Source organism: Homo sapiens, chromosome X, assembly GCF_000001405.40.
Source record: "Homo sapiens chromosome X, GRCh38.p14 Primary Assembly".
NCBI lineage: Eukaryota > Metazoa > Chordata > Mammalia > Primates > Hominidae > Homo > Homo sapiens.
In genome coordinates, this window is record NC_000023.11 from 152,066,797 (window position 1) to 152,553,007 (window position 486,211).

General features: G+C 38.1%; 3 protein-coding genes, 1 long non-coding RNA gene, 3 other non-coding genes and 3 pseudogenes across 13 annotated transcripts, besides 4 other annotated features; 2 read left to right on the forward strand and 8 right to left on the reverse strand.

Moving 5' to 3' along the window:
• Window positions 1–41,833: 41,833 nt before the first annotated feature.
• LOC105373369 (uncharacterized) lies at window positions 41,834–61,398 on the forward strand. Of its 3 annotated transcripts, XR_001755974.2 has the most exons (10): window positions 43,674–44,520; window positions 48,912–49,049; window positions 49,582–49,662; window positions 49,842–49,959; window positions 52,310–52,465; window positions 52,889–53,057; window positions 53,468–53,585; window positions 54,778–54,837; window positions 60,659–60,841; window positions 61,019–61,398. It is a non-coding gene; the product is annotated as an uncharacterized LOC105373369 (long non-coding RNA). The 3 variants fall into 3 exon arrangements; XR_938523.3 differs by having other exon boundaries at window positions 60,659–61,398; XR_007068347.1 differs by having other exon boundaries at window positions 41,834–44,520; window positions 54,778–61,398.
• On the reverse strand, window positions 47,253–51,143 carry MAGEA5P (MAGE family member A5, pseudogene; annotated as a pseudogene). Its single transcript, NR_171383.1, has 3 exons — window positions 51,124–51,143; window positions 48,885–48,971; window positions 47,253–48,809 (listed from the first exon to the last, which is right to left on the reverse strand). The product of NR_171383.1 is annotated as an MAGE family member A5, pseudogene (transcript).
• LOC100533997 (MAGEA10-MAGEA5 readthrough) lies at window positions 47,253–71,781 on the reverse strand. Its single transcript, NM_001204811.3, has 4 exons — window positions 71,679–71,781; window positions 62,693–62,817; window positions 48,885–48,971; window positions 47,253–48,809 (listed from the first exon to the last, which is right to left on the reverse strand). Exon 4 carries the CDS (start codon window positions 48,742–48,744, stop codon window positions 48,370–48,372), a length of 375 nt encoding a protein of 124 aa, NP_001191740.1. The 5' UTR covers window positions 48,745–48,809; window positions 48,885–48,971; window positions 62,693–62,817; window positions 71,679–71,781; the 3' UTR covers window positions 47,253–48,369.
• Window positions 62,005–63,204: an enhancer, noted in NCBI's record as "CDK7 strongly-dependent group 2 enhancer chrX:151297273-151298472 (GRCh37/hg19 assembly coordinates)". NCBI's record gives its function as "activates an origin of replication core promoter dependent on BRD2, BRD4, P300/CBP, MED14 and CDK7 cofactors, with strong dependence on CDK7, by STARR-seq in HCT116 cells {active_cell/tissue: HCT116}" and the evidence as "EXISTENCE:reporter gene assay evidence [ECO:0000049][PMID:35650434]".
• MAGEA10 (MAGE family member A10) lies at window positions 66,514–71,781 on the reverse strand. Of its 3 annotated transcripts, none has more exons than NM_001251828.2 (5): window positions 71,679–71,781; window positions 70,075–70,173; window positions 69,266–69,284; window positions 68,965–69,038; window positions 66,514–68,889 (listed from the first exon to the last, which is right to left on the reverse strand). In NM_001251828.2, exon 5 carries the CDS (start codon window positions 68,822–68,824, stop codon window positions 67,715–67,717), a length of 1,110 nt encoding a protein of 369 aa, NP_001238757.2. In that variant the 5' UTR covers window positions 68,825–68,889; window positions 68,965–69,038; window positions 69,266–69,284; window positions 70,075–70,173; window positions 71,679–71,781; the 3' UTR covers window positions 66,514–67,714. The 3 variants fall into 3 exon arrangements, with proteins under 3 accessions (NP_001238757.2, NP_001011543.3, NP_066386.3); NM_001011543.3 differs by having other exon boundaries at window positions 69,194–69,284; NM_021048.5 differs by lacking the exon at window positions 69,266–69,284.
• Window positions 88,541–88,835: a silencer, noted in NCBI's record as "tiled region #4801; HepG2 Repressive non-DNase unmatched - State 24:Quies". NCBI's record gives its function as "represses a minimal TATA promoter and a strong SV40 promoter by Sharpr-MPRA in HepG2 cells {active_cell/tissue: HepG2}" and the evidence as "EXISTENCE:reporter gene assay evidence [ECO:0000049][PMID:27701403]".
• On the reverse strand, window positions 99,438–384,519 carry GABRA3 (gamma-aminobutyric acid type A receptor subunit alpha3). Of its 2 annotated transcripts, NM_000808.4 has the most exons (10): window positions 384,350–384,519; window positions 297,635–297,800; window positions 278,785–278,906; window positions 217,872–217,939; window positions 188,982–189,202; window positions 157,967–158,049; window positions 141,205–141,348; window positions 130,837–130,989; window positions 122,934–123,145; window positions 99,438–101,767 (listed from the first exon to the last, which is right to left on the reverse strand). In NM_000808.4, the coding sequence occupies exons 2-10, from the start codon at window positions 297,772–297,774 to the stop codon at window positions 101,432–101,434; spliced, it is 1,479 nt and encodes a 492-aa protein (NP_000799.1). In that variant the 5' UTR covers window positions 297,775–297,800; window positions 384,350–384,519; the 3' UTR covers window positions 99,438–101,431. The 2 variants fall into 2 exon arrangements, with proteins under 2 accessions (NP_000799.1, XP_006724874.1); XM_006724811.4 differs by lacking the exon at window positions 122,934–123,145.
• Window positions 110,301–110,595: an enhancer, noted in NCBI's record as "tiled region #4725; K562 Activating DNase matched - State 5:Enh". NCBI's record gives its function as "activates a minimal TATA promoter and a strong SV40 promoter by Sharpr-MPRA in K562 cells {active_cell/tissue: K562}" and the evidence as "EXISTENCE:reporter gene assay evidence [ECO:0000049][PMID:27701403]".
• Window positions 183,776–183,880, reverse strand: RNU6-764P (RNA, U6 small nuclear 764, pseudogene; annotated as a pseudogene).
• On the reverse strand, window positions 325,423–325,503 carry MIR105-1 (microRNA 105-1). Its single transcript, NR_029521.1, has one exon. It is a non-coding gene; the product is annotated as a microRNA 105-1 (primary transcript).
• Window positions 326,625–326,733, reverse strand: MIR767 (microRNA 767). The gene has a single exon (NR_030409.1). It is a non-coding gene; the product is annotated as a microRNA 767 (primary transcript).
• On the reverse strand, window positions 327,616–327,696 carry MIR105-2 (microRNA 105-2). Its single transcript, NR_029522.1, has one exon. It is a non-coding gene; the product is annotated as a microRNA 105-2 (primary transcript).
• Window positions 364,461–365,660: an enhancer, noted in NCBI's record as "MED14-independent group 3 enhancer chrX:151599729-151600928 (GRCh37/hg19 assembly coordinates)". NCBI's record gives its function as "activates an origin of replication core promoter dependent on BRD2, BRD4, P300/CBP and CDK7 cofactors, and independent of MED14, by STARR-seq in HCT116 cells {active_cell/tissue: HCT116}" and the evidence as "EXISTENCE:reporter gene assay evidence [ECO:0000049][PMID:35650434]".
• On the forward strand, window positions 412,705–414,428 carry KRT8P8 (keratin 8 pseudogene 8; annotated as a pseudogene).
• The last annotated feature ends 71,783 nt before the right edge of the window (window positions 414,429–486,211 follow it).

Sequence of the window (486,211 nt, forward strand, 5' to 3'; positions counted from 1 at the left end):
CTCTCCCACGGTGTTTTTGTTTTGCTTTTTTTAGGGGGCGGGGGGAAGTTGGGAGGGACCTCTATCAATTTCCAAGCAGTAATTTGCGTTTACCTATCTCTGTAGGTAACAAAATTAGCTTCTCTTGTTCCTGGTGACTTAAGCATTTTGCTTCATGTGAAGGAAGATTTTGAAGAGAATATTTGGTCATCTTGGTTTTTGTGCAGTGACATCCAATACCTTCTTACGTGTCTGCACCACCAAGGTGGACTCTGTTCTCCCACACCGGAATCAATCTTTCTGACAAAAAACCCAGTAGAGGTTCAAGGAAAAGAGTTCATGAGTGAGTCCAAAGTTCTCTGGTGTCTAGGGCTCCCAGGCATCCTGTACAGTCATGCTAGACATGCTCGGCCTTTGGAATTTGTTAAAAGTTAAATGATTATCTTACCTGTTTGTATGGCCACTAGTACTTCTTTCTCCTATGCTCTGATGCAGATGAACTGGTACACATATCGTGTCTCTCTTTGTGACCTCAGATTACTGATTGTATCAAGAAATATTAGAATTTTGTACTTTACCTTATTACTCTTGGTGTTAAGGTGGGAGCAATGTTTTTCCAAGCTTCTATAATCTAGGTGGAAATGGAATTTTGTATTAGTACTTTTGAAAAGACTGGAGGCATCTGCCAAATCTAGGCATATGCATATTCTATGAACCACCAGTTCCACTTCTACATATACAAATAAGAATGTGTACCAAAATTCACACACAAGAATGTTCATAGTAGCATTTTATCATAGTAGCATTAGCTTAAATCTGAAAAAAACGTAAATCTCTTAAAATACTATAATGGCAAAATAAATCGTTGTACATTTATACAATGAAATACTATATACCAATGAAAATAAATAAACTATTAAAAGCAACAACATAAATGAATCTCACACAAAAATTTAAAATAAAAAATGTAACAAGGGAATCTCGCAAACATAATTTGAATAAAATAGGTCAGATAGAGAATACATGCTGTGTGATGCTGTGTGATTCCACTATTATAAAGTTCAAAACAGGCAAAACAATGAGATTAAAATCAGAAGAGTAATTATCTCTGGGTTGATTGGATAGGGAAGTTAGAAAAGTCGGAAGGGAATTTCTGGGATGCTTGTTATGTTCTATTCCTTTTTCCTTTTTTGTTTAGTAAACATTTTTTGGAACAATTTTCTATTTACAGTAAAATTGTGAACACAGTATTGAGAATTCTCACATATTCCATAGCAGTTTCCTTATTTTAATATCTTACATTAATATATTATTATATAATTATGAACCCACATTAATATATTATTATTAACTAAAGTCCATACTTAATTCAGATTACCTTAGTATTTACCTAATTTTCCTTTTCTGTTCCACAATTCCATCAGGATGACATACGGCACAGCAGAAATTGATCATCAGCTGGAAATGATATATAACAGGTAAGGCTGAAGTAGGCCTGGAAAATTCAGGTAAGTTGCATAAGCAAGTGACTCAGACTGATACCTGCTATATTGAATCTTCTCACTGTATTTACAACTATGGCTTAATATAGACCAGTTGACTGAGAAGGAAATATCAGATCTATTTTATAGACATTTCTGCATGATATTCTGGAAGTGGACAGGTGTAGCGTTAAAGCCCCACTCAGAGGTAGCCCTGAAAGATAGGGGTGAAGGGAATTTTCCCAGTTGGCAAAGCTTCATGCTGTATGTTTCGCTGTTTACTTAGTCTGGAATAAAAGATGTCCAGAGGTACCAGTCTTTACTAATTTGTTATCACTTCTTAATGATTTGGCTGTATGGCCAGGGACTTTGAAAGAATGCAATTGGAAGATTGGTGACAATGAAAGACCACTCAGAATGGTCACAGAGCGTGAAGGTATTTGTATGTCATATGAATGCTCACTAAAGGGCATATACTGCAGAGAAGGTTCAATAATTATGTGGACAAAAAAAAAACACATTCTGTGAATTTCTGTTGGCCCTTTTTTTTAGTCACGCAAATCCTTACTCAACAGGTTCCATAAACAGAGTGGCTGTAGTGGCAGGGATAGAAGTTAACAAATAGGCTCAACAACTTATCTGGTTACTATGACTGTTGATTACCTTACCTGTCAACATAAGAGAAGAGTACTGAGCCCTGGACATGGCAACATTTCCTTGGGGGAGACCAGCTAGCCATGTGGTGGCAGCTTGATTATAATGGCCTTTATTCCGTCAATGAGAAAGAAGTGGTTCATCCCCACTGGAATTGACATGTTATGAATATGAGTTTGGCTCCTCTGTCTAAAATACTTCTGTGAACATCACAGTTCATGAACTTATTGGTTGCCTAATCAACCATAATAGTAATTGAACGTAGTATTGCTTTTGATGAAGGAAATCATTTCACTGCAAAATAATTGAAAATGTGCTCATGCTGAAGTAATTCACTGTTTTACCACATACCTCATTACTCAGAAGTATCTGGCATAATACAATGATATAATAGTGTACTATGGGGTTAAAACAACCAGAAATGTTGTGGTTCTATTTTACAGGATGTGCTATATGCTTTGAACTAGGAACCAGTTGTCTTAGTTTGCACAGGATGCCATAACAAAATTCCATAGATTGGGTGGCTTAAACAACAGAAATCTATTTTCTCATAATTCTGGAAGCTGTAAGTCCGAAGTTGACGTTCCAGTAGAGTTCTGGTGAGGGTCTACTACTTAGTTTCCCAAAGGCCACCTTCTCACTCTGTCTTCACATGAAAAAAGAGTGATGTCTGGGTCTCTCTCCTCTTTTATGAGAATACCTGTTCTATTGGTTCAGGGTTTCATCCTTATGACCACATTTAACCTTAATCACCTCCTTAAAGGCCCTGTCTCCAATACAATCAGACGGGGAGTTAGGGCTTCAACATATAAATTTTAAAGGTACATAATTTAGTCCATAACACCCAGAGTGTGAATCAAGGAGTCTCATTCCATTGAATTGTAAGGTGAGACAATGACCTGATCATTTTGAGATCTTCATTCTACTGAACCATGAGGTAAAGAAGGATTATTATAATGGCTGGTATGATTGATCCTGATAACCAAGTGGAATTGGGTTGCTGCTACATAATGAAGGCAGAGAGTACTATATCTGGAACAGTGGAGATTCTCCTGTGCCTTTTTTAAATACAGTTATGCACCACATAACAACATTTCAGTCAATGATAGATCATGCATGTGACAGTGGTTCCATAAGGTTATATTGTATCTTTACTACCCCTTTTCTATGGTTGGATGTGTTTAGATACACAAATACTTACCATTTTGTTACAATTGCCTGCATTGTATTCAATACAGTAATATGCTGTACAGGTGTGGAGCCTAGGAGCAATAAGCTGTACTATGTAGCCTAGGTGCGTGGTAGGCTTTACCATCTAGGTTTGTCTAAATACACTCTATGATGATTACACAATGATAAAATCGCCTAATGATGCATTTCTCAGAATGTATCCCCATCATTAAGCAATGCATGACTGTACTTCCACCAAAATAAAAGTTAATGGGAAATTATAGTAACAACAACAACAAAAAAAAAAGGTAGGACCATTAAGCTTCAGATTTTTCAGGGATGAAGGTTTGAGTCATGCTACCAGATAAAGAATTCCATCCAGTTGAGGTCACAGGTGAAGGCAAAGAGCAAGTTAAAAATTCCACTATGGTCTCATGACAAGGTACAGAAACATGGATTATAATAGCTATTCATATTTTTTCCTTTCTCTTATATTTCCTCATACTATTTAATACAAGTTTATTTGGTGGTTAACTTTACAATTTTATCTTTTTATAAAAGAATATTCAGCACTGTGACTGAATTTGTGGAGAAATTAATATATCTCAGAGCCAGATTATGTGATTGTTTCCCAGAAGTAGATGCAAAAATTTTAGGGTCTTTCCATCTCCTCACTTTGAAGAAAGGATGAGAATGTCTACTTTTGTACAGAGGATACTCTGTTCTTATCAGACAGACACATAGAGTGGTTGTGTTGTTTCATGAAAGTGTAGAAGTATGGTATAGAAGTATAGAAGGGTACGTATGCAACCTCTGCCTCCTGGGTTCAAGCAATTCTTGTGCCTCAGCCTCCCAAGTAGCTGGTATTACACGTGTGTGCCACCACACCTGGCTAATTTTTGTATTTTTAGTAGAGACAGGGTTTCATCATGTTGGCCAGGCTGGTCTCGAAGTCCTGGCCTCAAGTGATCTGCCCACTTCAGCCTCCTAAAGTGCTGGGATTACAGGTGTAAGCCACCATGCCCGGCCTTAGCAATACACTTCTGTTATCTGCTAGTCTATTCTCTAACTCTGCTCATTACTCAACAGTTCACAGGGAAAGTCTATGGGCTCAGAAAGCTAACAGAAGGGCTAGCTTGCCTTTTTATTTCAGTCTGCCATCCCATTTCTACCTTGGGATATGGGTTTCTCTTTCCCCAGTGCCACACATGTACAGCCAATCCATCTGAATGGCTTCCAAGCCTTAAAACCCAGGGTCCTCTTCTTTATTTAAATCCCATCAGAGGCTCCTTAAAGATGGGTTGACTGAGTTTCATAATCCTATCCTATGCCCTGGGTGAGTCTTAAAGCTCATGGACTCAATGGAGAAGCCCAGAAGTAAAGACTGCAGCTCCAAATAATCTTCAGAGTAGGGCACAGAGAGGTATGAAGAGCCTTAGTCCAGGAGGTGGGGGTGGGGTGTGGGGAAGGAGATCCAGTCCTAGTCCGGCACTGTCACTCACTTCATCTATGACTTTTAATGGGTCAGTTACTTACTCTGAACCTTCTATTTCCCATTTGTCCACTAATGGGATTAAACTAGATGATCTCTAAGCACCCCTTTTCACCCCTGCTTCTTACTGGCTTTGCTAACTTGGTTATAAGGATTTGACTGCAGAAAATCTGAATCTAAGGATAGGGTCAGAAAATATTAATTTAGACATTAAAATTCCCTAGAGGCCTTATTTGCTTGAGGAGCTTACATCTTTGTGCCATGTTGCTGAGATGATTGGTGAGCATATGCCCTCCAAGGAGTCTGCTGTTACTTGAATCTCAGCAAGTAATCTTGATAACTGATAAAAGAAAAGTGTTCATCTTGTATGAAAAAAAAGAAGAAAGACTGGAACGGTAGCAAAATTTATATCATCTGGTAGAGAAAGGTTAGTTATAATCGACTTTGTTGGAGGCTGGAAAGGAATCTTACAAAGGGAGAACTTGGATTGGCAAAGTAGCTACCCTCCCAGGACTGATGTCTGATCCCAAGTGGTCTTATCAGAAAAGGAGGGTATGTGTATGACTTTTAGGCTACCATGCCTTTCAATGGAAATGGAGGAGTAGGCATCTAGCACCTGCCAAATCAGCCTGTCTCCCAGAGCCTGATCTCTGAGTGGGATGAATTTGCATTGTGCCCCCTACATGCACACTTGTGCATGTGCATGTACACATGAATACACATGTCCACATATGTTCTCTCACACACAGGCACACAACCACACCTGTAGCCCTCACAGGGCCTGGCAGAACAAGGCGCATGTTACATGAAGTAAGCAAATAAACAATGGAATGAGTCATCTCTAGGGCCGTAACATTGTCTGAATTGGAAAAATAGCTGAGAACCAGCTTCTGGACATCCCTTAACCACTCCAATGAGTCACTGCATAGCAGACCCTGCCAAGTGCAGCAGGAGTTTTCTCTCCTCTTCTAGAAGGTCCTCGCCAGTAGAATTGCCCAGGGCAAATGACACAAGTGGGCGAGGAGACACTTTTGAAGAGTGACAGTTTGAACAAGAGAAGAGAGGAAAAGGGGCAATGAGGATAAAGAAGGCAGTAGCAGTTAGCTGGCATGATATTGGAGCTGGTGGACCTAAGAGCAGAGTGGAATTGGAAAGAAGCTGGGGCAGGACATGAAGGGATTTTACCACTTGAGGTGGCCTTAGGCCAAAATAAAAGCAAATCATATTCTTGAAAATATCACATACCACGGAAGAGAGAAAGGCTCGGGAGAAATCATCCCAACAAATAATTTTAAATTGCCCAATTTCTAGTTATCAGTTTCATTCACAGGCATTATCCCATGCATGTGTTCTCTCCCTCCAGCTTGCTTTCCCTTACATCCTAGTCCTCAGCAACAGGCACTGATAACAGTCATTGAGTGCTTACCATGGGCCAGACCCTTTCCTGAGCACTTTACACATATTCACTCATGTATTCCTCATTCTCATAGGCCTAGGATATAGGTGCTACTATTATCATTGTCCTGCCTCACAAACAAAGAAGCTGTGATGAAGTTTTGTAGTGAAGTTATCCAAGATAACAGTTGGCAAGTAGCAGAACTAAAACTTGATCCCAGGCAGTCTGACTCCAGGGAGAAAAAATCTTAACCATTATGTCAAACTGCCTTTTTTACTGACTGCAGTGACTAGAACTCTTTAGAAAGACCAGTCCTTTCATTTATAAGTGAAAACATGCAGTATTGGTTTTCTGTTCCTGCATTAGTTTGCTAAGCACAATGGCCTTCAGCTCCATCCATGGCCCTGCAAAGGACATGATCTCATTCTTTCTTATGGAAAGCTCAAATTGTATGTAAGATTTAATTTTTTGTTTTTTTTTGTTTTTTTTTATTATTATTATACTTTATGTTTTAGGGTACATGTGCACAACGTGCAGGTTTGTTACATATGTATACATGTGTCATGCTGGTGTGCTGCACCCATTAACTCGTCATTTAGCATTAGGTATATCTCCTAAAGCTATCCCTCCCTCCTCCCCCCACCCCACAACAGTCCCCAGAGTGTGATGTTCCCCTTCCTGTGTCCATGTGTTCTCATTGTTCAATTCCCACCTATGAGTGAGAATATGGGGTGTTTGGTTTTTTGTTCTTGCGATAGTTTACTGAGAATGATGATTTCCAATTTCATCCATGTCCCTACAAAGGACATGAACTCATCATTTTTTATGGCTGCATAGTATTCCATGGTGTATATGTGCCACATTTTCTTATTCCAGTCTATCATTGTTGGACATTTGGGCTGGTTCCAAGTCTTTCACATGGACACATAGTGAGGAACTACACACAACTGGGGCCTATCAGAGGGTGGAGAGTGGGAAGAGAGAAAGAATCAGGAAAAATAACTAATGGTAACTAGGCTTAATACCTCATTGATGAAATAATCTGTACAAAAACAAAGAGACAAGTTTACCTATGGAACAAACCTGCATATGTACCCCTGAACTTAAAATATAAATTTAAAACATTTTTGAGCTTTCAAATTTTAATTTATTCTGTTTATTCCATGCTTTTATAAGAACAAATTTCAATGCCTATATTCATGCTTTGCTTTCAATAATTACAGTTTTCTAAAAGCTTCAGTTTTTTTGGGTTTCCAATTTTTGAATACTTTGATTAAACATTTCCAACTGATTTTAAATAAAACTGCAACCAAATGACTCATGTACAAAGGAATTGAATGCCATTGTAGGACACTCAGGTTTATCTACAAGTGAGTCCTCCAGGGCCTCAGATATTTTTGGACGCAATTGAAGCTGGGCAACAAAAGGAAGACTGTGATACTGGAGGGTTGTTTTACTTTTTTAAATGTAATGTCAGTTCTATCATAAAGGTTTTTCAGTTCAGTTAAAAAAAAAAAAAAGAAAGAAAGACCAGTCCTTGTCATGGAAAAGCAGGAACCAACCACATGCATAATATCAAAGGAATGCATCTAAGGTGGTACATTTCATGGGTTCTTGAAACTAACTCAAGAAATTACTAAACCCCTCTATTCATTTCATATCCCCTTTTGTGATGGCCAGTTTGCTTCCTCCTTTTTTTTCTACAGCCATCTGCATTTAGAGAATATATTCTTCCTATCTTACTCCCCTCTTTTGCCAGAGCCTGGCAGTGGCTTGGGTACTAGCATTGCCCAACATGATTGTCAGGTTATTCAGCTCTTCTCTAGTGCTTCCCCTTACCTCTAGTAACATTGTTTCCTGAGACTAGCTCTGAGGTGTTTGGGGATCCGGTGAGAGAGTTAAGCTAAACTTTTCATGGCTGAATAATGACTAGGAGAAAATGGAAAGATAGACGAAGTGCTAGTAGGTCTGGCAGCCAGCACTGGATGGGCAGGAAGCAAAGAGAAGCGTAACAGAGAAAGGCAGAGTGCTCACTACCAGTGAATACCCACTATGAGCAAAGCACTCTGCTGGTGAAGAGGTTTCCTTTCAGCATTCTAAGGAGGTAGGTCATGACCCAGGAATCTGTTCACTAGAGTTGTCAAGCAACAAATCACCATTGGTGGATATGTTTGCCTCCTCCACTAAACTGGTATGTCAATGGTGGGCACTGTGTCTTGTACTTCTACGCATTCATTACAGTCCCCAAGAGCAAGAAGGCTGTGTAGTAAATATGTTTCTCAACCATCCAGCTGCTTCCATACATTCTTTACAACGCCTCTCCTTTTCAACTTCTTTCAAGATTGATTCATCATCATAAATGTGATTGTGAGGTCCCTGTGGTTATCACCCTTGTTAACAATTGCTATTAGGATTAAGTATTACAATAATAACTCTGAAAATTATCATTAGAACTTCTCATGACAATATACATGATTATAATTGAGCTCATAGAAGCTTGTAATACTGAAGGAGAAGTTTCCTCTACAAAGCTTTGTCAGATCTAGAATGTCAGGAGGAAATATTACCTAAGGCAATTTAAACATGCAGAGATAGTGCAACTGGAGATTTGGCTTGTCAAGTCTACCCACAGGGTGCTTTGCAGTTAATGCCAGTCGCTGGAAACTGTGCAGAGGTCAGTCAAAAGACTGACGAATGTAGCTAAGTGGGCTTTCAGAAACAATTCTTTGGGCTGAGCATATCTGGGCCGTTGCTAGATGCCAAGCTGCCAACTCTATCCTCTTGCTGATCATTGGCCTCAGGGGCTAAGCACAAGACTCAATCAGGTATTACTAGACTTTGTAAATAGCATACTTCTTTTCAGGAAAAGAGATGTCTCCATGGGGCTGTGAACCCTGGTTCCCATCAGCCAGGACACTCTTCTCATCACCCTGTGCACTTCACCTCAACTAAGAAGTGTGTAGTATCCACAAGCATCATGGTTTCTTGAGGATGCCAGGATTTGGGTGGAGAGAGGAGAGAAGCAGCACTAGGTGTCTCTTATTAAAAGGCTGTACCACCAGATCCTATTAAATCCCGCTTCACAGCAGTCCTGACTTCCAGCTTACCCAGCTTTAGTGCCTCCTGTGAGGCCCTGTTTTTCTTCTTTAATTAGATGGAGACATCCGGTGTTTTGTTAGCTACCTCCACAGGGTTATAAGTATAGCCATGAGCACTACTCCTGCCAATAGGGTACAGATAGGAGTTTTTCATAATGGGAATTTCTGATACTAAGGAAGAATTCTCTTTCCTCATTAAAATACAGTGTAAAAGCTCAGCAAACAAGTGATATTATATTTTTGTGAATAAATGTCGCAATAGTAATAGAAAACATATGCTAATTAGCACAAAGTAAAGAGAGTTATCAAGTCTAACGAGATTGAGAAGGACTGGTTTCATGAATGACAGAGAAAGTCATATTGGCTTGATCTATGGACATATGTAAAGTTTTAGCCAACAATTATAGGATACAGATTTTTCTCATCCGTGAAAAATGTACCAAAAAGCAATGATGATGATCTAGGCTGTAATGAAAGCCTTACTAAACTTCAAAGAATTAGGTATCATACAGATTGATCTCTTATTACCACAAAACTAGGTAAGAAACTAATAATAAAAGTGATAAATAGAAATGACCATATTTTAAAAAATTAAACACATGCTTCTAAATAACTTATGATTTAAATCAGAAATCACAATGGAAATATAAAATTACCAGAACTTAATGAAAGAAACACATATGAGACCTTCACGATACAGCCAAGTCAGTACATTTATTTTTAACAACATTGTGAGGTAAATTAACATACAATAAATTACGCAAGTTTAAAGCATACAGTATTATGCTTTTTGACCTTCGTATACATCCTTGAAACCATCATTACAATCAAGAGAATTAACACTTCTACAACACTCTAAAGTTTCCTTGTGCCCCTGCGTAATTCCTCACTCCCTAGATCCCTCCTCACCTTCCATTCCTAGGTAATACCTGACATAATTTGTCATTAACAGATTAGTCTGCATTTTATAAAATTCTATTTAATTGTAATTTAGAGTGACCAACCATTCAGGTTTTCCTGGGACTGAGGAGTTTCCCAGGATGTGGGACTTATATCCATGCTAATAGATGTGTAATTATATATTATTGTGGTTTATTTGGCATCTTCGTAATGAGTAATGATATTCATTTTTATATTTGTTTGTGATTTGTATATCTTCTTTGGCGAAGTGTCTCTTCAAATATTTTGCCTATTCTTAATTGAATGTTTGCCTTCTCATTATGGAGTTTTATGATTTATTTATATGATCCTTATAAAGTCCTTAATGATTTGCAATTATTTTCTTCTGGCATATGCCCTGTATTTCATTCTCTTAACAATGTATTTTGAAGAGCAGAGATTTTAATTTTCATAAAACCTATTTTTTTATCATGGTTTTATTGTCATGTCTAAGAAATCTATAGGTTGTAAACATTTTCTTTTGTTTTATTTTAGAAATATTATAGTTTGGGGTTTTACATTTTGGTCTCTTATCTATTTAAAGATAATCTTTATATGTAGTATGAGGTATAGATCAAAGTTCATAACTCATATGGATATGATTGGTATATAGATAGCCAATTTTAAAAGCAAAATTTGTTGAAAAGGCTATATTTCCTCCACTCCTATGCCTCTGTAGCTTTATTGCAAATCAGTTGTTCATGTATGTAAGGGTCTATTTCTGGATTTTATTCTGTTCCATTGACCTATTTGTCTATCTTGATGCTGATATAACACAATCTTGATTGCCGTAGCTTTGTAATAAGTCTTGGGATTAGAAAATGTAAGTCTTCCAAACTTGTTCTTTCTTATCAAATTTATTTTGGCGATTCCAGGTAATTTGTATTTCCATATGTACTTTATAATTAACTTGTGAAGTCTGCAAAGAAAAGGCTGTTAGTTTTGTTGGGATTGAAGTCAATTTATAGAAAAATTTGGGGAGAATTGATGTTTTCACTGTATGTTGTGTTTAGACAAAAGAAATAACGTATTTCTATTATTTAGATCTTTCTTTCATTTATCTCAACAATGCTTTAGAATTTTCAGTTAATATGTCTTGTTCACATTGTATTTGATTTATCCCTAAGCATTTCATAATTTGATACTATTGGAATTGCTATTGTTTTATGCCTTTAAATTCCAGATGGTTTATTGCTAGTATATAGAAACAAAAATTATTTTTTAAAATAGATGACATTTATTTCTTTATCTTGCCTAATTGGCCTGTCTAGAACCTCCAGTACACTGTCAAATAGAAATGGTGAGCGTGGACATCCTTGCCTTCTTTCTAATTTAGGAAAAAAAAAACACTCGTCTTTCATCATTACATAAAATATTAGACATGGATTTCTCATAGATGCTCTTTATCAGGCTGAGGAAGTCCCCTTCTATTACTAATAATAATTTGTAGAATGTTTTTGTAGTGAAAGAGTTTTGGATTTCTCAATTGCTTTATTCTTGTCTATTGAGAAGATCATAATTTTATCTTTTAGTTTGTTAATATAGAGAATTATAAGTTGACTGATTTTTCAAATGTTAAATCCAACTTGCATTCTCAATATAAAATCAGTTTGGTTAAGATATATTATCGTTTTTATATGTTAGTTAATTTGTTAAAACATTGTTCAAAATTGTTTCATCTATGTTAAGGGATATATGTCTGTAGCTTTCTTTTCTTGTAATGTCTTTTTAACTACTTTGAGGAAGGGAAGCCTCATAAAATGTGATGTGAAGTATTCTTTCCTCTTCATTTTTTTATTAAGAGTTTGTGTGGAATTGCTATTATTTCTTCAACAAATGTTTAATAACATTCACAAATAACACCATCTGTGCCTGAAGTTTTCTTTGTGTGAAGGTTTTTCACTATAAATTTAATGATTTTAACAGGTATAGAGTTATTCAAGTTATTTATTTTTTCTTGAATGAATTTTGATAGTTTATGCCCTTCAAAGGATTTGTCCATTTCATGTAAGCTGTCAATTTTATTGTCATAAAGTGTTTCATAATATTTGATTTTGTTTCTTTTCTTCTATATTCTAATATATATAGAATCTGTAGTCAATTTCCTTTCCCATTCTGGTGTTAATAATTTTTGTCATCTCTCTTTTGTTTCTGATCGGCATGTGAAGAGGTTTATTGATTTTATTAATCTCAAAGAAACAGCTTTTTCTTCATAGAATTTCTCTGCTGTTTATTTGCTTCTATTTTATTGATTTGTGCTCTTATATGTATTATTTCTCCATTTTATCATTATTACTATTTGTGTTTCTCTATTTTTAAAGGTGAAACCTTAAGGCATTAATTTGAGACTATTTTTGTACTGTAGGCATTTACTGTTACAAGTTTCTCTCCTAGCGCTGCTTTAACTGCATCCCATAAATTTTGATGTATCATGCTTTCATTTTGTTAAAAAGTTTCTAATTTCCCTTTTCATTTCTTCTATGACTCATTAGTTATTTAACAGTGTGCTTTTAGTTTCTAAATTCTTGGCAATTTTTCAAATATATTTCTGTTATTATTTCTAGTTTAATTCCATTTTGGTCAGAGACCATACTTTGTATGATATGGATTCTATTAAATTTATTGATACATGTGGTATTATCCAGAATATTATCTATATTGATAAATATTCCATGTATACTGTTAAAAATCTATTATTTTTAGCAATTGACATCATACTTAATAGAGAGAAATAAGAAGCCTTCTGTCAACAATTAAGAAAAAGGCAAGAATGCCCCCTCTTGCCACACTTATTCAACATGAGACTGGAAGTCCTAGGTAATTCAGTAAAGCAAGAAAATAAAAAAAAAAGGATATAAAGATTGGGAAGGAATAAATAAAACTGTTCATGAATGACAGAATGGTGCATGTAGAAAATCTCAAAGAATCAACAAAAAAGCCTTTGAAAGTAATAAGTGATTATTGCAAGGTTGCAGAATATGTACTAAAGTCAATTTATTTTCTATATACTAGCAATGAGCAATTAGAATTTGAAATTCAAAACACAACACTATTTAAATTTCAACCAAAATATTAAATACTTAGGCACAAATCTAAGAAAATACATAAAAGATCTATAGAAGGAAAACTATAAAACTCAAAAAAGAAATCAAAGAAGATCTAAATATATTGAGAAAATGTCCAGTTTATTGATAGAAAGACTCAATGTAGTTATAATGTCAGCTCTCCCCAACTTGATATAGAGTCAATGCAATCTCAGTTCAAATCTCAGCAAGTCATTTTCTATATAGGGACAAACTGATTCTAAAGTGTAAATGGAAAAGCAAAATAACCAGGATAGTCAACTCAACACTGGAGAAGAAGAAATTCAGAGGACTGATACTATCTGACTTCAAGTATTACTGTAAAGCTACATTAGTCACAGCAGTGTGGTATTAGTGAAAGAATAAATAAATAGGTTAATAGAACAAAATAGCTCAGAAATAGACCCACACAAATGTAGTTAATTGATCTTTGACAAAGGAAGAAAGGCAATTCAATGGAAGAAATAATGACCTTTTCAACAAATGATGCTGGAACAACTGGTCATCTATGTGCAAAAAAACACCATGAATCTAGACACAGATCTTACATGTTTCACAAAAGCTAACTCCAAATGGATCATAGACCTAAATGTAAAATACAAAATTATAAAACGTCTAGAAGATATCATAGGAGACTAGGAGAACATGGGTTTGGTGATGTATCTTAATCACAGGGATTGAGAAAACTATATATGTTTGTCAAAACTCATCAAATTATATACTTAAAATAGGTAAACCCTATTGGATATAACTTATACATCAGTAAACTGATTTATTAAAACAAGTTATATGATCTATAGTAAATCAGACACAAGGCACAAGGACAGGAAAATAGACAAATGTAACAGAAATAGAAAGTCTGAAAGCAGATCCATACATATTTGGAGAATTTATTTCTGACAATGCTGGCATATAGAATTTTTTTTTCTGTATGAATATGGCTATACCAAATATCTATGTGGAAAAAAATAAAATTTGATTCCTAACTAAAAAAAGATCCCGGGTATATTGTAATTCTAAAGGAGAATAGTAAAACAATAAACCTACTAGAAGAATGCATAGGAGATACCTTTTTGACTTTGGAGCAGAAGATTTTATAGGCAAAAAGTAAAAGATTTGTAAACTGAACTACATTAATAACCGGGCTTCTGTCCATCAAAAGAAACCATTAAGAGAATGTAAACGCAATACACAGGTTGCTGCCATAGTGAAGCTATTCAGAATTTCCCACCAGATATTGTTGAGTCACCTTCATGCTCTTTATTATAGATTCCCTAAAAGGGGGACAGTTGGTGAAAGAGTCCAGCCTCTAGACTTTTTTAAGCCTGTGCTGGATATGGGGGCACTCAGAGGATGACAAACAAATGTTCTCTGTCTTTAAAGCACAGTGCCAGCTGACACCTCCCATATTTGAAGGGTCAAAATCTAAGGTATGAGATGCAATTTGGGAAAGGGATTGGGGAAAGGTACGATGTTTATATCATGCGATTTTTGTAGGCTGGGTTAGCTAAATTTCCGTTCCCTTGTGTGCCCCTGTCCCACTGTTTAGTAGCAGATCCATACACTGTTGGTGTTCATTTCATCCCAACTTACCAAGCAGCAAAGATATTATAAGGGGGCATATTTTGTGCTAAGTCCATAAACATGGCCAGTAATTTACAGCAACTTAGCATTTCAATTTGTGCCTGGGCTAAGGAGGTAATAACAACTGTGCATTTTGAAAGATGAATATGGAGGAAATATAACAAGGTCCAGGAAAATCTTTCTAGGTAACAATAGGTTCTCATAGTAATCCAGAGTCTTGTCAGGAAAACAGTCTCAGGATAAAGATGAAGCCAAATCTACAGATTCAATGCTTTTCTTATCAAACTACCAATGTCATTTTTCACGGAATTAGAAAACTACTCTAAAATTCATATGGAACCAGAAAGGAGCCAAAATTGCCAATGCAACAACAAACAAAGCCGGAAGCATCACATTTCCTGACTTCAAACCATATTATAAGGCTACAGTAATCAAAACACATGGCACCAGTACCAAAACAGGTGTATAGATGAGTGGAATCAAATAGAGAACCCAGAAATACAGGCACACACCTAAACCAAACTTATCTTCAGCAAAGTTGACAAAAATAAGCAATGGAGAAAGAACTCCCTATTCAATAAATGGTGCTGGTATAACTGGCTAATGAAGGATGAAGAATGAAACTAGACCCCTACCTATTATCAGACACAAAAATTAACTCAAGATGGATCAGAGACTTACATTATCTTTATGTAAGAACTCAAACTATAAGAATCCTAAAACAAAACCTAGGAAATACTCTTCTGGACATTGGCCTTGGCAAAGGATTTATGACAAAATCCTCAAAAGCAATTACATCAAAAGCAAAAATTCACAAGTGGGACCTAGTTTAACTAAAAAGCTTCTGCACAGCAAAAGAAACTATTAACAGAGTAAACAGACAACCTACAGAATGGAAGAAGATATTTGCAAACTATGCATCTGAAATTTGTCCAGCCACTGTAGAAAGCAGTTTGGAGATGTCTCAAAGAACTTAAAAAAGAACTACCATTCAACCCAGCAATCCCATTTCTGGGTATATACCCAAAGGAAAACAAATCATTGTACCAAAAAGACACATGTACTCATATATTCATCACAACACTATTCACAATAACAAAGTCATGGAATCAACCTAGGTGCCCATCAACAGTGGATTGGATAAAGAAAATGTGGTACATATACACCATGGAACACTACACAGCCATAAAAAAGAATGAAATCATGTCCTTTGCAGCAACAGGGATATAGTTGGAGGCCATTATCTTAAGAGAATTAACGCAGAAACAGAAAACCAAATACCACCTGTTCTCACTTATAAGTGGGTGCTAAACATAAGGTACACAGGGACATAAAGATGGGAACAATAGACACTGGGGACTACAAGAAGGGGAAGGGAGGGGGCAGGTCGAAGGTTAGAAAACTACCTATTAGATATTATGCTCATTACCTGAGTGACGAGTTCGATCGTACCCCAAACCTCAGCTTCACACAATATACTCATGTAGCAAACCTGCACCTGTACTCCCTGAATCTGAAATAAAAATTGAGCCTAAAAAAAAAAAAAAAACAACAAAAAAAAAAAACAAGAAAACCCTCCCATGTAGGACTATAAAACCCTTTCTAAAGACATCAGAAAATTTAAGGTAGAGATTCATAGATCTCGCAGAAAAAAAATGCTTTCTTAGAATCTTAAAACATTTATACAATATAAATGTTTCTTGAACAGTAGGATTTTTCAGAATTTGGGGGACATAATCATGCCATGACTGCCACACAAGAAGCCCAAGTTAAGGAGGGACTTATCTCTTGAAGAGACCTAAGGGTTTGGCATTTGTCTAAAGGAGCTGATTATACACTGACCCATAAAACTCCACAACGCTTTTAAAGTAATTATACCAGCATGCACTGAAAGGGGGAGAGAGAATGTAAAACCAAAGGAGATCTTTGGACCCACCCCAAATTCTACAGTCAGGAAACAGCCTGAAAAAACTATCGAGCTGCAAACACAGGCTACTTTTTTATGGAAAATAAATATTTTGAATACAGAATAAAAAATAAGGATGGCAGAGCCAAGAGACAGGGAAAATCACAACTAGGGAGGAGGACTTGTCCATAACAAAAGATGTGTCAACGCATGCCCAACTGGCTTGAGAATTGCTATGGAGCAGTAAAACTTATATGCCTCCCACTTTCCCTTTTCCTGAACAGGAGTGTCTATTGTAGATATCCTATGCCTGTCCTACCATTGTATCACATGGGATAGATAACTTGTCACTTTAGTTCACAGGCCTTCAGATCAAGAAGAATCATACTCAGGAAATTGAACTCGGAGAGTCTTATTCACATCTAGAGCTAGTTTAGATGACAAGATACTGGACCTGATGCCATGGCACAGAGGGACTTTGGGTGGGGTGAGGCTGAGGGTTCTTGGGAGAGGTAGAGTGTGTTTTGCTTATGGGAGGAATATAAATAATGTGTGGCCAGAGGGTGAATTATGGTGGTTTTGAAATGTGGTAGCAAATCCTTTGACACTCTTCCCATCAATAGGAGCTAACTCTCCTCCCCACGAATCTGAGCAGGCTTGATATTGCTTTGATCAGTAGAAAGTGGAGGTGATGCTATGGTACTGCTAAGACTAGGTCATAGGAGAAAATGCAAGCTTCTGCCTTGTGTGGCTGCAATACTCACTTTTGATGTCCAAGGACAGCAGATAAGAAATCCAACAATCCTGAAGTCTCTCTGTTGTGAGAATGTCCAAACCACATAAAAAGGCCATGTGTAAGTGCTCTGGATAACAGATCAAGTGGAGCCAAACCTTTAGACATCCCATGCCTCATGACAGACATGTGAGTGAAGAAGCCTCAGATGATTCCAGCAGCCACTCAAGTGTTCCCAGTGGAGGGACTGGATACTGGGTGTTGGAGATAGTCATCCTCACTGTGTCCTATCTAAATTTCTGACCCACAAAATCAGTGGCCATAATAAATTGGCTTTTGTTTTATGCGTTTACATTTGAGGTGATTTGTTACACAGCAATTAATAGCTGACTATTCTTCTTATCCAGAATATATAAATAATGCAAAAATTATTAATGAAAAAAGCCAGAAAACACAAGAGAAAAATGAACAAGAGAATGCAAACAAGCACTATCCAAAGAAGGATATCAAAATGGCCAACATGCAAATGAAAAGGTGCTCAACCTTGTTAGTCATCAGGGAAATGCAAATTAAAACACAATGATATACCACTTCACACCCACCAGAGTGGTTAAAAATAAAAATACAGACAACAAATATATGTACAGCTAAGAGGACTCTTACGAACTGCTGGCGAGAGTACAAGTTGATTCAAGCACTTTAGAAAAATTGTTTGGCAGTAATTTCTCCAGTTAAAAATATGCATATCCTAGGAACAGCAACGTCATTCTGAGGTTTATATTTAACATCCATCCATGCACATGTGCACTAAAAGACTTGTACACAAATGTTCATGGCAGCATTATTCATTAAAGTCAAAGACTGAAAACATCCCCCATATCCATCAAGAACAGATTGGATAAGTTAAGCTGGGGCGTATTAGTAAGATGGAATACGGTGCAACAATTAAATGAATGATCTACAGCTATATGTAACAACATAGATGGATCTCAAAACATAAACTTTAGTAAGAAAAGCCAAATATAAATAAGACATCCTGTATAGTTTGACATATATATTATATTATATGTGTGTATATATAATATATATTATATATATAATATATATAATATATATATAATACATAGTATATATTATATATAATATATATTATATATATAATATATATATATAATCACAAAACAGGAAAAAAGCAATCAGTAGTATTATATGACATAATAGCATTTTCTTTGCGGATGGAAGAAGGAAGTACTAATTGTAAAGGAGCGTGAGGGAATTCTGGGTTTGTGGAAATATTGTTTCTTAATCTAAGGGGTTGTTACATTGGTGTATTAACTCTGTAATAATTTATTGAGCAACAGGTATGCAAGTTTTCAGGTAGGTTATATGTCAATAAAGGAAAGTGGAAAAAAAGACAATGGAAATTTAGATTTGACAGGTTAAATGAAGTTGAGACAGAAAGAGGGGAAGTTGTGAATTCACTCCATGAATACCAGCCACCAGGCTAAGAAGACTGCTTTGAGGGATGAGGTTGAATGAGAGCCATCCCATCAGATACAAAGTTCTCACATATATTAAGGTTTCCCAACAGACTGGCAAAAAAGGGAAAATTGCGGGCAATAAAGAAACATTAATAAAATGATAAATTTAAAAATGCACAGGTAAATAGAACATATTTAAAAATTCATTGGGGTGGTGGGGTTTATTTGTTTCTGTTAAAGAAGAGAGAGAAAAAGAGAAGGCGGAAAATTGTCCACTGTGGAAAATATACCTCCCCTATGATACCCAAGACACACAATAAAATTTAACATATGTGACATGAGTAGCTATCTTCTGAAGCAAGAGGAATCGCAGGAATTATATTATCAGAACATTACGAGGCTAAAGTCAAAGGAATTAAGAACCTAAAACTCCCAGAATTTAGGGGGCCTGAGTAGGAATTGGGGCATTTACTGAGCTTGCAGGACTGCTAGGTTTTTGGTAAATATCACCAGTCACATGCGTGACTCATAGCGTCAAGCTATGAGATAAGTTATGTGAAAAAGCTTCACTATTCTTTCACCTGTTCAGCAAATATTTTGTGTGTGTGCTTACTACATGCTAGGGACTATTGTAGGCCCTGTGAAGGAAGATGAGTCCTTTTTCACGGCTTCATAAACTAGATGGAGAGACACAGGAGGAGACCAACAAGTACGGCACAGAACAACCAGGGATAGAAGTGGACTCTGAGCTGTCTTCTCTAGAAGAACAGCTACTGCATTGGAACTCATCTGGGGGTAAGTGGACAGCAGGAAGGTCTATAAAACAGGAAGAAGGACATGGATAGATTAATAGAAAAGAGCACTCTTGGCTGAACTTCCACAGGTCATTCGAAGATATACAAGTAAATGTAGCTGGAGCAAAGGTTATCAAAGAAGAAATGACAGAATGTTTAGCTGGAGGTAAGGCAGGGCCTTGACCACCAAGACCATACTGTCAGGAACTGTGCAGTGTCTGGTATTTTACCCTACTCACTAGTTAACAAGTTTGTCTGCCATAGTCTCACAGATGAGTCTGTGTCACAGAAAAAGGAAGTTATTACTGAGGATACAACAAGAAGCATGAACTTCAAAGTTTTGTAAGTTTACCTCATCCCTCCCCTGCTTGTCCCATGTGACATGTCATGATTCAGGTACATATCATGCATGTATGGGGTTATTGTCACAGCTGAGGGACATTAAAGTTATGTAATCTTAATCTTTTATAATGGACTGTAAGCAAACCTCCCTGACCCTGTCCTAGAGGAAGACATTATCTTATTATTATTATTATTATTATTATTATTATTTTTATTATACTTTAAGCTTTAGGGTACATGTGCACAACATGCAGGTTTGTTACATATGTATACATGTGCCATGTTGGTGTGCTGCACCCATTAACTCGTCATTTACATTAGGTATATCTCCTAATGCTATCCCTCCCCCCTCCCCCCACCCCACAACAGGCCCCGGTGTGTGATGTTCCCCTTCCTGTGTCCATGTGTTCTCATTGTTCAATTCCCACCTATGAGTGAGAACATGTGGTGTTTAGTTTTTTGTCTTTGCGATAGTTTGCTGAGAATGATGGTTTCCAGCTTCATCCATGTCCCTACAAAGGACATGAACTCATCATTTTTTATGGATGCGTAGTATTCCATGGTGTATATGTGCCACATTTTCTTAATCCAGTCTATCATTGATGGACATTTGGGTTGGTTCCAAGTCTTTGCTATTGTGAATAGTGCTGCAATAAACATACGTGTGCATGTGTCTTTATAGCAGCATGATTTATAATCCTTTGGGTATATACCCAGTAATGGGATGGCTGGGTCAAATGGTATTTCTAGTTCTAGATCCCTGAGGAATCGCCACACTGCCTTCCACAATGGTTGAACTAGTTTACAGTCCCACCAACAGTGTAAAAGTGTTCCTATTTCTCCACATCCTCTCCAGCACCTGTTGTTTCCTGACTTTTTAATGATCGCCATTCTAACTGGTGTGAGATGGTATCTCATTGTGGTTTTGATTTGCGTTTCTCTGATGGCCAGTGATGATAAGCATTTTTTCATGTTTTTGGCTGCATAAATGTCTTCTTTTGAGAAGTGTCTGTTCATATCCTTCACCCAATTTTGATGGGGTTGTTTGTTTTTTTCTTGTAAATTTGTTTGAGTTCATTGTAGATTCTGGATATTAGCCCTTTGTCAGATGAGTAGATTGCAAAGATTTTCTCCCATTCTGTGCAAGGCTGGTTCAACATACGCAAATCAATAAACATAATCCAGCATATAAACAGAACCAATGACAACCACATGATTATCTCAATAGATACAGAAAAGGCCTTTGACAAAATTCAACAACCTTCATGCTAAAAACTCTCAATAAATTAGGTAAAGACATTATCTTTATTGGACTGGAGAATAAGTAAACCTTCCCTTTCCTCTGGAGAAAAACCATCTCTATCTTCCAAGGCTGTTCACTATACAAATAGCCTTGAAAAGACAGTCGGGAACAGGAGGGCAGTTAGTTAGTTACCTTCCAAAATGTGCAGAAACACAATCATCCATGTAGAATTTTCTCCCAAGACTAGACTAAGAGGCTCAGGGGCTTGAAGGTTACATCCTGGAAGCAGAGGGGAAGGGAAACATTGAGAGAATTTTAATCATGGAGGAGATTTTGACTTCTTTGGTCAGCTTATTTTTTTTTTTTTTTTTTTTGGTGAACAGACTTTAGATTTACAACATTTTTAGATTCACAGAAATATTGCAAACATAGTAAAGAGAGTTCCCAGATACTCCCTAACCCAATTTCCCTTATTATTAATTTACATGGGTATGGTACATTTGTTACAGTATTGATACATTATTATTAACTAAAGTCTATAATCTATTCAGATTTCCTTAGTCTTTCCCTAATGTCCTTTTTGTTGTTGTTGTTTTGGTATCCCATCTAGAATAACACACTATATTTGCTGTCATATCTCTGTAGGATATTATTGGCTGTGATAGTTTCTCAGACTTTCTTTGTATTTTATGACCTTGACAATATTTAGGACTACTGGTTAGGTACTTTGTGTAATGCCTATCTACTGAGATTTGTTGGGTGTCTTTCTCGTAGTTAGATTGGGGTTTTGTGCTTTTGGCAGAAAACCACAAAAATAAAGTTCAATTTTTATAATATCAGGGGTATATACTATCAATATGACTTATCGCCGATGTTGACTTTTATCACTTGGCTGAGATAGTGTTTGTCAAGTTTCTCCACCATGAAGCTATTTTTTCCCTCTCTTTTATACTGCACTCTTTGAAAGGAAATAGCTATGCATGGTGACTTCTATTCCTCTACTCCACACTTAAGAAATGGGAATTTATATTCCCTTCCTTATAATTCTTCTACAAGGGGTAATTGTCTCTTTACCCCATTTATTTATTAAATCATTTATTTATATCGATAAGAACTCATGGAAATTTATTTTATACTTGAGGTTATAATCCAATACTACTTTATTCTGCTGTTCAAATTGATTCAGCTTTGGCCATTGGGAGTTCTTTCTGCTGGCTCCTTGGTCCCTTTGACACACCTCCATCAATGTAGGGTTTTTAAATTACTTTATAACTTTCTGGCACTAAAAGATGCTTTGGCTCATTTTGTATACTCCTTGCCTCAGTCCTAGAATCATTTCTCCAAAGACACTTGGTTAATTTACTGGAAAATGGTTTTAGAAACCTAAATCTGACTGCTAGAAGTGCTCTTTGCTCCTGGGAATTTGTTGTTTCTAGGCCCTCTCAGCTGACAGAACAAGGAGATATGTGTGTTTACTAACCTGTATATGTACACATGTCTATAAATATTTAATACATGAAAAATCTGTATCCATATTAACGTGAGCATGATTTCAAACTAATGTATTCAACTCTAAATCATTGCCACAAGAATTAAGGTAAACTCCTCTTGCTTTTCTATAACCTCCCATTCAATCAGTGAAAAATATGGCTCTCCCATCTACCATTCATTTACTTAGCTGTCCAATTTCAGCATACATGTATAGCAGCATCAGAATTGCTAATCTGTACCTCCAAGGGAAATAACTTTACCAACTAGAGTACTGTGCTTATGTGCAGTTCATTTTGCCTTTAATTTTACAGTCTGCTGTCATTTCCAGAGTTACTTTGGTCAGCACCTTTTCCCCCAACCTCTTCACTAAGATTATTTCATACACTTAGAATACAGTTGGATTTTATTGTCATAGTATGCATTCCTTCTTGGGAATCACCTGATAGCCTAAATGACTTTTTAAAAATTTGTGTAAATGGAGGTTTATATTTTGTGCTGTAAAGTTCTATGGGCTTTAAAAAATGTATAATGTCATAAATCTACCATTAAAGTATAATACAGCATATTTTGACCACCCTAAAATTCCCCTGTGTTTCAGCTACTCAACTCTCATTCCATCCTCCAAACCCCTGGCAACCACTGATATTTTTGTTATCTCCATAGTTGTACCTTTTCCAGAATTTCATGCAATTGAGATTATACATTTTTTCACCTTTTCATACTGGCTTCTTTTACTTAACTATACATATTTAAGGTACATCTCGGTCTTTTCATAACTTAATAGCTAATTTCTATTTACAATAAAAATAAATAGATTTAAATGTATGGATATACTATGGTTTATTTATTTATTCATCTATTGAAAAGCATCTTGGTTGTTTCCATTTTCTGGTTATTACGAATAAAGCTGTTGTATACATTCATATGCATTTGTTGTGTGAACATAAGTTTTCAAATATGTTGGATAAATATTTAGGAACATTATTGCTGATTCATATATAGTTAGCTTTGCAAGGCTATGTTAACTTTTGAAGGAATAGTCAAATTGTCTTCCAAAGTGGTTGTGGCATTTTACATTCTCATAAACACTAAATAAGTTCTTCTTACTCTGCATTTTTCTCAGTATTTAGTATTGTTAACTCCTGGATTGTAACCATTTTAATAGGTTTGTAGAGGTATCACATTGTTGTGTAATTTGTAGTACTTTAATGACAAATGACATTGAACATCTTTTCATATGCTTATTTCACATCTGTATGTCTTCTTTGGTGAAGCGTCTGAATATTTTGTCTGTTTTTGATTAGGTTGTATGTTTTCTTATATCTAAGGTTTAAATATTCTTTTTAATATTTTAGATACAAGTTCTTTGTCATATATGTGCTTTGAAAATATTTTCTTCTGGTCTGTGGCTTGTATTTTCATTCTCTTAACAGTGTATTTCAGAGAGTAGAATATTTTAATTTTAATCAAGTCCAGTATCATCAACTTTTTTCATGGATCTTGGTATTGTTACTGAATTTAATAACTCATTGACAAAGCCAAAGTCACCTCAAAATTTATCATACAATTACAAATTAAGAAGGCATGGTGTTGTTTCAAGTAAAATAAACCAATGGAACCCAATGGAGATCACAGAAACAGACCCATATATATGTGAATATATGCTTTAAGGCTTTAAGACAAAGGTAGTATTGCTGAGCAGTAGTGAACGGATGATTCGTTCAACAAAACTTACTGGGGCAAATGAAAACATTTATGTAAAAAGAGAATTATACCTCAAAAGCTACATAGTAATCATTTCCAATATGGATCATAAGTCTTAATGAGAAAAGAAAATCAATAAAACTTCTAGAAGGTAATATACATGAATATTTTTGTTGCTCTAGAGTAGATAATGATAAAGCAAAACTAACCACAAAGCACTAATAGTAAATGAAAAGACCGATAAATTGGACTACATTAAAATTAAGAGCTTTGGTTATTATTTAAAAAGCATTAAAACAACGAAAAGACAAGCCACACTTGTAGAAGACATTTGCAACACATAAAATAAACCAGGTTATTTATACATCTACAGTGTATAAATAACTTCTGCAAGTCAATAATAAAGTGACAGAATGATGTAAAAATGTGTGAGAGACTGAAACAGACACTTCACAAAAGAAGATATACAAATAGCCAACAAGCATATAAAATGGTGATCAACCTATTTGCCTATAAATGCAGGAGTGCAAGTTTAAACCACTGTGAAATACTACAACATGCCCACTACAGCTGATAAAATTGAATAGCTGTCTTAATTAACTGTTGATAAGGATGTAAAATGACAGGAATGCTCAATACACACCACTGTTGGGAATGTAAATTGCTATGACCTCTTGGGAAAACAACAGGGCATTACTCATATTTGAGTAAATGATCAAAATATATCCCAGCAATTGCTGTTGAATATGTACATGAATTTTCATGGGAGAATTATTCATAATAGTCCCAAAGTAGAAAAACCCTAAATATTTATCACTAATAAAATGGATTTTAAAATGGTGAATTATTCATACATTGAAATACTATGCAGCAATGAGAATGAACAAATGTGAAATCACCAACATGAATGAATCTCACAAATATCTTTGAATTAAAGAAAGAAACCCCACACAAAAGAATATATACTGTATGATTCCACTTATATAAGTGAAAAATAAGCAAAACTAAAATATTACTAGGCAACACAAAGGAACAAAATACTGATATATGCAACAATATTGCCAAATAATAATTGTGATACCAAAAAAAGCTGCATACAAAGCAGTATAAATGGTATGATTCCATTTGTATGAAATTCCAGACAAGGCTGGGTGCAGTGGCTCAGTAATCCCAGTACTTTGGGAGGCTGAGGTAGGTGGACCGTTTGAGCCCAGGAGTTAGAGACCAGCCTGGGCAACATGGAGAAACCCCATCTCTACTAAAAATACAAAAATTAGCTGTGTGTGGTGGCATGCATCTGTAATCCCAGCTACTCGCAGAGGGGCTGAAGCAAGAGGATCACTGGAGCCTTCGGAGGTTGAGGCTGCAGTGAGCCATGATCGGGCCACTGCACTCCAACCTAGGTGACAGAGTGATACCCTGTCTCAAAAAATAAAATAAAAAAAATAACAATAAAGAAATTCTAGACAAGGGAAAACTAATCTATAGTAACAGACAGCAGATAAGTAGTTGCCTGGATCCTGAGGTGGGGAAAGATTGCCGAGAAACATAAGGAAATGTTTTGGAGTAATACAAATGTTCTATACTTTGATTATGGTAGTGGATACAGAGGTATATACATTTGTCAAAACTCATTAAACTGTATATATAAAAGAGTGGATTTTATTGTATGTAATTTATTCCTTAATAAAGTTGATTTTTAAACAAAAGGTAAGCATAACTAATTTATGATGATAGAAGTCAGAATAGTGGTTATTGCTGGGGGTTAATGACTGATGAAATATAGGGAAGAATTCTGGAGTACTGATAATGTTCTAATCTAAATTTGGGTGGTAGTTAAAGGGTTGGTTTTACTTTATAAAAATGCATAAAATCATATACTTACAATTTGTGCCCTTCTCTATATGTATATTATCTGTCAATAAGAAATTTACATTAAAATTGTCAACGAAAATTAGCAAACATGTAAAGCAAAATAAATTCTTATAAGTTATAAAGACTGCTTGATGCTCCTTTATGAAGGGGCTCTCTGAGACCCCTGCCATTCAGCCAGTCATTCTTATTTGTGCACAGTGGAAGTCAAAGAAGAAGAGACTTCAGGTGAGTAAGGACTCTTCTATGTATGCGGCTTATAAAATAGAAATTATTATAACCACTTTGGAAAATGATGTGACATCATCTACTACATCTGAAATATATATGTATATGTATGTATATATACACATATTTTACATATCTCTGTATATAAAACCATCAATTGCTATCCTAGGCATATACCTAAGAGTTATTTTTTCATATGTTTACCAAAATACGTGTACAAAAATGCTCATAGTAGCATTATCTAGAATAACTCCACATTTGAAATAAGCTACATGTCTATAAACAGTAGGAGAGATAAATTATTTGTGATATAGTCATAAAATGAGCTTCAGTACACCAATGAAAAATCTAAAAACTGGAATTACATTAATAACATGAACAAATCTCACAAATATAATGTTGAAAAAAAGTAGCTAGAACAAAAAAAGAGTGCATACATTATGATTTCATGTATATAAAGGTCAAAATCTAGGTTACCCTAGGCACTGCTTTCTTTGAAGAGGTAGAAAGTTGCAAGAGAACATCACGCCCATCCTAACAATAAGAAGCCTCCATATATTCTATCAAATCAGAACTTTTATTGAACCATTCAGAAAGCTGGGTTTGCAAGGCAGTCAAGGGAATTAAATTCCAAAGGATGACGATCCCTCCAAGGAGAGACAGGACACACAAACTAAATTTTGGCAGAAAACAGGAGTAATAGGCATCATAGAAGCAAGTAATAAGAAATCAGCTAAACTTTTAATGAATTTCTAAAGCCCAAGTGTGGCTTATCATCTCGGTTTAGACTAACTTGGAGTCCCCGATATAGAAAAGTTCTTACTCACTTAAAGTCTCTTCTTTACTTCCACTGGGCACAAGTAAGAATAACTGGCCCAACAGCAGGAGATTGAGAGAGGCCATTCATGAAGGAGCAGCAAACCATCTCAATCCTAGGAACTCTAGCGGAGGGCCAAAAGCAAAATCTGTGTGCCTGGGGGTGGGTGGGGTGGGTGGTAGAAAACCTTTTTTTTCTACCTTCAAACACGATGAAAGGTCTGTAGCTTCTGAGGGAAGGGTGAAAGCAAAAGCCATCTGCCCATGGGGGAGGGGCAGACAAACCTTTGGGGCTGTATCCCGCATCAATACAAAGCAGAGTTCTGTTATCAGTGTAAATGGGGCAAGGGCAAGTACTTTCTTCTGTTTGAGACCTTCCAAAGATACAGGGCAAAGTTTGACTGCCAAGAGAGGGAGACAAAGAAATGCTAAGGAGACCTCACCTCAGAAAACTAGACATACAGGTTCTGAATAAGACTGAGGCTGCACGAAAAGAACCAAGGACCCCAGCTGCTGCGACCACAAGGTCAACATGAAATAAAGGGCAGCAGTAGTCTACCACTAGGGAGTGGGGGTGTGGGGGGGAGAATGCAGATTGAGAGCCCCATCGTGACACCATTGTATTAAGATTGCTAAAAGCTGAGAAAGGAGCAGAAACACTGAGGAAAACTCTACAGTGTCACCCTCTTCACAGTACACACAAATAACAGTTTGATAGTGGAAGATTTTGGAGCTGGTAACAACAACAAAATCGAAATCTAAGTAACCTACCGTACCAACTAAATTGACTAACACACTGATATCCAGCAGAAGAAGCAGATGTCAATTTCTAGACATAAATGCTAGTTACCTACTCACCTGTACTGTTCTTCTACAAATGATGTCTGGCATTAATTTAAAAATTACAAAACCATAAAAAGTCAAGAAAATCAAACCATTCCTACGACAAAAAGCAACGAACAGAACTGGACTCAAAGATGACCCAGATGTTGGTTATATAAGAAAGAAACTTTAAAATAACGACAATTAATATGTTAAAGAATCTATTGGGAAAGTTTAATATTATACGTGAAGAGATTGGCAACTTCCTAAGAAAAAAATGTAAACTATAAGAAAGAATGAAATTGAAATTCCAGAATTAAACCCAGTATCTATCAATAGGCTCATTGACAGAATAAACACCATAGAAGAAAGACAGAATAAACTGGAGATGTCAACAGAAATTATTCAAAATAAAACACAAAAAGAAAAGAAGTGAATAAAACGCAATAGGGCATTCAAGAATGATAGGACAATAACTAATTGTCTAGAGTACACATCATTGGAGTTATAGGAGAAGAGAGAAAAGAGTTCAAGGGTCAAAGATACATTTGAAAAGATGATGGCCAACAATTTTCCAAAATTAATGAAAGACAAAAATCCAAAGATCCACTTAGCTCAAGGAACACTAAATAGGAGAAAAAAGATAGCTAGTACTCCAACTGAAAAAAATCAGATAAATATAAAATCTCCAGGACAATAAGAAGAAAAAAATACATACAGAGAAACAAAGATAAGAATTACAGCAGATTCTCATACAATATGTAACCTATTTAGCTTGGCTTTTTAAAAAAATTCAGCAAAAACTATCATACTGAATGGGGAACAACTGGAAGCCCTTCCTCTAAGATCTGGAGCATGACAAGAATGTCCACTTTCAACATAGTACTGGAAGTCTTAGCTAGAGCAATCAGACAAGAGAACAAAAATAAAGGGCATCCAAACTGGAAAGAAATAAGTCAAATTATCCTTGTTTGCTGATGATATAATTTTATATTTGGAAAAACTGAAAGACTCCGCAAAAAACTATTAAAACTGATGAATTCAGTAAAGTTGCAGGACACAAAATCAACATACAAAAACAAGTAGCATTTCTATACGTCAACGGTAAAAAGAAATAAAAAGTAACCCATTTACAATAGCTACAAATAAAATTAAATACATAACAATTAACCAAAGAAGTGAAATGTCTCTACAATGAAAGCCATAAAACATTTATGCAGGAAATTGAAGAGGACACAAAAAAATGGAAATGTATTTGATGCTCATGGATTAGAAGGAAAAAATGCTTAAACTGTCCATACTACCCAAAGCAATCCACAGATTCACTGCAATCTCTATCAAAATACCAATGGCATTCTTCACCGAAATAGAAAAAATAACTGAAAAATTTACATGGAACCACGAAAGACCCAGAATAGCCAAACCTATCCTAAGCAAAGTGAACAAAACTGGAGAAATCACATTACCTGACATGAAATTATACTACATAGCTATAGTAAACAAAATACCACGTTACTCATATAAAAACAGACACACAGACCAATGGAACAGAATAAAGAAACCAGAAACAAACCCATACATCTACAGTGAACTCATTTTCAACAAAGGCTACCAAGATGCCAGCAGCATACATTGGGGAAAGGACAGTCTCTTCAATAAATGGTCCTGGGAAAACTGGATATCCACATGCAGAAGAATGAAACTAGACCCCTATCTCTTGCCATATACAAAATTAAATAAAAATGGATTAAAGACTTAAATTTAAGTCTCCAGACTATGAAACAACTAAAAGAAAACATTGTTGTTTTCTCGCCAGGACGTAGGACTTGGCAAAGATTTCTTGAGTAATTCTCCACAAGCACAGACAACTAAAGTAAAAATGGACAAATGTGACCACAGAAAGTTAAAACACTTCTGCACAGCAAAGGAAAGTCCACAATGTGAAGAGACAGCCCACAGAAACCCACAGAATGGGAGGAAAATATTTGCAAACTACACACCTGACAAGGGATTAATAACCAGAATATATAAGGAGTTGCAACAATCCCATACGAAAACATCTAATAATCTGATTTTAAAGTGGCAAAATATCTGAATAGATATTTCTCAAAAGAGGACATACAAAAGGCAAACAGATGTATTGAAAGGTGCTCAACGTTATTGATCATCAGGGAAATGCAAATCAAAACTACAATTAGATATCATCTCATCCCAGGTAAAATGGCTTATATCGAAAACACAGGCAATAACAAATGCTGGCAATGATGTGGAGAGAAGGGAACCCTCATACACTATTGGTGGAATGTAATTTAGTACAACCACTATGGAGAATAGCTTGGAGGTTCTTCAAAAAACTAAAAATAGAACTACCATAGGATGTAGCAATCCCACTGCCAGGTATATACCCAAAAGAAAGGAAATCAGTATATCAAAGAGATATCTGCACTTTCATGCAGCACTGTTCACAATATCCAAGATTTGTAATCAACCTAATTATCCATCAACAGATGAATGGATAAAAGATATGTGGTACATAAACACAATGGAGTACTATTCAGCCATAAAAAGAATGAGATCCTGTCATTTGCAACAACATGGATGGCACTGGAGGTCATTATGACAAACTTTGCATGTTCTTATTATTTGTGGGAGCTAAAAATTAAAACAATTGAACTCATGCAGATAGAGAATAGAAAGATGGTTACCAGAGTCTAGGAAAGATAGGGGTTTGGGGGGAAGTAGGGATGGTTAATTGGCACAAAAATAATAGAAAGAATGAAAAATATCTAGTATTTGATAGCACAACAGGGTGAGTATAGTCAATAATAATTTAATTGTACATTGTAAAATAACTAAAGGAGTATAATTGGATTGTTCGTTAAAAGGATAAATGCTTGAGGTGATGGATATCCCATTTACCTTGATGTGCTTATTATGCATTGTGTACCTTTATCAAAATATTTCATGTACTTCATGAATATATACCCACAAAAATTTTTTAAAAATTATGCCTAAGACAAAAGTCATATACTTCAATTGTTAAAGAAGGGGAGAATATCAATTTAGAATTTTATATCTGGTGCTCTTCTTTTTCTTGTGATACGTATTTCCATTGTTTATTATACTCCATTTACCAGGGGATCAGTGTTAACTTCACCAGTGATAAGCCATACTGATACCATGTAGCCTTGAAATAATGTGATGAGAAGGGCATTTCGCCTCTCCAGTCATTCTACCCAAAACTCATAACTCTAGTCCAATCATGGTAAAAACATCAGACAAATCCTAATTGAGGGACAGTATAAAAAATATCTGACTAGTACTCCTCAAAACTGTAAGGTAATTTTTAAAAAGAGGAAAATTTGCAGAAACTGTCGCAACCAAAGGAGGATACTACAGAGACGTGACAACTAAATGTAATGTGATGTCCTGTATGGGATCTTGAAACAGAAAAAAAAAATTAGGTAAAAACTAAGATAAAATCGGTTTGCTATTTGTGATAAATGTATCATCACAATATAAAATATTAATAATAAGGAAAACGTGTGAAATATATAGGAACTCTATTGACTCTCTTCACAACTTTTCTGTAAATATAAAAAGCTGACAAATAAAACGTTTATTGAAAAAATTAAATGGAAGCAGGAAGATTGAGGAAGGGAATCAGAACTCAAAGTAAGATCAATGTGGCCAGGTGCGGTGGCTCATGTCTGTAATCCTAGCACTTTTGGGAGGTGGAGGTGGTCAGATCGCTAGAGCCCAGGAGTTTGAGACCAGTCTGGGCAAAGTGGCAAAATCTCATCTCGATTATGTATTTATATATGCATGATGGTGCCTGACTTTAGTCCCAGCTATTCGGGAGGCTGAGGTAGTAGAATCCTTTGAGCCCAGGAAGTCTAGGCTGCAGTGAGCTGTGGTCATATCACTGCACTCCAGCCTGGGTAACAAAGCAAGACTCTGTCTCAAAAAAAAAAAAAAAAATCAATATGGTGATGAATTTCTTGTGCTATTTTTGCCTCCTGTATCTCCCAGCCTGGACTCAAATGCAGCACAAATTCAATAATTGCACGCAAGTTGTGGACAGAAAGAGTGCCAAGAAAATGCCTCTATTTTTAGTCCAAGGAATAGAATACAGGGCCTCTACAGGACACAGAGAGTTGTCCAAATGCCATTATTATTTTGCTAGCTGTGTACTCAGGCAAGCTCCAGTCCTGAAGCTGTAACTTAATGGTGACAGCATCGGCAAAAGTTGTGAAGGCACCTAAACCTCTGAGGAAGGAAATCCCTTCTCTCTGACAAAAGAACATTGGTCTATGAATGAGAGGAGTCCTCCTTCGTATTTTTCTCTCTATATTCTCCTGTCACTTGGTCATCAAGGCAGATCCATTCAAGGCAAGGGGAAATCAGAGTGACTAGCCCCTTTTCTAGCTAAAAGGCCAGAAGGAGGGTCCCCTGGGTGGCAGAAAGTGTGGTAGAGATCATGGAGAAGAGGAAATGTGAGAAAGGGATCCTCTCAGGTTGTGTATCAAGTACTGGGCTCAACCTGACGTGCTCACGCAAAAATCTTACCATAAATAAGATAACAAAGGCTTGGAAAACTGTTCTATTGGTAGATCACTGTCCAGGTTTCAGTCACAGGGCCTTGGGTGGTTTACAAACACTGTAGATCCAAATATCATTGCACCGAACAGCAGCAAAATACATATACTTTTCAAGTACATATGGAACATTCACCAACATATATTCTAGGTCCTAAAACGAACATCAAGAAATTATCAAAAATTCAAACCATGCAGAGTATAGTCTCTAAACCTACTGTAATCAAACTAGAAATAAAACAATAACAAAACAAAAGGAAAATGTCTAGACATTTGGTTGTTAAACAGCACTCTTTTAAACAAGCCTCTTAAATCAATGACCTAAACAGCGGGTCTAAGAGAACGTCTCAAGGAAATAAAAAATGCACTGAACTCAATGAAATTGCAAATGCAACATATTAGAACTTGGAGGATGCAACTGCAGCAGTGTTTCAAGGGAAAATTAGAGCGTTTAATGCTTAGATAAGAAATAATACAGCTCTCAATGCAATAGTCTAAGCTTTTCATCTTAATTAAGAAAAAAAAAACAGAAAAAAAAGGTAACAGCAGAAACGAATGAAATGAAATGTGAAAATAAATAGAGAAAATCAAGGAACCCAAAAGCTGGCTATTTGAAAGAAACAATAAAATTCAGAAAGCTCTAGACAGACAAAGTAAAAAGAAAAAAAGAAGAAGACACAGATTACCAGTATCAGGAATTAAACGGGAGATATCATTACACATATTGTGAAAATAGAAGGATAAAAGGAAATAATAAAATCAAATTTATTTACTTAAATTCAAGAACTTAGATGAAATTGAATAATTCCCCCAAAAATCAAACACTACCAAAATTCACCCTAGAGAAAACGAAAAATATCAAAAGAAGTAAAACTAATGAGGAAATTGATGCCATAGTTTAAATTTATTTGAAAAAGAAACCTATGATTCAGATGGTTTCCCTGGTGATCTCTCCCAAATGTTTAAATGGAATTAACACCAATTCTACAAAATCTATTCCAGAAAATAGAAGAGGAAAGAATATATCCCAACTCATTTTACGAGGTTAAGATTACCCTTGTATGAAAACAAGGCAGGACAGTACACAAAAAGGAAAACTATAGACCAATACATTTTGAGAACATATAATGATGACATAATCCCCTCCACCCAAATACCAGCAAATGCAATCTAAGAAATCTATAAAAAAGGATAATGCACCATGACCAAGCAAGGTTTATTTAAGGAATGCAATGCTAATTCGACACTTCACAACTGAAACAAAGCGAACCACAATGTAAGCCACCACACTAACAGACTAATTTGTCTGTTAGTGTGGTGACCATATCAGTTGAAGGAAAAAAAACTCTCTTTGACAATATGCAGCTTCCGTTTGTGAAAAAACCCTCAGAAAATGAGAAATAAATTAAATAAGAACTTAACCTCATAAAGGGCATATGCAAAAACACTACAGCTAATGTCCAACTTTATAATAAAATACTGAATAAAGCAAAAGAATATATACGAATAAATACAGCAAGGAGACTGGAATAAAATATATAACATCACCTCCATTCTCAGGGGCATAATTGTCTATGTATAAAATCCCAAGAAAATGCCAAAAAAATTCTACAACTAATAAATGAGTATAACAAAGTGGCAGGACACAAGGTCAATGAACACAAATGAGTCATATATCCATATAATGAAATGTAGAAACCAAATTTATAATACCATTTCACTGACACTGAAAAAAGAAATATTTATATATAAATCTAAATATTGTATATGGTCTATATGCTGAAAACTACAAAACTACAAAATGCCAATGAAAGAAATCATAGAGCACCTAAATAAATAGATAGGGACACTTTGTTCGTGGACTTAAAGATTCAACATGGTAAAGAGGTCAATCAATTCTCACCAAATTGACATGTAGGTTCAAAGCAATGCCAAATAAAATTCCAGCAGGAATTTTTGTATATATAGACAAACTGATCAAAAAATGTAGGCCCGGCGCCATGGCTCACACCTGTAATTCCAGCACTTTGTGATGCCCAGGCGGCTGATCACTTGAGGCCAGGAGTTTGAGACAAGCCTGGCCAACATGGTGAAACCCTGTCTCTATTAAAAATACAAAAATTAACCAGGCAAGGTGGCACATGCCTGTAATCCCAGCTACTAGGGTGGCAGAGGCAGGAGAATCGCTTGAACCCAGGAGCTGAGATTGCAGTGAGCCGAGAGTGTGCCACTGCACCCTAGCCTGGGCAACAGAGGGAGACTCGGTCTTAAAAAAAAAAAAAAAAAGACAACCCTCTACCCTGACAACATTTTGCAGGAGGGCTAAAGAACTAGAATCATTAACATAATTCTGGAAAGGCAGAATAAAGCTGGAAGAATCATACTACCCTTTTTTTCTTTATTCCTTTTTTTTTTTTTTTTTTTTTTGATGGAGCCGCTCTGTTGCCTAGGCTGGAGTGCAGTGGCCTGATCTGGGCTCACCGCAACTTCTGCCTCCCAGGTTCAAGCGATTCTTGTGTCCCAGCCTCTGAAATAGTTGGGATTACAGGCTCCCGACACCATGCCAAGCTAACTTTTGTATTTTTAGTAGAGGTGGGTTTTCCCCATGTTGGCCAGGCTGGATCACCTCAGGTGATCCGCCCGCCTGAGCTTCCCACAGTGTTGAGATTACAGGCGTGAGCCACCGCGCCCGGCCTCATACTACCCAACTTTAAAATTAACACTAAGACTATAGTAATCAATAGAGTGTGATATTGGGTAAGGGGTAGACATATAGATCAAGGGAACTGAATAGAGAACCCAGAAATAGAACCACACAAATATAGTCCATGGAGTCTTTACAAAGAACTAAGGAAATTCAATTGAGAAATGTTGGTTCTTTCATTGAATTTTATTAGAACAATTAGACAACCATATGTTAAACAATGAATCTCTAACTAAACCTCATATTTTATACAAAGATAATATATCTAAAAGATAAATGAAAAACTATAAGCAGTTTGAAAATAAAATACAGGAGAAAAAACCTTTTTTTTTAAACATTTATTTTAAGTTCCGGGGTACATTTGCAGGATGTGCAGGTTTATTAAATAGGTAGATGTGTGCCATGATGGTTTGCTGCACAGATCAACCCATCGCCTAGGCATTAAACCCAGCATCCATTGGCTATTCTTCCTGATACTCTCCCTCCCCTTCCCCCAACAGGCCACAGTGTGTGTTGTTCCCCCATGTGTCCATATGTTATCGTTCAGCTCCCACTTATAAGTGAAACCATGTGGTGTTTGGTTTTCTGTTTCTGCGTTAGCTTGCTGAGGATGACGGCTTCCAGCTCCATCCATGTGCCTGCAAAGGACATGATCTCGTTCTTTTTATGGTTGCATAATATTCCATGGTGTATATGTACCATATTTTCTTTATCCAGTTTCTCATTGATGGGCATTTGTGTTGATTCCATGTCGTTGCTATTGTGAATAGTGCTGCAATGAACATACGTATGCGTGTGTCTTTATAATAGAATGATTTATATTCCATTGGGTATATACCCAGTAATAGGATTGCAAGGAGTCACCTTACTGTCTTCTACAATGGTTGAACTAATTTACACTCCCACCAACAGTGCAAAAGTGTTCCTTTTTCTCTGCAACCTCGCCAGTATCTGTTGTTTCTTGACTTTTTAATAGTAGCAATTCTGACTGGTGTGAGATGGTATCTCAGTGTGGTTTTGATCTGCGTTTCTCTAATGATCAGTGATGGTGAGCTTTTTTAAACGTTTGTTGGCCACACGAATATCTTCTTTTCAGAAATGTCTGTTCATGTACTTTGCCCACTTTTTTTTTTTGAGATGGAGTCTCGCTCTGTCACCCAGGCTGGAGTGCGGTGGCATTATCTTGGCTCACTGCAAGCTCCGCCTCCCGGGCTCACGTCATTCTCCTGCCTCGGCCTCCCGAGTAGCTGGGACTACAGGCGCCCGCCACCACACCTGGCTAATTTTTTTTTTTTTTTTTTTTTTGTATTTTTAGTAGAGACGGGGTTTCACTGTGTTAGCCGGGATGGTCTCGATCTCCTGACCTCGTGATCCACCTGCCTCGGCCTCCCAAAGTGCTGGGATTACAGGCGTGAGTCACTGCACCCAGCCTACTTTGCCCACTTTTTAATGGGGTAGTTTGTTTTTTTTTCTTGTAAATTTGTTTAAGTTCCTTGTAGACTCTGTATAGTGGACCTTTGTCAGGTGGATAGATTGCAAAACTGTTCTCCCATTCTGTAGGTCGTCTGTTTACTCTCATGATAGTTTTTTTTTTTTTTTTTTTTGCTGTGCAGAAGCCCTTTGGTTTAATTAGATCCCATTTGTCAATTTTAGCTTTTGTTACGAAATGGCGAATTACCGTTCTTTTCACGCAATGTCTTTTGTGTGTGAAAGATAAACATATAAACATAAGAAGTGATGTATTGCAAAGACGTTAAAGAAAACACAGATTATTGTTATGAAAATATTGCATCCTTTTTATGAATGTCAGTACTTTAAAAAGTACATATTCAATAGTGACTAGGAATTACTGACATTAATGACTGAGAGACATATTTTTAAAAACATTATCGTAAGTTGTTACAAGAGACATATAAACAACAAACTTTTGACAAAAGACATAAACAACACTATAAAAATGAAAGTTATTACAACAATTCCTTCTGCCACTATTACCTGCATACAATCCTTCCTATAAATATTAAATTCAATCATGTCATTGGGAATATGGCTTAAATATAAATATAATTTTCCTTTTAAAAATAAAAGTTATTACGTTTTCTAGAGAAAAGATTTTAAAAACAAGATAGATTATTACCTGTGAGCAATTGTATTTGAAAGTCTGAGATAAGTTGGATGACTACGCATAGTTTACTAATTGGATTTCAAAGTCTTTTTGTTTTTCTACAGTTACATGAGCAGCAAGCATGCCAGAGGCTGAGTAGAATTCATCAAAAGGCCGATCAATATTTCAAACAAACCATCTAGAGAATATGTGTTTATTTTTGGTAATCTAAACCACATTTTAAAATATTTACAATATTTTATTATAATGCTAATTCATATGCACTTCAGAGGTGTTAGAAATATTGAAAGCATAAATAAGAGAATAAAAACACTTATATTTCCATAAGCAGCAGAAAGCCATTGTTAATAGTTTACTGTATATACTCCCAGTTGTATGTAAGTATGTCTCTTTGATATGTACATGTGTTCCATAGTCTTTCAATCTGGCTTTTATTTGAGGAAGTTGATATGCTAGGGCATTTGTCAAGCAAAGATCATTTAGGTTCTAAATTTGTAGTATAGGACTCCTGATTCTGGCCAAGATGGAGGAACAGGGACCTAATTTATAAACCCATCTGAAACAACTAAAAACCAGGCAAAATATGTGAAACGGATTTTCAATTTATCGGACATTAGGCAAAGAAGACAGTGTTCTCTGGGAGATAAAAAACAAGTGAGTTGAGTCCTATGATTGCACAAGCTTACCGCCTAAAGAGACATTGTAGATCACAGTGCACAGAAGGGGATCCTGATTGTCTCTTTGAGTTAAGAACATGGAGCTGAGAGTATAGGCATGCCAAGATGGATAGTACCTGTAGGACAAAATTCTAGAAAGGAAAGAGTTTCACAGAAATAAATCTATAAAGATTATGCAGGTCTTGGAATTATTCCTGCTCCCATTAGTCAGAATGGAAAATCTCACAATTCATGGGGCATTGGTTAGAGTATACAGAATAATTTTGCTTTAGAAGTGCAACATTGACCATAGACTAAACATTGATTTTATCTCACTTAAAGTTCAAAGGCAAGATGCAGAACAATCCTTCTCTTTCCAATAAATTTAGCTGAGTTTCACAGCAAAGCTCAAGAATATTATTTATTTATAGAAACACAAAAATGCCCAGCACTCAACAAGGTAAAATTCACAGTGTCTGACATCCAATGCCAAATTGCCAGGTCTTGAAAGAAACAGAAAAGTAGGATAAAAATAAGGAGAAAAATAAATTAAATTTGAACTAGAAAAGAGACAGATGATAAAGTTAGTAGACAAGAACATCAAAAGAGTATTCCATATATCCAAAAAATAAGAGAAAACTTTAAACATATTAGTGTAGAAGATATTAAAAAAGACCTAAATAAACTTTGAAATGTGGAAGCTACAATGTATGATTTGAAAAAAAATACACTGATTTGGATTAATGGCAGATTGGACATGTAAGAAGAAAGGATTGATGAACTTGAAGATATAGCAGTAAAACTTTCCAGAATGAAACAGAGAGAGAGAAAAATAAATGAAAAAAATGAATAGAGCATTAGTGAGTTGTGGGGCAATTTCAAGTGGCCTAATGTACAGATATGTGCAGACTAAAGCACAGAAAAATGAGGGAACAGAAAAAATTTTTGATAAAATAATGCATGAAAAAGCTTCAATTTTGATGAAAACTCTAAACCCACAAATCCAAAAAGCTAAACAAATTTCAAGAACAAAAAATATGGAAAAAAAACTATACCAAGGTTCATGAAATTTAAATTACTTGAAACCAATGATAAAGAGAAAATCTTAACAGTATCAAGAGAAAAAAGACAGTTTAGCTGCAGAGGAACAAAAATAAGGATAAGAGTAGATTTCTTGTCAAAAACAATGAAACCAATTGGACACAGTGGCTCGTTCCTATATCAGCCTTTTAGGAAGCCAAAGTAGGAAGATCATTTGAGGCCAGGAGTCCAAGACCAGCCTAGGCAACAGAACAGGACTCCATCTCTACAAAAATAATGAAAAATCTTAAAAAAAAAATGTTAAATTCAAAAATAGAAATAAAAAAACAATTAAACCAAGATGAGTGTGGAGCAACCTCTTTAAAGTGGTGAAACATAAACAAAACTGTTAACCTAGAAATCTATATACTGTGAAAATATCTAGCAAAACAGAGGTGAAATAAAGGCTTTTCTGAAATGAAAAACCTTACATAATTAATCACCAGATAGGAACCACAAGAAACATTAAAGGATGTTTAAAACAAATGTTAAAGGAAGTCTTCCAGGCAGACTGAAAAATGATACCAGATAATCTGGATCTAAATAAAAGAATGAATTGCATCAGGAATTGCAACATCATGGATAAATATAATCTCCATATTATGTACATGTCTTTAAGAAATAGTTGACTATTTAAAGTAAAAATAATCATACTGTATGATGAAGTATATAACATATGTAGGAATAAAATGTGTGCCAATAATAGACAAAAGGCTAAGAGGGGAGAAATGGAAATCAACTGTTGGTTTTCACGTGTTTGACTCTTCTGAGTTCCAGTGGCTCTGGCCAGCTGTCGTCCTGTTTGTACTCAAGGCCCTAGCACAGTAGCCAGGTGGGCCTACATATGCCAGACATTGAAGTGCCGCTCTTCGTTTAAAGTGTGAACGCAATGTCACTGGAGGGGATGCTGTGAACTCCACACCCAAATTACCCTTCTCTGTTAAATAAGGAACTCGTAGGCATCACTTCACCCTTTGTCCTTAAAGGGAATTAAGCTCTACATATTTAATAGATTTTAGTTGAGATTAGGCAATCTGAATATCAGTCAAGGGGATTGTGTGCTGTACTGGGGGAGCAGAGGCAACATACATAAGAAAAATGTACCAGGCTCTCCTCTCTTGTTCAGGGTGCTTTTATGTGATCTAAGAATACTTTCACAAAAAGTGAAAATGCCCATCATGTTATTTGGTGCTGATAGGTGACAAGGTAAAGGCAGTACTAGGGACCCCTTTCCTAGAGAGTTTGAAGCAGGGCTAGGAATGAAGGTGAAGACAGGGATTGGGGTCAACGGGAATGAAGAGCCTATGCAAATCCCAAAGGGGAACGGTGAGTTGGAGGGAGGGGAGTGAGTCCCATGCTGAGAATAAAGAATACACAAGTGAGCAGGAGGATAGTGTGTTCCATATGTGTTTAGGTCAGTGCATGGGGTGCGGGGAGACAGTGAAGAGCTTGGGAAATCAGAAATGGAATTGTAGCATATACAGAGAATGGAGTTTGGAAGGTCACAAGTTTTTGGCAGTGCCTGGCAACAAAGTTGAGATTCTGTGCAGTAGAGAGAATGACATCCACACAGAGAGATGCCTGTTGTAGGGCATGAGAAAGTCCATATCTGAGGAAGGGCATTTTGCACAGAGCTGCCCCAGTAGTGCTCAGGGGTGTCAGGGTGGCCCAATGCTCTGAGGGAAGAAAAGGTGCTGGGTGGACAAGACTATGGGATTAGAGTCCTCACTTCATCCACACTGCTCTGTCTTCCCCATGTTCATGGACTGGAGTTTTGTGGAAGGCTTCCATTGGAATAAGGGTTTGCACATCTAAAATTTTGAAAACCACTTTCCACCAACCAGATACAGAATACATCATGAAGTACTGACCCCCAGGTACTTGGACCTGGGATTGCTTCTTTCCCCTTGCTCTGGTTGTCATGATCATCTTTATTTAGTTACTATAGAGAGGCCAGCTGCCAAAAACAGCACACTATGTTAGAGGAGATAAGTGTCTGGGTATTAGTAATTATACACTTAATCTTGGACGACAGATGCCAAGAGCACTAAAAGTAACATGATGTAACAGATACGACATTGAAAATATGATATATAAATCTATATACAACATAAGCCACCTCAAATATATATGCAACTATATGTATTCACGCAAATGTATTTACACATATGTATATGTTTATACAAATGTACATTTATATACATAAATATATACATATATTTGTACATATACATACGTGTATACATGAAGATATACATATATCTTTGTATATATGTATATATACACGAATATGTATATACGCAAATGCATACACACATATATAGGAAGCACTCTCTATTTGGATTTCTGGAAGTGTTCTTCCTCCCTTTCCAGCCTCCTGTACACTTCCTTCCTTCATTAAGCTTAGAGTAATTTTGATTACCAAATAAATGTGTTTTCAAGAGACAGAATGACGTCACGTAGCATGTAAGCCAGTATCTACACAATAATCACTTGATTTTACCTTAACCTATAGCCTCAAAATACTTCTACTCATGCAGCCAAACCTAATGTCCAGCCCTGGCACCTATCCAGATAGACAGACCCATTTTCCTACTGCTCATGCGACAGCTCCACATGGACAGGCTACAGCACCTCTCTGACTGCATAATACACACAGATCTCATCCTCCACACTCTTCCTCATCAAGTCATCACCAACTTTTCCTCCTCCACTCTCACTCTCAACTAAGGGCACAGCATCATCTAGAAATCAGATCAATAGAGATTCTCTCCATCAGTTCCCAGTCCCTCACTTCCTAAAATGCTCACATGTCTTTCCACCTCACCATCTCCCCTACACCCCTCACACAACGAATTAAGGGCCTAGCCACTTCCTTTTGTTTTGTAGAGTTAGTGTGTCCTCAGCATATGTTCAATAAATGTTTGCCGGATGAATGAATGCATGCATGAACCAATGAATGAATGAAATTACCAGGCATGGGAATTCCCTAATTCAAATCTTGGAATCTGCCCCACCTGGGCCTCCTGCCTCCATGAAGAAACACATAGTTCCCTCACCTGTGCTCACTTGAGGTCACAGTTCTCATGGAAACTACAGCTGAGAGTGTCACTGTGGACACCTCCTCCCCAGGGCCAAACACTGACATGGAGATGAGGATGCTCCCAACAGGACCAGTGCATGATACTTCCTGCATTGGACCACGCAAGTCCATGTCAGCTTAACAATGGAGAGTGCCATTTCCACGGGGGTTCCATCTAACCTTCCCATGTCCAGACATTGGACCAGCCCTCTACCCTAGACAGTGTATGGTTGAAACATAGGCCAGCGATCACAGCCCCAAGACTTCCGCCCCCTTGCGTGCCAAGATCTCAGAAGCCACTGGAGTCCATGGTGTTCCTGGCCCATCTTGGCTGTTGGTCATCAGTCAGCAACCCACTCACATAGCCCAGCCTCTATGAAGGGTCCACAGGAGATAAAACACCAGCCCCCAGTAGGCATGAAGACAGCACTCAGCCCTGAGACACTGGCAAGGTTGCAGAGGAGCATTGGAGTGGTCAAGAGAGGTAGCTCACCCAGAATGATGCAGGGAGCCAGCCATACTCTTCCTGACAGAGGGAAGGTGATTCTGAGGGAGGGTACAGTGTCCTGCACGCCACTGGTGCATTCAGCCAACAAGCCTGTCCATTCAGATCACGTGGCCCCTTCCAGTTGGTAATGATGGTCCCTGGATTTCCCAAGCCTATTCTTGTTCATTGTCCTGTTCTCCCCCTCCCTTCCCCCTTCTTTCCCTCAGGTCCCTGCCCCCACCAGGCTGAACTCTGGATTCAGAGCTCTGATTGCCAGCCTGCCTGGGGCTCTGTGGTCCTGGTTTCGCATATGGTCTCTCTCATGGACTCTGGCAATTGCTCTCCCCTGGATCCTCCCAATGCCCCTCACGGGCTGAGGGTCTCCTGTCTCTCTCCTTCCTAGGCTCTTGTTCATTCTGACCAAATCTTTCTGAAAGGAGAGGAGAAATCTCCTGTCCACATATCAGAATTTCAAATCATTTTTAATTTTTTAAAAATGTTAATTGGTACAGCATTTTTGCAATGAAATTTTAGAAATATTTATAAAATGCTAAACTATTTATACCCTTTTCATTTTCACCCAACGTCGATGTTAATACATTTCTTATAAGAAAACATTAATGTTTGCCCAATAATACATATTCGAAGATGATTTTATTCTATTCATCATACAGCAGATGGGAAACAACTGGTGTCCATTAGGAAGAAAGAGTTTAATTAATTATGGTGCATGCCTACTTTAGAATTATAGAAATTAGTTTCAAAAGAGAGATCTATATATATATACACAGTTGTGGAAAGATCCCATATCCATTTTATGAAGTGACAAAGGCTAGTGGCAGATCAATATATACATTATCATTCTTGTGTATTAAATAAAAACAATATATTGTTATAGCTTATCTGTCAATTAATAGCCTAGAGTCAGTTTTAAAATAATACATACCAGATTGTTAATTGTGGTGACCTCTAAGGAGGGGGATAAACTGTGGAGGAGTTTTGTAAAGGGGAAAATTGTGAATTATATACACTTCTATAATTTTTGCAATAACAATATGCAAACTGTTACCTTTGAAATACAAAATATTTATGCTTAACAGAAATGGTAGCTATGGTAGTTACAGTAACTGCTAGCTGATGCATCAGAGAAATGCTGAAATTTGATTGGCATGACACAAGTTTATTTTATGCATACATAATTGGTGATACAGTTTGCCAGGGGCTCTATACTCTCATGTGACCCAGGGATCCATGCTACTTCCACTTTGTGATTCCATCATCTCATCTCAAGATGAAGCTGCCATGCTTGCCATTGAAAGGAGGGAGAAAGTGGAAAATGGCACAGTCGCAATTCCTGGATGTGACAAACAATGCTTCTGCTCATGTTTCAGTGGTAAGGGGTTGTCACACTACTCTTCCTAACTGCAAGTGGACTTTACTGTTCCCATGTGTCCAGACAGGAGAGGAAGACAAGATGTGGGTAAGTAATATAGCTTCCCCCATAAACTGTTACATAGTAAGTGCTCAATAAAAAGCAACTATTATAATTTGGTGTTACACAATCCATCTCATTTCTAGGAGGAATTTCTAAGAAGGCCAAATTTGCCTTGAAGTTCTCCAGTTTGTTCAAGGGTCTAGTATGTCACAGATGCTTTCTAATATAGGATCACAACTGTCCAAGAATCTTGAAGTTCTCAGCAGGAAGGCTTATCTTTGCAACACCCTTTATTTTTTTAACTTTTATTTTAGGTTTGAGGGTACATGTGAAGGTTTATTACATAGGTAAACACGTGACACAGATTTGTTATACAGATTTTGTCATCAAGGTATTAAGCCCAGCACCGAATAGTTATCTTTTCTGCTTCATTCCCTCCTCTCACCCTCCCCTCTCAAGTAGACCTCAGAGTCTGTTGTTTCCTTCTTTGTTTTCGTAAGTTCTTATCATTTAGCTCCCACTAAGTAGGCTGAGAATTTTTTCCTCCATTTGATTCTTGATAGAAATCATAACCTGTGAGTTTCTGCTACTCTGCACATGACTGAACACCTGTCAGGCGCCTCTAGGCACACTGAAAGCCAGTATTTTTCCATGGAGCAATTAAACAGACAAGAGGCAGTAGAAGGCTGCTTAATTATTCCTTTTTCATCAAAGCTGACATGTATTCCAAGGAATTAGGTTTCACCTCCTGGGGGACTCCAGAGATTTAGGAATTTAGCCTCAGTAAGTAGATGTTTGTTCCACTGGGATTTCCAAAGTGTTTCCTCACCTAATACTCATGAGGGAAGCTTTGGTTTTTGACCATTCATCTGTGCATGTGTTCAGAGGTGAATTCCAAATCAAACACCCTGTAAAAGTCTGATTGCAAGTATCAAGGTGGTTCCAAACTTCGTGTAACTTCAGGGGGATATCCTGAGAACTAACAGATAATATGGCAAATCAGACCCTACTCAATCCCTTAGGAAAACACTTGGAGACTGTGTCGAAGATAACCAGAGTGGTACCCAGGTGTCCAAAAGTCACTGTCCCATGTGAATGTTTATATCAAAATGGTTGTTGCTATCACATGGCTTCCTGGGTGAGAGATGGGACAGCCAGAGGACTTCTACAGGGAGAAGAAACGCTCCCTGTCAGGAGGAGAACAGGTGATTCTAGGCTGTTCTGTGGGGACCAATGACAAGCTGGTCAGCAGGCCAGGTTCCAGAGTCAGACAAAAAATATGGAAGGGACCAGGGGAAATGTGCTTTAATTCCGGAAAGTGCTGGGAATGGACAGAAATGGCCACATCTGGGCAGAGTCAGGTCTTGAGGAACCCAGCATACACCAGTCCTAAATGGTGTTTGATTCTCATTGCCACCTCCAGGTCTGCTTTTAGTATGTTGTGCTCAAGGTCCTTCTTTTTGTCACCTGAGCGACATGGTGCAGTGCTGAGAAACGAAATGAAGTAGCAGTCAGGAGGTCAACCTCGGGCTGGGGGGAGTGGGAGCTGCATGGGCTCTAAAGGAATTCACACCAGGGGTCTGGTTCCAGCCCTGTTCCTTACTAGCCACGTGATCCTGGGAAATACCCAAGAAATACCCTGTTATTATGTCCCAATTCACAAGCCCTGTGAGCCTTGATTCTTTATCTGTAAGCAGATGTGATAAGCCCTGTCTAGTAGGACAGTTGGAGTGTGTGCAACGTAGGTGAAGCACCTGGCTCAGGGCCTATTGTAAATTAGGAGTTTAAAGAGTGGCAGATGCCTGTTATTTCTAACATTATTTGACCCCAGGCCCTAGGACTCTGGGATTTTGCTGTTGTCATTCTTCTCCGAGACTTATCAGAGAACATAGAGCTCAATAGGACATGGAATAATTAGACAAAAAATGAAGTTTCATCCATAAAATTCAGTAAGTGGTTACCTCTTAGAAAATGTACTTCAAAATTTGAGTATGCGGGAGTTTTTCCCAGCCAGATGCAGCTCAAAGCTCCTTGAATTTGAGTCAGAGACTAACTGTTTCCCTCGCTCCCAGATGCTTTTCCATGCAAATCACTATTTTCATTCATGTTTTCACCACTTTGCTTACAACTGGTCAAATTGCACTTGAGATAATCTAATTAAAATTCATTTTTAATAGAGTCATCTCTAGTTCTCCCAGTCAGGCAGAAAAGTACCTGGCCAGTGGCTTCTGGGTCTCCTTTCCAGGGAGATTTATGCTTCTCTCTCAGGAAATGCTTTCAGATGATGAGTGTCCATCACCTAGCTCTTGCACTGTGTTCAACAGCACTGGGACTAAAGCACAAGATACTTTCCATTCCTGCCCCACTCCTCTCTGTTCATCCACCATCAAAAAAGAACTGTTCAGTTTTCCATTATGAGCTTTTCTCACACTCTCTGAGAATCTGGCCCTGGACCCCCCCCCCCCCCCCCGCCGATTCATTAGAATCAGCTCCCTCCGAAGAAACTGCAGTTTCCCAAAGTCCAAAAGGCCCCACACAGGGCATTTACCTCTGGACCACTCTCACCTGGAGCCCCACACCCTCACCCCTTTCTTACTTTTTCTCTACATCTTAGAGGGCACCTCTCCACCTTAATTATATGACTGCTGCTCCTAGACTTTACTACCCTGTGGGTAGGGGTGAGTCTGGCTTACCTTAGCATCTCCACTATTAACCCAGGGCCTTCCACAGAGCAAATGCTCAGTGCATAGAGAATAAATGAGCCAGTGAACAGGGAGAATGATTTATTCAGATTTAATTTGTCTTACATTCTCAAAGAAGCCAAGGAAATCCAGGTATGCACATTTTTTAAAAAAAATTTTACCGAGTAGACTGAGTATAAGGCAAGAATTAAATATCTTTTAATTTCTTTATGTCATCAGTTTTACTGCTCATTCACATTTCTAAATGAATACTTATTCCACTGCTGTAACTATGTCCCAATTCACAAAATGGAATGGATTTCCCAATCTGAATAAAAAACAAGACTCTTACTCCTAAACTATATAAACAGCACTATGTGTGACTACTGTCATTCATAAATTTGAATGCTGAAGTTCATTCAACCACCCATTAAAAGGAACATTTGAACAATTCCAAAAGGAAACAAAGACAAATCTCAAAGTCATCCAATAGAACAGAAACCCACTACTAAGAATGTTGACTGCTCTCTTCAAAGAGAGAAGAATGGGCCTCATGTCACATTAAGGCAGGGGAAACTAGTGGACGGAGCCCTGGAAGGTGCACTGGCCCAGCCCCCCTCGCAGTGGCCCTGGCTGCAGCTCATGCTCAGACTCCCTCTTCCTCCTCTCTCAAAGCTGCTTCATGCAGGGATGGGTAGGAAATGAGAACTCTTGCATTGACCCTGACCACGTGCTCCAGTACTTTCAAGCAGCGAGTGCCCTTGGACCCCACAGTAACTCATAGCATATGGGATCACTGCTGGGCACCTGCCGGTACTCCAGGTAGTTTTCCTGCACCAAATCTTGGGTGAGCAGCTTCCTGGGCTCCCCACAGACACTGTGCTCCCTCCCAACATACACCTTCATCACACTCAGCTCCTCCCAGATTTTCTCCTCAGGGACGCATTTGCCCTCCATTGCAATCATGCCCAAGACGATTATCAGGAGGCCCGTCTTGGGCATGATCTGATTATTATCAACCACCAGGCCATCATAGGAGTCCCAGGCAGGTGACAAGGGTGTAGGTGTTGCTGGTGGGGTCCGCTTCCTTCACGTCAATGCCAAAGACCAGCTGCAAGGACTCGGAGGCTTTGCCGAAGATCACAGGAAAGCAGCGCTTGTAATTTTTGATGACTCTCTCCAGCATTTCTGCCTTTGTGACCGGCTCCTTGACTTAATACTTGAGGAGCAGAAAATGAATCAAGTCAGCCACCTTCTTACTGAGTGCTGCTCGGAACACAGACTCTGGGTCAGGGGAGGTGCTTGGCCCCTCCTCTTCTTGGTTGCTGGAGCCCTTAATGGATTGCCTCCATAGAGTGAAATCGATGGCAGTGGGGATGGCGGAGGCTCCCTGAGGACTCTTGAGAGGACCTGGTGACCCAGCAGCAGGCACCTCCCCCAGGGTGCCTGGGACCAGAGGAGAGGAGGAGGACACAGCCTCCTGCTCCTCAGTAGTGGCAGCCTGCACACCCACCAGGCCCAGGGCCTCTTCTTGGGTGTCAAGGCCTTCCTCAGGCTTGCAGTGCTGACTCTTCTGCTCAAGAGACATGACGACTCTGGTCACCGCAACAGGCAGGAGTGTGGGCAGGAGCTGGGCAATGGAGACCCACTGGCCTGGAGAGAGAGGGAGCATGTGAGAAGCCTCAGCTAAAAACTGAACCTTGGAGGCTCTAACAAAGGCTTACTTACAGATCTTCTCCTTTGGTGCTCCTCTAGGGCCTCCTGGGGATCCTCTGGAGCTTCCTGGTGATCCTGGTCAGCCTGTCCCCTGAGAACCTGAAGGAAAAAGTGAGAGGGCACCTCAGGGTACACAAGCAAGCAGAGGCTGATTCTGCAGGACTGACAGTAGAGAGGGTGAGGCCAGGTGCTCTGGAGTCCCATATGTTCTGGGGCGATGGGGGCCATTAGTGTGCATTCAAGGCAAACGTTCACTGCTGGCACTAGACGTCTGCATCTCCTCTGCTCTGTGACCTGAGGGCACGGCCTCAGACCAAGGCCTCAGTGTCTGTTTCCTGGAGCTCCTGGAAGAGGAATGCATGGGCCCTCAGGGTGCAGACTGCAAGCACAGCCTCAGGCCCCCAGTGCTAACAGGAGGGTAGGCTGGAATCTGTGAGGTCTCCACCCTCTTGGGGTGAATGGTCCCCTCTGTGCTCACACAGGGCCCTCACCTTTCTCCTGGCAAGGCCTGGATCCCACCCTTTTGCTGGCCTGAGAAACTCAGATTAAGAGCTCACATCCCTGATAGGGAACAGGACATGAGGAGACTCACATCTGGCCACACGTGCCCAGGTCCTCTTGGGAAGGACAGGAAGAGATGCTGAAATGCATTGGAATTCATGTGTCCTGGGTGAGGAACCTGCTTCGTTCTTACCTTGTCTCCTGGCAGGGCCTAAGACGCTCCCTCTACTGACCTGAGTGCAGACCCCTCGACAAAGACCTCCCCATCCCTGACACCAATGATCCCAGGGTAAGTCGGGGGGACTGCAGCAGACAGCCCTGCCCATGCTCTCTGGAGTGACAGCAGGGGCAGGGCAGATTTCCGTGAGGTCCTCATCTGTGTTCTGGCCCAAGGGTGCCCTCAATCGTCCCTCATGTTCCTCACCGGAACTACTGACAGATCCTGGGACCACTCTGTCTATCCACCAGATGGGGGCCCCTGTGTTGACCTGAGTCATCCTCGGAGAACAAGTTCCTCACCTCCCCGAGATCTGAAAACAGGAATGAGATGGAGCTACATCCTGTCACCCCCACATGGGGTGTCCAGGTATGACCCCTTTGGTTCTGGGGTGAGTGTTTCTATGGCCTCCTGTGGGTTACTCTTCATCGTGATGGGGCCTGCCATTCCTCAACCTGAAACCCCCTGAGATGAGCAGATAGCTCCCCTTTACTGCAAGACCCCATCACCCTGAGGGCTCTTCAACTTCTTTCCTGTGGCACAAATGAGGTTGGCACATAGGGCTATCCTTGATTTGGTCCCCTCTGAGCAAAAATCAGGGGACAGCCAGACTCTGTGGGGTCCCTTCTTTCTGAGCCAAGGTATCCCCAATCTTCATGAATGGGGCACACATTGGGGCCTGCAGATGCTGGGACTCCTCCCTCTGCTGACCTGAGTCACCACTGCTCTGACCACAGCCCTCTCCTCTTTGTCACCCAGAAGGTGCAGCAAGCATGGGCTACAGGTGGCCACTGTGCACTGGACCTCCCAGGGCAAAGGTCCCCATTGTTCTGGACTCAAAGGTACCCTGAGTCCTCCCTCTTCTTCCTCTCCTTGATCCTGGCAGGGTTGGGCCCCACCCTCTGCTGACGTGAGTCTCCATCCCTCTGATTCCCGAGGATGAAAGAGGAGGCGCCTCAGTCTCAGACAGGGTTGGAGTGGACCCCCTATCCTGAGGACCTGGGTTCCCTGAGGCCTCCCTTTACTCCCAGCAGGGCTTGAGGAGCAGAGACTCCCCTGAGGCCCTGCTCATGATACTAAGCCCTTTCCCTCCTTCAGCCCTGGATGTGGACGTCAGAATGGGTGTGCCTGTCTGTCATTCCTGGGGCTTCTGTGGGTTGACTGCAGGGAAAGAAACAGATTCTGCCAAGATGGGGTAGGGTGTGGGGATGGGGCTGGGAATGCAAGTAGAGTGGGTATGGGGTTAGGGATGGGTATAGGGGTTGGGGTGGGGGCCCTCAATTCTCTCTCAGGGTCCTGATTTTGATGCCTGACAGAGCCTGGCCCCTGCCCTCTCCTGACCGGCCCTTCCCTGGTCACACCAAGGTCTGACTCCAGAGTCCCTTGTGGCTTAAGTGGCAGTGGGGAGGGGGGAAGGTCCAGCCTGAGAAGTCTGCCCTGGGTGGTCCAGGGCTGGCAGCAAAGGTAGTACTGGATTATTTGGGGTTCTCTATCTGGGTGAGGGCTTCCTCATTCCTTCCTCGGGGGTCTCACCTTGCCTCCTCACAGAGCCCGGGCCCATTCCCCTCTGCTGATCTCAGTCGGCTTCTCAGAACCATGCCCTTGATTCTCTCTGACCCGCAATGCACAAGTCAGCAGCATCACATCCGGCCCCCTAGGGCTTCCCTGGGTTGAAATCAGGGGCAGAATCGGATTCTGCCAGGATAGGGGTGGGGGATGTGGGATAGAGGTGCCGGTAGGGATGGGGTGGGGGAATGGGGGGTGTAGGTGGGGGACGGAGGTAGGGACAGGAATAGAGTTTGGCGTGGGGGTAGCCTCAGCTTTCCCTTAGGTTCCTGACGTTGTTTCCTGGCAGAGCCTGGGAGCTGTCCTCTCCTAACCAGTCCTGCCCTGGTCATACCAAGCTCTGTCTCCTGAGTCCCCTGCGGCTTAAGCGGTGGGGGACTGGGGGTGGCCCAGCCTAAGGAGTCCTGCCCTGGATGGTCCAGAGCTAGCAGCAGGAGAGGTGGCACTGGATTATTTGGGGTCCACTACCAGGGGTGGGATACTCCTTAGTCCTCCCTCAGCATCTCACCTTGCATCCTCACAGAGCCAGGGCCAGCTGCCCTCAGCTGATCTCCAGCTGCCCCTGAGAGCGAGGCCCTTGCTTCTCTCCGACCTCAAATGTGCAAGACAGTGGCACCACATCTGGTCACCCAGGGATTCCCTGGGTTGAAAGCAGGAGCAGAACCGAATTCTGCCAGGGTGTGGGGGGGTGGGAGGGTGAGGAGGAGGGTCAGGGGTGGGGAAGATGGGAATGGTGGGAGTAGGGATGAACGTGGTGGGGAGTGGGCAGGATAGGGTTTCTGGTGGGGGATAGGGGTTCTGGTGGGGGATGGAGGTGGGGATGGGGATGGAAATGGGGATGGGGTGGGGGATGGGAATGGGGGTTGGGGGCCCTCAGCCCTCACTTAGGGTCCTGATGTTGATGCCTGGCAGAGCTTGGCCACTGCCCTCTCCTAACCAGCCCTGCCTTGGTCACACGAAGCTCTGACTCCAGAGTCCCTTGCGGCTTAAGCCACAGGGGCTGGCAGGGTGCAGGGAGTGGCCCAGACTGAGAAGTCCGCCCCCAGGTGGTTTAGGGCTGGCAGCAGGAGTAGTGCTGGATTATTTGGGGCCCTCTATCTGGGGTGGGGGCCTCCTGAGTCCTCCCTTAGAGTCTCACCTTGCCTCTTCACAGAGCCTGGACCCACTTCCCTCCACCAATCTCAAGCCGCCACTCAGAGCGAGAACTTCGCTTCTCTTTGACCCCCAACGCCAAGTCAGTGGTGTCACATCCGGGCACCCGGGGATTCCCTCGGTTGAAAGCAGGGGCGAAACCGGATTCTACCAGAATGTAGGGATAGGGGGGTGAGGGTAGGGTAGATGAGGGTGGGGGTGGGGTGGGATGAGAGTAGTGGGGCCTGGGGAGGATGGGGGTTCTCATGGGGGATGGGGTTAGGAGTGTAGATGGAAATGGGGATGGAGTGGGGGATGGGAATGGGGGTGGGGGGCCTTCAGCCCTAACTTAGGGTCCTGACGTTGATGCCTGGCAGAGCCTGGGCCCTGCCCTCTCTTAAGCAGACCTGCTGTGACTCCAGAGTCCCCTGCGGCTTAAGTGGCAGGGTTGGCAGGGTGCTGGGGGGTGGCCCTGACTGAGAAGTTTGCCCCTAGATGGTCCAGGGCTGGCAGCAGGGGCGAAGCTGGATTATTTGGGGCCCTCTATCTGGGGTGGGGGCATCCTGATCCCTCCCTCAGCCCTCACCTTGCCTCCTCACAGAGCCTGGGCCCACTTCCCTCCTCCAATCCCAAGCCGCCTGTCAGACCAAGAAGCTCGCTTCTCTCTGACCCCCAATGCGCAAATCAGTGGCGTCACATCCAGGCCAGGGGCTTCCCGGGGTTGACAGCAGGGGAAGACCCAGATTCTGCCAGGATGGAGCTATAGAGGGGTAAGGGTTGGGGAGATGAGGGTGGGGATGGGGGAGGGATGAAGATGGTGGGGACTGGGGAGGATGAGGGTGCTGTTGGGGAATGGGGGTGATGATGGGGTTGGGAATGAAGATGGGAATGGGGATGTGGTAGGGGATGGGAATAGGGAAGAGGGGCCCTCAGCCCTCCGTTAGGTTCCTGATGTTAATGCCTGGCAGAGCCTGGACGCTGCCTTCTTCTAACCAGCCCTTTCCTGGTCACACCAGGCTCTGGCTCCAGAGTACCCTGGGGCTTAAGCCACGGGGGGCTGGGGGCGGCCCTGCCTGAGAAGTTGGCTGGCAGCAGGAGCGGTGCTGGATTATTTGGGGCTCTCTATCTGGGGTGAGGTGTCCTCAGTCCTCTCTCAGCGTCTCACCTTAACCCCTCACAGAACCTGGGCCTGCTTCCTTCCACCGATCTCAAGCTGCTCCTAAGACCAAGAACCTGGCTTCTCTCTGATACCCAATGCGCAAGTCAGTGGCATCACATCCGGGCCACCTGGCGCTTCTGTGAGTTGACAGAAAGCGGGGAACCGGATCCTGCCTTAATGTGGGTGGGGGTGGCGGTGCGGGGTGGCAGTCTTGGTGTTGAGTATGGGGTTGGGGGTGGCAGTGGTGATCATGGCACTGTGGGTCGTGGTGGGGGTGGGAGTGGGGGTGGGGAAGCCTGCCATTCCTCAGGGTGCTGACGTTGATACCTGGCAGAGCCTGGGCCCCTGTTCTCTGTTGATTGTGTCTGCTTCCCTCAGACCAAGTTTCTGACTCTGAGAAATGTGGTCAACGTGACAACATTGCCAGGGTCTTCCAGGGCTGACAGGAGGGGCTGAGCTGGATTCTGTGGCCCCTCACTGTGGGGGTGGGTGGACCCTCAGTCCTCACTCAGGAGAGTCCCCCTCCTGGCTCCTGGCTCTTTGATGAAGTGATGGGTGGGAGATGCTCTGTTTCTGTCACCTCTGAGCATTTGCCCAGCCGCACCCCCTGCAGAGCATGGTTGCGGGTACCAGGCCAGATGGTCCCTGGGGAGCTGCAGCACCCGTGATTGTAATGACCTCTGGGAGAAGACACACATCTTCTCACCGGGGTTCCTCCCCAACCAGAGCTAGACTTTGCAAACTTTTTGTCCTAAATGATTCATTCTCTCCATCAAAGAAATATGTTTTACATATTTTCCAAGTATATATGTAGGTAGCAATATATATATTTATTTATGTGAAAGAATACGTACCCTTAGTATGCATGATTCACTCTGACATTCTATTCTGCTTCTGTTCCATTGTTTATATTCTGTTGAAACAATATTTTAAAACGCAAATCCTTTCCCACTATGTTGGTTACAGATCGTTATTAGCAGACCTCCGGAGCCACACTGCCTTAACCAACACAGTTTTCCTGGAGTTCTGGTTTTACTCTGGGGCTACTGACATTGTGTTTTGAGGTGGTGCTTCAGATTGTGCAATGAAGTGAGGTGGAAATTTAAAAATGTTCATCCTATTCGTTCAGTCATCTGCCGTATAGGCAGGCTGCAGACCTCCCCTACATCTCTGCTGCTGACCCCCTTCCAGCCAACACTGTCCCAAACACAAGTACCAGTTCAACACAGTCTTCAGTCTCATCCAGGGTTTTCTCTGTTTTGTTGCTTAGATTTTATTGCTGATATTGTTTTTTTTTTTCCTCTTTCTTTTTCCCTTCTATAATTTTCCAGGGTTGATTTGGGAAGCAGAGAATAGCCGCCCAAATTTGATTGTAATTTTGGCGGCTACAGGTAAGGCACTAAATTGTAAATAATTTAAGTATAATTGACATTTTTACAATGTTCTGTTCCCCATCAATGAACAGGTTATGCTCCTCTTTATTTCAGACCCTCTTAACCTGAATCTATCAGTATACTTTGATAGTTGCCTCTAGAAAGACCTTATACATTTTTGTTAGGGTTCTTTTCAGGTTAATTCTTGGATTTTGTTACTACTGCAAATGGCATATTTTCTATTGTTTGTTCTAATTAGGTATTGCTTTCGCATGTCAAAGATTTTGACTTTGCTATAGTAATGTTACACACCTCTTTCTGAAAGCCCATTCACCTGAATATTCCATTTGCCTATTCCTTTGAATTTTCAAGACCGATAATGACATTATCACTAAACATTATGTATTTTTCCAATATTCACAACCCTTATTTATTTTGATACTTATAGCTCTGACTTTGTGTCTCAATGATGATTTAAAACATAGAGATAATAGCCTACATCTACTTCTTGCTCCTGACATTAATGATAATTCTTTGAACGTTTCACATTTAAGTATGTTTGCTGTTGATTTTAGGAAATAGAAGTTATCTTTCAATATAGGTTAACTAAATATTTTTACCATGAACTCATCGAATTTCTTTCAAAAGCTTTTTCTGTACCCATTAACACAATCAAATTTTTTTCTACTCTATTTTGTATGTAAAGAATTACAATGAAACTTTTTTTCCTAATGTGGAATCATATTGTCTTTCCTTGGGCAGAGCCTGTTTGTTCATTTAATATTCTACTAATTTACATAGAATAATTGCTGCTATGTAACAGAGCTTGCTTGATGTGTTTTTTATATCGGGGTGGGAGGTGGTCCTCATCTGTTTTTTGAATCCAAGAGGGCTCATCTGGGAGAACAAAGTGAACAATTGCCTATATTTTGTGTGCATTGGAAGAGCTGAGATAAGATGGTGGTTAGTTTCCCCTGATTATTTAGTAGAATCGGCCTCCAAAACTGACTAACATGGAACGTTTGAGGGTGGCTTGAGCTTTGAATAGTTTGAGCTTGTATAGTTTCAGTTTGTAAAGTTTAATTAAGGTTTTCTTTTTGGATCAATTTGGTCACTTGGTCACTTATTTATTTATTTCTACAAAGTGATCAGTTTCACTTATGATTTAACTTTTAGTGGAATGATATTTATGATAAAAAATGTTTTATTAGGGAAAGCCTCAAACATACAGATTAATAGAGAGACTAATATAGTGAACCCAGTGTAGATGACTCTCAGCATCAATAACCTTAACTACACGGCAAACCTGTTTCCAGTTAGACACTCACCTACCAGCACCTAAGCTGCTGGAGTAACGTGGAGCAAGTCTAAGACATCATACGATTTCATCTCTAAATAATTCAATATGATATTTTTAAAAGATAGGGACTTTGTATTAAACAAAAACCCAATATTATTTTCATTTCTAAAAAGTAAATAAATGATTATCAAATGTTCAACTGTTTTACACACTTACCTGGTAGACTTATACTTTATAAAAATTGTGTTTCTTTGTATGAGTACCCAAGTATAATATTATATAGTGATTTTTTGGTCATACTCCTTAAGTCTTCTATCATTTGTAGGTCCCCTCCACATGACCTGTTTTCTTGCCACTGTTTTGTTGTTGTTGGAAAGAAACAGATCTTGTGTTCTTTCCAGTTTTCCATAGTCTGGATTTGGCTGAATACAACACTGTGATGTCCTTTATCATATTCTTTAGCCCTCCATTTCTAGGACTACAAGATGCTCTAGGCTCATTGGGTTTATGCCCTGCCCCAGTCCTAAAATCAGCCATTTCTCCAGAGATCTGGTTCCTTTTAATAGGAAATGGTTCTAGAAATTTACATCTGGGTGCTAGGTGTGCTCATTGCTACTTTTGCTTTTGGTGTTGAATTTACAAACTTTTTACCAAACTTAAAGTAATGTAAATTTTCTCTTATTTTCTTATAGAAGTTGTATAATTTTTGCATTTTGCATTAGGTCTATGATGTAGCTTGAGTTAATCTTTGTGAAATACCTAAGGATTTGTCTAGGTTATTATTATTATTGTTGGTGTATAGATGTCCAATTTTTCATGCACCATTTGTTGGAACAACTATACTTTCAGCATTATTGCTTTGTTATAAATCACCTGAATATATGTGTGCAGGTCTATTTCTGGGCTGTATTCTGTTTTTTTAATATATGTTCTTTATCCATTCACCAAAAGAAATACATCTTGGATGCTTCTATTTTTGGTGATTATGAAATAAGCTATTGTACACATTCACATACAAATTTTTATGTAGGCGTAAGTTTTCAAATCAGTTGGGTAAATACCTAGGCGTAGGACTGCTGAATCTTATCGTAAGACTATGTTCAGTTTTTTTAAGAAAATGCCAAACTGTCTACTTCCAAAGTGGCTGCATCATTTTGCATTTCCACCATCAATGAATGAGAGTTTCTGTTGCTCCACATCTTCACTAGCAATTGGTCTTTTTTTTATCTTAGACATTCTAATAGGTGTATAGTGGTTTCTCATTTTAGTACACAATTCTCTAATGACAAAAGACGTCCAGGACTTTTACTATGCTTATTTGCCATCTGTATATCTTCTTTGGTGTACTGTCTGTTCAGATCTTCAACTATTTTCGTTTATTTTCTATTGTTGAGTTTTAAGAAGTTGTGTATATTGTAGAGACAAGTTCTTTATCACATATGTGTGCTACAGATGTTTTCTGCTAGTCTGTAGCTTCTGTTTTTATTCTGTTAACTCTGTTTTTTGAAGAGCATAAGATTTTTATTTTAATAAAATCCAACTTGGCTAATTTTTCCTTCATTGATGATACTTTTGGTGCTGAATTTTAAAACTCATCATCAAACTCAAATTTGTGTAGATTTTCTCTTACGCTTTCTTCTAGAAGTTGTATGGTTTTTGCATTTTGCATTAGATCTATGACGTATTTTGAGTTGATCTTGTGAAATTTTTAAGGATATGTCTAGGTTATTATTATTATTATTATTATTATTTGTGTCTAGATGTCCAATTGTTCAGGCACCACTTGTTGGAAAAAACTATACTTTTACCATTATTGCCTTTGTTGCAATTCACCTGACTATATGTGTGCCAGTCTGTTTCTGAGCTCTATTCTGTTTTATTAATCTATGTGTTTATTCTTTGCTAATGGTTATGTCCTCTACCGCATTCATATTTTGAATCCCTCAGCTCCAGGGTGTCTGTATTTGGAGATGGGGCCTCTAAGGAAGTAATTAATATTGAAAGAGGTCATAAGGGTGGGGCCTTGATCCCATAAGATTAGTGTGGTTATAAGGGAAGCAAGAAAGCACTCTTGTGCTTGCATGAGTTCTCTCTCTCTCTCTCTCACCCTCTCCCTCCCTCTCTCTCTCACTCTCTCCCTCCCTCTCTCTCTCTCTCCCTCCCTCCCTCCCTCCTTCCCTTTCTCCCTCCCTCCTTCCCTTTCTCCCTCTCTCCATGCACATGCACAGATGAAAGGACAAGAATGAACATAATGAGAATGGGCCATCTACAAGCTGGGAATAAGAAACTGACCCTCCAGTCCTTTATCTGTGACTTTTAGTCTCCAAAACTGTGAAAAAAAATAATTTCTGTTGTTTCAGCTAAATAATCCATGCCATTTTGTTATGGAAGCCAAAGCTGACTAAAACATAACCACAGGTTATAAAACTTTTCTTCTGTTTTCTCCTAGAAAAAAAGTATTTTTGACATTTAGGGCTATGATTCATTTTGAGTTACATTTTTGTATGGGGCAAGGTATGTGCAATGGTTAGTTTTATGTGTTAGCTTTTCTAGGCTATAGTACTCAGTTGTGTGGTCAAACACTAGCCTAGCTGTTGCTGTGAAGGTATTTTGTACATGTGATCAACATTTACAATCGATTTTAAGTAAAGCAGTTTACCTCCATAACGTGGGTGCGCCTCATCCAATCAGTTGAAGGTCTTAAAAGACCGAGGTTTCCTGGAGAAGGAATTCTACCACAAGATTGGAACGTAAAAACGCTGTGTCAGTTTCTAGCCTGCTGCCCTGTCCTACAGATTTTGGATGTATCAGACCTCATAGTCACCTGAGACAATTCCTTAAAATATCTTTCTTTCTCTCTCTCCCTTTATAGATAGATAGATAGAGTATGGATTGAAATTTAGTTTTGCATATGGATATCCAATTGTTTCAGATCAAATTGTTGAATATACTATCATTTCTTTCCTCTAATCTTCATTTGCATCTTTATCAATAATTAGTTGTCTATATATACATATACATGTGGATCCACTCCTGGACTTTATTCTCTTCCATTGATATACTGCTATAATTATGACAGTTCCACACTATACTGATCATTGCGAGTTTATAAGCCTTGAAATGAAGTAGGGTAACTCCCCCAACTTTGTTCTATTTTTTAGTTTTCTTTGACTATTCTAGGGCCTTTGCACATCTATATGAATGTTAGAGTCAGTCTCTCAATTTATATTTTAAAAATCCTGGAATTTTGATTTTTATTGCATTGAATATGTCAAAAACTTTGAGGGCAAATGACATCTTAATATTCAGTCTTTTGACTCATGAATAAAGTGTATGTCTCTGTTTACTTAGATTCTAATTAAATTTATCTCTCTAATGTTTTATAGTTTTCAATGGATAGATCTTATACATCTTCTGTCATATTTATCCATTTAATATTTATTGTCTAATGCTATTTTAAATTGCATTGTTTTTGTCTCAGTTGCCAATTGCTCATTGCTAGTGTAAAAACACAAGTATAATGATCTATATCCAGCAACATTGCTAAACTCTTATTAGTTTTAGAAGCATTTTTTTGATAGATAGAATTGTCCGTATATACTCTTATTTTCTGTAAATAAAGACAGTTTTATTTGTCCCTTTCCAATACGAAGGCCTTTTAAAAAAACTTATTACACTGGACAGAACCTCAGGCACGTTGTTGAACTATTCTTCTCAACACCACCCTTTTCCATGAACTCGTCAGTCTTAGGTTTTAGTTTCCTACATGCAAATATCCTGCGTAATTTCTGGCATGAAAATCTGCCTCATTCACTCTACACTGTTAAAATCCAAGCCTGGGTACCACATCTACTGAGATGAGCATAACCCTACAGTTGAAACAAGACACATAAGATGTCCAGTGGAGCAAATGTATTCACTGGAGTTTGACAGCCTGAATGCAGTGATTTCAGACTGGGGAAAACTGAAACCCCAGGAGACTTCTGTGGACACTTTTCCATTGGTAGGATGGGAAAGTTCCTTGGTGGTATCCAAGTGAGTGGTCTTCAAGATGCATAAGAGAAATTTTTAGGAGTGAAGTAGGATGATTCACATCTACACATATATTTAAATACAGTCAGATTACCTCGGAGAGATTTCCGGTAAGATGTACAAAAACTAGATAATGGTGGGAGAAAACAGAAGGAAGCACTGAAGTGGGGTGACTTTGGGAAAAGGCTTAGAGGAAATACTCTCTCCCTGCCATGTGACCCACCCAAGTTGAACATGGGAGGAAAGGAGCACCGCTACTCAGTTTGGGAAAGCTCTTTAGGAGTGCTAAAGAAATGTCCCCTTTTTCTTCAATCAGAGCATCCTGGCTTTGTCATCAGACTCCCCTCTTCCCTCTCTCCATACCCCTTCCCCCCTCCCACTCACGACAATGTCCTTATAGTGCTTTGTGATGTCTAAGCCCCTCACCCCTCAGAGCCACCATTGGCTGGGTAGTGGCTTGCTGATCCATCAAAGCTCACAGGTATGGCTTTATTGTCACGGTGGAAGGGGGTGTATATATAGGGAGGCCAGGAGGCATGGAGTAGACGATTGAGAGACACTGACATGGTGAAGATGACCAGGAAACCACAAACCTCCAGCCCAGGTGTCAAAGAACAACCACCTGCCAACACCAAAGGGGCAAGGAACAGGAAGGCCCCCTGTCAAACTAAGTCTATAAGTCCTATCAAGGTGAGAGAAGCTCCTCTTAGTCTTCCCCTTGACTCCTCCCTCCCAAGACTCCTACCCTGTCCTACCCTACCCCCACCTCAGCCAGTACCTCTTCTCCTGAAGCCCCTGTTCCCACCCCTCCTCCATTCTCTTCCCCAAAATCAGTCCCCTTCTGTGATCTCCCTGTTGTCCTTTCAGGTTCCTAAGACAACCAGGAAGGGAAAAGGAAACCTTTTAGGGAATTCCAGAAAAAAAAAAAACAACTCTCCCAAAAAAGATCTCTGCTTCAAGAAAACCTGAGGAAGGAAGCGAGCCAAAACTATCCAGCCCCTGTGACCAGCTGAATGAGGAACTTAATCAAAATTAGCCACAGCAGGACCAAAGCAAGGAGACCTCCAACATCCCTAGTGTCTCCCCGGGCAGCCAGTAATTTCAGGGCAAGACCAGAGAACTCAGATTTACCTGAAAAGTCTCCAGAGGTCTAACCCCAAATAAATAGCCAACAGGGTCTAGAGTACGTTTTACACCCCACAGGGTACACCCCACGGTGATCAAAATAAAAAGAACCTGTTGTAAAATGGGGTGTGTGTGTGTGTGTGTGTGTGTGTGTGTGTGTGTGTGTGTGTGTTCTAGGATGGTGGGGAGGGAGGAAGGAGGGGAGAGGTGGGAGTTTGGGAAGGGAGGAAGGTGGGATCCTCTTCAATTTCTTTAAATTCAACTTGCTCTTCTTTCTTTAGTTTCCTAGAGTGAAAGTTTTGGTTATTGATTTTATATTTTATTTTCTAATATAAATATTTAAAATATGCTATACATTTTTCCCAAGGACTACTTTAGCTGAATCCCTCAAATTTTTGTATGTATATTTTTATTTTCATTCAATGTAATGTATATTCTAAAATTATCCTAAGAATCCCTCTTTGATCCATAGATTACTTAGGAGCATATTTTAAAATTTACAACATTTGAGCATTTTTCAGTTATCTTTGTGTTTGATTTTGAGCTTAACTACATTATGGTCTTCAAGAAGCATCTTAAAGAATATGCTTTTTATTATTTCTAATATTTTCAATTTGTAAGGTTTGTTTTATGGCCCAGAATACCATCTAGCTTGGTAAATATTTTATGCACACTTGAGAGGAATGTTTATTCTGCTATAGTTGGATGCGGTGTTTTTGTTTGTTTGTTTGTTTGTTTGTTTTTAATTTTAATCAGGTAATCTATATCCTTCCTGGTTTCCTGCTTACTTTTTCTCTGAAATACTGAGAAACAATTCAGAGAGTTTTGACAAATATATAGTCCCATGAAATCACAACCACAGTGAAGGCGCAAAATATATTCATCATCCCCAAAAGTTTCTTCCTGTGCTTTTGCAGTAAAACCACTCCTTCAGTAGAAGTGACCTGAGGTGAGCAGAAGTGAGCATCTGCCAACCATGAGCACTTTCCCTATTAACAAAGGCAGGTGGGCACAGAAAGTGGCAGTTGCTTTCACACACAGGCAGCATTGAGGAAGAAAATCAGATCAATAGTGTCATAGAAGGCCAGCTTACTGGCCTGGTCATAGGCTGTCCCTCCCTTTCTTGTGTAAGGCCTGCCTCCAAGTCTGGCTCTGCCTTCCTGGCCTCCCTGGCTCAAATGAGTGACTCATACCACCTCACCATCTCCCCTACATCCCCCACATACTGGATTAAGGGCCTTATCACTTTGTTTTGTTACCTCATGTTTCCTCAGCATGTATTCAACAAAAGTTTGCTGGATGAATGAATGAATGAATGAATGAAATTACCAGGCATGAGAATTCACTGATTCAAAGTGTGGAGCCTGCCCCTGTGTGGGCCTCCTGCCTCCATGAAGAAACCCACAGTTCCCTTACCTGTGCTTGCTTCATTTCAGAATTCTTGTGGAAAATACCACGACAGGGTCACTGCAGACTCCTTCTCCTCAGGCCCAAACAGTGTCTTGGAGGTGAGGATGCTCCCAACAGGATAGTGCATGATGCTTTTTGTGGGGAAAAGAAAGAGAGATCAAATTGTTACTGTGTCTGTGTAGAAAGAAGTAGACATAGGAGACTCCATTTTGTTCCGTACTAAGAAAAATTCTTCTGCCTTGGGATGCTGTTAATCTATAACCTTACCCCCAGCCCCGTGCTCTCTGAAACATGTGCTGTGTCCACTCAGGGTTAAATGGATTAAGGGCGGTGCAAGATGTGCTTTGTTAAACAAATGCTTGAAGGCAGCATGCAGGTTAAGAGTCATCACCACTCCCTAATCTCAAGTACCCAGGAACACAAACAGTGCGGAAGGCTGCAGGGACCTCTGCCTAGGAAAGCCAGGTATTGTCCAAGGATTCTCCCCATGTGATAGTCTGAAATATGGCCTCGTGGGAAGGGAAAGACCTGACCATCCCCCAGCCCGACACCCGTAAAGGGTCTGTGCTGAGGAGGATTAGTATAAGAGGAAGGAATGCCTCTTTGCAGTTGAGACAAGAAGAAGGCATCTGTCTCCTGCCTGTCCCTGGGCAATGGAATGTCTCGGTATAAAACCCGATTGTATTTTCCATCTACTGAGATAGGGGAAAACTGCCTTAGGGCTGGAGTTGGAACATGCGGGCAGCAATACTGCTCTTTAAGGCATTGAGATGTTTATGTGTATGCATATCTAAAGCACAGCACTTAATTCTTTACCTTGTCTATGATGCAGAGACCTTTGTTCAGGTGTTTATCTGCTGACCTCTCCACTATTGTCCTATGACCCTGCCACATCCTCCTCTCTGAGAAACACTCAAGAATGATCAATAAATACTAAGGGAACTCAGAGGCCTGCGGGATCCTCCATATGCTGAACGCTGGTCCCCTGGGCCCCCTTATTTCTTTCTCTATACTTTGTCTCTGTGTCTTTTTCTTTTCCAAGTCTCTCGTTCCACCTAACGAGAAACACCCACAGGTGTGGAGGGGCAACCCACCCCTTCAGCTTTTTGCATTGCATCCCACATGTTCTGTCAGTTTAACAATGAAGGGTGCCATCTTCACAGGGTTTCCATCCAACTTGCCCATGTCCACACCTTTGGCCAGCCCTCTACCCCAGACAGTGTCTGGTGGCAACACAGGCCAGTGATTGCAGTCCCAAGACACCTGTCCCCTTGTATGCCAAGAGCTCAGAAGACACAGGAGGCCATCTGAGTCAGGGACACCAGCTGGATCATTTTCAAGGCATGTCCACACAAGCCCTTCATCTGCAGAGTCTGAGCTGATTAGTCCCAGGTCACTTTTCCTCCAATTTCCCCTCCATGCAGCCCCACTACCACCTTCCACTGATCATTGGCATTCCTGGTGAGTCTCAGCTGTTGATCATCAGTCAGCAACCCACACACATAGCCCAACCTCTATGGAGGTTCCCCAGGGGATAATTCATCAGCTCAAGTAGGCATAAAGACAGGTCCCAGCCCTGGGATGCTGGCAAGGGTGCACAGGACCACTGGAGTGGTCAAGAGAGGTAGCTCACCCAGAATGATGCAGGGAGCCAGCCATACTCTTCCTGACAGAGGGAGGGGAATCTTGAATGAGCATAAGGTGTCCAACATGCCGCTGATGCATTCAGCCAACAGGCCTGCCCATTCAGATCACACAGCCACATCCTGTTGATGATGATAGTGTCCAGATTTCTCAAGCCTATCCCTGTTTGTTGCCGTGTCCTCCTTCACCACTTCCCACTTCTCTCCCTCAGGTCTCTGCCCCCACCGGGCTGAAATCTGGATTCAGAGCTCTCAGTGGCAGCCTGCCTGGGGCTCTGTGGACTTGATTTCACATGTGGTCTCTCTCGTGGACTCTGGTAATTGCTCTTCCCTGCATCCTCCTAATGCCCCTTGCCAGCCGAGGGTGTCCTGTCTGCTCTCCTTCCCCGGCTCCTGACTAAATCCTTTGAAAGCAGAGGAGAAGTTGAAAGGCCCTTTCAACATAAATTTCTACATAAATTTGACTTTGGGCACTGATATTTAGACATCTGCTATAAGAGAGATTTCCAGGAATGGGACAGAACACTCAGAGTACTTCTGCAGAGTGTAGGCATGCTCTGTGTCACAGGGTGAGCAGGCGATTCTAGGCTTCTCTACTGTGTTCTGGGCACAGCCTTTAGCAGAGACCACAGTGACAAGCTAGGCAGCAATCCAAGTTCCAGATTTGGGTAGGAGGGAACACTGGGGACAACCAGGGGAAGGGTGCTGTAATGTGGGGAAGTGCTGGCTCTGAACAGAAATGCCAGCTCCTGGGTACAGTCAGCTCTCAAGGAACCCTGGGGATTGACACAGTAGGTCCCTGGATTAATAAGGTCCACAGGCCACCCTGAAATGGTGTTTGATTCTCATTGTCACCTTCTCTAGGCCTACGACTGCTACCTTGGCCTCAGAGTCCCTATTTTTGTCACCTGAGAGACATGGTACAGTGCTGAGAAGAGAAATGAAGTACTATTCAAGAGGTCGGCCTCAGGCTGGGAGGAGTGGGAACAGCATGGGCTCTACAGGAATTCAGACCCACCAGGAGTCTGGTTCCAGCCCTATTCCTTACTAGCCATGTGATTCTGGGAAATGCCCAAGTCCTGTGAGCCTTGGGTTCTTTATCTGTGAAGCAGGTGTGATAAGCCCTGTCCATTAGGACTACTGGAGTGTGTGCAATATAAGTGAAGAACCTGGCTCAGGGCCTGGCATAGTTAGAAGTTTAATGAATGGCAGATGGCTGTTATTTCTAATATTATTTGACCTCAGACCCCACCACAGTCTTCTCTGGAATTTTTGTCATTGTTATCCAGTACATCTCAGAATATGCAGCTCAGTGGAACATGGAATCCCAAATCAGTCACAAATGTTGCTTCACATATAAAACTCAGTAAATTTTCCCTCTTAGAGGATATATTTTCAACATTTCATGTGCAGGAGTTTCTCCCTGCTGGATGCTGCTCAAAGTTCATGGAATTTGAGTCAAGTATCAACTCCTTCCCTCTCTCCAAGGTTCTTTTCCATCCAAATCATGATTTTCATTCATTTCATCACCACTCAAAATCTAGCCCTTGCTTAGTGTTGTTCAAATTACACTAAAAATAACCCAATTAAAATGTTTCTCTAATGGAGTCAGCTAACTTCTAGGCATCAATTCATAGGCTTATTTATTATGAGATCCTTATCTCTCAGGAGACCCTTGCATATGATGGGTATCTATCACCTAGTTATTTTTTTAATTTAATTAGGAGTTCAACTGCACTGAGACAAGAGTGCAGAACACCTTCCATTCCTGCCCCAGGTGGACTCCTCTCTGTTCATCCACCACCCAAAAGGAACTGCTCAGAGCAGTTTTACATCCCAGGATTTGCTCTGTCAACTATGTGAGGCTCTGACCCTGGCACCACCCAGCTTCTTTGGATTCATCTTCACCAGAAGGAACTGCAGTTTCTCAAAGCCCCAAAAGTCCTGGCTCAGAGGATGTACGTGACCACTCTCACCTACAGCCCAATACCCTCACCCCGTCTTACTTTTCTTCTGGGTCTTAGAGGACATCTTGCCACCTTGTTACTTGACTGCAGCCCCTAGACTCTACCACCCTATGGGTAAAGGTGGTTCTGGCTTAACATTTCCACTACAGACCCAGGGCCTTCCACAGACCAGATGCTCAGTGGATGTTTGGGGAAAAAATGCACTAGTGAGCAAAGGTTTCATTTATTACAGTTTAATTTCGACTTAACAAGATCCAGGGATATAACTTTTAATTTTGCAGGATGATAAACTAAAAATAATAAAGAAATAAAAATACTAACACTTAAAATTATTTTCTCTATTTTACTATTTTTTTCATATTTCCAAGAAAATTACTATTCCAATTCCATGTTATTTTATTACAGATTACAAATATGATGGAAGGGTTCCCAATTTGTTTTACAAAATAGCAAAACTGTTTCTTAAACTGGATAAACAGAAACGAACGTGTGACCTTAGATTCTGAAGCTCATAAACATTCTAGTAAAAGTAACAACATTTTAAAATACCAAGAAGAGGCTGGGTGCAGTGGCTCACACCTGTTATCCCAGCACTTTGGGAGGCTGAGGCGGGCAGATTACCTGAGGTCAGGAGTTTGAGACCAGCCTGGCCAACATGGTGAAACCCCATCTCTACTAAAAAATACAAAATTAGCCGGGTATGGTGGTGCACACTTGTAATCCCAGCTACTCAGGAGACTGAGGCAGGAGAATCGCTTGAACCCAGGAGGCGGAAGTTGCAGTGAGCCGAGACTGCACCACTGCACTCCTGCCAGAGCAATAGAGTGAGACTTTGTTAAAAAAAAAAAAAGAAGAAGAAGAAAAAGAAAATAAAATACCAAGAAGAAAAGAAAAGAAGTCCCCAGGTTATCCAAAGAAAACAGTAAGACAAAGATGTTATGCACTGTATTTTCCTCAGCCTCAGCCTGGCCCTCCACCACATACATCATTGATTTCCATTCTCATTTGTTTTCATAAATTAAAAAAAAACAAAAACATAAACAAAAACTGACATGTAATTGTAGATATTTATGAGGTACAATTTGATGTTCTGATTCATGTATATGTAGTATAATGATCAAATCAGGTAGTGTATCCATCACCTCATGCATTTATCATTTCTTTTTGGTGACAATATTGAAAAGCCTTCCTTCTAGCTGTTTTGTAATATACAATATCTTAATGTTAACTATAGTCATCCTACTGTGCAATAGAACACTAGAACTTATTCCTCCTATTTAATTGTAATGTAACTACTGCTCTACTCTCTACTTCCATGATACCAACTTTTTTTTTTTTTTTTTTTAGATTCCACATATGAGTAAAATCATGTGGTATTTGACTTGCCTTTTAAAACACAGTGAAGAATCTGTCTTACTTTATTCAGGGTAGGAGAAGCTACCTGTAGCGCTAGAACTTGCACTGGCCATGGCAGTAGTATCATCTGTGGTGGCAATTCTGTCCTGGGCTCTCTCTTCCTCATCTTTCAAAGCCTCCTCATACCACAGTGGGAAGGATCTTGGATCACTCCCATTTACCTTGGCCAAAAATTTCAGGAGACTCATCTTCCTAATTTCAGCATGAGCCCTTGGACCCCACAGAAACTCATACCGTGCAGGATCACTGCCAGGCACCTGCCGGTACTCCAGGTAGTTTTCCTGCACCCAATCTTGGGTGAGCAGCTTCCTGGGCTCCCCATAAATGAGGTGCTCCATCCCATCATACAGCCCCATCATATTCAGTGCTTCCCAGATGACCTCCTCAGGGGTGCAGTAGCCCTCTATGAAGACTATGCTTAGGATAAGTATGAGAATGCCAGTCTTGGGCATGCTCTGGACATCACTCAGCATCCCATCATAGGTGAGGCCCAGGGAGGTGACAAGGACAAAGGAGTGGCCAGTGGGATCCACTTCCTTTACATCAATGCCAAAGACCAGCAGCATGCACTCGGAGGCTTCACTAAACAACAAAGGGAAGTGGTCTTCATAATTTCTTATGACACTCTCCAGTATTTCTGCCTTTGTGATCGGCTCCTTCATTTGATACTTGAAGAGCAGAAACTGCACCAAATCAGTCACCTTTTCATCTATCTCACTTCTGGGTAAAGACTCACTGTCTGGCAGGACCTGTAGGGTGCTTGGACTCTCCTCCTTTTGGCTGCTGGAGCCCTCATCAGATTGATCTAATGGAAGGGAAGCAACGACCGAGGGGGAGGAGCAGGCTATCTGAGCACTCTGGGGAGGATTTGGTGTCTCATCATCAGCAGAAACCTCCTCTGGGGTGCTTGGTATTAGAGGATAGCAGGAGGAGGAGGAGGAAGAGGAGGAGGAGGGAAAAGAGGATGGAAAAGAGGAGCTGGTGGAAGTGGATGATGAAGCATCCTCCTCCACAGCCAGGGGAGCCTGTGCACCCTCGAGGCCCTGTGTCTCACTTTGGGATTGAAGATCTTCTTCAGGCATGCAGCGCTGACGCTTTGGAGCTCGAGGCATGATGACTCTGATCAGGGTAGCAGGTGGGAGTGTGGGCAGGACTTGGGCGATGGGGACCCACAGGCCTGGGGAGAGAGGGAGGGTGTAAGTGGCCACAGCTGAGAACCACACCCTGGAGGTTCTAACAAAGGCCAACTTACAGGTCTTCTCCTTCAGTGCTGCTCTGTGGTGTCCCACAGCTCTTGACCTCTTGCTCTCCCTGTCCCCTGAGAACCTGAAGAAGGAAGTGAGAGATGGCTCCTCAGGATGCAGCCGGCAGAGGCCAAGGCTCCAGGACTGACAGTAGGGTAGGTGGAGCTGATGCAGTGGGGTCCACTTTGTCCTGGAGCAGGTGGGGCCCTTGGTACACATTCAGGGCATGCACCTCACCTTGACTCCTGGCACTGTCTGGGCCCTTTCTGCTCTGTGACCTGAAAACACTGCCTTAGACCAAGGCCTCACCTCACAGTCCCTGGAGCTCCTGAAAGAGGAATTGAGGGGCCCTCAGGGTTCAGGCTGCAAGCACAGCCCCAGCCTCCCAGTGTTGTCAGGAGGGTGGGCTGGACTCTGTGAGTTCCCCACTACCCTGGGGTGGGGAGCCTCTGTGCTCACGTGGGGCTCTCACCTTTCTCCTGGAAAAGCCTAGACCCTGCTCCTTTGCTGGTCTAAGAAACTCTCAGATCAAAAGCTTACATCCCTGATACGAAATAGAAGACATGAGGGGACCCACATCTGGCCACAACTGCAGAGGTCCTCCCAGAAAAGACAGCAAGAGGTGGCCATATTCAGCTGGGTCCATGTGTACTGGGGTGAGGAGCCTGCTTGGTCCTCTTCTTGATGCCTGATACGACCTGGGACCCTCCCTTTGTTGATCTGAGGCCACTTCCTTAAACCAAGGTCCTACCTCCAGGAGACATGGAAAGAGGAAGTGAGGGGAGTCCATCTACCCCCAGTTCCCCATGAATTCCCGTGGCTGACAGAAGGGGTAGGGTGGGGCTGAGTCCTGTGCGTTTGGAGAATGGTGTCCCCTCAGTCCTCACCTTGACTCCTGGCAGGGTCTGGGACCCTCCCTCTGCTGACCCGAGTGCAGCTCCCTTAGACCAACACCTCTCCCTCCCAGAGACCAGTGATCCTTGTATAAGACAGGGAGACTCAGCGGACAGCCCTGACTGGGTTCTCCAGAGTGACAGTAGGGTCATGGCAGATTTCTGTGGGGACCCCATCTGTGTTATGGGCTGGGGGTACCCTCAGATTTCCCTCAGGTTCCTTACCTGGACTCTTGTCAGATCCTGCGACCCACTGTGTCTGTAGAAAAGAGGGGTTCCCTGTGTTGACTTGAGTCACCCTCTGAGAGCAAGGTTCTCACCTCCCTGAGATTCCAAAACAAAAGTAAGAAGGAGCCACATCCTGTCATCCCTGTGGGGTGTCCAGGGCTGATATCTCCCCTTTACACCAAAACTCCATTTCCCTGAGGGTTCCTCATCTTCCTGCCTGTGGTAAAATTGAGCTTGCCACTTAGTGCCAATCCTGATCAGGTCCCCTCAGAGCTAAGAACAGGGGACAGCCAGACTCTGTGACATCCCTTCTTTCTGGGCTGCAGGTACCTCCAGTCCTCACTAAGGGGGCACCCCTTGGGTCCTGCAGATTCTGGGACTCCTCCCTCTGTTGACCAAGTGTGGAACCCTGTAATAACTTCTTAGCAACCCTCAGACCAAGGTCCTCACCTCCCTGAGACCCGGCAGGCAGAAGTGGGGAGGGGCACCACACGATCACACCTGCATGGGATTCCCAAAGCTGACAGAAGGAGCAGACATTTGGCGGGGGGGGGGGGGGGGGTGGTGGGCAGGGGAGGGGGACAAGACGGGGACTTCCTTTATTTGGGTGTCCTCCAGGTATTCAGATTTACTCCCGACAGGGCCCAGCCCTTTCCCTCCTGCTGAATCGTGTATGGGTCTTGCACGCCAAAGCCACCATCTCCCTGGGATCCCCGGTGAGAAAGTGGGGGCCACTTCTCTTCCTCACCGTCCTGCCTGGGGTTCCAGAGCTGATAAGAGGGACAGATTTCCTAGTTCTGAGATGCGGGGATCTGCTGAGTCCTCCCTCAGGGCTCTGGGACTCCTCCCTCTGCTGACCTGAGGCTCCACTCCTCAGACCATAGCCCTCTCCTCATTGACACCCCAAAGGCACAGCAAAGACACATCACATGGGCCACCGTGCCTGAAACCACCCAGGGCTGAGGTCCCCACTGATCTGGACTCCAAGGTCCCTTGAGTCCTTTCTCTTCTTCCTCCCCTTGACTCTTGGCTGGGTTGTTCTCCTCTACCACGCCCCGCCGCAGACCTGAGTCACCGTCCCTTGGATTCCTCAGGCCGAGTGAAGAGACATCTCGGTCTGAGACAGAGGTGGGGTGGGCACCCTGTCCTGGGATCCCTTCATGCCTCCCTCATTTCCCAGCAGGGCCCGGGCCTTCCCTCTGCTCCCCTGAAGCCGCATTCTTGGTACCAATATCCCCTTCCCTACGTCAGCCTCAGATGCCGACGTCAGAATTTGCGTTCCTGGTCGCCATGACCAGGGCTTCCCAGGGCCGACATCAGGGGCAGAGCCCTCCCTGAGCGTCCCGACATTGATGCTGGCAGAACCTAGGCGCGGCTCCCGCCGAACCAGCCGGGCCCTGGTCACACCAAGCTCTGACTCCCAGAGTCCCCTGCGGCTTAAGCGGCGGGAGAGAGTGGGGGCGGGGGTGGGGGGGGGGTGACAGCCCAGCCTGAGAAGTCTGCCCTCAGGTGGTCCAGAGCTGGCAGCAGAGGCAGCGCTGTATTATTTAGGGCTTTCTATCTGGGTTGGGGGCGTCCTCAGTCCTCCCTCAGCCTCTCACCTTGCCTCCTCACAGAGCCTGGGCCCGCTCTCTTCAGCCGATCTCAAGCCTGTCCCTCAGAACGAGAACCTCGCTTCTCTCTGATCCCCGAGGCGTAAGTTAGTGGCGTCACATCCGGTCCCCGGGGCTTCCCTGGGTTGACAGCAGGGGCGGAGTGGATTCTGCCGGAACTGGGGTGGGAGTTGGGGTGGGAGTGAGGGTGGGAGTCCGGGTGGGGTGGGGTACGGGTGAGGATGGGGTTGGGGCAGGGGTGGTGGTGAAGATGAGTGTGGGGAGGGGCGTGGAGGTGGGAACTGGGATGGGGATCTTGGGGCTGTGGGTCGTGGTGGGGGTGGGGGTGGGGTCTTTCAGTCATCCCTCAGTGTCTCGACCTTGATGCCTGGAAAAGCCTGGACCCCTGTTTTGTGCTGAGGATGTCTTCTCCCCTTAAACCAGGTCTCTTGACTCGGAGTCTTCCAAGGTGGCAGTGAGGGGAGGGTTGTGGTAGGGGTGACAACATTGCCAGGGTCTTCCAGGGCTGACAAGAGGGGCTCAGCTGGATTCTGTGGCCCCTTTGTGAGGGGTGGGTGGACCCTCGGTCCTCACTCAGGAGGGTCTTCCTCCTGGCTTTTGTCTCTTTGATGAAGTGATGGGTGGGAGATGCTCAGTTTCCGTCACCTCTGATCATTTGCCCAGCTGCATCCCTTGCAGAGCATGGGTGCGGTTCCCAGGCCAGATGGTCCCTGGGGAGCTGCAACACCCGTGATTGTAATGACCTATGGGAGAAGACGCACACCTTCCCAACGGGGCTCTTCCCAAGCCACAAGTAGACTTGGCAAACTTTTTGTCCTAAAGGGTATATTTTCTACAAGAAAGAGGCTGAGCATCGGGGTGTGGAGAGGTCCTGCTGTTTTGAGTTTAGCTGATATTTTATAGTCCAATGCAGTGATGTCTGGTTTTCTAACCCTCATTCCTAGTAAAAATATGTGTTTTAAATGTCTGCCAAGTGTATATTGAATACATATATAACATTTCATGAAAGAATACCTACCTTACGCTGTGTGGTTCACTGCTTATTCTATTTCTGGTCTATTCTTTATATTCTATTATAATAATTTTTCTCTTTTTTTCTGAGCAAGAAAATTTAATATAAAGAATTATTAACTTGTAGCAGAGGATCAACTAAGACCAGTCGTCACTGTGGTGGTTTTAGGTGGTTAGCAGCATAGACTCCGGAGTCATACTCCCTCAATCAACCCCGTCTTTCCTGCTGTCCTGATATCACTCCAGAGCTACTGGGCTACTGGCATCGTGGTATGAAGTGTTGCCTCAGATTGTGCAATAAAGCAGGGCCAGAAATTCAAATATTTCTTCCTACTCGTCCTCTTATTTGCCGTCTATGCAGGCTGCGGACCTCCGCAAATGCACTGTTGTCCTCCACTCCCCCTACTCCAAACACAAGGTCCAATTCGAAATTCTGCAGTCTGCTTAGGGTTCTATCATGTTTTGCTGTGTAGAATTTGTTGAGTGTTGATAATGTTTTTTCCCTTCTCCCCTCCAGGATTGATTCTGGAGTGTAAGTCAGCAATATGAACTTGATGCTCATTTTGGCCTAAAGGTAAGGCACTAATTCTGTAAATAATTTAAGGAAAATTCACGCCTTTAAAATATTCTGTTCTCCATTAATGGATATGGTATAATGCTTTATTTATTTGGGACTTCTTTCACCTGAATCTATCAGCAAACTTTTACAGTTGACTCCAGTAAGATCCTGCTCATTTTTGTTAGGATTATCTTTAAGGTAATTTTAGGAGTTTTTTGCTGTTTTTAATGGGATATTTTCTATTGTATGTTCTATTTACTGTTTTTTTATGACCAGTTTCTTGATTTTGCTATAATGAGCTTCCATAAAACATTTTTCTTCTGAAGTCTTTTATTCATTTAAATATTCCACATGCTTATTCCTTTGACTATTCGTTAAAGATAACATTGTCTCCAAACATCTCTCTTTTCAAAATTCATGCATCTTATTTAGTTTGATACCCATAGCTCTGGCTATGTGTTTCAGTGCAGTTTTGAACAGTAGAGAAGGTAGCATACATTTTTGTCTTGTTCCTGGCTTTTATGGAAATTCTTATAACATTTCACATTTAAGTGCGTTTGCTATAGATTTTAAGTAATGCAAGTTCTATTCTAATGTTAGTTTACTTTTTTTTTTTTTTTACCATTATCTTGTGTTAAACTTCTTTGAAATGCTTTTTATGTAGCCATTGACATAATCAAGTGTTTTTTCTCCTCTAATTTGTTTACAGGGAATTACAATTAAAAGCATTTTCTAATGTTAAATCATAATTTTTATTCCTTGGACAGAGCTTGTTTGTTCAGTTAATATACTTCTATGTTGAATATGCTATTAAATTATTTAGAATATTTGCTGCTATGTGAGAGAGCTTGGCTCAAGCATTCTTTTCACTGGTTGCTCTCATCTGGTATTTGAATCAAAGAGTGCTGGCCTGGCAAAATGAGTTGAATAATTACCCATCTTTTTGTATGCTTTGGAAGAGTTTACATAAGATGGTAATTTGTTTCTCCATGATCATTTGGTATAACTGGCCTCCCAAACTGCCTTATCCTGGAACATTTGGCAGTGGCTTGAGTTTTGAATACTGTACAGTTTCAGTTTGTATTGTTTGATTAAACCTGTAAGTGATCAATTTCACTTAGGATTTCAAATTTAATGGCATGATATTTACAATAAAAAGTTTTTATTACAGATATTCTCAACATATACGACAGTAAAGAGAATAGTATAATGAACCAATATACCAGACACTTAGCATCAACAATTTTCAATACATTGTCCAATCTGGTTCTAATTTTACTCTTACCTACTTCCATCTCTTGCTACCGTAATGATTTGAGGCATATCCCAGACATCATATCATTTTGTTTCTAATTATTTCATATGCTTTTATAAAAGATAAGAACTCTTTTGTGAAACATAAATTCAATGTAATTATATTTCCTAACAGTTTAAATGAGTAATCATCAAATGCCCAGATAATTTCCATATTTACCTGGCAGACATATACTTTAAAAATTAGTTTCTTTGAATCAGTGTTTAAATATGATCTAATCAGTGAAATTATTGGTTATATCGCTTAGTCTTTTTTAATCTATAATTTCTCTGACTATTAATCTTTTTTTCCTTGCAACTTAAAACAAGACAAAACAAAAAAATAAACAGGTCTTGTATTTTGTCTAGTTTCCCATAGTATGGATTTTGCTCAATGCAGCACTTGTGGTGTCCCTTAAGAAGTTTTTCAGATCTTACTTTCTGACACTACAAAATGCTCCAGGCTCATTTTATATGCAGTTCTCCCTCAGCATCCCTGGGGGATTGGTTTCAGGAACTTCCATGGTATCAGAACATCTCATGTACCCCATAAAATATACATTTACTTTGTACCCACAAAACTTTTTTTAAAAGGACCTCCCATGAACACCAGAATTTGCGGATGCTCAATCTTTTATACAAAATGGTATAACATTTGCATATAACTTGTGCACATCCTTTCATATACTTTAAGTTATCTCTAGATTACTTATAATACCTAATATGATGTAAATGCAATGTAAAAAAGTTGTTACTCTGTATTGTTTAGGGCATAAGGACAAGAAAATAAAAGTCTGTACATGTTATGAACAGATCCAGTTTTTTTTGCGTATTTTTGATCTTTGGATTTTTAAATCCATGGATGTGGAATCCACAGAGGGGCAACTGTATTTCATGCCCCAGTCTCAGAATCAGCCATTTCTCCAAGGAGCCCTAATTATTTTTACTAGATGATGGTTTTAGAAACTCACATCTTAGTTCTAGGTGGGCTTGTTGCTACTGGGGGAGTTGTTACTTATAGCCTTTCTCAGTTCACAGAGCAATGAAATATATATGTGTGTCTACACACACCTATAAATATTTGGATATGTAACCATCTGTAACTATATTAAACCGAACATGACTTTATGCTGACGTCTCCAACTCTAATCCATTACAACAAAGATTATTCTAGCCTCCTCCCCTTGCTTACCTGTGACGTCCCATTCTAACAATGAGAAACTCATCTCCTGTCATCTGTCAATCCATTCAGTTAACTGTTCAATTCCAATATACATGTATACTGTTTTCAGAATTATTAATCTGTACTCCTGTGGGAAACAACTTTACTAACTCTAGTACAGCACTTACATACAGTTCCTTTTGACCTTAGCTTTACAACACTCACTTCCAAGTTACTTAAGGCAGCAAATTCCCATCATGCCCTTCAATGAGATTGTTTCATACATTTTTAATACAGTTAGAATGCTTTGCTATATTCTACATTTCATCCTGGAATTTTTTGATCTCTTAAATTATTTCTTTAATTTTCATACATTAAGATTCACTCTTTGTGCTATAAAGTTTTATGATTTTTGACACATACTGTCATGTATGAACCATTACAGTATCATAAAAATAGTTTCACTGCCCTAATAAATCTCCTGTGCTTAACCTTTTTACACTTTTCTACGTATGTTTATTGTTTCTATAATTCTTTCCCTTTCCAAAATGTCATATAAATGGAGTCATACACTCTGTAGCCTTTTCCAACTGGCTACTTTCATGTGACAATATGCATTTAATATTTTTGATGTCTTTGCATGTCTTGTAGGTCATTCTTTTTTATTTATGAATAATATGTCATTGTAAGGCTGTGTCACAGTTTGTTTATCTATTCATCCATTAAAGGACATATTCCACTTTAGGGTGATTGCCAAATAAGCATCTATAAACATTTACGTATGGGGATTTGTGTGAACATATGTTCTCAAATCAGTTAGGAAAATAACCCAGGAGCGTGCTTGCTGGATCTAAGGTGAGACTATGTTTAGTGTTTTTAAGAAACTGACAAACTGTCTTCAAAAGTGGCTGTACCGCATGGCACATGTATACATATGTAACTAACCTGCACATTGTGCACATGTACCCTAAAACTTAAAGTATAATAATAATACATTTTTTTAAAAAAGTGGCTGTACTATTTTTCATTTCAACCAGCAATGAATGAGAGTTCCTTCTTTGCATTCTTTCTAGCAATTGGACTCGTATTTTTTAAATTTTATACATTCCAGTAGGTGTGTAGTAGTATTTATTGTTAGTTAATTTGAAACTACATAATAACAAATAATATTCAGTATCTTTTCCTATGCTCATTTTTTACCTGTCTTCTTTGGTGATGCATCTGCTTCAAACCTTTGCCCAGTTAAATGAGTTTTCTGGTTTTCAATTGTTGAGTTTTAAGTTTTTTGTATTTTGCATACAAGTGCCTTATTTGGTAGGTGTTTTGCAACTATTTTCTCTCTGTGGATTTTCTTTTCATTCTCTTTACAATGTTTTTCACAGAGTGCACACATTTTTAAAACGATACTTAACTTTACCAATTTGTCTTTCATGAATCTGAAAACTCATCACTAAATCCAAGGTTATATAGATTTTCTCCTGCTTTCTCCTAGAGATTTTATATAGTTTCTGCATTTTACGCTTAGGTCTACAAGCTATTTTGGATTAGTTTTTAGTGAAAGGTCTAAGGTTTTGTCTGGATTCATTTTATATTTTATTTTAAAAATTAACTTTCTTCATGAAATTGCATTTGCGCCTTTGTCAGAAATAAATTGACTCTATGGGTGTGGTTCTATTTCTGGACACTATTCTATTTATCTATGTTTTTATTCTTTCACCAATTCCACATTGTCTTGATTACTATAACTTTATAGTAAGTCTTGAAATTAAGTAATGTGAGTCCTCTGACTTTGTTGTTCTTCTATATTGTATTGCCTATGCTCAGCTACTCTTATCCATATAAAATATACAGTAGTTTGTTGATATCTAGAAAATACCTTGATGAGAATTTGATTGGAATCATATTGTATGTACAGAACATATTGGGAAAAACTGACATACTAACAATTTTCTGTCTCCAACCCATGAATGCAGAATGACTTTCCATTTATTTTTTCTTTGATTTCTTTTATCAGTGCTTTGTTGTTTCCATATACAGAGCCTATACGTATTTTGAAGATTTACACATAGGTATTTTGTTTGGGGGGAACTATTATAAATGATGTTTTTAATTTAAAATTTTAATTGTTTATTGACAGTATTTGACAAAGCAATTTATTTTTTATATTAATCTCGTTTCCTATGACCTTGTTATAATCACCTTTTGGTTTAAAAGTTGTCCTGTGTTTGTTATTGTCATGAATTCTATGACATTTTCTACACAGATAAACATTTCTTCAGTGGACAAAGAGAGGCATAGTTTTTTTCTTCCCCCGAAGCACATGTTTTATTTCAATTTCTTGTCTTAATGTACTAGCTAATACTTCCAATATGATGTTGAATAGAAGTTGTCAGAGGAGACATACTTGCTTTTTTCCTGGTTTCTCAAAATCCTTAAGTATAATACTACCTCTGGGCTTTTGTAGACGCACTTTATTAAGTAGAGGATGTCCCCTTTGATTCCACATTTGCTGAGATTATTTTTATCATGAATGTGTGTTGGATTTTATCATGAATGTGTGTTGGATTTTATCAAATGAATATTCTGCATACATTGATATAATAATATGGTAGTTTTTCTTTAGCCTGTTGACATCATGAGTTACATTAATTGATTTCTGAATGTTGGATCAGCCTTGCATACCTGTAATAAGTCTCACTTGGTCCTGATGTATAATTATTTTTATACATTGTTGGATTTGATTTGCTTATATTTTGTTGAAGATTTTTGGATCTATGTTCATAAGAGATATTGGTCTGTAATTTTGCTTTTTTGTATATCTTTAACTGGTTTTGGTGTTATGGAGTGGTCTTACAGAATGAGTTAGGAGTGTTCCGTCTGCTTCTATTTTCTGGAAGAGAGTGTAGATTGCTATTAAGCATTATTTAAACGTTTGGTAGAATTCAACAGTGAAGCCATCTGGGCCTAGTAATTTCTATTTGGGAAATATATTAATTATTGACTCAATTTATTTTGCAGATATGTTTATTCAGGTTATCTTTTTATCTTTGTGTGAGGTTTTGTAGTGTGTATCATTTAAGGTAATTTTATCTAATTTACCAAATTTGTAGACCTAGAGTTGTCATAATATTCTTTCATTATCCTGTTAATGTCCATGGCCTTGGTAAAGATTATCACTTTTTCATTTCCGATGTTTGTAATTTGAGTCTTCTATTTTTTTCTTGACTAGCCTCACTAGAAGATTGTTAATTTTGTTGATCTATCCAGATAACTAGATTTGGGTTTATTGATTTTCTCTGTTGTTTCTTCTAAGATTTTTATGATTTATCTTTTACATTTAGGCCTTTGTTCAATCTTATTTTGTCTATTTGTTTCTTCTCTCTTTTCTTCTATGTAGTCTTCACAATTTGGGCTTACTTGCATCCATCCTTATTTGGAAGTCTTTCCAGGTATTTGAAAGGAACTTGGGTGTTATAATCTAACTTTTTGGTCACCACAGCTGTATCTGCATTATGGGATACCCCAAGCCTAGTAATACTGTGGCTCCTGCATACTCTTAGACGTACTGACTTGGTCGTCTTGGATAAGATCTGGAAGAACTCTCTGGATTACCAGGCAGAAACTTTTGTTCTCTTCCCTTACTTTCTCCCAAGCAAAAGAAGTTTCTCTCTCTCTCTCTCTCTCTCTCTCTCTCTCTCTCCGTCTCTCTCTCTCCCTCTCCTTCTCTAAGCTGTTTCTGTCCCATGAGGGAACCTCCACTTCTCAATTGCATGTCCTGGAACTTAGGCTCTGCAATAGGTAGCCTAGGATGGGATCAGAAATGTTGATGTTGTAAAAGAAAGTTAAAATGGAGACCAGGCCTGAATAATTCCTGAACAGACAAAAGCAGTTAGGCCTCATAAGTGACAAAAGCCTTGCTATTTCTTGTAAATGCCTATAGTGAAGAGAAACATAACTTAAGATCAACCAATCAGAAGTAGCAAACAAACTTATAATTATATAATTAAGAACTTTCCAGTGGGATAAGCCAGGTAAGACAACTGTATATTGGCTACTAATCAAAGGTTTTCTTAGCTTTCCTTCTGTGTCCATCCTTTAAAAGCCTCCCCATTGTGATCCTTCAGTGGAGCTCCTGAACTGCTTCTGGTTTAGAGCTACACACTTCATGAACTATTTTTTGCTCAAATAAACTCATTAACATTTTATCGTGCCTCAGTTTACATTTTTAACAAAGTTCAGCCCCTCCCAGGAAGATACCATACTCTTGAACTTGAACCTGGAAGAGAGGCTGCCCTACGTTCTTGGCTACACCCATCTGGAATTTAGTTTCCTTCACACGGTGATAAGGAAGAGCAAAGGGAGTGGGTCATGGTTCAGATGCCACAGACTCTCACTGTTGTTACCAAATGTCAGATTTTCTTGAATATGTTTTTCTTCATTTGCTATATGCCCTTAGGTCATTTCCAGATATTTTAAATTGCTTTAAAAATAATTGTTACCAGTTTCACTGGGGAGTGAATCCATGGAGCTCCTCATGTTGTCAATGCAAGAAGTGGAACTCCCTGGGTGTAACTTTTGTCACTTAGTTTTAATTTTTATATTTACCTTAGGTTCTATATTTTTATTTTTATAATTATTTTTATAATTTATTTTTCTGTTTTTGCTATGGTCTGAGTGTGTCCCCCAAACTTCATGTTGAAACTTAATCACCAAAGTGATAGGCATTAAGAAGTGATTAAGTCATGAGGGCAGAGTTTTCATGGATGGGATTAGGCTCTTATTGAAGGACTTGAGAGAGTGGCCCTTATTGTGCTCTTCTGCTCTTCTGCTGTGTGAAGACACAGTGTTCATTTCCTTTTCGTGCCCTCTGTACCTTCCTCCATGTCAGGATTCAGTAAGAAGGCCCTCACCAGACACACAACCAGCTGACATTTTTGATCCTGGATTTCCCAGCCTCAAGAACTGTAAGAAATACATTTCTAGTCTTTATAAATTGCCTAGTCTGTAGTATTTTGTTATAGCAGCACAAACAAAGACAAATTTATTCTTCCCTCATGTTTGCTAGATATAGAGCATTGTATTTTTCCCTCCATCATAACCTATTATTTTGAAAGTTCTATTTATTTCCATTCAGCAAATTGTTGACTTAAAACTTCTAACAAATATATTTAAACCTATAATCTCCCATCAACGAAGAATATTAATCCAAGTTTAGCATATTCCTCAAACAAGATTCTTAGAAAGCTTTTGTTTATTTTCTACTCTTCCCATATTTTTGGGGTTTCATTGATCTCAACTGAATATTTCAAATCATTATTTCAATAATATCTCATTTCTGTTTTATAAACCATTACATAAAAATTTTGTTAAATTTTATAGCCTTATTATAAAAACTATTTATTGTAAACTATAATATTTATTTCTTGCTCTCCACTATTTCTTATATTTGGCTTGGATTTTATATTCTCCTTTTCCCAGAATATGTCTTAGAATAATTCTTTCTGTGATACTGCACAGATTTTCTATTTCCTGAGTCCCTGTATCCCTGAGAAGGCTTTTATTATGCCTTCATACTTTATTGATACTTTTTCTGATTAGGGAACTCTAGTTTAAAAATCTTTTTCCCTCAGCAGTTTATAGATGTCACTCCACTCTTTCTAACAGCTTGCATTGTGCCTGAGAAGTCTGATAACACTGAGATTCACATTTTTAATGGTAATCTCTTCTTTCTTTGTAGAAAACTGTAGTATTTTACCTTTATCCATGAAGTTTGAAAACTGATCTAAAATATGTCCAGGTTTATCCTGGTAAATCATTATTGCTATTGTCCAAATGTTTTTGGTTTTCCTTCTGGGCGTATGGTAGACTGTACGCCCATCTCCTTGAAGTTACATGTGGCCATGTGACATGTATTGGCTAGGAAGATTTGATAAGAGATAACATTATTTTCATGAAGTAACTTTAAGAGGAATACACAATTTGCCACATTCTCTTCCATCTGCAATAATGATTGTGCAAACCCACATTGGTCTAAACCTCTTTAAGTCTGGTCCCTTGGTAATTACAATAAGCAGAGCTCCCCCGCTGCCTTATCATTGAACAGGCAGTATAAAAAATAAATAAAATATTTTGTTGTTTCAAGCCACTGATATTTTTGGATTGTTTAATATTACAATGTAATGTAACCTATCCAGGCTGAAACAGGAATCAGTACCTGTAGGTGGGGTATTTCCATAACAAAAATAATAACAATAACAGTAACATTAATAATAATATATATGTGCATTTGCTGAGGTACCAGATGATGGGTATTAAGCTGTTATCAGAGGCTGGAAGAATGGTGATCCAGGCTTCGTAGTGCTTAAATATTTGCTGAACCTGTTGACTGCATTAATTTGTAAGGCAGATTATCTGCCTAACCAATGTGTAGCTCTAGAGGAAGAGACTAGAATAAAGAATGTTGGTACTGTATGTTAGTTACTGTTGAGTGAATATGACAAGGTATTACGAGAAAGAGCAGAGATCGGAAAAGAATTGGCTAGTTGGCAAACAGTGATGAAATTGAACATAGAGTCCAGAAATCTGAGAACTTGCAGGGTTGGAAGAGGTAATTGCTTCTCAGTCCCAGTGAGTAAAAGACAAAACATAGAACATAGGAGGGTTTTGGTGACAGTTTATTAAAATTCAGCCTCCAAGCAAGGATTAGATCAAGGCTGTGGCCATCTGATCATTGTAAAAATCTTTGAATGGACTGTGTTGTCTCAAAGGAAAGACCAAATTAGGGCCATTGCTGCAGTAATTTTTTTTTTTTGACAGAGTCTCGCTCTGTTGCCCAGGCTGGAGTGCAACGGCACAATCTCAGCTCACTGCAACCTCCACCTCCCAGGTTCAAGCAATTCCCCTGCCTCAGCCTCCCGAGTAGCTGGGAATATAGGTGCATGCCACTACACCAGGCTAATTTTTTTTTTTTTTTTTTTGTATTTTTAGTAGAGATGGGGTTTCACCATGTTGGCCAGTCTGGTCTCGAACTCCTTACCTCAGGCAATCCGCCCACCTCAGCCTCCCAAAGTGCTGGGATTACAGACGTGAACCACTGCGCCCGGCCACTAAATCTGTTTTATTGGACAAAAAGGTTTAGGAGAAATTAACTTAGGGTATAGCTCTCCCATAGAAGCCTGATATCCACAGTTAAATTGTGAGAGACATGACAATGAGAAAGCAAATAAATACAGTGAATATGCAAATTGTGTTTCAAAATGAATTGTGGGTGTAGTTATTGGCATTTGGAGCTGAGTCAAACTAAATAGATAACGACCTTGGGCTAAATTAACTGTGACTGTGTGACACTTAAACTGACTCTTGGGCTCCAAATCTACTATAAACAGGAAACAGGTTGTGAGTTCTTCAGCCCCCAGTGAGTATATATTTCCCAGTGCTCAATCCAGATGTGGTCAAGGAGGGTGACAGAAAAGAAGAAAACCCTTTGAGACAGAGACAACGTCCATAGAGAAAAAGTGACTGGAGATTACTTTCCAGGAACCAGGATTAGGGCTTAATCAAGGAACGTTTCCAGCCACTAGGCAGGGGACTCTTTCTGTGTCAGAATTGCTATTAACCAGTGGCTGATTTGATTCCCATTCTTCTCTCTATAAGAGATTGTTTATTGTGATTATCCTTTCCCTATTTCACCACTGAATGTTACATATGAGGGGGCAAACAACTTTGTGTTTTGTTCATAACTCTTGACAAAGAGGGGACATCTTCAGAAAAGATAAAGAAATTTTCAAACATGACTCAGAGATTCTAGGTTTTGAGAGGGAAAGAGTGATGGAATGGGACTTTTTGATTACTCTCATGGGAGTAGGGAGATAAATGGGTTCTGCATGATGAAAGAGAACAAACAAAATATTCAATGACAAGAAAGGAAGACCGGGGTAGCAATCAGTGCTATCTACCAAATATTCCAGTTATCGTATCAAGTACATGGTATATTGCTCTTCCCCACCTCTTGAAGTTAGATGTGGCCATGTGATTTTTGCCAAAGAAATGTGAGCCGAAGTTATATATTTCACCCAAAGATGAAAGTTTTAAAAGTCAATGTACAATTTCCTACATTCTTTTACCCTGCCATGTGATCATGGAAGCTGGTGTTGTGATGAGTTTTCTCCTTAGAATTACCTTGGGAGGTTTTACAAATGCTGATGTGCAGACCATACCAGAGAACAATTAAGTGAGAATATCTGCACGTGTTACCCAAGCACTTGAATTTCTTTCTTTTTATTTACACTTTTTGGTAGGGTAAAATTTACACACAATATAGCATAAAAATTGTAAGTATACAGTTCAATCTTTGCATATATACATATGCATACATACACAATGCACCATGACTAAGAAAAAGATATAGATCAAGGGTCAGAAAACTTTTTCTGCAAAGAACCAAATATTTTTGGCTTTGTGGTCCAGCCAGTCTCTGTTGAAACTACTCAACTCTATTGTAGTGCAAAAGCAGCCATGGGAAATATGTAAACGAGTAAGGATGTCCATATTCCAATAGAACTTTACAAAAACAGGTGGTGTGTCCCATTTGGCCAGTGAGCTGTAGTTCGCTGATCCCTGATATAGACCATTTCTAGCACCCAGGAAAACTCCCTCTTGCCCTTTCCCAGTTAATACCATTCCAAAGGTAACAACTACTTAATGTCAGTATTTTAAAGCTATCTGAGTGATTACGTGCGCAGACAAAAAGTGCAGAATCACTGGTCTAGACTGATCAATATTAATAGCTGTGTGTATTACCTCAGCATAAGTAAAATTCCCTATTTCCTACATTGACTCAAGATTCTGCGTACAAAATGCTGGCTATGTTCCTGTTGGGAGCAAGCATGCTTTGTACTCCTCAAGGCAGTTTGTCCTCGAGGCAGTTTGAAGATACTTGCAGTGCTGTCTCACTTTCCCCACTCTAGTCCTAATATCCCTTCTGGTAGTCTCCCACAGCAGACGCACAGCTTTAACTGAAAAAATGTGACATATTCAGCTGCCTTGAGAGCAGACTGACACAAAAAAGCTGCTCCTGAACACTTTACTCTGATGATTCTATGGCATTTTTCCACTCTCAGACATAGCTGCTTCTAATCTTTAGGTTTTCCTGTGTTCCGAAGTCTTTTTGTCACCTATATGGAGCTTTAGTTTATTCAGTCCTGTTAAGATCCACCATTAAGTTTATCACATAGAAACTTACTTTCCAAAATTTGCTCCATGTTGTAGATATTTATGGCACACTTTAAGGATTTCTTTTTTTTTTTTTTTTTTTTTTTGAGACGGAGTCTCGCTCTGTCGCCCAGGCTGGAGTGCAGTGGCGGGATCTCGGCTCACTGCAAGCTCCACCTCCCGGGTTCACGCCATTCTCCTGCCTCAGCCTCCCAAGTAGCTGGGACTACAGGCGCCCGCCACTACGCCCGGCTAATTTTTTGTATTTTTAGTAGAGACGGGGTTTCACCGTTTTAGCCGGGATGGTCTCGATCTCCTGACCTCGTGATCCGCCCGCCTCGGCCTCCCAAAGTGCTGGGATTACAGGCGTGAGCCACCGCGCCCGGCCCCACTTTAAGGATTTCTAATGCTGCTATGAGATTATTCATATTTTTATGATCCTTTCACAATACTTCAGTGGGTTTATGGGAAGGAAGAGAGCTATTAAACATCTTGAAAGTGAAGTCCGCTAAGACAGTAGTTGGTGGATGTGTAAAGTGGGAGAGATTTTGACCATTCTTTATCCTATTTAGATCCACTTTCGATGACTGTAGGGTTCTTCAAGAAGTTTAAGGGGTATAGTTTTTGTCATACGGTTTAAGTCTGGATGATGGAAACACAGTTAGGGGAGCCAAGTTGAAGGGTCAGGAATGAGTCAGAGTCTGGTGGATGGTATTTCACATTCTGTCTCCCCGTCACCCTCTTCCTTTACGAAGGAGTAGAGATAAGGTTGTTATATATCATTTGCTATGTATTTGTCTTCAAATAAAATGAAAAATTAACTTAAGCTAGCTCAAACAGTAAGGAAACATTGAATCACATAACAGAGACCTGAGATAGGGTGGGCTTTAGGGCTGGTTGATCCAGTGGTTTACTGATGTCATCAGGGACTCAAGTTCTTTCCATTTTGTTGTCCATACATTTCATACTGTGGCTGGTTTCTCTTGGATTATAAGACAGTTTACACTACTGAATGGAGTTACTGGTTTTCTCATTTGCATTCTGGAGAAGAGGATCACTGTTGGAAATTCTGTCAAAAGAATGAGTGAGAATTCTCCCAGAATCCCTTAGCCACATTTTCATTTCTATTTCTGAACTAAATATGCGACAAAGGGGGATGGATTACCTCAGATTAATCAAATCTGTCCAAGGTGCAAAAAGGATTAATTTTGCCCAACATATATATGATCGATGTGGAAGGAGTGGAATCGTAAACTTAGGGTTCTGTTAGAAAGGAGGAAGGGAGAAATGGATGCTGGGCATTATCAATTGAGAAATGCCACCTCTCCAGGAGGTGGCAGTTGGAAAGTTATTAAAAAAAAAAAAGGGCAATGTGGTTGAGCGGTGAAGAGCCTGGAAGAAGGGCAGGTGCACTTGTGCATGTTGCTTCAACTTCCTGTGCCTTTGTTTCCTCATGTGAAAAATGGAGATAAAATAATACCTATCTGACAGAGTTGTGTGAGGGTTTGCTCATTCACAAATATTTCTGAGAGTTTACTATGTGTTGGGCACTCTTCTGAAAGGAACTGCTGTGGTGAAAATGAAGATTAAGTCCTTGTCCTGAGGAAGCTTGCTTTTTAGTATGTGCATGGGTGTGGGAGTGTATGCAGTAGAAGAGGAAGGGCACTCCCAGGCCTTCCTGTATCACCTGTATTGTCAGGTCCTCAAACCATGTTAGAAGGGTTTAATGTTGAGGCTGAGAATCATGGTTAGCAGATAGAGCAGAGAAACTGGACGTTTCTCCTCAGGCACACGGACCAGTGCCAGTAACACCACCTGGGAGCTTGTGGAAATGCAATGTCTCTGGCTGGACCCAGACCCTCTGAGTTAGAATCTACATTTTAACAAGATCCCTCAGGGGATTCACAGGCACTTCACAATGAGAGATGCGCTGACTTATGACATTTGCTTTCAGTCTATGTGGAGGCAATGACAGTTTGAGTGGGAAGTGAGGTTTTCACAATGATGACTCAGTTTTGGTTCTGCCCAATCTTCATGCCCACCTGTAATGTTGTAGTTATTATCTTTGCATTCTACAATTACCAAAGTGGAAAAAATTATCTGGCCTAATATTATCATTTCCACCCACTAATGCAATTATTTGTTTGTTTTGTGTTTTTAATCCATAGCAATAACATTTACTATTGACATTTCTGTTGCAATCATTTATGTCTATAATCCTTACCAAAAGTTACCTTGGAATAAGAAGAAGTCAGTAAAAAGAAGGCTGTTGTTCCGTGAAATACTGTCTTTATGCCTCAGATTTGGAGTGCTCAGAGCCTCTGCAGCAAAGATTTGGCATGTGTCCTAGGCCTGCTCAGAGCAGCAAATCCCACCCTCTTGGAGAATGAGACTCATAGAGGGACAGCTCCCTCCTCAGAGGCTTCTCTAATGGGACTCCAAAGAGCAAACACTCAGCCCCATGAGGACTGGCCAGGCCAAGTGGTGTGTGGGAACAGGGAGCAGCGGTTTCCAAGAGGATACAGTAGGTGTCTCTATCTCTTCCTATAGTGCAGGCTCCAAAGCTTATCAGTGCTCCATGGCCTGCATTGAGCAAGGTCCTGGAATAGGGTTCAGGGCAGTGATAAATTCCAATGCTAATGTGGGATGAACCCCTGGGGGCTTCACCTCCTTCTTTTAGGATGTCTGTGGAAATTGAGAAAGACCCTCTCTCCATGGTATTGAGCCTACACATGGTTGTGAAACAAGAATTGCTTTGACTGAATCTCACTTTTTTCTAGGTGGACTCACAGAGTCCCTTACATTCATTATTAGTTCATTCGTTCATCCACTCATTATCTTACTCTGTATCAATCCCAGGGCTGAGAACTTACTTTCCCCATTGTCCTCATTTATCTAACAAGCCATTCTCCTATTGACCTCATTTTCTTAGTCTGATGAACACTGGCTGCTAGAGAAAATCTTACCAATAAGCAGATTGACTTCAGTGAATATTCATAGTCTGCAAGTTCAACTGGCTCTTTGAATGCCTGGTCTTTCCTTTGACTACCTTAAACCTTCTCTACTCTCTTCAAACCACTTTTCTTTCACTCTCAGCATATATTTTCACTCTCCTATTTCCAAATAAAATAGAATTCATCAGACCGTTTCCCCTGTTTTTTCCCTCCAGCCCATCTAAAATTTACCTGCAACTTAAAAGTGATCTATCTGGGATTACTACGGATTTCTTTGTTGCTAAGTTTAATTATAATTGATATCCTGATTACTTCTAAATACTTATCTCTGATTCAGATCTTTCTCCTAGCCTCGGTTCCATAATATCCAACTTCCTCCTGAACATCTCTAATTGGATGTCCCCAAACTAAACTCAAGAGATCCTGAACTCTCAACACCAAACCGTAATTAACAAATAACACAGCCATCCATTCAGACATCCAAGCTAGAAACCTGATTATCAAGCTATATCCTTTCCTCTTCTATATTCCCATATTTAGTTACCAAATTTTGTACATTGTATTTTTTAAGTGTTCTTTAAAAAGGGTGTTAGAAAGGCTGGACTTTGCATTTTCAGGTGTCTAGAACACTAGCTACTGCCTGAACACATTTCCTAGCCTCCTACATGGCCTCCCTGCAAGCAGTCTTACTCCTTGTCATTCTGTTCTACCAGCAGCAAAGAGATCATTTTAAATCTCATCTGGTCATAACATTCTCCTACGTAATGTTTCTCAGTGGGTCCTCATTGATCTTCAGATAAAGTTCAAACTCCTGACCCTGGCCTACACAGCTCTGCATGACTGCCTTGTACTTAGCTCTGCACCCACATCTCTATACCCACATCTCTATCATGTGCTTCTGCACTATGTTCTCTGCCCTCTCCCAGTACTATCCTTTTGAGCTACACTTGATTCCTAGCAGTTCCTCAACAGCTACTTGGACTTTGAGCCTCTGAACCATTGCAAATGTTGTTTTCTATACATGAAATACTATTTCCCTCTGTTAATCTCAAAGAGTGGGAGCAAAGGGGCACAAAGGCAAAGAACCACAGTTTGAGAACTTCAGCTCAAGTTTTATCTTGAGCTTCCAGCTTTTCAAATAGGAGGAAAAGGATATATCTAGATAATTTTGAAAGGAGAGAGAGAAGAAAGTGTCATCCTCCTTGATCTTTCTCTTCACTGGTTCCAGTATCCCAAGTCTCCTTTTCCATTTCCATTTCTCCCATCCCCTCAGATGATTGACAGCTAAATGAAGTCCACTTGAAAGATAGCTTCAGTGGGCAGCCTGAGAAGGAGCACCAAACTCCTGACATACAAGTGACTGGGGCATCACTATAAGATGAAGATGTTTTCACACAGCTCCTGGACAAGGTTGCATCACTCTTTTTTCTTGGTTTCAAATTACATCCTTTGACCCTTGTTCTGAGTGCACTCTTCCCAGCTTGAACCCCCAGGATAAAAGTGAAACTTCTGCTAGCCGTGAAGCATTAGAAGCATTAGATCCACAGAGGCAAGGGACAGGGAAATCACAGTGAGTGGATGGGGGCATTGAAAGGCTTTTTTCTTGCTGTCTTTGTTCTCTGCTTGATGACGAAGAATCATTAATGCAATAGCCTTGGTCTGATTTGTGGATTCATACACCATATAAAAGACAATTTAAAAATTCATTCTCCTCAAAAATTGTGTTTGTGTGTTTACATCAGAGGAAAGTTGATACAAAAATGTTGTTCATATGTGAATAACTATAATACATTGAGTGGATGTCATAAAATGAAGCAGTCACTGGCGTCAGTTTAAAGTGTTCCTGGGAACCAAGGCAACTAACGTACCAGTTCTATCTTCCCTAGGAATCTCTTTCTCTGATGTGGAAATGTGTGCTTTTCTTTCCCAATTGATAGAATGTGACTGTTGGCAAACTCAGGGTCCTTCGTGTACCAAAATTTCACAGAGGCTTTGCTGAGACACTACTCCTCAGGCCTATGTCTTCTTGGTCCCTGGGTCTGTTGTAAAGTGGGAATCTTAGGCCCTAAGTGATTCCATAAGAAGTGGGCATCCTACCCAGAATCCAGAGTTCAGGGGCTGTCCCCCAAACCCACTGACACGACCTTAAATGCAGCTGCCCCTGCTCTTACAACCCCATAGCTGCTGGGATTTCCCTCCCTGACTGCTCACTGAAGACATCTTTCGAGTGAGTTTTATTTAGTTGTTAATCCCTCAAGGAGGTGGGTGGGAGAATGAAAAGGTCAATAATGAAGAGGCTTGGAAGGCTGGCCTCTTCATTAGTAACAGAGAAAGAGGTCAAAAAGGATGATCCTTTCATCACTCCCTCCCTTCCCTACTCTCAGGTAAATCTGTAACTTACGCTGTGGCTTAGAGTCTCTGTGAATCTCTTCCCCTCTCCTTCCAGAGTCAAAAAGACATTGACAATTCTGTGCCTGGAACTTGCAATAACCTGATATGTACAGAAATCAGCAGTTGCCCCCTCCCCCTACCCAGAAGGAGCTCATGGTCCTGTGGCAGATAGCTAGCTAACACACTGTTATCAGCACTGTGACAGTTATAGCATGATGGGCCTGGGAGCAAGGACAGGGACAGAGCACACTCAGGGATCAAACACAGCCTCAAGTATTCAGACCCTCAATCCCCTGACTTTCTCCTAGTGAGGCATTGCCTGTTAGGCGTCATTGTTCTGCAGTCCAGAGCTGCCTCTGTGGCTTTGACCAATATTCTAAATGCTCTGGGCCTTGTCCTTTTGCCCTAATGCTTATCAAGCTCTCAACTTGTGTGGTTTCTCCCTGTCCACATATGGTCTTCCCAGGCAATTCAGTTCTTCCTGGTTCTGTCTACAGGGTGCTCTTAGTTCACCCATGAGGACAACGACATTGCTGGCAAAAATCACTAAAAATCACTGAGCTAGAACGAGGTTTTTCTAAAGATGCAAATCTAAGGATTGGACACCTGTGGTTCAAGTGCCCCGTTTTTGTTGCATGTTATTGAAAACTGCCCTCTGTGCCAGTGCTGGTCTGTTTTGTTCTCCACTATGTTCCTAGAACCTTGCATAGGGCTCTATGAGCAGTAGACTTTTGTAGGATGAACATCCTGCCACTCCAAGCCAGTTTCAAACAGAATTTGAAGAGAAACCTTGTACTATAGGACTTTTAAATGTTTACCCAAATTAATAAACCAGCACTGAAACTTACATTTGATTGATGAGCCTTAGTTATTTTCCAGTGGTTAAAATCTTGGAAAGGAATAAAGATGAGGGAAAGTGTATTGGTTTCCTATGAATACTATAACAAATTACTACAAATGTAGTTACTTAAAAAAACCACAAATTTATTATCTTACAGTTCTGGAAGTCAGAAGTCCAAAATGAGTGCCACCGGGCTGTGATCCTTTTGCAGGCCCTATGGGATAATCCATTTCCTTGCCCTTTGCAGTTTTCAATGTCTACCTGCATCCTTTGGCTCCTGGCCCCTTTCCCCCATCTTAAAAGCCAACAGTGTTGAGCTAAGTCCTTCTCAGGCTGTGATGTCTATGGTTTTAATTTTTGCCTTCCTCTTTCACTCATAAGGATCCTTGTGATTATCCTGGCTCACGTATGATTACACTGGCTCATGTGTGATTACACTGGCTCATGTGTGATTACACGGGCTCACATGAATAATCCCAAGTAACCTCCCTATTTTAAGGTCAACTGATTAGCAACCTTAATTCCTCTGCCATGTAAAATAATATATTCACAGATTCTGATGATTGTGATATAAACATATTTGGGGGTACCATTATTCTGCCTACCACAAGAAGGATTCTGGGCACCAAACTCTCAACAAATTTCTTATTGATAGTCATTCTTGTGTCTTGCTCTCTGAGCCCAGTACCCTATCTCACCTCCACTTCACTGGTCTCTGCTTCCCTCCCTCCCTCCCTCCCTTCTTCTGTCTTTCTTTCTCTCAATCCTTTCTTATTCTCTCACTCCCTTCTCCTCCTCCTCTTCTCTTTTTCTATTAGTTTCTTCTCCTCAGCCTATAAACTTTCTAATGTTTCTCCCACATAAAAATAAACTAACTTATCACAACCTTTCTTAACCCCACATTCCCTCCAGCTACAACTGTGTATTTATTGTTTTCCTTTCTGCAGAATGTCCTAAAGGAGTCCTTTCTGTTCACTACCTTTCTTCTCTTCTCCCTCACTTATCAACCCATTTGACTCCTGCCTCTATTACCCCACAGAGAGCACTCTCATGAACTTCACCAAAGGCTCTTGTCCATAAATCTAAAGAAGATATGTTCAGTCCTTGTCCTTTCTAAAATCAGCAGCAGCAGCTGATATCACTGAACATGCCCACTCCTCTATCCTTCCAGAAATCCTATCTTTCCTCCCTCAGCCTCCGTTCATAACACCACCTCCTCCTGGTCTTCCTTGTGCTTGTCTGGCTGCTCATTGTCAGTCTCCCTTGCTGGCTGCTTGTCCCAGGCCCACCTCTTAAGTGCATCTGCTCCTCTTCAGAATATCTGGGCCACATTCTCTTCTCATTCTGCACTCCTTCCCATGACTGGAGGTGTTGGGCAGGGGCAGGAGACATAAGGAGGTCCTAAGGTTTCAATTACAACCTTTACTACACTGACAAAGTCTTGATCCCATATTGTTTTCTTGAGTTCAGGCCTCCAGACCCTGAGATCCAGACACTGACCTACAGATCATGACATACAATTGCCTCCAGCACACCTCCACCAATCATGACCCATAGACACCTCCATCTTCATATGTCTGGTGCTGAGTTCGTCATCTTCCACTCAAATTTGCTTCTCCTCCAGTGTTTCTTACCCATGTCCAGAAACATTACCCACCTTCCCCAGTCACTCAAGTCAGATGCCTTCTTTGCTGTCATCTTTGATGCCTCCTCTTCTTCAACACCAGTATCTAATTAGTCTTTATGTGTCAATGATTTCAGCTTCTAAATCTCTCTCAGGTCATGCCCTCTGCTTCACTCCCAGTTCCACTGTATAATTCAGGGTTCATCATGTCATAAGCAGATGATTACACTGGACTTGTGTGCCCATGCTTCCCTTCTTATTCCATTCTGTCATTGAAGCCAGAGCATCTCCTTGTCTAACACAGAACTTGGGCCCAGTCATGACCTCACCATGCCACCATTATCATTACTCCTCCACACTCTTGCTTAACATCTTTTAGTGTCTGTCCGTTGCTTTGAAGGTAAGGTCTAAAGGCATTCCCCAACCCTTACAGAAGCCTTTGCACATGACCTGTCTCTGCCTTCCTTCCCAGCTTCATCTAATAGCCTCCTTCCCTTTTCTGTCTCCCCTCTAACCATAATTAACTACTCAGTATCTGTAACCTTACTCTGTGTACACAATATTCCTTTGGCTAGATTACTTCTGCTGTTCTCTCTCTCTATCTCTGACTTTCCTCCTTGTCCTCACCCCACTCTTGATTAGGACAAGCCACCTATTCAGTCCAAGTCACAGGTTAGATGCTAGTTTTTCCAGAAAGCTCTTCCCTGAGTGTCTCAGGCTAGTCAAGGGCCCCATCCATGCTCCCCCCGACTCCGACATTCAACCTTTTCATGATTCTTTTCCTGTCTCTCTGACACTAGATTATACCCTCCTTAGAGCACACTCCATGCTTGCCTTCGCTGCAGAACCCCCATCACTTAGCACAGGACTGACACCCATGCCAAGGAGGTTTTCAATAAATATCTGCAAGTGAATGAGTCCCCTTCCATTTATTACATGAAGCACAACAGAAGCAGGCTGGCATCTGGCAAACAACCATATCCAATTCAAAGAGTTGTTGTCAGTGCTTAACACAGCAACTGGCACCCAGGAAGCACTCAGTGGATGACAGTTCTCAGTGTTAGTATTGTTGTTGTCACTATCCCTTCATTTACTTAATTTGGCCCTAAGTTCCTGTGTAACTCTTCCAACTTACAAGTTGTTCTGGGTTAGGATTTTGAGAAACTCGTCTCCATCATATTCATTTCTTCACTCAACGATCATTTCCTGAGCCTTCTACTATGTACTAAGCACTGTGCTGGTATCCAAATGTGGAGAAATAAAGAGAAAGGTGGAAAGAAGGAAACTCAAAAGCCAAATATATGTCAGGAGTTTAATACATAATATCTGCTCTGTCCACCAGTATGCCTCCTTTCTCAAGAGCAGAAATTTTCCCAGGAAGATATTTTATTTCCAGAGAACAATCAAGATGATTTTTTAAATTTTCAAAATAAAGAAAATCATAAATTATCAACCCATATTCGGAAAGCATATAATTGTGTTGAGAATTGTTATTCTACCTTACACCTTCCTCTGATCTGATTGCAGCTCAAAGGATAAATATGAGCACGGCAGTCAGTATTTATCCTGTCAGGTACTGGGACTTTGGAACTTCGGGAGCATTGGATTTCCCTCCCCTCAATATGTACTTTGCTGCTATTTGCATCCAAAATGCACATCACAACATTTCCTTCATGTAAACAATAAAAACCATTTCAGAATACCTTGTATACAGACATAATTGACTTCATTTCTGATAAATTTGGCTAGAATCCTGGAATATCAAGTCCAGAAGGGCCCTTAAAGGTCACATAGCTCAAGATCCTCATTACACAGGTGACTATTTGAGACCTAGAGATGTGGAGGGCCTATTTCAATTCAGGAACCGTGTTGGGATTAGATGTATCTCCTACATACGTAATATGGTTTGGTTGTGTCTCCACCCCAATCTCATCTTGAATTGTAGCTCCCATAATTCCCATGTGTTGTGGGAGGGACCCAGTGGGAGATAATTGAATCATACTGTTCTCATGGTAGTGAATGCTTCTCATGAGATCTGATGGTTTTATAAGGGGTTTCGCCTTTCGCTTGGCTCTCATTCTTCCTTGCCTGCCATGTAAGATGTGCCTTTTGCCTTCCACCATGACTGTGAGGCCTCCCCAGCCATATGGAACTGTGAGTCCATTAAGCCTTCTTTTCTTTATGAATTATCCAGACTCAGGTATGTCTTTATCAGCAGTGTGAAAACAGACTAATACAATATAAGTGGCAATTAAAGATTGTAACCATCTTTCATGTGCAATAGCTCATTTAATCTTTGTAGTCATCCCTGGGAAAGTTTTATTATTATGCTGTGTTACATAGAGGTTAAATGACTTGCCCAAGTTCACACAGCTGGGACAGTGGTATATCCCAGATTAGAACTCAGTATTCCTGCCTCCCTGTGCCTGTATCTTTTTACCATTCACACTAGTTCCAACCACCACAAGCTTTTTCCCATGATCATGTTGGTATCTTATTTTTCTCATGGATTTTGACAGAGACCATTCCTGATCCAAGCCTCTTACATGGCCACATATTAGTACTTACAAGAGGAAAGGGCCACCTGCCCAAGATCCAGGCTCTGCTGCATCTATCATCATGGCTTCTTGAAAGGGATTGCAGTGTGACCATGCCCTAAAACCAAAGTGCCTAGAACTGATTTACCAGCTGAGGTAACCATAGACCAGAAGACCAACCTTGGGCAACATATCCCATTTACCTTGACATGGAGGAGGTCTGCTGGTGCCATTGAAGCCTGGAAAATTTGGCTCATCATAGCACACCAGCTCAGCATGGATATTGTTTGAAGAAAGCAGACAGCTTCAGGGTCAGTAGCAGCTTCTTCTGACTACAGCATGGAGGGAATGTGGTGACTTAAGAAGACCTTGGATTTCACTAGTACTAGTTCTACTGGGAGTTCACTGGCTCTCCACTTTGCCAGTAAGAATTCATTAAACTTTCCTAGATTTCTTCCTATCAAGAGGCAGGGAGATGATCAGTATGATTCTAGGCTAGATCTGTATTTCAGAAAGGAGGCCCAGCTCGAAGTGTATGAATACCCTAGAGCTGTTACCCAACATGACATATGCAGGTATAAAATTTCATTTGCTGGAATGCAGAGTCAAGCCTCCAGCCTTGTGCAGCTTTTAGTGCTATTCTGTTATTCTGAGGCTACAATAAAACCTAGCAGCCTGCAAAAGACCTAGCAGTGTTGTTATTATCCTTCATGCACCTTTGTGCATTTTATTTGACCCTTCAGTGATCTGAATGAGGATGTGTTTGCTGGTTGGCAAGGGTGAAGAGAGGCTTCAAGGAAGGGAAACTCTAAGACTTTGAGTCTACAGGATGTTGGCTTGGAATGGAGACGCCAATCGTAAGGGCCAGCAAGTGGCTTTCCCCAAAGCAGCTCACATGTGTTGCTAGCACCTTTCTGAACTTGTCAAAGCCAACCTTTTGAGATAAGTCATCAAAATGATGGCATGCAGCCAGGTTCTCAGGTATATGACATGTTGTGTCCCTTGTACCACCTTTTAAGTCCAGAGCCATTATATTCATCATCCACCCTAATGGGTAGAATGTCTGGATAGTTAGGACAAATATGTTTTGCTGTATACTTCATGAAGATTTATCTCACTTCTGGGCCTTTGTGCATCCTGTCTGGAATACCCATTATCTTTCTTGCTTGATAAATTCTGAATCATCTTTTGAAGCCCAACTCAGAAGTTATTTTATTCAATAAGTATTCGCTGAGTTTAGACTCTGGTTTTGATCCTACACTTGTGTACAAGGACAGCTCTCCCTCACGGTTCTTAGTCTAGTGGGAGACTGCAATAAAACATGGTGAGTGTTGGGGTAGTGAGAGCAATACAGAGTGTAATAGAAGCACACAACATGGCAAAGCATCCAGTCTGGAAGGACACAGGCCTGAGAGATGTGACTTTTTAGGTGAGAGCTTGGGGGTGAGCAGACATCAGCCAGTGAAGGCAAGGAGAAAACGAACTTGCTAGACTGAGGAAACACCCTGCATAAAGTCCATAAGTTATATTGGGACTTGATGTGCAGTTGATGTGGTTGATGAAATGTGAGTGAGAGGCAGGCATTGTGAAAACAGGAGGCTGAGGAGTGAACAGGACCATGTCACACAAAACTTTGAAGGTGAAGGCTAGAGTTTGAATTTTAGTCTATGTGCAGCATGCCATTGGAGGGTATTCAACAGGCAAGTGAATGATCTAGTTTACTATTTAAAAGGATAGCTCTGTAGTGTTCCGGTGAGAGATCATGATGGAGCCTTGGACTGGGGTACAGGTAGTAGAAGTAGGGCTAATATGGGATTTAAGTTGGAGGCTGAGCTTTCAAGATTTTCAGATGTACTAGATGTAAGGATGGGAGAGAGAGGCTAAGAATACCTCATAGGGTTTTGGCCTGAGCATCTGGGTGAGTGACGTTCTGATTTATTGACAAAATAATGACCAAGGGAAGAACTGTGAGGGTGGAGGAATCAAGAGTACTGTTTTGAACTTGTCAAAAAATTTGATGTGAAAGAACTAAGCTAGAGGTATTCATTTGGCAGTCATCAGCATAAAGGAGATGTGGTGGAGTTTTAAATTATTATCTATCTATCTATTTATTTATTTATTTTTATAGATGGAGTCATGATCTGTCCCAGGCTGAAGTACAGTGGCACGATCATAGCTCACTGCAGCCTCAAAGGCCTGGGCTCAACGGATCCTTCCTCCTCAGCCTCTTGAATAGCAGATTTTATACACATCTGCAAAGTCTTTGGCCCTATCCACCCTTCCTCTTGACTCTGCACTGGCCTTAGGCACACTGCATGACTTTCCAGGCTGGGCCAATAAAAGCCATGCAGCTTCCATTTGGTTCTCTTTGGTTGCTTGTTCATCCCTCTGGAGATGTTTCTTATGAGAACCCAGAAGCCATGCTATAAGAAGCCACAAGGAGAGGCCATGTATAGAAACTCCAGTCAACAGTTCCAGATGAACCTGTCCTTCAACACTCAGAGCCAAGCTGCCAGACATGTGAGTGAAAGCCCCTATCCCCCAATGTGGAACTCAGAACCTCCTTTATCTTCTCAGTTGAAGACTCAAATTTTGTCCTACTGAATAAGACTGGAGCTAGGCAACTAATACTCCTACATCTTACTACAGAATCCATCCCTTTTCACACGGAGCTGGGAAGCATATCCTCCATCCCCAGATGTTCTAGTCAATTAAGTCACCTTCTACTTGTTTGAGTCTTCCCGTCTATGACCCTAGGCATCATGGATCAGAGACAGGCCATCCCTGCGGTGCACTGTCCTATCGGTACAATAAATGTGGTTGTTTTATTTTGGGATAATTTGTTACCCAACAAAAGTTAATGGTAGTATGTGCTAATTGAAGCCATTAGGACAGATGAGAGCACTCAGTGAGAGTGTGGAGAGTGAAAAGAGAACAGGGAAGACACTGGAGGGAACCCCAGCCTTTAAGGGATGAGAGAAGTTGAAAAGGAAAAACATGAGAAACGGAAAGGTAGCAGAGAAAAAAAGCAGGGATATCAGGAGACTATGGTGCTATGGAAACCAGAAAGAGGCATTTTCAAGAATAAAATAGTTTTCAACAGTGTCAAATGCTGACAGGTCAAATAAGATAACTGAAAACTGCCCTTAGGTTTTAGTAACAAGGGCAGTGGTGACTCAGCAAGAAGAGCTTCACTGAGAGCAGATAACAAAATTAGAATTCTTTGAGAAGAGAGGAGCAGAGATGAAGAACAAAAGGAGAGGCTGGGCCTTAGACAGAAGGGAAACCACTTTTTCCAGTGACAGCAGAGAAGGGAGAGGTTGTGAATGTAGATCCCAAGGGCTCAGTCTGTTTGTCATGTGTAGGGACTTCCCTTCTAAGAATTGCTGTTCTTCCCTGAGCTGAAACTTTGGAGAAAAAAAAGGGGGGGAATGTCTGTTTTGTTTCTGCTCTTTGCTCTCAGTTTGCCTGTGGGCCCCCTTCCCGGCACCAGCACCCCCTTAATCTCCTCAATTTAGGATCCAACTTTTCCCATGCTAGAACTGGAGTTGGGGCACTAATGATCCTGTGTCACATCAAGGGAGACCCTGCCACATGGAGCTGAGGGCAAAGATCTGAGTGTGGGATAGGGGTGGGGAGGCTGGGGAGATCACTGTTAGACCTGAGAGTTTAAACCTTGTATTTTCAGGTTTAGTCTCCTAGTTGTCCTTACTTGGTGTACGATCAAATTCCTTTGAAGTTGCCAACTCTTCCAAGTTGTGTAACAGGGAACCAAAAGATGGGGTCGTGTTCCTGGAATGGGAACTGTTGCCAAAGGGAAAATAGTAAGCCATGGAGAAGAGAAATCCTTTAGAATTACAATGAAAATACATTGCTCTATTTCCTGGGAGTGGGTGAATTTAGCAGAAGAAGCAATACAGCTTTTTCATAATATTTCATATTGGGCAATGAGACCCTCGAGTCAATCAAAGCTATGTTTTCACACGAGTTTTACTTTGGATCATTGTAATACATTTCTTGCTCTGGGGGTACCTTTCTTCCATCTTTTTCCAATGGTTGTTAAGAAGCAGAAAGTAATGGTGGCATGAGATTGGGGGTGAAAGCCAAAAACATAGTACTGTCTGTGTTAGGCAAAGAGTGACCAAAGAAAGTTCTGCAGACCAAGTACAATTCAGAAAGGGTTTAATAAACAGCAGCTAAACATTGCACCAAAGCATTTGGAAACACAATTTCTACAGAGAGGCAAAGATCAGGCTTCCATTCTAAGTTCCTTAAGACAACCATTAACAGCCCCGCCCTCCCACCCCCCATATCCCCACATATCCACAAGACTACACTCTTCTAGTCATGAATTTACCTACAGACACAGTCTTAGGAATAATGGGACGGGCATGCATTATCCCAGCAATGGCAAGGAAGCAGGGGACGGGGAAAGGATGGATGAAAAGGCAACCAGCAGCTAATGATACACCCCTTAGGAGCTTTGTTCAGCCGGTGGGCAGGGAGAATCTGCTTGTGGTGCCCTCTGTGGCTTTACCCTGGGCTTCTAGGATACTCTGGACTAGTGCAGGTATTCAGAGCCAAAGTGGCTGGGGCTGCCATCATAAACAGTCTCATTCTCTTGGGCTGAGACTATTAAAAGTGATCTTCTTGGGTGACACATTGTGACTTTCTAAAAACCTTTTTGGTGCCCAACCAAGTTCCACTAGTGACCCAGAAGGCCCGCTGAGATTGTGCTGATTCTGAGGTCACGGTGGACCTGGCTTCTCAGTCCTTTATTTTGGCCTTTGGAAAGGGGCGCACGATAGCTCTTTATTAAAGACACTTGTAAGGAGCCTAGGCAAATCATTCAAACTTCTGGGATTCAGTTTATCTACCTTATAAAAATTGCGTATTTATGCCTGTGTCTTTTACTCACATTAAGATTAAGAACAAATGGCCTCTAAATAATATATTATAAAATTGGCAATAAAGTTAATGATCTAGTTGACTCAATATTGACTAGAGATATTTATTTGTATGAATTTCCAATTCACCCCTCATAGAATCGGCATCAACAGAGGACCGGAGGTTCCCGATATGGTGGGAGAAAAGTGCCTGGGCCAGGGTGTGGAATGTGGAGTGTATGGAAGGAAGAATTTGACTTTCATCTGCCAGTAGCCTTCTCTTTTGAGCCAGACTTCAATCCTCAACTACCATCCACTCCAAACCTCTTACCCAATCCAGTATAGGCTAGTTGCCTTGGCAGGGAGGTGACTTTTGTATCTCTCCCATATTTTAAAAAAATGTTTTTTTTAAATCTAGATCACTTTGTTTCTATTTGCAACTTTTCGATATAAATAAAAAATGCTTGATCATTTTTTCCTGAAAAGTTTACAGGTGGTAATGAGTCCAAATTAAGTAGTGCTCAGTTGGCTACAAGGGTGCCAAAGGCAGTGGGGGAAGAAGATTTTCTGGAGGAGAGATGTACCAAGGAGGGGACTATTTTCCCGAGGGGCTGGACATGGCAGGGCACCAGCCATCTTGGTGCCAGGCTGGCAGAGCTAGTTCTATTTATTTTGGCCATACATGGTAGACGGTGGTTAGTACCAATTGTCCCCACTAATTTCCAAACCAATAAATGGGTTGGGGGTGTAGAACTGGCTCCCACCTTTGCTATCAGTACTTATGCCTAGTAGGCCTTGCTGAAGGCAGGGGAGGTGGCACGCAGGATCACATGGCCTAGCCTAACCTGGCTGCCTAGTAAGTTAGAGTCATCTGATCTAGATGGGAGTCAACAATTCTCCTTGTTCTGGGCCTCTCAAACAGCCAAGGCTTCCACTATGGAGAGTAGAATCTCTTGTTCTTTTTGCAGCGGGCAGAGTGCAATAAAATACATGCAGTGCCCTCAGCTAGGGGAGATTGGCAGACTAAGATGAGCAACTGGACAAATGGCAGTGTTTGGCTTTGATGGGGTTATACTGGGCAATATTGGAGGGACAAGTAATTTTTCTGTAGTTATTTTTTGCGTAGAGATTCATAAATATGAATTGAGGGTCACAGCTTGGTAGAGGGGTAAAAAGGAGAATCCTGAAATACGCGAAGGGGAGCCCCGGGGTTTGGGTGCCTGGATGCTTCACGGGGTATACAGTGCTCTGGTTGCTGCACTGCCACCACTATCTACTGTTTGCGGATCATGCCCTTGATAGCTGACTCCCGGTTGACATATGTGGCCCAATAGACCAGATTGAATATGGCAAAGAGCACAGGAAAGATGATGCGGGAAATTTTGTCAACCTTGCTGACACTGTTGTAGGTCTTGGTCTCAGTCGGGCTGTCCTGCACGTAGGTGGCCTTGGGTGAAGCAATGATTGTTGGGGTTGAGGAGGCACTGGGAGCAGCGCCCTTGGAGATGGTGGAAAATTCAGTGTCCTTGGCCAGGTTGATGGGATAGGTGGTCCCCACGATGTTGAAGGTAGTGCTGGTTTTCTTTGCTGGGGCTGCTGGTGTTTTCTTCTAGAGGCCAGGAAAAAGAGGGGGGGAAAGGGAGAAAAAAGCAAAGCTAATTAATTCATTACACAGAGAACCTTCAGAGGCTGCAGGGAGGAGGAGCCATGAGGGAAGTTAAGGCACAGGGGCCATGTAGCCAATAGCACTAGTAACCAGGTTTGTGTCAAGGAATAACTGAAGATGAGTATGAAAAGAGAAAACGTGCATCATCCTGGCTCACGAGCTATGTCGCTTTGGCTAAGTCACTTTTCCTCTTCATGCCTCAGTTTCTTCATCTGTAAAATGAGGATCAAAATAATTTTCAGGATTGTTGAGAGGATCAGATAAGAGAATGGAGCTAGAAATCGCCAATAAACTGTGGAATGTTGGTCACATGTGGAATCTTATACATCATGTGATTCGATCCTCAGAGCAACCCCTATGAGGTAGGTGGATGAGATTACTCCCATTTGACAGATGAGAAAACTCAGCCTCAGACTAAGTGGCAGAGCCTAACTTGCAATCTGGGTAAGAGATTTTTATCTAGGGCTACACTGTGCTGCTTTCTATAGGCCCCGGACACTTTTTGGTTACCCAAGAAATAACTCCAGAAGGCCGTGACCATCAAGTGGCACATCTCCTGTGAGGAAGAGAGCTTGGTGAGTCTGAAAAGTCATTTTGTCATAAAGACAATACATACCATGGCATGTTGACATGCATCATTACAACAGCTTCCCACCCTTCATGCAGTGTAACTGTTCAGCAAGCTCAGGAGCGGGCCAAGGCTTTCCACAGAGCTATGTAAAAGACTCTCTGACATAGCAAAGGCAGAGATAGATGCGGAGTTGCTATGTCACTGCCCTTTGGGCTTATTTTTAAGAGTGAAAGAAACTCAAACACCCAGTGGGAAGCAAGCACACACACAGGCCAATTTGCTCTCATATATATGAACTTGTGTATACAGAGAGCCTCACTGGGCCTCCCCTGATGCAGAAGAGAGAAGAGGAGACAATGCTTAGGCCTGGATACAAACTGAGAAGCTGAAGAACAGGAGAGGCCAGGGAAGGAGGCCAACCCCAGCCCCAGGCCAAATGCAGTGGCCTAGCTCATAGTCTATAGATGGTTTGTTGCCTCATTCCTCACTCTGGCCTTTTCTTCCATCCCAGTTTGGCTCTAGGGAAAAGTGGGTATAGATGAGCTTCAGAAATGCCCTAATTTCACATACCTCATGAGTGCATTCTTGATGTTACTTTGCTTCCCAGAACCCAGGCTTCACTTCTTTATTCCTTCACTTCCTACTTGTTTTCTTTGTGTGTTTCTCTATTTCCATCCTCTCTTGCTGACCCCTATCTCCTCATCTCTTCATATATCCTTTCTTCTTAACTTCAGAGTCCCCATCATTCTTATTTTTTCTCCTTTAGACGTCACTGCCATTTACTATAGTGATCCTAATAACTTTTGCCCAATATTTACTGAATGCGTACTGGGCCAAGAACTATGCTAGGTACTTAGAGATAAATGGAAAGGGTAAAACATGAGTCCCTGTCTTCCAGGAGCTCACACTCGGGTGTGGGAGAAAGCCTTTTAAGCACACGATTGCCATTGAACGTGATCAGACTTCTCAAAGATCTGGGCCAAGTACTATGGGAAATCAGTCAAAGGAGGGACAAAGTACCTGCAGGCATTGGAAAAGGTGGCTCAGAGAAGGCAATGAAGTTTATGCTCTGGGTCACAAAAGATGAGCATGCGGCAAAGGCCAGTACACAGGCCAAGGACACTTTATTTATTTATTTTAGAGACATGGGTCTTGCTCTGTCACCTGGGCTGGTGGGCCTTGTGTAAACATAGCCCACTACAGTCTTGAACTCCTGGGCTCAAGTGATTCTCCCGCCTCAGGCTCCTGAGTAGCTGGGACTACAGGCATGTGCCACCATGCCCAGCTATTTTTTTGTTTTTTAATTTAGAGATGATGTCTCACTATGTTGCCCAGGCTGGTCTTGTACTCCTGGCTTCAGGTGATCCTCCCACCTTGGCTTCCAAAATCACTGGGATTACAGGTGCAAGCCACTACACCTGGCCAAGGGCACTGTTTTTTGAGTTGACAAGAAGTTTACTGTAGCTGGGCCACAGCGTGCATGGCAAAGAGTTGCAGAAACTGAGGCTGTGTAAAACAGGCAGCAGCAAGACCTTGAAAGGCCTTATATGCTATGCTCTCTTGCTTTGTCTGCTTATTTTGGCCTCAGTGTTTTCAGTCATGGACGGGAAGTGCGACAGATGAGAGGATGTTGGTTTACGTAAATTGAACAGTCTGACTAATAGGATATTTTGAAAGCAATATTCTTTCTCCCTGGGGATTGCAATCACATTGTTACAAGTGGAAGGGGGACAGAACTCTAAGGTTTCTAAAAACCTTGTAAATTATTTAAATACTACATGGGACTCACTTATAATTAGCAAATTCATTGTGTGAATAGAGCCCTGCTGCTAAATGTCTTTGCTATTAAATAAAAGGGTGCTTTGCTTGTTTGCAAACTTGCTTATTAATTTGCTTAGTAAACTCTTTTTTCATGGGTAGACCAAAAATTATAGGAAAGAAAGAAAAGAAAAAAGAAAGGAAAGAAAATATTGCCCTGACTTTTCTAGAAGCTTTTATATATGTTACTTCACTTAGCCATCTTATAAACTGGCTATGACTAAGTCTCTGAAACAGTGATTCTGAACAATGAATACTTTTTTTTAGCTCCATAGGCACTTTATGTTCTATAGATGGGGAGAAGCAGCAATCACGTTAATCACAGATTTTTTAAGTAGTAAGGGAAAATTACCTTTTAATTTCTTCCACCATTTTCAACATGACACATTTTAATCAGCCACTACAATTTTTTACCTAAATCATTAAAGAAGGAAATCAAAGCAAAATTTGAGTGTCAAGAAAATAGGAAAATGAGCCATAGATTAATGGTAATATTTACCCATTTCTACACCTAGTTTTCCAGTAATTCTCCTTGATAGATACAGACTGAGATGACTTAACTTTGACCGAATTGTCATAATATTCCTACCCCCTAGCCAAGTATCTGGCTCTTAGGCAAATGATGGATGTTTACTGAATGAAAAAATACCCACCATTGAAGATTATCAATGTGATTTATTGTTTGTTTCCCCTGAGTCTTGACCTTTGCTGCATAAATAGCATGTCTCCAAAGTTCAGCCTAGGGCAATTTCCTAACCAAAAAGTGGAAATTGACTTCTCCAAATTTCCCAAGGAGTTTGAATCCAGAACAGGAACGCCTTTCCTTCTAAAAATCTATTTCATGTGGGTTTTGTGATGAGGCAATGAAAACTTTTATAGAGAAATGCATGTCCCACTCAAGAGTCTTCCTCCGATGATACTCCTGTCAATTGTCTCTAAAGGTGAAGCTCAACTAGAACCTCAGAGTATATACTTACATGGTCCAGTGCCTCTGTGTCAACCCCCTTGCAGGTGCTCAGCTTTTCTGAGCCCATTTCCAGAAGTGGGGCAAAACAATGGAATATATGCTATGTGGGACTCAAAGATGAATAAAACCAACAACAAAAACCCAAACAACTCAATTTAAAAATGGGCAAAGGACTTGAGTAGACATATCTCCAAAAAAGATTTACAAATGGCCAACAATCACATGAAAAGATGGTAAGCATCACTAATCAGAAATGCAAATCAAAGCCATGAGACCCCACCTCACATTATGATGGGTACTACCAAAAAACCCCAGAAAATATCAAGTATTGGCAAGGATGTGGAGAAATTGAAACCCTTGTGCACTATTGGGAATGTAAAATGGTGCAACCACTATGGAAAATGTTGTGAGGGTTCCTCAAAAACTTACAAATAGAATCACTATATGATTCAGCAGTTCCACTTCTGAGTATATATCCCCAAATTATAAGCAGGGTCTCAAAGAGATATTTGCATACCCATGTTCACACCTTCATTATTCCCAATAGCCAAATGGTGGAAGCAACCCAAGTGTCCATCGAGAGAACAATAAACAAAATGTGGTATATACACACAATGAATTCATTCCATTCACAATTCTTCAACCTCACAAAGGAAGGAAATTCTGATATATACTACAACAGACATGAATCTTGAGGATGCTAAATGAAATAAGCCAGTCACAAAAGGATAACTGTTATGTGATTTTACTTCTATGACATATCTAGAGTAGCAAATTCATAGAGACAGAAAGTAGAATGGTGGGTGCTGGGGCTAGGGCAGAAAGGAATGGGGAGTTGTTGTTTAATGAATACAGAGGTCCAGTTTTGCAAGATGAAAAGGGTTCAGGAGACTGCACAGCAATGTGAATGTATTTAACAGGACTGAATTACACAATTCAAATTGATTAAGGTTATATATATTTACGAGTATGTGTACACACACACACACACACACACACACACACATATATACACATATATGATTAAATCAGAGACCCTGCCCTCAGGAAATCTAGTTTAGTGAGGAAGGTTAATTAAAATAAGAGAGAATTAAAATATACAGGAGAAAGCACAAATTAGAAACATTCAGAGGGGCATGAATAATGAAATCAAGGGAGTTCAAGAGAAGGAAGAATTTGGAACTGTCAGGTAAGTCAATGGAAAGGAGAGAAAATGCAGATGGAAGAAAAATAATCACTTGCACCACTTTCCTGTAAAGGCGGTGGGGGGGTGGGGGTTATCTAGAGCATAAGTGTGGAATTTCTCAGGTCCAGATCACAGCTGAGAAGGAAAGAATGGATGAGATTAGATACTATATTTTGGTGGAGAGAAAGGAGCACAGTAGGTTAAGGGAAATCTCATACAATGGCTTCTACATTCCCCATGAGGAAGGTTAAATAAATAGCAAAGATTTAAACTAGAATATATATGTATATATATATTTTTTGAGATGGAACTTTGCTCTTGTTGCCCAGGCTGGAGTGCAATGGCATGATCTCGGCTCACTGCAATCTCTGCCTCCCGGGTTCAAGCAATTCTCTTGCCTCAGCCTCCTGAGTAGCTGGGATTACAGGCATGTGCCACCGCTGCCCCCCTCCCCAGGATAGTTTTGTATTTTTAGTAGAGAAGGGAGTTTCTCCATTTGGTCAGGCTGGTCTCGAACTCCTGACCTCAGGTGTTTTTTCTGAATCTGTACTCAATTCTCAGCCTCCCAAAGTGCTGGGATTACAGGCATGAGCCACCGCGCCTGGCTAATTTATTTATTTATTTATTTATTTATATTATTATTATACTTTAAGTTTTAGGGTACATGTGCACAACGTGCAGGTTTGTTACATATGTATACATGTGCCATGTTGGTGTGCTGCACCCATTAACTCGTCATTTAGCATTAGGTATATCTCCTAATGTTATCCCTCCCCTCTCCCCTCACCCCACAACAGGCCCTGGTGTGTGATGTTCCCCTTCCTGTGCCCATGTGTTCTCATTGTTCAATTCCCACCTATGAGTGAGAACATGCGGTGTTTGGTTTTTTGTCCTTGCCATAGTTTGCTGAGAATGATGGTTTCCAGCTTCATCCATGTCCCTGCAAAGGACATGAACTCATCCTTTTTTATGGCTGCATAGTATTCCATGGTGTATATGTGCCACATTTTCTTAATCCAGTCTATCATTGTTGGACATTTGGGTTGGTTCCAAGTCTTTGCTATTGTGAATAGTGCCGCAATAAACATACGTGTGCATGTGTCTTTATAGCAGCATGATTTATAGTCCTTTGCGTATATACCCAGTAATGGGATGGCTGGGTCAAATGGTATTTCTAGTTCTAGATCCCTGAGGAATCGCCACACTGACTTCCGCAATGGTTGAACTAGTTTATAGTCCCACCAACAGTGTAAAAGTGTTCCTATTTCTCCACATCCTCTCCAGCACCTGTTGTTTCCTGACTTTTTAACGATCGCCATTCTAACTGGTGTGAGATGGTATCTCATTGTGGTTTTGGTTTGCATTTCTCTGATGGCCAGTGATGATGAGCATTTTTTCATGTGTCTTTTGGCTGCATAAATGTCTTCTTTTGAGAAGTGTCTGTTTATATCCTTCACCCACTTTTTGATGGAGTTGTTTGTTTTTTTCTTGTAAATTTGTTTGAGTTCATTGTAGATCCTGGATATTAGCCCTTTGTCAGATGAGTAGGTTGCAAAAATTTTCTCCCATTCTGTAGATTGCCTGTTCACTCTGATGGTGGTTTCTTTTGCTGTGCAGAAGCTCTTTAGTTTAATTAGATCCCATTTTTCAATTTTGGCTTTTGTTGCCATTGCTTTTGGTGTTTTAGACATGAAGTCCTTGCCCATGCCTATGTCCTGAATGGTATTGCCTAGGTTTTCTTCTGGGGTTTTTATGGTTTTAGGTCTAACATTTAAGTCTTTAATCCATCTTGAATTAATTTTTGTCTAAGGTGTAAGGAAGGGATCCAGTTTCAGCTTTCTCCATATGGCTAGCCAGTTTTCCCAGCACCATTTATTAAATAGGGAATCCTTTCCCCATTGCTTGTTTTTGTCAGGTTTGTCAAAGATCAGATAGCTGTAGACATGCCTGGCTAATTTAAACTAGATTTTGTAGAATAAAGAAGACAGAACTAATTAGGGACAGAGAGTAACTGCAGGCATAGGTTGAAGGAACAGCAGAATTCAAAAATACACTCATAAATGTCACCAATCCATCAATAGCAATGGATTTTTTTTTTTTTTCGGAGAGAAATAGAGGACTTGGACTGAAGTGACTAGGGAGGTCAAGAGTGCTGGTGAGTGACTGCAGTGATACAGTGTGGGACCTATGCTGGATAGAGAAGCAAGGAAAACATAGGAAATCATCCATTTATTTAATATTTTCTGCGTCTACAATGTGACAGGTTCTGTGCTAGGTGCTTGGGGTGCAGGAATAAATGGTAAAACACAGCTCCTGCCCTAAAGGAGTTCACATCCCAGTTGGGGGGACATGTAATAAACATAGAAGCAAAAAAATGCATAAAGCAATGTAATGTCAGGAGGTGAGAATTATCATGGAAGCACATAAAGCAGGGCAGTGCAGAAAAAGATGATGAATGCTAGTGATAGAAGGTCTGCCTGAGAAGGTAAGTAGAGACCTGAACAAAATAAGAAAGCAAGCTGTGAAAAGATCTCAACAATAAACATTCCATAGAGAAAGAATGGTAATGACAAAGTACCTGGGCTTGGAATGAAAGTGATTCATTAAGAATCATCAAGGAGGCTGGGCACGGTGCCTCACGCCTGTAATCCCAGCACTTTGGGAGGCCAAGGCGGGCAGATCATGAGGTCAGGAGATCGAGATCATCCTGGCTAACACGGTGAAACCCAGTCTCTACTAAAAATACAAAAAATTAGCCAAGCATGGTGGTACACGCCTGTAGTCCCAGCTGCTCAGGAAGCTGAGGCAGAAGAATCGCTTGAACCCAGGAAATGGAGGTTGCAGTGAGCCGAGATTGCACCACTCTACTCCAGCCTGGGTGACAGAGTGAGTTTCCATCTCAAAAATAAATAAATAAATAAATAAATAAATAAATAAATAAATAAATAGAATCATCAAGGAGGCCACTATGGGATGAGTGAGTGGAGTGAATGAAAATTCAAAAAAGATGGTAAGAGGTACCATCACAGATCTAAGGACAAGATCCTGTAAGGTTTTGAGCACCATCGTAAGAATAATGGAATTTGATCTAAATGTAGTGGGAAGCCATTAAACTATTTGGAGCAGAATTTTTATAATTTACTATTTTAATTGATCTTCCCTACTGTTGGGCAGAGAATAGATGTGTAGGCACTGAAAGTAAAGGACTAAAATTAGGATGTTAGTCCTAATGAGGCTAGTGAAGAGGTGTGGTGTGTTGAATGTTAGATATGGAGAAAAGTAGACAGATTCAAGTTATATTGTGCACGTAGAGGAGTTAGGACTTGCTGATGAGTTAGGTTTGGGTTGTCTGAGAGCAGAGTTGGGGGCAGGTAAGAAAAATAAAAGAATTAAGAATGGATTCCAGGTTTTTGGCCTGAGCATCTGGAAGAATAGTGACATTATTGGCTGTGCTGGGAAGACTTGAAGAAGAGCAGGTTTAGGGGGAAGATGAGGAGTTGTGTTTGGATATGAGAATTACATTTTTATCAGACATCCCAATAGGAATATAATCCCAATAGAGATGTACACAGTTACATATATCAGTCTGCAGCTTAGGGGAAAGGTTTGGGATAGAGATACATATTTGGAAGTTGTTCGCCTCTAGATGGCCATTGATTCAATGTCTTGGGATTGAATGAGGTCGCTTGAGAAGTGAGTACAGATTCAGAAAATAAAAAAGAGATCAGACTGCTGACTGGCCTGCAGATCTGACTGAGCTGCCCTGAAATGCTCTAACGTTTAGTGCTGGAAAGAAGACAAGGATAGTGCAAAGAAAATACCAAGGACGAACAAGAAAAACAGGAAATCCTGATGTATGAGAATCCAAGTGAGGAGTTGACACCTTTTTCAAAGAAGACATCTTTAATATCAAAGAGTGAGAGAGTAATGGTCTGAAAGCAGTACTGGGGATTAAGACGATGTAAACTACACTTCTGGAAAATGGGAATCTGATTAACAGCTTCTGCCAAGCAGGAAGGCAGTTGGAAGGAAGTCTCAACTGAGAATCACATATCAGTTAAAACAGGAGGTGGACGGGTCATTCAATGAAGAAGCTGCTGGGGCAGAATGTTTTATCTTCCCATGAACAGGAGTTCCTGAGGGAAGTGAGGGACAGTTTATGAGGAGTAGGAGGATACGTCAAGAAAAAACCACAGAAGAGGATAAGGATAAGAAGTGAGGGGAGGATAAATAACCATAGAGAAAACTACAATTTGGGTATTGACCAAGGATGACACAGAGGCGAGCCCTATGGAACATATGGCCTCATGTGTCCACAAATTTCATTACAAAACTCTTCTGATGTCAAGTAACAGTTCCAAAAACACTAACACAATTAGCTGACTTACTGTCACTGTTTTTCTGAAAAAAAAAAAAAATACAAAAAACAAAAACAAAACACTAGAACAAATATACAGGCAGTTAGATTGGTTCATTTCTGAAACCTTCACGTAGTGCTGGAAACAGTAGCAATGCCTGGTAAATGGGACAATCCAGACCTCATTTAATAGGCTCAATTCCAGTTTATGATGTCAGATGAGTCATCCAATTGAAAAACAAAGAGAGAACTTGGGGCAGTTGCAAATAAAGTGAACTGGTTGTAGAAATCCTACATATGAAATGAACACGGAGAGAATACAATAATGTTGCTAAGTTGAGCAAGATGAAGAAAAATAGAGTGATAAAGCCAGATGAAGTGAACATCAAAGGACAAAACTTTTTGCATGAAGTAAAGGAGTAAACAGTGGCCTGGAAGCAGCAGGAGGGAATGGAGGAGTGGCTTCCACTTGCAAGGGCAGTAGATTTTTTAGGAAACAGTCAAGTACTCAGTAAGGTAAACAACAAAATAGAGAGGAAGTATTTTGGATTTATCTCTCCTGTGACACTCAGCACTTTGTCCTATATCAGTGCTCTGTCTGTATATGTGTGTATATATATATGGATATATGCCTTACTTTTCTTAGACCATCAGGTCCTGAGTACTGGGACCATGTAGTTTAGTTTTGCAAACCACAGGTATTCCAGAAATAATTGCCGTGTGTGCGTCTATGTGTGTGTGTGTGTGCGTGTGTGTGTGTGTGTGTTTCAATCGAGACTATGATTACTGCTAGGCCACTTATACCTACTGCAGAGCAAGGTAGGAAGACCACCAGTTTATGAGTAAAACTTAACCCATATTGAATGTTACTTACCCAACAAAGAAATACCAAGGGGTGATTTGATTTGTGGCTACAATTGCAGGAATGACCCATAGACTTAAAAGCCATTAAGGACAAGAAACTAAGCTTTTCCAAGATTTGAAGAGAATGTGAATGTTTTCTCCAATGTAAAAAAGATAAAATTTTATTCTAGAGCATTTGAAAATAAAAAAAGAAAGTCCAAGCATTACTATTTTTTGCAAAATTTATACAAGAAGTTATACAAATTTTATAAATGGTTCTAAGAATAATTTTCTTCTTTTTAAATGTTGAGATTTGTTTTTTCATTTAAATTTGCTTTTATTATTTTTAATGTTGAATAACTTAAAGTAGTAATGGACATAGTTTAAAAAATTGAAGTTGAAAACTTATGAAAATCAAGAAACCCTTACCCCAATGCACCCAAACCCATTGTCCAGCCCCTTGTAGGTATTTATTTTTAATTCTCTTAGGTGATAGTAATACTTCTAATAGTTATTTCTATACTTTTATACAATATATTTATACTGCTACCAGTTTTGCTTACTACCAATTGTCTTTTCATGATAAATGATTTATTTCACATATGTAACCCTTCCTGAATCCTCTAGTACAATTATAGCAAACTTTTTAGTTCTATCAATAACCAGTGGTGATAGCATTATAAATGACTGTATAAATCCCTGTAGTAGCCATCTGCAAACTGGACTGGTTCCTTTGCAAATTTGCTTGCTGCACAGTTGTCACTTTAGTACTTCACTTTTTATAATTTTTATTTCTATTTATTCATTTTTAATTGACAAATGAAATTGCATGTATTTATCATGTACAAAATGATGTTTTGAAATAGGTGTACATTATGGAATGGCTATATTGGGCTAATTAACATATGCATTGCCTCACAGTTATCATTTTCTGTGGTAAGAACATTTAAAATCTACTCTTAGCAGTTTTCAAGAATACAGAACATTGCTATTAACTACAGTCACTTGTTGTACGATAGGGTCTCTTGAACTTATTCTTCTCTAAGTAAAATTTTGTATTCTTTGACCAACAACTACCCCCAACTCCCAGTCCCCAGTAACCACCATTCTACCCTCTGCTTCTGTGAGTTCAATTTTTTTTTTTTTTTTTGAGATGGAGTCTCGCTCTGTCGCTCAGGCTGGAGTGCAGTGGCGCGATCTCGGCTCACTGCAAGCTCTGCCTCCCGGGTTCACGCCATTCTCCTGCCTCAGCCTCCCAAGTAGCTGGGACTACAGGCGCCCGCCACCACACCTGGCTAATTTTTTGTATTTTTAGTAGAGATGGGGCTTCACCATGTTAGCCAGGATGGTCTCGATCTCCTGACCTCGTGATCTGCCCGCTTCAGTCTCCCAAAGTGCTGGGATTAGAGTTCAACTTTTTTAGATCACACATGTAAGTGACATCATGTGGTATTTTTCTTTTCTGTGCCTAGCTTATTTCATTTATAGTAATGTTCTTCAGGTTCATCCGTGCTTATGTAAATGACAGGGTTTCCTTCTTTTTTAAAGGCTGAATAGTATTCCATTGCCTATACCACATTTTCTTTATCTATTCATCAGTTTATAGACACTTAGGTTGATTACACATATTGGCTTTTGTGAATAATGCTGTAATTATTATACAAGTACACATACTTCTTTGACATACTGATTTCAAGTTCTTTGGATATATACCCAGTAGTGGGGTCGATCAACCATTTGGTATTTCTATTTTTAATTTTTTCAGGAACCTCCATACTAGCTTTGCAAATTTACATTCCCACCAATAGTGTGGAAGGATTCCCTTTTCTCCAAATCCTCACCAACAGTTATCTTCGGTCTTTTTGATAACAGACATTTTTAAAAGTGTGAGGTGATATCTCATTGTGGTTTTAATTTACATTTTTCTGATGATTAGTAATCTTGAGCATTTTAAAAATATAACTATTATCTAGCTGTATGTCTTCTTTTGAGAAATGCCTATTCAAGTCCTTTGTGAATTTTTAAATTGGGTTGTTTTCTTGCTATTGAGTTGTTTGGGTTCCTTGTATAGTTTTTATATTAGCCTCTTATTAGATGGTTGGTTTGCAAATATGTTCTTTTATTCTATAGGTTGTCTCTTTGCTCTGTTGATTGTTTCCTTGGCTATCAAAAAGCTTTTTAGTTTGGTGTAATCCCATTTGTCTATTTGTACTCTTGTTGCCTATGCTTTTGGGATCATATTCAAATTACCTTTGTTTCACAGAGATTTTTTTCCCCAATGTTTCATTTTAGTAGTTTTAGAATTTCAGGCATTACATTTAAACCTTTAATCCATTTTGAGTTGACCTTTGCATATGGTGTGAGATAAGGGTCTAACTTCATTTCTCTGTGTGTGGCTATCCAGTTTTCCCAACATCATTTGTTAAATAGGCTGTCCTTTCTTCATTGTGTGTTCTAGATACCTTTGTGGAAAATCAATTAACCATAAATGCATGAATTTATTTTTGTGCTCTCTATTGTGTTAAATTGCTCTGTGTGTCTGTTTTATGCCAGTACCAAGCTGTTTTGGTTAATATAGTTCTAGAGCATATTTTGAAGTCAGGTAATACGATGCCTTCAGCTTTCTTCTTTTTGCTCAAGATTGCTTTGACATTCAGAGTATTTTGTGGTTCCATGTAAGTCTTAGGACTGTATCTTTTCTATTTCTATTAAAAATGACATTGGAATTTGATAGAGTTGCATTTAATCTGTACATCAGTTTGGGTGGCATGAACATTTTAACAATATTAATTCTTCTAGCCATGAACAGTGGGTATCTTTCCATTTATTTGTGTCTTCAATTTCTTTATTTGGTATTTTATAGGTTTAGTGTACTAGTCTGTTATCCTCTTGGTTAAATTTATTCCTAAGTATTTTATTATTTTTTGTACTTATTGTGAATGGGATTGCTTTCTTGATTTCTTTTCCAGATAGTTCATTGTTGATAAAGAAATGCAACTGATTTTTGCATGTTGACTTTGTCTCCTGCAACTTTACTAAATTTATTTGCTAGTTCTAACAGCTTTTTTCTTTTCTTTTCTTTTCTTTTTTGTAGGGTCTTTAGGGTTTTCTATATATAAGATCAGGCCATAAAAAATGATGAGTTCATGTCCTTTGTAGGGACATGGATGAAATTGGAAATCATCATTCTCAGTAAACTATCACAAGAACAAAAAACCAAACGCTGCATATTCTCACTCATAGGTGGGAATTGAACAATGACAACACATGGACACAGGAAGGGGAACATCACACTCTGGGGCCTGTTGTGGGGTGGGAGGCTGGGGGAGGGATAGCATTAGGAGATATACCTAATGCTAAATGACGAGTTAATGGGTGCAGCACACCAGCATGGCACATGTATACATATGTAACTAACCTGCACATTGTGCACATGTACCCTAAAATTTAAAGTATAATAATAAAAAAAAAGAAAAAAGATCAGGCCATCCATATGCAGGGAAAATTTAACTTCTTCCTTTCCAATTTGGATGCCCTTTATTTCTTTCTCTTGTTGAATTGCTCTGGATAGGTCTTCCAATACTGTAGTGAGAGTGGACATACCTGTCTTGCTGCTAACCTTGGAGAAAAAGCTTTTAACTTTTTACCACTGAGTATGATGTTAGCTGTGGGTTTGTCATATATGGCCTTTATTGTGATTGTAATTAGTTGAGAGGTTTTTTATCATGAAAGAATGTTGAATTTTGTCAAATGCTTTTTCTGCATCTACTGAGATGACAACTTGGTTTTGGACTTCATTCTGTTAATGTGGTGTAGCATATTTATATATTTACACATGTTGAACCATCCTTTCATCCCTGGGATAAATCCCACTTGGTCAAGATGAGTATTTTTTTTAAGTTTATGATTTAACCCTTACAGCCATTGCCTGACGTGTTATATATATATATACACACACACACACACACACACACAGTGTATGTATATATATACACACTATGTATATATACACTATATATAGTGTATATATACACTAGTATATATAGACACACTATATATGCACTATATATAGTATGTATACACACTATATATAGTGTATATATGTACACTATATATAGTATACATACTATATATAGTATATATACTCTATATAGTATACACACTATATATGCATATATAGTGTATATATACACTATATATATACTATATATGCATATATAGTGTATATACACACTATATATACTATATATGCATATATAGTATATATACACTATATATACACTATATATACATATATAGTGTATATATACACTATATATACACTATATATGTATATATAGTGTATATATACATATATAGGTATAGTGTATATATACACTATATATACACTATATAGTGTATATATAGTATATATATACAGTATATATATACTATATATGTATATATTTACACCATATATATACATATATATAGTATATAAATACTATAGTATATATACTATAGTACTATATATAGTGTATATATATATAGTGTATACATATATACTTTAAGAAGTTCTGGGGAATGATTCTTTTAATGTACTGTTAACTTTGGTTTGCTAGAATTTTGTTGAGGATTTTTACATCTATTTTGTTCATCAGGGATATTGGCCTGCAATTTTCTTTTCTTGTAGTGTATTTGCCTGTCTTTGGTATGAAGGTAATGCTGGCCATATAAAATGAGTTTGGAAGTATTCCCTTTTCAATTTTTTGGAAGAATTTGAGAATGATTGGTATTAGTTCTTCTTTAAGTGCTCGGTAGAATTCAACAGTGAAGACATCAGGTCCTGGGCTTTTCTTTGATGGGAGACTTTTTGTTACTGATTCAGCTCCTTATTCATTATTGGTCTGTTCAGATATTCCATTTCCTCATGATTCAGTCTTAGCAGGTGATGTATGTCTAGGAATTTATCTATTATTTCTAGATTATCAGTTTGTTGGCATACAATTGTTTATAGTAATCTGTTATGATTCTTTGTTTTTCTGTGATAACAGTTGTTAACATCTCCTGTTTCATTTTTTATTTTTTGTATTTGAGTCTTCTCTCCTTTTTCTTAGTCTAAAGGTTTGTCTATTTTGTTTATCTTTTGAAAAAAAAACACATCTTAGTTTTAATGATCTTTTCTATTGATTTTTAAGTTCCCTATTTCATGTATTTCTGCTCTGATCTTTAGTCTTTGCTTCTTTCTAGTAACTTTGGGCTTAGTTCTTCTTTTTCTAAGTTCCTCAAGGCATAAAGTTAGATTGCTTATTTGAGATCTTTATTCTTTTTTGATGTAGGTGTTTATTGCTATAACCTTCCTTCTTCTTAGAACTGCTTTGGCTGCAACTCATAAGTTTTGGTACACTGTAGGTCTATTTTTGTCTCAAGATATTTTAAATTTCCCTTTTAATTTCTCCTTTGACTTATTGGTTGTTCAGGAGAATGTTGTTTAATTTTCATGTATTTGTGAATTTTCCAAAATCATTCTCTTTATTGCTTTCTAGTTTCATACTATTGTGGTTGGGAAAGATACTCGATATAATTTTTCTTTTTAAGTTTGGATGAACTTCCTGGTTTTATCCCTAGATCTCTTACCTTTCCTTTCACATTCTTTTTTTTCTGCTCTACTTATAGACTGATTTCCTTTAATTTATTTTCCTACTTCTCTATTGAAATTTTTATTTTGGCAATTCTTTTTATTTTCAATACCTCTTCCTTATTCTCTGATTTATTTTTATATAGCATCCTGTTCTTATTTTATTAATATATTTACAAATCTAAAGTAAAAGTCTTGTTTTTCTTACGTTCTCTTTAATTCCCTAAATTATGTCTGTCCCCTCAAGGTGAGGTGTTCCTTTTTAGTTTATTTGCCTGTTTTTGTTTTAATCTTTGCTCTTCTCTTTCACATTGCAAACTTTTAACTGGTGATCCTTGATATCCCAGTATTATTTGGTAACAGAGAAGATGTCTGTTTGCTCATGTAGCTAACCTGAGCTTGTTGATTGGTGGGCTGTGATTTAGGATGATTAGGTAAAGTAGGTCATTTTGAGGGGATACTTCAAAATGTCAGTATGCAAAAACTTTCCTCTAGGGATGCTCAGCTTCTTTAGAAGAGCAACCCTGCTGTTTTTTCCTGGAGAGTATACATCTGGCTAGAGACATTTCACATATTGAGCAGGCTCTGGAGTCTGGAGTACTCTGTACACAGACTTTTGTTTTATTCTCTATTGTATCTAGCGCTTCCTAACACTGAATTTCTCCCGGGTTATGTTTTACTGCAGTTCGATAAATCAGTTATTATAACCTCCATCAATGTTCATTCTTCTATAGCTATGTTAATATCTCTTGTCTGACTGACATCCCTTGTCCTTCTCACCTGTTACTTGTGGTTTTATACCTGTTTTATTCCTTTACTCTCATTTTAGCGGAATCTTCAAAGGAAGCAGTGATAAAAACATGTGGTTGATCATCAAAAACCCACAGTTCATCTATTGTCTAGAGTGCAATTACAGGGTAGTCAGTTATCTTCATTTAAAAATGAGGTTTTATTTCTGTATCTTCTTTTTTTCCTTTCTAATGTTTCCTCTCACATTTTATCTAATGCCTGATCATAATACAGATCAAAAATAAATCTTAAAATCAGTTATATTATTTTAAAACTGTTTTATGCTCACCCATTCCAGCTTTAGGAAGCAAAAAGGTTTAATATGTCTCCCTAATGGAAGAAAAAAGAAACTAAGTTATTATTAAATTCTAATATTTTCCCTTCCAATGCACTTCAAATTTTTTTCTGTTGATCTCACTATTAGTTGCTCCGTATTGTAGCGGTGCAGACAAAGCAGAGCACCTGTACATTAGAGATCCATTTTTCTGCATTCCATCTTTTTTTCAATTCTCATAATATGCTTCTTGAGATAACTTAAATGGACTGACCATAGAGACTAAAGAGGAAGACTGAGATCACTATCTTTGCAAAATAGTTTTATAATATTCTTTTTGTTCTCTCTATTTAAAATTTTAGCACTTTTTAAATGGAGAAATGGTCATCATTTCTGATGTCTAGCTCTAGAGTTTCTAACAATCTATTTAAGTCCTCTCTCTGTCTTCAAACCACTTCCACTCCTCTTACTGGCCATAAAAAAAAATCTGTCTCATTTTTTATAAAACATCATGGAAGCCTTGCAGCTATCTAAAAATAGCAATAATCATCCCCCTGAGGCATTTGTCCCTCCTCTACTGTAGTAACCAAACTGGAACAGTGTACTCTAAACACGGGCCAACCAGTACATAATAAAAAGGGCTTATCCTCTCACTAGTTCTAGGTGATTCTTAACTTAGACCCAAATCAAATAGGGCTTATGCTCTCACTAGTTCTAGGTGATTCTTAACTCAGACCCAAATCAAATTGAGCTTTTCCAGAGTTGTAGCACAAAGTAGGCGTACATTAGATTTGCATTTTCTTCATATCCTAGCATTTTATTTTCAATGTTTAATTGTTAAGCTTTTTTAATCCCAGGTCTATTTTTTTGTACCTATGTGTAAGAATCTGTATTTGATTTAGCAAATGTTAATATTTTAATTTAAGCTTGTCCTTTCAAATTTAGAAATCCTCTTTGATTCCTAATTCAGAAAATACTCATTCCCCAACCAATATTCATTAATACCAGCTTATAAATTTGAGTCTTCTACCCTATATGTCTTCATCTGAGTCATTAATAACAACATTTGAAAAAGCAGGGTCAAAGACAAAGTCCTGTAGTGTAACCCCAGGGACCTCCATTCAGTTTGGTGTCTGTCAGTCCATCAGTCAATTTATTTAATTGTTTATTTATTTATTTATTTATTTATTTAGAGACCGAGTCTCTGTCTGTTGCCCAGGCTGGAGTGCAGTGGTGCAATCTCGACTCACTGCAACCTCCACCTCCCAGGTTCAAGTGATTCTCCCGTCTCAGCCTCCCAAGTAGCATGCTACCGTGCCCAGCTAATTTTTTGTATTTTTGTAGAGATGGGGTTCCGCCATGTTGGCCAGGCTGGTCTTGAACTCCAGACCTCAAGTGATCTGCCTGCTTTGGCCTCCCAAACTGTCGGGATTACAGGTGTGAGCCATCGCCTTCAGCGCCATCAGTTAATTCTATTTGATTTGAATTGGTCAACCAACTACATCAGCCTAATTGTACTATTTTTTTTTTGCCTCCCTCCCTTCCTTCCTTCCTTTATCTCTCTCTCTCTCTCTTCTCTCTCTCTTCTTTTTTTTATTTGACAGCGTCTTACTCTGTCACCCAGGCTGGAGTGCAGTGGTGCGACCTTGGCTCACTGCAGTCCGAACTTCCCAAGCTCAGATGAACCTCCCACCTCACCCTCCTGACTAGTTGGGACTACAGGCATATGCACCCATGCCCAGATAATTATTAATTTTTTTTGTAGAGACGGGATTTTACCATGTTGCCCAGGCTGGTCTCAAATTCCTGAGCTAAAGCAGTCTGCCCGCTTCGTGAGCCACCACATCCAGCCTGCTTCCTTTTCTTCAAGGAGGTATAATTTTTTAAAAGTTAGTCAAATATTTTATTAAAATCTATGACATTTTCTGGTCCACTAGTCCAATAAACTGTTGACAAATGCTCATGAGGTTAGATAATTTCTCATTAGTGAACTCAAGCTGTATATCACTGATTGCTGCTAACTGCTCCTAAAATATCTATCTGTTTAATAATGTATTTTAGGGAACTTCCAGTTTAATATGTCAGAGTAAGGATACCTTTGTTCACTTTTCCTCTCTGCAACCAACCAAAAACAGTAAGATGAGAAATAAAAACCAGAACTCTATCTTTGGTGAAACTTAACAGCTTTTATAACCTTAATCCCAAGAAGTAAGGGCTCGGAAGTGAAGTGAAAGTGAAGCGCAGTGAAAATCAGATCAGGGTGAAGATGACACTGAGGATACCTGCTGCTCTAGATTTCAGGTCAAGGATAGTGTCCCAAAAGTGTGTGGCATGACCTGACAAAGGAAAGAAACAATCCCTGTTTTGAAATAAAATCAGTTTTCAAACTGGTAATGAGAACATCCTGGAACTCTGACTACCACATAGTGGCAGAGGAGACAGAGACTGCAAAATTAAAGAATATAATACTATACACGCATACACATGCACAAGCACATACACAAACACACACAGAGACATGCACACAGACACCTGTATCAACATAGAGGGATTTCCTGTGAACAAGGGAAAGTTCTTACTAGTCAGAAGTAGAATCACAACTACAAGGAAGACTACTCATAAGAGATTATATAGACAACAAGTGATGCTCAAACTACTCTACTACTCATTCTCAGCTACTCATTACTATCCTGCTAACTCTCTCAGTTACTCCCCCAATGATATTTCCATACATAACAAGAGTAGTAAAAATTTCTCTAATGCAACTTCAAGTAAGAATTGAAGACAAACTATCATGCGATTAACACAAACTTTGTTACAAAAGGAAGAAAATGACCTATTGAGTATTGTAATAAATGTCTTAATGGAGTCATCAGAAAAAGAGAATGTGACCCATGGATTGTACAATAGCTCAACTATTATTTAAGTATAAACACAATAGACAATGATTTTATACATTCAAAACAGAAGGAAATATGGTTCCCATGAGACCATCTTAAAGAAACTTATAGAAGATAGCTACACACACTGGGGCCTTTGGGAAGGTGGGGGGAAGAAGGAGGGAGAGGATCATTAAAAATAACTCATGAATACTAGGTTTAATATCTGGGTGATAAAATAATCTGTACAGCATACAGCCAACCCCCATGACACAAGTTTACCTATATAACAAACCTGCACTTGTACCCCTGAACTTAAAAAAAGGAATTGATGTAAATATACAATGAATAGAAATGATAGATAAAAGGACGATTTTAAGAAAAGAACCCATTTAAATGTAGAACTATGACTAAACAATTATAGGATTTACAGTTGCATGGGAGGATGTAAGTGTTATAAAATGTAATAAGGGAGCAATAGTAGTATAGCAAACAGAAATTAGGAGATGATAGGAACTGGTAGAGAGAAGGAGAGGTAGGAGTGGGCATGTACTGATTTCCTTATATTCTTCCTGGGTGGGGGGCTAACAGACCCTGTTCCTAGCTGATAAACCAAGTTATAGAGGAATAAATATATTTTAAGGGTACAAAAGTAACAACTAGATTAAGCACAATAAAACCAAGCAAAAAATCCTATGGTAGAGTAGATTAAGGAAGTAGAACTACACTTATCTCTTCATAATTTATAGCAAGGAGTTAATAAATTTTATCTAAATAGTTAAAAATTGTTCAAAAATTTTGCCAACTCACCAATCTATACTCTATGCAATACATATTTTCTCCTAATTTGAAAAATCATTATCGTTTCTCTTCTCCATGATTATTTGAGGAGTACCAGGATGGTCCTGAGATCACATTTGCCAGTTCCTCTTAGCATATTTTGATAATCTTCATCTAGTTCTAGCGACCTGAACTTATTTAAAGCAGCCAGGGACAACAATCTTAATTTCACTGTATTCATGTTTTATTCCTATCAATTTAGTTGGTTTAATGATTTTAATCTCTCTTCTTCCTTCCCATCAATGCACCAATCCAATCAACATTTATTCAGCTTTTACTGTGAGTCAGATGCTAGGCAAGGATGTTGGCTAGCTAGAAATAAGAGGCAGACAAGCTCTTGCCCTCAAAATGTTCACAGTCTAGTGAGAGGAAGACAAAAACTAATATGAATAAATTATTTTAATATCAGGAGCACCCATGCCTCAATCAAAGATAAATCTGTGAATGATTCCAGAAAGGCTCTATGGAGAAAGTAGCATTTCAGTTGGGACTTGAAGAATGAGTAGGTCTTTAACAGGCATGGGAAAAAACAAAGAGCATTCCAGGTACAGAAAGCAAAATAAGCAGACACAGAAAGAAAGATGATCATTTTGTTTTGACTGTAATTTGAATATACTGGGAAGAGGGGCAGAGATGGCCTTAGAGATTGTACTCTGGGTTGAAGATAGAGTCCAAGCCTTTGAGTGACTTTGTAAGTACCAATGGGTGCCCCTTGAGTCTAGCAGCATCACATTTAGGTTTGATCCTTCACCACAAGACATCAACCCTCCATGATACCTGCCCTCTTTTCTTTGCCCTCAGACAACATGCCAGGTTGCCAAGAAGCACTCCAGTTGAGAACTGGATTGATGACCCCAGTGCATAGCACATAGCCCTGCCCAGTTCTTGCAGGCTATAGGCTGCCCACTCCTGGTCCCAATACAGGTCTCTCGGGGGTGCTTCTCAGTTTCTCTTTTGCTATATCTCACCTTCATCTCCAGGGCCTCTGGCACCTTCTTGCCTTCCCAAGCCCAACTCCGCTTGGTGAAATAGTTGACAGTGGCAAATTCAATCAGTGCAGAAAATACAAAGGCATAACAGACGGCTATGAACCAGTCCATGGCCGTCGCATATGCCACTTTAGGTAAGGAATTTCTGGCACTGATACTCAAGGTGGTCATGGTAAGCACAGTGGTGACACCTGAGGAGAGGAAAGATGAGAACCAGTTGCAACTGGAAGACATTGAGAGCTTATTCGATGAAATCACTAATTTCCTATTTGAAAGGAGAAGCTTTACCCCACTCAAAATGGCCCTTTTAAAATAAAATAAAATTTTAAAAAAACACTGGACTATCAAATCTGATGGGTCCACCTAGTAACCAGCCCATCCCAATTGGCAGAAGACTATATAGGCATCTGCAATGGATTACATTTAATTGTTGTCCTCTAGCTTCTGCTTAAACATTTCCATTAAAGAGCAGGTAGTCCATTTCATTGTAAGAGAGCATTTTAATTAGAAAAAAAAAAACTAGCTCACGAACTGAAATCTGGCTTCTTCTAGCTACTGGTCCACAGACCGATCTTGGAGTGTCTTCTGTAGCCATGCAAGGGAAAAAAAATCTGCTCCTTACTCTCCAGAACAGACCTTCAGAGACCTAAAAAGGGTGATGGCTCCTTGCGAAACTGCTCATCTTCAGAATGAACATGGAGATTCAAGTTCACCTCATGAACTCCTTTTCTTGTTTACTTCCTTCCCTAACCTATTTTTTTTTCTTTTTTCTTTTTTTTTCTTTTCTGAATAGCCCAGAACTGAGCCCAAGACTCAGGACATGGTCGGAATTCAGTAAGATGCTTACTTCCTTAATTTTGGACAGTCTTCTGATAATGCAGCAAACTATCGTGGAAAGTGGTTCTGTAGCTGCGTCACACACTAGGTCCCTATTGGGCTTTGTGAACGATGAAAACTATTCCGAAATCTGTTTCTTGTGAGTTTTTGCCAAATCCAAGCTTGTCTTTAGACCAATTGATTCTTTTTTGGGGGGAGTGTTATTCTAAATTCAAGGCTTTATTTACATTTAAATTATATTTTACATTTTTTCTAATCTTTTCATATTTTAGATATGCATGTGAATATATATATATATATAATATAAAATTGTGATTAACGGTATAAGCTTTAGAGTCAGAATGAACTAGGCTGAAAACTGAGCAACCTCACCTACTAGTAATATGACCTTGAATAAGGTGTTTTACCCCAGAGAGCCTCAGTTTATCATGTGTAAAAGGGGGGTAATAACACCAGATAATACAGAGATTTGTTAGGGATTGAAGATTATGTATATATATACACATATACATAAAGTCTATAGTATAATACCTGACACAGAGTAATCATTCCATAAATAGTAGCTTCTATAATTAACATGACTATTGTCTTTACTGTTGTTAGAACAATAGTGTTGTCATACTATATAATTATAATAGTATAAGTATAATCAATGTTAACAACAATATTATCATAATAATTTTACAATTGCTAGTGATGTTTTTCTAGTCTCAATGAGTACTACACTAGAAGTTAGATGTTCTGAGTGCTCCCACTTACTTGATTTATATCTTAGGCAATTTCTTTATTCTCTCTGTGCCTCCATTTTGCCCATCTATGAATATTCCCTACTGTCTCTGTCCCCCAGGATTTTGATAAAGCAGTAGATGTACAAAGTCATTCAAACTTGAGGAAGGGGAAATGGTCAGAATGTCTTTCTTAGCGTTGGCATGCTGAAGAGGATGGAGAAAGTGAGCCTCCTTAGCCTGGGTCAAGTGGGGCATGGAATGAATTTCTAATGAGGTGAAAGAGGCTATATGCGAAATCAAGCAGAGAAGGCACTGTGTCCATTAACTTTACCCAGAGGGTCAGCCATGTGTGCTGAAGCCTCTGGGGCTTCCTTTTCTATCTTGGTCTGCCGTAGTACCTTACTTATATATTTGCTATATAAATGAAAATCCAGACTGCAAAAGACTCCGTACAATTTCAACAGAAATACCCTAAAGGAGTACCTTTGCACCAACTAGGCAGGGAGTCATCAAGGCTGATTAGCCGAAACACATTTTACGCCATGTGAGGAATCTGCCACATAGCTAATACTTATTAACAAACTCTCTGAATCTGTAACCTGGTAATCTCTGACAATGGATCCAGGCCTTGAAAACCTTCAGATCATACCAACCAAGTAGTTACTTAATGGGAGAAACAAGCTACTTTATTAATGGTTATTAGCAAATGCAGTTGTCCACTCTGACACATTCATAGCAGTGTGCTGCTAGTGCTTAGATGGAGAGAACTGTATTGCAACATAAGTGTTTCTGTGCCATATCTCAGTAGAGATTTTTGGAGCTCTAGTCTCTAGGGCTTAATTAAAACTGTCAACTTTTTGAAAGCTCTTAGCTAGTCAGAGCTGGTAGGGCCCTCAATCAAGCCTTTGGTACGCTTCATGGATGGACAAAGAGATTCTTGGCATTTTAAAAGATATTCAGCCTGTCACCAGTGCTTCTCTTTCAAGACTAGAAAACATTTCTGAAAAGGCTTAGGTAGAACTGACTGTCCTCCCTCGTCTCCTTTGAGCACTTCTAGTGCACTTACGTGATGACATGTGTCTCTTATACCAAACCACATCTGTGATGAGTGGAAAGGACTTTAATTCTCAGGCACAGCCAAGTAGCCCACTGTACCACATTTGTTCCTATCAGAGTTAATAATGTTCTTTTCTTACGGTAATTATTAAATATATTATTATTATTATTAATGTAGCTCTTATTGTCTTCTTTTCTCCAACACTGCTAACTGTTTTGTGCCTTATACAGAGTTAAGCCCTAAAGATAAAAAATTTAGATATTTCAGACCACAGCATTCAAAATGAGCACCCATTCTCCCTCCCCTTAGGAGATAATCAGAATTAATCACATTTCATATATCTGTTTACCTCAGACACTACCACAAGGGCAAGGATATTTGTTAATTCACTTTCAGTCAGGCTTAATTCTGTTTTACAAAGTCCTATCTGACCTTATCACCCATATACTTATGAACCCTTTATCGCAAACTCTTCTTACTGCCCAACTCTGCTACTGTATAACTGGTGAGTCCACCTATTTTCTCAACCTCTTCTCTGAATGCATAACCCCCTTTTGGTCTTAACTGAAACCTGACTCTCCTCTTGAATACACTGTTTTGGTTCTCAAAATGTGGTTGATAATTCAGAATCAAGAGCTCAAGAAGTGCAATCCATATTTTCTTTGATGTCTAGCGCTTCTTAGACCATTACCGGATCACAGTGTTGTTGTAACCTGAGCTCTTTTGAGACATCTACCATCTGGTGATACCCCTTTCTGCCCTTTCTCATAAGTATCATCTATAGAATATTCCCATCTCCCCAAAGATTCCTTTGTGCCCATGCCATCCCCTCCTTGGTCTTAGGTAACCACTGATGTGCTTTCATTTTCTATGGATTAGATTTTTCTCTTAGAGTTTCGTATAAATATTTTACAGTATGTACTCACTTGTGTCTGGCTTCCTCCACTCAGCATATTTTTAGGTTCATTCATGTTGTTGCATCTATCTATGGCTCGTTCCTGTTAATTTCACAGCAGCATTCCATTGTATTGATATTACCTAATTTGTTTATTCATTCACCCAGTAATGGGTATCTGGATTGTTTCCAGTGTTCAACTATTGTGAATAAAGATACTGGGATGATTTACATATAAGTCTGGGTGAGTATATGCTTTCATTTCTCTTGGTTAATACCTAAAGAATGGAACTACAAGATTATATAGTAAGCATATATTTAACTTTATATGGCATTGCCAAACTGTTTTCTAAAGTAATTTTACCATTTAACATTCCCAGTAGATTTATGAGAGTTTCAGTCAGCATGCATCCTTGACTTAAGAAATAAAATATAATATAATAACTTTAGGCCGGGCGTGGTGGCTCCCGCCTGGAATCCCAGCCCTTTGGGAGGCTGAGGCGGGTGGATCACAAGGTCAGGAGTTTGAGACCAGCCTGGCCAACATGGTGAAACCCCATCTCAACTAAAAATACAAAAATTAACTAGGCATGGTGGCACACGCCTGTAGTCCCAGCTACTCGGGAGGCTGAGGCAGGAGAATTGCTTGAATCCAGGAGGCAGAGGTTGCAATGAGCCGAGATAGCACCACTGCACTCCAGCCTGGGCAACAGGGTGAGACCCGCCTCAAAAAATAAAATAAAATAAATAACGTTAATTGATACTTTAACACTTTTCTCTGACAGTGAAAGTCCTTGGAACATTTTATCTCCATATACCCCCATCTCAACAGATATATATTACATTATGTTCTAGTATTTTATTCTAAATGTATTGTTTAACCAATAAGCCACTGTTACCATTTCATACATTCAGTGCTTATTTTAGCCATTCTAGTATTTAAAGTGATGTCTCCATGAGGTTTTAGTTTACATTTCCCTAATTTAAAAAAAGATGATGTTAAGGATCCTTTTACATGATTATGGGCATTTGTATATATTCTTCGGTGAAATATCTGTTTACATCTTTTGCCCATTTTAAAAATTGGATTCTTTGTCCTTTTATTATTGAATTTTAGGAGCTTTTTATATTTTCAGAATATATAAATATTTCAAAATATTTTTTTAGGTCTGCACAGATATAGTGTGCTTTATCTCAGGATATGGTTTGCCATTTCATTATCTTAATGTTATCCTTTGATGAGCAGAAATTTTTAATTTTGATGAAGTCCAATTTATTAGTTCTTTTCCTTATTGTTATTATGTTTTTGTGAACTAAGGAATTTCTGTCTACCAAAGGGTGCACAGATATTGCCTTATATTTTCTTCTAAGATAATCATATTTTTAACTTTTATACTTAAATCCATGATCAATCTCAAATTAATTCTCTGCAGTGCCATCTTTATCATAAATCAAGTTTCCATATATATGGCTGTATTTTAGGCTTTCTTATTTTCTTTAAAAATCTTTTGAGACAGGGTCTCACTCTGTCACCCAGGCTGGAGTGCAGTGGCATGATCATGGCTCATGGCAGCCTCAACCTCCCAGGCCCAAGCAATCCTCTCACCTCAGCCTCCCAAGTATCTGGGACCACAGGGATGTGCCACCACGTCTGGCTAATTAAAAAGAAAAAATTTAAGAAGAGGTCTCCCTATGTTTCCCAGGCTGGTCTTGAACTCCTAGGCTCAAGCAGTACTCCCATTTCAGCCTCTTAAAGTGCTGGGATTACAGGCATGAGCTGCCACTCCCGGTCTGTCTACTTTGTTCTTTTTTAGAAGGATATATTGGCTATTCTTGCTTTTTTTCTTACATAAACAATTCTGCAATCATTTTTTATATAAACATTTTAACATGCAGGTTCTCACATCAATGCAATTAATGTAAATATAAATTCTAAATTAATGTGAGGCCAAGTTTGAATTAGCAAATGAATTATCAAGGAATCTCATATTTCACACAAAGCCCAGGCCAAAAAAAACATGCTTCTTTATTGTCTCTCTGCACTAGTAAGTGTATTTTTCTAGTACTCCCTTGCATTGAAAGCGTAACTGTTCAATGATATTGAATTCATGGGAAGTGTCCTTGTATTAATTTCCTTTGGTTTATGTAACAAATTATCAAAAATTTAGTTGCCTAAAACAATTAAATGCCTTCTTACAATTCTTGATGCTAGAAGGCTGAAATTAGTTTCACTGGTCCAGTGTCAAGGTGTCAGCAGGGTTGCACTCCCTCTGGAGGCTCTAAAGGAATAATCTATTACCTTTTTCAGCTTCTAGAGCTGTATGACGGATTCCTTCACTCATGATCCCCTTCCTCTTTCTTCAAATCCGACAGCAGAGCATGTTCAAATCTTTCCTCCTTCTGTCATCACATTGCTTTCTCCTCCATAGTCAAATCTCCTTCTGCCTGATTCTTATAAGGATACTGTGATTGCATTTAGGCCCCATTCCAGATAATTCAGAATAATCTCTCCATCTCAAGATCTTTTATTTAATCACAACTACAAAGTTATTTTTGCTGTATAGGTCACACTCCCAAGTTCCAGGGACTAGAATATGGGTATCTTTGGGGACCGTTATTCTGCCTACCACAATCTTAGTTGTAAATGCCTTTCTTTAAAAAGTCAAACTCTTGTTTACCAAGACCAGGAGTCCATCTGCTTATCTTCCTGCCATAACAGTACAGTTAATGGGATTGACACTCAATTTTCAGTTTCTTCTTTCATTTGGGCCCCTGTGTATTTCCTTTAATTTCTTTTAAGCTCACGTTAAGACATTAGCTTAAAAGAATGGTTTCGGCCGGGTGCTGTGGCTCACACCTGTAATCCCAGCACTTTGGGAGGCTGAGATGGGCGGATCATCTAAAAAGTCAGGAGTTGGAGACCAGCCTGGCCAACATGTTGAAACCCTGTCTCTACTAAAAATACAAAAAAAAAAAAAAAATAGCCAGGCGTGGTGGTGGGTGCCTGTAATCCCAGCTACTCGGGAGGCTGAGGCAGGAGAATCGCTTGAACCTGAGAGGCGGGGGGTTGCAGTGAGCCGAGAACGCTCTATTGAACTCCAGCCTGGGCAACAAGAGTGAAACTCCGTCTCAAAAAAAAAGAAAAAAAAAAAAAGAAAGAAAGAAAGGAAGGAAGGAAGGAAGAAGGAAGGAAAAATGAAAAAGAATGGTTTCTATGTTTTATCTAGCTTTTCTAGGATTTTATAAAGGAAGCTTTTTCAGGGTATCTAGTTTGTTACATTTCCCAAAGTGAGCATATTTAACCCACTCTCATACAGCTTCTGCTCCCTCCACTTCACTAGAACTGTTCTTCTCAAGATCCCTAACAGCCAAGTATATCACAATACCCAACAGACAGTTTCTGTCTGCATCTCATGTAAACTCAGTACAGTTCAACCCACATGAGTATTCTCTGCTTCTTGAAATACTCTCCTCACATGACTTCCATGATATCACATCCTTTTGATTATTCTTTCTTTTTCCTACTTTACAGGTCACTATTTCTCTTTCTCCACTGCTATCTCCTACAATACCTGACCTACAATGCTACTTCTTCCAAAACATAATTTACTTTTTATTTCACTTCCCAGTAAAACTTCAGGATATTGGTAGAAACACCTTCTGTGTGGATACCAAGTACACTCAAGTATATGCCTCAAAGGTATCATTGCCATGGAGGCCAGTTTAGTAGCTGAAAAAATTAATATTTATCTCCGACAGTGGGAAAAATAGGCAGGAAATGTTTTGTATGTTTTAAGTCTGTGAGGAAAAAGTGCTAATGATATGCAAATGTCTTCCTAGACATCAGTATACTCATGATGAAGAAAATGGCTTTGATCGTGGGTACTATTAAGAAATCCTTTAAACTGTGTGTGGCCTTTACACAATATCAGATAACTCATACTTTCAAAAAGGCTAGAGAAGAAGCCACAAAGTCAAACGCTCATACAAAAAAAGCAGATCTTAACAAAGCCCCCAATCCAATACTCTGTTCAGACAGCTTGGTTTCTAACCCTTTAACTTCTCCACTCTATGCACTAAATTCCTCTCTTTTTTACTAAAGGATAATTCCCTCTCCAGCTTTTGGGGCAAGCAGGACTGAAATGGGAAGCATTTCAGTATCTTACTGGTCCAACAGTCTTCTTATTCTAACTTCCTCCTTGAGAATTCAGTCGTCTAAAACCCCATGGTCTGATGATTCAGTTACTCCTGCTAGGCACAGGAATTTCTCCCATTCTCTCCAGGAGCCATTCTTCCACCTTTCTCACCTCCACTGTGACTCTGCATGATAAGACTTTCCCCTACGCTCCATAAATTATCACTCACCAAAGACTGTACGGGCAGGAACAGACTCTCTGTTGAGCCAGAACGACACTTGTGACAGAATGACAGTCATGATACATGGCAAGTAGGTCTGGATCACAAAGTAGCCAATTTTTCGCTTGAGATGGAAGTGGGTTGTCATGACGACATATTCTCCTAAAGAGAGAGTAAAATTAGGCAGTATGTAGCTACATAAACATTGCTAAATCAAGTTGGGCCCCAATTCAATTCACAAAGCTCTTTAATCTTATATTCAATATTCCAGCATCTCCCAAGTTCATATAACTAGAGCCCTTTAATAATCACAAAATAGTGTGTTTTTTGTGTGTGTGTGAAAAAACAATGCTATCAGTGTACCAATACAGCTTGCTCGGAACAATTTTGACACAATTCATTCAAGTAAATTAATGTTCTCATTTAAATAATAATAAAATAAAAATCTCTTCTACAGCACTTGCTATGTGATAGGCACTCATTTAGCACTTTAACATTATAAAATATTTAATCTTCACAGGAGCCCTATGAGGTAGGTACTATTGTTATCCTCATTTTATAGCTCAAGAAACTGAGGCAAGGAGAGATGGAGCAACTTGCATAAGGTTACACAGCTAGTAATTAGTAAAGCCCAAAGTCAAGCCCAGGTAGGTTGTCCACAGTTTATGCTTTTTAACCATTATGCTCCGCTGTTCTAATGTACTTACTTGGTTAGACCCAAAAGTTCACATAGCAGAATGTGGACTGACCTACGTTATCCCACTCCTAAAATAAGAGTGAGCACTTACTGCGCTTTTACTGTGTGCCAAAATATTTTCTGAGTGTTTGTGGATTGTTAACTTTATATCCTCCTAACAGTTCTGTGAGATAGGTACTAATAATTACCCCATATTGCTAAATGTATTAGTCAATTCTCCCTCTTACTGGATTTGTCAGCAGCATTTTATGCAGTTGATCCTTCTTCCCTCTTGTAATCACTCTCTTCACAGACCCTCTAGGCCATGATGCTTTTCTGGTTTCTCTCCTACTTCACAGACCATTCCTCCTAAGTCTCCTTTCCTGTTCCTTTTAATTTCTAAACACTGGAGGATGTCAAAGCTCTGTACTTGCACTTCTTTTTTCTGTCTCACTCAGACGCTGGCAATTCTCATCCAGCCTGTGTCTTTAATACCTTAAACTCTAATAACTCCCCAATGTATAACTTCTACCTGGGCTTCCTACTTGTTATGGGTTGAATTGTGTCCCTCAAAAAGATATGCTGAAGCCTTAGCCCCTGTTACCACAGACTGTGGCCTTGTTTGGAAATAGTGTTATTGCAGATGTAGTTAGTTAAGATGAGGTCATGCCGTACTGGAGTAGGGTGGGCCCCTCATCCAACACGACTAGTGTCCTTAGAAGAGAGCACCATGTGAAAACACAGACACACAGGGAGAAGGATACGTAAAAAGCAGGCAGAGGGCTGGGTGCGGTGGCTCAAGCCTGCCTGTAATCCCAGCACTTTGGGAGGCCAAGGCGGGCAGATTACGAGGTCAGGAGATCGAGACCATCCTGGCTAACATGGTGAAACCCCATCTCTACTAAAAATACAAAATATTAGCCGGGTGTGGTGGCGGGCACCTGTAGTCCCAGATACTAGGGAGGCTGAGGCAGGAGAATGGCGTGAACCCAGGAGGCGGAGCTGGCAGTGAGCCAAGGTCGTGCCACTGCACTCCAGCCTGGGCAACAGGCGAGACTCTGTCTCAAAAAAAAAAAAATAAAAAAAGCAAAAAACAAGCAGAGGTTGGAGTGGTGCAGCTGCAAGCCAAGGAATGCCAAAGATTACAGCCACCACCAGAAACTAGGGAGAGGCAAGGGACAGATTTTTCCCCTCAGAATCTCGAAAGAACTAACCTTCTTGATGCTTTGATTTGAGACTTCTAGCCTTAACTGTGAGACACATTTCTGTTAAGTTGCACAGTTTGTGGTACTTTATTATAGGAGCCTTAAGATTCTCTACTCAACTCTAAGATTTATATATTAGACATCACTACTTGGGGATCTAATAGGCATCTTGACTTAACATGAAAAATCAAGATTTTGGTTTTCACTCTCCCCATCCCCAACACCCATTCAAAATGGCTCCCCCAAGAGACTTTCCACTGACTTCTCAACCCCACCGTGTTCTGTTGCTCTCTCTCTCACTTGCTCTCCTTCCCTCCCTCCTTTCTGTCTCACATTTACACACACACACATAACACACACAAAATCAATCAATCAGCCAACTCTTCCAGTTCTTTCTCCAAAATATTTCCATAATTTGACCACTTCTCACCACTTCTACTGCTACCACCCTGGTCTAAGCCACCATCATGTCTCACCTAGAGTACTATAATAGCTTTCTAACTGGTCTCCTTGCTCTGTCCTTGACTCCTCTTCAATGCATTCATAGTACAGCTGCCAGAAATCATCTTATTAAAACGTAAGTCAGATCTTGTCTGTCTTCTGTTCAAAACTATCCAATGGTTTACCATCTCTCAAAGAGTAAAAGCCAGATTCCCCAAAATAGTCCCCAAAGACCCTTGCGATATGCCTGCTCTAATAGCACTCTTATCAGAGCTTCTTATTTTTCACCTCTCTTCCTCCACCCACATTTGGTTTTGGCAGGATTCCCAAGTGAGGCAATTTCCCACTTTTCTACTCTACCCACTCCCTTGTACCTAAACCTAGGAAGCACCATCTGGTCATCCAAGGCTCAATATACAACCCTTATTGAATATGTATTCACATCTTAGCTTGTTTATGTGAACACAAAAAATACAAGTAGGCTTATTTTTAATTTAGCAAATTGAAAATTACAACTTTGGAGTTCCCATCTCTTTTCTTTCTCTCTGCTTCTTTTTTTCAATTCTTTTCTTTCTTTGTTTTATCTTCTGTCTGTGTGCATCTCTACTTCTTTCCGTCCTTTCCCTTTCCTTCACTCTCTCCCCACTGAGAAGGCATTGGGGATTTGTTTTTCATGAGAGTTGGACTTTGATGAGCTTATGCAATTCTCCCTCTTTACCATCTCACATTTCCAAACGCTACCTATTAATCCTATCTCTGATCATGTGAAATATTTAATATATAAAAGATGTAATAAATATTCATAAATTAATTACATTCTGTGGATCTAAAAGGCAAAGCAAATGGACTTTTCAAAAGAGTACCAAATTAACCATTTGTTTTGAATAACTGACTCAAAATGGTTGAACACATTGATTTTCCTCAATCCTCTCCTTTTCTATACTTCTTTCTTTCTCATTCTGTCTTGTTGTCTGTCTTCTGAAGAGGTGAAAGGAATTCTCTTTAGTAAGAACTGACACCTAGGTTGCGAAGATTTCCCTGGTTTCTGTCCTTGTATTGGAGGCTATCCGGGTCCAGTGTGAAATTGTCAAAGGGACAATGGAAAGACACTTTTGTATATTCACGAGTATTCACAACTTAGATCATTTCTATGGGTGGAACTTACAAGTGGACTTTTAGAAAGCTTAGCAAATTAATTTATTATGTCAATTAACTTAATCAGTTTTCTTAAACACAACTCTGATATTTTCCATCTCTATATATCTTCTTCTCTGCCAAAGAGAGAACTGAAACTTTAATCAAATTGGAAGATTTTCACAATTCCCTCCATCCCACCTCCACCCTTTTGTCCCAGCTTATTAAGCTCATTATGTACCACCTGTGTTGTGTGTGTTGTATATGAAATATTCAAGGGTACAATATAAAACACACAATGCATATGTATTCATAAATTAGTTATTATCTATGTATCAGAAACGCAGAACAGTTTAGCTAAATAATGTTTTACGTAACTGACTATATTTTCCTGAAGTGGATTTGTTAGATTCTCTCCCTCCTTGCCCCTATTGCTGTGTCTCTCTGTCTTTCTTATTATGAAGGATGGCCCTTTAAGTGATTTGGGGGAATTTTCTCCTGCCTTTGCACTTCAGCCTATTAAACTCCATCTGTGTTAAATATGAAATATTTGATAATAGAATGTAAAACACATTCACAACTTAGCTAGTTTCTAAGGTTTTGAAACACACAGAGGATTTTTTAGCTTGGCAAATTAAGTCATCATAAAAAAGTAAGTGGATATATTTTCTTAAATCTATCTTGGGTATTTTTCCCTCTCTCTATCTCTACTCCTTGTTCTTTATCTTGCCTCCTGTTTTCTTTTTATCTCCATCTCTCTGATTTTTCTTTATGTCCTGTTTTATGCCTTATCTTTACTTACCTATGCTACACATCTAAAGAAATAATATATACAATGACAATAATAATAAAACTGTCATTCTAACAAATGATCAAATTTCTAGGAAAGATGGATATATAAGGATCATACATCCAAACTATCCTTTTAGAAAATTAATGTAATAATTCGCCAAATTAGGGAAAACAGGGGATGGTGTCAACAACTAGCCACAGACTTTGAGGAATTTCATTCATTTATTTAATACATGTTTGAATCTGGAGCAAAGAGCAGACGGCCTCTGCATGAAGCTAGTTCATACTGAGGACTGACAGCATTTGGAGAGAAAGCCAGCCATACCAATCAGAACATCCACGGATTGTGGGTCCTTTCTCTGGCCCAGATTTCCATTCATATTCTAGACCCTACATGGAAGAGTGTATGAAGAATTTAGAAAGGAATGCCCATAATTTATGGTCACAATAAAAACAATACATATATATGTAAGGTAATAATGTTTATATGGTTCCTAAATCAATAGGTATAAAAGTGTGTGCAGCAAAATGTCTCCCTCCCACATCTGCCCCAAATTACCCATTTCACATCTCCTTCCTTTAGGTAACTACAATTAACAGCCTCTTGTGTATCTTCCTAGAAAGATTATGTGTGTGTGTGTATATATACACAGTTTGAAAACACGTATCTTCGATAATTAAAATAATGTGATACATATAAAGAATAGAGAGACAACAATGAAAAAGAATAATAAATATAGACACACATTTATGCGTTTGTATGTGTATGTATGTGCACACATGTGAATTTACTATATGATAAAAGAAGCATCTCATATCAATGAGGAAACACTCGATTATTCACTCGTGGATACTGGTACATTTGGTTACCTCATAGAGCAAAACCAAAAATAAAACTCCAGATTATATTCGAGATGTAAATTTTAAAAATGGAAATAATGCAGCTCCTAAAAAATGTAGGTAAAAAGTTGGAAAGATGTCCAATTCATATAGCAGACTGAGCAGCAACATTTACCTCCTCTTTCTCTTAAGACTTCATCAAGTACCAGTGAAGACAGTAAAATAGAATAAACCCATAAGAAAGAAAACAACAGGAAAGAATGAATGAAAGAGCTCAAGAGAATTTTGGAATTCAGAAAGTGCTGATGGAGAAAGCAGGCCTCAGTGTAGATGAGAAGCAGCAGAGGGAGCTCAGCTTACAAGGGAGGTCCCTGCTGGCAATGCCCAGAGAGGACACAGACCTGGAGGCTGCAGGGACAAAGGGAGAGGGTCTCAAGAATGGGAATGGAAAATAGGGACATTTCCTGCAGATCTGAACTTGGAAAAGTTACAAGCCCTACTTCCATAGGCACAATGACTGTATCAGTGTGTTTACTCTCCCAGTCAAAAGAAAGATAATCTGAGTGCCTTTATCTAAAATACTCTGAAGGGTCTTTCTACAGAAAACTAGGGAAATTTAAGTGGGTGGTAGGCCCTTAAACAAGAAATGCAATCCCAACAAAAGATAGTATTCATACAGTCATAGTAATACAAATGTCCCTTGCTGGTTTTGAGCTTTTTAAATCAATCTATAGAGAAAGTATTGAAAGCTTAATTAGGGGTATATAACAGTATTAGTTTTCTATTTATTGGTACTTTATCAAATTACCCCACACTTGTTGGCTTCAAACAGCACGAATTTATACTCTTATACTTCCGAAGGTCAGAAGTCTAAAATGGGTCTCACTGTGCTAAAATCAGGATGTAGGTGGGGCTGCCTTCACTTCTGGTGACTCTAGGGAAGAATAGGTTTTCTCGCCTTTTTGGCTTCTCTGGGTAGTCCACATTTCTGGGCTTGTGGCCCCATTTGTCATCTTTCAAGCCAGCTGTAAAATATCTTCTACTCATTTTCTTTTTGACTCTGGTCTTCCTGCCTCTCCTTTATAAGGACTCTCATGGTTACATTATGCCCACTTGAATAATCCAGAATAATCTATTTTGAAATCAGCTGATTAGGCACCTTAATCCCCCCTTTCCATGTAACCTAACATGTTCACAGGTTCTACGGAATAGAATGTGGACATCTTTGGGGGGCCGCTATTCTCCCTACCGCAAGAACTGAGTGTATATTTTAATCCGTTTTTACAATGAAAGCAAACTTTTAGTTGGCAGAAGTTGGAAGAAAGAAGGTGAGGATATGAGGACAGAAGGGTTGATAGATCAATAAATATAGCTAACTATTTGATCCAGCTATCAATACTAGGAGGAAAGGAGAGGTAGGGGCAATGGAAGTGAGATAAGCACTCAATACCTTAGAGTAGGGAATCAATATTTCATCTCTAAAGGTGAAAAATGGCAGTATAAGCACATTATTTAGAACTATGGAGGGAACCATCAGAAGTAAAACATAAGTGGTTAAAATGGGAACTGCTCCTTTTCAGTATATACCTGTTATTTGATTTTTAAATTTTCTTTTCTTTCCTCCTTCCCTCCCTCCCTGCCTTTCTTCCTGCCTTCCTTCTTTCCTTACATCCTCCTTCCTTCTAGATGCAAAGTAGAAAGGGAGTGATCCATGTAGTTATTATGTTTATAGACTCTGGAGCAAGTTTGCTGCCTTGTTTCCAAATCTTGCTCTACCACTTACCAACTGTGTGACCCTGAGAAAATTATTTAATCTGTCTGAGCCTCGATTTCCTTATCTATAAACCTCAGATAATACCACCACCCACCTCAAACTGTTGTTCAAGGGTTAAGTGAGTTAATACATGCCCTCAGGGAAATGCTTTGCACATATTACATGCTCAAAAATTGATCATTAGTAATTCTACCACTAAACCCATATATTACTTTGATAAACAGTAAGAAAACAAGAATGACAATATCTTGTTGCATTATTTTCCTAGGGCTGCCATAACAAAGTACTACACCCTGGATGGGTTAAAACAAAACAAATGTATTCTTTCACAGTTCTGGAGGCTGGAAGTCTGATACTGAGGTGTCAGCAGAGCTACACTCCCTCTGAAAATTGTAGGGAAATCCTTCCTTGCCTCTTCTTAGTTTCAAATTGTTTTCTCACAATCTTTGCTGTTTCTCAACTTATAGAAGCATCGCCCCAATCTCTGCCTTCATATTCACATGGTGTTCTCCATGTGCACGCACGCGTGTGTGTGTGTCTCTATGTTCAAATTTCCCCTTTTTATAAGGACACCAGTCAAATTGGATTAGGGCCCACTCCACTGCAGTATGACCTTATCTTAACTAATTACATCTGCAGTGACCCTGTTTCCAAATAAGGTCACATTTTGCAGTACTGGGGATTAGGACTTAAACATATCTTTTCAGGGGACACAATTCAACCCATGATACCTGTGTTGGCAAGAGTGAGGGGAAATTGGCTTGCTCATCACTGATAATAGGAGTGTGAATTGTTTAACCTTTCAGAACAGCAGTTTGTCAATATGTATCAATTTTTTTTAATGTGTCTACTTTCTGAAATAGCAATCTCAATATCCTGTCTGTATCTTAGGCGGATACTTAAACAGGAGCAAAATGCTATAGGGAAAAGAAGGGTCTTTACAGTGTTGTTTATAGCATTAAAACACAGAATATAATAGTGGATGATTGTTTAAATAGATTGTGATCCATCTATATGAGGACATTACCAAAAAAGAGATACTATTTTACTGAGTTTCACAATGAAATGCTACACTTCCTAGTGACAACAGGGATTATCATCATTGTCAACTATGCTCTGGCCTGACAGGAAGGCTTTTCACTTTTTTTTAAGTAACCAAAACAAGTAATAATAAATGTGTGGTGTGTTCATTCTAATTGCTAACATATTTTACTAAATCTTGTGTACATTTTACCTGGATTATGTGCATTTAGTGACATGAAAACACATTTATAATATAAAATTAAATAAAAATCAGCTTATAAAAAAGTATCAATACTATGGCCCCATTTACATAAAAACATATTTATACAGAAAATGCAAAGGGAACCGTCTTAAATACTGAATGTAAAACAATCAGTTAATGTACCGAAATCTTCTAAGATATTTCTAGAAAGTGGAAACAAAAAGAATTTTAATTTCCAACATTTGCTCCTCCATGTATTTCTAATTTTCCTGTTATGAACGTGTATCTTCTGTGTGCTAAAGATGACACCAACCGCGGTTTACCAAAATGAAGTGGGAGTGGGGTCTGATTGGGCAGCCAAGGATTGGTCTCAAGAGTTGATGCCAGGTGGGCAGTGCCCAGGACAGACGGGGAGGTGAGGGGAGTGAACAGATACAGGGACTTCTCTTGCTTGCTCACTCTGAGGAGGAAATCCCTGCAGCAGCAAGGGTGGGCCTTCAGCCTCTAGGGCCCAGCTGTGCAGTGCACCACTTTGGGCCACGTGATGCTGCAGCCTCAGCCTCCTCCTGGGGCCCCCTCTTTTCCCTTAAGTTGGGGTGGGGAAGGGAGGGGAAACCAGGCAGTGGCATTGGTGGTGGCACCTCTTGAAGCAGGAGGCCGGCTTCTCTGCTCACACATGTAAGGGGTCCAGTGGAGACGTGAGGGGACAGGAGGGTGTGTGAAACCTGCAAATGGCTCCTCTCCCTCCTTGCTTGCATAGTCCCGGGATCAGGGCTCTAAAGAGGCTGGCAGTACCTGTGCAGCCAGTGCAGGAAAAGTATGTCAATGCCCCTGCTTCACCTTCAGCACAGTGAGCCAGGGACGGGTCCCTGTCTGGCTCTGCCCACACTCCCAGTGCTCTGAGCCCTGGCCACGCAGTGGCCCAGGTAGCCAATGCACGATGGCCAGGAGCGCTCCTGGGACACAGGGACAGGGCCCAGGTGGCCCAGACACTCCCACCACCGGCTACCTCTACTGCTTCTGCCAAAGCCAGGCACTTGACCCCAGCAGCAATGCTCACCCACTGGAAGGAGGGAATTCTTCAGATTAGGGCCAGCCACACCTTGCCTGCCTGTGCCACTTGGACTGGTCCAGCCGGAGGCCTGCCATACATGACGCCAGGACCCCACAGAACAGCCCACCCACCCCTGCAGCCCTACACTCCTTATCTCTTCTGCATCTTACTCTGAACAGCTTTCAGCTTCCCTAACAGGCCATGCTCTCTCATACTTCTGGACTTTCGACATCTCAGTATTGCCTTTGTCAAGAATAGCCTTTCCCCACACTAATTCTAGATCTCTAAATCCTGTTTGTCCTTCAATTCCATTTCAAATGTTGATTTTTTTAGGCACCCTCCCCTGATTCTGAGGTGGAGGGAAAACAGGGGGCAGAGGAGATGACAGACTGTGATATCACAAGAGGGAACAGTGTATGTCTAGATAATGAGATAAAAGGACATGTATAATTGTGGATTCACAGAGACAAGTGTTGCTTGAAAATTAACGTTGAAAGCTTCTATCATTTCATAGCAAAAAAAATATTATGTGATATGTGGGCCCCAGCATATACTCCATTTTGACGAACATTCTAAGGTTAGTTGAGATCCAGAATATATCGTCCCTCAGGCCCCTTGAACTGCTCAGGGGCCATTTCCAAATGGACAGACTTAAGGCCACAGAACAAAACTCTAGTTTCATTTGTCAATATCCAAGAGTTAGCCATTGATAAAACCTAGCAGGTTTTGCCAACCAAGCTTTTTTCTGAGTTACGTGATCCCCTTAAGAAAATAATTCCATGGCTACTCCCTGGGCATCCTGGCTGTGTGCTTGACCTTTTCTGGGATTAGTTAATGTGCCACCTCAGCACAGGCTGAGTTAAGCAATTATTTTAATGAAATCTTTAGGAACAAAGCTCAGCTCTTCCCCCACCATGGCCTTCATCTGCTTTCTCTTCTCATACTCTAGCCCTAATGCCCTTCACCTTCTGCACCACTCTTCAAGAGGCAGCAGGCAATCGTGGTTAAGAGGATGGTCTTGGGAGCCAATCTGACAAGTGTTCATTTTCGTTTTGCCATTGCATAACTGTGACAAGGAGCAAATTACTGAACTTTTATATACTCAGTTTTCTCATGATAATACTATCTTTGTCACAACATTGTTTTGAAGATTAAGTAAGTTATAAGCACTTAGAACAGTGACTGGCATGTGGTATAGGTTACAGAAATGTTTGTTAAATAAAATAAGTTAAATACCTGTACTAGACCGGATTATCTCTGTCCCAACAACATGGCCCAAAAGGTCATACTGGTTCAAGCGAGAACCATCCTGTGCCACTTCCACGGATTTGTTCTTTCCGAGAGTCCAAGAATAAACCACTTCAGCTGTTGTATAGGCATCTAAGGCAGAGAAGGGTCAATAAAGAGAAGTTGAAGGAAATGGAGAATGATTACCCTTGATACTAAACTCAAATGAGATCGAAATAAAACTTCCATCTTCAAAGAGTTCTGGGTATGTGGTCTGTCTTCAACTGAAGTCCATCCATCCGTCCATCCATCCATCCATCCATACAATAAACTCTCATTGAACAGCTACTGTAGTATATGCTGTGTACATAGAAATGAACCCAAAGTGTTCTCATACTTCAATGACTGTCTTCTAGACTGCCAATAAACTTTTTCTTCTGTTGGACAGTAGACAGTAGGGGCAGGGGGAGGAATGGCTAAAATATTATCTCATGTAGATGTCACAGACTCAAATGCCTACAGGAGCCATAGAGGTTGACAAAATTTGGATATTCGACCCCTCCAATTCTTATGTTAAAATGCAAACCCCAGTGTTGGAAGTGGGGTGCAGTGGGAGGTGTTTGAGTCATGGAGGCAGATTCCTCACAAATGGCTTGGTGACACCCCCCTCCAGTAATGAGTGAATTCTTGCTGTATTAGTTCACAGGCTATCTGATTGTTTTCAACGAGCCTTGCACCGCCTTCTCTCTTTTGCTCCCTCTTTTCATGTGACACGCTGGCTTGCTTTGCCTTTCACCATGAGTAAAAGCTTCCTGAGGTCCTTACAAAATGCAGATGCTGGCTCCATGCTTCTTGTACAGCCCCCCATAACCATGAACCAAATAAAACTCTTTTCTTTATAATTTACCTAGCTTCAGGTATTCCTTCACAGCAAAGCAAAACAGACTAACACAGAGGTACCTTGAATAAGTAAATGAGGCTAATTATAAGAAAAATAAGCTGGCAGAAAAGTAGTACAAATTCAATTAATTATGGGGTGAGCATATCAGAGAAAGCAAAAATTCAAACTAGTGATATTTTAAGTTAAAAAAGAAAAATTCCAAATTAAAATTACAATAATTGATTTTCTTTCATAACTTATTATCAGTTTGATATGCAAACAAGACACCTACCTGACACCTTTTCTTTTGCATCAGCATTAATGTCAAGGCTTGTATTTAGAATTCCAATGTCAAGTACAGAATTTGTATAGATTAACAGGGGCGTGAGTAAGGGAAATGGTCAGAAATGAGGTGGGGTTATTTAACTTTAGTCAGTATATTAAAGAAATGAGTTGATTCCTTCCCTGACATGGTTAACTCTTTCCACCGTGGATTTTATATCTAGGGTGAGTACTTGCCCTAACTCAGGCACCCAGGCTCATAAAGGGAAGCTGACCGCATACTGTATACCCTTTTCCTTCAAGTTTTGAGCTGCCTGTTGTTCAAGCCAGAGGGGAAGAGGGGTTCCTCCAGCTCATGGTGGCAACTACTATACCCCTAATATACTCTATTGAAACCTTCTACCACAAAGCAAATAATTTCTGGTGAATCTGCCAATAAACAAATATAAATGCTGGGTCCCTGCAAAACTTTGCAACATTGGATATACATTTCACAAGTCTGACATTAACAGCTATTCATGGGTACCAATTGTGATCTGCTTACATTACACTTTTTAAAACTTTTTCAATACACCTAAATAAGTCATTTCCTGCTTTGTTTGTAATGAGCAACATGCTAAAAATTTCTCCAATCACATCAAAATTCTCACTGACATCATGAACAAATATTCATAACTCTATGGTATTTTTTATATCTGTGCTCTCATAAGCTGCAAAGGAAAATATCACAGGAAGTTTAACTTTTCCACATAATTTGCCTTGTATATAGTCTCAGTCATTTCTTCAACACAACAACAACAAGATTTCTAGTTGGACACATAATTTCTGATACAATTAATAGACTTTTTTTTACAAGTTTGGTATCTATGAAATATTTTGATGCCTATAAAGGTTTGTTGCTGAAAGCATAACCACATTTTCTAGCAATAACATTTAGTGTATGCATTGAAGCGCAAAACCTAACTTTCAATGTTTTTTAATTAATATTTTCATTGTGCATTTTTTCTATATATAAATCATAGTTTTTTGTAATGAATAGCATAATTTTGATATATGAAGTTTTGTTTTCAACAAAAGCATACTTTGTGTGCTTAAAGATGTGAAAATATCCTTTATTTCTATAAGAAAATGTAAATTCTCCCATCTTGTTTAAAATATAGCCATCTCAGCATGTCTTAATTTTTTAAAAAAATTGATAGATATGGTACAAGAACGCTTTCATTTTCCTCATTTCTACTGGGAGCTCTTAATTCTCTTGTAAGTAAAACAAAAGTGCAAGTGAGATGATTACTGGCAACTGATACTATACTCCCTTTTCAGGGAGCAAGGTGAAAGTGATGGAGGTTATGAGGAAAGGGAAAGCATACCCTCATCTACAAGGGATGGTCACTATTTGGCCTCGATTGATTGAAGCCATGTAGGATTTGAGCCCAGTGTGTTGTCAGTCTTCTGATTTTGTGAAATAATAAGCAAATGTGGAATTTTATATGACATCTCACAAATTTAAAATCTTAGCAAATAATTTTAAAAGTTGTAAACTGTGTATGGATCAAACAAGTCACACCTGAAGCTCCCAATTTATAACCTATGGTCTAGAGACTTTCTCCTATAGATGGCTATGATTCCTTATAATTCCACCTTAAAAACAAAGCATCCTCTTCTACTTATGGGATATCTAGGGCTCTCAGCTTGATTTGTGGACCTTTAAACTATTATCACCAAGAAGAAAGGAAAATCTTCTCAGAACCCTTCTCATACCCTTACCTAAAATTTACACTGATATTATATGAGGCAGTCATAACACGGTCTGCGAAATGTGATTTCACAAGACCCTTGTGCTCTCATTTTTCCCCAGAGTCTTTTATCTTTAGTACATATGCTTGGGGTACCCCTACTCCTAAGCAGGGAACCATCTGTATAGGTCTTCTTACCTTTGCTATTCAGATGGTTGTAACACTTTTTGTTTAAAGATAGTGCCATGTTCTATCCAATCTACCCAAGATTTTGGCAGTGTAAAAACTAGAACAGGTTCGTTCAGGGAAAGAGTAAGCAATGGAAGATTTTGTTTCCACCCCTAAAAAAGAAAAGGAATTTCTTGCTGGATCTCTTAACTTAAGTTGAGTACCTGGCACAGACAACACTGAATATTCACCCTGAAAATCCAAGCAGACCCTAAGGCAGATGTGACGACAAACTGTGTAGCTATCGGTATCTCAGAAAATTCACTTCTCCAGACTAGCACCTTACTTCATGCAAAAAGCAGCGATTTAATTTCTTTGGCAATAATATATGGGAACAGAGGGATTTGAGGAGAAAAAAATACCCTCTTCTCATAAGATAGAGGGCAAAGCAGGAAAGACATGAATAAGTGGAAGACGAAGATGTGAATTTAAAAATAAAAACAAAAACAAGTTGAAAACTACTCAATTGAGTGTCTGCTTGGAGCCTGACCTGTACTGGTAAACAAAGTCTGTGAAGGCACAGTAGCCACCATCACATCAGGAAGCCCACAATTTACTTGGGGAGACAGAGAAAGCACAATGGCTGTAGTGCAATTTGGAATATAGGAGTATGCACACTAGTAAAATAAACACAAGTGTTAAGTAAAACCAGAGGTGAGCACTATTGCTCCTGCTCAGAGTGGGGTGTTACAGAAGGATTCTTAAAGTAAATGATACTCAGAAGATGAGGCCACCTTTAGTAGGTGAAAGAAGGACATTCCTAGCAAAAGAACAACATAGCCAAGGCAAAAAGTATGTGAGCACATGGAGCGGTAAAGGAATTAATAGTATCACTGGAGTCACAGGCCAGAAGGAAGCTTAATAAATAGCATAAAATATCCAAGTTAGTCTGGGTGCAGTGGCTTATGTTGTAATCCCAGCACCTTGGAAGGCCAATGCAGGAGGATTGCATGGGGCCAAGAGTTTGAGAACAACCTGGGCAACATAGAAGGAAACCGTCTCTGCAAAAAAAATTAAAAATTAGCTGGGCATGGTGGCACATGCCTGTAGCCCCAGCTGCTCAGGAGGCTGAGGCAGGAGAATCAATTAAGCCCAGGAGTTCAAGGCTACAGTGAGCTGTGATTGAACCACTGCACTCCAGCCCAGGCAATAGAGCAAGGCCTTTGTCTCAAAAAAAAAAAAAAAAAAAAAAAAAAAAAAAAAAAAAAAAAAAAAAATTCCAAATTGCCTACCCTAAGAACTAAGGGTTTTTGCAGTCCTGGATTTCTTGTTTTTATTATATAGTCCCCAGAAGAAACTTCTAATGGGAAAGTGGGAACCTCTGTTGGAATACGCACGTGTGTACATACATGTGTGTACACACGAGTTGTGGACATGCCTAAAGGAGAGAGATGACATGACCAGATATAAGCTTGGGAAGGATCACCCTAGCTGCCGTAAGGATGGCTGGTGGAAAAGAGTGAAACTGAAGCCAAGACAGTATTTAAAAGGTCATCACAATGCCTTTTGGTGTCAGTGACCCATAGGCATAATATACTAGACAGTGGGTTGAACTGAGTGGGACAGAGCGATTTCAGAAGTAGAAATGATTATAATTTTTGACTTTTCATGGTGCTTAAGAAAGGAAAAAGGACATTTTAAAAAGATTCTACATGATCCTAACATTGTAGCTTTTCCAAGTACATGGATAATGATGGAATTTATTCACCCACTGGGGAGCAGAATTCTTCCCAGTTAGACCTCCTTCTGCTTTCCTTCTTCCACGGATTTGGGCTCCTTTAATTCCTCAGCTTCTCTCCTATAAAACTGCCCCCTCATCTCAATTCCAATCATTCTATTTCCATAGAGGAGCTGGGGTAGGGTGGAGGGACTGGTTCCTGAAGAAAGGATATCTACCTGACAATTAGAACTTTTGCACTCGCTGAATGGGCCCCTCAATATATTTCATGAGCTATAATGGCAAAAGCAACTCCTTGTCTTTAGTTGCTTAGCAAAATGCCTCCTTCTGTTATCTGAGCCTTGGTATGTAACAGACCCCAGGAAAAAAGGAAGTAACAAACAATCTTGCCATGTTAGCACAAATGAGAAAGCATTTCTTTTGAAATATTGTCAGAAACCACTTGCTTAATTGATTTAATCAGTTACCCGTTCAACAAATATCAAGGCATCATATTAGATAGTGAAGATACAGCGATCATAAAACATCTGAGGCCTCATCACCTCATTGAGCTTACAGTCTAGTGAGAAAAGACTGACAATAAACAAGTAAATAAATAATATAGTAACAGAGTGATGCATGCTATGAAGAAAATAGAGTTACAGGGTGAGGAGGGGTGTCATTAGATACAGTGGTAAGAGAAGATCTCTCTGAGGGTGGTTTCTAATCTAAAACATTAAGAAATGAGAAGGAGTCAGTCATGCAAGAGCTTGATGGAAAACATTTCAGGCCAAAATAATAACAAAACAACTAAACCTCCGCAACCCCCCAAAACCAGCAAATGCAAAGTCTTCTACGTGGTAAAGAGTTCTAGGAACTGGCAGAAGGCCAATGTAATGGGGAAAGGGATATGATATAAGATTGAGGAGGTAGGTAACCAGAATACAGGATATAAACCAAGATAGAGATCACAAAGAGTTTTAGTGAAAGGAACTTAAGTTTGGTTTGGACATGGTAAAAATCCAAGGATTCTCCAGATTTCTCAGCACCATATGTTGAAGAGACTGTCCTTCCCTTAATGTGTATTTTGGTGCTTTTGTCAAAAATCAGTTGGCTGTAAATATGTAGGTTTATTTCTGTATTCTCTATTCCTTTTTTTTTATTTTTATAGATTTGGAGAGTACAAGTGCAGTTTTGTTAAACTGATATATTGTGTAGTGGACAAGTCTGAGCTTTTAGTGTACCCATTGCCCAAATACGAAACATTGCACCCTACAGGTATTTTTTCAATCTTCACCCCCTCATACCCTCTCACCTTTTGGAATCTCCAGTGTGTATTATTCCACTCTCTGTATCCATGTGTATCCATTATTTGGCTCCCACTTATAAGTGAGAATATGCGGTATTCGAGTTTATGAGCTATATCACTTAGGATAGTGGCCTCTAGTTCCATCTATGGTGCAGCAGACCATGATTTCATCCTTTTTATGGCTGAGTAGTATTCCATGGTGTCTGTGTATGTGTTTGTAAATATATATATAGCAATTTTCTTTATCCAGTCATCCACTGATGGACATTTAGGTTGATTCCATGACTTTGCTATTGTGAATAGTGCTGTGATAAACATACAATTGTAGGTGTCTTTTTATGTTCCATTGTTCTGTGTGTCAGTTTTTATGCCACTACCATGCTGTTTTGGTTACTATAGCTTCGTGGTATATTTTGAAGTCAGGTAGTGTGATGTCCCCAGCTTTAATCCTTTTGCTCAGTATGGTTTTGGAGATGTGGGGTCTTTTGTGGTTTCATATGAATTTTAGAATGTTTTTTCTATTTCAGGAAGCATGTCATTGGTGTTTTGATAGCAATCGTATTGAATGTGTAGATTGCTTTAGGTAGCATGAACATTTTAACAATATCAGTTCTTCCAGTCCATGAACACAAGACGTCTTTCTATTTATTTGTGTCTTCCTCTATTTTTCTAATCAATGTTTATAGTTTTCATTGTGGAGATCTTTTACCTCCTTGGTTAAATTTATTCCTAGAATTTTATTGTTTTGTAGCTATTGTAAATGGAATCACTTTCTTTTTTCAAATAGTTCACTATTGGCATATAGAAATGGTACTGACTTTTGTATGTGGATTTTGTATCCTTCCACGTTGCTTATTTTCTTAATTCTAACAAATTTTTGTTTAGTTCTTTAGGGATATATGTATACACACACACACACATATATATATACACACACATATATGTATGTGTGTATGGATATATATATATATATATTTTTTTATATGATTATGTCATCTGCAAACAGGGACAATTTGACTTCCTCCTTTCCAATTTGGATGCCTTTTATTTCTTTCTCTTGCCTAATTGCTCTGGCTAGGACTTCTAGTACCTCTAGGACTTCTCACCACTAGTTGTGAGAAGTGGTGAGACTGGGTATCCTTGCCTTGTTTCACAGTTTCAGATCTTAGAAAAGAGCTCTCAGCCTTTTCCATTCAGTATGATGTTTGCTGTAGGTTTGTCATATATGGCCTTTATTGTGTTGAGGTACATTCTTTTTCTATACCTAATTAGTTAAGAGCTTTCATCAGGAAGAGATGTTGAATATTATTTTCTTCATCTATTGAAATGACCGTGTTTTTTGTCCTTCATTTTGTTGATGTCATGTATCACATCTATTCATTTGTATGTTTTCAACCATTTTTGCATCCCTGGGATGAATCCCACTTGTCTTTTCAACATGGTGCTGAGAAAACTGCATGTCCACATGTACAAGAATGAGACTAAACCCTTATCTCTCACTATAAAAAATGGAATCAAAATGGATTAATGACTTAAATGTAAAACCCAATGCTATAAAATTACTAGAAGAAAATGTAGGGGAAATTCTCCATGCCATTAGTCATCTGGGCAAGGATCTTTTAGATAACAATACCAAAGCACAGGCATTAAAAGCAAAGTAGAGATATGGAATTTTATCAAACTAAAAATCTTCTGTAGAGTAAGTGAAACAATCAACAGAGTGAACAGAAAATACACAGAATGGGAAAAATATTTTCGAAGTATACATCTGATAAGGGGTTAATATCCAGTATATCTAAGGAACTCAAATAATATAAAAAAATCTGATTTTAAAAATGGGCAAAAGACCTTAATAGACTTCTCTCAAAAGAAGATATACAAATGGCCTCCAGGTATATAAAAAATGCCCAATATCGCTAATCATTACAGAGATGCAAATCAAAACCACAATTAGATATCATCTCACCCTGGTTAGAATGACTATTATCAAAAAGACAAAAGAGAACAAGTGCTGGAAAAGATGAGAAGAAAGGGGAACTCTTTCTTATACACTGTTGGTGAGAATGCAAATTGGTACTGCCAGTATGAAAAAAAGTATTGAGTTTCCTCAAAAAATTAAAAACCGAATTACCATAATATCCAGCAATTCCACTACTGGGTATACACCCAAAATAAATAAAGTGAATATGTTCAACAGATATCTATACTTCAATTACTATTTTAGCACTGTTCAAAACAGCCAAGATATGGAATCAATCCAAGTGTCCATCAATGAATGAATGAATAAGAAAATGTTATATAATATATAAACACACACACACACACACACACACACACACACACACACACACACACACACACAATGGAATGCTATTCAGCCATAAAAAGAGAATGAAATCCTATTATCTGTGGCAATGTGGATAAAATTGCAGGACATTATGTTAAATGAAGTGAGCAAGGCTCAGAAAGACAAATGTTGCATTGTATCATTCATATACATAATCTAAAATAGATATATCATAAAAGTAGAGAATAGAATGGCGGTTACCTGAGGCTGGGGAAGGAGAAGAGAGAGGGCCTGGAGAGAGCTTGGTTAATGGAGGGAGATTGATTAATGGGTACAAGGTACAGTTGGATAGAAGGAATAAGTTCTGGTGTGCTATTGTGCAGAAGACTGATTATATTTTTAAAATATTGTATGATATATTTCAAAATAGCCAGAAGAGAGGATTTTGAATGTTCTCATCACAAATACACGATAAATATTTAAGATAATGGAAATGTTAAATACCCTGATTTGATCATTACACAATATATATATTTATTGAAACATCTAATTGTACCCAAAAAGTATACACACTTATTTGTCAATTAAAACGAAAATAATTTTTAAAAAATTTAGGAGTTCTGATGAATCTGAAAGCTACAGCCTGAGGCTGGTATATATAAAAGCAAATGGAAACTGGTACTATATTGGTTTATAACTTAATCAAATAATTGCAATTATCAAAACTTTTATTATTCACAATGACAGGACAAGTTATAGCCACTAGTTACTGGCAAATTAAGAAAATTTTGGATTTCTAGTGCAGAGTATATATGTTTCCTCATGTATTGAGATGATCGTGTGGTTTTTGTCCATTTTATTAATATGTCATATTAGGTTGAATGGTTTTCAGTTGTTGAGCCAACTTTGTATTCCTGGGAAAAATCTCACTTAAAAATGATGTATAATCCATTTTATAAGTTGCTTGAATCCGTTGCTAGAGTTTCACTGAAGATTTTTGTGTCTATACTCATAAGAAATACTTGTCTATAAGAAATACTTGCCTATAGTTGTATTTTTTAGTTACCTTTGGTTTTGATATCAGGGTAACACTGGCCTCATAGAATGAATTAAGAAATGTTCTTTCCCCTTCTATATTTTGGAAGAATTATTTGTGAAAACCTGGTATTGATTGGTATCAAGTCTTCTTCAAGTGTTTTGTACAATTCAATGGTGAAGCCTTAGATCTAATGGTGGGCTTTTCTTTATGAGAAGTTATTAAATTACTAATGTAACCTATTTACTTAGTATAGGGTCAATGAAAACTTCTATTTCTCCTTCAGTCAGTTCCATCAGTTTGTATATTTCTATGACTTTTTTTCATTTCATCTAGGTTACCTAATTTGTTGGTGTACAGTTGCTCATAGTATTCCCATAAAATCCTGCTTATTTCTGTAAGGCAAGTATGATGTGCCTTCTTTCAGGCTTTTAGTAATGTGATTCTATTCTTTTATTTGCTTCGTCTGTCTGGTGAAAGGTTTATCAGTTTTGCTGATCTTTTCAAATAACTTTTAGATTTTTTTATTTTCTTTAATTTTTAAAATTCTTTATTTTATTTATTTTTACTCTAATATTTATTATTTTTTCCTTCTGCTTGCTTTGGATTTAGTTTGGTCTTCTTTTTCTAGTCTCTTAAGGTGGAAATTCAGGTTATTGATTTTAGATTTCTCTTTTAAATATAGGTTTTACAGTTATAAATTTCCCTCTAAGCACTGCTTTAAGCTGATGCATCCCATAAGTTTTGGTGTGTTATGTCATCATTTTCATTTGTTTCAAAATATTTTCTAATTCCCTTTGTGATTTTTTATTTGGATCATTGTCTGTTTAGGAGGGGAATGTGTTGTTCGATCTCAACATATTTGTAAATTTTGCGAACTTCCTTTTCTTACTGATTTCTAATTCTGGGTAAGAAAATGTACTTTGTATGGTTCCAATACTTTAAAATTTATTGAGTCTTATTGTATAACCTAATATATGGTCTACCTCAGAAAATGTTCCATGTGCACTTGAGAATAATGTTCAGTCTTATGTTGTTTGGTGGAACGCTCTATAGATGTTGGTTATGTCTAATTGGTTTATAGAATTGTTCAAATCTTGTATTTCTGTGTTGATCTGCCTAGATGTTCTATCCATGTATTGAAAGTGGAATACTGAAATCTCTAATTATTACTGTTGAATTGTCTTATTTTTCTCTTCAGTTCTATCAGTGTTGCTTCATGTATTTTGGGGCTCTGTGTTTAAGTGTGTATTTCTTTATAATTGTTATACTTTTTTCTGATGGATTGACCTTTTCATCATGACAAAATCTTCAAGGCTTCTACAGAGGAGGAAAGAAGAGGATGGGAATAGGGCTCCCTGGTTGTACTGAGAACTAATCATTTTTCTTGAATAACGCTCTTCAGAGTGTTAGGAGACTTTTGTTAATTTCCGGAGTTTGGAGAAAGTTTATTTTGACAATGTTTGAAAATTGTCTCATTGCTTTTATGGAGGAGTGGATTTTCAGAAGTTCTAACTCTGTCATTCCAGAATTGCTTCCTCACTAGAGGTTTTCTAAGATTAATTTTAACTGCCCATTTAGGAACTTAATAATTTAAATCACTCTCCTTCTTGATGTACTTTATTTGGCCTCCAGGACAACACGTTCCCTTTAGGTTTTCTCATACGTCACCTGTCTTCGCCTTCACGTTTATTAAATTATTCTCTTCTTTCTAGCTTCTAAATGTTATCATGTCTAAAGAAAAAGTCCTTCCTTGATTCTCTTCTCTTCTCTGTATATAGTCATTTCCATAGTGATCTCATCTAGTTGTATGGCTTTAAACATCATCTATGTGGATGACACCTAAATTAAATCTCCAATCCAGATCTCTTTTATGAACACCGAAGTTACATTCCAGATAATCAGCACCCAGGAGTATCATTTGCTTCCCTTTCCAATAACAACCCTCATCAAGGGTAACCACTATCCTGACTAGTGCTTCTATGTGGAAACTCCTTCCTGACATTGTGTTGAGAAAGATAGATATTTTTCTGAATATCAAATCCAGAGAAAAATACTTGAGAAATGAGCAAAACCAGAAAAAAGTATTATAATCATCTTGTAAGAATTAAAGCTTAACAATAGACATAGAGACTTTACTAATTTGAAGGAATCTATTGATGTTAAGTCAAAACCAAGAGCAGGAAACACTGTCACACTGAGTTAAAAGTTTTGAAATTCTCTGGTGTCAGGACAGAAGTACATAGGATTAAAGTGGTCACAACCTGATCAGTTGATTTTGCTTATTATGTGTGTTAATGGCCCTCTATGCTGCTGATGGTAATTCTTGAAAATTTAATATTAGTAAGTCTATATGCATAAGTATACTATACACATAGTATTTTATATGTATAGTATACTACACACACAGTATTCTAAATGCATAAAGCACTATATACTATACACAAACCCTGAGAGTGTTCTTCTAATACATAACAAGTTTAAGAAGCAAAATCAATCCTTAAACTGGCAATTTGGATGAGTGATTCTGTGTAGTGCTGTTTACTTTATTAAGAAATTCAAATGTTGTTATTCAAATACTATCAGTTTGCTATCATTTTCCAGTGTCTGAGTAATCTTTCCATATATTACCACTCTTTCTGAATACTTCTAAAGTTACTATTAATATTTTTATTTATTAAAAGTTAGATATCCATGATTATGGATAAAGAGCGTTAAGAAGTTTGAAAGTGTTTTAAGAATAACATTGAATTTATAAAATACCTAGGAATTCCAACTTCTTGTTCCTGAATCCCATTGCTTAATCTGTCAGGAATCTGGAAATACAACCAACGGCAATGATGGATAAAATATTAAAGACTTTTAACAGCACATATTAGTTTTGCCTGTTTGTATATATAGCATAAATAGAATCAGATTCTATATACACTTATGTGTTTGGCTTTTGCTCAGCATTGTGGCTGTACCTCATCCATGTTGTTGAGTGTAATATAATTGTCATTGCTGTATAGTATTTCATTGCGTGACTATGCTACAGCTTTTCAATCCATTCTGATGGACATTAAGGTAGTTCCCAGTGGAGTTTATTACAATGAGCTCTGCTATGGACATTCTTTATATGCCTTTTGGTATACATAAACAATGATGCCTGTTTGGAACTATACTCAGGACTAGAGATGCAAAGTTGTATGATATGCACATGTATAGCACTATTAAATAGCACCAAACAATTTTCCAAAACCTTGGTACAAACGTAGATTCTTATCAGTAGCGCATGAGAGTCCAGATTTGCTCAACATCCTCACCAAGAAGTGGTATTTTCTGTCTTTTTTATGTTAGTCATTCTAATGGGTGTGTACTGGTAGCCTTTGGATTTTATTTTGCATTTCCCTGCTGACTAATGCAATCAGTCACTGTGTGTGTGTGTGTCTGTCTGTGCCTGTGTGCATGTGCATGTGCGTGTGTGTGCCTGTGTGTGTGTGTGTTTCTGAGCTTGGGAAACTGTTTTAACAAGTGCCTATTAAAGACTTTGGCCTTTTTTCTATCGAGGTTTCAGATACTTTTTATATAGATTTGCAGGATGTCTTATGCTTTTGAGTCCTTTGTTAGGCATATGCAATGCAAATACTTTCTCCCTCTCTGTGGCTTCTACTCACTCTCTTAATGATCTTCTAATAAAGAAAATTTCTTAATTTTTAATATATTTTAAGTCATTCTATTTTACCTTTATGGTTAATGTTAGTCTATGTCCTGTGTAAGCAGTCTCTACCTTTTCCAAGATCATGGAGATACTCTCTTATGCTTTCTTCTATTAATAAAAGCTGGATTGTTTTATCTTTCACTCTTTCACATTTAGATGTGGAAACCATCTGGAATTTATTTTTGTTTATCATGTGATGTAAGAGTCAAGATGAATCTCTCTCTCTGTCTCTCTCTCTCTCGTTCTCTCTCTCTCTTCTATTCTGTTCCATGAGTATATTTGTCTACTTTGCAACAATAATACCTTTTCTAAATTACTGTAACTTCAAAATACCTCTAGATATCTGATATCAGATTAGATTTTAATGTAAATTTCCCAGCTTTATGATTCTTTAAGATCTCCTTAACTATTCTTGTTACTTTAAATATTTCCATATAAACTTTAGAATAAGCATTTTTTCATTCTATTTATGCTGCTTCATGTTTATATGATTTCTTGAGTATTTGGGCTGATAATTTTCATCAGTTTTAAAGTGTCTGGCCTTTACTTAATTATTGCTTTTGCTCCTTTATCTGCCTGTTTATCCTCTGCAAATTACACATTGCAATTTCTTTTATTAACTTTTATTTTAAGTTCAGGGGTACATATGCAGGATGTGCAGGTCTGTTACATAGGTAAACCTGTGTCATGGGGGTTTCCTGTACAGATTATTTCATCACCCAGGTATTAAGATTAGTACCCATTAGTTATTTTTCCTGATCTTCTGTCTCCTCCCACCCTCCAAAAACCCCAGTGTGTGGTGTTCCCCTCTGTGTGTCCATGTGTTCTCATCATTTAGCGCCTGCTTATAAGTGAGAACTTGTGGTATTTGGTTTTCTGTTCGTGTGTTAGCTTGCTAAGGATAATGGCCTCCAGCTCCATGCATGTCCCTGCAAAGGACAAGATCTCGTTCTTTTTTGGTGGCTGCAGAATATTCCATGGTGTATATGTACTATATTTTCTTTATTCAGTCTATTATTGATGGGCATTTAGGTTGATTCCATGTCTTTGCTATTGTGAGTAGTGCTGCGATGAACATACGTGTGCATGTGTCTTTATAATAGGATGATTTATATTCCCTTACTATGACCCACACGCTTTTTACTTGTTTGTGTATTTATCTTTCTATCCTTCAGTTCTGCTTTTTTCTATTTATCAATTTTTCAGTCATCTGATCCTGCCTTCTGCTTGTCAAATCTATCCATTGAATTCGAATTTAAGATATTGTACTTCCCTGTAATTCTAATTTATTCTTCTTTATAGGTTCCAATTTTCTGTTAAAATTATAGGTATTTGATCTGCTTTAGTAATCACTTCCTTTTTTTTTCTTGAATATATTAGCCATAGCATTCTAAAGTCCTTGTCTACAAACTCTGACGTCTAAATCACCTGTAGGTCTGTTTATATATTTTGGTTTTTGGCATTGGTTTTAAAACTTGGTTTTAGGTCTCATGGGCCTGCCTATTCATATGATTATTGATTTTTCATTGAATTCCATACATTGTGTATAAAACTGTAGTATTTTCAAAGAGAAGTATCTTTTCCACCGTAGAGTCTTCATTATTTACTTTGCTATACAGAAAGTATGGGAGAATTATCACCTTAATCTCATAACGGACTTGTGCTGGGTTATAGTTTTGACTAATCTAGTCTGTCTCTGCTATTGCCTTGTTCCTAGGATATAGCTCTCTAGGATTTTAAACTAGTAGTCTAGCATGTCTTTTTTTTTTTTAGTACTGGAAGACTGCAGAAAAGGAAGCTCTGCTTTTCAACTTTTTTCATATTAGCTTTTGTCCTCATGCTCTGTGCAAATTCAAAATTCATCAATTATATATTGAGAGGGAGATCAGCCATTAATTTGAGATGTTTCAGATATTTCCCTTGTGTCACCCTAGCCCTGTGTGATCATCAAATCATTGCTGTTTCTTCTCATCCACCAGTATGAGCCCTATGCCCAGCAAGCTGCAATCCAAGGCCAGAACTGGCAAATGCCCCCAGAGTTGAAAAAGCTGTAGATCACAACTTCATCTATGAGAGGCTCTCCCCTTTCTCCAGAATTTTAGACACTTCAATCTTCACTGAGCTTTATTGTTTCTATGGTTCTAGGTTTTATAGTTGTTAATGAAGGGAACACTATTCACCAATAAACAACTCTGTCCTACCCAGAAATATTGCAGTCACCTCCTACTTGGGCTCCACATGGTTTGATCCCTCTTCTACTTATATCATTTTAAAAATTCCTAGTAATTATTTTAAGACATAAGTCAGATAATGCCATTCTTTTGTCTAAAATATTCTAATTGTTCTTCATTTTTCCTTAGAATATAATTCAAAGACCTTTAATGGCCTATAAGACTTTAGATTACCTGGCCCCCACTTTGATCTCATCCTTTTCTCCTGCTCTCCCCTTCCTCACTCTGGCCAGCCACACTGGCTGAACAAGTCACCTATTTTTCAGACATACGGTATTTTTCCTGGTTGTTCCTTCTACTGAGAGCTCTATTTCCATATATATATATATATGCATTGATAAGCTCTCTATTTTCTTAATATTTCTGCTTGAATGTTCCTTTTAAATAATTAGGGTGACACTAATCACCCTACTTTCAATTTCAGTGGTAACACAAATCCTCCACCTAGGCATGGATGATTCCCCTAATTCTGCAGTACTTTTATGTTTTCCCATGTTGCTTCTCATATTACAACATGCCTTATGCTTTACCCTTTAATCCATTATTTTATCTTTCACTGCCACTCGTCTCTCTATAATATAGCTCCAAAAGAGCAAGGCTTTTGTTTTATTCACGGATGCATTCCAAGCTCCTAGAATAGAACCTGGCACACAGAATACAATCTGTAAAGATCTGAAAAACTAATGATTGAGGAAACATGTTGCACTTAATTATTTGGGTCTTTTCAAATGCACTTTCTGTTTCAAAACACAGCTAAATTAATTTTGACATGATCAACACAGATTTTGGTATATTACTCTGATGACTCTCTATGTGAAACTCACTCTGAAATTTTTCAGTTCAAAAACTCACTCAAATTCTATTCAATGTTGATTTTTCTAATTCATTTGAAAATGGACTATATATTTACTACTTTTTCTGTAAAATGTACAGCTACTGGAAAAGGTAATACTTTCAAAAGTGAGCAAATCTTCAGAGTCTCTTCCTGCCTATCACACACTGTTAAGAATTGGATAGAAGTATATGAAGATGCAGGTAGAATACGCACTTCAAAAAATCTAACCACATTCTGTTTGACATATCTTGTCCTTAGGTAGCTGTGACTGTATTTTATATCACTTCTGTCTTGCTCTGTCCTTTGGGCAATTTAGAAAACAGACATTAATGTTTCAATCTAATGACAGAGAAATTAGTCTGAAATAGCAAAATAAAGTTTACTTCTTAGAAAGAAAATTCTTGTTAAAGGCTAAGTCTCCTCCCCCTGATTAGTTAGTACTACTCAACCCCACTCTCTGACCCACCCTGATACCAGCCCGGATTAAAGGCCTCAGCTTTAGAAACTTGCAGTGGACAGAATATAATATGTTAAGTTTCTTTTGGAAGATCAGGCAAAAAAAAAAGACAGAGAGAGAGAGAGAAAATACATACAGCTTCCAAACTTCAGTGGGCAGGCATGCACATCCATGGGAAAATCTTCCAAATGCATGGGACACTCAGCATGAATTGTTAACCTAAAAGAAAGGCAAACAGAAAATGAAATTAAGCTAAAATAAATGTTATTAAACACAGGGCTGCATTCCCACTCAGTTCCTAAGAATAACGAGATTTTTGTTTGTTTAAGTTCACTGAGATTCAAGTCTTTATGAACACAAAGGATGGATAAAATGAACTAGATAGCCTCTCAAAGAGGCATTAAGTACTCATATTTTTGGATCATATCATCATATCTGAATCCCATCCTGTCACCTTTGAAAAACAGATATAACTTTTCTGCCCTAACTGTACTTCCTTAGACACCCCCCCCAAGAAGCCTGGAAACACCAGGTTCTGACTCATTCACTTCTGATTGCAGTTTAATTATTTCCGAAATATTTCTTCTCAGCAGGCTATTCTGTGAGTTAACCAATTTAAAGATTGCACTGAAGAGAAGAGATATGTAGAAAGAATATCTTTACCCTGATCATTAACAGACAGACAAAAAACATAATTCTGCTGCTCACAGGAACTGCTATAGCTTTGTTGAAAGAGATGGCTCTTGAGGAACACACACACACATACACCACACACACGCACACACACACACGCACACACACACACGCACACACACACACACACACACACACGAAAACTGACCACTCCAGGAAAAAATACAAAGGTGATGGAGGACATCGGAAACCTCAGAGGTCAAGTCTAAAGAGCTCATGCTCTGTCAACAGAGGCAACATTTGGAAAAGATGCTGGATGGATTGCTCAGTGGAAATCTGAATGGTGTATGACATGTTTACATACTCATTCCCCTGCAATAGTCTCTCTGAATAGTCTATTTCAAGGTTTCCCCTTCTGATTTTTTTTTTTTTATTTTTTTCAAGGCTTAACTTTCCTCGGGTTAGATAGTAGCCTCCTATGTAGAAATGGGGCTCACACAGCAAAACCTAAGAGTAGCTTGGAAGCTAGCCGTCATGAGCTACTTCTAACTAGCCTTTATACTTCCTGGTTATATTGGACTCAACCTCTGCCATCCTTTTGGAGTTCTAATAAGTTGAGAAACTGGTTATCAATTATAGCGTCACCCATTCCCCCAATGGCTTCTTCCCTTAGATAGGCACTCCTGCTGAGAACTTTACAGGGCCCAAGTACTCCTTAGGACCAGAAATCTCGCCTAATAAAATATCAATATATGAGACTGAAAAAAACATGCCTCACTTCTATGCAATTACCAAAGAAGCCTGTGGGGAAGTGTTTTGTTGAGGCAACAAATAAAGAAGTGCATGCAAGGGATCCCATGTGTGGTGTCTCCATTTCTCACTCTTCACATCACAGTGCTACTGTAACAGTGTTAGGAAGCAAGATCTTAACAAGAAAATATCCGCAGGCTATTGCTGCTTAACACGGTTTTTCTTTGGTTAATGAGAGTGAGATACCAGGAGATATTTCTTGTCAAATTACAGACATCCATGTGTCTATGAAGGCATAGAAGGTTCAATGTATAATTGTTATCATTATGATGATCATTGCTAATAACCTATGAGATGCTCACAGTATGTTACACCTTCTAAAGAAAGACTTAAACCTAAGACCTAAAACCATAAAAACCCTAGAAGAAAACCTAGGTATTACCATTCAGGACATAGGCATGGGCAAGGACTTCATGTCTAAAACACCAAAAGCAATGGCAACAAAAGCCAAAATTGAAAAATGGGATCTAATTAAACTAAAGAGCTTCTGCACAGCTAAAGAAACTACCATCAGAGTGAACAGGCAACCTACAAAAGGGGAGAAAATTTTTGCAACCTACTCATCTGACAAAAGGCTAATATCCAGAATCTACAATGAACTCAAACAAATTTACAAGAAAAAAACAAACAACCCCATCAACAAGTGGGCGAAGGATATGAACAGACACTTCTCAAAAGAAGACATTTATGCAGCCAAAAAACACATGAAAAAATGCTCATCATCCCTGGCCATCAGAGAAATGCAAATCAAAACCACAATGAGATACCATCTCACACCAGTTAGAATGGCAATCATTAAAAAGTCAGGAAACAACAGGTACTGGAGAGGATGTGGAGAAATAGAACTCTTTTACACTGTTGGTGGGACTGTAAACTAGTTCAACCATTGTGGAAGTCGGTGTGGCGATTCCTCAGGGATCTAGAACTAGAAATACCATTTGACCCAGCCATCCCATTACTGGGTATGTACCCAAAGGACTATAAATCATGCTGCTATAAAGACACATGCACACGTATGTTTATTGTGGCACTATTCACAATAGCAAAGACTTGGAACCAACCCAAATGCCCAACAATGATAGACTGGATTAAGAAAATGTGGCACATATACACCATGGAATACTATGCAGCCATAAAAAATGATGAGTTCATTTCCTTTGTAGGGACATGGATGAAATTGGAAATCATCATTCTCAGTAAACTATCGCAAGGACAAAAAACCAAACACCGCATGTTCTCACTCATAGGTGGGAATTGAACAATGAGAACACATGGACACAGGAAGGGGAACATCACACTCTGGGGACTGTTGTGGGGTGGGGGGAGGGGGGAGGGATAGCATTAGGAGATATAACTAATGCTAGATGACGAGTTAATGGGTGCAGCACACGAGCATGGCACATGTATACATATGTGACTAACCTGCACATTGTGCACATGTACCCTAAAACTTAAAGTATAATGATAATAAATATATATATATATTAAAAAAAGTTAAATTGTATAAACTCATAATTAAATGGGTTACATTTTTTTTTTTAAAAAAAAAAGAACATTCCCATCAGTAATTCCACTCAGGCCTACTGCTAACATTTGTGATGTAGGGACCCTGGTTGCCTGGAACTAAGGATTCTATTTACCTAATTTGCTCCCTATAGTGACCCTGTGAGGGACATATTGCAGACATTATTATCATCTTTATTTCAAAAATAAGAATTCATGGTGTTAAAGTGAGTTTCTCAAGTCACACAACCCGGAGAGCTGCAGTGCAAATCTGGTGTTCTTTCTACACTAGCAATTTTCCATTCATCTGAGGGTAACGGTCTCCTCAGGTCCTCAGTAATCTTTAAGTCATATGAGAGATGCTCTAGTTATCTTTGGTTATCTTTGAGCAAGTATGTTCTATGTATAAGGTAGTCATGTGAAGATACTAAGAAAAGAAGGAAGAACCAGAGGCACAAGCTACAATCATTGCCCTCATAGTGACCACTGCTATAGGAAGAGAAAGCTAACCCTCACATATGCAGTTAACCATTGACACAGGGCAAGAGTTGAGTACATTAGCCTGAATACAGTCAGAGTGCTTTCTGTTGCAGAAAAAACTTGAAGGGATATTGACAATCCTATCTCAATATGTGAAGGGAGATAAGGAGGGCAAGAAGATCAGACAGCATTGACATGTTTAAGAACTAATGAAAAGAGCACAACATAATTTGGTTTATGAAGTACCTTGCCCCTACAAACATTTGCTTTTTCTGTCTCCTCTGTGCTTAGGTGGGTTGAGCAAGAAGTGGATGGGAAGAAAGATAGAAAAGTTATTATAAATCAGTTTTGCCCCTAATCAGAAATCACTACCTTTGCATCCTGCTTTGATAGTCTATTTGTTGTGATCTTATTCTCCATGTCCCCAGAACTGCTGGCTAGACATAAAGTAATTTCCCCTTGGCATTACTCATAAGAGGCAGTGTCTTGGAAATAATAATATAAGTGGAGAAAAGGAACACCATTTTCTTTATTAAACTCTCATGGAATCTTTTCAGTATCCAACACAAGGAGCATGTTTTTCAGTGAAATACGTTTCTCTTGTGTCTGGTTCTTTGAGTCATGAAACCCCTTTTATGCCTTAAGAATAAAAGTCAGATTGGTGGAGCATTGCAGGCTAGCTTCAGAATTCAGCTTTTGTCCAAGACACATCGGAAATTTTGTAAATATCCAAGGGAACTTTAGTTCCCTCACCTATAAAAAGGAATAGAGACAATATCCCCTTCCCTTACATAATCCATCCATCCATTCAACATTTATTCATTTAACAACATCAGGGATTTATAGGGTGGTAGGAGGCACAGATTAGAAAAAAAGAAATCAAAGTCTTTATCTATTCCAGAGGATTATCACTATCATCATTATTATTTTTACTAAATATAAAAAATAATTTCAAAGAGAAAGCTGGGGCAGAATCAGAGCCTTTAAGTGACATGGTTGCCTCTGACTTCAGATCAGCAAAATAAACCCTGTAAAAATTCCATGTCCTCTCTCCTTTTCCAACCTTTCTCCCTCTTCATGGATTCATTTGTGAAGCTCTACTAAGTTTGGTTGTATTTTTGCTAGCAGTTTTCAGTGAGCTTTTCAAAAAAGGTCAGAATCCCCTGAAAATGTGGCATTCAGATCATAGAACTATAGTCGCAATACAGGGGTTGGCCTGCTTTGCTCTTTATGCGAAGATCAGATACAAAGTAAGAGGCAACCCAGGAAGCCCCTTCTTTGGGAGACGAGGATACAAATGAAAATCTGACGACCTTTTTGGCCCTGCATCTGCACCCTTCTCCCCCACATACATATTTCAGTTATGACTCTCATTTTACCATGCTTTGGAAGGGGTTGCAACTTTTAATAGGGTGTTTAGCAGGTACCTCACTGAGTAGGTGACATTTGAGCAACAATCTGAAGCAGATGAGAGAATGAGCCTTGTAGAAACCTGGGGAAAGAGCATTCAAGTTAGAAGGGGTAGCAGTGCAAAGGCCCTGAGGTAGAAGTGTGCCCAGGGTGCTCAAGAAATAGCAACTAGGCTACTGTGGCTGTCTTGTAGAGATCAAGGGGAAGAGTAATAGAAGATGAGTTCAAAGAGGAAGCTATGTGGCATAAACTAGATAGTATAAGGGCTCCTGGATATTTTTGCTTTCACTATGAGTGAAATATAGAGGCACTGTGGGATTTTAAGCAGAGGGTAATTTGATCAAACTAACATTTTAAAATTATGACAACTTTATAGAGAAAAAGTTAAAGGAGGTCAAAAACAAAACCAGGAAGATGAAGTCTAAAACTGCTTTATGATTAAAAACTCTCAAAAATCTAGGAATAGAAGGCAACTTCCTCAACTGATAAATGGCACTTACTAAAACCCTCATCTAGCATCATAGTTAATAGTGAAAGACTAAGATACTTCCCCTAAGATCAAGCAAGGATGTTTTTTCTTCCTTATTCAACTTCTTATTGAAGAATTTAGCCAGTCAAAGAAGAAAAGAAATGGGGAATGACTGCTAATGGTATGGAGTTTCTTTTTTGAGGTGACTAAAATGTTCTGAAATTAGATCTTGGTGATGGTTGCACAACTGTGAATATATTAAAAATCATTTAATTGTACACTTCAAGAGGATAAATTGTATGACATGTGAATCATATTTCAATAAAGCTGTCTAAATAATTAGGCAACCAAAAGAATATAAGAGAATGATTGGAAAGCAAAAATCAAAACTGTCTTTATTTGAAGGTGACATGTTCAGACTTTCCGTGTTCACAAATTTAGAAGTCCTAATAGCATTAAGGTGGCAATTCTCTCCAAATTGCTCTATATATTCAACACATGCGCTTTCAAAATCCCAGATTTTCTTTTTGTGAAAATGGCAGGTTGATTCTAAAATTTATATGAGAACACAAAGGATCTAGAATAGCCAAAGCATCTTTCAAAAAAAATCATGAGTACTTACACTTTCCAGTTTTAAAGCTACAGTAATCAATATGGTGCAGTTTTGGCCTAAATATTATAATATAGACTAATGGAAAAAAATAGAAAATCCAGAAATAAACTTTGATATTTATAGTCAATTGATTTTTGACCAAGGTGCCAAGCAATTCAGTGGAGACAAAAAATAGCTTTCTCAATGTTTCTAGGAGAATTTAATATACAAGTGCAAGATATGAACTTAGACTGTTACCTCACACCATAAGCAAAAATCAACTAACAATGGATCATAAATCGAAATTTAAGAGCTAAAATTTCTAAAGGAGAACATAGGAGAAAATCTTTGTTATCTTGAGTTGCACAAAGATTTCTTAGGTGTGACACCAAAATCATGATGCATACAAGAAAAAAATATGATAAATTAGACTTCATAAAAATTCAAAGCTTTTGCTTGTCAAAAGATACCTTTAAGAAAATGAAAAGACAAGGCACAAAGAAAGTGAATATATTTGTGAAACATACATCTGATAAAGGACTTGCATTAAAAATACATAAATAACCCTTAGAACTCAATAATGAGAAGAAAAACAACCTAATACAAAAATGAGAAGTGTATATATATATATACACACATATATGTATATATACACACATATGTATATATACACATATATATGTATATATATACATACACGTATATATACACACATATGTATACATACACGTATATGTATATATACACGTATATATGTATACATATACGTGTATATATACGTGTGTGTACACGTGTGTGTGTACACGTGTGTGTATACACGTGTGTATATACGTGTATATATGTATATATGCAAATAAGATATTCTGTTAGCTAATAAGCACATGAAAAGATGTTCGACATTAGTCATTTAAAAAATGCAAATTAAAACTACAATGAGATACTACTACATGCACACTAAAATGGCTAAAATAAAAAAGATCAACAATTTCAAATGTTGACAAGGATTTGGGAAAAACATAAGATCATAAATTATGGTGGATGGAAATCACACTTTGGACAATATTTTGGCAGTTTCTTAAAAAGTTTAACATAAGCTTACCGTAAGACCCTGTGGTTTTACTCTAATTCTTACTTTAATTACTCTAATTATTCACTAACAAAGATAAATGAAAACATATGTCCAAAGAAAGACCTGTTTATAGCAGCTTTATTCACAATAGATAAAAGGTGGAAACAACCCAAATGTCCATTATTGTGACTGGATGAACAAGATGTGGTATATCTATACAATGGAATGTTAATCATCAAGAAAAAAGGAATACACACAATGGCATGGATGAATCTCAAATGTGTTATGCTAAGTGAAAATAGCGAGACACAAAATGTCGCACACTGTATGATTCCATTCACATGACATGTCCAAGAAAGACGAATCTATAGAGACAGAAAGTACATTAGTAGTCGACTGGTGTTGGGGTGAGAACAGAGTGTTACTACAAATTTGTAGAGAGATTTTTGGAAGTGATAGTATGTTCTAAACTTGAATTTTGGTTACAGTTGCACAATTCTATAAATCTACTAAAAATCACTGAATTGTACATGTAAAATAAATTTTATAATATGTAAGTTATACTTCAAAAAGTTTTTATTTTAAATGAATCAATATCAGCCTTATAGCACAGTGTTTAAGAGCATGGATTCTTTTTTTTCTTTTTAGAAAGCATGCTTACCTTAGCCATTTATTAATTTATTTGTAGATTTAGGGGGTACAAGTGCCATTTTGTTACACAGATATATTACATAGCGGTGAAATTACGGTTTTTAGTGTAACTATCACCCGAATAATGTATATTGTGCCATTTAGGTAATTTCCCTTCCCTCACCCCTTCCTACTCTCCTACCCTTTCAACTCTCCAATGTCTATTATTCCACTCTCTATGTCGATGTGTATACATTATTTAGTTCCCACTTATAAACGATAACATGCAGTATTTGACTTTCTGTTTCTTAGTTGTTTCACGTAAGGTAACGACCTCCAATTGCATCCATGTTGGTGAAAAAGAGATAATTTCATTATTTTATTGATAAATAGTGTTCTATTGTGTGTGTGTGTGTGTATATATGTAACATTGTGTATATATATACAGCATTATATATATATACATATATATATAATTTTATTTATCCAATCATCCATTAATGTACACTTAGGATGGTTCCATATATTTGCTATTGTGAACAGTGCTGCAATAAACATCCAAGTACAAATATCATTTTGATATAATGATTTGTCTTTGTGTAGATACCCAAGAGCGAGACTACTGAAACAAATGGAGCTACTATTTTTAGGTCTTTGAGAAATCTCCATATTGTTTTCCATAGAGGTTATGCTAATTCAAATTCCCAACTGTGTGTAAGCATTCTCTTTTACCTGCATCCTTGTCAACATCTGTTTTTTTGTTTGTTTGTTTTTGCATTTTAATAACAGCCATTCTGACTGGTGGAAAATGGTATCTCATTATGGTTTTAATTTGCATTTCACTGATAACTAGTGATGTTGGGCATTTTATCATGTTTATTGGCCACTTGTATGTCTTCTTTTGAAAAATGTCGGTTCATGATGGGGTTGTTTGTTTTTTTTTTCTTGTACATTTGTTTGAGTTCATTGTAGATTCTGGATATTAGCCCTCTGTCAGATGAGTAGGTTGCGAAAATTTTCTCCCATTTTGTGGGATGCCTGTTCACTCTGATGGTAGTTTCTTTTGCTGTGCAGAAGCTCTTTAGTTTAATTAGATCCCATTTGTCAATTTTGGCTTTTGTTGCCATTGCTTTTGGTGTTTTAGCCATCAAAAAGTGCGCGAAGGACATGAACAGACACTTCTCAAAAGAAGACATTTATGCAGCCAAAAAACACATGAAAAAATGCTCATCATCACTGGCCATCAGAGAAATGCAAATCAAAACCACAATGAGATACCATCTCACACCAGTTAGAATGGCGATCATTAAAAAGTCAGGAAACAATGGGTACTGGAGAGGATGTGGAGAAATAGAACTCTTTTACACTGTTGGTGGGACTGTAAACTAGTTCAACCATTGTGGAAGTCGGTGTGGCGATTCCTCAGGGATCTAGAACTAGAAATACCATTTGACCCAGCCATCCCATTACTGGGTATATACCCAAAGGACTATAAATCATGCTGCTATAAAGACACATGCACACGTATGTTTATTGCGGCATTATTCACAATAGCAAAGACTTGGAACCAACCCAAACGTCCAACAATGATAGACTGGATTAAGAAAATGTGGCACATATACACCATGGAATACTATGCAGCCATAAAAAAGGATGAGTTCATGTCCTTTGTAGGGACATGGATGAAATTGGAAATCATCATTCTCAGTAAACTATTGCAAGCACAAAAAACCAAACACCGCATATTCTCACTCATAGGTGGGAATTGAACAATGGGAACACATGGACACAGGAGGGGGAACATCGCACTCTAGGGACTGTTGTGGGGTGGGGGGAGGGGGGAGGGATAGCATTGGGAGATATACCTAATGCTAGATGAGGAGTTAGTGGGTGCAGTGCACCAGCATGGCACATGTATACATGTGTAACTAAGCTGCACATTGTGTACATGTACCCTAAAACTTAAAGTATAATAATAAAAAAAATTAAAAAATAAAAATGTTTTTCCCCTCAAAAAAAATAAATAAAATAAATAAATAAGTACATGAAAAACAAATGTCAGTTCTTGTCCTTTGCCCACTTTTTAATGGGGTTATTTTTGTTTTCCTTGCTGATTTGTTTAAGCTCCTTATAGATTCTGGATATCATTTATTTGTTGGAGGCATAGTTTGCATATATGTTCTCTCATTCTGCAGGTTGTCTATTCACTTTTTTGATTATATCTTTTGCTGTGCAAAAGTATTTTTCATTTAATTAAGTCCCATTTCTCTATTCTTGTTCTCATTGCACTTCCTTTTGAGATCCTAGTCATAAATTCTTTGCCAAGGCCAATGATCAGTAGAGTTTTTCTAGATTTTCTTCTAGTATTTTAATAGTTTCAGATCTTACATTTGAGTCTTTAATCCATCCTGAGTAAATTTTTGTATATGGTAAAAGATAGAGGTCCACTTACCTTCTTCTGCGTATTGCAACCCAAATTTCCCAGTACCATTTATTGAATAGGGTGTCCTTTCTCCAGTGTATGTTTCCGTTGATTTTCTCAAAGATCGATTGGCTGTAGGTATGAAGCTTTATTTCTGAATTCTCTACTCTTTTCCATTGATCAATTTGTCTACTTCTATACCAATACCATGCTGTTTGGGTTAGTATAGCCTTGTAGAATAATTTGAAACCAGGTAATGTGATGCCTCCAGCTTTGTTCTTTTTGTTTAGGATTGCTTCAGCTCTTTGTGCTCTTTTGTGGTTCTATGTTAATTTTAAGATTTTTTTCTAATTCTGTGAAAAAATGACATTGGTATTTTGGTAGGAATTGCACTGAATCTCTAGATTGCTTTGAATAGTGTGGTCATTTTAACAATTTTGACTCTTCCAATGCATAAGCCTGGGATGTTTTCCCATTTCTTTGTGTCATTTACTACTTTCATCGGTGTTTTGTAGTTTTCGTTGTTGAGATCTTTCACCTCCTTGGTTAAACGTATTCCTACATACTTTTTGTAGCTATTGTAAATGAGCTTGCATTCTTGACTTGTTTCTTAGCTTGATCATTACTAGTATATGGAAATGCTATTGATTTTTATATGTGGATTTTGTATCCTGAAACGACTGAATTCATTTATCAAATTTAGGAGTCTTTTGGTAGAGTCTCTGGGATTTTGCAGCCGGAGCAATTAGGCAAGGGAAAGAAATAACAGACATCTAAATAGGAAAGGAAGACATTAAATTGTCTCTGTCTGCATATCACATGATTACATATATTGAAAATCCTAAAGACCCCAACAAACAATTGTCAGAACTAATAAATGGACTCAGTAAAGTTGCAGGATACAGAATCAACGGGAAAAATTCAGTAACATTTCTACACACTATTTAAAAAATACATCAAGAAAATAATCCAATTCACTATAGCTACAAAGATATGCTTGAGAATAAATTTAACATTTTCAGAGATGAAAGATCTGTACACTAAACGTTGATGAAAGAAATTGAAGACACAAATAAATTGAAAATCATCTTGTGTTCATGGATTGAAAGAATTCATATTATTAAAATATTGACACTACCCAAAGTGAGCTAGAGATTCAATGCAATTCTTATAAAAAATTCAATGACATTTTTCACAGAAATAGAAAGAAATCATAAAATTTGTATGGAACCAAAAAAGTCCCCAAATAGTGAAAGCAATCTTAAGCAAAAATAACAAATCAAAAAGAACAAAGCATTGCACTATTTGATTTCTTTTTTTTTTTTTTTTAGGGTATCTTTATTTTTTTTTTAATTTTTTTTTATTATACTTTAAGTTTTAGGGTACATGTGCACATTGTGCAGGTTAGTTACATATGTATACATGTGCCATGCTGGTGCGCTGCACCCACTAACTCGTCATCTAGCATTAGGTATATCTCCCAATGCTATCCCTCCCCCCTCCCCCCACCCCACCACAGTCCCCAGAGTGTGATATTCCCCTTCCTGTGTCCATGTGATCTCATTGTTCAATTCCCACATATGAGTGAGAATATGCGGTGTTTGGTTTTTTGTTCTTGCGATAGTTTACTGATAATGATGATTTCCAATTTCATCCATGTCCCTACAAAGGACATGAACTCATCCTTTTTTATGGCTGCATAGTATTCCATGGTGTATATGTGCCACATTTTCTTAATCCAGTCTATCATTGTTGGACGTTTGGGTTGGTTCCAAGTCTTTGCTATTGTGAATAATGCCGCAATAAACATACGTGTGCATGTGTCTTTATAGCAGCATGATTTATAGTCCTTTGGGTATATACCCAGTAATGGGATGGCTGGGTCAAATGGTATTTCCAGTTCTAGATCCCTGAGGAATCGCCACACTGACTTCCACAATGGTTGAACTAGTTTACAGTCCCACCAACAGTGTAAAAGTGTTCCTATTTCTCCACATCTTGTCCAGCACCTGTTGTTTCCTGACTTTTTAATGATTGCCATTCTAACTGGTGTGAGATGGTATCTCATTGTGGTTTTGATTTGCATTTCTCTGATGGCCAGTGATGATGAGCATTTTTTCATGTGTTTTTTGGCTGCATAAATGTCTTCTTTTGAGAAGTGTCTGTTCATGTCTTTCGCCCACTTTTTGATGGGGTTGTTTGTTTTTTTCTTGTAAATTTGTTTGAGTTCATTGTAGATTCTGGATATTAGCCCTTTGTCAGATGAGTAGGTTGCGAAAATTTTCTCCCATTTTGTAGGTTGCCTGTTCACTCTGATGGTAGTTTCTTTAGTTGTGCAGAAGCTCTTTAGTTTAATTAGATCCCATTTGTCAATTTTGGCTTTTGTTGCCATTGCTTTTGGTGTTTTGGACATGAAGTCCTTGCCCATGCCTATGTCCTGAATGGTATTGCCTAGGTTTTCTTCTAGGGTTTTTATGGTTTTAGGTCTAACGTTTAAATCTCTAATCCATCTTGAATTGATTTTTGTCTAAGGTGTAAGGAAGGGATCCAGTTTCAGCTTTCTCCATATGGCTAGCCAGTTTTCCCAGCACCATTTATTAAATAGGGAATCCTTTCCCCATTTCTTGTTTTTCTCAGGTTTGTCAAAGATCAGATAGTTGTAGATATGTGGTGTTATTTCTGAGGGCTCTGTTCTGTTCCATTGATCTATATCTCTGTTTTGGTACCAGTACCATGCTGTTTTGGTTACTGTAGCCTTGTAGTATAGTTTGAAGTCAGGTAGTGTCATGCCTCCAGCTTTGTTCTTTTGGCTTAGGATTGACTTGGCAATGCGGGCTCTTTTTTGGTTCCATATGAACTTTAAAGTAGTTTTTTCCAATTCTGTGAAGAAAGTCATTGGTAGCTTGATGGGGATGGCATTGAATCTGTAAATTACCTTGGGCAGTATGGCCATTTTCACGATATTGATTCTTCCTACCCATGAGCATGGAATATTCTTCCATTTGTATCCTCTTTTATTTCCTTGAGCAGTGGTTTGTGGTTCTCCTTGAAGAGGTCCTTCACATCCCTTGTAAGTTGGATTCCTAGGTATTTTATTCTCTTTGAAGCAATTGTGAATGGGAGTTCACTCATGATTTGGTTCTCTGTTTGTCTGTTGTTGGTGTATAAGAATGCTTGTGATTTTTGTACATTGATTTTGTATCCTGAGACTTTGCTGAAGTTGCTTATCAGCTTAAGGATATTTTGGGCTGAGACAATGGGGTTTTCTAGATATACAATCATGTCATCTGCAAACAGGGACAATTTGACTCCCTCTTTTCCTACTTGAATACCCTTTATTTCCTTCTCCTGCCTGATTGCCCTGGCCAGAACTTCCAACACTATGTTGAATAGGAGTGGTGAGAGAGGGCATCCCTGTCTTGTGCCAGTTTTCAAAGGGAATGCTTCCAGTTTTTGCCTATTCAGTATGATATTGGCTGTGGGTTTGTCATAGATAGCTCTTATTATTTTGAAATACATCCCATCAATACCTAATTTATTGAGAGTTTTTATCATGAAGGGTTGTTGAATTTTGTCAAAGGCTTTTTCTGCATCTATTGAGATAATCATGTGGTTTTTGTCTTTGGCTCTGTTTATATGCTGGATTACATTTATTGATTTGTGTATATTGAACCAGCCTTGCATCCCAGGGATGAAGCCCACTTGATCATGGTGGATAAGCTTTTTGATGTGCTGCTGGATTCGTTTTGCCAGTATTTTATTGAGGATTTTTGCATCATTGTTCATCAAGGATATTGGTCTAAAATTCTCTTTTTTGGTTGTGTCTCTGCCCGGCTTTGGTATCAGAATGATGCTGGCCTCATAAAATGAGTTAGGGAGGATTCACTCTTTTTCTATTGATTGGAATAGTTTCAGAAGGAATGGTACCAGTTCCTCCTTGTACCTCTGGTAGAATTCAGCTGTGAATCCATCTGGTCCTGGACTCTTTTTGGTTGGTAAACTATTGATTATTGCAACAATTTCAGCTCCTGTTATTGGTCTATTCAGAGATTCAACTTCTTCCTGGTTTAGTCTTGGGAGAGTGTATGTGTCGAGGAATTTATCCATTTCTTCTAGATTTTCTAGTTTATTTGCATAGAGGTGTTTGTAGTATTCTCTGATGGTAGTTTGTATTTCTGTGGGATCAGTGGTGATATCCCCTTTATCATTTTTTATTGTGTCTATTTGATTCTTCTCTCTTTTTTTCTTCATTAGCCTTGCTAGTGGTCTATCAATTTTGTTGATCCTTTCAAAAAACCAGCTCCTGGATTCATTGATTTTTTGAAGGGTTTCTTGTGTCTCTATTTCCTTCAGTTCTGCTCTGATTTTAGTTATTTCTTGCCTTCTGCTAGCTGTTGAATGTGTTTGCTCTTGCTTTTCTAGTTCTTTTAATTGTGATGTTAGGGTGTCAATTTTGGATCTTTCCTGCTTTCTCTTGTGGGCATTTAGTGCTATAAATTTCCCTCTACACACTGCTTTGAATGCGTCCCAGAGATTCTGGTATGTTGTGTCTTTGTTCTCGTTGGTTTCAAAGAACATCTTTATTTCTGCCTTCATTTCGTTATGTACCCAGTAGTCATTCAGGAGCAGGTTGTTCAGTTTCCATGTAGTTGAGAGGCTTTGAGTGAGATTCTTAATACTGAGTTCTAGTTTGATTGCACTGTGGTCTGAGAGATAGTTTGTTATCATTTCTGTTCTTTTACATTTGCTGAGGAGAGCTTTTCTTCCAACTATGTGGTCAATTTTGGAATAGGTGTGGTGTGGTGCTGAAAAAAATGTATATTCTGTTGATTTGGGGTGGAGAGTTCTGTAGATGTCTATTAGGTCCACTTGGTGCAGAGCTGAGTTCAATTCCTGGGTATCCTTGTTGACTTTCTGTCTCGTTGATCTGTCTAATGTTGACAGTGGGGTGTTAAAGTCTCCCATTATTATTGTGTGGGAGTCTAAGTCTCTTTGTAGGTCACTCAGGACTTGCTTTATGAATCTGGGTGCTCCTGTATTGGGTGCATATATATTTAGGATAGTTAGCTCTTCTTGTTGAATTGATCCCTTTACCATTATGTAATGGCCTTCTTTGTCTCTTTTGATCTTTGTTGGTTTCAAGTCTGTTTTATCAGAGACGAGGATTGCAACCCCTGCCTTTTTTTGTTTTCCATTAGCTTGGTAGATCTTCCTCCATCCTTTTATTTTGAGCCTATGTGTGTCTCTGCACGTGAGATGGGTTTGCTGAATACAGCACACTGATGGGTCTTGACTCTTTATCCAATTTGCCAGTCTGTGTCTTTTAATTGGAGAATTTAGTCCATTTACATTTAAAGTTAATATTGTTATGTGTGAATTTGATCCTGTCATTATGATGTTAGCTGGTGATTTTGCTCGTTAGTTGATGCAGTTTCTTCCTAGTCTCGATGGTCTTTACATTTTGGCATGATTTTGCAGCAGCTGGTACCGGTTGTTCCTTTCCATGTTTAGCGCTTCCTTCAGGAGCACTTTTAGGGCAGGCCTGGTGGTGACAAAATCTCTCAGCATTGGCTTGTCTGTGAAGTATTTTATTTCTCCTTCACTTATGAAGCTTAGTTTGGCTGGATATGAAATTCTGGTTTGAAAATTCTTTTCTTTAAGAACGTTGAATATTGGCCCCCACTCTCTTCTGGCTTGTAGGGTTTCTGCTGAGAGATCCGCTGTTAGTCTGATGGGCTTCCCTTTGAGGGTAACCCGACCTTTCTCTCTGGCTGCCCTTAACATTTTTTCCTTCATTTCAACTTTGGTGAATCTGACAATTATGTGTCTTGGAGTTGCTCTTCTCGAGGAGTATCTTTGTGGTGTTCTCTGTATTTCCTGAATCTGAACGTTGGCCTGCCTTGCTAGATTGGGGAAGTTCTCCTGGATAATATCCTGCAGAGTGTTTTCCAACTTGGTTCCATTCTCCCCATCACTTTCAGGTACATCAATCAGACGTAGATTTGGTCTTTTCACATAGTCCCATATTTCTTGGAGGCTTTGCTCATATCTTTTTATTCTTTTTTCTCTAAACTTCCCTTCTCGCTTCATTTCATTCATTTCATCTTCCATTACTGATACCCTTTCTTCCAGTTGATCGCATCGGCTCCTGAGGCTTCTGCATTCTTCACGTAGTTCTCGAGCCTTGGTTTTCAGCTCCATCAGCTCCTTTAAGTACTTCTCTGTATTGGTTATTCTAGTTATACATTCTTCTAAATTTTTTTCAAAGTTTTCAACTTCTTTGCCTTTGGTTTGAATGTCCTCCCGTAGCTCAGAGTAATTTGATCGTCTGAAGCCTTCTTCTCTCAGCTCGTCAAAGTCATTCTCCATCCAGCTTTGTTCCGTTGCTGGTGAGGAACTGCGTTCCTTTGGAGGAGGAGAAGAGGCGCTCTGCGTTTTAGAGTTTCCAGTTTTTCTGTTCTGTTTTTTCCCCATCTTTGTGGTTTTATCTACTTTTGGTCTTTGATGATGGTGATGTACAGATGGGTTTTCGGTGTGGATGTCCTTTCTGTTTGTTAGTTTTCCTTCTAACAGACAGGACCCTCAGCTGCAGGTCTGTTGGAATACCCTGCAGTGTGAGGTGTCAGTGTGCCCCTGCTGGGGGGTGCCTCCCAGTTAGGCTGCTCAGGGGTCAGGGGTCAGGGGTCAGGGACCCACTTGAGGAGGCAGTCTGCCGGTTCTCAGATCTCCAGCTGCGTGCTGGGAGAACCACTGCTCTCTTCAAAGCTGTCAGACAGGGACACTTAAGTCTGCAGAGGTTACTGCTGTCTTTTTGTTTCTCTGTGCCCTGCCCCCAGAGGTGGAGCCTACAGAGGCAGGCAGGCCTCCTTGAGCTGTGGTGGGCTCCACCCAGTTCGAGCTTCCCGGCTGCTTTGTTTACCTAAGCAAGCCTGGGCAATGGCGGGCGCCCCTCCCCCAGCCTCGCTGCTGCTTTGCAGTTTGATCTCAGACTGCTGTGCTAGCAATCAGCGAGATTCCGTGGGCGTAGGACCCTCTGAGCCAGGTGTGGGATATAGTCTCGTGGTGCGCCGTTTCTTAAGCCGGTCTGAAAAGCGCAATATTCGGGTGGGAGTGACCCGATTTTCCAGGTGCGTCCGTCACCCCTTTCTTGGACTCAGAAAGGGAACTCCCTGACCCCTTGCTCTTCCCAAGTGAGGCAATGCCTCGCCCTGCTTGGGCTCGCACACGGTGCGCGCACCCACTGGCCTGCACCCACTGTCTGGCACTCCCTAGTTAGATAAACCCGGTACCTCAGATGGAAATGCAGAAATCACCCGTCTTCTGCGTCGCTCACGCTGGGAGCTGTAGACCGGAGCTGTTCCTATTCGGCCATCTTGGCTCCTCCTATTTGATTTCTATAGTACTCAAAACAGCATGGTACTAACAAAAAAACAAACACATAGACCAATGGAACAGAATAGAGAGCCCAGAAATAGATCTGCACATTTACAGTCAATTGGTTTTCATAAAAGATGCCAAGGACACACTATGGGGGAAAGAACAGTCTCTTCAATAAATGGTGTTGGGAAAACAGGATATCCACATACAGAAGAATGAAATTGGACCCCATTTACACCATACTCAAAAGTCAACTCAATATATTTTGAGTTGAAACTATAAAACTAGTAGAAGAAAACAGAGAGAGAAAGCTCAACAGCACTGGCCTGGGCAATGATATTTTTTGCAAATGACCCCAAAAGCATAGGCAACAAAAGCAGAAATAGCCAAATGGCATTACATCAACCTAAAAAGCTTCTGCACATCCAAGGAAACAGTTAACACAGTGAAGAGATAACCTATGGAACGGGAGAAAATATTGCATACTATATATCAAATAAAGGGTTAATATTCAAAATACATAAGGAACTCAAACAACAATAGCAAGAAAACAAATAGCCCAATTTTTAATATAGGCAAAGGATCTGAATAAATGTTTGTCTTAGATGTATGAAAAGAGGCTCAACTTCATAAATAATCAGAGAAATTCAAATCAAAACCACAATCAGATATTACCTCACACCTGTTAGGATGGCTACTATCAAAAAGATAAAAGATAGGTGTTGGCGAGAATGTGGAGAAAAGAGAACTCTTTCATACGGCCATTATAAAAAACAGTATGGAGGTTCCTCAAAAATTAAAAATAGAAATACCATATAACCCAGCAATCCCACTACTGTGTGTACATGCATCCAAAGGAAATGAAATCAGTATGTTGAAGAAATATCTGCATTTTCATGTTTATTTCAGCATTATTCACAATAGCCAAGATACGGAATCAATTTAAGCATTCATTGGTGGATAAATGGATAAAAAGATGTGGTATATATACACAATAAAATACTACCTGGCCTTAGAAGAAAAGGAAATCCTGCCACTTGCGACAACATGGAGGACATTATCTTAAGCAAAATAAGCCACACTCAGAAAGACAAATACTCTACAATCTCATTTATATGTGGAGTGTATAAAAGTTGGACTCATAGAAAGAGAGTAGAATGGTGGCCAGGAAGTGGGAGGATTGAGGAGATGTTGGTCAAAGAATATAAAATTTCAGTTACACAGGAAAAATAAATTCAAGAGATCTATTGTACAACATGGTGAGTATAGTTAATAACAGTGTTTTATATATTTAAAAATCGCTGAGAGCAGAATTTACGTGTTCTCAGCACAAAAATTGAGATGTGAGGTAATGCATATGAAAATTAGCTTGATTTAGCTATTCCCCAATGCATAAATATATCAAGACATTCTGTTGTACACCATAAATACATATTATTTTTATTTATTTATTATAAACAGAGCATGGATTCCAAAGCCAGACTGCCAGATTTAAAACCCAGGTCCACCATGAACCCAGCTTGTAGTAGTAGCTATGTGTAAGTTACTTCAGTTCTCTGTGTCTTGTTAGCTAACACCTTGCAGATGCTAATTGAAGCCCTAAGACTAGATGATACTACAAAAGGAGTGATGTATCTAGGGAAGACAAGAAGTCTAACGACTGAGATTCAGCATACTGGGTTCATGTCTTTCCACTGACTCTCCACACATCTCAGGCAGAAGGTATATGTATCAGAATCTTGAAGGAGGGAGGGGAAATGAAGCAAGCAGTAAACCATAAACTGCATATGGTCATTTGAAACATTTGGTCCAGCAATTATGCTATGCCATCTCATTGGGTTCAAAATCCCTGCTATTGACTAAAAGTCACAGGGTAAATAATTTCTTTCTATACCTTTGGAATAGAGACAAATTAGTGACTTGGCTATTTGGTGCCCTTATCTCATCTTTATTGGAAATACCTAAGTACATTTTCAAAACAAGCAAACATATCAGAGATTATTCTTACTGTATGATTTGCTGATTTTTAACATTTTATTATACCATTGATACAAAAGCCAGTATTTACTTTGCATTTATTATACAGTGCTTTGCATATTAAGGATATTTTTGCTGGTACATATGTCTTGTCTCCTGAACTAGATTGAATACCACATGTAAGTCATTTGCTTTTTGATGGAAATCCATGCAACACACTAACCCAATGAGTAAATTTTCCAACTCAGAAACTGTTACATCCATGTCTTCAGTGCCTGCTGTGGTCTGAATGTTTGTGTCCCCCTGAAATTAAAATGTTGAAATATTAATATAACCACTAATGTGATAGTATTAAGTGATAGGGCATTAGAGAAGTGATTAGGTCAGGAGGGCTCTGTCCTCTTGAATGGGGTTACTGGCCCTATAAAAGTGACCTAAAGGAAAATGTTAGTCTCTTCTGCCATGTGAGGACACAGCAAAAAGTTGCCATATTTGAAGCAGAGAGGTAGCCTTTAGACACTGAATGTACTGGAGCCTTGATCTTGGCCTTCCTGACCTCAAGAACAGTGAGAAATAAGTTCTGTTGTTTATAAATTACCCAGTCTAAGGTGTTTTATTATAGCAGTTCAAATGCATTAAGACAGTGCCCATTTGCCTTCGACCCACGGAGAGTGACACTTCTGGAAAGTGAGGTTCTGGTTATCATAAGCTACTTCTCCATTACTTTACCCTTCTAATGCAGCAACCTCTAGCACATATTCCTTATCCAGAATACTGCGGAGCTATACACATAATATTTGTATACTTTAAAATATGCAAGCTATATCTCAATTAAAGAATTAAAAAAATCTGCAAAATTAATTGAATGAAAGAGTCACCTAAATTAACTGCCCCACAGAAAAATATCAAATCATTCTTAGACTTTTGCACATAGAATACTGATTATTTTTTAAATAAGGGCATAAAATAGGAGAAAACCATAAATAAGGTTAGAGAAAAAAGGTTCCCACACTAACTAGAATCCTAAAGGTTAAAAATCTAAAGTTTATTGAATATATGTACTGGTTGTTCAGTGAGGCTATCACTGTGTTTAAGTATAATGTAGGAGGGAACAGTTTGAACTTTGTAGGAGAACAAGGGGCTCTGGAATTCAGTATGAGCCATACCGAAAGCAATCTGTCAATTAGGCCTTCTCGAAGTGGAACAACCTACTCTGAACTCTTAGGAATGCTCTCTCTAAGGACAAATAACACTGCTTCAGGAGCAGTTGAGGTGCCAGGCCAGCTATTTCTATAATAATGGAGTAAAGGGCAGGATTTGGGATTTATGGTGAAAAAGAAAGAATAACAAATCATTAATAGCCATTATCAGTACAGCATGAGTCACTTGAAATATACTACCACCAAACACCCAAACCAAGCAGCACATTAGTCACGAGAATGCCAGTTGTCTGAGGTGTCCCATTAAATCTTCAAGCTATAGACAAGAAGCTCAGTACGCAGGAAGGAGGGCCACCACTTTACTGCTCCATTTAGCCTTCAGAGGGAGCACATCTGAGTTTTAACAATTATCTCAGAGGTGTAGCTCCAACCTCATTTCCATTCTCCAGCCATCTGTAAAAACTTATAATTTTACAAAACAAAACTCTCATGTATCTGTGTCTTTTCATACATTTTTTTCCTGCCTGGAATACCCTTTCCTTTTTATAGGCACAACATATTTCCTTCAAGTCTTTTCTCAAATATTCCCTCTTCCATGATGTTCGTCTGTGCCCTACAAGTACTGTGGTTTCCTCCAGCTCACAGCAATCTAAGGGCTCTTTGGACAACAGTCTTAGACGTTACCACATAGGATTATTAGTGTCTGTTTAGCTCTCTGTCTTCTGCACAGGACTATAAGCAACTTGAGAGAGTGGTCTCTTCATCATTGTAATCCCATCCCTGGTATGGTAATTGGCACATAGCAGATGGTTGACAGCTGTTTCCTGATTTAATAAATATTTCTGTGAGATAGGCAGAGCAGGTATTTTCAGCAATGTATCCCAAAAGAAGAGACCGAGACCCAGAGAAGAGAAATGCCTTGTCCATGGTTACACTGCTGATCTGTTCCAAAGGTGGGATTCACACCCATGGCTCTTAATTCCTTCTCTGATGTTTATTCCATTACAACAGAGTTTCTACTCTGTCTAGGGGTAGCATCTAAAATAGCTGGGTTCTTTGGAACAAGAGGGACACTTACTTTGACCTGTAAATCCCTCTGTTAGAATGAACTTTTAAACAGACTCAATTTGCCTGGAGACCAGTTTCTTGCTTGGAGAATAAAGGCAGTCCTTGTTATTTCAAGGCCATGATTTCCACATGGAACTGGCAAAAATGAAATAAATGTGAGGAAACTTCTCAGGAATACTTTTTTCCTCCCCACCTTCCAGCTCAAATGTTAGTTCCCCTGTGAAGCCCTGCCACACATCTGGGTCCATGTCCCCAAGTTTCAGTGAATCCTGTAATTTTTAGCACATAGCACTTCACTGTTAGCTTTATGTGAAACTTCCATTATGCCTTTTGGTACAGTGAATGATGTGCCCTGTCTTTCCTCCTAAGATATGAGCTCTTGGAGGGCAGGAGCTGATGTCCTTGCATGAAGTGCACACAGTAATTTGGGATTGACTGAGGACTTACACCATTATTTCCTTCTCACCTCATTGTAAGCTTTCTCAGAGACCAAAATGAACCACTCCATCTCTTCTATGCTCTTACTTCTGTTCATTAGAGTGAGATTCACTAAGTGTGGCTCTGTGAGTCAGTTGCTAGCTTAATGAATAAGAAACTACAGGTGGAATCCCCTAGAGCAAAAGCCATTACAAAAAAAAAGACTGTGTGAAACAAGCTATCAATGCTTGGTTGATCTGATTACATTAAATCCTATACAACTAACAGTGTGGCCCAAATGCTTTCCCTGGTTCCTGGCCATTTCAGAGGCAGAGTCTATAATGAAAACACAAGTGCAAGCCATTTGCATCTAAATAAGTAGGAGAAGAATTTTACTGATGAAGTTTGTGGGAGGAGGGCTCCTGACATGCAGAATTTAGCCTTCACATAGTTTGTCTTTGGAATATTCAAAGCACATAAAACTGACTCAGTCATACAATAAAAAATTTCATGGTCTCAATATGATAGCAACCCTCACTCAATTGGTTCAGAGCACCACTTTCCTCTTGATTATTAAACATGGAGAAACTAGCGCCTATTTCCTTTGAGCTAAATGCAGGACACTATTACTGTGTAACGTAACCCATAGCTGACATTTTGTGCAATGTATTCAGTTTTACAAAATCCCACTGTGTCAATGTTTTCCTGAGTTCCAGACCTGCATTTCCAACTGCAGCTTGTCGTGTCCACTTCAGATTTGTTATTTAAAATTGATAGGCCACACCCTCCCTTATTAGAGGAAATGATGGGATGTAAAGGGGAAAAAAGGTTTTCACTAGCAGAATGACTTGGGTCTCTATACCAGCTCTGCCACTTATTGGTGGTGTGAGTTTGCTCTATTGAAACTTCAGTTTACTAAGTGTAAAAATAGGGATGTTAACAATAAAAATGAAAACACTTCACAGAATGCCAAGAAGTATATCAAGCAATTTACATGCCTTATCGCATTCACTTCCTGCAATGGTCTATGAGGCAGGCATTGTTATGATTTGCCTTATTTTACAGAGGAAGGACCAGGAGCAGTCTTACTGCAGAACCCACCTTCTTAATAACCATGCTATATTATGCTTCTGTAGTATATACACATGAACATTGCTGTGAGGATTAAATTTAACAAATACATGTGAAGCAACTAGCACAACAGGTGGCATATAGCAAATCCCCAAGATATGTAAACTCTCTAACCCCTCCTCTCTCCAAAATATCTCCTTCTTCTCCTATAATGAGTTTTTGTTGTGGTGGTTGTTGTCGTTAATAATTCACTCAGTATCCAGGGAGAATATGTCAGGGACATTCTCAACGCACCTTTTTCCTCGATACCCTATATCCAGTTGGACTTCAACATCTATTGAAAACGTCTCTCATTATACTTGCCCTTCTTCTTCCACTCTCACTTCTCACTGCCTTTTCTTGGACCTCTGTCATTCCTTCCTGGACTATGAAAGGGTCTGTTAACTAGTATTTCTATTTATCTTCCAGAATGCAACCAGGGATTTCAATTTAAAAAAAAAAACTGGGATTGGCAAACACTTGCCAACTGTTCACCAAATCCACTTTCTCATTTTCTTGGTAATGTTTCTTTTCCCACCATGTCCATGTGACCTCATTCTAGTTAAAGTAACGTCAGTAGACATGAGTATGCCACTCAAGGCCTGGTCTATAAATACCTCCCATATACAATCTGTCGTGCTCTTTCATCTTCTACTGACTTAATACAAATAAGCACAGTGGTCTTGAAACAAACTTGCACGTTGTGCACATGTACCCTAAAACTTAAAGTATAATAATAATAAAATTTAAAAAAAAAAGAAAACCATGTGTTGCACCACTTGGAAATGAGCCGCTTGTCAATGGGGAACACCTGCTTTGAAATTTAAGGAGCAAGAAATACACTTCTATCATGTTTGAACTGTTATTCATTTTGGGGTTCAGCAACTTGTGTTATCACAAATTCTCTTGTCATGTCTTTCACTTTAAAAAATACATTATGTTGGTCAAAGGATGCATATTTATAATTAGGTAGGAGTAATAAGTTCAAGTGATCTATCATACTGCATGGTGACTAGCTGACAATAATGACGATATATTGCATTCTTGAAAAATGCTGACAGTGGATGTCAAGTGTTCTCATCACAAAACGTTAACTATGTGAGGTAATGCATTTGCGAATTAGCTAGATTTAATTATTCTGCAATGTATATGTACTTAACATCATGTTGTACACAGTAAATACAATTTTATATGTCAATCAAAACATAAATAAATCTGTAAAAACAATAATGCTTCCCTGTAACTACAGGATAAACATATTCTGTATCACTTCTTCACTATCATCCCTCATCTGTCATGCACAAATCCTTCCAAATAGGTATGCTATTTGGCTATATTTCCTACTCCCTTTATCACTGCCATGTTCCAAAATCTTATTACTCCTCTTTGTTCTACGGAAATGTTAACAATTGGGTCATCATTTATATTACACCCCTAATACTTCCATTATCCTAGGCAACTTATTTACTTGTAGAAACCAGCCATACAACCTCCTGAACTCCACACTTCCAATTAGGCACCAAGTGCCATCAATGTTACCTCTTGAACATATTGTATGCCCACAATTCTTCCTCAAAACCTAATTTAGTGGAAAGAGCAGTAACATGAAGCTAGAATAAGTGTTGTGAAGATTAGAGATGTTTTACGTAAAGTACCTAACAAATAGTAGGTGTTCAACACATAGTATACTACATATACACAGTATATATAATACGTAGTTGTCATTAGGATTATCATTTGAGTATTATGGCAGCTTCTTAGCTAGGTACCTCATCTTCAGCCTTGCCTTCCTCTAATCTGCCTCCTACACTGCTCCCAGAGTGATCTATCTTAAATGCAAATTTGTTTGATTTCTTCCTCCGCAATAAAGTCTTTAGTGGATCCTCATCATGTTTATGCCAACATAGCGTATAAGCCCCTCTCCCCACCTCGGACTGCTTTCCTGCACTGTACTCTGGTCCAATCACACTGAACTTTTAGTCCTTCAATGTATCATCACTACCTTCTCCTCTCACTCTTCAAGCCTTTATACATGCTATGCTCTATCTCTGCAATGTTTCCTCCCTGTCTTTTAATTTACTTCTACAGATCTTTTAGGTCTCAGAAATCATTCAGAAGGTGATATCCTCTGGAATTTATTGTGGCTATACCCCACAGACTCATTTCACTGTCCTTGTTAGATGCTCCCATAGTACTCTCTCTTTCCCCTATCATGTCTCACAAAGAAGCATGGATTTTCTGATGCATGATGTCGATTCATGAATACATGTCTTTGTGTATACTATTTCTTCTGCCTGGAAAACCCTCCTCTACCTCAGCCCTGTCTCTCATTTGTTTGACAGTCACCTACACTTCCTTCAAGATTCAAGGGACAAACTATGCAGCACCTCCTTTTGCAGCTTTCTTTGATAACCCTATATCATTTTAGATGTGACTTCTCCTGCGATTCTATCACATTTTGCACCTCCATTTCAGGAATTTTATATTATTGTGCAGCTATCTGTGCACAGGTCTCTTTAACTGTAGAGTCATTAAGAGCATGACCTGTGCCTTATTTATCTCTGTAGCTCAGCAGATATTCCAGAACTTTAAACATAGTAAGCACTCGTGAATGTGCTGATGAATGTTTTAAGTCAATAGGATAAAATCTAGTTAAATTCCATAAATAGTTCTCCTTCATATTCAGATAGTCAATAGGACTTTTTTACTATATTATATATTATGCAACATTTATATACAACGAACATGTTTACCCGTGTCCTCATATACAAATAATATGACATTAATAGAGATGAAGTTTTCTATATATCCATACCTGAATAATAGAACATATTTTATAAATGTGTGTATCATCTCGGGCTGGGCTCTGCTAATTATCTATGCATTGTTCCAATTTTAGTATGTGTGCTGATGAAGTAAGCAGCAGGTAACGGGTTTTAGCCTGTATTTTTACGGTTGTTCTGAGGTCCCAAGATGAGGCAAAGCAAGGCTTCTTTCTAAACTGCCCTAGTTACATACCCATGCAATGCTTGCTCAGATTTTAGTAGGAAGCTGTCCTTCTGTAGTTTTCCCATGGACTCCAGATAAGATTCCTGAGGGTCAAAATAATAATAGGGGTGCTATAGAATAACACTTTCTGAAAAATTCTAAGTGTTCTGCAGACCTTATTCAATTTGTGCTTTTCATATGCCTGCAAGACTGGCAGCAGCTACATTATTATCAGACTAGAGAAAGTGAACGGTTTGTGACTTGAGAAAGGTCACTAGGTGAATCAATTGTGGGGCTGTAAAAAGAGCCAGGCTTTTATTTTTCCATTTTGAGCCTATGTCTCCCTCCAGGCCCACCTTCCTGGATCCAAGGTGCTACTGTGTAGGAAACCGATGGCTTCATCATGCTTCTGTGCTTCTGTACTTCCTCTATTCTGTAAAACAGAATAAGCACAAGGGCATTCTACATAGACTCTAATCTCATCGAACTTGACTTTCTTGTCCAATTCAGACTAGAATAAAGGGCCCAATTATCATCATCTTCCCATTCATTCAACTGTATTTCAAGGAAACTAATCCTTTGCTCGGCTTCATCCTCTGCCCTCCTCAACCTGCACCTTCTATTTTTTTGTATTTCAATATTCCCATCCTCTCTCCTTTCTTCTCTCTTCTCTATCCCTCCTCCAAAACTTAAACCTATTCTCTATGCTTTATTCCTTTTATTGTTGTTTCTCCTCTATCCTGTTCTTTTCATTCATTCTCTATTTCTCCTCACTATTTGCAATCTCTACTGGGTTCAGATCCTTTCCTGCCCATTACTCTCTCCTTCCTCTTGCTTCTCTTCCATTTGCTTACTGTCTTCTGCCCATCCACATCTCCTCCTCATTATTCTGTCCCTCCATCCACCTCATTCCATACAGCTTCTTTTCTGTTTACATATACTCCACTCCATTCTTTCCACAATTGTGTGAACTCTTATCTCTTTTTCAAACTCTTCTCTTTCCTATAATTTATTACAAGCATGCCTCTCTTCCATCTATTCCTTCCCTAATGCTCTGTTTCCCCAAATTCTCCTTGATATATGACACTCATTCATACCTTTTCTCTGTCCTATCCTCCCCACCTTCATTTCAACATTTATATATAACCTCATAACCTTTCATGCAATGTGAGAAGAGGTGTCCCTCTTCCTTTCAAGTAAAACTCTAACTGTAGATTTGATATCATCCCCTTGATGGTATTTATGAGAACTTGCTGTCAGCGATGTGTTATTTCTCCTATATCTTCTATCTTTGTCTTCCTACTGACTCTTTTGTACTACCTCACAAATATGTGTCAATCTCTCCTCTGAAAACAAAAGCAATTTCTTTTACCCCTGAATGTAGCTATGATACCTCCCTCCCTTTCATTTTTCAAACAAGCTTCTCGAAGGTATTTTCTATGTGCACTATCTCCCCACTCCAACTCCTAAAACTCTCCATTGCACTAGCCACTCTATTGAAACAGTGTATGTGAAGAACACTAATATCCTCCATGTTACCAAACTTAAGACAGACTTTTAAGTCTCTATATTACATCTCTTTTTATAGCCAACAATGTTGTAAAAAATGTGTAAACAGGGTAAAGTGCATGAACTTGCAGCTACACTACCATATTAATAATGCTGGCTCAACCATCTACTACCCAAGTGAACTTGAAAAATTCTGTTACCCACGTCGTGTCTCAGTTTTTTTTTATCTGTAAAGTTGGGATAATAGTACCTATCTCATACTGTTGTTAAAGCTGTTATGAATATTATAAAAGAATGATTAGAACAGTGTCTGTCATATTTTAAGTACTATATTGATGTTAATTAATAATACTTATACTATTAGTGGTGTTATTATTGATAACTCTCATTGTTTTGAAACTTTAATTTATCAGTCAAGATGGGTTAGATTAATATGCAGTAGGAAACAATCTGAAAATCTCAGTGTCCTAAAGTAACGGAAGTTTATTTCTCACTCACACTACCTCTGGTTGGGGAAGTGGGACCCACTCGCTTCTATGTCATCTTCAATAAGGGGCATAGAATGATAGGGCCAAGACCACCTGGCATAATGCTACTTACTGTGGCCAGGGGAAGGCAACATGGCAAATTATGTATTGGCTCTTGAGGGGCTTCCCATCCTCTCTCAGAGCTGACACATACTATTTACACTCACATTTGGTTAGCCAAAGCAAGTCATTTGTCCATGCTGAACTTCAAGGCTCAGGGAAGTGTAGTACTACTTTGCATCCAGATGGAGGTGAAGTGAAAATATTGGCAAGTGGTAATATTGACTACCACACTTAGCTTTCATGATACTGCACATTGTTAACAGCTCCCTGACATTTTCTTCCTGGTTTCTTTCATAGGTTCCTCTTTCCCCTCCACTGCCTTACTGATAGTAGTTCTAGATGACTAGATACCTGGCATGAAATTCTTCTTACTCTATACTCTTTCCTGAAGTGATGACATCCATTTTCACGTTTCCATTTGTTCCAATATACTAACAATACCACACTTTATATCTCTACATTGTATCTCTCTCCTGATCTTAAGACTTGAATATCTAACTGCTGTTAAGACTTCTTTCCCTGGATAATCTACAATCACCTTAAGCTTATCTTGTCCCAAATTAACCTCACAGACTTATCTAAATTTGTCCTAACTTTCATATCATCTACTCCAGCCTATAGTACCATCTTTCACCCATGTTATTTGGATACCTACTACCTTCACAACTCCTCCTCTCTGTCATTCTGAAGTTTTCTATATTTACTGCCGATTTCCTTAACATATCGTCACTTCTCCATCTTAATCCATTGTTCTGAATTAGAACACCACTGCTAATCTAGACTATTTCAGCTGTTTCTTAATCATTTTATCTAATTCCAGTCTTTTTACCTTCAAATGCATTATTTACCCAGTAACTACAGAGCCATATATGAAATAGAAAACTGACCACCTCAGTCTCTTGCCTAAAATATGTCCTTCCATTCCCTGCAACTGCTCACTTGGTTTTCTCTGTCTAGAACGTCCTTCCTCTCTTCCTTCTGCCTCTACCTATCCACCTACAAGTTTCTTGACTGCATTCTACTTACATAATAATATAAAATGCTAATGCTAATACCAATAATCAGAAGCCTAGCTGTTGCCTTATCCAGGGACTCTTCTCTCAACCTGTCCCAAAACAATGAGTTAGATGACCCTGCTCTATATTCCAATAACTACCCATCTCTTTAGCATTTTAGTTAACATAATTTGCTATTATCCTATTAGTCTTTCTCCCCTATTATATTGTGATTATCTTAAGGACAGAGATTATGTCTCATTAATGTTTGCATTTCCAGAATTTACTTTAGGGTCATGTATATATTAGGAAGTCAAAACATGTTTGGCAAATGAATAAATGAGGGAAAGCTTCTCTTTCTTTCGTCTACAATTTCCCTCCCTCTTGTTCATCTCCTCCCATGTCCCTTCCCCTACTTCTCTATGTCTTTTCCTCTTTATTCCCATCTACTACATCCACTTCATTATATTCGCCTATCTCTTTAGAATATCCTAATATCTAATCTAGCTTCTTTATTTTACACCATCTTATCCTTTGTCTTCTCAACTTCTCTACTCTTTTTGTCCTCTCTTCTCATACTCTCTTTCTTTTCACCATTCTCATTTCTCCAATATACATGCCTCTATGTACTCTGTGTAATTAGTCTTCTCCTCCCCTCTTGACCCTCATCTTCCCACTTCTATCCACTTTCCTTCTTCATTATTTTATCCTCCACTCTATGCTCATTTCTCCTCTATGTTCATTTTTCCTCCCATCTCTCATCCAACTTCTCTCTGAAGTATTATCCTTTTTTCCTTGACCATCTCCTCATCTTCCAAATTCTTGTAGGAAAAACACCAATAAATAGCAAATTTGAAGTAATGAGAGATTAGTATACAGACAAACACACTTCATTTATTCACCACCTATTTACCAGGCATGCATTATTTGAGGTTTGTTCTGCAAAATAACAAATACACCAATTCTAAATAGCCATAGAAGCTCCACTACACAAAATTAGCACTCATTAATGTGGAAGGAAGCTTCAGGAAGTGACAACTGATATCGGAGGAACAAGCAAATTCATAAAAAAGCAAACCCAAAAACCAAGAATGTTTTTCAGTATTGGGGAAAGAATCTTATTGCACTGAAAATTTTTTCAAATTTATTCTTTTTGACAGCAAAATTCAATGCCTAATAACTCTATGACAGTAACAAGTTATGAAATACATAAAATTGTGATGTTTTTATCCATTGGGAGTTGGAAAAGTATGAAATATAATTTATATTTTATGAAGATTTCTATATCTATATATACACACACACATATGCACACACATATAAACACCATGTATAGATAGATAGAGATATAATCTTAAATTGTTTGGAAAATTCACTTATTATCATCCTCAGTATCCTAAGGTAATGTAGCATAAAATAAACATATTCAAATAAATAAAAAATTAAAATAAGTATTTTTAAATTTATGTTTATAAAACACTGTATGTTTCACAAAATACCCATAGTTATCTCATTTGATTCTCACAACTCTGCATCATAGGGATAGTTTGTTGTTGCAGTTAAACCTAGTCAATTCTAATTATCAGCGTTCATGCCTGTGTGTATGTTTTTGTGAATCTGTGTATTTAAGTGTCCTTGAATACATTATGTCCTTCTGTGTTAGTCCACATGTGTCTTTAGGTATGCATGCATATACAAATCATGAATGTATACCTCTGTGTTTCTCAAAATGTTCATCTATGCAACTCTTTATTTATGTGTTTATTAGAATATATATGTCTGTGAGTATGTATGCATGCAATTGTATTAGGAAGTATATACATACCTGTACATTTCTAATCTATACACTTGAGGGAATTTTCAATGGATACTCTAAAACATTCTGCTTTCAAGCCCAGTCCTACTCCCAATATACTTTGGGTGGGAACCACCACTCTCTGACCTCATTGTATAGAGGAGGGTTCCGTTGTCCACCAATCTGAGCAGCTTGTTGGGCGTGGTCATGTTATGAGCCACTGATTTCTTGCCATTGTGGAAGAAGGTGTCCGGTGTCCAGATCTTACTAGCCAGGAGATTGTTCAGTGGAAGGATCTTCATGGGGCCATCAAATTTCAGTCTTTCATCATGCCATGTCTGCCGAAAAAATACATCAATAGTGTACTCCTAGGGGTGAAAAGAGAGAAAACAATGTTTCAGTTGAGTTCTGGTAAGGGCTCATAGTGCCCTTAGCAAATATTAATTACCTTGCAGTATTTCCTCTGATGCAGAGAAGCAGCAGTCTATTAACAGTAGCTCCTGGTGTGTAAGGAAAATGATTATGATTGAGAAATAATGCCATGGAGATTAATAAGCATGGGGATAACATATTTGACAAGGCATTTTTAAGGAAGACAACTGCCAACACATCCCCACACAGCACACAAGCTGATCATAAGACTTTGCCTTATGAAAAGGCAAGTGCTCCCTCCTGTATGCAGTGACACCCAAATAAGAACAAGTTTCTTACCTTGTCTCTACTGCTTAATGACCCCATATGAACATCAAAGGCCAATATAAAAATCGCCACAAAACCAAAACCTTACATTTTATCGTACATTTAATCTGAGCCTCAAAATAACAATATGTCTGATTAGCAAATAGCTTATTATCCTCAATAAATAATGAAATATTATAGATAAATAAGATAAAAAACATACCTTATAGACAAATAAGATAAAAATGGGTAAATGAACAGCAAAGTCATGAAATGGATAAAAATTGCTAATAAACGTGAAGAAAATATTCAAATTTGCTGTTTATCTAAATACAAAATAAATGAACAATAAATGTTCCAGGTATTGGTAACAGCATAATAAATTGTTTGATTACATTTTCTTGTAGCTATTAATTATAAAACCTGAACAACAACTGTATATACCTGTATTCCTTGAAAGCAGTGGAGCGTGACTGAAAGCAGACAGAAACCTAAGGTGAGTTTACCTTTGAAAGATGGCAGCAGCAATAGATTAGAATTGTGAGTTTGTGATTTTTCTTTCTTGAAGGTGCTTCCCAAACCTAGAATTCCTGTGGCATATACAACACCCTTACTGGCTCAAGGTGGCAGAGAATCTGGACCATTAGGGATGGAAGACTCAAAAGTAAGAGAATCCCAGAAGGGATGGGCCTCCAAATCTGAATATATATTCTGCCGAAAAATTCCGGCTGATCACTATACTACACACAAATAGGAGAGACCCTGGGGCCCAGTTAAAAAAAATAGGCAGAAACAATAAGATAGTGGTCCACTAAATGAAAGAAATGAGCTGGGTGATGTTTGTGAATTTGCTACGATTTAGACTGAAGGAATTCCTTAATCCATCACAATTCAAGTGGAGGAAATCTGAAAAAGTATTAGCTTATCAGAGAATAAGCTCTGGATTGGAAGATGGAAATTCATGAGGATGTCCTGGGAACAAGAGAACCACTGAGAGGGTGAGTCCCAAAATCTGAGTATAACATCTGCCCAAATATTTGACCACTGAACTACACAAGGCACAGGGGACACTTCCAGATAGCCAGGTTAAAAGAAATGAAAGCCAGAATTTGCTGAATATTCTTTGGTTTAAAATCCCCTAATGGCTTCCAATCGTATGTGGGATGAACTTTTCCTTGCCATAAGCTGGCCCTTGCCTTCCTCTCTGAGTTATTCTCCAAACACTCTTTCCTTTAAAGATTAGCCATTCTGGCATTTCTCTTCCTTTAGTAGACCAAAAACATTCCTGCCTACAGATTTAAAGATCATATAATTGGTTGCCTAAACTGGAACACTTTTAAGAGGAAGAGGAGGCAGGACTGTGGCAGATGAGAAGCTGGAACTAGACTTTCACATAAAGCCAAGAATCTGTTAAGAGCTTAGCAAAAGGGTAAACTAGATCAACTTAACTAGACAAAATCAGATCACAACACAAAAGTTCAAAAAGGAAGAGGGAGGAGTTGAGGAGAAAGTGTTTCTACTGAAATGTAGCAACCTCAAAATTCTAATCATATGTGGGATTGACATCCGAATATATACTGTCTGCCTGATCTGAAGTTTACAAGCTGAAAACTTAACACAAAAATTGGTCTTAAGCTGGGTATACCACTAGATTGACTTGCCAAAGCAAACACACAAAAAACTGGAAGGACAGAACCACAAATTAATGCTTGCTGAAAATTACTTCACTGTCCTTAATGACAAAACACCTAAGGAAATGGTTACAAGTAAGGGTCAACAGATACAAGATAAAACTGAATTAGAGCCCCTCCAAGGACTTCATATAACATAATTATCCAGTAGTGATTATGAAAAAAACTATAATTAAAATTATAAAGGTTATGAGGGGAAGGGAGAAAGTAAAAGCAAATTTGAAAAAGATATATCTAATTGAAGTTGACTTTCTGTAAAAGAAAAATAGTCATTGAAAATAAAAGTTCAGTGGGTGTGTTACATTGAAGATTAGATATTATGAAAGAGATATTAGTGAACTGGAAAATACATATGAGGAAAAATTGCCCAGTTCACATTTAAGACATATAACTGATAGGAAATATGAAAGGGAGATATAGTACTATGAAGGATAAAAACAAAAGTTTCAGTATACGTGTATTACGATTCTAAATGTGAGAGATTTGAGAAAATAGGGGAGAAAAAATATTCAAAGTAGTAATGGACTACAATTTCCAGAATTGTTGAAATATATGCATCCTTAGCTTCAAGTACCATAATGAATTGCAAGCTCAATACATTACAATAGATCCCAGCCAGTACATAATGAATTTAAAGAATACCAAAGAAGAGATTTTTAAAATTGCAAAACAGAAAAGACATACTACCTACATAGATATGACCACTTGACTTATAACCACCACTTATGTTGACTTCTTAAATGCAACAATAGAAACCAAAAAGACAATAAAAATACACTTTGAAAATGTTGTTGAGGGCACAACAAGATGGCACAATAGAAGGCTCCACTGATTGTCCCTCCCCCACTCAGCAGGGACACCAATTTAACAACTATCTATACACACACAAAAAAGTACCTTCATAGGAATTAAAAATCAGGAGAGCACTCACAGTGCCTGATTTTAACTACATATCACTGAAAGAGTTACAGAAGAGGTAGGAAAAACAGTCTTGAATCACTGACACCACCCCTCCCCAATCTGCTGTCACTGGTGGTGTGGCATGGAGAACTGTTCTGTACACTGACGAGGGGGAGAACACAGCAATTGTGAGACATTGAACTAGTGCTGCCCTGTTACAACAGAAAGCAAAACCAGACCAAACTTAGCTGATGCCTGCCGATGGAGGGAGTATTTATCCTAGCCCTAGCCAGAGGGGAATCACTGATCCCAGCAGTTGCAACTTCAGTTTCCATAAGCCTTGCCACCTTGGGCTAAAGTGCTCTGGAGCCCTAAGTAAACATGAACAGCAGTCTAGGCCACAAGGGCAGCAACTCGTAGGTGATTTCTAGTGCTAAACTGGGCCCAGAGCCAGTGGACTGACTGTGGGGAGACATGTGACCTATGGAGACACCAGCCAGGGCAGCTAAGGGAGTGCTGGCTTCATTCCTCTCCTAACCCAAAGCTGCACAGCTCGCAGCTCCAAAAGAGATCGCTTCCTTCCACTCGAGTAGAGGAGAGGGAAGAGTAGGGAAGATTTTGTCTTGCATCTTGGATACCAGCTCAGCCAAAGCAGGACAGGGCAGCAGTCAGAGTTGTGAGGCCCTTTTTACAGGCCCTAACTCCCAGGTGACATTTCTAGAAACACAGCGGGTCAGAAGGAAACCCATTGCCTTGAAAGGAAGGAACGAACCCCGGCAGGATTTATCACCTGCTAACTAAAGTGCCCTTGGGCCCTGAATAACCAGCAGTGATACCCAAACACTATGTGGTAGGCCTTGGATTAGGCTCTGAGATTTGCTAGCTTCAGGTGAGACTCAGTACATTCCCAGCTGTGATGGCTATGGTACTAGACGCTTTCTGCTTGAAAAAAGTGGAGGGAAAAGTAAATGGGATTTTTTTATTCAATCTTCGGTACGAGCTTGGCTTCAGTGTGTTAGAGCATCAAGCAGGCTCTTGGGGACCCTGATTTGAGGACTTGGTTCCTGGACAGCATTTCTGGACCTGCCTTGGGCCAGACTGGAGGAGACTGCCCTGAAAGGTGAGTCCCAGGCCAGGAAGTACTCAGTACAAGCTAACTGAAGAGCTTTTGGGCCTTAAGGGAACATCAGTAGTAGTCTGGCGGTACTCTTGTGGGGCGGTGGTGGTGGCCATGAGGTGAGGCTCCTCTGCCTATGAAAAGGGGAAGGTGGAGTAGGAAAGACTGCATGCTGTGGTTTAAGAGCCAGCTCAGCTGCAGTACAAGAGAAAAACCAGGTAGATTTCTATTTATGACTGTAGTCTCTGGCTCCCAGATGGCATGTCTAGATCTGCCAAGGGCCTGGAAGAATTCACCACCCCAAATGGAAGGACACAGGCCTGGCTGGCTTTGTCATATACTGATTGTAGAACACCAAGGCCTTGAGTGAACATAGGCAGTAGCCAGGAAGTAGTTACAGGAAGCCTTGAGTGAGACCCAATACTGTGCTGGGTTCAGGTCTGACCCAGCACAGTCATAGTGGTGGTGGCCATAGGGGTGCTTTTGTCACTCCACTCTCAGCTTCAGGTGGCTTAGAACATAGGGAGAGACTTAATTTGTTTGAAAGTTAGTAAGGGAAGCCAAGAAAAGTCTTTGACTGGTAATGCAGAGAATTCTTCTGGATACTGTCTAAGAACATTAAGGCAGAATCTCTAAAAGACTGCAAGAACCACAGTGTTACTGAGCTTGAGGTGCCCCCTAAAACAGATACAGCTTAGATCACAACACCCAAGTCCTTTCAAATATCCAGAAAGCCTTCCCAAAAAGGAGGGGTACAAACAAGCCCAGACTGAGAAGACTATGATAAATACCATACTCTTCAATGCCCAGACCTGATGAACATCTAGAAGTATAAAGACAATCCAAGAAAAACATGAACTCACCAAATGAACTGTATTACTCCATTCTCATGATACAAATAAAGACATACCTGAGGCTGGGCAATTTATAAAGGAAAGAAATTTAATTGACTCAAAGTTCAACATGGATGGAGAGACCTCAGGAAACTTACAATCATGGCAGAAGGGGAAGCAAACATGTCCTTGTTCACACAGTGGCAGCAAGAAGTGCCAGGCAAGAGGGGGAAAAGCCACTTATAAAACCATCAGATTTCATTAGAACTCTCTCACTATCATGAAACAGCATAAGGGTAATCACCCCCATAATTTAATCACCCCCACCAGGCCCCTCCTATGACACATGGGGATTAGGGGAACTAAAATTCAAGATGAGATTTGGATGAGGGAACAGCCAAATCATATAATTCCACTCCTGGTGCCTCCCAAATTTAATATCCTCACATTTAAAAGTACAATCATGTCCTTCCAACAGTTCCCCAAATTCTTAACTAACTCCAGCATTAACTCAAAAGTCCAAATTCAAAGTTTCATCGGAGACAAGGCAAGTCCTTTCCACCTATGAGCCTGTAAAATCAGAAGCAAGTTCGTTACTACCTGGATACAATGGGGGTACAGGCATTGGGTAAATGCATCCATTCCAAATGAGAGAAACTGGCCAAACAAAGGGGCTACAGTCCCCATGCAAGTCCAAAATCCAACAGTGCAGTCATTAAACCTTAAAGTTCCAAAATGATGTCCTTTGACTCCATGTCTCACATCCAGGTCATGCTGATGCAAGAGGTGGACTGCCATGGCCTTGGGCAGCTCCACCCCTGTGGCTTCGCAGGGTACAGCCCCCCTCCCAGTTGTTTTCATGGGCTGGAGTTGAGTGTCTGTGGCTTTTCCAGGTGCATGGTGCAAGCTGTCAGTGGATCTACCATTCTGGGGTCTGGAGGATGGTGGCCCTCTTCTCACACTTCCACTATGCGGTGCCCCAGTGGGAATTCTGTGTGTGGCCTTCAACCCCATATTTCCCTTCCACACTGCCCTAGCAGAGGTTATACATGAGTGTTCTGCCCCTGCAGCAAACTTTTGCCTGGACATCCAGGAGTTTCCATACATCCTCTGAAATCTAGGTGGAGGTTCCCAAATCTCAATTCTTGACTTCTGTGTACCTGCAGGCTCAACATCTTGTGGAAGCTGCCAAGGCTTGGGGCTTGCACCGTCTGAAGCCATGGCCTGAGCTGTACCTTGGCCTCTTTTAGCCACAGCTGGAGCTGAAGCAACTGAAGATGCAGGGCACTGTCCCCAGGCTGCATGGAGCAGGGGGTTCCTGGACCTGGCCCATGAAACCATTTTTTCCTCCTAGGCCTCTGGGCCTGTGATGGAAGGGGCTGCTGTAACGGTCTCTGACATGTCCTGGAGATATTTTACCCATTGTCTTGGTAAATAACATTCTGCTCCTTGTTACTTATACAAATTTCTGCAGCCAGCCTGAATTTCTTCCCAGAAAATGGCTTTTTCTTTTCCATCACATTGCCAGTGTGCAAATTTTCCAAACTTTTATGCTCTGTCACCTCTTGAATGCTTTGCCACTTAGAAATTTCTTCCACCAGATACCCTAAATCATCTCTTTCAAATTCAAAGTTCCACAGATCGCTAGGGCAGGGGCAAAATTTCACCGGTCTCTTTGCTAAAGCATAACAAAAGTCATCTTTGCTCCAGTTTCCAACAAGTTCCTTATTTCCATCTGAGACCACCTCAGCCTGGACTTTATTGTACATATTGCTATCAGCATTTTGGTCAAAGCCATTCAATGAGTCTCTAGGAAGCTCAAAACTTCCCCACATCTTCCTGTTTCTGAGCCCTCTAAGTCTCTAGAAAGTTCCAAACTTTCCCACATTTTTCTTTCTTCTTCTGAGACCTCCAAACTGTTTCAACCTCTGCCTGTCATCCAGTTCCAAAGTCTCTTCCACATTTTCAGGCATCTTTACAACAGTGCCCGACTCTCTGTGATACCAGTTTACTGTATTAGTCCATTCTCACACTGCTAATAAAGACATATCCGAGACTGTAACTTATAAGGGAAAGAAGCTTGATTAAATCACAGTTCAGCATGGCTGGGGGGGCCTCAGGAAATTTACAATTATAGCAGAAGGGGAAGCAAACACATCCTTCTTCACATGGCGGCAGGAGAGAGAAGTGCCAAGCAAAAGGGGGAAAAGCCCCTTATATCTCTTGAGAACTCACTCACTATCACAAGAACAGCATGAGAGTAAGCACCCCCATGATTCAATTACCTCCAACCGGGTCCCTTCTGTGACATGTGGGGATTATGAGAACTACAATTTAAGATGAGTTTTGGGTGGGGACACAGCTAAACCACATCATAAACTAAATAAGGAACCAGGGAACAAACCTGGAGAAAGAGATATGTGACCTTTCAGAGAGATAATTCAAAGTAACTGTGTTGAGGAAACTCAAAGAAATTCAATAACACACAGAGAAGGAATTCAGAATTCTATCAGATAAAATTAACTGAAATAGTTAAAAAGAATCAAGCAGAAATTCTCGAACTGAAAAATGCAATAGGCATACTGGAGAATGCATCAGAGTCTTTTAATAGTAGAATGAGTCAAGCAGAAGAAATAATTATTGAGCCTGAAGACAGGCTATTTGAATGTACACAGTAATAGGAGACAAAAGTAAAAGGAATAAAAAACAATGAAGCATGCTTTCAAGAACAAGAAAATAGCCTCAAAAGGGCAAATCTAAGAGTTATTGGCCTTAAAGAGGAGGTACAGAAAGAGATAGAGGTAGAAAATTTATTGAAAGGGACAATAAAAGAGAATATTCCAAACCCAGAGAAAGATATCATTATCCAAGTACAAGAAGGTTATAGAACATCAACCAGACTTAACTCAAAGAAGACTACTTCAAGAACATTTCATAATCAAACTCCCAAAGGTCAAAAATAAAGAAATAATTATAAAAGCAGCTAGAGAAAAGAAACAACATGCAATGGATCTCCAATACATCTGGCAGCAGACTTTTCAATGGAAACCTTACAGGACAGGAGAGAATGGCATGACATATTTAAAGTACTGAAGTAAAAAAACTTTTACCCTAGAATAGTAAATCTATTGAAAATATCCTTCAAACATGAAAAAGAAATAAATAATTTCCCAGAAAAACAAAAGCGGAGGGATTTCATCACAACCAGACCTGCCCTATAGGAAATGCTAAGGGGAGTACTTCAATCAGAAAGAAAAGAACATTAATGAGTAATAAGAAATAATCTGAAGGTACAAAACTCCCTGGTGTTACTAAGTACACAGAAAAACACAGAATACTATAACATTGCAGCTGTGCTGTGTAAACTACTCTTATCTTCATAGAAAGATTCAATCATGTACTAATCAAAAATAATAACTACAACAACTTTCCAAGACATAGACAGTAGAATAAGATATAAATAGAAACAACAAAAAGTTAAAAAGTGGGGGAACAAATAAGGTATAGAATTTTTATTAGTTTTCTTTTTGCTTGTTTGTTTGTTTATGGGAACAATACTAAGTTGTCATCAGCTTAAATAACGGGGCATAAGATAGTATTTGCAAACCTCCTGGTAAACTTAAACCAAAAACCATACAATGGATACTTAAAAAGTAAAAAGTAAGAAACTAAATCATATCATCAGAGAAAATCACCTTCAGTAAAACAATCACAAGAAGGGAAGAAAAAAGGAAGAAAAGACCACAAAACAACTAGAAAACAAATAACAAAATGGCAGAAGTAAGTCCTTGCTTACTACTAATAATGCTGAATGTATATTGACTAAATGCTATAATAAAAAAAATACAGTGGGTGAATGGATGAAAAAAGCAAGAGCCAGTGGTCTGTTGCCTAAAAGAAACACACCTCACCTTTAAAGACACATGTAAACTGAAAATAAAGGGATGGAAAAAGATATTCCATGCAGATGGAAAGCAAAAAAGAGCAGGAGTAGCTACACTTATATCAGACAAAATAGATATCAAGAAAAAAACTATAAGAAGATACAAAGAAGGTCACTATATAATGATAAAGGGTTCAATTCAGCAATAGGAAATAACAATTGTAAATATATATGCACCCAATGCTGGAGCACCCAGAAATATATAGCAAATATTATTAGAGTTAAAGAGAGAGATGGAGCCCTATGCAATGATGGCTGGAGAATTCAATAACTCATTTCAACATTGGACAGATAGTCCAGACAGACAATCATCACATAAACATTGGACTTAATCTGCAGTATAGATCAAATGGACCTAATAGATATTTACAGATCTTTTCCTCCAATGGTTGCAGAATACACATTTTTTTCCTCAGCACATGGGACATTCTTAAGGATAGACCCTATGTTAGGCTGCAAAACAAGCCTTAAAACATTAAAAAAATTTGAAATAATATCAAGCCTATTCTCTAACCACAATGGAAAAAAACCAGAAATCAATAATAAGAGGAATTTTGGAAACTACACAAACACATGGAAATTAAACAACATACTGCTGAATGACCAATGGGTCATTGAAGGAATTAAGAGAGAAATTGAAAAATTCCTTGAAACAAATGATAATGCAAACACAACATACCAAAACCTATGGCATGCAGTGAAAGCAGTGCTAAGAGGGAAGTTTATAGATATAAGTGCCTCTACCAAAAAGGAAGAAAAACTTCAAATAAACAACCTAACAATGCATCTTAAAGAACTAGAAAAAACAAGAGCAAACCAAGCCCAACATTAGTAGAAGAAAAGAAATAATAAAGATCAGAGCAGAAATAAATGAAACTTTAATAAATAAAACAGCACAAAAGATCAATGAAAAACAGTAGGTTTGTGAAAAGATAAACTTGATAAACCTTTAGCCAGACTAAGAAGAAAAGAGAGAATAATGAAATAAAATCAGAGATGAAAAAGGAGACATTAAAACTGATAAGGAAGAAATTCAAAGGATCATTATTGGCTACTGAGAGCAACTATTTGCCAATAAATTGGAAAATCTAGAAGAAATTGAGAAATTCTAAGACACATACAAACCTACCAAGATTGAACCATGAAGAAATCCAAACCTGAACAGACCAATAACAGGTAATGTGATCAAAGCCATAATAAAAAGACTCCTAGTAAAGAAAAGCCTGGGACCTGATGGCTTCACTGATGAATTCTACCAAACATTTAAAGAAGAACTAATACCAATCCTACTCAAACTATTTCAAAAAATAGAGGAGAAGGGAATCCTATATCAAGAGCATTCTACAAGGCCAGCATTACCTTCATACCAAAACTAGACAAAGACACATAAAAAAACTACAAGACAATATATCTGATGAATATTGAGGCAAAGATTTTCAAGAAAATACTAGCAAACCAAATTCAACAACACATTAAAAAGATCACTCATCATGTCCAAGTGGGATTTATCCCTGGGATTCAAGGATTGTTCAACATATGCAATTCAGTCAATGCGATACAGCATATCTATAGAATGAAAGACAAAAACCATATGATCATTTCAATTGATGCTGAAAAAGCATTTGATAAAATTCAACATCCCTTCATCATAAAAACCCACAAACCTGGGAAGAAAATGTTGACAGAAAAGTAACGATCACCTCAGAATTCTATAGCCAAACTTAGATTACCATTTAAGAGTGAAGTCAAAATAAAGATAATTTTAGATAAGTAAAATAAGGCAGAGAATTTACCATGAACAGATCTTCACTGTTGCTCCAGGTTTTCTCATGGCTGAATCACTCACAGCCTTCAGGTTTTAATCAAAAGTTACTGTATCCGAAGCATTGCTTGAACATCCTATCATTAATAGTAATCTCCCTTCCTCTTACCATGAGTTATTTTTCTTCCTTATAGCACTGAAAAAAAAATATTTTTTTATTTGTTTACACTGCACTAGCCAGCTTCCACTAGCCTGGAAGCTCCATGACAGCAGGGACTTTGTTTTGTTTACTGCTATATCTACACCACATAAAACTCTGCATAGCGTATAGCAGATGCTCTATAAGAATTTTAAATCAGTAGATGATTGAATGAATTATCATGAAAAGAACTACTAAAAGAAGATCTTCATGTGTTTAAAAATATAGCCAGCAGAAAGATGCAAAAAGGAATGGTGAGCATAAGTATTGACACAGTTATCCTAAACAAATATGAATATCTACAAATGACAATAAGAGCTGTAAAAACAAAGTGGAACAAATAACTACATTAATTCAATTTTTTCACTGTTTAACACAATGTTAACTGTGGGTTTGTCATATACGAGCTTTATTATTTTGAGTTATGTTCCTTCTATGTCCATTTTGTTGAGGGCTTTCATCATAAATGGATGTTGGATTTTATCAAATTCTTTTTTGGTATCTATTAAAATAATCACATGGGTTTTTGTTCTTGACACCCTTAATGTGATGCATCACATTTATTAATTTGTATATGTTGAACCATTCTTGCATTCCTGGGATGAATCTTACTTGATTATGGTGAATAAACTTTTTAATGTATTGTTGTATTTGCTTTGCTAGTATTTTGTTGAGGATTTTTGTATCTAGGTTCATCAGTGATATTGGCTTCTAGTTTTCTTTTTTTGTGGCCTTGTATGGTTTTAGCATTGGGGTAACATTGGCCTTGTGGAATGAGTTTGGACATATTCCCATCTCTTTAAGTTTTTGAAGAGTTTGAGTGAATTGGTATTATTAATTTTTTAAATGTTTGCTGGAATTAAGCAATGCAGCCATCAGGTCCTGGGTTTTATTTGACAGGAGAAATTTTATTATAGCTTCTATCTCATCACTCATTATTGGTTTATTGGGGTTTTCTCTTTCTTCATGGTTTAGTCTTAGTAAGCTGTATGTGTCAAGGAATGTATCCATTTCTTCTAGTTTTTCCAATTTATTGGTGTATAATTGTTTATAATAGTTTGGAATTATTCTTTTTATTTCTGAGATCTCACTTGTGCTTCCTTTTTCATTTCTGATTTTATTTGGGTCTTCTCTCTTTCTCTTAGTGTAGCTACAGGTTTGTTGATTTTATCTTTTCAAAAAAACAAGTTTTTTCATTGATCTTCTGTATATTTTGTTTTAATTTCATTTATTTTTGCACTGATCTTTACTATTACACCTACTAATTTGGGGTTTGATTTGTTCTTACTTTTTTTTAGTTTTTGAAGTGCATCATTAGGTTTTTTTTGGAGTGTCTTTCTATTTTTTTCACTTAAGTGTCTATTGCTGTAAACTTTACTCTTAGTACTGCTTTTACTGTATCCCACAGATTTTTTTTATGTTGTATTTCCACTTTTGTTGTTTCAGTACATTTTCAAATTTGCTTTGTGATAAGGTTTTGCTCTGTGTCCCCACCCAAATCTCACCTTCAATTGTAATAATTCCATGTCATGGGAGGGACCCGGTAGAAGGTAATTGAATCATGGGGGTGGGTTTTTCCCATGCTGTTCTCCTGATAGTGAATAAGTTTCATGAGATAAGATGGTTTTATAAAGGGGAGTGCCCCTGCACATGCCCTCTTCCCTGCCACCATGTAAGATGTCCCTTTGCTCTTCCTTTGTCTACCACCAGGATTATGAGGCCTCCTAGCCATGTGTAACTGTGAGTCCATTAAACCTCTTTCCTTTATAAATTACCCATTCCTGGGTATGTCTTTATTAGCAGCATAAGAATGGACTAATACACTTTGCTTTGAGATGGGGTTTCACTTTGTCACCCAGGCTGGAATGCAGTGGCATGAACATGGCTCACTGCAGCCTCAATCTTCTGGGCTCAAGTGATCCTCCCACCTCAGCCTCCCAAGTAGCTGAGACTATAAGTGCATGTCACCACACCTGGCTAATTTTTGTACTTTTTGTGTAGAGATGAGGTTTTGTGATGTTGCCCAGGCTGGTCTTGAACTCCTGAGCTCAAGGGATCGGTGTGCCTGGACCACCCAAAGTGCTGAGATTGCAGGCATGAGCCACTGTGCCTGGTCTTAAATTTACTACTTAATTTTTTCATTGGCTTATTGGTCATTCAGGAACATGTTCTTTAATTTCCATGTGTTTGTGTAGCTTAAAATGTTCATCTTGTTTCTGATTTCTAGTTTTATTCCATTGTGGACAGAAAAGATACATGATATAAATTCTATTTCCTTGAAATTGTTCAGACTTGTTTTGTTGCCTATGGAGCATCATTTGCAGATAATATGATCTTATACCTAGAAATACCTAAAGACTCCAACAAAAAATTGTTAGTACTGATAAATGAATTCCATAAAGTTGCAGGATATGAAATCAACATTCAAAAACAGTAACATTTATATATGCCAATGTCAGACAAATCAAGAAGGCAATCCCATTTACAATAACTGCAAAAAATGCAAAATACCTAAAAATCAATCTAACTCAAAAATAGAAAGATCAATACAAGGAAATTTAAAAACTGATGAAAGGAATTGAAGGGGCACAAAAAATGGAAAGATATACCACACTCATTGATTGACAGAATTGATATTGTTAAAATGACAATATTACACAAAGCAACTTACAAATCAATGCAATCCCTACCAAAAATACCAATGACATTCTCCACAGAAAAAGAAAAGACGAATCCTAAAATTTATGTAGAATAACAAAAGGCCTTGAATAACCAAAGCAATCCTGAGCAAAAAGAACAAAGCCTGAGGCATCACAGTATCTGACTTCAAAACTTACTGTAAAGCAATACTAAAAAAACACCACATCATGGTGCTGGCATAAACAGAGATACATAGACTAATGGAACAGAATGGAGAACCCAGATATAAATCCACACATTTACAGAAAATTCCTCTCCAACAAAGGCAGCAAGAACATACAACAGGGGAAGGAAAGTCTCATTAGTAAATAGTGCTGGGAAAACAGAATAACCCATATGTGGAAGAAATAAACTCGTCCCCTATCTCTCATCACACACAATAATAAAATCAAAATGGATTGAAGACTTAAATTTAAGACTTAAAATTATGAAACTACTGGAAGAAAACATTGCGGAAATGCTCCATGATACTGGCCTGGGTACAGATGTTTTATATAAGACTCAAAAGCATGGACAACCAAAGTAAAAATTGACAAGTGGATTACATCAAGTTCAAAAGCTTCTGCAAAGAAAATGAAACAATCTTCACAAAGTGAAGAGACAACCCACAGAACAGGAGGAAATATTTGCAAAATATCCATACGATATGGTTTGGCTGTGTACCCACCCAAATCTCATCTTGAAATGTATTTCCCATAATCCCCATGTGTCGTGGGAGGTAATTGAATTACAGTGGCAGTTACCCTCATGCTGTTCTTGTCATAGTGAGTGAGTGAGATCTGATGGTTTTATAAGAGGCTTTCCCCCCCTTTACTTGACACTTCTCTCTTCTGCCAGCATGTGAAGAAGGACGTGTTTGCTTCCCCATCTGCCATTACTGTACGTTTCCTGAGGCCTCCCCAGCCATGCTGAACTGTGAGTCAATTAAACCTCTTTCCTTTATAAATTACAGTCTTAGGCAGTTCTTTATGGCAGTGTGAGAACGGACTAATACAGTACCTTAGTACCAGGAGGTACTAGGGTGCTGCTGTAAGTATACCTGAAAATCTGGAAGCAACTTCGGGACTGGATAACAGGCAGAAGGTGGAACAGCTTGGAGGGCTCAGAAGAAGTCAGAAAGGCCAAGTGCAGTGGCTCACACCTGTAATCCCAGCACTTTGGGAGGCCAAGGCCAGTGGATCACTTGAGGTCAGGAGTTCAAGACCAGCCTGGCCAACGTGGTGAAACCCCGTCTCTACTAAAAATACAAAAATTAGCCAGGCACGGTGGCATATGCCTGTCATCCCAGCTACTTGGGAGGCTGAGGTAGGAGAATCACTTGAACCCAGGAGGCAGAGGTTGCAGTGAGCCAAGAACGCATCACTACACTTCAGCCTGGGTGACAGAGTGAGATTCCAACTTAAAAAAAAAAAAAAGACAGGAAAATTTGGGAAACTTTGGAACTTCCTGGAGACTTGGAGGCCTGAGAAGACAGGAACATGTGGGAATGTTTGGATCTTCCTAGAGACTTCTTTTTTTTTTTTTTGAGAGAAAGCCTCGCTTTTGTCCCCCAGGCTGGACTGCAATGGTGCAAACTCAGCTCACTGCAATCTCTGCCTCCCGGGTTCAAGCGATTCTCCTGCCTCGGCCCCCAAGAGTAGCTGAGATTACAGGCACCTGCTACCATGCCTGGCTAATTATTGCATTTTTAGTAGAGACAGGTTTGCACCATGTTGGCCAAGCTGGTCTAGAACTCCTGACCTCAGGTGATCCACCCGCCTAGGCCTCCCAAAGTGCTGGGATTACAGGCATGAGCCAATGCACCTGGCCTCCTAGAGACTTCTTGAATGGCTTGGACCAAAATGCTGATGATGATATGGACAATAAAGTCCAGACTGATATGGTCTCAGATGGGGTTGAGAAACTTGGGGGGAACTGGAATAAAGATAATTCTTGCTATGCTTTAGCAAAGAGACTGGTGGCATTTTGCCCCTGCCCTAGAGATCTGTGGAACTTTGAACTTGAGAAAGATGATTTAGTGTATCTGGCAGAAGAAATTTCTAAGCAGCAAAGTGTTCAAGAGGAAGCAGAGTATAGAAGATTGGAAAACGTTCAGCCTGAAAATGTGATAGAAAAGAAAAACCCATTTTCTGGGGAGAAATTCAAGCTGGCTGCAGAAATTTGTGTAAGTAATGAGGAATTGAATGCTAATTGCCAAGACAATGGGGAAAATATTTCCGGGGCATATCAGAGACCTTTATGGCAGCCCCTCCCATCACAGGCCCAGAGGCCTATGAGGGAAAAATGGTTTCCTGGACCAGGTCCAGGGCCCCTCTGCTGTATGCAGTCTCAGGACTTGGTGTCCTGCATCCCAGCCACTCCAGCTGTGTCTAAAAAGGGCCAATGTATAGCTCGGGCCATTGCTTTGGAGGGTGCAGCCCCCAAGCCTTGGCAGTTTCCATGTGATGTTGAGCCTACAGGTGCACAGAAGTCAATAATTGAGGTTTGGGAACCTCTGTCTAGATTTCAGAGGATATATGGAAACTCCTGGATGTCCAGGCAGAAGTTTGCTGCAGGGGTAGAGCCCTCATGGAGAACCTGTGTTAGGGCAGTGTGAAAGGGGAATGATCGAGTTGGATCCCACACACAGGTCCCCACTGGGGCACTGCCTAGTGGAGCTGTGAGAAGAGAGCCAGCATCCTGCAGACCCCAGAATGGTAGATCCATGGACAGCTTACATCATGCACGTGGAAAAGCTGCAGGCACTCGATGCCAGCCTGTGAAAGCAGCTGGGAGGGGGACTGTACCCTGCAAAGCCATAAGGGTGGAGATGCCCAAGGCTGTGGGAGCCCACCTCTTGCATCGGCATGACCTAGATGTGAGACATGAATTCAAAGGAGATCATTTTGGAACTTGAAGATTTAATGACTGCCCTATTGGATTTTGGACACGCATGGGGCCTGTTGCCAATTTGGCCAATTTCTCCCCTTTGGAATGGATGTATTTATCCAGCGCCTGTACCCCCATTGTATCTAGAAAGTAACTAACTTGCTTTCAATTTTACAGGCTCGTAGGTGGAAAGGACTTGCCTTGTCTCAGATGAGACTCTGGATTTGGACTTTTGAGTTAATGCTGGAATGAGTTAATAATTTGGGGGACTGTTGGAAAGGCATGATTATGTTTTGAAATGTGAGGACATAAGATTTGGGAAGGGCCAGGGGTGAAATGATATGGTATGGCTGTGTCTCCATCCGAATCTCATTTTGAATTGTAGTTTCCATAATCCCCACGTGTGGTGGGAGGGAACTGGTGGGAGGAAATTGAATCAGGGGGCAGGTATCCTCATGCTGTTCTCATGATAGTGAGTGAGTTCTCATGAGATTTGATGGTTTTATAAGGGGATTTTCCCCCTTTGCTTAGCACTGCTGTCCCTGCAACCATGTGAAGGGGGATGTGCTTGCTTTCCCTTCTGCTTTGATTTAAGTTTCCTGAGGCTTCCCCAGTCATGCGGAACTGTGAGTCAATTAAAACTTTTTGCTTTATAAGTTACCCAATCTTGGGCAGTTCTTTATAGCAGCAGGAGAATGGACTAACACACCATCTGACAAGGGATTAACAACCAGAAGATATAAGCCGCTCAAACAACTCAATAGAAAATATAAATAAATAAATAATCCTGTTTTAAAATGGGCAAAAGATCTGAATAGACATTTTTCTAAAGAAGACATACAAATGCCCAACAGGTGTATGAAAAACGCTCAACATCACTAATCATCAAGGAAATGCAAAACAAAACCACAACGAGATAGCACCTCATCTCAGTGAAAATGGCTTCTATCTGAAAGACAGGCAATTACAGATGCTTGCAAGGATGCGATAAAAGGGAAAGCTTATACACTGTTGGTGGAAATGTAAATTAGTATAAACACTATGGAGAACAGTATGGAGATTCCTCAAAATATTAAAGATAGAACTACCATATGATCCTGCAAATCCACTACTGGGTACATATCAAAAAGAAAGGAAATCAATATGTCCAAGAGCTACCTGTCCTCCCATGTTGATTGCAGCACTATTCACAATAGCCAAAATATGGCATTGACCTAAGTGCCCACCAATGGATGAATGCATAAAGAAAATACGGTATGTATATGTAATGAAATACTATTCAGCCTTAAGTATAATGAAATCCTGCCATTTGCAGAAACTTGGATGGAACTGGAGGTCATTACGTTATGTAAAATAAGGTAATCACAGAAAGACAAATATTGCATATTCTCACTTACATGTAGGAGCTAAAAAGTTTGAGCTAATGAAGATAGAGAATAGAATGATGATTAGTAGAGCAGGGGAAGGGTAGTAGGGAGGACAGATTACAGGACAAAAAAGAACAAAAGATATTTATTACCACTGAACTGTACACTCAAAATGGTAAAGATGGTAAAGTGTATATGTATTATTTTACCTCTATAAGTAAAATAGATAAATAAATATTACTGAAGGAAACACAATGTGGCTATATGCTATGTACATACAAGAGACACATCTGAAGACATAAAAACACAGAAGGTTTGAAAGTACTGTGATGGACAAATATGTGTAGGAAAATCATAAAGGTAGAGCTGTAAAGTACAGACAAAAGGGCATATTAAAAATCCTCTTTGAGATAAAATATCATTACACTAACAGATGGAGTATCTTGAGTGGAAAAAGTAACAACTCTAACTTTGTATGTTTCAATAACAGGTACTCAAAATATCTACTGCAAAAAATTGAATTACAAGGAAAAATCAACAAACCTTTAGACTCACGATAAGTGAAAGACCAATCAGACCAATAATTTGTAAGTTTAAAAAATTAGAACAACCCAGTTGGTAAGGATGAGCTAATAAACACTCATAAACTTATCTACTTAACACTTAGTAAAACACACACAGCATATTTACTTCCCACCCCACCCCCGACAAAAAAAAATGACCACGTGCTAAGACATAGGACAAATCTCAAGAAACACAAAAAGGTTTTACATCCTACAGATCATTCTCTTTCAATATGAGGCATTAAATTAAGAATCAATAACAAAAAGTTTTATAGTTGGAAATTGAAAAACACTAAAAAAATTTCAAGAAACAAAAAAGAAACCTTAAAGATTATTTGAAAATCTTTAGAAGTGAACAATAGTGAAAATGTTTACATATGAAATCTTGTTTGGGGCTCTTAAAGTGGTGCTTGGAGGGAAATTGATATTCATAAAGATGGCTTAAAGATAGCCTTTAAGGAAAAGGAAAACCAATAAGTTAATATACCTCAGGAAACCAAAAGGACCACAGAATACCCCAAGGAAAGTAAAGAAAGAGATGATCCAGATAAGAGCACAAATCAGTGAAACAGAAAACAAAAATAAATAATACAGATGATGAACAAAACAAAAAAAGGTTACTTTGAAAACACTAATGATATCAAAAATTTTGATAAGTTTAATTGAGAAAACGAGACAGGGAGAATTGTTATGGGTAGGGGTAAGAATATGGGTACATGGAGCCCAATTACACTATTTTTTTCTACTTTGGGGTGTGTGTGTGGCATATGTTTTACATATATATTTATTTATAGGATATGAATATATTTATAGAAATATATTCATATATATAATAAATGTATACATGTATCATATATTATTTAATTTAAACATTAAATATATATAATATAATATATATATTTAATATTATATATATAATTTATATATATTTAATATTATATATATAATTTATATATATAATATTATATATATATAATTTATATATATTTTATTATATATAATAAAATATATATAAATTATATATATAAATTATATATAATTTAATATTATATATAAATATATATAATATATAATATATATTTAATATTATATATAATAAATATATATTTTAAATATAAAATATATATTTACATATTTATTTTAAATGTAAAATATATATTTACATATTTATTTTAAATATAAAATATATATTTACATATTTATTTTAAATATCAAATAAATAGAGCTGGCTGTGGTGGCTCATGCCTGTAATCCCAGCACTTTGGGAGGCCAAGGCAGGCAGATCACAAGATCAGGAGTTCGAGATGAGCCAGCCTGGCCAACATGGTGAAACCCTGTCTCTACTAAAAATACAAAAATTAGCCAGGTGTGGTGGCGCGTGCCTGTAATCCTAGCTACTGGGGAGGCTGAGGCAGGAGAATCGCTTGAACCTGGGAGGCAGAAGTTGCAGTGAGTCGAGATCGTGCAACTGCACTCCGGCCTGGACAACAGAGTGAGATTCCATCTCAAAATAAATAAATAAATAAATATATTTATATCCTGTAAATAAATCATTTATATATATATTTATAGGATAGATATAGATGGCTAGATATGAATGAGAGACAGTTAATTTGGGAATACTTATGAACACACATACAAATACTAATAATAAAATAATAGTAAACCTAACTAAAACATGTATAAAAAGGAATACCTCCCTGTAAAATCCGATTTTTTTAAGGAATGAAAAGATGGTCTAATATTAGGAAATCTATTGATGTAATTAATAACATTAACATATTAGAGGAGAAAATTCATGCAATCATCTTAATACAGGCCAAAGGAAGAGTTACAAAATTTCAAATACATTCATTATTAAACACACACACACACACAGCCCACAGGAAACTTTAATACAAAAGTGGCAATATGAAGAAACAAGGTTGCCTAGAGTTTATACTTTTGCTGATGCAGGTGGTGGCAAAGCCATCTTGTCTTTAGTATGTACAGATTGACCACTAAACATATAAAAAGATGCTTAAACACCAAAGGTAATCAGAAAAATGCAAACAAAATAAATTAGATACCATGTTATACCCATCACAGTGTCAAAAATAAAGTATGACAATACGAAGCATTAGCAAAAGTGCAGAGAAATTGAGCTCTCATACACTGCTATTGAGATTATACATTGATATGATTCATCACAAGAGTATTTGGCCCTAAACTGAAAAAAGTTAAAAATGTGCAAGCCCTAACAAACCACAAATTTTATCTTTAGGTACACACCCTAAAGAAATTAAAAAATGTTCACAAAAATATGTGTACAAGAATGTTTGTTGTATTACTGCTTTTTAATAGCCAAAAAAGGAAACAGCCCAAATGCACATTAACAAGAGAATGGATGAATGTATGACCACATATTCATACAATGTAATAATCTTTGATAGTTAAAATAAATGAATTAGAGTAAAATACACAAAAAAGTAGAGTTTTTAATACGTGGTAAAAAATAAGTTGTATAATGATACACATGCTATGGATGAGTTTTATATAAAAGTTTCAAAACACAAAAGCCACTATTTGTTATTTATGAATGTATGTGATATACACATTCTTATTTATAAAGTATGCATATAAATGACAAAAAGACAAAAGCAACTTCACGGTTGTGAATATCTTTGAGGAGGGAGGGAAACAGGGAAATGGTATCAGGGTAAGGTACACAGGTAATTTTGCTTGTATCTTTAAATATTATTTTTTAGATAATATGCCATAAAAAGACATTTGACTCATTTTTAAGATTTTAAAAAGTTGGATGATCATATCTATTTTTTCTCTACACAGAGAAATTGACAGCCTAAAATAGAAAAAGGTTTTCATCCAGTCTGTGCCTCAGACTGCCAATAAGCGGGAGCTTGAAGTAGACATAGCTACTTTTTCTAGTACTAGAGAGAAAACAGGTACAATAATTTCAAGTCTATTGCCACCAGGAAAGAGATCCCTGTGCTACTCTCCTTTTAATTAACAGTTTTTTTTTTCTGCATGGTGTTTGGATACTAGGATAATGGCATAATTTTCATAAGCAGTTGCCATATCAGAATGTATGTTATCTGAATCTGTTATCTAGAATTATTACTATAATGTCTTTTTCTGTGTTATTTCCCAGGCTTCCATTTTATTTTTCTCATTAAGCTGGATGGTCAGTTCTTTTATTGTATTGTATACTTGCACCATTTTCCCCCCTGATTATCCACTGTATACCATAGGAAATTTTCTCTACACAGTCAAAACTACTGGGGAAAATCACAAAGTGATTATTTGCTCCACAAGTATTCCATGACCTTTGGCCAAAAGCAATCAGATTTTGACCTAACCATTCTAGAAATGTAATCAATTCCTTCCTTGCAAATTGATCCCTTGTATACGCTCCAAGGATGACTGCCTAGAAATTGACAAATGAATTCTGTTGTTTTGTGAGGCATTTAAATCACATCTTCCAGATAATAAGCCTGAGTCTGCCTCCTGGGAAAGACGCTTAATACATTTTCTACACAGGGCAGAGATGACACTTAGTTCTTGGGGAAGCATTTCTGTCTTGTTAGAGCTTGAATGGCTTCAACTCTCTAACACTGTTCGATGTGTCAAAGCAGGCTCCCAGATAAAGCCTGCAAAGTTTATTCAGCTTTAGCAGTGTATGGGGCCAAGGCACGTGATAACTGCATTACAATGAAGGCCTTGCCATTTTCCCATTACAAGGGCCACTCCCTCTTATTTTGGCCATCCCATCTTTCCTCTACTCTTCGCCTTCTCTTCATCATTCTCTATTTTGAAGAAACATAATTGATACGTTATTTCAGATGTATTTAGTCCATGAAATAGTCTTTTTTTTAAATTAAAGTTTTAGGGTACATGTGCACAATGTGCAGGTTTGTTACATATGTATACATGTGCCATGTTGGTGTGCTGCAACCACTAACTTGTCATTTAACATTAGGTATATCTCCTAATGCTATCCTTCCTTCTTCCCCCCACCCCACAACAGGCCCCAGTGTGTGATGTTCCCCTTCCTGTGTCCATGTGTTCTCATTGTTCAATTCCCACCTATGAGTGAGAACATGTGGTGTTTGGTTTTTTGTCCTTGCAATAGTTTGCTGAGAATGATGGTTTCCAGCTTCATCCATGTCCCTACAAAGGACATGAACTCATCAGTTTTTATGGCTGCATAGTATTCCATGCTGTATATGTGCCATATTTTCTTAATCCAGTCTATCATTGATGGACATTTGGCTTGGTTCCAAGTCTTCGCTATTGTGAATAGTGCCACAATAAACATACATGTGCATGTGTCTTTATAGCAGTATGATGTATATTCCTTTGGGTATATACCCAGTAATGGGAGGGCTGGGTCAAATGGTATTTCTAGTTCTAGATCCCTGAGGAATTGCCACACTGACTTCCGCAATAGTTGAACTAGTTTACACTCTCACCAACAGTGTAAAAGTGTTCCTATTTCTCCACATCCTCTCCAGTACCTGTTGTTTCCTGACTTTTTAATGATTGCCATTCTAACTGGTGTGAGATGGTATCTCATTGTGGTTTTGATTTCCATTTCTCTGATTGCCACTGATGATGAGCATTTTTTCATGTGTCTTTTGGCTGCATAAATGTCTTCTTTTGAGAAGTGTCTGTTCATATCCTTCGCCCACTTGTTGATGGGGTTGTTTGTTTTTTTCTTGTAAATTTGTTTGAGTTCTTTGTAGATTCTGGATATTAGCCCTTTGTCAGATGAGTAGATTTCAAAAATTTTCTCCCATTCTGTAGGTTGCCTGTTCACTCTGATGGTAGTTTCTTTAGCTGTGCAGAAGCTCTTTAGTTTAATTAGATCCCATTTGTCAATTTTGGCTTTTGTTGCCATTGCTTTTGGTGTTTTAGATATGAAGTCTTTGCCCATGCCTATGTCCTGAATGGTATTGCCTAGGTTTTCTTCTAGGGTTTTTATGGTTTTAGGTCTAACATTTAAGTCTTTAATCCATCTTGAATTGATTTTTGTCTAAGGTGTAAGGAAGGGATCCAGTTTCAGCTTTCTCCATATGGCTAGCCAGTTTTCCCAGCACCATTTATTAAATAGGGAATCCTTTCCCCATTTCTTGTTTTTGTCAGGTTTGTCAAAGATCAGATAGTTGTAGATATGTGGCATTATTTCTAAGGGCTCTGTTCTGTTCCATTGGTCTATATCTCTGTTTTGGTACCAGTACCATGCTGTTTTGGTTACTGTAGCTTTGTAGTATAGCTTGAAGTCAGGTAGTGTGATGCCTCCAGCTTTGTTCTTTTGGCTTAGGATTGACTTGGCAATGCGGGCTTTTTTTTGGTTCCATATGAAATTTAAAGTAGTTTTTTCCAATTCTGTGAAGAAAATCACTGGTAGCTTGATGGGGATGGCAATGAATCTATAAATTACCTTGGGCAGTATGGCCATTTTCACGATATTGATTCTTCCTACCCATGTGCATGGAATGTTCTTACATTTGTTTGTATCCTCTTTTATTTCATTGAGAAGTGGTTTGTAGTTCTCCTTGAAGAGGTCCTTCACATCCCTTGCAAGTTGGATTCCTAGGTATTTTATTCTCTTTGAAGCAATTGTGAATGGGAGCTCACTCATGATTTGGCTCTCTGTTTGTCTGTTATTGGTGTATAAGGATGCTTGTGATTTTTGCACATTGATTTTGTATCCTGAGACTTTGCTGAAGTTGCTTATCAGCTTAAGGAGATTTTGGGCTGAGATGATGGGGTTTTCTAGATATACAAGCATGTCATCTGCAAACAGAGACAATTTGACTTCCTCTTTTCCTAATTGAATACCATTTATTTCCTTCTCCTGCCTGATTGCCCTGGCCAGAACTTCCAACACTATGTTGAACAGGAGTGGTGAGAGAGGGCATCCCTCTCTTATTGGCATTGTTTATATTTCCTGGCTCTCTATGTTACGTAAAAATATCCAAGGAGATTCCTGGTCATAGACTCCTAGAAAAAGCTCAAGGACATAGATTCCTTTCTATATTGCATCTGCAATGCCATATCCTGTGGAATAAGAATAAATTGACAGCCTAAAATAGACAAAGGTTCTCATCCAGTCTGTGCCTCAGACTGCCAGTAAGGGAGAGTTTGAAGTAGACATAGCTACTTTTTCTAGCACTAGAGAGAAAACAGGTACAATAATTTCAATTCTACTGCCACCAGGAAAGAGATCCCTGTGCTATTCTCCTTTTAATTAACACAATTTTTTTTTCTCCATGGTGTTTGGATACTAGGATAATGGCATAATTTTCATAAGCAGTTGTCATATCAGAATGTACGTTATCTGAATCTGTTGTCTAGAATTATTACTATAATGTCTTTTTCTGTGTTCTTATTTCCCAGGATTCCATTTTGTTTTTCTCATTAAGCTAGATGGTTAGTTCTTTCATTGTATTGTATACTTGCACCATTACCTGATTGTCCACTGTATATCCTAGGAAATTTCTCTGTGGCAGCTGACACTAGTGGCACTAGCTGGCACCTAGTGGGATCTAAGCAAAGTATTCCTGGGGAGAGGGTGAGGTTAATAATACCTAAAATTGGCATTTTAAGTTTCCCAGTTATTATCTCCCTGACTCTCCTAACATTACTCCTCTTTTCCCTCTTTATTTTCTCATTAGTTTTCTTGGTATAGTTCAGACAAATACTTGTTAATTACATACCATGGGACCCTGGGTTCCTGCACCTCTGACATGCTCAGGGACTAGAAGAGAAGGTGGAGCAGTGCCTGGAGCCTTAGGATCTTGAGAGCTAGGATGGAAGCTAGGTCAGAAGGGAATTTGGACCAGATAGAAGAGCAGCCAATGTTTTTCTCAGCTGTTACTTTTCTGCTTTCCTTTCCAGTGACTGACAATATGCCTAGAATGATATTCCTAAGCCACTTGCCCACTGTCTCTGCATTCTAATTCTTTGCAACCTTTCTCTTATTGCCATTTCCACCCTCTTCCTATACATCTGATGGAGAAAATGGTCTAAACTCTCCTAATAATAGATAATTATAGAAGGTTGCATGGCCCCAGTTCACTCAAATTGGGATAGTCTTCTTTGTTCTGTTTCTCTCCTAGGAGATCATGGACACAGGATTGGCATTACTACTGAGGAGCTATGATGCTTTGTGTGACCAGCAAGCTCAATTTGTTGCAAATGAATAACACCAGCCTCACCACAAGCCTGTGAAACTGCCAGGGCAACCATTTTCCAACTTATCTCTTGTACTCTAAATTAAATTTCTTTTTTTTCCCTCTGACTTTCTCCTTAGAAACATCTACCACTGTTTAGCTTTCATCTTTGCTCAGTTCCCTACTGTCATAGTTCCTTATATTCATGAATGGAGAAGCCACCAAACCTAGTAGCTGAAGCTTGGAATCATCAATCATTGAGTCACCAGTCTTAATAATCACTAATGTCTCCTGAGGAAAGCTATTTTCACTCTTTATCTGCAGGGCTTGCTATTAATGTTTAATTTCATCTCAACAAACACATACAGAGGACCTCTGTCAGGTTCTGTGCTAAATGCTGGAGAACCAGAGATGTCCCTGACATGTTTTCTGTCCTTGAAAATTTTTCAGCTAAGTGGAGGAAGACAGTCATTATTTTTCCCTCAGATTTGATTTGTTCCTTCTCATTTATTCTTGCACTTAATAAAAAGTTGGGAGTTTGCCATGTACCAAACACTGAGTCAGACATTTATGGTATTGAGATGAACAAAACAGACATGGCTTATACCTTCATGGAGCTTTTGTCAAAAAAGCTGAGAAGCTGTGTCTGTAAGGGCCAGTGTTTGGCCAAGGAACGTAATGGATGTAAAATATTATGGGTGGTGGTGTGTCAATGTTCAAAGTGGCAGCGTAATTTTCCCCCTTTGTGAACAAAAGACTGCCTCTATTTCCTTAGGAAAGTATTTTGGACCCAAACGCCCTCTTTTCCTGGAAATGAGCCAAGAACCCAGGCAGCCCAAATTTTCATCAACTTTTCCAAGTAGTCTGTGGTCTCAGGGGAGCCTGGGTTCTTGGTGAAACTAGTTGCCAAAGTCAGAAGACTGCCTAAAGCTTTACCCAAATGCATCCCTGGCCCTGGGATCAATTGAACAGTCTACTTAGTAGCACAGAAAAAAAAACATTTCTCAAAACACCCGAAATATGCTTTTTAGCCAGAATGATTGTAGCTATTCTGCCTTGTGACTGGATGGACATGCGGCTAAAAATAATGTGAAATTCATTTGACCAAAGTCTGCCCTCTCTATCAGGAAGGTGCCATTCTGTTGCTTCAGCTAAATAATGAGGAATAAAAACAAACAAGCAAATTATAACATGAAACTTCAAGAGACATAGACAGAAAGTCCCAATTGTTAGAAACGTCTCCAGAGCCTGGACACACCCATACACGCCTGCTATGGTGAGGAAGCAGCAGAGTGAGGAGCTGGTTGGAACAGGGACTGTGTGTGTCCTTCTCTGGTATGCCTGGGTTTAGGTATCTGTTTGCATATGTGTTTCTACAGAATGCCTAGAATAGTGTGTGGGCTGTGTACCCTATATGTATTTGTTATGTGTATGTATATTTGTCTGAATGTTATTTATGGTTGTTGGTGCATGAATGAAAATGAGTGAGTGAGTGTATGTGTGTGTGAGAAGAGTCACTTCATTTATCCTTTTATAAATATCCTAATTTAATTCCTAACAATAGAAAAAGAGCTACATACACCTGGTGAGTATGGTTGTCTCTGATGGGCTGTGAGATCTCTGAATATAGGGCTTCCTAGAGCCTTTAATGCATAGTTGGGCTCGTAAGGAGTACTTGTTGAATGGCCAACTGGCAACAATGTTAACACATGCCTGGATTTTAACACATGCCTGTGGGAATTACTAGTCAACAAGTTGACAGAGGGCAATGGAGACATACAGGCTTTCTTGCTGTCCCTAAGAGAGAGCCATCTCCTCCATTCCTTATATCTTACATACCCCTTAATGAGCTCTCCCTGTGTGTCAAATGCTGTTAAGTGCCAGGGAAGCCATGGAGACTTGGTACTTGCCCTCGAGGAGTTCAAAGGAAGTCTAATGTACCCTTCTCTTTACTCTACACTTGAAAGACAAGGTTCAGACCTCTCCTTTACCCATGCCTGGCCTTCCAAACATTCACATACTGATGATTTCTTCTCCTGAGAACTAGCCAGCTTTTCCAATTGACTCATAGACCTTGCACCTGATTGAAGAGTCATGTAAAATCAACGGGCCTAAATCAACTCTCAGGCTCCAGCCTTTTCCCCTTTGTACTCCATCCTGCACAGATCACCAGATCAATCATTCCAAAACAACACATATATTTTTACTGTCCTAACAAAATCCACCCAATGGCTCTGCATTACCTATAAGAAAACCTCTACCACTTCCCTACACAACTGTTTGTGTTAGTCCAACAGGCGGAAAGAAGCTTTGTCCCCTGCCAAGTAGTAGTCCCACTGAAAATAGACACACAGAAAAAAACTCTAAATAGTGAACATGGGCATGTCATTATCTTCAAACATATTTTCCCTGATACTAGGATTTTTGCTTGCAACACAAAGTCAGTCATTCAACAAAAACTTATTGAACATCTAATAATGGCCAGGTATACAAAGCAGATAATAGCTTTTTTGTGTCTCTAAATCATAATTATTCAATTGAATATTTGATACTCAGTATATATCGATAGGGTATCTATTTGAGTGAGGCCTTCTGCTTCAACTCTCCACTGTACTCTTTGTTTTGAATACAATGGATAATGGTGAGAAAAGGGGCCACTCCCTTGCTTGTTCTGCTGTGCCCTGCTCTATATTTTGAGTCTGCAATGAAGCTCTCTCCATGCCCAAATCTGTACAAAGAATAGTTTCCAGAAGTGATTTAGATTCTTTCTCCAAACTGTTTGTATCATTCTGGCCAGTCCATGTCCCTAGTGGATGAAACCCAGTTACAAGGAACAGACTTCTTGGATGACACCACCAGCTGCTTTACTGAGAATCCCCACCACAATTCTCTCCTCATATGACCTACCTGTACCAATATGTGTGGTGCCAGCAGAGTGTGAAGGGAGAAGTCAGGGAAGCTTTAATTAAGGATAGGGAACCAAACAAACTTTTGAAAGATGTGTCGTGGGAGAAAGATAAGGGCACTCCTGAAAGGGGTATATACATTATATGTGAATAGGTGGGGAGAGCAGGGCAAAGATGGATTTGGCTAAACGTAGGGTGGCGAGGGTAGGAAATTCATATGAGAAAAGACCACTCCTTAGAATATAGCTACAAGGCCCTGCCTTAGGAAAGCTCCAATTTATTTTCTTTGGTCTAGTGCATCCTCTTTTACATTTACCTTTGCAAGAACTTACCATGTCAGTGTCTGACACAGGGCCAAAACTGGTCACGTAGATGTCAGTCTTCACTTCAGTCACTGCATCTGCGTGAAAGAAAGTAGAAAAGCAGAATGTCAGGAAAGGCTTTTGTCTTAGCTCAGAGAGAGTCCAGTGCAGTACTCTGAATGACAGCCAACTTACTACTTCTGAGAAAGGAAAACCCCTCAAAAACTTCTCATCTGTGCTATCTCTTCACAGGGAACATGCTAGGTACAGACTCAAAGTCTATCCCTTTAGTATCATTGAAAATGACAGCATAATACCAAAACAACAAAGCTTAGATAGGGCCCTTAGAGATCCCTGACATTCACAAGAGCTGAGCTCTCACTGGGCTTACCCTTACCTGTAGTAGGTTACAAATGTTGCAATATCCAACACTCTTCCACTTCTAGGAACATAGGATGATTGTTCTTCCACTCCCCTGCCTTTTTAAAATATAGAGGGGCAATAGGAATGGTTCTGGATGTGGGAGAAAGTAATATGTGTCTCTCATGGCTGGAACAATTGATGTCTAATGCAAGACCCTCCATGCCATGATGATCGTAAAAACACACATTGCTGTGGTGCTACAATAAAATTGAAAAAGTCTGGAATGATGAGCTAATATATGGAGGAGCACTGCCCTGGAGAGTTGCCTGGATCCACAATAGACTTTGCATGAATGAGAAATAATTTTTGGGGGGGTTAATTGTCCCATATTTGGAGACAACTGATATCATTTGATACACTCTTTACATTTACTTTCCTTCATTGTAACCATTTGTTTTACTTGTCAATCTTCCCACCTAACCCAAGAGCTTCTGAAAGGTTTATGACTCAGATGGTGCTCACTAAACATCAAGTTTTGCATGAATGGATTAATCTCATCACACACCACATATTTGCCAAATTGGAAATTAATACTGTCTTAGTCCATTCAGGCTGTTACAACAAAATACCTTAGACTGGGTAATTTATAAAGAACATAAATTCATTGCTCACAGTTCTGGAGTCTGGGAAGTCTTAGATCAAGGCACCAGCAGGTTCAGTGTCTGGTGAGGGTCCACTCCTCATAGATGGTGCCTTCTATGTCCTCACATGATGGAAGGGGCTAGGGAGCTTGCTCAAGCTTCTTTTATAAGAGCACTAATCCCAATCATGAGGGTGGAGCCCTCCTGACCTAATCGCCTTCTAAAGGCCTCACTGCTTAGTACTATCTTAATACTATAGTATTAAGTACTATATAGTACTTATATACTATATAGTACTTAGTACTAAGTATTTATAGTACTTAGTACTATAAATTTCAGCATACAGATTGTGGGGAGACAAAAACATCCAGAACAGCAGCTACCCAGAGAAGTGAAGTTTATAGTATATAAATAAGTTATATACTTATAAGTTAGTTATAAATATACTTATAAATAAGTTATATACTTATATACTATAAGTATAGTATAGTATATAAGTTATATACTTATATACTATAAGTATAGTATAGTATATAAGTTATATAAGTATATATACATCCAGAACAGCAGCTACCCAGAGAAGTGAAGTTTTTCCACTACTGAGTTTTTCTTTTCCTGCTTCTGTCAGCCCTACTTACCCCCACTGCAGCCCAGTTAGCCTACCCATTCCAGCGTACCTCAAATGGAGCATGAGCTAAGGCAGGCTATCCCAGCCTTGCAAAGCCCATTTCAGCCTACCAGACACCTCAAGATTACAGTAAACCAAACAAGTCTCACTCCAGCCCAGCATAGCTGACCTGAATTGAGCACACTAGTAACACAGCTAACAGGAGTAAAGCCTACACAAGCCTTGATGTATGTCTATAATAGAGCTGGCTACTGCAGTTTATGGTGCTATTTCTTTTCTCTCACGGAAAGGTAGGGAACACATCTACTCCATCTGTACCATATTAGCTGTACTCATCCAGACCTGAGTTTTGGCCCAAATGTATTTTAGCTCTCGTTGATTTCTCACTTTCCAGAACCATTCCTTAGGCTTAATATATTGTGCCCCTACTCAGGCATTTATGTGTTCAATATACTCAAGGCCACTACACTCATCCATAAAAATTCCCATTTTGAGAAGAGACTATGAGTATCATTTAATAATAATCAACACTATAATCAGTTCACCAAAATACACAATTTACTCCCAAACTTAATCAGCAAATAACATGTCTCTGAAACTAGAGCTGTGTTTTAAATAGCTGGGCTCTCATCTAGAGCAGAGGATTCTTTGGAGCTATTTCGGTACTTGAAGGAGAAGAGACAAAACTTCAGAACCCAGAATATGCTCCCTTAAGGTTTCTCCCTTCAGACACATTGCCAGGCTCATTGGCTAAAGAAGCAAATGCCTATATACCTACTGTGTGACATAATGACCTCCAATTGTCCTATCCCCAAATACATAAAACAAAATAAATTCATTAATGGAAGAGACCACCATTATATTTGAATCCAATATTTTAGGCAAAAACATTGCAGATACAGAATAACTTTCTAAATCAACATGGTTGTAAAATTGTAAGATAGTCATGCAGACTTCCAACATCCTACAGATAAGAAGAGAGATAGTAGGGAAAAGTCTATAAAATTTATAGGTAATATGATTTGGCTCTGTGTCCCCATCCAAATCTCACCTTGAATTGTAATCCCCATAATTCCCATGTGTCAAGGCGGGACCAGGTGGTGGTAATTAAATCATGGGGGCGGTTTTCCCCATGCTGTTCTCATGATAATGAGTGAATTTCATGAGATTTGATGGTTTTATAAGTGTCTGGCATTTCCCCTGCTGGCACTCATTCTCTCTCCTGTTGCCCTGTGAAGAGGTGCCTTCCACAGTGATTGTAAGTTTCTTGAGGTATCCCGAGCCATGCAAAACTGTGAGACAATTAAACCTATTTTCTTTATAAATTACCCAGTCTCGGATATTTCTTCATAGCAGCGTAAGAACGGATGAATACAATGGTTATGGTGGGACTCAAGAGTTAATGGGTAGGATGGCTTGATGGCAATCCCAACTCTAAAATGACCAAGGAAGGTCTTCTGTCTATATTGCCTCCTCCAATCCTCTTCTAAGTACCTTTCTTCTATTTCTTTTTTTTCTTCCATCCTTCTTTCCTCTCCTCCTTCATTCAACACCACTTCCTCTATTCCAATTTTCTTACCTGCCAGACTCTTTCCAAATGGGATAGAAGTGGAGGAAGAAGGGATTTGGTGTCCAGTGTACCAGATCAGCTAGCTACTAGATCAAACTTCTCAACATTATTTTCCTGCTGTTCCCCACACTGTTTCTTTCTTAACAATCAATGGTTGCCTTTTCAATGAAAGTGAACAGGTTAGAAATAAGAATGGCACCAGATTTGCATCAACCAGAAATCCTTCATGCAGTCAGGTGTGGAAAAGAGATTGTTACTGCATCCTGGTATCATAAGTGAGAGAGGGCTCTGAATTTATGTTACCATCCACAGGCCTCTATTCCAAGCCCAGGCAAAAGCAGGGATATTTGACATGACTCCAGTGTTCTACACGGGGACCACTATGCCTTGATGTCTAGCCCCATTTTCTGGCTAAGAAATCGGGCTGTCTTGGGGCAAGGCACCTGATAACACATGGAGAAGAACCCTGATGAATATGATACAGTAGTTAAAAGCATGACTAAGTTTGGATTTAGGTTCTGCCACTGCTCTTTTGTGTGCCTTTGTACCTGTTTCTTCTTGGGAAAATTGAGGTAATGATACTTCAGAATTGCTCTGAGAATTTAAGGAGATAGTATTTAGACCAGTAGTTAGAACAGATTCAGAGTTTAGTACATGTTAGCTAATGCTGCTGCTTAATACTATTTCTGAGAATAGATCACATGAGCCACCCATAAGGCCAAATGGGCAGAACTCACACAGATGTCTAAGGTCCTGGGTCCTAGACACTGAAGACAGTATCCACTCACCACTTCAGCTCCTCTATGTGAAGGAATGACTAGGAGTTTCCTATTTCATTTAATTAAGTGCAAAGGCCAGTGAATTAAACTGAAACTCATGAGGGCCACAATATATAGAGTCTAGCCTCTGTTGACAGAATTCTTGATAGAGACAAATATGAAATTTTAATTAGTAGAAGATAAGAAGGGATTTTTCTTCTCTTTTTATATAATTGTTTACAGTTGCTGCTTGGCTCTTTCTTCATTTGCTTCAGGGATTTAATTTCCTTCCAATATTATCCTCTGAAACAAAAGGTGAACACAATTGTTTTTCCTTTTGCAAATTTACTGCAGTATTGGAAGCACTTGGATGATCCTCAAGTGGTCTGCACATATATGCATAACGTACACATACACATGATTACACACACCCTTAAACCTCAATAGGACTCCCATTGGTAGGGAACTCATTTGCCAGACCCTACAGTACTTCTGCTTGCTGCTAATCTGAAAGAATAAAGATGAGCCGATCAACAAGTGATCACTGTATTTATGTTGAGTATACTGCTCATAATATACTGTATTTTCTGGTTTTACCTCAAATATATGTCCAATAATTCTTGAATTTTCTTGAAACCAGTCTCTGTAAGTTTGCCATTTCTAGCTGCTCCACCCCAGCACAATCATGCACATTTATCTTAGTGCTACCCTTTGGATCCACACAACAAAGTCTGCTTTCTCTTCCCTTTAAGAAAAAAAAATATATATTTAAAAGCTTCAGAGATTTAAAGAAAGTGATCCTTGTACCCCTGTCTGCTCTTCTTGTTTCTTTCCATACTAAATGCCCCGACTTATTTTGATTATGTCTCCCTTCTTTTTTTTTTTTCCTTTGGCTCACCTTGTATTTTATCTTTCTTTCTTTCTTTTTTTAAATTATACTTTAAGTTCTAGGATACATATGCACAACGTGCAGGTTTGTTACATAGGCATACATGTGCCATGTTGGTTTGCTGCACCCATTAATTCATCACTTACATTAGGTATTTCTCCTAATGCTATCCCTCCCCCTGCCCCCCACCCCACGACAGGCCCTGGGATGTGATGTTCCCTGCCCTGTGTCCAGGTGCTTTCACTGTTAAATAATCACCTATGAGTGAGAACATGTGGTGTTTGGTTTTCTGTCCTTGCAATAATTTGCTCAGAATGACGGTTTCCAGCTGCATCCATGTCCCTGCAAAGGACATGAACTCATCCTTTCTTTATGGCTGCATAGTATTCCATGGTGTATATATGCCATATTTTCTCAATCCAGTCTATCATTGGTGGACATTTGGGTTGGTTCCAAGTTTCTGCTATTGTGAATAGTGCCACAATAAACATATGTGTGCATGTTTCTTTATAGTAGCATGATTTATAATCCTGTGGGTATATACCCAGTAATGGGATCGCTAGGTCAAATGGTATTTCCAGTTCTAGATCCTTGAGGAATCCCACAATGTCTTTCACAATGATTGAACTAGTTTACCCTCCCACCAACAATGTAAAAGTATTCCTATTTCTCCACATCCTCTCCAGTATCTGTTCTTTCCTTTTTAATGATCGCCATTCTAACTGGTGTGTGATGGTACCCCATTGTGGTTTTGATTTGCATTTCTCTGATGACCAGTGATGATGAGCATTTTTTCATGTGTCTGTTGGCTGCATAAATGTCTTCTTTTGAGAAGTGTATGTTCATGTCCTTCACCCACTTTTTGATGGGGTTGTTTGTTTTTTTCTTGTAAATTTGTTTAAGTTCCTTGTAGATTCTGGATATCAGCCCTTTGTCAGATGGGTAGATTGCAAAAATTTTCTCCCATTCTGTAGGTTGCCTGTTCACCCTGATGATAGTTTCTTTTGCTGTGCAGAAGCTCTTTAGTTTAATTAGATCCCATTTGTCAATTTTGGCTTTTGTTGCCATTGCTTTTGGTGTTTTAGTCATCAAGTCCTTGCCCATGCCTATGTCCTGAATGGTATTGCCTAGGTTTTCTTTTAGGGCTTTTACGGTTTCAGGTCTAACATTTAATTCTTTATTCAATCTTGAATTAATTTTTGTATAAGGGTTAAAGGAGGGATCCAATTTCAACTTTCTACATATGGCTAGCCAGTTTTCCCAGCACCATTTATTAAATAGGGAATCCTTTCCCCATTTCTTGTTTTTGTCAGGTTTGTCAAAGATCAGATAGTTGTAGATATGTGGTGTTATTTCTAAGGCCTCTGTTCTGTTCCATTGGTCTATATATCTGTTTTGGTACCAGTAACATGCTGTTTTGGTTACTATAGCTTTGTAGTATAGTTTGAAGTCAGGTAGCATGACGTCTCCAGCTTTGTTCTTTTGGCTTAGGATTATCTTGGCAATGTGGGCTCTTTTTTGGTTCCATATGAACTTTAAAGTAGTTTTTTTCCAATTCTGTGAAGAAAGTCATTGGTAACTTGATGGGGATGGCATTGAATCTATAAATTACCTTGGGCAGTATGGCCATTTTCACAATATTGATTCTTCCCATCCATGAGGGTAGAATGTTCTTCCATTTGTTTGTGTCCTCTTTTATTTCGTTGAGCAATAGTTTGTAGCTCTCCTTGAAGAGGTCCTTCACATCTCTTGTAAGTTGGATTCCTAGGTATTTTATTCTCTTTGAAGCAATTGTGAATGGGAGTTCACTCATGATGTGGCTCTCTGTCTGTTATTGGTGTATAGGAATACTTGTGATTTTTGCACATTGATTTTGCATCCTGAGACTTTGCTGAAGTTGCTTATCATCTTAAGGAGATTTTGGGCTGAGATGATGGGGTCTTCTAAATATACAGTCACGTCATCTGCAAACAGGGACAATTTGACTTCCTCTTTTCCTAATTGAATACCCTTTATTTATTTCTCTTGCATGATTGCCCTGGCCAGAACTTTCAACACTATGTTGAATAGGAGTGGTGGGAGAGGGCATCACTGTCTTGTGCCAGTTTTCAAAGGGAATGCTTCCAGTTTGTGCCCATTCAGTATGATATTGGCTGTGGGTTTGTCATAAATAGCTCTTATTATTTTGAGATACGTTCCATCAATACCTAGTGTATTGAGAGTTTTTAGCATGAAGGGCTGTTGAATCTTGTCGAAGGCCTTTTCTGCATCTATTGAGATAATCATGTGGTTTTCGTCTTTGGTTCTGTTTATGTGATGGATTATGTTTATTGATTTGCATATGTTGAACCAGCCTTGCATCCCAGGGATGAAGCCAACTTCATCGTGGCGGATAAGCTTTTTGATGTACTTACTGCTGGATTCGATTTGCCAGTATTTTATTGAGGATTTTTGCATCAATGTTCATCAGGGATATTGGTTTAAAATTCTCTTTTTTTTGTTGTGTCTCTGCCAGGCTTTGATATCAGGATAATGCTGCCCTCATAAAATGAGTTAGGGAGGATTCCCTCTTTTTCTGTTGATTGGTATAGTTTCAAAAAGATGGTACCAGCTCCTCTTTGTACCTCTGGTGAATTTGGCTGTGAATCCGTCTGGTCCTGGACTTTTTTTTAGTTGGTAGGCTATTAATTATTGTCTCAATTTCAGAGCCTGTTATTGGTCTATTCAGAGATTCAACTTGTTCCTGGTTTAGTCTTGGGAGGGTGTATGTGTCGAGGAATTTATTCATTTCTTTTAGATTTTCTAGTTTATTTGCATAGAGGTGTTTATTGTATTCTCTGATGGTAGTTTGTATTTCTGATGTAGTTTGTATTGATGTTTGTATTTCTGTGGGATCGGTGGTGATATCCCCTTTATCATTTTTTATTGCATCTATTTGATTCTTCTCTCGTTTCTTCTTTATTAGTCTCGCTAGCGGTCTATCAATTTTGTTGATCTTTTCAGAAATCGAGCTCCTGGATTCACTGATTTTTTAAAGGATTTTTTTTGTGTCTCTAGCTCCTTCAGTTCTGCTCTGATCTTAATTATTTCTTGCCTTCTGATAGCTTTTGAATTTGCTTGTTGTTGCTTCTCTAGTTCTTTTAATTATGATGCTAGGGTTTTGATTTTAGATCTTTCCTGCTTTCTCTTGAGGGCATTTAGTGCTATATAAATTTCCCTCTACACACTGCTTTAAATGTGTCCCAGAGATTCTGGTAGGTGGTGTCTTTGTTCTCATTGGTGTCAAAGAACATATTTATTTCTGCCATCATTTTGTTATTTACCCGGTAGTCATTCAGGAGCAGGTTGTTCAGTTTCCACGTAGCTGTGCGGTTTTGAGTGAGTTTCTTAATCCTGAGTTCTAACTTGATTGCACTGTGGTCTGAGAGACAGTTTGTTGTGATTTCTGTTCTTTTACATGTGCTGAGGAGTGCTTTACTTCCAACTATGTGGTCGACTTTGGAATAAGTGCGATGTGGTGCTGAAAAGAATGTATATTCTGTTGATTTGGGGTGGAGAGTTCTGTAGATGTCTATTAGATCTGCTTGGTGCAGAGCTGAGTTCAAGTCCTGGGTATCCTTTTTAACCTTCTGTCTCGTTGATCTGTCTAATATTGACAGTGGGGTGTTAAAGTCTCCCACTATTAATGTGTGAGAGTCTAAGTCTCTTTGTAGGTCTCTAAGGACTTCCTTTATGAATCTGGGTGCTCCTGTATTGGGTGCATATATATTTAGGATACTTAGCTCTTCTTGTTGAATGGATCCCTTTACCATTATGTAATGGCCTTCTTTGTCTCTTTTGATCTTTGTTGGTTTAAAGTCTGTTTTATCATAGACTAGGATTGCAAACCCCTGCTTTTTTTTGTTTTGTTTTCCACTTGCTTGTTAGATCTTTCTCCATCCCTTTATTTTGAGCCTATGTGTGTCTCTGCACGTGAGATGGGTCTCCTGAATACAGCACAGTGATGGGTCTTGACTCTCTATCCAATTTGTCAGTCTGTGTCTTTTAATTGGGGCGTTTAGTCCATTTACAATTAAGGTTAACAACTGTTAACATTACAATAACAACAATAATAACAATAATAACAATAACAACTGTTATTGTTAACAAACAATAGTTTGTGTGAATTTGATCCTGTCATTATGATGTTAGCTGATTATATTGCCCATTCGTTGATGCAATTTCTTCCTAGCATCAATTGTCTTTACAATTTGTCATGTTTTTGCAGTGGCTGGGACCAGTTGTTCCTTTCCATGTTTAGTGCTTCCTTCAGGAGCTCTTGTAAGGCAGGCCTGGTGGTGAAAAAAATCTCTCAGCATTTGCCTCTCTGTAAAGGATTTTATTTCTCCTTCAGTTATGAAGCTTAGTTTGGCTGGATATGACATTCTGGGTTGAAAATTCTTTTCTTTAAGAATGTTGAATATTGGCCCCTACTCTCTTCTGGCCTGTAGAGTTTCTGCCAAGAGATCCGCTGTTAGTCTGATGGGCTTCCCTTTGTGGGTAATCCGACCTTTCTCTCTGGCTGCCCTTAACATTTTTCCTTCATTTCAACCTTGGTGAATCTGACCATTATGTGTCTTGGGGTTGCTCTTCTTGAGGAGTATCTTTGTGGTCTTCTCTGTATTTCCTGAATTTGAACATTGGCCTACCTTGCTAGGTTGGGGAAGTTCTCCTGGATAATATCCTGAAGAGTGTTTTCCAACTTGGTTCCATTCTCCCCATCACTTTCAGGTACACCAATCAGACGTAGATTTGGTCTTTTCACATAGTCCCATATTTCTTGGAGGCTCCGTTTGTTTCTTTGTACTCTTTTTTCTCTAAACTTCTCTTCTCACTTGATTTCATTAATTTGATCTTCAATCACCGATACCCTTTCTTCCACTTGATCGAATTGGCTACTGAAGCTTGTGCATGCGTCACATAGTTCTCGTGCCATGGTTTTCAGCTCCATCGGGTCACTGAAGTTCTTCTCTACACTGTTTATTCTAGTTAGCCATTCATCTAATCTTTTTTGAAGATTTTTGTCTTCCTTGCAATGGGTTCAAACATCCTCCTTTAGCTCAGAGAAGTTTGTTATTACCACCCTTCTGAAGCCTACTTCTGTCAACTCGTCAAAGTCATTCTCCATCCAGCTTTGTTCCATTGCTGGTGAGGAGCTGCGATCCTTTGGAGGAGAAGAGGCACTCTGGTTTTTAGAATTTTCAGCTTTTCTGCTCTGGTTTCTCCCCATCTTTGTTGTTTTATCTACCTTTGGTCTTTGATGATGGTGACATACAGATGGGGTTTTGGTGTGGATGTTCTTTTTGTTGATGTTGATGCTATTCCTTTCTCTTTGTTAGTTTTCCTTCTAACAGTCAGGTCTGTTGGCGTTTGCTCCAACAGCTGCAGGTCTGTTGGAGTTTGCTCCAACAGCTGCAGGTCTGTTGGAGTTTGCTGGAGGTCCACTCCAGACCCTGTTTGCCTGGGTATCACCAGTGGAGGCTGCAGAACAGCAAATATTGCAGAACAGCGAATATTGCTGCCTGATTCTTCCTCTGGAAGCTTCATACCAGAGGGTTACCCGCCTGTAATGAGGTGTCAGTTGGCCCCTATTGGGAGGTGTCTCCTAGTTAGGCTACACGGGGGTCTGGGACCCACTTGAGGAGGCAGTCTGTCCATTCTCCGAGCTCAAACACTGTGCTGGGAGAACCACTGCTCTCTTCAGAGCTGTCAGATGGACGTTTAAGTCTGCAGAAGTTTCTGCTGCCTTTTGTTCAGCTATGCCCTGCCCCTAGAGGTGGAGACTACAGAGGCAGCTGGCCTTGCTGAGCTGTGGTGTGCTCCACCCAGTTCAAGCTTCCCCAGCTGCTTTGTTTACCTGCTCAAGCCTCACCAATGGCAGATGCCCCTCCCCCTGCCAGGCTGTTGCCTCACAGGTCAATCTCAGACTGCTGCGCTAGCAGTGAGCAAGGCTCCGTGGGCATGGGATCTGCTGAGCCAGGCATGGGATATAATCTCCTGCTCTGCCGTTTGCTAAGACCGTTGGAAAAGCACAGTATTTGGGCGGGAGTGTCCCATTTTTCCAGGTAGTGTCTTTCACAGCTTCCCTTGGCTTGGAAGGGGAAATCCCTTGACCCCTTGCACATCCTCGGTGAGGCAATGCTCCGCCCTGTTTCGGGTCACCCTCCATGGGCTGCACCCACTGTCCAAACAGTCCCAATGAGATGAAACGTTTACCTCAGTTTGAAATGCGGAAATCACCCATCTTCTGAGTCAATCACGCTGGGAGCTGCAGACTGGAGCTGTTCCTATTCGGCCACTTGGAATGGAAAAATGTCTCCCTTCTTTTGACATGGCTTTGAGCACCCTCACTGTACCCTATTAATTTTTTTCCTCTGGCTCAGGTCAGATTTGTTAACTGTCCCTCTGAAATACATTTTGTGGTGAGAGTTTGTCACAGTTCTATTAGACATATGAGATAAATGATATGAACAAAACTCAACTACACCTTTACATCTCACTATGGGTCATGACAGACTCTTTAGTTCCTCACAATGCCATTCTAAGGATAGTGAGGTTTTGAGGATTTGGGCTTTGGCCAAGAGAACAAAGTCATGAGTTTCCTGTTTTCTCACCTCCAGATCACTGGGAATTTTGGTGAATAAGTGCTCATTATTGCATACACTTTTCATCTTGAAGAGGGACTGGGTGCCTGTAAATGAGCTCCCAGGTGACTAGCTATCTGAGTTGGCTAGCTTCATAGATTTAAGGAGTGGACAACAGTGACTTATGTACAAGCTCTTGCACATCTAAGATCTAGAGTGCTTTGTTCTCACGTTAACGACCTTTCCATTTGTCATTGGCAATATTTGGGGACTAAGATACTATAAGTACTCATTAATTTCCCCTTCCCCTTGCAGTAGCATTAATCATAGATAAACACTCTGGAAGAATCATAAACAGGTTGCTTACGGAAGCAGAAATTACAAAAGATTGTATCAGAAGTCCTGAGCTCCAATCTAGGCTCTGCAATAGACTCATGCCCACTTTTGCAGGCTGTTTGGGCAAACCTGACAACTTTTGACATTTGGTAGGCTTGGGTTCTAGCATTTTGCTTGCATATGCTATTCCCTCTAGTGTCTAGTACCTGGAATGTGCAGCAAAACTTTGATAATCAGCTGCTTTTCCTTTTCTTTCTCTTTTTTTTTTTTTTGAGACAGAGTCTCACACAGTTGCCCAGGCTGGAATGCAGTGGCATGATCTTGGCTCACTGCAACCTCCATCTCCTGGGCTCAAGCCAATCTCCTTCCTCAGCCTCCCAAGTAGCCGGGATTACAGGCACCCACCACCACACCTGACTATTTTTGTATTTTTAGTAGATAAGGGATTTCACCATGTTGGCCAGGCTGGTATTGAACTCCTGACCTCAAGTGATCCACCCGCCTTGGCCTCCCAAGTGCTGAGATTACAGGCATGAGCCACCATGCCCGGCCAGCCAGCTGCTTTTCTGTTGAGGACTTTAGTGGAGGAGTGTACACAACATATGCTGATAAAATAACACCAGAAGGAACTACCAAAACATTTAAGAGATCACAATCACCACCCTAACCACTGTGGGTTTTTGTTAACTCCACTATTGTTTTACTAGAATCTAGACTCTGACAAAGGTAGGATTGGACAAAGTTCACTGCCTGTTTCCCAAAATTCTCAGATGTTTCATTCTTAATGAAGTCTCAAAATTTATGTTCCAGTCCCAGGCCACATATAGTTGTTGGACAGTAGACACCATTCAGAGGATTCTACTCCATTCACTGGCCCTACAAAAGCACTGATTCTTGTGCCATCACTCTCAGCATTCCACTTTCTTCATCTTTATTCCATTCCTCAGTTTGACATTTAATACTGAAATTGTAAAGTACCAAAACATATTTCAATTGTCAATTCAAATGATTTCATTTGCCTTTCACTCGTTCTAGATTTTCCCTTCCTCCAAACTCTCCTTTTGCTTTTTCCCTACACTTATTATTGGTTACTTATACTGATACTTACCCAGAATGTAATGGGAAAAGCACTGCATCTGATTTTATAACATCTCAGTATAAGCTCTAGCAGTACCACTGACAAGCTTTATGACCTTGAATAAGACTTTAAACTCTCTGAGCTTCAGTTTCTTTATCTAGAACATGAAGAGTTTCAGCACAGAGATATTTAAGGTCCATTTCAAAAAATATTCTATAATAGGAGGAAAAGGGTAGATATAGCCAGCCTCATAGAAAGAAATGTCAGTAACAAGTGTGGAAGAAATAAAACATTCGAGAGCAGACTCTTCACCAGTTCATTGCTCCTCGCTGCAAATAGAGTTCACTCCCAAGAGCTAGTAGGACTTCCTTGGAGCACCATTATAACAAAATTAGAAAGAGAAGTTGATGCAGTGCCCAAATGATGACCAAAACATAACTTGGAGGCTCACTGCACAATATCCTTTCCACTGTAGAGGAATGTCCTTCAACTGGAACAAGCTGAGAGCCAGAGGAGAATAATAAAATCTTCAAAACAGCTGAAATATTCCTAAATATTACAGGGATATGCTGCTATCTTTCCAGGGCCTACAGATTCTTAGCCTGAACATAAAATTAATTGGTAGAAAAACCACTAATATAGGATGTGGAGGTTGGGTTAGTCCTGGCTCTACTTCAAGTTAACTATGCCTCAGTTTCCTTGTCTGTTTTTTTTATTATACTTTAATTTTTAGGGTACATGTGCACAACGTGCAGGTTAGTTACATATGTATACATGTGCCATGTTGGTGTGCGGCACCCATTAACTCGTCATTTACATTAGGTATATCTCCTAATGCTATCCCTCCCCCCTTCCCCCACCCCACAACAGGCCCCGGTGTGTGATGTTCCCCTTCCTGTGTCCAAGTGTTCTCATTGTTCAATTCCCACCTATGAGTGAGAACATGCGGTGTTTGGTTTTTTGTCCTTGCGATAGTTTGCTGAGAATGATGGTTTCCAGCTTCATCCATGTCCCTACAAAGGACATGAACTCATCATTTTTTATGGCTGCATAGTGTTCCATGGTGTATATGTGCCACATTTTCTTAATCCAGTCTATCATTGTTGGACATTTGGTTTGGTTCCAAGTCTTTGCTATTGTGAATAGTGCCGTAATAAACATACGTGTGCATGTGTCTTTATAGCAGCATGATTTATAATCCTTTGGGTATATACCCAGTAATGGGATGGCTGGGTTAAATGGTATTTCTAGTTCTAGATCCCTGAGGAATCACCACACTGACTTCCACAATGGTTGAACTAGTTTACAGTCCCACCAACAGTATAAAAGTGTTCCTATTTCTCCACATCCTCTCCAGCACCTGTTGTTTCCTGACTTTTTAATGATCGCCATTCTAACTGGTGTAAAAAGGGAGTTGATTTTGTTATGACTTCAATATTTAAAATATTATAGTTTCCAAGGACATAATAGATTAAAAGAGACTACCAGAGGTAGCTACACTGTCGTTCCTAAGAAGTGTTTGGAACATCCAGATAAGATGGAACAGGCAACTTTACATTTCAGTATAACCCCTCTGTTCCAAACATACAATAATGGTAGGTAAAATATAAAAGATATAGTTATTTTAAATAAAAGATCAAAGTATCATGAAAAAGAAACAAAAAAAAGGAGTAAGTAATGTTGAAGCCAGAATTCTGAGTCTGAAAATAAAGAGTAAAGTAAAAAAGACTAAAATTGCTCTGTATGAAAGGGAAGACTGGAAGCAGGGTGAGTGCTTGTGGCTCAGACCTGGGGATCTCCTTGAAAAGAGGTTAGAAAAAGTGAAGCTGAACTGATGCCTGGGGTATGGCTCAGTTTGAGGCTGTGGGTTATGGTTGTGTTTGGGGCTGCAGCCCTGGGTTGGGATAAGCGGGGAAGCAGGGGGAAGGTACAATGGCATACAAAGACATTGTCCTGGGAATCGGAACTGAGCCAAGTGGTTTGTTGTACCAAGAATGTATCAGCAATGTCATAACGGAGAATAAACTGCAAAATACTATTAATTTGGAGTGAGGGTCAGTGTAGAAGCAACCACAAAACCACTTGATAGTAAGAAAAAGAAGGTAAAAACTGAAATTAAAACAAAACTGAACTGGTTTCTGGCATGATGGATTAAGTGCACTATAGTCTTTCTCTCCCACTTGTTATAAATAAATTTCTGAAAAAATATCAAAGGTAATTACCAAAGACTCTGAAAAGTAAACATGATCAGGTGAATTTTTGAAGAGAGTTAAAACATGGAGAAGCAACCCACAGAGAAATAAATTTCCTGTATGTTATTGTTTTTTCTTATTTTCTTTTACAGGTTTGCTCCAAAGGCAAAGACACAAAGGGGGACTGTGACACAGGTGGCTAAAACTCTGAGAGAAACCTCACTGGTCTTACCACAAAGAGAGGGAAAAGGGCTTCTGCAGGTCAGAGAGTGTGGGGGAATACCAGAGTGGAGATGGTTAAAGAAGATGTTCTACTAATTTCTGTGTTTGAGGCCCCACAAATAATAGATTCACTCTTGAGCTGCACATGCAGAGGCCAAACCCAAGGTAGCATAGAAAAAGCTTTGAGAACTACACTATATTTAAACCACTACATAAATTTCAGAAAAATCCCTGAGTAGTACAAGTATGGTACAGATACAAGGCTGCATAGCACAGACTTTGATAATTGAACTATGAACTTAGATTAAAACCACAGTCTTGGACTATCTCCTAAGTGGTACATGTGTGAAAGAAACCAAACATAGCCTAGTAAAGTCTTTGAAAACTGAACGAGATGTAGACTATCACCCACAGAACGCAAGGCAGAACTCACAAACTAAACTTAACTAAGTTGATTACCTGATAAAACAAATGAAAAAAAAAATCAACATTCTCCAGAGCCCAGAATCTACACAGCAAAATATTCAAAATGCCCTAGATAAAATCCAGCATTAGTACTTAGAAAGAAAAAGGAAAATGTCACCAATTCTCAAGGGAAATGACAATCAACAAATGTCAACTGCGAAAGCCCAGATGTTTGAAGTGTCAGCCAAAGAGTTTAAATCAACTATTATAACTCTGTTTCATGAGGTAAAGGAAAACACGTTCGAAATGAATGGAAAGATAGATGTTCTCAGCAGAGAAATTAGAAAATATTAAAATAACCTATTTGAAATTTTAGAAATAAAAAATGCAATTACCAAAATAAAAAATTATCTGGGCGATCTCAATAGCAGAACAGAGATGACAAAGGAGTCAGTGAACTTGAAGGGAGGCTAATAGAAATCATCCAATATGAGAAACAGTAAGAAAAATGGCTGGAACAAATAGCCTTATTGGATAATAGGATAAGGTTTCACATACAGAGCACTGTAGTTCCAAAAAGAGAAGAGAAAGAGATTCGTGCAGAAAAAAATTTTTTTGAAGAAATAGCGCTCAGAAACTTCCAAAATCTGATAGACTACATCAATGTACAGAATCAATATGCTCAGAAAACATAAAACAGAAAGATTAAAGAGAATCATGCCTAGACATATCATAATCAAACTGCTAAATACCAAAGTAAAGAAAGATCTTGAAAGAAGATATTGGGAAATAGCACATTCTATATAGGGGAGCAATAATTGGAGACTGAAGATAAATCACAGAGGATATATGATGGTGAAAAAGCATCTTCAACAAGTTTAAAGAAAACAACCATCAATACCAGAATCCTATATCCAGCAAAACTATGTTTAGGAAAGAAGTAAAAATAAAGACATTCTCAAATTTTCAAAGGACTAAGATAATTTGTCTCCAGCAAAATCATTTTATAAGAAATTCCAAAGAAGTTTCTTTGGGCTCAAGAGAAATAATGTCATGGGGAAATTAGATAATCAGGAATTAAGGAAATACAACAGAAATGGAAATTCTGGGTAAATATTTTTTCCCTTTTTAAATTCTTTAAAATAGTTATGACTTGAAATAAAATATTACAACCTTGTCCTATGTTTTTTTGTTTCTTTTTTCTTTTTGAGACAGAGTCTCACTCTTGTTGCCCAGGCTAGAGTTTAATGGTGCGATCTCGGCTCACTGCAACCTCCACATCCCGGGTTCAAGTGATTCTCCTGCCTCAGCCTCCTGAGTAGCTGGGATTACAGGCACCTGCCACAATGCCTGGCTAATTTTTTGCATTTTAGTAGAGACAGGGTTTCACTATGTTGGCCAGGCTGGTCTTGAACTCCTGACCTCATGATCTGCCCACCTCAGCCTCCCAAAAAGCTGGGATTACAAGTGTGAGCCACCGTGCCCAGCCATCTTGTGTGGTTTTTAATGAATATTGATATAATTGATAACTGCAACATAAAGGTCATTTGAGTGGTAAACTGACCTATTTGGTTGCCAGGCTACTACAATTTACTGGAAGTGGAATGATGTAAACTTTAGGACTGTCAAAAGCTGACTTTTGAAGTTAATCTTGTGAAGATTGTAAGCCCTATAGCAACCAATGAATCTCATATTATAAAGAAATATTTCTAAAAAGACAATATATGAATTAGAATAAAACAATTCAAATATTCAAATATTCCAAAAGAAGGCAGAAAGGGGGAAAAGATAAATATAAGGATGTGGGACAAATAGAAAACAAATAATAAGATGATGAATGTAAGCACAAACATGTAAATAAATATATTAAATGTAGGTGATCTAAACACGCCAATTAAAGTAGAGATTGCCAGATTGAAAAAAAAAATAGCCAACCACATTCTGTGTACAAAAAGCATACTTTAAATATAAGGGTATAAATATGATAAAAGTAAGTGAATAAAAAATGTATGCAATGCAAACACTAATTCAAAAGATAGATTTGGTGGCCATTCAGGTTAACTTTCCCTTATCTGAAATGCTTGGGGTCAGAAGTGTTTTGCACTTCAAATTTTTGGATTTTTGAAAAATTTGCACATATATAATGAGATATTTTGGGGATGGGACCCAAATCTAAACACAAAATTCAGTTATGTTTTATATAGAGCTTATAAACATAGCCTGAAGGTAATTTTATGAATAATTTCAATAATTTAGATTCAGGGGTTACATGTTCAGGTTTGTCACCAAGGTATATGGTGACGCTGAGGCTTGGGGTACTATTGATCTCATCACCCAGGTAGTGAGAACAGTCCATAATAGGTAGTTTTTCAACCCTTTCCCCACTGCCTCCCCCCATTCTCTTGTAGTCCCCAGGGTCTACTGTTTTCATCTTTATGTCTGTGTATGCCCTATGTTTAGCTCCCACCTGTAAGTGAGAACTTATAGTATTTGGTTTTCTGTTTCTCAGTTAGTTCACTTAGGACGATGGCCTCCATTTGCATCCATGTTGCTGCAAAGGACATGATTTTATTCTTTTATGACTGTGTAGGATTCCGTGGTGTATATGTACCACATTTTCTTTATCCAATCCACCATTGATGGAGACCTACATTGACTCCATGTCTTTTCTATTGTGAATAGTGCTGCACTGAACATACTGGTGCATGTGTCTTTTTGGTAGAATTATTTATTTTCCTTTGGGTATATACCAGTAATGGGATTGCTGGATCCAATGATACTTCTATTTTTAGTTATTTCAGGAATTTCCAGACATCTTTCCACAGAGGCTGATTAATTTGCATTCCCACCAACAGTGTATAAGTGTTGCCTTTTCTCTACAACATTGGCAATATCTTTTTGACTTTTAAACCACAATGAAATACCATCTCATGCCAGTTAGAATGGCGATCATTAAAAAGTCAGGAAACAACAGATGCCGGCCAGGATGTGGAGGAATAGGAACGCTTTTACACTGTTGTTGGGAGTGTAAATTAGTTCAACCATTGTGGAAGACAGTGTGGTGATTCCTCAAGGATCTAGAACCAGAATTACCATTTGACCCAGCAATCCCATTACTGGGTATATACCCAAAGGATTATAAATCATTCTATTATAAAGACACATGCACACAGATGTTTGTGCAGCACTATTTACAATAGCAAGGACTTGTAACCAACCCAAATGCCCATCAATGATAGACTGGATAAAGAAAATGTGGCACATATACCCATGGAATACCATGCAGCCATAAAAATGAAAGAGTTTATGACCTTTGCAGGGATATGGATGAAGCTGGAAACTATCATTCTCAGCAAACTAACACAGGAACAGAAAACCAAACACCACATGTTCTCACTCATAAGTGGGAGTTGAACAATGAGAACACATGGACACAGGGAGGGGAACATCACACTCTGGGGCCTGTCAGGGGGTGGGGGCCAACGGGGGGAGAGCATTAGGACAAACACCTAACGCATGTGGGGCTTAAAACCTAGATGACGGGTTGATAAGTGCAGCAAAACACCATGGCATATGTATACCTATGTAACAAACCTGCATGTTCTGCACATGTATCCCAGAACTTAAAGTAAAATATATATTAAAAAATAGCCATTCTAACTGGCGTGAGATGGTATCTTATTGTGAGTTTAATTTACATTTCTCTGATGATTAGCAATATTGAGCATTTTTTTCATTTGTTTTTTGGATGTTTGTATATCTCCTTTAGAGAAGTGTCCATGTTATTTGCCCACTTTTTAATGGAGTTGTTTTTTGCTTCTTGATTTATTTAAGTTCCTTATAGCATATGGATATTAAACCTTGATCAGATGCATAATTTACAAATATTTTCTCTCATTCTGTAGGTTGTCTGTTAACTCTGTTGATAATTTTTTCTTCTGTGCAGAAGTTACCTTAGATTAATTAGATCCCACTTGTCAATCTTTATTTTTGTTGCAATTGCTTTTGAGGACTTAGCCATGTATTTACCATGGCTGATGTTGAGAAGGGTATTTCCTAGATTTTCTTTTAGGATTTTTGTAGTTTGGCGTCTTATATTTGAATCTTTAATCCATCTGGAGTTGATTTTCTATATGGTGATAGGTAGTTTCCAGTTTCATTCTTCTACACGTGGATAGCCACTTATTCCAGCACCATTTATTGAATAGGGTGTCCTTTCCCCATTGCTCATTTTTATCCACTTTGTTGAAGATCAGATGGTTGTAGGTGTGAGGCTTTATTTCTGGTCTCCATTCTGTTCCATTGGTCTATGTGTCTGTTTTTGTACCAGTACCATGCTGTTTTGGTTACTGTGGCTTTCTAGTATAGTTTGAAATAGGCTAATGTGATGCCTCCAGCTTTATTCTTTTTGCATATAATTGCTTTGGCTCCTCAGACTGTTTTTTTGTTGTTGTTGTTGTTCTGTATGAATTTTAGAATAATTTTTCAAGTTCTGTGAAAAATGACATTGGTAGCTTGATATAGGAATAGTGTTGAATCTGTAGATTGCTTTGGGCAGTATGGCCATTTCAGTAATATTGATTCTTCCAACCAATGAGCAAGAAATATTATTCCATTTATTTGTATCATCTCTGATTTCCTTTTTAATGAACAAAGCAAGCAATTTTATTCTCATCAATCTTTTTTCACATTTCATTCATTTATTTTTTCTTATTTTCTTTTTATTATTTCAATAGCTTATGCCTGCTTAGTATTTTGACGTGTATATGTACCACATTTTCTTTATCCAATCCATCATAGATGAGCACCTAATTAATACAGAAACAGAAAATCACATACCATATGTTCTCATTTATAAGTAGGAGCTAAACGATGGGTAGAGATGGCACAAAGATGGAAACAATAGATACTGGGGATTCCAGAAGGGGCAAAGTAGGATGGGGGCAAGGGTTGAAAAACTACCTATTGGGTACTATGCTCACTATTTAAGTGATGGGTTCAACAGAAGCCCAAACCTCAGCATCACACAATATATCCATGTAAGAAACCTGCAAATGTACCACCTGAATCTAAAATGTAAAAAAAAAAAAAAATTATTGTCCCAAGTAATCACAAAATTAAATGTCCCAACTATACAAACCCCCTGACACACATATTTAAATTAATTTCATCTTTTATTTATCTGATTAAAAAGAACACTTTTCCAAATCAGATTTTTTAATGTTGTAATAACTACCTAAAAGTAAAGTGATAAGAAAATAAAAATTATTTACATAGTAAAAGAAAGAATAATTAAGGAATTTTTCCATTCAATGGAACTGTTTTATATGTTGATTGTCTTATTAGTGATGATTATATACCACCACAACAAACTATATTGTGCATGTTATATTCATTTTTAAAAATATAAAATTTAACTAAAATTAAATATTAAAGTGAAAATAAGCACAAATACTCCCATTCAAATGAGCCTACATATCAAAACCAATGAAACAGAACAGGATACCCAGAAACTGTTCTATGAATATATGGAAGCTTGATATAAGGTAACAAAGACATTACATATTAGTGAGAAAGAATGAATGATTTTAAAATGCACTGGGACTACAGGTTATCCAGCTGTAAAAAGTACATTTTTATCTCATACCACATATAAATATTAATTGTAAGTGTATTAAAAATCTCAAATAAAAAAGCAATTCATGAAAGAAGGAATCTGAATACTCAATGAACATAAGGTTTCCAATATCAATACATGATCACGGTAATGCAAATTAAAAGCTGGTACTATTTCACAGCTATACCCTGTCAAATATCTAGACCCTTGGTAGTACCAAGTGTTGATAAGGAAGTGAAATAAAGAGACCTCTCACACACTGCTGCAGTTGGGGGATGTGGGGAAGAAAACTAGCACGACAATTTTGGAGAGCAATTGGGCAATATCTGCTAAAGCTTAGATGTATATTCCCTATAAGTCAGCTGTTCCTCTGATCTATATTTACCAGAAATGTCTACACATGTGTGCAAAGAAACATGTATAAGAATGTCCATTTAGTGTTTAAAATGTTGTTCTTTATAGACAATATAATAGGTATCTTTGTACAAATAGTATTCTCAGTTGCCTCTGAAGTCTCCAGTAAAGACTACTTTGCAATCACTGTTGCTTAATGTGTTGCAAGTGAGATGTGGTCTCTTTCCCCATTGTAATGGAGTAAGTTAATATGGTGGGTCTGGCCAAGCTGGTCTAGGCAGATCCCAGGCTTTCTGCCTAGAATCAGACATCTTTACTTTGCAACGCAAAATGAGAAGTTTTACCTCCCATGTCTTTGTTAAAGTTTTCTTACTCCTTTGAGCCTGTTAGAAAAAACAAAACAAAACCGTACCTTCTAAATACACTGCCAATCTGCCATTTCTGAATTTCAGTTTTAAACCAAAAATTTCTTGTATTTTTCCTCTGACATCAATATTAGCCAGAATCTGCTCTTTTAATTTTCGGATGAGGAACCCTCCTCTAAGTTGATATACACCTACAGTGCCCCAACATGCCTGCCCCAGCTTTGACATAGATCTGTTCTGTTTCAGTACCCTTTTATAGAAAATATATCACCTCCCACCAAATTTTGATATTCAGATAGTGGCAGACTGGAACATTCTGTGAGAGTACACTGTTCACTCTTATTCCTGCCTCACTATTTCTCCCTTCGTACCTCATGAATGAGGTATAAAGAAGCCTATATCTAGTAGCAGAAAACCTGAGACTGAGTCCTGGGTCAACTCCTTATTGGCTAAATTCTCTTAATCATTTTAGTCTTAGTTTCCACATCTGTGAAATGGGGATATCAATACCTGACCTCACGGCCCTATTGTGATAATTAAACGAAATTAAAGTAAAGTAAAGTAAATTAAATAAGGGATGCTGGATGTGAAAAGGCACTTTGAAATTGTAAAGTGCTATCTAAATGCTAGTTATCACCAGTACTATCATATCCATTATGGTAGAATTTTCCTGTACCTAACACCTTCTGTGAAATATTCTAAATATTTGAGGAAGAAGAAATGACTCATCTCCTATGGATTAATTAGAAACTCTTAGAAGTAGTGGCCATTTGGGAAAAAAGAAAGGGCCAGAATTTCCAGGGGAGGGTCATTTATTTAGTTTATTTAAAAAATATGGGGAGACCAGCCAATATGATGTAGGGAGAAGAGCAAAAATGGCAGACTAGACATAGCCAGGAAGAGCTTCTCCCATCAACAGACCAGACCATTAAGAAGACTGGCACACTCTGAGCATATCTTCGGAAGAAAGGCATTAAGAGGGGACAGAGGGAAGATGCAAAGTCAGGGGTGAAATGAGGAGGAAGCTAGGAACCCTGCACAGGGTTACTGAGCACCAGGGCTCATTCCTGGTCCTGAGTAACTCATGGAGAAGGGGTGAGTTAAATAGGCATGGAGTAGCCCACTCTCGCCATAGACCTCTGGAATCCTAACTGGGGGAGAACCCATGACACCCACAGACATTTGAGCTGGCAAGGAGAGCTTCATGGGTAGTTGGCAGGGACAGGACTTCTGCCTTTGTGGAGCACAGAGGGTTTGGCGTGAGAATGGCTACAGTGGAGCACAGCCAGGGATGCCCATCCACCAAAGCTTGCCACACTCCTCTAGGTGGCCTTGGCCTTTGTTGACTGTCCCACCTGGATGGAACAGGGACATCTTGCCTATAGGATAAGGCCAGTCTGATCTGAGTGCCCCTGGTCTGCTGGCCTTTCCCAGGGTCCCTGCCTGGCTGCACCTACTTGCAGCACAGCATCAGATGCCAAACCAGGGCACTTCCCAGCAGCCATCACCATGTCTGCTTTACTGGCAGACCCTGCCTAGCCATCAGAGAGCTTTTGCAGAAGGATCACTACTGGGTGTACCCACACACAGCATCCTTCCACTGCTTTGCTGGCATGCATGTGGACCCAACTGACCGGCTGCCCTTCTGCTGCTGGCATGCATACGCACAAACCCTGCAGCTGCTGCCCTGATTAAGCACTTTTGCCAGGACCTCCCAACAATGTTATTGCTGGCAGATCAGGAACATCTCAGCCCCTCCAGTCCAGCAGGTACATAAGCTTGAGGGGCGAGACAACAAAGCAGAGGGCCTGGTCTCAGCCCTCCAGGATTAGAGCACACAGCCCAGGAATGCTGAACTAAGCCTTGGCTACCTGAAATCATCCAGAAATGAAGCCAGTTGACTGAATCCAACCTATAGCACAGTCAAACCCTAAACGGCATCAAAAGATATAAAAGCAGAAGCCCCATCCAAATGACAGCAACTTCAAAGATTAGAGGAACACCAGCCCACACAGATGAGAAAGAACCAGCTCAAGAACTCTGGAAACTCAAAAAGCCTGAGTGTTTTCTTCCATCCAAATGACTGAACTACCTCCCCAGAAATGGTTCCTAACCAGGCTGAAATGGCTGAAATGTCAGACATAGAATTCAGCATGCAGGTCATCAAGATTGTGAAGAAAGTTGAAACTCAATCCAAGGAATCTAAGGAATCCAGTAAAACATACAAGAGCTGAAAGATGAAATAGCCATTTTAAGAAAGAACCAAATTGATCTAATAGAGCTAAAAAACTCACTGTAAGAATTTTGTAATACAGAAGAAATTATTAACAGCAGAATAGAGAAAACTGAGGAAAGATTCTCATATCTTGAAAACTGCACCTTTGAATAAACTCAGTCAGCAAAAATCTTTTTAAAAGAATAAAATAGAATGAACAAAACCCCCAAGAAATATAGGATTATGTAAAGAGACAAAACCTATGATTCATTGGCATCTCTCAAAGAGAGGGAGAGAGAACAATCAACTTGGAAAATATATTTCAGCATATTGCCTGTGAAAATTTCCCTAACTTCACTGGAGAGATCAACATTCAAATTCAGGAAATTTATAGAATCCCTGTGAGATACTATGCAAGACGACTATCCCCAAAACACATAGTCATCAGATTCTCAAAGGTCAACATAAAAGAAAATATATTAAACGCAGCTAGAGAAGCTAGAGAGAAGGGGCAGGTCACCTACAAAGGGAACATCATCAAGCTAATAGCACATCTTTCAGCAGAAACCCTATAAGCCAGAAGAGATTGGAGGCCCATATTCAGCATCATAAAAGAGAAAAAAAAAAAGATTTTTATATCCAGCCAAATTAAGCCTCATTAGCAAATGAGAAATTAAATCCTTTTCAGATAAGCAAATGCTAAGGGAATTCATTCCCACCAGACCTGCCTTACAAGAGGTCCTTAAAGGAGTGTTAAACACAGAAACAAAAGACTGGTATCTGCCACGACAAAAACACATTCAGGTACATAGACAATTAACACTACAAAGCAAGTCTACATAACAACCAGTTAACAACGTGGTAACAGGATCAAATCCACACATATCAACATTAACCTTGAATGTAAATGGGCTAAATGTCCCAATTAAATGGCACAGAGTGGCAAGTTGGATAAAGAAGCAAGACTCAACTGTAATGCTGTCTTCAAGAGACCCATTTCACATGCAGTGACACTCATAGGCTCAAAGTAAAGGGATAGAGAAAAATCTACCAAGCAAACAGAAATCCAAAAAAAGCAGGAGTTGATATTCTAATTTTAGACAAAACAGACTTTGAACTGACAATGATAAGAAAAAGACAAAAAACTGCATTACATAATGGTAAAGGGTTCAATTCAACAAGAAGACTTCACTATCTTAAATATATATGCAACCAACACTGGAACAGCCAGATTCATTAAACAAGTTCTTAGAGACCTACACACAGACTTAGATAGCCACTCAATAATAGTGAGAGACTTCAACAATCCACTGACAGTGTTAGAAAGATAATCAAGGCAGAAAACTAACAAAGACATTCAGGACCTAAACTTGACACTTAACCAAATGGACTTAGCAGATATTTACAGAACACTCCATTCAACAACAAAACACACATTTTTCTCATATAAACATGGCACAATTCCTAAACTGAACTACATTCTTAACTGTAAAGCAAATCTGAACAAATACAGAAAAACTGAAATCATACCAATGACACTTTTAGATCACAGTGCAATAAAAATAGAAATCAATACCAAAATATCTCTCAAAACCATACAATTACATGGAAATTAAACAATATACAAAGATATGACACACCAGAATCTCCAGGACACAGCTAAAGCAGTGTTAATAGGAAAGTTTATAGTATTAAACACCTGCATCAAAAAGTTACAAAGATTTCAAATTAACAACCTAATAGCATGGCTAGAGGAACTAGAAAAGCAAGAGTAAACTACTCCAAAGCTAGCAGAAGAAAAAAACAATAACCAAAATCAGAGTTGAATTGAAGAAAATCGAGATTAAAAAAAACATTCAAAAGATCCATGAAACTAAAAGGCTTTCTTTGGAAGAATAAATAAGACTGAAAGACCACTAATTATACTAATAAAGAAAGAATGAGAGAAGATCCATATGAATACTATCAGAAATGACTAAGGGGATATTATCACTGACTCCACAGAAACACAAAAATCTCTCAGAGACTATTACGAGCACCTCTATGATCACAAACTAGAAAACCTGGAAGAAACTGATAAATTCCTGGAAACATACAACCTCCCAAGATTGAAAGAGGAAGAAATTGAAACCCTGAGCAAATCAATAATGAGTTCCAAAATTCAATTAATAATAAAATACCTACTAACCAGAAAAAGCCCTGGACCAGATGTGCTCATGGCCCAATTCTACCAGATGTATAAAGAAGAGCTTGTAACAATCCTACCATCTATTCCAAAAAATGAGGAGAAGGGACTCCTCTCTAACTCATTCTATGAAGCCAGTATCATTCTGATACCAAAACCTGGCAAAAACACAATGCAAAAAGAAAGCTTCAGCCAATATCCCTGATAAACATAGATGCAAAAATCCTTAACAAAATACTAGCACACCAAATCCAGCAACACATCAAAAGGCTAATCCACCACAATCAACTAGGCTTTATTCCTGGGATACAAGGTTGGTTCAACATGTGCAAATTAATAAATGTGATTCATCACATAGAAATAAAAACAAAAACCACATGATCATCCCAATAGGCACAAAAACAGCTTTTGATAAAATTCAACATTCCTTCATGTTAAAACCTCAACAAACTAGGCATCAAAGACATACTTCAAAATAATAGGAGTCACCAATGACAAACCCACAACAAACATCATACTGAATGGGCAAAAGCTGTAATCATTCCCCTTGAAAACAAGAACAAGACATGGATGTCCACTCTCACCACTCCTATTCAACACATTCACTGGAAGTTCTTGCTAGAGCAATCGGGCAAAAGAAGGAAATAGAAGACAGACATCCAAATAAAAGAGAGAAAGTCAGACTATCTCTCTTCATGGATGATATGATTCTATACCTAGAAAACACCATAGTTTTGGGCCACAGACTCCTAGAGCTGATAAAAAAAAAAACATCAGCAAAGTTTTAGGATACAAAATCAATGTACAAATTTCAGTAGTATTTCCGTACACCAAAAGCATCCAAGCTGAAAGCCAAATCAAGAATGCAATCCCATTCACAATAGCCACAAAATGAATAAAACACCTAGGAATACAGCTAACCACGGAGGTAAAAGATCTCTGTCTACAACAAGAATTATAAAACACTGCTCTAAGAAATCAGAGATGACACAAACAAATGGAAAAACTCTATGCTCATGGATAGGAAGAATCAATATTCTTAAAATGGCCATACTGACCAAAGCAATGTACAGATTCAATGAGAAGCCCAAATAGCCAAAGAAGTCCTAAGCAAAAAGAACAAAGCCGGAGGCATCATACTGTTCTACTTCAAACTGTACTATAAGGCTACAATAACCAAAACAGTATGGCACTAGAACAAAAACAGACACATAGACCAATAGAACATGCTACAGAACCCAGAAATAAAGCTACACACCTACAACCATGTGATATTTGACAAAGTTGACAATAACAAGCAATGGCGAAAAGTCTCCTTATTTAATAAATTGTGCTGGGATAACTGGCTAGCCATATGCAGAAGATCGAAACTATACGTTTTCTTTTCACCATATACAAAATCAACTCAAGGTAGATTAAAGACTTAAATTTAAAACCTAAAACTATAAAGACCCTTGAAGAAAACCTGGGAAATACCATTCTGGACATAGGACCTGGCAAATATTTCATGACAAAGAAATTAAAAGCAATTGCAACAAGAACAAAAATTGACAAATAATACCTAATTAAACTGATGAGCTTCTGCACAGCAAAAGAATCAAAAATGTAAATGGACAGCCTACAGAATGGGAAAAATAATCACAAACTACACATCTGACAAAGATCTAATTTCCATAATCTATACAGAATTCAAACAAATCAACAAGCAAGAATCAAACAACTCCATTAAAAAATGGGAAAAGGACATGAACAGACACTTCTTCAAAGAAAACATACATGCAACCAACAGGCATATGAAAAAATGCTCAACATCACTAATCATTGGAGAAATACAAATCAAAGCCACAATGAGATAGCCATTCCGACTGGTGTGAGATGGTATTATATACTGTATAAGGTAAACTTTATACAGTGCTGGTGGGAATGTAAAGTAGTTCAGCCACTGTGATGCAATTCGTCTATGTAACAAACCTGCACATGTACTCCCTGAACCTAAAAGTTGGAAGGAAAAATAAATAAATAAAATGTATAAAAATATCCATACATTAAATAAAAATGTAAAATTCTGAAAAAAATATGGATTGACAGCTTTAGTCCCAGAAATACTGATTTGGTGGTCTTAATGGAACCCTGGAATTCAGGTTTCTGCAAGCCTTCTAGATGATTTTCATGATCAGCAAAGTTTGGGGATCACTAATCTAAGATGTTAACAATTCCCTTTCACTTCCCAGTGTCTCAAAGCACCTCTCAGTTACCCCTGTCTGGTGAGTTTTCTTTGCATCTTGTTGCCTTATAATTAGTCTGTGCCTTTATGTTCAGTCCCTTTATATTGGTGCTTAAGTTGCACCATTTGCCTCTCAAATCTGTTATCCCTGGACTCCACATTCTGCAGCCTACAAGCCAGGTCTGCCCAGTCTGCGCTCAGCACAGATACTAGCTGTATGTTCTCTCAGGTTTTTAAGGAAATGCTATTTCCAGTACCTCCATTACTGGCCTTGACTTTACTCTAGCTAGAAATTACCTGAATGTAATTGCTGGAACTGAAACTGGCATTTTTGGCTCTAATATCTGCCATCATCCCTACTGCTATTTATTGCTATTTCTGCTGCAGCGACTGCCTGAGAAATGTACTGGTTATGCTAAAACCACATCCTTTCCCCTTCAGATATATTTGCATCAGTAGAACTTGAGCTCTAGGCTCACAGAGGAACACAGTGCAGGCTGTCTTTATGGTGTTTGTGCTAAAGTTGGGGGGATGAAGAGAGGTGTCTTTCCTTTCGATAAGTGGTCTGGTCAGCTGAGACCCATTCCTAGGTTTCAAATAAGCACTGAGGAACCTGGTTGGCAGTCTTACCCAGGAAGATGGTCATTAACACTATTTAAGATTCCAGCAGGGAACACAGGACCATCATAATCAAGCTCCTTGCCCAGGATGCAATGAGTCCCAGGAAAGGAAGATATCATGAGGTCAAAAGTATGACTAACAGTTCATTCAGACGGGCTCATTTATCTGACCACATCCAAGCACACCAGGACTTCCCTGCTACATGACACGTCGACCCACCAACTGCTAACACAATCAGAGTATTTGTCTTTTTTCTCTCAGTGCCACATACATACTTCTCCTGTTGCATTTATCACACCCTATCATAATTTTATGTTTTCAGAGTTCTGCCTTGTCAACTACATTTAGCTTCTTGAGGGCAGGAATCATATATTGCTCATTTGTACCCACCCAGAACCCAATAAAACAACAGAACAATAAATAATTGCTGAATTGGATAAATAAAGGAAACTGTCAAGTTGTCCATTTTCTAGAATAAAATCTTATTTTAAGAGTAAGTAAGATCTTATCACTTCCCTGTGTTAAAACCTTCTGATGGCTTCATAACATAATTTGAATAAAACTCAAGTCTTTACCAAGCCGTATAATTCCCACATGATCTGGCTTCTGCCTACCCCTCTAATTTCATGTCCTTTCTACAGCCCATCCCAACTGGTTGTTTTTGTTTCTTTGTCTCTGGAATGTAACAAGGCCATTATCATCTCAGATTTGTCACATGTGCTATTCCCTCCACCTGGAAAGCTCTGTCTGGTGAACTCTCACTCACTCTTTATGTCTTGGCTTAAATGGCACTTCGTCAGAGAGGCATTCTCTCTGTTTTTCCTAAATCTGAATTAGGTATTACTGTTATTCTATTTCACGTCACAGTTTATAGTTAGAAATTGTATGATTATTTCTTTAATGTTTGTCTGTCTCACATGCCAGATTGCAAATATCATGAAGTAGAAATTTTTGGCCATTTTATTTACCAAGCTAACCTCTACATTAAGTACAATGGTTGGCACATAGCTGGTAATCAAAAAATGTGTTGAATAAAAAGATTTTTTTTCTAGGAAAAAAAATGGTGGATAGGAGGCAGGACCAAATTGCAGTTCCCACTCGGGCAGACAGAGCAGCATGTGGAGACTCGCACCATGAACTTCTGGTCCAAGAACTACTGCAGGAATATACCAGGAAAGCTGAGAGAACCCACAGACCTTTTGAAGGAAGCAGATTGCTCCTGCAGGACCCGGGAGACAGCCGGAATACTGTTAGTGCCCAAACTGTGAAAGTGAGAAAGGGGGATCATCTGCCCCCAAACACACACCCTCACTGAGGAACCTGAAGGTCCAGATCATGGGAGAAGGATTTGACCTTACCTGGAGCTGAGACAATTTAGAGAGCCACGCAAAATACAGGGGTAGAGGAAGCAGCGGGAAGTCCTGTGGGCTCTCTGAGTCCTCAGGAAAGCCATTTCTGACTTGTCTCACAGAGGTCTTTGGGGAGGGCTGCCAGAGAAATTGGGAAAATACCACAGGGAGAAGGAAACCCCCAGCTGAACTTTGTAACAATTCCATCCAAACGTGAAGTTTCCTGGCCAGAACTCAGGGGAAGGCATGAATCTGGTGTGCAGATTCGACAGGTGAGGAGGCGTGAAAGCCCTGCTTGCTTTCTCAGCTGGGAAGCTGGTAGCCTGAGACAAGTTCTCAGCCTTGCTCACCCACTGTCTGGAAACAAACTCGGTGCCATTTGTGGGAGCACGGTAGGAGTGAGACTGGCCTGTTGGGTTGCAAGGGAGCTGGGTGAGGCCTGTAACTGCTGGCTGTCCCCCACTTCCCTGACAACCTGCATGATACAGCAGAGGCAGCCATAATCCTCCTGGAAACATGACTCCATTGACGTGGGAACCATACCTCCATCCCCCACAGCAGCCACAGCAAGCACCACCCAAGGAGAGTCTGAGCTCAGACACACCTAACCCTGCCCCCAGCTGATGGTCCTTCCCTTCCCACCCTGGTAGCTGAAGACAAAGGTCATATTCTCTTGGGAGTTTTAGGCCCGCCCCCCGACCCCCCCCCCCCCCACCACATGATCCTCTCCTGTACTACCACAACTGATGCTCTCTTGAAAGCAACACCTCCTGGCAGGAGACCAACCAGCACAAAATTAGTGTGTTAAACAACTACAACTAAGGGTCCTCACAGAATCCATTTCACTCCGCTGCCACCTCCACTGGAGCAGGTGCAGGCATCCATGACTGAGAGACCTGAAGACAGTTCACATCACAGGACTTAGAGAAATGCAAACTGTACTGAAAAGTCTCAGCAATAGAACAGAAAAAGCAGAAGAAAGCACTTCAGAGCTCAAAAACATAGTTTTTGAAATAACCCAATCCAACAAACACAAAGAAAAAAGAATTAAAACTAATGAACAAAGACTCCAAGAAGTTTGGGATTATGTTAAACGAACAAACCTAAGAATAATTGCCATTCCTGAGGAAGAAAAGAAATTTAAAAGTTTGGAAAGCATATTTGGGGGAATAATCAAGGAAAACTTCCCCAGCCTTGCTAGAGATCTAGACATCCAAACACAATAAGCTCAAAGAACTCCTTGGAAATTCATCACAAAAAGATCATCACCTAGGCACATAGTCATCAGGTTATCTAAAGTGAAGACAAAGGAGAGAATCTTAAGAGCTGTGAGGCAAAAGCACCAGGTAACCTATAAAGGAAAACCTATCAAATTAAGAGCAGATTTCTCAGCAGAAACCCTACAAGCTAGAAAGGATTGGGGCCCTCGCTTCAGCCTCCTTAAACAAAACAATTATCAGCCAAGAATTTTGTATCCAGTGAAACTAAGCTTCATAAATGAAGGAAAGATACAGTCTCTTTCAGACAAACAAATGCTGAGATAATTCACCATTACCAAGCCAGCACTACAAGAAAAGCTAAAAGGACCTCTGAATCTTGAAACAAATCCCAGAAATATGTCAAAACAGAACCTCTTTAAAGCATGAGTCTCACAGGACCTATAAAACAAAAACACAATTAAAAAACCATGTATTCAGGCAACAAATAGCACAATGATTGGAATAGTAGCTCACATATCAATACTAATGTTGAATGTAAATGGCCTGCATGCTCCACTTAAAAGATACAGAATTGAAATGGATAAGAATTCACCAACCAAGTATCTGCTGCCCTCAAGAGACTCACCTAACAAATAAGGAGTTTGCAAATTGACACCAAAAGTGAGCAGGAGTAGCTATTCTTACATCAGACAAACAAATTTTAAAGCAACAGCAGTTACAAAAGTCAAAGAGGGACATTATATAATGATAAAAGGCCTTGTCCAAGAGTAAAATGTCACAAACCTAAATATATATGCACCTAACACTGGAGCTCCCAAATTTATAAAACGATTACTACTAGACCTAAGAAATGAGATAGATAGTAACACAATAATAGTGAGGGACTTCAATACTCCACTGACAGCACTAGACAGGTCATCAAGACCAAGTCAACATAGAAACAATGGATTTAAACTATACCCAAGAAAAAATGGACTTAACAGATATTTACAAAACATTCCACTCAACAAACACAGAATAAACATTCTATTTATCAGCACATGGAATTTTCTCCAAGATAGACCATATGATAGGACATAAAATAAGTCTCCATAAATTTAAGAAAATTGAAATTATATCAAGTACTCTCTCAGACCACAGTGGAATAAAATTGTAAATCAACTCCAAAAGGAACCTTCAAAACCATGCTAATACATGGAAATTGAATAACCTGCTCATCAATAATCATTGGGTCAACAATGAAATCAAGATGGACATTTAAAAATTATTTGAACTGAATGATAATAGTGACACAACCTATCAAAACCTCTGGGATACGGCAAAAGCAGTGCTAAGAGGAAAGTTCATAGCCTTAAATGCCTACATCAAAAAGTCTGAAAGAGCACAAATAGACAATCAAAGGTCACACCTCAAGGATCCAGAGAAATAACGGACCAAACCTAAACCCAGCAGAAGAAAAGAAATAACCAAGATTAGAGCAGACTATGAAATTGAAACAAAAAAGAAACAATAAAAAGATAAATGAAACAAAAAGCCTGTTCTTTGAACAGATACACAAAATTGATAGATCATTAGCAAGATTAACCAAAAAAAGAAGAGAGAAGATCCGAATAAGCTCAATTAGAAATGAAATGGGAGATATTACAGCTGACACCACAGAAATACAAAAGATCATTTAAAGCTAGTATGAACACCTTTACCTGCATAATCTAGAAAACCTAGAAGAGATGGATAAATTCCTGGAAACATACAACCCTCCTACCTTAAATCAGGAAGAATTAGAAACCCTGAACAGACCAATAACAAGCAGTGAGATTGAAATGTTAATTTAAAAAAATTACCAAACAAAAAAACCATAAAAACCCAGGACCAGACCAATTCACAGCTGAATTCTATCAGACATTCAAAGTAGAATTGGTACCAATCCTATTGACACTATTTAACAAGATAGAGAAACAGGGAATCCTCCCTAAATCATTCTATGAAGCCAGTAACACCCTAATACAAAAACCAGAAGAGGACATAACAAAAAAAGAAAACTACAGACCAATATCCATGATGAACATAGATGCAAAAATCCCTAACAAAATACTAGCTAACCAAATCCAACAGCTTATCAAAAAGGTAATCCACCATGATCAAGTGGGTTTCATACCAGGGATGCAGGGATGATTTAACACATGCAAGTCAATAAATGTGATACACCACATAAACAGAATTAAAAACAAAAATCACATGATCATCTCAATAGATGCAGAAAAAGTGTCTTTATTTATGCGGGAAGAGCACTTGACAAAATCCAGCATCCCTTTCTGATTAAAACCCTCAGCAAAGTCAGCATACCTCAATGTAATAAAAGCCATCAATGACAAACCCACAGCCAAAATAATACTAAACGGAGAAAAGTTGAAAGCATTCCCTCTGAGAACTGGAACAAGACAAGGATGCCCATTCTCACCACTTCTATTTAACATAGTACCAGAAGTCCTAGCCAGAGCCGACACAAGAATGGAATAAAGAGCATCAAAATCGGTAAAGAGGAAGTCAAACTGTTACTGTTTGCTAATATGATCATATGCCAAGAAGACTGTAAACAAAGAGAAACACAGCCCATGCTTATAGATGGGTAGAATCAATATTGTGAAAATGACCATATTGCCAAAACCAATCAACAAATGTAATGCAATTCCCATCAATGTACCACCACCATTCTTCACAGAACTAGAAAAAGCAATCCTAAAATTCATATGGAACCAAAAAAGAGCCCACATAGCCAAAGCAAGGCTAAGCAAAAAGAACAAATCTGGTGGCATCACATTACTTGACTTCAAACTATACTATAAGGCCATAGTCACCAAAACAGCATGGTACTGGTATAAAAATAAGCACGGAGACCAATGGGACAAAATAGAGAACCCAGAAATAAACTTAAATACTTACAGCCAACTGATCTTCCACAAAGCAAGCAAAAACATAAAATGGGGAAAGGACACTCTATTCAACAAATGCTTCTGGGACAACTGGCAAGCCACATGTAGGAGAATGAAACTCGGTCCTCATCTCTCACCTTATAGGAAAATCAACTCAACATGGATTAAGGACTTAAATCTAAGACCTGAAACTACAAAAATTCTGAAAGATGACATCAGAAAAAAACCTCAGACATTGGCTTAGGCAAAGCCTTTATGACTAAGAACCCAAAAGCAAATGTAACAAAAACAAAAGATAAATAGGTGGGACTTAATTAACCTAGAGATCTGTACGGTAAAAGGGACAGTCAGTAGAGTAAACAGACAACCCACAGACTAGGAGAAAATCTTCACAAATCTATACATCTGACAAAGGACTTATATCCAGAATCTATAATGAATTAAAAAAATAGCAAGAAAAAAACAAACAATTGCATCAAAAAGTAGGCTAAGGACATGAATAGACAATTCTCAAAAGAAGATATACAAATGGCCAACAAACATGAAAAAATGCTCAACATCACTAATGATCAGGGAAATGCAAATAAAATCCACAATGTGATACCACCTAGCTCCTGAAAGGATGGCCATAATCAAAAACATAAAAAAAAAGACGTTGGCATAGATGCAGTGAAAAGGGCACACTTCTACACTGCTGGTGGGAATATAAACTAGTACAGCCACTATGGTAAATAGTGTGGAGATTCCTTAAAGAACTAAAAGTAGAACTACCATTTTATCCAGCAATCCCACTACTGGATATCTACCCAGAAAAAAAGAAGTCATTATATGAAGGAGACACTTGCACACGCATGTTTATAGCAGCACAACTCACAATTGCAAAAATATGGAACCAGCCCAAATGCCCAGCAATCAATAAGTGGATAAAGAAATTGTCGTATATACATATACTATGGAATACTACTCAGCCATAAAAGGAACAAATTAATGGCATTCTCAACAACCTGGATAGACCTGGAGACTATCATTCTCAGTGAAGTAACTCAGGAATGGAAAACCAAACATCGTATGTTCTCACTCATAAATGGGAGCTAAACTATGAGGATGCAAAGGTGTAAGAATGATACAATGAACTTTGAGGACTCAGGGGAAAGGGTGGAAGGGAGTGAGGAATAAAAGACTACAAATGGGGTTGAGTGTATACTGCTCAGGTGATGGGTGCACCAAAATCTCACAAATCACCACTAAAGAACTTACTCATGTAACAAAATACCACCTGTTCCCCCAAAGCCTATGGAAATAAAAAATCTAAAAAACAAAAAAAATAAAGATGGATAGGTAGGTATACAAATGGAAGGATATCCAGCATATCTGCTTTAAAGTTACCTTGATTTGGTCTTTCTTAACATTAATCACACAGAGGAGGGATCAAACTTCTCAGAGCTCCATATCCTCAATGCTTTGTTATTCTTCCTCCCCAGCCTCCAACTCCAACCTGATAAAGGCTTGGGCCAAAAATAAACATGCTAAAATAAACAAAAAACATTTTTTTCTCTGTTGCCTGATTATTTTATGGTCCCATTTGTTTACCCTTTGAATACCTGGTAATCTATTTGATCACAAATTGTTTTATTTTTATATGTTCCAGAATCTTCTCTGCTATAGACATTAAGACATGGTTGAATAAAATTGGATGATTCAAGGTGGAGAATAAGAAGGAAAAGATAGGGTAAAGATAAAACATCTTCCTGTCACTTCAGCAAGCAGGGCCTCACATACGGTTAAATAACCTCACATAGGTTAAAGCAATGATTCCCAAACTTGGCTACATATTAGACTCACATGGGGAGCTTTTAAATCTTCTGATTGTCCTAGTTCCACCAGTCAAATCAGAACATCTGTGGGTAAAGTCCAAGAATCAGTGCTTTTTATTACGGTAAAATACAGGGAATCAATATTTTTTAAAGATCATCAGGGAATTCCAATGTGCATCAAAATCAGTGCACAAAATCGAATTTAGTGCATCAAAATATGAGCACCACTGTATTGAAGTCTCATGGGCATCATTGTGAGTGCTGAGGGCCCTTGGAAAAGACTGTTGTCATATGACTTCCTTGATTAGTCCTCAGGCATCCCTTCGGTCTAATTCCAGATTCAAACCTACTCTTTGGAGATTGATTTTAGGCATTAATTTAATTGGATCTCTTGGGCAGAAAGTGAAACAAAGTAGTAACAAAAGACTGCAGTCTTTCTGTTGCTATGTAGCATCCCTCTCCACCAATCAGTGATTTCGCAAATGTCCATGAACATTTCTCCGTTTTCCTAGTTAGGTGTTTGTGCAAGAGAACCCTCCTCACAGTTTTCAATGACAAATATTGGGGTTATACAAAGTACACAGACCTTCATGTCAAACATGCTGAATTCCTTTCCTCCCTGTCCTTCCCTACTCTCTCCTCTCTTCTCCCCGCCACTCCTCTCCTCTCCATCAAAAAATAAAGTAAAACAATTTAAAAGTTTCTCAAACATTTAATCATAGAATTGCTACATGACCCCACAATTCCACTCCTAGGTATAAAACCTGAAAACAGGTGTTCAAACAAAAGCTTATACATAAATGTTTACAGCAATACAATTTACATTAGCAAAAAATGGAAGCACCTCAAATGTTTATGAATGAATAAACAGATAAACAAATTGTGGTTTATCCATACAATAGAATATTATTCATTCATAAAAAAGAATGACATACTGATACATGTACTGATACATGGATGTACCTCCAATATATCTTGCTAAATCAAAGAAAGCAGACACAAAAGGCCACATATTGTATGATTTCATCTATACGAAATATTCAGAATGGGTGAGGACATAGAGAATGCAAATTCATGGTTGCCAGGGGCTGAGAAGAGGAGAAACAGGGGTAAACTGCTTAATGGATAAGGGGTTTTACTTTGGAGGGATGGAAATGATTTGGAACTAGACAGAAGTTGTGGTAGCCTAACACTGTGAACATGTACTAAATGCCACTGAATTGTTCCCGTAAAATGGTTACCTTTTTATGTTATGTGAATTTCACCACAATAAATAATTTAAAATAAATAAAGTCAACTCTTTTTTTTTTTTTTGAGATGGAGTTTTGCTCTTGTTGCCTAGGCTGGAGTGCAATGGCACGATCTCGGCTCATTGAAACTTCTGCCTCCCGGGTTGAAGCAATTCTCCTGCCTCAGCCTCCCCAGTAGCTGGGATTACAGGTGCACACTACCACACCCAGATAATTTTTGTATTTTTAGTAAAAATGGGGTTTCACCATGTTGGTCAGGTTGGTCTCGAACTCCTGACCTCAGGTGATCCACCCACTCTGGCCACCCAAAGTGCTGGGATTACAGGTGTGAGCCACTGCACCAGGCCAAAGTCTACTCTTTTTTTTTTTTTTTTTTTTTTTTTTTGAGACAAAGTCTTGCTCTGTCACCAGGCTGGAGTGCAGTGGCGCAATCTCGGCTCACTGCAACCTCCGCCTCCCAGGTTCAAGCGATTCTCCTGCCTCAGCCTCCTGAGTAGCTGGGACTACAGGCGCGCACCACCATGCCCAGCTAATTTTTGTATTTTTAGTAGAGACGGGGTTTCACCATGTTGGTCAGGACGGTCTTGATCTCTTGATCTCGTGATCTGCCTGCCTCAGCCTCTCAAAGTGCTGGGATTATAGGCGTGAGCCAATGCACCCAGCCTCAAAGTCAACTCTTAATTAAAGTCATCTTAATGGCTTTGTCTCCATCAACCACTACCGAATTCTTTGGAGTGGGATATCATTCAGTGTTGCACTCATAGCCATTCTGAGCATGTTTTTTTGTTTGTTTAATCTGTCTTACTTTTATTTTTTACTTCATTTTGAATGTCAGTTCTAGTACAAGTAGCAGCGGGGGATCAGTAAACACCCTGGACTGGAATTCAAGAGGCCAATGTTCTATTCCTTGAACGGGAAAGTTTCCTCTCTGCTATGACCCTGAGTTTTACCATCTATAACCTTCTCACTTTCCCAGCAATGTTTTGAGAACAGAATATTACATAAAAGTAAGGACTAAATGGATGTGAAAGTGCCCTGCCAGCATTCATGAAGGGTAACAAGGATCCTGGGAATCTCTTTGTTTTTTCTTCCAATTAAAGAAAGAATTCCTTCTGCACTAGTAGCAGCTTATAAATGAGTAATATATTATCAGATATATTCTTTTCTTCACATTCTTTGAAGCAACTTTTGTAATGAGAGGATTAAACTGTAATTGCTTTCTGTTAAAAAAATATTAACACCAACCTTTTCTCTAATCATGCTTGTGTGCTTAATACTGTTTACATTTACACTGGTCTTTTTTGAGGAACCTAAAACACAGAGTCTACCTGGGCATAAAATCTGTATTTAGAGAAAATAGAACAAAGAAACTCTTAAGAGACCAAGGATACGTTTGTTTCCCTTAACATAATTCAAACAGCTTAGCTTTGGAAACTAGCCCTTTGTCTCATTGAGCTACTATTTCTAATTTATATGATTTTAAGAAAAACACTATGTCTTATCCAACCTTACATCCCCAGAGCACTTAGCAGAGTATCTGCCTTATTAAAGGAACTTAATAAATGAATTAATTAATGATTTAATCCATCAACATCCCTGTGGCAGTGATGGAAGTCATGAAGCTCATTTATTTGTTGGTGGAATCAGACAACAGAGAGGCTGGAAAATTATCCCAATGCCAAAAAGAATGTTCTTACTTTAACTGTGCTGTGTCATTATCAATAGCTTGGGAAGATAGGCTTAATTAGTTATATAGAATACTTTCTTTATTAAGGCTAATATCAATATCAATCAGCAGTAAAATTCTGGGTCAGACTGGTAAACAAAAATACGTAAGCTTTGGAAAAACAGATAATTATTAGCAGGAGCTACCATGGATTCACTAAAAACAAATTATGCCAAGCCTAACTTTTATGGAAAACAAAATTGCCACACATTTCACATCAAAGAGAGAAGCTGTTGACATTGTGTATCTGAATTTCATCAAGGCACTGACAGACTATATCATGTGTCCATTATGCTACATGGAAAAATTAAATAGATTAGAGAATATTTATATGGCTTCTTAACTGGTTAAAATATATCCAAAGATTTTGTTTAGTAGGTCAATATAAAACACTGATATAGTCTCTAATGGCTAATATCAGGCTTTGTCCTTAAATAATTATACTAAAAATAAAGACATAGAAGACATGATTCAATGATACAGATAAAAATTATAGTCAATACATTGAATAAAAGAAATAGAAAGCTTTATGTGGCTTGGAGTTATTAGAGTATAATATATAAGGTGAAATTTAATACGGATAAATAGAAATTCTTGCATTTGTCTCCAAAAATAAATACTAGGATACATAGGATTGAGGAGATTGGCTGGTCAATGGTTGTAAAAAAAATAATCTACTAGATTTTAATTGATCAAAAAGCATTAAGGTAAGCCAAGTGGGCAATGCCATCACCAAATAGGCCAATTTTATTTTTAGGTTACATTAATGGAAGTGTGATGTGTAAAATGGGAGAGGTGATAGTCCTGTTGTTCTGTGAGATAGCTTGAAAGCATCCAGAGTATTGTGTTCTTTACTAGATAACACACCTTAGGCTGGATATTAATAAACCTGGTAGATTACAGAGCAGCATTTTTCAAGCTGATCTATGGATGACTTGTATCCCAAGTGAGAAGTGATTAGGTGTTTTGTGGAGGGGAGAAAAAGGCCCAAGGTCAAAAAAGACTACATATGAAAACTGTTTCCTGGAGGTTCTAAGATGGCCGAATAGGAACAGCTCCAGTCTACAGCTCCCAGCGTGAGCAATGCAGAAGACGAATGATTTCTGCATTTCTAACTGAGCTTTGAAGAGAGTAGTGGTTCTCCCAGCATGGAGTTTGAGATCTGAGAACGGACAGACTGCCTCCTCAAGTGGGTCCCTGACCCCCGAGTAGACTAACTGGGAGACACCTCCCAGTAGGGGCCGACTGACACCTCATACAGCCAGGTGCCCCTCTGAGACAAAGCTTCCAGAGGAAGTATCAGGCAGCAACATCTGCTGTTCTGCAATATTTGCTGTTCTGCAGCCTCTGCTGGTGATACCCAGGCAAAGAGGGTCTGGAGTGGACCTCTAGCAAACTCCAACAGACCTGCAGCTGAGGGTCCTAACGGTTAGAAGGAAAACTAACAAACAGAAAGGACATCCACACCAAAATCCCATCTGTACGTCACCATCATCAAAGACCAACGGTAGATAAAACCACAAAGATGGGGAGAAACCAGAGCAGAAAAGCTGAAAATTCTAAAAATCAGAGCGCCTCTTCTCCTCCAAAGGAACGCAGCTCCTCACCAGCAACGGAACAAAGCTGGACAGAGAATGACTTTGACGAGTTGAGAGAAGAAGGCTTCAGCAGATCAGTAATAACCAACCTCTCCGAGCTAAAGGAGGATGTTCGAACCCATCACAAACAAGCTAAAAACCTTGAAAAAAGATTAGGCGAATGGCTAACTAGAATAAACAGTGTAGAGAAGACCTTTAATGACCTGACGGAGCTGAAAACCATGGCACTAGGACTACGTGACACATGCACAAGCTTCAGTAGCCGATTTGATCAAGTGGAAGAAAGGGTATCAGTGATTGAAGATCAAGTGAATGAAATGGAGTGAGAAGAGAAGTTTAGAGAAAAAAGAGTAAAAAGAAATGAACAAAGCCTCCAAGAAATATGGGACTACGTGAAAAGACCAAATCTACATCTGATTGGTGTACCTGAAAGTGATGGGGAGAATGGAACCAAGTTGGAAAACACTCTTCAGGATATTATCCAGGAGAACTTCTCCAACCTAGCAAGGCAGGCCAACATTCAAATTCGGGAAATACAGAGAACGTCACAAAGATACTCCTTGAGAAGAGCAACCCCAAGACACATAATTGACAGATTCACCAATGTTGAAATGAAGGAAAAAATGTTAAGGGCAGCCAGAAAGAAAGGTCGGGTTACCCACAAAGGGAAGCCCATCAGACTACCAGTGGATCTCTCAGCAAAAACTCTACGAGCCAGAAGAGAGTGGGGGCCGATATTCAACATTCTTAAAGAAAAGAATTTTCAACCCAGAATTTCATATCCAGCCAAACTAAGCTTTATAGCTGAAGGAGAAATAAAATCCTTTACAGACAAGCAAATGCTGAGAGATTTTGTCACCACCAGGCCTGCCCTAAAAGAGCTCCTGAAGGAAGCACTAAACATGGAAAGGAACAACTGGTACCAACCACTGCAAAAACATGCCAAATTGTAAAGACCATCGATGCTAAGAAAAACTGCATCAACTAACGGGGAAAATAAACAGCTAACATCATAATGACAGGATTATATTCACACATAACAATATTATCCTTAAATGTAAATGGGCTAAATGCTCCAATTGAAAGACACAGACTGGCAAATTGGATAAAGAATCTAGACCCATCAGTGTGCTGTATTCAGGAGACCCATTTCACGTGCAGAGACACATACAGGCTCAAAATAAAGGGATGGAGAAAGACCTACCAAGCAAATGGAAAAAAAAAAAAAGCAGGGGTTGCAATCCTAGTCTCTGATAAAACAGACTTTAAACCAACAAAGATCAAGAGACAAAGAAGGCCATTACATAATGATAGAGGGACCAATTCAACAAGAAGAGCTAACTATCCTAAATATATATGCACCCAATACAGGAGCACCCAGATTCACAAAGCAAGCCCTTAGAGACCTAAAAGAGACTGAGACTCCCACACAATAATAATGGGAGACTTTAACACCCCACTGTCAACATTAGACAGATCAACGAGACAGAAAGTTAACAAGGATATCCAGGAATTGAACTCAGCTCTGCACCAAGCGGACCTAATAGACATCTACAGAACTCTCCACCCCAAATCAACAGAATATACATTCTTCTCAGCACCACATCACACTTATTCCAAAATTGACCACATAGTTGGAAGAAAAGCACTCCTTAGCAAATGTAAAAGAACAGAAATTACAACAAACTATCTCTCAGACCACAGTGCAATCAAACTAGAACTCAGGATTAAGAAACTCACTCAAAACCGCTCAACTACATGGAAACTGAACAACCTGCTCCTGAATGACTACTGGGTACATAACGAAATGAAGGCAGAAAGAAAGATGTTCTTGGAAACCAATGAGAACAAAGACACAACATACCAGAATCTCTGGGACACATTTAAAGCAGTGTGTAGAGGGACATTTATAGCACTAAATGCCCACAAGAGAAAGCAGGAAAGATCTAAAATTGACACCCTAACATCACAATTAAAAGAACTAGAGAAGTAAGGGCAAACACATTCAAAAGCTAGCAGAAGGCAAGAAATAACTAAGATCAGAGCAGAACTGGAGGAGATAGAGACACAAAAAACACTTCAAAAAATCAAAGAATCCAGGAGCAGGTTTTTTGAAAGATCAACAAAATTGATAGACTGCTAGCAAGACTAAAAAAGAAGAAATGAGAGAAGAATCAAATAAACACGATAAAAAATGATAAAGGGGATATCACCACTGATCCCACAGAAATAAAAACTACCATCAGAGAATACTATAAACACCTACACAAATAAACTAGAAAATCTAGAAGAAATGGATAAATTCCTGGACACATACACCCTCCCAAGACTAAACCAGGAAGAAGTTGAATCCCTGAATAGACCAATAACAGGCTCTGAAATTGAGGCAATAATTAATAGCCTACCAACGAAAAAAAGTCCAGGACCAGACGGATTTACAGCCAAATTCTAGCAGAGGTACAATGAGGAGCTGGTACCATTCCTTCTGAAACTATTCCAATCAATAGAAGAAGGGGGAATCCTCTCTAACTCATTTTATGGGGCTAGCATCTTCCTCATACCAAAGCCTGGCAGAGACACAACAAAAAAGGAGAATTTTAGACCATTATCCCTGATGAACATCGATGCAAAAATCCTCAATAAAATACTGGCAAACCGAATCCAGCAGCACATCAAAAAGATTATCCACCACGATCAAGTTAGCTTCATCCCAGGGATTCCAGGCTGGTTCAACATACACAAATCAATAAACGTAAATCAGCATATAAACAGAACCAAAGACAAAAACCACACAATTATTTCAATAGATGCAGAAAACGCCTTTGACAATATTCAACAGCCCTTCATGCTAAAAACTCCCAATAAACTAGGTATTGATGGAATGTATCTCAAAATAATAAGAGCTATTTATGACAAACCCACAGCCAATATCATACTGAATGGGCAAAAACTGGAAGCATTCCCTTTGAAAACTGGCACAAGACAGGGATGCCCTCTCTCACCACTCCTATTCAACATAGTGTTGGAAGTTCTGGCCAGGGCAATCAGGCAAGAGAAAGAAATAAAGGGTATTCAATTAGGAAACGAGGAAGTCAAATTGTCCCCATTTGCAGATGACATGATTGTATATTTAGAAAACCCCATCGTCTCAGCCCAAAATCTCCTTAAGCTGATAAGCAACTTCAGCAAAGTCTCTGGATACAAAATCAATGTGCAACAATCACAGGCATTCCTATACACCAATAACGGACAGAGAGCCACATCATGAGTGAACTCCCATTCACAATTGCTTCAAAGAGAATGAAATATCTAGGAATCCAACTTACAAGGGACATGAAGGACCTCTTCAAGGAGAACTACAAACCACTGCTCAACGAAATAAAAGAGGACACAAACAAATGGAGGAACATTCCATGCTCATGGATAGGAAGAATCAGTATCGTGAAAATGGCCATACTGCCCAAGGTAATTTATAGATTCAATGCCATCCCCATCAAGCTACCAATGGCTTTCTTCACAGAATTGGAAAAAACTACTTTAAAGTTCATATGGAACCAAAAAAGAGCCCACATAGCCAAGACAATCCTAAGCCAAAAGAACAAAGCTGGAGGCATCATGCTACCCGACTTCAAATTATACTACAAAGCTACAGTAACCAAAACAGCATGGTACTGGTATCAAAACAGAGATATAGACCAACGGATCAGAACACAGCCCTCAGAAATAATACCACACATCTTCAACCATCTGATCTTTGATAAACCTGACAAAAACAAGAAATGGGGAAAGGATTCCCTATTTAATAAATGGTGCTGGGAAAACTGGCTAGCAATAAGTAGAAAGCTGAAACTGGATCCCTTTCTTACACCTTACACAAAAATTAATTCAGGATGGATTAAAGACTTAAATGTTAGACCTAGAACCATAAAAACCCTAGAAGAAAACCTAGGTGAAACCATTCAGGACACAGGCATGGGCAAGGACTTGATGACTAAAACACCAAAAGCAATGGCAACAAAAGCCAAAATCGAAAAATGGGATCTAATTAAACTAACGAGCTTCTGCACAGCAAAAGTAACTACCATCAGAGTGAACAGGCAACCTACAGAATGGGAGAAAATTTTTACAATCTACCCATCTGACAAAAGGCTGATATCCAGAATCTACAAGGAACTTAAACAAATTTACAAGAAAAAAATCAAACAACCTCATCAAAAAGTGGGCAAAGGATATGAACATACACTTCTCAAAAGAATACATTAATACAACCAACAGACACATGAAAAAATGCTCATCATCACTGGCCATCAGAGAAATGCAAATCAAAACCACAATGAGATACCATCTCACACCTGTTAGAATGGGGATCATTAAAAAGTCAGGAAACAACAGGTGTTGGAAAGGATGTGGAGAAATAGGAACACTTTTACACTGCTGGTGGGACTGTAAACTAGTTCAACTATTGTGGAAGACAGTGTGGCAATTCCTCAAGGATCTAGAACTAGAAATACCATTTGACCCAGCCATCCCATTACTGGGTATATACCCAAAGGATTATAAATCATGCTGCTATAAAGACACATGCATACATATGTTTATTGTGGCACTATTCACAATAGCAAAGACTTGTAACCAAGCCAAATGTCCATCAATGATAGACTGGATTAAGAAAATGTGGCACATATACACCATGCAATAGTATGCAGCCATAAAAAACGATGCGTTCATGTTCTTTTTTGGGACATGGATGAAACTGGAAACCCTCATTCTGAGCAAACTATCGCAAGGACAGAAAACCAAACACCGCATGTTCTCACTCATAGGTGGGAATTGAACAATGAGAACACTTGGACACAGCGTGGAGAACATCACACACCGGGACCTGTCGTGGGGTGCAGGGAGGGGGGAGGGGTAGCATTAGGAGATATACCTAATGTAAATGACGAGTTAATAGGTGCAGCACACCAACATGGCACATGTATACATATGTAACAAACCTGCCCATTGTCCACATGTACCCTAGAACTTAAAAGTATAATAAAAAAAGAAAACTGTTTCCTATGTATTCATAATTAATATTAACATAAAAAGGAATCTTTGTAGTCTTGCATTAAAAACCCATTTGCCTTTGTTAAGCTACCTAAACATTTGACAAAACAATTTCATTTTTCAAAACACTGGGTCACTTGTTGATTTCTCACAGGATGTTAACATTCAGTGGAACACAGTTTGAGGAATGTTGACTGAGAAGACAGTGATCAGGACTGTGAAACACCCTGAAACCAGAAAACATGAAGGACACTTGAAGACACTAAAGATAGAATTCCCCTCAAATTTCCAGAGGCTCATCACATAAAAACAGACTTTGGAAGGAAAAAAAAAAAAAAGCCAACTCTCCCATAATTAAAACTGGCACCATGAATTCAAAGGGACCATCTACAGAACTTCTTAGGAAGGTTTAAAGTGGGAGCACTAACTCACGAATTAGAGGTAATCAAGCAGAAGCTAGATAGCTAAGTATCAGCAGTGCTACAAAAGGGATTATCGTCCTCAAAGAGAGGCTGGTTGGGAAAAAATTTGGAAGTTTCTTCATGAGTTAACATTCTGTACCTCACTAACCAGCTCATGGACATCTTATGATTTTACAGGCACTTCAACTGGAAGTGTTCTGCGATGCAGAGTAATTCAGTAATGAGTTGAAATTCCATGAAGGTGTTTGCCCAGGGACACACAGAATGCACTCCTTGGTAAAGTAAATATCAAATACCACACTTAATTTCATACCAGCCAGCTATTGCACAGTAGGGGCCCAAGTATAGCAGTAAAACAATAAATTTACCATTTTAGAATAATCAAACTGAAGAATGAAGGAGGTGAAATCTAAACTTATTTACAGGTCAACAAGTAAAGGGACAGGAAGAGATTTAACCAAAGTTGACAACTCATGCTGGTAGAGCTATATAACTAAAGTCTCCTCTCAGTCCAAGACTGTTCCCATCACTCCAATGACTACCAAACCCCTGATGTACTATGATCAATAATAATCTGGAATTGCCTCAAGAATAAACTTATCTTTAGGTTTTAATATATACCTAATTAATGTTAAATAAATCTACATTTAGTCATTAAAGTTTTCTCTGAAGAGTTAAGTGCCCCATCAGCCAAGTTTTGAGTTGGTGTGTTACACTACCACACATCTTCTTTAATTCACCACTATGCCCATTAACTTGATGATTCATTTCCTATTTAACTTCCTTTTAGCTAGAAATCAAAACAGCCCATCAAAATGCTGTAGTTATCTCCTGAATGTCAAAGGAGTCTTTCTTAAACACAAGATCACATCTACTTTTCAATTTGAAAACAATTCTGTGTGCTGTTTCTTATCCAATACTATAAACATTGTTCTGTCAAATATCTTACTAACGTGACTTTTCAGTTATCTTATTAATATGGCTTCTCTCTTCATAATGCATAGAAGACAGAATGCCTACAACCACTAATTCATTCCCTGGGTTCCTTTTTCTGGTGGAGAGTGAAAACTATTTCTCAAAAAAAGCTATGCTAAGATTGCTAATTGGGAGAGGTTATGCCCTTTCTGTCCACCTTGTGTTCATTATTTCAGTTACAGCAAGCACTTTCTCAAGCACTTTCTTTCCCAGTACTTAGGTGGAAGAAAGGGAAGAAAACAAACTCCCACTTACTGAGCATCTATTTGATAGGTTATTTACATAATTTATTTTCTTAATCCTCAGAACAACTTGGCAAGGTATCTCGACCCTTTTTTTTACAGATGAGAAAACAGACTTGGGGAGAACAAGAAAGTGCTCCATGATTAGACAGCTGGAACAACCGGCAGAGAACGGACTGACCTCTTGGTCTGCCTGCCTGTAAAAGCCCTGTTCTCTGGTGCAAACCCTGTTTGAAGGGGCAAAGATCCATGCCAACGCAGAGGCCTGTGTAGACAAAAGCTGCCTTATAATGAGCAGGACCCAGGCCCTAGTGTTTTTGCTTTAACCCACAAGCATCATCTTGCTTCTCATTTTAAAATTTTATGGTCAAAAATTCTCTTTGGAGGCTTGGGAATTCAAATTCAGCAGCTTTAATCATGCTACTTACTGAAAATTTCTTCCTAATGGTATACATTATCCACCCATCACAACTCCCTTTGCACAAGCCAAGTTTGTGTAGATTACTACATGTAGTAAAATCATTTGGATAAGAACTGTGAGCTGAGAATTGGCCATTGTTTTTCTTCCCGGGGCAATTTTGTGATCCTTGGCATTGCTTAGAGGCGAAAGATCTGGGTGTGATCCTGGTAGAAAGCACCAAAGCTTTTAGTGGATACATGAGACTGGTATAATAAAATTGAAAAATTTTATATACATGGCAGCTTTTCTCACAGAACATTTGCTGAATTCTGAGGTTGCACAAGACGCTGAAGAGGCAGGCCAAAATTTCAGAAAAGGAGAACAAAATATCCTGTAGCCTTGCAGTGCTTATGAAACACGGAGAAAAGAACTTCCTTAATCATATAAAAAAATTTACAAAGTAAACCTACAACAAATTCCATTATTAATGGTGAAATATCAAAAGCTTTCCACTGAAATAAGAAACAAAACAAGGATAGCTGCTATTACCTCTTCTGTTCTACTCTAATTGAAGATGATATGAATTTGTATGCAGAAAATCTAAAAGAAATTGTAGACAAATGTTGGAATTAGTAAGTCAGTAGAAAAAGGCTTCCAGATACAAGGGCAATGTGTAAAACCAATCATATCTCTACATAGCTATAACAAATGTTATTTTATCCTTCTTTTGCCCTAATCCTCCTATATTGAAGAACAAATTCTCAAAATGGCATGAAAAATCATATCTCAAGGCATAGATCAAGCAAAAATATGTAAGACCTCGAAAGTGAAAAGGCCAAAACATTATTCAGAGGAATTACAGAATAAAATTAAGAGGAATATACTAATTTATGAATTAGAACATTCAGTATTATAAAGATTTTTTAAAACTCCACAAGTTTACTTATATATTCAATATGAAGCCAACCTGAGTAGATTTTTTTCTCAGAAAATGATAAGCGGATTATAAAATTTATCTAGAAATTTGAAAGGCCATGAATAGTCAAGATAATCTTGAAAATAACAAGGCTGGATGACTTATATTACCAGATATCAAACCTATCATAAATATATAGTAATTAAGATAGAAGTGACATTTATCATGAGAATGAAGTTTGGCCTAAACATATGTAAATCAATCATTGTTATTTACTGTGTCAACACACTAAAAAGAAAAATTATATAACTAGCCTAATAGACAGAGAAAGAACAATTGAAAAATTCTGACGTTCCTGTTAAAAACTTTTAGCAAACTAGGAGTAGAAGAAAACTTCCCAAAATTGATAAATTTCATCTAGGAAAAACCTACACCTATCATCATATTTAATGTTGAAAGACTGAACCCTTTCTCCCTAAGATCAGGAACAAGACAATGGTGTCTGCTTTCACCATGTCTATTCAACATTATATGTGAAGTCTACTCAGTGCAATAAAGAAAGAAAAAAGAGCATCCATATTGCACAGGAAGAATTAAAATGGTCTTTCTTCCTATAGGACATAATCATTTAAGCATATTATCTAATGAATCTACAAAAAAAGCTACTAGAAGTTTCACTTCTGATATGAAAACATGAAGAACTCTGCAGACCTGCTCCTCAGTGAAATGGAAATTTATTATCATTATTTTTCCTTTCTGTGAAGAATGGGGTCTGGCTACGTTGCCCAGCCTGTTCTCAAATTTCTGGGCTCAAGCTATCTTCATGCCTTTGCCTCCCTAAGTGCTTGGATTACAGGTGTGAGCCACTATGCCTGGTCTAAAATTTATTTTTGAAACAACGAAATAAAGTTTCTGAAAATGCTCCTATGGGCATACATAAAATCAAAAAAAAATTATTCAAGAAAAAATGTATTCAAGAAAATCTACTAAAACTGAGTAAGAAAGCAAGAGGTTAGAATATTTAAACCGAGAACCATTCCCACCCACCTGCCAGCTCAGTGAAACAGAAACTCTATTCTAGATGTGTGCAACCAAGAACACAGGGCTCTCTCTTCCCCCATCTCCCAGCTGAAGAGCTATCTTCCTGGGTAAGGCACGACGTCAGCATTTCTCATCCAGGAATAAGCTACCTGTTGCTGAGCTAAATTCTAAGCAACTTTGGCTGAGAGTTTCTTCCTTTCTTGCTCCCAGCCCTCACTTACGGCACGGAGACTCTAACTTGGGAATAGCACTGCTGAGAGTACTGTGGCCTCAAGTTCTCTTGATCTGGCTAATGGAGCAGTGGTCCATGCTCAAAAATGCAAGCTGAGGAGACCTGGGGCCACTGCCATCACCCCTCTACCAAGCACTCAGCAACTAACATAGGGTCGTTCCTCAGAGAAAAGTGTGCCTTGTTCTCACCCCAAGAACTAGAACCATAGCTTAGAGATTTTGCCCAAGAGAGAAGCAGACCATAGAAGAGAGAGCATCAGATCGTTCCCCAAAGGAACTGACTTCATTTGCAACAAAGTATGGAGAAGTTCAAGCCTAGGGGTGCTCTCAAAAACAAGGGAGACTGTAGTGAAAGGCAATTAGGAGAAAACTGAAAGATACATTGGATGTACAGGCCAAACTGCAGACCAGCTAGTTTGCTGGAGAGAAACTGGGAAAAAGAAAGCTAGAAGGAGCCCTTCTGCAGTCAGAACAAATACCAAACAAATCTTTCACCTCTGCAACTATTAAAACCTTCAAAGAATTTTTTAAATTTTATTTTTATAGATTTAAGTGTACAAGTGCAGTTGTGTTACCTGGATATATTGCATAGTGGTGATGTCTGGGCTTTTACTATACCCACCACCTGAAACTTCAAAGATTCTTTTTTTTCAGAGACTGAGTCTCTTTCTGTTTACCCAGGCTGAAGTACAGTGGCACAGTTATGGCTCACTGCCTCTAATTCTTGAGCTCAAGCGATCCTGCTACCTCAGCCTCTCGAGGAGCTGGGACTACAGTTGCATGCTACCATGCCCAGCTAATCTTTTTATTGTTTTGTAGAGACAGGGTCTCACTATAATACCCAGGTTGCTCTTAAACTCCTAGCCTCAAGCGATCCTCCTGCCTTAACCTCCCAAAGTGTTGGGATTACAGGGGTAAGCCAGCATCCTGCCAATTTCAAAGTTTTTTGAAGTATATTTTCTTAATTTATTTAGCACAGAGGTCCAAGGAAAGGAACAAATATTGGTCCCCAAAAGGGCAGTTACTGAGACCTATGTTAAAAGATTTTTTCTATCCCACCCCACCACAGGCCTTTATTCTTTATATTCAATATCTCCCCCCCTTCATTTTTTGCTCCTGCCAATGACACTTATAGTCAAAACTTAGTTATAACAATGGCTCCAGGAGAGTGATTTTAACACAGCCAATGACCAAGTTAATGCTAAGAAACTGTTCCTGCTTCAGCTCACAATGGCTCCACTTCTCCGTATCACTCCTAATGAATATGTAGCTTGGATCGTGTACAATTTAAACCTGTTTCTTGTTCTAATGTCACAAAAATAAAATCCTTTTGGCAGCCAGACAAACATCTTCATTACCAACCATGGGTTTCCATACCTTGCTTGACAATCATCCCACCCATCCCATAAGTTTAAATGTATAATTTGTCAATGAGCAATGTTTTCCTAAGACAACATACACATCTAGAAATACTTGCTGCCTTTATGTAAGTTTGGTGAAGTTTCTTAGTTCATTCAAAATTCAGTGAGACCAGAAAACAAGATGAGTAGAACTGAACCTTTCAGGAACAGCTAATTAATAAAGAGAAAAGCACTTTGCTGGCCTCCTAGAAAGACCCCAGTTTCGTAATTTGGAGTCTTCAGAAGGCTCTGCATTATAATTTCCAGAAGCTGGTTTCAGGAAGAGTTTTAAATATTATGCAGAAAATGATTTTAGGAGTCACAGAATAACATGTCTCAAAGGGGTCTCAAGTGGTCCCCCAATTCTATTTTAAACAGCTTCAAGAGGAAATCCATTGGCTACAAGAGACAAGTCAGAGTCATAGATGTCTTCTAATTCCCCTTCTAGATGGATTCAGATTTGATTAATCCATCCATTAAAAAGATACAAGGAGAGAGAAACTGCAGGTTATGGTTGCAGAGTGTTTGGTCATGTGGATTCCCCCAAAGATAACGCTCAGAATCAAGATAAAATATTTTTTTATAAAAATTTACTGGTGCTTAACAGATGTACACGGCTTTGGGATACATGTGATAATTTAATATATTCATATAGTTTGTAAAGATTAAATCAGTGTACTTAGGATATCCATCACCTTAGATATGCGTCTTTTCTTTGTGCTAGAACCATTCAAATTTTTCACTCCTAGCTGTCTTGAAATAGAAATACATCATTGTAAACTAAAGTCACCCTATTGATTGTACTAACACTAGGTCTTATTTTTACTATCTAATTGTATATTTATACCTAATCAACTTCTCTTCATCTCTCCCTTCCTCCCACCCTTCCCAGCCTCTAGTAACCACCAATCTACTCTCTAACTCCATGGGATCCACTATTTTAAGGTCCACACATGAGTGAGAACATGTGATATTTGTCTTTCTGTGCTTGGCTTGTTTAACTTAACAAAGACCTCCAGTTCCACCCATGTTGCTGCAAATGACAGGAATTCATTATTTTGGTTGGGCATGGTGACTCACAACTGTAATCCCAGCACTTTGGGAGGCTAAGGTGGGAGGATTGTTTGAGCCCAGGAGTTCAAGACCAGCCTGGGCAACATAGTGAGACCCTGTCTCTACAAAAAATAAATATAAAAAATAAATTAGCCTGTAGTCCCAGCTATTCAGGAGGCTAAGGAAGGAAGATCCCGTGAGCCCAGGAAATCAAGGCTGCAGGGAGCCATGATCATGCTACTGCACTCCAGCTCGGGCAACAGAGCAAGACCCTGCCTTACAAAAAATTAAAAAACAAACAACAAATAAAAACAGAAAAAAGAGATTTTGTAATTTTCCGTGGCTGAATAATATTCCATGATGTACATATACCACATTTTCTTTATCCATTCATCTGTTAATGGGCACTTAGGTCGATTCCATATTTTGGCTATTGTAAATAGTGCTGTAATAAACATGGGAGTACAGCTATCTGTTGGATATATTGATTTATTTTAGATATATACCCAATAGTGCAATTGCTGGATCATATGGTAGCTCTGTTTTTAGTTTTCTGAATAATCGCCACCCTGTTCTGCATAGTGCCCATACTGATTTACATTCCACTCAACAGTGCCCAAGGGCTCTCCTTTTACTGTATTGTCACCAGCATCTGTTATTGTCCAACTTTTGGGTAACAGCCATTTTAACTGAGTTGAGATGATATATAACTGTAGTTTCGATGTGCACTTCCCTGATCGTTAATGATTTTGAGCATTTTTTCATGTACCTCTTGGCCATTTGTATGTCTTCTTCTGAGAAATGTCTGTTCAGATCTTTTGTCTATTTTTAAATTGGATTATTTATTTTTTGCTACTGAGTTTTTTGAGATCCTTATATATTCTAGTTGTTAATCTCTTGTCAGATAGGTAGCTTGCAAATATTTTCTCCCATTTTGTGGGTGTCTCTTCACTTTATTGGTTGTTTCCTTTGCAGCACAGAAGCCTTTTAGCTAGATAGAATCCCATTTGTTTATTTTTGCTTTTGTCATCTGTGCTTTCGAGGTCTTACAAAAATAGTATTTGCCCAGACCAACTTCCTGGAGCATTTCCCCAATATTTTCTTCCAACAGTTTTATAGTTCAGGTTTTAGATTTTAGTATTTAATTCATTTTGATTTGATTATTGTGTATGATGAGAGATAGGGGTTGAGTTTCATTCTTCTGCATATAATTATCCAGTTTTCCCAGCATTATTTGTTGAAGCGACTGTCCTTTTATCATTGTATGTTCTTGGATCTTTCGTCCAAGATAAATTGGCTGTAAACATGTGGATTTATATGTGGGTTTTCTATTCTGTTCCACTGGTTTATGTGTCAGTTTTTTGCCAGTATGATGCTGTTTTGATTACTACAGTTTCACAGTTGATTTTGAAATCAGGAGTGGGTTACCTCCAGTTTTGTTATTTATTTTCAAATTGCTTTGGCTATTTGGGGTCTCTTGTCATCCTATGTACATTTAAGGATTTTTTTTTTCCTATTTCTATGAAGAACGTCTTTGGTATATCGGTAGAGATTACATTGAGTCTGTAAATTGCTTTGGGTAGTATTGTCATTTTAACAATATTAATAAATAAACTCAAATACAGCCAATCAATCTTCAACAAAACAAACAAAAACATAAAGTCGGGAAAGAACACCCTATTATGTTGTAATTTTTTTTTTTTTTTAAGACGGAGTCTTGCTCTGTCGCCCAGGCTGGAGTGCGGTGGTGTGATCTCGGCTCATTGCAACCTCCACCTCCCAGGTTCAAGTAATTCTCCTGCCTCAGCCTCCCAAGTAGCTGGGACACGCCACCACGCCTGGATAATTTTTGTATGTTTAGTAGAGACGGGGTTTCACCATGTTGGCCAGGCTGGTCTCAAACTCCTGACCTCAGATGATCTGCCCACCTTGGCCTCCCAAAGTGCTGGGATCACAGACGTGAGCCACTGCCCCCAGCCTATGTTGTAATTTTTTTAAATGTTATAATGCAGAATATGGTCTATTTTCATAAATGTTGCAGTACACTTGAAGAGAATGTGTATTTTGCTGTTGTTGATTGGAATGTTCTATAAATGTCAGTTAGGTGAAGTTGGTTGTTAGCATGGGTCAAGTTTCTGCTTTCTTTACTTATTTTCTGTCTACTTGTTCCATTATCTAATTCGGGCGTTGTTGAAATCTCTAACTATATTATAGACCATCTCTTTCTCGTTTCACTTCTCGGTCTGTACTCCTAGTAATATTCTTTGCTCTCATGTCTACTTTTTCTGATATTAAAATAACTACTCCAACCTTCTTTTAATTTGTGTTAGTATGATGCATCTTTTCCTATCATTTTATCTTTAACCCACTTGTGGTTTTATATTTAAAGTGCATTTCTCTCAGGGAGAAATTTGCTCTTTTTAAATCCAATCTGACCACCTCTGCCTTTAAATATGGGTGTTTAGATGATTTATATTTAATGAGATTATCTGTGTAGTTAAGTTTAAATCTACAACCTTGCTATTTGTTTTCTGTTTGTTTCTTCTATTCTTTGTTAGCTTTTCCTCTTTTTCTGCCTTCCTATGGATTGAATATTTTTCTTATTACATTTTTACATCCTTCGTTGCTTTATTAGCTAAATTTTCAAGTTCTATAGTGCACATCCTTATCACAGTTTACCTACAGGTAATATTATCTCACTTTCTGTGTAATACAAAACTGTTCAATGGCATATTTCCACTTCTTTGTGATTTCATTGACATACATTTTCCTTGTACATATATTACAAGCTACACAATACATGGTTATTATTTTTGCTTTAAGTATTTACTTATCATTTGGTGAGAATTTTTAAATGAGGAACTATTTTACATTTACCCACAGTTTCCATTTCCACTGCCCTTCCCTTCTTTGTATAGATCCAGATTTCTATCTGGCATCATTTTCCTTGTGCTGACACATTTCTTCCAGTACAGATCTGCTGGTGATGAATCTTTTTAAGTGTTTATGTGTTTGAAAAAAGTGTTTATTTTGCCTTTTGGGGGGAAATTTATTTTCTCTGGTTAAAGAATCCTAGGATGGCTTTTGTTCTTCTCTCAGTACTTTAAAGCTGTTGCTCCACTACCTTGTGACAAAAAGTCTAGTATCCTTCTAAAGTTTTTCATCTGCACATAATGTCTTCTTTTACTCTATTTGCTTTTCAGATTTTCTTTTTATCATTGGTTCTAAGCAATTTTTTCCTTTCTCTTGGTGTAATTTTCTTCATGCTTCTTGTCCTTGGAGTTGTTGACTTTCTTGGTTGGGGAGATTGCAATTTTAATCAAAGTTAGAATTGTTTAATTTTTTTATTTCAATACCCTTTGGGTACAAGTGTTTTTGGTTACATGGATGAATTATACAGTGGTGAATTCTGAGATTTTAGTGCACCCATCACTTGAGTAGTGTACGTTGTACCCAATATGTACTTTTTTATCCCATATCTCCCTCTCAATCTCCCACTTCTGAGTCTCCAAAGTCCATTTTATCACTCTGTCTGCCTTTGTGTAATCATAGCTTAGTTCTCACTTATAAGTGAGAACATATAGTATTTGGTTTTCCATTTCTTAGTTATTTCACTTAGTATAATGGCCTCCAGCTCCGTCCACCCAAGTTACTGCAAGGACATTATTCCACTCCTTTTTATGGCCAAGTAGTTTTCCACAATGTGTATGTATCACATTTTCTTTTTCCACTCATTGGTTGATGGGCACTTAGGTTGGTTCCGTATCTTTGCAATTGTGAATTGGGCTGCAACAAACATATATGTGCATGTGTCTTTTTTATACAATGACTTCTTTTCCTTTTACTAGATACCAAGTAGTGGGATTACTGGATCAAATGGTAGCTATACTTTTAGTTCTTTAAGGAATCTCCATACTGTTTTCCATAGAGGTTGTACTAATTTATATGCCCACTAGCAGTGTATAAACGTTTCCCTTTCACCATATCCATAACAACATCTATTGACTTTTTTTTTTTTTTTTTTTGAGTCTTGCTCTGTTGCCAGGCTGGAGTGCAGTGGCGTGATCTTGGCTCACTACCATCTCTGCCTCCCGGATTCAAGCCATTCTCCTGCCTCAGCCTCCCAACTAGCTGGGACTACAGGCACACACCACTACCCCCCGCTAATTTTTTTGTATTTTTCGTAGAGACGGGGTTTCACAATGTTATCCAGGATGGTCTCGATCTCTTGACCTTGTGATCTACCTGCCTCGGCCTCCAAAAGTGCTGGGATTACAGGCATGAGCCACCATGCCCAGCCTGACTTTATTTTGTTTTATTTTACTTTATTTTATTTTATTCTATTTTATTTTAGATGGAGTCTCACTCTGTTGCCCAGGCTGGAATGCAGTGGCGTGATCTCAGGTCACTGCAACCTCCGTCTCCCGGATTCAAGCAATTCTCCTGCCTCAGCCTCCCAAGTAGCTGGGACTACAGGCACACCTCACCACGCCTGGCTAATTTTTGTATTTTTAGTAGAGACGGGGCTTCATCATATTAGCCAGGCTGGTCTCGAACTCCTGACCTCGTGATCCGCCCACCTCAGCCTCTCAAAGTTTTGGGATTATAGGCGTGAGCCACCACGCCCGGCCCTATTGACTTTTTAATAATGGCCATTCTTGCAGGAGGAATGTAGTATCTCACTGTGGTTTTAATTTGCATTTCCCTGATGATTAGTGATGTTGAGCAGTTTTTCACATGTTTCTTAACCATTTATATATATTCTTTTGAGAAATGTCTATTAATGTCATTTGCCCAAAAAGTCAGAATCTTTTGACCAGTTTTTCTTCAAGTATATTTTCTGCCCCCTTCAGATAATCCCATTACAGTTACATTAGACTACATGAAGCTGTACCACAGTGCACTGATTTCCATTTCATTTTTCAGTCTTTCTTTCTCTCCATGTCTTGTTTTTGCTAATTATTATTGCTATATCCTTAGGCTTATTAGCGTTTCTGTCCTTTTTGGGTTGTAGTTTCTTGTTTCCTTGCATGCTTGGTAATTTTTGACTGGAAACTTTTTTCCAGAAAATTTTCTCAAATTTTTTGACTGGAAACTTTTGACTGGAATCATCGTGAATTCCACTTTGTCAGATATCAGATTTTTTTACTGCTATAAATATTTTTGATTTTTGTTCCGAGATAATGTGTTACTTAGAAATAGTTAAATTCTTTGAAGCTTGATTTTAACCTTTGTCATGTGGGACTAGAGCAGCCTTTAGTCTTGGGATAATTTTGCCATGCCACTGAGGCCATATTCTAAGTACCCTACCCCATGTACCAGGTGTTAAAAGTGTTTCCACCAAGTAGAGTGATGGAAACTCTGGTTGGTGAAAACACAAGTTATTCCAAACCCTGATGTTTTACCCACTGTTTCCAGTGGTCTTTTCCTCATCCTTGAGCTGTGAGGTAAGGAGTACATCCTTGAGTTGTGAGGTAAGGAGTACATACTTGAAAACTTGTGAAGCACCCTCTACAGATTTCTGCTTTCTCTCTCTCTGTCTTTCTCTCCACAACTTTTTAGTCTCCATGCAGCTCTATCTTCTCCTCTGCCTTATGAATTAATAACCTTGGCCTCCCCAATTTCTCAACTTCTTCTCAACTGAAACAGTCCACCAGACGCTATCTGGGCTCCCCTCCCTGCACTGTAGCCTAAAAATTTGCTCCAGGCAGTTAAGGATCAGCAATCACAGAGCTCACCTTGTTTGTTTTCTTTCTTTCAGGAATCAATATCCTGTGCTGCCTTTGTTTGATTTCTATAAAACACTATATATTTGTTCATTTCTTTGTGGTTGTTTAAGATGGGAGAGTAAATCTGGTCCTTATTTTCTTTCTCTTCTTTCCATATTAATTGTTCCAACCTCAAATCCAAAAAAAAAAAAAACAAAACGCAATTGCACCATTCTCCCTCCAGTCTTCCCTATTTTAGAAAATAGCACCACCCAGTGATACAAGCCAGGAACCTAGAAGTTATCCCTTTCTCCTCCTCTTTTTCTAACCCCATAATCTAAGCAGTCACCAAATTCTCTCCATTCACACAGTCATTATTTTCATCCTAGAAAATTGCAATTAATTTGTGACTGGTCTCTCCTCCTTCAATACCGCTCTACTCTAATCCATTATTTATATAAAAGCAGGCGTTACATAGCCTTAGTCCAAAATCAAAACACAATGAAAAAACTGCAAATATATATTTAACTTTACTTAATGTGTTTATTGTAGTACTATGGGTGTAGTAATTTCAAAATATTTTTGTATATTGTAGGATTAAACAAATGGGTACATGTATCAATTAAAAGTACTTGTTGGACTGCAATTAGTAGTATCAGTGTAAACTTATTGCCATACATGCACACACACATACATATACATATATACAATACATCTGTGTGTGTATATGTGTGAGTGTGTGTGCATTTGCTATTTTCCCAGTTCTATCTACTGAAAAATCCTGGAAGCAATGAGATCCTAGCAGTAATGAGGACACCTAGCAGCCAGAAATTTGATTCTAAATGTAATTTCCCAAAAAAGGTACCACTTATTCTTGGAAAAATGACTAATTCCAAGGCTGGATTATGAAAGTACAAAATAAGTCTGGAATATACTGTCATGCCATATAATAAGAAAGTACTCAAAAAATGAGAGCATATCAAAAGGAAACAGAAGCCAAATGGAATAGGCTTCCACTTAGGGAATATGGGAAATTATTAGCAAAAATTTTAATCAAAATAGTCTATTGAAATGAATGATATTAATGGACTGTAATCCACCGAATAAAGCAAAAATCCATTCATACTGACATTAGCTAATTAATTAAAGAGAAAGAGATTTTTTCTTACAATAGAATGTCATTTAGTAAGTGTAGAATAATAATCGCTTTAGAAAATCACCATTTTGCCACCATAATTGTTATTAGTCTCACAGGGATAATCTATAGTTGTTAAGACTATTGGGTGTAAGCTGGAAAAGGCATAAAATAGTGTCAGAACATCTCTCCACAAATTACGTATTAATTATAAACTTTTAAAATAGTAATTTTAGAGTGCAGCAACCTGGTAAACATCTACATTAACATTACCAGTAATGGAGCAAACAGACTTCAAGTCCCTTCTTGAGCAATGTGCTGATAAAGACATAATTAACTCCTATGGTGTTACTTTGAAAATAAATATGGAAGATTTAATCAATGTCATGAAAGACAAAGAAATGCTGAGTGTAGGCTAAACAGACACAACAATAAATGTAATGCATAATCCTAGATTGAATCCTAAATCAATGAAAATTTCTATAAAGTACATTTTGGGGATAATTGGAAAAATTTGAATATGGACTACAGATTACAAAAGAGCATTAGATTACATTTTGTGAATTTATAATAACCCGTGATATATTATAATATATTTACCTTATTGTGATCATATTGCTGATTATACTAAACTGATGGCCAACTAAGATCTCACATAGCCAGTAGATTATTCCTTTTTGGAGTGTCAGGCTGATATATGCTCAGGGTTTTGAAAACAAAGGCATGTTTCTCAGCTTTTCCTGGACCACACCAGTCACCCAGGCAGGTATTGGTATTCTGTTACTAGAAATGGGCATTGTCTAACCTTGAGGGAGAGATGCTCCTCAACTTACAAGACCCCATCCCAATAAACCCATCATAAGTTGGAAATATAGTAAGTCTAAATCCATTGGGCTATGTCCCATAAACCCATCATAAAGACAAAAATCATACGTCAAACCATTGTGAGTCATGGAACATCTGTGTATTACTCCATATGCACCTAGCAAAAACCTAGAATCTTCTGAAGCCAGACCAGAGAAATCACCTACTGAAATGAAGGATTATGACTAATTTTTAGTGCTCATAGGGAAGAAATTCAGCTTTACACTAATCTCATTGGCCAATAGACTACTGAAGGCACCTTATAACTGTTTTTAGATAACAATGGCCAAGAAGAAGATCTGAAAAGGACTTCAAAGATCTTAAAAGGACTGACCTCCAAGCCCAGGTCGCAGCCGGTTGTCATAGCCGTCCAGAAGACGATCCAAGATTCTGGTGAAGATAGTGATGTTGTCAGTGCTGTCATCAGGAATATCTGGGGCATGCTTAGGAGACAGCCTGAGGCAATGCAAGGAAAAGAAAAAAAATAATAGTTCTTAATAGGAAAAAAAATACATGACTAGATATCGTAATTCAAGATTTCAATTAATAGACTGGGCCAATTACATAGACCTATATCTTATCCAAAATAGCAATCACTACATATTTGTCACAATGATTGCTTGTGTAGGAGGCAGACAGTGTGGTTAATACTCGAACTCTTACTCTAGCATTGGTATGAGCTTTGCCAGGCATATATCCTGGCCCCAACCCAGCAGTAAAGAGACACAAGTAGAAATTCTGGACAGAATGTCACTGAGAACATTTCCCGGCATACAGTTGGTTCATCAAATTGTGTTGCATGATTAAACAGGCATCAAAATAAAGAAGGGAAATGTTACTGAGAACTTACCTCACTTCTAGCCCAGAGAAATTTAAGTTCACAGAAAAACAGGGTTAGACAGATCCTTAAATTGTACATAGTCTACTTCTACCCTCATCCTATGGGGAAAGGGAAAACTATTTGCTGAATATCAAGAACATACACTGGAAAAAAAGACAGTCTTTTCAATAAACGGTGCTGGGAAAACTGGATATCCATATGCAGAAGACTGAAACTAGACCCCTATCTCTTGCAATATACAAAAATCACATCAAAATGGATTAAAAGACTGAAATCCAAGACTTCACACTATAAGACTACTACAAGAAAACTTTGGGGAACATCTCCAGGACATCAGTCTGGGCAAAAATTTCTTGAGCAATACCCTACAAGCACAGGCAACCAAAGCAAAAATGGACAAATGGGATCACATCAAATTACAAAGCTTCTTCACAGCAAAGGAAGCAATCAACAAAGTGAAGGGACAACCTACAGAATGGGAGAAAATATTTGCAAACTATCCATCTGACAAAGAATTAATAACCAGAATAGATAAAGAGCTCAAACAACTCTGTAGGAAAAAGTATAATAATCCAATTAAAAATGGGCAGAATATTTGAATAGACATTTCTCAAAAGAAGACATACAAATGACAAACAGGCATATGAAAAGGTGCTTAATATCACTGATCATCAGAGAAATGCAAATCACAACTACAATAACATATCATCTCACCCCAGATGAAATGGCTTACATCCAAAAGACAGGAAATAACAAATGCTGATGAGAATGTAGAGGAAAGGGAACCCTCGTACACTGTTGGTGGGAATGTAAATTAGTACAACCACTATGGAGAAGAGTTTGGTGGTTCCTCAAAATATTAAAAATAGAGCTACCATATGATCCAGCAATCCCACTGCTGGGTATATACCCCAAAGAAAGGAAATCAGTATATCAAAGAGATATCCGCACACCCATGTTTGTCACAGGACTGTTCACAATCGGTAAGATTTGGAAGCAACCTAAATATCCATAGTAGATGATTGGATAAAGAAAATATGATACACGTACACACTGGAGTACTATTCAGTCATAAAAATAATGAGATCCTGTCATTTGCAAAACATGGATGAAACTGGAGATCATTATGCTAAGTGAAATAAGCCAGGCACAAAAAGACAAAAATTGCATGCTGTCATTTATTTGTGGGAGCTAAAAATTAAAACAATTGAACTCATGGAGATAGAGAGTAGAAGCATTGTTACTAGAGGTTGGGAAGGATAGTGGAGTGGTTGAGGGAAAGTGGGGATGGTTAATGTGTATAAAATAATAAAAAGAATGAAACCTAGTATTTGATAGCACAAAGGGTGACATCAGTAGTAATAATTTAATTGTACATTTTAAAATAACTAATTGGATTGTTTTTAACACAAAGGATAAATGTTTGAGGGGATGGATACCACATTCTCCATGATGTGATTATTTCATATTGCATGCCTGTATCAAAACATCTCACGCACCCCATAAATATATATACCTATGATGTACCCACAAAAATGAAAAATTAAACAATTCTTTAAAATCCTGAATAGAAGGCCAATACACTGTGCTTGCTTTCTTACTGAAATACTAGCTTCCATGAGAATGCATTTCCATTTCCTCCTGGTGACTGTTGATATCTTAGCATCATTCTTCATCAAAAAGTTGAAAACTTTTAAGTCAAAAAGCAATGCTAGTTTGTGACCAGTCTGGACAATATGGCGAAATCCTGCCTCTACAAAAACACAAAAATTAGCTAGGCATGGTGGCACACCTGTAGTCCCATTTACTGGGGAGGCTGAGGTTGGAGGATTACTTGAGCCTGGGAAGCGGAGGTTGCAGTGAGCTGAGATCATGCTACTGCATGGGCAACAGAGCAAGACCCTGTCTAAAATAAATAAATAAATAAATAAAAATCAATGCTAAATATCACCCCCAAATTATTTTCAATATATTGTTCTATGGTTTTATTCTTTATTACTGATTTTTTTTCTCCTAATGTGCACTAAATTATTGTGTGGGGAAGCAGATTTAATCTGCGACCTAAGTAGAACTCTTTCTTATTCAGTAACTAAACTGCAACGTGATCCTATAGTTTGAATTCAAAGGTAGTTTGGGGAAAAAAGGAATCATGGCATGTCAGAATTATGGAGAAGCTTAGATATTGTATAATTCTCTCCCTTCATTTTACACATGAGACACCTAAGACACCAACACCAAAGAGAGAAATGAATTGCTTGATGCTATGTGTTTATCAACTTAATGAGAGCAACACTAAAACATGTCCATTGCACCTCATATTTGCCACTACTGGTTAGATAAAATATGATAATAATAATAATTCATCATTGAAAAATGAAAATGACGTTACTAATACACTATCTGAAGGTTATGCCAAGTTTAGTCATTTTCCTAGCCCTAAAGATGGATCAGTGGTAAATTCACAGGACCAGAATCAAATGACTAGAATTTAGTTCTGTCTCTGCCACTAACTGACTGTGAGACCTACAGGCATACCTCTGGGATATTGTGAGTTTGGTTCCAGGCCACTGCAATAAAGCAAATATCACAATTAAGTGAGTCACAAATATTTTGGTTTCCCGTGCATGTAAAAGTTATGTTTATACTGTACAGCACTCTATTAAGTGTTCAATAGCATTATGTCTAAAAATCAATTTACATACCTTAATTAAAAATACTTTATTGCTAAAAAAATGCTAAGAATCATCTGACGCTTCAACAAGTCATAATCTTCTTGCTGGTGGAAGGTTTTGCCTCAGTGTGGATGGCTGCTGACCAGTCAGGGCAGTGGTTGCTAAAGGTTGGGGCAGCTGTGGCAATTTCTTAAAATAAGACAACAATGAAGTTTGCCTCATCAATTGACTCTTCTTTTCACAAAAGATTTATCTTCAGCATGTGATGCTGTTTGGTCGCATTTTACCCACAGTAGAACTTCTTTCAAAATTGGAGCCAATCCTCTTAAACCCTGGCACTGCTTTATCAACTAAGTTTATGTAATATTCTAAATCCTTTGTTGTCATTTCAACAATATTCACAGCATCTTTACTAGGAGTAGATTCCTTATCAAGAAATCACTCTCATTGCTCGTCTGTAAGAAGCAACTCATCCCTTCAAGTTTTTTCACGAGATTGCAGCAATTCAGTCACAACTTTGGGCTCTAAAAGAGCTCCTGAAGGAAGCGCTAAACATGGAGAGGAACAACCGGTACCAGCCGCTGCAAAATCATGCCAAAATGTAAACACCATCGAGACTAGGAAGAAACTGCATCAACTAACGAGCAAAATAACCAGCTAACATCATAATGACAGGATCAAATTCACACATAACAATATTAACTTTAAATGTAAATGGACTAAGTGCTCCAATTAAAAGACACAGACTGGCAAATTGGATAAAGAGTCAAGACCCATGAGTGTGCTGTATTCAGGAAACCCATCTCACGTGCAAAGACACACATAGGCTCAAAATAAAAGGATGGAGGAAGATCTACCAAGCAAATGGAAAACAAAAAAAGGCAGGGGTTGCAATCCTAGTCTCTGATAAAACAGACTTCAAACCAACAAAGATCAAAAGAGACAAAGAAGGCCATTACATAATGGTAAAGGGATCAATTCAACAAGAAGAGCTAACTATCCTAAATATATATGCACCCAATACAGGAGCACCCAGATTCATAAAGCAAGTCCTGAGTGACCTACAAAGAGACTTAGACTCCCACACATTAATAATGGGAGACTTTAACACCCCACTGTCAACATTAGACAGATCAACGAGACAGAAAGTCAACAAGGATACCCAGGAATTGAACTCAGCTCTGCACCAAGAGGACCTAATAGACATCTACAGAACTCTCCACCCCAAATCAACAGAATATACATTTTTTTCAGCACCACACCACACCTATTCCAAAATTGACCACATAGTTGGAAGTAAAGCTCTCCTCAGCAAATGTAAAAGAACAGAAATTATAACAAACTATCTCTCAGACCACGGTGCAATCAAACTAGAACTCAGGATTAAGAATCTCACTCAAAACCGCTCAATTACATGGAAACTGAACAACCTGCTCCTGAATGACTACTGGGTACATAACAAAATGAAGGCAGAAATAAAGATGTTCTTTGAAACCAACGAGAACAAAGACACAACATACCAGAATCTCTGGGACGCATTCAAAGCAGTGTGTAGAGGGAAATTTATAGCACTAAATGCCCACAAGAGAAAGCAGGAAAGATCCAAAATTGACACCCTAACATCACAATTAAAAGAACTAGAAAAGCAAGAGCAAACACATTCAACAGCTAGCAGAAGGCAAGAAATAACTAAAATCAGAGCAGAACTGAAGGAAATAGAGACACAAAAAACCCTTCAAAAAATTAATGAATCCAGGAGCTGGTTTTTTGAAAGGGCTTTATTTCTAATTATAGTTTTCTTGCTATTTCCACCACATCTGCAGTTACTTCCTCCACTGAAGTCTCGAACCCCTCAAAGTCACCCATGAGGATTGGAACCAACTTCTTCCACACTCCTGTTAATGTTTATATTTTGACCTGCTCCTCTGAATCATGAATGCTCTTACTGATATCCAGAAAGGTGAATCCTTTCCAGAAGGTTTTCAATGGGCTTTTCTTGGATCCATCAGAGGAATCACTATCTATGGAAGCTATAACCTTATGAAATGTATCTCTTAAATAATAAAACTTGAAAGTCAAAATTTCTTCTTGATCAATGGGCTGAAGAATGGATGTTGTATTGTAAGGATGAAAACAACATTCATCTTGCACATCTCCATCAAAGCTCTTGGGTGACCAGGTGCATTGTCAATGAAAAATAATATTTCAAAAGGAGTACTTTTTCCTGGGAAGTAGACTGCAACCGTGTGCTTAAAATATTCGGTAAACCGTGCTATAAACAGATGTGCTGTCATTCAAGCTTTGTTATTTCATTTACAGAGCATAGAGAGAGTGGATTTAGCATAATTCTTAAGGGTCCTAGGATTTTCCCAATAGTAAATGAACAATGGGCTTCAGCTTAAAGTTACCAGCTGCATTTGCCCCTGACAAAAGAGTCAGCCACTGCTTTGAAGCTTCAAAGTCAGGCATTTACTTCTTCTCTCTAGCTATTAAAGTCCTGAAAGACATCTTCTTCCAATAGAAGGATGTTTCTTCTACCAAAATCTGTTGTTCATGTAGCCACCTTTATCAATTATCATAGCTAGATCTTCTGGAGAACTTGCTGCAGCTCCTCCATCAGCACTTGTGTCTCACCTTGCACTTTTATGTTATGGAGATGGCTTCTTTCCTTAAACCTCATGAACCAACCTCCACTAGCTTCAAACTTTTTCTGCAGCTTCTTTATCTCTCCCAGTCTTCACAGAACTGAAGGGAGTTATAGCATTGCTTTGAATTAGACTTTGCTTGAAGAGAATGTTGTGTCTGGCTTGATCTTCTATCCACTAAAACTTTCTCCATATTTGCAATAAGGCTGTTTCACTTTCTTATCATTTATGTGCTCACTGGAGTAGCATTTTTAATTTCCTTCAAAAACCTTTCATTCGCATTGACAACTTGGCTAACTGCTTGCCACAAGAGGCCTAGCTTTTAGAGTATCTCAACTTTTGTCATGCCTTCCTTACTAAGCTTAATCATTTCTAGCTTTTGATTTAAAGTGAGAGCCATGTAAATTTTTATTTCACTTAACACTTAGAGGCTATATAGGGCTACTAATTGGCCTATTTTCAACATTACTGTATCTCAGGGAGAAGGAAGGCCTAAGGAGAGGGAGAGAGACAGGGGAATGGCCCTTCAGTGGAATAATCAGTCAGAGCAAACACAATATTTACCGATTAAGTCCACTGTCTTACATGAGTGGAATTCATGGTGCCCCAAAACAATTAAAATAATAACATCAAAGATCACCAATCACAGATCACCATAACAGATATAATAATCAAGACTTTGAAAATTTGCAAGAATGACCAAAATGCGGCACAGAGACATAAAGTGAGCACATGCTGTTGGAAAAATGGCACCAATAGACTCACTCAACACAGGGTTGCCACAAACATTCAATTTGTAAAAAACATGCTATCCACAAAGCACAATAAAGTGAAGCACAGTCAAATGAGGTATGCCTGTATTTCCATATATGTAAAATGGGGATAACAATAACCTACATTAGAAAACTTTTGAAATAAATAGGTAAATAAGATAATAAATACAAAATTGTTTTATAAATGAAGGTTGTTCATTAACTTCCCCCCAAACTCCTGAAAATGCAATGAAAAACCTTTACAATACATTATCTTTTAGGCAATGGGAGAAAGTCAAGATCACTGACCATCTAGAGCATCCTCAATGAAGCTGTCAAACTCATGCTGTCACTGCCAGCATCCTTCATTGAGGATCCTGGTGTGTTTATGTTAAGGGAAAGCAGGAGAGGCACAAATGTGGAGTTGCTGACGCAGTTCATACAACATCCCAAAGAGGAAAGATACTTACTTCATTAAAAGGATGGCATTTTTCCTAAACCACATATTTCCTGGGAGAGAGCAGATTTTTTTAAATAATAAAAATTCGGAATTACTGAGCATATTATGTCTCTGCATCGCTCACAAACCTTTCATAACTCTTCATAGCTAACCAAATAAAATTCCAATGCCTAAGCCTGACAATCATGGCCTTCTGCAATCTGTTCCTGATATACTTTTACAGTTGCAAATTCTACTACTTCTCTTTCTGACCACCAATCACAGGCAAATCAGATTACTCACCATTTCCAAATATTCCTCATGTTTTCATTTTTCAAGTCCAGTCTTTCCTATAAGTGGAAATGTTCAACTAAAGATTCAGCACTAAGGATGCCAGTTATATACTAGGGAGGAAATGAGAAACACCTAGAATTCAATAGCACACTTTCTCTTTACAGAAGCTGCTTGAAGAAAAAAAAAAAGAAGAAGAACTAACCTGATTTTGGCTAGAATACGCCAAATCCATCTGAAAAAGACAGCTGTTCTTTTCTGAAATAGCTTATATGGACTGGTAATAAAACTACAGAGGTACTGACTTGAGACACACCTACCCACTTGGTAAAATAAAGACCAAGTCCTTCATGCCTTCTTAGTAACTAAAAGCCACTGCTTCACAAAAAAGAGAAATATTTAATTAGTATATGTTGTGAATGATAAAATAAGCTAGTAGACATATGATTCCATGTGACCATAAGCAGACATATCGCAATTTAAAATGTGTCATGAACCAAAGTTTGCAAAGAAGCAGGGGTACATTCTTCCTTTGAAACAATGCCATAAAGGGTAGCTAGTTTTCTAGACAAGAGTAAGCAATACTGTTTCTCATGGTTAATCTGAATGACTGTAACCATAGTGCCAATGCATGAGCACTATTTTGGCAACGTTTCTGGTTAAGCAGGTATTAATAGGCCAACCTGAGAACCATTTATAACACTGTTTATGTGGAAAGACATTTTTTGACACAAAAGAAAAGAAAACTAAAGTACTAAAAATATTATCTCCCCTACTATTATTTGTTCTTTACCCCCACACCCACAGCCATGATCAAAGCAATGAGCTGGCCATCAGCTCAAAGACTTTGAATTAATCCTGATGGTTGATATCCTTACAATGGCGAGTCCCGACAGTCATCACCCTAAGCAAGTGATAAAATTCAGTATCAGCCATACTGAGACAACCTTGCCTCCTGACATAACGCAACAGGAAGCCACAACATCACCTACAAAGTATCATTGATTGTGGCCTCACATGTCCATCCCTGTTCTGTGTTACAAATTCTGCACTTCCACCTCAAAAGGGAAAATGGTAGGATAAAATTACATTTCTTATTTCTCCAGGTCCTATAAGAAAAATGCACTTGCCACATCTGAACATGGTCTACCCAGCTATGTGGCTGAGATATTAAGAATTCAGTGGTTGAGAGGTTACTATATGTAAGTAAATATTCAGGTATGTAAAAGAAATTGACATGTGCCTCATTCTTACTTAAAAGTAACCAAACTCAGGAAAAGCAATATATCATAATGATTAATAGCATGGACTCTGGAACCAAACTTTCTGGGTTTCAATCCTAACTCTTCTATTTTCTAGCTGTGTGAGCTTTGGCAAGTTACCTGACCTCTCTCTGTCTCCATATTTTATCTGCAAAGGAATAATAACATCACTTAGCTATCAGGTCTGTTATAAGGATTATATTAATCAACATATATTAATAACTTAGAATAGAGCTTGGTATATAGGACTCTATGAATATAAAGTTTAAACTAACATAATGGAATAAGTAAGACTAAGGAATCGAATCTCAAAAAAATGGCTTAATTAGATAACAAGGGAGAGTGTCCAGTTTGAAGCAATGTCTGGAAAACCATATTATGCCAAGAGAATATTTGAAAGGAATGAGAGTTAGCCTGCAGACAAGAAAGCATGGAGTATATCTGAAAGCCACTATGTGGAAAAAGAAGCAAATGTTGCAAATGTTACAGGGCCCTATAACTAGGAGGTGTTTGAAGAAGGTGGACTTCAGCTCAATATAGGAAGCACTTTCTAACCCCTGGAGCTATGCCCTGTGGTACTAATGCAGCTTATCACTGCAGAGATTCAAACTGGTAGGTGAATCATCAACCATAAAGCAGGAGGGATTCTTTCCCAGGATAGGAGCCTAGGAACTGACAGCCTCTCAGGTCCCAAGTCTGGTTCTGAAATTTTAAGATTTGATGGTCAAATGCTAAGAGTATTGATGCATTGATTCTTTAATAGAAATTACATGTAAATGGAAGGGTTTGGACTTTTCATACTTATATTCCAAGTAAAAGTAAGTACATGTGTGGCCACAGGTGACAGTTTATTCTGAGATTAAGAGAACTGAGAAAATCATTTTCAAGATGAATACAGATGCTTACAAGCACTGACACCTTTAGATAGTAGAACCAAGTCAGGCTGTAGATATGACAAGGAGACAAGCAACTCCCCAGCAGTCTCCTCTTCAGTTCACTGCATCAGTTGTCACCATGGCCACCACCATATGATGTTGATGCAGAAAATGTGTTAATATAGTGTCATATTCCTCCCAAATCATAGTCCCTACTCTATTAGTAGTGTGGAAATATGCGGCCTTGTGTGCAGCATATTTCGTTTGCCTTTTCACTATTCTCCACCCCGTTCTCCTTTCTAGAAGGCTAATTTTTATGCACTACATTATGGGCGCCATTGGCCTATTGCTTCAACTTGAGTTTGGCCACCTTGGCTGAAGATCAGAGGAAGACGAAAAGACTGGGCATGTAACTCCCTGGCTCTCTCCCTGTGAAATCTTCTCAGGCTGGCTGTTTCCTCCACCAAAAATCTGCACCTCTGAAGAAAGCTTGATTTACATGATATGTGTGCTGTTCACCTTAGGTTCTTACTCTATTCCTTGCGGTTTCCCTCCACTTAGATCATAACTTTATGATTAGTCTCTGCAAATATATCCTCCTCAAATAATTGAAATGTCCCATCTGTATTCTCTGGGATCCTGACAAATTCAACAAATTGCAGTCAGACCTGGCATTTGCTGCTTAGGCACTTACGTGTTGACCCATTATGAAAATTGCTGATATTCAATCGTTCTGACCTAGCAAAATGTCAGTTTCAAAATGGTTCAACTTGACATTGTTCACGTACATAATTCCATTTGCTAATGGTCAAAATACTTGACCAGGAACCAGGAGTATAGGAAATTCATTTATTATATGAAGTTGAAATTACTCTCTGTAGCTTCTTATCAAAAATGCAGGACTGGGAATCAGAAACTGGTGCTCTAGACCTGGGTCTCTTATGAACTCATTGTAAGAAAGTCAATTTTCCTTTCTGGGCTTCAGTTTCTTCAGGTACAGATTAAAAAATCAGATTAGATGCTCTCTACAGGTTTTTCCATGGGTGCTGTTCTAAAGTTCCAGAATCCCAAATCCCAAACTATACTGTTAGTTTCTTAAAAACAGGAACTGTGTCCCCAAAGATTCCTTACACCAGAATCATCTGGGGCATTTTAGGCACTATTCCCAGAGCTACCAAATCATAATCTTCAAATGCAGAAGCCTGCTTTCTTGCTTACAAATACTGAATGTTGAGAACTATTACATCAAGCACATGAGTTATACAAAGTACTGGTCGATAAACCACTGTTGATTGTTAAAATGGCTGTGGCGGCCAATGTAGGTGGTTTAATTGAATAAATCATTAAAGTTGGATAAAATAATGCAGTAATGGATTTTTTTCAATACACAAAAACATAATTAAGAAAGTACGGAAATAATCAAAAAGCAGCAGCAGCTCTTAAGTACCACAACTATCAGCAAAAACTCTATACTTTAAAATTATATTGGATCCTTTATTTATGGCAAATACAACTCTAATATTTGTGCTTTTTATGATTAACCAAGTCTAATTTTGTCATAATTTTTTTCTTTACAGCTTTATTTTAGGTTAGGGGATACATGTGCAGGTTTGTTATGTAGGTAAATTATATGTCATGAGGGTTGGTGTACAGATATTTCGTCACCCAGGTAATAAGCATAGTACCCAAAAGGTAATTTTCCTATACTCACCCTCCTTCCACACTCTACCCTCAACTAGGCCCTGGTGTTTATTGTTCCCTTCTTTGTGTCCATGTGTACTCAATGTTCAGCTCCCACTTATAAGTGAGAACACATAGTATTTGGTTTATTGTTCCTGTGTTAGTTTGCTCAGGATAATAGCCTCCAGCTGCATCCATGTTGCTGCAAATGACATGATCTCGTTCTTTTTTATGACTGCATAGTATTCCATGGTGTATATGTACCACATTTATTTTATCTAATCCACTTTAATGAGCATTTAGGTTGATTCCATGTCTTTCCTATTATGAAGAGTGCTGCAATGAACATATGCATACATGTGTCTTTATGATAGAATGAGGTATATTCCTTTGGATATATATCCAATAATGGGATGCCTGGGTCAAATAGTAATTCCATTTTAAGTTCTTTGAGAAATCACCGAACTACTTTCCACAATGGCTGAACTAATTTACATTCCCACCAGCAGTGTATGAGATAGTTGTAGGTGTGCAGCATTATTTCTGAGCTCCGTATTCTGTTCTCTGCAACCTGACCAGCAGCTGTTATAATTTGACTTTTTAATAATAGCCATTCGGACTGATATGAGATGGTATCTCATTGTGGTTTTGATTTGCATTTCTCTAATGATCAGTGATGTTCAGCATTTTTTCATATGCTTGTTTGCCACAAAAAAATGTCTTCTTTTGAGGAGTGTCTGTTCATGTCTGTTGCCTATTTTTTAATTGGGTTGTTTTTTGCTTGTGAATTTGTTTAGGTTCCTTATAGATGCTGGATATTAGACCCTTGTTGGATGCACACCTTACAAATATTTTCTTCCATTCTGTAGACTGTTTACTCCCTTGATAGTTTCTTTTGCTGTGCAGAAGCTCTTTCATTTTATTAGGTCTCATTTGTCAATTTTTGGTTTTGTTGCAATTGCTTTTCATGTCTTCATCATGAAATCTTTGCCAGGTCCTATGTCTAGAATGATATTTTCTAGATTATCTTCCAGGGTTTTTGTAGTTTTAGGTTTGACATGTAAGTTTTTAATCCACCTTCCCAGCACCATTTATTGAATAGGGATTTCTGTCCCCATTGCTTGTTTTTGTCAATGCTGTGAAAGATCAGATGTTTGTAGATCTGTGGCATTATTTCTGGGCTCTCTATTCGGTTCCCTTGGTCTAGGTGTCTATTTCTGTACCGGTACCATGCTGTTTTGGTTACTACAGCCCCATAGTATAGTTTGAAGTCAGGTAGTGTGATGTCTCTAGCTTTGTTCTTTTTGCTTAGGATTACCTTGGCTATTTGGGCTCTTTTGGGGTTCCATATACATTTTAAAATAGTTTTTTTCTAGTTCAGTAAAGAATGTCATTGGTAGTTTGATAAGAATAGCATTGAATCTGTAAATTGCTTTTGGAAGTATGGCCATTTTAACAATATTGATTCTTCCTATCCATGTGCATGGAATTTTTTTCATTTGTTTGTGTCATCTCTGATTTCTTTGAGCAGTGTGTTGTAATGCTTATTGTAGAGCTCTTTCACCACCCTGGTTAGCTGTATTCACAGGTATTTTACTCTTTTATGGCTATCGTGAATGGGATTGCGTTTTTGATTTGGCTCTCAGCTTGGATGTTGTTGGTGTATGATGCTACTGATTTTTGTACATTAATTTTGTATCCTGAAACTTTGCTGAAGTTTTAAAATCAGATCAAGGAACTTTTGGGCAGAGACTTTTCTGGGTATAGAATCATATTGTCTGCAAACAGAGATAGTTAGACTCCCTATCTTCTGATTGGTATGCCTTTTATATCTTTCTCTTGCCTGATTGCTCTGGCTAGGACTTCAGTACCATGTTTAATAGGAGTAGTGAGAGAGGGCATCCATGTCTTGTTCTGCCTTTCAAGGAGAATGCTTCCAGCTTTTGCCCATTCAGTATGCTATTGGCTATGGGTTTTTTCACAGATAGTCCTTATTATTTTGAAGTATGTTCCTTCAATGCCTAGTTTGGGTGGTGGCTTATACCTGTAGTCCTTCATTTTAATGAAATAATGTTGATTTTTATCAAAAGGCTTTTATGCATCTACTGAGACAATTATGTGTGTTTTTGTTTTTAGTTCTACTTATGTGGTGAATCACATTTATTAATTTGCATATGCTGAACCAACCTTGCATTCCAGGCATAAAGTCTACTTGATCATGGTGGATTCAATTTTTGATATGCTACTGGATTTGGTTTGCTACATTTTATTGAGGATTTTTGCATCTACGTTCCTCAAGGATATAGGCCACAAGTTTTCTTTTTTGTTGTGTACCAGGTTTTGGTATCAGGATGATGCTGGTTCTCACAGAATGAGTTAGGGAGGAGTCCTTCCTCCTCAGTTATTTGGAATAGTTGCAGTAGGAATGGTACCAGTTCTTCTTTATATATCTGGTAGAATTTGGCTGTGAATTAATTTGTTCCTAGACTTTTTCGGATTGGTAGGCTTTTTTTTACTGATTCAATTTTGGAACTTGTTATTGGTCTGTTCAGGGATTCAATTTCTTCCTGGTTCAGTCTTAGGAAGTCGCAAGTTTCAAGGAATTTATCCATTTCTTCTAGGTTTTCTAGTTTGTATGCATAGAGATGTTCATAGTAGTCTCTGAGGGTTTTCTGTATTTCTCTGGGGTCAGCAGTAACATGTTCTTTGTTATTTCTGATTGTGTTTATTTGGATCTTCTCTTTTTTTCTGTATTAGAATAACTAGTGGTCTATCCATCTTATTCATTCTTTCAAAGAACACACTCCTGGACTTAATCTTTTGTATGTTTTTTTGCATCTCAATTTCCTTCAGTTCAGCTCTGATTTTTGTTATTTCTTGTCTTTTGCTAGCTTTGGGGTTGGTTTCCTCTTGGTTCTCTAGTTCCCCTAGGTGTGACATTAGGTTGTTAATTTGAGATCTGTGTAACTTTTTGACTTGGGCATTTAGTGCTACAAACTTCCCTCTTAACACTCTTTAGCCATGTCCCAGAGATTCTGGTATTTGTATCTTTGTTCTCATTACTTTCAAGAAATTTCTTTATTTCTGCCTTAATTTCATTATTTACCCAAAAGACATGCAGAAGAATACAACCTTAATATTTGGGCCATGCTTTTAGTAGTATCATGCCTCAAAAGTATTAATTGCACTGGGCTTGGAGGAAAGTAAAGAAAAAAATGTTTCTAATTCTTGCGATAGTTTACTGAGAATGATGGTTTCCAATTTCATCCATGTCCCTACAAAGGACATGAACTCATCATTTTTTATGGCTGCATAGTATTCCATGGTGTATATGTGCCACATTTTCTTAATCCAGTCTATCATTGTTGGACATTTGGGTTGGTTCCAAGTCTTTGCTATTGTGAATAGTGCTGCAATAAACATACGTGTGCATGTGTCTTTATAGCAGCATGATTTATAGTCCTTTGGGTATATACCCAGTAATGGGATGGCTGGGTCAAATGGTATTTCTAGTTCTAGATCCCTGAGGAATCGCCACACTGACTTCCACAATGGTTGAACTAGTTTACAGTCCCACCAACAGTGTAAAAGTGTTCCTATTTCTCCACATCCTCTCCAGCACCTGTTGTTTCCTGACTTTTTAATGATTGCCATTCTAACTGGTGTGAGATGATATCTCATAGTGGTTTTGATTTGCATTTCTCTGATGGCCAGTGATGATGAGCATTTCTTCATGTGTTTTAACAAAAAACCAAACACCGCATATTCTCACTCATAGGTGGGAATTGAACAATGAGATCACATGGACACAGGAAGGGGAATATCACACTCTGGGGACTGTGGTGGGGTCGGGGGAGGGGGGAGGGATAGCATTGGGAGATATACCTAATGCTAGATGACACGTTAGTGGGTGCAGCGCACCAGCATGGCACATGTATACATATGTAACTAACCTGCACAATGTGCACATGTACCCTAAAACTTAGAGTATAATAAAAAAAAAAAAATTAAAAAAAAAAAATTAAAAAAAAAAATTAAAAAAAAAAATAAATTAAAAAAAAAAAATGTTTCTAATTCAAGAAACAGAAACCAGGTGTGGTGGCCCACACCTGTAATACCAACACTTTGGGAGGTCAATGTGGGAAGATCTTTTGAGGTCAGGAGTTTGAGATCAGCCTGGGCAAGACAGTGAGACCCTATCTCTAAAAAATAATTTTAAAAATCAGCCACGTGTGGTGGCTTATACCTGTAGTCCCAGCTACTCAGGAGGCTCAGGCAGGAGGATCATGTGATCATGTGAGCCCAGGAGTTTGAAAGTTTGAAGTTACAATGAGCTATGATCACATCACTGCATTCCAGCCTGGGTAGCAGAGTAAGACCACGTCTTTAAAAAAAAAAAAAAAAAGAAAGAAAGAAAGAAAGAAAACATGCAGTGATTGTATTGCCTCTTTACTAAAACCAAGCACTTCACTCTGCTTTTTCAGGTAGGATTTCTTGGCCTACTCCTTGACATAATTACTAAAAACTAGGCTATCTGGTTTTCTAAGCATCAACAGGATGCTAACAAACCATTGTAAAGAGGACACGGGACATAAGAACTAACACTGGCTGGGCACAGTGGCTCATACTGGGAGGCTGAGGCGGGCGGATCACAAGGTCAGGGGTTCGAAACCAGCCTGACCAACATGGTGAAACCCCATCTCTACTAAAAATACAAAAATTAGCTGGGCGTGGTGGCATGTGCCTGTAATCCCAGCTACTCCGGAGGCTGAGGCAGGAGAATGGCTTGAACCCAGGACACGGAAGTTGCAGTGAGCTGAGATCGCACCATTGCACTACAGCCTGGGTGAAGAGTGAGACTCCATCTCAAAAAAAAAAAAAAAAAAAAAATTCGAATGAATATAATGAACATGTGCTTAAGAATTTTTTGTGGTTTTTTTTTTTGTCTGTTTGTTTGTTTTAGAGATAGAGTCTCACTGTGTGGCCATGGCTGGCCTTTAACTCCTGGGCTCAAGAGATCCTTCTGTATCAGCCACCCAAGTAGCTGGGACTACAGGCATGTGCCATGGCATGCAACCGTGAATTTTCTTTATGATGACCAAAAGTCACAAAGAAATGGGACTATTCTGTTTAAAAAAATCCTTGTTTAGGATTATAAGAAAATATGCAATACATTTTTAGAAAACTATATTATCAGAGTTAAAATGTAAAAGGCTTTAACACTTGAAGCGGTAAGGTTAATTTATTTAGAACCTTCATCTTATTTAGAATCTATCATGGCCCAGTGAAATGAAATACATGAGGAGTTAACAAAACAGAACTGGTTTTATTTTCCATTTTGGAAGAAAGAACAAAAAGAGTCTTATATACCAAGATTCTAAGGATATACAAGCCCAGTTCTGCAGCCTCAGCCCCAGAGATTACTGTAAAAATGCTGATATAAGATGAAAAGACTCAGAGTACATTAAGATAATCAACACTGCAAAAATAATTAGGAATACTTCCTACTTCAAGATGCATGCTTCCAAGAATATAGGACAATAGCCAAATGTAAAACCAAAAAAAAAAAGTCACTACCAAGGAATAAAATACCTTGGGTAATATTGAAATATTGCAGGGCTAAGAGGTCATTTCTAGTAATGATATTCCTTGGATTAGAAGGGATTTTAAAGTCTAAAAGGAGTTCAACATTGCTGAACACAGTTTGGTGGCAGAAAGACTAAGAAATAAGGCTAGCAAGGTGGGTAGAAGCTGGGTCCTAATGGGTTTTATAAAATCATGTTAAAGAGTTTGTACCTTATTGTAGGGACAACAGAAAACCATGAAAGGGCTCTAAATAGGGTAGGTATGGTCAAACATGCATTACAGAAAAAAATAGTTACAGAGTGGAGGTTAGTTTGGATGGAAACAAGATTTTAGGAAGTAAGACAAGGTTTGCACAGTGGTCCAAGTGAGAGACAACATCAGATTAAACTAGGGTGCTAGCAGAAAAGTTGGAAAAAAGTAGATGAATCCAAGAGATGTGGGAGGTAGAAATGACAAATCTTGGTGATTGATTCAATCTGGAGAGTAAAGGGTAGAAAACTGGCAAAAATGATTCCAAGTTTCTGACTTGAGCAACTGGGTACACAGTGGTACCACTGACTGAAACAGGAAAAAAATGGAAGAGGAATATTTTTGTCTGTTTGTTGTTTGTTTTGTTATGTTTGTTCTTTAGGATGGGGGAGGGAGATGAAGCTAATTAAATACATTGGACATGCTTAGTTTAAGAAGTGTGTGGAATAGCCAAGTGGGCATGTTCAGTAGACAGTTGGATATAGAAGTCTGACATTCAAGAGAAGTCTAGAATGAAGATTGAGATGGGAGTCATTGGCATTTACATATATAAGGTAACTACATCATAGAAATGGATTACATCACTCAGGGGATCTGTAGGGTAAGAAGTGTGCCTAGAACAAAACAAGGAAAAACACAAACACCTGAGGGGTGAACAAAAGAAGACTAAAAAGGATCTTTATATCACAAAGGTCTTTGATGTACCTGTGTAGTATTGTGGAAAATATTGCAGAAAGCATAGTCATAAAAGTATAAAGAAAACCAGATGTAGTATTTATTATTGGTATAATACTATTCTCGGATCCCTTTACTGGGCCAGTGAAATCATCCTGCAGCTACTTTGGAAAATTACTATCTGTTGCAGGGAGTCGCCTCACCTAAAATATCTGGAAGACTATGCCTTTCTCCAGGGGATCCACAGGCAAAGACTAATTGAGGTGAGAGTACACAAGCTTGGGTCCCTTGCCTCAAAGTAGGACAAATCTTTTAGTGCCATTTATGCCCCACTTCTCCTCATGAGGTCAAATTGAGGCTACACCTTTGCTTTACTTCTTCTCTTTCCCTATCTTCCTTCCCTTACTTCCTTACAGGTTTCTGTTGAAAGTGACCTCTCAATAAATCATTTGCTCAAGAATCCTTGTTTCATACTCTGTTTCTAGAGAACCCAATCAAAACACCAGAGAATTATAGTGTCTCTGAAGCCAAAAAGAATTATTATTAAACTATATATTTATATTTTATGCATGTTTCTACATGTATTTTTATTTCATAATAAAATGAAGTCAAGGATGGAGAAGTCAACAATATTGGAACGTAAGAACAGAGAAGTGTTCATTTCAGCAACAGAACCAACATTGGCCATCTTGGCTGCAGAAGTTGCCTTAGAGTCTGGGGTTGGAAGTCAGATGGCAGCAAGTGAATGAAAGGGTGAGAGGTAAATAGATGCAATGAAGCATACCACTCCTTCAAGAAATATGGCTATGAAGGGGAGCAAATAATTAAGGCAGTATCTGGAGGGAAGATTTTTAAATTTAAGATGAGTGATTCCTAAACATTATCATGTTTAAATGCTATGGAGCCACACAGCCAATAAAAAGGAAAAGGTTGAAGATCTAAGAGAGGAGAGATAAAATTGAGGGCAAAAGAACTATTTTTAAGATATTACAGAGGTGATTCAAGCCTGGGCCAGGGTGTTGTCTAAGAAAAAGAAACTTTGAGATCTCTTTCTACTTTGAGAGTCTGAGCCTATGACTTTTTTCTAAATATAATGTAATGTATAAGTATCAGAGACCAGAGTACTTGGGTTCATCTGGGGGAAAACATCAGAAGTTTTGGTCTGAGGCAAACATTTATCACAGTCTTCTTTCATCCTAAGAGTTAGGGGTTCTTACCCGCCAATGTCCTGCTTCACAAAGTCCCCGGGTTCTTGTCGTCTTGATTCCCCTTGACCAGTGGTTCCAGGGAGAATATTAATCAGGAAAAGAATCCCAAGGCTGGTCATGTAACAGTGACTTGTTTGTGTGATTATCATCTTCTTAGGCACAAACTTGGAGAGACCTGTGAGATTCACAGTTTAGATAAGGGATAAGAGGTAGAGAGTAGAAAACAAAGGGAGAGAGGAGAAAGAGGTAAAAAAGAGAGAAAGAGATGTTATTAAACTCTATTAGAGCCATTTAACTTCTCTAGTGTCTAGTTACTCAGTGCTTAATTCAACAGTCCCCTTTTCCCAGCTTGTCAATGCCACCAAAATCGCCCCCAATATACCCTTCTCCTAAATATACCAGAGCCCATCCAAGAAAGGATGCACAGTGTAGCACAAACAGCCCTAAGTCAGTAATCAGGAGTCTGAGGTTACTGCAACATCTCTTTCCTTGGCTTCACCCTATGTGATTAGGTGAATCACAGAACTTCCCTCAGCTTGGGTTACCTCTTATAATCTAAGATCTTAAAAATATTCTCTCATGTCTTCATTTTATTTCCCTCCAATTCCCTGTTTGATCTTTAGTGTTACAAAGTCCTTTGCCTTGGTTAACTGTGTAATATCGTAGAGAATCCTACTATCCTAGTATATTAAGACCTGGAGTCTTTTTATAGCATTTTTGGGATTGATTCTCAGCTTCATAGAGTTAAACAATTTTCCAAAAGATTAAATGGCCTGAAGTGGATAGACTGTTTCCTCTAAATTAGGTTGAGAAAATACTGAATAATGAGACATCATGGCTCTTGAATAAGAATGCAGTATTTCCCCATAAAGAGATATTTGAAAGCAAACTTGTTCCTTTAGATAGGGGACACAACAAAAAGAGAAATCCAAGCCTACTTCCTGACACTGAAATCTCTAAGAGGTCAGCAAATTATACTGGTGATAGAACTAGTGATATGGAGTTCCCTATAAGGAAGGCTGTTTTATGAACCCTGGATCAGTGGAGATTTACCCAAGACATGGGGTTAAGAAAGCAACCAATAAAGTGATGGTTACTTGCTACCTCTAATTTGTGTGGCTTCTTTGATTATGAGACACTGAGAACTTGAAGGAGACCTAACTCTGACCCAACAACATACCCTTTTTCAGTCATATCAGTGAATTAATTTTCAGAGAAAATGGAGGGATATATAACTGGTTTTTTTTCCAAGAAAGCTTATACAAGAGACCAATATGTAAAACAGATACACATTAAGGAGCTATTCTGGTTGGTGAGATTAAGAACAAAAGGCCTTTTAAATTCACCCCACACGCCTCAAAAAAGCAGCCACTGGATCTATATTAAGCTGTCTTCATGAATCTGGTATAGGCATTTGAAAAACTACAACAATGGAGAAGACAGACTTCTGACATGATGAAGTGTCAACATTAGAGACAGAGATAATCATAGTATTAGATTGCACCATATGAAATTGCCAATATTTCACAATTTTGGTTTTATCAAAGAAAGCAATTTCTTATGGTCAACCTAATATAAGAGCTGTGACATCCATGCTTCATGAACAATAAAAGAGTTGATGGACATTTTACAGGAGTATACAGGAATGGTACGGTTCAGAAAACCATAGTATATGAGTAAGAAAAGATAGTGCATGATCAGACAACTCCAAGCATAAGTAACTTCCATGGTAAGGGCAGTAACCATGATATACGCTCAAACATTCACAGTGCTTTAGCAGACCTTAATGTTGTGTAATCATATGACAAGAATTAATGTTCAGATAATCACGATACATGAATTGACAACTACTCTACAGGAACAGAGACACTTGGGCTAGGATATGAAGTTCAAATCATAGAAATAATCCATGGAACATAAGACATAGCCATGATGCATGCTTAGAAAACATGAGTCCATGAGTAACAATCCTGGATGTAGGAGAAGATGGCCATGCTGTGTAAACAAAGAGATCCATAGTGTGTGTTCAGCTATGCTATTCTACTATATCACTATGGGTTATGTTCAAATTATCATGGTAGATAAGCAGCAAACTATCATATTAAGAATAGATGGCAATTACATAGAATTAAATGCCCATGATTTGGAAAGAGAAAACTAAGACATATACTATGATACATAAAAAAGACAACAGCATTACATGAAATCATAACTAAATAAAATGTCTGTGACAGTGAAACAAAGAGCCTTCAAAAATGATCACACATCCATGTGGCTGGAGGCAAATACAGTATATGCATAGACAAACATGATACATGTGAAGAAGCATTTGGTACATCAATTCTTAACCATGATAAATGCACACAGAATATATGTATCATAGCAACCATACTATAGGAATTAAGTGAAATGGTTTAGGAGCAGACTGAAGTGCTATGGAATTAGATTACCATGGTGCAGGAACACAAAAGGTCATGGTCCATGAGTAGGCAGACATGGTCAAAAATTTTTCACTGTAGCAGAAAGGTAAGATACAGTTGCAAGTGACCATAGTGAAGAATTGATATCCTTTGGGTAATGATGATGACAGTGAATAAATAGCTATTTGTAGTGTACGAACACACAAATATAACGCACATATCCATGGTGAATAAAATGAAAATTACAGTGAAGGAACATCATACGAATATTCAGACAACCATGATGTACAAGCAGAAGGTAAAACCTATTGCTGATTTTAATCAAGAAGCCAGGCTATGTTGCAAAAGTAGACAACCATAGTGTATGCTTATATAAGTACAGTACATAAAAAAAAAATGTCCTGTGAGTTTACAGTCAACCATGGCACAAATGCAGATGCCTTTGGCAGGAGCAGATTGGCTATGAAACAGGAGGAGACAACTCTTGTGCAAACTCAGATAATCATGGTGTTAGAAGAGATTATCCATGATACATGAACACATAATCATGACACGTGCTCAGGCCATTATAATATGTAATTGCATGGCCAAATTAGCAAATGATTACCAACCAATTCACCCTACTAAAGAGCTAAAGGAAGGTACAAGGAACAAACAAATAGACGAAAATATCATTTATAAACTGATGACTTGCAAATTAATATCTTCATTCCAGATATTACCTCGAATCCATATATGTATCTAGATATGGGTTCCAGGAGATAACACATATCTTAAACTCATATCGTAACTCATAAGTAAAACTTAAACCCAGGTTAGGTTTAAGATACCTCTCACAAAACTCTGTACCTAAATGTCTGAGAGGCATCTTAAACATAACATTTTCAGATATGAAGTTCAGATATCCACCCCCACACACATATATAGACCTGGTCCTGTGCAGTATTTCCCATCTCAAGTAATAGTGACTCCTCTGCACTTCCATTTGCTCTGATTAAAACTCTAATGTCATTCTTGACTCCCCTTTAACGTTCAAACCACACATCTGATCTATTAACAAGTCTCATTGGCATTCCATTCAAAAGGAAATATATCCAAATTAAAGCCATTGATCATTACCTCTGTTGCTACCACTCTAGCTTGTCATCTCTTGTCAAGATCATTGTAAAAGCTTCTTAACTGGTTTTGCTGCCTCTGTCCTTGCTCCCCTAGAGTCTGTTCCCTACAAAGTGGGCAGAGGGAACTTTTAAAGTGCTAAGGCAGATAATTTCTTCCCCCTGCTCATAATCCTCCCATTTCTTCCCATTTCAAAAGCCTCAGTCTCTTAGCATTTTTTGAGAATATATTATATTATTAACTCTAGTCACCATGTTGTACAAGAAATCTCTTGGACTTATTCCTCCTATATAACTGAAATTTTGTATCCTTGGGCCAACATCTACCCACCCCAGACCATACCTTCCAGCCCCTGGTAACCACCATTCTACTCTCTGCTTCTGTGAAATCACCTTTTTTAGATTAATCCACATGTAAGTGGCATCATGAGGTATCTGTCTTTCTCTGTATGCCTTATTTCACTTAACATAATGTACTATAGGTTCATCCATGTTGTCACAAATGACAAGATTTCACTGTTTTTGAAGGCTGAATCATATTCCATTGTGTATGTATACCACATTTTCTTTATCCATTAATGCATTAATGGACATTTAAGTTGATTTCATATCTTGGTTATTGTGAATAACGCTGCATTAACATGGAAGTGCATATATCTCTTCAACATACTAATTTAATATCCTTTGGATATATAACCAGTAGTGAGATTGCTGAATCATGTAACTCTATTTTTAATTTTTTTTCTTTTTTTTTTTTTTTTTTTTTTGAGACAGAGTCTCGCTCTGTCGCCCAGGCTGGAGTGCAGTGGCGTGATCTCGGCTCACTGCAAGCTCTGCCTCCTGGGTTCACACCATTCTCCTGCCTCAGCCTCCCGAGTAGCTGGGACTACAGGCACCGGCCACCACGCCCAGCTAATTTTTTGTATTTGTAGTAGAGACGGGGTTTCACCGTGTTAGCCAGGATTGTCTCGATCTCCTGACCTTGTGATCCGCCCATCTCGGCCTCCCAAAGTGCTGGGATTACAGGCGTAAGCCACCGCGCTAGGCCCTATTTTTAATTTTTTTTGAGAGACCTCCACATTGTTTTCCATAATGGCTGTGCTAATTTGCATTCCCACCAACAGTGTGTGAAGGTCCCTTTTCTCCACATCCTCTCTAACATGATTGGTCTTTTTGATAATGCCCAGTCTAACAGGTGTGAGGTGATTTACATTTCCTTTAAGATTAGTGATATTGAGAATTTTATCATATACCTATTGGCCCCTTGTATGTGTCACCATAAAAATTATAACTACATGAGAGAATGCATATGCTAATTAGCTGGATTTAGTCATTCCACAATGTGTATATACCTTGAAACATCATGTTGTACATGGTAAATGCATGCAATTTTTATCTGTCAATTAATAAATAAATAAATAAATATATGATCTACAAGGTCCTACATGACCTGATCTCCAAATAGCTGGCTAGTCTCATCCCCTACTACCCTCCCGTCTCACACACTCCACTTCAGCCACTGTGGCCTCCTTCGCTGCTCATGAAATATGTCAGGTATGCTCCTGCACCAGGGCCTTTGCACCTGCTATCCCCTCTACCTGGGATGTTCTTCCATCCAATTTTCATATAATTTGTTCCGTCACTTCCTTCATAGTGTTATTAAAATATCATCTTTTCATTGAGGGCTTCCCTGGCCACCCTATCTAAAATTTCAAGCCTTCCACACATTCCTCATACATCCTATACAGTTGTCTGCCCTATTTTTCTTCCTTTGTGTCTAAAAGGAAGAAAAATTGCTTGTTTCTCAGATAGAAAAGCTCAATGGGGATGAGGATTTTGGTTTTTTTTAAATTCAAAGATATATGCCCAATGCATAGAAGAATATCTGACAAATAATGAGTACTTAATAAATACTGAATAAATGAATGGTATTGTAACTAAGTCACATTCCTAAATGAGGAAAATTGGTTAAGAAGGATAAGGTGTAGGATGGGCTTTGGAACCTGCCAGACTGAAAGGTTACTGGGCACTACCAAATACTAGTTGTGTTAGGCTTTAATGACCTACTTCTTCAATAAAAAATGGGGATAACATCCATCTTGTAAAGGCTGTCAATATTATATAAGATAACAAACGTAAAATGCCTAGTTAAACACCTGCTACTGGGATAAGTCTTCTGATAAGTCTTGTCCAAAGACAAATTCATTTTATCACATTTGAGCACCTGCTATGTACAAGGTACCAATACGACCAATTATTCTATTGGAATTCCTAAAACTTCTTTATTTCAGTACCTAGAAACCACCAGATACTGACATTATGCTTACAAATGTCCCTGTTTGGATGACATGAGGACTGTCTGCCAGAACTTTACCTGAACAAAGTCATTCCACATGTTGTTACCCAGATACTACAAAGTCAACTCTGCCATTTGTCACAACTTGTCACCAGAGTTTCATTTAAGGTCATCTAATTCCACCTAGCCTCAAAGCACTGTCATTCATAAAGGTTTTCAAGACAAAAACATCTTAGTTTCAATTCTGGATATACCACATAGAAATTTGAAATTGGGCAGGTTATTTGACTCAATATTCTAATCCAAATAATGGATTAATTAATCCATTGTTGTCATAAGAATTAAATAATCTAATTCATATGTAGCATTAGCCTTAAGCTTGACATATAGTAAATTTTGGTCACTGTAAACTACAGGTCTATTATTTGACCTCTTTTCCTCCAATGAGCCTCAGCTCTATCCTAATCCATTTGTCCCTTCCATGGCCATATCCTAAGACTTGTCATTACAAGTCCATGATCTTGAATCACTCTCTGACCACATATTTCCAACATTTTTCATCTAGCACCTTCATACTGTCAATTCTTCTACCCACATCCACCCATTCCACCCCACTCCACGGATTTCTAATCTACTGATCTTACAATCTTAGAATTGCTCATCATCATCTTCACGTTCTCATTTCCTTTCTTACCCTGCTTGGATAACATACATAGTCCATAATTAAAATCAGTATAATCATTGTCTGGTATACACCCTGAATACACTTGTATCTCTCATACTGTACTGTACCTGCCTGGAAAAACATAAACCTTGGTCAAATCCAACTCTCCATCTACAAATAAGCACCTTAATATATCTGGAAAAATCTGCATAATGCCTGACTGGCCTCTCTTTAAATTTTCTTCAACATACTTCAATGTCCCACGATCCTTTTGCACTTGCCAAACCAATTCACTCTCCCACTCTCAAGAGATAATATTTTACTTTCTTTTCTCTCTGGGAGAAGAAATAACTCTTTTCCCAGAATCTCTGCAAATAGCTTTGCTTCTTATTTTACCAAGCAATCAAAAGACCATGCGCTCTCCTTCCTAATATCAACTATACCAACCTACCAGAATGTCAGCCATATACTTTAACCTTTTCCCTGTTACCAGGAGTGTCTGCTCCTATCTAATGCAAGCACCCCCACATGTGTCCTGGATCCCATTTCCTGTCTCCTGGTCAAATGTATTATTTGGTTATTGTCTCATCTCTCCCACACTTGTCAGTTTGTCCCTCTATACTGGCTCATTCCTTGCAGCATAAAAGTGATGCAATATCATCGATCATTTTGAAAAAAAAATCATCCCTTGACCTGACATTCCTCCAACCCTTTCTCAATTTTTCTGCCTGCCTTTTATGGTAACCCATTTCAATCATTATCTCTATCTCAACTTCCTCAACAATCATTCCCTCATACTATCTATATCAATCAAGTATTTTCATCTATCACTCCACTGAATCCACTCTTAGTATTAATTCATTCAAAATTTATGGAGTATCATCTATGTACCAGGCACCATTCTAAGTTCTAGGAATACAGCAGTGAACAAAACAGCCAAAAAGTGAATCAATGAAGAAAAACAAGAACACGGGACCAAGGACTCTTCCCTTACATATCAAAGCCATCCCTATCCGATCCATATCCATACCTTGATTTCTCTCTTCCATGCCCTATATTCAAACTGTCAGCTTATCTTGTTGATTTTGGAACAGACCCAGACTCTGACCACTTCTCAATACTTTCATTGCCCCTTAGCTGTTCAAAACCACCCCCATGACTGCAATGAATGGCTAACTTCTTTCTCTGCTGCAACTCTTGCCCCCTTATAGTCCATTCTCTGGACAGTAGTCAGAATGAGGGGTTTTTAGAAAAAAAAATATATATAAGTCAGACCCACTCTCTTCTCAAACTTTCCTAGTGGATATTTTCGGAATCCTAAGTACTTGCCATGACCTATAAGAATCTACTTTATTTGACCACTGGCTACCTCTAAAACCTCACCTCTTTCTACTTTCGGTCTCCCCTACTCATACCAATTCACACTTGTTTTCCCAATACTCCTTGAAAACACCCAGCCTTAAGGGACTTTGTACTTGCTCTTTCCTCTGTCATAAATGCTTTTCCCATATATCTCTTTGCCTCCTTATCCAATTCCACTTTCTTATGGGATATATAACTACACAAAATTACATTATGTACTTACTTATTTCCATTTCTCCCACTGGATATAAGCTTCATTAGTGCAGGAACTTAACTCTAACTCTGGGCCATAGAGTAGAGCCTAGCACATGACTGTTACTCAATAAAATATTTGTTGGAAAAAAAGAGTGAATTTTTTCATGAGTTCATGCTCACACAACTCTGGGCATCCTTTTCTTCTCAGAGGTATAATCTCAAGACTATGCTACTTTCCTAAAACCTTTCCCCCATGCCCTTTCAATCCTTCATTTTATGGAAAACAAATTATTCTATGCTCTCAACTTTTTAAAGGAAAACTTTTCTGTTCTCTTTGCCTTAAATAAATTGGGATTTATATTATAGACACTACTTCATTAACTTTCCCCTGAAGTGTGACATGTGCATACTCCCATATATTATGCAACTGAGAGACAAGATGAGAACTATCTCATTTTTTCAATGCCACGTTGAAACCATCTCTCATCTATGCATGTGCACCACAGTCCTTCTTATTTGAGGTTCATGCCTCCTATCTGTATCACTCTCTGCCTTTCAATCTTACGTCTGCCTCCTTGAAGCCTCCCGACACTGATTCGGAAACTATGCTCAGTTCATACTTCTATCTTTTTGTGGCGTTTCTGTATACTATTTTTTCTTCAACTTTTATTTTAAGTTCCAGGGTACATGTGCAGGATGTGCAGGTGTGTTACATAGGTAAACATGTGCCATGATAGTTTGCTGCACAGATCAACCCATCACCTAAGTATTAAGCCCAGAATTCATTAGGTATTCTTGATGCTCTTCTTCCCCCAACCCACTGTGGAGAGGCCCCAGTGTATATTGTTCCTCCCCATGTGTGCAATGAACATACACGTGTATGTATCTTTATAATAAAGTGATTTATATTCCTTTAGGTATATACCCAGAAGTGGGATTGCTGGGTCAAATGGTATTTCTGTTTCTAGATCTTTGAGGAATTGCCACACTGTCTTCCACAGTGGTTGAACTAATTACATTCCCATCAGCAGTGTAAAAGTATTCCTTTTCCTCTGCAACTTTGCCAACATCTATTGTTTCTTGACTTTTTAATAATCGCCATTCTGACTGGCGTAAGATGGTATCTCAAAGTGTAGTTTTGATTTGCATTTCTTTTTTTTTATTATTATTATGCTTTAACTTCTAGGGTACATGTGCACAACGTGCAGGTTTGTTACATATGTATACATGTGTCGTGTTGGTTTGCTGCACCCGTTAACTCGTTATTTACGTTAGGTATTTCTCCCAATGCTATCCCTCCCCCATCCCCCCACCCTACAACAGGCCCCGGTGTGTGATGTTCCCTGCCCTGTGTCCAAGTGTCCTCATTGTTCAATTCTCACCCATGAGTGAGAACATGCGGCGTTTGGTTTTCTGTCATTGGGATAGTTTGCTCAGAATGATGGTTTCCAGCTTTATCCATGTCACTACAAAGGACATGAACTCATCCTTTTTTATGGCTGCACAGTATTCCATGGTGTGTATGTGCCACATTTTCTTAATCCAGTCTATCATTGATGGACATTTGCATTTCTCTAATGATCAATGATGTTGAGCATTTTTTCATATGTTTGTTGGCCACATGAATGTCTTGTGAGGAGTGTCTGTTCATGTCCTTTGCCCACTTTTTAATGGGGTTTTTTGCTTGTAAGTTTGTTTAGATTCCTTGTAGACTCTATATAGCAAACCTTTGTCAGATGGATAGATTGCAAACATTTTCTCCCATTCTGTAGGTTGTCTGTTCACTCTGATGATAGTTTCTTTTGTTGTGGAGGAGCTCTTTAGTTTAATTAGATACCATTCGTCAATTTTTTCTTTTCTTTTCTTTTTTTTTTTTTTTTTTTTTTGAGATGGAATCTTGCTCTGTCACCCAGGCTGGAGAGGCTGGAGTGCAGTGGCACAATCTCCACTCACTGCAAGCTCCACCTCCCAGGTTCACGCCATTCTCCTGCCTCAGCCTCCCGAGTAGCTGGGACTACAGGCACGCGCCACCACACCTGGCTGATTTTTCGTATTTTTAGTAGAGATAGGGTTTCACTGTGTTAGCCAACATGGTCTCGATCTCCTGACCTCGTGATCTGCCTGTCTCGGCCTCTCAAAGTGTTGGGATTACAGGCGTGAGCCACCGCGCTTGGCCCAATTTTTGCTTTTGTTGCAATTGCTTTTGATGTTTTTGTCATGAAATGTTTGCCTATGCCTATATCCTGAATGGTATTACCTAGATTTTCTTCTAGGATTTTCTTCATTTTATAGTTTTTGGTTTTACATTTAAGTCTTTTATCCATCTTGAGTTAATTTTTGTATAAGGTATAAGGAAGGGGTCCAGTTCCAATTTTCTGCATATGGCTAGCCAGTTCTCCCAGCACTATTTATTAAATAGGAAATCCTTTCCACATTGCTTGTTTTTGTCAAGTTTGTCAAAGATCAGATTATTGTAGGTGTGTGGTCTTTTTCCTGAGTTCTCTTTTCTGTTCCATTGGTCGATGTGTCTGTTCTTGTGCCAGGACCATGTTCATGGATAGGAAGAATCAATACCATGAAAATGGCCATACCGCCCAAAGTAATTTATATTCCCATTAAACTACCATCGACATTCTTCACAGAATCAGAAAAAACTACTTTAAAATTAATATGGAACCAAAAAAGAGCCCAAATAGTTAATCCTAAGCAAAAAGAACAAAGTTGGAGGCATCACACTCCCCGCTTCAAACTATACTACAAGGCTACAATAACCAATTCATGCTTTTCATATCCCTCTATCATTTTCAGTATTTCACTGTTTGTGTAGATAATATATCTATCATAGTTATTTGATCTGCACAATCTCTATGACTTTCTCTTCCATTCAATCACACCCTGTATCTTATGCATAATTGCTCCTATATCACAAATATTAAACTATGGTATTTGATGTTTGACCTTATTCTGTTATTCTTCTAGTTTATAAACTTTTACTTCTACTCCACTTGCTCTTTGAAATTAGTGTTCTAGTCTGTTGATCCTTTCATTGTCACCCAGGCTCTTGGACTTGCCTAGTGTTACTTCCTTTCATTTCAAGGCTGGATCCAAAGTAAATTACTTGGACTACTCTTTCAGCACCTTGTTCATATGACCTTCCACTGTATTTGTCTAGAAACCCTATTTGGGATCAATCCACAAACAATCTGTTTTGTCTTAGACTGATGAAAGCAGCTGAAGAAAATTCCACAATAAATTCATTATTTCCAATACCAGCATTCTTCAATAATCCTTCAATTTGTCATAAACCAGTCCTCTTCCCTATTCCTCTCAACTATTTTAAACCTTTGTCATTCTTCTCAAGTTGCCTATTTAGGGAAACTAGTATATTCTTTCAGTACAAAGTCAAGATGATCAGAAGAGACAAACCACCCATATTAGACACTAGCTAATTATTAATGCCTCATTCATATCCCCTTGGATCTCTTCACCAGTTTCACATATCCTGACTCCATTGAGCCTTCCCGCCCAAAAGGCAGCATCTGCATTTCTTTGTCTGAGGATTAGAGCTGTCCTCAGGTTGCTGAAACTAACTTTTGCCCGTGCACACTGACAATCAGAATTGCCTGAGAATTTGAGTTTCCAAACTAGGGCAGCCCTAAACTAAGACTGACAGATACAGAAGTACAAATAATGCAGCTCCCTGATAGGGGCAACAGTGAGGTGTGACCCACACAGTTTCCATGGTACTTTGCTTGATACATTACCCTTGCTTGGCCACCCTCACTTCCTTGCCCCACTTCCCAAAACTCTTATTTTTTTTTTCTGGGAACACTTCCCAATAAACTACCTTCATATGAATCCTAATCTCCGAGCCTGCTTGAGTGAAACCCAATTTAAGACATCAGCTTGTCTCAACCTACAAAATTAACTCACTTTTATATTTATCCTTACTTTTTCTTTTTGTTTCAGAAAATGAGGTGAACCTTCCCTATCTTAGGATAATCTCTCAACCTAAGCTCCTGACCTCATGAACTTTTTTCCTTTCCATCGACTCTCCTTCTCACCTATATCTTAAATCTCTTGTTCTCTAATGACTCCTTTCTCTTAGACTATAAACATAATAAAGTTTCTTCCACTGTAAGAGAAATTCTACCAATATGTTTCTTTCTAGCTGTTACCTTCTTTCTTTTATCAATCAAGTTTCTTGAACTAGTAATTTATAATTGTTTACTCCAGCTTAATTGCCTTCTGTTTATTTTTTAATCATCTACATTCTGCCTTCTTCCTTACTGAATTTAATGATACCAATCTAATTACACTGCAGTTCTGTCTATTTCTATTCAATATTTTTGTGGGTTTCTATATGGATACCTCTAATTTGGGGCTCCTTGCCTCAGAGTTAACACAACAGAAAATATATCACCTCTGAAATTCTCATTAAGAGAGACAGGAATAACAGAAAACAGTGGGTGGAAGGAAGTTTGATTGTCAAGAATAATGGAAAAAAGGCAAAAATCCAATGTCTAAAAGGGAATTTGATTATATACATTGCTATTGAGAATGGATTCAGATAAACATTCTTGTACTATACAACACATGTTTCATCTTCTAAAAATACCCAAAGACTGTTAGGAAAAGACAAACCAATGTCACATAAACACCGTAATTTAGAAACCTAGGGGCTGAACTAGCAAAAAATGTATGTGGTCATTCCATGATTAATATATTTTGTACTGTACTCTTCTGTGAGGTATATATAGGTATAGTTGCTATTCTTTATCCATCCCCACTATTAGCAACAACTCATAAAACCTTCTGCTTTCAATAATAATACTGCAGACTAAATAAAATAAAATCTTAGAAATAAAAGATAAATGAAAGAAATCGGGTGTTAATGTAAATTAACACAGCACTCAGTTTGCAATGACTAAGCTGACAAATATGAAGACAGATTCAAACATCATAATTAACACAACAGACTAAACAGAAATTGAAATTTGTTCTCTAAATAACACCATCTCAAGAATAATTAAGGCAGCAAAACTATAAAACAAAACTTTATTTTGGGGAGAATAAACCCAAAACTGTACAGATGGATAAATTAATAAATTGCCATTACTCAATGTCTTTATGATTAAATAAGAGAGAAAAAAAAACAACCTAAGGAAATTTTAAAAAAAAGAAAACAAAAACAGCAATCCAAGGAAAAGTAAGAGAAAATAAATACAGAGCTACCAAACCATGTTGTAGTTTTGACAGCCTCATAGAGCAAGGAGTGCATAAACCAAAGCCTAGAATTTTCAAGTGGTGTGGAGTCTGACAACATGCATGCACACACATACACACAAACACATGCTACAATTTCAGATTATTGATGAATCAGAAGCATGCCTGTGTATCTTCTTCAAACCCCAGGAGACTGCAAGAGAGTTGCTTTAGTTTGAACAGGGCATAGACAAATTGAGACAAATAAAACAGACAAAACGATCCCCCTGCAAAAGGTTTTAAACCACAAGCAGGCCTCTCTTACTCTCTTAAGTTTGCAACTCAAATTCACATTAATGTTTGATCCAATAAATCTCAAGTCATGAATTTAATTTAAAGTACCTGCAAACTCTGCCTCAGGTGACCTGCAGAAGTAAACATAAATCATCACTAGAAAATGACATTTTTGTATTAGGCTTTGGGAAACCCCCATAAATAATTTTTCGCAGACATTGGTCGGTATACAGAGAAAGATCACTAAAACGAGGAATCTAGGCACAATGAGAGAGAAACAACAGAAACAGCTAGAGCAGAAAGCAAATCCCCATACTTCAGATATTGAATTTATCAGGTGCATATTATATAAAAGGTTTAGGACCTCCACCAAAAGAAGTTTAAAATATCTGCAGAGTACAGGATATTTAAACAATAAACTAGATGATTTTATTAAAGAATCAAATACAACTTCCAGATATAAAAAGACTTTAGAAAGTAAAATGTGTGTATTACTAAGACACCCACTAAATCTAAATAAAAATAGACTGTATGTCTTCTATATTAGAAGAGGAGAAAAAATGATTTTAAAGCTATCGATCCAAATATAAAATAAATAAATGAAAAAAACACACACACAAAAGGAAAATGAACATAAAATGGGCAAGCTAAATAGAAAGCATTAAAAGAAGATGATAGTTTCAAACCCAGATATATCGGCGATTTTTTACATGTAAAGGAACTAAAGGCTCTGGTGCAAATAAAAAAGTTATCAGAAAGATTAAAAGTGATTAAAACTAAATTAACTACATATTGTTCATGAGTCATATCTAACACATAAGAAAACAGAAAAGTTGACAGTATATATGTTATGTAATTATTAACCAAAAAATCCTCTATTTTTTAATAAGAAATAAAGACTTTCATGTGAAAGGTTTTACTAGAAGTAATGAGAAAAAAGGTTCAACTTACCAGGGAGATATAATAAATTTCTATACACCTAATAATGAAGATTCAAAATATATAAATCAAAATTAACAAAACTACACAAAACATAGATGTCTCTCATCATAACATATCTCTTTCAGAAATTAACGTATTAGAGAGATTAAAGAAGTTAGGACAGATACAGAAGATTTGAACAAGATCGAGTAACAAATCTGACCTCATGGAAATATGGAGAATACCATACCCATTGATGGCAAAAGAAAATACACATTTAAAAAATCTCACTAGGTATATTTACAAAAATGTACAAGGCTATAAAGAAAATCACAACAAATTTCAATTATTAAAATAATATAGGATATCTTATCCTGCCACATGCAATTAAGGTAGAAATTAGTAATTAGGTGATAATGATAACATTGATAAGTGGTTGAAAATTAAGAAACACACTTCTAAATAACTCATGGTGAAATAAAATCAAAATACATATTAGAACATATTCTTAACTGTACAATAACAAAATTGCTATCAAAATTATGGCATACAGCTTACACAGTACTTAAGGAAAGCCATGTAGCCTTAAACACGTATATTAAAAAGATTTAAAAAAAAGTAATGAGCTAAGCACCTAGTTCAATCAGAAAGAATGAGATTAAAATTAAAGCCCCAAAAGAAAGAAGATGATAATTAAAATATGATGATAAATTTTTGAAATAGAAAATAACATAATAGATATTTACTATCATCTTCCTTTTCTTTGGGCTTATTTTTTGATTGGTTGATAAAATTTGACAAAGGAATTCCAAAATTTATATGGAAATGCAAAGCAAACAATAGCCTCTTGAAGTTTTGAAGAATAAGGCAAAAGGACTTTACCAAATATCAGGACTGATATTATTTTTAATTGACAAATCATTGTTGTATACATTTATGGGGTACAATGTGATTTTTTTTTTGAGATGGAGTCTTGCTCTGTCACCCAGGCTGGAGTGCAGTGCCGCGATCTAGGCTCACTGCAGCCTCTGCCTCCCGGGTTCAAGCGAGTCTCGTGCCTCAGCCTCCTGAGTAGCTGGGATTAGAGGCGCCCACCACCATGCCTGGCTAATTTTTGTATTTAAATGTGATGTTTTGATATACATATACATGTGGAATGATTAAATCAAGATGATTAACATATCGATCACTTTTCTTACCTATCATCTTTTTATGGTAAGACATTTGAAATTTACTCCTTCATTTTGAAATATACAATACATTATTACTGACTACAGTTGCCCTGCTGTGCAATAGATCTCAAAACCTATTCCTCCTGTCTATCTGAAACATCGTACCCTTTGATCAACAACTTTTCATTCCTTTCTCTCTACCCCACCCAATCTCTGGTAAGTATCATTCTACTCTGCTTCTATGAATTCAACTTTTTTAGATTTCACATAAAAGAGAATGTGCTATTGGTCTTTCTGTTCCTGGCTTATTTCAGTTAGCATAGTATCCTTCAGGTTCATCTATATTGTCACAAATGGCAAGATTTCCTTCTTCGTTAAGGCTGAATAGTATTCCATTGTGTATATATACCACATTTTCTTTATCTATTCATCTGTTGATGGCCACTTAGGTTGCTACCAAATCTTGGCTATTGTGAACAGTGCTGCAACAAACATGGGAGTGCAGATATCTCTTCAATATATTGATCTCCTTCTTTTGGGGTATATACCCACAAGTGAGGTTACTGGATCATATTGTAGTTCTATTCTTAGTTTTTTGAGGAACTTCTGTATCATTTTTGATAATGTAATTTACATTCCCACCAACAATGTACAAGAGTTCCCTTTTCTCTGTATTAATGCCGGCACTTATCTTTCATCTTTTTTATAAAAGCCTGCCTTACAGGTGTGAGGTGATATATCATTGCTATGTTATGAATATGGTTTGTCTAGCCCTACCAAGCTTATACTGAGATCTGATGCCCAGTGTGGCAGTGTTGGGAGGTGGGGTCTAGTGAAAGATGTTTGGGTCATGGGGGCAGATCCCTCATTAATGACTTAGTGCTGTTCTAGCAGTAGTGAGTGAATTCTTTATCTCTCAAGTCTGGATTGGTTCTTGGGGAAATAGATTCGTTCCTAGGAGAGTGAATTGTTATAAAGCTAGGACACCCCTCAGATTTGATCTCCTTTTGCACATGCCGGCTTCCCCTTTGACTTTCTCTGTCATATTTCAGCACAACACAAAAGCCCTGACCAGCAGCCAGTGGATGCTGACACCATGCTTCTTGCACGGCCTACAGAACTGTGAACTAAATAAACTTCTTTTCTTTATGAATTACCCAGCCTCAGGTATTCCTTTATAGAAACACAAAATTAGCTAAGACACTGATTATGCTTTTAATTTGCATTTCCCTGAAGAGTAGTGATGCTGAGCATTTTTTTCATGTACTTGTTTGCCATTTGTATATGTTCTTTTGAGAAATGTCTGTTCAAGTTCTTTGCCCATTTTTTGATCCAGTTATTTGTTTTCTTGCTATTGAGTTGTGTGAGTTCCTTATGTATTTTGGATACTAACCTCTTATCAGATGCATGGTTTGTAAATATTTTCTCTCATTCACGGGGTTGTCTCTTCTTAATATATTTAAGCATTTATTTAGTCATATTGATACTTGTTTCTTTTTTATTATGTATACTTTAAGTTCTGAGGTACATGTGCAGAACGTGGAGGTTTGTTACATAGGTGCCATGGTGGTTTGCTGCACCCATCAAACTGTCATCTACATTAGGTATTTCTCCTAACACTATCCCTCCCCTAACCCCCCCCACCCACCAACGGGCCCTGGTGTGTGATGTTCCCCTCCCTGTGTCCATATGTTCTCATTGTTCAACTCCCACTTATGAGTGAGAACATGCGGTGTTTGGCTTTCTGTTCTTGTGTTAGTTTGCTGAGAATGATGGTTTCCAGCATCATCTATGTCCCTGCAAAGGACATGAACTTATTGTTTTTTATGGCTGCATAGTATTCCATGGTGCCTATGCGCCACATTTTCTTTATCCAGTCTATCATTGATGGGCATTTGGGTTGGTTCCAAGTCTTTGCTAACATGAACAGTGCCGCAACAAACATACGTGTGCAACCTATCCATCTGACAAAGGGTTAACATCCAGAATCTACAAAGAACTTAAACAGATTTACAAGAAAAAAACAAATAACCCCATCAAAAAGTGGGCAAAGGATATTAACAGACACTTCTCAAAAGAAGACAATTATGCAGCCAACAAACATATGAAAAAAAGTTCATCATCACTGGTTATTAGAGAAATGCAAATCAAAACCACAATGAGATACCATCTCACACCAGTCAGAATGGCGATCATTAAAAAGTCAAGAAACAACAGATGCTGGAGAGGATGTGGAGAAACAGGAATGCTTTTACACGGTTTGTGGGAGTGTAAATTAGTTCAACCATTGTGGAAGACAGTGTGGCGATTCCTGAAGGATCTAGAACTAGAAATATCATTTGACCCAGCAATCCCATTACTGGGTATATACCCAAAGGATTGTAAATCATTCTACCATAAAGGGAGTTGCCTCTTTACTGTGTTGTTTCCTTTGCTGTGCAGAGACTTTTTAATTTGATGGCATCTTGTCTATTTTTGCTTTTGTTGCCTGTGCTTTTGGGGTCATAGATAAAAAAGTATTGCCCAGGCCACTGTCATAGAGCTTTTTCTCATCTCATGTTTTTTTCTAGTTGTTTTATAGTTGTAGGTCTTATGTTTAAGTCTCTAATCTATTGGAGCTGATTTTTTAATATGGTGTGAGATGAGGGTCCAATTTCATTCTTTGGCATGTGTATATTCAGTTTTCCCAACACTATTTATTAAAGAGACCATCCTTTACCCATTGCATGTTCTTGGCACCTTTGTCAAAAATCAAAGGACCATAAACATATGGGCTTATTTCTGGGCTTCCTATCCTGTTCCATTGGTTGATGTGTCTCTTTTTATGCCAGTACCATATTGTTTTGATTGATTACAACTGCTTTATAATAGACTTTGAAATCAAGGACAGTGATGCCTTCACATTTGTTCTTTTTGCTCAAGATTATTTTGGCTATTCTGGATCTTTTGTAGTATCATATAAATTTAATGATTTTTTTTCAACACCTTAATACCAAAGCTAGACAAGAACACACACACATACAAAGAAAATTACAGGCCAGCCAGGCATGGTGGCTCACACCTGTAATCCCAGCACTTTGGGAGGCCGAGGCAGGCAGATCATGAGGTCAGGAGATCGAGACCATCCTGGCTAACACAATGAAACCCTGTCTCTACTGAAAATACAAAAAAAAATTAGCCGGGTGTGGTGGCGGGCGCCTATAGTCCCAGCTACTCGGGAGGCTGATGCAGGAGAATGATACGAACCTGGGAGGTGGAACTTGCAGTGAGCCAAGATCACGCCACCGCACTCCAGCCTGGGTGACAGAGTGAGACTCCATCTCAAAAAAAAAAAAAAAAAAAAAAGAAAGAAAGAAAAGAAAAGAAAATTACAGGCCAATATCCCTGATAAATATAGATTCAAAACCATTCAACAAAACATTAGCAAAGCAAATTCAATAACATACTGAAAGAATCATTTACCATGATCAACTGGCATTTATGTCTACTAGAATGCAAAGATGGTTTAACATATGCAAATCAAAAATTTATAATACTCCATATTAAGAAAGCAAAGGGTAAAATCCCTACGATCATCTCAATCAATTTAGAAAAAGAATGTGACAAAATTCAACACTCTCTTGATTACAAAAAAAAAAAAACCCTCGATAAAGGCCATACATGCCAAACCTGCAGCTAACATCATTCTCGACAGCGAAAAGTTAAAAGTTTTTCCTCTAATATCAGAAACAAGACAAGGATGCCCACCCTTGCCACTTCTTTTCAGCTTAGTAAAAGAATTTCTAGCCAGAGCAATTAAGCAAGAGAAAGAGTTAAAAAGCATTCTTAATGGAAAGGAAGAGGCGAAATTGTCTCTGGTTACTGATGACATGATTTTTATATGTGGAAAACCCTACAGACTCCACCACAAAAAAAAAAAAAAAAAGAAAAACCTATCCAAGCTGATTAACAAACTCAGTAAAGTTGAAGGATACAAAATACCCTTACAAAAATCAGGAGCCTTTCTACATACTATGAATGAACTACCCAAAAAGAAAAATCAAGAAAACAACCCCATTTATAACAGCAACAAAAATAATATATTTGGTGTAAATTCAGCCAAGTAGGTAAAAGACCTGTATGCTGAAAACTATAGAACACTGATTAAAGACATTGAAGAAAACACAAATAAATGGAAAGATAGCTCATGTTCATAAATTGAAAGAATTAATGTTTTTCAATCTCCATACTACCCAAAGTGATCTACAGATTTAATGAAAACCTTACCAAAATACCAATGACATTTTTCAGAGAAATAGAAAAAAGACTATTTAAAAAAAATTAATTAGCACAGAGGGTATTGGTGCCAGAAGAGATAAACAAATGGCATTGAATAGAGAGTTCAGAAATAGATATAGGTTTATAAGACAATTGATTTGTGACTAAAGTAGCACCAAAGACTTTCTGGCAAATACAGGCTTTTCAATAAATGGTTGTAGGACAATTTGCTATTTTCAAAATTTATACAAAATTAAATTGTAACCTTACCCATAGTATACAAAAATGTATTACAGGTGGATTGAAGATCTAAATATGAAAGGCAGAATGATAAAGCCTGTACAATAGAAATGAACTTCTTCACAGAGTAAGAGAATATTACTTAAACTTACACAAAGTGATAACCTATAAAGGAAGCAACTGTTAAAACAGACTACATTAAAATTCAGATCTCTGTTCATTAAAAGATGCAAGAAAGTGAGTAAACAACAAATACCGAATGGTAGACGTTTGTCACACATCATACGTATATCTGATAAAGAAACATTATCCAAAGAATTCCTACAACATCATAAGAAAAAGAGAGAAAATCCAATAGAAAAATGGACAAAAGACTTAAAAAGGCACTTCACAAAAAAGGAAGGTCAAATTGTCATTAACCATAAGAAAAAGTGTTTGCCTCATTAATAATCATGATAATGAAAATTAGAAATTTAGAAATTAGAAATTAGAAAATAAGCTCTCACCACAAACTAATTGATTGACAAAAAAATTTAAAGTCTCATAATACAAAGTTTGGCAAGAATAATGAAGCACAAGAGATCTCTTACACTTCAGGTAGGAGTATAAAATGGTACAAACTCTTTGGAGAAAAGTTTGGCATTAGACTATAAATTTGATGATACACATATACATGATGTACTATTTCTACTGTTAGACATATATGTTAAAGAAACATATATTGATGCACCAGGATAATTGTTAAAGCATGTTCATAGAAACACTGTTCTGTAAAAACAGAACTGGAAACAATCTGAAGGTCTATCTTACAATAGAATGAATACATTGTGCTGTATTCATACAAAGGAATACCATACCACAATGAAACAGAATGAACTACAATTACATGCAACAACCTGTACACATCTCACAAACCTAACATTAAATTAACAAGCAAGAAGCCACAAAGGTTGTGAAAATTTTCTCCCATTTTGTAGGTTGCCTGTTCACTCTGATGGTAGTTTCTTTTGCTGTGCAGAAGCTCTTTAGTGTAATTAGATCCCATTTGTCAATTTTGGCTTTTGTTGCCATTGCTTTTGGTGTTTTAGACATGAAGTCCTTGCCCATGCCTATGTCCTGAATGGTAATGCCTAGGTTTTCTTCTAGGGTTTTTATGGTTTTGGGTCTAACGTTTAAGTCTTTAATCCATCTTGAATTAATTTTCGTATAAGGTGTAAGGAAGGGATCCAGTTTCAGCTTTCTACATATGGCTAGCCAGTTTTCCCAGCACCATTTATTAAATAGGGAATCCTTTCCCCATTGCTTGTTTTTCTCACGTTTGTCAAAGATCAGATAGTTGTAGATATGCGGCGTTCTTTCTGAGGGCTCTGTTCTGTTCCATTGATCTATATCTCTGTTTTGGTACCAGTACCATGCTGTTTTGGTTACTGTAGCCTTGTAGTACAGTTTGAAGTCAGGTAGTGTGATGCCTCCAGCTTTGTTCTTTTGGCTTAGGATTGACTTGGCGATGTGGGCTCTTTTTTGGTTCCATATGAACTTTAAAGTAGTTTTTTCCAATTCTGTGAAGAAAGTCATTGGTAGCTTGATGGGGATGGCATTGAATCTATAAATTACCTTGGGCAGTATGGCCATTTTCACGATATTGATTCTTCCTACCCATGAGCATGGAATGTTCTTCCATTTGTTTGTATCCTCTTTTATTTCGTTGAGCAGTGGTTTGTAGTTCTCCTTGAAGAGGTCCTTCACGTCCCTTGTAAGTTGGATTCCTAGGTATTTTATTCTCTTTGAAGCAATCGTGAATGGGAGTTCACTCATGAATTTTCACAACCTACTCATCTGACAAAGGGCTAATATCCAGAATCTACAATGAACTCAAACAAATTTACAAGAAAAAAACAAACAACCCCATCAAAAAGTGGGCGAAGGACATGAACAGACACTTTCAAAAGAAGACATTTATGCAGCCAAAAAACACATGAAAAAATGCTCACCATCACTGGCCATCAGAGAAATGCAAATCGAAACCACAATGAGATACCATCTCACACCAGTTAGAATGGCGATCATTAAAAAGTCAGGAAACAACAGGTGCTGGAGAGGATGTGGAGAAATAGGAACACTTTTACACTGTTGGTGGGACTGTAAACTAGTTCAACCATTGTGGAAGTCAGTGTGGCGATTCCTCAGGGATCTAGAACCAGAAATACTTTTTGACCCAGCCATCCCATTACTGGGTATATACCCAAAGGACTATAAATCATGCTGCTATAAAGACACATGCACACGTATGTTTATTGTGGCACTATTTACAATAGCAAAGACTTGGAACCAACCCAAATGTCCAACAATGATAGACTGGATTAAGAAAATGTGGCACATATACACCATGGAATACTATGCAGCCATAAAAAATGATGAGTTCATGTCCTTTGTAGGGACATGGATGAAATTGGAAATCATCATTCTCAGTAAACTATCGCAAGCACAAAAAATCAAACACCGCATATTCTCACTCATAGGTGGGAATTGAACAATGAGAACACTTGGACACAGGAAGGGGAACATCACACTCTGGGGACTGTTGTGGGGTAGGGGGAGGGGGGAGGGATAGCTTTAGGAGATATACCTAATGCTAAATGACGAGTTAATGGGTGCAGCACACCAGCATGGCACATGTGTACATGTGTAACTAAGCTGCACATTGTGCACATGTACCCTAAAACTTAAAGTATAATAATAATAAAGAAGCCACAAAGGAAAATCATGATTCCATTCATATAAAGTTCAAAAACAGCAAAACTAAAGTGTATTTTGTTATACATATAATAAAGTTATTTTTAAAAGTAAGATTAAGGATAGTGGAAGTAAAGTGGGAAAGAAAAGGTTGAAATTAGAAATAAGTTCGTTACAGGCTTCTGGAGTACCCACAATGTTATAGCTGTTGACTTAGTGGTTCTACAGGTGTTCACTTCTTAATTATTCTAAAACAGCGTGCATCTTTGTGTGATAATTATATTTACATATATAGTGTTTCATATTTTAAGCTAAAACACAGAAAAGTAAGTCCTATGCACAGTTGAATAATAAAAATTTCAGATTGTTGATTACATTGATATATATCCTTAAAAACTTAGTCTTAAGATTGATTGAAGAAATGCAATTAAAGCAACAAGGCATCACTCCACCTATCAAATGAACAAAAGCTTTTTAAAAAAATGCTAAACAATTCTGTTGAAGATAGGACGAGACAAGAATTCCATATATCTGCTAGTGTGAGCGTAAATCTATGCTTCCTTCCTTGTAAACAATCTTGCAGCATGAATAAAAAGCCTGTAAAAAAAAATCCATGCTTTGACTCAGTAACTGCACTTCTAGGAATCTACTGGACAGAAAAAAACCAAAGATTCAAAAAAGTCATGTTCAAATATATTTTCTGCAATATAACAGTATATTAGTTAAATTTTAAAAAATAAATTGAATGTGCATACTAACAGAATGGTTAAATAAACAATGGTCGTTGATACATCTAAATATTATACAGGTGAAAATTACATTTTAGAACTATTTTATGTGGAAAAATGTATATGATATATTAATATATTTGAAAGTCAGGATATATAACCCAGAAATATAAGTTTTCAATCAAAGAGATAGAGTGTCTTGTCCAATGTCGTAATACAATGAAAACAGAGAATGGAATTGAAACAAATATTATCAAAGAGAATAACTATAGCACAGGAGCGTTCAATCAATGAGTGCCCACCTGATCATGGTGTATTTTCTATGTATGATCATCAAAGTGGACAAATAAACATTCTTAAGAGCATTACCATTGAATTGCATAACTTAGTGGTCCATAATAATAATCAGTAGCCAACTATAGATTCTCACCCTGCATGTGTTCAGATAACCCTGACCATAAATGAGCCGATATTCACAATGCGTAAGTTGACAACCACTGTTTATGAGAAGATATCACTATTCCAAGAACACTACTATTTAGAATGAATACTAAATTTGCAATGGTAAATAAGTAGATATCCATAGTGAAGTAATGATGTTTTCACCAATAATATGAAGTCATTAAATCATGAAACATGTCATAATAGTGCTGGAGCACACAACTATAGGATGGTTATTATTCAGGCAGATACTGCATGTATTTTTAAAATTATGAAACAAATGGATTTGCTTCAGGATCAGATGCAACCATGCAAAAGATTATACTAATACATGCTCAAGCACACAGGGTACATGAACAGCTATCACTTAAGTTTGAAAAATTCATTATAATGGACACTCAAACAACTCTGCCACATTTGCTGCAAGGCATGCAACAGTAGACATTTGGAGATGAAAAAGGAAAAGAATGGTAATAGAAGAGCAGGCAAATGTGGTATATGAGCTAACCATCTAGGGCTTATAATACTTCATTCTTAGTACTATAGTAGACAATCATAGTTCAGGCATAGATACACATAGTAAATATGCACAACTCTACAACTTAAGACAGAAGGAGATGTCACTAATGATCTGCTTACTGAAGTATATGTGTTGCTTGACTTAAACACACACAAGGCATAGAAAGTAGTAGCTTTGGTCCAGAAGTAGAGGGTAATGGTATAAAAAAGAAAACCTCGGCATAGATCAAGAAGACCATAGCACATAAATATCCATCAACAGCGTTTTATAATTTGACCATGATACATAACAAACAACCTCAGATTATGAATTGAAACTTACGAAACAGGAGGAAGTAGCCATGATGCAGAAATAAATGGACATAGTACAGGTGCAATCACAAATACTGTGTTATGTGATACACAGAACATGAATTTTTAAAAATGGCTTTGGTCCAGGAGCTGAAGGAATTAATGCAAATGGAGATCCCACGGCACATTCCCAGACAACCATGCTGCGTGATGAAGCGGCACTACTAGAGGCTGAGGATTTGACCGTGATGCATAATCAGATGACAGCAGCTATATAAGAGGAGATAGCAATGATTCAAGAACACATCTATGCAGCCTAAGTGCAGACAGTAATTGATATATGAAGGAATGTAGCAGATGGCAATGATGCAAAAGGAGATCATGAATACCATATGATCACAATGTACCCTAAGACAACTGCAAAATGAGCTCTTGACTATGTTATGAGAAGATGATATAGAAGGAGACAACACTGATGGAGGGGAAGAATACCTCAGTGCCGGACCTAAAAACCATCATGCATCAGCTAATACATAGTCCAATACACAGAAGATGGCATTTTCGGTGCAGGATCAAACTATAATGGCTCATGCTTAGAAAATTGTGATTTTTTATATATGGTACATGGAAGGGAAGCATGGTAAATGATAAAAAAAAATATAGGAGCAGAGAGACATCGTTTAGAGCTTGTTCACATGGATAAGATTTGAGATTAAAAAAATACAACACAGGAACAAAGATTTGGGGGCAAAGTAAATGGCAATAGTAAAAAGTAAAACAACACAGTATATATTTAAATAGCAATGTGGTATGAACAAACATTCCTGGTGTTTGAACTTCTAATATACAATCAGTTTTCAACTTCTTTGCCTTTGGTTTGAATGTCCTCCCATAGCTCAGAGTAATTTGATCGTCTGAAGCCTTCTTCTCTCAGCTCGTCAAAGTCATCAATCAGATAACTATAAAGTGTATGCTGAGAGTAAGGACACAGAGCTAAAGGATGTGATACAGAAACTGACAGCAATGACAGGAAACCATAAAAAGGGAATTCAAATGAAATAAATTTGATATATAAACTTATTTCAATAACATGAATGATGGCTATCTCATTACAACAGTAGACACAATTATGCCTTATGCAGAAAACCATGGTATGTGAGCACATTAGATAACTATGGTGATGCACATACAAGTATGTTTGAGGAAAAATTAGAAATGGTAGGTCAAGAAAGCCATAGACTGGTACTTACCGAGAGGGGCATGGTACAATATTTTCAAAATAAGATGGCATGAAATAGTCCAGGAGCAGATGGCAATGGCCCTATAGATGACATCAAGGCAAATGGTTGTACAACATTTGTGCATTGTAAAGCCACCACCAGTGCTTAACCATTAGACTATAACACACACCAAGATAATCCCAGAACATAGGCTGCCAACCATGATAGAGAATGAAGAAAAAATTCTAGTATAATAACGATGATAACGATGATGAGGATATTATTAAAAATTATAATTATTTAGAACTTATTACATACCAAGCACTAAGCACTTTAAAAAAACAAGCATATGAGGTAGATGTTATTATTTTAGGGAAAAACAAAAAAAAGTGATTTGTATATAATGCAGTCTACCCTTATTATATATCAGTGGTGCTATGCTACCTCTAATGGATATGGTAAATTAAAAAACACATGCTTAACAGAGGAATTAATGGCTATATTGCTGATAGAGACAATAATTCCTGTTGCATAAATAAATATATAGTCCATTGCCAGACATTCTTGGTGTATGAGCAGTCACAATAGTCAGAACATTTGACCACAGGCACACTCAGATAATCCTGCAATATGAACTGACATTCAGGATGGCAGAAGCACAGGCAAACACGATACTGTCAAAATTAACAAACTGTTATTCATGATACAGATGATTCCATCCTTTTATCAGTTCAGGAGTAGACAATGACAACTGCATTTTTACACAACCATAGTGTATGAGCGAAAGTCTATAGTACAACCCCATACACAATATATGAGCAGAAATTCCTTACGCGTGCTCAGTCTACCATGGAGAATGAGCCAATACTTACACATAAAAGAAAACAGACATGACACAAAGAAAATAGCCACATAGTTGAAATTGTACAGATGATCACAATATATAATCGAAAAGCCACAATACGGGAAAGAATTCCTTGGTTTAGGAGGAGATGGCAATGGTAGGAGACACCATGACATGCGCTCCAATGATCACATGGAAGAAAAACTACCACTGGTGTTTGAGAATTTAACCACAATACACACCAATATACACTGAAAGGTGAGCTATCAATTATGATACAGGTACAGGTGGAAATAGAATAGTAGTCAACTACTGTGCTATTCTTTCTCAGAAAGACACGATGAATAATGAAATACAACACAGCAATGAATGACTTTGCCAAAGGAGTAAAGGGTATATGTGCAAAAGGAAAAACCAAGGTATAACATCAGACGACCATGCTGAATGGACAGCCACCACCAGTAATTTAGCATGTGACTAAGGTACACAACCAGACATTCTCAGAATGCAAGCTAAAAGTCATGATAAAGAATAAAGAGACATAATACAAATAATATAACAATATCAGCAAATACTTATCATTTATATGTGTCAGGCACTAATCTAAGCATTCTACATGTGCATCTTTGAATCCTCACAACTCTATGAGGTATTATTATTTATTTTACAGTTTAGAAAACAGAAACAGAAGGGTGAAATGACTTCCTCAAGAATTTCAAACTATTAAATAGGAGAACTGGGATTTAAGTCCAAGCAGTGAGCATTGTGCACATACACTGATGGTGCCATGCTTCCTCATATGGATGTGATACAAGATTAGAAACACAGAGCACAGGAACAAATGGCTTTGGTCCAGAAGCAGACGGCAATGTAGCAAAAGTAGACACCGTAGCACATGCTCAAACATCCGTGGTGCATGAGCAGCCACCACAGGAGTCTGAGCATTTGACCACGATGCACACTCAGGTTCTGCAACAGAAGCTGACATCCAATATATAGGAGTAGATACTGAGGACGAAGAAGGAGGCAAACACACTGTATGACAAAAAATCATGGTGCACAAAATTATATTCATGGTACAGAAAATTCCATTTTTAGTACAATGTAGACAACGATGGTGCATTTTCACAAATCATGATGAATGAGCAGAAGACCATAGCTAAAGGGCATAAGCACATTCATACAACCATGGAAAATTAGCCAGGGCTCACTTAGAGCCAAGAGACATCTTATGAGAAAATAATCATAAGTGGAGACCTCATAGATGGATATAGTACAAGATCAAAACATCTCAATACATGAATGATTATTTCAAATGTAGGTGGCAAAGGTGCATAGAGGACCCACCGTGTAACATGTTCAGACAAAAGTTGATGAAAGCCATTAGTGATATTTGACTGTTTGATCTTGACTTACACAGGTACACAAAAGTAGTTTACACTATTACGTAGCATTTATGCCAAAGGAGCTAAGAGGCATAGATAGATACAGCACACAAACTTGTTTTCGGAGAATAAAACCATGCTGTGGTGCTTACTTAGACAGATATTGTGCCTTATACAAGAGCCACGGTACAGGGGTAAACAGCTTTGTCCATGAGTAGATGTCAGATATGTCAAAAGAGACCTGACACCATATACTCAGATGACCATTGCATGAACAGCCACCACTAGTATTTGGGCATTTGACTATGATGGCTACCTACACAATCCCACGACATAAAGTAAAAGAATGATACAGGAGCAGGTAGACATGAAACCATGATTACCAAAACGGATATGGTTGGTGATTAAAAATCATTATTTTCTTTAGTCTGGGAGAAGATGGCAATGATTAAACGGGTGAAGTTATGATATATGCTGAAACAGCCATGTTGCATGAACAGCCATCACATCATAGGCATTTAAGCATTTGACTGATGTACAATTAGAAAGCCCAGTGACATGAGATAACATCTGTCTTTTTGGAACAGATAAACAATGTGCAGAAAAAGGCAGAAGTGATCTAAGAGTAGAGAGTCATAGAATATGAGTAAATACTAAACTCATATACACGATGCATAAAACACTATTTCCCTGTAAAGCAGTAGACAATGAAGGTTCCTGCTCAGAAACCATGGGGTATGAGCAGACAAGCATGCTGCATGCTCAGACAACCATGGTGCATGAGCAAAAACCTACAATATAAAAGCAGGTGGGTGTGATACAAGAGTGAATAACACAATGAGGAATATGCCCAGATGGACAGGACATATGAATAAAGGAAACATAACACATGAATACAACTTATTTAGGCAAACAGCATATGACAATGATGCTGGAGGAGATATCATGGCACATACTCAGGCAATCATGGTGCATGAGCAACTAACACTAATATTTGACTGTTAAACCACGATGTACACCCAGATATCCCAACAAAAATAAGCTGATGACCATAATATAGGAGCAGATGAACAAGGATATTGAAGAAGATGCTGATAATAAAATAGCAGAAAACGATAGTGCAGTAGCTAATAGAATACTACAGATGGCAACGATTCAAATGACTGCCATGGCATATACTTATATAATGATGCTTTAAACACTATCACAAGTATCAGCATTTGACCATAATGCACACTTAGAGAACTCCAGAATTTGAGCTGACAATTATTATACACGATCAAGGGACACAGTATCATTATCATCATTGTCATGTCATCATCATCATCATCATTGTTATCATCATCATCACTACCTGCCAGGCAGTATTAAAAATATTTTATGTATAATAGCTTATACAATCCTCACAATAACCTTACTACTTTTTTTGTCATTTTGCAGGAAACTGAAGCATGAAGATACGAATTGATGTGTCCATTTCATGAACTGATGTGTCCAAGATCTCATAGCTAGTAAGTGGATAATCCAGGATTCAAATTCAGTCATTTTGGCTCCACTATCCATTATTGTAAATATGACAATAAATGACAATATGCTGTGATTCTTCTGACAGACATGATACCAGATTTTAAAACAGAGCAGAAAAATGAGTGGCTTTGTTCCAGAAGCAGATGGCAATGTTGCAAAAGTAGACACCATAGCACATGCTCAAACATCCGTGGTGCATAAGCAGCCACCACAGGAGTCTGAGCATTTGACCACGATGCACACACAGAAGATCTGCAACATGAGCTGATACCAGGTTATAGGGAGTAGACAGATGACAAAGGACAGAGAAAACTCATCACAATAGTGAAAGACATGGTGTAGAAATTAATATACATAGTACAAAATACTCATTCCCAGTACAAGTAGACAATGATTGTGTATTTTCACACAAGTGTGGTGTTTAAGTTTAAATACGTAGTACAACTTCAATCACAGTATATGAGCACAAATTCATTATGTATGTTTATATTATCATGGAGAATAGGTCAATTCATACATGAAAAAGGGGATAGATATGGTATCCCAGGAAAGAATCACAGAGTAAAAACTGCTCAGGTGATACAAAAAATACGGGTATGTATGGCATTTTGTCAAAAAGAAGATCAAAATAATACAGGATGTTCAGATGAATAAGATGCCAAAAAGCATGTTTTAATATGTGTTCATGAGGTCCAGTCAGACACCTACAGGACATAGGCTATCAATTATGACACAGGTGCAGATGGACATGATATGGAAATAAAACATGGTGTGATTCTTACTTGGGTAGATATGGTATGTAATCAAAAATAACCATGCAAGCAATTAATGACTTTGGCCCAAGAGAAGATGACAGTGGTACAAAAAAAAGACTCACATGGACATAATGACTCATAAAAAAAATAACCATGGTGATTGACTCTACACATTTGTGTTTGGGCATGATATAAATCCAAACGATCCCATTACACAAACTAACAGCTATGATACAGTTAGTAAGCATGATACAGGAACAGACAGCAAATATGGAGAAAATACCCATTCTGCAGGAGCCAGTGACCACAATTCAGGAACTAATATTCATGTTATTAAAGTTATCATTCTCCACACAGAAGGAGATTATGTTTATTTTTTACACATTAATGATGGGTGAGCAATATCTATGATGTATACACAGAGAATCAATTAGTATACACATAAAATACACAAGCAGTTGGCTATCCTTCAGGAGTGGTATCCATTCAGACGCATGTCCCTATCCGATATCCACAATACTGAATCAAGTTTTCAGTTAAGGATAAGATGACAGTGGTGCAAAATGACACCTCATGCCATATGCTCAGATGGCTCTTTTGTTTGAGCATCTGATCATGGTGCACAACTTAACAACCATAAAATGTGAGGTAATGAATGATAATAGAGAAGACTATATCCCAAGACTATATCGCTGTAAATACGCAAAATACAGGAACAGTTGGATATAGTACAAGAGCAAAAAGCAATGTTGAAGTAGGAGCCCGACATGACTGATATATGAGCTAGTAACATGCTGCACAGTGTGATAACCATGACATAGAAGTTGGTCAATCACAGATCAATCTCAAACATCAGTGATATATGAACAGAGAACTAAGCTGTAGTGCTTCCTCGGATGAACACATGCCTAATTTAAAAGCTATAACATAAAAGCAAATGTCTCCAAATGTAAATGCTATTATGGGTTGAATTGTGTTCTACAAAAGAGGGGCACTGAAGTTATAACTCCCAGTACCTGTGGATGTGACTTTATTTGGTAATAGGGTCTTTGTAGATGTAATCAAGTTAAGATGCCTTTATAATGGATTAGGGTCAGCCCTAAATCCAATCACTGGTGTCTTTATAAGAAGGGGGAAATTTAGATATAACAGACAACGAGAGAAAACCATATGACAATGAAGTTAGAGATTGGAGTGATGCTGCCACAAGCCAAGAAACACTTGGGATTACCAGAAGCTGAAAAATGCAAGGATGACTCCTTTGCTAGGCTCGAGAGAGAGCACGGCTTTACTGACACTTTGATTTAGAACTTTTAGCCTCCAGAACTGTGAGAAAAACATTTCTGTTGTTTTAAGCCACCTAGTTTAAAGCACTTTGTTGTGGCATCCTTGGGAAACAAATACAGATGACATTGTTACAAAAGGACTCTGAGACATGTTTAAATGACTGCATGGTGTATAAATATCTCCCCCTGTAGTTTTACCACCTGAACAAAAATCACACTCAGAAAACCCCTAAATATTATCAGGAAGTCATGATGTATGAACTGACAGCCATAGTACAGTGTGCTCACAATCATCTATTATTAGAAGTAGAGAGTAGTAGAATCATCCAAATACCTTGTGACTATAGTCAACATTGTACATGAGGATACTACATTGATATGTTAAACAATGCAACATGCCAAGAAAATAATTCATGAGTTGGAAATCACAACACAATAGCCTTAAGCTCCGGGACAGGTGTATACCATCATGGTAAATGTTCAGATAAACTTTAAACAAGGTAAATTGCACCTAACACAGAAGTCACTGGCTCTGGCTTGATACATGGGCAAATATAACTAACATGCTTGAAAATCATGACATATGACATCATAAACATGGTTCACGTTCATGTGCATAAACTCTTCTTATATAGGAGCAGATACTTATAATTCAGGATCAGAAGGCCATGGTGCTTGCTTGGATACCTAAGCATGCAGAATCATATTACAGTGACAAAGGGCAATACTTCAGGGAAAGATAACCATAGAATCACGCAACATATCATGTTAACACAGCATTGGTGTGTGAGCCAAAGGCCATGGTGCAAGAGTAGGTTACCCTAAGTCTAAAGGCATACAATCTCTGCAGAAGCTGGTCCCAGGGAAATGCACTGAGGAGTGAAGGCATATTTGGCTTCTATAAGAGACGGCTTGTGAGAACCACACTCTTTACACCTTCTGTGGCTTCAGTGATCAAATAACTTATGGCCAAAACTTGGACACTTTGGAAAAAGCAAACTTTAATATGCCAAGATAATAGGTGTAAACCAGGACTATAGTAGACATATGGTCACCCTGCCTATGGTCATTTAAGATTTCTCTTCAACCTGATAACCAAACAAAAATCTTTTTCCTTTTTAGAATATCCTGCAAATGCTATTTCTAACAGAAGCAGAAGCCACAGGTGACAGGTTATGCTTCAGGTAGGAAATGTTCTTGATCACATCAAAACTCTAGATCTCGGGGAGTAAACAAACTCTACTTATTACTACCCTCTTAAAGTCCTCTTCACTCCAGACTATTTGTATTCCGAATAAACATTTAGTACTTCAGCCATTCAGCAATATTGAGAAAAAATCTTGAATGATCCATCTATGACTTTGCCTCGACCATTAACCTTTCTAAAATATACTTATTTTCCCCTATTTTATTTTTCTTTTCTTTCTAATTTTCTTACACGAAAGGAGAAATTTCTCCTGTTTATTATGTCTCTTCAACTTCTCTCAGAGCACCATTTCTCACATTTATGGATCGGGCACAATAACCACCTTATCGAGCTGTCGGGATTAAATAAGATACTGTCGAAGTATCTATCCCAAGGTGAAGCATGTAGTAGGTGCTTGGTGACAATGTCATCAACAGCACTATTACTCTGTCATCAAGTCCTTTGCTGCTGGGCTATCACAATTGACACCCTCTAAGGCTACCCTGACTGTTAGGAATGGCCCAGGGCCATTCTGCAGTCTTTATTTGGGTGACTTTAGTTATAATCTCTTCCCTCAGGATCAGACCATTAGCTTTTATGTCTACTTGTGGCCACAACTGCAACCTCCTTTCCTCTTGGTTTCAATTCTGCCTCAGCCTAAGGAAACAAAAAAGATTCCCAAGCATGCCTAAGTCCTGTTTAAATGGGTTAGGCTCTGAATAAGGTCAGATAGCTCAAGTGGCTTGGCTTTCATATTATATCTGCCAGCTGGAGTTTTTCCACCTTTTTTTTTTTTTTTTGGGCTCTACAGCCCTGTTCTGTTCCTAAGGGCCAGGCCCACAAGGGATACTTCAGAACCACCAATCTATTCCTCCAGATGACACAGCAGACCCTAAAGAGAATTGCTCTAACTTAAATAACTTCTAACCTCACCATTTTTCTGGCCCTTCCCAGCCTTTGGCTGTGGTTCTTATGAGAGGGAGGACAGTGTTGACCCATATGTCATTGGTTCTAAACTAGCTATGATCTCTTTGTTACTGCCACCCATCTAACAACCTGAGGCTCTTAGAAAACAGAATGAAGGGTATAGAAAAAAAACTATTAGGAAAGAGACATATTTTTCTCCTTTTATATAAAAAGTACAGAAGTTTTGAAACAATTCAGATTTAATTTGCTGATATATGTTTCTACTTAGACAAACATTAAATTCTATAACATACATAATGTCAACATAGGAAAATACCAAGTTTGTGATTGCACATACCAATAAATAAATACATTTGCTCAAGAATATTTTTAAAAAAAGCATACAACCATGTTGTGTGCTCAGAATACCATAGTACACAAGCAAACAAGCATGGAAGAGAATCAGGTGGTTACAGTTAAGGAACACAGAAAAGAAGCAATCATGGTGTGGGAATGTGTCTCCAAGATGTGTGTGGAGATAGTCATGATATATCAATATGCACTCAGCCTGCAAGGGGATAAAACATTTTACTTTCTCAGAAGAAGCAAAAAGAATTTGATTGATGGCTTGGGGAGAACTAATTTCTGGTCAGATAATCTAGTTCCCAAGAGGCAAGCTTCCTACTCTATCTAGTAAAGACTCACACAGATCAGGGCTGAGGAAAGAGACAATCTCAGTCCTAATTCTTGGAAGTATCTTAAGATAATAGAGGTGTGCCATCACAGCCACTCAGGCTAGGTGAGTATAATGCTCAAACAGACACAAGTTTAATCCATGTATTCATGTTCTCAGAAAATATTTTACAATTGTGCTAAATTCAGACAACACAGTATTCAACAAAATAAGGATTCTCAACTTTAAGGGGTTGATAGTTTACTGGAAAGAAATGCTAATTATTATGAAGTATGATTTGGGGAATAGAGGAAGATATCACTGGGAAGTTTCTGAGTAGGAACTGGTGAAGCTCAGATTTTAAAAAAAATAAAAAGAAGCGGAAGAATTTTCTATCACATATGAAGACCAAAGGGAGCCAAAGATCATACTAGGCTAGAAAATATGAAAGTAGTTCAGTACTTCTGAAGCAAAGAGAAATAAGAGGAGAGTGGATAGAAATAAAACCAGAGAGGTAAGCAGAAACAGTTCATGTGTGGTCTCACAAGCCACTTCAAAGAGTTTAGGTTTGATTTTTAGAGAAAAGAGAAACCACTGAAGAATGCTGTCACACTAGCAGATTTGCATATTAGAGAGAGCTTTCTGATTGCTAGATACAGATTGGATTTAAAAAGACTAAACTAGAATCAAGATTGGAAGTGAAATTGATGCTGGGACATTGAGTAAGAGGATCCAGTCAGACATAGCGAGGTGATTTTGCAATAGCTAGAAGGAAGACTGCAAAACTCTACAGGAATAGCTTTGAAGTTCTGAGCACCCCTAGAGCCCCAACCTAAGGGAACCCTAGTGACTTACCTATTTGGTAAAGACATCATCAGACAGACAAACACCACCTTCTGTAGTATGAATCAAGGCCTTTATGTTGAAGAGCTAAAATGGACAACATACAGTGGGGACCTCAACATTGCAAGTGAAAATATGAGGCAGAGAAACTGGGGAAAGGGGTTCTCTCTTTTTGAGCAAAGAGGATACACACACGTCACTCTGAAATATATAAAATATTTTCTCACGTTAATTTATGTTTTATTAATATTAGTTTTATTTACTCATTTAGGAACCTAGACATTAAATTTAAATACAAGTAGGCTGGGCACAGTGGCTCACTCCTATATTCCCAGTGCTTCGGGAGACTGAGGTAGGAGGATCACTTGAGGCCAGGAGTTTGAAACCAGCCTGGGCAACATAGAGTCTCTGCAAAAGATCCCATCTGTACATAAATAGATAAATAAATAAATAAATAAAATTAGCTGGGCATCGTGACACGTGCCTGTAGTCCCAGCTACTTGGAAGGCTGAGGCGGGAGGATCACTTGATCCCAGGAGTTGGAGGCTGCAGTGAGCTGTGATCTCGCCACTGCACTCCCGCCTGGGCAACACAGTAAGACCCTGTCTCAAAAATAAATAAAATAAAATAAAATAACATTAAATAGTGGCTCTCTTAGTGTGGTAGCAAGATTTTGGTCCCCATGATCTCTGTCCCCTAGTATTATCCCTATGAATATGTAAACATTACACAACCAAAGAGACTTTGCATATGGAATAGTTGATAATCAACTGACTTTAAAATAGATATAGTATCCTGGATTACCCAGGTGGGTCCAATATAATTACATGAGCCTTTAAAAGCAAAAGAGGAAGGGCAGAGTAAGAGATCAGAGAGATGGGGCAGAGGAAGAGGCAGGAGAGATTCAAAGTGTAAAATGTCCTCAATCCTCCATTGATGCTTTTGAAGATGAAGGGATCCCATGATCCAGGGAATGTAGGTGACCTCTAAGAGCTGATAAAGAAAACTCTGGCCAACAGCCAGCAAGGAAACAAGGACCTCAGTTTAACAACCACGTAAAACAGAAGTCTGTCAACAACCTGAGTGAGCTTGCAAGCATATTCATCACCAGAGCCTCCAGAAAAATAATGTAGCCCTTACAATATTTTGACTTCGTCTTTGTGAGACTCTTTAAGAAAAGGACCCAGGTCAGCCAACCAGACTTCTTATCTATAAAGCTGTGAGATATAAAACGTGTGTTTTTTTAAACTGTTACATTTGTAGTAGTTTGTTACATCAGCAATAGAAAGATAATACACTTAGGCTCTTTATCTCTAACAGGAGGATAATAGTTCTTTCTTTTGGAATGTGTGATGATTTAATGTGTGTATATATATATATATATATATACACACACACACACACAAACACATATACTCTACAAATTGATTAGAGTACACAGCATGCACTGAGTATCCAATAAGTGGCGGCAAGTGATGTTACATTAATATAATAAATTATATCTGTGCTCTTATGATGTATTTTGCCATTCATTATCAGATTTTATCCTTATCACAATCATGATAGGTAAGCAAGGTAAGAATTTTTCAACTTACATAACAGATAAAAATCTAAAACACAAAGAGGTTTTTACTTGCTCACAAACCAATTACTAATAAGTGTAAAAGAAGGGACTGAACTGAAAACCTCTGACTCTTGGTCAAATGATATTTCCATAGTTTACTTAAAATGTAAATATTTCTGGAAGAACTTTCTATGATGGCGAAAATTCAGTTATACTATTGGGAGTGGGAGGAATACTTTTTGCTCGAGTTGTTGTTTGATGCCTCCAATGTAGCACAGGGCTGGCCTAGGCTCTTGGAATGAATATTTGCAAGAAATGTAATTTCACAAAGGGTCTGCTTGGAGACCATTGTAGGAGAACAGCGACTATAGGATAGAGATTTGGATAAGGCCATGTAGAAACCAGCACTAAGGGATTTAGGAATCTGCTATAGCTCTCTGAAGAGCAAAAACCATGTAGTTCTTAAGTCCAGAGCATTCTGGTTTCAGCCAAAGCCATTAATCCTCTCTGCTTCCTCCTTCTTCAGCTCACCCACATACCCCTCCCAATAGCTTCACAGTTCAGCTTTATTTCAAAGTTCAAGAATCTCAGATATAAATGCAGCATGATATCTGAAGCTAGAAAGCAACCACAGGTAGAAGAAGCAAAGGCTACTTTCATATGTCCAAATGAAGAAACACAATAGTACAGGACCTCCGTAAGGAATACTGTTCATATCTGGATAAATGGTGAACTAAAGCAGAATCTCCTATTCCAGAAGCTGATGGAGGAAAACTTTTCTCTATTCTGCAGACTGTGCCAACGCCTTAAGCCAATGCTTATCCCTCCAGCCGTCACACACTGTCTACATGTCAAGGTGGGGAAGGACACTAGGAAATTCATGGAAATTAGCATACAGCGAAAACAAGATTGTCTGTGTGATGTAATCTCTTTTTGCTACACAGATAAATTTAAGGAATAGATTTTAAATTAGCCGTAAGTTTTGGAACATTTCACTTCCTCTACTGAGTCTCAATTTCCTCATTTATAAGATGAATTGGTCAAACTAGATGATGACTAAACTTCTAAGTCTAATAATCTATAATTCAGAGAAATGTCAACTGAGAATGAAGCAGGAGCATAAAAGCAGCACTGGGTCCCTATGCACCTTTCTTTCCCTATGTCTCAGTTTTACTTCGAATCAGAAACCTTCAGGATAATAAAGATATACAACAGATATGGAAGTAAAATATTATGATAAAAATGTTGAAATAATTAATTATATAAAAATATTGACTATATAGCATGTGACAGATACTGTACCAAGAATGGGGATACAAATATAAAACAGGAAAAATGTCTTCCTGGGGACAGACAAAAACATAACTAACATTTACCATAAAACATAATTAAATATCAAAGACAACACTTTATGCACTGTATTGTTGTCCACTTGAAGAAGAAGCCAACCATAATTTGAGAAGGCCAAAGAGAGTATAAAATTGAATAAAGGAGGTTACATTTTAGTGAAAACTTGGAAGCTATATTAACATAAGAAGAAATAGGATGGACATTTTATAAGAGTTAATACTTTATTTATGTGAAGTCTACAGAAAACTTTCTACTTAGTAGTGAAACATTAAAAGGAGTCCCTCTAAAGCTGGGAAGGAGATAAAACTGGCTGCTAACACTAACTTTATTCAATATAGTACTAAAATTTCTGGCCAATGAATTAAGCTAAGAAAAAAGAATGAATAAATATTAGAAAAAAGAGAAAAAGTGTTAGTTTGCAATGGAATAATAGTTTACTATAAGATGGACAAATAATAAATAAAAATACACTAGTCAATATCCTTTGCAAACATCAACAATAACCAACTAGAGAATGTAATGGAAGAAAAAAGCCATTCATATTAGCAAAAAAACTATAAAACTTAGAAATATATATAACAAAATATACACAAAATTTACTAGAAGAAAACTGTAAAACTTTATGAAGAATTTCTGCTTATGGCTATAATGGACAACTTTATATAACAGACCAACTCATCCACCAAGAAAATCTAGAATACTTCCATAAAATGTGTGTGTGCTTGTGTGTGTGCACACGTGTGTGTATGTGCACACGTGTGTGTGTGTGTGTGTGTGTGTTATTTCACCAGGGAGCCAACGCAAATAGGATTTGAAGGGCCAAGATTTTGGAGTTAAAGAAAACTTGCTGAGGTGAGCCTGATATACTATACTTCTTAACCCCTGTCAGAATTTGCTGACTGGTAAGTTACCAAGTAACTAACACAGCCAGAAAGGCTGAAAAGTCAAGCAGAAAGCAATGATTAAGAGACAGAGAAGTGGAACACAGTTTCCTACAGTATCACAGAGGTGGTGAAACAAAAATCAAAGTTCAGGGCTTTATATAACCCAGGTTTTGAAAAACCAAGATCCGGGAGAAAGCAGAAGAGCCAAGAAATGAGTCTGACAGTCTGAGCCACATTTTCCAAGGAGGCATTTACTGATTTCTAAATGGTTGTGTTGGAGAACTCAAGCAGAAAAAAAGATGTTAAAATGATTACAAGCTACTCATCAGCAGTATCATGGAGTTTGGGGCCCAGTAAGGTCAGTGTCCCTGGTAAACCCCCAAAATTTCAGCTGGAATGCTTAAGGGCTACACAAAGAGTAAGGATGGAAAAGAAAGATATGATCCTCTCTTTAAAAAAGATAACAGAGGACTTTGGGTTCCAGACAAGATGAAATACAATCATTTTCCCCATTCCTCTCAAGTTTTTACAATTAAAACTCTAGACAAACCACAGCAGAAAATTATAAAAAGTTGCATATAAGTGGAAAGGAAAAGGCAGACTGGCTAGGGACCTTGAAACTTAAGAAACAACATGGCAGGGAGTTCCCTGCATTTTCTTTTTACCTCCCCCATACCCCAAACTAGGAGTTAGAAAAGCTTGTAACAAAGAACCACCAACAGAGGCAGACAAAAAAAAAGTCCCAAATAAAAGTCTGCTCTCTCTAGCCAAAGGACCAAGAAAGGGACATCCCAGAAAGACAGAAAACTTATTGACAATACCTGCACTACCCTAGCCAAACACCACAAACAGTCCATCACCAGCAGTGAAAGAGGAGGCCAAGTGAGGGGCTCAAACTTTCAACTCCATCCAGCAGTACAGGTAGTCTGAGGTGATGATTCCCTCCTCTGTGGACAGAGCACTGGCAGAGGCTGAGTGAGGAGTCTAGACCCCAAACCCTTTCAACCAGGAGAAGCAGGAGAGCCAGGAAGTCATTTATTATTATTATTATTATTATTATTATTATTATTATTATTATTATTATTGGTTCTCAGTGTCTAAGGAAATTTCTGTCAAATCACTAGCTAAGTTAAGAAAACACAGACTTCAATGACCACAAAACACATAGAGTGCAGTCTTAAAAAATAGTTTAGAGGACGGAGGTGGAGCAAGATGGCTGATTACAACCCTCCACTGATCGTCCCCCTGCAAGGAACACTGAATTGAACAACTATCCACGCAAGAAAGCAACTTTATAGGAAAAAAATACTCATGTAAGAGATCAAATTATCTGGTTTCAATATTTAATATAATATCAAGGGAGGAGGCATTGAAGAGGATAAGAAAGACAGTCTTGCATTGCCTACACCACCCCTTCCCTCTCCCCTAACTGTGCCTTGTGGAGAGAGAGAATCTGTGTGCTTGGAGGAGGGAGAGCAAGGTGAGTATGGGTCTTTGCATTAGAACTCAGTGGCCCTGTCACAGTGGAACATAATACAAGGCAGAATTCTGCTGGTGCCACGGTGCATCTACACCAGCCCAAGGCCAGAGGGTACTTACGCACCCTTGCAAAAAAAAAAAAAAAAAAAAAATGCAAGTCCCAGTCAGCTCCACCATCAGCCAACAAAAGTGGCCTGGGGCCCCAAATAAACTTAAGTGACTGTCAGGGCACAAAGACTGCAGGCCTTGGGCAAGTCCTGGTGCTGTGCTGGTCTCAAAGGCAGTGGACGTGGACTGTGCATGACCCAGTGCAACAGCAGCTATGATGTATAGGGCCTGTGTCACACTTTCCCCAACTCCAGGCAGTGCATCTCAAGGAAGACAGTCCTTCCACTTGGGGGAAGGAGAGAGAAGAGTACAGAGGATTTTGTCCTGCGACGTGGATACCAGCTCAGCCACAGTAAAATAAACCACCAAGCAAATTCCTGAGGCGCCTAATTCCTGGCCCTAGCTCCTGGATGGCATTCCTTGACTCACCCTGGGCCAGTAGGGAATCGCAACCCTGAAAGGAAGGACCCAGTCCTGGCAGGATTCACCACCTACTGACTAAAAAGCTCTTGGGCCTTGAATAAACATTAGTGGTAGCTAGGCAATAGATTCCATGGCCCTTGGGCAAGATCCAGTACTGTGCTGGCTTCAGGTGTGACACAGCACAGTCCTAACCATGGAGGCCATGAGAGTGTTCACATGACCTCTCCCCTAACTCCAGATAGCCCATCATGGAGAGACAGGCTGCTTCTAATTAATGGAAAGAGAGGGAAAGTAACAGGCTTTGCGGGGTAATCTAGGGAATTCTCTCTTATCTTACTTAAGCCCACCAAGACAGTGCCTCTTGGGGTCTGCAAGAGTCACATCATTCCCGAGTTTAGTGTGCTCCCAAGTGCTGATACAGCTGCAATGACCCCAGGCTTAAATCACAAGATATATGAGAGAGAGGACCAACAAAACAACCAGAAAACAAACGACAAAATGGCAGTAAGAAGTTTGTACTATTAATAATAACCTTTAATGTAAATGGACTAAATTTTCCAATAAAAGATATGGAATGGCTGAATGGATTTAAGAAAACAAGACCCAAATCTATGCTGTCTGTAAGAAATTCACTTCGCCTGTAGAGACACACGTAGAATGAAAAGAAAAAAAGGATGGAAAAAGATATTCCATGCAAATGGAAACCCAAAACAGAAGGATTAGCTATCTTATATCAGATAAAATAGATTTCAAGACAAAAAAAAAACTATAAGAAGAGAAACGGAAGGTAATTATATGATAATAAAGGGGTCAGTTCAGCAAGAGGATATTACAATTTTAAATATCTATGCACCTAACACTGGAATATATATATATATATATATATATTTTTATATGGCAAATGTTATTAGAGCTAAAGAGCAAGATAGACTCTAATACAATAATAGCTGGGGACAACTACTTCCCACTTTCAGCAATGAACAGATCGTCCAGACAGAAAATCAAGAAAGAAACCTCCAAGGTAATCAGCACAATAGACCAACTGGACATAATAGACATTTGCAAAATATTTTATCCAACAGCTGGAGAATACACATTCTTCTACTAAGCACATGGAACATTCTCAAGGATAGACCATATGTTAGGCCACAAAGCAAGTCTCAAAAAATAAAAAAATTACATAAGCTATCTTTTTCTTCCATTCACATGGAATATAACTAGAAATTAATAACAAGAGGAATTTTGGAAGTATACAAACACATGAAAATTAAATATGTTCCTGAATGACCATTGGGCCAATAAACAAGTAAAAAGATTTTTAAAAAATTCTTGAAACAAATGAAAATGAACACACAACATATCAAAGCCTATGGGGCAATACAAAGAAGGAAGTTTTTAGCATAAACACCTAGATTGAAAAGGTAGAAAAGCTACAAATAAATAACCTAAGGCTTCATCTTAAAAACTAGAAAAGGAAGAGCAAAACAAACTCAAAGTTAGTAGAAGAAAGGAAATAATAAAGAGCAGAGCAGAAATAAATGATATTGACACTAAAAAAATACAAAAGATCACCAAAATGAAAACTTGTTTTTAAAAAAATAAACAAAATCAACAAATATTTAGCCCAACTAACTTACAAAAAAAGGAAAAATTTCAAATGAATAAAATCAGAGATGAAAAAGGAGACATTACAAATAATATCACAGAAACTAAAAGGATTATTAGAGATTATTATGTGCAACTATATGCCAATAAATTGGAAAACCTAGAAGAAATTGATAAATTCCTAGACATATACAACCTACAAAGATTGAACCATGAAGAAATCCAAAAGCTGAAGAGATCAATAAAAAGTAATGAGATAGAAGAAGTAATAAAATGTCTTCCATCAAAGAAAAGCTCAGGACCTGATGGCTTCACTGCCGAATTCTATCAAACATTTAAAGAAGAACTAACATCAATTCTACTGAAACTGTCCCCAAAAAATGCAGAGGGAATACTTCCAAACTCATTCTATGAGGCCAGTATTACACCAATACCAAAACCAGAGGAAGACACAACAACAGCAACAAATTGCAGGCCAGCATCACTAATGAACATAGACGCTAAAATCCTCAACAAAATACTAGTAAGCTGAATTAAACAACACATTAAAAAGATCACTCATCATGACCAAGAGATGAGTCAGGAATAAAAGGATGTTTCAACATATGCAAACCAATCAGTGTGATACATTATTATCAATAGAATGAAGGACAAAAACCATATGATCATTTCAAATGATGTCAAAAAAAAGAGCATCCAATAAAATTCAACATCCCTTCATGACAAAAACTCTCAAAATCCGGGTACAGAAAGAACATATCTCAACATGATAAAAGCCATATATGACAAACCCACACTAGTATCATACTGAGCAGGGAAAAATGGAAAGTCTTTCCTCTAACATCTGGAACTAAAGAAGAATGCTCACTTTTGCCACTTTTATTCAACATAGTACTGGAAGTCCTAGCCAGAGCAATTAGACAAGATAAAGAAATAAGGGGCATACAAACTGGAAAAGAAGAAGTCAAATTATCCTTTTTTGCAGATATAATCTTATATTGTTAAAAACCAAAAGATTCTACCAAAAAAAACCATTATAACTGATTTTTAAAAACTCAGTAAAGTTGCCGGATACTAAATCATCATGCAAAAATTAGTAGCATGTTTATATGTCAGCAGTGAACAATCTGAAAAAGAAACAAAGAAAGTATTCCCATTTACAATAGCTACAAATAAAATAAAATATCTAGAAATAAACAAAAAATGAAAGATATCTACAATGAAAACTGCAAAATGTTGATGTAAGAAATTGTCAGACAAGAAAATGGAAAGATAGTTCACGGATTTTAGAAGAATCAATACTGTTAAAATGTCCATTCTATGCAAAGCAATCCACAGATTCAATGTAGTCCCTATCAAAATGCCAAAGATATTCTTCACAGAAATAGAGAAAATAGTCCTAAATGTATATGGAACCACAACCACCAAGGACCAGGAGAAGTCAAAGTCATCCTGAGGAAAAAAAAAAAAAAAACCTGGAGAAATCGTATTACCTGACTTTAAATTATACTACAAAGGTATAGTAACTAAAGTAGCATGGCCCTGGGATAAAAACAGACATATAGACCAATGGAATAGAATAGATAAATCAGATATAAATCCATGCATTTGTGACCAATTCATTTTTGACAAAGATGACAAGAACATACACTGGGACAAGGACACCCCTTCAATATATGTTGCTGAGAAAACTGGATATCCAATATGCAGAAGAATGAAATTCAACCCCTGCTTCTCACCATACATAAAAATAAAATTGGCCAGGCATGGTGGCTCATGCCTGTAATTCAAGTGCTTTGGGAAGCTGAGGCAGGAAGATCGCTTGAGGCCTGGAGTTTGAGACCAGCCTGGGTAACATAGTGAGACCCAATCTCTACAAAAAATAATTTTTAAAAAATTATCCAGGCATGGTGGTACATGCCTGTAGTTTCTGCTATTCAGGAGGTTCACTCTTGTCTAGGAGTTTGAGGTTATAGTGAGCTATGATTGCACCACTGCACTCCAGCCAGGGTGACAGAGTGATACCCTGTCTCTAAAGAAAGAAATCAATCAATCAAATCAAAATGGGTTAAAAACTTAAATCTAAGATATGAAACTATAAAACTATTGAAAGAAAACATTAGGGAAACACTCCAGGACATTGGTCTGTGCAAAGATTTATTGACTAAGACCTCAAAAGCACAGGCAAACAAAGCAAAAATGGACAAATGGAGTCACATAAAGCCAAAAGTCTACATAGCAAAGAAAACAGTCAACAAAGAGGCCACTTGTAGAATAGAAGAAAATATCTGCAAACTACCCATGTGAAAAGAGATTAATAACCAGAATATACAAGGAGCCCAAACAACTCAATACCAAAAAAAATCTGATTTATAAATGAACAAAAGATAGGCAATAATGAATGCTGGCAAAGATGTGGAGAAAAGGCAACCCCCATACACTGTTGGTGGAAAGGTAAATTAGTACAGCCACTATGGAGAACAGTACAAAGATTCCTCAAAAAAATAAAAAGAGAACTATCGTATGACCTAGCAATCCCACTGTTCATTATATACCCAAAAGAAAGGAAATCAATCTAACAAAGAGATATCTGCACTGTTATGTTTATTGCAGCTGTATTAACAATAGGCAAAATAGAGAATCAACCTAAAGTCCATCAATGAATAAATGGGTAAAGGAAATGTGGGACATATATACAATGAAATATTATTTGTCATAAAAAAGAATGAAATCCTGCCATTTGCAAAAACATGGATGGAACTGCAGGACATTATTCATTATGTTAAGTGAACTAAGCCAGGCATGAAAAGAAAAACTTTGCATGTTCTCACTCATTTGTGAGAACTAAAAATTAAAACAATTCAACTCACCAACATAAAGAGTAGAATGAGGGTTATCAGACGCAGGGAAGGGTTGTGGGGGGAAGGATAAAGAGGTAATGGTTATTGAGCACAAATATACAGTTAGAAGGAACAAGAGGTAGTATTTGATAGTAGAACAGAGTGAATATAGTTAACAATAATTTATCGTGTATTTTTAAATAAAAAAAAGTGAAATTGGAATGTTCCTAACACAAGGAAATGAAAAATGCTTGAGGTGATGGGTACCCCAATTATGCCATTTGATCAATAGACATTGTATGCCTGCATCAAGACATCACATGTACCCCATAAATATGTATAACTATCATGTATCCATAATAATTAATAACAAATTTTATATTTAAAAAACAAAAACATCACATATACTCTATCAACATATAGAACTATTATGTACCCATAATTATTTCAAATAAAAATTTTAATTATTAAAAAATTAAATAAATTGTTTATAAAAAATCATTAAACAAACAAACTCACAAAAAAGCAATAGTAACCAATCCTGGGGAAGTGGGAAAATTTAATCTCCACAGTGAACACAGTATAATATTCAAAATGAATATTATTCCAAAAACATTTCCCCAAAGAAGATATACAAATCACACAAAAATACAAGAAAATATGTGTCATTCACAACAAAAAAGAAAATTAATAGAAACTGTCCCTGGACAAAATTAAGACATTGGACTCACTAGGAAGAGACTTCAAATAAACTGTTTTAAAAATGTTCAAAGAGCTAAAGAAAACCATGAGCAAAGACTAGAGGAAACCAGGCGAAAAATGTCTCACCAAACAGAAATTATCAATAAGAAATAGAAATTATAAAAAGGAACGAAGGATGCATGTGGTGACTCATGTCTGTAATCCCAGCACTTGGGGAGGCCAAGGTGGGAAGATCGCTTGCAACCAGGAGTTCAAGACCAGCCTGGGTAACATAGTGAGACACTGTATCTACAAAATTAAAAAATAAGAAATCAGGTGGGCATGGTGGTATGTGCCCGTAGTCCCAGCTACTTGGGAGGCTGAGGTGGGAGGATCACTTGAGCCTAGCAGATGGAGGCTGCAGTGAGCCATGATCGTGCCACTGAACTCAAGCCTGGGTGACAGAGTGAGACCCTGTCTCAAAAATGAACAACAACCAAAATAAATAAGTAATAAAAAAAGAACCAAATAAAAATTCTGAAGTTAAAAAGTATAACTGGAATGAAAATTTTACTATGAAGATTCAACAGTATATTTGAGCAGCGGAAAAAAAGAATCAATTGGGATTACTTTCTGTAGAGAAAAAAGAAAAAAATAATGAAGAAAAATGTTGGGGCAACTGGATATCCATATGCAAAAGGAGCTGGATCTGTTTCACTTATCATATGCAAAATTTAACTCAAACTCGTTCAAACATCTACCTCTAAGAGCTAACACTATAAAATTATTAGATGAAAAATAGAGGTTGGTCTTCATGAACATGAATTAGGAAATGATTTCTTAGATACAACACCAAAAGCACAAGGAACAAAATAAAAGATAGATAAATTGGATTCCATCAAAAACAAAAACTTCTATGCATCAAATGATGCAATCAAGGGAGTGAAAAGACATCCACAAGTGAGAGAAAATATTTGTTCATCATCTATCTGCAGTGGGTCTAGTACCCTCAATATATAAAGAACTCTTACAACTCAGTAACAAAAAGTTAATTACCTAATTAAAAGATGGGCTACAAGTAATTTCCAGTATGTAAATTATATCTCGATAAAGCTGTTTTTTAAAAAAAGAATCACATAAAGGTTACCAGCTTCTTACCAAATTTTTTTCAGTGGGCTAAGGAATGAATAAACATTTCTCCAAAAAAAGATACAGAAATGACCAACAAGCACACGAAAAAATGTTCAACATCATTTAGCCAACATGAAATGCAAATAAAAATTGTAACATACCACTTCACATCCACTAAGATGGTGACATTAAAAAAAGATAAAAGCAAGTGTTCATAAAGATATGGAAAGATTAGAACCCTTATATATTGCTGATGAGAATGCAAATTGGCTCAGCTACTGTTTAAAAACAGTTTGGTGAGTCCTCAGTAAGTTAAACACAGAATTCACTTATGACTCAGCAATTCCACTCCTGGGTATATACCCAAAAAAGTTCAAAACACATGTTCAAATGAAAAATTGTACATGAATGTCATAGCAGTACACTTCACAATAGACAAAAGATGGAAACCACACAAATATCTGTCAACGGATGAGTGGATAAACAAATGTGACATACACATTGTGAGTATGTGGCAACTATATAATGTGGCAACTATAAAATGGAATATTATTTTTCCATAAAAAGAAATGAAGTACTAATACATTCTATAATATGGATGAACCTAGAAGACATTATGTTAAGTGAAAGAAAATGGACATAAAAGACCACATATTGTATGATTCCATATATACAAAATATCCAGAATAGGTAAATCCATAGAGACAAAATGAAGATTAGCGTTCATGAGGGGTTTGAGAAAGAGGGGAATGGGGAGTAACTGCCTAATAGGTATGAGGTTTACTTTTGGGATGACAAAGTGTTCTGGAATCAGATAGTGGTGATGGTTGCACAACAATGTGAATGTATTAAATGTCACTGAAACGTACACTTTAAAATGGTTTAAAAAAGAATAATAATAAAACCTAAGAGACATGTGGAACATTTGCATAATGGGCGTTTCAGAGGAGGAGGAGAGAGAAAAGAGCAGAAAGAACATTTGAAGAACTAATGGCTGAAAATTTCCCAAATTTTAAGAAAGACACGACTCTATGAAACCAAGAAGTGCAACGAACTTCAAGTTTAATAAATTCAAATACATCCAGGCCAAGACACTTTATGATTACATTTTTGAAAGACAAAAACAAAAAATTTTGAAAGCAGCATGAGAGAAGCAACTTATCACATGCAAATGATCCTCAATAAGATTATCAGCTGAATTCTCACCAAAAACCTTAAAGAATGAAATCCCAGACCAGATGGCTTCACTAGAGAATTTACCATATATTAAAAAAAAAATAACTCCAATTCAACAAAATCTCTTTTCAAAAGGTGAATAGGAAAGAACAGTAATAAACGGATTTTATGAGGCCAGTATTGTCCTGGTTCCAAAAACCAAACAAGGGCAGTACAGAAAAAAAGGAATATTATAGGCAAATATCCTTCATGAATATAAACACAAAAATCCTCAAGAAAACATTAGCAAATTGAGTCCATCAAATATAAAACTAATTATACATCTTAATTAAGTAAGATTTATTCCAGTTATGCAAGGTCGGTTGAACATTTGACAATCAATTTAACCCACCATAACAACATGCCAAAGAGGCAAAACTATATAATGCAGAAATATCATTTCACAAAATCCAGTACCTATACATGATTTATAAAAACAACTTGCAGCAAACTAGGCATGGAAGAAAACTTGCTCAACTTTATAAAGAACGCCTGAAAAAAACGTTGAGCTGCATCATAGTTCATGGTGAAATGTTTCCTCCTAAAATCAAGGCGAAGGTGTCCGTTCTTACCACTTTTATTTAACACAATATTAGAAATCCTAACCAATACAATAAAGAAAAAAAAGGAAACAAAAAGCCTACAGAATGGAAGGAAAGACTTTAAACTGTCTCTGTTTGCAGATAACAATTCATTATGTAGAAAATCCCGAGGAATAAAAAAAAAATCTCCTACCAATAATGAGTTTGTCAAAGTCACAGGACACAAGATCAATATGCGAAAAAAAAATTTATTTCTATATACTAGCAACAGACTTACAAAGCAAAATAAAAAAAGCTATTCTCATTTAAATATTAAATGGTAAAAGCACTCTGGAAAATTGTTTGGCAGATTCTTAAAAACCACACATGCACCTACCATAAGACGTATCAATGTCATTCTTGGACATTCATCCCAAAGAAATGGAATTTTATGTACATACAAAAACCTGTACATGGATGTTCACACCACCTTTATTTTTAATAGGATCAAGCTGGACACAACGCAAAAATATTTTTACAGGTAAATAAACAGATTCTAGTACATTCATACTACAGAATACTACTTAGTAATGAAAAGGTACCAATTACTGGTATCAAGTACTGCTGCATGTATTGAAGTAACCTGAATGGAACTCAAGATCATCATGCTTAGTCAAAGTGTCATTCTTTCACCAAAGAAAATATACATATGATAAACAAGCATACGATAAGATTCTCGGCATCACATATCATTAGGGAATCGCAGATTAAAACAACAATGAAATACCACTTTCATCTATTACAGTGGCTAAATTCCAAAACATTGACAATACCAAATGCTGATGAGGATGTGGAACAACAGGAATTCTCGTACATTGCTGCTGGTAATGCAAAATGATACAACCAGTTTGGAAGACAGTCTGGCAGTTATTTACAAAACTAAACATACTTTTACCATATGATCCAGCAATAACACTCCTTGGTATTTATCCAAATGATTTGAAAGTTTATTTACAAGCAAAAGCCTACACAAAAATGTTTATAGCAGCTTTGCTCATAATTGCCAAAACTTGGAAGCAACCAAGATGACCTGTGACACATACAAACAATGCAATATTATTATTCACCACTAAAAAAAATGAGCTATCGAACCACCAAAAAAAAAAAAAAAACCATGGAGGAACCTTAAATGTATATTGCTAAGTGAAAGAAGCCAATCAGAAAAGGCTACAGACTGTATAGTGCTAATTATGACATTTTGGAAAATACTACATAAAGACTAAAAAGATTAGTGGTTGCCAAGGGCTTGGAGGAAAAGAGGGAGAGTTAAGTAGGTGGGCCACTGGGGATTGTTAGGGCAATGAAACTATTCTGTATTGGTGGATACAATGCATTATACATTTGTCAAAACCCACAGAACTGTGCAACACAGAGTGAACTCTAATGCAAACTATATACTTTAGTTAATAAAAATGTATCTAATATTCACTCATTCATAGTAACAACTGTACCACATCATGCAAGATGTTAATAATAGGGGAAACTCAGAGGGAGAGGAAGAAAAGAATATATAGGAACTCTGTACTTTCTCCTCAATTTTTCTGTAAACCTAAAACTACTCTAAAATATAAACCCTATTAATTTTCTAAAAGCCAATTTTAAAAAAGTTACACAGTATATAATTACAATTATGTAATATTATCAAACTGACACAACCATAGAGATGGAGAACAGATTCATGGTTTCATGGAAAGAGACAGGGACGGATACTACTATAAAGGAGTAACATGAGGGGTTTTATATTTATGGTGATTGAACAGTTCTTTATCTTGATTGTGATGGGGATTACATAAATCTATACATGGGATTATATTGCATAGAACTATAGACATAGAGACACACAAAAAAGAGCACACATCAAACCATTCCTTTATTGTTGCAATATAATAATATTAATGAAGTCTATGGCATAGTTAACATTGTACTACCGTCATTATCAGAATTCCCATTGGGTGACTCTAAGTAAAAAGTTTATAGGTCTCTATGTACTTCCCATGAGTTTATTATTTGCGACTTCCCATGAGTTTATTATTTCAAAATAAAAAACATTTTAAAGGTAACATTAACTAGGGCTTTCTCTATTTCACTTAAAATGCCCAGCATTCAAACAGCAATTACCAATAATAAGATAAGACTCAGAAAGGAAAAGAAAATACTAGAAAAAGTCTCAGATGCAATCTATGTACTGTAATAATTGCATGGCCAATTAAATAATGATGATTCATTTTTTAAAAAAATAGACATAATGGAAATTTTCATACAATACTTAGGCAGGAGAAGGAAATAAAGGGTATTCAATTAGGAAAAGAGGAAGTCAAATTGTCCCTGTTTGCAGATGACATGATTGTATATCTAGAAAACCCCATTGTCTCAGCCCAAAATCTCCTTAAGCTGATAAGCAACTTCAGCAAAGTCTCAGGATACAAAATCAATGTACAAAAATCACAAGCATTCTTATACACCAGCAACAGACAAACAGAGAGCCAAATCATGAGTGAACTCCCATTCACAATTGCTTCAAAGAGAATAAAATACCTAGGAATCCAACTTACAAGGGATGTGAAGGACCTCTTCAAGGAGAACTACAAACCACTGCTCAAGGAAATAAAAGAGGATACAAACAAATGGAAGAACATTCCATGCTCATGGGTAGGAAGAATCAATATCGTGAAAATGGCCATACTGCCCAAGGTAATTTACAGATTCAATGCCATCCCTATCAAGCTACCAATGCCTTTCTTCACATAATTGGAAAAAACTACTTTAAAGTTCATATGGAACCAAAAAAGAGCCCGCATCGCCAAGTCAATCCTAAGCCAAAAGAACAAAGCTGGAGGCATCACACTACCTGACTTCAAACTATACTACAAGGCTACACAGTAACCAAAACAGCATGGTACTGGTACCAAAACAGAGATATAGATCAATGGAACAGAACAGAGCCCTCAGAAATAACACCACATATCTACAACTATCTGATCTTTGACAAACCTGAGAAAAACAAGAAATGGGGAAAGGATTCCCTGTTTAATAAATGGTGCTGGGAAAACTGGCTAGCCATATGTAGAAAGCTGAAACTGGATCCCTTCCTTACACCTTATACAAAAATCAATTCAAGATGGATTAAAGACTTAAACGTTAGACCTAAAACCATAAAAACCCTAGAAGAAAACCTAGGCTTTACCATTCAGGACATAGGCATGGGCAAGGACTTCATGTCTAAAACACCAAAAGCAATGGCAACAAAAGACAAAATTGACAAATGGGATCTAATTAAACTAAAGAGCTTCTGCACAGCAAAAGAAACTACCATCAGAGTGAACAGGCAACCTACAAAATGGGAGAAAATTTTCGCAACCTACTCATCTGACAAAGGGCTAATGTCCAGAATCTACAATGAACTCAAACAAATTTACAAGAAAACAACAAACAACTCCATCAAAAAGTGGGCGAAGGACATGAACAGACACTTCTCAAAAGAAGATTTTATGCAGCCAAAAAACACATGAAAAAATGCTCAACATCACTGGCCATCAGAGAAATGCAAATCAAAACCACAATGAGATACCACCTCACACCAGTTAGAATGGTGATCATTAAAAAGTCAGGAAACAACTGGTGCTGGAGAGGATGTGGAGAAATAGGAACACTTTTACACTGTTGGTGGGACTGTAAATTAGTTCAACCACTGTGGAAGTCAGTGTGGCGATTCCTCAGGGATCTAGAACTGGAAATACCATTTGACCCAGCCATCCCATTACTGGGTATATACCCAAAGGACTATAAATCATGCTGCTATAAAGACACATGCACACGTATGTTTATTGCGGCATTATTCACAATAGCAAAGACTTGGAACCAACCCAAATGTCCAACAATGATAGACTGGATTAAGAAAATGTGGCACATATACACCATGGAATACTATGCAGCCATAAAAAATGATGAGTTCATGTCCTTTGTAGGGACATGGATGAAGTTGGAAATCATCATTCTCAGTAAACTATCACAAGAACAAAAAACCAAACACCGCATATTCTCACTCATAGGTGGGAATTGAACAATGAGATCACATGGACACAGGAAGGGGAATATCACACTCCAGGGACTGTTGTGGGGTGGGGGGAGGGGGGAGGGATAGCACTGGGAGATATACCTAATGCTAGATGACGAGTTAGTGGGTGCAGTGCACCAGCATGGCACATGTATACATATGTAACTAACCTGCACAATGTGCACATGTACCCTAAAACTTAATGTATAATAAAAAAAAGAAGAAAAAAAAGAAAAAAAATGAAAAAATAGATATTATAGAATTAAATATGTCATAACTGGATTTCAGGATGTAATAACTGTAACTAATAGTACCGGCCATCAGATACCAGTAAAGATACATATGATTGCAACAAAATAATTAACAAACTTAACCTAAATGACATACTTAAAACATAACACCCAAAAGTGCAAGAATTGCATTTTTTGAAATACATATTTAACCTAAACAAAATTTACTGTTGAATGGGCCATGAAGCAGACCACACCAATTTCAAATGATTGGAGTCAAAATATATTCTCTGACCACAATTTAATTAAGTTAGAAAAAATTAATAACAAATAGAAAATCATCTCAATTTGGAAATTAAGCAAATTAATTCTAAATAAACCATGGTGCAAAGAAGAAATCCAAATTAAACCAGAAAACATCTTGTACTACCTGAAAATGAAAATATAGCAAATCAAAATTTCTGGGATACAACAGAGCCATTATCAGAGAGAAATTTATAGGCTTAGATACATGTATTTGAAAAGACGGAAGTATATAAATCTGTGATCTAATTATACATCTAAAATAGTAGAATAAAAGCAAGTTAAAACCGAAGAAAGTAGAAAGAACAAAATAACAAATATAAAATCAAAAATCAATGAAATAAAAAATCTGTAATAAAGAGGCCCAGCAAATACAAAAGTTGGTTGATTCCTCAGGGATCTAGAGCTAGAAATACCATTTGACCCAGCCATCCCATTACTGGGTATATACCCAAAGGATTATAAATCATGATGCTATAAAGGTGCATGCACACGTATGTTTATTGCGGCACTATTCACAATAGCAAAGACTTAGAACCAACCCAAATGTCCATCAATGATAGACTGGATTAAGAAAATGTGGCACATATACACCATGGAATACTATGCAGCCATAAAAAAGGATGAGCTCATGTCCTCTGTAGGCACATGGATGAAGCTGGAAACCATCATTCTCAGCAAACTACCGCAAGGACAAAAAACCAAACACCGCATGCTCTCACTCATAGGTGGGAATTGAACAATGAGAACACATGGACACAGGAAGGGGAACATCACACACCGGGGTCTGTTGTGGGGTGGGGGGTGCGGGGAGGGATAGCATTTGGAGATATACCTAATGTTAAATGACGAGTTACTGGGTTCTGCACACCAACATGGCACATGTACACATATGTAACAAACCTGCACGTTGTGCACATGTACCCTAAAACTTAAAGTATAATACAAAATAAAATAAAAAATAAATGTAACACACAAAAAAAGAAGAAAAAAGAAAATTAAAAGCCACCAGCAAGCCTGATGAATAACAAATGAAAAAATGAAAATAACCAAACAACTACTGTTAGGAATGGAAAGGAGGGCATCATTACAGATCCAATAGACACTAAAGAGAAAAGAGGTATCATATTTTTAAAATGGACTTTATGCCAAAAAACATGAAAATTTAGAAAAACGTATTTCTTTGAAAACATAACTTAAAACTGACAAAAGAAGGTAATAAAAACATCCCAATACTCCTATAACTCTTAAAGAAATTGAATCTATCACTAAAGACTTTCCCCCAAAGAAAACTTGAGTCCCAGATGGCATTACCAGTGAATTCCTCTCAACATTTAAAGAATAAATAGCATCAGTCTTACATAATATCTTCCAGAATGTAAAGAAAAAAAAATAGTTTTTCATCCCAATTCATTTTTCAAGCTAACATAACCTTAATCCCAAAACCTCACACAAACTTGACAGAAAAAAGAAAACTGACGGCCAATCTCACTTATAAATGTGGGTGCAAAAATTTTAAAACTCACACATATACACACACATGCATACACATAGTTCCCATCCTGTGTTGCAAAATAACACGAAGAGTAGGATTTATATAAAGAATAAAAGGCTGGTTTAACACTTGAAAATCAGTCAATGCAGTTCATCATATTAACAGAATAAAGGAGAAAAATATATGATCAACTCAATAGATGTAGAAAAAAAATCTGATAAAATTCAATACCCATTAATGATTTTTTAAAAAGTCTTTGCAAACTAAAAATGGAAACTTCTTAATCTGATAAAGGGTATTTTAAAAACTCTATAGTGAAAATCATACTTAATGGTGAAATAATGAGAAATTTCCCCCAAGGTCAGGAATGAAATAGAAGATGCCTATGATCTCTGCTTACGTTCAGCATTGTACTAGAGGTCTTAGGCAATACAATAAGGCAGGAAAAATATGAAATTTGTAAAAACTTAAAATCAAGAAATGAAAATTAAATTATTTGAAAAATTAATGAAACTACAGATAAATTAGTAGCATTAATAAATGGATTCATCAGTAACTCTGAGCACAAGATCAATATTCTAAAATTGATTATATTTTAAATACCACAAAAAAATTTAGAAAGTGATTTTTTTTACAAAGATACATTTAAAATAGCATCAAATAACACTAAAAAATAAAAACATAATAAATGGACAGATATATCATGTTCCCAAATTAGAACACTACAATTTGTAAAAATAATAATTATCCCAAAATTGACCATAGATTTTGTGCAATTGCAAAACAAATTCCAAGAGGTCCTTTACTGTCTGGGAATTGGCAATCCGATTCTAAAATTTAGAACGAAAAGGACAAAAGAGGGATTATACTACCAGATTAATTAATTGGTTAACTTTTGGATATCCACATAGAAATGAATAACTCTTGAATACTACCACACATCATACAAATAAATTAATTATATTGATTGATATGGTTTGGCTCTGTGTCCCCAAACAAATCTCACCTCAATTATAATCCCCATAATTCTCACGTGTCAAGGTCGGGACCAGGTGGAGATAGTGGATCCTGTCGCCCTGTGAAAAAGGTGCCTGCTTCTCCTTTACCTTCCACCATGATTGTAAGTTTCCTGAGGCCTCCCCAGCAATGCGGAACTGTGAGTCAATTAAACCTCTTTCCTTTATAAATTACCCAGTCTTGGGTATTTCTTCATAGCAGAGTGAGAATGGACTAACACACTGATATTTACACATTATACACACACACACACACACACACACACACACACACAAGGCACCTATATATACAATTAATATATACCTTTCGTTATATAGGTACAGTAAGTCCTCACCTTAATGTTGTCAGTAGGTTCTTGGAAACTGCAATTTTCAAGGAAACAACATACTGTAAGCCATAGAAATTTACTCGTTTATATCAATTAGCTTATGGTAAAATTGGTTTTGTTATATAGTATGCTGTTTCCATGAAAGTCATAGTTTCCAAGAACCTACTGATGCCATTAAGTGAAGACTTACTGTATATATATCCTTAAATATATACGTGTGTGTTTGTATAATGTAAAACAATAAAGCTTCTAGAGGATAACATAGGATAATATCTTCATGATACTGAGGTAGGCAAGTATTTCTTAAATGGAACTAAAAAGTATTAACCATAAAGTAAAAGTCTGATCAACTAGACTAAATTAAAATTAAGAATATCTGTTCATCAAAAGACAATACAAATAAGAGTGAAAAGGCAAGCCCCATGGGGTGGGAAAAGATAACATGCAATACATATATTTGACAGAGGACTAGTATTCAGAATATAAAGAATTATAAATCAGTAAAAAGCAAATGGTGACAATTGAATAGACTAATGAACAAATTATTTGAATAAACTTTTCAAAAAATGTTTAAGAACATCCAAATGGCAAATAGCATATGAAATTATGATCAATCTCAAAAGTCATCAGGGAAATGTAAATCTAAATTACTATGATAAGATACCAAAACAAGCATATTATAATATCTAAAATTTAAATGTATAACAGTAGTAATTGGTGGGCAGGATGGAGAGCCATAAGATCTTTCATACACTGCCAGTGGATGTGTAAATCTGAACAAAAACTTTGGAAACTTCTTGGCAGTATCTAATAAGTTGAAAATATGCATACCCTATGACCCCAAAATTCTCATCTTAGTTATACAGACAACAAAATGTGGACATGTGTTCAGCAAAAGAAATGTATACAAATGTTTTATTGCAACATTACTTATAATAGTATCAAACGAGATAAAACTTAAATGTCCATCAACAGTAGGAGGGATATATAATTGTGGTATATTTATAGAAGAGACTACTACATAGCACTAAAAATTAATGAACTATAGCTTTTGCAACAACGTGGATGAATCTCAAAATCATGTTGAATAAAACAAGCCATACACAAGAAAGTACATACTGGAGTATAAAGAATATTATTCGACTTATATAAAGTTTAAAAACAAGTGAAACTACTATAAGAAATCAGGGTATTAGTTATCTTTGTGGGGGGAGTATGGACAATGGCCAAGAAAGACATAAAGAGATGGTTCTGGTGTGTTAATTTTTTTTTTATTTTCTGACCCTGATAGTGGTTACATTTAACAAAAATTCATTGCGCTGTACAATTAGGATTTTGCATTTTTTCCATATATGCTATACTTCAATTTAGAAAGTTTTCTTTAAACAAAACATCTATTGAAAAGAAGACCCGAGTAAATGGAAATATAGCACGTTTCTGACTGGAGAGAGCGAAATATTTTATAGATACTAGTGGTTTCAAGATTTTCTATAATGTAATGTACTTCTAATAAAATTCCCAACACAATATTCTTAAAGATTGAGGAAATGTTGCTCAAAGGATACAACATTTCAGTTCAACGGTAGGAATGAACTTAAGAGATCTATTATACAACATGGTGACAATAGTCCATGACAATCTATTGTATATTTGAAACTCGCTAGAAGAGTAGATTTCAAGCAATCTCACCAAAAGGATGTGAGGTAATGGTAATACATATGTTAATAAATATGTCTATTTAGACATTCCACAATGTATACATATTTCAAAACATCATGTTGTATGCCATAAATATGTACATTTTTCATTTGTCAATTAAAATAAATTAAAAACTTGTCAAGCTTAAGGTTTATAAGAAAATGCTTGTAATTATATTTTGAAAAATGCTATGAGAAGATATTTCATCTAATAATGAACAACAAATACTATAAAACTAAAGAAATGAAGCATTGTAGTACTAGAATATTTGTGTGTCATGATGTGTATGCACCAAAACACTGGTGATAGGTGTTGCCTCCTCACAGGGGAACTTGTTGACACTTGGGCACAAATGGTAAAGAGATTTACTTTTCACTGTAGACATCTTTGTACTTAATTATGACCCTTGCGCATGAATTAGTTATTTTAACAAACCTGACAAATTTAAAGTTTGGTACTGAGGTAAAAATAGAAAAAGAATAAGTGAAATTAAATCAAGGGTTCCAGGAATAGATTCATATGTATACAGGAATTTAGTGTAGGATGAAAGAACAATTTATGACCAATGAGGAAATTATGAAGTATTCAATAAGTTGCACTGGACAAATGTATCCTTTTAGAAAATAAAGTTAGGCTTTTATGCACAATGGAATAAAATGCTACTAAATGTGAACAACAAATACTGAATATATTAAAATATTTAGGAGCATATTTTTATGAACTTGGGAAAGATGAAGATATTTCTGTACACTTTAATTTTACACTTCTCTGTAACAAAAAAATCAATAATGTTTGAGCTAAGCAACAGACTAGGGTTTAGAAGAAAATATCAACATTCCTGATATATGAGGAGCTAATATGAATCAGTAATTAAAACATCAAAGAAAATACAAAATTGAAGAAAGGATGTGGACAAATAATTACCAAGGATATTGGTATTACAATTGGATTACAAATGGAATATACAAATGGATAACAAATGTAATATTACATTTGGATATTACAAATGGATAACAAATGTAAAAATATATTCAACCTCAATAGCAATCATAAAAATACACACTAAAACAATATTTTAAAACTGTGGGAAGATAACTAATATATTAATTTGAAAGTTAGCTATTTTAGGGTTGTGGGAAAAGAACATGATTCATAGGGATTGTAATAAGAACAATTTTTGTATTGTGTATCTTTATTTTTCATTTTATTTTTGAACTGTGTGATTGAATTAATTTTCTCTAGATCCCAGCATTCTCCCAAAATCAAATAATCTTCCATCATTCCCTATCTCAGTGAACAGTACCATCATCTACCCAACTGCAGAATCAGAAACCGACAAGTCATCTTTCACATCTCCCTTTCCAACAGCCCCCATGTCTATTTCGTCTAACTTTTTATCAATTTTACCCCCTAACACCCCCTCAAAAACATTTATTTCTCTTCACATTGTTCACCACAACACTAGTTCAAGCCATTACAAACTCACTCTTGGCCACTGCTAAAGCCTCAATCACACAATAACTAAGCATCTACTTTGTATATGACACTGTGCTAACTGGTTTTCTGGAATCTACTGTTGTCTCCTTCTAATCCATCCTACACAGTAGCCAAGTTTAGCATTTCATAACCTGATTTGTCAGCAGCTCCCCCACCACTTGAAATGCTTCAATGGCTTCAAGAGTAATCTTAAAAATAATGAAAATTATTAGCATAGGCAAAACTTAACATTGTACATCTAAATGATGTCAGGCCAATTTTCCCCTACCCCACCCCAAAGTAGCTGCCATCACCATCGCCAGCTACCCTGGTATAAGCTGTTTTTATCATTCATCTTCACTACTATAATATGCTTTTGGTGTGCCCACAGTGGTTTTATTTAAATGTTTTCTTTGTTTTTACTTTTTGTTTGGCAATAATTTCAAACTTCCAAACGAATTCCAGAAATAGAACATACTCTTTGTCCATATGCACAATTTCTTAACATTTGTCACATTGTATCTGTATACTTGCAAATACTTCATTGTATATTTTCTTTTTCTTTTCTTTTTTTTTTTTTTTTTTTTTTTTTACAGGGTGTCATTCTGCCACCCGGGCTGGAATGAAGTGGCACAATCATGGCTCATTGCAGCCTTGACCTCCCAGGCCCAGGCTCAAGCAACTCTCCCACCTCTGCCTCCTGAGTAGCTGAGGCTACAATATGCTCCATCATGCTCAGCTAAGGTTTTTTTTTTTGTAGAGACAGAATCTTGTTACGTTGCCTAGGTTGGTATCAAACTCCTGGACTCAAGCAATTACCTACCTCAGCCTGCCAAAGTGCTGGGATTACAGGTGTAAGCCACCATGCCTGGCTTGTATTTTTCTAAAGAACAATATCACACTTGTATATAACCCACTTATATACAATTACCAAAATCAATAAACTTATCATTGATACAACACTGTCATCTAATCTAGAATCCATATGTACGTTTCAACAATTGTCCCAATAACGCTCTCTATAGTGATTTTTACCCGTCTAGGTAAATGTGTGATCCAATGTAGGATCACACCTTTGGTTATCATATCTCTTTAGTCTCCTTTAGTCTGGAACATTTCCCCAATTTTTCTTTGTCTTTCATGAAAATGAAATTTTTAAAGAGAAAAGATCAGAATGTCCCTCAATCTGAGTTTGCCTGACGTTTTCTCATGATTAAACTAGGGTTATGGGTTCGGGGAAAGAACACTATCTAAGTAATATTGTGCCCTTAGTGCATCACATCAGGAGACACATGATTGTTTTTTATGTTGTGATGTGATGTTTGATCAGTTGGCTAAAGTGGTGACTTTCAACTTCTGTCCTGGTTTCTGCTTGTACTCTCGCACCTGGAGGAGAGCTGTCCTTATCTGCTTATCTATTCCTACTCTGTCCCCTTTCCCTGATGTACTTCTTGAATAAAATATGTTTCTTCTTATCTCAGAGCCCATGTGTAGGCCCAGAAAACTCTTCCTCATCTCAATTTGCATGGCAGGCTCCTTTTCATCCTGTAGGTCCAGGTTAAATAGTATCTTTTTAGAAATCCCATCTCCTTTGCTTTCCACGAACACAGAACTTTGTGTGTTTTCTTCCTATGACTTCTTATAATTCCCAATTATTTATTTATGTAATTAAAATTATAATGTCTGTCTTCCCCTACTAAACTATAATTGTGGAAATGAGGAGCTAGTATTATTTAATGCCATCCAAGAAAGGTCAGATTCTCTCCCTTAACTCAGAATCTGGCATTTTAAGACACAGCTAAGAGTAAAGGAAACACTTTTGAGTCACACAGAAACCAAGTTCAAATCCCAGATCAGAATAACTGCATATGACCTTGGACTTCCTCATATGCGAATAGTGGATACCATCACCTACCTCACTGGGTGGGTAGGATTATATTCTTGTAAAACAAACTAGAATCATGTTTAGTATGTAAAGGAAGCTGCACAAGTGATAGATAGGGTTAATCTTCTTTCTGGATTAAGAGATATCCAGTCTTCATAAGAAGCACTCTTACAATCATACTGCTTAGTTTGCTATGTATTCACAAGTACAGGTGAATTGATTAACTTGCAAGAGTTAGTTGCAAGTCTCTAACAGTCAACACTTCATACTCAATTCTACTCTAGATCCAACCCTGTGGTGGGCATGGTGAGATTCTATCTCACTTCTAAGAATTCCCTTGATGAAAATCAGTTTCTCCAAACAGGTAGGTATACCTCCGCTGTACTTTCTCTGTCACTTCCTTTCTCCGTACTTTCTTCGTTGCATTCCTTATTCGAAGTGGTTTAGCATTAGTTGTTTCTATGTGTCTGAGTTTATCTCCCACTAGATTTTGGCAGAATAATAATAATAGAAAAATGATAAGAGCAAATATATCTCTAACACTTAACTATCATATTTCATCTAAGTTGCCACAAATTTTCAGATACAACAATATTTTTTATGCCACTAGCACATTAAATGTGCTGCCAAATAAACAATGATATGTCATTGATAGCTAAGAGTCATACTTATTTGGGAAATATTAAAATATGGGAAGAGACTGGGCTTCTTAAAATTGTTGAAACATGATCTGTGTTAGGCACTGTTCTAAGCACTTTATATTTATTAAGTTATTTAACCCTCACAATAACCCAATACGGCAGGTATGTTATGCTGCCTCCTCATTACTGTTCTCCATCTCCTTTGGCACCACCATAGATGAAGTCATCATTATTATCTCTCACACCTAATTCTCCCTCTATAGCTACTTTTGACTTCTTTGACAATAAATCCATTGCCTGCTGCCAGAATCAGCTTTGAAACCTGCAAATCTGACTATGTCATTCCCTGTTTAAAGTCCTTTAATGACTCCTCTATGACCTTGGAATAAGGCCCAAACACTGCATTGTACTCTGTATCTCTATTTTCACATCTCATTCTGTACACTCCAGCCATACTGACCTTCTCTTACTTCCTAGAATGCAGCATGAATTTTGCCATTATCAGGGCCTTCATGCAACCTTTTCCCTCTCCCTGGAATATTCTTACCCATCTCTCTCCCTATCACTACTGAAATGGCAAACAGCTATAGATCTTTACATTCTAAGCTTGAACATTACTTCATTAAAGAAAATTTACCTGTCATGTTCCCCACTAACCTAGGTCTGCTTTTTAATTTCTTTATAACACTTTCTGCTACTTTTCCACAGCATTCGGCTCACCGGAAAATTACTTTTTCAAAGTATGCCTTCCCTTTTAGATTGCGAACTCCAAAAAAGCAGGGGCCAGGTCTATCTGAGTCACCATTATATCCTTAACTTCTAGCACAGTCAGCTGATATATTTCATATACTCAATAAATAGATGCTAAAATGAAAGCTAAAACTTTCTGTTTCTCACCAAGAAAACAACGAATGCCCAAGGAAGAGGTTCATGAAGTGGAATTTGAATTTATCTGAGTTCTGCAGAGATCAATAACACAAGAGATCTAATAAGCAAACACTGAATTTGTCAGCTCTGGCCACAACATCTACAGCCAAATCCTGGCTGGCGCTTCAGCACACCAAAACATCTGGAGAGCTGTCACCCATCCATATATATTGCTTATATTACCCTAAACATCTTTTTATGAGAATACAGGTAATAGCTAAAAGTATTCTTGTACTTGCCCCTGCAATGTACTTGGCAAAGCAATGACGCCACTTAGAGATTCACAGACCTACCAATTAGATACAATAATTTAAGAAGTAAATCACCAAGGAAGGAGAGACACCCTGTCTCATTTGTATAATCTCCGCAGGCTGCTGGCCCAATATACAACTGGCCCCGTCCTAACAGTGCACTGACTCATAGTCCCTTCTAACTCAGCACCCAGATTCCAAAACATGCACCCTGCAGACAGTGATTCAGAGCCCTGGCTGCTATGCGGTGGCGTCCCTCCTCTCATCCAAAGAGCTACTCTCAATAGTAGTCCCTGGGGCTGCAGTCAGACAGATGAAGCTGTACGCTAAAGAGTAACTGCAGATTTGTAGTTTGTCCCCAGGGTACAGGAGCTATAAACAGGAATGTGCAATGTGCATAGTTCAGGCAACCTGCCTTTATCTAAAAGTGGAGAATCTGCAGACTAGACACAAAAACAGAGGAAGGTTGCATTAATATATACCAATTTCAGCCTCCAGCCCCCACTGAGCATATAACCAGGAGCATTGTTGTAGCATAGATACTGCCCAGGATCCCCAAATGCTTGTGGAAACTGTGTCATTTATAGATTCCTAAACAGGCACTCAGAAAGCAGGAGGCAATCACTCCACAAGTAAAGATGACAGTGAGTTCTAAAATTGAGTATTTACTTATTTCTGCTTGGGTGTTAATGCAGCTGGAATGCCACTTGTACAATGAGATACTTTTTTTGCAAACATTTGGCAAGCATACACCCACTACTCAAGAGCAAGAGAGGTTTTTTCTCAAGTTAGTCCCAGCTGAAAACTGAGAAAGATGGATTGAAAGCAAGCCAGAAATTGAAGAAAAACAATAGACCACTGAAAATGAAGAATGCACTTAATGGGTCACCAATGTGGAAAGCAAAGAAAGAAAATGGAGTGACTGATTATGGGATCCCAGCACAAGAACACAGCCAAGCCCTTGTGTCACTGGAATAAAGCAGAAGATTGGAGATTAAATATGAAAGAATTGAATTAAAAGAGAGGTAAGAACGATATCTGAGTCCCCATAGGTGAGTGAGACAGGTCAGGAAAACTGGTAGGAAATAAATTTAAAGAAGGAAATGCAGGGAAAAGTACAAGTTCAGCCAGACTTCCTAGTGTTTGCTAAATATTCCTTCCACTACTTCTATTAATCTACCTCCAATATACCTCTCAAACCCATGGTCTCTCTCTCCCTCCCTCCCTCCCTCTCTTTCTCCAGATTACCATTTTAGCCAAAGCAGCATTACTGGCCTCACATTCACTTCAGCCGCCCTTCTGCAGCATTAACCTATTCTTCACACAGCAACCAGAGGGGGCCATAAAAATGCGAATCAGATTGCTTTACTCCCTTGCTTAAAACTATTCAAAGGCTCCCTACTGCTCTTGAGGGAAAGACTAAACTCCTGAATTTGACCTACAAGGTCCTTTAAGATCTAGCCAAATCACGCCTTCCCACCTTAGAGATGACCTCAAACCATGGCAAAACCTCCATTGGCTCCATTCACCCCTCCTGAAACAATCAGAAACATTGTCTTCAACCTAAAAATAGTTGTTTTGTCATCTAATTTTCCTATTTCCATTTAAAGTTCAAACATCAATCTGGCAACCACAACTTCTTCACACTCCTGTCTTCTCTTCTTCCTGTCTGTCACAATAAGACTCTCCTCCTGAGGTAACCATTGCCACTCACCTGACCTACAAAACTTCCTTTGATACCAATGGGGGCCCTAGGTTTAGGCAAGTCCAATGTTCCTGATCCCAGAGTCAAAAACACCTGTCTGCTTAACCTAACCTGAGTGGATCCATATCTCTGTTGCTTCACAACATAGACTGATACTCAGATATGTGAATGTTGCAATCTATGATTACAGATTAAGTATAGAAAACTAATCATAGAGAATTCTTCATAACTAAGTTCCCAAATGTTGAGTAGCCATTATTTGAAGGAGAATTTATTATCCATCTAAAAATCCTGAAGGATTATCATGTCAAGCTAGTAATTTGAGTTCACACAGGAAAAAAATCCCCCTCTCTCAGCTTCAAACATAGAATATAGTGATGACAACTAAATCATAAAACATACATTAAAAAATAAAAACACAACCACAACTGTTAAAGAAAAAATAAAATATGTCCATGCAGCTGAAACAGAAAAATGAACTCAGCAATAGGCTGGGGATGGGGTTGGAGAGAATAAAACCACTTACCCACTGGGAAACAGGAAGAGGCAGCCAGAAGTTCAAGTACTGTGGGGTAACATAAACCAATAATATTGAATATATGGTAGGGTAGCAAAGCTAGATCACTGCAGGAAACCAGACGATGAGGCAGGGAACTCCTAGGCAGAATAACTCTAAAAATGCTATGACCAGCCCAGGAAGCTGAGACTGGCAACTGGGGTGTTGCCCAGGTAGGCAGTAGAGATAGTTATGCAACTAAGACTTGCATCACGCCAAGCACTGCCTCAAAAACTTGACCTTTGATATCTTCAAGGAATAAAAGCCCCAAACTGACAACATAAAAAGTGGTTCTGAACTAGGGACTGATCACAGTATTGCATCTATGAAAAAAGGACAAGTTGCCATAAAAAAAGGAAATTCAAAGGATATATATTTTTAAATCATTACAGTGTAAAATCATAATACGGGAAATGCAAAACTCTATAGAAGTGTGGGGAGATAAAGTTGAAGATATCTTCCAAAATATACAGCATTTAGACAATGAGATGGACAATAGAAAATGTAAGAAAATAATAAAATCAGCCTAGTAGGGCCAATATTAAAATAGTAGGAGGGAAAGGGAAAGAGATACAGATAGGGACAACGAGCTAGTGTGAGAATGAGTAAATGAGAGGGAAAGAAAGAATAGCAATGAAATAATTCAAAAAAAAATCCCATAGGCTTTTTTTGAAAGTCAACTGAATATCAGCACAATGGATGAAAATAGATCCACAAGAACCTACAACAGTGTTAGAACACAACAGATGAAAAGAATATCCTACATGTTTCAAGAGAAAGAAAGACGAAATTGAGCACAGATGTTCAAGAATAATTTCAGATTTCCTAGCAGATACTCTGGAAGCTAGAAGGTAGTGGAGCAATGTTTTCAACTCAAGAGAAACAGGAAGGAAATCTAAGGATAGTGATGGAGATTCCAGGATGATATCTATGAACAAAGCAGAGAGAGAAGCCAGTCCAAATTTTAATAGGGGAAAAGAGTAAAGAAACAATTTCAATAAGAAGATAAAACTAATAAAATATCTTTTATGTCTGCATTTACTGAGAAAACATGTCAACACTGGAAGAGAGTTTGAGCTTGAAGTAGTGATAAGTAGTACATAAATGATAAGCACATTTTAAAAAGACAATTATTCCAGTGAAAACTAAACTTTGCACAGAAAATGAAAAGTAATGCTCTTATATATGGTAGGCAGAATAATGGCCTTCCAAAGATGTGAATGTCCTAATCCCCAGAACCTGTAAGCATGTTATGCTACTGGACAAAAAGTGATTAAATAGCAGATGGAATGAAGGATGCTAATTAGTTAACCTTATAATAGATTATTTGGATTATCTGAGTAAACACAATGTAATCACAAGGGTCCTTAAAAGTGGAAGTGGGAGGGAGAAGAGTCAGAAGTGGGAGGCAGAAAAGTCAGTGTCAGAGTGATACGATGTGAAAACGACTTGCCTGGTCATTGCTGACTTTGAAGATGGGGGAAGGGACCAGGAGCAAAGGAATGCAGGAAGTCTCTAGAAGCCGGAAAAGTCAAGAAAACAAGTTCTCCTCAGAGCTTCCAAAAAGGAACACAGCCCTGCCAATGTCTTGATTTTAGCCCTGGAAAACCTGCAAAACTATTTAAAAACTAAAACTGTGTTGTTTTCAGTCACTAAGTTTGTGGTAATTTGTTACAGCAGCAATGGTAAACTAATACAACATGTTATCTGGCTCAGCTGTAAGTGGCACTGATATGGTCATAATAACATAAACAAAAAATTAAATCGAAGTTATACTGAAATTAAAAGAGTATGGGGATGGGAGAAGAAACTTATATATGTTGTACAAGTAGGGCAGATTTCAAAGAATCTGAACACTTATCTTCCAGAGTAGGAAATTAATAAATTTGCATAAACATTTTAAATTAAGATGGATCAGTATATGCATGTTATTTAGAAATACGGTATAAATACCAAAAGAATAATCTGAAATGGTGGAACACGGTTGCTTCTAGGAAGCTGGGCAGGGATCTGCTGTTGTTTTTAACAAATCTTGGAGAAATATTTGATTTTAAATTAAGACCTCATATACTTTTAACAAAAAGCAAACTTTAAAAAAAAATCATATGCTTTCAACAAAAAACAAAACTTGTTCAAAATCATAAAAGAATATTATGAACAACTTTAGCCATTACGTTCAAAAACTGAAGAAATTGACAATTCCCTAGGAAAACAAATAGCAAATAGCAAACAAAAAACAAAACTAAATGGATTAGAACAGAAATTGAACCAGGAGGCTAAACATCAAATCTCCCTCCTAACACTCTGCATACAATAAAAAAAGAATGGGATCACACCAGGATCTAAAATCAGTTTTATTAAACTAATAAAAAATAATTAATTCTTATCTTCTGCAAACAGTTCCAGAAACTGGAAAAAGATGAAAGCTATAAAAACTACCTTTTAGCTTAATGCAATATTCTTATCAAAATTGAACAGTATTGGTAATATCAACCTAAGAACCTAGATACAGTTTTTTAAAGGGAAAACAAATAAATCTAGCCACATATGATCTGTAATCAAGCAGATTTTTCTCTGAAATGAAAGGAGAGCTTAATATTGAATAACCTATCAGTGCAATTCACAGTTCCAAAAAAGATGAAGGAGAGAAAAGGAGTTGAATTACCACTAGTAATTTTTTAAAATAGATTAACATATTATAAAAAAAAGAAGTATAGGAGCATCTCAACAGATGAAGAAAAAAATCATGCAATGAAATTTTCCTCTCATTCATGGTAGAAATCTTAGCAAATTAGAAATACAATGAAACTTATTTTATTTGATGAATAATATCTACCAAAAAACCTAGAGGAAATACCATACACAATGGAGACACATTAGAAACAATCTCACTCAAGTCAGAAACAAGACAAAGACTGCCCCATGCCTATCAGTAACCAATGTTTTATTGTGTATCTTAGCCAAAATAACAAGAAAAGAAATAATACCTTAACATAAGGATCTTAAAAGGAGGGCAAAATCGTTTTCATTTGTAGGAGAAATGAAAAAAATTCAAAAGAATCAACAAATTATAAGAATGAATAAGAATTTTCAAGAATACTAGATGCAAGACCAACTTACAGATATCAATTAGAAAATATAATAGAAAAAACAGCCACAAAACAAAAATATGATTATCAAAAACTATGTAATGTAGCTTAAAAAGTGCAGATAGGGGTAGTTACAGCATTAAATCTTATATTAGATAAGAAAAACTCAATGGTTTAAAATTCCACTTTAAGACACATGAAAATGAAGAGCAAATTAAACTCAAAGCAAACAAAAGGAAGGAAATAATAAAAATAAGAGCAGAATTCAATGAAATAGAATGAAGGAAGACCAAAAAAAAAAAAAAAAATCAATGAAACTAAGAGCTGGTTCTTTGAAAAGATCAATAAAAGTAGTAAACTTTTACACAGATAATGAGAAAAAAAAAGAAAACAAAAATTAACATTTATTAGAAATGAAGACAAGTGGGTCACTACAGATCTTACAAAAATTAAAAGGATAATAAGAAAATATAACAAATTTATGGAAATGAATTTAATAATGTAGATGAAACAGGCAGAATATTTGCAAGACATAATATCAGCTCTCACTTGAGAAGAAATAGATAATCTATAGCTTTTTATCTATTAAATATATTAAATGTATAAATTCACAGTTAAAAACCTTGGCTCAACTGGTGAATTACACCAAGTGTGATGGTCAATACTGAGTGTCAACTTGATTGTATTGAAGGATGCAAAGTATTGATCCTGGGTGTATCTGTGAGGGTGTTGCCAAAGGAGATTAACATTTGAGTCAGCGGGCTGGGGAAGTCAGACCCACCTTTAATCTAGTGGGCACAATCTAATCAGCTGCCAACGAATGTAAAGCAGGCAGAAAAACATTAAGAAGCGAGACTAGCCTAGCCTCGCAGCCTACATCTTTCTCCCATGCTGGATGCTTCCTGCCCTCAAACATAGGACTCCAAGTTCTTCAGTTTTGAGACTCGGACTGACTCTCCTTGTTCCTCAAGCTTGCAGACAGCCTATTGTGGGACCTTGTAATCATGGAAGTTAATACTTAATAAACTCCCCCTCTGACTAATACACCAAGTACTTAAGGAAGAAAGAATACTAATTCTACACAAGCTGTTTCACAAAAGACGGAAAAAACACTTCCCACCTCATTTTATGAGACTAGAGTGACTCTTTTCCAAAACCAAATAAATGCATTATAAGAAAAGAAAATTAAAGACCAATATATCTAATGAATGCAGACACAAAAAAAACTGTAAATAAAAATAAGCCGAGATATATATAACAAGAATAATACATCATGACCAAATAGAATGGTTCTATGGGAAATGGTAGAATGGTTCAACACTTAAAAGTCAATCACTGTAATTCACCATAGCAATAGACTTAGAAAGATCATTTCAATAGATACATAAAAAGCATTTTAAAAAATTCAAGATCATCAGCATACATTCATGATAAAAATCCCTCACCAAACTATGGATAGAAGGGAACTCCCTCAAACTTATAAATGGTATGTGATAAAAATCCAAAGATGGCACCACAGTTAATGGCGAAAGACTGAATATTTCCTGCAATAAAATGAAGATCAAGGCAAGGAGATCTGCTGTACACTTCCATTCAACATTCTACTAGAGGTCCTATCCAGTTAAAATACAGTAAAAATAAAATAAAATAATATAAATACAGCAAGAAAAAAAGATATGATTTGGAAAATAGGAATTAAAACTGTGTTTACTACCAGACAGCATACTCATCTGTGTAGAAATTAGTTCAGCCACTGTGGAAGACAGAGTGGCAATTCCTCAAGGATCTAGAACTAGAAATACCATTTGACCCAGCAATCCCATTACTGAGTATATACCCAAAGGATTATAAATCACTCTACTATAAAGGTGCATGCACACGTTTGTTTATTGCGGCACTGTTCACAATAGCAAAGACTTGGTACCAACCCAAATGCCCAGCAGTGATAGACTGGATGAAGAAAATGTGGCACATATACACCAGGGAATACTATGCGGCCATAACAAAGGGTGAGTTCATGTCCTTTGCAGGGACATGGATGAAGCTGGAAACCATCATTCTCAGCAAACTAACACAAGAACAGAAAACCAAACATCACATGTTCTCACTCATAAGGGGGAGTTGAACAATGAGAACACATGGACATAGGGAGGGGAACATCACACACTGGGGCCTGTCAGGGGGTGGGGGGCTAGGGGAGGGATAGCATTAGGAGAAATACCTAATGCAGATGACAGGTTGATGGATGCAGCAAACTTCATGGCACATGTATACCTATGTAACAAACCTGCACATTCTGCACATGTGCCCCAGAACTTAAAGTAAAGGAATAATAATAAAATACAGAAAATACCAAGAATCTAAAAACAAACAAAACAACTACTAGAACTAGTAATTAAGTTTTATAAGTTCATAAGATACAATATCAATAGACAAAAATTAATTGTATTGCTATGCACTAATAATAAATATCAGAAGTTAAAATTTATAAATTACCATTTATAATAGCATCAAAAAGCATGTATTACTTAAGATAAATTTCACAAAATATATGCAAGATCTATACACTGAAATATACAAAACATTGTTAAGATAATTTAAAGAAGAAATAAACAATAAAACGTTATACCATCTTAATGTATCAGGAGACTCAAGGTAGTTAAGATGTCATTTCTTCCCAAATTGACCTAAAGATTTAACTCAATCCCAATAAATCTTTCAGTAGCATTTTTGGAGGAGAAAGGGAAAAGCTGGCTGATCAATTTATCTGGAAATACAAAGGACCTAGGATAGCCAAAGACAGTTTTTAATTGTTTTTCAAAAATAATTTTTAAATGAAGAACAAAGTTAAAGGATCCACAATGCTTTACTTCAAGATTTACGAAAATGCTATTGCAGTTTCTCAACCTCAACAATATTAACATTTTGGGGCAGAGCAATACTTTATTGTTTGGGTAGCTGCCTGGCCTCTACCCACAATATGCCAGGAGCATGTCCCTCCATTTGTGGTAACCAAAAATGTCTCCAGACATTGCCAAATGTCCCTGGGGGGAATATTGCCCCAGTTGGGAACCACTGAATTATAATAATTGATGCAGCATGTTAGTTTCAAGGTTACACAAACAGATCAAATAAACAGAATAGAGTCCAGAAGTAGATCCATCCATACACAGTCAGTTGATTTTGGACAAGGGTGCCAAGGTAATTCAATGGGCAAAACATACTCTTGTCAACAAATGGGGCTGGAAAAACTGGACATACATAAGGAAAAATATATTGTATATGCCTGGAACATTACCTTGCTCCAAAGGCAAAAGTCATCTAAACATGCACCAAAGACATAAATCAAAGAACAGAAACTACAAAACTCTAGAACAAAACAAGAGAGAATTATTTTGAACTTAATTAATGCAAAGACTTCTTAGAATGCAAAAGGTACAAGTCATAATAGAAAACCCATTAAGAAAATGAAAAGACAAGCCACAGAAGGGCAGAAAATATTTCCAAAACACATATCTTCTAAAGAATTTGTATTATATTTAATATTATATATTGTATTATAGAATGACCCAATAATAAGAACACAAATATCCCAATTTTAAAATGGGCAAACGATTTGAATGGACATTTCTCCAAATGAGATACACAGATGGCTAATAAGCACATGAGAAAATGTTCAGTATCATTAGTCATAGGAAAATGCAAATTAAACCACAATGAGCTACCACTACGCACTCACGGGAAAGACTGACAAGGCAGGATACAAGACTAATCTTCAAAAGTCAATAGCATTCCTATATACTAGCAATGAACAACTGGAATTTGAAATGTAAAATGCACTATTTATGTTACCACCAAAATCTGAAATGCTTAGGTATAAATCTAACAAAATATGTATATGATATCTTTAAGGAGACTATAAAACTCTGATAAGAGAAATCAAAGAAGATCTAAATACATGGAGAAATATTCCATGGTCATGAATAGGAAGACTCAGTATTGTTGGATAGGAAGATTCATTATTGGTAAGGTCAGTTCTTCTCAACTGATATATACATTCAATGCAGTCCCAACCAAAATCCCAACAATTTATTTTCTAGATATCAATAAACAGATGCTGAAGTTTATATAGGAAGACAAAAGACCCAGAATAGTAAACACAATACTAAAGAATAGGAATAAAGTTAGAGGACTGACACTACCTGACAGGAAACAAGGCAGTGTAGTGCTGGTAAAAGAATAGATGAATACGTCAGTGGAACAGAATAGAGACCCCAGAAATAGATAGACCCACATGAATATAGTCAACTGATCCTTGACAAAGAAGCAAAGATAATATAAGGGATAAATGATAGTCTTTTCAACAAATGGTGCTGGAATAACTGGTCATCCACTTGCAGAAAAAAGATGAATCTTGACAAAGACCTTACATTCTTAACAAAAATTAGCTCAACATGGGTCATAGCCAGTAAAATACAAAACCAAAAAAGTCCTAGAAGACAAAATAGGGGAAAAGAAAGAATGATCCATGAAAGTAAAAACTGATAAATTGACCTTCATTAAAATTTAAGATCTTTGCTCTGTGAAACGCACTGTTAAGAGTATGAAAATACATGCCATAGACTAGGAGAAAATATTTGCAAAACATATATCTAGTACAGAACTTATATTGAAAATATATAAAGGACTCTTACACTGAACAATAAGAAAACAGCCCCGTTAAAAATGAGCAAAAGAACTGAAGAGACAGCTCAGCAAAACAGATAAGATTGCAAATAAGCATGCAAAAAGATGCTCAACTCGTATGTCGCTAGGGAATTGAAGACTACAGCAACAATGAAGTATCACTACACACCTATTAGAATGTCCAAAATCCAAAATGTAGACAACACCAAATGCTAGTAAACATGTGGAGCAACAGGAATGCTCATTTATTGCTGATGGCAGTGCAAAATGATATAGCCACTTTGGAAGACAGTCAGGCAGTTTCTTACAAAGCTAAACATAGTTTTACCATATGATCCAGCAATTGCACTCCTCGGTATTTACCCAAATGAGTTGAAAACTTATATCCACACAAAAACCTGCTTACAAACACTTATAGCAGCTTTATTCATAATTGCCAAAACTTGGAAGTAACCAAGATGTCCTTCAGTAGGTGAATGGATAAACAAACTGTGGTACAGCCTATGTGTCTATCCACACAATTGAATATTATTCAGCAATAAAAAGAAATGAGTTATCAAGCCATGATAATACATGGAAAAATCTTAAATACATATTGTCAAGTGAAAGAAGCCAGCCTTAAAAGCTACATACTGTAAAATTTCAACTATATGACATTTTGGAAAAGGCAAAACATTAAAGAGAGTGAAAAGATCAGTGGTTGCTAGAGGTTCAGGCTGGAGGGAGGGATGAACAGGTATATAACAGGAGATTTTTTAGGGCAGAGAAACTATTCTATATTATACAATAATGGTGGATATATGTTATACATTGTCAAAATTCATAGAACTGTAGAACACAAAGAGTGTGCACAAATGCAAGCTATAGACGTGAGTTAATAATAATATATCAATATCAGTTTATCAGTTGTAACAAATGCACCACATTAAAGACGTTAATAATAAGGGAAACTGGGGTGGGGGATGGGGTAACTCCGTTGAATTTTTTTGTAAATCCGAAACTGTTCTAAAATAAAGTTTATTATTATTATTATTATTATTTTTTGAGATGAAGTCTCACTCTGTCACCCAGGCTGGAGTGCAGCGGCACAATCTCAGCTCACTGCAAACTCCACCTCCCAGTTTCAAGTGATTTGATTCTCCTGCCTCAGTCTCCCGAGTAGCTGAGATTACAGACGCCTGCCACCACACCAGGCTAATTTTTGTATTTTTAGTAGAGACGGGGTTTCACCATGTTGGCCAGGCTGGTCTCGAACTCCTGACCTCAAGTGATTCACCTGCCACGGCCTCCAAAGCACTGGGATTACAGGCATGAGCCACCGTGCCTGGTCTAGTTTTTTAAAGATGAAAATACCAAGTGGTGGTGGGGATAATGAGCAGCTGAGACTCTTACACACTGCCGGTGGGAATGCAAAATTATATAGCCACTTTGGAGAATAGCTTGACAATTTCTTATAAAGTTAGACATTTACTTTGCATATAACCCCAGGAGTCCCCTTCTAGGTATTTACCTAGCATAAATAAAAATATATGTGAAGCAAAAACCTGTACAAGAACATTTATAACAGCATTGCGACATGGCTAAATAGTGGGAAAAAAACAAATGTCCCTAAACTGTTGAATGAATAAATTACTCAGCAATAATAAAGAATAAACAATAATGAAAATATGCAAAAACATGGATGAATCCTAAAAGTAAGTGCTAATTAGAAGAAGCCAGACACAAAAGACTACATACCAAATGTTTCCATTGATGTGATAGCATAAAAGAAACAACACTTTGAGGACAGTAAACCTAAGACCTAAAACCATAAAATTCCTAGAAGAAAACCTAGGCAATACCATTCAGAACATAGGCATGGGCAAAGACTTCATGTCTAAAACACCAAAAGCAATGGCAACAAAAGCCAAAATTGACAAAGGGGATCTAATTAAACTAAAGAGCTTCTGCACAGCAAAAGAGACTATCATCAGAGTGAACAGGCAACCTACAGAATGGGAGAAAATTTTTGCAATCTATCCAACTGACAAAGGGCTAATATCCAGAATCTACAAAGAACTTAAACAAATCTACAAGAAAAAAACAACCCCATCAAAAAGTGGGCAAAGGATATGAACAGGCACTTCTCAAAAGAACACATTTATGCAGCCAACAAACATATGAAAGAAAGCTCATCATCACTGCTCATTAGAGAAATGCAAATCAAAACCACAATGAGATACCATCTCACACCAGTTAGAATGGCAATCATTAAAAAGTCAAGAAACAACAGATGCTAGAGAGGATGTGGAGAAATAGGAACGCTTTACACTGTTGGTGGGAGTGTAAATTACTTCAACCATTGTGGAAGACAGTGTGGCAATTCCTCAATGATCTCGAACTAGAAATACCATTTGACCCAGCGATCCCATTACTGGGTATATATCCAAAGGATTTTAAATCATGCTACTATAAAGACACGTGTACATCTATGTTTATTGTGGCACTGTTCACAAAGACTTGGAACCAACCCAAATGTCCGTCAGTGATAGACTGGATAAAGAAAGTGTGGCATATATTCACCACAGAATACTATGCAGCCATAAAAAAGGATGAGTTCATGTCCTTTGCAGGAACATGGATGAAGCTGGAAACCATCATTCTCAGCAAACTAACACAAGAACAGAAAACCAAACACTGCATGTTCTCACTCATTAGTGGGAGCTGAACAATGAGAACACATGGACACAGGGAGGGGAACATCACACACTGGGGCCCGTCAGGGGGTGGGAGGCTAGGGGAGGGATAGCACTAGGAGAAATACCTAATGTATGTGACAGGTTGATGGGTGCAGCAAACCACCATGGCACATGTATATCTATGTAACAAAACTGCACGTTCTGCACATGTACCTCAGACTTATAGTATAATAAAAAAAAAAAAAAGAAAAGAAAAAGAAAACAGATAGATGGTTTCCTGGAATTGTAGGTAGAAGAAAAGAACTGGCTGCAAAGGGGCCCAAAAGAACCTGTTATAGTAAGGGAAATTTTCTCTATCCTTATTGTGGTGGCACCGGTGGTAGTGGTTACACAATCATATACATGTGTCAGAACTTAAACTGTACACTTACAAAGGGTAAGTTTTATTTTATGCTAATTATACATTAATAAATCTGACTAAAAAATAAAGTTGCCTGGGACTAAATCTAATATGTAAGAGTATTATCAATAAATTTACCAACCTTCATCAAAGGTTGCAAAAAGTCCTGAATAAATGCCAAGATATAACATATTCATGAATAGGAAATCTCTGTCAAAAGGATGTCAATTCTTCTTCAAATCATTCTACAGATTCAATATAATTTCAAGAAAAACAAACATTATTTTCTTGTAATTTGATAATTTCGTTTTAAAATTAAGGTAAGTGAGGAAAGGACCAAAAATAAGATAATCCAGAAAAAACAAGAAAAGTGGTGTGAGTGTGGATGAAGGCAGTGAACAGTAACTTGACTTTACAAATATCAAATTCGTTATAAAGCATTTGTAGGTAAAACAACACAAGTGTAGACAAATAGATTAATGAAACACAATAGAGAGCCTAGAAATAGACTCAAACACATATAAAAATTAGGCAATGTGGTGGAGTTTGCGGTCTAAACTAGTTGTGTATAAATGATATTTAAAACAAATAGTATTTTACATGGAAAAAAAACTGCTTAATATTTTACATCACATACAAGAATAAAATCCAGATGGATTAAAGAACTAAGTGTAAAGAAAATTTCTTGAACTCTTCAGCAAAATTTTGGAGAACATTTTTTATGATCATAGCATCAGGAATATCTCTTAAAGCATGATACAAAAAGCACAATTCATGGAGGAAAAGATTGATAAACCTGATATGAAAATGTAAAACTTCTGTAATGATAAAGGACCCCATAAACAAAATAGAAAGCGAAGTAACATTATAGAAGCAGATATATGCTATATATATCACAAATAATTAGTATCCAGAATATATAAATAAGTCTTATGAATCAGTAAGAAGAAGCAACTGAATAGAAAATTCAGCAAATGTGAGTGGCCCTGAGTGTCACGTTTGGAGGGATGTGGAAAGGAATGAAACGGGGGCTAGACACAAAGAAAGTTAAAGTTTATATATAATGTTTCATTTATTTTATTAAAACATATCAAAAGCCAAAACGACAAAATGCTAACAGTTGTTCACTCTGAGTAGTATATATGTGGTTACTTGTTCATTGTTTTGAAAGATTCTCTGAGTTTCCCTTAAATTTCCAAAATAAAAAAAGGGAAAAAAAACAAGAAAATAACTTGTAAACTATACATTTATAATAATAAATTTCAGCAAAGTGAAAAAAATAGAAGTTAAAATCATAAATACTAATTTTCTGCATAATCAATTAGCAGAAATAATGGTAGAAAGATCCCCTTCACAAAATTAAGAGCATAAAATAAATGTTACTGCTACCCATTCTATACAGATAAATTTAGGCTTAGAGAGACTACACAGCTAGTAAGTAGAAGAGCTGAGGTAATAAAAATTATTTTAAAGCTACAATAATATTTAAACTTTGTAACTAGGACAGGAAGAGACAGACTAAAAGAAATGAAGAATAGATAAATTCCAAACAGAATCTATTATATATTACAATTTGTATATATTACAGAACAGTGGGAATGAATGAATTATTCAGTGTTTGGTGCTATGAAACAATTGGCAGGGAAAACAATTTAGAAAATTACCTCACACTACACAGCAAAATAAATTCCAGAGGGATTAAACATAAGCAATAAAAACTAAAACAAAATTCATTTAAGCACTTATCCAATTTTGAATGAGGAAGAAATTCTTAAACACGAATTCATCAGAAGAAATTACAAATGAAAAGATAAATATAATTACATAAAATTAAGATTACTATGCATAAAAGTCAATTTAAAATGTAAACTTTTAAATGTAAACATTTAAAATGTAAGTGGGAGAATATTTTCCCTACATTTGACAGAAAGAGGTCTAATGGGTCAACTAAACATACATTGCCCATACAAATTTAAAAAAATGTAAGTTCTTAATGGAACATGTACAAAGATCATAAATAGATGTTTATAGAAAGGAAACAAAATTAATCAAGAAATATAAAAAAGTATTCAATCTCATTATAATAAAAGAAACACGTATTAAAACAGTAAGGTACCATTTTGCCCCTAACAGATCGGTAAAAATTTTAAAAGAATGGCAATGGCCAGCACTGTCATGGGTGTATGAGCAGTAATCAACAATCTTATACAGTAGAGTGGAACACCTTCACATAGATATCAAGAGCCTTTAAAACGTTAGTATCTTCAGGCCCAGTAATGTCTTTCATAAAAACTCATCTTAATAATTCATTCAACAAATATTTAGTAAGTATCTACAATATGTCAGACCTTATTGTAGGTTCTAGCGGATATAAGAGTGAACAAAATGGAGAAAAAAATCCCCGGGCTTGAGGGACTTACACCCTAAAACAGGAATCCAAACAATAGATGTAATGTATCTAGTCTATCAGGTGATGACACAAACCAAAGGTTTAAAAAAGTAAAGCAAGAAAGGGGAAGAGTGAGTGTTGGAAAAGATGGGTTTGCATTTTTATGTGAGATCATTTAGAATTCAAATGTGACATTTGAATAAAGACCTAAAAAAGGTGAGGTTCAAAGAAGCAAAAATAATTTAAACGATCAATATGTGATCTGTCATACAATTATGGTAGAAATTGAAAACTGAAAAGTATGCAGCCATTAAAAATTGTTTGAAGGCTGCTGACCGATGTGGGGAAATGCTCACAATATAATACCAATGAAAAAGCCAGATCAAAAATAGTACATATAAGATGTGATCCCGATTATATAAACACAGAAACACATCTGAAAGGAAATACAGCAAGGTATCTCTGGACTAGGGATTTAGAGGTGATTTTTTTTTTAAATGTCTCTTCATTTTCAAAATTTTCTGTAATGCGGTTGTTTTACTTTTATAATCAGGAAAAAACAATGTAATGGTAGATATTACAATCTTAAGGTATATTAGAAAATATACTCAATTTTTTAAATGGAAGTGCTAGCCATCCATGCTTAAAGTACTGGGTCCCGTTTTGGACATCATATATTAAGAGGGACACTGAAGATAGAAGTGTCTACTGTATAAGTTTCTCAAAATATATATCACATAAGCTCAAGAACTAGCAATATATAGACTGAAGAAAAGATGAGAAGAACAACCATGGTTAAACATTTGAATGGCCACTACAAGGAAGGGGAACAGCAATTACACAGTATAGCTATTGCTCCAAGGTGCAAGATCAATAGGTTGAATTCAGAAGACAGATTGCAGGTCAGTATGAAGAATAACTTGCTAACAACCAAGCTGTCTGTTATCTGGTGGTGTTAAGCAACCTTTCCTGAAACCATTCACACTGAAAACAGATGACCATATGTACTGGGTGATAAGACTGCCATCACATGATTGTTAAGGGCCCTGCCATTTCTGAACTCCTCTTTTACTATTTTGAAAGGTTATTTTATGCTATGGTCACTTACATAATTCCATCTCCATCCACCTCCCCTTCCCTTAAAAACTATATATAATACTTGTGTGTTTTTTTTTTTTTGTTTTTTTTTGTTTGTTTGTTTGTTTTTTTTTGGCCGGGCGCGGTGGCTCACGCCTGTAATCCCAGCACTTTGGGAGGCCGAGGCGGGCGGATCACGAGGTCAGGAGATCGAGACCATCCCGGCTAAAACGGTGAAACCCCGTCTCTACTAAAAATACAAAAAATTAGCCGGGCGTGGTGGCGGGCGCCTGTAGTCCCAGCTACTTGGGAGGCTGAGGCAGGAGAATGGCGTGAACCCGGGAGGCGGAGCTTGCAGTGAGCCGAGATCCCGCCACTGCACTCCAGCCTGGGCAACAGAGTGAGACTCCGTCTCAAAAAAAAAAAAAAAAAAAAAAAAAAATACTTGTGTTTTTTAAGAAATCAGTTTTTAAAGAGAAAAGTACCCTTCAAAATATATATCCTGGAGATTTTTATTCCCCCTTCTGTGTATATTCAGGAGACATATTTTGTGCAGACATCAATACGTTTAAAATCATGCTTTTAAGTATAAAAATGCTTTTATATTACCAACTAGTATTTCCCTTCACATACATCTTCCCCCCAGGAAGAGACTACCTGGACCATTACATTTCAGAATGAGATAATCACCTTGTGTGTATTTAACAGTATTATGCCCCATCTTATTCTCAGTGACTTTAGTTTATTTCAAACCAGCAGTAATAGAAATACCACCTAATATCCAACTTTACTATATATTTTACAATACGGTCAGTTCTTTCCTTAACTCTCAGGACAGTTACAATTTCAGTCACCTCAGGAATAAAAAATGGAAGGTGCATTTCAATGACCCCTTCCAAAGTCTGTGAATACTCCCACCAAAATTATCAACCTTCAGAATTCTGTATAAAGTTATTAGTGTTGCTTATAGAAGTGACCAAACCTGAGCTACCTGCACAGAACCATGATAACACAATATAGAGCAGAACATGAACTATAGAACCTTACAGCTTGGAGGCTCTTTCTAAATATCTTAATGGATTCATGTCAGTCACCCTATTCAAAACCCTTTTCCAAACCTCCCCCCACCGTATTTTACAGTTATGGAAACAGGCTCCAACAAGACAAGTGATATGTCACAACAAACCGAGTATCCAAGTCAGGACTAGGCTATCAGAAATCCCATTTTAAGAGGGATTTTTAATATCAAATTCTTCATATTTTTTATCAAGTGCCTCTTCCTATAAATTGCTGAATAGAGAGAGTTGGAGGACCTGGGAAAGGCACTGGGTCTTTGTGAATTTCAGTTAAGCTACATGACATATAACCTAGTTTTTAAGTAAGTCACTGCTCCTGTGGACATGAGCCTGGAGGGACCCTTCCCTTCCCTTACTATTGAAGCACAGTCATCTGCCAAACATTTGCAAAATGCGTATGCATCATCCAACTGAAGTGTTGGTAGGCACTGTGACCATCAGAGTGGGAAGGACTGTTATAAACCAGATATCATCTATCACTACTCAACTCTGCTGTGAAGTTTAATAATGCTGACCACACCTTTCTTTTTAAAGCGGTACATTTTCCTCTACATATGAATCACAATTTATGACTACATAGTTCAGTGGTCTGTCGAATAATGTCTATCTCACCATCTAAACCATGAGCCCAGGATGGCAACAACTTTGTCTGTTTTGCTCACCATTATATTCTCCATGCCTAGTAAATGTTATGTATGCAAGAAATAAATTAGAAGGTGCCTCTCCTCTCTTGGCACCTTCATAACACTGTACTCTTCTAATTTTCCTTCCATATCCCTGACTTTTTCTCCTTTGTAGCCTTCACATAAGGTTCATTGTTCTCTCCCATATCCTAAAAAAAAAAAAAGCATTCTTCAAAGTACCACCCCTGAATCTCTTTTATTCTATTTCAAGTATTGAGAGGCAATGACTCTCAAATCACTCTCTCCTACTGACTTCTTTCCAGAGTTCCAATCCCATATTTTCAAATGTGCTCAGTACCTTTTACTGGGCTACAACAATATTACTACCTGTGTGGCCTCAGGCAAATCAAGTCCCTCACCCTGTCAAGATGGGTTTGCTCATCCACAAAATGAGGGAGTTGCATCTCCTTTGCATATAAAGTCCTAATTTTCCCATCTAGCATTCAGTATGATTGACAGTCAAGCCCTCCATCTATCTTGCCAAACACATCCCACATAAGTATTTCTGCATACACTTTACTCCAACACAACTAGCCTCTGAATAGAATACCTTTCCCATCCCCCAATTCTGCACACTCAAAGTTTGTCTCATCTTCAAAGCTCATTTCAAATGCCACTTCCAGGAAGGTGTCTTTGATCTCCTTAAAGCCCTTTGCTTCTCTCTTATGGGTGTAGATCTCATCTCCTAATACTATAGTTGTTTGTCTATTTCTTCTCTTTCCTACTTGACTGTGTCATCTTGGAGGGCAGAGGCTATTCTTAAATAATCCTGTATCTCCCACATTATCTTTGGTTCATCATAGGCACTTAGTAACCTTATATTGAATAGATTCCATTTAAGCCATGTCAGTTATCCTGCTCAAAGCCCTTTAATCAGTCCCACTCTTTCTAGAATAAAGACCAACAGCCTTATAATGGCCCACTCCAGCAATCCCTTCAAAATAAAATTGAGATACCAAGTAACCCTCTGAAGTAGTCAAGTTGGCTTTCTATCCACTGTAAGAAATTTTTAAAATGGGATGAATCCTGTTTCCCCAATGCAGAAGAAAGCCCAAATTACCTTTCCTTTATTGAATGTATGGCCCCACAACTAATGTCAAATGGTTCATTCATTTATTTAAAAAACATCTGTTAAGCCTCCTACTCTATGTCATATACTAGGCTAATGGCTAACGGTATAATTAACTGAACTGATACAGCCCTTCACCCACTTGGAATATATAACTGAAAGCGTAATTTGTAGAAACTCTAAGGAAATTAAGAGTTTTAAGAAAAAACAAACATTTTATCTGTCACAACACATGAACAATGCAACTTTGTGTAAATGTTAAATTCTTCATTAAAGGAGATATTTAACTGTAGGGTAAAAGATCATGACAGGTGATTTAGAAATTAAAGCTGGGTCTAATTTGGGCCTCTTAAATTAGATGGGCAGGTAGCCTAGACCAGTGCACTCAAAATGTAGCCCGCCAAATCAGTGCCTGTCTGTGAACTTTTATTACCAGGCAGTAAGGACCAAAGTACAGAAGTCAAGAGTAAGCACTTAGAAAATGTTACAGCAATTTGAAAAAATCATTTTATGTCTGTAGAATCTAATAATACAAATGCGGGCTTATCTTTTGTATGTCTTTTCTTTCATTTTCTAGTAATTCATGGTTAATTTATTTTACTAAATTAACAGTCTTCTGTGATGGATTAGGAAACAAACAAACAAATGACAACAAACATTTTCCTTCACTAGGGGAGTTTGACCAGTACTCTACTAGAGCTTTGCTACTTGAAGTGTGGTCAGTGGAACAGCAGTTTCAGGATCACCTAATAGATTGCTAAAATGCAAAATCCGAGGCCCCTGCCATAGACTCTCTGAATCACAATTCGCATTTTAACAAGATTCCCAGGAGATATTTTTACACATTAAAGTTTGAGAAGCACTGGCCTAACGATTTCCGAAGCCTCTCATAACTCTGAAATCTTATAATTTACTTCAGATAGAGAATTTCAGAGTTGAAAGACCCTCAGAGACACAGTCCATCTCAACATCTTACAGATGGAAAAACTGAGGCACATGGAGGGGAAGTCATATGTCCAAGATAATCAGCAAATCATCTGAGCTAGGAATGGAACCCAAATTTGCTAACAGCCAAGTCAGTGTTCCATTCTAGCAACCACATACTCACCCCTTTCCACCCAGTCCCACTGCATTGTATCCCCTCAGTGATGTAATTATTCCTGAGGTGTTTTCTGATAAAACAATATATTCTTCTACCTTCTGCATACTGTATGAACCTTGAACTACCACTATTTCAAATGTGGTACTTTTCTTCATGAAATTAGAAAATTTCATAATTTTCTTTATGAAAATTCCTGCCACTCAAATCTTCCCACACGCCTATTGTCCGGATGCCATATAGACATCCTGGGGGCTTTAGAAGGACTAGTACTAACCAATTTCTGGTCTTTAGGAATATGAAAGCGACCTTCCTTGCTCCCATCAGTCCAGTTGACACCAGATAGCAAGCTCATCCAAGGAAGAGAATATACACTATCAGGGCTGCTCTAGAAAACTCCGTAGGGTCAATTTGTGGCTAACAAAACAAGTGGGCTATTAGGCCATATTAAGAATAGTCTAATATCCAGCATGAAGTAAATGATAATCCTTTACTCTGTGGTCTTATTGGATCCAAGGGTTAAGAGGGAGGCATGATTGCTGTCTTCAACTAACTGAAGAACTATTATTAAGAAAAAGCAAATTTGTTCCAGATAGTCCCAAAGAACCAACGAATATAAGTTACTGGGAAACAGACTTTGGCTTATGATGGGGAATACTTTCTGACAATCAGAGTTGCTCCATGACACAAAGAGCCACCTAATGCACTCTCTGTCACTGCAGGGAGTTCAACTAGAAATCAGTCAACAAATTGGATGCTTAGGATAAATTCAAGAACTGAGTAGAGAAATAAAGCTTAATGAATGACCTTTTGGGCTCCTTCCAGTTCCAAGGTTTTAGTATTCTAAAATTTTCGGCACAGAACAACTCCAAATGCTCAGGAAATAAGAATGAGGTCTGTTTTTAAAAGGTGCAGTTTGGAGCATGTTGGGTGGATGAGGCTATAAAAAGTGAAGTACGATTTTCAAGGAAAGGAAGCTGACCAATCAAAGTCTTTTGGGCAGCCCCTCCAGAAATCCAGGTGAAGCCCGGCTCCAGGCTGAGTTGCTGTTACTCTACACGAAAGCCAGGCCGCTACTTTCCAAAAAACCTTGCCAAGCCACACTGTACCTATTGTATCTACACTTGCCTAACAGACAAAGGTGCAAAATTCTCCCCAAGAAGGCAGTAGTGCTTCATGGTTAAGACCACGGATTCTGGAACCAGGTTGCCAGTTTAATTTCCAACTGAGACATGTAATTGCTCTGTAATCTTGGATAAGTTACTTAACCTCTCTGTGCCTCAATTTTGTGAGTAAACCAAAGATAATAATAGTGTCTGTTATTCAATGCACTATTCTGCTACAGTAATTTAATGAAGTAATACACACCAAACACTCAGCCCAGAATCCAAAATATACTACATACTCGATAATTTTAGCAATTAGTATTAGGGATGTCAGAATTACTACCACAGGCACAGCAGCGTCACTCACTTAGAAAGCTCCCATCAAACAATTGGATCCCTTCCCCTACCAGTTCTGAAGGGCTATACTACAAGAGCCTCAATCAGTCTTTGCAGAGCTCCAGACAACCAGAACTTGCTGACTCTCAATAAGCCAAACTACTCACGTTAGTAATCCTACCTCATCACCCTGCTTTCCATAAATCCAACAGCCACCCTTCCCCCAGTCCTCTTGCCCATGCCACCCGCAGCCACAGCCACAGCCACAGTCAGAGGAGCAACAAACTGGGAGGCCAGTTGCAGACAAACCATCAGGTGTTTCCTCCCTTCCAAGGACACAGCTGGACTTAACATGATGCCTATGAGTGAGATGGGGTGGGGTATCTCAATCTCTGATCTAGGATGTCAGCTCAATTATCTGGAATTGAGGGTGGGCAGGCAATGGAGCTTCTCGCCGGGAAACAAGGCAAACCTCCCAAGTTTGTGGAGGAAGTCAGGCCCAACCCCACAGTGAGCCCCTCAAAGGAAGGGGGGAGGGCTCAATCTGCTTTAAAGGAAGCAGTTATTTACAACTTTCTACTCACTTGCATGTGGGGGAGGTAATGGGGAGATGGGGAAAGAGGCTGCAAGGTACCCTCCTTCTTTCTTATTTCCAGCAGTGAGAAGCAGCTGCGGAGAAAGAGTTAAAGAAGGGAGAAAGCTCCAGCCATTACTACATCCCTGGTGCCTAGAGCTGTCTGGGGGGTCATGACAGTGCTGTCTGCTTTGGCTAGGGGCCACTCCGTGGCTTTCTGCAGCAGCTGCTGGGGCCCCCCAAGCAATTTGCAAGGTCAGTGCTGACCTGCTTCCAAAGAGGAACAAAACAATTCACTGACAATGAAGCAAATCACGCATATACCACATCGCAACCCCCCTTCCTCAAATCGGGTTTTACCCCAGTGTCTCCCTGCTCAGATGCCGCCTCTGGGCTTCCACCAGCCCCACTGGGGAACCCAGGATAGCATCACAGCTGCAGAGCATGCCTCGCCTCCCGGCCAACCCAAGGAGACTCTCAGTACGGGGGAGAGATGCTATCGCTAAAGGAGACCTGAGCTTGGGGGAGGGGGAAGAAGGAACATCAATGTTTCTTACCGAGCTCTACAGTCTGAGCGGAAAGGAGAGAAGGATGAATGAACTGAAACAAGTTGGAGGTTGAGCCCTGACAGAGCTCGGCTTCTGGCTTCTTCTTCTCTCTCTGGGTCTCTCTCCTGGTCCCTCTCTCGGTCTGTCTCTCTGGTTTGCTCGCTAGCTTGCGCGCGCTCACGCTCTCTCGCTCTCTCTCTCTCTCTCTCTCTCTCTCTCTCTCTCTCTCAATCTGCCTCCCTCCCTCTCTGTCAGTTTCTCCCTCCCCTCCTCCCCTCCCCTTCTCCCCTCCCCCTTTGCTGGCTTTAGGTTCACCACTGGTGCTTAGCACGCGGCTGTGCTGGGGCTCTGAATACAGTACTGCAAGGCTTTAGATGTGGTTGTTTTACGAAATACTAAAGTAGTATTTTATTCCTTAAGGCATCCAACAGAGAAATAGAGGGAAGCCCAGAGAGAAAGGGAGGAGCAGAGGCAGCAAAGGGAAGAGAAAGAGAGCAAAAGGGTATGAGCGAATAGGAGGATAAAGGAAGTATGGGTTACTGTAGCTGATGTGTGATGCTTACTTGCTGCTCCGAGACTGAAGAGTGAGCTTCCTCCTTTTTCCCTCTGTCTCCCTTATATCCTTATGGGCGTGCCTTCTAACCCAGGCTGCAAATAAAGGTTTGACAATCCTGTCTGTTCAGATTCCATCTCTGGGGACAATAATGAGCTAGAAAAATGTACATCAAAGGGGTTGTCATTCATACTCCACTAAGAAGAAAGAGTTCCGCCACATTGATCCCCTGTTGACCTAACTTCCACCCCCACCCTCAACCAAGTAGAAGTGCAGACCCAATTCAAAACTATCAGTTCTAGCTTCCCTGTAGGTAAGACAGACAAGCAGCAGAACCACAATGCTTTCTTTTCAAAAATTCCAAAGGGAATATAGATGTATGTAATTGTGTGAGCCTATACATGAGTTGCACAAGGACTAAGGTGGGGAGAAGGATAATTATTGACTCAAAGTATAAAAGAACTATATTCCCATTGGGTCAAAAGAAAAAAAGCAACCTAGGCAAAGCACAGTAACAATGCAGCATAGAGTGGAAAAAGACCTAGGCTAAAAATAAAATAAAGGAACTTGAGTTTGAGTTCTGCCTCTGAAAATTGCTGTGTTGCTTTCAACGAGTTCTTCAATCTGGCCCTCAATATCCTCAGTGACCAAATGAATGGTAATGGAAATAGATGATCTTAAAAGACCCTTCCAGAACTAACAGTCTAGGAATCTAAAGACAGGAAAATTCCAGGTAAAGGAGAAGTTGGCCCTTAGAAAATAAAAACTAAACTGCCACATTTCAAAAGTTCTCCAAAGGTGAGTCCCCAAATGCGACTCCAAATCACATTGATTCAACATTCCATCTTTTGTGTTTCAGGGATAATACCAATATAAGCACGTGAATAAAGAGCTGTTCCTATCAAAGAATTCAGCATCTGCTTACATATAATGATTAGTATAAAAGTTTTCTTAGTCAAACTCTTCATATTGTGATTTCTAGTCCTGTTAGAAAAATTCAGAGGGCATCTAATTGAAAGTGAGTTATATAGTGTGTTTAAGTATACTAGTGTCAATATACATACAGTGACTGGGACATAATAGGCATTTACAATGTTGCCCATAGTGTGCCATTTCTCTTTAAACTACCATCCTGTTGGTTTTTTTCCCCCAAATTTCTAATGCTCTCTACTCCTGCCAAATGAAGTACATGTGCTACACTCCTATACATCTTCAAAAGCATGTGTCCATACATTGAGTAGAAGATAGATAGGTACTCGTAAGCTTAGAGTCACTGAGCTAAAGGGACCCATAAAGATAACCATGTCATTGTACAGAAAAAGAAACTAGACTAAATAGAAAATATAATTCACACAAGGTCATAGTGAGTCAGTGGCAGAATCAAGGCCAGTACTCAGATTGCTGACTGCAGGTACAGTATTTTTCTCTACAAAATTAACATGTAACTTGCACATAAAGCAAGTGTGTATGTGAGCATAAAGCTATAAATACTTTTTCCTGCATAGGTACCCATTTTCATGTGTAGATTTGTTTGCATAAATGTCCATTGGATTTAATAGATTAGTATACTGGCAAAAAGAAATATTAAGGTTGCTGTATTAGTTTTCTAGGGCTGCCATAACAAATTACCATAAATTCAGTAGCTTAAAACAACAGAAATTTATTGTCTCACAGTTCTGAAGGTCAGAAGTCTAAAATCGAGATGCTGGCAGGGTCAAACTACTCCAAAAGTTCTAGAGAATGATTTCTTGTCTCTTCCAGCTTCTGGTGGTTTCCAGTGTTCCTTGGCTTATCACTGAATCTCTGCCTCGGTCTTCAAATGGTCTTCTCCTCTGATTTCTGTGTGCCCAAATCTCCCTCTTTTTTCTTATAAAGACACCAGTCATTGGATTTAAGGCCCAACCTAAATCCGGAATGATTTCATCTCAAGATCTTTAACTACTTCCTTTTGCAAATACCATACCATTGAAATGAGGTCACACCCTGAGGTTATAGACGAACATGAATTTTGGGGGACACTATTCAGTCTACTACAATTGAAAACTTTTCATCTAATAAAGATACCAAACAAACAAATAAACCATCTGGGTGCCACCATTTATTTTAAAGAAAAGATATTTTAATATAAATAAGTTGGATTAAGACACTCTCTGAACAAAAAAACTCTTCTCTGAATCATACAATTATACCTGTATGAAAACTTCACAGCATTTTCATAATTTTCCCACTTGACTGCAAACCAAAAACAAACAAACAACAACAACAACAAAAAAAACAGAATCCTTTATTAGGAAAACTTCTGGCAATGGTGAAGAAGCTTCTATCAGACCAACCCTGATGCAGATAACAATAATAAACAGTGGACCAAATATATAATAAAACAATTTAAATGCACAGGAAAGCAACCCATAAACAGGCAAAAATTGAAAGGGAATTAATAATTGAAAGGAGGGAACAATACTAAGTGAGTTTTTCCTTTTCTGGAAATTTTTGTCTGATGGCAGCCCCCAGGCCAAAGCAGTGAATAAACTCTAGAGAAACTAGAATCAATGTTGCAACTGTTAAATGTTTAACAACTGGATCTTGAGGAAAATTAATAAAAAACAAATTCATAGTATTTGCCAATTTCAATGGTGTAAATACTTCTACCACGGACCATTCCATGAACATGGAGTTGAATAGAGATATGCACAGTAGGCATTCACAAACCAGTGTTAGCCAGCTCCCACACACAACTGCTCACAGTCCAAGTGTCTGAAAGAACCAGACGGCAGAATTCAGGATGACCACGGTAGTTGAAAAGCCATGAGAGAAATTCAATAATTTAAAAAACTAGGGAGAGGAAGCCCCAAATTCTGTGTATAAACTACCCAGCTGTCTGGTGAAACCATGAAATATTTATGTGGGAACAGATTCCAAAAAGCCTAAATAAAGCTGAAAGAATTAAACAGAGTTTTCAGTGCTGCCAATGAGGGAGAGTTTGGAGTTTCACTTCAGCCCCATTAACTGTCTACTAAAACAAACAAAATCAATGCTCTAGAGAAAAAAATAAAGGTATCCTACAATATATAATTCACTATTTTCAGGGTACACTCAAAAATTACTACCAAAGCAAAGATATAGGAAAATATTACTCATATCCAAGGAAAAAATAATAATAGAGACCAGCCCTAAGGTAAACCAGATGTTTGAATTAGGAGAAAGAATTTTAAATCACATATCATAATTACACTAAGGGAAATAAAGAAAAACACATGTGTAATAAATGAACAAATAGGAAGTCAGAATATCTGAAGTAAAATTCAGTGAGTTGGTGTTTAATGGCAGGTTGAAAATGGCAGAAGAAAGAGTAGTTTCACTGGAAGAAAAATCTAGTGATATTATCTAATCTGAAGTACAGATTAGAGAGAGAAAGATTGAAGAGGATGAGCAGAGTGTTAGAAATACATAGGATAATATCAAAGTTATAAACATAATTGGAGTCCCAGATGGCAAACAATAAGAGAAGAGGAAGAAAAAACATTTGAAACAAAAGCCTAACCACAAGACAATATCCCTGATAATTATTGATGGAAAAATCCTCAACAAAACATTAGCAAACCAAATTCAGCAATACACTAAAAAGATCATTCATCATGACCAAGTGGGATTTATCCCTGGGATGCAAGGATGGTTCAACATACACAAATCAATCAAAGGGATACATCATATCAACAGAATGAAGAACAAAAATCATATGATCATTTCAATAGATGCTGAGAAAACATTTGATAAAATTCAACATCCCTTCATGACAAAAATCTTAAAAACTGGGTGTAGAAGGAACATACCTCAACATAATAAAAACCATATACAGCAGACCCACAGCTAATATGATACTGAATGGGGAAAAACTGAAAGCCTTTCCTCTAAGATCTGGGACACAACAAGGATGCTCACATTCACCACTGTTATTCAACATAGTACTGGATGACTTAGCTAGAGCAATCAGACAAAAGAAAGATATAAAGGGCATCCACATTGGAAAGGAGGAAGTCAAATTATCTTTCCTTGCAGACATGATCTTATATTTGGAAAAACCTAAAGACTCCACAAGCACAGGAAATCAAAGCAAAAATGGACAAATGGGATCACATCAAATTACAAAGCTTTTGCCCAGAAAAGGAAGCAATCAATAATGTGAAAGGACAACCCACAGAATGGGAGAAAATATTTGTAAACTACCCATCTGATAAGGGATTAGTAACTAGAATATATAAGGAGCTAACACAACTCTATAGAAAAAAATCTAAAAATCTGATTCAAAAATGGGCAAAAAAAAACTGGATAGACTTTTCTCACAATAAAACATACAAATGGCAAACAGGCATATGAAAAGGTGCAGAACAACACTAGTCATCAGGGAAATGCAAATCAAAACTACAATGAGATACAATCTCACCTCAGTTAAAATGGCCTATATCCAAAGGATAGGCAATAACAAATGCAGGCAAGGATGTGGAGAAAAGGGAATCTTTGTACACTGTTGGTGGGAATGTAAATTAGTACAACCACTATGGAAAACGGTTTGGAGGTTCCTCAAAAAACTAAAAATACAGCTACCTCATATGGTATCCAGCAATCTCACTGCTAGGTTTATACCCAAAAGGAAGGATATCAGTATATCAAAGAGATATCTTCACTCCCTGGTACTGCAGCACTATTCACAGTAGCATAGATTTAGAAGGTACCTAAGTGTTCATCAGCAAATGAATAGATAAAGAAAATGTGGTACATATACACAATGGAATACTATTCAGGCATAAAAAAGAATGAGATCCTGTAATTTGCAAAAACATGGATTAAACTGGAGGTCATTGTGTTAAGTGAAATAAGCCAGGCACAGAAGATAAACTTTGCATATTCTCACTTATTTGTGGGAGCTGAAAATCAAAGAATTGAACCCATGGAGATACAGTGTAGAAGGATGATTACCAGAGGCTGGGAAGGGTAGTGGGGAGGGATGGTTAATGGGTAGAAAAAATAGAATGAATGAATAAGGCCTAGTATATAATAGCACAACAGGGAGGCTATAATCAATAACAATTTAATTATACATCTAGAAATGACTAAAATAGTATAATCGGATTATTTGTGAGACAAAGGATAAATGCTTGAGGGGATGAATACCTCATTTTGTATGATATGATTATTATGCATTGCATGCCTGTATCAAAACATCTCATGTACCCATAAATATACCTACTACATACCCACAAAAATAAAAATTATTTTAAAAAGAATGGCTGTATATTTGCAAATATGATGAAAAACCATCAAATTGAATATATTAAATATGTGCAGGTTTGTGTATATCAACTATAACTCAATAAAGCTGTTTGAAAAAAAAACAAATATAATAAAACACATACATTTACAGATTCAACAAGCTCAATAAATTCCAAGCAGGATACCACACTCAGGCATATCATAGTCAAACTATTGAAAAACAAATTTAAATAGAAAACTTTGAAAGCATTAGGGAGAAAAAATGCCTACTGAGGAACAGAATAAAACTGACCTGTGACCTTTCTTTCTTTCTTTCTTTTTTCTGAGACGGAGTCTCGCTCTGTCTCCCAGGCTGGAGTGCAGTGGCGCCATCTTGGCTCATTGTGCAATCTCCGCCTCCCGGGTTCACGCCATTCTCCCGCCTCAGCCTCCAGAGTAGCTGGGACTACAGGCGCCCGCCACCACGCCCGGTTAGTTTTTTGTATTTTTAGTAGAGACGGGGCTTCACCGTGTTAGCCAGGATGGTCTCAGTCTCCTGACTTCGTGATCCGCCCGTCTCGGCCTTCCAAAGTGCAGGGATTACAGGCGTGAGCCACCGCACCCGGCCAACCTGTGACCTTTCATAAGAAAAAAAGACATCTTTAAAGTGCTGAATTTTTTAAAAACTCTATCAATACAGAATTTTACATTTATCAAAAATATCCCTTATTAATAAAGGCAAATACTGACATTTTCATTTAAGTGAACATTAGGACAATTTGTTATCAGCATGTTCATACGATAAGAAATACTAAAGGAAATTGTTGAGTCTGAAGGAAAGTGATACCAGATGAAAAGCTGGATCTTTAGGAAGGAATAAATAGCATCAGGAATGGTAATATGTGGATAAACATAAAATAATATTTTGCTCTTTATTTGATATACATATGAGAATACAAAAGAAAAATCATAACATTATAATGTGCAGTGTGTAGTATACATAGACATGATGTGCATGAAAACTATAATATGAAAGAGGGCATAGCGGCAAACCAAACTAGACATTGACAAGGTCCTTAAATTTTATGTGAGGCAATACAATATTAAATTGTAGTATACTTTGAAAAGATAAAGATGCATGGAGGAGTGGAGTGGAGATGCATGGAGGAGCAAGATGGAATAATAAGCCCCAGCCCCAACCCTCATTTCCTTACAGAAACACCTATTTAACAAAAATATATTAATCAAAATACCTCCAAGAGATGTCCAGAATCCAGTTAAGATGTTGAATACCCCAGATGAGCACAAAACACTAGAACAGGCCCACTGAAACAGTAAAAAAGAGCAATTTCATTTTACCTGTGTCATTCCTTCCCCCAAACCAGCAAAATTTGGCACCAAGTGAGATCATCTTGGCCCATGATTTCTCTCTCAGGAGAAAGGGAGAGTGGAGCACGCATCTAATATTTCAGGTCTGTCATTTCACTGCCTTAGGAACTAGTGTCTTATGGTGGTTGCCAGAGGCTAGGAGCAGGAAGGAATGGGGACTTACTGTTTACGGTGTATGAAGTTTCCATTTTACAAGATGAAAAGAATGATGGAACTAGATGGTGGTGATGGTTGCACAACATTATAAATGCATGTAATACCACTGAACTGTACACTTAAAAATGGTTAAGATGGTAAGTTATATAATATGTATATTTTATCACAATAAAACATTTGGAAAAACATTGAAGGAGAGATAACAAACAAAAGCTGAGGGACTCCATAAGCACTAGACCTGTCTTATAAGAAATGTTAAAGGGAGTTTCTCAAGTTGCAATGAAAAGATGCTAAGCAGCAACACAAAAGCGTATAAAAGTCTAAAACTCACTGGCAAGCCTGAATATTTAGAAAGATACAGAATACTGCAATATTGTAATGATTGGGTTTAAATCACTTTTGGTATAAAAGTTAAAAAATAAAAGTATTTTTATTTTTTATTATTTTTATTTTGTTTTATTTTAAAAATAAAAATAATTAAAAATTTTAACTATTTTTAAAATAAAAATAATAAATACAAAAGTGAGTTAGTGGCTACACAATACAAAAGATGTAAACTGTGATATCAATGACATAAAGTGGGGAGGGGAGAATTCAAAATGCAGAGTTTTGTATGCAATTGCTGTTAAGTTGTTATCAGCATAAAATGAACCATTATAACCGGAGGATATTTTATGTGAACCTCATGATAACCTCAAATAAAAGTATCTATTGAAAACACACAAAAGAAAAAGAGAAGAGAATCTAAGGATATCACTATTTTAAAAAATCAATTTAAAAAACCGACAAGAAGAATAAACAAAAGGAACAATAATAAAACAAGATAGAAAACAATAATAAAATGGCAATAGTAAGTTCATCCCTATTGTATTAGTCCGTTTTCATGCTGCTGATAAAGACATACCCGAGACTGGGAAGAAAAAGGGGTTTAATTGGACTTACAGTTCCTCATGGCTGGGGAGGCCTCAGAAACATGGGGGCCAGTCTTTCCTGTGCTATTCTCGTAATAGTGAATAAAGCTCATGAGATCTGATGCAGCAAAAGCAGTACTAACAGAAAAGTGAATAGCAATAAACGCTTACATTTAAAAAGAAAAAAAAAGATCATAAATAAACAATCTAACTTTAGAAATAATAAAGATTGGGGCAAAATTAAATGAAGAAAATAGAAAAACAAAATTTAAAAAATCAGTGAAACTAACAGTTGCATCTTTTTGAAAAGATCAATGAAATCGACAAAACATTAACTGAAATAACTAAGAAACAAAGAGAAAATAAAGGAGGAGACATTACAAATAGTATCACAGAAATACAAAGGCTCAGAAGAGACTACTATGAACAATTATACACCAATAAATAGAACAACCTAGGAGAAATGACTAATTTCCTAGAACCATAACATGTACTAAAACTGAATCATAAAGAAATAGAAAACATGAACAGAAAATTAACAAGAGGATTGAATTAGTTATCAAAAACAATCCAACACAGTAAAGCCCAGGACCTGATGGCTTCACTGATGAATTCTACCAAATATACATATATACGTATATATGTGTGTGTGTATATGTGTGTGTGTGTGTATATATATACATTTTTTTCTTTTTTGAGACAGAGTGTCACTCTGTCACCCAGGCTTGAGTGCAGTGGTGCAATCTCGGCTCACTGCAACCTCCACCTCCTGAGGATCAAGCGATTCTCCTGCCTCAGCCTCCCAAGTAGCTGGGACTACAGGCGTGTGCCACCACGCCCGGCTAATCTTTTGTATTTTTTTTAGCAGAGATGGGGTTTCACCGTGTAGCCAGGATGGTCTAGATCTCCTGACCTCGTGGTCTGCCCGTCTCAGCCTCCCAAAGTGCTGGGATTACAGGCGTGAGCCACAGCACCCGGCCAGAATTCTACCAAATACTTAAAGAATTAATACTAATCCTTCTCAGACTGTTCCAAAAAGCAGAGGAAATACTTCCAAACTGCTTTTACAAGGCCAGTAGTGCCCTGATACCAAAGCCACAAAAGAACACTACAAGAAAAGAAAATTATAGGAAATGACCCCTGATGAATATAGATGTGAAAATCTTCAACAAAATATGAGAACCTGAATTAAACAGCACATTAAAAGGATCATACAGGCTGGGCACGGTGACTCAGGCCTGTAATCCCAGCACTTTGGGAGGCCAAGGCAGGTGGATCACCTGAGGTCAGGAGTTCAAGGCCAGCCTGACCAATATGGTGAAACCCCATCTCTACTAAAAATACATAAATCAGCCAGGCATGGTGGTGTGCGACTGTAGTCCCAGCTACTCAGGATGCTGAGACAGGAGACTTGCTTGAACCCTGGAGGTGGAGAGTGCAGTGAGCTGAGATTACACCACTGCACTCCAGCCTGGGTGACAGAGTGAGAATCAATCTCAAAAAAAAAAAAAAATATATATATATATATATATATATACACACACACACACAAATTTGTTTAAGTTCCTTGTACATTCTGGATATTAGACCTTTGTCAGATGGATAGATTGCAAAAATTTTCTCCCATTCTTTAGGTTGTCTGTTCACTCTTATGATAGTTTCTTTTGCTATGCAGAAGCTCTTTAGTTTAATTAAATCCCATTCGTCAATTTTTGCTTTTGTTGCAATTGCTTTTGGCGATTTCATCATAAAATCTTTGCCCGTTAAAAAGTGGGCAAAGTACATGAACAGACACTTTTCAAAGAAAGACATACAGGCTGCCAACAAACATATGAAAAAAAGCTCAACATCATTGGTCATTAGAGAAATTCAAATCAAAACCACAATGAGATACTATCCCACGCCAGTCAGAATGATGATTGTTAAAAAGTCAAGAAACAACAGGTGCTGGCAAGGTTATGGAGAAATAGCAACACTTTTACACTGATGGTGAGAATGTAAATTGGTCCATCCATTGTGGGAGACAGTGTGATGAATCCTCAAAGATCTAGAGGCAGAAAACCATTTAACCCAGCAATCCCATTACTGGGTATATACCCAAAGGAATATAAATCATTCTGTTATAAACATATATGCACATGTATGTTCATTGCAGCACTACTCACAATAGCAAAGACATGGAATCATCCCAAATGCCCATCAGTGATAGACTGGATAAAGAAAATGTGGTACGTATACACCATGGAGTACTATGCAGCCATAAAAAGGAATGAGATCATGTCCTTTGCAGGGACATGGATGATGCTGGAAGCCATTATCCTCAGCAAACTAACACAGAAACAGAAAACCAAACACTGCATGGTCTCACTTATAAGTGGGATTTGAACAATGAGAACACATGGACACAGGGAGGGGAACAACACACACTGGAGCCTGTCAGGGGAGGGTGGGGGTGGGGAGAGCATTAGGGAAAAGATCTCATGCATGCTGGGCTTAATATCTAGGTGATGGGTTGATAGGTGCAGCAAACCACCATGGCATATGTTTACCTATGTAACAAGCCAGCACATCCTGCACATATACCCCAGAACTTAAAAAAAAAATTAAAAAGGATCATACAGCATGACCAAGTATTATTTATTTTTGAGATAAAAAGCTGGCTCAATATATGGAAATTACTAAATGTGATACACCATATTAACAGAATAAAAGATAAAAATCACGATTGTTTCAACAGATGCAAAAAGTTTGATAAAATTCAACACAACTTTTTTATTATTAGTATACTTTAAGTTCTGGGATACATGTGCAGAACGTGCAGATTTGTTACATAGGTATACACGTGCCATGGTGGTTTGCTGCACCCATCAACCCGTCATCTACATTAGGTATTTCTCCCAATGCTATCCCTCCCCTAGTCCCCCACCCCCTGAGAGGCCCGGATGTGTGATGTTCCCCTCCCTGTGTCCATGTGTTCTCATTGTTAAACTCCCACTTATGAGTGAGAACATGTGATGATTGGTTTTCTGTTCCTGTATTAGTTTGCTGAGAATGATGGTTTCTCTCAACTAATTAGGTATACAAGGAATATACCTCAAAATAAATAAGGTCATATATGATAAGCCCACAGCTAACATCATACTCAATGGTGAAAAACTGAAAGCTTTTCCTTTAAGATGAGCAATAACACAAGGTTTACCCTTCTTCCCACTTCCACATGTCACAGGACTAGAACCCCTAGTCAGGAAAATTAGACAAGAAAAAGAAATAAAATACATCCAATCAAGAAGTAAGAAGTAAAATTATCTCTGTTTGCAGATGACATATAGAAAATTTAAGGACCAAAAACAAAAAAACTGTTGGAAATAATACATGAATTCAGTAAAGTGGCAGGATACAAAATCTATATACAAAAATTACTTGCATTTCTATACATTAACAATAAATTAACCTAAAATGAAATTAATAAAACAATCCCATTTACAATAGCATCTAAAACTTCAATACTTGAGAATAAACATAACTAGGGAGGAGAAAGATTTGTATGATGAAAAGTATAAGACACTGATAAAAAATAAGGATGACACATGTAAATGTAAAGACATGTTGAGTTCATCATTTGGAATAATTAATATTGATAATATGTCCATACCACCAAAGCAATCTACAGATTCAATACTATCCCCATGAAAATTTCATTTTTTTTCAGAAATAGAAAAAACACTTCTAAAACTTACACGGCACCATAAAGACCCCAAGTAGACAAAATACTCATGAGCAAGAAGAACAAAACAAAAGTCATCACACTTCATTATTTCAAGCTGTAATACAAAGCTGCATTAATTAAAACAGTACGGTATTAGCATAAATGCAGGCATGTAGACCAATGGAACAAAATAGAGCACCTAACCTTAACCCACACATATATGCTCAAGTGATCTTCTACAATAGTGGCAAAAATACACAATGGGGAAAAATAGTCCCTTTAACAACTAGCATTGGAAAAAGTGGATATCCACATGCAACAAGATAAAATTGGACTCTTATACCATACACAAAAATTAACTCAAACTGGATTAAAGTTTTAATCATAATATCGGAAACTGCAAAACTCCTAAAAGAAAACATGGAGGAAAAGCTTTTGACTTTGTTCTTGGCAATGATTTCTTGGATATGACACCAAAAGTATAGGTAACTGAAGCAAAAATACATAGGTGGGACTACATAAAACTGAAAAGCTTCTTCACAGAAAGGAAAACAATTAACAGAGTAAAGAGACAACTTACAGAATGGAAATAGGAAATACAGTTGCAAACCATACATTGGATAAAGGGTTAATATCTGAAATATATAAGGAACTCAAACAACTGAGTAGCAAGAAAATGACCCAATTTAAAAATGGGCAAAAAACCTGAATAGACATTTCTCAAAAGAAGATATACAAATGTATAACAGGTGTATTTAAAAATGGTGATTCCTCAAGGATCTAGAACCAGAAATACCATTTGACCCAGCAATCCCATTACTGGGTATATACCCAAAGGATTATAATCATTCTACTATAAAGACACATGCACACGTATGTTTATTGCAGCACTGTTCACAATAGCAAAGACTTGGTACCAACCCAAATGCCCATCAATGATAGACTGGATAAAGAAAATGTGGCACATATACACCATGGAATACTATGCAGCCATTAAAAAGGATGAGTTCATGTCCTTTGCAGGGACATGGATGAAGCTGGAAACCATCACTCTCAGCAAACTAACACAGGAACAGAAAACCAAACACTGCATGCTCTCACTCATAAGTGGGAGCTGAACAATGAGAACACATGGATGCAGGGAGGGGAACATCATGCACCAGGGCCTGTCGGTAAGTGGGGGGCGAGGGGAGAGATAGCATTAGGAGAAATACCTAATGTAGATGATGGGTTGAATGGGTGCAGCAAACCACAATGGCACATATATACCTATGTGACAAACCTGCACGTTCTGCACATGTATCCCAGAACTTTAAGTATAATAAATAAAACAAAATAAAATAAAATAAAATTAAATTAAAAATGGTCAACACCTCTAATCATCAGAGAAATACCAATCAAAACCACAATGAGATATCACATCAAATCTGTTAGGAAGGCTATTACCAAAACAAAAAAAGATAAAAAGTGTTGGGTGCCCTTGAGCATTGTTGGTGGGAATGTAAATTGGTACGGTCATTGTGGAATACACTAGGGAAATTCCTCAAAAATTAGAAATAGAACTACCATACGATCCAGTAATCCCATCTTTGGGTACGTATCAGAAGGAGAGAGTAAAATGATGTTTGCCAGGGCCTGGGGGGAAAGGGAAAATTGGTAGTTCACTGGGTATGAAGTTTCAGTTCTGCAAGATAAATAAGTTCAAGAGATCTGCTATACAACATAGTGCCTATAGTTAACAACACTGTATTGTGCACTTAAAAATTTTGTTGAGTGGGTAGATCTCATGTTAAATGTTCTTACCTACCTCTCACCCACCAAAAAGAAGGAAGTAAATTTAAGGATACCTGTAGAATCACTGGAGCAGTCACTAAAAAATAATGCAAAGTGAGCTGGCTGGAAGCAATAGATAAATTAAAATGCAATTCTAAAACAATATCTAATTAACCCAAGTTAACACAGGAAAAGAGTAAAAGGAAACAAGAAATTGATTCTCCAAATAGAAAATGAATATTAAATGATAGATCTGAGTAAATGATCCAACCATATCAATAATTATATTAAATGTAAATCTATCAAATACTCCAACTAAAGGATATAAATTATCAATATGGAATAAAAAATGCAAGACCAAACTATATGCTATCTATTTGCACTTTATATTTAAGACAGGTAGGTTGGAAGTAAAAGGGTTGAAAAAAATACTATGCCAGCAATAAGCATAAAAACGCTGAGGAAGCGTAAAGTCAGCAAGACGGCAGACTACCTTTCAGCACTTATCCCCTCTCAGAACATCAATTTGAATAACAATACATACATGAAAATATCTTTATAAATCCTAAGGAATCCAAATGATAGATTACAGAACCTGGGTGGAGCACAGAAATAAGAAAAGATGCATAGATGAGGGTAATAAGAACAGTTTTACATTACTCCATCACCCCTTCCCCATGTGTGTATAGTGCAGTTTGGATATACCCTCAATATGTGGGAAGGAGACTGAAGTGAGCACATGACTTCACTGCAGACCCCAGCACCAGGACCACCCCAGTGTTCCTGGGCACCAGGTCAACCCTTACAAACCCAGACTTCAGGCCCTCCCGACTGCCACATGTACCCAGTCTCCAGAAAGATCTCCACAACCTAGGCTCCAGGCACACTCCAGTGCCAGACCTGCCTCCATGGCCCCAGGCTCCAGGCCCACTGATGAGAACTAATAAGCCAATGTAGTAAAGTTGCAGGAAACAAATTCAACAGGAAAAAGCAGTTAATAGTTCTACAGAGTAACAACAAACTATCTGAAAAAGAAATTAAGAAAATAATCCCATTTATAATAGCAAAAAAAATACTTAGGTGTAAATTTAACTAAGGAGGTGAAATATCTGGACACTGAAAATTATCAAACATTGATGAAAAAATTAAAGAAGACAAAATAAATGGAAATATATCACATGCTCATTATTTGGAAGAATTAATATTTTAAAATTTTCCATACATTCAAAGTGATCTACAGATTCAATGCAATTCCTATCAAAATTCCAATGCCTTTTTTTTAAAGAAATAGAAAAAAATCCTAAAATTTGTATAAAAGCACAAAAGACCCTGAATAGCCAAAGCAATCTTGAGGAAGAAGAACAAAACTGGAGTCATCACACTACCTGATTTCAAAACATACCAAAAAGCTATAGTAATCAAAACAGAATGGTACTGGCCTAAAAGTAGACAAATAGACCAAAGGAACAGAATAGAGAGATCAGCGATAAATCTGCACATTTATAGTCAATTGATCTTTGACAAAGCAGCCAAGAACACACAATGGGGAAAGGATATTCTCTTCAATAAATGGTGCTTGGAAAACTGGACCTCCACTTGTAGAAGAATAAAATTGGACACTTATCTTACACCATATGCAAAAATAGACTCAAAATAGAATATAGACTTAAATGTAATACCCGAAACTGTAATATTCCTAGAAGAAAACATAGGAAAAAATTTTCTTGACAGTGTTCCAGGCAATACTCTCTTGGATATTACCTCAAAAGGACACAACCCAAAAGCGAAAATAGACAAATGAGGCTACATGAAATAAAAAAAGCTTCTGCATAGCAAATCAAATTATCAGCAGAATAAAAAGACTATGGAATGGAAGAAAATGTTTTTAAACCACATTTCTGAGATGGGGTTAATATTTAAAATGTATTAGGAATTTAAACAACTCAATAGCAAGAAAACAAATAACATAATTAAAAATGGGCAAAGGACATTTCTCAAAAAAACACATACAAATTGCCAATAGGTGTAATAAAGTATGTTCAACACCACCAATTATCAGGGAAATGCAAATCAAAACCACAATAAGATATCACCACACCTGTTAGGATGGCAATTATCACAATGACAAAAAAAAAAGAGTTGGTAAAGGTGTGGAGAAAAGGGCACCCTTGTACACTGTTGATGAGAATGTAAATGGGCAGTTTCATTGTGGAATACAGTATGGAGTTCCTGAAAAGCTAAAAATAGAACTACTATATGATCCAGTAGTCCCACCTCTGGGTATATAACCAAAGGAAATGAAATCAGAATCTGGAAGAGATGTCTTCATTCTTATGTTCATTTGAGAATTATTAACAATAGCCAATATATGGAAGCAAACTGAGTGTCCATCAATGGATGAATAAAGAAAATGTGGTGTACATATATATAGTGTTCATTTATATATGATTATATATTATATACACATGTGTATATATTGTATATGTATATATACACACACATATATAATGGCACTATTCAGTTTTTTAAAAAGAAAATCCTCTCGATTGCAACAACATGTATGAACCTGGAGGACGTTATGTTAAATGAAATAACCTAGGGACAAAAAGACACATACTGCCTGATGTCACTTACGTGTGGAATCTAAAAAGTCAAACTCGTAGAACCAGACAGAAGGATGGTGGTTGCCAGGATACGGGTGAGGGAAAATGGGGCGACATTGGTCAAAGAGTACAAAGTTTCAGTTATGCAAGATGAACAAGTTCTGGGGATCTAATGTATGGCATGGTGACTGTAGTTAATAGTACTATATATGTACTCAAAATTAACTGAGAGTAGACTTTAAATATTTTCACCTCAAAAAAATTGTAACTATGTGAGCTAATGGATACGTTAATTAGCTTTATTGTGGTAATCATTTCACAATGTATACATATATCAAAACATCACATGGTGAAATTTAAACATATATAATTTTTGTCATTTATACCTCAATAAAGCTGGAAAAATAAATGAGCTAATACACAGGGACTGGGGAGAGGGAAGAGTTACAGGCAGAGAACAGAGGAATTTTAGAGCAGTGCAACTACTCTGTATAATACCATAATGGTGGATACATAGCATTACACATTTCTGTCCAAATTCATAGAATGCACAATATCAAGAGTAAATCCTGTCTGGGTACAGTGGCTCACAGCACTTTGGGAGGCTGACGCTGGTGGATTGCTTGAGCCCAGGAGTTCAAGACCAGTCTGAGAAACATGGCAAAACCCCATATCCACAAAAATGAGCCGGGCACGGTGGCCCGTACCTGTAGTCTCAGATACTCAGGAGGCTGAGCTGGGAGGATCACTTGATCCTGGGAAGCAGATGCTGCAGTGAGCCGAGATCTTGCCACTGCACTCCAGCCTGGGTGACAGAGCCAGATCCTGTAAACAAGCAAACAAACAAACAAAAACACACAGAGTAAATCCTAACGTAAATTATGGACTTGAGGTGATAATGATGTGTCAATGTAGGTTTATCAATTGTAAGGAAGGTATCACTTAGATGGCAGATGTTGATAATCAAGAAAGTTTTGCATGTGAGGAGGCAGAGGGTATATAGGAACTCCGTACCTTCTGCTCAATATTACTGTGACCCTAAAACTTCTCTAAAAAATAAAGACTATTTTTAAAAGTCTGGATTTGCTACATGGATATCAAAGAGAGCAGGCTTCAAAACAAAGTCTTAACAGACTTATTTATTGCTAGATATATAAAAAGTGATTTCATAATAATAAAATATTTAATTCATGAAGACGACAAAATAATCAAATGTGATGAATAACAGAGCTTCAAAATAGAAAATGCAAAATTTGACAAAATTAGAGAGAAAAAATCCACAGGCCGAAGTGCAAATTTTAGTATGTCTTTCTCAGGAAATGATAGAAGAACTGATCAAAAGAAAACAGTAACAGAAACACTATAGTGATCAACACTCTCAGCAAATTTGAACTTACTGGAATTTATAAAATAGTACACTAGCAGCTACAAGATATACATTATTTTTTAGAATTATGGCATATCAAATATGAAAGAATATTACTGGGCCAAAAAGTAATTCTCAAGATTAGTCAAAATACTGAAATCCTACAGAGTATGTTAACTGATAACAATTCAATGAAATATTGTTTTTGTCCAAGAGAAATGAAAGCATAAGTTCACAAAAAGTTTCATACAATACACGATGAAATACTATTCAACCTTAAAAAAAATGAGAAAATCCTGTCATTTATGACAACATGAATGAACCTGAAGGACATAATACTACGTGAAATAAGCTGGCCACATAAAGACAAAAGCTGCATGATCTCACTTATATGTAAAATCTAAAAATGTCAGCCTCATTGGAGCACAGAATAGAATGGTGGTTACCAGAGGCTACAGAGTGAAGGGGGGATAGCAAAAGTGAAGATGTTGGCCAAAGGATACAAAGCTTCAGTTAGAAAGGAAGAATAAATTTTAGTGATCTATTGCACAACATGATAACCATAGTTGATAATAATGTATTCTATATTTTTTGACTGCTAAAAGTGGATTTTAAAATTCTCACCTCATTAAAAATAAGTGAGGTGATGAATACGTTAATTAGCTTGATTTTCTATTTCTACAATTGTTGCATATATGAAAGTGTCATACTGTACCCCATAAAGACATACAATTATTTGTCAACTTGAGATTTTAAATGGGGAAGTAAAGAAAATAAATGTATGAAAACATATTGAAAACTAAAAAATGATTATATTGGTCAAATAATAAACACTTAGAAAGTACAAAATTTTTAAAATCCATAATTACACTTATAATTGTACATTAAGTTCATAATTTTATATATACAGTCGTCCTCAATATCCATGGGCAGTTGGTTCCAGGACCCATCACAGATACCAAAATCCACAGATGGTCAAGTCCCTGACCTAAAATAGTATACTATTTGCATATAACATATGCACATCCTTCCATATACTTTAAGTTATCACTAGTTTATTTGTAATACCTAATACAATGTGAATGCTATGTAACTAGTTGTTATACTATATTGCTTCAGGAATAATGACAAGAAAAAATATCTACATGTGCTCAGTACAGACAAAACCATCATTTTTGTTTTTCAAATATTTTTGATCTGCAGTTGGTTGAATCCATGGAGGCAGAACCCACAGGGCCAACTGTATTTGTACATGAAAATTCAAATAAATCTACAATATAATACCAACACTAATAAGTAATATAGCATAAAAGGTCAATATACAAAAATCAATTGTGTTTTAGTTATTAGAAACAACCATTGAAAAATGAAACTTCAAAGAACAAGACTAATAACAACAGTATCAGGAGTAAATGGCATTGAAATACATTTAACAAAAGATGCACAATACTGTTATATGGAAAACTACATAAGTTTCTAAGAAAAATTAAGAAAGATCTAAATAAAAAGATAATACCATGTTTGTGATTGTAAGACTTAATGTTAAGATATCAATTTTCCCCAAATTTGATGATAAATTCAACACAATTACCTAGCAGGATTTTTATAGAAAAATTTTTTTTCAAAATTATGATGCTGAGTAAAATTTTTATATAAATTGATAAATTTATTCTAAACTCCATAAGGCAACACAAAATTCTTAATTAATGTAAAGATACATTAACTAAGACAGTGTGGTATTAGCATAATAGAAAAATAAATAAGTTGAACAAAATATAGAGTCCAGAAATAAACTGACACATATACCATCAATTGATTCTCAATAAAGTCCTCAAAGCAATTCAATTGGAGATAAGAATGTCTGCAATAAATGGTGCTGAAACAACTGGATATTCCTGTGGAGGAAAAAATGAAACTTAACCTTCCCTCACACCATACTCCCAAATTATGTTGAGAATGATTATAGATATCAGTGTGGAAGCTGGAATTATAAAGCTTCTGAAAGAAAATAGGAAAATGTCTTCAAGGCTTTGAGGTAGGCTAAGGTTTCTTAGATACGCATAAGGGCAATATCCATAAAACAAAACAAATGATAAATTAGGTCTCAACAAATTTTAAAACCTTTGTTCAACAAAACACACCATTAAGAACGTGCAATAGCAGTCACAGGATGGAAGAAAATATTTTAATATATATATGTGACAAAGACCTCATATCTGGAAAATATAAAGAATTCTACAAAACAATAATAAGGTTAATAAACAACAAAAATTGGCAAAATATTTCAATATACACTGCACTAAAGAATATAGATAGCTTAAAGAAAAAAACAATAAAAATTCAGGAAACTGTGGACACACTTTTAGAAACGCATAATGCTCTGGAAAGTCTCAGCAATAGAATCAAACAAGTAGAGGAAAGAAATTCAGAGCTTGAAGACAAGGTCTTCAAACTAACTCAATCCAACAAAGACAAAGAAAAAAGAACAAGAAAATATGAACAAAGCCTCCAAGAAGTTTGGGATTATGTTAAATGACCAAACCCAAGAATAATCGGTGTTCTTGAGGAAGAAGACAATTCTAAAAGCTTGGAAAACATATTTGGGGGAATAATCAAGGCAAACTTCCCTGGCCTTGCTAGAGACCTAGACATGCATATACAAGAAGCACAAAGAACACCTCGGAAATTCATCCTCAAAAGATCTTCATCTAGGCACATTTTCATCAGGTTATCCAAAGTTAAGAGGAAGGAAAAAATCTTAAGAGCGGTGAGACAGAAGCACCAGGTAACCTATAAAGGAAAACCTACCAGATTAACAGCAGAAATCTCAGCAGAAACCTTACAAGTTAGAAGGGATTGGGGCCCTATATTCAACCTCCTCAAACAAAACAATCTTCAGCCAAGAATTTTGTATCCAGTGAAAGTAAGCATCATATATGAGGAAAAGATAGTCATTTTCAGACAAACAAATGCAGAGAGAACTTGCCATTACCAAGCCACCACTGTAAGAACTTCAAAAAGGAGCTCTAAATCTTGAAACAAATCCTGGAAACACATCAAGACAGAATATCTTTAAAGCGTAAAGCACACAGGACCTATAAAAAAATAGAAGTTAAAAAGCAAGAACAAAAAACAAAGTATGCAGGCAACAAAGAGCATGATGAATGCAACCCTACCTCACATTTCAATACTAACATTGAATGTAAATGTCCTAAATGTTCCACTTAAAAGATACAAAACTGCAGAATGGATAAGAACTCACCAACCATCTGCTGCCTTCAGGTGACTCACTTAACACATAAGGACTCATAAAAACTTAAAGTAAAGGGGTGGAAAAAGGCATTTCATGCAAATGGACACCACAAGCAAGCAGGGGTAGCTACTCTTATGTCAGACAAAACAAATTTTAAAGCAACAGCGAGACAAAGAGGGACGTTATATAATGGTAAAAGGCCTTGTCTAACAGTAAAATACCACAATCCCAAACATATATGTACCTAACACTGGAGCTCCCAAATTTATTAAAAAAATTACTAATAGACCTAAGAAATGAGATAGCAACACAATAAAAGTGGGAGACTTTAATACTCCACTGACAGCATTAGACAGGCCATCAAGAAAGAAAGTTAACAAAGAAACAATGGATTTAAACTACACCTTGGAACAAATGGACTTAACAGATATATACAGAACACTTCATCCAACAACAGAATACAGATTCTATTAAACAGCCTATGGAACTTTCTCCAAGATAGACCATATGATAGGCCATAAAACGAGTCTCGATAAATTTAAGAAAATTGAAATTATATCAAGCACTCTCTCATACCACAGTGGATTTAAACTGGAAATTAACTCCAAAAGGAACCCTCAAAACAATGCAAATACATGGAAATTAAATAACCTACTCTTGAATGAGCATTGAGTCAAAAACGAAATCAAGATGGAAATCAAAAAATTATTCAAACTGGATGGCAATAATGACACAACCTATCAAAACCTATGGGATACAGCTAAGGTGATACTAAGAGAAAAGCTCACAGCCCTAAATGCATATATCAAAAAGTCTGAAAGAGCACAAACAGACAATCTAAGGTCACGCCTCAAGGAACTAGAGAAAGAAGAACAAACCAACCCAAACCCAGCAGAAGAAAGGAAATAACCAAGATCAGAGCAGAACTAAATGAAATTGAAATAACAACAACAACCAAAAAAAGTACAACAGATAAATGAAACAAAAAGCTGGTCCTTTGAAAAGATAAATAAGATTGATAGACCATTAGCAAGATTAGCCAAGAAAAGAAGAGAGAAATCCAAATAACCTCACTGAGAAATGAAACAGGAGATATTACGACTGATACCACTGAAATACAAAAGATCATTCAAGGCTACTATGAACACCTTTATACACATAAACTAGAAAACTTAGAAGAGATAAATAAATTCCTGGAAAAATACAACCATCCTAGCTTAAATTAAGAAGAATTAGATACCCTGAACCGACCAATAACAAGCAGCAAGATTGAAATGGTAATTAAAAAATTACCAACAACAAAAAAAGTCCAGGACCAGATGGATTCACAGCAGAATTCTACCAGTCATTCAAAGAATTGGTACCAATCTTTTTGACACTATTCCACAAGACAGAGAAATAAGGAACCCTTCCTAATTCATTCTATGAGCCAGCATCACCCTAATACCAAAACCAGGAAAGGATACAACCAAAAAAGAAAGCTACAGACTGATATCCTTGATGAATGTAGATGCTAAAATCCTTAGCAAAGTACTAGCTAACCGACTACAATGACATATCAAAAAAATAATCCACCATGACCAAGTGGGTTTCATACCAGAGATACAGGGATGGTTTAACATACACAAGTCAATAAATGTGATTCACCACATAAACAGAATTAAAAGCAAAAATCACATGATCATCTCAATAGATGCAGAAAAAGCATTTGACAAAATCCAGCATCCCTTTATGATCAAAACCCTCAGCAAAATTGGCATACAAGGGAACTACCTTAATGTAACAAAGGCACTTATGACAAACCCACAGCCAATATAATAATGAGTGGAGAAAAGTTGAAAGCATTCCCCCTGCGAACGAGAACAAGACAAGAATGCCTGCTCTCACCACTCCTCTTCAACATAGTACTGGAAGTCTTAGCCAGAGCAATCAGACTAGAAAAAGAGATAAAGGGCGTCGACATTGGTAAAGAGGACGTCAAACTGTCCCTGTTTGCTGACGATATGATTGATTACCTTGAAAACCCTAGAAAGCTCCAGAAACCTCCAGAAAGCTCCTAGAACTGATAAAAGAATTCAGGAAAGTTTCCAGATCCAAGATTAATATACACAAAACAGTAGCTCTTCTATACACCAACAGTGACCAAGTGGAGAATCAAATTAAGAACTCAACCCCTTTTACAATAGCTGCAAAAATAAATAAATAAATAAATAAATAAATAAATAAATAAATAAATAAAATACTTAGGAATATACCTAACAAAGGAGTCAAAAGACCTCTGCAAGGAAAACTACAAAACACTGCTAAAAGAAATCATAGATGACACAAACAAATGGAAACAGATCCCAGGCTCATGGACGGGTAGAATCAATATTGTGAAAATGACCACACTGCCAAAAGCAACCTATAAATTCAGCACAATCCCCATCAAAATACCACCATCATTCTTCACGGAGTTAGAAAAACACAATTCTAAAATTCATATGGAACCAAAAAAGAGCCCTCATAGCCAAAGCAAGACTAAGCAAAAAGAACAAATCTGGAGGCATCACACTACCTGATTTCAAACTATAGTATAAGGCCATAGTCACCAAAACAGTGTGGTACTGATATAAAAATAGGCACATAGATCAATGAAACAGAATAGAGAACCCAGAAATAAACCCCAAATTCTTAAGCCAACTGATCTTCCACAAAGCAAACAAAAACACAAAGTGGGGAAAGGACACCGTATTCAACAAATGGTCCTGGGATAATTGGCTAGCCAAATGTAGGAGAATTAAACTGGATCCTCATCTCTCACCTTATACAAAAATCAGCTCAAGATGGATTAAGGACTTAAACCTAAGACCTGAAACTATAAAAATTCCAGAAGACAACATTGGAAAAACCCTTATAGACATTGGCTTAGGCAAGGATTTCATGAACAAAAACTCAAAAGCAATTGCAATAAAAACAAAGATAAATAGCTGGGACTTAATTAAACTAAAGAGCTTTTGCACGGCAAAAGGAACAGTCAGCAGAGTAAACAGACAATCCACAGAGTGGGAGAAAATCTTCACAATCTATACATCTGACAAAGGACTAATATCCAGAATCTACAATGAACTCAAACAAATCAGTAAGAAAAGAAAAACACACAAAACAAAACAAAACAAAATCAATCCCATAAAAAAGTGGGCTAAGGACGTGAATAGAAAATTCTCAAAAGAAGATATACGAATGGCCAACAAGCATATGAAAAAATGCTCAACATCACTAATGAGCAGGGAAATGCAAATCAAAACCACAATGTGATACTACCTTAGTCCTGTAAAAATGGCCATAATCAAAGAATCAAAAAACAGTAGACGTTGACGTGGATGCGGCGATTAGGGAACACTTCTACACTGCTAGTGGGAATGTAAACTAGTACAGCCAGTATGGAAAACAGTGTGGAAATTCCTTAAAGAACTCAAAGTATAACTACCATTTGATCAAGCAATCCCACTACTGGGTATCTACCTAGAGGAAAAGAAGTCATTGTTCCAAAAAGAGTCTTGCACACACATGTTTATAGTAGCACAATTCACAATAGCAAAATCGTGGAACCAACCCAAATGCCCATCAATCAACGAGTGGATAAAGAAACTCTGGCATATATATACGAAGGAATACTACTCAGCCATAAAAAGGAATGAATTAACAATAATGACCTGGATGAGATTAGAGACTAGTATTCTAAATGAAGTAACTCAGCAATGGAAAACCAAACATCGTATGTTCTCACTGATATGTGGGAACTAAGCTATGAGGATGCAAAGGCGTAAGAATTATACAACGGACTTTGGGGACTTGGGGGGAAAAGTGCAGGGGGGCAAGGGATAAAGGACAACAAATATGGTGCAGTGTATACTGCTCGGGTGATGGGTGCACCAGGTTGTCACAAATCTCTATTAAAGAACTTATGTAACCAAGTACCACCTGTACCCCAACAACCTATGGAAAAATAAAATTTTAAAAATAATATATATAAAGATATACAAATGCCCAAGAAACAAGGAGAAGGTACATTACAAGTCATCATAGAAAATCTAATTAAAACTATAATCAAATATCACTACACATTCACAAGAAAGGGAAAAACGTCAAATTACATTCACTGATTGTCAATAGAAAGTGTTGTCAAGGATGTGAAGCAACTGGACCTGTCATACATGAAAGGTGGAAGTTTAAAATAGTGCAGCCACTTTGAAAAAGTCTGCGTCAGTTTCTCAAACATACCTACACCTATAATCCAGCAATTCTACTCATATGTATATAACCAATAGACTGGAAATCATATGTTCACAAAAAAACTTGAGCAAGAAAGTTCATAACAACTTTATTCACAATAGCTAAAAATTGGGGGAAAAAACAAAGTCCACAGCAGTGTAATCGATAAACAAACTGTGGTACAGTCATACAGGCTCTATTTAGTACTAAAATGAACGAACTACTGATAAATGCAACAACAGGTATGGATCTCAAAACTGTGATGATGAGTGAAAGAAGCGACACAAAAAGGAATATATACCCTATGATTTCATTTATATGAAGTGCAGGAATAGGCAAAATTCATCTATGATATGAGAATGGTCACTTAAAGGATGGGATAGTGACTGGAAAGGGCACAAGGGAACTTTCTGGGGTCATGGAATATTCTTTACCTCGATCAGGGTGATGGTCACATTAATGTATTCATTTGTTAAAATTAATCTTTTTGTTTAAGATTTGTGGTTTTCATTACATGCGATTATATCTCAATAAAACAGTGAGAAAACCAAAACAAGAGGATCACTTGAATATTCCTATAACTATCAAAGAAACTAAAAACTAAACATCTCCCACAGAGAAAATCTAGGCCAAAATGGCTTTGCTGCAATTTCCAGCAATAATTCAAGAAGAAAGTAATTACGATCTAACAAAACCTCTTCCATAGAATAAATAAAGGTATAACACTCCCAAAATTATTTTTTTTGAGGCTAGCATAACCTTGAGATCAAAACCTGACAAGGACTGTATGAACAAATAAAATTATATGCCATTCTGACTCATGGCCATGAATGAACAAATCCTTTAAAATGTTCATAAATCATATCCACCAATATCTAAACAGCCTAATACATCACGACCTAGCTGGATTTATCCCAGGAAGGCAATTCTGGTTAAAATTTTTAAAATGTAATTCAGCACATTCATATTTTAGAGAACAAAATTTTGATTATATAAAGAGGCATAAGCAAAAAGTTCTTGATAAAATTTAATATATACCAAAAAATACAAAACAAAGGATACAAGGGAACTTAATATGATACAATGTATCTAGAAATATCTATTCAAAATATTACACTTATCTGTAATATATTAAAATACTGGCCTTTGAGATTGGGGATGTAACAAAATGGCTGCCATCATCACTACTATTCACCATTATAGTGGAGGTCCTAGACAATTCAACACATTAATAAGAATAGAAGTATGCAAAAAGAAGTGTAAAACTGTCGTTTATATATTATATAATTGAGTACATAAAAATTCTTTAAAAATCTATGGATAAACTGTTACATTTACAGTGGGACTTTAGTAAAATTGCTGGATACAAAAACAATATATGAAAAATAATTTTTTAGTCCTATAAGTGAATAAGAAACATTTAAATCATTGAAAGATCCTAGTTATAATAGCATCAAAAATATCTATTCAAAGGCCAGGTGCAGTGGCTCACGCCTGTAATCCCAGCACTTTTGGAGGCCGAGGCGGGTGGATCACCTGAGGTCGGGAGTTCAAGACCAGCCTGACCAACATGGAGAAACCCCGTCTGTACTAAAAATACAAAATTAGCCGGGGTGGTGGTGCATGCCTGTAATCCCAGCTACTCAGGAGGCTGAGGCAGGAGAATCGCTTGAACCCGGGAGGCGGAGGTTGCGGTGAGCCGAGATGGCGCCATTGCACTCCAGCCTGGGCAAAAAGAGCGAAACTACATGTCAAAAAAAAAAAAAATCTATTCAAATATGCTTCTGAATAAAAGTATGTGAGAGGCAACAATCTTCTACAACTACAAAAAACTGGATGATTTACAAAAATCATCATGTTAAAGGTACCAAATAGTGGTGGAAACAAAGATTAAATAAATTAAAATTTCAAGGAGAGAGAATCTTTTCCACTATAAGCTGACAATCTTCAACTATTTTTCTCCTTTGGAAAATTTACCAACTCTGAGAATAGGCTGAGGACCAGGCTTATTCAGACAAAGAGCCTCTGCTCGCAGAGAGAAAAAACAGCAAAGCTTTTAGCAGTTTGACAAGGCTGGTATGACAAATACAAAAGCTGATGATACTCAAGTGCTCAGCAGATTTTCCCCACTGAACATTTGCTGACTTCTGGCATAGTTGGGTAAAATACTTGTAAAAAGGTGAAGCAAAATCTTCAGCAATCACCCAGTTCTTAGGAAACAAGCATGTGCCAGAATTTGAAACTCCAGGAGGCTGCAAGTTGTGAATAGCAGATCTGGATTTTCCAGGCTTTCAGAGATTACAAAATAGAAATCTACCATGCTCTTACATCCTAGGGAAAAGAAGCAAACCAGACGTAGACTGAGTTTTAATAAAACTGCACTCTAGCCCTCATCATGAATAATTTCTGACTGGATTAAATTAAGCATATGCTCAACTTATGTGCCTAAAAGGGGAAAAGTGGAACTGTCTCTGGAATATCTCATCTGAAGCCTCTACAATTTTTTATACATGGTGCGTGACATGCAATAAAAATATTACTAGATACACAAAGAGGTAAAAAATATGACATGTAAATCAAAATAAAAGATGAAAAAAGATGCAGAAACACACATGATCTGGATAGTATCTGGATAGTGAAATCACGAGAAAATGACTTTAAAATTAACTATGACTAATATTTTTAAAAGAAGTAAAGAAAAAGTTAAATAAAATATGTGAAAGAACCAAGAACTGTAATAGATAATTTGAATTAATGGAACTAAAAATCAACTGGATATCTTACAATGAAAAAACTAGGAACTCAGTGCGTGGGATTAATGGGAGATGTGACACAAAAGAACAGGTTTGTATAACTCCAAAATTATAGAAAATATTAAAATTGAAGCACAAGAACAAAAATAATCGGGAAAAAAAGATAGAGCATAAGACATATGTAGGACAGAGTAAAAAAACAACTAACAAATATGGAATGGGAGAAGAGAAAGAATAGGGCAGGAGCAATACCTAAAGAAATAATATTCAAAAAGTTTACAAAATTAATAAAAGACATACACCCACAGAATCAAAAAACTCAGTGAATCATAAACAGGATAAATAAAAAGAAAACCACACCTAGGCACATCATAGTCAAGTTGTTAAAAAAAACAAAGAGACCAAGAAGCAGCTTCTCTGCTCCTTCTGGAATCTCTGCCTGGTTCAGCCCACCTGCCTCCACTCCTGCCTCCACCATGTCCATCAGGGTGACCCAGAAGTCGTACAAGGTGTCCACCTCTGGCACACGGGCCTTCAGCAGCCGCTTCTACACGAGTGGGCCCGGTGCCCGCATCAGCTTCTCCAGCTTCTCCCGAGTGGGCAGCAGCAGCTTCTGGGGTGGCCTGGGCGGAGGCTATGGTGGGGCCAGCGGCATCGGAGGCATCACCGCCGTCATGGTCAACCAGAGTCTGCTGAGCCGCCTTAACCTGGAGGTGGACCCCAACATCCAGGCCGTGCGCACCCAGGAGAAGGAGCATATCAAGACCCTAGGCAAATTTGTCTCCTTCATCGACAAGGTACCGTTCCTGGAGCAGCAGAACAAGATGCTGGAGACCAAGTGGAGCCTCCTGCAGCAGCAGGAGATGGCTCAGAGCAACATGGACAACATGTTCGAGAGCTACATCAACAACCTTAGGCGGCAGCTGGAGACTCTGGGCCAGGAGAAGCTGAAGCTGGAGACGGAGCTTGGCAACATTCAGGGGCTGGTGGAGGACTTCAAGGACGAGAATGAGGATGAGATCAATATGCGTAAAGAGATGGCAAATGAATTTGTCCTCCTCAAGAAGGATGTGGATGAAGCTGACATGAACAAGGTAGAGCTGGAGTCTCGCCTGGACGGGCTGACTGACGAGATCAACTTCCTCAGGCAGCTGTATGAAGAGGAGATCCGGGAGCTGCATTCCCAGATCTCGGATACGTCTGTGGTGCTGTCCGTGGACAACAGCCCTCCCTGGACATGGAAAGCATCATCGCTGAGGTCAAGGCGTAGTACGAGGTGATCGCCAACCGCAGCCTGGCTGAGGCTGAGAGCATGGACCAGGTCAAGTATGAGGAGCTGCAGGTGCTGGCTGGGAAGCAGGGGGATGACCTGCGGCATACAGACTGAGATCTCCGAGATGAACCGGAACATCAGCTGGCTCCAGGCTGAGACTGAGGGCCTCAAAGGCCGGATGGCTTCCCTGTGGAGGCCGCCATCGCAGATGCCGAGCAGCTTGGGGAGCTGGCCGTTAAGGATGCTAACGTCAAGCTGTCCGAGCTGGAGGCCACCCTGCAGCGGGCCAAGCAGGACATGGCGAGGCGGCTGCGTGAGTACCAGGAGCTGATGAACGTCAAGCTAGCCCTGGACATCGAGATCGCCACCTACGGGAAGCTGCTGGAGGGCGAAGAGAGCCAGCTAGAGTCTGGGATGCAGAACATGAGTATTCATATGAAGACCACCAGCGGTTTTGCAGGTGGTCTGAGCTCGGCCTATGGGGGCCTCACAAGCCCCGGCCTCAGCTACGGCCTGGGCTCCAGCTCTGGCTCTGGCGCGGGCTTCAGCTCCTTCAGCCGCACCAGCTCCACCAGGGCCCCGGTTGTGAAGAAGATCGAGACCCGCGATGGGAAGCTGGTGTCCGCGTCCTCTGACGTCCCGCCCAAGTGAACAGCTGCGGCAGCCCCTCCCACCCTGCCCCTCCTGCGACTTGCCCAGAGCCCGGGAGGGAGGCCGCTGTGCAGGGGAGCACAGGGAACAGAAGACACACCTGAGGCTCGGCTCTAGCCCTCAGCCCACCCTCGGCGGAATTCACTGCCTGAGGACCACCCTTGCCCATGCCTCCAACTACAAAACAATTCAATTGCTTTTTTTTCGTCCAAAATAAAACCTCAGCTAGCTCTGCAAAAAAAAAAAAAAAAAAAAAAAAAGATACAGAATCTTTAAAGCAACCAGAGGAATAAAAGACACCGCATTTAGAAGAACAACTGGAAAACGGAAGGCAGAATTCCCAAAAGAAACAAGGTCAGTCAGAAGGTAATGTTATAACATTTTTTAAGTGCTAAAGTAAAAATAAGCACATAGAACTACCAACATATAATTCTACACCCAAAGAAAATATTATTCAACAATGTGGGTGAAATAAAGAGGCTTTCATATGAACAAATATTAAAGGAATTCCTCACCAGCAGACCAACACTGAAAGAAAACAAGACAAAAACAAAGAAAATTCTTCAGTCAAAAGGAAAATTATGCTAGATGGAAACATGAAAATGCAAAAGGGCATGAAGAACACCGGAGAGAATAAATACATGGGTAAAAGTAAATATATATTTAGATTGCATAAAACAGTAATTAGAATATTTTGTACAGTCTATATGCAAAATGAAATGTGAAGTGAAAATACTTGACAAAAATAATGCAGGAGGGTGAAAAAAGGGGTAAGCACTGTTTAAAGTTTCTAGTAGCATAAAGATGTGGTATAAATAGTTTGTATTTGACTGTAATAAGTCAAAAATTCTTGCTGTAATTTCTAAGGTCGCTACTAAAATAGCGGAAGAAGATATAACTGACAAATTAATAGAAAAAAACATTCTAAATAGAAACATTGACTATGCTAAAAGAAGGCAAGAATGGAAGTAAAAGGGAATATGAAACAGGTGATTCAAATAGAAACTTGATGATTTTGTGGCAAATATATTCTAAACCAAATTATATATCAGTAATTAAATTTAATAAAAATAAGTCAAATATTTACAAGTAAAATATTAAGATGGTCAGAATGGATTTTTAAACCCAAATATATGCTAGTTACAAGAAATATAGCTTAAATATTAACATGGCAAAAGTTTAATATAAAAGGAATGAAGAGAAGTCATGAACCAAAAAAACAGATAATGAAACTGTAATCAGGAAAATCAAGAAGCAATACTAGAGAAAAACAAAGTTATTTCATAATTATAAAAGGATCAATAAAACAAGAAGACATTATCATAGTCCTCTGTGGGAAGTGTTAAAGACTTTGTGGACATCTTCAACCTACCTCAAGTCTCAATCAAGATAACAGCAGAGATTTTTGTGGAAACTGACAAGCTGATTCTAAAATCCATGTAGAAAAGCAAAAAGCTAAAATAGTCAGAGGCAATCTTGAAAAAAAAAGAACACATCTGGAAGACCTACACTACCATATATCAAGCTATGGTAAATAAGAACTGTGGTATTAGTGCAAGGATATACTAACTGGAATGGTTATAGATATAATGGAATAAAGAATTCAGGCAAATATTATCACCCAATTTTTTTTTCATAAAGGTGACATTGCAGTGCAGAGGTGAAAGTGTAGTCTTTCAAATAAATAGTGCCATATTAAATGCACACTTATATGGAAAAAACTGCAATTATATCACAAAGTCACACCATACGAATTGCAAATGAGTTGAAAAATTTTATGTCAGAAGTAAAATAATAAATATTTTATAGAAAATATCTTTAAGGATAACCTCTTTGTGACTTTGGTATAGGCAAAGTTTTTTTAAAAAAAAATAGGACACAAAAAACACTAACCATTAAAGAAAGAAATGGTAACTTAGACCACACTAAAATTAAGATCTGTTCATCAAAAACACCAATAAAAAATGAAAAGGTAATCCACAGGATAGGAGATGACATTAGAAATACACATATCTGGCAAAGAACTTCTACCATGAATATATAAACATACATACATATATAGATAGATAGATAGATAGAACATAGATAGAGATAAAAAGACAACCTATCTAAAAAACTAGACAAATGAACATAATGAAAAGGATATTAAAATATCCAACAAATATTTGAAAAGCTGTTTAACTTCATTCTCATCAGAGATGCAAAGCAGCAAATTAAAACCACAAAGGATAGTACTATACCACCACCTGAATAGCTACAATGTAGACAAAAAGTATTAAATACCAAATGTTGACAAAAATGTCTAGATATGAGATAATGGTCAATGTTGAACACCTGGCTCTCTTAGAAATGAATATATAAGATCCCTGATTTATGGCTTTTTTTCCAGTCTCCATACTGTAAATACTACCACCATAGCCAATTTCAGGCAGCCATCCTGAGACCACTGAATGCAGAATTGAGAAGAGATGCCCACAATTGGTCCTTGAAAGCCAGTATGACCCAGCTCCAGAACACCACCAATGTGCAGCAACAATAATTCTCACATATTGTTGGTGGGAGTGTAAATTGATACAACCGGTTTAGAAAATCGGCAGTTTCTCCTAAAGTTGAAGACATGCATACCTTTATTCCACAGCACTTCTACTCTGGGGTATGTACCCAACAGAAATCCATACATGTGTTCACCAAAAGACATGTTTGAGGATTCTCATAACAGTGTTCATATGTAAAAGCTAAAATCTGGACACTACCCAAATCCCCATCAACAGTTTAAAGGATAAACAAATTGTAATATCGTGATATAATGGAGTACTATGCATCATCAGTCAATGAACTGCAGCCCACAGGAAAAATGTGACCAGTCCCTTATTTTTTTATAGCCCCTTAGTGAAGAATGTTTGTTACATTTTTAAATGGCTACATTTTTAACAGTTATACAATTACCTACATAAAGTCATCAATTTTGCCTCTTGACCTACAGGGATTGTGCAATTTGCTATCTGGCCCTTTAACAAAAAGTTTGCTGATCTTTGCTATAAATCAGTGAGAGTGAATGATTTACAACAGTGATCTCAAAGTATGGCCCCTGGATCAGCAGCATTAGCAGCACCTGAAAACTGGACTCCCAGCCTCCACCCCAGACATACTGAATCAAAACTCTGGGCTGTGACCCAGCGATTCGTGCTTGAACAAGCCCTCTTGGTAATTGTGATAGATGCTAAAGTTTGAGAACCAATGATCTACAATTCTAAACATGAATAAATATCACAAACATAATGTTGAGTGCAAGAACATAGATGCAATAAAGAACATACTATATAATTCCATTTATATAAAATTTAAAAACATGTACAAGTATTCTGTTTAAAAATCAAGACAATGGCTACCCATGGAAAGGGACCAGTGACTGGAAGGGAGCATGAGGTGAGTTTTTGCAATATTAAATTGGCTTGCAGATTGCTGCCTTCCGGCTGTGTCCTTAAATGGCAGAGAGAGACAAAGAGAGAGGGAGAGAGAGAGCACGCCAGAGAGAGAGAGAGCAAGCACACTTTGGTGTCTCTTCCTCTTCTTATAGGGGCACCAGCCTTTTCAAATGAGGGTCCTACCATTACAATTTCATTTAACCTTTATCACCTCCTCACAGACCCTGTCTCCAAATACAGTGACATTGGGCGTTAGGGCTTCAGCATATGAACTTTGAGAGGACGCAAGCATTCAGTCCATAATATATTCTAAAGGAAACTGGAAGCACATTCTTCAGGCAGAAGAAAAGTAATCCCATATGGAAGCTTGGGAATGCAACAACAACAACAAAATGAAATAAAATGGTAATAATATTAAAGAGTACTGATAGGCCGGGCGCGGTGGCTCACGCCTGTAATCCCAGCACTTTCGGAGGCCGAGGCGGGCGGATCACGAGGTCAGGAGATCAAGACCATCCTGGATAACACGGTGAAACCCCGTCTCTATTAAAAATACAAAAAAATAGCCGGGCGTGGTGGCGGGCGCCTGTAGTCCCAGCTACTCGGGAGGCTGAGGCAGGAGAATGGCGTGAACCCGGAAGGCGGAGTTTGCAGTGAGCCGACCAGCCTGGGCGACAGAGCGAGACTCCGTCTCAAAAAAAAAAAAAAAAAAAAAAAAAGAGTACTGATAATATAAACAATAATGTCTTGCTGGAATACAAGAATGTAAGACAAAAAATAAATGATAGGTCATAGATAAAGCATTCATGAAGCAAGTAAAAGTGTCAATTCATATTAAACTCTTATGAGTTAATGAATTTCCATTTTTATAGTAAACACTAAAATAATAGCAAAAAGGTATAAAATCTTCAAGCTAATAGAGTATATATGTGTATTTTAGAATGCTTGAATATACTCAATCTATATTCATTCTAAAATAAGGCAAGCAAGAGAAAATAAGAATATAGGCAGGTGGAATGAATAGAAATCACTTAATAAGCTGAACATTTTTAATGCAAATGTATTTGTAATTATAGTAACTATACATAGAGTAATGCTCCAATTAACTAAATACTGTCCAACTGGATCCTGCCAAGTCTCAACTATATGCTATTTATAGAACACAACTTCAAAACATAAAGGGAAAAGAGTGAAAGTAAATGAATGGGTAAAGACCATGCAAACTCTAACCAACATGTGGCTGGTATAGCTATGACAACATCAGATAAGGAAGACTTTAAAGCAAAAAGAATTACCAGAGAAAAAAATGACAATAGTAGGTAAAAATTAAGAATTAAATTTATGAGGAAATATTAACTATTCTAAATTTATATACTTAGTAACATGTCTTCAAAATATCTAAAGAAAACACTGACAGTAGTAAAAGAAGAAAAAGAAAAACCCAGAAACATGGTAAAATTTAATACACTTTCATCAGTAAATGATGGAATAAACACAAACAAGTTAGCAAAGACAAAGAATATGCAAAAGAACATTAAACCAAGTAACTATAGAATACATATTCTCCAAATACCCACACAACATGTAGAGAACTGTCCATTTTGCTGGGCCATAATACAATTATCTACATATTTCAAATGAACAAAATCATAAAATAATTTTTTAGCTATAATATAATCATATTAGGAAACAATAATGAAAAAGTAACTAGAAAAGTCCCATTGTTTAGAAGTTAAGCAATATGCTTGTAAATAATCCAACGGAAATCGAAAATATTATGAACTGAATAATAGCAAAAATACTATTTAGTAAACTTACTATTTATTAAAACTTACAGGATTTGACTTCTACTTCTGAGTAAAATGGAATAGTTCATGGCAGGTCAATATTTCCACTGAAAACAATTAGAAAAAAGATAGATTTCAAAAATTATATATATATTTATAGACACCCAATAACTGTAGAAGTAAGCAAGACTAGAGGGAATACAATTCCAGAATGAGGACAGTCTTTCGGAGGTAAACTGAGGCTCCACAGCTGTCTCCGAGAATATGTCCTGATTCTGAACATGGATCTGAGCTTGAGAATTTGAGCTAGGTCTAGGTGGAGAGCTGCTGCTGATGGACTTTTTGACAGCTACACAGAGCTGAAGTAAAAAAATGTAGATTAGACAGGCCTCAAATAGACAATTTATTTCTCCTTCAAGATATTTGCTAAACTCCAAAGCTAAACTGAAGAGGAAGATAAAGAGATTAAGCCAAAACTTAAAGCAAAGTAGAATTATTTCCACAGTCTCTAGGTGATTAGGAGGCAAAGGTTGGGGGTACAGGATTGGCAGGACTAAGAACAAATAACATATGAAAGCATTAGAGGGAGTAGTAAATTAACACCCACATCTTCCAACCACCTTTTGCAGATCTGGAACCTGCTGAAAGATAAGAATCCACACTTGGTCCTTGGCAGAACTTTTGGCAGACGGTAATGACAAAATTGGAGTCTTGAAGGATGCTAAATGCACAGCTGGTCTCTCCCTCAAAAGATTTGCCAAATTCTGAATCTTCACAGGGCAAGAGGCTAAAGAAATAATTCAAAAACCTCTGAATCACACAGGAAAAAAAAATGCCCATAGTCTCTTAGCACTGAGGTTACAAAGACCTGCCATGTACTCAAATAAATGTCCTGGGGTACAAGCCATAGAAATGGTAAATTGAGATTCATTAAACTAAATGCCAGCTTCCACCAGCTCAGTCTGTGATTAAAGTATAATATTTAGCTCCCTACTCTATCTGCCTAGCAAAGGAGATTTGGATAATTACACAAGGCTGAAGCGGCAGAACTTAGATTAGACAGGCCTCCAATAGATGACTATAGACAAATTATAGATCATGTGAAATCTATAATAGCTGGTGAGGGGGAAATCATGTGAGATAATAAGTATAAAAGCGCAATAAATGATATGTATTCAGATATCTTAATTTTACAAACAAAATGTTGACCAAAAAGACATCAGCTTTGAAGACAGACAGGTCTGTGTATAAACCACATACTCAGAAATAGTTTTTTGACCTTAAAAAAGTTATTTAACCTTCTAGGCTTCAGTTTATTTATTTGTAAATGGAAATAAATAATAGCAAGCAGAGAATATGCTCTCATAAGAATTACGAGATAATACATTTAAAGTAATTAAAACAATCTCTGAAATGTAAAAAATAATGGTTTCATTATTATTGCTGTCGTCATTACTACTGTGACAAAGAAATAGTAGCTTTTAGAATACTTTCCATTTTGCCAAATGCCTTTGCATTTATTATCTCACTTGATTCCTCCCTGCAATTAATATAAATGAACCAAAGATCATGTTCTGCATATTTCAAATAATGAATAAACTGAGACTCCCAAAAGAGAAATGACTTGCTCAGAGACAGGCAACAAGGTACTGAAGAACCAGGACTAGAGCCCTCAGCTATTCACACTTGTCCCGCTTTGTACAACTCCACATTACCTGCAAACAGGATATGAATCTATTCCATTACGCATATTGAACTCAAATGTTGTCTGCTGCTGAATGGGGCTTAGGAGCATTTTCTCAATATCCAAGGATGACACAAACATTCAGCTGATTGAGTACTAAGATAAATCTTACAGTTCATTTATTCTATCAACTTTCCCCTGCCCTCACTCATGCCATCACATTCCTCCATAGCCAACTTAAAGTCCATGGCATGGTCCATCATTCTAATCACTTCCTTGTGCACACAACACAATAAACTTCCTTGTCTCTATCTCCCTTCATCATACTAAATTAGCAAAACAAAATTCTGGTTAAATCTAATTCATTGCCTACTCTTAAGCCGTGCCTGACTGAGCAGCTGAATATGTGAATGTAACTGGACCAAAAATACATAACCAAGTTGGCTTCTCCAAATTCAAGCTGATCTTTGGTGCTGTTCAACAATCCTACCACATGTCCTTTCCATCTATTTTCCCACTCTCCAAGAAGACCATTTCTCACCTTCTCTTTACTGAAATTGCCTCACCTCCTTCCTATCCTCCCTCTCAATTGATGCCCTTGCTTTCTATTTCATTAAGAAAATCTAGGCCATCAGAAGAGAATGTCTATATGCTTCCCACATCTCCTTGCCCACCAGTATCGTGCATACATATTATGCTTTCTTTTTAGTGACTATGGATAAACTGTCCTTGCTCTTACCCCTCCACTTGTGAACTGTGTGTCAACTTCTCTGTCCTTTTAAGGATAACACTATAGAAATTCTACTCTCTTGTGAATCACTACTTATTTCTTTTTACTGGAGAATCCTCATCAGCATTCTGTGATACATCTCATTTTTGAAACCTTTCTCTTAAACCCACGTCTTCTCCCAGCTACAATCTCATTTGCTGCCTTTACAGCAACACTCTTTTAAAAAGTCATCTAAACTCACTCCCTATCCCCGATTTTTTATATTTTCCAAGTTTTATTGAGGCATGATTAGAAAATTCAAGTTGTATACAGTTAAAGTGTATACAATATATAATTTGGCGTAGTATATATTGTGAAATTATTATAACAATCAAGCTAAATTAACACACCACTACCTCACATAGTTTCTGCTTTTTTTCTTTATTAGGAGGTGTGAATGCTTAAGATCTACAGCTTTAACAAATTTTAAGTATACTTATTATTAACTATATTCACCATTCTGTATATCATATTGCCAGAACTTATTTTGTAAGTTAAAGTTTTGACCGAAATCTCCCTACTTCCCCAATTCCACAGCCTCTGGCAACCACTGTTCTACTGTCTTCTTTGACTGTTCTAGATTCTACATATAAGTCTTTCTTTGTCTGGCTAGTTTTGCTTAGCATAATGTCCTCCAGGTTCATCCATGTTGTCACAAATGTCAGGATTACTTTTTTATGGCTTAATCGTACTCCATTGTCTATATGTGCAACATTTTATTTATCCATTCATCTGTTGATGGACAGAGACTGCCTCTATATCTTAGCTATTGTAAATAATGCTGAAATGGACATAGGGGTGCAGATATTTCTTCAAGATAATTGTTTCATTTCCTTTGGGTATATACCCAGTAGTGGGATTAGTAAATCATATGATCAAGTCTGCTTCTGAAGCTCTGTCTTGAATTTGTCTTTTCTGTCACATTCTTCAGCTGTTTGGTCATTTTTTACAGTTTATGTTTCTTCATTAAACTTCTTATTTTGCTCATGTATTGTCCTCATTTCATTTAGTATTCTGTGTTCTTGATATGGTTTGGCTGTGTCCCCACCCAAATCTCATATTGAATTGTAGTTCTCATAGTCCCCACATGTAGTGGGAGAGACCTGGTGGAAGGTAATAGAAACGTGGGGGTGGTTTTTCCCAGGCTATTCTTGTGATATTAAGTTCTCACGAGGTCAGATGGTTTCATAAGGGGCTTCCCCCTTCACTCAGCTCTCATTCTTCTCCTTCCTGGCATCTTTTTTTTTTTTAAAAAAAAAAGGAGAAAATTTTTGCAATCTACTCAGCTGACGAAGGGCTAATATCCAGAATCTACAATGAACTCAAACAAATTTACAAGAGAAAAAACAAACAATCCCATCAAAAAGTGGGCAAAGGATATGAACAGACACTTCTCAAAAGAAGACATTTATGCAGCCAACAGACACATGAAAAAATGCTCATCATCACTGGCCATCAGAGAAATGCAAATCAAAACCACAGTGAGATACCATCTCACACCTGTTAGAATGGCGATCATTAAAAAGTCAGGAAACAACAGGTGCTGGAGAGGATGTGGAGAAACAGGAACACTTTTACACTGTCGGTGGGACTGTAAACTAGTTCAACCATTGTGGAAGTCAGTGTGGCGATTCCTCAGGGATCTAGAACTAGAAATACCATGTGACCCAGCAATCCCATTACTGGGTATATACCCAAAGGATTATAAATCATGCTGCTATAAAGACACATGCACACATATGTTTATTGCGGCACTATTCACAATAGCAAAGACTTGGAACCAACCCAAATGTCCATCAATGATAGACTGGATTAAGAAAATGTGGCACATATACACCATGGAATACTATGCAGCCATAAAAAAGGATGAGTTCATGTCCTTTGTAGGCACATGGATGAAGCTGGAAACCATCATTCTCAGCAAACTATCTCAAGGACAAAAAACCAAACACCGCATGTTCTCACTCATAGGTGGGAATTGAACAATGAGAACACATGGACACAGGAAGGGGAACATCACACACCGGGGCCTGTTGTGGGGAGTGGGGAGGGGGGAGGGATAGCATTAGGAGATATACTTAATGTTAAATGACGAGTTAATGGGTGCCGCACACCAACATGGCACATGTATACATATGTAACAAACCTGCACGTTGTGCACATGTACCCTAAAACTTAAAGTATAATAAAAAAAGGATGTGTTTGCTTCTCCTTCTACAATAAGTCTAAGTTTCCTGAGGCCTCCCCAGCCATGCTGAACTGTGAGTCAATCTAACCTCTTTTCTTTTAAATTGCCCAGTCTCCCTCATGTCTTTATTAGCAGCACAAGAATGAATTAATATAGTAGATTGGTACTGCTAGAGTGGCTTGCTGCTATAAGGATACCTGAAAATGTGAAAGTGACTTAGGAACTGGGAAACAGGCAGAGGTTGGAACAGTTTAGAGGGCTCAGAAGAAGACAGGAAAATGTGGGAAAGTTTGGAACTTCCTAGAGACCTGGAGGGCTCAGAAGACAGGAAGATGTGGGAAAGTTTGGAACTTCCTAGCGACTTGTTGAATGACTTTCACCAAAATGCTGATAGTGGAATGGACGATGAAGTCCAGGCTGAAGTGGTCTCAGATGGAGATGAGGAACTTGTTGAGGACTGGAGCAAAAGTGACTCTTGTTATGCTTTAGCGAAGATACTGCTGGCATTTTGCCCCTGCCCTAGAGATCTGTGGAGCTTTAAACTTGAGAGAGATGATTTAAAGTATCTGGAATAAGAAGTGTCTTTTTTTTTATTTTTTTATTTCCATAGGTTTGGGGGGCATAGGTGGTATTTGGTTACATGAGTAAGTTCTTTAGTGGTGATTTGTGAGATTTTGGTGCACGCATCACCCAAGCAGTATACACTGAACCCGATTTGTAGTCGTTTTTTCCTCACCCGCTTCCCACCTTTCTCCCTGAGTCCCCAAAGTCTATTGGGTCATTCTTATGCCCTTGCATCCTCATAGCTTGGCTCCCACTTATGAGTGAGAACATACGATGTTTGGTTTTCCATTCCTGAGTTACTTCACTTAGAATAATAGTCTCCAATCTCATCCAGGTTGCTGTGAATGCCACTAAGTCATTCCTTTTTATGACTGAGTAGCATTCCATCATATATATATATATACCACAGTTTCTTTATACACTCATTGATTGATGGACATTTGGGTTGGCTCCTCATTTTTGCAATTGTGAATTGTGCTGCTATGAACATGCATGTGCAAGTATCTTTTTCGTATCATGACTTCTTTTCCTCTAGTTAGATACCCAGTAGCAGAATTGCCAGATCAAATGGTAGTTCTACTTTTAGTTCTCTAAGGAATCTCCACACTGTTTTCCATAGTGGTCATAGTAGTTTACATTCCTACCAGCAACGTAGAAGTGTTCCCTGTCCACTGCATCCATGCCAACATCTATCATTTTTTTTTTCCGATTTTTTGATTATGGCCATTCTTGCAGGAGTAAGGTGGTATCACATTGTAGTTTTCATTTGCATTTCCCTGATCATTAGTGATGTTGAGCATTTTTTCATATGTTTACTGGCCATTTGTATATTTTCTTTTGAGAATTGTCTATTCATGTCCTTAGCCCACTTTTCGATGGCATTGTTTTTTTCTTGCTAGCTTTTTTGAGTTCCCTGTAGATTCTGGATATTAGTCCTTTGTCAGATGTATAGATTGTGAAGATTTTCTCCCACTCTGTGGATTGTCTGTTTACTCTGCCGACTGTTCCTTTTGCCATGCAAAAGCTCTTTAGTTTAATTAAGTCCCAGCTATTTATCTTTGTTTTTATTGCATTTGCTTTTGGGTTCTTGGTCATGAAATCCTTGACAAAGCCAATGTCTATAAGGGTTTTTCCAATGTTGTCTTCTGGAATTTCTATAGTTTCAGGTCTTAGGTTTAAGTCCTTAATCCACCTTGAGTTGATTTTTGTATAAGGTGAGAGATGAGGATCCAGTTTAATTCTCCTGCATGTGGCTTGCCAATTATCCCAGTACCATTTGTTGAATATGGTGTCCATTCCCCACTTGTATGTTTTTGTTTGCTTTGTCGAAGATCAGTTGGCTTAAGAATTTGGGGTTTATTTCTGGGTTCTCTATTCTGTATCATTGGTATATGCCTATTTTTATACCAGTACCATGCTGTTTTGGTCACTATGACCTTATAGTATAATGTGAAGTCAGATAATGTGATACCTCCAGATTTCAGTGTAATAAAAGCCATCTGTGACAAACCCACAGCCAACATAACACTGAATGGGGAAAAGCTGAAAGCATTCCCTCTGAGAACTGGAACAAGACAAGTTTGCCCACTCTCACCACTTCTATTCAACATAGTGCTGGAAATCTTAGCCAGAGCAATCAGACTAGAGAAAGAAATAAGGGGCATCCAAATCGGTAAAGAGGAAGTCAAACTGTTGCTGTTTGGTGATGATATGATTTACCTAGAAAACCCTAAAGACTCCTCCAGAAAGCTCCTACAACTGAAAAAGAACTTGGCAAAGTTTCCAGATACAATATTAATGTACACAAATCAGTAGCTCTTCTATACACCAACAGCGACCAAGCTGAGAATCAAATCAAGAACTTAACCCCTTTTACAATAGCTGCAAAAATAAAATAAAATATTTAAGAATATACCTAACCAAGGAGGTGAAAGACCTCTGCAAGGAAAACTGCAAAACACTGCTGAAAGAAATCATACACAACACACACACAAAAAAAATGGAAACACTTCTAATGCTCATGGATGGGTAGAATCAATATTGTAAAAATGACCATACTGCCAAAAGCAATCTACAAATTTAATGCAATTCCCATTAAAATACAACCACCATTATTCATAGAACTAGAAAGAAAATCCTAAAATTCATATGGAACCAAAAATGAGCCCACATAGCCAAAGCAAGACTTGGCAGAAGAAATTTCTAAGCAGCAAAGCATTCAAGAGGAAGCAGAGCATAAGAGTTTGAAAAATTTGCAGCCTGACAATGCAATAGAAGAGAAGAACCCATTTTCTGGGGAGAAATTCAAGCCAGCTGCAGAAATTTGCATAAATAACAAGGAGCTGAATGTTAATCACCAAGACAATGAAAAAAAATGTCTCCAGGGCATGTTAGAGACTTTCATGGCAGCCCCTTTGATCACAGGCCCAAAGGCCTAGGAGGAAAAATGGTTTCCTGGGTCAGGCCCAGTACCTCCTGCTATGTGCAGCCTAGGGACTTGGTGCCCTGCATCCCAGCTGTTTCAGTGTGGCTAAAAGAGGCCAAGGTACAGCTCGGGCTATGGCTTCACAGAATGTAAACCCTAAGCCTTGGCAGCTTCCACATGGTGTTGAGCCTATGGGTGCACAGAAGTCAAGAATTGAGGTTTGGGAACTTCTGCCTAGATTTCAGAGGATGAATGGAAACACCTGGATGTCCAGGCAGAAGTTTGCTGCAGTAGTGGAGCCCTCATGGAGACCCTCTGCTAGGACAACATGGAAGGCAAATGTGGGGTTGGAGCCCCCACACACAGTCCCCACTGGGGCACTGCCTGTTGGAGCTGTGAGAAGAGGGCTACCGTCCTCCAGGCCCCAGAATGGTAGATCCACCTACAGCTTGCCCCCATGCATCTAGAAAAGCCACAGGCACTCAACACTGGCCCGTGGAAACATCTGGGAGGGGGGGCTGTACCCTGCAATGCCACAGGGGTGGATCTGCCTATGGCCATGGGAGCCCACCTCTTGCATCAGCATGACCTAGATGTGAGACATGGAGTCACAGGAGATTATTTTGGAGCTTTAAGATTTAATTACTGCCTCATTGGATTTCAAACTGGTATGGGGCCTGTAGCCCTTTGTTTTGGCAAATTTCTCCCTTTTGGAATGGGTGTATTTATCCAATGCCTGTACCTCCATTGTATCTAGGAAGTAATTGACTTGCTTTTGATTTTACAAGCTCATAGGTAGAAGAGACTTGCCTTGTCTCAGATGAGACTTTTTACTTGGACTTTTGACTAATGCTGGAATGAGCTAAGACTTTGGGGGACTGTTGGAAAGGCATGATTGTGTTTTGAAATGTGAGGACATGAAATTTGGGAGGGGTCAGGGGTGGTATGATATGATTTGGCTGTGTCCCCACCTGAATGTCATCTTGAATTGTAGTTCCCATAATCCCCATGTGTGGTGGGAAGGTCCAGGTGGGAGGTAATTGAATCATGGGGGCGGTTTTCCCCATGCTATTCTTGTGATAGTAAGTTCTCGTGAGATCTGATGGTTTTATAAGGGGCTTCCCACTTCGCTCTGCTCTCATTCTTCTCTGTCCTGATGCTTTGTGAAGAAAGATGTGTTTGCTTGCCCTTCCACCATAATTGTAAGTTTCCTGAGGCTTTCCTAGCCATGCTGAACCGTGAGTCAATTAAACCTATTTTCTTTATAAATTACCCAGTCTCAGGTATTTCTTTACTAGCAGTGTGAGAACAGACTAACACAGTCCTCTTGCATCCCATTAAGCTTCCGTATGATGATTATTTCAAATTCTTGTCAGGAAATTTGTAGATCTTCTCATTTATTTGGAATCAGTTACTGGTGATTTAATAGTTCCCTTTAGTGTTGTCATGTTTATTTGATTCTTCATGATTCATGCATGTAGCCTTGTGTTGGTATCTGTGCATTTGAAAGAGAAAACACCTCTTCCAGTCTTTACAAACTGGTTTTGGCAGGCAGTGACTTTCTCCTGTTGGGCCCTCAGGCTGATGGGATTTCCTCTGGTATCACAGTTAAGTGTGGTTGGAGCTGGGTCACATGGATGCTGCTGGATCTGTAGTGAAGTCTACAGTTGGTAGGCCTTTTACTTGAGGCTCAGTTGAGCATGAATCCTATGTGGTCCCTGGGAAGACAGGACTGCCTCCAGGAAATTGGTCAGTGGGGTTGGTGCTGGAACAAGGGCCTACAATTGGATCTGCAGTTGGATCCACAAACAAGAAGTCTGTTACCAGGTGCATAAACCAGTGTGGTTCCCACTGCATCCCTTAGAAAGCTCTCACTGGTTCACTGAGCATGTCTGAATTAGTCAGTTTTCACACTGCTAATAAAGACATACCTGAGACTAGGTAATTTATAAAGGAAAGAGGTTTAATAAACTCACAGTTCCACATGGCTGGGGAGGCCTCACAATCATGGCTGAAAGCAAATGAGGAGCAAAGTCACATCTTACATGATGGCAGGCAAGAGAGCTTGTGCAGAAGAACTCCCATTTATAAAGCCATCAGATCTCATGAGACTTATTCACTACCACGAGAACAGTATGGGGGAATCGCCCCCATGATTCAATTATCTCCACCTGGCCCTGCCCTTGACAGTGGGGATTATTACAATTGAAGGTGAGATTTGGGTTGGGACACAGCCAAACCATATCAATATCCTTTGGAAGGCAAGACTGACCCTGGATTGCAGCTAAGCAGTGGTGGAATTAAGTCACGGGGCTGTTTCAAGTTGCACAGACAGGACCAAGGTCTGCAGGCCTGCCTCCATTGGCATAGACATTGTGTCTCTCTCTGGGACCTTGAGAAGACAGGCTCTCTCCTGGAAAATGGTTGAGAGAGGGAGCAAAGTCTGAAGGTCTGCCTCTGGGGATAAGTTGGATGTGACTCCTCCCATGTCCCTTAGAAAATAGTACTGGTGGCAGAACCAAGGCTAAATGGGGCTTACGCTAAATCCAAAAGGGGATGAGGCAATATCCAGGTTTGTAGCTGGGACCATAAACAGTAAGAAGGCAGGGCACAGGCCTGCTCTCTCAAAACAGCCCCTCCCAGTCTTAGGCTCCACTCAGTTTTCACAAACTCCTACCTCAATCCCAAAGGTCCTACAGAAACACTTTTTTTTTTCCTGTGGATGGCTGACAAATTATTGTTGCTGCAGGGGGTATATTCAAGTGAAAACCTCCTATTCCACCATCTTGCTTCCCAATTTCTATCTTTGTACTTCCTGTTGAATTGGCTGTACTGATATTTTTATATAGCATACCACTTAACTCCACCTTCGCTGAATTATTTGGCAAATCCAGATCCTATGGATAATTAATGTGACTTTTCAGCAACATTTGATAGAAGTAACCACTCATTCCTTCTTGAAAGATTTTATTTATTTAGATTCCTGGATACTACACTCTCCCTTTTTTATTTTTCTCCCATCCCCTGGCTAGTCATCATTAGTCTCCTTTGCTAGCCATTTATTGCTCCGCCTCAGGTGTTGGAAAGCCCTAGAGCTTAGTGCTTAAACCTTATCTCTTTTCTCTATGCTCACTCCTTAAACGATATCCAGGCTGTTCACTGTACTTATGTTAATATGCCGATGACTCTAGAATTTCTATTTCCAGACCAGATCTCTTCCTTAATGTGAACCTCAAACTTAACACATCCAAGACCAAACTCCAGATTTTTACCCCTTAATCTGTTCTTCCTATAGTCTTCACAATCTCATTAAACGGTAATTACAACCTTTCCATTATGGATGCCACAAATAACTTGAGAGTTATCTTTACTTCACTCTTCTTCTCACACCCTATATCCAATCCATGGACAAATATTGGCTGTATTTCAAAGAACATTCATAATCTGGCCACATCCATTTACACTGCTACCACTCTAGTTCCCCACCTCCATCTTCAGCTTGGCCTATTTTAATAGCCCCATAGTTTCCTGCTTCCATCTTTGAACCCCTACTGCCTATTCTTTACGGTGCAACCAGAGTTAGCCTTTCAAAACACATGTAATATTGCATCACTCATTTATTAAAATGTTTACAATAGCTTACTAAATCACTCCGAGTGAAATCCAAAGTCTTCATTTTGGCATACAAAACGCTAAATAACTTTTTGAACTTTAACTCCTACTGCTGTTTTTCTACATAATTTCACTTAACTCCTTGCTATTCCCAAATACATCAAGTATGTTCCCACCTCTGCCTGGAATACTCTCTCAGTGCACAGTTCTCTCCCTTCTTCCAAGTATCTATTTAAATGTAACCTTAATATAAAGGACTTCACTATCTTACTAAACGAAACATTAGCAACCCTCACACCCCCATACACCTTCCCCTTTACTTCGTTGTTTTTTCTTCATCACACTTATCAGATCAACTTTTTGTCTATTTTCTACCCCTCTACCAGAATATCTTCATGAGGGTAAACAGTTTGCCTGATTTTCACACTGTTTTGTCTCCAGCAAATAGAACAACTCTTGGTACACAAAAAGTTCACCATGAATGTTTAATACATCTGCAAAGTCACTTTTGACATGTAAGGTAAAATATTCACAGGTTCATAGAATTAGGACATGGACATATTTTGAGGGACATTATTCAGCCTACTATAAGATTAAAGAACAATTCAAGTAAAATAGGTAACATTTATATAGTGCTTACTACGTACAAGGCCATCATTCTGAGCATTTTACAAACAATTATCTTAGTGAATTCTCCCAAACCACACTAATTGATTGTTACTATTGTTATTTCCATTTTACAGCTATTTAGCAAGGATCTTTTTTTCTTTCCAGGGCAGCAGTGTATCAAAAAGGAGTTTGGGTTAGGTAATCAACAGGATATTTTTCAAATCTAAACTTCCAGGATTCTGATATTTTGCTGGACTAATTTAGTTCATAAGGAGGGCAAAAAGTGGTTCTGCTGCTCTTACTGGCACAAAATTCAAAATGATCTAGAATAAAACTATCTCTCTGCCAACTGTTCATACCTGTCACTACCATCCAACCCTCTGTCATGAGGCTCCACCTTAATGCAATAATTCACCACCACCCACTCAAACTCTCATATGCTTTTTGGCTTATCTCTGCAGACAGTAAAGTTCATCAAATATTCCTTCTGCTCTCCTACATTTTTCAGCCCCCATAATGGTAGGCAGAACCATACTACTAGTTCTGGCTCATTCAATGTGTGTGAAAGGAGCATGAGCCACTTCTAGGCTGAGGCAGTGAAAATCCACTATTTCCTTTCTTCTACCATGAGAATATAAGATGCCCTCAGCCTGTGTCCCTGAGGCTCTGGAACAGAGCTCCTCATGCCAACCAGACTTAGAAACGTACTTAAAGAAAGAAAGAAAGGAATGTTAGTTTTGTCTGGACATCAAGATGGGGCAGGGGAAATCTGTTACCACAGCATTGTCTAGACAAACCTCACTAACATAGTATCACTGACAGGTATCTCCAAATCATTTGCTAAGCAGCTCAGACTGCATTTAGTCTCTCTACTGTCAATAAGATATGAATAGTATCTATCTGAGTAAGGTAGAAAGAAAGCCACCTGGAGAGCTATTTATTCTATAAGAAATGAACAGGAAATTTTGTTGTGCTGATCTCCTTGGAAAGAGCAATATGGGGCCTGACCATATCTCCTACTGAGACCAGATGCTCAGATATGATTAGAGTTCAGTGTCATCTCAAATTGCTATGAATGAAGGCGACTTATAGGTCTAGAATTGATTTCGTATAGTTAACAGAGCTGATTTTTGCTTGTTTGTTTTCCTTATATTTTTTCAACTGAGCATTTTTTGAGAATACATTATGGGAGACAATTCAGTTGAAAGTCATAGTCCATTTCATGAAGGAGTTGACAGTCTAATGGGGAGGTAGAAATGTATTCACCTAAATATGATATAAGGCAGAATCAAGTCAGTGCCCGTTATGAATGGGAATTCTCTGGTAGAGTCAATTATTCAAGACGACTGGGTCATAATGAGGAAAGGATCAAAGATGAATGTCATTGTTTGACTCCCCACCACCCAGCCCTGCACTTCATCCACCAACAACAGCATAATCTCAGGCCTTAAAACCTGGATATTACATTTATTTGCATAAGATTCTTAGAATGAGATAACTAGTATTTTGCTCCCCATTAAACTTTAAACATTTTAAAACATTTTTTCATGTGCTTTTCTATGTTTTCAGATTAAAATAACTTTGAAGAGTTGTAGTCAAAGTATATCCTATAGCAAAACAATATGCAATACTCGTAGCAAAGACTTAAGGGACTAAAACACATACGCAATAGTGATAAATTTGGTTAAACCCATATCATCTAAGAATTGCTACAAATTTGTCATGAGGATGGATGACAATCTGGCCCTAGAGCTGAGAATGTGAAACTTTCTACAGAGGCTACCAGAAGAAACTGGCATGCCCTAAACGTATTACCAGTGTTAAACCGTGCTATCCATGCCTGCTCTGGCCCTGGGGACAGCTGTGAGAGGAATGCTGCTTCAACCATCTTTGTAGTAGGATTAAGTTGGCTGACCCACCTTCTATAGTAAAGTCAAACACGGATAGAAGTTTAGTACTAGAAAGTGAGTCCCAAGTTGAGGAGGGGGACAGCTGAGCATAAGGTACCAGCTCTACATTTCCCTGACTCTCACTTTTCTCTCAGTGAATGCGATTTACTCAGGGAAGTGGTTAAGTGCATAGACTCTGGAGCCAAAATTGGTTGGGTTGAACTCCCAGTTTTATCATTTTCCAGCTCTCTGACCTCACAAAAGTCATTGAACTCCTCTGTAACACTCTAACAAACCTCAACTTAACATTTTTATCTAACAAACTATTTCACATTTTTGTCCACTTAGCATAACTGATACAGATTGGATTTTTTTCAAAGAAAGTTATTTTTCTAAATACTAAGAGAGAAAAAAAGAAGCAAATACAAGAAGTGCAAAAGACAAAAAGGATATGCAGTTCAGTTATATAAGGCCCACCTACTCCATCTGCTGCCTTGCTGTGAAAAGCTGGCAGGACCTTGCAACACTCCGCCTTGATTCCTTCTTTACTGTATGATTACTGCGTCATTTTGTTATCACTGAAAAGATGTCAAATCCCGACTACTACCCAAAGTTCTCCCCCTGAGCAAGCTAATACCATCTGTGATATGAAAGAGAGAGAGAGACAGAGAGAGAGAGAGAATGCAAAAGAAATTGATTTCCCCTGTGTTGATTATATATTAAGATCCTCCCACTCAAATCTGGCATTCTGATCTTTAAACTGACGAATACACTTCTCTCCCCCGGTGAATGACCTCACAGGTGATATTCAGCACCTTCATAAAGGCCATATTCCTATGCCAAATATAGATAGAACATTACCATAATGCAGCACCCATATGCCTAGATGTACACATATTTAGAGAGAATAACAGGGCAGATGTGGAGGGAAAGGGAATTTCATCATACATAGTGCTTCTCAAACTATAGTTTTAGAATTATCTATAGTAGAATCTCTTGTTAATGGAAATTTCTGTGTTCCACAAGAGACTTCTGTATCAGTATTGGGGTGGGACAAACAAATCTGCACTTTTAAAACAGACTAGATGATTCTGATGTACTGAAAGTCTGACAGTCCTTGTAATAAAGGCTTGGGCAAGGTTAGGTTATTAAATTCAAATTATGTTAACATCAAACTCCCTTTATGTGCCCTGAGCAATGCTATATGCTTTATGTAGGAGAACTCCTACAAATCTCACACCAGCCCTGTTAAAAATGTCCCATTTTGCTTACATTGAAACAGAGGCACATAGAAATAAAGTAACTCCCCAAGACTATTACAACTACTTGAAGCATAGCTATTAAAAGTGTAGTTAACAAAGGACAATGTGATAGTCTCAAAGAGAAGTATTGCAGGAATTGAGTAAGGGAAGAACTGAGAAGCCGTTAAGTGCATGGACTCTGGGGCCAAAGTTGGTTGGGATGAACTCACAGTTTTATCACTTTCTAGCTCTCTGACGTCACAAAAGTCATTGAGCTCTTCTGTACCCCAGATTTCCCAACTCTAAAATGGAAATGAGACTGTCTCAGTCTGCTTTCTGTTGCTTATAACAGAATACCTGAAACTGGGTAATTTATAAAGAAAAGCACTTAATCCATCTTGAATTAATTTTTGTATAAGGTGTAAGGAAGGGATCCAGTTTCAGCTTTCTACATATGGCTAGCCAGTTCTCCCAGCACCATTTATTAAATGGGGAATCCTTTCCCCATTTCTTGTTTTTGTCAGGTTTGTCAAAGATCAGATGGTTGTAGATGTGTGGTATTATTTCTGAGGGCTCTCTTCTGTTCCATTGGTCTATATCTCTGTTTTGGTACCAGTACCATGCTGTTTTGGTTACTGTAGCATTGTAGTATAGTTTGAACTCAGGTAGTGTGATGCCTCCAGCTTTGTTCTTTTGGCTTAGAATAACACTTAAATGTTAGACCTAAAATCATAAAAACCCTAGAAGAAAACCTAGGGAATACCATTCAGGACACAGGCATGGGCAAGGACATAGGCATGGGCAAGGACATAGGCATGGGCAAGGACTTCATGTCTAAAACACCAAAAGCAATGGCAACAAAAGCCAAAATTGACAAATGGGATCTAATTAAACTAAAGAGCTTCTGCACAGCAAAAGAAACTACCATCAGAGTGAACAGGCAACCTACAGAACAGGAGAAAATTTTTGTAACCTACTCATCTGACAAAGGGCTAATATCCGGAATCTACAATGAACTCAAACAAATTTACAAGAAAAAAAAAACAACCCCATCAAAAAATGGGCAAAGGATATGAACAGACACTTCTCAAAAGAAGACGTTTATGCAGCCAACAGACACATGAAAAAACGCTCATCATCACTGGCCATCAGAGAAATGCAAATCAAAACCACAATGAGATACCATCTCACACCTGTTAGAATGGCGATCATTAAAAAGTCAGGAAACAACAGGTGCTGGACAAGATGTGGAGAAATAGGAACACTTTTACACTGTTGGTGGGACTGTAAACTAGTTCAACCATTGTGGAAGTCAGTGTGGCGATTCCTCAGGGATCTAGAACTAGAAATACCATTTGACCCAGCCATCCCATTACTGGGTATATACCCAAAGGATTATAAATCATGCTGCTATAAAGACACATGCACACGTATGTTTATTGCGGCACTATTCACAATAGCAAAGACTTGGAACCAAGCCAAATGTCCAACAATGATAGACTGGATTAAGAAAATGTGGCACATATACACCATGGAATACTATGCAGCCATAAAAAAGGATGAGTTCATGTCCTTTGTAGGCACATGGATGAAGCTGGAAACCATCATTCTCAGCAAACTATCGCAAGGACAAAAAACCAAACACCGCATGTTCTCACTCATAGGTGGGAATCGAACAATGAGAACACTTGGACACAGGAAAGGGAACAGCATACACCGGGGACTGTCGTGGGGTGGGGGGAAGGGGCAGGGATAGCATTAGGAGATATACCTAATGTAAATGATGAGTTAATGGGTGCACCACACCAACATGGCACATGTATACATATGTAACAAACCTGCACGTTGTGCACATGTACCCTAGAACTTAAAATATAATAATAATAAAAAAAAGAAAAGCGGTTTATTTTGCTCATGGTTCTGCAGGCAGGGAAGTTCAAGGGGATGGCCCTGGCTTGTGGGGAGGATCTCTGGGCTGCATCATAATATGGTGGAGAAGGTCAAAGGGGAAGTGGACATGTGTGAAGAGACAAAACCCAAGGAGTATCCTGACTTTGATAACAAACTCGCTTCTCACGGGAGCTAATACATTTTTGGGAGAACTAATCTAGTCATGCCAGAATAAGAACTCACTGACTATCATAAAAAATGCACCAAGCCATTCATGAGGGATCCACCCCTATGACCCAAACACCTACCACTAGGCCCCACATCACATCACTGCCACACTAGGGATCAAATTTCAACATAATATTTTGTGGAGACAAACAAACCATGTCCAAACCATAGCATTTTCCTCCTAGCCCTTCAAAACTCATGTTATTCTTACATACGAAATACGATCATTCCATCTCAAATAGTCCCAAGTCTTAACTCATTTCTGCATCTGCTCAAAAGTCCAAAGTTCAAATTCTCATCTGAGACTTAAGGCAAGCTCCTTCCAGGTATGAGCCTATAAAATAAAAACAAGTTATTTACTTCCAGGATACCATGGTGGAACAGACATTTGGTAAACATTCCCATTTCAAAAGGGAGAAATAAGCCAAAAGAAAGGAATGACAAGCCCCAAGCAAGTCTGAAACCCAGCAGGGCAGACATTAAATCTTAGCACTCTAGTATAGTAATTCACACTATGTGCTACCTCCTGGGCACACTGATGTGAGGAGTGGGCTCCCAAGGTCTTGGGTAGCCTTGCTCCCATGGCTTTCCCGGGCACACCTCACATGGCTACTCTTACAGGTTGGAGTTGGATGCCTGCAGTTTTTCCAGGCTGGCATTCCACACCAGTAGTTCTACAATTCTGCAGTCCCAGTGGTAGCTCCATCCCTGTGGCTCCACTAGGCATTGCTCTGGTGGAGGTGGCTCTGCCCCTGTAGCTTTGGCAGCTCTGTCCCTGCAACTGATTTCCATCTGGGTACTTAGGCTTTCCAATACATCCTCTAAAATGTAGGTGGAAGCTGCCAAGTGTCCACAGCTCTAGACCAAAATTTACTTTGTAGGTTTAAATGCATTAATATAGGTAAGTTACTTAAAACAGTACTCTCAGCACATAGTAAGCTCTATATAAGAGGCAGCTATTATTGCCATTATTTTATTGCTTTGATTATAATTGTATACATTAGACTCAGATCTCCTTTAGCAGAAATTGATATATCCAAAGAGCTGTTCTTGTACTATTCCACCACCAGCCTCCATAAGGAACTGCTCACCATCAGTATATACATCTTGGGGTACCTGAAAATTTAAGGAAGTGAATACTCCAATTCTCTGCCATGGGAGGACTCTGTCCTCACAGTTCTGTTACAGTGGCTGCTGTGTTCACCATTAGAACCATTCCACTATATTTATACATTGAAGAGCTCAGACAAATTATAAGTAACTTAGCAGGGTTGAGAGGTAACATATGAACCTGCTAAGTCTTTGAAAAACAGCCAGCTGAAACTTAGATAAGAGCAAAGTTCCAAGGAAACAGAAAACCTTTTGAGGAAATTTCAGAACACAGATTATCACAATATGTGACACTTGGGAGAGGCTCTAGCACCAATTTATCTCACAGTGACTGAATCCTGAGCAAAATGGCACCAACTTAAGGCCTGTCTGCTTTGCTATAACTAAAACTGGTTTGTTTACTAAAAGCAGTGGCAGACTTTGTTGCTCTGGGCTTCACTAAAATACTTACTATAGATATCATAAAAGCAAACACCTGCACAATGGATAGGTGGGAAAGAGGAGAAAGGGCACCATAAGCAAAACACAATTATATTTGTCTTCTCCTCCCTGCCCCAGGAGAGGGGAGTTGGAGAACAGCCCATGATATAAGTCATATCTCTATGCTTCTTTTTCTCAGTGGCAGAGGGTGATACTAGACACCATGAAGCAGCTGGGGCAGCAGTGAAGAGGAAGATTGGCCAGAAAAGACAGTGCCTGTTTTTCTCTACAGAACTAAAGCAGGACACACATATGCCCCATGCTGCTAACTCAGCTGTTCAAAAGATATGAAACTTCATAATTCAAATAAGAATTTTTACAACAGAAAGGACTAGTTCCATCAAATCCAAACACGCATACTCCAAGTAGCTGCTGCCAGATAAGGAGCTGTTCTTCTTGGAAGAATCTTTAAGTAATGACTATTTGCTCTCTTTTGTCACTTAGGTTATAAATTTTAGAATCTTCATATTCTAGAGCTGGAAAGATTATGCTGTGCAGTGGCCAAATAAGATGAGAGAAGACTAACTCTATTAGTCCATTCTCACACTGCTGATAAATACAAACCTGAGATTTAGTAATTTATAAATAAAAAGAAGTTTAATGGACTCACAGTTCCATGTGGCTGGGGAGGCCTCACAATCATGGTAGAAGGTGAAAGTCATGTCTTACGTGAAGGTAGACAAGAAAGGAAATGAGAGCAAAGAGGGGGAAATCCCTTATAAAACCATCAGCTCTCATGGAAACTCATTCACTGTCACAAGAACAGCATGGAGGTAACCACCTCCATGATTCAGTTACCTCCCACCAGGTCCCTTCCATGACACGTGGGGATTCTAGGAACTACAGTTCAAGATGAGACTTGGGAGGAGACACAGCCAAACCATATCATTCTGCCCCTGGCCCATCCCAAATCTCATGTCCTCACATTTCAAAACACAGTCATGCCTTCCCAACAGTCCCCCAAAGTCTTAACTCATTCCAGCATGAACTCAAATGTCCAAGTCCAAAGTCTCATCTGACACAAGTCCCTTCCACCTATGAGCCTGTAAAATTGCAAGAAAGTTAGTTACTTCCTAGATACAATGGGGGTACAGGCATTGGGTAAATATACCCATTCCAAATGGGAGAAATTGGCCAAAACAAAGGGGCTACAGGCCCCATGAAAGTCTGAAATTCAGTAGGGCAGTTATTAAACCTTAAAGTTCCAAAATGACCTCCTTTGACTCCATAAATCACATCCAGATCACACTGATGCAAGAGGTGGTCTCCCACAGCCTTGGGAAGCTTTGCCCCTGTGGATTTGCAGGGTACTGCCCCTCTCCTGGCTGCTTTCTTGGCTGGCATTGAGTGTCTGTGACTTTTCCAGGCACATGATGCAAGCTGTAGGTGGAACTACCATTCTGGGGTCTGGAGGACAGTAGCCCTCTTCTCACAGGTCCACTAAGCAGTGCCCCAGTGGGGACTCTGTATTGGGGCTCTGACCTCACATTTCCCTTCCACACTACTCTAGCAGAGGTTCTCCATGAGGGCACTGCCTCTGCAGCAAACTTCTGCCTGGACATCCAGGCATTTCCATACATCCTCTGAAATCTAGGCGGAGGTTCCCAAACCTTAATTCTTGACTTATGTGCACCCACGGGCCAAACACCACATATAAACTGCCAAAGCTTGGGGCTTGCACCCTCTGAAGCAATGGCCTGAGCTGTACATTGGCCCCTTTTAGCCATGGCTGGAAATGAAGCATCTGGGATGTAGGGCACCATCTCCTGAGGTTGTACAGAACAGGGGGGCCCAGGGCCCAGCACAGAAAACCATTTTTCCCTCCTAGGCCTCCAGACCTGTGATGGGAGAGGCTGCCATGAAGGTCTCTGACATGCCCTGGAGACATTTTCCACATTGTTTTGGTGATTAGCATTTGGCTCCTCATTCATTATGCAAATTTCTGTAGCAGGCTTGACTTTCTCCCCAGAAAATGGGTTTCTTTCCTATTGCATTGTCAGGCTGCAAATTTTCCCAACTTTTATGCTCTGTCACCTCTTGAATGGTTTACTGCTTAGAAATTTCTTTCACCAGGTACCCCAAATCATCTCTCTCAAGTTCAAAGATCCGCAGATCTCTAGGGACGGGGCAAAATGCCTCCAGTCTCTTTGCATAGCACGAGTAACCTTTACTCCAGTTCCCAGTAAGTTTCTCATTTCCATCTGAAACCACCTAAGCCTGGATATTATTGTCCATATCACTGTTGGCATTTTGGTCAAAGCCATTCAACAAGTCTTTAGGAAACTCCAAATTTTCCCACATCTTCCTGTCTTCTGAGCCCACCAAGTCTCTAGAAAGTTCCAAACTTTCCCACATTTTCCTGTCTTCTTCTGAGCCCTCCAAACTGTTCCAACCTCTGCCTATTACCCATATCCAAAATATCTTCCACATTTTCTGGTATCTTTACAGCATTGCCCCACTCCTGGTACCAATTTACTGTATTAGTCCATTTTCACGCTGCTGATAAAGACATACCTGAAGCTGGGTAATTTATAAGGAAAAAGAGGTTTAATGGACTCATAGTTCCACGTGGCTGGGGAGGCTTCACAAATATGGTGGAAAGTGAAAGGCATTTCCTTTATGGTGGCAGGCAAGAAAGAAAATGAGAGGGAAGTGGGGGAGAACCCCTTATAAAACCATCAGATCTCATGAGAACTCACTCACTATCATGAGAATCACATAGAGGTAACTGCCCCCATGATTCAATTACCTCCTACCATGTCCCTCCCACAGTGGAGGTTACAATTCAGGATGAGATTTGGATGGGGACACAGCCAAACCATATCACCAACCATGGGCTAAGAAGCAAGGGATGCTCAGTAAATATCTATAGATTTGAACCAAAGTGAATTACAGTGGGTTATCAATCTTAGAAACATGACTTTTGATAATTAATGAGATGTGATTACACCACATTGAGACTTGACTTTCTTGTTTGGATACTAAATTGGCTTCTCTTCCATCTCCTATTTGCAATAATTCTTCCAAGGATATAGACAAGGGCTCAAACATAATATCATAAAGTTCTTTTAGTGTTCTGGGATGCAATTTACCTGTCGTACAAACTGAATTCATTTATTTGTTTGTTGTCCAAACTCTTTTGGAATATAATTCCTTCTCTTCAAAGCTTATTCTCATATATTGCAATGACAGCACTACTGGCATTTGAGGTGGGGCAATTCTCTTATAAGACTTCAGTACATCTGTCTCCTACCCACTAAATACCAGCAGCATGCTCCCCTCCGCCAGTTATTGTGTAACCAAAGAACCCACTCGCCCAATACCAAATGTTCCCTCATGGGACAGTACCTCTTCTGGTTATGAATCAATCTATCATTTCCAATTTGATGGCCCTTCTCCTTGTTGGAAAACATGGACATAAAAACGAGCTGAGTAGCTCTGCTTTCTGTCTGATGCCTGTTAACTTTAAACCACCTGCTCCAAACTGGGTGGCAGGTAAAGGTAAGTTCATAGATAATTTAAATACAGTGAATGGAGGGTGTAGAGAGTAATGAATATACATAAAAGAGATGACATTCAGGCATTTAGACATGGCAAAATAATGGGGAGATGGGGATCAGGAGCCATTCATTAAATAAATATTTTAGTTCCTAATGTGTGCCATGTATTTGCTGTTACAAACAGGAATGAACAAAACAGACAAAACTTTTTATCATCAAGGAGCTTATATTATTATTGGGGAAAGACTGACAATAAACATGTAACTCATATACCTGATGGTATAAAATGCTATGGAAAATGGCCAGAGAAGGCCTCTCTGTAATGATGACATTAAGGCAAGTAAAAGTTAGGAGGAGGTTACAATATCCCATATGATGATGGTGGTGTAGTCTTGTGTGAAAGCAAGGGAGGTGGTATAATTCCAAAGGAAGCTGACAGAAGTTGCTGAAATTTGGGGTATGTGAGGGAGGCATAAATTATTACTGCAGGGTTAGTGGTCTTATACACTGGGGCAAAAAAGTGAGAGTAGGATGACATTTACTGAGCTGGAGGAGGAGGTTTACTGCTGATGGGGTTTTGGTTTTCATTATAGGAGAAGACAGGCACTCAAGAATTTTGTTTGGGCCATCCATCTGAGTGGAGATGCTGAAAATAAATCAGTTAGAAAAGAAGTTAAGGCTGGAAATACGACAGTTGTTACCATATAGATCATATTTATAGTCATTGACAAGATCCCCTAGGGAAAGAAGGGAAGGGCTTAGGACTGAGCCTGAGGGCCTCCCCCAAAGTTTCGTAGGCAGGAAAGGAAAGGAGTGAAGAAAGCTGAAAGTAGCCAGTGAGGTAGAAGGACAATTAAGAGAGAATGGGATGACAGAAGCCAAGGGATGGTAACATTTCAAGAAGAAAAGGAAAGCAAACAGTTTCAGGTACTGCTGAAAGATTTGGTATGATGAGCAATGAGATTTGACCATTGGATTTGATAAAGCAGAAGTCCTTGGCAAACATGGCAAGAAAAGTTTCAGTGAAGTGATGAAATGGAAAACTTGACTGCAATGGATTTATTAGTGAATAAGAAAAGGGAAACAGTGAGTATAGAAAATTCTTCTGAGAAATTTTGCTGTAAAGAGAAGCAGAGATACACTTCAAAAAGCAGAAAAGGAATGGGAAGTCAAAAAAGTTGTTTTGCATATTTTTATGATAGAAGATATTACAGCATGTTTGTCAACAGAGGGAAATCAATTGGTAGAAAAAGAAAGGTTGGTGAAGCAGGAGAGAGAGGTGAGACTTGTTGAAGGGCTGCTCTTTAGTAGAATGCAAGGTACAAATTGAGAGATTAACATGAGTTCGCAGTACACAGCTCTGAGAAATGGGAGGCAAGTTATATGAGTACAGATTATGAGAGGTAGATAAATGACATGGTAAGAGCATGAGGAATTTGCCTTCTAATTGTTTCTGTTTTCCCAGTGCAAAGTAAGAATGGAGGAGAAGATATCGGATGTTTAAACAGAGGTGACTGTGAATTAGTTGTCTAAGAATGTGGGGAAGTGAGTGAAAAGGGCACTTAGCTTAAGACCTTAAAAATTATTCCCTCGTCTTCAGACATGGATAAAACCATCCAATAAAAAATTAAACTATTTCTTTTTGTTGTTGAATTTTTATGGCTACCATCACAAATTAAAATAAAAAAATTAAAATTAAATTAAAATAAAATAAAATAAAAAATAAATTAAAAATAAACTAAAATAAAAAAAAAATTTTGCAATAGTTGGCCCATCTGCAGCTTTGAGAAAAGTTCATCGATAACTAAAGGTGCCTCATCTGATACCAATTTAAAAAACGAACCCTTATCCATCATTTTATGAGACTGGAGAATATGGCTTGATCTTGGTTTTGACACAAAGAGGAAAATGCTTAATAATTCAGTAAGTGCTTAGGAAAATGTTTAGAAAGCCACCTTGTCCCCCAGTATGGCCGTGTCTCCAACACTATGCTTCAGAAAATAAAACTTTCAACATGTGCTCAGTCAGTCAAAAACACCTCTCGGAATCAAGTTCTGTGCCAAACCAGACACTTAAAAGTAGAAAAGAGAGGCCAAGAAAGGAACATGGAGACAAACTCAACCTGCTCCCTGATGTGTCAGCTCCATCTTTGCTTATATTCTAGCAAGGGAAATAGCATTAGTATAAGAACAACTAATGTAAGACAAATAGCATCACTTAAATACTAGCAGATTTATAACCTTTTGTTTGGCTGAACCCCTGCCTAGAATACAAAAAGTTCACCACTGGATAGCCAGGCACAGTAGAAAGAGATATGATTAAAATGAAAATAACACCAACAAATATGGACAAAATTTCCCCCAGTCTCTCCAAGTCCCTCCAATGCTCTCTGGACTCTAAAGATTACGTAAGTATACTCCAGTATCTCCAAGTGTCGAGTAGTAGTACCTACCGTAACTTATAGCCTCTGAAGGTAAGAATTCTCTGTAGCATTTTCCCACTATTGCCCCACTCAACTACCATGTCATCATAGGCATAGTCATGTTATTGGACAGAACCAATCACAGTTCTCCCTTCAGGAATAAACTGGTCACCATTATCAGACTCAAATAATTTTGTGTCCTCTCTTCAAGGGCCTACTTGATCTACTCTTAGAACTTTACCCAGATAATGTCTACTCACAATTAGACAGGACATCAGACTTAACCAGGAAATTATTCATATCCACAAGGGGAACTTTCCAGATCCATTTCTGTTCTCTCCAACAGTTAGCCAGTTTTAGTGACTTTCTCTTCCAGATTCCTATTCTTTATGAGAAGAATATTGACCCAGTCCTGAAAATGACACTGTGTCCCTCTTTTCATCACATTATGATGAGGTAATGTGACTCCTTCATACTCCTTGGCACATGATTACTGGTGAAAGAGGCTTATTGTCACTCCAAAGGGACCATCATAAAAAACACTCCAATATATGCTAAAGCTCACAGGTTTTGACAAGAACCATAAAATACACTTGAAAAATACCATAGGAACATAAACGTGGGAATCATTGCTGATGACTGGGAAAGGCCAAGAAAGCTTCATGGGACCCAGGTAACAAAGTGGCATATGTAGCCCTTGAATCTAAAATAAAAGTCAAAAATAAGAAAAGAAAGCTTCATGGGAGACATGTCCCTGAATGATGAATAAGAATTAAGCAATTGATTGATGAAGGGGAAAAGATATTCATAAAAGAAGAGAAAACCATACCAAGAGACAAGTTCAAAAGTAGCAGTCCAGTTTGCTGGAGAAATAAATGTAGCTGAAAAGGTGATAAAACACAGACGGGGTCACATTATCAGAAAATTTGAAAGCCAGGGAATTGACTTTGGACTTGACTTTGGTAACCTGAAAGAACAGAGTTCATTGTCATCATCATTTTATGGTGAGAAGCATAATGTTATAGTGCAAAACACAAATGAACTAAGACATACTCTTGGTTCTATCCCTAACTAGCTGTGGGAACTGAAGCAATTCATTTAACTCAGTTTATCCCACATATGTATAATGATGGAGTTAGAATGAATGGTCTTTAAAGGCCCATTTTGCTCTGATACAATGTAATCGGAAGAATCCTACCTATTCTTCTTGGTCAAGCTTTTATGTGACATCTATTATCTAAAATTTATATTAAATAGTTGTACTAAAAGTTTTAAGCTAATAACTCTGATTTACCAGAAAGAAAGGTTGATAATAAACAATATTTTAGAAATTCTCCAAACCTGCCATGGATTATAGAGGATTGCTACATGGGGAAAAATAAATTAAATTAAATTAGCGCAACAATTTGGAAACCAGGAAATATCTACCACCTCCTTGCAACTCAGGACAAGCAAGAGAAAAGGTTCAGTAGTAAAGGGAAGCAAAGAGGCCACTGTTAGAAAGATATATGAACTTTTATTTTGAGACTGTGAAATGAGTGCAACCATTTAACTCCTTAAATGCCCAAAATTACTACTGAAATTGAAATAATAGAAAATAAAAAGAAGATAATATATTTCAATACAAAAATATGGAAAGGGGAACTATAATTATACCAAAACACTGAAGAATTTCTGCAAGATATAGTTATAATATTGATAGAGCATAAACAGTGCCATGTAAAATAGAGGAGGGAGATTACTGTCACAGAGGTAAGAGACATGCTTTAAAATGGTTCTTCATAGGATGAAATTCAAAGCTTTGGGGAAGCAAAAACAGGAAGCACAAGCAGGTAATAGAAAAACTGTTATAGTGATAAAATATTGGAGAACAGGTGAAAGAATCATTTACACCTTCCAACCTCAGTACCAAGTTGTAAATAAAGAGTACATGGATACGGTATTTTAGTCTAAACATCAATTATTTTTTTAGGAGATAGAGTCTCTTTCTGTCACCCAGGATGGAGTTTAGTGGCATGATCACAGCTTACTGCACCCTCAACTTCCTGGGCTAAGCAATCCTCCCACCTCAGCCTCCCAAGTAGCTGGGACTGCAGGTGCATACCACCCCGCCTAACTAATTTTTGTATCTTTTTTTTTTTTTTTTTGTAAAGACAGGGTCTCATTTTGTTGCCCAGGCTGGTCTCAAACTCCTGGGCTCAAGCGATTCTCTCACCTCAGCTTCCCAAAGTGCTGGGCCTACAGGTGTGAGCCTCACACCTGGCCACATCAGTTACTTTTAAAACACAGAGTATATTCCATAAGGAATATCTATTATGTGTGTTGGGACTCTAGTGATATCTTCAATTCTCAATAAAAATGATGTGATGTTGGTCAAAGCACACAAAATTTCAGTTAGCAAGAGGAATAAGTTCAAAAGATCTATTGTACAACAATAGTGACTACAGTGACTGCAGTGCACAACAATGTAGTGTATACTGGAAAATTGCCAAGAAAAGTAGATTTTAAGTGTTTTTGCCACAAAAAAGTCTGTGAGAGAATGCACATGAAAATTAGCTTGATTTAGACATTCCATAATGTATACAAATTTCAAAACATCATGTTGTACACCATAAAAACATACGCTTTGTATTTACAATTAAAATAATTAACTAACCAAAATAAATACATAAATGCATGAAAAGAAAGAAATGGGGGGAAATGGGGAAAACACAACTCTGCATAGGCGTTAATACATTAAAGTGTTCTACTTCAGGATAATGACTTTTTTTGCCAATAACAACAATATCTGGCTTGTCTAGAAATTTCATACCAAAATACTCTTGAGAGAAGTCTGTCAGCATATATACTCCTGTGTACACAGGGCAAATTACTCAATCCTCCATTCAGCAAAGAGGTTTATTGTGACAATGTGCTCCTATAACTACTAAGGAAAACTGTATTGGATCCAAATGATGAGCTAAGATCTTCTTTGATAAATATGAATAGGCACTCAAGAATCATCAAATCCTTGAAGAAAACCATGACAATGAAAAAGAAGCAAGATGAACATATTAAACAATTATCCCCAGGAGAAAGAGGCTCATTTAGTCACCCCAGAAAAAGTCAACAGGATGTTAAAACAATAAAATAAGAACACACTACTATGAAAATACATCAGTCTGATCTATAAGAAATTTAAAACTTTGTTTTTAGAATTTTTTTTAACTGAAGGAAAATTGAGAGAAAAAAAATGGCCAAATATTAAATTAGTGATCTGGAAGCCCTCGCTAGGATATTCTCCCAGAAATCTCTAAGAAAGGAAAATCAAAACATCAAGACAAAAACAATGGATTTAGTAGATTATTTGATTAGTCCTATAACGACTAAAAAGTACTCTGTAATTAACATCTTCCCACAAATAAAGCTTCAAGCCTAGATGTCTTTGGAGACTTCAACCAAACATTTAAAGCAAAAATAAGGACAACGATACACAATCTCTTTCTACAAAGAGAAAATGAGAGGATATTTCAACCACATTATAAGGCCAACATAACTTTGATACCAAAATCTGATTAAAACATTGTAAAGAAAAGAGAACTACAAGTGATTCTCACCCATAGAGATGTAAACATTCAAAACAAAAGATTTGCAAAGCGAATAAATAAATATATAGGAACATGGAAGGATCTGGAGGCCATTATCCTTAGAAAACTAACACAGGAACAGAAAACCAAATATTGCATGTTCTCACTTATAAATGGGAGCTAAATGATGAGAACACGTGGACACATATAGGGGAACAACACGCACTGGGGCCTATTGGACGGTGGACATTGGGAGGAGGGAGAGAATCAGGAAAATATAACTAATGGGTACAAGGTTTAATACCTGGGTGATGAAATAATCTGTACGACAAACCCCCATGACATATAACAAACCCGTACATGTACCCCTGAACTTAAATAAAAGTGAAAAAAGAAATATATATAAAAGAAAACATCATGAACAAGTTGGAGTTATTTCAAAAATGCAAGCGTGGCTTAAAATTTTAAAATCAACATAATTCATCACATTAACCAAATAAAGGGGAAAAGAATCATATAAATATTTCAATCATTAAGAAAAATGTTACATTACTGGGCATGCTCACATGCACCTGTAGTCCAGCTAATCGGGAAGCTGAGGCAGCAGGATCACTTGAATCCAGGAGTTCAAGACCAGCCTGGGCAACATAGCAAGATCCTGTCTCAAAAAAAATGTTCTATTGCTAATAAAAAGTCTTAAAAACTAGGAATAGATAGGAATTTCCTTCATCTGATGAAGAGTAGCTACAAACAAGACTACAGCAAACATCATACTGAATGATGTAATTTTAGTAGTTTCCCCTTTAAGATCAGGAGTGAGCCAAGGATGACGACTATCTAAACTTTTAATCAGCATCGTACTAGAGATCCTAGCCAAAAAAAGGAAAGATAGAAATGCAATTGAAAAGGAAAAATTAAAATTGTCATTTTCAGGGGTATAATTGTGAATATAGAAAATTCAAAAGGATCTATAGATTATTCAAATTAATAAGTTCAGCATAGTTTCTGTATTTCTATATATCAGCCATGAACAATTACAAAACAAAGTAAAATAGTGTTTACAATAGCATGAAAAGTAAAGAGGCTCAGAATCAACGTAGCAATAGTTTTTCTCAATAGAGGATTGCCTTAATGCTGAGAAAGTCACTCTAGATGCAGGGTTGTTATAGATCTGCCTAGCAAAGCTTAAAATCAAGGCTTAACTTAGCAAAATTTTTCTAAGTAACTTAGCTTTGTTCCAGAACAAAGCGCAAAAACACATAAAGGAATACAAAAACAACCAACACACAACAATCTGCCACAAAATGTCTGCAGTCCAATAAAGAACTACCAGGCATGCACAGCCATAAAAAACGATGAGCTCATGTCCTTTGCACGGACATGGATGAAGCTGGAGACCATCATTCTCAGCAAACTAACACAAGAACAGAAAACCAAACACCGCATGTTTTCACTCATAAGTGGGAGTTGGACAATGAGAACACATGGACACAGGGAGGCGAACATCACACACCGGGGCCCGTCGGGGGTTGGGGGCTAGGGGAGGGATAGCATTAGGATAAATACCTAATGTAGATGACGGGTTGATGGGTGAAGCAAACCACCATGGCACGTGTATACCTATGTAACAAACCTGCACGTTCTGCACATGTATCCCGGAACTTAAAGTATAATAAAAAAAAAAATTACCAGGCATGCAAAGAAATAAGAAAATGTGATCCATAATAAGGAGAAAAATCAGTCAATAGAATAAAAACATAAATAACACAGATTACAGAATTAATAGACAAAGGCCATAAAACAGCAGTTATAAATTTCTGCCATGTATACAAATAGGTAGAGAAAAACATGAAGACAATGAAGAAATAAACAGAAGATATTAAAAGACTTAAATTAAAATTCTAGAGAAAAATACAGTATCTGAGATGAAAAAAATTCAATAAAGTAACCTAACAACAGATTGTCATTGCAGAAAAAAAACGAATAAACCTTTAGACAGAGCAACATAAACTATCAGAATAAAACAGAGAGAAAATGGCTAAAAAATGAAAGAGTACCAGTGCACATCAAGTGGCCTAACATATTTGTAATTGGAGGCTGAGGCATGAGTAAGATTATTTAAAGAAATAATGGGCAAAATTTATAAATTTGATGAAAACTATAAACCTACAAACCCAAACCAAATGAATCCTGAGCATAAGAAAAATGAGAAAACATTAACTACAATCTAATTATGAAAACAGTAATAAAAAGAACAAATCTTTAAAGCAACCAGAAGTGGAGAAAAAGATATATGATACAGAAAATGAATAAAATTAAATCAGACTTCTCACCAGAAACAATGCAAACCCAAACACAGTGGGGAAACATCTTTGAAGCATTGAAAGTAAAACAACAAAAATCAACCATCAATCTAGAATTCTATACCCAGTAAAAATATCTTTCAAATGTGAAAGTAAAATAAAAATATGTCCAGACATACAACAGCTAAGAAAATTCATCATCAACACACCAGCATTAGAATGAATGCTAAAGGAATTGCTTCAGGCAGAACAAGAAAAGATAAACGGAAATTTGAATATACACAAAAGAATAAAGAGCCCTGGAAACTTAAATATGCAGATAAATATAAAACACTTTTTAAACTTATTCCTTAGTCTCTTAAAAAGATAATTGGCTTTGTTTACAGTTGACAAAGCTACTTTATGAAATCAGCTGACAGAGATAAACTGTAAGAGCATTATCAGCTTGATTAGTGCATAATGTTACAGTGGGTTGCTCATCTCAGGCCTTAAAGCTTTTTGAAAACCAACAGCATCACAATTTGTTTTGGACTTTATTACACTATTATTCTCATTATGAAAATTTAGTTTTGTAGGGTTTTTCATTCTTCAAAGAGGCACAGGGCCAAATTGTTAGAGGAAGAATGCAGAACGTAAATTTGTATATTATTACTTTAATATGCCCACATTTTCCTTAAAATATTAAAAGAAGGAATCCTGCAAAATAGAAAGATTTGTTTGTAAATTCTGATAGTGAGATAATGAGCTAGTGACGGGTAATTTTTCTTTTCTTGGACACTTAATTCTGTTATGAAACTCAATTATCACATTGCTTTTTGGCATCATATCTGGAACGCCACCATTTAAAAGTTAAGATTCTTGGTATTTGGGAGTCTTCTAGATGCTACTAAGAAAACAGGAATGAGTTTCTTTACTGAAAGTTTTTTGATGTGGTGTCATAGAATAACGTGTTGTAGACACAACCAGCTGCTTTATTACCTTAAAACTAGGCATTTGTAAGTATTAAAATTTAAGAATATGGCAGATGATGTCCCTTAAGATTCAGACTATACTTAACTAGCTCTTCAGATTCGACAACACAATTTTTCCTCTTTTAAAAAATTATAGGAGACTTGTAACTCAATACTGCTATTTTCTGTTTCTAATTTGCTGCTGATAATGTATATGCATTTAACATGCTGTGTAAGCTGTGTCCTAGTTACTAAACAGCTTATGCAATGTTACTTTGCTAAATAGTCAAAAGAAAGGAAAAAGATAACTGTATAAATCAAAAGTAATAACAACATAGTATGAGGCATAAAACATATGTTGGAGTAAAATGTACAATAAAAATAGCACAAAGTCTTGGGGAGGGAAATAGAAGCACTGTATACTGTTGTACAGTTCTTATATGACACGAAAAGTGGTATAATGTTATTTGACATTGGTACAATGTTGTTCAACATTGTACTGGAAATACTATCCAGTGGAATAAAAAAAGATACAGGGAAAGCAAGCATGAAGCTTGGAAAGGAAGGAATAAAACTGCATATATTCACAGAAGACATAATCATTTATGTAGAAAATCTTAGATAATCCACAAAGAAGCCACTCGAACTAATATTTGTATTTTGAAAAATTTAGAGAGTATATGAGGTTAATTAATATACAAAACTGATTGCATCTCTGTATACTAGTTATGAATACACAGAAATCGAAATTTAAAAATTTAGAAGTTACCATTTAGGATACCATCCAAAAAATAAAATACATCCAAACAGCATCCAAAAAATTCAAATGAAATATTGAATTTTAAGGAAGAAATTGACAATAGATTATCAAGAGATGTAAAACAGAATTACAAAGCATTGTTGGGAGAAATCAAAGAAGTCCTAAATAAAATGCAAAGATATACTGTACTGACAGATCGGAAGTTTTATTATTGTTAATATTCATTTCTACAGATCGACATTCAATATGAAGTCAATGAAAACTCTTGCAGACTTTTGTAAAAGTTGACAAGCTAATTCTAAAATTGATGTGGAAATGCAAGAAACCTAAAACAGTCAAAACAATTTAAAAAAATAAAATAAGAATTGTAGGACTCACACTACTAAATTTAAAGATAATATAAAACTACAATAAAGACAGTATAGTATTGGTGTAAATATAGATATATAGATCAACGAAACATAGTAAAGCATGTAGATATAGAACCATTCAAACATGGTCAATTGGTATACAGAACCAATGAAACGGCAATTATTTCAAAAAATTGTACTGGAACAATAAGATATCTGTATGCAAAAAAAAAGAACACTGACCATTACCACACACCTTACAAAAGTATTAACTTGAAATTGATTGTAGACCTAAATGTAAGGGCTAAAACTTTTAATGTTCTAGAAAAAAAAAGAAAAAATTTGAGTGACTTTAGAATAGAAAAATATTGTTTTAAATAGAACACAATAACCATGACATGTAAAAGAAAGGTGATAAATTTGTCTTCACTAAAATTAGAGGCTTTGGCTCTTCCAAAGACACTGTTAAGAAAATTAACAGGCACGGTGGCTCACATCTGTAATCCCAGCACTTTGGGAGGCCAAGGAGGATGGATCACGAGGTTAGGAGTTCAAGAAAAGCCTGGCCAAGATGGTGAAACCCCATCTCTAGTAAAAATACAAAAACTAGCTGGGCGTGGTGGCGGGCTCCTGTAATCCCAGCTACTCGGGAGGCTGAGGCAGAGAATTGCTTGAACACAGGAGGCAGAGGTTGCAGTGAACTGAGATCACGCCACTGCACTCTAGCCTGGGTGACAGAGCGAGACTCCATCTCAAAAAAAAAGAAAAGAAAAAAAAAAGGAAATTAAAAGGTAAGCCACAGACTGATAGAAATATTTATAAGATATATATCTGACAAAAAATTGTATAGAGACTATATTAAGCATGTACACCTCAATAATAAAAAGGCAAACAGCCTAATTTTTTTAATGGGCAAAATATATGAACTGTCACTTTACCAAACATAAATGAATCTTAGAAGTATCATATTGAGTGAAATAAGAAAAGCCTCCCCCAAAATAAAACATATACACTGAATTGCATTTATATACTGTTCACAAACAGGCAAAATTACACAATATTGTGTGGAGATGCACATATGGGTAGTAAAACTACAATAAAATCAAGGTCATTCTAATTATGAAACTAAGGATATCAGTTTCTTCCATAAAGGAATTAGATGGGAGTGATTTTCAAGAGACACACAGTGGGCCTTAAGGTGCTGGTAATTTCTTGAGCTGAATCATGACTATGCAGGTGTTTGCTTTATAATCACAGGTGTTCACTTTTTATAAAACTTATGAAAAATTTTAAGTAACACGAGTAGAATAAAAATAGAAAGCAAAAATTGCCAGCCACTAGAGAATAAAAAGGGATTAAAGAAGCCTTAGTAAACACATCAAAAACCCACAAAGATAGTGATTCCACAGAAAACGGCAGAATAGGGAATTCACAGTCCCCTCCCTCCATAAAAGCAACAGATAAACTAGCAAAAACTGTCAGAATCAACTTTGCAGGACTCTAGGAACTAGTCAAAATTTACAATAACCAGGAGAAAGTTTAATGAAAAAGGAAGCTGCTGCGTTGTAGTAAGAGAATGTTGTGGACTTTACAATTTCCCACCGATCATCTTCCACTTCCCAGATCAGCAGTGGCCATGAAGATGACATCCTGCATTCCTGGTTCAGGTTGCTAGTGCCAAAGGGAGCAACAGGAATTTTATTCTCAAATAGCTGTGATTGTCTTTCAACTAGTTGGGTAGCATTATGAAGCATCAGCGCAAGGGTTTGCATTTGTTTTGCTCAATTTACACCATTCCCAGGGTGGAGTGGCTTCCTAGGTGATTTTTGCAGAAAGTGTTTAAAGACAAACATTGGCTAAAGGAATCTTGAGCAAGAAATAGGTATGAGAAATAGACAAAGGAAAAATCATGGGAAGGAGGAAGTTGGTAAAGGAGATATGGGGAGGGAAGTGAATAAAAACTTTTGAAGCTCTTGCTTATAGGTGGGAATTGAGAAGGCAATGCAGTTGCCCAGGGCTAAACATATGCTCAGGAAAGGCCTGAGAAAACCCTAAGCTTTCACCTTTGAGTGACCCTCAGGCTTCTCTCAAACCGGAAGTGAAGGTTAAGGCCTGGCTAAGCAGTAAGAGTGCCACAACAGAAAGCCAATCTAACTAAATAGATTTTTTTTCCTGTTTAATATTTCTTTCTTTCTTTTTTTGGCTTCAGGCTTTTACAGAAACCATGTAAAACACTATCTGACCATTAAACTAATGCAATACAGATTTCAATGGCCACACATGACAAAGAATACAGACTTTATGGAAATAATTTAGAAGAGTCACTAAACAAACAAACAGCCAGTAGCAAGCAGCAACAGCAAGCCCAGGGAGGGTAATAATCTGATTTCCAGAGTTGCCACATTATACTATTCAAAATGTCCTGTTTTTAACAAAAAAATTTACAAAGCATGCAAAGAAACAAGAAAATATGACCCATTTACAGAAAAAAATTACTAATAGAAACTGTTCCTGAGAAAGCTTACATATTGGGCTTACGAGACAGTGATAGTAAGTCAGCTGCCTTAAATATGCTCAAAGAGCTCAAGGAAATCAAAGACAAAGAATTAAAGAAAATCAGGAGAATGATCTCTCACCAAAGAGAATATCAATAATGAGAGAGAAGTTATTGAAAAGAACCAAATTAAAATTTTAGAGCTGAAAAAGTACAATAACTGCATTGGAAAATTTACCAGAGAGGTTCAACAACAGATTTGAGCATACAGAAGAAAGAATCAGTGTACTAAAAAGATAGATTAAGGAAATCATCTAGTCTGAGGAGAAGAAAAAAAGAATGAAGAAAGTGAACACAGCCTAAAAGACCTATAACATCAAGCATACCAATATATGCATAATGAAAATTCCAGAAGGAAAGAATAGAAGGCAAAAAAGTATATTTGATAAAAGTGTGGCCAAAAATTTCCCAAAGTTTTCAAAAGGGATAAATATACACATCCAAGAAAATTCTACAAATTTCAGATAGCATAAACTCAAAGAGATCCACACCAAGACACATTACAATGAAATTATTGAAAAGCAAAGGCAGAGAATCTTGAAAGCAGCAAGAGAGAAGTGACTCACCATGTACAGAAGAGCCTCAATAAGATTAACAGCTTATTTCTCTTCAGAAATCTTGGAGGCCAGAGGCAGTAAAGTGCTGAAAGGAAAAACTTGTCAACAAAGAATTCCATATCTGACAAAACTTTCCTTCCAAAATAAAAGAGAAATAAAGACCTGGTCAAGTAAACAAAAGTTGATGGAGTTTACAACTTGTAGACCTGTCCCACAAGAAATGCTAAAGCGGGTCTTCAAAGCTGGAAAGAGTAACTCATTAGATAGTTATTCAAAACCATATGAGAAATGAAGAGCAACATAAAGCTATCTACATAGTTTAATTTAAAAGCCAGTTTCATAACTATTCTGGTTTGTAACTCATCTTTTTCCCCACATTATTTAAGAAGACAAATGCTTAAAACAATAATTATAAATCTATATAAATGGACACACAATGTATAAAGATGTGGCTTGTGACAGAAACAATATGGGAGGCTGGAGATGTAAATGAGCAGAGTTTTTGTATACTATTGAAATTAAGTTGGCATTCATTCAAATTTGATAGTTACAGACAAACTACTAAGATAAAAATTAAAAAAAAAAACAGAAAAGGAAATAAGGAAGGAATCAAAATGGTTCACAAGAAAAAAATGAACTAATCACAAAATATGGCAGTAATGGAGGACATTACCAACAAACATATGAAAAAAGCCCAACATCACTGATCATTCAAGAAATGCAAATCAAAACCACCATGAGATACCACCTCACACCAGTCAAAATGGCAATTATTAAAAAGTCAAGAAAAAATAGATGCTGGCAAGGCTGTGGAGAAATGGGAACACTTTTACCCTGTGGGTGGGAGTGTAAACTAGTTCAACCGTTGTGGAAGACAGTGTGGTGATTCCTCAAGAACCTAGAAACAGAAATACCGTTTGACCCAGAAATCGCATGACTGGGTATATACCTAAAGGAATATAAATCATTCTACTACAAAGACACATGCACATGTATATTTATTACAGCACTATTTACAATAGCAAAGACATGGAACCAACCCAAATGCCCATCAATGATAGACTGGATAAAGAAAATGTTGTACATATACACCATGGAATACTATGCAGCCATAAAAAGGAATGAGATCATGTCCTTTAGAGAGACATGGATGAAGCTGGAAGCCATCATCCTCAGCAAACTAACACAAGAACAGAAAACCAAATACCACATGTTCTCACTCATAAGTGGAAGTTGAACAATGACAACAAATGGACACAGGGAGGGGAACAACACATACCAAGGCCTGTTTGGGGGGTGGGGTGTCGAGGGGAGGGAACCTAGATGATGGGTCAAAAGGTGCAACAAACCACCATGGCACAGGTATATCTATGTAACAAACCTGCACGTTCTGCACAGGTATCCCGGAACTCAAAGTAAAATAAAAATAAAGAAAATAATCAACAAATCAGGAGTAGAAGAGCACTGACTCAACAGGATAAAGGACATGTATGAAAACTCCAAAGCTAACAATATACTCAGTGGCAAAAAAGTGTAAACTTCCCCCTAAGATAAAGGACAAAACAAAGATACCCACTTTCACTGCTGCAATGCAACACTGTAGTGGAAGTTCTATGAACAACAACTAGGCAATAAAAGGCATCCAAACTGGAAATGAAGAGGGAAAATCATCTCTTTTTAGAGATGCCATGTAGAAAATCCTAAAGAATCCCCCAGAAAACTATTAATTAATAAATGAATTCAAGTTGCAGAATATAAGATTAAAAGACAAAAATTTATTACACTTTTCTACATCAGCGATGAACAATGCAAAAAGAAACTTAGGAAGATAATTTCATTTATAATATCATTAAAAATTAAATAAATGTTTTAATGATTTAACCAAGTAAGTGCAAGGCATGTGTTGAAAATTATAAAATATTGCCGAAATAAATTAAAGAAAAAAAAATTTTTAAATTAAATAAGATGGGGAAAGGCGTGCCATGTTCATGGATTGGAAAATTCAATATTGTTAAGACACCAGTATTACTCAAAGAAATCTACATATTCAATTGAATCCCTATGAAAATCTTAAAGGACTTCTTTTTTTGCAAAAATGAAAAACTGATCCTAAAATTCATATGGAATTGTATTGGACTCTGAATAGCCAGAATAATAGGGGAAAAGAAAAACAAAGTTTGAGGACTTACACTTCCTTCTTTCAAACCTTACTACACCAATCAAAATAGTGTGGTACTAGCATGATGACAGACATATATATATATATATATATATATATATATATATATATATATAGATAGATAGATAGATATATAGATATATAGATATAGATATAGATATAGATATATATGATATATATCTGTATGTATAGCTGTATATGTACATATATCATTTATATACCTAGGTTCAATTGATTTTGAAATTGATTTTAATCCATTGATTTCGAATGGCACAAATATCATTCAATATGAAAATAATAGTCTCAAAAATGGTGCTGGAACAACTGGGTATCCATACGCAAAAGAATTAAGTTGGGCCCATTTATCATACCATAGGCAAACAGTGACCCAAAATGGGTCAATAATCTAAATATAAAAGCTAAAACCATAAAACTGCTAAAATAAAATATAGGGTAAATCTTCATGACCTTGGATTTGGCAATGGGTTTCTTATATGAAACCAAAAGCATGAGCTACAAAATAAAAATAGACACATTGGATTTCAAAATTAAAAATGGATAAATTTGACTACATCAAAATTAAAAATTTTTCTCTTTCAAATACACCATCAAGAAAGTGAGAAGACAACCCACACAATGGGAGAAACTAATTGCGAATCATATATATAACAAGGGCCTATTACTCAAAATATACAAGGAAATTTTACAAATTGACAACAAAATGACAAACAACCTAACTAAAAATTGAGCAGATTATTTGAACAGATATTGCTCTAAAGATATTCAAACAGCCAGCAAGCACATGGAAGTACATTCAATGTTATTAGTCACTGGAAAAACACAAATTAAAAACACACCTCACATCCACTAGGATGCTCATAATCAAAATGTCAGACAGTATCAAGTGTTGACAAGGATGTGGAGAAATTGAAACCCCTGTACATTGCTTGTGAGGATGTAAAATGGTTCTGTTAATTAAGAAAGCAGTTTGGCAGTTCCTCAGTTACCCTGTGACCCAGCAATTTCATTACTAGGTATATACCTGAAATACTTGAAAACAGGTACTCAAAAAAAGAAAAAAAAAAAAACACAGACACAAACGTTAATAGCAGCACTATTCACAATAGAAAAAAAAAGGTGGAAACAACCCGAATGCCTGTCAACAGATGAATGGATAAACAAAATGTGGTGTACACAAACAATAGCATACTATTCAGCCATAAAAAGGAATGAAGTACTGATACATGCTGTGGATTAACCTCTAAAACATGCTAATTTAAAGAAACCAGACACAAAAAAGCACATACTGTATGATTCCATGCGTATGAAACATTTACAAAGGGTAAATCTACTGAGATAGCAAGCAGAATAGTGGTTGCCAGGGGCTAGTGAAGGGGTAAATGAAGAAGGACTAATATGTATGAAATTTCATTTAGGGGTGATGAAAATGTTTTGGAACTACACAGAGGTGATGATTACACAACATTTTTTTTATTATTATACTTTAAGTTTTAGGGTACATGTGCACAATGTGCAGGTTAGTTACATATGTATACATGTGCCATGCTGGTGTGCTGCACCCATTAACTCGTCATTTAGCATTAGGTATATCTCCTAATGCTATCCCTCCCCCCACCCCACAACAGTCCCCAGAGCGTGATGTTCCCCTTCCTGTGTCCATGTGTTCTCATTGTTCAATTCCCACCTATGAGTGAGAATATGTGGTGTTTGGTTTTTTGTTCTTGCGATAGTTTACTGAGAATGATTGGAAATCATCATTCTCCCACCTTCTAAATATGCTTCATCTATGGTCTTCCCAATCTGGGTAAATTGTTCCACCATAAGCCAAGCCCATTCATTATACCTTCTAAATGTCTTTTAACTCTTCCCTCTTCTTTCTGGCTCCATTATTACTGCACAAGCCCAAACGCCATCCCAAAAAGCAACAGCAATGTACTTTGCACCACAAGTCAAGCTTAACTGACTTAGGGCTCACTGTTTTCTGTCTGAAGCTACTGTTCTTTGTTTTCCTACTACTTCCTGATTCTATGCTCCAGATCCATACATTAACTTGCCTACTTGACATCTTCATTTGAATGTCCCAAGTGCACCTCAGTGTAACATGCCCTGGACTTTTACCATCATCTTTTGCCAGGATTATTTCAAGGCATACTAATCGGCCTCCCTGCTTTTCACCCTTGGCCCTTTAATTAATTCTCTGCACAGCAAAGAGTAATATGTTTTACAATGTAAATCAGAACGATATCACTCCTCTGTTTAAAACCTCTCATCAGCTCCTTTTCCTTTTATGACAAATATCAAATTCTATTCGTGTGGCTTACTGGGGTCTACACACTCTGAACACTGCCTACTTCTCCAGTTCTGTCATATGTTGTTCTACCCAAATCTCATTGGACATACTATTTCCTTTGCCAACTCAGGCCTCAGCTTATTCTATTTCCTCTTCCAGAATATAATTTATCCACTAACCCCAACTCTTTTCACTTGGTTAACCCCTATCCTTCCATAAGTTCATCGTTTAAACTTCACATCCTTTAGATAAACATTTATTTCCCTCACCTCTAACAATGGCAGGTCCCTTCCTCTGGCTTCCGCAGAATCATGTGCTTTTCCTTTGAAACACTTAGAACATGTCTAACTATTTACTGCTACATATTTAATATCTTTCCCACCCCTAAAAGGCTAAGTTCCAAGAGGGCAGAGATTTTTATCTTTTTATTCAACATTATATCCCCAATGCCTAGTACAACACTTGGAACATAGCTGGAGTTCAATAAGTATCTGTGAACTTACTTCAACAGTCCTACAATTGTTCCCCTTGCCTTTATTTTTCCCTTTCTATCTCCCCTAAGGTGCAAAATTTGAACAAAACAATTAACTGGTTGCCCAATGCCCTTGATATAAAGGCTAAACACCTCAACATGACATAGAATATCGCATGATCAAGATACTGCTTGTCACTAGAGATTCATCTCCCAACACTCCCTATTCCCACACCAGGCTCCATACTGAACTATTTGCAGTTTCCCTGAGCACTTGGCATATGCCTGCTACAAATAAATCAAATATTTTCAAAATAAATAAATATTTCTTCCAAACAGTTCTAAAATCCACATATCTCTCTCTATTCCACTATCACTATCCTAGTCTAGACACTCGTAATATCTCATGTATTCTTCTTCAGCAACCTCTTAACAGACTTACTCCCAAGTCTGCCCTTTATGCCACTGCCAGAAAGATCTTACTAACATATAAGTTTCAATATGACAATCTCCTCTCTCTCTTAAATTCCCTCAAAGAGTCTAGCCACTTATAAAATGAAATCTAAATTCATTAGTATGACACACATGATTGGTTATATGAGGTCATCAGTTTACGATGCTTGGCAAAATGTCTGTCATACTAAAAGTACTCATAAATGTTAGTCACTGTGTTCTTTTGCTGCAGGAACAAACAAACCCCCCGCATCAATCTCAACATTTGTTGCTCAGGGTCTTCAGGCCAGCTGTGATTTGATAGGGTTCACCTGGGCTCAGGTTCAAATGTGCTCCATGTAGTCTCATTCTGTGACCCAGGCAGAAGAAACAGCAGTCTCATTCTACAACCCAGGCAGAAGAAACAGCAGCTATCTGGGGATATGTTCTTCTCATAGATGGTGGTAAGAGCACAAAAGGCCAAAGCAAACTGTGTGGGCACATTTAAAACCTCTAATGGGACATGGCATATTTCTTACTTGCTCACATTACATTGGCCAAAACTCTCCACTCATCACATGACTAAACTGAAAGTCATTGGGGCAGGGAAGTAAACTGCACCCACTAAGTGGCACGGTAAAGTCACATGGATGAAAAACACTAATATAGAGAGAAACTAGAATAGTTGAAAACAACATTCTAATCCACTAGAGCTTCCATTATTATTCAAAGAACTTCACCAACTTATTCCTACCTACTTTTGCGGTTACATCTTCTGCTACTGCCAAACTTGAAATTTACATTGCAGTAATACTGTGGTAGCTAGTCTCTAAAAATGAGCCCCCAATGATGCGTGCCTTTTGGTATTGGTGGTATTGTATAGGCTCCATCCCTTGAATCTTGGGTGAATATGTTATTCATTAGCCACCAATAGAAGTAGAAGTGACACTGCATGACTTCTTAGCCAGGTCAGAAGAAGTCTTGCAGCTTCAACCTTGCTCCCTTAGAAAAGCACACTTGTGATTCTGTCTCTCAGGAAGCTCCCTCTTGAAACTAGTTATTATATTATGGGAATCCCAAGCCATGTGGAGACCATATGTGTGCACTTCAGTCAACTACCCCAGCTGAACTCTCAATGAATGGCCAGTATCAACTACCAGTAATATGAGTGAGCAATATTGTACATTTACTCCAGTTGAGTCTTCAAAAGACTGTAGCCCCAGCTGAACAACTAACTACAACTGCCAAAGATACCTTAAAAAGGAACCACAAATCTGAATCTGGTCAACTCACAGATTTGTAAGAGAAGGTTATAAATTGCTTTTTAAAAAAATATTACTTTGTTTTGGCATCCTGTGTTTATTTCAGTTGTGGCAAAATACACATAACATAGAACGTAGCATCTTAACTATTTTTAAGTGTAGAGTTCAGTGGTGTTAAGTACATTTACATTGGCATGCAACCAATCTCCAGAACTGTTCTCATCTTGCAAAAGTGAAATTCTATACCCTTTGAACGATATTCTTTTCTCTCCCCTGCAGCAACCACCATTCTACCTTCTGTTTACATGAATTTTGCTATGCTAGGTAACTCATATAAGTGAAATCATACAATATTTGTCTTTTTGTGACTGGATTATTTCACTGAGCATAACATCTTCAAATTTCATTCAAGTTGCAACATATGCCAGAATTATCATCCTTTATAAGGATGATATAATAGTCCATTGTGTGGATAAACCATGTTTTGTTTATTCATTTATCTGTTGATGGATACTTGGGTAGCCTGCACCTCTTTGCCATTTTTAATAATGCTGCTATAAACATAAGTGTATATATATACATATATATATCTTCAAGATCCTGCTTTCAAGTTTTTTGAATATGCACCCAGAACCGAAACTGCTGGATCACATGATAATTCTATTTTTATTTTTTAAGAACTGCTTTACTGTTTTCCAGAGCAGCTGTGCCATTTGACGTTCAAACCAGCAGCTCACAAGGTTTCCAATTTTTCCACATCCTTGCCAACACTTGTTATTTTCTGTTTTTGTTTTTTTTTTTAAATAGCGGTCATCCTAATGTATTTTAAATGGTAAAATATTAAATTATGAAGTGGTTTCTCACACAGCAATAGAAAACTAAAAAGGAACTTAGGACCTAAAGTGAAGTGATGTCTCACCAAAAACTAACACATGTGGCTTCAGCATTGGGACCAGACAGCAGGCAGAAACTAAAAGGACATTAAATAGACTATTAGTTAAGGTTGGAAGAGACTCAGGAAAACTGTTATGAAAAGCTAGAAGGGCCTTGAGAAGACCATGGCTTGGAAAACAGTGAGAAAAGCATTATTGGAGGAAAGATAAGGGGGCCCTTGCCAACACTCACCTGGGCATCATTGAAAATAAATCTGGGGCCCAATCAACTCATTAATATGGCTGGGAAGATTTCCAGGCAGGATATAAAAAATAGCAACTAGTTTCTTCCTCTTCATCTAGAGTGATCAACTAAAGGATGAACTGTTCAGTTTTCAAGCAGATGTGGAAGAAACATAAAGCAGCCAGGGTATGCTGGTTATAGAAATAACTGTTTAAGGAAGGGTATTAGTTCATTCTCACACTGCTATAAAGATACTACCTGAGACTGGGTCATTTATAAAGAAAGGAGGTTTAATTGACTCACAGTTCTGCATGGCTGGGGAGGCCTTAGGAAACTTACAATCATGGTAGAAGGCAAAGGGGAAGCAAGGCACCGCTTACATGGTGGCAGGAGACAGAGAGAGAGACCAGGGGAAACTGCCACTTTTAAACCATCAGATCTCATGAGAATTCCCTCAGTATCACAAGAACAGCATGGAGGAAACCATTCCCATGACCCAGTCACCTCCCACCAGGTCCCAGGCTAAATACATGAGGATTATAATTCAAGATGAGATTTTGGTGGAGACACAGCCAAACCACATCATTCTCCCCTGGCCCCTCTCAAATCTCATGCCCTTCTCACATTTCAAAACACCATCATGCCTTCCAAACAGTCCTCCAAAATCTTAACTCATTCCAACATTAACCCAAAAGTCCAAGTCCAAAGTCTCATCTGAGACAAGGCAAGTTCCTTCTGCCTATGAGCCTGTAAAATCAAAAAGAAGTTAGTTACTTCCAAGATACAATGGGGGTACAGGTAATGGGTAAATGTTCCCATCCCAATTGGGAGAAATTGGCCAAACAAAGGGGCCACAGGCCCCATGCAAGTCCAAAACCTGGAAAGGAACTCATTAAAGCTCCAACATAATCTCTTTTGACTCTATGTCTCACATCCAGGGCACGCCGATGCAAGGGGTGGGCTCCTACAGCCTTGGGCAGCTCTGTCCCTGTGGCTCTGCAGGGTTCAGCCCCTGTGGCTGCTTTCATAGATGGGTATTCAGCGACTGTGGCTTTTCCAGGCTCATGGCAAAAAGTTGTTAGTGGATCTACCATTCTGGGATCTGGAGGATGGTGGCCCTCTTCTCACAGCTCCACTAGGCAGTGCCCCAATGGGGACTCTGTGTGGGGGCTCCAATCTCACATTTTCCCTCTGCATTGTCCCAGTAGAGGTTCTCCATGAGTGCTCCACCCCTGCAGACTTCTGCCTGGACATCTAGGCATTTCTATACATCCTCTGAAATCTAGGTGGATGCTGCCAAGCCTCAACTCTTGACCTCTGTGCACCCGCAGGCCCAATACCACATGAAAGCCACCAAGGCTTGGGGCTTGCACCCTCTGAAGCAATGGCCCAAGCTATACTTTTGCCCCTTTTAGCCATGGATGGACCTGGAGCAGCTGGGACACAGGGCAACCTGTCCCGAGGCTGTACAGAGCACCAGGGCCCAGGGCCCAGCCCACAAAACCATTTTTCCCTCCTAGGCCTCTGGGCCTGTGATGGGAAGGGCTGCCACTAAGGTCTCTGAAATGCCCTGGAGGCATTTTTCCCATTGTCTTGACTAACATTCAGCTCCTCATTAATTAGGCAAATTTCTACAGCCAGCTTGAATTTCTGCCCAGAAAATGGGTTTTTCTTATCTACCACATGATCAGGCTGCAAATTTTCCAAACTTTGATGCTCTGCTTCCCTTTTAGATAAAAGTTCCAGTTTCTGATAATCTCTTTGTGAATGCATATGACTGAATGCTTTCAGAATCAGCCAGGTCATAACTTGAATGCTTTGCTGCTTAGAAATTTCTTCTGCCAGATACCCTAAATCATCTCTCTCAAGTTCAAAGTTCCACAGATCTCTAGGGCAGGGGCAAAATGCCACCAGTCTCTTTGCTAAAAAAATAGCAAGAGTGACCTTTGCTCCAGTTCCCAATAAGTTCCTCATCTCTATCTGAGACCACCTCAGCCTGGACTTCATTGTCCATATCACTATCAGCATTTTGGTCAAAACCATTCAACAACTCTCTAGGAAGTTCCAAACTTCCCCACATTTTTATGTCTTCTTCTGAGCCCTCCAAACTGTTCCAACCTCTGCCTCTTACCCAGTTCCACAGTCACTTTCACATTTTCAGGTTATCTTTATAGGAGTACCCCACTCTGCTGATACCAATTCTCTGTATTAGTCTGTTCTCATATTGCTACAGAGATACTACCTGAGAATGAGTAATTTATAAAGAAAGGAGGTTTAATTGACTCACAGTTCTGCATGGCTGGGGAGGCCTCAGGAAACTTACAATCATGGTAGAAGGCAAAGGGGAAGCAAGGTACATCTTACATGGCAGCAGGAGAGAGAGATTAGGGGAAACTGCCACTTTTAAACCATCAGATCTCGATAGAACTCCCTCACTGTCATGAGAACAGCATAGGAGAAACTGCCACCATGATCCAATCACCTCCCACCAGGTCCCTCCTTTCACACATGAGGATTACAATTCAAGATGAGATTTGGGTAGGGAAAAAGAGCCAAATTATATCAGGAGGAAAGATTAAATCCTTGGCCAGATGACAGGATTTCAGTAAGATCCTTAGTTAAGACCTCAGAAAGATCTGTGCTTATAAATCAATCTATAAGTTCCTTATAGAAAACTCAAGGTACCAACAAAAGACCATTCTAAGGATCTTAATGGCATACCTCTAGACCCCTGTCATAAACAACAGAGATTTTAAAAATCTTCACAGTCTTGTTCCACAGCAGCCCAGAGGTCCAAGATAGAAAAAAGCCTGTCTCAAAGAGATTTGTGGATACAGTTTTGTCTAATTATACTCTTTACTATATACTGCTTCAAAGGTGTGACATGCTCATACTCTTTCCTCTTTTCACCATTCCCTTCTTCTCTCCCTGATTAAAACCTACTCAACATTCATTCAATGAAAACTTAATAAGCTACAGTTAGGTACAAGGCACTATTACTTTAAAAATATACTTAAAAAATGTACAAGATCTTTTGTAAAAAAGCTAACAGAATTTGACTACTATAGTTGGACTATAGGATTAGGAATAATGTTCATTTTTTCTTCTCTTTTGACCCACCTATATTTCTAAATTTCTTACAGTAAACTATATTGACTATTTTTTTAAAGATAGAGTAGAAGATTCTCTTCCCTAGCAGAACCCATATTTTGTTGGAGGTGACAATGTGTCCAGGTAAAAAACTCACTTCATCAAGCTCACTTGCAGTAACTGTTGGCCATGTGGTTTTATTCTAGCTAATGAAACAAAAGCTGAAGTTTTCTGGGAAAGCTTTTCATTTTTCTAATGAAGACACCACATCTTCCTGCTATCCTAGTTCTTCTTCCTGCTAGGAATGCAGGCATAATGCCTATAAATGTAGCAGGCAACTTGCAGCCATAATGATGAAAGAAAAAGTTGGATTAAAAGTTTGAGCCTGGGTTGATGATACTATCATGGAGCAACCACACCAACTATAGATTACCTACCTCAATATTTATTTTATTTTTATTTTTTAAGTTTATTGTGGTATGGTACAATTTACATAAAATTCACCCTTTATAAGTGTACAATGATGTGATTTTTGACAAATATATACAAACAGATATACATTACCACCAGCATAATTAAGATGTAGAATGTTTCCATCACCCCCAAAAAGTTTTCTCATGACTTTCATACTCAATCCTCTCCCCAAGCTCCCGGCCTCTAACAAATGCTAACCTATTTTCTGCCTCTATAGATTTGTCATTTCCTGAAAATTACATAAATTGAATCATATAGTATATACCCTTTTGTATGTGGTTTAACTTAGCGTAATGCTTTCTTGATTCATCCATGTTGTTGCACATATCATTAGTCTGTTCATATTTATTTCTTAGAAGTATCTCATTGTTTTAGATATACCACAATATGACCATTCATTCACCAGCTGATGTGCATTTGGATTATTATCATATTTGTCTATTTAGAATAAACCAGACGTGAACATTCATGAGGTCTTTCTGTGGACATATGTTTGCATCTCTCTTGGGTGAAACACATAATCACATCTCTTTATGGATTATCTATTCCATTCCATTTATCTATATGTCCATCTTTGTACACCATACTGTCTTCAGTACAGTAAATTTACAGTAAGACTTTTTTAATATTTAAATTTTAGGTTCAGTGGGTACATGTGCAGGTTTGTTACATGAGTAAATTGCATGTCACTGAGGCTTAGTGAATGAATGACTCCATCACCAAGGTAGTGAACATAGTACGTGATAGGTAGCCTTCCAACCCATGCCTCTCGCCCCACCATCCCTCCTCAAGCAGTCCCCAATATCTATTGTTCCCATCTTTGTTTCCATGTGTATTCACTGTTTAGCCCCCACTTGTAAGTGGGACTATGAAGTATTGGTTTTCCGTTCCTGCTTAATTTGCTTAGGATAATGGACTCCAGCTGCATCCATGTCGCTGAAATGAACATGATTTCCTTCTTTTCTTTGGCTGCATAGTATTCTATGGTGTATATGTACCACATTTTCTTTATTCTGTCCAGCATGGATGGGCATCTAGATTGATTCTATGTCTTTGCTATTGTGAATAGCACTGTGGTGAAGATATGAGTGCAAGTGTCTTTTTGGTAGAAAAATTTATTTTCCTTTGGGTATGTATTAGCGTTCTCCAGAGAGACAGAACCAACAGGATAGATGTCTATATATAAAGGAGTTTATTAGAGAATTTGCTCATACTACTACAAGGCAAATTCCTACAATAGGCATTCTGTACGCTGGGGAAAGAGAGAAGCCAAAAGTGGCTCAGTCTAAGTCCAAAAATCTCAAAACCAGGGAAGCCAATAGTGCAGCAAAAGGCCCAAAAGTTTCTGGAAAGCCACTTTGCTGGAAGTCCCAGAGTCCAAAGTCTGAAGAACCTGGAGTCCAATGTGCAAGGGCATAAGGAGTGGAAGCAAGCATCTGGTATGGGGAAAAAAAGAGAGCCAGAAGACTCAGCAAGCAAGCTATCCCCCTTTCTTCCACCTGCTTTGTTTTAGCTGTGCTGGCAGCCAATTGCATGGTGCCACATTGAGGGTGGGTCTTCACTCCCAGTCCACCAGCTCGAATGTCAATCTCCTCCGGCAACACCCTCACAAACACACCCAGAAACAACACTTTACCAGTTATATAGGAATCCCTCAATTCAATCAAATTGACACCTAATATTAACCATCACATATACCCAATAGTGAGATTGCTGGGTCAAATGGTAGTTCTGTTTTAAGCCCTTTTGGCAATCTCCAGACTGCTGTCCGCAGTGGCTGAATTATTCACATCTCCACCAGGAGTGTATAAACAACCTCACCAGCATCTGATGTTTTCTGACTTTTAAGTAATAGTTATTCTGACTGGTGTGAGATGGTATCTCATTATGGTTTTGATTTGCATTTCTCTAATGATTAATGATAATGAGCATTTTTCATATATTTGTTGGCCACGTGTATGTCTTCTTTTGAGAAGTGTTTGATTATGTTCTTTGCCCATTTTTATTGGGGTTGTGTTTTGCTTGTGAATTTGTTTAAATTCTTTAGATTCTGAATATTAGACCTTTGTTGGATACATAGTTTGCAAATATTTTCTCCCATTCTATAGGTTGTCTCTTTACTCTGTTGATAGTTTCTTTTGCTGTGCAGAAGCTCTTTAATTATATCTCACTTGTCAATTTTTATTTTTGTTGTAATTGCTTTTGAGGACTTAACCATAATTCAGATGTGGATGGGTGTAGCTCCTAACACACATGGTAAACTGAGGTAGCTGACAGATGTTTGAGTTGTGCACACATGTGCATTTTGTGCATTCCTACACTGCTCACTACAGGTGGAGTTTTCTGTGTTCCCCTAGTGTTTTTCTTGAACAAAATAATGCATACGTGAAATGTGCATTATGGTCAAATTGTTCCCTAATATATCAATTGTGTTGAAACAAATTCAAATTTTCAAAGCAAGAGTTATAACATAACTGACTGCATGTTAGACGTTAAAATAGACATGTCTAATAGGCAGTTGGATTTATAAGTCTAGAGTTTATGGCAGAGGTACCAACTAAATATAATTTAGAAGTCATCAACATATATACGCTATTGAAAGTCATGCAACTGGTTGAGACTACCTAGGGAGTGCATATAAATATAGAAGACATCAAGTTCTAGGACATTCCAACGTTTAGAAGTCAGGAAGATGAGGAGGAATCAGGAAAGGATTCTGAGAAGGAATAGTCGAAATGGTTGGAGGAGAATCAGGGAAGTGGGCTTTCCTAGAAGCCAAGTGTAGAAAGTTTTTCAAGGAAGAGGGAGGAACCAACTGTATCGAATAAAGCAGATAGGTCAAGTATAAAAAAGGACTAGGAAACATTCTTGTAATCTGGTTACCTGGAGGGGACTGGTAACTTTGACAAGAATAGTTGAGTAGAGTGGTGAGAAAGAAGGCCTGATGGGAAATAGTTGAAGAGGAATTGGGAAAAAAAAGGACTGAAGACAGCTAGTACGGGGAATTATTTTTCGAGGGAAAGAAAAATACAGCAAAGCTGGTATGATACATCAGAATTTTTCTTTAAGATTGAAGAAATTACAGCTTGTTTATATGCTGATCAGAACAGAGGTCCTGGGTGTAGATGCAGGTAGGTGGAAAAGATGTTGATAGTATGTGGAGATTCCCTTTGATTGCCTCTGTTTTCTCAGTGAAGCAGAAAGCAAGATCATTTTCAGCTGAGAGTGAGGCAGGAAAGGAGGTGTTGGCATTCCAGGAGAAAAGAATCAAACCATTGTTCAGGAGAGTTTGAAAGGACTAGGGTAACAGAATAACATATTTATTTTTTAAAGTTCCTAGATAGAACCACTGGATCAAAGGATGCATATAATTTTCATTTTGTTAGATACTGTCAAATTGCCCTCTGACAGTACATTAGTTCACATCCCCACATGTGACAATGCCTGCTTTCTCAAGCCTCTGCCAACACAGTATGCTATCAAGCATTTACGCCCTTTTCAATCTGAGGGTTGAAAATGATATCTCAGTGCAGTTTTAGTTTGAAATGTTCTTATTTATGTGAAATTGAGCATTTTTTCTTATGAATAGTGACAAAGGACCACAGATAAAACTAGATCCTTCCAGGGAGCTGTGACTTGGTAATTTAGGCAAACAATTTCTTTTCATTTTCTGTCTCCATCCACTCAACCAGTATTTACTGAGTGTCTACTATGGATTATACGCTGTTCTATTGACCAAGGGATACAGCAGTGAACAAAAAAAAATCAATATCAGAAGCTAAGCTGGGAGCCATATCCCAGAATCACAGAAACTCGAGGGAAGAAGAGGTCACAGGTAACCGCCATGATCAAGACAAGAACCCAGGGCAGAAATCAAGCTTTCTGTTAGGTGCTATGGAGAGGAACACTAAGATTTTTGAGCAGGCAAATGATATAAAATCGAGCTGAGCTTTAGGATGACAAATCAACCCATTTGTTTGTGGATTAAGGATTAAGGAAAAGCAGCAGCTGGTTCATGGGAAGTACTTAGTAAATGTGAAAGGGGAAAAAAAAGGACTTTCCATGAGGGAAAGGTGGCTACAGATACAATAGAAGTCCTCTTCTTCACAGAACTCTGAATCAGTTGGTCTTGTAGGTACTCAGAGAAAAATTGAATATAGAGGAATTAACTACTAAAAGCTGTGCTCAGCCACTCTCCCAGGTCCCCTGGACTCCCTGTGATTTTCCAGGCATTGTAGCAATGGGTGATTCTAGAGCGGAACTGGAGGCACAATGCCTATTTAAAGATATATTTTCAGCCTTAAAGAATTCCTCCTGGCAATGCTCTCAGCTGCAGCCCTTGGGAATTGATGCAAATTTCCACTCAGGTATCAAATTACATATGCTGAACGATGTAATTCAAACTTATCTGAACCAAGTTCCTCAGTGCTAAGCTGACATGCAAACCAAAAAAGCCATGCTATTTGAGTAGTTTCCTTGATTTCTCCTTCCACTGGCAGTACCCACATGTCTACAATTCCAGTCAATCTTGTAAACTGGAAAACTTCCCAATCAAAATAGGAAGCATTCATCAAATATAATCATAAACTCCTGTCCTGGAACTCCTTGTGGTGTCCCTGGAAGCTGAAGATGTCGTTTGGGAAAGCACTTAGCCAGGCAGCAATATTGCTCAACCTTTCCCCTCTCCTGGCACCCTGGAATTCTCTTGCAAAAAGTTGCCAAGTCATAAATCACTAGAGCTGTGTTGAAGTTTGAAAATTTTTAGTTTCCCTAAACCTCCTTCCAGTCCTCACAAAGTCCAACTACATGGCTGTTTTAGGCGCCTACACTGAGATTCCTGCTCATTTCGACACAAATCTTGATAACCCCAACATCAATCCCTCCCTAGTGTGAAGTAATCTGAGCAATTCTCTGTTCTTGTAAAACAAGAACCTGATTTCCCATGTATTGGTTATTTAGCAATGAACTCATTACTTCATCACTGAGGATACATAGCAACCTTAGCAACCTTTGGATGGTTGTGAAGAAAAAGTGAATTATCATGTACTACATGTCTTCTAAGTGTCAGGCACTGTGTTGGGTGTTTATAAAAGTTATCTCATTTTGGTCAGGATCATGACTGTAATGTAAGATACTCTGTAAACATTAAACACTCTAGAATATAAGAAATTATTATTGTGGGGTATTAATGCTGCAATCCTTCCTTTACAATGAGAAAATTCACAGAAAGCATTCCCATAGTGTCTCATACTTTTCTCAAGATCCGTAGTCCTAACAAAAGGCAAATGGTGATATCACATATGTCTGCATTCGCTCATTGGACTGTTAGCAATCAGAGGGCAAAGACTAGGTGTTATTTTTCCTTTGTCCACAGCCAAGCAAAATAAGCAGTGCCTAGGTCAAAACAGGTGCCTAGAAAATGTGTGTTAAGTAATTTGAAGGCAATTCAGGGTGAGGAGGTCAGACACTAATTGACAATGCTGATGAATGTGATGACTGATTGATAAAGATGACAGAAGTGCCATGCTTAGAAACAATTCTTATCCTTACCATGGCCTGGAACCCTCTAGTATCCTTCTTCTGCTAACTTCTGCTAACTCACTATGATCCAAACACAGCAGCCTTCTTGCTATATTTCAGACATACCAAGCAACCCCTACCGCAGGACCTTTGCCTTTGCTGCTCTTCATGGCTTACTCTTACTTCATTCAGGTCTCTGTTCAAATGACACATCTTCAGAGAAAACTGTTCTGACTGTAATTTCTAAAACAGAATGCCTGAAATCTTGCTAGTTCTTTACCCTGCTCTATTTTTATTAATCACACTTACCAATACCTAACATCATGAATCCAATAGTTTGCTTGTTCCACTAATGTATAAGCTTCAATTAAGAGAGAGATGTTTTCTTACTCACCATGGCAACTCCAGCACCGGAATAACGCCTGGCATGCAGCAGGTACTCAAAACTTTGTTCAAAGAACAAACAAATTGATGAATAATTTAGGTCTGAGAGTTAATTGCCAGGTCAAGACCCCTGTGGCTTAAAGATTCCTGATGCTTTTTTACATCATACTTAAAGTAAAAGTGTAGAGCACGACATATTGCTAATAACAAACAGGTTGCTCAGCCTTCTAATCTCTAGATCCTTCTGGAGCTATGTAATTTGGAAAGTAAAATTGAATTCCACATCGGTTTATCCAAAAATAATCCTTGAATGATTAAAAATATGAATTCAAAATCCAGATTGGCAGCAAAAGTTAAGACAATCAACACTAAAAGAATAAACTAATTCGGATAGTCCTAATTTGCCTTCAGAACAGAACAAAAATGAAAACATCTTAATCAAATACAATAATTTTCCTTCTCTAACTGACCCAGCATGCGCAGAAAATCTGCCAACACAAATTCCAGTTGTGTTCAGTAGGATGAGAATGACATGCCAGAAAATCTGACAAGTCAAGAGGGGTAACAGAAATGGAGCCTTTGCCCAAGAGAGAAGGGGAAGTGTGTGCGTAGGGGTGGTTCATTCAAAATATGGAACATGACTTTGTGATTAAAAATGTATATGATGCTCAGAAACCCCTTTTGATTTTTAAAATCAAAAGCCTGTAATATTCTTGCAATAACTTTAAGATATCATAGATTTTACAGATAGCCATGAGATTACTAGCTTAAATCTAGATATTTCTTTAGAGCAGTGAAGGGGAGCTTGACCAAGTCTTTGTGTGAGCTGTTACCCTTGGCCTTAAGGAGACCACCACTTAACTTCAAGAAACATAAAATTTAACCAATCTAATAAATAGGTGTCAGATGTAACAGCTGGGAATCTTCTTCTAGTAGAAGACAGATGTTAGTAGAAGACACTGGAACATTGACTTCCACATTGGTGTCCCAATAAATGCACCCACTTCAGTTCCTCCTTACTCTTCAATCCCATGGACTTTGCTTTATCAGCATTTCATTTCAGCCACCTACCACCCAAACCCAATTTTATGATAGAGCAAGAACACCTGAACTATACTGACTGTAACCACCAACAAGAGAGAACAACCCTCCTGTTATTGAATGTTCATAATTTTTTAGTAAGGATGTCACGGATTCTGTTCAGACAAAGAATTGCTATACTGTGGGCCTATAACCAGAGAGGTTTTTAAGCTACTTTTATTGTATGTCATTTTGGGTATCCAAGAAACAGCTTTTAACAAAAAGTTAGGAACACAAGAAATTCATTGGGGAGTAATGCCTGTGAAAGCTGAAAAGGGAATAAAGCAGATGAGCAGAAAGGGCCTTCAGATTGCCTTACAGATATGATACCTGTGAAAGGAAAGGAGGAGGAAATCAAGATTTAGCAGGAAGAGCTTCACATCAAACTGCATATCTGAGAAAGTCTTGGAAAACCCAGTGAGAAGCTCTGGAGCAAAGATTGTCCATTAGAGGCATCCCCTAAAGGACAGGCACTAGCAACCACATCATGCCCAATCATTGGCTAAATACCACTCAGTAAGTGTGGCCTTCCCCCACACTCTGAGGCAGATCCTGAAGGTGCTGCACCTGGAGGATGCCAACTCACTGCATCCCCTGCATATGAACAGCAGGTTCTTTCTTGAAGGGTGATCTGAGGAGTGAACTTTCATGACTGCCACATCTGGGGATCAGATCTCACCTGGAAGTTACAGACATTCATTGTTTCAATTGGCTGTGAATGAGGCAGGTCTCACAAATTAGAAACCAGAGCTCAATACGAGAATCCTAAGTAGGTGGCAATGTTAGAGCCTGGACTTTTGCACGCGTTGAAAAAGAAAATACATTGACCAGTCTTTGAAAGATAGAAAATAAGATGACTCTTACCACATGAAGATTAATTAGTGGGGTAGAGGCCAGGCCAAGGAACTGAAGACATGCTTGCTGTTTAAGGATTGATGTTAGTTAACAACATACGTAATTTAGAAAATTGGGTTTGAGAACCTTATGCCATTGGGATTTTTTTAACTGCAATTTTCATTGAGATTATTGTAGATCCCTTTGCAGCTGCAAAAAATAATGCAGAGAATTCCGTGTACACTTTATCAAGTTTCCCCCGATGGTAACATTTTGCAAAAGCATAATATCACAACCAAGATATTGATATTGATATAATCCACTGATCTTATTCAGAGTTCCCTAGTTTTACCTGTACTCATTTCTCTGTTTGTGTGTGTGTGTATGTGCACGTGTGTGTGTGTGACACCACCATCACAGTCAAGATACTGAACATCTCCATCACCACAAGATCCCTCATATTGCAGCCTCACTCACTTTGCTCCCACATTTTTATCCCTATCTGTAGCCCCTGGCAATTACCAATCTTTTCTCCATTTCTCAAAATTTCTCCCTTCAAAAACATTAGATACATAATTAAATCATCCATTATGTAACCACTTGAGATTGGCTTTTTCACTCTGCATAATGCCCTTGAGATTCATCCAAGTTGTTGCATGTATCAATAGTGTATTCCTTTTTGTCACTGGTATGATATGGATGTGCTACAGATTGTTTAACCATTTACCCATTGAAGGACATCTTGGTGTTTTTCCCCAATTTTGGGCTACAAACATTGTCGTATAGATTTCTGTGTGAATGTAAGTTTTCATTGCTCTGGGATAACTGCCCAGAAGTGCTGAGTTATTGCTGAGTTACGTTGTAGTTGCATGTTTTGTTTCTTAAGAAATTACTAAAATGTTTTCCAGTGCAGCTATACCATTTTACATTCTACCAATAATGTAGAAGTGACCCAATTTCTCTGCATCCTCACCAGCATTTGGTATTGTTATTATGTTTTATTTTAGCCATTCTGATAAATGTGTAGCAATGTCTCACTGTGGCTTTCATTTGTGTTTCCCTAAGGCTAACAATGTTGGACATCTTTGCATGTGGTCATTTGTATTTTCACAATGTATTGGCTTCTCTTTATTTAGCCAAGTTAGTTTTGAAGAGAACAATACAATTCAACTAAACAAAGGAGAGTCAAGGCAAGGAGAGTGTATGATCAGGTGAGACTAGAGTTTTAAAGGGGGACATTTGTCCATTCCAAGATTTTGTCCAAATTATTTTTTCAGCTTCAACTCACGTTTTGCATCCAATACAACTCATGTTCCAAAAAAAAATGTCCAGTGCTCCCTATATATACCCCATACTTTCTGGCATCTGTGTTTTCTCACATTATTTTCTCTATTTGTTTCTCCATCTCCAAAGTCGAATTCCAAGAATCACCAAGTTCCAGAGGCTACCCTCTCAATGGAACTTTCCTTGATGCCAGCAGCTGGAATTCATCTCCCTCATGTGAACATTCCTCACAACTTTCTAGAAAGGTCTCCATTGTTGCTTTGTATTGCCATTATGTGTCATGTATCCTGACTTTCCAATTCGGCTGTGAATCCAGGAGCTAGCTGGTGGTGACTAGGCCAGGTCTTTTATCTCCTAGTCTAATCATCTTGCCTTGATCAAGCTCTGCCCACTAAAGTGCAATTGTTAAAGATCAAATACAGGGTGTCCTTTCGGTAGGAAACAATCCTCTACCTCGTTATCCAAAGAAGTCACTCAGGGTCACACAGCATTTAAAATACTATCAGTGTGTGCCATTTTTTACATTCAATAATTTTTCTTCACATCAAAATTTGAATAATATTTTTATTGTCAAAAAATCACCAGATAAATGGGTAAATTAGTCTCTCCCTCAAAAAAAGAGAACCAGGGATGTATACAATAAGCACAAGAAATGGATTAAATAATTATCAAAAAACAAACAGGGAAAAATAGAAATCAGATGGGACAATGGATATTTTGTGATGCTAGAAAGATTACAGAGAATACTGATAGGGAGAAGGCTATACAACCTCAGAATTTTCACACTGTACATCTTTAAAACCTGGTCTCATTGGATTTTTTAGCTTTTATTTTGTGAGAATAAATTTCTCCACAACATTTATCAAAAATAAAAAGCTATGATTAGGTATAACTTTGGAGGTAAAAATAATATGAAAAACTTAGTGAAATATAAAGAGAATAAAATCACCAATCTGTACACTTAATGTATGAATTTTATTGTATGTAAATGAAGCTTTAATACAACTTACAAACCAAAAAGTAAATGAGATGGAGGTTACTATAGTACACAGACTAGTCTGAGAAGACTTCATCAAAAGAGAACATTTTTTCTGATCATATTTAATCTCTAATCCTTTTATTTCAGTTCCAGAGATTAGGGTGTGAACATTTACTCCACCCTTTTGCCTTACTCTCTACCTTCTCTTCCAACCAAAAAGCATGGTGGGAGAGAAGCCCTCTTATTCCCAAATTGTGGAAAGCAAGCTGGAGGTAAACTCCTTCATTGTCTAATAAGTTTCCCTCACCATCCCCTGCAAGAGAAAAAGAGTAACTTTTATTGCCTGCCAGAGTTCTGTGATTCATTCTTATTTATAATTAACAACCTGCATGTTTCCAAAAGGTATCCCACATTAAAAAAAACACCAAATAAGAAACAATATACTGTCGGTGGGATTGTATAGTACCATACCTTTCGAAGGGTACTTTGAAATTCTTTTGTCTCAGAAATTACATGGCTAGTCATCTATCTTCACAAATTTATTCACTTAACAATTATTGAACACTCACTATGTGCTAGACACTGAGCTAAACACTGAAGAGACAGTGGTAAATAACTCAGTATTAAGGCCTCATGGGGTTGTTATGTCACAGTAGGCAGTGATACTATAAAAACAGCATCAGGTAGTCATCAGTGCTCTGAAGGAAACTACAGAACAGTTGTGTTCACTTCATTGCTTCGTTCATAATTATTCATAACATAAATATGCATGACATGCATTATTGTTCATACATTTCATATGTATCAAAGAATGCATAACAAAATAAAAGAGAAAACAGGGTGAGGGGACAAGAGTGATGGGAGTAAAAGGAAAATGCCACTATTTCTTGGGTAAACAGCCAGGGAACTTTTCTCTGATAAGATAACATGTCAGAAAGGCATGAAGCATGTCAGAAGGTGAGCCGCATAGAGCTCTGGGGCAACAGCCTTCCCAATGGAGGCAATGGAAAATGCAAAGGTTCTGAGGCAGAAAGGGGCTTGGCATGTTCAAGGGATCATGAAAAAGTCAGTGTGGCTGGAATGGAGTGAGCAATGGGAAACATGATCGTCATGGAGGTGGCAGGTAGCCATTTTCTGAAGGCCACTGTAGACCATGGTAAGGAAGTTAGACTCTACCTAACAAAGATGGGAAGACATTGAAATGTACCGAATAGGAATTCCGAGCCAAGATGGCCGAATAGGAACAGTTCTGGTCTACAGCTCCCAGCGTGAGCAACGCAGAAGACGGTTGATTTCTGCATTTCCATCTGAGGTACCAGGTTCATCTCACTAGGGAGTGCCAGACAGTGGGCGCAGGTCAGTGGGTGCGCGCACTGTGCGCGAGCTGAAGCGGGGCGAGGCATTGCCTCACTTGGGAAGCGCAAGGGGTCAGGGAGTTCCCTTTCTGAGTCAAAGAAAGGGGTGACGGACGGCACCTGGAAAATCGGGTCACTCCCACCTGAATACTGCGCTTTTCCGACAGGCTTAAAAAACGGCACACCACGAGATTATATCCCGCACCTGGCTCGGAGGGTCCTACGCCCACGGAGCGTCGCTCATTGCTAGCACAGCAGTCTGAGATCAAACTGCAAGGCGGCAGCGAGGCTGGGGGAGGGGCGCCCGCCATTGCCCAGGCTTGATTAGGTAAACAAAGCAGCTGGGAAGCTCGAACTGGGTGGAGCCCACCACAGCTCAAGGAGGCCTGCCTGCCTCTGTAGGCTCCATCTCTGGGGGCAGGGCACAGACAAACAAAAAGACAGCAGTAACCTCTGCAGACTTAAATGTCCCTGTCTGACAGCTTTGAAGAGAGCAGTGGTTCTCCCAGCACGCAGCTTGAGATCTGAGAACGGGCAGACTGCCTCCTAAAGTGGGTCCCTGACCCCTGACCCCCGAGCAGCCTAACTGGGAGGCACCCCCCAGCAGGGGCACACTGACACCTCACACGGCAGGGTATTCCAACAGACCTGCAGCTGAGGGTCCTCTCTGTTAGAAGGAAAACTAACAAACAGAAACGACATCCACACCAAAAACCCATCTGTACATCATCATCATCAAAGACCAAAAGTAGATAAAACCACAAAGATGGAGAAAAAACAGAACAGAAAAACTGGAAACTCTAAAACGCAGAGCGCCTCTCCTCCTCCAAAGGAACGAAGTTCCTCACCAGCAACAGAACAAAGCTGGATGGAGAATGACTTTGACGAGCTGAGAGAAGAAGGCTTCAGACGATCAAATTACTCTGAGCTACGAGAGGACATTCAAACCAAAGGCAAAGAAGTTGAAAACTTTGAAAAAAATTTAGAAGAATATATCACTAGAATAACCAATACAGAGAAGTGCTTAAAGGAGCTGATGGAGCTGAAAACCAAGGCTCGAGAACTACGTGAAGAATGCAGAAGCTTCAGTAGCTGATTCGATCAACTGGAAGAAAGGGTATCAGCAATGGAAGATGAAATGAATGAAATGAAGTGAGAAGGGAAGTTTAGAGAAAAAAGAATAAAAAGAAATGAGCAAAGCCTCCAAAAAATATGGGACTATGTGAAAAGACCAAATCTACGTCTGATTGGTGTACCTGAAAGTGATGGGGAGAATGGAACCAAGTTGGAAAACACTCTGCAGGATATTATCCAGGAGAACTTCCCCAATCTAGCAAGGCAGGCCAACGTTCAGATTCAGGAAATACAGAGAACACCACAAAGATACTCCTCGAGAAGAGCAACTCCAAGACACATAATTGTCAGATTCACCAAAGTTGAAATGAAGGAAAAAATGTTAAGGGCAGCCAGAGAGAAAGGTCGGGTTACCCACAAAGGGAAGCCCATCAGACTAACAGCAGATCTCTCGGCAGAAACCCTACAAGCCAGAAGAGAGTGGGGGCCAATATTCAACATTCTTAAAGAAAAGAATTTTCAACCCAGAATTTCATATCCAGCCAAACTAAGCTTCATAAGTGAAGGAGAAATAAAATCCTTTACAGACAAGCAAATGCTGAGAGATTTTCTCACCACCAGGCCTGCCTTACAAGAGCTCCTGAAGGAAGCACTAAACATGGAAAGGAACAACCGCTACCAGCCGCTGCAAAATCATGCCAAAATGTAAAGACCATCGAGACTAGGAAGAAACCGCATCAACTAACGAGCAAAATCACCAGCTAACATCATAATGGCAGGATCAAATTCACACATAACAATATTAACTTTAAATGTAAATGGACTAAACGCTCCAATTAAAAGACATAGACTGGCAAATTGGATAAAGAGTCAAGACCCATCAGTGTGCTGTATTCAGGAAACCCATCTCATGTGCAGAGACACACATAGGCTCAAAATAAAAGGATGGAGGAAGATCTACCAAGCCAATGGAAAACAAAAAAAGGCAGGGGTTGCAATCCTAGTCTCTGATAAAACAGACTTTAAACCAACAAAGATCAAAAGAGACAAAGAAGGCCATTACATAATGGTAAAGGGATCAATTCAACAAGAAGAGCTAACTATCTTAAATATATATGCACCTAATACAGGAGCACTCAGATTCATAAAGCAAGTCCTTAGAGACCTACAAAGAGACTTAGACTCCCACACAATAATAATGGGAGATTTTCACACCCCACTGTCAACATTAGACAGATCAACAAGACAGAAGGTTAACAAGGATATCCAGGAATTGAACTCAGCTCTGCACCAAGAGGACCTAATAGACATCTACAGAACTCTCCACCCCAAATCAACAGAATATACATTTTTTTCAGCACCACACCACACCTATTCCAAAATTGACCACATAGTTGGAAGTAAAGCTCTCCTCAGCAAATGTAAAAGAACAGAAATGATAACAAACTGTCTCTCAGACCACAGTGCAATCAAACTAGAACTCAGGATTAAGAATCTCACTCAAAACCGCTCAACTACATGGAAACTGAACAACCTGCTCCTGAATGACTACTGGGTACATAACGAAATGAAGGCAGAAATAAAGATGTTCTTTGAAACCAACGAGAACAAAGACACAACATACCAGAATCTCTGGGACACATTCAAAGCAGTGTGTAGAGGGAAATTTATAGCACTAAATGCCCACAAGAGAAAGCAGGAAAGATCTAAAATTGACACCCTAACATCACAATTAAAAGAACTAGAGAAGCAAGAGCAAACACATTCAAAAGCTAGCAGAAGGCAAGAAATAACTAAAATCAGAGCAGAACTGAAGGAAATAGAGACACAAAAAACCCTTCAAAACATTAATGAATCCAGGAGCTGGTTTTTTGAAAGGATCAACAAAATTGATAGACCACTAGCAAGACTAATAAAGAAAAAAAGAGAGAAGAATCAAATAGATGCAATAAAAAATGATAAAGGGGATATCACCACCGATCCCACAGAAATACAAACTACCATCAGAGAATACTACAAACACCTCTATGCAAATAAACTAGAAAATCTAGAAGAAATGGATAAATTCCTCAACACATACACTCTCCCAACACTAAACCAGGAAGAAGTTGAATCTCTGAATAGACCAATAACAGGAGCTGAAATTGTGGCAATAATCAATAGCTTACCAACCAAAAAGAGTCCAGGACCAGATGGATTCACAGCCGAATTCTACCAGAGGTACAAGGAGGAACTGGTACCATTCCTTCTGAAACCATTCCAATCAATAGAAAAAGAGGGAATCCTCCCTAACTCATTTTATGAGGCCAGCATCATTCTGATACCAAAGCCGGGCAGAGACACAACAAAAAAAGAGAATTTTAGACCAATATCCTTGATGAACATTGATGCAAAAATCCTCAATAAAATACTGGCAAAACGAATCCAGCAGCACATCAAAAATCTTATCCACCATGATCAAGTGGGCTTCATCCCTGGGATGCAAGGCTGGTTCAATATACGCAAATCAATAAATGTAATCCAGCATATAAACAGAGCCAAAGACAAAAACCACATGATTATCTCAATAGATGCAGAAAAAGCCTTTGACAAAATTCAACAGCCCTTCATGCTAAAAACTCTCAATAAATTAGGTATTGATGGGACGTATTTCAAAATAATAAGAGCTATCCATGACAAACCCACAGCCAATATCATACTGAATGGGCAAAAACTGGAAGCATTCCCTTTGAACACTGGCACAAGACAGAGATGCCCTCTTTCACCACTCCTATTCAACATAGTGTTGGAAGTTCTGGCCAGGGCAATCAGGCAGGAGAAGGAAATAAAGGGTATTCAATTAGGAAAATAGGAAGTCAAATTGTCCCTGTTTGCAGACGACATGATTGTATATCTAGAAAACCCCATCGTCTCAGCCCAAAATCTCCTTAAGCTGATAAGCAACTTCAGCAAAGTCTCAGGATACAAAATCAATATACAAAAATCACAAGCATTCTTATACACCAACAACAGACAAACAGAGAGCCAAATCATGAGTGAACTCCCATTCACAATTGCTTCAAAGAGAATAAAATACCTAGGAATCCAACTTACAAGGGATGTGAAGGACCTCTTCAAGGAGAACCACAAACCACTGCTCAACGAAATAAAAGAGGATACAAACAAATGGAAGAACATTCCATGCTCATGGGTAGGAAGAATCAATATCGTGAAAATGGCCATACTGCCCAAGGTAATTTACAGATCAATGCCATCCCCATCAAGCTACCAATGACTTTCTTCACAGAATTGGAAAAAACTACTTTAAAGTTCATATGGAACCAAAAAAGAGCCCGCATCGCCAAGTCAATCCTAAGCCAAAAGAACAAAGCTGGAGGCATCACACTACCTGACTTCAAACTATACTACAAGGCTACAGTAACCAAAACAGCATGGTACTGGTACCAAAACAGAGATATAGATCAATGGAACAGAACAGAGCCCTCAGAAAGAACGCCGCATATCTACAACTATCTGATCTTTGACAAACGTGAGAAAAACAAGCAATGGGGAAAGGATTCCCTGTTTAATAAATGGTGCTGGGAAAACTGGCTAGCCATATGTAGAAAGCTGAAACTGGATCCCTTCCTTACACCTTATACAAAAATCAATTCAAGATGGATTAAAGACTTAAACGTTAGACCTAAAACCATAAAAACCCTAGAAGAAAACCTAGGCTTTACCATTCAGGACATAGGCATGGGCAAGGACTTCATATCTAAAACACCAAAAGCAATGGCAACAAAAGCCAAAATTGACAAATGGGATCTAATTAAACTAAAGAGCTTCTGCACAGCAAAAGAAACTACCATCAGAGTGAACAGGCAACCTACAAAATGGGAGAAAATTTTCGCAACCTACTCATCTGACAAAGGGCTAATATCCAGAATCTACAATGAACTCAAACAAATTTACAAGAAAAAAACAAACAACCCCATCAAAAAGTGGGCGAAGGACATGAACAGACACTTCTCAAAAGAAGACATTTATGCAGCCAAAAAACACATGAAAAAATGCTCACCATCACTGGCCATCAGAGAAATGCAAATCAAAACCACAATGAGATACCATCTCACACCAGTTAGAATGGCAATCATTAAAAAGTCAGGAAACAACCGGTGCTGGAGAGGCTGTGGAGAAATAGGAACACTTTTACACTGTTGGTGGGACTGTAAACTAGTTCAACCATTGTGGAAGGCAGTGTGGCGATTCCTCCGGGATCTAGAACTGGAAATACCATTTGACCCAGCCATCCCATTACTGGGTATATACCCAAAGGACTATAAATCATGCTGCTATAAAGACACATGCACACGTATGTTTATTGCGGCATTATTCACAATAGCAAAGACTTGGAACCAACCCAAATGTCCAACAATGATAGACTGGATGAAGAAAATGTGGCACATATACACCATGGAATACTATGCAGCCATAAAAAATGATGAGTTCATGTCCTTTGTAGGGACATGGATGAAATTGGAAATCATCATTCTCAGTAAACTATCGCAAGAACAAAAAACCAAACACCACATATTCTCACTCATAGGTGGGAATTGAACAATGAGATCACATGGACACAGGAAGGGGAATATCACACTCTGGGTACTGTTGTGGGGTGGGGGGAGGGGGGAGGGATAGCATCGGGAGATATACCTAATGCTAGATGACGAGTTAGTGGGTGCAGCGCACCAGCATGGCACATGTATACATATGTAACTAACCTGCACAATGTGCACATGTACCCTAAAACTTAAAGTATAATAAAAAAAAAAGAAAGGTACCAAGTAGGCTTATGCTTTAAAATGATCATGCACTGGCTGCTGTTTGGAAAACAGACGATAGGAAGACAAAGGTATAGAAATGCACAGACATAGGTACAATGATGGTCACTGTCTCTGTATTTAAAGAGATGAAAAATAAAAACAGCTGAAATATCCACCAATGAGAGTAGGTTAAAGAAATGATGTAACATGCAACCATCTCCTGGACCACTGGGCAGCCCTTCAAAGGAATGAGGCAGAACTATGTGTAATATTTGGAAAGATGCCTATTACATGCTGTTAAGTGAACAAAAAGCCAGTTGTAAAACAAAATGGTAAGATCCCTCTTTTACTAAAAAGAAGAAAACATGTAGAGCACCACACACACACACCCTTTTTTGTGGAAGCATAGAAAATATTAAGCGAGTAATTTATGGTAGACAGAATAATGGAACCCCCAAATATATTCACACCCTAATCCCAGAAACTGTGAATACGTGACCTTATTCACCGTAAATATGTGACCTTATTCAAAGTAAAAAGGACTTTGCAGATATGATTAAGGGTGTGAACCTTATGATAGGGAGAGCATGCTGGTTCACTTAGGTGGATCCAATCAAAGCACATGAGTCCTTAAGAGAGATAAACTTCCCTCGCTGAATCAGAAAGATGGCAGCATCAGAAAGATTTGATGCATTGTTCCTTGTTCTGAGATGTAGGAGGCTGTGTGAAAGAACCACAGGGAGGCCTTCAATAATTAAGGGCAGCCCCTGCAAGACAGCCAGCAATGAAAGGGGGACCTCAGTTCTGCAACAGCAAGGCACTAAGTTCTGCCAACATCTGAATGAGCTTGGAATCCAATTCTTCCCTAAATCCTCCAGAAAAGAACACAGCCCTGCCCATAATTTGACTTTAGCCCTGTAAGACCCATAGCTGACTTATGATCTCTAGAACTGCAATCTGTATTGTTTTAAGCCACTAAGTTTGTGGTGATTTGTTAAAGCAGCAATAGAAAACCAATAATACGTAACCTCAGCCAGCAGGATCTCACAGCAAAAGAGGATCCCAAGAAAAAATTAGAGAAATTAGATTGGTTAGATCTTATTCCTGGCCCAAACCCCAGAGTCTCTGATTCAGCAGGTCTGGGGTGGGGCTTCAGAGTTTGCGTTTCTAACAAGTTCCTAGGGGATGGAGGTGCTGCTGGTCCAGGACTACAGTTTGAGTACTGTTGATCAAGAGAATAGGGTCTAGAACCATACCTACTGGAACCAAATTTTGGTTCCACTGCATACTCACTTTTGACCTTAAGCAAATTATCTTTGCCCTAGTTTTTTCAACCATTAAGGGGATGGTAATACTAGTTTCTACCTCATGAGCTTATTCTGAGACTAAATTAGTTAATATATGTAAAATATTTAGAAAGCTGCCAGCACATATTTAGAACTAGGTATATTTTAACCATTATTACTTTACTGTGTACTTATTTGACCTGTAATCTGTTTTTTTACAATCAAATAGAATCTCTCTTTGAAAGTCATTCATATCCTTTTCCAAGTGCCTTCCCTTTTTCTCACTTTCTCTGACATCCTATTAACCTTTAGACCAAAACCTTCATAGATAGACCTCTTTCTTCAGCAAACCTGGCCCTCACTGGGGAAATAAAAGCCTCCAGCTACAAAACAACAACTGCCCTTTCTCCTTTCCTGCACCTTCTCCTTCACTCTTTTTCCCATCAGTTGAAGGGGAAATGCTTCAGGAAAAGGGAACTGCTACAACAGCAAATCTTTCTTGCTCAGCCTTCCCTTTCAATACTTTAATAATTGAGCTGGTCTGCTCTACTCTGAGTGAGCTCTAGAATTATTGTTCTCCTGAGAATTTGACGAGGCAATACTGAAATAACAAATGTAATTTACTTCAACTTTCGCTAAACAAAACAAAATGGTTTATGCATCATCACGTCGCGTCTTTTTGATAAGCCACCTCTACTCATGATCAAAAATATGCGGCTGATAAATAAATTCAATCAGCAGACAAGGCTCTTGTAGCTCTTTAAATTGTCAATCTCTATTGACAATAGCAGCAATTTCAGCTAAACACTGAGGAGGCCAGCAGGCCACTAACTCCCAGCCTCCGCTCCCACTTGCAAACAGAGCCCCACTGTGGCTCTGCAAGCCCTTCGCCCACACTCTCACCTACCCGGCCACCAATAGGCAGCTTCTCAGCCTAATTGTACCTTTATCTGCTACAACTTTGAACTCAGCGAAATTTATACCAGGTGTTGCAAATTTTTTACTGGTAATGAGTTAATTTACACAGATGGCTGTCACTTCTCCATTTCTCCAGCTCCTTTGCTGATAAGGCAGGAAACAGCTTGACTGTGCAGAGCCCGTGGAGCCCAGAAAAGTCGGGGATGGGGAGTGGTCCCTGACCAAATGGACACGCCCTGGCTCCAGAGCTCTGCCCTGGCCCCCA

Coding starts and splice junctions, on each gene's coding strand:
- LOC100533997 (NM_001204811.3), bottom strand. CDS start 48,744: ATGTCTCTTGAGCAGAAGAGTCAGCACTGCAAGCCTGAGGAAGGCCTT.
- MAGEA10 (NM_021048.5), bottom strand. CDS start 68,824: ATGCCTCGAGCTCCAAAGCGTCAGCGCTGCATGCCTGAAGAAGATCTT.
- GABRA3 (NM_000808.4), bottom strand. CDS start 297,774: ATGATAATCACACAAACAAGTCACTGTTACATGACCAGCCTTGGGATT. Junction 141,349..157,966: donor CCCACTGAAGTTTGGAAGCT/GTATGTATTTTC, acceptor TCTCTGCCTTAG/ATGCCTATACAACAGCTGAA. Junction 123,146..130,836: donor TCCTGCCCGTACAGTCTTTG/GTGAGTGATAAT, acceptor TCCTCTCCTCAG/GTGTCACCACTGTGCTTACC.